The sequence below is a fragment of the Eumetopias jubatus genome, unplaced genomic scaffold (genome assembly GCF_037043125.1).
Source record: "Eumetopias jubatus isolate StellerSeaLion01/CBP00866 unplaced genomic scaffold, mEumJub1_p1.0 scaffold_8, whole genome shotgun sequence".
Taxonomy (NCBI): Eukaryota; Metazoa; Chordata; class Mammalia; order Carnivora; family Otariidae; genus Eumetopias; species Eumetopias jubatus.
Genome location: NW_028274814.1, coordinates 116,773,595 through 117,274,735, shown reverse-complemented (window position 1 = coordinate 117,274,735; position 501,141 = coordinate 116,773,595). Strand labels below are relative to the sequence as shown.

General features: G+C 38.6%; 6 protein-coding genes and 1 pseudogene across 17 annotated transcripts; 5 read left to right on the top strand and 2 right to left on the bottom strand.

Annotated features, from left to right (window-relative positions):
- The first annotated feature begins 58,954 nt into the window (after nt 1–58,954).
- Nucleotides 58,955–59,816, top strand: LOC114210987 (heterogeneous nuclear ribonucleoprotein A1-like; annotated as a pseudogene).
- Nucleotides 59,817–97,871: 38,055 nt separating this feature from the next.
- USP44 (ubiquitin specific peptidase 44) lies at nt 97,872–115,175 on the top strand. Its single transcript, XM_028105522.2, has 5 exons — nt 97,872–99,296; nt 102,394–102,589; nt 105,100–105,208; nt 113,825–114,030; nt 114,976–115,175. Exons 1-5 carry the CDS (start codon nt 97,872–97,874, stop codon nt 115,173–115,175), a joined length of 2,136 nt encoding a protein of 711 aa, XP_027961323.1.
- Nucleotides 115,176–118,906: 3,731 nt separating this feature from the next.
- On the bottom strand, nt 118,907–148,448 carry METAP2 (methionyl aminopeptidase 2). 3 transcript variants are annotated; one of them, XM_028105445.2, is made up of 11 exons: nt 148,212–148,448; nt 146,339–146,446; nt 138,750–138,815; nt 135,173–135,275; nt 126,186–126,347; nt 125,265–125,446; nt 124,348–124,442; nt 123,990–124,086; nt 121,044–121,147; nt 120,277–120,392; nt 118,907–119,593 (listed from the first exon to the last, which is right to left on the bottom strand). In XM_028105445.2, the coding sequence occupies exons 1-11, from the start codon at nt 148,360–148,362 to the stop codon at nt 119,341–119,343; spliced, it is 1,437 nt and encodes a 478-aa protein (XP_027961246.1). In that variant the 5' UTR covers nt 148,363–148,448; the 3' UTR covers nt 118,907–119,340. The 3 variants fall into 3 exon arrangements, with proteins under 3 accessions (XP_027961246.1, XP_027961247.1, XP_027961248.1); XM_028105446.2 differs by having other exon boundaries at nt 146,339–146,443; nt 148,212–148,447; XM_028105447.2 differs by lacking the exon at nt 146,339–146,446.
- Nucleotides 148,449–148,627: 179 nt separating this feature from the next.
- On the top strand, nt 148,628–272,976 carry LOC148163804 (uncharacterized). Its single transcript, XM_088025735.1, is given in 22 exon segments — nt 148,628–148,745; nt 148,842–148,902; nt 159,009–159,032; nt 160,795–160,867; nt 161,207–161,292; nt 170,788–170,879; nt 170,882–171,250; nt 176,302–176,400; nt 178,474–178,573; nt 206,495–206,615; nt 209,052–209,185; nt 210,038–210,057; nt 210,354–210,493; nt 229,326–229,386; nt 229,389–229,481; nt 231,637–231,695; nt 231,697–231,860; nt 239,177–239,474; nt 244,597–244,709; nt 248,108–248,237; nt 268,191–268,333; nt 272,874–272,976. Coding segments are annotated over 22 exon segments (2,601 nt in total).
- Nucleotides 272,977–277,893: 4,917 nt separating this feature from the next.
- On the bottom strand, nt 277,894–335,658 carry VEZT (vezatin, adherens junctions transmembrane protein). 4 transcript variants are annotated; one of them, XM_028105489.1, is made up of 12 exons: nt 335,554–335,658; nt 312,526–312,660; nt 308,649–308,735; nt 301,810–301,985; nt 299,707–299,982; nt 296,829–296,978; nt 292,535–292,682; nt 287,632–287,963; nt 284,552–284,745; nt 283,875–283,975; nt 282,132–282,339; nt 277,894–278,648 (listed from the first exon to the last, which is right to left on the bottom strand). In XM_028105489.1, the coding sequence occupies exons 1-12, from the start codon at nt 335,587–335,589 to the stop codon at nt 278,134–278,136; spliced, it is 2,358 nt and encodes a 785-aa protein (XP_027961290.1). In that variant the 5' UTR covers nt 335,590–335,658; the 3' UTR covers nt 277,894–278,133. The 4 variants fall into 4 exon arrangements, with proteins under 4 accessions (XP_027961290.1, XP_027961291.1, XP_027961292.1 ...); XM_028105490.1 differs by having other exon boundaries at nt 296,829–296,966; XM_028105491.2 differs by having other exon boundaries at nt 308,649–308,731; nt 335,554–335,641.
- Nucleotides 335,659–336,139: 481 nt separating this feature from the next.
- Nucleotides 336,140–443,887, top strand: FGD6 (FYVE, RhoGEF and PH domain containing 6). 2 transcript variants are annotated; one of them, XM_028105386.2, is made up of 21 exons: nt 336,140–336,223; nt 341,538–343,938; nt 373,813–373,954; nt 388,829–388,896; nt 388,982–389,012; nt 399,962–400,113; nt 402,606–402,762; nt 405,000–405,087; nt 421,222–421,272; nt 422,817–422,875; nt 422,959–423,030; nt 423,739–423,807; nt 424,312–424,395; nt 425,359–425,438; nt 431,671–431,773; nt 432,272–432,418; nt 433,230–433,332; nt 435,028–435,155; nt 440,591–440,719; nt 441,536–441,684; nt 443,768–443,887. In XM_028105386.2, the coding sequence occupies exons 1-21, from the start codon at nt 336,208–336,210 to the stop codon at nt 443,802–443,804; spliced, it is 4,266 nt and encodes a 1,421-aa protein (XP_027961187.1). In that variant the 5' UTR covers nt 336,140–336,207; the 3' UTR covers nt 443,805–443,887. The 2 variants fall into 2 exon arrangements, with proteins under 2 accessions (XP_027961187.1, XP_027961186.1); XM_028105385.2 differs by having other exon boundaries at nt 373,810–373,954.
- Nucleotides 443,888–449,159: 5,272 nt separating this feature from the next.
- NR2C1 (nuclear receptor subfamily 2 group C member 1) lies at nt 449,160–495,359 on the top strand. Of its 6 annotated transcripts, XM_028105457.2 has the most exons (15): nt 449,160–449,377; nt 459,581–459,654; nt 462,183–462,413; nt 465,346–465,427; nt 466,968–467,147; nt 468,174–468,321; nt 468,420–468,510; nt 472,618–472,802; nt 474,381–474,546; nt 480,767–480,888; nt 486,647–486,786; nt 488,127–488,264; nt 489,059–489,098; nt 490,670–490,775; nt 493,549–493,665. In XM_028105457.2, exons 2-14 carry the CDS (start codon nt 459,601–459,603, stop codon nt 490,764–490,766), a joined length of 1,674 nt encoding a protein of 557 aa, XP_027961258.1. In that variant the 5' UTR covers nt 449,160–449,377; nt 459,581–459,600; the 3' UTR covers nt 490,767–490,775; nt 493,549–493,665. The 6 variants fall into 6 exon arrangements, with proteins under 6 accessions (XP_027961258.1, XP_027961257.1, XP_027961256.1 ...); XM_028105456.2 differs by lacking the exon at nt 489,059–489,098 and having other exon boundaries at nt 488,142–488,264; nt 493,549–495,357; XM_028105455.2 differs by lacking the exon at nt 489,059–489,098 and having other exon boundaries at nt 493,549–495,356.
- The last annotated feature ends 5,782 nt before the right edge of the window (nt 495,360–501,141 follow it).

Here is a 501,141-nt window from a genome sequence, read left to right as displayed (position 1 = left end):
GGCTTCGTACTGCTCAGAGTCTACAAGAAAATTCTACACAAGACTCTAATTCCCAATTTCCCTCCAGCCTTAAATAGTAATATTGATTTGTCAAGATGCTAACCTTGACCAAGAGACTGAGAGATTCAGAAGATAAAATCATTCTAATGAGATACTTTCTCATTTTCCCACTTTCTCCCTAACACAATGCTTTATTGATCCAAATAAACCACGCGTGTCTGCAGAAAATTTTTAATGGGAGATTCTTATGGGAATTTCAGGCACCGATGGCAGGCGGGTAGAAGAGTTATTTTTGGTCAGATGTGCCTTTCAATGCCTCATAAATCAGGCTGCTTAGGCAGCTTCCTAATTTCCATTTAGGCAGTGCCAGTCCTGCTGACACACTCGATTGTACCCCAGTCAGAGGCTTAAGAAGCAAGGAGAAAGGTGAAAAAGCAGTGACATTGGGAAAGGAAAACATGGGGGACCGCCTAACTTACCCTCTCTCAGAAATGAGGATTCAAGCCACAAATAAAATAATAAACCACACAGACTTCACATTTTTCTTTCCCATTCCTGTAAACAAGAAATAAAAGCCAGGATTATCCTTTCCTTGATAAGCATGGAGAAAAAAATCAAGGAAATGTATACAACTTGCATCACAGCAAATAGAATTCCTTAACCTCAGAAACACTCTCGTTACACACGCACTCCGACCTCTTACGCAGGGAGACTTGCCCAGCAGTGACCTTCAGCAACCTAGAGAGCTTTTTATAACATTTGAGAATGCACAACTGGATATTTTTATCAGCATGTGCTCTGCCTTTGATAAATGTTATAATAAACAGTTTGAAACAAAAACACAATGAATACATTTTTTTTAATGCAGTATCTACGAGAACACTTAATTAACAACCTCCAAAATTGTACAGGTTTCACTGAATGTCTCAGGAAAGAAGACTAAGTTTAGAAAACACCGCTCCAAGTTTTCACTTGCCCCCAAATGTTATCTAGTAGGATCAGGTAAAAGCTATTTGAGAAGTGATGTTTAAAGCCTCATATTGGCCATAGCTGATTTTTCAGGATTCCAATTCAATATCTTTATGAAATGTGTTTTCCTTTTTTAAACAGAAAATAATATAGCACGTGTGTAAAAAAACAAAAAACAATAAATACCCTACAACATGAAGAGTTCCTTATATTTTTATGGCACTAAGTAGAAACATGCCTATATTATTCTCCCATTGAGTAGGCCGTCCGTTATGTAAATTCCTTACTGGAGCAACATGATTGGAGGGATAAGGGTAGAAGTAGCATTTTCAGAGTGCCCAACACCATCACAATCTTCATCTCAATTAATCCTCAGAACAACCTTTCGAAATAGGTATTGTTATCTCATTTTACAGTGAGGAATATGAGGTTGAGAAGAGCAAAATAACTTGTCCAGGGGCAGTAACTAGCTGGTAACCAGCAGAGCCAAGTATTCAAAACAGATGTCTTACTCCAAATCCTATGCCCCTTCAGCTGCATAATACCGCTTTAAAGTTCTCAGCTTCTTTCCCAGCATCATTTGTTAGATTGTAGATCTTCATTTATTAATTTAATAATTAAATTTAGGTATTTCTTATGATCTTCCTATGCAGTGCACACTGTTCTGGGCCCTGGGGATATAGCAGTGAATAAAACAAAATCCTTATTCTCATAGAGCTCACATTCTAGTGGGGGACGACCTCCAGGAGAGAGCTATAATAATCCCTACTCTCTATCCACATTCTAGGGCTTATTTATCAGGCATTCACTGCCCTGATTTAAGAGAAATACTCTTTTTCCATCACTGAGGGAAAATTCAATGCCATAGACCCCCTCATCCTCATTGTGTTGAATGCTGTTTTCCCCCAGATGAACTGAAAGCAATAAATGACAAAATTCTTCCAAGTGAAAAGCTGTTATAATTGGATAATGACCACAAAGCAGGCGTTTTTTGTTTTGTGTGTGTGTGTGTGTGTGTGTGTGTGTGTGTGTGTGTGTGTGTGTTTGAGTTACACTAAGCGCCTGGAGGAAAGTATCAGAATTCTTCCGCCCACCGCCCATTATGGAGCTGACAAGGTCCTGCTCTGTGCCATGCTCCTTAATTTTCATGTTGGCTTTAAAGATTTACAACAGCTCTAACACCTATGCGTGAGAAACACAGGGATCCCCAAGTGCCAAACCGTGGTGTCTGGCCAACTTTGCTCCCCAAAAGGCTGCTGGGGACTCATCTACTGGAACCAGGACAGCTCAGGAAGATTCACTTGCTTCTGTGAAAAATAACAGTGACCATAATAGAAAAAGAAATTCTAGGCATTCTTTCAAGCCGTTGGGAAGTTCCAGCACATTCCAGTTGTAAAAGAATTCAAGTCCCTCCACTCATGTCAAAACTTCAGCGCCATCCTTCTGTGCTTTGTACGTTTACTACACCAAGGCCTAGCACTTAACTACAAATCCTCTCCCTGCCTTTTTAAAATCATGAACCACAAGCTGATTCTATAGGAGGGCAATCTGGGATTTGGTGACCTATCCTCAGGCTTTGATAATCCTCAGGCAATGACAGATTTCAGAAGTTTGAGGATTCTCAACATAAAGCATTGCTAGAGTACTGAGCCAATCGTTTGTGACCTGGAAAGTTTGCAAAATATTTTATTCCTTAAGCTTTGGAAATCCACATCCATGATGACTTACAACTGTTATTGGAGAAGTCCTCACTCCTTTCAAGGTCCAAAAACCCAAATGCTCTTGTGTTTTTTTCTAGGCCCAACTGATTCCCCCAGATCACTCCTGTTTGAATCTCCCCTGCAAATTTCATTCTCCTCTGTGATTCTATTTAGAAGACATCTTACTTCTCGCTTACCTCCTGACTCTTCTTTGTCTTTTTCGTCCTCTACAAAGTAAGGAAGAAAAATATGCAGAAAAACAAAAGAAGTTGCTCCAATTATTCTTTTTTTTAAAGATTTTTTATTTATTTATTTGACAGAGAGAGACACAGCAAGAGAGGGAACACAAGCAGGGGGAGTGGGAGAGGGAGAAGCAAGCTCCCCTGATGCGGGGCTCGATCCCAGGACCCTGGGATCATGACCTGAGCCGAAGGCAGACGCTTAACGACTGAGCCACCGAGGCGCCCCTGCTCCAATTATTCTTAAGGCAAAGGAAAAAAAAAAATTCTCCCATCATTAAGAAGTGTCCCTGAGGAACTTCAACTGGTACAAATTTGGCTACTGTTACCAGGAGTCAAAAACACTGACCTTGATAACATGACAGAAATAATTATTATATTCTGCAAGAGAAATCATTTCTTCACTGTGCCACAGATTCAGTATGTATTTCCTTCAATAAAGAATGCACATGCCCTCATTCCAATAACTGAGGGATGGAAGAGGGGAAAGACTAGTACAATTCAAACACTAGCAAATAGAGGTCAGTTGGGGAAATAACACAGAGAAGCAATAGTGTGTCACCCTGGGAGGAGTGCTAGGAATGAAATATAAGTAAGCATGAATGAGAGCTTGTGGAACACATTACAGAGAAAATAGCTTTAAATGGATCTACCAGCAACCTCTCAGCTTTTGAATTTCACTAGGCAGAGGAGACAGACTCTACATTGTGGTTTTAGAACTATGATAACTCAGATGCCCAGACTCCCCTGAAATCCAAACACTGCTGTCACTGAGATCTGCTTTATATGCATTACTTCACAAAAACTTGATGCTAACCTCTGAGGCAGGAGCAATTATTATTGCCATTTTAACCCGAGAGGAAAAGGAAGTTCAAGTAGACAACTAGGCCACTGTAATCCAGGTGGTAAGTGAGCGAGTGAAAGCACAAGCCCAGGTCTGAGCCCTGGATTCTGTGCTCTTAGTCATCATACTACAGTACTTCTTCCTTAATGGGTGCCTCTTCAGTCTGCAGAGGTGGCCAACTGCTCTGGCTCTCCCTGCATCTCTCTCTTCCTTCTGGTTCTCTGATCCGTTGCTGAAAAGACTTACGAATTGAGTCCTGAGACAATGACTAGGTAACTCTTCCTACAGTGAGGCTCTACCATCAATAGGCGCTTCAGCATCTCCATTCTCTTCTCCCTACTAAGGCTAAGAAATGATGACTGCCCTATAATCTTTTTATAAAAAGTCTCTGTAGCTATGAAATATTACTCGGCCATCAAGAAAAGGAAATCTTACCATTTGCAACAACATGGATGGAAACTAGAGGGTATTATGCTAAACGAAATAAGTCAATCAGAGAAAGACAATTATCACGTGATTTCACTCGTATGTGGAATTTAAGAAACAAAACAGAGGATCATAGGGGAAGGGAGGGAACAATAAAGTAAAATGAAATCAGAAGGGAGACAAAACCATAAAAGACTCTTAATTATAGGAAACAAACTGAGGGTTGCTGGAGGGGTGGGGGGTGGGGGGATGGGATAACTGGGTGATGGGCATTAAGGAGGGCAGGTGATGTAATGAGCACCAGGTGTTATATACAACTGATGAATCACTAAACTCTATCTCTGAAACTAATAATATACTATATGTTAATTAATTGAATTTAAATTTAAAAAATAAAAATAAAAAGTCACTGTGTAGGAAATGTTCTCATCACAGCTCCATTACCTAGTAGCATACCCTATAGAACAGATATGGGTGGTACTCTGATTGCCTGGAATGATACATCTGATTGAAAAGATAAATCTGATTGGGTAGCCATGATACTGGTTATACTTCTAGACCACCACCTTAGAAGGAGGGGCACCTGGGTGGTTCAGTCGGGTGAGTGTCCAACTCTTGATTGCAGTTCAGGTCATGACCACAGGGTTGTGAGATAGAGCCTTGCCTGCACTCCTCACTCAGTGAGGTCTGCTGGAGATTCTGTCTCTCCCTCTTCCCCTCCTCACTTGCATGCACATGCACTCTCTCTAAATAAGTAAATAAAATCTTTAAAAAAAAAAGGAGGGAAAGTAAGAGTTCACAATAATATATTTGCTCATTTTCACATTTTGTTAATCTGTCTCTTTCATTAGATTATACAAACTTTTTGAGGTCAAGGATCACATCTGTTTTATTCACATTGTATCCCCTGTGCATACCATAATCCCTGGCACAAAGTTGTGCTCAGAAAATATTTGTCAAATGAATAAATAGGTGATATCCCCAAATTAGAAAAGCATATCCAACTACTCCCTTTTCTTTTCTTTCTTTCTCTCTCTCTTTCTTTCTTTCTTTTTTTTTTTTAGTAGACTCCACACCCAGCATGGAGCCCAACATGGGGCTTGACCTCATGACCCCTGAGATCAAGACCTGAAGTGAGATCAAGAGTCAGATGCTTAACTGACTGAGCCACCCAGGCACCCACACCCTTTTCTTTATTTATTCAATCATTCTCACTTATTGAACAGCTGCTGCTGCAAAAAAATAGCATAATGGATTGGTTAAGTACATAGAATCCAGATTCTGATGGCCTGGATCCAAAAACTGGTTCTGTCACCATCTGTGTGACCCTGGGCTAGCCAACTCACAGTGTTGTTGTGAGAATGAAGTAAATTAATACAGGTATTTAGAACAGCACCTGGCATATAATAAATCCAAGATGTTTGCTTTTATGATGATGATAATGTTCCAGGCTTCAGGACACTGGGGATACAACAGTGAAGAAGTCAGATCTCTGCATGCTTATAACTTACATTCTAGTAGGAGAAACAATTCGGGAAAATCATTACAAATCATTTTAAACACAATGAAGAAACTAAGGCTTCCCTGGTGTTGAGAAGCACACTGAGATGGAGTTTAGGAGGCAAACTGTTGACTAAGGAGAATCCTTAAAATCAGCACCTGTGGGAGAGGGGAGACGGAACTAGAAGCAGGCAGAGAGAGAAGCTGGTGGCGACACAGGCCCAACCACAGCCTCAGCCCACCCCTTAGGGAACGCTGAAGTGGAATGACCCTTCACAGTTGTCCTGACCATTATATCCCCCGCTGGGTGTGGGCCACCCTGGGAAGGGGCGTGGGCTCGCTCTCTGCCGCTGGAGCAATCCCTAAAAGGGCTGACAGCTGAAGACTGCCAACAGCTGGGGCAACAGAGCCTCCACCACGGAGGCTAGGGCCGCACAACACAGTTTGCATTCCACCCAGCAGACAGGACAGTAAGGGTGAGGGGCCACCTAAAATTACATGGTGAGGGAAGACCTCTCTGAGGAGGTACTATTTAAGCTGATAGAACTATACAGTGAGGAGCCAGCAGCCATGTAAATAGATGGGCAAGAGCATTCTTAGTAAAGGAAATAGCCAGTACCATGTCCCCTAGGTCAGAATATGCCGACAGTTTGAAGTGCAAAAAGGAAGAGCAGTGAGGCCAGAGAATGGTATAGAGTGAGGTCTGAAGAGGCAGGCAGGGGCCAAAACATGAGAACCTTCAGAAGTTTGGGTTTTATTCTCAGTATCGATGAGCAGCAATTAGAGGGAAGTGGAAGGATTACTAAATATCTATATTTGGAAGTCATAGGCAAATGGATGATATGTCAGTTGGCTACTGCTACATAACCATTACTACCATTCAGTGGCATAAAGCAACAATAATTTTTTTTAAGCATGGAGCCCAACATGGGGCTTGAACTCACAATCCTGAGATCAAACCTGAGCTGAGGTCAAGAGTCAGATGCTCAACCAACTGGGCCACCCAGGTGCCCCAACAATAATTTATTTTTGCTCACATCTGCAGATTGGCTGGGGTTCAGTTGAGGCATCTCTGCTTCTATCTGTGGGGCCAGGGGAGTGGCTGTACTCTGTATGCCTCATCCTCCTGGGACCAGCAGGCCAGACAGGCAATGGCAGAGGCTCAAGTGAGGGAGAGGAAACATTCAAGGTCTCGAGAAAGTCCTAGGAAATGAAAATAGGCATCAAAGAGATATCTGTGCTCCCATGTTCACTACAGTATTATTCACAACAGCCAAGATAGGGAAACAACCTAAGTGTCCTTCAGTAGATAAAGAATATATCTATATAGATATAGGAACATTATCCAGCCATGAGAAAGAAGAACATACTACCATTTGTGACAACATGGATGGAACTTGAGGGCATTATGCTTAGTAAGTCAGACAGAGAAACACAGACACTGTATGATCTCACTTATTTGTAAAATCTAAAAAAACCAAACTCAAACTCTGTAAAATCTAAAAAAACCAAACAGAATAGAATGGCCGTTACGTGGGACCAAGGTGTGGGAGAGTTGGAGAGATGTTGTTAAAGGGTAGAAACTTGCACCTAGAAGATGAGCAAGTTCTGGAGATCTAATGCACAGCATAGTGATTAGTGTCTGCAATACTGTATTATACACTTCAAAGCTGCTAAGAGACTAGATATTAAAGGTTCTTAGCACACAAAAAAGATAATCACATGAAGTGATAGAACTGTTAGCTAAATCCATAGTAATCATATTGCAATATATAAATGTATCAAATCGATACATCATATACCTTAAACTTATACAATGTTTTTTTAAAGATATTATTTATTTATTTGACAGAGAGAGAACAAGAGAGCATAAGCAGGGGGGGGTGGCAGAGGGAGAGGGAGAAGCAGGCTCCTTGCCGAGCAGGGAGCCCGATGCGGGGCTCAATTCCAGGACCCTGGGATCATGACCTGAGCCGAAGGAAGCCGCTTAACCAACTGAGCCACCCAGGCGCCCCAACTTATACAATGTTACATGTCAATTATATCTCAATTTTTAAAAAAGTGCTGGGCACAGATATGCCTTTAATTTCACCAGTATATCATTACCCAAATCAAGTTACATGGCCAAGACTCAGCCTATGATGACACCCTGAATTCAGGATCTGGCGGAGAGCGAAATTGGGGTCTGCCATTTAGTCCGCCACAGATGAGATCAGCCAGGGTAAGAATGTAAACAGTAAAAAGAGCCAGGCTTGGACAAATTCCCAAGGTACTTCAGCATTTACCTGTCAACCAGAAGAGGAAAAAACAGCAAGAATTTAGGAGGAGCAAGTGCAGTTGGAGAATAATTAAGAGAACAGGAGAAAAGTAAGAGAGAACAGTGTTTCAAGGAGACTGTCAGATGTTGCTGAGATAAAGAATCGGATGTGAACAGAGAGAGGACTATGGTAACTGGCAGCATGGTCCACCAATCCAGGTGTTCCATAACAGGCACCAGGACAGGTGAGAGGGTAAAACCCTGCTGTTTCATCCTGGGCTCTCAAACAGCAGGAAAGCAAATTATGTTTGGACAATAAACAAAACAACACAAAAACACACCACTCTGTCAGGAACGGTGGGATAAGAAGTTGAGTGCTTATTCGGTTAAGGCCAGATTGTTGAAGTTCTTCAATACCTGCCTAGGGAGTTGGAACTTGGTCTTTAAACAACAGGGAATCATTCAAAGCTTTTTGAGCAGAGGAGAGAGAAATGTCAAGTTTGGGATCTAAATGCAGTGTAAGATGGATTTTAGAGAGAGGAGACTGGTGACAAAGAAGCAGGTTATCCTTGTGCTGTTACTCAGACCTCTTGCTCAGATCCTCACCTCTGAGAGACTTAAGTTCCCTAGATCAAGTTCCTGATGCTTGTTACTATTAAAATCTTTCTTGCCTGCTCCCTCCTTGCCTGGCTGACCTTAGTTGACTTATGATAACTTTCTAATCAAAATCTGGGTCCTGACCCTCTGCCTCCACCTTCCTTCTCAGCACTCACTCATTTAGAACTATATAACCTTTCCTTTTGTGTCCATGTAGGAAACTCCTCTGCCAATGGGCTTCAGATGGCAGGCAGCATGAAACCGCAGCCTGGCTTGTTCACGATTCCAGGCTGCTATTCAGACCTGTTCCCCCCCAGTCCCTGCGGCTCTCCTTCCCTCAGCCCATCCCTGCCTATTCTCCCAGAGCACACTGGAAAGTTCACAGAGTTCAGAACATGCTGGTGTCCTCCAATTTACTAACATATGCTCCATTCCTTCCCTAGTCCTCCTCATCTCAGGCTTGACCTTTGAGATACCTACCCTGGGCAAATGCTCTTGCTACTTGAAGTTCCTGTTGGCCCCTTAGTGACTCTTAGCAGGGGGATGAGGTAGGGATAGGGTGTGAGCAAGCAATGATCTTAAAAAGCAACCACTTTGTCTACTATGTGGTTCAATCTGCACCATTTCCCAAGAAGACTAAAAGGCAAATACGTCAACAAATGTCTCACATAGTGAAATATCACCATTGGTATTACATAGTAATTTGGATTGGAAATTTTTTCCTACATTCTCATGCCTGGACTTCAAACAGATCTACAGAAAGATGAACAGGTGTTGTTTCTAGAACACAAGGATTACTTGAAATGAGCCAGGGTTTAAAATGAGAAGTCTTATTAGATATATGCCAGGATTCTTGTTAATTTTATAGGGCCACGTTTTTCCCTAACACATACATCTTCAATTGCTATGCATGATATTTTCCTGTTGCCAAATATTCTTTAGCTGACTGATGCTAGCAGCAAATGGAGTAAAACATAAAATTGGAAATTAGGAAGTACTGACATCAGTGTTCAAATCACAAAAGACAAGGTGGAAACAAATATTCTGCTCTAACCCTGATTTACACTGTTAACAAAAGACTGGAGTCGGCAAAATTAGAAATTGCTAACTCTTCTCGGTCACTACCATTTAGTAAAAATTTATTTCCCTGACCTCAATGGTACTTCATTTGGCCATAGTGCTCACTGGGAAATTGGCAGTGACACATGAACTCTCTCAGATTGCACCACTCCTGGGTTCTAGCTGCAGCTCCTGGCCACAGAATCCGTTTGTGATCTCTGCCTCTTCCTTCCGTCTTTGCTCTGGAAATACGGCAAAGTGTAACTATGCTGCCCACCTGATGACAGAGCAACTCAGAACTGCCTTGTTCTCACATTACATTAGGCACCTTCAGAAGCGGCTTTAACTCTGGTCTCTGCTCTCAGACTATTTCATTATGTGACTGACTTCAGAGTTTACGATACCTAGACTGAATCGCTCTTGTCTGATAGGGACCAGAGAGGAGTACAAGGCTGATGATCCATGCTATTCCCTTCATCCATACATCCCTCTAGTGGCAAAAGTCTGGTAAACTCTGATGTCCTTTGTTGCCTCAGCAGTTAGTTACGGTTCTCAGAGTGGCTCCACACTATCTTTGTCAAGAGTGACTCATGGCATTTACTCCACCAAGGATCCAATGTTGCTTGCATAGATCATATCTTATAGCTTTTCCAAACAACCTTCTTGAATTTAACTTGCATAAGGCCTTAAAATATCATAGTAGGGAAGCTAGCTTAAAGGAACACACCACAGTCACACTCAAAGCTGACCCTTGATCCTGTCATTTGGGTCTCTGAGACAGGACATGGGTCTGCTGACTCTTTTTTAGCCTCATGTCTTAAAATGTGTTTTTTGCCTTTCCTCCATGACTTCCACCTGTCCGTATTACTACCCCCTGATGAAATAGGAACACGTGAGAAAACCAGCCCTGAGTATCTCTTAATTTCTCCAACATAGACCTATAACACCATGGGTTACATTGGTAAAGAAATGGAGTCCATGACTAGAGCCTGTGTCAGAGTCAAGTCACTTCAAATATTTATTGAGCACCTTCTTTATGCCCAATATCAAGGAGATCTTGGCACCCAGCTATTATCACTAGTCCCAACAGGTCTCCCTGAAAGCATGATTATATCACATGCTTTTCACAGCCCTCACCGCCCTCCAGGAATTATGGAGCAACACTGAGTAACTGTGGACTGTTGAATGGAGCAAGCCTGGGCCACAGATGAACCAAAAGCAGATGCAGTAGAGCTAACTCCTCCATCCCTCTTGAGTCCTCCAAAAAGCTCAGAGTAAACAGGACCTTTATGTTATGGTCATTATTTTGTGCTTCCCTCCTTTGCTTCATTACCTCCTATCTGTTGCTTAGACTGTAAACACAGACCAAATGTCAAGACACAGATAAAGTCACCAGGAAACCCAGCTCCAGGTGCCAGACCTACCTTTGTGCTTTTGGACTGTTGCTGTTTGTGTAGAGATGGCAGGGAAAAGTGCCACATGGCTCAGTGCTCCTTTGCTTCCTGCTCTGTTAGGTATTAAACCCCAGCAACCTGCTCAAGGCTCAGTCTCCCTCACTAGAGCTAACTAACTAGAACACTAACCCCCAACTTAATGCCCCGTGAGCACAGTCCTCTCCTCTTCTCTTCTTGCTTCTTCTCTTTTCTTCCCAAGATCCTGTAAGCTAAATACCATCATATAATAAGCAAGAGATGTATAATGCAGAGATTTCTCTTCTTTATAGTTCTACTCATATGGAAAAAAAAGAATTGTTGATTATCTTAACCTACACATAACTTGTAGAACAGAAAGATTCCTGTCAAATAATCCTCCCTTAATAGACTCCCTTCATTATTATAAACTAAGACATGACCTTCAAGCATTAGTACCCAGACAATACAACATTTGTGTGTTATTTAATTAGCTTATTGCTTTTGTTAATGTACATTCCTGTGGTTCTACCACTTTCCACTCAAACTTTAAAAAAATACTACATGGTATTAAAAAAATCCTTTATCAATGTATCCATACTTTTGCTTCATTTAAAAAAAATTTTTTTCCAGCCAGGATCTCTCAATGTTTTGAAGTTATCTCATAACAATGGCTAATTTATTAAGTCCTGGAAAATTATGACAACAATAAGTCTTTGTGCAAAGTTGGCATGCTGGAGATTCTTGGTTAAAAAAAAAAAGAATGTGATAGATCTACCAGAGACCACTGTCTTTCTGTACCATCTAATCCCCATTATGAAGTGATTCTTATCAAACTGGGAAGTGATCATGTGGCAGCCTAAACAACGCTGGAAAAACTAATTCAATAAATCAGAAGGGTTATTCCATGTCATCTACATGCTCAAACAAGAGGGAGAGCACATTGGCTTTAATAAATCCCCAGTTTCCAGCCAAAGGCCTTTCAGAGCTCTTGGCTGCCTGATGAGATATCTGGAATTATGAAAGTTTTTAGAGCTTAAGGAGGAAATTCTTATTTATCATAAAAAGAAGATTTGAACTGGACAAATTGTTGAATATTCTACATAAGTATCTAAGAATCATGTAATTGTCTAATAATTATTATCTCATTTTACATATAAGGAAACTAAAACTAAAAAGAGTTAAGAAACTTGCTCATAGTTGGCAGCTAGTAAATGATGGATCTGCAAATGCTAATCTTTCTACGATGTCCACATCAGAATGCAGGACATCAGAGGGGGCGCTGGTTTCATCAGTGATTCCATCTCAGTTGGTCGTCCAGCCTGGGCATGATGTATGTGACCAGATGACTCAGATTACTGGGCTAATGAGGTTGACAGTCATTTAGTGATTCAGCAAATATTACTGAGCAACTGCTATGTGTCAGGCACTGTTCTAGGTGCTAGAGATAGAGCCGTGAATAAACGGACAAAATCCCTTTTCTTCACTGAGTTTACATTTTACTGAGGGGAAACAAACAAATAAGTACATAACGTCAGGTAGTGATAAGCACTGTGGAAAAAAAGAAGGATAAGAGGAAAAGAGAAAACTTCAATGGTGGTGCTCCTCTATTTAGATGGTCAGGGAAGTGCTCTCTGATAAGAAGACATTCGAGCAAAGACTGAAGGAAATGAGGGGAGGGAGAAGAAAGTGAACCATGTCCTATTTGGGGAAAGACCATTTCAGCCAGAGTGAAGGCCCCCAAGTGAAGGACCTAAGCAGGATGCTCTGTACATTTCGGGAAAAGCACTGAAGATGACTGCATGGCTGCAACAGAGTAAGCAAAGGGGAGAGTTAAAAGAGATGAGGTGGAATGGATGGCAAGGAGGGAGACAACCATGAAAGGCCCTTTGGATCCTACAAACATTCTGGGTTTTACTCTATGTGAGATGGGAAGTCCTTGGGAGGTTTTCAGCACAGTGACATACTGGTTTATGTTTTAAGAGTTCTACTGATAATTAGCCAGTTGACTTGGATGCCTCTAGGCAGCAAGGCCCCAAACTACAAACAGAATGAGTGGTAGGACAATAGTACAAAGAACATGGGCTTTGGAATTAGGCAGATCTGTGTCCAGACTTCAGGCTCCATCCCCAGCTCATTCTATTATATTTGCACTAGTTATATAACCTCTTTGAAACTCAGTTTCCTCAACTGCAACTGCTCTATAGCTATTAATTAATGAGATATGTATAAAGCACCTAAAATATTACTGTATTTTATTAGCTCTAAAAAATAAAAATAACCAACCATTAATTAATTTAGTGATTAATTACTGAATTATTTTATCATTATCAAAAATAATAAAGGTAAGACCCGGACTGGATAATATTTCTTCTCTGCTTCTAGAATAATAACAATAACAAATTAATAATGGGGAAAATAAAGGATGTACTCTTTCTCTTTAAAAAATAACTGGGAGCACCTGGGTAGCTCAGTCATTAAGCACCTTCAGCTCAGATCATGATCCCAGGGACCTGGGATTTTCTTAAAAAAATAAACAAATTAATTAAAAAAAACTTTGTATTTTTGGAGATTTTCAAAGATATACAAAATTAAAGCAAGTTCTCTAACGAGACCCATGTATACAGTTTCAGTAATGAGCATTTATCCAATCTCATTTCATCTTATTTTTTCTGGAATATTTTAAAGCAAATCCCAAATATATTTCCTTTTTTTTTTTAAGGATTTTATTTATTTGACAGAGAGAGATACAGTGAGAGAGAGGGAACACAAGCAGGGGGAGTGGGAGAGAGAGAAGCAGGCTTCCTGCTGAGCGGGGAGCCCAATGTGGAGCGCTCAATCCCAGGACCCTGGGATCATGACCTGAGCCGGAGGCAGATGCTTAATGACTGAGCCACCCAGGCCCCCCCAAATATATTTTCATTTCAACTATAAATACTTCAGTTTTTATCCCTAACAGAAAAGAATTTTTTTAACACAACCCAATACAATGAACATATCTAACAAAACTAACAATCACTTCTTAATATCATCTAGTATGTAGTCCGTGGTCAAATTTTTCAGCTGTCTCAAAGATATCTTTTTACAGTTGTTTTGCTCAAATCAGGATCGAAATGAAGCCCATAGATTGCACTTGGCCGATACGGCTCTCAAGTCTCCTTTTATCTGTGACAGTTCCTCCTTCTTTTTTTCCTCCCATGACTTTTGTTTTGGAAGAAATTGTCATTTGAAGGATATGCTCTATTAATGACGGGTTAGTAATGTTCCCTCCACAGGCAAAGGACATCAAACCTACATATTACACTATAGACACATTCCAAGTGCTTTCATTCCAATTTTAGTATATGTGCTGCCAAAGCGAGCACTCCAAGTGCTTTCAGAGAGGAGTAAGGGGAATGTTTTCTGCTCCCAAAAGAGGAAGTTAACACTATCAACTCTTGTAGAGAAAATACACTTAATATAAGGAGATGGCCTTAAACTCTTTAAGATGGACATAAAGGACTGTCATGAAATAGACCATAAGACCTAATGGCTTTCTTCCAGTCCTAGAATTCTCTGGGACCTATCTCAGATGTGTATTTAGATGATCACCATGGGATAATGACCAACAGAATTTCCTGTTTTCTGTTAAAGAGCAATCAGAAATTTTTCTTTGTTGATAAGAAATTACAAGAATATTTCTTGTCCTAGTGAAAGGGGACAGGTCAGTTATTACTGTGAAAGCCTACACTGACCTTAAAACTGATGGCCCAATTGGATTAGCTGAGATAAATTCAACTCTGGAGTCATAACTAGAGCTAGTTGGCTTTCATCAATTCTTTCAGGTAATTCAATAGAACAGTACCCAAAAGAATTAAAGGGATACTGATAAATTCTGAATGAGCAGAAGAGATTTTTTGAAATAAGAGGAAAAAAGCAAGATAAATGTAGCTCCTGTTGATTCTATATCGTGATATGAGTAGGTTTTGTCAAAGGATCACTTGCAGAAGTAACTACTTCAAGATCTTGACCAAGAATTGACTTCTGGAGGCAAGTCAAAACTTAAATTTAGATATTGGTTCCCATACACATTATTTAACCATCAAATACAACATTCCTTTATAGACCTTAATAAAAGGCCAAAATTATAAATGAAGTGTTTGTATTCATTACAAATTATTTTGGACTTGGGGAATCTTTTGAAATGTCCATGTGAGTCAACATGGGGTGGGAGCTGGAAAAAGTAAGCATAGTCTCCCACTCATAGCTAATTCTGGCTCTGGTAATCAGGGAAACACAAGAGACAGCCAAGTATGGACTGGCAACCCCAACTAGCTTGTTTTGTCATTTTGTCTTTCACTCAATAATCAACCTTCCTTGGGCATTCATTAGAGTGTGACCTAGCCCTAGGTCCCTTGTGTTCTGAGTATACTAATTCTTCATCAAAATGTGAGGCCAGGAGTCTGGTTTAACACTGACATTCATTTTTAATTAAGATGGATAATTCAGAAAGATGTTATTGTTGGCAAACAAACCACAAAAGGAAATCAGCGGTCTATGGGACATAAGGCAGGATGGTGCAGAGAAAAGAGAGACAGGAGAAGAAAATAGGAGAAAGAAAGAACATTTTTGTTTTGCTTTGTTTTTAAGTATCCCAAATATCTGATGAAAAGGAAAATAGAAAAAAGGGAAGAAATGAAGGAAAAGAAATTATAGTGATAGACTTAGGTTCAAACATGTCTTTAAAAGTTGGCACATGTGGGGTGCCTGTGGTTCAGTTGAGCATCCGACTCTTGATTTCGGCTCAGGTCATGATCTCAGGGTTGTGGGGTCGAATCCCAAGTAAAGCCCTGCATTGGGCTCCATGCTCAGCTGGTAGTCTGCTGGAGATTCTCCCCCTACTGCTTCTCACTCTCTCTCTCTAAAATAAATAAATCTTTAAATAAATAGATAAAAATAAAAGTTAGAACATGTGGGGCACCTGGATGGCTCAGTTGGTTGAGCGTCCAACTCTTGGTTTTGGCTCAGGTCATGATCTCATGGGTCATGGGATGGAGCCCCGCATGGGCCTCCATGCTCAGTGGAGAGTCTGTTTAAGGATTTTCTCTCTCTGCCCCCCCCCCCCACTAGCGCACACATGCGTGCTTGCTCTCTCTAAAATAAGTAAACTAATCTTTAAAAGTTGGCACATGTAAGATTGTGAGGAAAAGCTTCAAGTCTCCTACATTCTGGGCTGATTAGAGGGAAGTGGGGAGGCGGAGGGTAGCCCAGTATGTGCTTCATATGGAGCATGTCCTTCATGACAGGAGGAGTGAAGGAGGCTCTGTCTTGGATCAGGCCTTTCTCACATAAGCACAAGGCTGAGCTGTTCCACTGGGCTTGGTCTTTGGGGTGTGGAAAAGACAAGCCCAATCCATTCAACCTACAAATGCTTTTTATAGCTATTCATGTTTGTTAAGGCCTGGAATTGATAGAAAGCAGTGCGATTTTTAATCCTTCAATTTCAAATCTCAATAGGAGGAATTTTGGTTAGATGTGACCAAGATTCTCTAAGTTGCTTTAAAAGAAAAAAAAAAAACAACCTGAAAAGCTGGCGACTGATAAGGGCTGTTCCTTAAAAAAAAAAAAAAAAGCATAATGTATTGGTTCTGTTTCTTCAAACTAGAATCACTAAGACCAATGGAAAAATACAAGAAGACAAATTTCATCTCAGTACTTAAGCAAGAACATTTTTTAATGCTTTTTTTTTTAAGATTTTATTTATTTATCTGACAGAGAGAGAGAGAGAACACAAGCAGGGGGAGCAGCAGAGGGAGAAGCAGGCTCCCCACTGAGCAGGGAGCCCACTGTGGGGCTCAATCCCAGGACCCTGGATTCATGACCTGAGCCGAAGGCAGACACTTAATGGACTGTGCCCCTTTTTAATGCTTTTATCAAATTAATCATGAAACTCTTTGAAGAGGTAAGATAAATGACACTGAAAATTATCAAGAAGAGATAACTTCCTGTCAGAAAAACTGAACGTGAGTGATTTCCAACCTTTGTAGGACTATGAAGACCACTGTGAGGTTTAGTTAGGAACCCCAGGTTAGTATTTGTGCCCTAGTATCTGTTAAGAAACCATGATGACTTATGTTATAGACTTGTCCATTTAAAAATCATTAAAAGAGTAAATTTTATGTTGTTTAAAGTTTACCATAATAAAAAAAAAGAAACCATGATGACAAAATATTTAGTAGTGCTTTTGAAATAAATTTGCATTTTATTATAACAGTACCCACATATATCAGAAAAATAATATTCATTATTTCCTTTATTCATTTATTTATTTACAGAATGCCTAATGTGTCCTAGGCACTGAGGAAGGCATGGATGATATAAAAATGAATAAAAACCAATGTGGTGCCCAACCCCATAAAGCACATATAAATGCAAGACTTGATAGTTATTGATCTACACACAATGCTGTTTCACACGCCAATTAGAACCCTGTCTCTAATTCCCCAGTTTCTCAGGAGTCCTGAGCCAATAGGTTGAAAACTACTGGTATAAAACAATCTCCTCTTTCGTTAGCCTTTAAATCTCTACTGTGTGATTAGAAACAAAAACCCAGGTCAGGCATAATATTTGGCTACAGATAATATGGTAAAGTATGAAAAGTTCATCCCATGCTGACTTGATCACAAGAAAACAGACTTAGGATCTTTTTCACTTAACCCAATACGCCCTTGACCAGAATAGGAAGGTGATTGATACATGTTGATTTGTCATTCTAGGTTTGGACTTTTGCTCCTATTGTACAAAAAGGAAAAAAAGAAAAGCACACTTTTATAAGTTCTTGGGAAGGAGTATTTAAAGGCATCTAAAATGGGACTATGAGTCACTAGTTTAAAATAAAGAGGTTTTGCTTTAATATCACACTCAATTTTGCTCTTGTAAAAGAATAGTCAGATAGTTAACAATTTACCTGATATCTTGGGTGCCTGCCAAGGTACTTGCTGATTTCATTCTAAAATGTGTCCTTCCAGGGGATACGAAATGACAACGGTTCCTCTGTTTTACATCTGTATTTGATACATTTTCTTTTAAGGAGGAGTCAGGGGACCAGGGGGATTTTTCATAGTTAGCTATACTATTTGACAACAAAGAGCCTCTGAATAATTGGTTTTGTTTTTCTTCTCTACTTGGCCCCCAACTGAGCAGGCTGAAATCCTTTCCTACCTGGAGCGCTGCAGGGGGTGTGACAAGTGGAGATATTACTGGACATTTGCATTTAAAGAATTAATAAAAATTCCTCATTTGCCTGAAAGCCCCATGAAGTTTATAACCTTGACGTTCTATAACCCCCCACACTGGTTTCCCTCCTGGTATGGCCAAACAAACCAACATAAATCTGTATCTTAAAGAATGCAATTAGTAATGTGCTACTGGACCGCATACTGGAACTATGCAGTTCCCTGGCCACAGAATTTCACAAAAGGGAAACAAACAATACAGAACAATGAAAAGCATTTCCTAAGCTATATTAACCTTTAGGTCACCCATATTAATGACAACTATTCCATGTGAACATTTCTTAACTCAAGCAATCTATTGAGAACAAAAGGTCAAAACCACCTTTCTTTGACATTAACATAGAAAAACTTCTTTTCACTTATTCTTGCCTAGAAATTGATATTATTGTGCTTCCTGGGGATGATTTTCAAGGTTTAGTTTGTAAATGTACCTTCAGGGTCCCTGAGATCCATCCCTACAGTAGAACCTGCTCCCAGTCTGCCTCTGTGGTCCAGTACTCAGGGCAACACAGAAAGAGCTAAATTAGAGCTGTTGCCAAGATCATTAGACCCCTGAGAATGGGTCTTGCCAGTGGAAAGTGACAAGTTCTACTATCAACACCCTGCAGTGTGCGAGGAACACTGGGAAGGGGGTACCCATGAAAAATTCAAGAATGTTTCCTGAGCCAAAGGAGAGAAAGGGAAGCTAGCCCTGAGCCTGGCACTGAAGAAGACAGAGAACACAGGACAATCCACAGTCCTGCTCCTCTTGTGTAACCTTAAAAAAATAATTTCTTGGAAGACAAGTGGAATCCCAAACTGGTGAGGCCAACCCAAGCACTCTCTGGAGGTGACTGGCATTTCTAGTCACTGTGTTGCTTGAGGAGGTTTGGGAAGGGGGCTGAGGAGTGGTTACCAAACATTAAAACCTGAGAAAGTCCCCAAGACCAGCAGCACCACTAGGAGCTCCCAGGGAAGTTCTGGCTGATAGGAATGATTCCCAAGAGCAGCAGGGTCACACTGTCTTGAGGGATACTGAAGTCAGTCTTTACTGGCTATTTAACATCTGGGTGTGGAGTAGGGAAGGAAAAGAATGGTCTTTTCTTTTGGGAACCCCTCTATGCTCTCAAGCCCTTTTACCCTAAACCAGGTGGATCCTTGACTCCAAAATTATTTCCTGTTATTTTCCCCCCTGATAAATCCTTGCAGACTTCACTTTGCCACCACCTGATGTCCCTCATGAGACAGCCACTCTACTAAGCATGGCTTTCTTCATCTTGGTCACCACCACTACTCCTATTGCTCTGGCCTTGGGGATAAGGCATCACCTTCCCCCCTTTGCCACATCTTTTTAAGCATGTAACAGGTCCTTGCAGTATTTCATCACAGCAGACTACCACCTCTACTGAGACTTCAGCCAAGGTTCAAATGTGGCCAACTGGAAGAGAGCCTAAGGTCATCTCCTAAAACGTGAACTAAATGCATTAGAATTGTCTGGAGTGTTTGCTATAAACAAGGTTAAGGGCCCCACTTCACACTTTTATTCAATTAGAATTTCTGGAAGTGGGTTTCAGATATCTGCATCAATAAAAAGCTCCCCAAGAGATAATATGCACACCAATATTTGAATCACTGGCATGAGAAGTAATTTACAACTGCTATAAGATATGGCTTCTCCCAGAGCCTACAGGACAAGAAGCCAACATTCAGGGAACCTCCATGCCTATATTTCAACCTGCCTTCATGAGGCAAGCGCTGACTCACCCCCACCACTGGTAGCGTACTGGCATGTCCATGCAGCCAAGCCCAAGCAAAAGTCCAGTAAGAGAAGAGTTCTCTCTCTTGCCTTCAGTCTAAGGCTCACCCAAGTCCTGCCTTATTTCCAGTCCCAGTAATTGCCTCTCTGAGATGAGTGACAACGGAATTCCCACTGTCCTCATGGAAACCACTACCCCCAACTCACAAAGGTATAATCTTGCTCTGAGAGTCTCACGGATATCACTTCAATATATTTTCAAAGTCTGGGTCATTCCTTTCCCAAATAACATCACAGCTCAGGCATTAACAGTCCGAACTCAGCTTCACCAAGTCTAATCCAGTTCTTTTTATAGTCTCTCCTCTGTTGTAAGATAAAGATAAGGCCTATATCCCCTTTCCTGTAATTCTCTTGGTCCTAACTCAGACTATGTAGTGAATCTTGCTTAAGTAGAACACAACAGCTCTCCCCAAGGAAAAAGCACGAACTAGCAGACAGAGGAGTCCTAATCCATACCTGGAAAAGAAGCATTTCAAATTCTTTGATTCTAAAATGGCATCAATGGTCAGAGAGACACCATCAATACAATGCAGTTTAAAAAAAACCAATATATTAAATGTATACAAAAATGTCTTACTAAACAACAGCATAAAATAACATTACGCTTTATTATGCAGTATTACAATCAAAGTTAAAGACTTTTCCTATTCCTAAACTTCTAAATCACTTTTTTTTTTTTAAGATTTCATCCATTTATTTGACAGAGAGAGACACAGCAAGAGAGGGAACACAAGCAGAGGGAGTGGGAGAGGAAGAAGCAGGCTCCCCGCTGAGCAGGAAGCCCGATGCGGGGCTCGATCCCAGGACCCTGGGATCATGACCTGAGCTGAAGGCAGACGCTTAATGACTGAGCCACCCAGGTGCCCCTCCAAATCACTTTTTACAGACAGCATGATACATGGCATCAGCAAACTTGATTTGGCATACTTGCTGATCCTCTTTACCACCTTAAGGATTAACAAAATAATTTCAAAGCACATTAATTAAAGAATACCAGGATGTATTCTGCACTCTGCATTTGTTTTTATTTTCTTAGTTGAATTGCATATGACTGGAAGTCAGACAGCTTTCCTTGAATATTATCCAGAAAATTTTGACATATTTACTGCCTGAGTTTTTCATGATGTCTGAATCAGTCATACCAATTTTTCCTATATTTAGCAATTTTCATTGCCTTTAATTGCATTGCCAGGCCCATGATACATCACCGACAAAATGAAACAAAGTATTTGTGGGTGGCTCCCCTTCTTGGAACCTGGAAAGCATGTGGTTTTTGCTAACCAAGAAAATATGGACAGCAAATCAATCTTAGAATGACAAACTTTGCTTCCCTGAAAAAAATGTAAATCCTATAGATTTTCATGACCTTCAAATACACAGTATCTTTTCACTGCTACATGAAAGTGTAATCCTTTTTTTTTTTTTTTTGAGATTTTATTTATTTACTTGACAGAGAAAGAGAGAGAGCACAAGCAGGGGGCAGAGGGAGAAGCAGGCTCCCCACTGAGCAGGGAGCCCAACGAGGAGCTTGATCCCAGGACCCTGGGATCATGACCTGAGCCGAAGGCAGATGCTTAACTGACTGAGCCACCCAGGGGCCCCTGAAAGTGTAATCTTTTGAAATTATTTTAAGTGACAATAAGGGACCCAAATTTAAATTTAAATATTTATAGTATTATGCAAATAACTCAACCAAAGTGACAATCAGATTATAGAAATTTCTACACATGGCTTAAGTTTCCATTAAGTAACTATGTAAAAAATTGTTTGATGCACAGCTCTGATGGGCAGTTGGCAATTTCAGAATCATTAAAATATAAAAGGTAGGGCAGTGCCAAGATACAACTCTACATGCACTATAAAGGATCTACTTTTTAACACAGGGAACACGTATAAGTAGGTTACATTTAGAAAAAATACACCATGCACATGTGCGCGTGTGCACGCGCACACACACACACACAAATCAGCTCTAGGATGTGTAAAGATTTAAATATGAAAAGCAAAACCTTATCACTCTATCTAGTGTTCTGTCAGTTGTCTTTTGCCTCTTTGGTTAGATTTATTCCTAGGTATCTTACGGTTTTTGGTGCAATTGTAAATGGGGTTGATTCCTTAATTTCTCTTTCTTCTGTCCCAATGTTAGTGTGTAGAAATGCAAATGATTTCTGTGCATTGATTTTATATCCTGCCACTTTGCTGAATTCCTGTATGAGGTCTAGCAATTTTGGGGTGGAGTCTTTTGGGTTTTCCACATAGAGTATCATGTCATCTGCAAAGAGTGAGAGTTTGACTTCTTCTTTGCCAATTCGGATGCCTTTTATTTCTTTTTGTTGTCTGATTGCTGAGGCTAGGACTCCTAGTACTATGTTGAACAATAGTGGTGAGAGTAGACATCCCTGCTGTGTTCCTGACCTTAGGGGAAAAGCTCTCAGTTTTTCCCGATTGAAAATGATATTCCCTGTGGGCTTTTCATATATGGCTTTTATGATATTGAGGTATATTCCCTCTATCCCTACACTGTGAAGAGTTTTAATCAAGAATGGATGCTGTATTTCGTCAAATGCTTTTTCTGCATCTGTTGAGAGGATCATATGGTTCTTGTCCTTTCTTTTATTAACGTAGTGTATCACATTGATTGATTTGAAGAGGCTGAACCACCTTTGCAGCCCAGGAATAAATCCTACTAGGTCAAGGTAAATAATCCTTTTAATGGACTATTGGATCTTATTGGCTAGTATCTTGGTGAGAATTTTGACATCCATGTTCATCAGGGATATTGGTCTGTAAGTCCCCTTTTTGGCAGGGTCTTTGTCTGGTTTTGGGATCAAGGTAATGTTGGCCTCATGAAATGAGTTTGGAAGTTTTCCCTCTATTTCTATTTTTTGAAACAGTTTCAGAAGAAGAGGTATTAATTCTTCTTTAAATGTTCAGTAGATGGGACGGCTCAGTCAGTTAAGCGTCTGTCTTCAGCTCGGGTCATGATCCCAGAGTTCTAGGATGGAGTTCTGCATCAGTCTCCTTGCTCAGCAGGGAGCCTGCTTCTCCCTCTGCCTACAGCTCCCCTTGTTTGTGCTCTCTCTCTCTCTGCCAAATAAATAAATAAAATCTTTTAAAAATAAAAATAAAAAATAAATGTTTGGTAGAACTCCCCTGAAAAGCCATCTGGCCTGGACTTTTGTTTGTTGAGAGATTTTTTATTACTGCTTCAATTTCCTTGCTGGTTATGGGTCTGTTCAGATTTTCTATTTCTTCCTGTTTCAGTTTTGGTAGTTTATATGTTTCTAGGAAAGCATCCATTTCTTCCAGATTGCCTAATTTGTTGGTATATAGTGGCTCATAATATGTTCTTATAATTGTATTTCTTCAGTGTTGGTTGTGATCTCTCCTCTTTCATTCATGATTTTACTTATTTGGGTCCTTTCTCTTTTCTTTTTGATAAGTCTGGCCAGGGGTTTATCAATCTTATTAACTCTTTCAAAGAACCAGCTCCTAGTTTCATTGATCTATTTCATTGATTTCTGCTCTAATCTTTATTAATTCTCTTCTCCTACTGGGTTTAGGCTTTATTGGCTGTTCTTTCTCCAGCTCCTTTAGGTGTAAGGTTAGGTTGTGTATTTGAGAACTTTCTTGTTTCTTGAGAAAGTCTTGGATTGCTATATACTTCCTTCTTAGGACCACTTTTGCTGTATCCCAAAGATTTTGAACAGTAATGTTTTCATTTTCATTTGTTTCCATGAATTTTTTAAATTCTTCTTTAATTTCCTGGTTGACCCAATTCATTCTTTAGTAGGATGCTCTTTAGCCTCCCTGCATTTGAGTTCTTTCCAAATTTCCTCTTGTGATTGAGTTCCAGTTTCAAAGCATCGTGATCGGAAAATATGCAGGGAATGATCTCAATCTTTGGATACCAGTTGAGACCTGATTTGTGACTCAGAATGTGATCTATTCTGGAGAATGTTCCATGTGCAATCCAGAAGAATGAGTATTCTGTTGCTTTAGGATGGAATGCTCTGAATATATCTGTGAAGTCCATCTGGTCTAGTGTGTCATTCAAAGCCCTTGTTTCCTTGCTGATCTTCTGCTTAGATGATCTGTCCATTGCAGTGAGTGGGGTGTTAAAGTCCACTACTATTATTGTATTATTATTGAAGTGTTTCTTTAATTTTGTTATTGTTAGTTTATATAATTGGCTGCTCCCAAGTTAGGGGCATAAATATTTACAATTGTTAGATCTTCTTGTTGGATAGACCCTTTAATTATGATTAGTGTCCTTCCTCATCTCTTATTACAGTCTGGTTTAAAATCTAATTTGTCTCATATAAGGATTGCCACTCCAGTTTTCTTTTGATGTCCATTAACATGATAAATGGTTTTCCACCCCCTCACTTTCAATCTGGAGGTGTCTTTGGATCTAAAATGAGTCTCTTGCAGACAGTATATTGATGGGTCTTGCTTTTTTATCCAATCTGATACCCTGTGTCTTTTGATTGGAGTATTTAGTACATTTATATTTAGAGTAATTATTGAAAGATATGACTTTAGTGCCATTGTATTAGCTGTAAAGTCACTGTTTCTGTATATTGTCCCTGTTCCTTTCTGGTCTATATTACTTTTGGGCTCTCTCTTTGCTTAGAGGACCCCTTTGAATATTTCTAGTAGGGCTGTTTGGTGATCACAAATTCTTTTAGTTTCTATTTGTCCTGGATGTTTTTTATCACTCCTATTTTGAATGACATCCTAGCTGGATAAAGTATTCTTAGCTGCATATTTTTCTCATTTAGCACCCTGAATATATCATGCCAGTCCTTTCTCACCTGCCAGGTCTCCTGCTGGCCTTATGTTTCTACCCTTGTAGGTTAAGGACCTCTTGTCCCAAGCTGCTTTCAGGATTTTCTCTTTGTCTCTGAAATTTGCAAGCTTCACCATTATATGTTGAGGTGTTGACCTATTTTTATTGATTTTGATGGGGGGGTTCTCTGTGCCTCATGGACATGAATGCCTGTTTCCTTCCCCAGATTAGGGAAGTTCTCAGCTATAATTTGTTCAAATAAACCTTCTGCACCCCCCCTCTCTCTTTCCTCTTCCTCTGGGATCCCGATTATTCTAATATTGTTTTGCTTTATGGTATCACTTATCTCTCAGATTCCCCTCGTGATCCAGTAGTTATCTCTCTTTTTCTCAGTTTCTTTATTCTTCATCATTTTGTCTTCTCTATCACTGACTCTCTCTTCTGCCTCATTTGCCCTAGCAGTTAGAGCCTCCATTTTTTATTGCATCTCATTAATAGCCTTTTTTATTTCAACCTGATTAGATTTTAGTTCTTTTATTTCTTTAGAAAGGGATTCTCTAGTGTCTTCTAAGCATTTTTCAAGCCCAGCTAGTATCTTTACAATCATTATTCTGAACTCTAGTTCTGACATCTTACTTGTATCCATATTGATTAAATCCCTGGCAATGAGAACTGCTGCTTGTTTTCTTTTTTGGGGTGAGTTCTTTCATCTTGTCATTATGCCCAGAGAAGGACAGATGAAAGAGAGAACAAAATACAAAAACAGCAACAATGACCCCAGGAAAATATACACTAAACAAATCAGAAGAGATCAGAAACCAAAAAGGAAAAAAAAAAGAGAGAAAGAAAATAACATCAAACAGGTGACCAGAACAGAACAATAAACTAGATCCTGGATGTATTTTGGTCTATTTTTTAGAAGAAACTAGATCCCAAAATTGTAAAGAGAGAAAAACATATATATACAAAAATAAAATTGAATACAATGAAGCCAAAAATGAAATATATATATAATGTAAATGTAAAAACGAAAATTTTAAAAAACTTTAGAAAAGAATTGATAAGAAATTAGTTGAAAAGGAAAAAAATATTTTAACTGAAAGACTATAGAATCATGAGAAAAAAACACAAATTCTATATGCTATTTTCCTCTAGTGCTGGAGTTTTGCAGTTCTGTATGATCAGTAAACTTGGTATTAGCTGGATGTTCCTGCTGATCTTCTAGGGGAGGGGCCTGTTGCGATGATTCTCAGGTGTCTTTGCCCAGGAGGTATTGCACCCCGCCTTGCCAGGGGGCTGGGCTCAGTATATGTGGCTCCAGATTGCTCTATGTGGCTTTCGTTCCACATAGAGGCTCCACTTGGGGGGATGAAAATGGTGGCACCCTGATCTCCAGCCCTGGAGCTGAAAGTCTGTGCCCCCCACTCTTCATAAAAAAGTAGTCAATCACTCTTGTCTCCCTGGTTTCCATCCACACTCTGTGTTCACCCAGCCTGTGACAGAGCATTTTTATCTCAGGCACACAACCCCCTTTTGAGTCTCCAAACTTTACAGACTCCTACAGCTCACAGCCATACCACTCCTCCCGGGGGAAGGTGAGGGAATCTCTGCTGCGTTCTGCCTCTTGCTGGGCCCCTGCTCAGAGAGTGGTTGCCCAACCATGGAGCAGTTCCCAGTTTATGGCAACACCAAGCAGAAGGCCTACTCCTGGGCTCACGGATTGCAACCAGCTTTCCCACTCCAATGCTTGGGAACTCAAAATATTGGAAGCAGAATGTTGTAACAAAAAGACCATAAAACCAGAAATCAAGAAACTGAATTTTCAGGCTGATTTTGCTACTAATTAGACATAGGGTAAAGTACAGCCTCTTAATAAAGTTTGGAGATTGGATTAGTTAGTCCTTAAATTCTCTTTTAGTCCTGATTAAAAATATTTTCATTTATCTCGAACAGTAAAGTAAGATGGTGGTTTAGTGAAAATAAAAAGCAAAATGTTACCTCCAAATGAAAGGCAAGCATTTTAAAACTCCCAACCAGAGACCTAATAGTCTAAATCCAGAGTGCAGTTTGCTAGGAACCAACTAATAACCAGATGGTCAATTGGATCATGGAGCCATTTCTAATTTAACACTACTTGAATGATTTCCTTAGGGTCTGAAGAAAATTGCAGTAATTGAGAACTAAAACTATTGAGCCCCGCATCGGGCTCCCTGCTCATTGGGGAGTCTGCTTCTCCCTCTCCTTCTGCCTGCCACTCTGTGTAGTTGTGTTCTCTGTCAAATAAATAAATAAAATCTTTAAAAAAAATAAAATAAAATAAAGTGGGACTCAACTATATTCTTCATAAGCTCCACTGATAATTTTAGTGTATGCAAACATCTAAGAATCACTGTTATATGAACCATACCAGCAGATTTACCGGTCATTTTACTTAGTTATTAATTACAGAATTGTAACCACATGGTTACAATTGTTTAATTATCATGTACCTTCTCACTTAAAAAAAAAAAAAAACCTGGTGCAACCAGGGTAGTGATGGTGATGATGATGATGATGGTGACGACCATGAAGATGATAACAGCTTATATTGATTAAGCATATATTATTAGCCAGACATCAAGCTACGTGCTCTCATATATAATCTCTTTAAAAGCTCACAATAACCCCAGGAGATAGGTATTACTATTTATTACTATTATTATTACTATTATTATTACTATTGCCACCAGCTTGCCCAATATAACACAGTTAATGGGTGGCAATGCCAGGATTCCAACTCAGGCAAATTGACTTCAGAGCCCAAACCATCAACCACTGCCTTATACTGCCTCGATAAATGGTACAATTCCCAACTATAGCTGTTAATAACAATAGCTATCATTTTATAGTGCACCTACTATGTTCCAAACTCTGTTAAATACATAATCTCATTTAGTCCTCAAAGCATTCCTGCCAGTTAAGTATTTTTATCCTTGTTTTACAGATGGGGAAACAGGACTGAGGAATGGGGTCACACAGCTGTGACGTGGCAGAACTCAAAGTTTAGGTCAGATCTGCTGACTCCTAAGTCTATTCTCTTTTGGCCATATCATACTGCCTCTCAAGCTGTCAGTGGCCAGAACCCCAATTCCTAACCATTTTCTCCTTTTCCTGGGATTTTAACCTTGTCCTGTCTGGATTGGTCATTTTCTAAGATACCAGTGGCTCTAGAAGTATATTGTCTGTTATATCTGTTTCTGAAGACCAAACATTGTTTTTGGATAACCTGCCTCTTAAGGCTAAGTTTTAATTTTCCCAGCCTTCTGAGGCAGTGGTTTCCAAATTTTGTTTTGACTATTCAACCTTATCAGTAAACATTTTGAGCAGAAGTCCCACCATACAAGTATTTATTTACACATTATATAATATGTACTCATATTTACTCATATATTATGTATTTCATAAAACATGAAAATGTAGAACTTATTTTCATTTTTTTTTAAAGTAGGCTCCATGCTGGGTCTCACGACCCTGAGATCAAGACCCGAGCTGAGATCAAGAGTCAGATGCTAACCAACTGAGCCACCCAGATGCCCCACAAGTAGAACATTTTCAAATGAGATTTTAAAAATATAAATATACAAGTATTTCTAATATTTTCTTTGACATCCCACTTTGGAGACTATCACTTTAAGAAACTCTCACTAGGTCTGATGACCAGAGTCCGCAATCTCACCATCTAAAAGTTATAAAGCTCCAAGATAGCAGCTCCTAACCTGAGTTGAAAAACTTTTTAAAAAGAATCTCAAGCCCCACTTCCCAAAATTCCAACTTAGAACATTTAAACATCCTAGTTGTGACTGATGCTTAGATGTGGAAGTCACTTCACTAAGAGACCCGAGCCCCGGCCAGAGGACCACAGGGTCAGTGACAACAGTGATTACATCTGTCTGGTCCTAATATTATCACCTTTCCCTCCCTGGGCTCATCCCTGACCATCTCCTTTCTCTGATAAATTCTGACTCATAAGATTTCGATTATCCTTCTGATCTCTGTTTTAATTAGAGAGGAGAGATTACTTATACCTATTCTTTGGTTTTTAGATACAAAAGAATAGTTTCCGAGGGATTTTTCCCACTAGGGAGACTGACTGTCCTAGGTAACAACAATCAACTTACCAGGATGGGCTGGTCCTCTATCCCTTAAAAGAAAGCTCCCCATTCTTCCCAAAGTAGCAGTGCAAGCACAAAATAGCTTTTAGACCATCTGGCTAGGCTCAATGCAGAATGCCTTTAATTATTTCTTGTCCACTACCTTTGGGTTACATTTGCGCTCAAAATATTATTACCACTTCTAGGGGCACCTGGGTGGCTCAGTCAAGTGTCTGCCTTCAGCTCAGGTCATGATCCCCGGGTCCTGGGATCAAGTCCCGCATCAGGCTCCCTGCTCGGCTCCCTCCTCTCCCACTCCTGCTGCTTGTGTTCCCTCTCTCACTCTCTCTTTCTGTCAAATAAACAAAATCTTAAAAAAATATATTATTACCGCTTCTAAAATAAATAGTTTCTTTTTAAGATTTTATTTAGTTGAGAGAGAGAAGAGAGAGCACAAGTGGGGGGAGGGGCGGAGGGGGAGGGAGAAACAGGCTCTCCACTGAGCTAGGAGCCCAATGCAGGGCTCAATCCTAGGACTCTGGGATTATGACCTGAGCCAAAGGCAGATGTTTAACTGACTGAGCCACCCAGGAGCCCCTAAAACAAATGTTTTTAATAATTAATTTGATTGGGGCGCCTGGGTGGCTTAGTCAGTTAAGCTCAGGTCATGATCCCAGGGTCCTAGAATCGAGACCCGCCATCGGGCTCCCTACTCAGTGGGGAGCCTGCCTCTCCCTTTCCTGCTCCCCCTGCTTGTGCTATCTCTCTGTCATATAAATAAAATCTTTAAAACAAAAATAAGAATAATTAATTTGATTCACACAGCTACATTTCTGGATATGTGTGCATAAGTGTGTGTGTGTGTGTGTGTGTGTGTGTGTGTGTGCGCGCGCGCACATATGCGCACGCACTGTAAATGATTGAGGAAGAATACAACCATGCAATCTCCTCCCAGGGTCATGTCTTAAATAACTAATCTGTATCCACACTTGAGAATGGTTTATCAAAAGTTTGCATAAGCCATTGTGTTTTGGCATATCAAGAGATTTTCACTGAACCAGCTGATTAGCATTCATTAAAAAAGATTAAAGTATCTACTGGTTTCTCAGACCCACTCTGACCAACCTCAGTTATCACCCTTTACTCCCATCTTTCTTGCCTGACTTGGTATTAATTCCTAATCTATCTTTGGTCACCAGTCTTTGTCTTTTTCTCCACCCTCTAAACCCCTGCCCAAATGACATGAGTGATAACATCAGGTCTATAGCTGCAAGTGGGTGGCTGTGAATGGAGCAATGCTGTGTTCACAGCAGCAAGAGAGGGCTCCATGCCAATTTGCTCCCCAAATGTATTCATAATGCTTACAAAATCACAAACACATGAAACTGATAAATTTTCATCTGTTGGACAAGCCAAAAGTATCTTTCCTGTCTTTAAAAAAGCAAAAATACTTTGTTAGAGAATTCATTTCTCACACACAGAAGCTGAAATAAACTATAGGCTTGAAAATAACAAATTTTCTCATTATTTCACCCATTAAAATTGAGGTAACTATAACTCTGATCTCGTTAATCTTAGATTTAGGAATTTATCCTAAGGAAATAAGATACATCTAAAAATTTATGTTCAGTGGTATTCTGCTAGATGTTACTATAAAAAGGAAAAATTTAGGCCAATCTAAATGTCCAACAGTAGTAATTTTATTAAACTGTGGTATGTTCATCTGATTAAGCTTTAAAATCATGTTACCAAATAATATTTTGAGAAATAATTAAATGTAGAAAATATCATATGGTGAGAGAAAAAGCAAATAATAAACAGTATTGGATTTTTACAGACTTTGATATCAATTTTGTAAAAGACAAAATGCTTATGTCCATTTCTTTAAAAAGACTGGAAAGATATATAAAAAAATATCTGTAATGACCCTGATAAAATTTCAGGTGAAAGGGTGCCTGAGTGGTTCAGTCATTAAGCATCTGCCTTCGGCTCAGGTCATGATCCCGGGGTCCTGGGATCGAGTCCCACATCAGGCTCCTTGCTCGGCGGGAAGACTGCTCCTCCCTCTCCCACTCCCGCTGCTTGTGCTCCTGTTCTCGCTGTGTCTCTCTCTGTCAAATAAATAAAATCTTTAAAAAAAAATTTCAGGTGAAAATTTTCTGCAATAAGCATTCTTTTACTTATATACTGATACACACATATATTTTGGTTTGTTGAAACACTGAAAAAATTATTTTATTATGAAAGTATGCTTTGGTTCCTAAATCACTTTAATTTGAAAACCCATGTAAATGGAACTTTCAACATTTTATTACAGAGACTATTCAGTGCATATTTATATTATTATCCATATTACTAAATTAACATGTTTATTTAAGCCATGTTCATTTACAGAGACAAATAATATTCCTATGTTGTTTTTATTCCATCTGATTTTCTTATTATTTGACTATATGTGAAAATAAAGAGAAAAATATTCTCTGACATCCAGTACTAAAGAGTAATAATAGTAAACATTCAAGGAGCCGGCTAATAATAATGTTGTTTCTTCTATAGGAAAAGATAAATTTTAAGACAGTAAATCATAACAAACAGGTGGACTTTGCAATGCAATGGTACAACCTGAGTTTCTCATGATCCTGTATTATCTGTCTTTATATTAAATGGTGTTAGCTTATGTAATTCTTTGGGCTATAAATTAGTAACTCTAAAAATTATCAAAAGGAGAGTTACAGCTTATTATATATGACTCTCAAGTTTCTAAATTTTTCAGAAACAGCAAAGAAGAAATAGAAATTTTCAAACAGATATTTTAAAGTGTTGACTTCTGGAATTCTTAATGGCCCACCTCTTCATGGGATTTATGCCACTGAAAACACAGATGAACCACAGAAGAAAAGCACCATCCATCTAATTATTCCAATGAGGATGAGACAGAGAAAAGGAGGGGAGAGCTTCCACCCAGCAACCCAGCGTTAAGCCTTCATGTGTTGTTGGGACATAACAGCATGAGCAGTTTTAATTCACCCACAAAATAGTATTCCTCTGATAAGTTATTTAAAGGATTAGTGCCAGATATTGGAGGGAGGGTGTGAGAGTGAAGGCTGAGCTTAGTTGGTTTAGTGAGGGTCTTTAAATTGAGCTATCACATATAATAATATTTTTTTCTAACTATGCAACCTGGACAAAAAGGGCAGGGAAGCTTAAAAGAGCTATTCATGAGAACAAAATTTGAGCTCTGAGTCAACTGTTTACACTTTGCAAATGTATTTCATGCACTTTAACACAACACCACCCCTGGTGGTGATGCCTGCCAAGTTCCAGACTGTCTTAAGTTTAAGGACCCAAAGAAGTTGACTGTGGGCTTTAAAATGTCCCCAAATGCACTGTTCTCCCAGGTGAAAAGGAAACACCTGGATTTTGGACTAGCCCTTCTCGTAAATCTGCTACTGTATACACGTCCAACTTGGAATCTCTTCCTTCTACTTATACTGATGGTATCATAACTGGAAAGGGTTTCCCAGATAAAAAGCAAACATGATTCAAGGTTGAGACCTTATTAGCATTTCCAAAGGGCTATGAAAAGCCTCTATTCTCTCTCCCCTGCCAAGTAAATTTTGTTTTGCTGAGCTTTGGCACTGCTCCTCTGTTGTCATGGTGGGGCATTATTGTCACAGCTGTCTCAGGGGGCACTGCCTTGAATATGTTTAGAAAATAACACACAAATAAGAAACATGACATTTGCTATACAACCACACCTACTACTGCAAAACTCCAAGCTGGCAACATGTGCATCATTTTGCACTTTTAAAACAGTGAAGCCAAAAAGATGAAATTAGGCAAATGAATGAATGTATTTACTACAAAGAACATAAAGTACATACAGATTCCTTCACTAAAGAGAGAAAGCAAAACAGAGAAGATCTACCTTTTATACGGACAATTAATGTAAACTTTCTCAAAAATAATTATAAACCATTTCCTCCAACTGCCTGCTTCATTTAGTGATTTTCTTTCTCAAAATGACCCATTATTTTGTTTTGATTATCTTGCTCTTCCGAAAACAGTGGGCTGTCAGCAGCATGAAAGGAAGTATTGTACTATTCTCAGTTTCATATTGATTATGAATTTTTTTAAAAAAAGGTACATAGGGAACTAGATAATAGTACCTACAATGCCTTAAATTATGAGTAAAATGTGAATATGTTATGCAACATACTGGAATTTCCTTTACAAGTATGCTGCCTTTAGGATATTTATGTTTAACCAGAACTGCAGGTAAGAACCTGCAACTAACTAACGTGCATTTAATGAAATGTTGTTCATTAAATCTTTACTAGTAAATAACTGGCTCGGAGGTCATTTAACATCTCCTAACCACTTCCATAATGATTTCATGTTAAAAATAAAAACAAGGAAACTTTATCTTTAGTGGCACTTCTAAATGACATCTTCAGAATCAAGGGAAATGAGAGCATTTCCCCGTACCATCACAGACTTGCCATGGGATTTTGAGAAAGTTATTTTCCCAATCATCACTTCTTTTTCTAGAAATAGATTTGTGATTAAAATAACAATGCTTCCTGTGGATCATAATCATAAGTATTTAGAGAACTCTTACAGTAAGATACAGTTACATTAAGATATTGGTTTGAACACCTTAACAGAATCCAACATAACAGTGACTTAAATAAGAATGAAGACTTGTTTCTCCACATGAAAGTCTGAGCTAGTAGATGAGGAGGAATGTAGGGTGGCTTTCTTCCATAAGGTCATCCAGGGACCTAGAATTCACCTATCTTATTGTTCCATTAGATCAGGGATAGAGAAATTATAGTTGGCTGTAAATAAAATTTTACTGGAACACAACCATGCCCAAATGTATGAGTATTTTTTGTAGCTGCTTTTGAACTATGATGGCAGATTTGAGTAGGTAGGATAAAGACTCTATGCCATGTAAGTCAAAGTATTTCCTATCACACCCTTTAAGAAAATTTGCCAACCCCTGCAAAGAAAATTTACTAAATGAAGCTCCCAACCACACAGTCAAATGACTTACTACCACACTGCAGCTTGTGTGAAAGGGTAAAAAGAGAACTGAAAGTATCTCCCTAAGAGCACAGATCATCTCCTTTCACATCCCACTGACCAGGACATAGTTCTATGGCCCACTGATGTACAGCTGGGAAATGTTTCTAGCTTGATAACCATGTGCCCAACTAAAATTTAGAGGTTCTATTCCTAAAAGGAAGATTGAGAGAATAGATACCAGAGGCCAATTAGTAGGGTTTTCTACAAACCACCTTTCTGGCTGCCCAAGTATTGATATATACCCTTCTGATACATAAGAACACATTCACCTCTTTCCCAGGGGAACCAATACAACATCAGCCAGTTACCACACTCATTTCAGAGTCCCAGGTCTCTGAGCGTTAGGCAGTCCTAAGTCAGGTTTGGATGCTGTTCCTTTTGGAACAGTGACTCATAAACTAAGATATCCAATATGCAGTGGTGTGGCAAAGACATGGTAACTACAATAAAAACTTCAGGTCAGAAAAGGGAAGAATGAGAAATACATAGTCGTCACTGGTCCATAGCAACTGTCAAATCCTAATAAGTAGGAACTACAAAAATTCCCTACCCTGACAGAGAGTAAGTCCTTTGGTTGGGCCATCTTGTCAACCCTGGTTCTGCTATCTGGGAGGTTCTTTCATGCCCATTATCCTCTGTAGCCACATCTGAAGTCAGTATTGGAAACTAGTTCCTTCTTGGAAATTCAAAATTTTCCAAGCCTATTTCCCACTGATGTGGGCTTGGAGGCCCCAGGTGTTGTCTTAGGGGTTATAAAATCATAGGTTTATGGCTTTTTGCAGACATTTAAGAGGTTTCTCTGAGTGGTGCCCCTGGAGTTGTATAGTGTACAAACTGCAGGCTGTATGTGATGACCCTAATTCCGATTGAGGTCAAATTATAGGAAAGAGACCCAATAGAAGAGGTAGAAAGAGTTTAGTCCAGGGAGTCAAGCTTCCTAAGAAGAATTGAAAGTCAGAATGCTGGCTCCAAGTACTTGCAGCTAATATCAGAATCCATCCTGAACCAGCCACAACAGAGCTGTGAGTGTACCTGTGGGGGAAATTGCTGGGGTCTTGTAAATTGAGAAGAGCTCTACCTTTTGGGATCCAGAGAATTTTTGCCAGAGTCCAGCCCTAAATGGGCATTACCCAGAGAGAGAGAACATTTTCTCCTCTCTATCCCTTACCTTCAATACAATGATATGCTGTTAATATAAAAATTTTACCCTTCCCTCCAGGTAAAGTAAAAATGCCCCTTCTCTATGAGATCTTCTCATATCCAGGTCAGAATTAATTCCTCCTCGGGGCTCCAGTAGCATTTACACACTTAAAAAGTGTGACCATTTAATGGCTGATTACTAGTTACTTAATTTCCCTATGACTTAGTTCCCTTCCGGAAATAATAGTAAATATTTCATTGAATTATTATGAGAATTAGATCTGTTCACATTTGAGAAGCATTTGAACAACTCCTGTTACAGGGGGAACCACTTGATAAAATTTGGCTATGGTTATTATTATGAGCCAGTGAATTCCATTTTTTTGTATAAGCAGTTTAGATTGGGCTTCTATAATTTCCAATGTAAAGTGGCCTGATTTGGTTTTACTCAGTAAGAAACTGCTAAGAGACGAGAACCAATCCCTCAACATAAGCTCATTTTTTCACGTCTAACTTCACTGAACTGTGCAGAAATTTGTTTTGAAGATATGTAAGATGGAGGAAAACTAAAATTTTAAACTGCATACTGAAAAAAAAAATAAACTGCATACTGAACCTGTTATGCCTTTATGTTCAACACACAATGTGGACATTGTTAGCTACCTAACCGGATCCATTACCTTCCCGACAGAACCCTGACTGGTTCAAGTATATATCCCCATCTGCATTACACAAACCTGATTCATTCTCAGCTTCAGGAGTAATCCTAAATTATCTAAAGCAACGGTTTTCAATCAGGATGATTTTGCCTCCCAGAGGACATTTTGCAGTGTCTAGAGACACTTTGGTTGTCACAGCGGGTGGGAGGGTACAAAACCAGGTATACCGCTAAACATCCTACAATGCCCAGGATAGCCCTTCACAATTATTCAGTACAAAATGCCAATAGTGCCAAAATTAAGAAACCCTGTTCTAAGGGGAAATCCCATCCCTCTTATGAGGGGGAATAATATGTGATCCAATTCTAATCAATGAGATATGAGAAAAGGTTTTCTAGATGCTTTGGGGAAAGCTTTTCATCTTTTGTAAAAAGATCAGGAGTCCTCCCCACCTCCCACATCACATGCCAACTTAGTATGTAGCCTAATCGCTCCAGCAGCCATCCTCCAAACATAAGAAGAAACTGCCTGAGGATTAAAATAGAACAGAGTAGCACACCTGGATGGCTCAGTCAGTTAAGCATCTGACTCTTGGTTTCGGCTCAGGTCATTTATCTCAGGGTCTTGAGATCAAGCCCCATGTCAGGCTCTGCACTCAGCTTGAAGTCTGCTTGAGATTCTCTCTCACTCTGCCCTTTCCCCCATCCTCCCAATCTCCACTGGCATATGCTCTCCCTCTCTCTCTCTCAAATAAATAAATCTTAAAATAAAATAAAATAGAACAGAGCAATATGAAAAACTTCTGTTTTTTGATGACCTATTGAAACCATTGGATCCACCTTGCCACTGGAGAGCCTCTTATATAAACTAACACACTTCCTCATTTTTTTTAAATGATTTTATTTATTTATTTGACAAAGGGAGAGAGAGACAGCGAGAGAGGGAACACAAGCAGGGGGAGTGGGAGAGGGAGAAGCAGGCTTCCTGCCAAGCAGGGAGCCTGATGCGGGACTCGATCCCAGGACCCCGGGATCATGACCTGAGCCGAAAGCAGATGCTTAATGACTGAACCACCCACACAATTCCTCATTTTTAAAGTCTGTTTGAGTTACATATTCCATGAGTTATGTCAACCTCAAGCTTTTATTAAATACTATACCAAACACAGTATTAGGCACTGAGAATATAAAAGTGAGTAAGACAGCCAGTTGGCCCATTGTAGAATTTTTATTCTAAAACAAGGCATGTATCCCCAAAGAAATAATTACGATATGTGCTATAATACAGATAGGCGCAATGTGAGCCTGACGGAAGGAGTATTAGTTCTGCTTGTCTAGGAAATCACACCTCCCTTACTAGATTCCTTAAGGGCAAAGATTCAAATAATTTTCTTCTTGTTCTCAATATTTAGCATGATTCCTTATACACAAGTGTTCAATAATATTTGGTTAATATAGTCCAAATACTTACAAAAGGATCGTTTTTACTAGGTTCTCTGATGTGGCTGTTGATTTTCACAGGATAAGAGTTTAAATGCAATGCATGTATCCATTAATATTTCCTATTTTTTTAAGATTTTATTTATTTATTTATTTGACAGAGAGAGACAGCAAGAGAGGAGATACAAGCAGGGGGAGTGTGAGAGGGAGAAGCAGTCCCACTGAGCAGGGAGTCCAATGCGGGGCTCGATCCCTGGACCCTGGGATCATGACCTAAGCCAAAGGCAGATGCTTAATGACTGAACCACCCAGGCACCCCAATATTTCCTCCTGTTTTGTCAGAAGTCTCCAACCTTATCTTGTGTGCATGTGTATGTATTTGTTATATTTCCAAAATGTGTTGAAGGTACCTTAAAATACAAAATACGGACATATCGAATAGACATTTTTCCAAAGAAGATATACAAATGGCTAACAGATATATGAAAAGATACTCAACATCACTCATCATCAGGAAAATGTCAATCAAAACCACAAAGGGATATCACCTCAAACCTGTTAGAATGGCCATTATCAAAAAGTCAAGAGATAACAAATGTTGGCAAGGATATGGAAAAAAGAGAACCCTTGTGCACTGTTGGTGGGTATATAAATGGGTGCCGCCATTATCGAAAACAATTTGGAGGTTCCTCAAAAGATGAAAAATAGAACTACTATATGAGAGCCAGCAGTCCCACTTCTGGGTATATAGCCAAAGGAAATAAAATCACTATCCTGAAGAGACATCTGCATTCCCGTGTTCATTGCAGCATTACTCATAATAATCAAGGTATTGAAACCTAAGTGTCCTTTGAAGAGGAATGGATTAAAAAAATGTAATAGAAAGACAGGTATCATGGGGGTACCTGGGTGGCTCAGTCGGTCAGGTGTCCAACTTTTGATCTCAGCTCAGTTCTTGATCTCAAGGTCATGAGTTCAAGCTCTGCATTGGGCTCCACACTGGGCTTGGAACCTACTTAAAAAAAAAAAAAGACAGACCGATATCATGGAATATTGTATATATATTTCATTCCCAAATTATATGCATATAGAACTCATAGAAACAGAGAGAAGAAAAGTTGTTGCCAAGGGCTTTTTTTTTTCAAAATGTAATGGACAGTTGTTAGTATTTTAGAATAGAATTTTCATATAATTTCATAAGTTTTCAGAAGGCAGGAGTACCAGAGCTAGAAGTGATGTCCTCAATCCGGATAGATAGAGCCTTGTTTGACAAGAATCTCCGACCTAATCTTTTTTCAAAAAAATTTATTGGTACCTACAAAGAGGCTTTAGCCCAAGGAATATAGTTGTAGCTTCACTTTAGCCTAAAATATTACGAATATAGGACCCAGAGAAATAAATGGAATTAAGGAACTCTAGCCAATGTACCACTTTAGGAATGCCTGTAGGGATAGATGATATTGATTTTAAGATGTGTTGATGATGTGATGAATGCACTGAACATGAGCTATTTTCTGATGGGTGTGTCAGGAGCAGTGAAAAGGACACTTCTAAGCACAGATCAGTAAACTTGTTTTTAATGCATCTCTAGCTGCCAGCTTTGAAATTACATATTTTTATCCTTACAAAGAAAACTAGAATAATCCTTCAAGATTTTCCAAGTTTAAGACTGTCTCCTCCTTCCTTTTACTATTTCTCTTCCCACTTTTTGGAGTTGAATTTTGTCTGTTCACTTTGATTAGTGATTTTCAGTTTAAACTCTGTATTTTATTCATTTGTTCATTCATTTTTTGATAAAAATTCCATATGTTTAAGTGTACATGACGTTTTAAGTATACATTATGAATATGAAATGATTATCACAATCAAACTAATTAATGTATCCATTACCTCCCATAGTTATGATGTGCGTGTGTGTGTTAAAAACACTTGAAATCTACTCTCCACAAATTTCAAGTACACAATTCATTATTATTAGCTACAATCACCATACTATACATTAGGTCTCCAGAACTTATTCATTTTATAACTGAAAGTTTGTACCCTTTGATCAATATGTCCCCTTTTCCCCTACCTCTAGCCTCTGGTAACCACCATTCTACTCTCTTACTTACACTTACATGTAAGTGATACCAGGCAATATTTGTCTTTTTCTGTCTGGCTTATTTCACTTAGCATAATACCCCCAGGTTCATCTATATTGTTGCAAATGACAGGATTTCCTTATTTTTAAGGCTGAATAATAGACCAGTGTGTATGTGTGTACGTATATACATAAATATGTGTGTGTAACTTTCTTGATCCATTCATTTGCTGACGGACACTGATGTTGTTTCCATACATTGGCCATTGTGAATAATGCTGCAGTGAACATAGGAGTACAAACATCTCTTCAAGATGATGGTTTCATTTATTTTAGGTATTTATCCAGAAGTGGGGTTGCTGGGTAAGAAAGCTATTTTTATGGTTGCATACATTTTCCTTAAAGAATAGGTTGCTATTAATTATGACTCTTGATGGCAAATGAAACAAACACAATTTAAATGAGTTTAATTTAAGCAAAAGAGCAGATGAGTACTTTGAAAAGTTCAAATACAACTGTATCCTGAGGCCACACCAATATTGGCAACTTTTATTTTCTCTGTGTCCCCACCCTACTCCTATTTGTTAGTTTTCTTCTAATATAAGACAGCCCCCATAAAGTTTGAGAAAATTTCTGTGTGTGGCTCCATGCTATATCATAATCTAGCAACTTCCCCAGAAGGAATCCTCTCTTCCATCATCCAACTATGGCCAAATGAGTGAGGCCCTAGAATTGTAGCCCATCAGAATCACAGGAAGGAGAGAAGTAGTAGTTCCTGTAAAGAAGAGATGCTGGATTAAAAAAAAAATGTTTACTGTCCAGTATAGTAGGAAAGCATAACATCAGGTAAAACATATTGCCCCAGGAAGTTTTTGGGCCCATATACAGGGGCCCATGACAATTAGTGTTCTTCCAAGGTTCAGAAGGTTGGTGGACAGGGGAAACAGTGGCCTTCTGTCCTAAAACTAGTAACCTTGCGTCATGGGAATGTATTTGTGTTGTGCTAACTTCACAGGCTACCTGCTGCATGGATCAACTCTTCTATTTTGCTATTATCTCAGATAACATGTTTAGCTCTTATTCTGAGTATATCATGTATGAGACATGATAAATGGGCCCTAATATGGCATGCAGTTTTTTTCTAAAGCATTTGAAATCCTGGGAAGACTGGGGTTATAGTATATGCTCCAGTGAGTCTGTTAAGATTACTCATGATGACTCTAGGCTATGTTTGGAACTCTTTCTGAAGTGAATAAACAGATGGCCAGCAGTGGCTAAAATTGAAAGTAGTTTTTAAAATGCTGAGAATCAATTACTTTAATGTTCTCCAAGCTTAAATATCCTTCAAAAATGACTGGACAATATTTACTAAGAAACATGTTCTTTCTGGAATGAATTCAGCTCAAGGAGAGCAAATGTGCTGCAACATTCTGAGACCTGAATTCAAAGTGATGTGAAAAAAAAATTTACTGGTTTCATATCCCTATCACAGAAGTCTTGAGGCATAATTAATTGATGATGATTGCTTCAGAAATATTCTGAGCCAAGACTCCACCAAAAAAGAGAAGTATTTTTCTCATCAGCTTTCTAATAGCACATACTATTCACAAGAAATTCACAGGAATGGGCATGCAATATCTTAGAAAAGTGACCCATTTAGGGTATCCTTGAGCCAGACACAGCAAAATGGTGGGAAAGGCAAGTTTCTGAATCCTAGAAACTATTCCAGTAGGATTTTTCTGAGGGCCAAAAAAAAAAAAAAAAAAAAAAAAGAGTGAATCAGCCAGTCCAGTTGTGAGAATGCAGCTGTGAAATTGATGAGGGAAATGATGAAGGAGAAGGCAAGCTCATCAAATGACATGCCACCAAGCTGAGAGCAGTATTAGCACACTGGAGGAAAAAATAAGTTATTACCAATTATTCTGGCAATTTAGAGATTTGGATCTAAGAAAAAAAAATTCAGTAAGACGAGTCACAAATTAGCATCAAATAAGAATCTACAGGAGCAGCGTAGTGCTGTAGGCAGAATGTGAGCAGCAGTGGAATAAGGTCTACCACACTCTAAGAGAGTCTGCAGTATGTAGAGAGTATCTCATTCAACTAATTCACAGATTTAAAAACAAACAAACAAACAAAGGGTCTTGCCTAGAGAGGATGTTTCAATTGTCTCTTGCTACTTAACAAACTGCCCCCCAAAAATAGTGGCTTAAAATGGTTTATTTGCTCACAATTCTGTAAGTTGGGCAAGGCTTGTCACTGCTCCACATGGTGTCAGTTGGTGTGATGCAACTATGACCAGAGAATCTACTTCCAAGATGGCCCGACTCACAGGCAGGCAAGTTGGTGTAGCTGTCGGTTAGAAGATCAGCTGGGGCTGTTGGCCAGAGTCTGGTTCTCCTCCCCATGGCCTCTCCACGTGGCTAGGTTGGGCTCATGGTGAGGCCATGAGGAGGACAATTGCTCACAGATGGCAGTCTCAGGGTAAACATATGACACAGCAGCTGGCTCTCCCCAGAAAGCTAGGGCTTCTTAAGGCTTAAGCCTAGAACAAGCATAGTGTCACTTCTCTAAATTCTATTGGCTAAAGTGTGGCCAGCCCAGACCCAACAGAATACCACACAGGTGCATGAATATAGGAGGCATGGTTCCATTTACCACACAGGAGATGTGACCTATACAAAGTTAACTATATGTCACTATTAGAGGAAAACTTGGTGCTAATAAACCTGTAAAATGAAGCATAGGGAAAAAAAGAGAGAGAGAGAGAGAGGGAGAGAGAGTTGTTTTGTAAGGCCAAAAAAGAAAAAGAAGAAAAAAAGACAAAGGAAAATAGACATAAACAGTAAAATAATGATTCTATTATAAGGACCATGGTCAAATCTCAGCTTCACAACTTAAAAGAAACCTGAAATTTTTAGAGATAAGTCAGAAGGGAGCAGTAATTAGGACTGGAAGATAGGAAAATAGAATTTATGATGAAAACTTTTTTAAAAATAAAGTTATATAGCCTGGAGAAAAGAAGACTGGAGAGTGACTTGATAATGATTCTCAAAGCATTTATCACCATTCACCACCAATCACTATGCTCAAGAACAGAAAAAGAAGATGTCTATTTAAATTGATCATATAAGGGGGCGCCTGAGTGGCTCAGTCGTTAAGCGTCTGCCTTCGGCTCAGGTCATGATCCCAGGAGCCCCGCATCGGGCTCTCTGCTCGGCGGGAAGCCTGCCGTTCCCTTTCACACTCCCCCTGCTTGTGTTCCCTCTCTCGCTGTGTCTCTCTCTGTCAAATAAATAAAATCTTTAAAATAAATAAATAAATAAATTGGTCATATAAGATTTAGGTTGAAAGAATTTCCCAGAATAGATGACTGATTAGAAAAATGAGAAATAAAAATTTCTTTCTAAAAAGCCTTAAGAGAGGCTACAGTTAAATATATGGAAAAGTTTTTTCTGCCCTGGTAAAAAGGAACCCTCCATGATGACCCTCTCCTTTGAAGCTGTGAATTTCCTAGGGAATAACGAAGCTCTCTATAGATCACTTGTCTATACCTTTCCATCTGCATAAACCTTTTATGCCTCTGTCCTTGCTCCCTGCCCTACATCCATCTAGACTGCAAGTTCCTTGAGGACAGGGATTATGTTTTGATCTTCTTTTCTTAGAGTCTACAACCTGCTCTTAACAGAATATGTGCTCAGTATGGAAAGTGTTTTGATACTTTTCCCATGCCAATTGACTGGATACTAAGCACAATGATTAAATAATTGTTCATTTATTCAATTCAGTTGACATTTACTGTGCATTGACTTTCTGTCAGACACTACACTACATAGAATGACATACTGTGATCAGCAAAACAAACATAGCTTTTGTCCTTAAAGTATAGTAAGAAGATAGATACATATATAGTTTTTGAAGAAAAACTATAGGGTGATACGAGAGATTAAAATAGGAGGAACACTGGGCCCCGGGGTGGCCTAGCTGGTCAAGCATCTGACTCTTGGTTTCAGCTCAGGTCATGGTCTCAGGGTCTCAGGGTCTCAGGGTCGTGGGGTCAAGCCCTGTGTGGGGCCCCATGCTCAATGAAGAGTCTGCTAAGGTTTCTCTTTCTCCCTCTTCCCCTCCCTGCACTCACTCGCTCACTCTCTAAAATAGGTAAAAAGGGGCGCCTGGGTGGCTCAGTTGGTAAGCATCTGCCTTCAGCTCAGGTCATGATCCTGGGGTCCTGGGATTGAGCCCCACATTGGCCTCTCTGCTCAGTAGGAGCCTGCTTGTAGGAGCCAGGTTCCTCCTTCTCCCTGCCACTCCCCCTGCTTGTACTCTCTCTCTCTGTCAAATAAATAACAATAAAATCTTTAAAATAAGTAAATATTTTTTAGAAATAAAATAAATAGAAATAGAATAGAAATTTTAGAAATAAAATAAAATAGGAGGACCATTGACTTGGGGAGATAAAATCGTGATTATGAGCACAGGCTCCAGAGTTGGACTCACTGCAAGTTTCTTTTGCTTTTTTTTTTTTTTAAGATTTTATTTATTTATTTGACAGAGAGAGAACAAGAGAGAGCATGCCTACAAGCAGGGGGAGTGGCAGGCAGAGGGAGAGGGAGAAGCAGGCACAAGGAGATCCCAGGACACTGGGATCATGACCTGAGCAGAAGGCACACACTTAATGAACTGAGCCACCCAGGTGCCCCTCACTGCAAGTTTTTTAACAATGTAAACACTAAGTTTTTTGATCTGTAAAATGGGGATAATAATAGTAACTATCTCACAAAATTGTTATAAAATTTAATTCTTGATATAATGTCAGTGTCCACTTTTGATTATTGGTTTTCTTTTTCGAACTGTTTAACTATTTCTAAGGATCGACTTTTCATAGAGGTCTTCCTTAAAGATTGACTTTTATTTTATCTTAGAGGTCTTCAAAAAAACAAAGAGATATTTTGCTTTTTTAATAGGCTAAAACTCATTCCATTTGCAATTGCCATATGGATCCATTAGACCCTTTGAAAATCAAAGATAGGGGCACCTGGGTGACTCAGTTGTTTGAGCATCTGCCTTCAGCTCAGGTCATGATCCTGAGGGGTCCTGCGACCAAGCCCCGCATCGGGCTCCCTGCTCAGCAAGGAGCCTGCTTCTCCCTCTCCCTCTGCCCCTCATGCTTGCTCGCTCTCTCTCAGGTGTGCTCCCTCTCTCAAATAAATAAATAAAATCTAGAAAATAAATAAATAAATAAAAAACAAAGATAAATTATGGGATCTTAGTGACCCTATTTTTCTTGTATCATGAAATATTTTGCTATTTCATCAACCCTGGAATAAGTTCATCATTACCAAATAATTATTCTCAACTGTGATTTTTAAAAAGACTAAAATAATAAAACAATGAAAGAAATATTAAATTACCTAGAAGCATGTGCAATAGTGAAACAAAATAACATTCTTCAGCTTCTTTTTCTTCAGTTTCTTATTGTACTGACCAAGGTACTGAATCATCTTTCAAGAAGGTATAAAAGATATATGGAAGACTATCTTTGAGCCTTTTTTTTAGCTGTTTTTTTTTCAAAGATTGCCCTTATTGGGGCACCTGGGTGCCTCAGTCGTTAAGCTTCTGCCTTCAGCTCAGGTCATGATCCCAGGGTCCCTCTCTCACTGTGTCTCTCTCTGTCAAATAAATAAATAAAAGTTATTTAAATAAATAAATAAAACTTATTTATTTGACAGAGAGAGAGAGAGAGAGCAAAACAGGGGGAGCAGCAGTGGGGGGAGAAGCGGGTTCCCCTCTGAGCAGGGAGCCCAACGTGGGGCTTGATCCCAGGAGCCCAGAATCATGACCTGAGCTGAAGGCAGCCGCTTAACCGAGCCACCCAGGTGCCCCTCTTTGAGTCTTTTTTAAAGCTTTTTTGCTTTTTTTAAATGCACTTGAGAGATCTGAGTGTACAAGTTCAGGAGGTAAGAGTTCAGAGCAGGGGAACCCAAGACAACAAAGAAAAATGGTAAATGAATAATTACGGTTTAGGAAACACTCCCCTTGATTATCCTGAACCCCCCAACCAGATTGTAAACACACAGAGAAGGCTTTTATAATTTTTTTATTCTCCCCAAGCTGGGCTGTGCTGGGCTCATAGTATGTTTTCAGTAAGTGACTGATTGAGAGAAATGAACTCAAATCAGTCCTCCATGTCAGTAAAGTGGAATGGCCAGAAGTATGAATCTTCTAGTCCAATTATCCTCGGTTCTATCTAATTGGTGCTTGCCACTTAACTTACCCCCTCTGAGCCTCAATTTCATAATCTATAAAAGAGAGACAGTAACAGTATCTACCTCATAAGACGGATACGATACTAAGTGAACTAATACAGGTGAAATACTTAAGAGTGTTCAGGAAGTGTTAGCTTCTATTATTTCTTTCCATTAACAGGTATTTTTCACTAGCACAGCAGTCAAATGTACAAAACCGAATGTCAACAGCATTAAAGGTCTCAAATGACTATTTTTTCCTAGAACAGAAGGCAGCTTTTCATTTTTTGTTATGATTTATGATGGGATTACATTTATCAAGGGAACGAATTTAAAAAATCTGGGCCTGGCTTTTCCCTTAATAAGCCAGGAAAGAGAATTCCTTAGGAATCATCAAATGACAGTGAATTAAATCTTTTAAAAGGAAAAGGAAGAATTCCCTTTATCATGTGAAAAGGGACTTACACTCACACCACAGGAAGACAACCTAAACTTGGAAACTTTTTCAGGATCAACTTGATTTAATGTATGCACAACAGAAATGTTATAATAATATTCTTTTCCACTTCTACCAGCTCTTTTCCATGCTTAATAAAAACAAAACTTAGAAAATAATACCATTTTTTTCAAGATATCTCTCTGCCAACTAGGTGAGAATAATAATATTAATAATGGTATTAATAATGATGATAATAATGACAACACTTAATAAGCACTATAAGTATCCCACATGAATTATCTCATTGAATTATCATACTGATTCATAGTATATACTAAAAAAAAAAAAAAAAGACACATGAACAGTTTTAAGAAGTTGATCCCCAGAATAAGAAGGGTGAATGAGACAGACATTGTGATGTGCCACCCAGATCCCTCATCATTGAAGGACTTGTTGCTCTGGCTGCTAGGAGAACTGTTGGCAGACAGCCCTACCCTGTGTTAACACCTTTCAGAAACTGCCTCAATCAGCCCTCAGCGGTCAGCCAGTTCCTTCCAGGATGGTCTGAGAAGCAGAGAGCAGCTTTGTCGGAAACCACGCCCCTTCCAGGGTGGCCCACATCCAACGACTGGCTGCTTCAGGAGTAGAAAGACTTGGCCATCTAGGGCCAACTTAGGACAACCCTGAAGGGCCAGTCCAGCTTCAGAGCTCTTTGTGGGGTCAGCTGAGATTGTGGTTGGTGCATATCACAGCTGGACTTATCCCTCTGCTTCCTTCCCCATGTTTTGACAAGTTTTGATCCCAAGGGCTCTGCTTAATAAACATCCTTCATGCTCAGCTCTGCCTCAGAGTCTGTGGCCTGGGAAACCCAACTTGAGACACTGCAAGTACACTACTAATAAAAGGCTACCTTTACTCACACAAAATATCTTCTAGCTTTAATAATATATATTACTAAATTTACTTACTATAAAATATGGAATCTCAAGCAAGTTATATTATTCTCAGTCTTATTCTTTTCTTTTTAAAAAGATTTTTATTTATTTATTTGAGAGAGAGAGTACACAAGCAGGGGAAGTGGCAGGCAGAGGGCGTGGGAGAAGCAGGCTTCCCAGTGAGCAGGGAGCCCAATGCAGGGCTCGATCCCAGGACCCTGGGATCATGACCTGAGCCGAAGGCAGACGCTTAACCGACTGAGCCACCCAGGCGCCCCTCTCAGTCTTATTCTGCACACTTCTGTAGCCTGCAGGTTGGAGGGAAGACAGCCATGAGACAGCTATGCTCTGACACACAAACCACAGAGCTAGTTCCAGCATTCAGTGTAGGTGAATATTAGGAAACAAAACTTGTCAGACCAAAGGTGATAACTGATCCTTTAGCCAAAATAAAATCAAAATAAAGAAAAGTAGGATCTTCCTCTGGAATCAAGGACGAATGTAAGTAATACATTCTGTCAAGAATATTTTAATTACAGAAATTTTATAAAATTAAAAAGGAAAGATACACTTTTTCCTTACCTCAATCCTTGTCCCATTTCCCAGAGGTAATCACTGTTGGTTTGGTGTGCATTATGTCCAGACATTTTCCCATGAGTATTTAATATGTTTGAATATGAATTTTTAATAAAAAAGGAACTTATGCTATGCACTGCTCAGCAACCTACATTATGGAAGGTAATCTGCTTTACTCAAACTACCGATTTAAATGTTAATCACATCTAAAAAATACCTTCACAGCAACATCCAGATTGGTGTTTGACCACACATCTAGGCACCACAGACTAGCCAAGTTGATACATAAAATCATCACAAGACCACCTCTTGTCAACTTGGCACTCTTTAAACTGTACTTAATATCTAAACAAAGATAACAAATGCCTTAGGGGTACGTGGCTGGCTCAGTCGGTAGAGCATGTGACCCTTGATCCTGGGGTTGTGAGTTCAAGGCCCATGTTGGGTATAGAGCTTACTTTAAATTTTTTTTTTTTAATTTTTTCTTAAAGACAACAAGTATCTTAGTTCAGGCTACTATACCAAAGTATCATAAACTGGATGGCTTATAAACAACAAAAATTTGTTTCTCACAGTTCTGAAGTTTGGAAATCTGAAAACAAGGTGCCAGCATGGTTGAGTTCTAGTGAGAATCCTCTTCTGGTTGCTTTTTTTTTTTTTTTTTTTAAGTAAGCTCTACACTCAATGTGGGACTTGAACTCACAAGCCCAAGATCAAGAGTCATATGCTCTACTGAGTCAGCCAGGTGTCCCAGACTGCTGACTTCTTGTATCCTCACATGGCAGAGAGCAAAGAGGAGAGGGAAGCACTTTTCTAAGAGCACTAATGCCATTCACTCATGAGGGCTTCACCTTCATGACCTCATCTAATCCTAATTACCTCCCAAAGGCCCCATCTCCTAATACCATCACAGGAGAGGGACAGGGTTTCAACATATGAATTTGGGGAGGAAACAAACATTCAGTCCATAACAATGTGGTTATACTTCCACCTAACATGATACAACTAACCTTTGTACAACTGAAAAAAACATTAACTCTTTCCCCAGAAGAAGATGCAAAGTTCTTGGGTGATGTTCACTCTTCTTGATATAATATAACTTAAATACTATGATATAAAGTCAACACATTTTATATGCTATGAGGATAAGAAAGGGAAGAAAACAAAGACACTTGCTATACACACACATACACATAAACATATTCATAATAAAATTAAAAAATACTCATAATTACAGACCTCATTATTATTGATCATGTGGTCATAGCTAGTATTTAAAACTATCCTTACATTCTATTCTGTATTCCCTTTGTCCTCAGCAAGTACTTCAGTTGAGGTGGGGTAACTTAAACCTTCATTTGTAAAGGGTCTGGGTCATCTCTGGTTCTGCCTAAATTGGGTTGTTGTAATTTTCCATCAACTTTAACTGCATGGTAATAATAAGAGACTGCCAGGGGCGCCGGGCCAGTTCAGCCAGTAGACCATGCAACTCTTGATCTCGGGGTTGTGAGATCAAGCCCCATGTTGGGTCTAGTGATTACTAAAAAAAACCAAACAAACAGCCCCAACATACCTTTCCTCCCTTCCATTGTGAAGTAGCAGTCCAATTTCCCTTTGGTAATCAGGATCATTCACCCCAACCAGCACAGTAACTCCTTTCTTTGCCTGTTTAGAGGCATGGGGAACCCAAAGTGGCCAGGCTGCAGTCTTAACTTCCAATTCAGTGGAATAATTGTTGTGTCTCCTGGTAAAGGCATTCTTCCATTTGAAACCAAGAGCTCAAGGCCAGGAGTACATGAGGTCATAAGGACAGGAAAGAAAAATTTTACTAGGGCTAACAGTGAATGGTGCTACTCCTGTTTCTACCCCTTGATTGCTGGACCCATGAATCCTGGCTATGAGAGAACAGCAGAACATACAGAGCATATAGAACTTCCCAGAGAATCTCATCCTAGCCCTGTAAGATATTGCCACGTAGCTGGCTTTGTAACTGAGTCTTCAAAAAATCATTCCAGCATTCTATGAGGCCAGCTGCCTCAGGATAGTGAGGAACATGGTAAGACCAGTGAATTCCATGAGCATGGGCCTACTGTCACACTTCATTTGCTGTGAAGCAAGTTCCTTGATCAGAAGCAATGCTGTGTAAAATATCATGATAATAGACAAGGTATTCTGTAAGTCTATGGATGGTACTTTCGGCTAAAGGATTATACTCAGGGAAGGCAAATCCACATTTGGAGTGTCTATTCCAATAAGAACAAAATGCTGCCCCTTCTATGATGGAAGTGGTCCAATATAATCAACCTGCTAGCAGGTAGGTGGCTGATCACCCCAGGGAATGATGTCACATTGGGAGGCATCTAAACACTCAGCAGTGGCCCTAGCCAGGTCAACCATGGTGAATAGAAGTCCATGTCACTGAGCCCATGAATAACCCCTATCCCTACCACCATGGCCACTTTGTTCATGAGCACATTGGGCAATGACAGGGGTGGCTTGGGAAAGAGGCTGACTGGAATCCACAGAATAGATCATCTTATCCATTTGGTTATTAAAGTCCTCCTCCACCGAGGACATACTTTGGTGAACATTGACATGAGACACAAGTATCTTCACATTTTCCATCCAATCAGCAAGGTCTATCCACATACCTCTTCCCTAAATCTCTTTGTTACCAATTTTCCAATCATGTTCTTTCCAAGTCTCTTACCAGCCAGCCAAACCACAACCTAGGATTTGGTATATATTCACTAATCTGGCTGTTTTTACTTCGAAGCAAAATGAACAACCAGGTGCAATGCTTAACATTTTGCCCACTGAGAGGATTTCCCCTCATCATTGTCCTTCATGTCGCAGAAAGTGACTGTAGTACTATAGCTGTTCATTTTCAAGTGGTGTCTACATATCACACAGAACTACCTATAAACCAGGCCTACAATTTCTCTTCCACTGCCAACTGATTGTAGGGAACTCCCCATGAGGCCAGAGGCATGGGCTGGGAAAGAGAAGGTAATGTAATAGGAGTGAGGATACTTTTGTATCTGTACTATAAATCTAGCTCATTCATTTTAACAGCTGGATACTATTCCATTTTATCCTTGTACCATAATACAACTATCCCATTGTAATGGGTTTTTAGCCTGCCTCCAATATCTTTTTCTTTTAAAATGTTCCAGACAATGAATGAATACGTATATCCTTAGGTACTCATGATATTTCCATAAAAATCAGATAATAGTAGGGGCACCTGGGTGGCTCAGTTGTTAAGCATCTGCCTTCGGCTCAGGTCATGGTCCCAGCATTCTGGGATCGAGCCCCGCCTCAGGTTCCCTGCTCCCCGGGAAGCCTGCTTCTCCCTCTCCCACTCCCCCTGCTTGTGTTCCCGCTTTCACTGTGTCTCTCTGTCAAATAAATAAATAAAATCTTTAAAAAAAATGTTGTGGCTCTTTAAAAAAAATTAGATAATAGAAACAGAAAAGAAGGTATTAACCGTGACAACTAGATTGGCTACCAGAACAAAGATGCATCAAGAAGCTCAAAGAACCATTTTGAAATCTGTTACAAATATCCCCGACCACTCAGAAAAGTAACTAATGAAACTCTCAAGAGAATGTGTGTGTATGTATATATTTTATCACTTGATATTGTTACACCAATATTTAGACCAATATAGGAGCAATTATTTTTGTCCACAGTTTTGAGTTGTCTTAGCAGTTATTGGCACTGAATGAATTTTGGGTATTCAGCACTCAAAATATAGTCTAGGTTATTTAAAAGTCTTGGTAGGTAGGAATGGGAGCGGCACCATCCACTGGTTGGATGGTTCCACAAATTACCAAGTATATCAGTTAACTATTCAGTATTTTCTGATGATTGTTTCTATCCCAAGAGATGGTCCAGTCTTAGGGTTAATTATTTTAGGACCACACTTCAAATTCAATGAATAACTTACTCTTATATTTCCACATAATAATATATCTTTTCTAACTTTGCTAAACTAGTGATCTGGGGACGCGTGGGTGGCTCAGATGGTTAAGCGTCTGCCTTCTGCTCCGGTCCTAATCCCAAAGTCCTGGGATCGAGCCCCACATCTGGCTCCTGGCTCAGCGGGGAGCCTGCTTCTTCCTCTCCCTCTGTCTCTCTCCCTGCTCATGCTCTCCCTCTCTCTCTGTATCTCTGTGCTTCAAGTGAATAAATAAAATCTTTAAAAAATAAAAAAATAAACTAGTGATCTTAACAATTTATATTTCCCAAGTCAAAGAAATTCATTCCATTCCAGCCAAGAGTATAATTTTTTCCAGTTTCTTTTATGAAGGACTTCTAAGTTCCATACTTTAGTGGTTGGTTATATTTCATTTGTCTAAGCTAAGAATAGTCCTCTCATACTTGGGCAGCTAAAAGTCCACTGACTTAATAGAGATTTTACCTCTGAATCACATAGTAAAAACTTCAGGCAAAGTACTTTAAGTCTTTGTCAGTTTCAAAAGAAACAAATTTTCGGGGCGCCTGGGTGGCTCAGTCGGTTAAGCATCTGCCTTCTGGCTCCTGGCTCAGTGGGGAGCCTGCTGCTCCCCCTGCTTGTGCTCTCTCGCTGTCTGTCAAATAAATAGATAAAATCTTAAAAAAAAAAGAAATTTTCAAGCTAAAAGGGGGTCTCTCTCTTCTTCAGTGGATCATCTACAAACAGAGGCTGCTTGTCACAAAACCTTACAAGTGAACCACCTTGTGAAAATAGCTTAAATTCCATCATCTGAGATTTTATTTAGTCTTTAAAGCTTTTCAGTCTTTTAAAAAAATCTTAAAATACAAATTCTTGGGAGAATTAATCCCTTACACCAAGGAGCAGCTACCATCTTCATTAAACAATTTAGAAATGAGACATGTGATTTTGGCAGAAATAAAATCAAAAGAGAAGGCTTGGGCCACACAGGGAGTCAAAATTTTTTTTTGCCTATTTTACAATTTTACCAGTAGTCTACTCTCATAATATTTTAGGTAATAAATGAATCAGAAATATTAACCCATATTGACTTAGGCTTATATATTAATTTATCTTCTAAAACATTTCAAAATATCAATCTGGTGACTCTAGAGAATGCCTTACTTATTATAGGTATCTCTTCTCTTAGACACACTTTGTTTTCAACTCATGAACTTTCTATACCTGTTCCTTCTAGAAATCATCAATACTTGCTAGCTCTGGAGAATGGGCCTCTTTTTATTTTCTCATCCCTCTGGAGCTAATCATTATCTTAACTTTTATCATGATCATGTCTTTGCTTTCCTTTACTTTTATCACCCCTATATGTATCCTTAAATAAAAGAATTTAGTTCTGCATATTTTTGAACTTTATAGAAATGGAATTATACCGTATGGACTCTCTTTTGCTCCATATTGTTGCTTATAGCTGCATTTTGTTCATTTTAATTCTTGCATAATTTTTCATTTTAAAAGTAAACTTCAATTTATTCATCCATTGCACAGTTAATATTTATAATGTTTCCATTTGGGGGCTATTAACAGAGCTATTATTATAAGCCCTGTTAAACATGAACTTAAACATAAGCACGTAGTATATTCCTAGGAGTGGAACTGTTGTGTCACTGGATATGAGTGTCTCAACTTTCCTTGATAATGCAAACTGATTTCCAAAGTGGTTGTGCCAACATAGACTGCTACTAGAAGTGTATGAGAGCTACTACTGCTTCTTATCTTGACCAACCCCAAATTTTTCTAATTTTCAAAAATGTGGTCAGTATAAAAAGGTATCCCACTAATCTTCATAGCCCTGATTAGAAATGAAGTTGAATACTTTTTCATATATTTTATCAATGATTTAGATATCCCTTAATTATGAAATGGTGAAATGCCCTTCACTTGTTTTGCCCTTTTTTATATAGGGTAGTCTTTTTTTTTTTTTTTTTTTTTTAAGAAGTTTTTTATTCTGGATACTAGTATGTACTTCATTGGTGTTATAGGTTATAAAAATCTTCCATTCTGTGTCTTGTCTTTTCTTTTTATATTGTCTTTTGACAATTTTTAAAAATTTTTTAGGACAGCCTCCCATTCAGAAGGGAGCCTAAAGGCCCACCCTTGGGGAGAAAGGCCATCATGGAGGGTAAGGCCCCCAAGTCGGGAGGGAATAGCATGGGAACTGGTACCAAGAGTAGTGGTACTCACCAAAATTTGACTGATCCCTCTTTTGTCCATTCACTGAACAGAATTCAACTTGGAGGACCCATCCAGAATCAACCTTCTTCTTCTTCCTCCTCTTGACTTTTCTAGTCTTGTCTTCTTCAGACTAAACACAAAGATTCTTTCATTCTTCCTTGATGTCCTAATTTCATATCCCCTCATCATCCTAATTGACCAGCAGAAAGTAGAATAAACCACCACCTTCTTTACTTCAAATATAATACCTCCATTAATGTATTTGCTTTTTTAGAAGCCACTTTCCATTGCTGCTTTTGTATGCCATCCACAACTAATCATAATAATGACATAAAATTAAATGTCTATTTGTTAACACTACCAAAAAAGCATTTTGTTCCCATTTTAAAAGTGATTGTCTAATATTTCTATATTTCTCTCATTCTTAAAAATAATCTCAATTATGTTGCTTATGTACTTACAGATTATTTCAAATTGTTTAAAATACATGTGTACACACACACACATTTCTTGAGAGGAAATATAATCACTCCTAGCAAAACATGTATCGAAGTAAGTTCTATATTTCAATCTTTAACATATAAAGGTAAAGGGTTTTTTGGTCATTTTGTTTTCTTCACTATTCTTTTCTTTTCTTTAGTGAACAAGGAAAATTCTGTTTCTCTGCTTAGTCAGATTCTCAGCATATGAATGGGACAACACTTTTCCCCTCTCAGAAAGATTTTTTCCTAGCAGAGCCAGTTATAATTATGAAGTCTTTCCTTTATTTGATTGTAGAAGTTTCTTTTCCTTTTTGAAGAATTACGACTGATGCTCAAAAACTCAATTATGCCTAGCAAAATTCCATTATCTCATTTCCCAAGGGGTACTAGTGAGCCCTGCCCCACCAGCCACGATACACAAGAATTCTGTTTTAAAGCAGTTCCACATGAATGCCTGTTTCTCCCTTGTGTTCTCCATGGCTGGGAATCCCCTCTTTGAAAAGCACAATGCCATGCTGAATGTGCATTTTTCATTAAAATGTGACCTGCTTCCAGGCTGCTATCTGTGCTCCACATTCAACTAACCCTTTGGCCAAATTCACACCCACATATTTTGGACATTCTTCTGGCCTAAAACTGCACCCAGAGCATCTGTTCTGTGCAAAGGATTAATGAAAAAAAAATGTGTGTGCAGGTCAGAAGCCAGTCTAGTGACTGCACATCCCCCTTCAGATGTTTGATCAGTTCAAAAAATATGAGACAACCATCAGCCATATCAGTAAGTTTTTGGCTTACTTTAAATTTTAAAACTTTTAAACTTATAGATGAGAAGGCCATGAGAAAAACAAAAAACAAAAACAAATCTTAGAGAACATTTTCTTTCTGTTTTGGTTCTTGGCCACTTGATAATCTCTTATAGTTTCTAATATTAGGCTCTTAAAGAAAATCTTTTCCTTAGGATGTTCTATTATAAACAAGAGTCTAAGAAAGGTTTGGGCTATTTTTTCTATGAATAGAAAGAACAAGAAAAATATAATTTTAAATATCAAAATTAAGTGGGAGGGAAAGTTTGTGTACATTTTTTTTTTTTTACCCAGAACTCTTCTTTTCTCTGTATCACCTCTAGAAAGAAAATCCATAAAGGTAATCAATTTGGGAAGCAGAACCTAAAACATATTTAAGAAAAATGTATTTTTAAAATATAGATATTGATATGAATATATCTTGTTTTTTAAATTAATGCAGTGCATAAAGAGTACACTAAAGACTGATGTCTAGACGTTATTCTCAAAATCTCCCAAGTTATATTATATAAATCCTCAACTAAACCTCCCTCTTGCATAGAGAGAGTTAAATGATCATAAAAGCCTTACCTATTTTTGCCTAAGGAGATGAGTTTAGGGACTACATAATCTTTCATTTTCAAAAATATAACATTTCTCTCTATCCTTCTGCTATATATCAAGGCCATTTGCCACCCAGGTAGGAAGGAGCCAACATCAACAGACATTTGCAGTAGAACCCTATGAGTTATTTAGACCCAAACAGTGAGGACCCTCTGTTCTGGCCCCAGATGTTGTAGCCATCTCTCTAAATGTCCTGTTGGTGACCTTGACTAGTTAGCATTCTGTGGTTGGCATAGCTACTAAGATTGTCTCTGATTCTCCCTTCCTGTCCATGAAAACAGAATTGAGTTTCCTCCCCACTGCCTGCCTCAACCCCCACCTCACCAACTTCAGGGAAGCAAGAATAGAACCTAAGAACTGATCAATAAATGTGGCAGGGGTGGCAGTAAAACTATCATGGAATTCTTGGTTCCTAACCCCCTGCCTTAAGAATAAGTTAATTACAGAAACACCAACACAACTCTGGAAGAAAGCAATTTCAAGTACAATCCATCCTTATAGCATTGGCCAAAGACCTAGTGAAAGTAATACTACAAAAAAGAACTAAAGTAAAAGAACAAATGCTAATCCCTGAGATATGGTTTTCATTTTCCAACCCAGCAAAATTCAGGTGCAGCTTTCGTTTATTGTGATTCTAATCCCTTCAAAAAGGAAACAGAAGCCTACAAAAAAATATCTTCCAGTGTTTGTCTTTTCCTTAGGAGTCAGACACTGGCTACTTACATTTTAAACAGTTTTCAATATTCTTTTCATCTTTTTAATTTAAACTGACACTTTTTGAGGGTTAGTAAATCTGGATACAAAATAGAATTAACAAATGTAAATGTTAGCATTTTCCAGGTAGCAAAGCAGAAAAGATAGCTATTTTGCTGAAAAGTATTATCCCAGAGCACCCCCTGATGGCAAAATGCACTAATGTAAGTGCTTCTCTGGAAAAAGTAAAAGTGTTTCAAATCTTCAATATAAGGAGGTAAATATTGCTTTTCCACTCTTAAGATCTTTTCTTCATTTTTCTTTTTTCTTTTTACTTTTTTTAATGTAATCTCTATGCCCATCCTGGGGCTTGAACTCACAACCCTGAGATCAAGTCACATGTTCCACCAAAAGCAAGGTCCTCTTTTCTTTATTTTTGATGGGAAATTAGAAATCATCTTGACACTCAAAAAAAAAAAAAACAGTCCCAGTTCACTTTATAGGTAGATTTATTTACTACTTTAAAAATAATTTCTTTCGGGGCACCTGGGTGGTTCAGTCAGTTAAGCCTCTGCCTTCATTCAGGTCATGATCCCAGGATCCTGGGACTGAGCCCCACATCAGGTTCCCAGCTGGGTGGGGAGCCTGCCCCTCCTCCTGTTCATGCTTTTTCTCTCTCTCAAATAAATAAATAAAAATCTTTATTAGAAATTAAATGATTTCTTTCATGCTAGAACATGAAATCCTATACTTTAGATTCACCCAATCATTTCAAACCTAAACTAACCCAGTTTTTATACTCCTGTTGAACTTAATTCTCAATGGCTTTCTTCTACCACCAGCTGAACTTGAAGTATTTTGGCAAGTGCCATCCTTCATTAAACCATGCATACCCACTAACCTCTAAATTCCTCTCAGATTGCAGCTTTATAGCCCATACATGTTATGAGTGCCGTATGAGCTGTTATTTACTAAAAAGAAGCATTAAGTCCTATTGTTAAGATCATGAATGGCCACAGATGTAAACGTGGTTCTCTGGGTTTTGCTGCAGCTAGGAAGATAAGAAATGAGATGGTAATTCTGCAAGCAAGCAAATGTTTATAATAATTTAGCACAACCACAAATTCACACACAGGGTGCCTGGGTGGCTCTGTTAGTTGGGCCTCTGTCTTCATGATCCCAGGGTCCTGGGATTGAGCCCCACATCAAACTCTCTGCTCAGCCAGGAGTCTGCTTCTCCCTCTCCCTCTGCCTGCCACTCCCCTCTGCTTGTGCTCTCTCTCTCTCTGTCAAATAAATAAAATCTTTGAAAAAAAAATTCATACATAACTTGTTTTTTCTAACCATTATTTAGATTTTTCAAATTTTCTATATGTATTGAGTATACACCTCTGTATTCTTGACTTAAACTTTAGAAAAAGGCATTCAAATTGAAATGTAGAATTTGGCTTAATAGAATCTTTAAATGCTAATCAAAAGAATATTAGATATTGAGTTTCCCTATTCCTTTGAGAAAACATTCTCATTATTAATCTACAATCACTTTATCCTGAGGGCATGATATAAATCCCATTGTAAAAGTGTCCCAAAAAGGTCACGCCTAACTAAGGAAGCCTGAATCTTACAGAGTTAGATGAGAGCTAGGCATTAAACATGGTACCAAAGCCAGGGGGTAGTGACTTGAGAAACAGGCTCACAGGTACAAGACTAAGTACCAGGTTAGAAGGGGCATGGGCAGGAGGGATTATTACTAGACAAAAGGCCCAAACCAAATGTCCAAATCAGCTATTTCCTAGTGTAAGAGTGGTCCAGCTGCTGCCATGGTTTGAGTCTTCGTGGACAGAATTGGGGCAGCGTATCCTCCCTAAAACATCCAAGAGTGGGTACTTGCTGAGAGGTAAGTTCAAGCAAATGTTCTTGAAGAGTTCCGAGTAGCAAGCCAGGTAACCAAGATCAGTGCAGTTCCAGTGGTCCAGCCCTAGCATGACCTAGGGCCAGTAAAGGAGCCAGGTTAGGCCCTGGGCAATGACTGTACATGGAACTTGCCCTTTTTTTGGTTATTGAGTAGGGCTAGATAAAAGGTACAGAGTGAGAGTGGGAGAGACAGAGACCGAGAGACTGAGAGGCTGTTTCGCCCTAAGTTAGAACTTTTAAAATGTTCACTTCCTTTTTTCCCTCCCAACAAAAAACTCCCAGGACTCAAAACAGAACATAAAGCTTTCTGCCCATGGACACTGCTGAGTAAGCATCATTAAAGTCTCCCCTCCCACCATGGTCATGTCTAAGTCAGAGTCTCCCAGACCCCAAACAGCTGTGGAAGCTCTTCATCAGAGGTTTGAGCTTTGAAACAACTGATGAGAGTCTGAGGAGCCTTTTTTTAAAAAATATTTTCATTTATTTATTTGGCAGAGAGAGACACAGCGAGAGAGGGAACACAAGCAGAGGGAGTGGGAGAGGGAGAAGCAGGCTTCCCGTGGAGCAGGGAGCCTGATGTGGGGCTTGATCCCAGGACCCCTGGGATTATGACCTGAGCCTAAGGCAGATGCTTAACGACTGAGCCACCCAGGTGCCTGCTGAGGAGCCATTCTGAACAATGCAGAACGCTTATGGACTGTGTGTTCATGAAAGATCCAAACACCAAGCGCTCCAGAGGTTTTGGGTTTGTCACATATGTCACTGTGGAGGAGTGGATGCAGCCACGAATGCAAGGCCACACAAGGTGGATGAAGAGTTGTGAAACCAAAGAGGGCTGTCTCAAGAGAAGATTCTCAAAGACATGGGGCCCACTTGGCTGTGAAAAAGATTTTTGTTAGTGGCATTAAAGAAGACACAAGAACATCATCTGAGCAATTATTTTGAACAGTATGGGAAAATTGAAGTGAATGACATCATGACTGACTGGGGCAGTGACAACAAAAGAGGCCTTTGCTTTTACAACATTTGATGACCATGACTCCATACATAAGATTGTGGTTCAAAAATACCACACTGTGAATGGCCACAACTGTGAAGTAAAGAGAGCCCTGTCTAAGCAAGAGGTGGTGAGTGCTTCATCCGGCCAAAGAGGTCGAAGTAGTTCTGAAAATTTTGGTGGTGGTCATGGAGGTGGTTTTGGTGGGAATGACACCTTTGGTCATGGAGGAAACCTCAGTGGGTGAGGGGACTTTGGTGGCACTCGAGGTGGTGGTGGATATGGTGGGAGTAGGGTGGCTACAATGGATTTGGTCATGATGGAAGCAACTTTGGAGATGGCAGAAGCTACAATGATTTTAGCAACTACAATAATCAACCTTCAAAATCAACAACCTTCAAGAAGGATATTTTGGAGGCTGAAGCTCTGGCCCCTATGGTGGTGGAGGACAATACTTTGCCAAACCACAAAACCAAGGTGGCTACAGTGGTTCCAGCAGCAACAGTGGCTATGGCAATGGTAGAAGGTTTAAATTACTGCCAGGAAACAAGGCTTAGCAGGAAAGGAGAGTGAGAGAAATGACAGGGAAGCTACAGGCCACAACAGATTTGTGACCTCAGCCAAGCACAGTGGTGGCAGGACCAGCCTGCTAAAAGAAGACATGTTTTAGACAATACTCATGTGTATGGGCAAAAAAACTTGAGGATTATTCGTGATTAATTATATAACAGGTTATTTTAGTTTCTGTTCCGTGGAAGATGTAAAGCACCCCAAGAAAGGGTTTTAATGTAATTTTTTGTTTTTTGGGTTTTTTTTTTTTTTTGCACCCCTGTTGCCAATTGCTAAATGTAATAGTCTGATCATGGTGTTGAGTAAATAATATGGTAAAAAAAACAAAAAAACAAAAAAACAAAAAAAACAGACCGAGGAATACTTCCTCCCTCACTTTGTCTAAAGATTAATGACTTCGTATCATTCTCACTGTTTATTATTTCAAAGAGACAACTTTTCTTTTTCTAAAATCAATCCAGTGGGTTTGTCCTAATTCATTGTTCATAATCTGATCCTGTCCTTCTCTAGAGAAATGTTAGTTCCAGAGAACTCCTGCAGCCACTTTACTAATGATAAATCTTGCTTCTTCCACAGTACCTCCCTCACCTGACCCAGCCTAGGCATTGAAGCTTACCACACACTGAACTGAACTTCAGGGCACTAGGCAGCTGAAGAGCTGATCTAATTTCAATGGCCTGTCCCTCCACCAGCATCTTATTCCAGAATTTCCTGGAAACTACCAGGAAAGTCCACTAGAGGTCACTTTACTGCCACAAGCAATGGGTAGGGAATTTCAGAGCTTCATTTCCCCTAAAAAGGTTATGAAATAACAGTGTTGATGTTAAAAGTTCTAAGGAAATACGATAGCAACTTGGGAATTAATATGTCTTTCCATAGTGCAAAGTGCTCCCAGAATTTCAAACACAGGAGGCTAAAAGTGCTTATGGAAATTATGAAAAATTGAGAGATCAGTCTCTTGCTTTCTAAAAGCCACATTCACCACTCATTTCTTCAAACTACACCAGAACCCCAATGACCCCAGAAGGACACTAGAGCAGGCAGGGTTCCTAATTTGGAGATGGCACATTCATGGGTAACGGAAGGTCTGTGAACCTCTAAAAACTGTGTTTTTCTGAAGACAGAAAGATCCTCAAAAGAGGATTAAGAGATGAGAGACTCAGAAACACAGAAGAGTTGCTTTTTTTTTTCACTCTTTCCTGTCATCTAAGAAAATTCAGTGAGAAATTTGGACTCAGAAACCCTTCCCAACACTAAGATTTTTCTCAGCCAGCCAGAGACAGATCAAGGAATTGATGTTTCATCCCCTGTTCTTTAGAAAGGGCCTGAATGACAGCAACTGAAAGGCTAGCAAAACCTCAGCATTCACCACCAAACTAAAAGGTACAGAATAAATGATAATTGTAGATAAGGCAGAATTCAGCCTAAAAAGAAAAGGAAGATAACATGAGAAAGGCTCACCAGGACCTGAAACCCCAGGCACTAGGGACAAATGGGGATCACTGACATAGAAAAAGGGGTGGAAACCCTCAGTGTGATGCAGATTTGTTTGAAGTGGAGTGACCAGCTCTTATAGGAGTCCCCACAAGGCCAGCTCACCCCTCCCCCACAGCCCTGCATGAGCTCATAATACCTAGTCTTCTGATGGCAGTTGCCTCTTTAGGAATTTAAACTGACCAAAATGGAAAGCTTTGGATGAGTGGAGCTGGAGTCTGCCATCGGTGTAAAGTCTGAGAATTCAGAAAGTTCTGAAGTGTTGGCAGGTGAGCCTGAGAGAAAAGAGAATTCGGAGAACTGTGATTGATTTCTGTCCTGTTAAGGATGGAAGATTTGGGCTTTGATGTATATTTAAACCATCTCTGGGGAGTTTGGAGTTCAGAGTGTTTTGGAAAATAAAACAAGCCTTTGGTTTTGACTATTATTCTTGATCCCATCCATCAATTAAATTTGACTTTATTGTTAAAATATCTAGCAAAAATCCTACCCATTTGAAGATGGTGCTAGGTATCCTTGTACCTACATACTTTCCCTAATCCTCCGGGGAAATGACTATATTCTCTTGTCTCAGCACTGGGTTCCATCAGAATTGGCCAGGCTTAATGGAAAGAACTGGGTTTTATACTACGTCTTAAAAGCAATCAAACTGGAAATCCTAGAGTGGAATCATCTCAAAATAGAGGCATAGTCCAATTTTGGAGCAGATTGCCATCCATTTGGTCCTAAAAATAGTAACAGTTTCTTTTTAAATCAAAGGATCAAAGAGGCACCTCTGTCTACAAGCACATTGGGGAGAAAAAGAGCCAAATTTATACTTTCAAGCCAATGACATCCAGTATACTACACAAGCAAGTAGAAACAAAACCAAGAGACTACAAGACTGATTCCAGCTCCAAAACAAGTTCTGTGACCTTCTCAGGTCTCTTACCTTCTTGCTACCACAAGATACTCCATTTGACTGGACAGTCAGCATGTTACAGTGAAAAGTCTAAGGATTCAAAGTCCAGGCATTAATCCCTTGGAACCTCTGAGATCTAAATGCCAATGTAGTCATTTTCTAGTTGGATGATTTTGAAGTTGTTTAACTTCAGTTTCCTTATCTGTAAAATGGAAATAATATCTACCTTGTAGGGATTAGGGATGTGGGTGTGTGTGAATTATCCCAGTCTCCTCTCAGATGACAGGGTAAGACAAAATACAATGTACTATACAGAAAGAACTTTGAAAAACAAAAGTATTGCATAAAGAACAGTAATTTAATAAATCCATAATGATACAGAGCATATTGAGGGTTCACTTCTGCCATCACACACAACAAAAATAGACTAAAACTTGTTTCAGATCTATTGAAATTGCTATTTCAATCATTTGTAGGACAAATAAGAAGCTACCAGAAGAAGACTAGTTTCTACTCAACATCAGGAAAAGTTACCAACAGCAGTCCTAAAACGGAAGGGCTGACTCTGGAAACTGTGAGTTCCTTGTTACTAGGATCATAGGACAGGTGCAGAAGATGGGAGGGAAATGAAGAAGGGACTCAAGGATGTCCAGATCAACCACTGGCCTTGGACTTTATCAGGTCTCTTCCAAACTTAAAAACTTTGCTAGAGAATTACAGAAGGATATTCTACATCAAAACTACCCTCCTGGGGCTCCTGGCTGGTTCAGTCGGTAGAGCATGTGACTCTTAATCTCTGGGCAATGTGTTCAAGCCCCGCATTGGGTGTAGAGCTCACTTAAAAACAAAAACCAAAACAACAACAACAAAAAAACCCTACACTCTTGATCTACTTTCCTACATTGGTTGCACTAACTGAAGGAAATATGGTCATTCACATTCCCTGCTTCTTTGCAATTATTCCTAAAAACAGTCACAGGAGCTGGAAACTTAGCTCTAGGACACAGTAGCTTAAAAAGTAAAAGCTACAGGGGTGCCTAGCTGACTCAGTAGGTGGAGCATGCAACCCTTGATCTCTGGTTCAAGCCCCAGGTTGGGTGTAGAGATTACTAAAAATAAACTTTAAAAAATTAAATTAAAAATTTATTTTAAAAAGCAAAAGCTATGGGGCACCTGGGTGGCTCAGTTAGTAGAGAGTCCAGCTCTTGATTTCAGCTCAGGTCATGATCTGGAGGTCCAAGGATCGAGCCCCCATCAGGTTCTGTGATCTGTGGGGAGTCTGCTTGGGATTCTCTCTCGCCCTCTCTCTCTGTCCCTCTTCCCATGTGCTCTCTCTCTCTCTCAAATAAAATAAATCTTTTTTAAAATTTTTAAAAATTTAGGGTCGCCTCGGTGGCTCAGTCAGTTAAGCATCTGCCTTCGGCTCAGGTCATGATCCCAGGGTCCTGGGATCAAGTCCCAAATCAGGCTCCCTGCTCGGCAGGGAGCCTGCTTCTCCCTCTGCCCCTCCCCCTGCTTGTTCTCTCTTGCTCTCTCTCTGTAAAATAAGTAACACTTTAAATTTTTTTTAATTTAAAAAATAAAAAAACAAAACTACATTGATGGCATGAAAAATCATTTTGTAACATGTTTCAGATTGTTTGCTCAAAAATAAATACAAACTTCTATGTATATATTTGAATTCAATTCTCCAGTTTATCTTCCTAATGAACTCCTCACTTTTTTCATAAGAATTCTAAGAAAAACAAATATATTCTCAGAATATCTGAAGACTTTTGAAGTTAAAATAAGCTAGAAGCCCCCAAATAGATGTTGTGTGTGGCGTACCTAAAAGCAAACTCAAAGCAGGGAGTTGCCAGTTGTCTAAACATATATAGAGACCAAAGCACTGTACGTAGTGGAGATATACACAGGAATCTCTGGAGTGAGACTCTCTGGCTTTAAATCCTGGTGTTGCTACCTGTTAGCTACAAGACCTAAACTAAGTTACTTGATCCCTGTACCCCAATGTCTTCATTGCCAAAAGGGAATAATAACAGTATATACTTCATGGGCTTAGTGTGTGGATCAATGACAAAATACTTATGAAGTTGTTTGCATAGTCCCCAGGCATGTGAGTGAGTACTTATGAAGTAATAGACACCATTAATACAATAGCTCCCTCTGGATGGGTGATAGGTTTTAAATGTAGACTTGCTGAAATATTTTTAAATGAAATTTTTATTATAAAAATAATATATGCTTATTGTTAAATATGGAAATGACTACAAAAAATTTTAAAAGAACATTAATTCCTTGTAATCCTACCAATTAAGGAAAGGGCTAATACATTTGATGCATTTCTTCCAAATATTTTTTCTTGTATATTTTCCATAGTTGGGGATCATATCTTCACAGTCTGGTAGATTAAGAACTAGGGTTAAAAGCTGTATATCTTTCAGTGTCATAGGTGAGCTCCTCCCAGAGATACCTTTTTTTTAAAAAAATATTTTACTTGACAGAGAGAGAGTGTGTGTGAGCACAAGCAGGGGGAGCTGCAGAGGGAGGGGAGGAAGCAGGCTCCCCACTGAGCAAGGTACCCAAAGCAAGGCTCGATGCCAGGACGCTGGGATCGTGATCTGAGCCAAAGGCAGACACTTAACCGACAGAGCCACCCAGGTGCCCCCTCCCACAGATACCTTGAAAAACTGTATTTTTCTCTTCTTATCTTTTCCTTCCAGAAAGTTACTACCTACCTAGTAAGGACATAGCCCTGTGACCCATGGCTTCTTTATTTTTTTCTAATATTTTATTTTTTTAAGATTTTATTTAATTATTTAATAGTGAGAGAGAGAGAGCACAAGTGGGGTAGGAGCAGAGGGAGAAGCAGAAGTCCTGCTGAGCAGGAAGCCCAATACAGGGCTCAATTCCAGGACCCTGAGATCAGGACCCGGGCAAAAGGCAGATGCTTAACTGACTGAGCCACCCAGGCATCCCTAAGATTTTATTTTTAAGTAATCTCTACACAGAGTGGGGCTTAAACAACTCCAAGACCAAGAGTCACATGCTCTACCAACTGAGCCAGCCAGGTGCCCCTTCCTGTCTTCTCAATGTGAATTTTCTCACTTTCGAATGTATATCTCTTTCTTAAGCACCTCAGGAGGTACCCTCTTCTTGTGTAACCCAAACTTCTCTTCTCCCTTTCTCTCCAATGTTGGCCTGGCCCTGGAGAATTCCTCCTCCATAAAAAAAAAAAAAAAAAAAAAAAAAAAAAAAGTTATTGCTCTGGAACTAGGTGTGACCAGGAAAGATTTTCAGGGTATGAATTAGAATAAAATGGAGTGGAGAGAGATGTTTAGAGTTGGAGCTTCTTCTCACCATCATTTCCTTCAACATTTTTTAACTACACAAATTATATAAAGCTTCATAGATATAATTACCCATTTGTCCTCATATTAGATGTATGACAAACAGGAACATCTGGCTGGGTCAGAAGAGCATGCAACTCTTGATCTCAGGGTTGTGAGTTCAAGCCCCATGTTGGGTATAGAGATTAATAAAAAAATTAATAAACTTAAAAAAATTAAGAATAAATAGATAAAGATGACCAACATAACTTTAAACTGGATAGTCAAGAAACTGATTGTTCCCTACTCTATAATAAAGCACAGTGGTTGTCAGAGTTAGAACTCATCAACTGCTGCCATCTAATCTAGTACTTTTTTTAAGATTTTATTTTTAAGTAATCTCTATACCCAATGTGGGGCTCAAATTTACAACCCTGAGATAATTTACAATCCTGAGATCAAGAGTTGCATGCTTTACCGACTGAGCCACCCCTCTAATCTAGTACTTTTAACTGTGTAGTTCATTCTTACTACAGCTATTGCTATGTTCAGCAATAAAAGGTCACCATAATAATGTACTATCACCACTATCAGCAAACACCTACCATTTTTCATGTGCCTAGGTAGTTGGCTACATCTATTTTTACATAAATTAGCTCATTCAACCCTCAAAACAAGTCTGTGAGATTACCTATTATGCAGCTGAAAAAAAAAAGAATTTGAATCAAAGTCTGTTTTGATTCCAAAAATCACTGAAATTTTATTCTAATTCATACCCTGAAAATCTTTCCTGGTCACACCTAGTTCCAGAGTTTTGACACAATAACATTTCATAATACGCTAACATCGTCTTTTAGATTCATGCTAGAATATTAGACTTTTGGAGAGAAAAAGACTTATAAAATATAACCATGTCTGGGAAGGTAGTCCTCTTTGAGAGAGTATAGTTTCTGGCAGAAGAAAATAGGAAGTGGGAAGACATGGAGAAGACACCTGTCCAACCAGCCAAATTGGCTAAATCAATCCCTGAGGCAGCTAATCACAGCTTCACAAAAACAGGCTGGTAATAAAATACTTCAGCTAACCAAACCAGAGAAAATCCAAGACAGTCCAGGATGCCATCAAGTACTACTGCTCTTTGGCTGATAGAATTATAGAGAGGTTCTTAGATTACAGTTTTACACATGACAACTATCCCCATCATTTGGTGAAACATTTTCTAGCCCAAACCTCATAATCTGGGATAAAACAGTATAATCTGCGTATTTTCTTCTGAGGGCTAGAAAGAAAATAAAAGTTCAAATTTCCAAAATGTTCCAGGAAAAGATGCCTTTTCATCTCTTTCCCTGTCTCTCTATGATAGCTCCTATATGTAGCTCATTGCAGTGAGTTCAAGCCCCACACTGGGGACAGATTTTACTTAAAAATAAATAAATAAATAAAATAATAAAAAGTGGGGAAAAGAGAAAGATTCAGTGAAGGAGTTTGCGAAGGAACAACCAATGAGGAAGAAAACCAGGAAAGTGTGGTATTCTTGGGACACAAAAGAAAGTAAATATTTTTAGGAAGAGAAAGTGACCAATTGCGTTAATGCCCTTAATGATGAAAACTAAGAACTGACCTCTGTTTATAACAACTTAGAAGTTGGTATTATTAGGTAGCTCCACAAGAGCTACTTTTGTGGAATGATAGAGATGAAAGCCTAACTGGATTAAGTTTTAAAGATTATGGGAATACGGAGTTCCTGGGTGGCTCAGTCAGTTAAGAGGCCAACTAGTTTTGGCTCGGGCCATGATCTCAGAGTCCTGGGATCAAGCTCGGGTAGGGCTCTGCCCTCAGCAGGAACTCTGCTTGTGGGTTCTCTCTCTCCTTCTGCCCCTCCTGCCACTTGCACGCTCTCTCTCTCTAAAATAAATAAATCTTTTAAAAAATTAAAAAATTTAAAAAGATAATGGGAAGAGAAGAATTAAAGATAGCAAATGTAGAACATTTTCTCTTTTTTAAAGATTTATTTATTTGAGAGAGAGAGCACACGCACATGGGTGGGAAAGGGAGAGAGAATCTCAAGCAGACTCCCCACCGAGTGAGGAGCTCGACACAGGGCTCATCTCACAGCCCTCAGAGCATGACCTGAGTCGAAATCAATAGTTGGACTCCTAACGGACTGAACCACCCAGGAGACCCTCAGGTGTACTTGTTTTAGCAAGTCTCAGTCTTCAAGAGCTTTTGTTAAGGTCAATTCCTTGTCAAATCTTCCCCTCTCCATCTTCATCACCATCCCACTTCCCACTCCGTCCACCGTACTGCCACAGCACTTTGTAAATGCCTCTATTTTTTTTAAAGATTTTTATTTATTTATTTGACAGAGAGACACAGTGAGAGAGGGAACACAAGCAGGGGGAGTGGGGGAGGGAGAAGCAGGCTTCCCGCAGAGCAGGGAGCTGGATGCAGGGCTCGATCCCAGGACCCTGGGATCATGACCCAAGCCAAAGGCAGACGCTTAACGACTGAGCCACCGAGGTGCCCCTAAATGCCTCTATTGTGATACTACATTGAATTTACCAGTACTCCAAGTCTGTGAGGGAAGGGGTTACCATTATCTTATGTTTGTGCTCCCAGTGTACGGCAAAGTGCCTGGAACATAGAAAATACTCAATAAATGTCAATGGAATGAAGGAATAATGAATAAATCAGTGAATGAGTGAAAGGGAAAGGAAAAATAGAAGGGTTGGGAATAAAAATAATAATAAGGGGACACCTGGGTGACTCAGTCGTTAAGCGTCTGCCTTCGGCTCTGGTCATGATCCCAGGGTCCTGGGATCGAGCCTCGTGTCAGGCTCCCTGCTCTGCGGGAATCCTGCTTCTCCCTCTCCCACTCCCCCTGCTCATGTTCCCTCTCTAGCTGTCTCTCTCTCTGTGTCAAATAAATAAATAAAATCTTTAAAAAAAAAGAATAATAAGGGGGGGGTTGCCTGGCTGGCTCAGTCCAAAGAGCATAAGACTCTTGATCTCAGGGTTATGAGTTTGAACCTCACATTAAATAAACAAATAAATGAATACTTTTTAAAAAGGCAATTAGTTTTCAATAAGAAATTCCCTTATTTAGTCATACCTCTTCATTTTACAGAAGAAAAAAAACAAACTTGTGTTAGTTTAATGACTTGCCTAAATTAGTTACTATCAGGGGCACCTGACTGGCTCAGTTGGTAAAGCATGATTCTTGATCTTGGGCCTGAATTTGAGCCCCATGTTGGGCATGGAACCTACTTTATTTTTTTTTCCCCAAAGATTTTATTTATTTATTTGAGAGAGAGAGAACAAGCAGGGGGAGTAGCAGGCAGAGGGAGAGGGAGAAGGAGGTTCCCCATCAAGCTCCTTAAGGAGCCCAATGCAGGGCTTGATCCCAGCACCCCGGGATCATAACCTGAGCCAAAGACAGGCGCTTAACCCACTGAGCCATCCAGGAGCCCCAAAACCTACTTTAAAAAAGAAACAACTAGGGGTGCCCAGGTGGCTCAGTGGGTTAAGCGACAGCCTTTGGCTCAGGTCATGATCCTGGGGTCATGGGATCAAGCCCCACATTGAGCCCCGCACCGAGCCCCGCATCAAGCCCTGTATTGGGCTCTCCCTGCTCTGCAGGGAGCCTCCATCTTCCTCTCCCTCTGCCCGCTCCCCCCCCCCCCGCTTGTGCTCTTTGCTCTGTCAAATAAATGATAAAATCTTTAAAAAGACAAGAGAGAGAAGAAACAACTAGCTATTGTCAGAAGCAGGGCTATAAAGCAACAGGGCTTTTAGCCTTAACCAAGTCCCTGATCTTTTCTCATTATTATAACATTGATCACATTGTATTGCCAGTCTTCCCCATCACATCGAACTTCTTGAAGGCAGTAAGGATGTCTTATCTCTAATCTATCCCTTGATTATAAACGATAAAGGTAATAAATATAGCCCGTGGTGCCATAGAAATAACCTCAAAATCAAATACATGGGCTTGCAATCCCCTTTAACACCACTTGTCTGTACTAATTTCCACACTGCCAGAGATATCTGAATGAGTTTTAGTGAAACAGTGAAATAACCCTGAGCTTTAAAAACCAAACACACTTGAGTTTAAATCCCAGTTCTGAAATTTACTGTCATATTAGGCATACTATTTAGAATCTCAGAGCTCAGTTACCTTATTGGCAGCCCAGATCAGAAAGGCCAGGAAAGCAGGTAATAATGCCTATCCTGCAAACTAGCATACTACAGGTGTTCAATTAAATGGTTATTTTATTGTTGTTATTATTAATTAGCAAATTAGCTAATTCATTCATTAAAAAGCGGGGCATTTTTTTAATTCCTCTCTGCATATCAAAACCTCACCTGTCCTTTAAACCATTTCCAGGCAGACTTTTCCAGAAATTTTCAGAGTTATAACCACCTTTACCTGACTTCACATAAAACTGACTGGCCCATACACAACTTTTAGCATTGGATTATAAATTCTATCTTACGCTAGTCTCTATTTTTTTATTATGTGCATATATCATTTTTTCATCAAATTGTAAACTTTTTGACCATGTAATAGGGTGGCACAGAGAGAAGAGAAGCAGGGAAAACAGCACAGAGGCTCATTATAATAGCTCTGACATGGGATGATGAGAATGAGAGCTGGGGCAGTGGCGGTGGAAGGAGAAATGCGTCTCAGAGACACTTTAATGAGAGAACTGGCAGGATTCGGCCCCCGACTCCATGTGATGGATAATGCTGGGGTGGAGAGTAAAAGATGACCTAAGGTATCTAAAATAAATGGTTGACCAAATGATGATTTTATTATCTAAAATAAGAAGTAAAATAGAAGGGACTGGAGACTGGGGGTGATGGAAGGACAAAAGGTATTAAAGATGTGTTAAATCTTTTGCAAGTAGGCAAGAGTGGGCACTGAAAAGAGAGAAAAGGATCTAAAAGATTGAAAACTCTTGGTTGGGGATATTTCCTCAGGAAACAAAGCAGCTTCTGAACCGAAGCTACACAAGAGATAAGAGAAACTGAGGTGGGGTGGGGAGGATACAGGAGGTTGGAGAAAGCAGTTCATTCAGTGAAGCCCTGGAGGGCAGAAATAGGCCCAGAGGGTAAATGTTACAAGTAAATTTTTATTTGCCCTAAGGGAGAATTTTCTAATAACATGAGGTTACTGAGTCACCCAGTCTTGGAGGGAACAGCTCTGCTTTGGGATCCAGGAAGCTAAGTATCCCACTGTATGATTTTGGACCAGTCATTTCACCCCCAAGCTGTCCCACTGCAAAATTCAGATCAAAGCTATTATGCTTATTATTTTAGTGCTAGTGCTTATTAGGATACCTCCTGTTATCACTGAGTGTGACAGAAGAAACAGATTTGTGACCATCAATGCATCTCACATAAAATGCAGATAGAGTAAATAAGGTTACAGCTCAGATCAGGGAGATGAGTAAAACCTTAATTATGAACCAGTTGATCCCCACACCCATTCTTACAATGAGTAGTTTAGAAAGTACATACATTTCTGTTTCTTCTTTGAGAATGTCTTTTCTTACCTGTTTTTCTGTCCATTCTTCAAAGTCATGGTTTACCTATGAGTGAAGAAATTATAGTGGAAGAGCTTCTATAATTTATAATAGAACAACATTTCAATCAATTGGTACATCTTGAAACGTATGCAAATTAGCTTGGCAAGGCAGCAATCTAACAAGAGATAAACTGTAGGTAAAATTCTCTAAACCAATTCTTCTCGTTATACCTACACAAATTCTGCTTGGAGATTCTAACACACTACATTCTGTCTGATTTAGACAGTCAGGCTTAAGTACATTTTTTCCACAGTAGACAAGTTGAGGGGTGGGGTATGTTTTAATAACTATTTCTCAAAAGAAATCACTTCCGTGGTATCTATCAAGAAGACTGTAAAGAACAATGGCTGGTCATAAGAAGACTTGTTTTCTAATCCCAGGTCTGATGAATGCTGTGTGGCTTCAAACAAGTCACTTAATACCTTAATTTCCTAAGCTATGTATTGAGAAGTATGAAGAGAATGTATATGAAAATCCTTTGAGATATAAATTATTCTGCAATGAAAGACTTTATAACTAATGCATAACTCCTCCTTTCCTCAGTCTACTTACATAGAAATGAAGTCCTTAATGTATCTTTGATATAACTCATAATTCTCTCCTTCCTCCATCAGATTTATTAATCAAATTATTGAAAGTATTTTGGTAGATTTAGTTACAAAGATTTAGAGACAAAACCTGCAAAAAGAAGAAAGCCAAATGCCTCTGAAAAAGGTAAGGGTATCTTAAATGAAAAAAATCAAAGACTATACATACATTTAATGTATTTGTAAGACATACTCTGTCTTTATTATTTTTCAAATCTGTCAGTTGAAAAACAAAAGTAGTGGTGTAATATACTCAAGACGTTTAATATTACATTAATCAAAGATGACAACCATGAATACCATTTATTGTTGTATTTGAACCACTAATTTCAGATGAAATCTAAAACACTCAAGTCCCAATTGTTAGCACTGACATGCCAACAAAAACATTAAGGAATTCTTTTGTAGCTAGTTTATACTATTATGCATTTACTTGAGAAAACAAAATATGTATGTAACTAATGTATCTAAATCTAAAATATGTATGTAACTAATGTATCTAAACTAATGTAGCATATCACTACAAAGGCTTCAATAAAATCCACTCAGTCAAAATTTGAACAAATTTTACTATATAGCTTAATTTAAAATCTATGTTGTCATCCATCAAATTCTGATAACTGTACAATTTAATGTATGTGGTTAGAACATTGCCTAGACTAAATGAATCCAAAGTTGCATTTCCATTCCTACAGGAGCCAGTTAACCTGAAAAGGAGAAAAAAAAAAATCAATAACCTATCACAACTTGCTATCTATCCAACTTCTCTGATCTTGGTGAACACTGAGTTCAAAGGGCACTTGATAAAACTGTGGATGAATGGCCTGGGCAAAAAACTACTTACAACACCATCTTCACAAATGAAGTACAGTACTCCCTCAAATTATAGATAAATGGAACAAACAAGCTCTACTTACTCTAAATATAGGGCACAGAGCATGCTGTGATCCAGTTAAGAAAAGGATTTCCTCTCCCTTGCTAAATCTAACACCTCCCCGAGTAGATCCTGCTGTGATGTCTGAATTTGAGCAAGTTGATTAAATCCGGAGCATGTTTCCTCCTCAGCTGTAAAATGAGGATCATAATACTGACCTCCTTAGGACAACTGGGAGAATTACAGTAAGCTGGGAATACAAGCTAAGTACCAAGTAAAAGCAGGAAGAGTAGTAGCTGGGGGTAACAGCCATTGTTCTAATTCTGTTCTTTTTTTTTTTTTTTTAAGATTTTTATTTATTTATTTGACAGAGAGAGATAGTGAGAGCAGGAACACAGGCAGGGGGAGTGGGAGAGGGAGAAGCAGGCTTCCCGCCAAGCAGGGAGCCTGATGCAGGGCTCCATCCCAGGACCCTGTGACCATGACCCGAGCCGAAGGCGGACGCTTAACGACTGAGCCAACCAGTCGCCCCCATTGTTCTCATTCTGTCCTGGTGCATAAGGGATCATGTACAGGTCTTAGAATAAAAACTAAGAGTGTGTTTTACGAAGGAAAGGGTGATCAACTTTAGCAAAGGGTGAAGGAAGATCAATGGCTTTTGAATTCGATAACAAAGGAATTGTTGGAGAGCTTGTTTTAAAAGAACATTTTCCAAGCAGTAAGGTGACTGTGGGTGACTAAGGAAAAAATAAATGAAATGAAACGGAGATGGCAGGTATCCACCAGGGGTTTTCAACAGTTTGTATCCACCAATCACTATCATAGAGTCACGATGATTTTTCTAAATCAGAGAAGGACTTCTATTTCTAGGCTTTTTATTATAGTTCTCATTTACAGAAAGTTTTAGGATTGAGAAAAATAATTACTGTGACTGTCTTGTGGCCATGGTTTTAACTCACAAAATGTTCTATTAGTGGTTGACAATATATAAAATCATTGAGGTTATAATGGTACAGAGGACACTGATGATGAATTAAGAAATGGTTAAGTAAAGTGGGCAGGGGGAGGCAAGCCATATCTCTAAATAGGCGACTGAAGGAAAATGAATTTTTAGTGATTGTGATGAAACATGGTTTCATGGCAACTATTTCTATGCCACTGAGATCTACTGATCCAAGCTTCTTGATGATATAAGGGAGAAGAGAAATGAAGTGTTTGAAACAAGAAGCTATAAGTCAGGCAATTTCTTTCAAGATGTGGAAAACTGCATGTTTGAAAGCAGAGGTTTAGGAGCCAGTGAAAAGGAAGAGAACAAAGAAATGGAAGAAGCAGCAGAAAAGCTTAGCAACCAAGCACCTTACATAGTAAGATATGATTCAATAATAATAATAGCTAACATTAATTGGGAACTATTATCTTTTAAAAATTTTGTTACATCTGTGTTACAGTAGCAGCTAATAGGAATAGTGCAATTCTGATTTTTACTGGTGTCAGTAAAAAATCTGTAAATTATGTAGAAAGATCATCCATCTACCTTTTTATAAAAAAGGTATACTTTATTCTTTTTGTTATTTTAAAGACTTTATTTACTTATTTGAGAGAGAGAGAGAATGAGCAGGGGAAGGACAGAGGGAGAAGGAGACTCCCCACTGAGCAGGGAGCCCGACATGGGGCTCAATCCCAAGACCCTGGAATCAGGACCAGAGATGAAGGCAGCTACTTAACAGACTGAGCCACCCATGCACGCCTCCATCTTTTGTACTTAAGTTTTACTTTGAATTCATGTAGTACTTCACAGTTGACAAGAACATTCACACAATCCTCAAAACAACAATGTGAATTCTGCTGAGTCAGTTTTGTAATTCTCATTTTCAGAGAGAGAAATTGAGACGCATGAAGGTTAAATGACTTGCAAAAAAGGTTCTTTTTTTGTTTTTCTTAAGCCCAGAGTTGACTATGAAGAAATAATTCTTACATTTTCGAGAGATATTTAAAGTGTTGGACTTCCTAACTAGAACTTATCTTAAGATAAAATGGTTTTTGTTCATTCAGTTTCCCTCTATTTCCCCCAAAGATCCAGTGAGTGCCCTGATGCTGTTCCACTCTTGATCAGACCTCTCAGAGGCAACGTAATATCTATGCGTGTTTCTCATTCCCCACCCCCGTCATCCTCCAAATTTAAAAACCTATTTCCCATTATCTTCAGAGCACTATTCATTTATCTAATTCATTGATTTGCATTAAGATATTAAAACTGATCAGAGTGTGGGGTGCCTGTCTAGCTCAGTCAGGGAGCATGCAACTCTTGATCTTGGAGTTGTTTCAGGCCCCATGTTTGATGTGGATCTTGTTTGGGGAAAAAAAAAACCTGATAGGAGCTCAACAAATTATCTCCTCCCAGATTTGCATTTTAGCCTGGGGCCTTAAATTGTTTTAATAATATGGGTATTTCTGACCCTCATAACAGAGCCAAGGAAGTTTGGTTTTTCCTGGCATCCGATCACACCAACACATCAAAGGCATACTTTACAGGACTTTTTTGCAGGAATAACCCTAATCTTCATTACATGTATATCAGTATTAAACAAAAAGGGAGAAAATTATTCATGAGACTAGTCAAAATTATAATTTTTTGCCCTGCTTAATTTTGTGATTACCTAATGATAATATTAAACCAGTTTTGTCTTAATTCAGTAAAATGTTAAAAGCATAAGGAAATAAGTTAAATGTTTAAGTCATTCTTTAATACTATCATTCATTTTCATGAAAAGAAGAAATAATTTCATAAGTGTTAAATAGTAAAGTTATACAAGATTCCTTCTGTAATTAATCCTGAGACATTTTAGAGTTTTCATGCAAATAGATGAAAGAAAACTTCATTGTTGCTAAAAAGACCTTTATGTCACCTTTTGTTTTCTACTGATTGATTCATCCTTCATTATTTTTCTAAAGATCAGGAGCCATATATCTAGTTTAAAAAATAAGAAACCTCTATCAAGCATGTGTTCTGCTTAATTCTATAAACACTGGTTTTAGGACCAAAGATAAAATGAAATAGATGAAGGCTATCTGCCTTACATACAGCCTCCTTTCCCTTTAAGAATCTCCTCCAGAGATTGTGGTTTTCTAGAACTTCATTCATCTCCGGTTAGCTGAGCAAGGAGAAGCTTACATACACTAATAGATGGCTGAACCAATGACTGTCACCAAGAGGGCCCTCTGGCCTGAAAAGAAGTCACCTTAAGATGGCAGAGAAAAGCAGGGTGATCATCCTAGCTCTTGCACATGAAGAATTGTTAGCTTTTTTTTTAAAGATTTTATTTTTAAGTAATCCCTACACCCAACATAGGGCTCAAATTTACAATCCCAAAATCAAGAATCACATGCTTTACCTACCAAGCCAGCCAGGCACCCCAGAATTGTTAGCTTTTTATATTGCATGCATATATCCTGAAACTACAGTATGAGGTTTCCTTTATATGAGGTAGTACTTTACTGCATTGATTGCTGCTTTATATTCAGCTTTCTGGCTTTTTGCAGCACTAATAAAGGATTTCAATTTCCAAATGGTTTGGGAAGATGTAAATAATTATACAAACAATTATGGTTAACCACCTATAGTTTTCTTATTCTTTTTTTTTAAATATTTTGAGAGAGTGCGAGCATGAGTGGGGGGGGAGGCAGAGAGACGGAGAAGCAGACTCCCCACTGAGCAGGGAACTTGATGCCAGGCTCAAGGCTGGAGCCCAGCTGAGCCACCTAGGCACCCTTCTTATTCTTTTTTTTTTTTAAGAAATGGGTTTAAAAACATGTACAGAGTATAAAATAAAATTTAGGTACCTCGATAATCTTTCCTCATGAAAGATCACTGGCTGGCTCAGTTGGAAGAACAAGCAACTCTTGATCTCAGAATCATGAATTTGAACCCCACACTGGGTACAGAGATTACTTAATTAACTTAAAAAAAAAAGATTACTTTCCCTCATGAAAGGTACTTTTAGTATCTTTTTGGCATGGCTTACTAAAGCTTTATAAGTTAAAATTTCCAACTCTAACCCCTTTCCTTTCTCTCTATACTTTTCCAGATCCTTTCCTTGCTTGCTATGAGAAAGGGAGGCTAAAACTTTGTTCTACCTATTTCTCAGAATACTATAACAAATTTTAACCTCTACGGTGTTTATTCTCCAGTTAACTATTACTTTAGTACAGAAGTAAAACTCAATTTAAGGGATTATAAATATGAACAAAACTCAGTTCCTTATCTCAAGGAACTTTACAGGATAGTAATAATCCTGAGAGAAATAATAACGATAAATACATTTACTTTTCTCTTTACACTTTAGGAAGGGTTTACACATGCAAAAGTTCATTTGATCTTTAAAACATCCTTCTAAGGAAAACAGGACAGATACTATTTTCCTAACTTTATAGAGGAGATAGAAGTAAAACATGCAACACATTTAAAGAACTAAAAATATGTAGATAAACTGTCATACATTGTAATTATAACTAGATAAACATGTTATATCATTATACACACACCCATCCTTAGCTTATCCTTAGAAAGGTATCTAGGCTTAAGAAAATATCTATCCCACTTATTTGCCACAATGCTTAAAATCTCATTTTATTTTTATTTTGTTATTTATCTATTTATTAAAAGATTTTTAAGTAATCTCTACACCCAATGTGAGGCTCAAACTCACAACTCTGAGATTAAGAGTCACACGCCCCAGGGTGCCCGGGTGGCTCAGTCAGTTAAGCATCTGCCTTCGACTCAGGTCATGATCCCAGGGTCATGGGATTGAGTCTGGCAAGGGGCTCCTTGTTCAGTGGGGAGCCTGCTTCTCCCTCTGCCTGACGCTCCCCCTGCTTGTGCTTTCCCTCTGATAAATAAAATCTTTAAGGGAAAAAAGGATACACAAAATGTCTAGCTTCACAATTTTGCTACTGCTAATGCCAAAACCCTGGGCTCAGTTTCAGTTTCCAGCAGGCCTATGTTGGAAATTCACCTCCAAGACACAAGTTACACTCACAGGCCACCAAATAAACACTTAACAGTCCTTTAAAATTAAGTCAGCTTTGGTATCTTCTACTTCTTAACTTGCATCTGCCTCCCCTACCTGCCAGCACCCTCATTCTTTCTTAGAATTAAAAAAGGTGTCTGATTGGCTCAATCAGTAGAGCATGCGATTCTCCATCTCAAGGTAGTGAGTTTAAGCCTCACATTGGGCATGGAGCCTACTTTAAAAAAGAGAGAAAGAATTTAAAAAGGCTAATTCTAAAGTAATTTCTTTCTGCTCACTTTCTTCTATTTATATTCACTTACTAAGACCATATCTTGTCATCTGCCATTCTATTTCAATATTACTCTCTCAATTCTTTTCTTATATATTTGCCTCAAATTTAAGGTTCTGTGGGTCACTCTATTTTAAAAAAAATCAACTGCAGGGTATTGCTACACCTTAATCAAACTTTAAGGCTGAGTCCTGTAATATTTTCTTTACCTATTTTCTCCATTAAATCCTTTATCTCTTCCTACCATTGGAATGAAGGTCATGGACATCTCAGTGCCTGGCATGGTGCAAGGCACATAGGTGTCCGAAAAATATTTGTCAAATGAACCTTTCACAACTTTAAAATTATTGATAGGAACATTTAGTCTAACAAACTGAAAATTCTTGCAGTTTCCTCAAAGTTAAAAAGCTCCTAAATTCTTTCATTGACAATTACAGTTCCTAAGATACTTCTCATTTTCATGAAAGACTGGAATAGAAAATTCTAAAAATCAGCACAAAGATTAAAAAGTAGCTCTAAGGTTAAACAAAATTTGCAGTGTTTTGTCTTCCTTTAACTCATTCACACTCTCAGGATCCAAGAAACAAGAGGTTTGTGTTCTACCCACTTCAGAAGTTGGAGATGGCCTCAGAATTGAGGTATCAGAATCATTAAAATTTTATCTTGTTAGGAAACTGTTTACTTACCTTAGAAAAAAGGAAAATTCCCATTTGTCCCAGTGTGGGGACTGTGGAAACAAGGGAAGCCCCCACACATCATTTCCACAATCCCATATTATGCGAGGGAGCGTCTAGTTTTGTTAATTCATTAAGCATTTTAAGAGTATTTTTGGCCAGCATTATACTAAAAGCTGTAGAGAGACACACAAGCGGAGCTAGTGCACATTCCTTGTCCCCAAAGAGGTTACAATGCAGAGAGAACCAGGCATGGAACTCAGAACAAAAGCTGTGACTGCATAATAATGTATTGGGGCAGTGGGGGATGGGGATCTGAAAGCCTAGTTACTAGGAAAGCAATTTCCAGGAGGTGAGAGCTTAGGCCAGCTCTGAAAGAGGTTGATTGTAATGATTTGCAGGAGTGAAAGTTGGCGGGCCTTCTACTTAGGAGATAAACATCTGCCCTGATTTAAAGGTGGGAAGTGCCTGAAGTGTGAGAGACCGTAAAGAGACTGACCTAGCCGTCAAAGGCCGATAAGGGGAAAGACTGATTTTGAGGTTATAATAGGTAAGTTTGGGGAAGGCTTTTAATGATGTGTGAAGGGAAGAAGACATCTTTTTATCTTTCTAATAGTAAAAAGCTTAGATTTCATGAGATGGGTGTAAAACAAATTAGAAAATTACATGAGAAAAACCTCTCAATTGCAATAGAGAGGTTCTGGGGGGTCAGGAAACAAACTAGACACACCATAATTTAGGCCTAGGTTGTTAAGACCCAGAATAAAATGGTAGCTGAGGACATTTTCAAAGTTGAATAAATAGTAAATACAATAAATACATATAAGGCTAAGCTACAATCTATCTCATTACTTATCTTTAATTATTAACACAATTGACAAAAATTTCCAGATAATTTCTTATCTCCAGCTCATCCTTCCCATCCAGCACTTCTGCCTAGCTTACATCTTTGTATTCAAGACCTTTTATTTTTTATTTTTTTAAAGATTTTATTTATTTGACAGAGATAGCAAGAGAGGCAACACAAGCAGAGGGAGTGGGAGAGGGAGAAGCAGGCTTCCCGCAGAGCAGGAAGCCCGATGCAGGGCTCAATCCCAGGACCCTGGGATCATGACCTGAGCGGAAGGCAGACGCTTAACATCTGAGCCACCCAGGCGCCCTCAGGCAGTTTATTTTCTGATTACAATTTTTTACTAATGATGATCTTTATTTTATTTAACTCTTTAAAAACAGTTTTTAAAAAATTATGATCATTGCAGAAAATTTAGAAAATAAAAATCACTTGAGGGGCATATGGCTGGCTCAGTTGGTGGAACATGAAGCTCTTGATCTTGCAGTTCTAAGTTCAAACCCCTCACTGGGCGGAGTGATTACTTAAAAATAATATCTTTAAAAAATTCACTTGTAATCTTGCTACCATTATTAAAATGTTGACATATTACAAGTGTTGTCCAATGTGAATGGTATATGCATACATATTTTAAAATACAGTATATACATTTTTGCATCCTGCTTTTAATTTTGCTTTTATACAGTTATTTTTATGGGCTCCTGGCACCCAATTCCTTCTATTAAGAATCTTAAGACCCCAGCTACTGCTTCTTTTTAACTCAGCTGTTACTCTCTATATATTCTCTATTTATGGCTTTTACTCCCTTATGAGTCTTGCTGTCTGGTGTCCACCGCTTGCCTTCTCAATGTGCCTTTAAATCATTATTTAGTTAACCTCAACCCCTTTCACCTTGTACAGCTTGAGAAGAGCTTTTATTTATTTAGCTAGCTATTTTTTAAGATTTTTTTAAAAGATTTTATTTATTTATTTGACAGAGAGAGACACCGCGAGAGAGGGAACACAAGCAGGGGGAGTGGGAGAGGAAGAAGCAGTCTTCCCGAGGAGCAGGGAGCCCGATATGGGGCTCGATCCCAGGACCCTGGGATCATGACCTGATCCGAAGGCAGATGCTTAACGGCTGAGCCATCCAGGCGCCCCATAATATTTTTTGAAAATAAGATTTTTTTAAAGTAATCTCTATGCTGAACGTGGGGCTCGAACTCACGACTCCAAGATTAAGAGTCACATGCTCTACCAACTAGCCAGCCAGGCCCCCCAGAAAATAAAATTTTAAAAAATTTTTTCATTTATTTATTTGATAGAGAAAGACAGTGAGAGAGGGAACACAAGCAGTGGGGAGTGGGAGAGGAAGCAGGCTTCCTGCTGAGCAGGGAGCCTGATGCAGGGCTCGATCCCAAGACCCTGGGATCATGACCTGAGCCGAAGGCAGACACTTTAACGACTGAGCCAACCAGGTGCCCCTGAAAATAAAATTTTTGATGACTATATAATATTCTGTCCTATGAATATATCAGATATACTTAATCTTTCCCATAGTGCTGAACAGTTAGGTTGTTTCTGGTTTTCACTATTCTAAACACAGATGAACAGCCTTCTAAGTTGCCTGAGTCTCAGGCAAAAATTCTTTGTATTCCTAAAAGTAAAATTACTAGATCGACAGTGGCAGAGTCTTAATATTTGCCCAAGACCTCCCAGAAGGGTTTCATTACATTAAAAAAGAAGAGCAAGGGTTTTGAACTTATATTTTGCTTTCTAGGAAATGCAGGAAAAACTATATTGTACGCCAGAAATACTTAGATGAAATACTTCCTCTTAAGAGACACCCTCATGTAATGCATTTAATGCATTTTAGAAATTAAGGTGGTGAGAAAGATTACAAGACAGTGGTTGTGTTCTGAATGAGAGGAATGCACAGGAGACAGAACTGAATTATAAAGAATTGTTACGCACTTAAGTATGAGGAAAAAATGACAGGAATATTAAACTATGAAAAGTCATTCCTTATGTATAATCTTTATGTGCATAATTAAATTTTATGCAGTTGAATCTTCATGTACATTATTTGGTATTTTTTCAAATAGGACTTCATTAGGCCGTTGCCATTTTGTTATCTACATAAGATTTCCCTTGTTTAATATGCCAGATGTTAATTAGCCATTTCCCTTCAAACTGTTGTTTAGATAATATACTATGAATACCTTGGTGTGCTCATTTTTATTCTCCAGGTCATACCATAGAAAGATATTCCCCAAAGTAGTTGTTAACTAACAGATATGAACAGTTTTATAGCTTGCCTTATATACTGCAAGATAATGTACTCCACTGATGTGTTACTAACTTTGCACATTTGTCTTGCTGCTTCTACCTCTCCTTAGAAAGACAACGTCTTTTCATTTTCAATATTCCCCACGGGGTAATGGAGGTAGAAATGGCGCAGAGGTGAGCACAGAGTAAAAGCTCAATAAATATTAATGGCTTAATCCTCATGTACCTGTAGGTTTGACTTTCCTCTTCTCCAGATTTTTCTCTCATTTCTTCTCTCTCCATTTCTTTTTCAGTATCTATTTCATTATCTTAAATTGGCAATTTCAGGTAAATTGACAACTTCAGGTTAAGTCATTTTGAACAGTGGTATCTCTTCATGTCCCTTAAATTTATTTCTCAGTAAGTGTCCCATTCTGGAACCTTCCTTGCCCAACTGCTGACTGAGGAAGCTGAATTCAAGGGGATGCTCCAGAGCTCACACCTAGGTTGCTCCTCGGAAAGAAAACGTTTTCTTGAAGAATTTCTACACCAGTTAATTTGCTCTGATTTTGAAGATGACGGAATTGGCGCACGTCTCTGCCAAACAATTTGACACTGTGTGAGTCGCAGAAATGCAGTGGCGGAGGACCGACGCCGTGCATTACTTTGGCATCTCACAGAATCGTGGTAAACACTGGCTATACCCACCCAGGCCGCGAAGGTGAGGACAGGTGCGAAGCCTGCCTCCGGAGGAAGCTGCTACTGTCTACGCAGAGCCACATGCAGGCCAGGGAAAGCATCCCCTGACCCCGACGGGAAGCCCGGGAGCAGCTTGCCCCCAGGCGGTCTCCCGCAGCCAGGAGACAGTCGCCGAGCGGAGCTGCACCCCCAGGACTCCGAAGGCACGGTGGCGGGGGGGGGGGGGGGCGGGGAGGCGTCACCAGTGACGTAGCCGCTCAACCGGACAGTCGCCCCCGCCGCCCCCGCCGCTGCAGCAGGCGCTGCCGCTGCCCCCACCGAACCCGGGGGCGGGGGTCTGGGGGTGAGCGAAAAGATGGCCGCTCCGGCTCTGGCTGGTGAGTGTGTGTGACGGGCGCGCGGCTGTGGCTGTTGGCCGAAGGGGGTCTCTGCAGGAGCGGAGGTCCAACTGGAGCCCCCGGGCCGGGAGGAACCTGGCGGCGTTTTCCCGCCACGCAAGACGCGGGGGGGGGGGGGGTTCCCTGAGGGAGGCAGAGGGGGGCTGCAGACAGACGGAGGGGAGCGAGCCCAGGGGCGCGAGGAGGAAGCGGTGGCAGCGGCGGCAGCGGCGGCGGGTCCAGCGAATTTAGAATTGGCGCCTCTGGGAAGTTTCGGTGGGTTGTGCTATGCCCTGGCTGGCGTCCTGGTGGCCGGCCACCTCATGAGTGCCCAGAGATGCTGCAAGGAGCCGCGTCCCCGTGGTCAGGGTCATCGCGTAGCCACCCCGCACTGGGCAGGAGGGGGACGAATTGGGAGAAGGGGTGAAACAGCAAGACTTTCTGGGATGCGGAGGGGGAGATGTGCCCTGACCGGCGTTCGGGAGCGTTGAGGAGATGTGATTGCGAATCTGATGCGCGCTGGGGCGCTCTGCAGAGCTGGTACTGTCGAGATAAAAACTGCATCCTACCCCTGCTCTGACTGCCGCCAAGTGATGCTCCAAGCTCCCTGGGAGGCTTTGGAAAGGCAGTTTCTAGTCCTTCGTTTGCGAGGAATGGCTTGCCTTCCCTCCATCGATCGGGTCCCAGCGTTGCCAGCACCTTGCTGCCACTTGGAAACACTTAGGATTTTTGAATACCAGCTACCTAAACCATCCCCGCTGGCCTTGGGGGCAGGAATGCTAATAGGCTAAAATCGTTTTGAGGCATAAGAAATGTGTCAGCATTCGAAGAAAAAAAAATGCTCAAGTTTAAGAGGTGGTAGGACACCCTCCTCCTGCCCCGACCCCCGATTAAAAAGAAAGTGAAACGTGGTAATTGTTTCAAGCAAGTTTGAGCTGTTGTAAATGCTACTGGTAACGGTAATTTCTTGTAGTTTTAATTTTGGAAGTAAACAGCTTCGCCAGTCTTAGGAGAGTCGCTTTGTCCTTAAGCCCTCCCAGTTTACCCCACTCTTCAACTCTAATGGTCATATCTTGCAAGTAACGGGGATTGTGAAATTAGCATGGAAATAGGACCTTCAGTCCCTGCACTTGAATTCCTTATTATCTGTGAAGTAGCTGCCTGTGAGGGGAAAAGTAGGGGGGTTGGTAACATTGGGCCTGGAATTCCATTTTGAGTTGTCCTTAAAACCAGTATTCAGTGTAAACAAGGAAAGAGAATTGGCTATTCACTGTGATCAAATTCAGAAAGCCAAACATGAGTTAAGCATGTGTTTATAGAATATTTCATAATCTCAGTAAGATTCAATATTTAGTTGTCTTGAAAGAGAGGAAAACTTGGTATTTTGGGAACCTTAATCTTTTTATCCTTAATTTAGCATCTTGGGATTTGAAAGAGATTTTTATTTTTATTTAATTTCCCCCACCCCACCCCCAGAATTTAAAGAGATTTTTAACGTTTTGGTTTGTTTAGCTTCTCTCCTCCCTGCTCTGATGTCTCTAACTTTTTGTACTAGCCATTAATTTTGCAATGGATGGCAGATTTTTCAATCCAGGATTTTTCATTGTAGATTATCCATATTGAAATTTAGAGATAATTCTAATATTGAACAAAGAGTTCAATGCATACATTGTAAGAAAGTTGAATATTTTTGGCTGTTTTGATTGAACATTTATCTTGTTTTTCTTCCAAAATATTAATTGTCCCAGATTTTTTAGCTTAAAAACATTTAAGTGGTAAGTGAATCTGTATTGAGTATACTACACAATGATACACTTTTTTTGGATACTTAAAATGGTAAATCTGTTGAAGATTTGGGTTAAATATTTGACATATATTGTTTCTACTTAATTGTCTTTACCCTTCTTTCTCATTTTTCGTTTTCTACTACAGAAAGAAAGAAATAAGTTATCACATAAACCCTCTAGCTCCATGTACTTTTCCTCCATAACCCTTTTCCTCCATGTACTTGAAACTTACTGAGTATTATAGCATTGGTGGTACATAAGAGGATTTTCTGCTCCTTGGGTTGTTTGAGGGCAGAGTCTGATTGTATTTTGTTTGTATCCTTAGTACCTGACTATCTGCTCTTAACATGGAGGAAAACCCCCAGGAAATGTTTGTTGAATTGTGTTTTTGAATGATACAGAGATACAGAGAAAGGCAACATGTTGGCTTCTTGGTGGCCAAAAAATGTTCTTTGAAGTTTTTCTCCTTCCTGTAATGTTAGGCAGAACAAACATGGTTGCCAGATTCTGTTGGAGTTGTCTGGTTGAGGGAGATTAGAGGGAGACTAGGGCACAGGTTTAAGAGTCCAGTCAAGGTGGGAAATGCGGGCCCAGTCATTATTTGGATTCAGTAATGGGGGATAGTTTTGCCATTAAGCCCAATGTAAATAGGTGACAAATAACTAAAATATAAGAGGATTTTATAATACTGGCTTTCTGGCAATGATTAAGATTATTGAAGTACATTGGTTTTTCACAACACTGTCAGATACCATAAAACTTTATTATAAAGAATTTTTAGTGGAGTTCTACATAACATAGGAATAGCTAATTTATACTTGTTAGGCCAAGTCATGAATGTGCTAGAATGATAGTCTAGGCATTTTACACAAAGTATTTGAACACCATTTTCTAGACCCATATCAGAATGCTCAATCTTTTTGTGAACATTTCCCCATTGTTATAAAGTTAGCAGTAGACTGATGTATAAGTATGGTGGCACGACACTAATGATAAATATTTTGAAACAAAATTGCCATGACGGAAATACTTAAAAGTAGTGATGGGTGAGGAAATCAAATAACCTGGTGGCAGAACTTGCTTTCCAGGAGCTTTTTCTTAGAACATCATCAACTAGATTCAATTTCGGTGCTGCTGGGGAGGCAATGTTAGAGGTCCGGGGTAAAAGGGTATCTTTTTTGTTTAATGAGGAGTTTCAAGCGAAATCAGGGTAATTACAGATTCTAGATCTCTAGAGGAAGAAAGAATAACCAGGATCTTTCTAGGGATAAAGGAAAGGAAATACATTATGATTGACAAGAAGAGTCAATGTGCCAAAGCACATAATAGGCATAATAACATACCTAAGAGGGAGAAGGGAGTTCATTGTGTTCGTTCAATAATTTCTTCCTTCAAAATTTTGAACTCTTTTGTACCAGGCACTATGCTTGATCCTTGGCATTTTGCAAACATCTCTTAAGAGCACAGGGTACTAATGAAATAAATGGAAATTTGGAAACTGCTCATAAGGACTGTAATAGTACTTAGGGTTTGCCCTAATTACTATGGAAAAAGTTATTTTTATTCTTATTCAAATACATGCAAAGATTGTGGTGGCTAGTCATTCTTAAGACCTACTTCCTATTGAAATTGCCATTTCCTCCTATCTTTTATTATGGAAAATAACAAATATTCCTACTTTTAATAGCTTTTAGAAGATCTGTTTAGGTTATTTGGTACTGTTGAAAGAAAATTAAGTTTTGTGGGGCGCCTTGGTGGCTCAGTCACAAGCAGCCGACTCTTGATTTTGGCTCAACTCATGATCTCTGGGTGAAATCAGCCCTGCGTGGGGCTCCAGCTCAGTGCGGAGTCTGCTTGGATTTCTCTCTCCCTCTCCCTCTGTCCTTCCCCACCTCAAATAAATAAATAAATAAATAAATCTTTAAAAAAGAAAAAGTTAAGTTTTGTTGTAAAAATTATCTTTAAAATTCAACATATGCCAACTCTTTAACATCCATCCTTCTAGTAGGTTCTCTAATGAGATAAAGATGATTATTGTAACATAATTTTATTTAAAAATTTCTTCTTTTTTTTAAGATTTATTTTAGAGAGACAGAAAGCACACACACACTGGGGGGGAGAGACAGAGGGGGAGATAGTCTTAAGCAGACTCCATGCTGAGCACAGAGCCCAAGGTGGAGCTGGATCCCACCATCCAGAGATGACCTGAGCTGAAACCAAGAGCCCCTCACTCAACTCGCTGCGCCACCCACACACCCCTAAATATTTATTCTTTATGCCCAGTGGTACATATGTTTTTTTCTTTAATGTAAGTAGAATGTATTTAAGTATTTATATAAAATGTGCACACCCATTTCCTATGAAACAGTAGTAAATATCCCGGTTATGAAAAGTTTTTAAAAAATTAAACATTCTCAATGTGGTCATCTGTGTATAAAAACATTTTAACAAAAGATGTGTAGGAAGTGGTTGGTCATAGATGGGAGTAGGAAAGTATATATTGTGCCACAATTTGAAGGCTCTTATAGGCCATTTTAAGGAGTTTAGATTGATTTTGTGATCTTTCAAGACTATTAAACAATTTTTTAAAAAATGTATAAAACTGTGCTATGAGACACACTAGAAACTATATAAAATGCAAATGTCAGTGATGATTATTTAAGTATGAGCTATGGAAAGGGAGAAGCTTCTTAATAAAGTATAACATTATTTTAGCTTCTATTCAGATTTTAAAAGACTATTTTTAGGAGTATATATTAGCCAGATCCCACGTTCTGTGTTACTTTTTTAAATAGTAATTAGTTTGGCTATTTTTGTGTGTTTATTTTTCTGGTAATTGCCTGTCTTTCATAAAAACATATTTTTTAAAGCAAAGAATCAGAAAATTTGTGCTACTAATTGCAATGACTAGAGGATTGAGATGACTTTTATGTGACTGATCTTTAGTAACTGACCTCCTATAGGAATTTCCAAAGCTTGTAACAATATTGGACCTTTCCATGTTTTCTTTCTGTCTTAAGATGAAATAAGTGGAAAGGAGTGGTCACCTGAAAAGATCATTTTGTTGAGGGTAACAAATTTATAGTGGAATGTTAATTTTTTTTAAACATTTTATTTATTTATTAGAGAGAGAGCATAAGCAGGGAGTGGTGGGGAGGAGGGACAGAGGGAGAGGAAGAAGCAGACTCCCCACTGAGCAGGGAGCCAGACATGGGGCTCTATCTCAGGGACCTAGGATCATGACCTGAGCTGAAGGCAGATGCTCAACCTACTGAGCCACCCAGGTGCCCCAGAATGTTAATTTTTGAAGAAAAAATTAGCTATCCTTCTAAGTTTTCAGTGATTTTTGTAGCTCTTAGTAAGATTTGTATTTGGAGCACAAATATTTATTTAAAGGGTCACTACATACCCTACTAAAACTTAAAATAATCTTTTTTAACTCTTTTATTTGTTTATTTTATTATTTTATTATTAGAGATTTTATTTTGGGGGTGTCTGGGTGGCTCAGTCAGTTAAACCTCTGACTCTTGATATCAGCTCAGGTCTTGATCTCAGGGTCGTGAGTTCAAGCCCCATTTTGGGCTTCACACTGGGTTTGGAGCCTACTACTACTTTTTTTAAGTAATCTCTATACCCAACATGGGGCTTGAACTCACAACCCAAGATCAAGAGCTGTACACTCCACCAACTGAGCTAGCCACGTGCCCCTATTTATTTTTTTATTTTTATTTTTTTAAAGATTTTATTTTTAAGTAATCTCTACTCCCAACATGGGGCTCAAATTCACGACACCATGATCAAGAGTTGAATTCTCTAGGGGCTCCAGGGTGGCTCAGTTCAGTGGGTTAAGCCTCCTGACTCTTGATTTCAGCTCAAGTAATGATCTCAGAGTTGTGAGATAGAGCCCTGTGTGTTGGGCTCCCAGCTGTGTGTGGAGCCGGCTTAAGATTCTCTCTCTCCCCATCTCCCTCCGCTCCTCCCTGTCCCCACTCCCCCACCCCCACCCAAAAAAGTTGAATGCTCTATTAAGAGTTGCATGCTAGGGACGCCTGGGTGGCTCAGTTGGTTAAGTGTCTGTCTTCAGCTCAGGTCGTGATCCCAAGGTCCTGGGATCAAGTCCCCCATTGGGTTCTTTGCTCAGTGGGGAGCCTACTTCTCCCTCTGCCTGCAGCTCCCCATTTGTGCTCTCTTTGACAAATAAATATATTTTAAGATTTTTATTTATTTATTTGACAGAGAGAGACACAGCCAGAGAGGGAACACAAGCAGGGGGAGTGGGAAAGGGAGAAGCAGGCTTCCCGCAGAGCAGGGAGCCCGATGCGGGGCTCGATCCCAGGACCCTGGGATCATGACCTGAGCTGAAGGCAGACGCTTAACGACTGAGCCACTCAGGCGCCCCTAAATAAATAAAATCTTAAAAAAAAAAAAGTTGCCTGCTGTACCACCTGAGCCAGTCAGGTGCCTAAAACAATTTGAATCAGGGGTGGGGAAGTATGTCTCAGTTTACTTTTGTATAAAATCTTTTTGGGGTATCTGAAAGCACACAGAATGGGACAAGACGTGGTAGGCTGTGGTTAAGGATGGAGAAAGTAGGATGATGATATTACAAAATATCAGGAAACTGTGCCTTGACTGACCCTGAGGGAAAAATGGCCACTTGGTTGAGGATGGGGGGCAGTTTTAGTGATCCATGACTTCCTATTTTTTTTCTCTTTCTCTCTTTCTTTCTTTCAAGTATAATTCTTTTTTTTTTAAAGATTTTATTTATTTGAGAGAGAGAGAGACACAGCGAGAGAGGGAACACAAGCAGGGGGAGTGGGAGAGGGAGAAACAGGCCTCCCGCTGAGCAGGAGCCCGATGAGGGGCTCGATCCCAGGACCCCGGGATCATGACCTGAGCCGAAGGCAGATGCCCAACGACTAAGCCACCCAGGAGCCCTATAATTCCTTTTTTTTTTTTTAAGATTTCATTCATTTATTTGTCAGAGAGAAAGCATGGGCACAAGCACGGGGAGTGGCAGGCAGAGGGAGAAGCAGGCTCCCTGCGGAGCAAGAAACCTGATGCAGGACTCCATCCCAGGAGCCCGGGATCATGACCCAAGCAGACTGAGCCACCTGGATGTCCCTAGACTTCCTATTCTTTTTTTTAAGATTTTATTTATTTATTTGAGAGAGAGAGCACAAACAGGGGGACGGGCAGAGGAAGAAGCAGATTCCCCACTGGGCAGGGAGCCTGATGCGGGGCTCCATCCTAGGACCTTGGGGTCATGACCTGAGCAGAAGGCAGACGTTTAACCGACTGAACCACTCAGGCACCCCAATCATATAGGTTTTATAGTCATGTTGTTTCAGGCTACCAAATTCTTGGCGCAATCAATTTGTATTAAATGCAGGTCTTGCTTCAGTTCTCTTTATGACATTTGAATAAGTGGTTAAGAATAGGAGATATTGTCCCTCCCTGGCCATAGGGAACCTACCCAACAGTTCAGTGGGTATGAACTGGATGAATATACAAACACAAGAATTCACATTTGGTACAGCCCAAGTTCTTTAGGAAGTTAGAGAAGAGATTTGTTTATTTAAAGTAATGTCTAGGGGTGCCTGGGTGGCTCAGTCAGTTAAGCGTCTGCCTTTGGCTCAGGTCATGATCCCAGGGTCCTGGGTTGGAGCCCCGCATTGGGATCCCTGGCTCAGCAGGGAGCCTGCTTCTCCCTCTCCCTCTTCCTGCTGCTCCTCCTGCTTGTGCTCTCTCTCCGTCAAATAAATAAAATCTTAAAAAAAAAATTAAGTAATGTCCATACCCAACATGGGGCTCAAACTCACGAGCCTGAGATGAAGAGTCGCGTGCTCTATGAGTGAGCCAGCCAGGCACCTCAGAAATCTACTGTTTTATTGGACTATGGGGAACAGAGGATTTTTTAAAAGATTTTATTTATTGGAGAAAGAGAGAGCACATACGAGCTGTGGGGAGGGGCAGAGGGAGAGGGAGAAGCAGATCCCCAATGCGAAGGGAGCAGGGAGCCCAACGTGGGGCTTGATCCTGGGACTCTAGGATCATGACCTGAGCCCAGAGCAGATACTGAACCAACTGAGCCACCCCGGTGCCTGTGGGAAACAGGATTTTAAGCTAAAAGCTCAAAGGAAACTTGAAGTTTGATTTGCCAGGATAGTACCATAGAGGAGAGTGAGAGTCTGGATGATTGGAAACCAGTTTGGAGGTTACTGCTGTACCTCAGGAATGATATAATAAAGTCTATAATAAGTATGATAACTGCAAATGAAAAGACTTGGGGAGTGATGATCTTATATACATAGGTGACAGATTGAGTGGAAAAGATGGAAGGGAGGAGTTAAAAAAAAAAACAGAAACAAAACCTAGCCTGGGTACTTGAACAATACTATACTATCTTTAATAAGAGGATACTGGAAAAGAAACTAACTCTGTGAAGGCAAGATGTAAGCTGAATTTGTAGTGTGCCTGAGACTGGTTCAGAAAGGTTTGGTGGTCAGCTATCTAGATCTGATCATTGAAACTCTGCCAATAGGATGAGCTATTGAAATAGATGTCAGAAAGGTATTACTACATGCTTAAAGCCTGGATTGTATGTTGCAAAGGGCTATAATCTGAGTAAATGAAAATTAATTTCAGATAGTCTTCACTGGGTGGTTAAGTATAAACAATTTTGTGCTGTTGAACTGTAACAAGTTAAATATTTTACCCATGAGATTTGATTTTTGCGTGATGTAAATTTTTAACTAAAAATACTATATTTAATAAGATCAAATGTTTTATTTCTCTTTTAGTCATTTTAGTTTTCTATTCCATAATTGCTTTAATAATTAAATATATGTTAACCCTATGTAAAATAATCAGCTTTCAGTAAGTCAAATACAATTATTTTCTTAAACTAGAGATTTGCTGCAAGGAATTTTACACTTGATCTTAGCCAAAAGGCTGAGAAGGGATTGCTGCAGGGAATTTTAAAAATAAAAATGCCTAGTTATAGGGCATGAAAAGTTTAAATAGTTTAAATGGTTTTCTTTGAACCAATTAAAAATTTTGTCTTTAAGCAGTGAAGAATGACAAAGCTTTCAGAATATTTATAAATCCATCTGTCTTTAAAATAAAGGTAGCATCCTTGGTTTTAAAAAAGCATTTCATAGATATTAATTGGAATTTAAGTGTGAAACATTTTTTAAATGTATGAGAAAATGATAGTATAGATCATTTTAATCTTTATATACAGATTTCATTCAAAACATCATGACTATTTGTGTGTTGCTATTATATATAGGCACAGGTAATATTTTATCAGATTCTATATGGAGGATGCAGAAATACTGTTATCTCTCTTTAAAGTGAATATACTGCTAAAAATTACATAACCAAAAAAAAAAATTACATAACCAACCTGCAAGCTAAACAGTCAATACATTTCTCCTCAGTGGATTAGCAAATGAGAAGAAGTGCTCTTAACCCAGTGGAGGAAAATAGGAAGTGTCAAGAAAATACTCCCATCCCCCTTTTCTTTTCCTCCAAGCTTTTAGATCTTTGCGTGATGAGGCCCCCTTGGGGATACCTTGCGAAGTGTCTTTGAGCTTTGGCTCTAGGCAGCAGACCAAACTGGAAACTTCAGGTGGCAGCAGGCTGGTTTGCTGGCTCCTGATTACTTCCCTGCCCTTCTCTTGGTTGTCTGCCCTCTCCTAGTTTCTTTCATAAGTAGACGGGGTAAGTGGGCCCCCTGCTCTAAAATCTTAATCTCCTGATCTGTCATTCCACCACTGCGGTTTCGCTTCTTTGTGGGTTTTTGTTTGTTTGGTTTTGTTTTTAAAAATTTATTTTTAAGTAATCTCCACATCCAACATGCCACTCAAACTCACAACCCTGAGATCAAGAGTCTCATGCTCTACCAACTGAGCTAGGCAGCCTGAAACCCTGGTTTCACTCCTTAGGATTTTTTAAAGATTTTATCTTTGAGAGAAAATCCTTTTAAAATGCAAATACCCTGGGAGAGGTCAGACCTTAGTTCTTAATTATCAGCTTAATTATCAGCTAGCACCTTAGCTGGGCTTAGTACACAGATGGCTGAGAAGAATGAACCCCTGACTAAAAGTGATAAAACTAGAAGGAAAGAAGGAAATTAGTAGTAGTAGTAGTAGTAATAGTAATAGTAGTAGCAGTAGTAGCAGTAATAGTAGTAGTGGTAGTAGTGGTAGTGGTGGTAGTAGTGGTAGTGGTAGTAGTAGTGGTGGTAGTAGTAGTGGTGGTAGTAGTAGTAATAGTAGTAGTAGTGGTGGTAGTGGTAGTAGTAGTAGTAGTAGTAGTGGTGGTGGTAGTAGTAATAGTAGTAGTAGTGGTGGTAGTGGTAGTAGTAGTAGTAGTGGTAGTAGTAATAGTAGTAGTGGTGGTGGTAGTGGTAGTAGTAATAGTAGTAGTGGTGGTGGTAGTGGTAGTAGTAGTAGTAGTGGTGGTGGTAGTAATAGTAGTAGTAATGGTGGTAGTGGTAGTAGTAATAGTAGTAGTGGTGGTGGTAGTGGTAGTAGTAGTAATAGTAGTAGTGGTGGTAGTGGTAATGGTAGAAGTAGTGGTAGTGGTAGAAGTAGTGGTAGTGGTAGAAGTAGTGGTAGTAGTAGTAGTGGTGGTGGTGGTAGTAGTAGTAATAGTAGTGGTAGTGGTAGAAGTAGTGGTAGTAGTAGTAGTGGTGGTGGTGGTAGTAGTAGTAATAGTAGTGGTAGTGGTAGAAGTAGTGGTAGTAGTAGTAGTGGTGGTGGTGGTAGTAGTAGTAATAGTAGTGGTAGTGGTAGAAGTACTGGTAGTAGTAGTAGTAGTGGTGGTGGTGGTGGTAGAAGTAGTGGTGGTAGTAGTAGTGGTAGTGGTAGAAGTAGTGGCAGTAGTAATAGTAGTAGTAGTAGTAGTAATAGTAGTAATAGTATTGTCAGCTAACATGTACTGAGAGCCACATAATTGTCAGGGTTTATTCTAGGTGCTTAATAAATACAAATTTCTTTAATTCCTTCAACAACCCAATAGGGTTTTTTTAAAGGTAAGAAAACTGAGGTGAGTGGAGCCTAAATAATTTGTCTAGGTCACATAGTAAATACAGCCAACTGTGAAAATCAGGCTTTTGGATTCCAGAGTGTGCTTTCTAACCATTTTGTTTTGATACCTTTCTGCTGCAATATTGCCTCCCTGAGAGATGGCATCTGAGCAACATTTCACCCTTTTCATGATTTTTTGTTGAATGGAATCATGCTGTTTAATTATAGGCCACTTCCAGTTGAAGGGCTGTGAGGACCTAACAATCATCTAAATAGATTTTTTAGTAATAACTGGGAATGTATTTGCAGAATATAGAAAAGGGAGTAAAGAGGCTATATTTAGCACATACATAGCTAAGTTATACACTAGTATGTATATATTCCTGCTTAAAACTTATACAAATAACATCTCATAATTTTTAGATATTTGAAAATATGGATAACCCCAGAATAAACTATGTGTATTCTTTCTAGGTTTTTTTTTCTTTTGAGTCTTTTCTGAATGTTGTGCAAGGTGTTAACTCATACCACCTCTAAAATTTTAGAATGAGGGGCTCCTGGGTGGCTTAGTCGGTTAAGCGCCTGCCTTCAGCTCAGGTCATGATCTTGGGGTCCTGGGATCAAGCTTAGCATTGGGAATCCCTGCTCAGTGGGGACTCTGCTTCTCCCTCTCCCTTTGCCCCTTCCCCTGCTTTTGCATGTGCCTTCTCTCTCTTTCTCTCAAATACATAAATCTTTAAAAAAAATTTTTAGAATGAAATAATTTCCCTTGAGTGCAAATAAGTGGCATTTCCCTCTTCATCTCAAGAAGCTGAACTAATAATTATTATCTGACTTGCCAGAAATGAATGTTTAACTAAATTATCTCTGTATTCTTTATATGATCCTTTTATTTTTTATGATTTTTTTAAAATAAAAGTAGGGCACTTGGGTGGCTCAGTCGGTTAAGTGTCTGCCCTCTGCTCAGGTCATGATCTCAGGGTCCTGGGATCGAGCCTGCCCCCCCTTGAGCCCCAGGTTGTGCTCTCTGTTCTCTCGTTCTTACTCTCAAATTAAAAAAAAAAAAATCTTAAAAAAATAAAAAATAAATAAAAGTAGATAGAAAAGAGCCCTAGATTTTTCTCTTAATCTCCATATTGAATCAGTTCTTTCAGCCAATGTTTGCTTTAACACTAATCTACCTCTGCTCCCATCTTTGCTTTAACACTGCTACAGCTTTAATTTCCTTATAATATCTGGAGTAATAATATCTTATAATCACTCATCTTTTCTCTAGATCTGCCATTTCAGATCCATCTGTAACCTATGTATCTGATCATGTCATTCTTCTCTACAGAATTTGTCAGTGGCTTTTTATTGCCTGTAGGCCCTGGAAGCAGGCTTGGTGATGATTGGGGCAGGGAATTTTCGAGGTCCCAGGTAACGGTGAATGGGTCCAAAAGGGGAGTTGGGGATGTGTGCAGGCTCCAGGTGACCACATCCCCTTGACTCTGCTGACTCCACATAATGGGACCCTCTGAAGTGTCAGGTCTGGGCCCTGGTGGTCTGGGTTTAAAGACAGTGTGCTGATGCTGTGTGAACTTTTGGTGGCAGCAAGAATCAAAGCAGGGAGACTATTTAAGGAGCCTTATGACAGTAATCCTGGTGAAACTTGATTGGGCTTGGACCAGTGTAAGAGCAGTGGAGGTAATACGTAGTCAGTTTCTAGATATATTTTGAAGATAAAGCCAACCATTTCTCCTGAAGGATTGATGTGGGGAAAGAGAAAGAGGAGTCAAGAATTGAGATATTTAGCTTCAGTACCTGGAAGGATTTAGGATAATGGAGCATATTAATCACTGATGTCTTAATTTTGCCATTAGCAACTATTGTTGAATGCTAGCAGTTCTAATAAAATACTGTATTTGAACAGATTTTGGACCTCAGGAAATTTTGGAGAAAGAGAAGTAAATTTAAAACGTGTGCTTGAATATGTGCACATGTGAGGGTTAGGACTGGTCAGCCATATTCAGGATACAGCTTACATCTGAAAAAGTTAAGAAGTGGAGCAAGAGGGGCTCTCTGATTGCTAGGAGACTACAAAAAAAAGAGGTGGGAAGGAACCAAAAATCAGCTTCACCTTTGCAGTTTACTTAGGGCCCTGGGGATGGCACTGCAAGTACCATTGAAATTCATATTGTCTTGTTGCCCTAAAATATTTAAAGCATCGATCATGCTACATAAAATGTTCTGAGTGTTTTGTAACTAGGTTCCCCCACCTGTGACCTGAAATATGCGTTCGATTTGTGTTAAATCAATGAAGAAAACTTTTTAAAAAAAAATGGTTTTATTTATTTGAGAGAGAGAGAGAGAGAGAGCGCACGCAGGAGCATGAGTGGGGGAAGGGGCAGAGGGAGAAGAAGAAGCAGACTCCCTGCTGAGCAGGGAGCCTGACATGGGGCTCAATCTCAGGACTCAGGGATCACGGCCTGAGCTGAAGGCAGACGCTTAATCAATTGAGGTACCCAGGCACCCCAATAAAGTGTTTTGTGATCCCTACTTTTTAACTAGATTACTATTTTTATTTTTATTTATCTATTTTTGAAGATTTTATTTTTAAGTAGTCTCTTAACCCAGCATGGGCCTCAAATTCACACCCCAGGGATCAGAGTTGCATGCTCCACCCACTGAGTCAGCCAGGTGCCCCTATTTTTAGACAGTTGTAGCAGAAGTATTCTTGACTCTATTATGATAAAGGAACATGTGTCTGGGTCAAAACCATACAGGTATTGTTGATTGTTTTGTTGGGGTGGGGTTTTGTTTTTGTTTTTAGAATAAGCTTATAATTTCAGATAGTGTGTAGACCCACCAGAACGTAAAAGTTCCTTATATTGCCATCCAGTTCGTATTTTTCCTTTTTTCTCATTGCTTATATCCTTGCACATTCCTGAGAGGCTATTCAAACACAAAACTATTCTCCTCTTGTGTCTTTCTCCTTCCCATAGGTAAACTGTCAAGTCTATCAAATTTGAAGTATGTTATAGAGCCATGAATTGAAGGTCATTATTGATTTAGTAGTGGAAAGCTAAATTTAAAATGGTAATTAAGTAGAATACTGTGATTTATTTAAATAAATAGAGTAGACTATTAATAGAATAGAATAATAATAATAAATAATAATAAATAGAATAGACTATAGTACCATTTATTGGGTGTTTACTATGTGTTAAACAAATATATTATCTCAATCCTTCATTGAAGTTGGTATGATTTTTTTCCTGTTTTACAGAAGAATTTTAGAGAAGTTAAAATATTTGCTCAAATCAGACATATAAACAGTATGTAGCAGAGGTAGAATTCTTACCTCTAAGTTTTTGTTTCAGACCTCATGCTTTTAACTATGGTTATGCTTTAATAACTATGTGGATAGGGCTCTCAGAATGTAGATATTTGTGAGATATATTTGAGTCTTGCCAGCCCCAATTTTTAAGAAATGGAATGTAGTTTTGTCAACTGCCCTCGACTGTTGGGTAAAAGGATGGATCTTATTCTTGTTCATTGAAAAGGGGTCATTACCCATCCTTTATCAGTAGATGGTGGCAGAAAATTAAAAAAAAATTTTTTTTAAAGAAAGTAAAGGGAAGTGTGGGTTCTTTCAGAGCAAGGCAGATGAGAGATTAGAGACCTCCAGAGCAAGGGAAAAGTGAGAACTGCGTATGGTATTATGACAGGCGGCCCAGAAATTGGGAGGAAAGGAAGCAAATTTACAAAATTATTCTTGAAGGGCACCTGAGTGGCTCAGATGGTTAAGCCTCTGCCTTTGGCTCTGGTCATGATCTCCAGGTCCTGGGATCAGGCCCCCTTGCTCAGTGGGGAGTCTGCTTCTCCCTCTGCCTCTCCCCTCCACTTGTGCTCTCTCTCTCTCTCTCTCTCTCTCTCTGTCTCTCTTTTTTAAAAAGATTTTGTTTGTTTATTTTTGCACACGCACAAGTGGGGGGAGGGGCAAAGGGAGAAGCAGATTCCCTGCCAAGCAGGAGCCCTAGAAGGGACTTGATTCCAGGACCCCAGGATCATGACCTGAGCCAAAGGCAAACGCTTACTGGACTGAACCACCCAGGCGCCCCCTTCTCTCTCTCAACTGAGTAATGAACAAATCAAATCTTTAAAAATAAGTAAATAAAATAATTCTTGGTAAAATACCTTATAAAAATATTGGCTCTTTTATTAAAAAATAGTATTGTTCTGCTTAGTTTTCAGATGCTTCAGGTATCGTGAACAGAGACTTGTTTGGATTATGTGTTTCTCAGCTAGACTAAATAAATGTTAACAATGGATAAATGTAAACACATTGGGCAGTTGCGGCTTGCTCAAGACCATTCCATCCTCAACCCTCAGAAGTGGCATTGTGTGGACTGCAATACAACTGAGTCGATTTGGGCTTGCCTTAGCTGTTCTCATGTTGCCTGTGGAAGATATATTGAAGAACATGCACTCAAGCACTTTCAAGAAAGCAGTCATCCTGTCGCATTGGAGGTGAATGAGATGTATGTTTTTTGTTACCTTTGTGATGATTATGTTCTTAATGATAATGCAACTGGAGACCTGAAGTTACTACGAAGTATGTTAAGTGCAATCAAAAGTCAAAATTATCAGTGCACCACTCGTAGTGGAAGGGTTTTGCGGTCTGTGGGTACAAGTGATGAGACTTACTACTTGTATGATGGCACCCAATCTCTGCTTCAAAATGAAGATCAAATGTATACTGCTCTTTGGCACAGGAGAAGGATATTAATGAGTAAAATCTTTCGAACTTGGTTTGAACAATCACCCATTGGAAGAAAAAGGCAAGAGGAACAATTTCAGGAAAAAATAGCAAAAGGAGAAGTAAAGAAAAGACGACAAGAATTAGAGTATCAAGTTAAAGCAGAGCTGGAAACTATTCATCCCAGAAAGAGTTTACGTTTGCAAGGTCTAGCTCAATCTACCACAGTAGAAATAGTTCCTGTTCAAATTCCACTACAAACCCCAGCATCACCAGCAAAAGATAAAGTAGTATCTACCTCAGAAGATGTAAGATTAAAAAAAGCCAGTGACTCCTCAGGTAAACGAAGGCCAATAGTAACCCCTGGTGTAACAGGATTGAGAAATTTGGGAAATACTTGCTATATGAATTCTGTTCTTCAAGTGTTGAGTCATTTACTTATTTTTCGGCAATGTTTTTTAAAACTTGATCTGAACCGATGGCTGGCTGTGACAGCTAGTGATAAGGCAAGATCACCATATAAGCATCCACCAATCACAGATACAGTGTATCAAATGAATGAATGCCAAGAAAAAGATACAGGCAGCGCTCCCTCCAGACATCCAACTTTATCATTAGGACTAAGTGGTGGAGCATCAAAGAGTAGAAAGATGGAACTTATTCAGCGAAGGGAGCCGAGTTCACAATACATTTCTCTCTGTCATGAATTGCATACTTTGTTCCAAGTCATGTGGTCTGGAAAGTGGGCCTTGGTCTCACCATTTGCTATGCTACACTCCGTGTGGAGACTAATTCCAGCTTTTCGTGGTTATGCCCAACAGGATGCTCAGGAATTTCTTTGTGAACTTTTGGATAAAATACAACATGAACTAGAGACTACTGGTACTAGGTTACCAGCTCTCATCCCCACTTCTCAAAGGAAACTTATCAAACAGGTTCTGAATGTTGTGAATAATATTTTTCATGGACAACTTCTTAGTCAGGTATGGGTTTTTTAAAATCTTATTTTCATCTTGGGGAATTCATAAAATGAAGCCTAAAAAATGCATTTTCTCTGTATTTCTAGTGTGTTAGAGCTAGAGCTAGTACTGTTTTTGCGTCAAAATAGATTGCTTTTGCAGAAGTCAGCTCACTGATTTACAATGTTTCACTGATTTACATGTTTCCTTCATGAATCACTGGAAGCAGTTTTTCATCTATGGTAGCAATGATTTTTTTGTGGGGAGAGGGAATCAGGAAACAACTTCTTAGGTTGATAATATTAAATTCATTCTCCGAGGGGTTGAGAAGAGAGGGTTTAACCCCACAGGGAATACATTTGAAGATGCTGCTGCCCTGAGAACGGATCTGAATAATTTCAGGAACCAAGAAGTAGCCCTGGAGGACTTTCTGTAAAACCAAAGGGGGCAAGTAGGTAGGGAAATTTTAAAGTAAATAAATGTGATTTCATTGAGAATGATCCTGAATGGTTTCCTTTATTTTAATTATAGCTATAAAAGTTTCCTTTGTTGTGAAAAGGAATCACGAAACCAGAATCTCCCATCTAATTAATAGCTCTCTCTAATGAGTGGACTTATTGGTAAACTACTACTAGACATAAGGCTCTCTACTTTTCCATCGCACAGAGCTTTAAAATTTTTTGCTTTAGGCATTTGGGCTGTTAGGTCATATCTTTCTCCTTGTAGGCCTGCCTCTGTTCCTCAGTTCAACTTTCACAGTAGTGATACCATCTTTTGTCTTTATAGGTACTTTTCTGGAATGTAGCTTAAATGTATATTTTTGAATTTTTTTTAAAGCTCTGTACCCAACGTGGGGCTGAAACTCACAACCCTGAAATCAAGAGTTGCATGCTCTAGCCAGGCACCCATGTAGTTTAAGTATTTCAAATGTTTCTTAGGGTTTCTCTTTGAAGTGTACTCCACTTAATGTTTCAGAAATGTAAAGATTCTACACTGTGCCATTTAGCAAGTAAGAGTTGTTTCTTGTGTTTGCATGCAATTTTATTTTTCCACCACTTTTATGCAAAAGTTTAAAATGCACCATTAGTAGGAGCACCTGGCTGGCTCAGTCAGTAGAGCATGAAGCTCTTGATCCTTGGGGTGGTGAGTTCAAGCCCTATGTTGAGCCTAGAGCTTACTTTTAAAAAAGTTTTAAAATGCACTATTATAAAGAGAAGTAATATATAGTCATAGAAAACCTGTATGATACAGTAAATCTATGCAGTAAGAGAAAAATCATCCCCTTATCCCATAACCCCACAACCCACACATAAAACTATTAACATTTTGGTATACTTTCTTCTAGTTTTTTTCTTCTGTACATTAAAAAGTTTATTTTTTTTTTATTTAAAGCTTAGGGTTTTATTTATTTATTTATTTATTTATTTATTTAATTTTATTTTTAAGTAAGCTCCATGTGGAGCCCAACACAAGGCTTGAACTCATTGACCCTGAGATCAAGACCTGATCGAGATCTGATCAAGAGTCAGACACTTTAACTGACTAAGCCACCTGCACACCCCTTCCTTCTGCACATTTTAAAAAAAGATTTTATTTATGTATTTGAGAAAGAAAGAGAGCATAAGCAGGGGGAGCAGCAGAGGGAGAGGGAGAAGCAGACTCCCCACAGAGCAAGGAGCCCGACAGAGGGCTCCATCCCAGGACACTGCGATCATGACCTGAGCCGAAGGCAGACATTTAACTGACTGAGCCATCCAAGCGCCCCTCTTCTGCACATATTTATTTTCTCCTACTTGTTCAGTCATGATGAATTTACCTGCTTTTTTCATTTTTTCATTATTAATATAAAGATTTTTCATAGTCATTGAAATACTTGATCATTTTTTTCATAGCATGTCAATGTCCATTATATGTATATACCAGAATTTATTTACCCATTCCTGTATTGTTGACTTGTAAACTATTTCCAATTTTTCTGTTATTATAATGTCACAGTACATTTTCTTCTAATGATTTCACTAAGGCAGAGTCCTAGAAATTACTTTGTCAAAGGGTAGGACTTTTGATCCTTGGCTACAAATTTCTTTCCAGAAAGTTACTATTTTATATTTTGAATAGTGCAAGGGTGCCTATGTGCTTATTTTTTCCTTTATAGATGACTTTTGAAATTAATAAAAATTATTATGCCAGCTTTTTTCTCTCTTCCTTTCAGACACGTAATAAACTCTTAGAAAACTGGAGATTCAGATGGTTGGTTCCTGGAATGGCTTCTTTTTTTTTTATTCAAGAAACTGTTCTCAAAAGGTTAAACCCTGCCCTAATGAGTCTCCAAACAAACACGAAGAGTGTTCTTTATAAGAGAGTTTAGTAATCTATCATGTAGGGATTATTAGATCTATAGAGTCTGTCTTCAGTTTTGTGCAGTGTTTGTTGGCATTAAGTCGTGCTGAGTGCTTCACTTGTTAGAACTGCCCTATACTCTTTGTGGTTCCTGTATTTGGTGAGGATTTTAATGTAGTGACATTTGCTTTAAGTGAGAGTATGACATCATTTACGTTAAATGTATTGCCTTTTGAAATTATCAGTTGCTAGGGCTTCAAAATCTATATTTAAAAATATACAAATAGTATTTTATTTGTATTGTGGTTAAGAAGTTATAGGGATTTGGGGAGAGAAAATTAGTGAAAGATAAGTTAGGAAAAAGGGCAAAGAACAAATCTAATATTCTAAACACATTAAATGCATATAAGTCTCTTTCTCTCGCCCCCCCCCCCCCGCCATCTCTCTCTCTCTCTTTCTCTCACACACACACACAATGTATACCTAATTAAATGAGTCCACAGTTTGTTTGTTTGCCTACATTCAGATTTGACTAATGCCCTTGGAGTTTTTTGAATGCTTATTGGTTAAAGCCCACCAGTACATAGTGGGTTTACTGACAGTCGTTGAAAGGAAAAATTATATGAAAAAAAACTCTGAAAATAATATAAAGCAGATTACTCAGAATTCTGATGGTGCATTTTCAGAAGAAAATCTAATTTACTGGCAGTGACCTCTATAGTGAAGGGAGTAAATGTTTTGACAGGATTGTAATCTGAGAAACAAATATTTTTATTTGCAGGTTACATGTCTTGCGTGTGACAACAAATCAAATACCATAGAACCTTTCTGGGATTTATCACTGGAATTTCCAGAAAGATACCAATGCAATGGAAAAGATAGTGCTTCCCAGCCATGTCTGGTTACTGAAATGCTGGCCAAATTTACAGAAACTGAAGCTTTAGAAGGAAAAATCTACGTATGTGACCACTGTAACTGTAAGTAGCGACTGTATATTCTCTTTGCTTTTCTAAGATTAGCAAGGAGAAACACAAATGAGAGGAAGCTGAAAGAAATTCCTAAAGTAGCAGTTATGGAAATAAACTTCGTTAGTTCACCAAAAGAAACTGGGATAGGTATTTCTACTTTATAATTGGCATTTGTGAGCTATGTGTTTGTTTTGCCTTATTGATGACATCAAAAATTTTTTGACCCTATAGTCAATTGTGGAGAGAAAGGGTTCATAAAATAAGAAATTTGGACTTAATATGTGAGGCAGAATAAAGTAGCGATGGGGAATAGTAAAAGGAAGGCATGTTATTTAGCACTAAATAAAATGTTTGCTTTATGAGTCTTTTTGCTACATATTAAAACATTGACATATAGATAATATATGTATATAAGTGTACCTATATGATAGGAAATATATAGTTGAACTACTGCTATGGAGATTGGCTTCGTAAAAACAAAGATTTAGTAAAAAACCATCTAATGACTATCTCTTCTATATTAGTCATTGTTCCAATTGCTATGGATAGAAGTAAAACACTTTCCAGGTGCTCACATACCTAATGGAAGAAACAGATGATTAAGATCTATTATGAGAAACTCTCCGCTAGAGGTGAACACAGGAACGCGGCACTGGGGGATGAAACACTCATTTCAATTAAAGGGAAGCATCCTCCTCGAGGGAAATTGTATACAAAATCATGACAGATCTGCTGTGTCTTTTTCGAGTCTTTATCTTCTCTATCAATGTGCATGTGGTATCTTAGTGTTTATGCTATATATTTGCAGGTATTCTCTCTAATTTCCATGTTTGAAAAAAATGATCTTAGGGTTTTAAACTTCGAAGGTAATATAAAAGAAATATTGGATGTTTTGGTATTGAAGAAATGTTACATCAATTGATGTTTTTTTAAGATTTTATTTATTTATTTGACAGAGAGAGACACAGCGAGAGAGGGCACACAAGCAGGGGGAGTGGGAGAGGGAGAAGCAGGCCTCCCGCCGAGCAGGGAGCCTGATGTGGGGCTCTGTCCCAGGGCCCTGGGATCATGGCCTGAGTCAAAGGCAGACGCTTAACGACTGAGCCACCCAGGCGCCCCAATTGATGGTTTTTTTAGAATGACTTATATTAACATTTTCTGAGTGCTAATAGGAACCCTGTGATAAGTAGCCTAGGATTTATAAGATTTGAAAAAAATAAACTTTATCAAACTCGAATGGTGAAATTTTTTCTTGGAAATAAATGTGAATGGTCCTAGATGCTTTCATCCACCAAATCTGGGAATAGAAAGATAACATGAACGAATGCAGAATATGGTTTTATAACATGTTTGTGTGTGTTTACTGGGTCTACCAAATAAAGTCCTAAAACAGCTGCTGTAATTTAATACATAAAGGCAGATGTTTAAAATTATAAGTCAGGTAGTTGATATCACTTATCTAGCTATACTGGCCATATATTCAGGGAGATGATCCAAGAGTAGGTCCAAAACATTCAGCAGCACCGGATACCTGCATCTCAGGGGCAGAGACCCGGAGGACAGGCTACCTGTGGCAAATGGAGACAGCTTATAAGGACAGCCTCGCGGGGTTCCACCTCCTCCACGAGAAGCAGCTGCTGCCGTGGCTGGAGTGAGAGCTGCTGTGTAAGTTGAAGGACAGCTCCTGGGTGTCCAGAGCAAACTGGTAGGAAGAAGCTTCAGGGCACAATTCATGGGTGGACCTCTAGAGAAGCAGAGGAGACAACAAAAAGAATCCTAAGTGCCACTTGTTTAAGATCTGGTACTAAAATAGCAAAAGCAAGACACTGAGGGGGAGGCCTCAGGCTCAGAGCTGGAAGAGGACTGCTTTGTCAGGAAGTGGGGAAGGGTGTTCTGAGCTATTAAGGACCTGCCCCCCTGGGATTCCAATTAGCCTCAGTAAATGGACTGACTATGATACTTTTTTAAATTAAGAATTTGGGAAGAGTATATTAAAGTATGCTTAGGGAAAGTTTTAACTTTTCCTATTAATTGGCAGAGTCAAATCCATTTTTATTTTTTATTTTTTAAAGATTTTATTTATTTATTTGACAGAGACAGCGAGAGAGGGAACACAAGCAGGGGGAGTGGGAGAGGGAGAAACAGGCTTCCCGCTGAGCAGGGAGCCCGATGTGGGGCTCGATCCCAGGACCCTGGGACCATGACCTGAGCTGAAGGCAGACGCTTAATGACTGAGCCACCCATGCACCTACTAGATCATTCTTTTGCCTTATTTGTAGGAGTATATTAAATCAGGGACTTAATTGTTTACATGTCTGTCTGCCTGACTAGCTCTTAAATTGTGTGCTAATTGTGTGCTTATAAGTTTTTTGAGAGCAAGGCCATGTCTTTATCTCTAGCACAGTACAATACCTGTAACAGAGAAGATGTTTAATAATACATGTCTAAAGTATTTAAAGTTTACTCAGCATTTCCTTGTATCTTTAAATTTGATTCTCATTCTGTCTTTGATATCACAGCAAAGCATAGAAGGTTTTCTTCAAAATCAGTTGTACTCACAGAAGCACAAAAACAGCTTATGATTTGCCACCTACCTCAGGTTCTCAGACTACATCTCAAACGATTCAGGTTAGTAGTAGTAGTATTCCAACTACACACTCCCTTTGTTTGCTTGTTTGTTTTAAAGATTTTTTATTTTTAAGTAATCTCTATACTCAGCGTGGGGCTTGAACTTACAACCCCAAAGATCAAGAGTCTCATGCTCTACTGACTGAGCCAGCCAATCGCCCCTCCAAATACACACTTCTAAGTTAATCATTCCTTGTGCTTACCGTGCTTCAAAACTTAACACACATGACGAATCAGATTTTATTTTATTCTTTTTTAAGATTTTATTTATTTGACAGCACAAGCAGGCAGAGAGGCAGGCAGAGGGAGAGGGAGAGGCAGGCTCTCTGCTGAGCAGGGAGCCCGATGCAGGGCTCGATCCCAGGACCCTGGGATCATGACCTGAGCTGAAAGGCAGACGCTTAAGCGACTGAGCCACCCAGGCGCCCCTGAATCAGATTTTAATAGTATATACTTGGCTAGTAGATGACTTAACATCTATCTACTTCTGTGTTTTTTCTAAAAGACAAAAAAAATTCTGTCATCTCTAGCCTTGACCAATAGACACCATTTTCAGTAACTAAGCTTCTGATTAGCTCCCCTTGTAGAATGCATTGCTGATGACTAGGGTCATCACATTTGGTCTGTGATATTATTCTTGTAAGCTTCTGCTTATAGAGTTTAATAAAAGTTTTAAATTTATAACTTAAGAGTATTTGACCCAACTGCCTCATTCTTAGAAAATATCTAAGGTATAGCAGTTCAATTCAGAGCAGTTAACAACAACAAGAAAAAACTCTAGTGTTCAGAAATATATTTAGTCAGGCGAATTAGTTTGCACAACTATTGGTTAAGCAAAGCTTATGGTTTCATACCTTGCAATAACCATGTTAACCTTAGAGCTTATTCTTAAGTCACCTTATGTGCTATGATTTGAAAACTATGGAGACCGTGTTTTTCATACGTAATGGGTTTTGGCTTGTTTAAAGTTTTTTGTGTGTGTGTGTGTGTTTAAGATTTTATTTATTTGAGAGAGAGAGAGCACACATGAGCAGGGGCAGAGGGAGAGGATGAAGCAGGCTCCCCCACTGAGCAGGGAGCCCGATGTGGGGCTTGATCCCAGAACCCTAGGGTCATGACCTGAGCCCAAGGCAGACACTTAACTGACTGAGCCACCCGGGCGCTTCTTAAAGTTTTTTTTAAATAATTAAAGTAATACATGTTTTCTTTTTTAATGCAAACTTTACAGAAGGTAAAGTAAAAGTCCAAAGTAAAAGTACCTCTTTCCTCTCAGCCCCACTTCCCAGAGATATTCACGGTTAATTTTAGTCCGTTATTTCAGTTACTTACGGAAGCTGTTAAAGGTATAGTCAACAAATAACATGTGAGTGCTGTTAAATGCAAAATGTCCTAAATTCTTCAGGAAATATAAAGTAGGATCCTTTCCTCAAGATTATAGTCAGGCATGCACAGAAATAGTGGTGAAATAGAAGTACTAAGGGGGCACCTGCCTGGCTTAGTCGGTAAAGCATGTGACTCATAATCTCAGGGTTGAGCGTTCAAGCCCCATGTTGGGTGTGGAGCCTAGTTAAAATTAAAAAAAAGAAAAAAGAAAGAAAGAAAAATACTGAGTATCACAAGTTATATACAAATTGATTTATCAGAGATTTGGAAGAGGGAGTTAGCTGATGTCTAAATGTTCCCAAAGTCTCTTTATATCATTCAAGTCTCAGTTCATATGGCCATTCTTTAGAGCAGACTTCCCTGACCATCCTATTTAAAAGTAGCACCACCGAACTCTCCTTATCACATTACCCTATTTTTGCTTAAATGGCAAAACCCACTATCTGCAATTAGTAGTTTATTTACTTGTTTCTTTCCTGCTGGCAGTGGAACAGAAGCTCAGTAATGACAGGGACCTTGTCTATTTCATTCCTGTATCTCAAGGCCCAGAACCGAGCTCTGTGCATAGTAGTTGCCCAAAAATATTTATTAATTGAATGAATGGGGCATATGCAGGAGGAGCACTTTAGCCTAAGGAAGCAACATGAACAAAGGTATACAGGAGGAACGGGGAAGGGTATATAACAAAAGATTTAGTGAAATCAGGTAAGACCTGTCATTGTGCATAAAATCAAGGGTAATAGAAACAAGAAGATTAGTTAGGAGGTTAATATTGTATTCCACGGCCAGGTAAGAAGGGCCAGGGAGCATGGAGAAGTAAGAGCATAAATGAGATTCTGTAAAGACAGAACTGAAAGGCCTTAAATTTGTACTGAATTGGTTACTATAAACTGTTGAAGACCTTCCTTTTCTAACTAATTGCTGCTTTAATCTGGTATTTGAAGCTCTCCTTTGAGTTAAACCTGTTTGACTCTATCCCTTTCCATCTTTTGCCCAAAACATTTTTGACCCTTCAGGACATATTTATTTCTGATTCAGAGATTTTGTTTATGCTGCCTTTACCACATTTGTCTTTCTCCGTTTTCTTTATTCAAAAAACACTATTATATTTGCCAATGTATAAAATATATAGGATATATAAAAGATAAAGGGGAAAATGGGATGGGGAGGGGCATACAGGAACCTCTGAAAAGCATAAGAAATGGAACATTTCTAGTACCTTAGACCTTCGCCTTGTGTGCCTCCTAGTCCAACGCTCTCCCTTCTCTTTGAAGCAAACCACTATGAACTTAGGGTATAGTGTTATCTTGTTATCATTTTACTGTATTTACATCAGTAGAAAAAAACTGGTACCCAATTTAATCAACAGGAATGAGTCCTTTTAGATGGCTTATAAGTGTTTATTTAGCATTAAATAATGTAAAGTTTGAATTTTATGGTAAACTAAAAGTATCTTTTGAGTGATAGGAATTATAGGAACTTTTGTTAAGCAAGTCCTATTTTTTTAAATGCTTGGTCTTCCATGTTGACTAGTTACAGGTGCGTTGAGTATAGGATCTCTTATACATTTCATGGGAGAAGTTTTGGGGTATGACTCCTGCTCCAACAGATAATTTAATTTGCAAGTCTCACCTTTAGCTCCATACAATTTTATATTGTACTAATAGCATTTTCACATATTTTTGCTTATCTTCCTTTGTCCTTCTCTACTTACTATTACTTATCATAACCTCATGTTTTAGTAATTTAATGCTATCCTATTTTTTTAAGGTTTTTATTTTATTTATTTATTTGACAGAGAGAGATCCCAAGTAGGCAGACAGGCAGGCAGAGGGAGAGGGAGAAGCAGGCTCCCTGCTGAGCACAGAGCCCAATATGGGGCTTGCTCCCAGGACCCTGAGATCATGACTTGAGCCAAAGGTAGATGCTTAACCGACTGAGCCACCCAGGTGCCCCATTCTTTTACACTTTAAAGTAGGTTAATAAGAAGCTCTCACATATGATCACTGAATACACCATGTCACGAATCATATAAAATCACTGAACAAGTCAGGTCACCAGGATGAGGTCATGGAGACCAGGAAAGCAGCAGGGAGGTGAGAGGTTGGGAGTCAAGAGGCTGACTCTGAAGTTAGAAAAGTCACTTCACTTTTCCATGCATGCCTGCTGCCGTCACAACCTCCATTCTGCGCAGGCCCCAGCCTGGCCCCGCTCCCCGCTCCCCAAGGCTCTGCACTGTCCCAGGCTGCTGCCTGCCCGCAGGGTCCACTGCTGTGTGCACGCTGTGGCAGCACCGGGAGCCAGGACCACTACAGCGCACACATACTGTCTCTGGAGTCTCGCCTCTGCTCCTGCACATGCTCCGTTGTCCCATTGACTCTGACGAAACCCACATTCAAAGATGACATTGTTAAGAATTTCAAGACACTGACCTCAGAGCATTAAACCAAGCATGGAGTCCTAAATGACTTTACAGGTTGCCTGCCAAGAAGTTGGCCATGGAAGGAACTCTCAGGGCTCTGGAAATGCACGTGACTTAGTGATTTCACTTGCTTGCTCTCTCCACATCATCTTCTCATATCATGAAAGCTCTGTTCTGATCAAAGAACACGTATTTAATGTTTAGGTAGATGAGGATAAACCTACAAGACTGAGAATAAACAGTTAAAAATGGGAAAAGTCAGGGGCGCCTGGATGGCCCAGTGGGTTAAGCCACCCACTCTTTGTTTTTTATTTTATTTTTTTATGTTATGTTAATCACCATACATTACATCATTAGTTTTTGGTGTAGTGTTCCTTGATTCATTGTTTGCATATAGCACCCAGTGCTCCATTCAGTACGTGCCCTCTTTAATACCCATCACCAGGCTAACCCATCCCCCCCACCTCCCCTCTAAAACCCTAAGTTTGTTTCTCAGAGTCCATAGTCTCTCATGGTTCATCTCCCCCTCCAATTCCCCCCTCCATTTTTCCCTTCCTACTATCTTCTCTCTCTTTTTTTTTTAACATATAATGTATTATTTGTTTCAGAGGTACAGGTCTGTGATTCATCAGTCTTATACAATTCACAGCACTCACCATAGCACATACCCTCCCCAGTATCTATCACCCAGCCACCCCATCCCTCCCACCCCCACCACTCCAGCAACCCTCAGTTTGTTTCCTGAGATTAAGAATTCCTCATATCAGTGAGATCATATGATACATGTCTTTCTCTGATTGACTTATTTTGCTTAGCATAATACCCTCCAGTTCTATCCACGTCATGGCAAATGACAAGATTTCATTTTTTGATGGCTGCATACTATTCCATTGTATATATATACCGCATCTTCTTTATCCATTCATCTGTCGATGGACATCTTGGCTCTTTCCACAGTTTGGCTATTGTGGACATTGCTGCTATAAACATTGGGAGTGCACATACCCCTTCAGATCACTACATTTGTATCTTTGGGGTAAATACCCAGTAGTGGAATTCCTGGGTCATATGGAGCTCTATTTTCAACTTTTTGAGGAACTTCCATACTGTTTTCCAGAGTGGCTGCACCAGCTTGCATTCCCACCAACAGTGTAGGAGGGTCCCCTTTCTCCGCATCCCCGCCAACATCTGTCATTTCCTGACTTGTTAATTTTAGCCATTCTGACGGGTGTGAGGTGGTATCTCACTGAGGTTTTGATTTGGATTTCCCTGATGCTATCGCACAATGTTGAGCACTTTTTCATGTGTCTGTTGGCCATTTGGATGTCTTCTTTGGAAAAATATCTGTTCATGTCTTCTGCCCATTTCTTGATTGGATTATTTGTTCTTTGGGTGTTGAGTTTGATAAGTTCTTTATAGATTTTGGATACTAGCCCTTTATCTGAGATGTCATTTGCAAATATCTTCTCCCATTCTGTCGGTTGTCTTTTGGTTTTATTGACTGTTTCTTTTGCTGTGAAAAAGCTTTTTATCTTGATGAAGTCCCAATAGTTCATTTTTGCCCTTGCTTCCCTTGCCTTTGGCGATGTTTGTAGGAAGAAGTTGCTTGGCTGAGGTCGAAGAGGTTGCTGCCTGTGTTCTCCTCTAGGATTTTGATGGACTCCTGTCTCACATTTAGGTCTTTCAACCATTTGGAGTCTATTTTTGTGTGTGGTGTAAGGAAATGGTCCCAGTTTCTTCTTCTGCATGTGGCTGTCCAATTTTCCCAACACCATTTGTTGAAGAGACTGTCTTTTTCCATTGGTTTTTTTCCACTGCTTTGTCGAAGATTAGTTGACCATAGAGTTGAGGGTCCATTTCTGGGCTCTCTATTCTGTTCCATTGATCTGTATGTCTGTTTTTGTGCCACTACCATACTGTCTTGATGATTATAGCTTTGTAATAGAGCTTAAAGTCTGGAATTGTGTTGCTACCAGCTTTGCTTTTCTTTTTCAACATTCCTCTGGCTATTCAGGGTCTTTTCTGGGTCCATACAAATTTTAGGATAATTTGTTCTATTTCTTTGAAAAAAGTTGATGGTATTTTGATAAGGATTGCATTAAATGTATAGATTGCTCTAGGTAGCATTGACATCTTCACAATATTTGTCCTTCCAATCCATGAGCATGGAACGTTTTTCTATGTCTTTGTGTCTTCCTCAATTTCTTTCATGAGTATTTTATAGTTTTCTAAGTACAGATTCTTTGTTTCTTTGGTTAGATTTATTCCTAGGTATCTTATGGTTTTGGGTGCAGTTGTAAATGGGATTGATTCCTTAATTTCTCTTTCTTCTTGTTGTTGGTATATAGAAATGCAACTGATTTCTGTGCATTGATTTTACATCCTGCCACTTCACTGAATTCCTGTATGAGTTCTAGCAGTTTTGGGGTGGAGTCTTTTGGGTTTTACACGTAAAGTATCATATCATCTGCAAAGAGTGAGAGTTTGACTTCTTTGCCGATTTGGATGCCTTTTATTTCTTTTTGTTGTCTGATTGCTGTGGCTAGGACTTCTAGTACTATGTTGAATAGCAGTGGTGATAGTGGACATCCCTGCTGCATTCCTGACCTTAGGGGGAAAGCTCTCAGTTTTTCCCCATTGAGAATGATATTCGCTGTGCATTTTTCATAGATGGCTTTTATGATATTGAGGTATGTTCCCTCTATCCCTTGGTTTTAATCAAGAAAGGATGCTATACTTTGTCAAATGCTTTTTCTGCATCTATTGAGAGGATCATATGGTTCTTGTTCTTTCTTTTATTAATGTATTGTATCACATTGATTGATTTGCGGATGTTGAACCAACCTTGCAACCCAGCAATAAATCCCACTTGGTCGTGGTGAATAATCCTTTTAATGTACTGTTGGATCAGATCGGCTAGTATTTTGATGAGAATTTTTGCATCCATGTTCATCAGGGATATTGGTCTGTAATTCTCCTTTTTGGTGGGGTCTTTGTCTGATTTTGGGATCAAGGTAATGCTGGCCTCATAAAGTTTGGACGTTTTCCTTCCATTTCTATTTTTTGGAACAGTTTCAGAAGAATAGGTATTAATTCTTTAAATGTTTGGTAGAATTCCCCTGGGAAGCCATCTGGCCCTGGGCTCTTGTTTGTTGGGAGATTTTTGATGACTGCTTCAATTTCCTTAGTGGGTATAGGTCTGTTCAAGTTTTCTATTTCTTCCTGGTTCAGTTTTGGTAGTTTATACATCTCTAGGAATGTATCCATTTCTTCCAGATTATCTAATTTGCTGGCATAGAGTTGCTCATAATATGTTCTTATAATTGTTTTTATTTCTTTGGTGTTGGTTGTGATCTCTCCACTTTCACTCATGATTTTATTTATTTGGGTCATTTCTCTTTTATTTTTGATAAGTCTGGCCAGGGGTTTATCAATCTTATTAATTCTTTCAAGGAACCAGCTCCTAGTTTTGTTGAATTGTTCTACTGTTCTTTTGGTATCTATTTCATTGATTTCTGCTCTGATCTTTATTATTTCTCTTCTTCTGCTGGGTTTAGGCTTTATTTGCTGTTCTTCCTCCAGCTCCTTTAGGTGTAGGGTTAGGTTGTATATTTGTGACCTTTATTGTTTCTTGAGAAAGGCTTGTATTGCTATATACTTTCCTCTTAGGACCGCCTTTGCTGCATCCCAAAGATTTTGAATAGTTGTGTTTTCATTTTTATTGGTTTCCATGAATTTCTTTAATTCTTCTTGAATTTCCTGGTTGACCCATTCATTCTTTAGTAGGATGCTCTTTAGCCTCCATGTATTTGAGTTCTTTCCAACTTTTCTCTTGTGATTGACTTCTAGTTTCAAAGCATTGTGGTCTGAAAATACGCAGGGAATGATCCCTATCTTTTGGTACCGGTTGAGACCTGATTTGTGACCTAGGATGTGATCAATTCTGGAGAATGTTCCATGTGTACTAGAGAAGAATGTGTATTCCGTTGCTTTGGGATTGAATGTTCTGAGTATATCTGTGAAGTCCATTTGGTCCATTTTATCATTTAAAGTCAATGCTATCCTCTTTTCATCTGTGTCTGTCTTTTGTCTCTGTACCACCATAAACCAAGCTGCATTACATTCTGTTGAACAAGACATTATTTTCCCCTGTATCATCAGCTCATACTGTGTGTATGATAAAAACATTGCTTGCCAAGCTTTGGTCCAGTACCAGGAAGCATGACCGACAGACTGAGAAAATGACAGTATGGAGGCATTGAGTTCTGTCCCTAATGAGTGTTGTGGTGACTTACAGGGGTTACAGTTCCTATTTTTTTCTTAGAAGAGCTCTAAAGTGTTCTGAAGAATTAGAGGTGCCTTGTTTTGTCCTACTTTTCTGTACATCTGGCCAAGAAAGGTCTAGATTATGTCTCCCAAGAACAAATTCTAGATTCTGGGGTGTGATTCTAGATTCCTCATGGTGTGACAAGGCAATAGAGAATTAAAAACCCTTTGGTACCTTGAATTAATCTATTAGAAGGGGGAAACTACTATAGGGCCATAATTTCCTTTGCTGAAAGTTAATTTGCTTCCTATATAACCATCTAACTACAGAAGACAAATATTTTAAAACCTGACCAGACCTGTTTAATAAACCTAAATTTTTCCATTTATAGCCAACTTCAGCATTGAAAGGATTTTATATTTACATTATTTTACATATGATACTTTGTATTCTATACTGAGGCCTTTTATTATGACTGTCTGAACCTAGTACGTGGTATATTCCCTTGACTTTTTTTGATCATTTTACCCTGGTTTGTTCACAGGTGGTCAGGACGTAATAACCGAGAGAAAATTGGTGTTCATGTTGGCTTTGAAGAAATCTTAAACATGGAGCCTTATTGCTGCAGGGAATCCCTGAAATCCCTCAGACCAGAATGTTTTATCTATGATTTATCTGCTGTAGTAATGCACCATGGGAAAGGATTTGGCTCAGGACACTACACTGCCTACTGCTATAATTCTGAAGGAGGTATAGATGGGGAAAAGTATTTTATCTTGGGTCAGACTTGGAACCTGGTATTTAGGCTTTACAATTTCTAAATTGGCCACTAAATCATCTTAAGGGAAGCCACTTGACCTTTTTTTTTTTTTTTTAAGAATACTTCTACAGTTCATAAAAAACAGGTTTGTGCAGAAAATGGGATATTTTCTGCAGGATTGCAGTAGTTTTGACTTTCAAAGGCTGTAGGTATAGGATAATAAGGATGGTCACATTAATTAAAAGTCAGATTGCTACCTTACAAGCACATTTCTAAGGGCAGGTCCTCTCTTTAGTGGTTTCATCTAGTTAATTTTGTTACAGAACAGAGCATTTAATGAACCTGGGGATCACAGATATTTAGAACAAACTCTGAGTTCAGGTTTTAATAAAACTCACTTTCACTTACTGCTTCCATGGACCCTCAAGGACAATCTTCATAGGTAGCAAAATTGATTTAGGTTTCACTTTTTATTTCCCCTTCCTTTAACTACTACTGAACGAAGACTGAGCCTCCCCATGCATACCATTCCACCTCACCCAGAAAAGAGGTATGGAGAGAAAGCCCACATAATCCATGATGGCAATTAATTTAACAATAAACTACCAAGAGTGAGTTGTACACTGTTTGCTGTACATATGATTAGCAGCAAAAGCATTAACTGGTCAGATTATACCTAGAATTAAAGATAGTGTCAAGTGAACTACTCAGATTTTTTAACTTCAGATTACTTCTCGAATAAAGGTAGATGATTCCAGAATAACATACTGCCCAAGCTGTATTTCTCATCAATAGAAATGAATTGGCTATTTTCCCTTCAAAGAAATGTAACTCTCACTGAAACTAATGCCTTTAAATCCATATTAATTTATATCAGAAACTTCTAAAGTTCTTTTATAAACCTTTAGGTAAAGTATTTCTGTGCTTCACTCTAGGGTTCTGGGTACACTGCAATGACTCCAAGCTAAGCATGTGCACTATGGACGAAGTATGCAAGGCCCAAGCTTATATCTTGTTTTATACCCAGCGAGTTACTGAGAATGGACATTCTAAACTCTTGCCTCCAGAACTCCTGTCTGGTAGCCAACATCCCAGTGAAGAAGCTGATACCTCTTCTAATGAAATCCTTAGCTGATCCAGACAGTGGGGCTTTCTTCTTGCGATTTTATATACTTTTTAAAAGGGCTTCAATTTGGAGCTTCATGGTTTTAATTTTTTACTTAGGAATCAGTGCACTGTTTATACATTTTGTATCTACAACAAAACTCCTTTCACAGAGACAAGATTAGCATGAATATGTGTATCAATGACAGCAGGTAACTAAACTTTTTTCAAGTACTTGGGAGTTTTAAACTTTGTGTTTACTTCAGACTGGCATTACCTCTTTTTTATTTTGGTGTCTTAATTGGCTCAGATCATGAATTTGTGCAATCTTTTACTGAAGTTCAGGTGGCATCATTTTATACATTTATTTATCTTTTGTAGGCATTTTCTATACAAATTCTTTTTAGATGGAAAATTAGTTTCTTCACTAATAGTCATACCAAAAAAGAAATTATTTCAGGCCATTTGTATACTGAAGTTACCTTTGCCCCTTGGAGTTAAACTACTACATTCATTATGAAATATCAAGGTATCACCTAAATACTCATCAATCACACTAATTGATATTCCTGAGGCTTTGTTACAGGGCTCAGAATAGACATTATTTTGGTTAATGGAACTTCCATTTTTCCAAAATATTAAGTTTTAATAATTGTTATTTGGCATAGTCTAACTTTATACAAATGAAAATGACAGCTTTATAAATAGTATATTTAAATTACTTCAGTACTGTGGACATGAAAACAATGATGGCTGGGACTTATGATGGTTTGTTTGGCAGCAAACAGGTTTGTCCAGATTCTAGTAAGCAGTCTTATCAAAAGTCTGAATTCAGCAGTGTATTATGATATACAAGTACAGTTTAACTTGAATAAGTTCATTTTATATGCTTAACATTAGATCTCTTAAAAGCTTTGTACCATATCGTATCTTGAGATTTTTAAAGGAAAAAAATGTCTTCTTGAAGAGAAAAAAATTGCATAGGACAGAGAAGATAATTGTTCAAAATTGGCAACTGGGCAACATGTTCAGCATCTCCTATTTCTAAATAACTAAAGGGTTGGATTACTTTTGCTCCAGTTACGTGAGGACTAGGAACCTCAGATATTCAAACACTGGGCCCTTATTTTTTTAATTAAAAATTATCTAAACTTACCTTTTATTAAAAAATATAGTGTGAAATACTCTTTGCTCTTCCTTAATAATCTTACTAGATCTCTTCAAAATCCTACTGCTGCTAATTACTCACTAACCTCTATAGATCAGCTGTTTAACATCTTAGCTCAGTGTTAACCACTGGAAGATCATTTTTTCCTTAAGTGGGTTTTCTTGCAGGTTGAAATCTTCATGAAAGATAATATCCTGTAGAATGCTGTTCTCTGCTAGTGGTCATCTATTAAGTATAAGCTTGAAAAGGACCCCTATTAGCAAATTTTACTTCAATTTCAGAGAGCAAGTCACTGGGACAGCTGATCAGGAAGTGCAATGAGAATTTCTCTGAACAGACAAATCATTTATGCCAAAAATACAGCTTGAGTATTAAATGGCTAAAGTTTAAAATCGTTCATTTAAATACCTATGCAAGTTGTTACCTCAACTGTTAACGTAATTATACCTCATTAAAGATTTAAGTGGTCAAGATACTAGAGTCTGGCCTCTTTTAATTTCAAGGATTACTTTATACTTGGGTTAACTGCTATACACTTTTGCACCTAATTTTAGGGAGATATTTTAAAAACCACCCTGGGGGCATCTGGATGGCTGTCATTAAGCGTCTGCCTTCAGTTCAGGTCATGATCCCAGGGTCCCGGGATTGAGCCCCGCATCAGGCTCCCTGCTCAGCGGGAAGCCTGCTTCTCCCTCTCTCGCTGTATATCTATCAAATAAATAAAATCTAAAAAAACCCAAAAAAACAAAAAACCACTCTGGAAGCTTTGCTGTTTGTAATGGTATAATTGCTTGTTTCAGTACTTAACTTCAATATAAAAATATATGAAAGAAAGTGATTTAGCCTTTTACTTTAATCCCTCAAAACCAAATGTATGGGGAAGGCTGTGTGTATGAGGTCAAGGGGGTATATGGGAACTCTACTTTATGCTCAATTTTGCTGCAAACCTAAAACTGATATAAAAAAATTAAAGTCTATTAAATTTACAACAAAACTAAAACCTAGTCAATGAACAGAAACTTAGATTTCTTATTGTATATCTCAGTGTAGCCGTCTATATTCAGCTAAGTTGATCTAACAAAAAACAACATGTTTTGGTTGTAAAATAATTTACTAAAGGCACTATTTGTTAAACATCAAACTAATAATTTGTTACCAATAAGGTACATCATTGTAAACATGACAAAATGATTTCAAGAGATACATGGCTAGTAGGTAAACAATACAATTTTTTTAAGTGACAGCTTTCCTATTTACAAGATCATATTCCTTCCAGCTATTCCAGGGGCATGCAGTGATGCTACCGCTCGCAACAGTTATCTGAGCGGGGGAGCTTGGAACTCATAACTGGTTTGAAATCACTACTGCTAAAGCGGTCTTACAAAGGTCCAAAATTCTTCACTCATAAGGTTAATTGTAGAACTCTTGAGCTTAGAAATCAAGATACTTTCTATCTCCCACCAAAACACATCAAAAAGGTATGGACTCAGAACCCCGAAAGAACTAGCTGGAGGGCCCAAGACCTACAGCATGTCCAAGCATGAACTGGTGAGCTCTGCCACTAAGCACATCACAGAAAATGGAGAAAATAATCCAAAAGTAGCTCTTGAACATTAGCACCATAATAAACATGGCTCATAGCTAAAAACTAGATTGTTTATCCCACAACATTCATTTATAGCTCTAATGCTGAAAGAGCAGCTTTTTAATGTATAGTAAGTGATCTAAGTACAGAAGTCCGGTTTTTCTTCCTATGAGAAAAATGTTAAAATACAAACTAAACAGCATCCCAGAGGCAGTGAATCCTATTGTGCTAAAGCATATACAAATTAAGGCTTTACCTTGGTACATAAACAATTTTAAAATTATGTTGGAACATTCCCAACAAATCAGTTACAAAGAATTCAAGCAATCTGTTCAAGAATCTGTCAGTGGGACTCAGTTCAAACAAGTATTCCGCATCTCACATTTAACTTACGCCCTTAGCTGCCATAATGAGCGTTACTGTAACCTCACTCCCTGAAATGTCACCATAGTTTTGAAATCAAGCCAGTCAAGGGGCAGGGTGTTAAAATAATTTGGCTCACTAATGAAAAAGCCTAGTAAGTCAATTAAACTTTTCTAACTAGAGCACGGTCCAAGTACAGAAGTTTCCCTGTTGTAGTATTTGTAGTTTTAAATGCCCTTTTGGTTTACTGAGTAAGCTGAATACATTTCCTGATAAGTGCTACCACTGGACAAAGGATCTAAATGTTGAGATTTTACTAAATCAAGGTTTTAAGCTGGTACATATTCCTACTAGGTCATGTTTCAATTAATAGATCTTTCTAATGTCAGGGGAAAAAAATGAAAGATTAATACGGTTCTAAAAAGAAAATAAAGGCAAACTATTCCTAAAGCTCTATATTAATTTATGAAGATTCTCCCACTTAATGCATGTATAGATCTTGTTTTAGCCACTATGTCAGAAGAAAAGTTTCAGTGTAGAGGTCTACAATCAAGATAAAAGGCTCTACATTTCCCTACATGTTTAGCTATTTATGTTTAGCTAATTCCTGTGCAGAATTATAACCACAGACATTGAAATATAGCTCTCAGATCTGAAAATGTCTTTATTTTTTAGAAAATGGATTCCAGGAAGGTTAAAAAGCAATACCAGAGGGTATAGGTGCAGAATTGGATGTAGTCATTCAAAGCATTCAATTAAGAATATGGCAATATAAATATCTGAAAAGCATTTCTTAGGTGTTCAAAACAAAAAATGTGTAAGTCATTCCTAACTAATTTGAGCTTTATAGCATTTCCTAGATGGGAAAAACAGTTAACATTCGAAAGTCCTGAAAGCTTTTTCCTTGGCTAATTACATTAGATGGTTTGCCTTTGATCAAATTCCTTCCTTTTTAAACATGGATAAAAGCATTACATAGGTCCACTGTTAAACAGACAACATGTTGCAAATTACTTCTGGTATAATGTATTCCAACAAAGCTTAGAAAATAAAAGATGTTGAGGCGGCTTTGGACTAAGTTTAATAGTCATCTCCTCTGCTGACAACTTCTTTACACGTTGGACGCAACAGTATGGTATGTTCAAACTGCGCTGTATATGATCCTTTAATGTCACATAACGGTGGATATGGATCTACAATGCCCAAGTCACACAGATTCTTCAAAGCCATCAAGTATTTACTTTCTCCCAAGCGATCCAGCCATCGGCGGCAGAAGGCAAGGGTGCCAAAGTTTTCATTGATGACATTCAACAAGTGTTTTGTTCTTGGAAGCCTAAGAGGAAAAAATCCAAAATTAACAGGTATCTAAAAAGTTCCCCACTCATTTTCCCCGTTAAGGAAAACTTATACAGTAGACGTGGCTTCACTCAGTAATTCAAAAACCTTTTTGTTGCCTCTTTCAACATTCAAAAGTCAGAATGTATAACAGCCCATACCTAATTATACATGGCAGCTGAATGGGAGAACAGCTGAAGGCTATCTTATCATATTTATGTGTTTATGCACGTGTGTGTTAAATTCCCAGTAGAGACTCATCAAGAGTACTATGGTGGGAATTTTCCTTTTTTGTGCATCAAGCTGAAAGACCTGCACACAAAGGAGGTATAAATCCATCTTTCAACCATCTTTTCCAAAAAGTTTAAGGTGGAAAAAAAGGGTAAAAATAGGAAGTTTACCAATAGGAAAATATTAAGAACCACCACCTAGAAATGCCAGCAAAATAATCACCTCTCAAATTATTACTGGAAACTGGATCTTAAGAGAATACTTGCCTATATCATTTTTATCTCAGTTAAGATTTTTAACAGGCCAATTTCTTTGCTGTATTATAAAAATCCACAAAACTTACTGGTAGGCCATAGAACTGTACAGTTATGAATGTACCCCTGTGGATGTTTGTCAAATTTTTTTAAAACGCTAACTGGGAAAAGAAACATAAAAACAATGGTCTCTCACCTGATGGGCACATGTCCAACATCAAAATTTTTCATATAGTGTGAACATTCCATATCATCATGAACAACGCCTTTTCCTGTGCTTCCAAAGGTTTCAATGGCATATACTTCTCCTTCCTAAAGAATATGTAAGGGCCAGGGGGAAAGAAGAAAAATCCAGAACTAATTAAAATTGCCATTTGTTAACTTCAGCCTGAGGTATTATTTACTTCAAGTAAGAAACAACATGAAATAACCTCTAGCAGTCATTATTCACCCTTCCCTGCTTTATCTCCTTAGCACTTTTTGGTCTTTCTGTGTCCTATCAGAATGTAGCCTTTATGGGGTGCCTAGGTGGCTCAGTTGGTTTAGTGTCCAACTCTTGATATCTGCTCAGGTCTTGATCTCAGGGTTGCTGAGTTCAAGCTCCGCGTTGGGCTCCACATTGGGCATGGAGCCTACTTAAGAAAAAAAAAATGTAGCCTTTACATGGGCAGGGAATTTTATTTTGTTCACTAATGCATCCTCAGGGACTACTAAAGAGACTGGCACCTAAGAGATGCTTAATAAGTGGTGAAAAAACAATCCCTTGGCATACCCAACCTCCACAGCTAACTGAGCCATGGTCTAACCAGACATGATCTGCACATTCACACAGACCAATTCCTATCAGAGTACAGACGGCAAGTTAATTTTGCTCAACATACTACATACTCAACTATCACCAACTTTAGTTTGGAAAAAAAATAAAAATGCTTCATAAAAAAGCACTGTTAATGGCACACATACCTCCATTCTTGTTGCCTCTCCTCCTTTCACAATGGGCACTGTTTTCCCAGCATGTATTCTATATGGCCCGATTGAATGTCCATTTAGGTTACGGATTGGTTTCACTGGCATAATAGGAAAAGATAGTTTATTCAAGGTCTTCAGGAGCACAAACATATCTCTTAGCTTTCTGGCACAGAGTTCAAACATTGACTTAAAAATAAGACATGGCTCTACTAAACCTCATGTTGACACAGTTACATACAAACTGGAAAACTAGTGGAATATGAAAAATCAGTGTTACTGATTAAAAACTAGAAGGGAGGAAGGTATAATGGGAAAAGAACAAACTACGTTATGAGGATATAATGGGGATGCATCTAAGGAGGTATTGTTAATAAAAGTTATAAAATGCCATGTATATTGTGGTTACAAACAAAAAATATAGTTATGGTCCAAAAAGTAATGTGAAAATGAGGATTCTGTGTCCAAATGACAGGATTATAAAACTAAATTTTATAATTATAGCACAGCTCAAGTGTTAATAAGGAAAATCTAAACAATTCCAAGGTCCTCAGACCAATGACAGAACCAATTGTGGTACATTCACACAATAGAACATCACACAACAATAAAAACAAAAAGTTGGGAGTACAGTGAACAACTGAAATAAAACCTGAAGAAAAAAGAACAGAAGAAGGCACAATTATATACATATTGTTTTATTATACATACCAAAATTAAGCACAATTATACTATTATTTAGGGATGCATAATTAGGTGGTAAAGACATTAAGAAAAGCAAATGAAAATACTTTAGCACTCCAAACAGTGGTTTGCTAGAGGAAGACTGCTGTAATTCAAAAGGGTATACAGAACTGAAGGGCTTTTGGAGTGCTGGCAATATTCTATTCCACTTAATTGAATTTTTATGTTGTGTCTCTTCACACACAACATAATTCCACAATAAAAAAAGATTAAAAAAAAAATCTAGCTTTACAGTGCTAGAAGTCTCAGTACAAGCTACCTTTCTCTCAGGGCAGAATTAGGCAGCAAGGTTTTTTTTCAACTCTACAACAATGAAACAATGACAATTATATTTAGGGGGTGGCACAGGAAAATAAAACTCTCAATTAGCTCTTCAAAAAAATTCTCCTTCTTATACAAATGATAAGCTAAATTTACTTTAAAATTCAGCAAGCATCATTATTTCTACAAGACCTGGCAAACTTACCCCACAGGCCAATCAAAAACACATTTACATAAAAAGATTGCTTAGCTATACTAACCTAACATACAACCAAGTTACATAAAAGAAGCAGGGCACAGGAGTATCTGTTTGTATATTATACAGGTTGTGACACCAGCAGGCTAATTCTGGGACCAATAACCATAAAGGTAACTTTACATTCTGCAGCTTCCTGATCAAGGTAAATAAAATCACTCCCTTGATGGCTCAGTTGTTACGTGATTGTGTAAAGTGCTGCTGGGAGTACAGCTTTTCGTCATTTTTTTCATCTTCCCAACATCATGATTTGTCTATACCCTTTCTGCTCAAAGTAGTAAAAATTAATTAATTATGCCACCCTCCACTAAGAACCTTGATCAACACAATAACTGGTATCAAAAAAGGGGTGCTGAAACAACAGAACCTAAAACGTTGCACTGGTTTAATGGAAAGAGTAAGAAGGCAGATACTGATTCCAGTATTTCAGGTTGGCATTTGTTATGTGGTGACTAAACATTAAGTCAAACTGTCACTTAATATACCTTGAAAGGCAGAGCAGAAGCCAACCAAAGCTGTAGAATTAGGAAAAGATAGGAGGGAAAGCTGATTTGAGAGGGACTTGAATAACCTTTGTTTGTTGTGGCACCAATCCTAACTCTGGGGGCAGGAAATGACAAATTTGTTGAATACTAATAAATTCCAGGCATTGTCATAAAATTTACTTTTCTTAAAAAACAAAAAACAAAAAAAACCATGGTATCATTAATCCTACTATAGTCAAAGAAACTTGGGTTCTGTTTACAGGGTTTATCGATAGACCCATCTGACCCTATAGTATATTTTCTTCATTATCCCATAATACCTCCCATCCAAGTGTGAGCAGCCTTAAGAGTATTGTGATTTGTGCTGGTGTTCATAGGAGAGAGAGAGCAACAAGGACAGCCGCCATCAGGTCACAGAGGAAGAACCCCTTTTGTAGTTGGTAGAAACATAATACTCTATCACTATCAGCAAGTTATGCAAAGAATGCTAAATGATGTGAATTTACTGAGGGCAAGGAAGCAAGAGTGTCTCTGCAAAGAGGAATATAAAGAAGAGAGAGGATTTGATTAAAGGAAATATAAGAAATACTCCGTGAGAAAGTTATTAAAATAGCAGTTACAGAAAACAGTGAGATTAGGAAGGGAGATAGTGGTCAGACCCTGAGAGCTGGGAAAGGCTGGAATGATAGGAAAGCAGCAGAAAGCACAGGTGACTCTGGAACTATGTACCTAAGGAGGTAGCTAGGAAAGACTAAGAGGCAAAGAAAATAAAGATTAAAGAAAAGACACACAGAAATTAACTGGACTCTAAATTCTGAATTCAATTCAAAAAAAGCGGGGTGTGTGGGGGGGTGCTGGTCATCAATGAAAAGCCTCTGGTTTGTCTCTGAGCCTCAATCTGAATCGTCACAGAAAACCAAGTCTGCATTTTGGTCAATCTGGGATAAATCCCTGGGTGTCCCATCAGGTACCACAGTAGCTTCGCAATAGTTCCCACCTAGTGACCACAGTTTTCCTAATACGAGGAGGTCATTCATTGTCCCCTCCCCCCCTTTATATTTTTTCCCTCTTTATATTCCCAGGAGATAAAGATAAAGCAGCTGACTCAAAGAAAGCACTCAACACTATTTTGCAAAATTAATTCTGCAAGAGGTCACGTGCATTTCAAAATAAGATACATTTTTTTTAAAAACATACCTTGATATGTCTTCCCATCTATTTCAACCTCATAGGATTCCATAACTTCTTGGATGGCCTCACCAACATCACACAGACGGACATCAATTCCAGCACACTAAAAACAAAATGATGTATACTTTGTTACTCAAAGTGCAGAATTTTATAGCAATTTATTAGTATTTTAAAATAAAGGACAATTAAGTAAACTGCTTAGCACATTATAACTTCCTCTATAAAAGTCTTTGGTACATTGTACTGGAATTACCCACTTAAAACCCTAAGGGCAGAAGACTGGTCTTACATAATCCAAAGACCTTAAACAGGCTATAAAATGTTCAAAATATGTTGAATGAAATTGTGCTTCTCGTTCACATACCTTTATTCCAGTGTTAGTGGCATCTTTTACAGCTTTTAATAATGTATCATATTTGGGATTAAAAGTAACAGTAAAAGCACAGTCAATAATCCTACCTGAAAGAGAAAATTCTTAAGTTGACTTATCAGCTAGTCAATTTGTCTACTTCACAGCATCTACTCTATTAACCTTGCTAGTTAAAAGGAAAATAAAATGATGGGTCAAATGAAGGCAATAGTCCAAGTACCCAGATAGCATTCACAATCAAAAGTGGAAAAAAATATGTTACATAAAGGTTTCAGAATAAAAAGACTATTTCCAGTGTTAGTATATATTACTTCAAGGCAGTACCAATTCAGTACTAACTCACGTGGATAAGCAAAATTATAAACAGAAATAAATCAAAGAGAAAAACCCCGGGGGGACTAAAGCAGCACAACGTGGGCAGAGAAAATGTACAGGTCCACAGACACTAATCGTCAGTCCAGCTTCTCCAATTTAGCAAAACCTCAGGTAAGTGCTTAATCTGAGCTTTATTTTCTCACCTGAAGTGAGATAAAAAAGGTACTAACCTAAGAAGGTTTGGGGGAGAATTTAAAAAAGCCAGCAAGTATATAAAAGTTGATAAACTTAAAGGATCTAAGTAAATGTTTGTTGTTGTTAAACGGATAAATGTCTGAAACAACATGAAGAAATGTATGATTAAATTCTTCACACTTTGATACAAAGAATAATAAACCTCAACTACCACAGTTTGCATTATACTCCATTTAGCAGGATGCTTAAAAGTAAATCTCAAAATCTGCCTCAACACAGCTCTACTGAAAAGTGAGGCATAAAGAAGAAAATTGGGGAATTCAAGTACCTGCAGCCCCATCGAACAGAGAGAAGACTGTTTTTTTGTGGGGATGGGAGGAGGCTTATTTCCAAGAACTCACCACTTATATGTGTTCCAAAGTCTATCTTACAGATGTCATCATACTGTAATACTGTTGTGTCACCAGCATTTGGAGTATAATGGGCAGCACAGTTATTCAGAGAACATCCGGTAGGAAATGCCAGGCCTGCATTTAATCCATTCTCTTTAATTAGCTTTCGTGAACAGTCTTCCAACTTTTCACTATTAAAAAAAAAAAAAATTGTTTACTTTTACATTTTTATCATTATATACCTTGTCATCAGGTCCAGAGAGTTTACTAAAAACTCTTAAATTACTTTCTGGGAGTGATCTGAGCACTTCCTGGATGTGAATAAGTAACAGTTCTCTGATGCTATGAAAATAGTAGCTCCTCTATAAAAGATAAAAGAATTTAATTCTGCTAGAAATCTGAAGAAACAGAACCACATGATCCACTTTTAACTTAGTTTTCTAGGAAATGAGATTCTTGACTTCAATTTAAATGTTGATTATGTTTTATTTGCTCAATGTTGCACATTTTAAAAATTGTCTGAATTAGAGAACTGTTGCCTTTTACAGCTAATTACTTCTCAAAGGGAAAACTAGAGAAATTACTTTTATTGGTTTCTTCACTGCATTGTAACTATGTTTCGTGACCAATAATTCTAATTTAATATGAATTGTTAGATAGCAAAATAACAGATTTTCAAACAGAATGTAAGAATCATAGCAATGTGTCCATTTGCATATATAAGTGTACATGAGCACAAAATAGGGTGGTTGAGGTACAAATGTCCTCTTACAATTTCCTCAGTACATTCTACAGTACAAGAACTCAGAGATAATTCTAGAAGCTTCACTTCAGGTTTTAGCAAAGCAGTAATGAAAGACAAACATTACAACTGGAGTCAGCACTAAAAAAAAATTTTATCATGTTCTTACAAAAACATATTCCTTTTACCAGATTTCTATCATTGTCATCCCAGGCTTGATCCAGCTCATAACATATTTTCTAACTTGTCGATGTGCTTCCGCAGCTTCTCGAAAATCATTCCAAATCTCTTCACTAGCTTGATCTAACGCTTTCTTTTCTTCACTCGTAGTTCTCCAAGCAGCTGTTCGCCTTTATAGTATGTACAGCATAGTATTAGTCATTTAAGAAACAGAAGATAAACATAAAAGCTGAGATACAAATATACTAATATAAGACATTTTAGATAAAAATGTTACACATTCAATTTCTTTTATTAAATGTCAGCAAAGTTTCTGAAATACAAGTAGTCACACAATCAAGCCAAATCAAGTTAAACCTTAAGACTCAAAAAATAATCCTCGAGATTTTATTCAGAGAGAGACTAAAACTCTTGCCACACACAAAAAAAAACACAAAAAGAAAAAATAGGAAGTCAGAAGAGAGTCCTAGAAACCAAGAAGTGGGAGAAAAAAGTCATCCTTCCACTCAAGGTTACAGTCTAAGAGACTTCAAAAGACCACACCAAAAATTAGCATTTAACTTCATACACAGGGTAAGTACTAATGCAAAAACTTGACCTGGAAATCTACATACACCTCCCTCAAAACATAAATGTGTTTTTGTAGGATTTTTCTAACTGTATGTATGTGTATGTAAATATATCTATATATCTAATCTAATCTATCTATCTATGAAGTGATCTTCCTTGAAGAATATGGCTCATATTTTAAAACTTCCAGGAGTAACAAACATTTTTATTCAGTATCTGGGAAGGAGGAGATCCATTGACTCCCTTTAAGCAGCGTATTTCAAAAGCAATAACTGTTTTCAAATGAAAATCTTTCAAAAAAATTGTTGAACTTTCACACACTAAGCAATATTGAATATATAGCTCACAAACTCTGATCACCGACATGTAAATTATATTCAGTTATAAAAGTGATGCTTCAAGGAAAGGGAGGCAAAGTGAAGGCAAATCCAGCCTAGCACCTGTTTTGTAAATAAAATTCTACCCCAATATAGTTACGTCCATTTGTTTACACACTGTCTATAGCTACTTGCATGCTACAAAGGCAGAACTGAGTAACACCCAAGGCCTGAGATATTTACTATATGGCTCTTTAAAGAAAAAGTTTATGCAACTGCTCTACACTATGCCCCTAAGTTAATGCCCCCAAATGCTGTGAGTTTTTCTGTGTCACTGTCAAGTTCATTATGATCACTTCCTACTGCAGCAGTTACCTGTGTGCCAACAACTAACACCTCTAATTCACTACAAAGATGCAAAGGGGCTGCCCTATGTCAATTTAGGGATACTTAAGCATCACAGAGGCTTCTGTGACTTATTTTGTTTGGAAATGTATTTTGGATCTGTATACTGATGTTATCAGTTTTAAACTCCACAAACAATTAAATGTGTACGAACTACTTTTATCAGAACAGTGAAGACTCAAGAGGCAATTTCTAATAAAAGTATTCAAATGAACATCCTCAGACTAGAAGGTAACAGGATAAGATCCTTTAAAAGTATATTCTCAACACGTGGCTCAACCTTGTTTTCAGCTGCAATACACTTATAGTTGCTTACTCCATGATGGGACAGACAAGCCACAATCTCCTGACCTCCAGATGTAACCCCAGTCCTTTCTCTCCCATGAATCCAAAAATCTTCCCTGGGAACCAAGAATCCGAATATTCTAAGAACAAATCATTTTCAGACATAAGAGTACTGGGTAAGGTCTCAGATCAATTTTTAAACATATCACAATTCTCCATCTCTTACATGGGCCATAACTCTGGCACACATACTACAGCCATACCTATACGCATACCCCTGCCTCAAAAGCCAAACATTTTCGTGAAAAGCAAAAATATCCTCAAACATTTTCTCTAGAATGGTAAGATGACAGACTATAACTGATGGATATCAGCCATGAAAATGAAATTGGTCATTATCAATTCCCATTTCTTCTCAATTCTTCAAATCCACTTCTTATAGGTTAAAATGTTAAGTATAATTAAGTTCCAAATGCTATTTGACTACATTTTAGAATCAGAATATAGTACAATAAAGATCCCCAATACTGAAATCAACAAGCCTCACATGATCTTACACTTCTGAAGCTGCACAGCTGACTCTTAGAAGCAGTGAATTCTTTGAAAGGTTTGAATGTTCATTATTGGTAGAGTTACCAATCAGAAAATGGATTAAAGAAATTATTTGTCTAAGTCTTAAGTTCAAATTGAAAGTCATTAGAGTAATATTCAAGCATCTAAAATCATAATTCCAAGCTTGTACTATTTACAAAAAATATTATGAAGGAGCCTCTCCTCCTTCCTAAATTTAATATTTTGATGTTCAGTCTGTTTAGCAAAAGAGAGAAATTAGTAAGATGAAAAAAACATTCTGAGCTCGTAATAATTATCTGAAAGGGCAATTAATTCATCCAACTGACAGAGGTGGATTAGAAATGCTTTTAAATTTTATTATGTCTGTGCAACAAAACAGAGTAACTGCTTGAAAGAGAATCTTTATAGAAGTGTTTACAGAGTATGTAAATTCACACCTCTTTCATATTTGAGTCTTTTCAGTTTTTCATCTTTTTTACTAGATTAAAATCATAAAAGTAAAACCAAAAGATACAAAGGAATCCAATTATTAATTTCAAAGTCATAAACATTTCTGAACTCATCGCATAGATAACTTAAAAGCTAGTTATATTTATATTTTTAAAGCACTATATGCCACATTTATAAAAAAAAAACATTTAAAAATGCATGTCTTTAGGGGCGCCTGGGTGGCTCAGTCGTTAAGCGTCTACCTTTGGCTCAGGTCATGATCCCAGGGTCCTGGGATTGAGCCCCGCATCGGGCTCTCTGCTTGGCGGGAAGCCTGCTTCTCCCTCTCCCACTCCCCCTGCTTGTGTTCTTTCTCTGTCTCTCTCTGTCAATAAATAAAATCTTTAAAAAAATAAAAAAATAAAAAGGCATGTCTTTAACCCAGAAATAATTAAGAACGCACACAGACATGACACCAATTCCTTCCTCTGAAAACTGGTACTTAAAAGGGAAAAATAAAGCATGTTTTAACTCTGCCTATAAGAAACTATAGTTAACTGATAAAGTTAATTGATACCCAGCTGATAAAGGAAAATTCTTCTTATAGGTCAGCTAATAAATGTAGAAGGAACAAGAGAATTAGAAATTCACCATTTTGCAGTCCCCAATGAAATAACTGATAATGCATGGATAGATATTAAAATAATTAAGTAAAAAGTTGTTGAAGAAAAGGATATTCCAGTGGTACCAAACTACCCCCACAGATTACTTGGAAACTGCAAAAAAGAAAAAAGAACCTTTAAAAAAGAAACAGTTGGCTGTTACCACATTAACCAAGTGATCAAATACAGTAAAACTAGTAATAGAAAAACCTGACACTACATCTGATGCAACAGACTATGACACAATATGAACATAGTATCACTTATATGTTCCTGCCAAAGTGCTTAATCTAAATCTAATGTATTCCTTTACAACTAATTCCAGTTTATAGAAAATAAAGGAATAGAGAAAAGTTTAATGACTCCACAAGGAAAACAATAAAATTCTAAATATGTAGGTATTTACATGATACTGGAAAATTACTGTTAATTTATGTAAATGTGATAATTTGGAGAATATCTAATTCTTGGGAGATGCTTAAAGTTTGTTTTCTTAAGTAGGCTCCACGCCCAGCATGGAACCCAACCTGGGGCTCAAACTCACGACCCTGAGATCAAGACTTGAGCTGAGGAGCACGTGGGCAACTCAGTCGGTTAAGCTTCCAACTCTTGATTTTGGCTCAGGTCATGATCTCAGGGTTGTGAGATCCATCCTTGAAAGGCTCAGCTCCCAGAGGGGAGTCTGCTTCTTTCCTTCTCCCTTTCCCTATGTCCCTACCCTTCCTTCTGAAATAATTAAATAAATCTTAATTAAAAAAAAAAAAAAAAGACCTGAGCTGAGATCAAGAGTCGGACACCTAACAACTGAGCTACCCAGGCAACCCAGATGCTTGAAGTTTTTAGAAGTGAGGACTCAAAAGAGACTTGGGGCACCTGGGTGGCTCTGTTGGTAGAACATGCAACTCTTGATCTTGGGGTCATGAGTTCAAGCCCCATGTGGGGATTGGAGATTTAACTTAAAAAAAAAGACATTTTTAAATGGTCCAGCAAAAAAAAAAAGAAAACACATACATATACAGAGACATATAAAAATACTGTTGATTTCTTTACTAACATGAAAACAAATTTAGAAATGGGTTACAAAGCTGTTTTTAGTATAGTTCTATCTTGAAAAACATTCCCAGGTATTTATAATACACATCTGTATACAGAGGCAACAGAGGAAGAAATAGCACGTCAATAGTGGTTTTAAAATTCATTGGCAGAATTTAGAAGATTTTTCTTTTTTTCTTTTTGCTTATCTGTATTTCCTACCTCTTCTATAATGGGTATGTACTGCTTATAGAACAACTGTCCCAAACAACTGCCTAGTACATTTAGAAATAGGTATCAGGAATTTCAAAGTAATTCTTCATTCTACTTCTAGAGATCCAGAATAAGAGAAAAATCAGACCTGATTAATACTAAGATGTTCATCACAGAATTTTTTCTAATGGTAAAAATCTGAAAAAACTAGGGAAATATTCAAAAACAGGGAAATCACTAATAAAATTATGCCAAGTATAAAACAGAATAGCATAATCATTCAAAATTGGTTTAAAAAATTTTTAATGACACAGGAAATGCACACAGAATGTCAATTTTTTTAAAAGGGAAAATTACTAATTACAAGAGGGAAAAACAGTAATGACAAACTAGAGAAACTGGATAATACTTATCTTAGTGATAAAATCTGACATCATGTGCCTCCAGATGTGACAACCTTGAATTATCTACTTGTCTAGTATTCCATCCAAAAAACACAAACTACTGGAGTGTCTGGGTGGCTCAGTTGTTAAAAGCTTCTGATTTTGGCTCAGGTTGTGATCTAGGCAGGCTGGCCCTGTGCTCAGTGGGGAGTCTGCTTCTCCCTTTCCCTCTCTCTTTGCCCCTGCCCCTGCTCGTGCTCGCTCTCTCAAATAAATAAAATCTTTTAAAAAATATACAAACTTCTCTCAAATAATTCAGAAAAAGTAGTATGTATACAGATTCACCAATATATTATTTTCCACATTTACCTTCTATCTTGCAAGGAGAAAATGTAATCTTACTATTATACAGTATATGTATAATTGTCATAGTCCATTGGGAAAGAGAACGATAAATGAGGCAAATGTTAAAGAGAACATGAATGAAAGGTATGTAGGAACTCTTTGTACTATTCTCTTAATATGGAATTATTTCAAAAATAAAAAGTTAAATAAAATATTGTACTCAACCTGAGTGGTTGTTACAGAGGCAAGCTGTGATAATTCATGTAATTTTCAGTAAGTTTATTAAAAAAAAAAAAAAGGAAGGGGAAAAAGAGAGAGAGAGGCAAACCAAGAAACAGACTCTTAATTATAGAGAACAAAGTGATGGTTACCAGACGGGAGGAGGTGTGGGGGATGGGTGAAACAGGTGATGGGGATTAAGGAGTGCACTTGCACTATGTTGTACACCTGAAGCTGTATGTTAACTGGAATTTAAATGAAAACAAAAAAAAAAAATGAAGGCAGATACAAAACTATATTTAACACTTTACCAAGTATTAAGAATACTGATTCTGATGTATTTGCAAATAATCAAAACTGATTATATGAATGTCAAAAATATCAAAACTTACTAAAGAGCAAACATAATCACAATAATTTTTTTTTCTCTCTCCATGGCATACAACATTGCTTTTCTTTTCTTTCTTTTTTTTTTAAAGATTTTATTTATTTGACAGAGAGAGACACACACAGCGAGAGAGGGAACACAAGCAGGGGGAGTAGGAAAGGGAGAAGCAGGCTTCCCTTGGAGCAGGGAGCTCGATGTGGGGCTCAATCCCAGGACCTATGATCATGACCTGAGCTGAAGACAGACGCTTAACGACTGAGCCACCCAGGTGCCCCCAACACTGCTTTTCAATATTTAAGTATTACTCCAAAAATATTATATAATTAATATCTTCCTCTACTGTTTCAAAAGCAAAAGTTATTCTACCTCCGTAATGTTTAATTTGCAATAGAAAATGACAGTAAGGAGGGAAAGGTAGTCTTTAACATTTCTAAAATCTCAATTTTTCTTGTATTAAACATTACTTCAAGTGTTCCACCACATTCACATGGTTAAAAATATTAACAATCTATTTAATAAGTATAGGAAATCAATGCCTTTCTTCCACTTTAGCAATAAACATATAGAAATGGAAACAGGTATAAAAACATCTTGTTTACATCAGTAACAAAACCATAAAATACTTTAGAATAAATTTAACAAAAAAGGAACAGGATCTACCTGAAAATAAATCAGATTAAGTGGGAAAACATACTATGACAATAGGTAAGACAATGTGACACAACTGTCAATTTTCTGAAACAAATACATAAATGCAACTCTGATCAGAATTCTAAAGAAAGCATTTTTCTGTGGGTATATGTGTTAAGACTATATGAGAATAGCTAAATATAAAAAAGAACTGTGCTTGGTGTGTGTGGCAGAGAAAGACTTGCCTTATCAAACTATCAATATATATTATAAAGTTGCTGATAATCAGATCCAAATAGTACTAGCATAGGAATACACAAATAGATCAGTAGAATAATAGGAATTGGTTCATTATGAAAATATAGTTCCATTATATGAAAATATAGTATATGGCAAACGTGGTCATTCAATTCAGTAGAACGAATTATTTAATAAACAATTCTAGCACAATTGGCTATCCATTTGAAAGAAAATAAAATTAGCACTCCCAGTCCTACACAAAAAAAATTCCAGACTAACTAAAGATGTAATAAAACACAGAGTAAGAGTTTGAAAAAAAATCTAAGAGACTGCTAGGAACCCAGAAATATAAAACATAAACATGCACTGTATACAAAATTTTAAAACTTTTGGAAGAGCAAAAGAATAAAGCCAACAATCAAAAAGTGCTCAAAATCATTAGCAGTCTGGGAATCATAAGCTAAAGTATTAATATATTCTTTGATTCAGCAACTCAACTCCTGGAAAACTATCCCATAATAAAACTGCCATAACATAAAGAGATAATACACACACGTGTGTGTGTGTGTGTATATGTAATAATGTATATGTATATGTATATTCTTAGAAATGTTCATTACAGAATGGTTTGTAATACGACAAAACAGACAAAATGAAGGCTCATCAATTAGAAAATGGTGGAATAAAGTATGGCATATTCACACTATGGAATATTATGAAGCCATTCAAAAGAATAACTGCTATTCTGACTGACTTGGAGGGCCTTCCAAGAGATAGTCCTGAAAGAGAAAAGATGAGGAAAGTGTGCCTAGGATTCCATTTTGGAAAACAAGACCAAAAGAGTCCCTTCACATAAACAGACATAGATGTACACATATATGAGTGTATAAAAATATGGAAGGCTACCTGCTAGGTGGTTACATGGGTCTGGAAGGAAGGGAAGGAAGAGGGAACAAGCAAAACAAATAAATAAAGATTGTATTTAAAAATAAATGTGATTATATGTACTATGAAACTTTAAGTTAATTAATGTGAAATTACATGTCTGTGACATTTCAAAAATAGACACTTTAAGAGAGGGATAGTGACTGATGAATTCAAATTCAAAGAAAAGATGTTCATGACATACAATTTCAGAACTTTATACTTATTCCCTAAAAGTACTGGGAATGAAGGAGGGGGATTAAAATATAACATCATGTTCTTTCCTAAAGTTTAAAGAAAAACAATGATGTCTTTACAGATCAATGAAACACGGCTACAGTAGAAGCTTTCTTAACCAACTATTGCAACCACTGGATTAAATGATGCTCTTGATTCTCTCTGTAAAATATACTAACCTATGCCCATTGTATGCTGAATATGACAGGCTGACAGGTTCCTGTTCTGAATAATAATAACAGCAGCAGCTAACACTTAATGCTTACTATGTGTCTGTTACTCTCCTAAGTGCTTTACATGTATTATTATTCCTCACAACCCTATAAAGTGCTCATTTTATAGATGAAGAAATGAAAGCAAAGACATGATAAATTACTTGCCCAAGTCACAAAGCTAATAAGTGTTAGAGCTGGGATTCAAGTGAATCCCAGCTTCCATGTTCTTAACCAGTCAGCATAATGCCACTATGAGTGTCTGTTGACCAGCTAAAATGTATCCTTTCTGAATCAGGTGATTTGTCTTCCAACAATCAGGTGATTTGTCTGCAAACCACTGTAAGTCATCTGTACTTGTTAGTATAATTACGTAATTTAGTTATATAGTACATAAAAAAAAATTTTCCAATGAAACTAAACTGACTACTCAGAAAAGTCTCAATAAAGGCAAGTCATCAAAAAATACTTCTGTCAAATTAAGTGTAGATAAGAACTGCAAATGGTTTCAGGAAAAAAATGTAAACATCCAGGTACCAGCCCTCAGATTACTTAGCTTTTATTCTTCACGGAAGCTCAAAATGGATTACATTTATAGACAATGCGTTATGGATATAGATTATGGGAAGAAAAAAGTGGAGTACAATACAAATCTACGTTCAAATACTGAGACTGATGAAAAACAAATTTAAGTTAACTTTTATCAATAAAGATTTTTATGTTTTGTGATCCCCACTTTAACATACTTTTCTGATTAACTGAACTATTACTGGTCCCAATCATTTTGGATAAGAGGGCTTCTACTGTATTTTCTGTAACAAATTCACAAGCTTTTATTAAGTTAGTGGAGCAAAGTTCTGAGAAAAATCAAATCTTTATTGCTAAGCTACAACTTTCAAAGTCAAACTGGAAGTTATTTTATAATTCTTACCCATCTTGTGTGGGTGGGTACTCGCATTCTTGTCCTTTGGGAAATACACCGTTAGGATACAGGTCACATATTGGAACTGAGGGAGGGTCTGTTTGAACTTTTGCTGTGAGATACAAATAAAGCATTAACTTCTGTAGTTAAAAATAAAATTAAGCAGTTATCATTACAGTTTTTCTCAGTTCCTAATGGCTGTTATATGTCCTAATTTTAAGGAACCTCCTTGCTATCACAGCCTTGTAGTTAAAAACAGAAGATATTTCACCATGCTGGCCACCTCCTCTCCAATTTACTGTTGCTTGGGAATAGAAATACTCAACTCCTTAGAATTCTATTATGTATTTAAACAGTATATGCCTCGGCAGAAAGCACATTTCTAATATTTTTGTCTTTATATACTATACCGGAAATGGAACAGCATAGAGAGGCTGGTTTTCACAAATAAAAATCAAAGAGGCAACAAGAAAGTATGAAAAAAACCCTATAGCAATGAGGTAAAAATATAAAGCTATTATGTATTAATAAAATAAGTGAAAAACTTATTTCAAGGGTATATTAGGTATAAAAGTTAAGAGTTATACACACCCAGTGCTAAAAGAATTTAGGTAGCCATATAACAAATTTCCAGATACTTAAAAAAAGTTATAGTCCTTAGCATACGTTTTAAGGACATTATTTCCCAAACTATATTCTAAAAGACACCAGTGTTCCAAGATGATTTTTCAAAATATCTGGAGATTTGTCTTCTAAAATTTTTTTTAAGTATATAAGAACTGGTTATAGAGTTCTTATTATATGAAGAACTGCCCTTTAGTAATGAACACTGTTTCCAAAAAATGCCAGAAGTGGAATGTATTAACTTATGCAGCAATATAGGACATTAAAAGCATATCTGCAGCATTTCAACTACTGGGGTGAAATATGTGGTTTCCTTTTGATTATAACTGGTCTTATGGATTTTGTGTGTCTTAAATTTTAACACCTATTTTTCTCTATTTTGCAATGGGGGAAAAAAAAGACCTATATAAATAAAAGTATAACCGTTTATTGAGCCAAATCATTTATCTATGGAACCACGTTTTGGTTCCTTCTTTTAATTCAAACACTCAGTATCTCATGAGCATCAAACATTTTTCTGTCTTTACCTAATGTTTAAAAGTGTTCTATGGGCAAATCAACTTGGGAAACACTGCTTTAGGTTCTTCCTAAGAGGGAACATTAGAATTTAAAATCAAAAAAGATCTTAAGAAGTCATCTAATTTTGCTTTACACAAATTTTACTTTTCATTTCTACTGATTCCTTCCACACTATGATGAGAAACCACTTTAAGGGATATAGTTCTTAACATTTTCACCCCTATTTGCCAACCTTGAATTTGTCAATGTTCCTTTTAAGGTGGTATATTGACTTGTAATAATAGTCCAAATAAGGTATAATTAGTTTAAGACTATACTACTGATTCTAAAAATCCTAAGCTATTAAATAGTTACGACTCCTTGCTTTTTGGCTTACATTATACTAGCACTTAAAATCCTTAGATCCTATCACCCTGTATTAACATTATATATGTCTACTAAATTTCAGCTTGTTAATACTAGCCTATTTCTCAGTTTTCCTGATCTTTTGAAATCTTGACTTTTATCAACCAAAGTATTATGGTGTCACCCTCAGCTTTATCTCATCTACAATTCTGATAAAAATGCCTTTTATATTGTCCATAAATTCTTAAGACAAAATAAAAGACTCAAAAAGATCATTAGAGAAAAGTTTTGTAATTAAAATATGAGAGCTGAAGTCTAGCCTTAACCACTTATTAACTGTGACTTGGACAAATGGCTAGATGTGCCAAGCCTCAGTTTCCTCATCTACAAAATGAAGAACCAGATGAAATCTTGGATAACCTTTGAAAATTATAATACACTATGTCCAAGTTATTATCTAAAATTATGCATAATTATAACAATCTGTACTGCAGTTACCATTAACTATTACTTATAATTCTCTCACTTTATAGATGAGGAAAATGAGGGCAGTGAACAGTCCATAATTACATTATTTGGCTTATTCCAGAAATGATTTATGATAGTCTACAAGGATATCTAAAATACACAAATAAGAGACAGTAAATTAGAGAACAAAAATCAAAACATGGAAAGAACATAAAATGGAACCTGAAATACTGCCAATACAAAACCACAGTTTTGGCTCTAAGCCCTCTAGTAGCCAATATTAAAAAAAAAAAAAAGGGGGCTAGATTACTTGCATGGGTCACGTTTATGAGATAAGCACATAAAGTACTCAGGAAAAGCACAATTATTCTTGATACCAAGACCAGACAAAAGACTGTCTCTTCAGAGTACTCATAAAGAAATATAATCAACAGTAAGTTCAACAACATCCTCAGAGAAAGCACAATAAAAGATGATGGCATCACACTAAAACATCTGTCAGTGGAAGAATTTTACCAAGGGCAAATACAAAATAGTCCCTTAACATTCCTCCCTGCTTACCTACCTTCATTAGGGAGTAATTTAAGAGTATTGGGAGAAATAGTTCTCTCTCAAGCCGTTCTCAGGTAACACCATGTCTCACGAGGACACTTCTAACAATTTTTGAATGGAAGGAATATGACATCACAATCCCTGGAAGATTCCTAGAACACAGGTAACCTGTGCTCATTAAATACAGACTATGCTAGGGATAGAACTGACATCCTATGACTAGAAGGATCTAAAAATAGATGCCTGAATAGAAAAAAAGGCTATCCCACCCTCATCTGAAGACACTTCAGGAAAATTGCTGATAGAGCCAAAACCTTTCTTAAAAAATACTTAAGAATACTTCTCTTAACATAGAGATAAAAATGAACGAAGCCTCCACTATTCCGATTCATAAAATTTTAGCCTGAAAGATTTAAAGGAAGGTATAACCAGATACTCAGTGGTCCCTATAGCCCAAAGGGCATCCAAGATTGGAACTTGCTCTGATTCTCAACCCAACCTTTATTCCCCACTATTATACAATCTCCCCCTGGTCTCCCTAATAGAATTTCAGGTCCCTGAAGAGGTTTGGTTTGCCATTTATAAAAACAAAACACAAGCAGGATCATATTTTAAGTAAATATGAAATAGTACAATGTTATTAATAAAATTTAACCATATGCACAGATTTTAAATAATCGTACTCCTCATTAAATATTTACCAAGAATCTCATAATTTCAAAGCTTGCAGGTGAACTGCAAACTATGTTTATCCTATTACGCACAGTGGTACCACTTTACTCATCCCTGACAGAACTGTTACTTGTATTTTTCAAGTTTTAAATTATAAATTCATTCCTAAAATTGCAGTAAAATGCAACCAACTTATTATTAACATCCCTTAGCTCAATAATAGGTAAAGAAAATACCAACAGATTGTTAAATGAAAAAGTTGTAGGTTTCATTAAATTCCACCTCTAGTAAGCCTAAATTTATCTCCTTGACATACAATGGGATCTTACGCAACTTCAAACCTACTCTTCAAACCTGCTGCTTAATAAACACTTTTTGTCAAGTAAGATCAACTTAAGACACTAACGTCCTCTCTTCTTCTTCTTCTTCTTCTTCTTCTTTCCAGTTGCTCCATCTCCATCCCCATCTCCATCTAGGAAAAGGGCATTTCAAGTACGTATTTATTTAAACCTCATAAGCAGAGGAACAAAGCAAGCACAAGCAGACAAGTACACACACACACACACAAAGAATCTTAAATAGGATATAAAACTGACCCAATATTCTTAGAAAAGAATTCTGAATATTGCTAATGTATCAGAATTTGACTTGTGTAATCAAAAGCACTAAGAAAACTTTACTTTGACTTACTCTAATAAAAGAATTGTTGAATAAGATATTCTTAAGAATAAAAAATGTGTTACCACTCTTTTTCAAAAGCTAGGAAAAAGAACTAGTGTTAGTTTAATACCAATAATAATGACTGTGTGACTTTACCTAAAATAAACTAGTTTGCTTACGTATGCTTTGTGGTTCAACAGTTGTATTTCATGATCTCATGTGATCCTCAAAGCAATTTTATGAGGTAAAACAATGTTTAAGGGACATGCCCAAGAAAATCCCAACTAGTAAATGGCAGAACCAGACCAAGAATATGTCGCCTGATTACTAATCAGGGAGGAGTATTTGAGGTGTCATATTTTAAAATATTTTTTCCTGCATAGTTATTATTAGAGAAAAAGAGTTCTCCTTCTGGATCAAATTATATACAAAAATCAGAGGGCATATATGCTCTTCCTAGGTTCACAGTTCTCAGATGCTCAAAAGAACCGATGCCCAAAAATGGGGATTAAGAATTGTTTCAAAAAATAGTTTGCAAGGGGCACCTGGCTGACTCATTCGGTTAAGTGTCCAACTCTTGATCTCAGCTCAGGTCTTGATCTCAGGGTCGAGTTCAAGCCAAAGTTGACAAAAAGAGTACCCAAAATAGCCAGTATCTGCCTGTCACTTTTTTTTTTTTTTAATTCTATTTATTTATTTGAGCGAGAGACAGAGAGAGCATGAGTGGGGTAGAGGGTGAAGGATAAGTAGACTCCCCGCTGAGCGTGGAGCCAGACATGCGGATCGATCCCAGGACCCTGAGACCATGACCTGAGCCGAAGTCAGATGCTTACCTGACTGAGCCACCATGGCACCCCTGCCTGTCAGTTTTTATAACAATCTTTTATGAAGTCCATACCATACTCTTGAACTTGGAGAAAAGATAAAGAATGCTATTATGGCCAAGACTAAATAAATAGTGACTTAAAACATTTTAAATAAAGAATCAAAAATAGACTGAAGGGTCTGAATTTCTAAAAACACTGCTCAATAAATTTCAACAATCATGAAGTACACCAACCTACCCACAAATCACACTGCTATGAAATAGGAATGAATAGGAAGCTGTGGCAGACAATTAGAAGTTGACAGTTTAATAGTATGTTCACCATACAGTCTTTTAAATGTTTCACATAGTGGCAGTAACTCATGGCTACCATCAGTAATTTTAGATCATGAAATCCATACCCATAAAACAATGTCAAATGACTGTTTACATTTTCTAATCAAAGAGCTCCACCCTTTTTACTCCCAGATTGATAAGCAGGAGCCAAAAAAGAGATCTTCTCACCATTATATTCTAACTATCACACCAAATTGCAACTTTTTTTCTTGAATTTTTACAAAATGATTAGGGGCTTACAATGACCCCTACTTGTCTGTGAGCTCCTTAAAGATTACATAGCATTTCCTAAATTAAGAGACAGGACTAAGCATGTGATAAATATTCACTCTATTCAACAAATGAATGTTCTTTTAGTTTATTTTATCCTGCTTTTTTTCACCTAAATAAGAAACAGGAAACAGCAGTTTAGCAAAGAGGGAGGTAACATGATATAGGGCTTTAATGGACTGAATGACAGGAAACTGCCAATTTTTGACAATTTTTTACTTACGAAATTGCAATTTTTTATTATTATTGTTAATTTGTTTTTTTGAGAGCAAGAGGGAGGGAGAAAGACAGAGAGGGAGAGAGGGAGGGAAGAAGGGAGGGAAGAAGAGAAGAGGGAGAGAGAGAATCCCAAACAAGCTCCACATTCAGCACAGAGCCCAACGTGGGGCTTGATTTCACAACCCTGAGATCATTTCCTGAGCCAAAAATCAAGAGTCAGACACTCAACCCACTGTGCTACCCAGGCACCCCTCATTTTTTTTTTTAAGATTTTCATTTTTAAGTAATCTCTACACCCAATGTGGGGCTTGAACTCACAACCCTGATATCAAGAGTTGTACGCTCTATCAACTGAGCCAGCCAGATGCCCACAAAATTGCAATTTATGTTCAGTCTTATGAATTGGGTACAGGAAACAGGAACACAGTGGAAACACACAAATATGACTGACTTACTCATTATTGGTTTCCAGATTCAAAAGCCCAAAACACAACTTTCAATTTCCTCATGTGTCATATAATCTAATTCACATACTCTGCACTACAATTTTAATAGTAACCTTCATTCATTCAATAAATGTTGCTGACTTCTTAAGTGCCAGGTTATAGGGGCAGAATAGCAAACAAGATAGTCTTTACTCTGGAAGAACCTTCAATGCCTAGCATACTGCTACATACACTAGATGCAACCTAAAACAAATGCCTCAGGATGTATAACCAGTTTTAGGGGCACCTGGGTGGCTCAGTTGGTTAAGCGTCTGCCTTCAGCTCAGGTCATGATCCCAGGGTCCTGGGACTGAGCCCACATAGGTCTCCCTGCTTGGCAGGGAGTCTGCTTCTCCCTCTCCCTCTGTGCCCCTGCCCTGCCCTTGTGCACAAGAGCACAAGCACTCTAAAATAAGTAAATAAAATCTTAAAAGGAATGTATAACCAGTTTTATTTACTTACTTTTTAAAGATTTTATTTATTTATTTGTCAGAGAGAGAGAGAACACAAGCAGGGAGAGCAACAGGCAGAAGCAGAAGCAGACTCCCCATTGAGCAGGGAGTCCGATGCGGACTTGACTCCAGGACCCTAGTCATGACCTGAGCTGAAGGCAGTTGCTTAACCAACTGATCCATCCAGGCACCCCTAACCAGTTTCAAATACATACTAAAAATCCTGCCAGCTCTGTGACCTTGGGCAAATTATTTAGCCTCTCTCTCCCATGGTCTCTTCATCTTTTAAATGAGAGAAGATGAAGCTCTTCCTTTGATACTCAATCATCCTTCTGAGGCTAGTTACTTCATCCAGTGTTCAAGGTCTGTATTCAGTACAGGATAATAGCCGCTGTTTATTGAACTCTTGTGCAAGATAGTAGTAAAGCCTGGATCCAAATACAAACTATATATGCTTATACTCCCATGCATTATACCGTGCCACAATTTATGTTTTTATAAGTCTTTTTTTCACAGCATCCCAGAATATTCTTAACAGGCAGAGGCTGTTTGTATCTATTTCTGTATTAGCCCTATACCCAAATCAAGTAATATTTGCTGAATGAAAATTGGACATCTATATGCAAGAAAAAAAAAGGAATCTGTTCTTACCTTGCACTGTATACAAAAATTAACTCTAAATGGATACATAAAACTTCTTGAAGAGAATATAAGAAAAAAATCTTCATGATCCTACAGACAGTAATTATTTAACTTTTTGGATAACACGCAAAAAACATGACCCATGAAGAAATAAAATAAATGGAACTTCATCAGAATTAAAATCTTTTCTGCTGCAAACAATACCAGCATGAAAGAAAATATTGGTAAAACATATATCAGATAAAGAACTTATATCAAGAATAAAGAACCACTACAACTCAATATGACAACAAATAACCCAACTGAAAAATGGACAAAAGATATGAACAAACATTTCACCAAAGAAATATGAAAGGCAAAAACATGAAAAGATGTTCAACATCATCAGTCATTAGGGAAATGCAAATTAAAACAATGACATCCCACTGCACACCTGTCAGAAAAGCTAATTTAAAAATTAACAATACCAAGTGCTTAAGAGATACAAAGAACCTGGAACTCTCAACCAGTGCTGACGGGAAAGCAAAACGATACAGCTACTCTGAAAAACAGTGATAGTTTCTTTTAAGATTAAACATACACTTCCCATATGACCAGCAACGCTACTCCTAGGTACTCACCTAGGAGAAATGAAAACTTATGCCCAAAGACTTGTATGCAAATGTTGTCTTTATTCATAACACAAAAACTAGAAACAAGCCGAATATCCATCAACTAGTAAGTACGTAAACAGATTTGGAATACTACTCAGCAATAAAATGTAATGATACATATGCAGCTGGATGACTCTCAAAAGTATCACGCTAAGGCAAATAAGCCAAAAAAAGCTGCACACTATAATAATTCCATTTATACGATATTGTAGAAAAAGCTACGTAACAGAAAATGTATCAATGGTTGTGTGGGATCAGGGTATGGAGCAAGAGAATGGACTACAAAAGGGAACTTTTTTGTGGAGATGGAAATGTTAAATGAAAATGGTCTATATCCTGGTTGTGGTTACACAAATGCATACGTTCGTCAAAACTCACCAAACTATACACTTATAAAGGGTGAATATATAGAATGTACAATATCATGAGTAAACCTAATATAAACGATGGACTTGGCACAATAATGATGTGTCAATGTAGGTTCATCCATTGTCACAAATGCACCACTCCAGTGGGGGATGCTGATTATGGGAGAGGCTATGCATGTGTGGTGGTAGGGAGTATATGGGAAATCTCTATACCTTCTGCTTAATTTTGCTGTGAACCTAAGTAAAACTGTTCTAAAACATAAAGTCTATTTTTTGAAAATAGTGAATATAGTCCTGGGCCATCTACACCTTAATAAATTTGACTTAAAACTTTATCGAATTTGTTACTTCTAGCACAATGCTAAATGCCCACAGGATTAACTTTTCATACTCCAGTTTCAAATTAAACACATCTAAAATTAACTCAATACCTTCTTCTTTGCTACACCCCCCTCCCCCAATCTCTTAACCCACTCTCCCTCTACTTCACAATTTCAGTGAACAGCACCAATATTCTGCCACCAAGTTCAAATCTCTAGAGTCTACCTATGCCTCTCCTTCCTTCTCCCGATTTAAAGTCCTTTAAGTCCTTTGAATACTGCTTCCACAAGCACTATTCCATTGGATCCTTCCCTTGCATTCTCATTTATGCCCACCTATTTAAAGAAATTTATTTGAGAGAGAGAGCTCACAGGCATGCATGGGCGGGGGGGGGGGGGGTAGGGGAAGCAAAGCCTGACATGGGGCTCAATCTCAGGACTCTGAGATCATGACCTGAGCTGAAATCAAGAGTTGGAAGCTCAACCGAGCCACCCAGGTGCCCCTCACCAATTCAAATAATCACTATCACATACTTGGGCTGTTAAGTGCCCTCCAAAATGATCTCCAAGTTTTTCCTGGATGTTTCCTCTTTTCTAACAACCCTGCATATATATGAGGACTAAATTATATTTTATAACAGTCTTCTCTCTTTTTAACATTTTCTTTTTTAAGTATGCCTAATGTGGGGACTGAATTCCTGACCCCGAGATCAAGAGTCATATGCTCTACCAACTGAGCTAGCCAGGCACCCCTACAACTTTCTTTTAAAGATGCTCCAAGGTTCCTTCAATAAATCATCTCATATGGCCAGTCTGCACTATTCACTACACTTGGAATACATTCTCAGCATTGTCCTGCCCCAAAGTGGTCTCTTCTGTTTGGTTTTATTCCAGTCCCATTCCTTCCAAAGAGTCTTCCTTCAGCACTCAGCCCGCAATTAATAAACCAGGTACTGGTATATCTTTTTTTTTTTTTAAGATTTTTATTTGTGAGAGAGAGAGAGAGCGAGCACAAGCAGGGGGAGCAGCAGAGGGAGAGGTAGAGGCAGGCTCCTCACTGAGCAAGGAGCCCAATGTGGGACTCGATTCCAGGACCCTGGGATCATGACCTGAGCCGAAGGCAGATGCTTAACAACTGAGCCACCCAGGCGTCCTGGTACTGGTATATCTTTTCCTCCCTTTGTTTTGTCCCTCTACACCACCACCAGTTTTCCTTTAGAACAAAGATTCTGAAATACTAACTTTCCATCTTCTCAAAGAACTCTCATAACAGATTAGTAGTACTGATACTGATTTTTGAAGCAAATAGGAAAATAACTCAATTGGAGAAAACCAATAGTCCTACAATCATCTTTAAAACACTGATTTCCAACCTGACAAATTTTCTCCTTCAATGTCAAGAGATTCATACAACTTCACAGAAGAGCAATGGAACAAAGAACGCTCTTCAAGATTAACGTTGTGATACTCTACACAGTAGGTCCACAGCAATCTATTATATAAGCTTGAGTTTACAAGCCCCTTTCTTGCTAAGAGCTCAAAATATGTTCATAATTTGAAGCACAAACCAAGGTAAAATGGACAAGAGGTTTGCTTAAGGAAAAGCTAACTATTCTCTTGAACCTTGGCACTTTTTCCACCAAATTTTGACTCTAAACTCCTTGAAGGCAGGGAGCTTATGTTTCTAAAGGAGAAACAACTACTCTGCATTATCCTAACATGACAAAGTACAGCAGGTATTTTTTGCTAAGGACTAGAAGACACAAGCCCAAGTTGGCAGTGGTTAAGGAAGAACAGTAGGTCGCAATAGTAGATAATTGAGAATGGGAAAGCCCCATCACCCCTTCTACCAAAAGAGGCTATAGAATAGCAAATATTCCCTCCACTGTCTTACTGATAGCATCAATTTCTAGAATTTCAAGATTTACTATCTTTAAGAAATCTTATAGGACCAACATACTACAAGCAGCTAGGGTCAGGGAATAGAGTAGGACTCTGTTATATAAAAGGACTCCAATATACCCCTTGAGAATAGAAGGAGCTTTTGTACAGAGTAAAAGGAATAGACTTGAAATCAGGTTCTAGGTTCGAAACTTTGGCTCCACTCTACACATACTAGTTGTGTCACATTGGGCAAATGACATAATAACTATCATTTCCTGAGAAGAGCACATATTTTGCTAGGTTTTGTGAAGGTAAAATGAGAACGCATGTGAAAGAATCCTAGGACAGTGCCTTGTACATATTAGTTGTTCAATAAATGTTAAATAGTCCTTCAATTTCTTTTTTCTTTTTAAGATTTTATTTATTTATTTGAGAGAGAGTGAGAGTGAGAGAGCACAAGCAGGAGGAGCGACAGAGGGAGCGGAAGCTGGCTCTCCACTGAGCAGGAAGCAGATGCAATGTGGGGCTAGATCACAGGACCCTGGGATCATGACCCTAGCCAAAGGCAGATGCTTAACCAACTGAGCCACCCAGGTGCCCCAGCAGTCCTTCAATTTCATCTTAATACCCCCTACTTGGCATTTTACCAAGTACATTTTTAAGAAGTTGAGATCTGTGTAATTTGAGCAGTCATTCAACCTATCCAACTTTTTAAGAATTGCTAGTAAATACCTTTTCCTTTTTATCTGTGACACTGAGGCTTTAATGTTAATTAAAACACCAGAGAACCATAAACTATATGGACAAATAAGTAGATTTTGTTTAAAGAATGTCTTATCTTCTTCCTTTTCCAACCACAAAAATCAAATTTACTATTTACCTTCATCATCATCATCTCTTTCTTTCTCTTCCAATGCTTGTCTTTCCAATTGTCTTGCTACCTCATCAACTGAGGCTCCTGTTTCTTTATCAGGTTCCTGTTGCCCTGCTGATCAAATATAACATAAATCAAATCTAATAAAGATACTTTCCAACTAGAATATGTTCTAAGGATCCTGGAGAACACACAAGTCCTTTCCTGCCTGATAACTATTTGCGAAACAAAAACAGAAACATTATTATGAACATAACAGAATTTATTTAATGACAAAAATCCCCCACATCTAAGTAGCACTGTTCTTTCAACAAAATACCCATTACACCTTCTCTGTGCTAGCAACTAAAGGATAAACAAAAACGTGAGTTGGTCCGTATCCGTAAGTTGTCTCACTTTTTAAAGTATGTAACAATTAGACTACTACAACAAACACTTTATTAAACAAACAGGTACTTAAGATAGATAATAAATGCTGAAGGTCTTAGTAAGAGGAGGATTTCAATGGGACACTGGGAACTTCAAGTCTTCATGAGAAATAAGTCATCAAGCTAGGCTGGGTAAAATCAAAATAAATAGGAAAAGATAACTCCATTACTAAAAAACAAAATTCTTGAACAGCTAAGCAAAATACCAGCTTCCCCCTCCACCCAAGTGAATGCAATGTAGCTGTAGTAGCAATAGGTGTGTGTGTAGAAAGAAATAGTATTACCAGTTAGCACATATTGAAGTGATATTCTGGCTACTGTAGAGGATTCATATTGAGAGATACAACTGTTAAAAATGTATTAGCGGCAACTGAATGGACAAACTGAAGAGTTTGAAAGCTAGGAACAGCCCCAAGCCTATGTCCTGGGATTAAATTTTCTCTGTAAGTGTCCCAGCACCCACAACTTTCCCTTTTCAACTCCCATTTAATCAAAATTTCAGAAAGATATTAACCCTTTCCAACCTCTCTCAACTTCACCATCATCACTTATGGCCTCTCCATTTGTCTCTCAATCTTTGTGTGGTTGATTTTAAAAACAGGTACAAACATTGTTTTCCTAAAGTACCACGTACAACAAAAAACACTGACTTCTCAAAAATTTAAGTTCCTAACTCATAATGTAATCCAAGTGTAAACTTTCAGCCTTACCAGTGGATTTAGAGAAGTTCTGTTCCAACCCATAGAATATTCTATCCGAACTGCCTGCAAATGGCATCATAATTCAGGCGTAAAAGCCCTGAGACTCGACGATGCTATGGCTATAGGCAGGTGAAAATTCGCAGCACTACCACGTATTCTGCAATTACTACTCGGTGACATGACCGCGTGGGCATACACACATACACACACACACCTCAAAAGTGCAGCCGGCAACAAAAATCCCTCTGCAAACCGGGAAGGTGGGGGGAGGTGCGGTCAAGGCACTGAGACTTGCCCACTCCACCCCCATCCTTGAAAATACGTTCCAGGTACCTCCAGCAAAGCGGTGACAGTGTGGGTCAGAACCAGATTTTTGAGGAGGGCAAACCGCGAGGAGGGTGGCAGGGTTGAGCCCTGTGCACGGCTTCGAGTCCGCTGCACGATCTGTGTGGGAGCTGAGTTCTGGCTCGTCCAAGGGCTCAGGCCCAGCAACCCCAGAACTACCTCACGACAAGCTGAGGCACCCTTTTCACCCCACCCCACCCCACCCCCAACAGCTCCCTAGTCCCACAGAAAGAAAAGCCGCCTCTTCCCGAGACTGGAAATCTGTAGCCTGGTTTTGACACACACTGTCCTGGGAATCAGTCCGGTGCAGTGTTCGAGTCCCCAGTTTCTGTCACCCCCGCAGGGCCTGGGCCCAGCCGTTCGACCATCCCCGGCGGGGACTGGGAACACATAAAACTCCTTTACCTGTGGCAGCCCCTTTACTCTTCTTCTTCTTCCGTCTTTTTTTCTTGGCTGCTTCCTCAGCTGTAGAGGCAGCTCCCTCTTCTCTGTCGTCTGGATCCAGGTCGCCATTCAGGTGGCTCCCGGAGGACGCTGCCTCCTCCACGCCCGCCATGTTGCCCGAGAGAGCGCGCGCGAGAGTAAGACAGAGCGGCGAGGGCCCGCTCCTTCTTCACCCACCTACACCAGCGACGCCGGAAGCTGCTCTCGATGGTACGGGCGCAAGGAATGCTGGGATGTCGGAGGACTCGTCTGCGCGGGTCGCGCGCGAAAGGGCCCTGGGCTGCGGTCGGGAGGAGCGCAAGGCTGTAGAGTCTGAAGCGCGGCCGGGGCTGGAGTGAACTTATTTGTCCCGCGCCTTGGGCGTTTTCCGGGCAAATATGCCGGCGTTGGGTCAAGTTGAATGCCAGTTCTTGCCCTGTGGCCAGGCCCAGCCTGCCAGAGAGAGGGGCGTCTCTGGTGGAACCGAAAAGTTTTATATTCGCAGTAATATGAAGCGTACCGGAAGCGAGGAGAGGGCCCCAAAAATGTGTTCGCTTGTACCCACTCCTTTTTTATGACTCGAAAGGACTGCGTTGTTTTTCACAATTACAGTTCACGGCGAGGCTGCCCAGGCACTTAAGGAGATGAACCTGCAAAAGAGACTGAAGAGGCAGTCAGCACGGGCTTATTAGTAGAGAAGGCAAGGGAAGACCGCGTCTCAAGACGGAGGGAGTGATTAACTGCAGAGTGCTGCTAGGAGGTCAAGTAAAAGGACTGAAAAATGTCAGTTGTATATAGTAACGTGGAAGCAATTGGTGACTTTATCAAGAGTTACTTAGGTAGAGAGATGGAAGCCGGACTCAAGAAAGTTGAGGAATGAGAAGGAGGTGAGGAAATAGAGAATCTCCTCATCCTTCAAATTTCCTCTTAATGCCACTCCCGCCGAGACTCCTTACTCAGCAATCTAAATCCGTCTCTGCTTTTACAACCTCTTGTTGAATTCTTAACCTTTTTTCATGGCCATTTGTAATAATGTAATCTATTTGAAAAATTATTTTATGTCTATCTCCCCAACTACCTTGAGCTCTGTAAGGACAGGAACCCTGCATATTTTGTATTCTGTTACCAGCACCGTAGAGCATAGTCTGAGCTCAGGAAATACTCATTATATATATAGCACTTCAAAAGCTCCCAAGTCCTTTATTATCTCATTTTACCCACTTTTGAGCTGAGGAAATTAGAGAGTTTTGTGAACTTGCATCAGATCATACAGCAAGTGAATAGCAGAATCTAAACCCAGGTCATCAGGGACCAAAAGTTTAATAGTTCTGTATTCTGCCTTCCCAATTGAAATTTCATATCAGTAAATATTTATTGATTGTAGACTCGAAGTAATTTTTCTTGATGGACGATAAAAAAAAATGAATGGCACAAATCTGTACCCTCAAGAAACTTTAGCATTCAATGAAATAGACCTGTAAATCAATATGAATAAAATAAGGGGCTAATACATTCCTTAAGTCATATATTAATTATTTTCTATTCCAAGCTAGTCTGCACAAAGCTGAGAAATTTTAAGAGTCTAAAAGATCTTCAGACTAGGAGCAAAAATGTGGCTTGTCAAACTCAGGACAAATCAAAGCTCTCACACTTTCAAGTTGCGAAGTTGCTGCCAGAAGTTTTTGAACATCTTAAAAGTAAGATCTGCCACATCGAAAATGCCTTCAAAGTTTGTTGTAAATCTTCCCAGTTCCTCTCTGAATTTTGGGAACACTTGGACTATGGCTACTATTTCAGACCCTTTCCAGGAGACACAGGGTCCTGGAGGACAGAAACAGAACCGTAGGGTTGATAAATGAGTTTTCACAGAGGGGTGCTGGAGATACAGGTTGATCTACAGAATTATCAATGTCAAAATAAAATTTGTTCAGTAAAAAAAATACTAAAATGCAATGATAAAAAAATAGTTTCTTTGTTGCAAAGAGATTGTACTCTACTTCCCATTTCTTTCTTGAAAAGAGGCAAGAAAATAAAACTTTAGGGGCACCTGGGTGGCTCAGTCGTTAGTCTGCCAGGGTCCTGAGCCCTGCATCCGGCTCCCTGCTCTGCAGGAAGCCTGCTTCTCCTTCTCCCACTCCCCCTGCTTGTGTTCCCTCTCTCACTGTCTCTCTCTCTCTCTCAACTAAATAAATAAAATCTTATAAAAAAAAGAACCTTTAAGGTAGTATAAAAACAATACATATCTTAACAGTATGGTAACGGATATTTGGGTGATTATTTTCCAGGACACTCCAGAGTTTGAGGTAACTAAGTAAGTACTTAAAATAATAGCCCATGACACTCCTTATTTTCATCATTTTTCATTTGGTTTTCTCTACAAGAGGAAATTGAATAGGACAAAGGAATGAAAAATGTTGAAAACCTAAGAATCTAAAAGAACTAAGTAAGTAAAAAATGTAAATATAAGGGTAGGCTAGAATATTTTTTCTAGCAAACTACATGAAGTAATTTTGTCTCAGATGGTTAACTAGATAAGCAGACAAAAACATTGTTTTCCTTAGGGAAGTACTTTTCCAAATATGAAGTCAATGAATTATAATAAAATATTTTTTGAGATTTTATTTTTAAGTAATCTCTACACCCAATGTGGGGCTTGAACTCACAACCCCAAGATCAAGAGTCACATGCTCTACTGACTAAGCCATCAGGTGCCCTGATATAATAAGACATTTATTATAATGTCCAGAATTTTATTTTTTGCTGAGAAAATCTTGATTCTCAACATTTTTAGCCCCAGCCTTATTTTTTATTTTGAAGTACTTGCTAGTGGTATGACTTTGGACAAGTCACGTAATTTCTCCCAATTTCTGCTTCTTTATTTGTGTTAACTAACATTACTGTTAGTAAGTCATGCTCTTGAAAATTTTACATTCGTGTGGATCATTTGATGGCCTAGATATCCTAAGGCACACTTATGTATTACTGACCTTTGGCAATGAGTTAGCAAGAAATGTATTAAGAAAAAAAGTTGGGAAAGCTTGATTGCTTAATGTTAAGGGTAAGGATATTTTTTTCATATCGTTATTGTTTAAAAAATGCTATATGGGGTGCCGGAGTGGCCCAGTCAGTTAAGTGTCTGCCTTCGGTTCAGGTCATGATGCTGGGATCCTGGGATTGAGCACTGGGTTGGCTCCCTGCTCAGTAGGGAGTCTTCTTGTCCCTTTCCCTTTGCTCCTCCCCACCGTGTGCTCTCTGTCTCTCAAATAAACAAAATCTTTTTTTAAAATGCTATATAACTCTTTAAAATGTATAGATGTGTATATGCCATATTATGTATGTATGTGTGTGTGTGTGTATATATATATATATATATATATATATATATAATCTCCACACACCGTCACATAGGGGTTAGGGCTTCAACGTGTGAATTTTGGGAGTAACAAAATTCAGATAGTAATACAGTCATTGCCAAATGTCCCCTGTAGAAGGGGGCAAGGAATTAGTCCCAGTTGAGAACAACTGGCATAATGGCGAGAAAAGATATGATGTGTTTAGAGTAAGTACTTTCTGAGGAGTAAATTGAGACCAGATTATAAAGGGCTTTTTATGTTACCCTAAAGAGGATGGTTTTTATTGTAAGGCCTGGAGGTGATATGTGACAGGAATGTTTAAAGTTTATTATTTTTAAAAATGCCTAAAATAGAAGACTATAATAGACATGCCAATAACATGTCAACATAATGAATACTATGTAGCCATTAAAGCCAGTAAAAGGATATGCATGGAGATTATATGGATGAATTTAAATGTTTATATAATACAGAGATTTTCAAGCTAGCTGAAGATTACTGTGATGGCAGTCTAAATTCTAGAGCAGTGGTTCCCATCCAGTACACTGTTTCTCTTGTTTTTTTTAAGTAAAGATTTTTTTTTTATTACGTTAATCACCATGCATTACATCATTAGTTTTTGATGTAGTGTTCCATGATTCATTGTTTGCGTGGAACACCCAGTACTCCATGCAGAACGTGCCCTCCTTAATACCCATCATCAGGCTAACCCATCCCCCCACCCCAGTACACTGTTTCATTTAAAACGTCAAATATATTTAAAGAACTGTTTTCTATGAGAGTATAGTACTTTCTATCTTTTGAAGTCAAAAAGTCTTTTAAAATTATTATTATGAAATGATAGTGAAAGTAGATGATGTTGGGTTATGGGGCCTGACAAAATTAAAAAAAAAAAGTCATACTATGTCAAATATCAAAACCATTTTATAAACTTTTCTGAACAGTTGAAATCTCTAAGTCTGATGGCCTCTATTCTAAAGAAAGAATTGGAAATGACAGAGCCTCATAGTAGGGGAGACTTGCTAAGATGTTATTGTTGATATCAGTAATGATCAGAACTTATATGAAGGCTGTTGGGGGGCTAGAGAGGAGAGGTTGGAGTGCAGAAACATTTTTAACATATTAAGAGAACTTAATGGTCTATTAAATGTGGAGAGGTAGGAGTTGAGGATGACACCCAGGTTTCTGGCTTCGGTTCCTGGGTGCATAGTGGTACCACACTCCCTGAGATAGGGAATAAAGGAGGAGGAGTAGGTTTTGTAGGAGTTTGAGGGGAAGATAAGCTTTGGGCATTTTAAGTTTGAGATGCCTGCAGGGCATCCGGGCAAGATATCTGGTAGTCAGTTAGAAATATGGATCCAAAGATATAGACATGTGACTTGTGAATATGGTAGTTCAGGGAGAAGAGAAAAGGGGCCCCAAACAACACAACCCAGGAGGACACTAACGTTTGGGGATTTTGTTTGCTTACAATGAGAGTGGGAAATTCTGTTAAGAAAACTACAGAAGAATAATAGGACAAGAAGGAGAAAATGCTTTAGAGAATAGTCACATGGAAGTAAGGAGAGAAGAAAGTTTTACAGAACAAAAGTTTGGTCAGTTCTATCATCTGCTGAAGAAAGATCAGGTAGTATGAAGCCTCAAACTAAGCCATTGATTTTAGCCGTCAGGAGGCTAATGGTAACTTTCCTGAGAGTAATTCTGTTAGAAAGCACCAACGGGTGCCTGGGTGGCTCAGTTGTTAAGCGTCTGCCTTTGGCTCAGGTCATTAACCCCGGGGTCCTGGGACTGAGTCCCACATCAGGCTCCCCGCTCGGCGGGGAGCTTCTCCCTCTCCCACTCCCCCTGCTTGTGTTCCGTCTCTCTCTGTCGAATAAATAAATAAGTTCTTAAAAAAAAAAAAAAAAAAAAGCACCGAAAAGGGATCCTCACAAGAGGTTGGGATGCACTATCCCAAACCTTTTTTATCAATGACTCTTGCAGTGCTGCCCTCTTTTGCTCACCTGGAGAGAGCCTTTCTTTGAAATTAAGTGTGGCTCTTTTTCTTTTTTTTAAAGAAAGGGGGAGAGAGAGAGGAGAGAGAGAGGCAGGGGTAGGGGCAGAAGGAGAGGGAGAGAGAGAATCTTAAGCAAGCTCCATGCCCATTGCAGAGCCCAGTGTGGGTCTCAGTCTCACGATCCTGAATGACCTGAGCCAAAATCAAGAGTCAGATGCTTAACAGACTGAGCCACCCAGGCACCCCTAAATGTGGCTCTTTTGCCACTGCTTTTCTATAATCCTTTCCCTACTTTAGTTCTGTCCAACAACATCCTACGTTACCTTAAATTTTTCAATATATTATTACTTCTTTTTGTAACTAGAGAATAGTTAGATACTTAATGATAGAACTTCTTTACTTTCCCCATACTCTCTATGTAGCATCCATGTATTAAGGCTGGACTTTGGGAAAGACATATATGGTTGCAAGCAATATTCCCATGGCCAACATGTCAGGAGTATCATTACTCACATGGAAGTTTCAAGTGTTTATTAGTCAAGGATACATAGGAATCAATATTAAGAGTTCATAAAAGAAAGATAAGAACAACATGAAATACTTGAGACAAATGACAGTACTATTCATAGGCTCCCTCTTCCCATCTCTCCTGATAGTGTTTCCCCACTGCTTATTAAAGAATGAGGGTTGGGGTGCCTAGGTGGCTTAGTTGGTTGAGCATCTGACTCTTGATCTTAGCTCAGGTCTTGATTTCAGGGTCATGAGTTCAAGCCCTGCATGGAGCCTACTTTAAAAAAAAATAAGATGAGGGTTATTTTTGGTGTTAAACGTTGAGTAGGTTGAGTTGAACTGGGAATAAATTGGGAATGAGGTGCTGAGTTGAACTCATAATATATTGTGAATGAGGTTGTAATATGGAGAAGGATTCGACAGGTTCTGAAACTTTTGGTCTCCCCAGGAAACTTTCACACTTGAAAAATTATGGAAGACCCCACAGATTTTTTGTTTATATGATGAAATTCATATGTTGAAAACTAACCCCAGTGTGATGGTATTTGAAGGGAGATGATTAGGTCATGAGAAGAGAGCCCTTATGATTAGGATTAGTATTCTTACAAAAGAGGCTCCAAAGAGATCCCTTGCCCCTTCCACATATGACGATTCGGGCATCTATGAACCAGGAAGCTGGACCTCACCAGACATTGAATCAGACAACTTAATATTGTCTTATAGTTACTGAGGTTTGGTTGACTTTGGTTTTGTTTTTTTGTTTTTATTTTTTCTCTTTTGCTTCAGTTTGGATGGTTCAAGGCCACTTATCATTTCTTTTATAGTGTCTAATTCCTGTCAAAACTATCCAGTTAATTTTTCATTTCAGATACCATATTTTTCAGTTCTAGAATTTCCATTTTGCCCTTTTTTATAGTGTCAATTTCTCTATTAAGATTTTCTATTTGTTGGGGCTCCTGGGTGGCTCAGTCGTTAAACGTCTGCCTTCGGCTCAGGTCATGATCCCAGGGTCCTGGGATCAGGCTCCCTGCTCAGCGGGAAGCCTGCTTCTCCCTCTCCCACTCCCCCTGCTTGTGTTCCCTCTCTCGCTGTGTCTCTCTCTGTCAAATAAATAAAATCTTAAAAAAAAAATAAAAGATTTTGTATTTGTTATCTTATTACATTTATGTATTCCTTTAAATATTTAAACACATAATAGCTGCTTAAGGTTCTCATCGCCTATTTTCATCATCTCTCTAATTTCTGAGTTTACAACTTTTTCTCCTGGTTAAGAGTCACATTTTCCAATTCTTCTCATGTCTAGTAATTTGTTATCTTATGCTGGCCACTACAGACACTACTCTGAGTGACTTTTATTCTCTTTCATAATAGAGTTTTGAATATTATTAAAATAGTTAATTTAGTTGCATCTCGGGGTGCCTGGGTGGCTCAGTCGATTAAATGTCTGCCTTGGGCTCAGGTCATGATCCCAGGGTCCTGGGATCAAGACTCACATCAGGCTCCCTGCTCAGGGAGGGAGGCTTCTCCCTCTGCCCCTAACCCCCCTCATTCTCTTTCTCTCTCTCTAGATGTCTCTTTCTCAAATAAATAAAATCTTTAAAAAAATTTACTTGCATCTCAATGTGATACTTTCAAGGTTTGTTTTTAAATTTTTTTAGACAGAGCTACAGTAGCTTACTCTAAGGTACCACTCTTTTTTTTTTTTAAAGATTTTATTTATTTATTTATTTATTTGACAGAAAGAGTGGCAGGCAGAGGGAGCAGGGGAAGCAAGGAGCCTGATGTGGGACTCGATCCCAAGACCCTGGGATCATGGCCCAAGCTGAAGGCAGCCGCTTAACCAACTGAGCCACCCAGGTGCCCCTAGAGTACCACTCTTTAATATGAAATCCACTAACCATGTATGGCTATTAATAATTGAAATGTGACTAGTCCAAATTGAAGTGTGCTGTAAGTATAAAATGAACACTGAATTTCAAAGACTTAGTGTAAAAAGAGACTGTAAACTATCTCATTAATAATCTTCCAAGTTGTTGGGGTGCCTGGCTGGCTCAGTTGGTAGAGAGTGTGACTCTTGATCTTGGGTTCTGAGTTCAAGCCCCACGTTGGGTGTAGAGATTACTTAATAAAATCTTTTAAAAAATCTTCTTTGTTGGAAAAAAATAATCTCCTATGTTGGTTACATGTTGAAATGATAACTTTTTAGATATTTTGGGTAAAATAAAATATTTTATTAATATTAATGTTGTCTCGGGCCCCTGGGCGGCTCAGTTGGTTAAGTGACTGCCTTCAGCTAGGTCATGATCCTGGAGTCCCAGGATTGAGTTCCACATCGGGCTCCCTGCTCAGCGGGGAGTCTGCTTCTCCCTCTGACCCTCCCCCCTCTCATGCTCTCTCTCTCCCTCATTCTCTCTCTCAAATAAATAAATAAATAAAATCTTTAAAAAATATTAATGTTGTCTGTTAGTTTTACTTTTTTTCCCAAGAGGTTATTAGAAAATTTTAAATAACATTTGTGTCATTATTTTCTCTTGAATAGGGCTACTGTATTGCTAGATTAACCCTGTTCATAAAACCTGGACTTTCTGGGATATCTGCTAAATTTCTGGGGTGGTTAATTAAATCTTTCCACTGTGGTTAGGTGGAACACCAACATCTCCCATCCCTGTTCAACCTGTGATCATTGTTCAGCCCATAGCTTCTCTGTAGTTGTTCTCTTCCTAACAGTTGTTCTTTGTCTTGTGGAGTCTTTTCCTGTGCATTTTTCTCTGTGCAGCTTCCTTCTCACTGATACCTGATCTCTATCTCCATGGTTCAGATGCACCACTATGCTTTATTTGGCCTTTCCCAGTGGAAAGTGCCCCCAGGCAAAAAGCCATTGGGGGGCACAAAGCCATTTTAATCATGAAGTTTCTTCATTTATTTCTCTTGGGTTAGGGATAACAGTTCTATGTTTCCTACTGTTGAATATCTAAAAACAGTTATTTATTTTGCTCAGTTTGATAGTTGTTAATGGTGGAAAATCTTGTGTCCGGTATCAGTTACTCTATCATGATTGAAAGAATTCTTATGATCTTTCACTTCCATGTTGCACTTTTTCCTTAAATGTCTGATGGGTGTTGCTTGCCTGTTAATATTTTACAATGATGCAGTGGAAGAACTGTGATGTCTGTGTTGGTAGGGAGGGCTTTGTCCACTGGGAAGTTTTGCTTTAATGTGAATGGATGAAAAGTCAGTAGATATTAGATGCCTGTAATGGACGCTGTTGGCAGCCTACTTAGAATTCATTTTAGTTTTTTCCTTGCTAACATAATCCTGCCTTAGTTCAGTTGTCCACTCTTCTCTGCCTAACCATGTACCTCACCAGATGAATGTATCCTCAAGGGTACATCCTGATTGGGCTAGGCTAATACACAGCAATTCCAATCATTCCCAGTGATTTGTTTAGGAAAGACATTTGTTGGCAATTTTGGTCAATGAGACACGAAGAAAAATCATTGAGTGGCAGAAGATATTTGCAAATGATATATTCAATAAGGGGTTAATATCCAAAATATATAAAGAATTTATACAATTCAACTCCCAAAGATCAATCCAATTAAGAAATGTGCAGAGGACCTGCATGGACATTTTTCCAAAGAAGACATACAGATGACCAACAGACACATAGAAAGATGCTTAACATGACTAATCTTCAGGCAAATGCAGATCAAGACCACCGTGAAATGTCACCTTATACCTACGAGAATGGCTAAAATAAAAAACACAAGAAATAACAAGTGTTGATGAGGATGTGGAGAAAAGGGAACTCTCCTACACTGCCAATGGGAATGTAAATTGATACAGCCACTGTGGAAAACAGTATGGAGGTTCCTCAAAAAATTACAAATAGAAATACCACATGATCCAATAATTCCACTAGTGGGTATTTACCCAGAGAAAATGAAAATACTAATTCAAAAAGATATGTTCACCCTTATGTTTATTACAGTATTATTTAAAATAGCCAAGATACAGAAGCAATCTAAATGACATATATGTATATGTACACACACACACACACACACACACACACATGCACACAGTAGAATGGTATGCAACTATAAAAAATGTGAGATCTTACTATATGCAATAACATGGATGGACCTAGAAGATATAATGCTAAGTGAAATAAGTCAGACTGAGAAAAAGAAATACCATATGATTTCACTCATATGTGGACTCTAAAAAACAAAACAAATGAATAAGCAAAGAGAACAAACTGAAGGTTGCCAGAGGGAAGGAGGGTGGAAGGAATGGCCAAAGTGGTTGAAGAGGAGTAGGAGATACAGGCTTCCAGTTATGGAATGAGTAAGTCATGGGTATAAAAGGTACAGGGGCACCTGGCAGGCTCAATTGCTGGAGCGTGCGAATCTTGATTTTGGGGTTGTATGTTCGAGCCCCACATTGGGTGTAAAGATTATTTAATGATTAAATCTTAAAAAACATTTTTTTAAATAAAAAGTACGGCATAGGGAATATAGTCAATGATATTGTAATAGCATTGCATGGTGGCAGATGGTAGCTACCCTTGTGGTAAGCATAGCATAACATATAGAGATGTTGAATCACTATGCTGTACACCTAGAACTAATGTAACATTGTGTGCCAGCTATACTCAAAAAATTTTTTAATATAATTATATAGTAAATAAATAAATAAAAATTTAAAAAAAGATAAGCAGTTGAAAACTTCTGGAAAAAGTTTCCTAAGTTTTAAACAAAAAAAGACAAGAGAAAATATAATCCCTTTTCTTCTTTTAGGTGTTTTCAAGTCTGAAAATGATCCTTGAGGATGAAATCTGAAAAACACAGAACAGAAAGATGGGATGATCCTGAGCCTTTGGTGATGTTATTCAGCTACTGGATTGGAAAACCCTAGACTAGTTACTCTACCTCCAAATATGTAAGATATTATATTTCTGTGTTGTTAAATTTCTGGTAATTAAAAATAAAGAAATCCTGACTTATATAAATTCCAGAATGTAGAGGACTTGGTGTTCAGTTGGCTGTCTTAATCCAGAAATTTCAAGCTTACATTTCAAGTGACTGAGGATGAATGAGATAAAAGACATGAATGGAATCAGCTGGTCTTGAAGTTCTGAATGGAACTCTCATATAAGGCTATTTTGGAGTCAGAACCAGCAGATCTCTAATATTCTTTGGGTCTGAAAATTGCAGAAGCTGGTTGGACAAAAGGTTGGTACTTTTTAAGGCACTCGGATATTTTTGAGGACCTGATCTTTGGAATTTGACAGCTCTAGGTTATTATGGGTGGAAGCTGGAACTGGCTGGGGCTCTTGGGTACTCCTTTTTAAAGAAATGGTAATTTACATGTCATAAAATTCACCATTTTAAGGGTACAATTCTGAGGTTTTTAGTATATTTCACCTGTATAATCACTACCACTATCTAATTGTAGAATATTTTTCATGTATCAATTGATAAACATTTGGGTTGTTTCTATTTTTTGGCTACTGTGAATAATGCTACTATGACATAACTGTACAAGTTTTGATGTGGACATAAATGTTTTCATTTCTCTTGGATATATATCTAGGAATACAATTGCTGAGACTTATGGGACAATTCTATGTTTAACATTTCAGTGAACTACCAGACTGTTTTCAAAGGCAACTGCCCCATTGTACAGTCCTACCTGCAGTGTATGAGGTTTCTAATTTCTCCATATCCTTACCATCACTTATTATTGTCTTTTTTTAATTATAGCCATCCTAATAGGTATAAAGTGGTATCTCATTTTGGTTTTGATTGATAGTTAGCTAATTACTAATGATGTTGAGCATTTTTTCATGTGTTATTGGCCATTTGCATATATTCTTTGGAGAAATGTCTATCCAAATCTTTTGTCTATTTTTAAATTGAGTCAGTAAACTTTTATCTTTTTATTGTTGAATTTTAGAGTTCTTTATATATTCTGGATACTAGACTCTTATTACATAGATGATTTGCAAATATTTTTTCCCATTCTGTGATCCATTTTGAATTGATTTTGTTGTTACACGGTAAAGTAGGGGTCTGAGTGTGGATTTGCATTTCTAACAAGGTCCCAGGAGATGCTGAGGCCCCTCGTCCAGGGGGCCACATTTTGAGTGGCATTGCTGTAAATGGCCCTGTCATCAGCAGTGTTACTTATCTTCACTAGTTCCTTCCACATCAAACCTTTGTTCTTGGCCATTGCACTGGCATAGTCATTCTCAACTGGGGGCAGGTTTGATCCCCAAGAGATATTTGGCAATGTCAGGAGACATGTTTTGTTGTCAGCACTGGGTAAGAGGGTATGCTACTGGTATCTGGTTAAGTAGAGGCCAGAGATGCTGCTAAACATCCTACAACGCACAAGGTAGCTTCTTACCACAAAGAATTATCTGGTTCAAAATGTCAGTGATGCCAAGGTTGAGAAACTTGGCAGTGACATGCTATTGCTTTGTTTGCCCACAGCATGTGATCCTTCTGATTGCATCTATGCCAAGTTGATAGCCCATGAAGTAAAGCTACAGATAAAGGAAGAGTTGCATTCCTCCACCCCAAAATTTTTTGTATTTCATTGCAAATAGAATATTTAAACTTTAAAACTATGAAGTGCTTTGAAATATCACCTACAAACATGATAACTTGTCTTCAGAGTTCTAATTTCTCTTTCTTAGGTCTCATGGCAGAATGGGAGACTTGACTGAAGCTAAATCTTTGGACATTGGGCCCACTTCTTTCTTTGATCAGGTAATAATATAGCTCAGTCTCATCAAATTATAGTTTACTTCTCTCTCTCTCTTTTTAAAGATTTTATTTATTTATTTCAGAGAGAGAGAGAGAGAGAGAATGAGCAGTGGGGAGGGGCAGGAGAGAGAGAGAGGGAGAGAGAGAGAAGCAGACTCCCTGCTGAGCAGGAAGCCCAAAGTGGGGCTTGATCCCAGGACCCAGAGATCATGACCTGAGCTGAAGGCAGCCGCTTAACCAACTGAGCCACCCAGGTGCCCCTATAGTATACTTTTCTAAAAATAATTCACTTTGGACCAGTATTTTTCTGTTTTTTAATGAGAAAATTTTCTTTCATTTTAGATGAAACCAAAAAGAAAAAAATGGGAAAAGAGAGAGTGTGAAGACCATTTCCTCTATTTGAGACACACCTTGGGAGCTAATTATAGGTAAAATATTTGGGATTACTCTTCAATTGCTGGGGTTACTTTACATTTTCAAAGAGTTATAAGGTGCTAAGGACCAGTGCTTCCCTACCCTGTTCCCCAATCCGCAACAAACTATATCAAGGAATTTTCCATTTCAAAGCCGACCATGAAGCCAATCAGAGAACTTTATTTTAGCCAGATGAGTGGTTAATGGAAGCATCATAATTGATCCTATCTGACCAGTCACCCTGGTTTGTTTTTTTGGTTATTCCACAACAAACCCAGCCCCACTCTTGCTTTAGGGAGTTTGTCCTAGATGTTCCCTTTAGGGAGTTTGTCCTAGATGTCCTAGATGTTGCTTTCTGTGTTGTTTACTTCCTGTTCCTTTTAAGTCTTTGCTTAAATATCACCATTTTGATGAGATTTTCTTGATTTTCCTATTTCAAATTTCTACCCTGTCCCCAAATTTGCATTCTCTATCCCTCTTCCTAACTGTCCTCTTGCACTTAGCACTTTCCAACCTTCTAAATGTCATTCCTATCTCTTTGTTTACCCTCCCTCTCCTCATGAGAGTATCAGGTCTATAAGGGAAAAAAATTTTTTTTTTAAGATTTTATTTATTTATTTTTATTGAAGAGAGAGAGCTTCCCCAAGCCCGGGGGTGGGGGTGGGGCAGATGGGGTGGGGAGGTGGTGCAGAGTGGGAGGGAGAGGGAAAGGGAGAGAATCCCAAGCAGACTCCATGCTGAGCACAGAGCTGTTGTGGAGCTTGATGTCACCACCCTGAGATCATGATCTGAGCTGAAACCAAGAGTCAGTCACTTACCCAACTGAGCCACTCAGGCTCCCCAAGGGAAGATTTTTTCATCTACTTGACCACTTATATATCCAGTCCCAAAGCAATGCTTGGCACACAGAATGGGCTTAAAAGAGATTTCTAACTTAATAACCATGGAATTGTGTCAGCCCTCAAAGGTAAATGGAACTAGCAATTTCACAATGTTTTTACCCACTACTTACTACAGTTTCTTCACTTGGAAATTAAAATACCCCAACCTGTCTTAGAACATATATCTCAAGGTTGTATAGGGTTTAAAGCTGTCAGTTATACCAATTAGTTCTCGAGCAGCAGTGATTTTGCCCCGTGAGGGATATTGGCCATATCTGAAGGCATTTTGCATTGTCATGTCTAGGGGTGTGGTGCTGTTGTTGTCTAGGGGGCAGAGACTAGGGATGCCGCTAAACATCCTACAGTGCACAGGACAGCCCCCACAACAGAGAATTATCTAGTCCAAAATGTCAGTAAGACCAGAGTTGAGAAACCCTGGTATACACTAATTTGGTAGAGTTTGTTTGTTTGTTTGTTTGTTTGTTTGTTTTGAGCCTGCTATAACTTTTCTCAAGACCACTGCAAGTTGGTGCTCTCTTCAGAAGTCTATCATTTCTTCATTTCCAACTCTTTCTGCAATTCAACATAACTTGGTTATTTTGTATTCGCAGTGCTTGGCTTATAATTGGCACTCAGTAAATGAGCTCAGGTTGTCATATGGGCAATAAGTAGGTCTGTTTCTCATAGAGCTCTAGCGCCTTATTGGCTGCCCAGCTTTCTCATTTGATGCATGTCTTAAGCACTGCTTCTGTTCACTCTACTTAGAAACACCCCATTGACTATCCTACTGCTGCCACTGCACCAGGAATAAAACCCACACTTTTTTTTAAAGACTTTATTTATTTATTTGACAGAGAGAGAGACACATCAAGAGCGAGAACACAAGCAGGGGGAGTGGGGGAGGGAGAAGCAGGCTTCCCGCGGAGCAGGAAGCCCATGTGGGACTCGATCCCAGGACCCTGAGATCATGACCTGAGCCAAAGACAGACACTCAACCTATTGAGCCACCCAGGCATCCCTACATTTAGAATTCTTATGCCAATTAAAATATCTTTTTGTCTTAAAAAACATTCCCTCTTACTTTACATTAAATACTTAGTTGGGAAACTAGTGTTATTTTTCAAATGATGTGAATGGAATTATTATTTAGAAGAAAAACCAAGTGGCTCTGTAGTGCTGTTTACCACTTAAAAAAAAAAACTTTATTCAGGTGAAATTCCATTGAGTGTTGACATGTTTTACCACATTGACTTGATGGAAAAAAAACACTTTGAAATTGTAATAACTCAGGTAGCTGTCTTAGAAATCTTTGAGCAACTGGTTTAGAGAACATTTCAAAGGACAGCTCATTTAAAGTTAACTTTTGTTCATGCGTCTGGTAATGTAGGGAAACCAGTTTTGTTTTCTTATGCAATAGATATTTGTTGAATGAATGAATAAAGATGGTAGCCAGATTACAGATTTTAAGGTCCTGAAAAGGGAAGGACTGTGTCTTCTTTTTTTTAAAGATTTTATTTATTTATTTGACAGAGAGAGACACAGTGAGAGAGGGAACACAAGCAGGGGGAGTGGGAGAGGGAGAAGCAGGCTTCCTGCTGAGCAGGGAGCCCGATGTGGGGCTCAATCCCAGGACCCCAGGATCATGACCTGAGCTGAAGGCAGACGCTCAATGACTGAGCCACCCAGGAATCCCAGGACTGTGTCTTCTTCTCTGTGTATTCTATGTAACACAGTGTCCAGACAATGTGTGCTTGATTATCCTCCTAGATTTTATTATATCAACTATCTAGAGACTATCCAGATAGCTGTGAAAGAGGGGAAATGAGGTTGCAATCTGGATATAGTTTAACATAGAGATGACTGGGTTTGTTATGGAATGAGAGAAGGAGAGGATAAAGGTATCCAAAGATAACTCCAGAACCTTTGGCCTGAGCAGTTGGAAGAATGGAATTGCTATTTATCGAAGTAAGTAAAAACTAAGGGAAGAACAGGTTTGGTGGGAAAAACCAGGAATTCATTTTTAAACATGTTGGCTAAGTTGAGCTTGAAATGCCTATTAGATAATGTTATGTAGGAAGTCGGGTGCCCAAGTCTGGAGGTCAGGTGGGAGGTCAGAATGGATATAAACATTTGTGAGTTGTCTAGGTCTAAATGATTTTTAAAGCCTTTCAGTTAGGTAAGATTACATGGGGAATATAGGTAGAGAGAAGAGAGGTGTGAGAGGGCGAAGTTGATGAGAATCCAGCAAAAGAGTTGGAGAAGGAATATCCAGTGAGGGAGGAGAAGCAAGAGACAGTGGTGTTCAGAAAACCAAATGAAGGGCGCCTGGGTGGCTCAGTTGGTTAAGCATCTGCCTTCGGCTCAGGTCATGATCCCAGAGTTCTGGGATCCAGTCCTATGTTGGGCTCCCTGCTCAACAGGGAGCCTGCTTCCTCTGCTTCTGCCCCCACCCCACTTGTGCTCTCTCTCTCTCTCTCAAATAAATAAATAAAATCTTAAAAAAAAAAAAAAGAAAACCAAATGAAGAAAATGTTTCAAGAGTGTTCAGTTATGTCAAATGCTGCATGGAGGTTGTGTGAGTTGAAGACTGAATAGTGACCATTGGATTCAGCATGATCAAGGATTTTGGTGACCTTAAAAGAGGCTTATCTGTGGAGAAGTGGGGATACGTAGAGTGGTTTGAAAAGAGAATGGGAACAAATATAAACAACTTTCAAAGCTTTGCTTTTTCAAAGCAAAACAACTTTTACTATATACTACTTCACACCCACTGGGATGGCTATTAAAAAAGAACAAAAACAGGGGCACCTGGGTGGCTCATTTGGTTAAGCATCTGACTCTTGATTCTGGCTCAGGTCATGATCCAGTCAGGGTCATGAGATCGAGCCCCTAGTGGGGCTTTGTGCTCGGTGGGGACTCTGCTTGAAATTCTCTCTCTCCCTCTGCTTCTCCCCTGTTCTCTCTCTCTCTCTCAAATAAATAAATAAATCTTAAAAAAAAAAAGAAGGTAACAAGTGTTGGCAAGGATGTGGAGAAATTGGAACCCCTGTGCAACACTGATGGGACTGTGAAATGGTGCAGTTGCTGTGGAAAATGATATGGCATTTCCTGAAAAAATTAAACATAGAATTGCCATGATCCAGCAATTCCAATTCTAGAAGTGAAAGCAGGGACTTCAACACAATGTACACCCATGTTCATAGCAGCATTATCGTAAGGGCAAAAGGTGGAAACAACTTAAGTCCATTGACAAGTAAGTGGATAAACAAAGTATGGTACACACACAATGAAATGTTACTCAGCCTTAAGAAGGAAGGAAATTCTGACACATGCTACAACATGGTTGAACCTTGAGGACATTATGCTAAGTGAAATAAGACAGTCACAAATGAACAAATATTGTATGCTCCCTCCTACGTGAAGTTCATAGAGTAGTCAAAATCATAGGGACAGGAAGTAGAATGGTGGTTACCAGGGCCTGGGGGGTGAGGGAATAGAGTATAAAGGTATGGGGTCTATGATTCCTCCTCTGCCCTCTCAGGGTGTCCTGCTGAGATGGATAGAAGACAGATCAGTAAGAAATAAACATACAAATTTTATCTATCAATATTTATGCATATATAGGAGCCCTCCCAAGAATGAAGACCCAGACAATTAGACCCAAATGCTTATATACTAGGTTGGACAAAGTAATAAACTGTGAAAATGTGACAAGACAAAGGGGTTGGGATAGAGCAGTTAATCCTAGAGAAATTCTGACTTGGAAGGTAAGGGTTAGTTTAACAAAATCTGTTTGTACAGATTTTTCCTGGCCTCAACTTCCTCTCTGGTGATAGGAATGTTTCTTCTTCCTGGTATAAGGAAGGCATGCTTCACATGAAAGTTTTAGCTCCTGCTTTCAGGAAGAAAAAGGAAGGTCAGAATGCACTTCTTGCATTTGCTGTTTTTCAAGTGCCTTTAACTCAAAATAATCACTATGCCAAAGTGGCATATTTTGGGGTGGCATGCTCTGAACCTCCACAGGGGGAATGGAGAGTTAGTGTTTAATGAGTACAGAGTTTCAGTGGGGGAAGATGAAAAAGTTCTGGAGATAAATGGTAGTAATGGGTGCACAACAATGTGGGTCTACTTAATGCTATAGAACTATACACTTAAAATTGGTTAAAATGGTAATTTTTATGTTATGTGTATTTTATCACCATAAAAAAAGAGTTTTGCTATAAAAGGGGAAGATAAATGGTGTAGTAGTTGGCAGGGCATGTTCACCTGTATATCAGTTCTTAAAAGTTTATGGAGAAAAACACTGAAGAAATTTATAAAAGGAGGCTGCTAATAATGCCTTTTAAGGGAGAGTCAGCTGAAGCCTTACTTTCCTTTAGTCTCTACATCCCAGATTCAAACCCTGTGCATTTTAAGGGCCCAGAGATGGCTATGGTCAAAGACAAGGGTAATCAGCACCTGGGACATGAACTCATCAACCAAAAATGTCTGTGGGACAGGGCACCTGGGTGGCTCAGTCGGTTGGGCATCTGACTCTTGGTTTTGGCTCAGGTCATGATCTGGGGTCCTGGGATCGAGCCCCATGCGGGGCTCTGAGCTTAGCACTGAGTGCGCTTGTCCCTCTCCCTCGCCCTCTGCTCCTCCCTCCACTTGCTCAAGTGTTCTCGCTCTCTCTCTCTCAAATAAATAAATAAAATCGTAAAAAAAAAAGTCTGTGGGACTGGGAAGGGTCTGGGGGTGCCAAGTCATTCATTAATTTCTAGTTGTTTTGAAAAATTCCCTTAGGAAAGGATAGACTTAAATCCACTTGATCAGGAGCACATTCTCTCTTGGGGTAGTTTAGGCACATGGCAGGCCAAATCTTAACTGGAATCTCTTTTATGGTAGAGTTAAAACATTAAAAATTCAAAGGGTCTTATCAGAGGTGAACACAAGAGAGTGCCCGAACATTCTCACTCAGAATAACAATGGCCATGGAGTCCTGTGTCTGTTCCTGTTATAGAAATTCCACATTAATATAGATATTAGTGTGAAATGCTAGTATAGATACAGCATAGCTCTATGTCTTTAGAAATCTTAATATGATTGGCCTAATCACAGCCTTAGCACAACAATGAGCAGAGGAACCAACTTAAATGCTACTGGGCAGCTGCAACTCGGCTGCAGTTCATCTCTACATCAGGAATATAGCCCCAGAGTGGACTGTTCTTTCCATTTTTAAGAGAAATTTGCAATGTCGATTTTCACAGAATACTTCTGGTCCTCAGATACTGGCAACTAATCCAATTTTAAAATGCCGTGTGCACTTCACTAGACAAACCAAATAAGATATATCTCTGAATCCTGCCCCATGGCTATTGGCTGCTGAATTCTGGCCTAGAGCTACCTAGCTACCTAGGATTTTCCCAGAAACTTGTTCACTATCACAAAAAATATTGCTTAGGCTGGCATTTTTCTGGACTCATTTGACAACCCCAGTCCATTTTTTATATTTAATACTCCAGAAAATACAAAAGAAATTGAAGAGGCCCAGATGAGTGCTCCTCTCTAAGATATTAAATATTTTTTTAAACTTAGTTCCGTTGAAAAGTCCTTATCCTAGAAATAAATATAACATTTCCTCTTCAGTAATATTAGAGCGGTAAAAGATTTACCTCCCTAGGGTTGTTGAAATACCTAGTCCAATATCAACCACGTGTAATTAATTTTAAATCAATAACAGTTATTATTTAATAAATAGTTGATAGTTTTACATTGATATACATAGAATACTATGAAGTAGAGATAATGTAATACCTATCTAATAGAGTTATTTTGAAGAGTTGAATAAAGTTGTATATGTGAAACTACTTAGTGTCATTATTATAATAGTTAACAAAGATCATTAAAATAAGATTTCTGGGGCCGCCTGGGTAGCTCAGTCATTAAGAGTCTGCCTTCACCTCAGGTCATGATCCCAGGGTCCTGGGATCAAGCCCCGCATTGGGCTCCCCGCTCCACGGGAAGCCTGTTCCCCCTCTCCCACTCCCCCTGCTTGTGTTCCCTCTCTTGCTGTGTCTCTCTCTGTCAAAAAAATAAATTAAAATCTTTAAAAAAATAAAATAAGATTTCTTTTTTAAGAACCAATCAGTATATGAAATTATATATATACATACATATATATATACAACATCTATATGTGTATATGTACGTGTGTGTGTGTGTGTGTGTGTGTGTGTGTGTGTGTGTAAATACATCCAGGGGGTAGGTAAAATAATGCACATGTTTTAATTCACCAAAAACATCCTCCTCCATTTTATCCTTTTGAGTTTTTTTTTAATATGTATTTATTTATTTGAGAGAGAGAGAGAGAGCATAAGCAGGAGGAGGAGCAGAGAGAGAGGGAGGGAGGGAACCCCAAGTAGACTCCCTGCTGAGCGCAGAGCCCAACATGGGGCTCAATTCCATGACACCGAGGTCATGACCTGAGCGGAAATCAAGAGTCAGCCGCTCAACCAACTGAGCCACCCAGGCATCCCTATCACCTTTTATTTTTTAAATTAATAGTAAATTTTGATGACTCTAAATAGATGGTATTTTATAATCTTACTTCTGCCCAGTTTTATCTTTCCATATTTCATTGTGAAGATTTTCTTCTGACTTATTTTTCATGTAACTAATTTTCTCTTCAGCTTTGTGTCTAATATTATATTTATTATATATATTATATTTTTCAGCTTTATAATTTCTATATGGTTCTTTTTCAGATATGCTCTATTTATGCATGTGTGTGTGTCTGTGTGTGTGTGCATGTAGTTTTTAGTTCTTTGCGGAAATTCTCAATTTCCTTGGTCATAGTAAGCAGAGTTATTTTAAACTCTGTATCTCCCTATGGTTCTATTTTATTAATTGCTGTTTCTGCTGGCTCTCATTCATGTTCTCTTCGCTCCTTGTGAATCTTGTTTTTTAAAACACTTTGTATCACATATTGTATTTGAAAATTATTTTTAAAAATAATTTGAGGGCTAGGATGAAGTTAGCTTCCACTGGAGGAGATTTCCATTTGTTTCTGTCAGAGGCTTGGGGTTAGCAACACTTTGGGGTCGCCTTAATTCAAGGTCAGGAAATGAGATAATTTGAAGTTGTGTTATAATGAGCTGGTCTAGGTGTACTTCTGGATAACCCTTATTCCTAGTACACAGCCTTTTGCATCTCAACCAATAACCTTGCTGTGGAAGGCCCTAGACTCCAAATTTTGAACCCTTCGCCGCTACAAAGCTATCAAAAGCCCTGACCAGTCTTTCAGTCTCTCAGATGCCTCTTAGAGAATTAGTAAATTCTCCTTCCCCATCCCTGACCTCCCACAAGGGGGGAAAATATGGGGTTTATCTATTTGGATTCCATCTTCTTCCAGATACTGATAGTAAGTTATCACTCTCTTGTTAGCTCTCTGTAGCCTGTGAGATTTTTTTTTTTTATCCAGCTTTTGTAGTTGTCTCCAAGAGAGGGTTACTTTGAATTACCTAGATGCTATTACCAAAGGGGAAGATGACTTGTAAATTTTAAATATGTTATGCATAGTTGTTTCATAAACTGTGGCTGAAAATTCCATTATCTGAGACACCTAGTCCCTCCGTGGATCTGTTTCTGTTGCTGCTTTGGAGTTTCAGTATAATATAGTAACATCTGATGGAGTGTGTAGGATAGGCTAAGGGAACATAGCACATATTTGTAGATTAACCTGAGAAATTCAGGGAAGGCTTTCTGGAAGAAATGGCCTCTGTCTTGTCTTATAATTAAAGTAATGAATAAGCAACACACATGCATGTTTTTATCTTCTGTGTATAAACATAATAAATATTCATTGTAGAAAAGTTAGAGGGGTGCCTGGCTGGCTCAGTCAGTAGTACATGCTAACTCTTGTCTGCGAGTCTCTCGGGGTTGTGAGTTCAGGTAGGCGTGGAGCCTACTAAGAAAGAAAGAAAGAAAAAGAAAGAAAGAAAAAGAAAAGAAAAGAAAGAAAAGAAAGAAAGAAAGAAAGAAAGAAAGAAAGAAAGAAAGAAAGAAAGAAAGAAAGAAAGAAAGAAAGAAAGGAAGGAAGAAAGAAAAGAAAAAGGAAGGAAGGAAGGAAGGAAGGAAGGAGAAAGAAAGAAAGAAAAAGAAAGAAAGAAAGAAAGAAAAAGAAAGGAAGAAAGGAAGGAAGGAAGAAATGTTAGAAAAGTATTTAAAAAGACTAAAAAGTGACTTCCACAATCCGATAATCAATTTACTTTTTTGGAGGATATTTGCGTAGTCTCTCTACTACCAGATATATGATATATACATTACACATTTGAGGACACCCCACATATACAATTATGTATAGTCCTTATATATTATAACATAAACATTTTTCCAAATTATTAGGAGCAATTTTCCAAACAATTTTTCATGCTACCCATTGTATGAGTATGGCATTATTTATTTAGCTATATCCTTAGGAGTCGTTAGATTTCTTTCAATTTTTTTATAATATCAAAAAATGTTAGTTAGCAATTTTATTCACAGATGTTATACATCTTTTTATTATATTTTAAGATGGATTTCTAGAAGTTCAATTACCAGGGTAAAGAATATAAAATATCTTTATGGCTCACATGTTTTTTACAGCCATACAAAGAGTATAATATCTAAAGAACTAAAGGAAACAAGATTACCTACAATAGCTGAAGCTGAGGAGCAAGATGAGTTCTCTTCATTTGACACTCACGAACTCCTACTGTTGTCAAGTTTTCTCCTAACCTTCCATTCTCCAAAATATACCTGCAAAAGGATCTATTTGAAGAATATAAACTCATTGCTTTTGAAATACTGCATGAGTTTGGGGAGATATTGCAGAAATATGCTGAGTATAACATTATTTACCCTGCGGGAATTGTAAATCTTGTGAATTACAGTTGGCATGATCTTATTGAAGGTGCTTGTAAGTGTGCAACCAAAAGTTCAATGTTGAAGAAAAACAGTACCTTGCCAAAAGATCCCAATGCCATGACCCAAATCAGCAGCTTTTCAAGAAAGGAATATCATAAGGAAGATCATCTTGTGAAAGTAAAAAAAAACCATTTTTCGTCTGGTAAGTAGAAGTTATTAGTTAGTTTTATAAATAATCCTCCAGGTTTAAGAAAAAAAGAATAGGGCGCCGGGGTGGCTCAGATGGTTAAGCGTCTGCCTTCGGCTCACGATCCCAGGGTCCTGGGATCGAGTCCTGCATCGGGCTCCCTGCTCCTTAGGAGCCTGCTTCTCCCTCTGCCTCTCTCTCTCTCTGTCTCTCATGAATAAATAAAGAAAATCTTAAAAAAAAAAGAATAAAAACAGCATGTGAGTGAGATATTGGCAAAACATTATATTAGTGATATTTGGTTTGTGTTAATAATTTTAATAAGTATTAATGAATGTCAGGAGAAAGATACAAAAATTTATATTGCTTTCATTGAAAGCATCGATTATACTTCATGTGATATGAACTCTCTACCTCAAGGGATCTTACAAATTCTTCTACTGTGGCAGGGTCCAACAGAAATATGATGCTAGCCACATACATACTTTTTAAATTAACTAATTAACATTTTTAAAGATTTTTTTGAGAGAGAGAGGTGGGGGAGGGGCAAAGGGAGAGGGTGACAGAAACCCAAGCAGACTCTGAGCTCAGCACAGAGCCTAATGCAGGACTCAATCTCACAACACTGAAATCACGACCCTGAGATCACGACCTGAGCCAAAACCAAGTCGGATGCCTAACCGACTGTGCCACCTAGGCACCCCATTAAATTAACTTTTTATTTTAAGATCATTATAGACCCACATACAGATCCCATATACCCTTTACCCATTTTCTCCATATGACAACATCTTGCAAAACCGTAGTTCAATATTACAACCAGAATATTGACATTGATACAGTCAAGATTCAAAACATTTCTATCAAGGTAAGGATCATTTATGTTGTCTTTCTGCAGCCATACCCACTTCCCTCTTTCTCCACCCCCTCTTTAACCCTGGCAACCACCAATGTGTTTTGCATTTCTATATTTTTGTCATTTTAAGAATATTATATAAATGGAATCATATGATGTGTAACTTTTGGTGATTGTCTTTTTTCAGTCATCTTAATGCTCTGGAGATACATCCAAGTTGTATATATTAGTAGCTTGTTCCTTTTTATTGCCCAGTAGTATTCCATGATATGAATGTACCAGTTTGTTTAATCATTCACTCCTTGAAGGACATCTGGGTATTTGGGGTTTTTTTTTTTCCGGTTTTTGGCTATTATGAAAGCTGCTAAAGCACTCATGTATAGGAATTGTGTAAATATAAATTTTGATTTTTCTTTGATAAATGCCCAAAAGTACAATTACTGGGCTATGTGGCAATTGCATGTTTACTTTTATATGAAACTTTCAAACTGTTTTCCAAAGAGGCTATCCTGTTTTACATTCCCACCAGCAATGTGTGAGTGATATCATTTCTCCATATTCTCACCAGTATTTGGATATTATTACCATTTTTTATTTTAGTCATTCTTGTAGGCATGTAGTGATATCTCCTTGTAGTTTTCATTTGCATTCCTTTTTTTTTCTTTTAAGATTTTATTTTCAAGCAATCTCTACACCCAACATGGGGCTTAAACTCTGACATCCAGAGTCTCATGCTCCAACTGACTGAGCCAGCTAGACACCCCTAATTTGCATTTCTGTAATTGCTAATGATATTGAATATTTGCCATCTGTATATCCTCTTCAGTGAAATGTGTTTCACGTCTTTGCTCATTTTCTAATTGGATTATTTGCTTTTTGCATTGTTGATTTTTGAGAGTTCTTTATATATTCTAGATAATCATCCTTTGTTGTATATGTACTTTTTAAATATTTTCTCCCAGTGTCTTTTCATCTTTTAATAGGGTCTTTTGCAGAAAAAAAAGTTTTACACTTTGATGAAGTCCAATTTATTAAAAGTTTTTAATGAATAGTGCTTTTGGTATCAAGTCTAAGAATTCACTGCCTACACCTAAATCCTGAAGGTTTTCTCCTATTTTTTTCTAGAATATTTATAGTTTTACATTTTATATTTAAGTCCACGACCCATTTGGGGTACGTTTTGTGTAAGATGTGAGACCTAGGTTGAGGTTCATTTTTTTGGCCTATGGATATCCAGTTGCTTCAGCATCACTTGTCAAAAAGTGCTCTTTCTGCCATTGAATTGCTTTTGCATCTTTCTCAAAAATCAGATGGGCATATTTATGTGACTTTATTTCTAGGTTCTCCTTTTGTTTCTGCTGGTTCTCATTCGTGTTCTCTTGACTCCCTGTGAATATGATTATTTTTAATTTTGTGTCAGACACTGTATTTGAAAAACTGTTTTTAAAAATAATTTGAGAGCTAGATGAAATTTCTTCAACTGGAGGTGATTGGAAGCAGGGACTCAAACAGATGTTTGTATACCAATACTCATAGCATCATTATTCACAATAGCCAAAAGGTGGAAACAACCTAAATGTCAATGGACAAGTGTATGGGTAAACAAATTATGATATGTACATACAATGCAATATTATTCAGCCTTAAAAAGGAATGACATTCTGATACAGGTTATAATGTGGATGAAACTGGAAGACATTATGCTAAATGAAACTTATATGAGGTACCTGAGGTAACCAAATTCACAGAGACAGAAAGTAGAATGGTGGTTGCAAGGGGCTGGTGGGAGGGAAGGATATAGGGAGTTACTGCCAAATGGGTACAGTTTCAGTTGAGGAAGAAGAAAAATTTCTGAAGATGGATGGTAGTGATGGTTGCACAACAATGTGAATGAACTTAATGCTACAAAACTATACACTTAAAAATGGTTAAAATGGTAAATTTTTATGTTTGCAAATTTAACCACAATAAAACATATTGGCATAACATAAAATGTTATGCAAATTTAACCACAATAACAATATTTTAGGGGCAGGGCACCTGGGTGGCTCAGTCTTTAAGCGTCTGCCTTCGGCTCAGGTCATGGTCCCAGGGTCCTGGGATCGAGCCCCACATCGGGCTCCCTGCTCAGCGAGAATCCTGCTTCTCCCTCTCCCACTCCGCCTGCTTGTGTTCCTGCTCTCACTGTCTCTCTCTCTGTCAAATAAATAAAATCTTAAAAAAATATATTTTAGGGGCACCTGGGTGGCTCAGTCGTTAAGCGTTCTGCCTTCGGCTCAGGTCATGATCCCAGGGTCCTGGGATGGAACCCCGCATCAGGCTCCCTGCTCAGTAGGGAAGCCTGCTTCTCCCTCTCCTCCCCGCTTGTGCTCTCTCTCACTATCTCTGTCACTATCTGTCTCTCTCTCTCTCAAATAAATAAATAAAATCTTTAAAAAATATATTTTAATGGTTAAGTGGTAAATTTTGTGTTATGTATATTTTACCACAATACAAAAAAAAAGAAAAAAAGGTGGTGAGTGGGAACATTTGCAAGTACCAAACGCAAGAATGCTAAGAATAATAATAAAGCCTTAGGGGTCTGAATTTTTTGCTGATAATAATTTCAGAAAACTTGATAGGGAAATATGGGTGACTGGCACAGACATGTAATTAAAAAAGGATTAGGAACCTCAGCAGAGCTTAGTGCTACATTGTGGAGAGTACTGGTAGGTCCCACTTTTATCCCCAGAGTGTAGCTTTATTTTCAGAACTTTAAGATTTCTCACTTTGGCTCCTATTGTGTTGAAAATATACAAGCAAGATTCAATATAGCAAAAGAACTGATATTTTAAATATTAAAATCATATGAGTTTATAATATTTTACAGATCATAGGGATCTTTCTAGCCATTATCTAATTTAATTGTCCAGATATCCCTGTGGGGTAGTTAATAGGATTTCTGTTTTGTTAAGGAGAAAACTGAGATGCCAAAGGGTCAAATAACTTGCCCAAAGTCATATAGTTTCTGATAGAGCCATGACCCCAGCCCTGGTCTTTTAACTCCCAGTATCATTCTGCTATCGTAATAGTGATAATGATTTTGACAGTGAGAATAAATAGTAGTGGCAGCTATCTCTACAAGACCCCTCTGAGATAGAGAAGTAACCTACTGTAGTGATTAAGCCTTTGCTCTTAGGATTCCTGGGTCCAAATCCTGGCTATTGCACTTACTATTTGTAACTTTGAACACATTTTATAACCCCTCTTTGCCACAGTTTCGTTGTCTGTGACATGGTACTGCAAATTGTACCTCCTTCCAGGGTGGTTCTGAATACTAAATAAGTTAACACTAAAGCACTTGGAGAAGTATCTAAGTATAGTAGAAACTACTTATTTTTTTAAGTTTTTACTTAAATTCCAAGTAAGGTACAGTGTCATTATTAGTTTCAGGCATGCAATATAGTGATTCAGCACTTCCATTCATCACCCAGTGGTAGACACTAGTTATGTGCTTGTTATATTATTATTATTATTATTATTATTATTAATCTCCATTCTCTCATGTGATCCTGAGTAACCCTTCGGTATATAGGTATTATTATAGGCTCCTGATGGTTCGTGAAGCCCAATACATTTGCTTTAACAAGATAATTCTAGCAATACAATTTTTACTTTTTAAGAACAAGTGACTGCTGTTAATGAAGGGACTGAAAGGCTCTTGTAGCAGTGGCTCTCAAAGTGTGGTCCCTGAACCAGTGCATCAACATCACTGGGAACTTGTTAGAACAAGTCCTAGCAAATTTTCTAGGTCTTATTCTAGACCTATTTGAATTCCTCACCTGTAAAATGAGAATGATTAATTCTTTATTACTTTGTTGAGAGAAATAAATTATATAATGCATGTCATGTGCATAGCATGGTGGCTGGCATATAGTAAGTGCTCAATAAATATTAGTTGTGGTTATTGTTCTTAGAACAAAAGCATTAATACAATCTTGATATACAGAGGAATGAATTTTCAATTTAAAAAGCTGGTTCATTTCCAGAGCAAATGAACATATTTCATGGGTCATTATGGGGTCTTATGGAAAATTTTGCTAATGCCCTGGTAAGAATATTAAAATGTTGACAGCTAATTTTTGTGTTGATGATGATCTAGCAAAATACTCACTTTCTCTTCTCTTTCCCCTCTCCCCCCTCATCTTCCTTCTCCTTCCTTTTTTCCTAGCTCATGTCAACCAAAACCAATATTCCCACGTAACCCAGGATAGCAATTTACCTGTTGTCATCCACTTCTCACTGTTATCCCAGATCTGTTTAGAAAATGGTAAGATGCCTTTACCCACCCAAATTACGTTCAACTCTCATGAGCAACCAGAGTGAGAATCACTTGTATTCCCTGAATTTGGAAACTTTCTCCTAGTCATCCTCTTAGTATAACCTCAATCAAAGCCAGGCTTTTAAGTTCCTGGATTCCAGGTCAAAATTTTCAAATGCATCCCCTCTAAACAAGTCTTCCTTGATTTCTCCACTCTTGTGCCCTAGGAGTTTTTTCTTCATGGTTCTGAGAAACCAGCTTTGGCAACAATGACTTACCTGTCCCCCCAGAAGAGCACCTAGGGCCTTCCATCACAAAAACATACCAACCTGGACTAGAAACCAAAGCTTCTGTGTTAAAAGACAAAGATTTGTTCTTAAATTGTTTAAATATTATAAAGGAGACTTCTCAAGGAAGATTATGGTTACACAAATCTAGAAAGAATACATACAGTCTATCCCTGAATGAGGTTGTAAAAGGGATAGGATATGGGTTGCTGGGAAAAGGGAACCTTGTCATCCCTTAAAATACAAACAGGGAGTGAGTAGGAGTTGGGGCTGGCTGCCCTGGGCCTCATGGATTTGCTTTTCATAATCTTTTCATCATAACCTAAGAACTTAAAGAACTTTCACCATAACCTAAGAACTTTGAAAGTTTCTGCTTTTAGAGAATGTGCTTTTAGGAGTCAGGTGTCCCTCCCACACCTCCCCATGCCCTACATATGTTTCTGAATCTGATGTATTAAGGAATCAAAATTTATGACTGGAACTGTCTCACTGGACTGGGGTAGATATTGAGGAAATATGCATATGCTAAGAACAAGCCCAGTAAGTATGGCAAAACAGCAAATAGGAATGAAGTAAATCATAAGGTATCCAGAGGGTTCATCATGAAAATGTAAAGGAAGCCAAATAGGTGGGTAGAGTCAGTGACAGGAAATCTCTCGGCAGGCAATTGAATGGCAAGCAAATAGTCTGTGAGCAAGGAGCAAGGCCTTGGTCATTAAGGGGCAGCATTGAAATCCCAAAGTGAGAGGCTGGGATTATATTATCTAACCCTAAGGAAACTGGGATGGAGTTTGTTCAATCCTTCTAATCTAGAGTTAGGATGGTTCTCATGATCCAGTGATGATGAACCTGAATGTGACTATGTTAATCAGGAATCTAAGTTGTAGGTGACAAGAGCACAACTCACACTAGCTTAAGCAACAAGAGAATTCTTTGCTAGTGTACTGAGGAGAGTTCATAAGATTAAAGGAAGAACTGCAGAAGCAAAGGTCCACGGCAGGATGTGGGACTCAACACTTGCAGAGACTCTTCTCTGTCCATCTCTGCTTGGCTGAATTCTACAGTTAGGCTTGCTTTACACAGTGAAGGATATAGTCACTGCCAGCCCTAGATTCATATGCCCCATGCCTAAAAAGAAAGTTCTTCTTTTCCTCCAGTGTCCATGAAGGAGACTCAGGAACAGATCCCAAGTCAACTGATTACCGGTAAAATGTTCTCTCTTGAGAGATGGGATCTCGAGACTGGGGGTTGCTGAAGAATCTGATCTGTAGGTCCACAGGGTGTGTAGGGATTCTAATACTTCAGAAGTCATCATAGGGATTTAATTCCTTGGGGTTAAAGCTTTGATGCCATTTTAGTGCAAATCTCCTGAGGAGAGGTAATTCTTAAAGTAATTACTTATACTTTAATATGAATGGATTTTGGTTCTTTTTTCTTTTTTTTTTTTTTAAGGTTTTATTGTATTTATTTGAGAGAGAGAGTGCCTGCACTCTAGAGCATGAGGCAGGGGATGGGGGGCAGAGGGAGAGGGAGAGAGAGAATCTCAAACAGATTCCCCACTGAGCATGGAGCTGGACCTAGGGCTTGACCCCACGACCCTGAGATCATGACCTGAGCTGAAACCAAGAGCCGGTCGCTCAACCAACTGAGCCACCCAGGCGCCCCTGGATTTTGGTTCCTTTTTCAAGTAGTCCTGGGTAGACTGATGGCTGAGCAGGATTTATATAGTGAGTACTGACTTGGGGTAAATTTTTAAATATCCCTTTTGAGTTAGTATGTGTGTTGTTGTTTCAAGGTTGGATCTTTCAACATCCTCACTCAAAGTTGGAAATTCTGAAATGGAAGACAATCCTCAGTACTGCTGTGAAGAGACTACAAGAAGCCATCATTCAAATGTAGGGAGCCCTCTGCAATCTTTATTTTTTAAAGATTTATTTGTTTATTTTAGAGATAGAATAAGAGAGAGAAAGCATACATGCTCACCCAGGGGGAAGGGTAGAGGGAGAGGGAGAGAATCCCAAGCAGACTCCGTGCTGAGTCTGGAGCCCACTCAGGGCCAGATCTCACAATCCGAGCCAAAACCAAGAGTTGGGTGCTTAACCAACTGAGCCACCCAGGCGCCCCTGCAATCTTTAGAATCATGTATTTTTATGAGGCCTATGATGGGGAGATAGGCAAGAAGAGATGCAGAGCCTGTGGGACCCTGGGCAAGTCACTCTATCACTTCGTCTTATCTCTGTAATACGAAAAAAATACATACACACATGCACACACAAACCCTTCTTTTCCGAGTAACTCATGAAATAAGTCACCCTGCAGTACGCAACTTTATCAGTCAGCCTTGTCAGGTGACCCGTACAGGACCCTGTGTGGAAGCAGCGAAGAAGAGGGAGAGAAGAAAGGAAGTCAGGGCAAGAAGCACCAGCAGTAGGGAAAGCTCTGTTCGAAGGAAATATGAGACTAGTCCCTGTGTTCCAGGCACTTGCCACCTAAAATGGGAAACTAACCATCTCGGCAAGTTAACCAGCAATCAAGGAGGACAAATCAAACAATTAGGAAGTGATAAGAACCAGAGCAAGCATTGACGAAATATCTACTTTGTGGCCGGACAGTGCAGCTGGTGCTTTACATTTGTTATCTATACTACTTAGAACAACACTCTGAGAGAAAGGCAATTATCATCTCCATTTACAGATAAGGAAATAAATGTGCCACCAAGTGTGGCAATTTGTTGAGTCATACAGCTAGAAAAAGGCAGAGCCGGAGTGAAACTCAGAAGCGCCCACTTTCAACCATGCTTTGTTTTCACTCCACTTTTCCACCTGGACTTTGGTGTGAAAATAACCACTTATTGCTTTGTGGAGTGCCTTTCAAATGTGATAGATACTTAGTATCTAAAATACTTATTTAAGGGGCGCTTGCGTGGCTCAGTGGGTTAAGTGGTTGTTTCTGCTTTCAGCTCAGGTCATGATCCCAGGGTCCTGGGATGGAGCCCTATGTCAGGCTCCCTGCTCTGTGGGGGTCCTGCTTCTCCCTCTGCCTCTGTCCCTTCCCCCTCTGGTGCTCTTGCTCTCTCTCTCATAAATAGATACAATCTTAAAAAAAAAAAACAACTTATTTAAAACTGCATACACACAGGGGCACCTGACTGGCTCATTCAGAAGAGGGTGTGACTCTTGAACTTGGGGTCATGAGTTCGAGCCCCATGTTGGGTGTACAGATTTTTTAAAAAAATAATAATAATAAACTTTAAAAATACATAAAATAAAACAAAATTACATACACACAAAACAAGTAAATTGTAAAATGAGAAATGCTTAAATCAGAAGCAAATACATTTTAATACTGTTGATAAATCTAAATTGTTAAGAGAGATCTTACAATGTAATGTGAAATTCTTTATTAGCTTTTTCTAAAATGCTGGCCTTTCCTGCTCTGCATGAGAATTGAGCAGCTTGTGCAAGGACTGGGAAAGAAGGGCCTTCAATCATCTGACTCGGTCTCTTTAATTGTGTCTCTCTCTGTAAGGCCTTTAAGGACTGGGAAAGGCAGAGCAAGCCCAGAGCCCAGGCCTTGGTTAAGATGTTAGATCTTGTGCTGAGAAGTCCTGGTGATCTAATCAACAAAGAATAATTTCTAGTGAAATTTTTTAAAAATTGAAATTAGTATGTAAAATTTTATACTTACTTTCACTAGAAATTACTCTTTACTGGATGAATCACCAGGAATTTTTAAATTTAATTTAGTAAATTTAGTATATTGGTAAATTTAGTATCTAAACTCACATCATATTATAATGCTTAGGGGCACCTGGATGGCTCCGTCGGTTGAGCATCCCACTCTTGATTTTGGCTCAGGTCATGAACTCAGGGTCATGAGATCAAGCCCCACATCGAGCTCTGTACTGGGCGTAGAGCCTGCTTAAAATTCTCTCTTCCTCTGCCTCTCCCCACTCCTGGGTGCTCTCTCGCTCTCTCTCTCTCCCTCAAAAACAAAACAAAACAAAACAAAAACCCAGAAACAAACAAACAAAAAAACAAAAAAACCCTACACATAGTGTTTAAATTAACTTTTATTATTACACAATTATCAATGTTTTGTTTTAAGATCTCTCTCCCTTGTTTTTATGACTGGAAAAATCTTTCCTCATGCTAAAATTAGATAAACCTACTCTATTTTTAATTTCTTTTTTCTCGATTTAGTCGGAAATTTTGTTGTGTGTGGTATGAAGATTCTTGCCTTATTTCTCCCATGCCAGTAATAATGATAGCTAGTATTTGTTGAGTGCTAATTATAATAGCTAATGTTTATTGAGTGCTTGTTTTGTGCAAGGTACTACATGAAGCAATTTACATGCCTCCATGAGTAAGTCACTGCTTTTATGCCAAGGTCAGAAAGCTAGTGCTATATACTCACAGATTTGTCTGATACCAAAGCCTATGCTCTATAATCACTCTGGAGCCATGTATTGAACATATTCTATGTTATCCACTGATTTGAGTTCTCAAGTTAATCATATATTCAGTCTTATATACATTAAAGTCTGCTTCTGAGCTATCTATTCTATTTCATTGGTCTGCCTAGTTGAGTTTTCATCTATTTCAATAATTCAGACTATATAATATGAGAGACAAGAGTAGAGTGTTAAGAAAGAGGGCTTGAAGCCAACCAAACTGACTGGTCTACAATCACCAGCTCCATCCATGCATGTGATCTTGGGAAAGTCACTTAATTTCCCTTTGCCTTATTTTCCTCATTTGCAAAATGAGGGTAATCATAGTAGCTACCTTTTAGGGTAGTTGTAAAGCTTACTAGCACAACTAGGCATTCAATAAATATTAGCTATCACATCTTAATAATATCTGGTACAGCAAACCTCCTCTGGTTACTCCTTCTACATCAAAAACAGCTTAAACAATTTCACAAATTTATTCTTCTGGGTAAACTTAGAGTTAGTTTTTCAAGTTTAAAAAGACCTCAAGTGATATGGAGCAGGCAGTGTATTTTAATGGAAAACAAAAACAAAAACCTTGAAGGGAGTCTATGAGTACTCTCTGTACTTTCCACTCAATTTTGTTGTGAAACTAAAACTGCTCTAAAAAATAAAGAAAAAATTGAAAGAAAAAAACTTAGAGTCAGAATAACTAGGTTCATTAGTCAGTGGCGTGGGATCTTGTGTAAGTCACTTGAACTCCCCAAACCTCTGCTCCTTTAGTCATTTAGGGATAATAACATGTCTTCTGCTTACCACAGCAGGTTCTTGTGACTCAGTATATATAAACGTACTTTGTAGACACTAAAGCACTAAGCAAGCAAAAAGCATTTTTTAATAATAACCCAGTACCGTCAGAAGTGGTTTCCTGAAACAAGCTGGGTTAGAACCAAGAAGAGATGGCGTGGCAGAGTAGATGGAGGAGGTGAATTTAGCTGGCACATAGCACCAAGGATGAGTACGATGCTGTTATATATGACCCATAGTAATAAACTATGTCAAGGGAGTGGTTTTTTAACAGTGAGAATTGCTAAAGTTGGTAGAATTCATTCACAAGGGATTTATCATATACAGAATCCAAGCTTTAAAAAGAACAGATGTAATTTTACAATGTGTGCATTACGAAGCATCTCTGCAAGAAAATCAGCCAAACCTTAACATCCCTTGGTTCCCAGGGTGAGAGATAGCATGTAGATTGAAAAAAATGCTTGCTGGATGAAATGCAATTTTAGGCAAATCAGAACTATTGGCTTTTGTACCCTACCAAATTTCTATCACATTTGCTCAACACAGATTATAGAAGTTTAATATCAAGTCAGACCCAGGGAAATTAGAGAAGTTAGTATATTGGTAAATTTAGTATCTAGAGTTTCTCTAACTCCATTGGCAGGTGCACACTGAATAGACTCTCTTTTCTTATCACAGGAAGTCTAGTCTGACAAACATAGTGAGCCCTCCCATCCCAGACTAGATCGATCCCAAGGCACTCCTTACAGCAGGGCACATCCTCCACACTGGGTTTACCTAGACCTGTTGACTGCGCCTGAATCAGGTCTCTGGGCTGTAACTGGTGAAGGTCTAGTCTTCTGATTTTATTCATATTTACTATTAGGACATGGTGGTACAAAAGCATTAGCCTGGGAATCCCAGGCTTGATCCCAACCCTGTCCCTGCCATTTCTCAGTTGTGTGACCTGAGGTATAAGAGGCAATGTCTGTAAAGGTGCAGAGCTCAAGCTTTGGAGTTCACACAAGTCTCGTGCTCCCATTTGCCAGCCGTGTAGTTTGGGGTACTTATTCTGCTTCTCAAAGCCTTACTTTCCTCATATAAAATGGAGGTCCTACTAGAATGTACCTCATAGGGTTAGTGAAAGCATTAAATGAAATCATACCATTAAATAACAGCACAATCTGTAGAATATAATGAATGCTTGATAAACAGTAACTATTATTTAGCATTTATCAATTCCATTTTCTGTACTTTGGCTTCCTCACCTGTAAAATGAATTGGATATTGTCCAAGCATCCTTCAGTTCTTACATTTAGTGAATGCCCCCACTACATTGAATTTAGCTTAGATTCTTTGGCAGTTTTAATTTGAGATGATTTGAGATGTAGTTCCCTTTCTATTCCAGCCTCTCTCTGAAAGTGGTCCAGATGGCAGAGGGCTGGGATAATTGGGTAACTTCTGACTTAGAGAAGGATTCTTTTGTAAGCCCCAACAATGACTTTTCCTGGGAATGACCAGTCACCCAAAACTTCCAAGAAACCTTTTATGCAAGTATTAGGGCTCCTTTGTTGAACTAACCAATTTGGTGATAATTATCACCTGCCGGAAAATCCAGAGGTCAACTTCTGGTCCTCAGGCAAGAAGACAGCAAAACCACGGCCACTGCCAGTTTCTTGAGAGAAGGCAGAGAAGGGCAGCCTTTTGTCGGCAGAGAGGCTGGTTAGTCTTTACACAATGACCAAGGTTCTGTCTCGGGATTTGTTAAAGGGGTTAGAAAAGGAAGCACTCACTACTTTTAAAGGAGTTATGAGGAACTTCCCTGAATTATAGTTGCCCACTCTGAGTATTTGAGTAATGTGGCATTCATATAAGGTAGGAGATTTTGCATTGGGGTTTTTTGCACTACAGCTTTTGTATCTTGATTTTTGGCCCTGCAGGTAAGGAGGGGGAGCATGCCTTTTTTTTTCCCCTCCCAGTGATTATACTTTAGAGGCATACTTACCTTTCTTAAGAATAATCCAAAAGGTCCATTTGTAGAGAGTCACAGAAAAATAGAATCATGTCTAGCCATTGAATGAAAGGGCCAAGATGTGGGCCTGGTGAATGGTCATCAGACTCAGGTTTCCAACTGGTCTATAAATGTGTGTTGTTAGGCTTTTGATGCTAATAAATGGAGTGGCATATATGTGTTCTGGTGTGGGGAAGAGTGGCAATTTATAAGTGCTCCTTTTTTTTGTCACATTGTTCAAAAATTCAGCCCACTTTTGACAGTGGGATACATTTTCACGAGAATGTGACAAAGAAAGGAAGGAGGAGGAAAACAAAAGAAGAAGCAAACGGCAAAAGAAACCAGTTGTTTTAATCAAGCATTTCCATTTTTGCGTGGCAGAGCTGGGCCTTGCCCACCCTCCTGACTCTGGTTCCTTTCCCACAGGACTTGCTGAGAAGTGCCCCCCTCCTGCTTCTCTGAGAGGGGCCCGTGAGCCTTGTTGTTTGTTAGGGACTCCCATCCCCAGCATTCTCATGCCAACAGCAGTGTGGCTATTATACCTCTCCCTCCTTTCATTAATCAGCTATATTATTTTTCAGTTACTTTTTTTCATCATCATAAGTGTACTCTTTAATCTTCCCATCCCCCATTTCACCCAACCCCCCCCCCCCATCTCCCCTCTGGTAACCGTCAGTTTGTTCTTTATAGTTAAGAGTCTGTTTTTTGGTTTCTCTCTCTCTCTCTTTTTTCCCTTTGATCATTTGTTTTGTTTCTCAAATTCCACATATGAATGAAATCATATGGCATCTGTCTCTCTGACTGATTTATTTTGCTTAGCATTATTCTCTCTAGCTCTATCCATGTTGTTACAAAACAGATTTCATTCTTTTTTATGGCTGAATAATATCCCATTGTGTATATACCACATATTCTTTATTCATTCATCTATCATTGGACACTTGGGCTGCTTCCATAATTTGGCTATTGTAGATAATGCTGCAATAAACATAGTGGTGCATGTATTTCTTTGAATTAGTGTTTTTTTTTAATTTTTTGGGTAAATACCCAGTAGTTCGGTTCCTGGGTCATAGGGTGATTCTAGTTTAAATTTTTTTTAAGATTTTATTTTATTTATTTGAGAGAGAGAGAATGAGAGAGAGAGAGCAGGAGAGGGGGGAAGGTCAGAGGGAGAAGCAGACTCCCTGCCGAGCAGGGAGCCCAATGCGGGAGTCGATCCTGGGACTTCCAGGATCATGACCTGAGCTAAAGGCAGTCGCTCAACCAACTGAGCCACCCAGGTGCCCTCTAGTTTTAATTTTTTGAGGAACCTCCATACTGTTTTCCACAGTAACTACACCAGTTTGTGATATATATGTCACATCTTCTTTATCCATATTATCTGCCAATGGACATCTCAGCTCTTTCCATAGTTTAGCTATTGTGGACATTGCTGCTATAAACATTTGGGTGCAGGTGCCCCTTTGGATCATTATATTTGTACCTTCGGGGTAAATACCCAGTAGTGCAATTGCTGGGTTGTAGGATAGCTCTATTTTTAACTTCTTGAGGAACCTCCATACTATTTTCCAGAGTGGCTGTACCAACTTGCATTCCCACCAGCAGTGTAAGAGGGTTTTCCTTTCTTCACATCCTCACCAATATTTGTTGTTTCCTGACTTGTTAATTTTAGCCATTCAGACCGGTGTGAGGTGGTATCTCATTGTGGTTTTGATTTGTATTTCCCTGATGCCAAGTGATGTTGAGCATCTTTTCATGTGTCTGTTGGCCATCTGGATGTCTTCTTTGGAGAAATGTCTGTTCATGTCTCCTGCCCATTTCTTGACTGGATTATTTGTTCTTTGGGTGTTGAGTCTGATAAGTTCTTTATAGATCTTGGATACTAGCCCTTTATCTGATATGTCATTTGCAAACATCTTCTCCCATTCCGTAGGTTGCCTTTTAGTTTTGCTGACCATTTCCTTTGCTGTGCAGAAGCTTTTTGGCTTGATGAAGTCCCAATAGTTCATTTTTGCTTTTGTTTCCCTTGCCTTTGGAGACATGTCTAGCAAGAAGTTGCTACAGCCGAGGTCGAAGAGATTGCTGCCTATGTTTTCCTCTAGGATTTTGATGGATTCCTGTCTCACAGTTAGGTCTTTCATCCATTTTGAGTCTATTTTTGGGTGTGGTGTAAGAAAATGATCCAGTTTCCTTCTTCTGCATGTGGCTGTCCCATTTTCCCAGCACCATTTGTTGAAGAGACTGCCTTTTTCCATTGGACATTCTTTCCTGCTTTGGAAACTGATCATAGAGTTGAGGGTCCATTTCTGGGCTCTCTATTCTGTTCCATTGATCTATGTGTCTGTTTTTGTGCTAGTACCATACTGTTTTGATGATTACAGCTTTGTAATAGAGCTTGAGGTCCAGCATTGTGATGCCACCAGCTTTGGTTTTCGTTTTCAACATTCCTCTTTCTATTCAGGGTCTTTTCTGGTTCCATACAGATTTTAGGATTATTTGTTCCAGCTCTGTGAAAAGGGTCGAGGTATTGTGTAATATAACTTGTAATCTGGAATTGTGATGCCTCCAGTTTTGTCCAATTACTTACTTTTTAAAGTAAACTCTATGCCCATCATGGGACTTGAATTCATGACCCTGAGATCAAGAGTTGCATGCTCCACTGACTGAGCCAGCCAGGTGCCCAATTCAATTACTTATTTTTAATCCTTTAAAAAGTTTCCTTTGAGCATAGCTCTTCTCATATCCCAAATCCCACACTCAACCAATAAATGCACATGTATGTGTACACACACACACATACACAGGACCAATTCTTCACCAAACACTCCAAGACCCTTACTGAGATATGCCAGCTCAATTTTAGGAATTTTCAAGTGAACCTTAAAATGAAAACCATTGAGGATTCCTGTTTGAATATGCTCTGAATCTGAAGAGACTTGCTGAGGGCAGCCTTAGATATTCTTTTATGCTGTTTCTGAGGTTTGTTTGTTTATGTGTTTTGTGTTCTACTCTATACCCATGTTGGAAATGCCCATAGTGCTAACTCTTCTCTGAGAAGGTAGCTCCCAGTTCCCCTAGTTTGAGTCCTGACATTTCTGATTACTATCAAGTGTTGGTCATGGATCTGCCCAATTCCGTCCCCACATTCTGTCTTAAGAACCCAGAAGCCCTGCAGCCCACCTTTAGTAGCTGGGACCATGGAATAGAGGCAAAGCCAGCCAGTTCATGTGGATGTTAAACAGGTGGTATTGGACTCCAAGACAGCCAAGATTGTCTTTAGTATATGACCTCTGCTTTCCCAGCCTGATTCTGGAGCCCTGTTCTAATGCCATGTTGCCAACAGCTCCTACTTGGCATGCTTGGGTGCATGAGTGTATGTGCACATGTGTGTCTCCATGTGTGTGTTTGTATGAGCATGTGAGTATATATGTGTTTGCATACCTGTGTGTGCATGTGTGTTGGGGCAGGAAGCTGGGCAAGAAGTAGGAAGGTTGGCTTCATTGGCTGACCCTCAGTTGCAGATCCCTGGTGAGTCTGCATTTTATCCTATGCCCACAGCTCCTGTAACGCCTGACACTAGGAATATGGGGAGAAGTCTCATGAAGTGAAGAGAGTAGAGAGTTTGGAGTTGATATGCATGGCATTGCATCCTGGCTTTACCATGTACATAAAAAAGTCAGACACTCTTTAGAATGGGGATAAATAGCACCTATGTCATAGGAATGTATGAATTTTGCCTGTGGAAGATACCTAGTGAATATTTATGAATGGTTCAATGAATGTTCCAAGGGGGCTACCTTAATTTCAGGGTCTGGTCTCTGTCTGAAATGTGGAGCATAGGTAGTTTCATATTCACCTTCGCTTTCCCTCTACCACCTTATTATTAATGAACATGTATGTGTATGTTCCTCACTAAATTGTAACAAAAACACCTAGTATATTTAGAAGGCACGCTAAATACTGGGGTCTGTGCCTAGAGGTCTGTGTGCATTAATTAACCAGAGATTCCCTACATTTCTGTGAGGTATTGTTATCCCCATTTTACAGATGGAAAAAAAAAAACAAGACTCAGAGGAGTTTAGTATGTTGTGTACTTTTTACAGTCCCAAGAGGTAGCACCAGTGTTCCCCTCAATTCTTGCCCAGGCTTGTTCTGCATCATGCCACTCCTGTGGGGACAGGTGCTACTTACTAGTCCTGCATTTGCTGCAGCCTCTAGTACAATGCTTCACACACAGCAGGTGCTCAATAACTGTTTAAAAATGGTAGGCACTCAATAAACATTTGGCTAAGGATTTCCAAATCCAGCTGTCCAGATCTAAGGAAACCTACTAGATTAGCGATAAAATCACGGAAGCTGGAACAGCCATTACCCACCCTCTAGCCCTTGATAAGATCAAGAAATAGCTAGTTCTTCAATTTTTTCTTTTGCTTGTTTTTTTTAAGATTCATTTATTTATTTTAGAGAGAGAGATCTTGAGCTGGGGGAGAGGTGGAGGGGAGAGAGAAAAAGAAGCAGACTCCCTGCTGAGCATGGAGCCGGCCACGGGGCTCGATCTCAGGACCCTGAGATCCTGACCTGAGCTGAAATCAAGAGTCAGACACTCAGCCAACTGAGCCACACAGGCACCAATTTAATTTTTTTTCTTTTGAACAGAAAAGCAGAAGAAGCAAAGCTTAAAGAGGGATTCAACAAACAACTTATGTTGCTCCACTATAATGATCCTAAATGCATGGTGAAGGTGAGCAGCAGTCCCCAAGTTTCTCAATGTTTCTGGCTGGAGCTGCTGAAGAGGAAGACTGAGATGCCAATGGTCATAGAGATTGACCCAGAGATGAAGAAGTTCCATTATGCACTGGTAGATGGTTTTTCTCTGACCTAATATCCTTTTGAAATCCCAAGGGGAAAGGAGGGTGGAGGAAGCCAGGCATGATGGAAGGGACTGATAGGTAGGACATTTCTGTTTCAGCAGAAAATCACATTGGAAAAGGAAGTCTGGTGCCTTGTGTTTATTCAATCTTTTTCTCCCAGGGTCCACATTCCTTCATGCTGGGGACAAGAGAAGTCAAATCAAGAAAGAGGTTGGGGCAAATTCTCCAGTTTGCAAGCCTTACTTCTATTTTGGAACCTCTGGTTATAGCTGATATTTCTGTTAAGCACCTAAGGGCTCACATGGTTCTGAGCAAATGAGTTCTCCTTCATTTTCCTGATTAGTAGAGAGAACCACATGGGGATTTAGCATCAAGAGGATCTACCTTAGAGAGAAAAGAGGCTTCCTACAAATCCAAAATGAAAAAGACCTCAAGAGGTTGGTACAGCTAGGTTTTGTGAACTTGCTTACATATCCTTAGTTATGCCTCTGCCCTCCTTTGCCCTCATCTGTCCGTAGATGTTGGCAGGGAGACACAATCCTCCTGCTGCATACTGTAGGGCCATACTGGGTAGCAATGGGCAACTTTGGTTTCCAGTCACTCTTCCACTAATAGGACCAGTCGGACCAGACTTCCCTGTTATGATTCATAAGATTGGTTTCAAAGAATTTGGGGCTAAAATGAGGGTGCCAAGAACTGATGGTTATCAGAGGGGAGGTAGGTGTGACTGGGTGGGTGAGGGGGTTAAATAGGTGATGGGGATTAAGGAGGGCACTTGTGATGAGCATTGGGTGTTGTATATAAGTGTTGAATTACTAAATTCTACACCTGAACTAATAAATAAATAAATAAAATGAGGGTGCACATAATGTGGATGTATGGGAAGAACATGCAAGTGGGAATCAGGTAAGCCAGTTGCTGGCCTGGCACTACCATTATTATCCTCAGTGACTATGGGAAAGTGAGTCACCCTCTCTGGAGTTCTGTTAGCTTATCTGTAAAGAGCTAATCAAAAAAATTAAATTGGATGTGAGTTAACATTATTCCAAATAAGAATAATTATAAGAATAATTATTACCATCTTTTTTTTTTTTTATCAGTATCCGTTCCTTAACCTGGATTTTATCTATCCTTCTGGCCGTCTAGCTGTCTGCCAAAGCTATTCTGCCCTCCCTGGGGGTGGCATGTACACCAACATATTCAGTGACTTGCCAAATCAAGTTATCCTTGGAACCTTCACACCTTTTGGATGTGGTAGCATTTCTTTTCCTAATAGGTATGTGAGATGCCAGACAATAGAACTTGTGGGTAAGCTGAGGAGTGGAGCAAGAGCTAAATCCCAACAGAAGGAAGAACAGGAAAGTAGTCTTTTACATGGTCAATCTAACTGGGAAAGCAGGGAAGGAAAATGAAACATATGCATGTGGTCACGGCAGCTCCAGGTACAGACTGGCTAGTTGCAACAGGCCAGAGGACCATAGGTCTCCCAGCATCCAGTTGTGCCATCCACGTGGTGAGGCCGTGGCTCTCAAGAGCAGATGGCCCTATAGGAAGTAAAAGCTCAAAGAATACAAATTGCTGGGAAGTGAAACAGGAAGACTGTTGTTTAGGTGAGCCCGGTGTCTGCTGGGCCTCCCTGCTCCCTGAAGAACGAGATCACACTGGCAGCATGCCATCCCATGCCCTTAGAAAGCCTCACATCCTCTTCAGGATAGCTGCCAAATTCTTAGGGGTTATGATCTTGTGTTCTTCTCTGACTTTGATACCCTGCCTCTTCTGAATCTTGTTCTCCACTCTGTCTTATAACTGTGGGTTTATTTTGGCTCTCTTTTGTTTGAACCAATTACAAATTGCTCCTTTTTTTTTTTCTTCACATGAAAACCACTCACTGGAGGCCTCTATGAGGATGGCTGAATTTGTTGGTGATTTGGGTCATAGGAAGCTTATTGCATAGTGCATCAACGAACTCAAATGAAGTGTAAAATGTAGGAATGTGTTCTTTTTTAAAATAAGGATTTTATTTATTTATTTGAGAGAGAGAGCACATGAGTGAGGGGAGAGCAGAGAGAGAGGGACAATTAGACTCTGCACTGAACTGAGCGCAGAGCCTGATATGGGGCTCCATCTCACGACCTTGAAATCATGACCTGAGCTGAAATCAAGAGTCAGATGCTTAACTGACTGAGCCACCCAGGCACCTGTGTAGGAATGTGTTCTTTTTTTTTTTTTTCCAACCAGACAATGTTATGTTTATTGTTTCCATCTAAAGGGGTGACAAGATAAAGCAAACATGTATAATAACAAGGAAATGTCTAGAATTTAAAGCCAGATATCTGGATTTAAATCTTTTCTTCATTTGCTTTGTGATCCTGAAAAATACTATTCAACCCCTTAAAACTTTGGTTTCCTTATCTACAAAATGAGAATATTAATCCCCACCCTAAGGATTTTGAAGATTTAATGAAACAACATAGGCAAAATTGTAGGACTGTGTTCTTAAAAGTGCTTCATCCATCCTACATGTTGTCCAATTTTTCATTTTCCTCTCCAAGGTCCTCTTTTTTTCTTTTCCCTTCTATTTTAGGAGCCCCTTTCCCCTTTTCATTCCCCACCCTTCAAATCTTTCCATTTTCTTATGAAAGAGAAGTTAAGCTCTTTATAGCTATATGCCCAACCAGCTAACATTTGCATTTTCAAACACTTAGCTAACAATCTGGATGAGTCATCCTGGGAGTAGGGGTGAGGAGATGGAAGAGGGATCAAAGAAGAGGGGGTGAGGTTATTTTACTGCCTCACACTGCTGTAAGCCACACCATTGTTACCATATGTCTCATTAATTCATTTATGTATTTCTCCTTTCCTTCATTCCTTTACTAAATATTTATTGAACATCTAACACACGTCAGACTCTCAGAATAGAGAGTAATATAAAGTTCCTGTTTGTCAGGAGATGTTACAGGAAAACTGAAAGGCAGTATTTAGAAAGGGAAATGGGGTGCCTGGATGACTCCGTCGGTTGAGCATCTGCCTTCGGCTCAGGTCATGATCTCAGGGTCCCAAGATCGAGCCCCACATCGGGCTCCCTGCTCACAGGGAACCTGCTTCTCCTTCTCCTCCCTGCTTGTGCTCTCTCTTGCTATCTGTCTCTCTCTGTCAAATAAATAAATAAAACCTTAAAAAAAAAACTAAAAAGGGAAATAAATGCAGAAAGTTGAAACAGGGGCTCCTGGGTGGCTCAGTCGTTAAGCGTCTGCCTTTGGCTCAGGTCATGATCCCGGGGTCCTGGGATCGAGCCCCGCATCGGGCTCCCTGCTCCGTGGGAGGCCTGCTTCTCCCTCTCCCACTCCCCCTGCTTGTGTTCCCTCTCTCCCTATGTCTCTCGCTGTCAAATAAATAAAATCTTTAAAAAAAAAAAGAAAGTTGAAACAAAAAGGTATCTGTAGAAAATTTTTATATTCATTGATTCAACAAATATTTGCAGAGGACCTACTGGTGTGAGCACTGTTTAAGCACAGGGGATATAGCAGAGAATAAAACAAAGTCCTGTCCCTCTACAGCTTACATTTTAGTGAAGGGAGACAATAAACAAATATATACCATATCAGGTGATAAGAGGTTGTAAAAAAAATAATAAATGATTAAGCAGGGTAAAGGGGAGTAGAGAGTGGTGGGAATGGGGAGTTTCTATTTTATATTGATGGCCAAAGAAGACCTCTTTGACAAGGGGCCATTTGAGTAGAAACCTATGATAGTGCAGGGCATACCATACTGTTGACAAGGAAAGTGTTCTAAGCAGAGGGAAAAGCCAGAGCTAAAGCCCTCACGTGTGAGCATGCTTAACAAATCCAAACTAAACCATGATCTCCGGAATGCTGGCTCCAAGAAAATATCACCAAAATATCAACCACCTGACAAACAGGAACTTTCTATTACTCTCAACTTCTTATTGAGAAGACAAAATGGTTTATTCTAACCAAGGGAAGGGAGAGCACTACCTTGATAGAATCTTCCTAATTCCCTGTGAGTAAAGAGGCCAACCCCCAAATCTACTGGTTGAGGAACAGTTGAGTAAGTTTCAAGGTCCTGTTATCATGGATACAAATTTCAGTCCACAGGTTCAGATGAGCAGGAAATACAACTTCATTTTTTAAACACTCAATTTAATTTCTAGGTAGATTCTACCAGTGGGTGGCAGAAACTTACAACACTGGTATCCTTTACCCAAGATTTCATTTCAGTTCCAATGAGCTGATGAAATGAGAAGGCATTAATGGTTGGGGAAATGTCGTTTGGTTCTCAGGCATCCTCATTGCAAATGGTCTGCCGTGATTGGTCTCTGAAGCTCATGGGTGCATCCCTCTGGCTCCAGTGGCAAAGCCTCTCAAGTCCAGGCCCTTTCTCAGCTGCTTTCACATTCTTCCCAGCACACAGGAAACATTTGTCTGACTCTGTCTTACACTGAATGTGGGGAAATCGAGACTGTCCTACTTCCGTCTGTGTGGAAGCCCCATGCAGCATCTCTTCTTTTACTCTTGAGTTATGTTGGGCCTGGGGTCAGCTCCAAGGCTCATTACCTGCCCAGGCATTCAGATCCCTCAAATTCATCTGGAGCTTCTAGTGAACTCCCCACCCTGCCCTGTAACTTGGCCTTAGGAGGATGGCACAGAGCTTTTTCTCTAGAGGTTTCTACCACTGAACTCTCTTACTTAACCTCTGACACTCCTTTCCATCCTCCTACTCCTTTGGACTGGGAAAATCTGCTCCCACAGATTACAGTCTCCCATATCCCTTTTGCCTTGTGTCTAGATCTCAGCTTTTTTATCTCAAAAGCCAAGAATTTGGAACTTTTATTCTCACAACACTTTCTTGAAGCCACGGGTGATGCTCAGGATCTAGGTGAGTGGGAGGCAGCCATGGGTAAAAAGGAAAGACTGGAAAGAGAACACAGTGCGAATTTTTCCCACTACATTACGTAACATTCCCATTAAGGATGACAAGTCACGAACAGTGTAAATACTTGGAATGTGTATGTATGTGTATAGATATGTGTGTGTGTGTATATACGCGCATGTGTGTATGTACACATATATAGTGCCATAAAAACACAGCAATCTATACACAGTATTTATAGTCATTTAACAAGAAATATATAGGTATTATTGCTTTTATAATCATAAAAACTTAAATACTATTTTAAAATTTATATATATACATTGTACCTACCCCATAGTATGGTTGTGAAGACATAAATAAGACAAATTATCATGTAAGCTTTTAGGGTGTCCTAAGATAGGGAGGATAAGACAGAGATAGATAACTTTTGAATGTGGTGGATATGTTTATAGAATGTGGTGATGGTTTCATGGATGTATACTTAGCTCCCAAATCATTAAGTTGTATGTATTCAATAGATACAGCTTTTGTATGTCATTCACATCCCAAAGTGTTTATTTATTTTTATTTTTTAAAAAATATTTTATTTATTCATGAGAAACAGAGAGAGAGAGAGAGGCAGAGGCAGAGGGAGAAGGGAGGAGCAGGGAGCCCGATGCAGGACTCGATCCCAGGACCCTGGAATCATGACCTGAGGTTAAGGCAGATGCCCAACTGACTAAACCACCCAGGAACCCCTCAAGTGTTTTTTTTTAAAAAAAGATATAGATGGATGGATGGATGAATGGATGGATGGATGGATGGATAGATATGGAAATAGGTAGATAGATAAAGATCTGAAAAGTTCATGAAACAGTGATGCTGAGTGGCAGGAAGAGGGAACAGAGGGTGTGTGGAGTGCAGAGTTTTGAGAATACCAAGGCTGAGAATGTGTGCACATGCGATAGTGTACAGACAGGAACAACATTGAGAGATGCCATCACAGGGATTATGAAAGTTGGTGTCTTAAAGTGTTCTGTCTCTATACTGCTTTATGAATTGTGCCATAGTTAATGTTTCTTTGTAAAGCCAGAGATACAACACTGCCTAAGAATGGGGTCTGACCAGGAAGACCTATACTGTTCTCAATAATACTGGAGTTTCTCTTTATCCTTGGAAATTGCCCATGAGGATCTTGATCTCATCTTCTTATCCCAGTGGTACCCCTGAACCTAACCAGTGCCTGAGCCAAAGCTCCTCCTGCTTTCCACTATACCCTACAGCTTTCCCCAACCCTAATCCCTCTCCATCTCATATTTCAGAAGCTCAGGAGAAGGAGGGTAAGGTATGGCATTAGGTGTCAGCACGGATCAGAGTAACGTCAAAGGTGGGCTGAAGGAAGTCAAGCGACAAGGTCAAAATGTCCACAGCCAACCAAGTGCAGGTAGCAGAAGCAGGTGTTAATTTCTTGTTCCTTGCCTGGGGCTGCCATTACAAATTGCCATAAACTGGGTACTTAAAATAACAAAAAGTTATTCTCTGGAGTTCAGGAGGCCAAAAGTCAGAAATCAAGGTATTGGCAGGGTTGATTCCTTCTGAATCCATACCATGCAGCTCTCCTAGCTTCTGGTGGTTGCCGGCAATCCTTGGTGTTCCTTGGCTTATAGACACGCCACTCCAATCTCTACCTCCATCTTCATATTGCCTTTTTCTCTGTGACCTCTCCTCTTCTTATAAGGACACAAGCCATTGGATTTAGGACCCATTCTAAATCATCTTGAAATCTTAAGTACATCTACAGATGCCCTATTTCCAAATAAAGTGACATTCTGAGGTTCAAGGTGAACATGAATTTTAGGGGGACACTATAGCAACTCACAATAATTACTGTTCCTCTATATTTACCTTTATTTGAGATATTACTGACTCTCACACCTCTGCCTGCTCCTCTTCCATGTACTTAATTTCAGTTTAGTTGGTGATTCATATTTACAGCATCACAAATGGAAAATTTGGACCAAAATCACCTTAAATATATAAATGCAGCACATAAAAGAAAAGCATAAGATGTGGGCTTAAAAAAGGACATTTTCTGGCCCTTGAAGCTTTAGAAAGAGATTGACATTGTAGCCTATTCATAAGATAGCCTTTCAGTGCACTAAGACAACATGTCAGTAAACTCACCCTCCAGATTTCCTGAATTTGAATTTTTTGAATGAGCCCCAATTGCGTATTTCCCATCCTTTGTATTTTGACTTCTTTTGATTTCAAGATGATGGAAATTGTAAGTTAGGTCATCCAGAAAGCAAGAAGTTCATAAATATGCTTTCTGTGTGTTTCTGCCATGTTAAGCATTTCATATATGTTGGCCGTGCTTCTGGGGATGCCCCTTCTCTGGCGGTTATGAGCCAAATCACCTGTGTCATCACCATCGAATGTGTCAGAAGTTTACCGGCAAAAAGAGTACAGGTCGGCAAAAAGCTAATATTTTTTTAAAAACCATTGCTTGATTCTCAAGATGCAAGTAGAGAGAAACAGATTAATGGGGCAGCAAAGTGCCTTGGTGAGTGGCATGTAAATACCTGCCCTCTGTGTGGAGAGCCTTTCCCAACTTTGATGTTGAGATGAAAAGATGATGACAGAAACTGGAAGCATTTCAAAGGCTGAGAAAGCACATACTTTCAAAAAATCTTTCCCCCTCCCAACCCTAGTAGCTCAACAGTTTCAAAAGAAAGATTAAGAAACACTACATAGTTTTATGGCATTTTAATTGCACATTTTATTCTGTGACACCACAAAGTGGAAAAGTAACAATTGCTTTCATGAAGAACAAATGTATTTTCATTTGAGTTGTCCAGGGATTGTTAAAGTTAGATTCTTTGAAAACTGTTTCTGGGGAGCTCAATTAAAACATCTCACCCTTATTGACTGCTAATATATATCACTTTATGTTGAGAGGGCACTTTTTCATGTTATTTAATTTTCCCAGGAACCCAACTTGACTAGGTATAATTCCCAGCTAAGGCAAACTAAAGCTCAGAGAAAATGGATACCTTTTCCCAGGCTACATGGTAGAGAAAAACATTGAAGTCAGTTTTCAGACTGATCCCAATGCTTTTTTCCCCCTTTCCAACTCTTTACACATTGAGAGAGAGGTTTAGAGCTGAGAACACAATATATGAGACTAATAAGAATAGTAATAATCAGGGGCACCTCAGTGGATCAGTCAGTTAAGCTTCCGACTCTGGATTTCAGCTCAGGTCATGATCTCAGGGCTGTGAGATTGAGCCCCACATTGGGCTGTGCACTGGGTGTAGAGCCTGTTTGAGATTCTTTGTCTCCCTCTCTCTCTGCCCCTCCTCCCCCCTCTCTATCTCTCTCTTAAAAAAAAAGTAGTAATCATCATAAACATAATCATGTGGTAATGAGCATGGCCTTTGGGGTTAAATGTATCTAGCAATAGGTTGGAGCAACAGAGAAACTGGGCTGTGTGTCTCCAGCATCTAGCAGGTAAGCTCAGGCTTCTTTACTGGGTGCCTGGGTTCCAAAAACAGCAAGAATAAAGACAAATCTCAGTGCATATGCACTTCTCAAGCCTTCTCTAGTATGTTTGCTTATGACTCATGTGGTCAAACCTAGATTCAAGGAGTGAAGAAATAGACTTCTACTTTTCTTGGAAGAAGCTGCAAAATACTGTGGCCATTGTTGCAATTGATCACAAGGAAAACACCTGAATCTAAATTATGACTTCTCACTTGTCTCTCTCTCTGCCTCTCTCCACCCCTGATTCTATTTTGATCAATCATGTAGTAGAATTTGAGAATTATGAATACATAAGATGATCACTTAACAGTATTAGTCTGTTAACCACCAATCCCTCCTCTCAAGAGTGTTCATGAAAATTTGCAAGGCTTGGTTATCTTCTTTCTCCTGGTTTTGGTCCAGATGTTCTTATATTCTCACTTGGAATTCTGTGTCATCCTCTGATTCCTTCCTACATTCTTTGTTAGTCCAACCTGGATTGGTCATGTCCTTTTATTTCAGGTCTCAAGTATGTCATCTATAACTGTTCACAAGGTTCAGACACTATGAAATCTGTATTTATATTGTGTTCATGATTTCTTTTCCTGTTTGGTATTCTATAGGATCCCCACGTTTTGAACTGTCTGGAGATGTGAGTTCTTGTGCTTGGCTGGGAATACCTCCTAGAAATTGATATTTATGACAATGGTGGAAGTAATTTAATGGAATTCCCCGGTTATAGGCTAAGTGTTCCTTTAAATGCTTTTCCCTCTTGAAACTTGATGCTTCTTTTCTTCATAATGTGTTTTGCAGCTCTAGCGTTTGGAATTAACAGCTCTCTACTTGCTGCCTTATCCATGGGTTTCACTATTAAATATTTCATGCAGACTTCCATGTGGATTTTATTGTCCAGTGAGAGTTTGTATCAAAATGGAACTTGATGACTTTGAAAATTTCAGAAGACCTTTCTCGCTCTGGCCCCTTTCCAACCTCATCTCCTATCACTCACCCCCTTGTTTACCAAACTTCTTTCTCTCTGCATGGCTTTCATAGCCTTTGTTCCCTGTGACCAAAGCTCTTGCCCCAACTCTTTGCAAGATGGGTTTCTTATCTTTCAGGTCTCAGTTTAAATGTCATCTCCTAGGAGAAATCTTTTCTTTTCTTTTTCCTTTTTGTTTTAGATAGCTTTATTGAGAAAAAATTACATTCCATAAAGCCCACCCATTTAAAGTGTACAATTCAGTGGTTTTGGGTATATTTACAGAGTTTTGCAACCATCACCATAATCTAATGTTAGAACATTTTCATCACCCTGAAAGGAAATCTTACACCAATTAGCATCCACTCCTGTTCAACACTCTCACCTCTAACCCTAGGAAGCCATTAATCTACCTTCTGCCTCTACAGATTTGTCTATTCTGGACATTTCATAACAATGAAATCATAGAATATGTGGTCTTTTGTGACTGGCTTTTTTCATTCACCTTTAGGCTTTTAAGTTTCATCCATGGTGTAGCATATATCAGTATTTCACTCTTTTTTACAGCCAAAATTATATTCCATTGTATGGATATACCACCTTCCATTTCTCCATTCATCAGTTGGTGAATATTTGTGTTGTTTCCATTTTGGGGCTACTATGAATAATGCTACTATAAATATTCACATATAAGTTTTTGTGTGGACATATGTTTTCACTGCTCTTCAATAGATACCTAAGAATGAAATTGCTGGGTTATATGGTAACTCGATTTTTAACTTTTTAAGGAACTTCCAGACGTTTTCCAAAAGAAGCTTTATATGACCGTCCATTTTAAGAAGGCCTGTCCTTTCCTTTCCTTTATTCTAGTGATGACTTTATTGCTTGTTAGCACTAATCGTGATCTGAAATTAAATGTCCATTTACTGGCTCTGTGTAGCTAGAATGTGAGCTCCATGATGGGAGAAACCATTTATATCTCATTCACGGCTTTACCCCAAACAGTTAGTATGTGCCTAGTATATAGTGAGTGAGTGTTTAATAAATGTTTGTTGAATGATTGAATAGTGAGTGAACAGGACTCTGGGAAATATTTGTGTCAAACTATTGGAAACAGGTGGTGGGGAATGGGGAGGCTAGGACAGATGGAGTTCTCTAAGAGCCAGGCATAGAAATTGTAATCAAAAAGGTTGTAACAGCTAGAGGGTTTTTTGTTGTTGTTGTTGTTGTTTTCATTTTTGGGTTTTTTTTTGTTTTGTTTTGTTTTTCTGAAAGTAGAGTTAAGATGATTTACTACAGCAAATAACAGAAATTCCATTTCACATTATGGAGAGGATAGGCTCTAGATGCAGTATAATTTGTGACTTGGTGATGTCATGAAGGATCTAGATTCTTTTCATCTCTCCACTCAGCTCTCCTTGGCATCCTTTCTTCCAAGGTGGTTCCCCTGGTGGCTACCAGTGACACTGGCTATGTGCTCTTTTATATGTCTAGCAGGAGAAAGTTAAAAACTTTTTTTTTTTTCAGAATAAACTATATGTCCTTCCTTTCAGTCTCTTTAGACCGATTTAGTTATAGGCCTACCCCTGTTAAAAACAGCTGTCAAGGGAACACCATGTACTTATGGGCTTAGATACTCAGCATCTACCCCTGTAAATGGGGATGGACTCAGTGAAGGGTGAAGAGCCAAATGAACAGGAATTTGTGTGGAAGGAAGGAAGGAAGGAAAGGGAAAGGAAGGGGAGCGTGGAGGGGAGGGAAGAGAGGGGAGGGGAGGGGAGGAGGGAGGGGAGGGAAGGGAAGGGAAGGGGAGGGGAGGGGGAGGGGAGGGAAGAGAAGGAGAGGGGAGGGGAGAGGGAGGGAAGGGGAGGGAAGGGGAGGGGAGGGGAAGGGAGGAATAGGGAATGTATGCTGGGTAGGCACCAATAGTGGAGCAGATAGAACTTGATTTGGGTCAGCAATCTCTAAGGGTCTGATCCAGTGGGAAGAGGCATGGCATCAGCAAGATTTCCAAAGATGTGGTGATGTTCAATGCAGGGAAGGAGAGAGAAGTACCTAGGCCAGGGACTGGCAAAGCTTCTCTATAAAGAGCTAGATAGTAAATCTTCAAGGTTTTGCAGGCCATACAGTCTCTATGGCAGCTACTCAACTCTGCCGCTGTAGCATGAAAGCAGCCACAGCCAATACATAAACATGTGGCCATGGCTGTGTTCTGATAACATTTTTACAAAAACAGGCACAGGCCAAATTCAGCCTGTAGGTTGAAGTTTGCCTATTCCTGACCTAGACCATGGATAATATCACATAATTGCTATTGAAAAAACAGCTTAGAACCTTTGTTTTCCTAAAGTTGGATCAGCATTTTCATTCTTGTATATACTCTTATGCAAGGATACTGATTGATTCTCCTCTAAACTTGAAGATTTAATCCATAAATAGCTAATATTTATTGAACACTTACTATGTGTCAGGCCCATTTACATTTCATTCTTTATCTAATTTGGTCTCTTGCTGCTTTCAAGATTTTCTGCTTGTCATTGGCTTTTAACAATTTGACTGTAATGTGTGTAGATGTCGATCTCTTTGAGCTTTGAATTATTGAGCTTCTTAGATATGTAAATTAATGTTTTTCATCAAACTTGGGAAGGTTTAGGCCATTATTTCTTTCTTTTTTTTTTAAGATTTTATTTATTTATTTGAGAGAGAGAATGAGAGATAGAGAGCACGAGAGGGAAGAGGGTCAGAGGGAGAAGCAGACTCCCTGCTGAGCAAGGAGCCCAATGTGGGACTCGATCCTGGGACTCCAGGATCATGACCTGAGCTGAAGGCAGTTGCTTAACCAACTGAGCCACCCAGGCGCCCTAGGCCATTATTTCTTTAAATATCTTTTCTGCCCATTTCTCTATTCCTGGTACTCCTGTTTCATGTATATTAGTGTTTTTAATGGGGTCCCCTAGGACTCTGAAATTCTTTTTTTTTCTTTTTTTGAGAGAGAGAGAGCAGAAGAGGGGCAGAGGCAAAGGGAGAGAGGGAATCCCAAGCAGACTCCATGCCCAGTGTGGAGCTCAGTGTGGCCCAGTGTGGACTCAATCTCACGACCCTGAGATCATGACTTGAGCCAAAATTAAGAGCCAGATGCTTAATTGACTGAGCCACCAAGGCACTACAGGACTCTGAAATTCTATCTGTTTCCCTTCGCTCTTTCTCGTTTCTGTTCTGTAGACTAGATAATCCCTACCAAGCTAACTTCAAGTTCACTGATTCTTTTGCCAACTCAAAGAGGCTGGTGAGCCACTCTAGTCAAGTTTTCATTCCCATTATTGTAACTTTTAATTCCAGAATATCCACTTAGTTTTTTTATTTCTTTTTTATTGTTGTTATTGATATTCCCTATCTGAGGAGTCATTATAATCGTATTTTTCTTAAATTAAAACATTACTCCCTTTAGTTTTTTTTTTAAACATATTTATACTGGCTGCTTTAAAGTCTTTGTCTGGTAATTCCAACATCTGTGCCCCTTAAAGATAGCTTCTATTTCCTGCTTTTTTTCCTATATGTAGGTCACATTTTCCTGTTTCTTTGCATGTCTTATAATTTTTTACTGAAACCAGATATTCTAGATAATATATTGTAACAAATGTGGATTCTGATGCTTTCCCATTCCAGAAGTATATCTTGTCTAATTCTGTCTCTCACAAATAACCCTATTAGGTGATATAATATGTAACCCCCCCAGACAAAAATAACCGCATTTAAGGCATAATTCCCTTATGGAAGCTAGTTTTTCCTAATATTGGCACCTGAATCTGATTCCTAATAAATCTGACAGGGTTGGCCTAATCTAGGTATCAATATATAATGACACTTGGGACAGTTTAGAGATAAAAAGAATTGGTTGAAAAGGTCTAAGCCTATAGCCTATGGTGATAAATTCCAAATAATCCTCTATGATATACTGATATAAAGAAAACTGCAAATAATGTTCAGAGGCATTTGAGATCAGTGTTTGGTTTTACACAACCAAGAAGGTGAAAACATCTAAACATCTAACTGGCAAGACTTGGACTGAGTTGCAGGCTGGACCCTATTGCACCAGACTCTAGAGCATCAGACTCTCCTGAGATGCTCATTTTTTGCATCCATATTCTTATAACTGAGTTGAAGTCTTTGCTTAAGTACTATTTATTAATGTTAAATCCTTACGAATTAATTGACTCCTGCGTGAGCCTTCACTTTCTCCAGCAAACAGTAAATACTGGTTCTGGTTAAGAGTTGTGGAAGCTTCCTGCAACTCTAACCAGAAAATTTCCTATTTACAGCTTCTCAATGAGAAAGCCCACTATGATGTAGGAGTGAGGGCATATTGCTGTTTGTATATAAAAGTTATTCATGCACATGACTAAAAAATTTTTTTTCCAAGTGAAATTAAAATTGTATTGCATGGAAATTAAAATTCTCTTCCTTTCAACCTCATACCCCTTCTGTCAGTGTATCCACAGCAAAGAGCATTTTTGTCTATTCTTCAAAATGCATCCACACACCCATCCATACACATATTGGCTTAGTTTTCTTCAAAATACATCCACACACCCATCCATACACATATTGGCTTAGTTTTCTCTTTTTCTTTTTATGACAGGCATTTTAAATTCCTAGTGAAAAAAAAAAGGATTTCTTGTCCTGATGTGTGAGCTAAAATTAGAGTCTCCATTTGTGAGGTCCTATGATCATTCCATTGCAACACCCTTAACACATCCCCAAAAAGAGAGCTCAGTTGACAAATAACTGATAAATAAAATGTGGTCTATCCATACAATGGAATACCGTTCAGCCATAAAACAAAATGAAGTACTGATACATGTACAACATGGATTAACCTTGAATGCATTATGCTAAGTGAAAGAAACCAGTCTCAAAGACCACATATTGTATGATTCCATGTGTATGAAATGTCCTGGATAGGTAAATCTATATAGACAGAAAGCAGATTAGTGGTTGCCAGGGGGACTAGGGGAGGGAAGAATGGGGAGTTATTGCTAATGGGCATGTGGTTTTCTTTTGAGGGTGATGAAAATCTTATAAAATTGATTGTGGTGATAACTGTACAATTCTGCAAATATACTAGAAATCACTGAATTGTACATTTTAAATAGTGAATAGTATGACATGTGAATTATATCTTGATAAAGCTGTTATATATAAAAGAAAGAACTCAAAATATTAATATATAGTTTGCTGTCCTATATTGCATCATTAAAGTAGATGTCATTATTTCCCTTTTGCTTACAACAACATTGTACCTAAATGTGGTGTTCTTTGCAAAAATTATGAAATTTTTTTATTATTTTTTAGAGATTTTATTTATTCATTGGAGAGAGAGAGAGAACACAAGCAATGGGAGAGGGAGGGGGAGAAGCAGACTCTCCGCTGAGCAGGGAGCCCAATGCAGAACTCGATCCCAGGACCCTGGGATCATGACCTGAGCTGAAGGCAGACACTTAACCAACTGAGCTATCCAGGCACCCCATGAGCTATTTTTAAATTCCCCTTGTCATTTAAATAATATTAAATTTAAAATAGAGCTTATAAATTAAAAAATAATAGTGGTTGATGCAAAAGTTGGGCCACATGATTTCTGAGGACTATTTTAGGACTAATTTACAGGTAATTTTACAGAATTACAATTCAACAATGTTAAAACTGAAATAAAACTACATCCCAAATCTTCACTTTCTGGGTAGAACCCAGAATGTTCAGTGCCCTGGTCAGACTTTAATATTGCTCAAGAGTTAAGCTTATACTGGGAAATTGTCCCCTTGATTATTTGTTACATAAAATTAAATGTCCAAGGGCGCCTGGGTGGCTCAGATGGTTAAGCATCTGCCTTCGGCTCAGGTCATGATCCCAGGGTCCTGGGATCGAGTCCCGCATCGGGCTTCCTGCTCCTTGGGAGCCTGCTTCTCTCTCTCTCTCCCTCTGTCTCTCATGAATAGATAAAGAAAATCTTTAAAAAAAAAAAAAATTAAATTAAATTAAATGTCCAAGATAAGAATTACATTCATAAACGGGAGGTGATTTCTCCCCACTTGCTGCTCTGGAGTGGCTGCCTTCCTCATCCTCTTCCCGTCTTCTTTGCTGACAGTAACTAAGCAAATGAATGCAACACCATCTGCTGATGATATTTTGGGAACTTCACAGAAGCCCAAAACACTAAGCCTCGGGGCTGAGTCCTGCCCCTGTGCAATTTCATCCTGGGCATCATAGACCATTTCTTGGAAGAGGATACCACCTGCTTCAGAACCAAAGCCTCTGAGAGAGAAAAGCCAAAAACAAAAGCTGTCTTTCACGGGACTTCATTATTTGTTAATGATCTTTTAAACCAATCCTCCTCTTGCGCATCTGTCGTCCCACCGAGAGGCTGTCTTGGTGAGAAGGCTCAGCAGCTCCAACCAGCAGGAAGATGAATTAAAGGGGGGCGTGGCCTTGGACCCTTGTTGCCAGGATCCAGTGTGTAGGGAACCACCATGCCTGCGGGGAGACAACTCCCACTGCTGTGCACGGGTGGATGGATCAGGTCTTCCCTGAGGCTCCTCCAAGGAGTGAGAATAACTGACGGCTGGACTGCTCGGGGTGAGTGAAAGGGTAGCCTGTTCGGGAAAGGAACGCGCTCCAGGTGTCCAAGGCATGGAACATCTATTTCTGATTCTTTCACTGGTTTGGTCACTTTGCTCTTCCTGCCCATCTGTTAGATTGCAGGCTTCTCAATTAAGTCAAAAGTACCCCTTTTATACTGTGAACTTCCCTTATGCCTTTATTAGATGGTGAACTCCCCTATTGAATTTTACATTGAGCTGCAGGTGTTCTATTAACCCGCCTCCCTGAGCCTCTGTTTCCTCATCTGGAAAATGGGACTCAGAACCTATAGATGGAATTGTGAGGACTTAATAATACAAGTCAACACTAGAGAACTTACAAGGTACCTGGCTCTGTTGAAACCACTTTATATTAATTAATTCATTTAGTTCTTACAACAGCTCTGTGAAGTAGATGCTGTTATTGCCGATTTTAAGACACGGAAACTAAGCCATAGAAATGTTAAGAAATTGTCCAAGTTCACACAATTAGGAAATGGAAGAGCCAGGTTCAACACCATTAACCATCTGGCTCTACAACGTTTGTAACCATTAAACAACACCGCCTATTAAAAGCAGATATTTAAGGCTTGGCACATGGTAGGTTCCCAGTAAATATTACCTATCAAAATAATTAATGTCCCAAGACTGAAAATGCCCTGAGAACAGAGCACCTCACTCCAGGCATCCCTGAGTGCCTAACAGTGCCTAAGTAGTGTCTTGCATCCAATAATTACCCAATATGTATTTGTTAAATTGAGTCCATTTCATCAGGGCAGTTCAGACTTGAAGCCCCTTCTCTGCCAGGTGCTGCGCTGAGAGTAGAGAAGATACAAAGATAATTTAGATATGAACACATAGTGTGATGCTACTGATCCGAAAAGCTAAAAAATGCTAGGCTGCACTGATAGACATATAAAGTATAGGGAAGATAAAATTGACACCTTCTGTTCTTCATCACCCAAATCCCATCTTCCCAAATCTGTATAGTTCTTGAATCCACACATACATCTTCTATCTCCCTCATCCCTGCTGCAGTCCAAGCTGCCATCCTCTCTCCGACCTTTGAACAGGTCTCTAGCACTTACCCTGGTTCCTTACCAATCTGTTTGATCATGTCGCCTCTTTGCTCTGTTATGAAACCCTTCTATGACTTTTTGCACTTAATATAAAAATCATGGTACAGCGTAGAAAGCCCTACACATCTGGTCCCTGCCTGCCAGTCACTCTAGTCTCATTCACACTACTCTGGACTCTAGCCACACCGGCTTTCTTTCAGTCCCTTGAATGCATTATGCCCACCACCTTTCTTGTGGCCTTTTGTATATATTGTTGCAACCATTTAGAACACATTGCTGGGCAAGTGTCTACCCCTGATTCAATGAGCTACAGCCAAGACAGTAATACCACATGATAAAATAATCACGGCCCACAGAGCCCATTCCTATGACCGTATGGATGGTCATACAGATGGAGGTGCTGAAATAGAAGGCGGTGTGTCTCAGAAAGGGGAATCTTGATCAGTTAAACAGATATATACCAACCTTCCCTTCAAGGAAAATACTCAGGCAGAGGCAAGGTGACCATCCTCTAAGAATATGATGGGAAGGAGTCCTGAAAGGCTATGACCTGGTAACTTGCATTGCCTCAGTCAAATCAATGAGTCCATGAATTTTTCTTGTTCTAAATAAGTTGTGTTTCTTTTTTGTAGCTGAATAATATCGATGATGTTTAATCAGGATGGTGGCATGGTGATCAGCAAAAAGGGAAACATCATAAGGGAATGGATGTGGCCTTCAAAGGGAAAACTTGATGATCCAGTTGACATTTGGGTATTATTTTACAATTTATCATTTTTATGTCTATTACTTATGCCATACCAATAATTTACTTTGAGCTTTGTTTTTTTTTTTAAGATTTTATTTATTTATTTGACAGAGAGAGACACAGAAAGAGAGGGAACACAAGCAGGGGGAGTGGGAGAGGGAGAAGCAGGCTTCCCGCCTAGCAGGGAGCCCGATGTGGGGCTCGATCCCAGGACTCTGGGATCATGACCTGAGCCGAAGGCAGATGCCCAACCGACTGAGCCACCCAGGCGCCCCTATTTTTTTTAGGTAGACTTCACACCCAGCGTGGAGCCCAATGTGGGGCTTGAACTCATGACCCTGAGATCACAACCTGAGCTGAGATCAAGAGTCAGACGCTTAACTGACTGAGCCACCCAGGCGCCCCAAGCCGTTACTTTAAACAGTAATTTTTAAAAATTATTAGAAAGCATTTTGTGTATAATATAAAAATATTTTAAAAATAGGAAGATATATAATGTTCAAAGTGAAAAGTCTCCTTCTCCTCAGTCTCACTCTGTAGAATTACCTTTGTTAATAGCTTAATGTGTATTTCTGTCAGATCAAGGATCAGAAATTCAGATAATGTAAGAGTAAGCCTACCAGTGGGAACTTCGGTGAACCGGAAAGTATGTCCTCCCCTAAAGGAGACAGCCTTTACTCAGGACAAGAACATTGTTGTCACATGGGAATGTGGGCTTACACCTTCTATATTTTATGATTTTTTAAAAAGCCATGAATCCAGAGGCACCTGGGTGGCTCAGTTGTTAAGTGTCTGCCTTCGGCTCAGGTCATGATCCTGGGGTCCTGGGACAGAGCCCAGCATTGGGCTCCCTGCCCAGGCAGGAAGCCTGCTTCTCCCTCTCCCCCTCCCCCTGCTTGTGTTCCCTCTCTTGCTGTGTCTCTCTCTGTCAAATAAATAAATAAAATCTTAAAAAAAAAGCCATGAATCCAGATTTTGTTGATGAAATACCCTGATATTTCAAAGTTGGCAATGAATTCAAACTCTGGCAGGACTAAACCAAACACTTCCGAGCTGCCAGTCTGTAACCTCTGTGCTACCCTTTATTGATTCATATATATATAGTTACTTCGTGTGTGTGTGTACATGGGCTGCATTTTGTGTCCAGGACCACTGCGTATGGTAGTAAATTGTACTGTACAACCAACCTTAGAGGTACCAACTATAAAGAGCTGTGCTGTCCAGCATGGCAACCACTAGACACCTGTGGTTATGGACCCTTGAACTACACTGTAGGTATAAACTACACACCAGATTTCAAAGACTTAGTATAAAAAACAAGAATGTAAAGTACTTATTGATAATTTTATATTGGTTACATGTTGAAATGTTAATATTTGGATATATTTAGTTATAAAACGTTATTTAAGTTAATTTCACCTGCATTTTACCTTTTAATGTGGCTACTAGAAAATTTAGAATTACTCATACAGCAAGCATTTATGGCTCACAGTATATTTATATTGGACACACTATTGTGTGGAAAGTACCTCCAGGTCTCTGTTCTATACAATTTACAAAAGCATCCATGGTGCCCATGTATCCTACATATACTATTTGGATTGCCATTTTTAAAGAAGTACTGCTTAGCTCTGAAAGGTTAGGAAAGTAAAGAGTGGGTAGAGAAATTGTCCCAACATACCTGTATGCACAAGTTTGCTGACGCTCAGGAGCCGGCTTCCTCATCTAAAAAATCAGGATCGCTAATGGGATAGATTATTCAGTTTGGATCTCCTCAGCTAGTAGCCTTCAGGCAGCAAGGGAGTGAACTTGTAACCAACCAAGAGTCCTGGCGTGCTTAGAACAGTTGACTTAACTAGGACGCTTTTTTTACAGCAAAACTTTTTAAAAAATATGCTTTACAAATCTGCAGATGTTCTCTTGAGCTTTAAAAGTTGTTCATCATTACTTTTCTATCCTTGTCATTTATAAAATCTCTCCAGCTTTAATAAGTTTCACAGAAATAGTTAATAGACTTGTAAAACTCCTAAGCATTTGGCAGCCATTGATGACTTTCCTCATCATCAAGGGGATCAGATGTTGTCAACTATATTTTATGAGAGAGACTATATCAAGAATTAGAATTACAACTCAGAAGTACCTGCAGACTGACCCGGAATTTTCGCAATCTAAAGTGAATCTGACTTTCTTTATAAGACATGACTACATTAATTGCCAACAGTTTCTCCTCATTCCTCTTCCTTCCTTCAAGGAGTCATAACAACACATAAATTGCAACATAAAACTTAAAGCCATCCCTGATTTAATGGAACCAGACTGAAGCTGTGAACATTGGTCTCAAATTTCCTTCCATGCATCATGCAAATGTCTTAAGATTTCCACCTGAATTATGAGCATGAAAATTCTGTGTAGGAAATGAGTATCCTTTCTGTTGCCCCCAGGTGAACAAGTTCATTACAGTGGAGATTTCTGGGCGCTTTGCCATCACCTTGGCCTACAAATGGCATCCCCAAAGCCTAAAGCTATCTCTGGCACCTGTAAAATGCAAGTTTTTTCCTCCATGCTTATCTGAGAGGTAGGTCCAGAGGTTTTTTTAATCGTCATCATGCCACCACTTCAGTGCAGACCAGAGTAAGAGCAATGCTGACTGATTTTAGATTCTTAACTTTTAGTATTTCCTGGTAATTGCTATAGTAAGGATGCTGGAATTTTGGCTAATGATAAATCCTGCCAGGATTGAGGCACCCGGATGGCTCAGTAGGAGGAGCGTGCTACTCTTGATCTAGGGGTTGTGAGTTCAAGCCCCACATTGGATGTAGAGATTAATTAATTAATTAATTAATTAATTAATTAATGCCATTCTGGACATTACCTGTTAAGTAACTGGAAGGAGGGGAGGTTAGAATAGGAAAGTAGACTTGGGAGAAAAATGAACACCTAGTTTCTTCTAAGGATTCCCAAGCTTTGGAGAATTAATTTCCTGTCTCTGATTTGGGTGAACTGTTTGCATTTATATAATCTATGATTTCTTAAAAATGGTGTGGGGTTCATATATTGTTTTTAACTAAAGAGAAATTAAATCAATTTAAAGTCACTATTTTTTTAAAGATTCATTTATTTATTGGGGGGAGGGGCAAAGGGAGAGGGAGAGAGAGAGAAGCAGACTCCCTACTGAGTAGGGAGCCTGGACGGGGGGCGGGGTCCTCAATCCCAGGACACCAGGACCCCAAGATCATGACCTGAGCCTAAGAGAAGAGAAGGACGCTCAACTGACTGAACCATCCAGGTGCCCCTAAAGTCACTATTTTTGAGCATAAGTACCATTCTAAAGACACTTGGAGATGAGCATTGTAAAAACTATGGCTCAAAATAATGTCTTCTAATAATCATTTCACACTTGCCCTAAATCTCTGTTGAGAAATTTTAGGCTAAAACTTTTGTTAAGAGGTGAGACATTCAAATGTTAGTATCTCTAATTTCATGTAGTTAAGTAGCAAGATGACTAAAAAAAATTTTTTTGAGTGCATTTATGTGAATGATACACATATTACAGAACATGTATGAACCTTTAATAAAAGACCTTTAGTTTTAGGGACAGGCATCAAAACTGTGTTACTCTTGGTTATACTATAGAAATACCATGCTTATTTCACATATGCTGAATTTTTGCCATAAATAGCTATCTTGCCTCCCTGGATTTTTATGATCATGTCATCCGAAAAGAACTTAATATTCTCTCTCAGCCAATGTCATCCGAAAAGAACTTAATATTCTCTCTCAGCCATTCCCTGATGTCAGTCCCATCTCCACAGAAGCCAGGGAGTTTTTCAAGGCCTGTAAAGTGAAGTGCAAGCATCTAAAATCCACAACACAGGACAAAGATGTAAGTGTGAAATAGTCGCTATATTGAGATTGCAGGCAAAGGTAACTTTTAGTTTTCACGTTGTTCTAGAGTTAATGTTCTCTTCCAACACGGGCTAGATTCCAACACAGCTATTGCACACAGATGGGCCCGTTTATATAATTACTGGAAGGAGCATGGGATGACTTCTGTTGTTTGTGTTTCACTTTTCTTAACATCTTAGCCATTTTTAAGTGTACAGTTCAGTGGCATAAGCTCACACATCACACTGTTGTACAACTTCACCACCATCCATCTCTAGAACTTTTTCATTTTGTGAAACTGAAACTCTGTACCTAGTAAACAACAATTCTCCATACCTCCCTCTCCCAGCTTCTGGCAACCCCCCTTCTACTTTCTATCTCTATGAATTTGACTGTTTTGGGTACCTCGTATAAGTAGAATCAAACAGTATTTGTCCATCCACATTGTATAAGGTGTCAGAATTTTCTTCATTTTTTAAAGGTGAATAATATTTCATTACATTTGTATACCACATTTCATTTGCCTATTCATCTGTTGATGGACACTTGGATTCCTTCCATATTTTAGCTATTGTGAATAATGCTACTATGAACATGGGTATATAACTATCTCTTTGAGATCTTATCTTCAATTCTTTTGGATATATTTCCAGAGTGGAATTGCTGGATCATATGGTAACTCCATTTTTAATTTGTTTTAAAGATTTTATTTATTTATTTGAGAGAGAGAATGAAATAGAGAGAGAGAGCATGAGAGGGGGGAGGGTCCGAGGGAGAAGCAGACTCACTGCCGAGCAGGGAGCCCGATGGGGGACTCGATCCCGGGACTCCAGGATCATGACCCGAGCCGAAGACAGTCGCCCAACCAACTGAGCCACCCAGGCGCCCCCCCATTTTTAATTTTTTATAAGCTTTTTAAAAAAGATTTTATTTATTTATTTGAGAGAGAGCGAATGAGGGGGGAGGGTCAGAGGGAGAAGCAGACTCCCCACTGAGCAGGGAGCCCGATGCGGGGCTTGATCCTGGGGACTCCAGGATCATGACCTGAGCTGAAGGCAGTCGCTTAACCAACTGAGCCACCGAGGCGCCCCTTTAATTTTTTTAAAGATTTTATTTATTTATTTGAGAGGGAGAGAGAAAGAACACAAACAGGGAGGAGGGGCAAAAGGAGAGGGAGAGGCAGACCCCCTACTGAGCAGGGTACCAGATATGGCTCTCCATCCCAGGACCCCAGGATCATGACCTGAGCTGAAGACGGATGCTTAGCTGACTGAGCCACCCAGGTGTCCCTCAATTCTCAATATCCTTCCCAACAGTTGTCATTTTCTGTTTTGGGTTTTGTTTTTTTAAAGAGAGTAGCCATCCTGGGGCGCCTGTGTGGCTCAGTTGTTAAGGCGTCTGCCTTTGGCTTAGGTCATGGTCCCAGGGTCCTGGGATCAAGCCCCACATCGGGCTCCCTGCTCAGCGGGAAGCCTGCTTCCCCTCTCACACTCCCCTTGCTTGTGTTCCCTCTCTCGCTGTGTCTCTCTCTCTCTGTCAAATAAATAAATAAAAATCTTTTAAAAAAATAGTAGCCATCCTAATCGGTGTGAGGTGATGTATTTGACTTTTTAAAAATTAACCATTTTATAAAAATGCATCCATTTTAAGTGTATACTTTGACGAGTTTTAACAACCCTATTTAGTGGTCCATGACATGCTGATTCCAGGAATCCTTGTTTCTCAAGGAGGCATTAATGGCGTTTGGGGTGGTATAATTCTTAGTTGTTAAGGACCATTGCAAAATACATTCCTGGCCCCCACAAACTAAATGCCTATTGTGCCATCAGTCCAAAGGCCCATGCACATTTGTGAATACCCTCAAGGAAGGAGGTATTTACTTGTGTTGAGAACTGTTCTATATTTGTTATTCCTGGGGGAATATTTGGGTATATGGGGTGAGGAGATCAATCATAAGATTATTGCAGTGATCTAGCCAAGATACTATGGACTGAACTAAGCTGGCAAGAACAGAACATAGATGAGGGCTCCAAGGTAATTAAGAGGCAGAATTCATAGGACAGTTTTTTGGCTTATGTGTTGAGATGGAGAATCAATCACCAAATAAGAATAGATAGAATGAAAAAAGAAGAGGGCCAAGTGAACCAACACTTAAGGGGCAGGTTGAGAGGTAGGAGGAGAACCATATCACTGCAGTGGCCATGGTGAGACCCATGTCCTTTCCCCTCCTTCTTGTATGCCTCTAACAAACTCAAAACTGTATTTCCAGACCCCCTTGCAGGTGGATTTCTAGATGCGTATTAAGCCCCATTCATTAGATGTATTCATGTGAGATTTGGAAGATGGAAATAAGAGGAAATCATTGTCTTGCTTTGGCAAGCAAGATCATGGAGAAGCTGGGCTTTCCCACAGCAGCACTGCATTATCCAGCTGCTAGCATCATAGATACAGAGACACAATTGGAGCAGCTCCTGGTTCTAACCTCACAGCTTTAGTGCACTGTTCCTGAGCCCCACAGCTCTGTGGTGGTTCTTAAGCTACACCTTCCTGATATGGCAGAGTCAACAGCTCCCCTGGTTGGTCAGTTGGTGTTCTGGGAACAGCTGGAGACTGCCACTTCTTTTTCAGTGATTTTATAATTAAATACTTAGAGAAAGGCTAGGGAGTTTTCTGCTTCTTAAAATTGAGAACAACATTCAAAGAAAGTGTGTTTCAAAATGAGGGAGTCGTGGGCGCCTGGGTGGCTCAGTTGGTTAAGCGACTGCCTTCAGCTCAGGTCATGATCCTGGAGTCCTGGAATCGAGTCCCACATCGGGCTCCTTGCTCGGCAGGGAATCTGCTTCTCCCTCTGACCCTCCCCCCTCTCATGTGCTCTCTCTCTCTCTCTCTCTCTCATTCTTTCTCTCAAATAAATAAATAAATAAAAATGAGGGAGTCATAACAGGATGAGCCTTTCAGAGAAGCCAAGCCAATGAGAAATAAAAAGCATCTGTTGGGTTTGTCTTATGAGGATCAACAGTGACTTCAGCAAGAACCATTTCAGGGTACAGGTTGAAGTAGAAACCTGCTTATAGTGAGCTAAGGAACAGATACCTGAAATGTAGAAATTCTTGTGCTATTGTTGGCATTTGCCCACACTTTGGATTTGTATAGTATGAGAAAAGAGACGTGGGTGCCCCAAACCTGTGTCTTAGGCCCCTGCTCTCAGGCTTTCCTAGACCAGTTAACTTCTTATGTGTCAAACTACTTAACTTCTCAGCCTGCACTGGAGCAGCTTTCTGATCCCCTGATGGCAGTGACAATAGTCCAGATTCTTCTTCTTCCTCATTGTGGCAGACTTTGCAACATCCCTGTGGTTTGGTTTTGTGGTTGTTCTGGAAGGGAACAATCTGGCAAACTTGCATGGAGGTGATAGGATTTCTTGTAGGTGGAGCCCAAGTCTTATCTCCCTCTATTTGTTCTGCTAGATCCTTCTGGAGTGCCCCTCCCTCCCCATAATTCCCATGCATCCCCTACTCAGTGCATGTGAGAAGGCCCTTGCTGGTTTCTGTCTCAGAGAGAGGAAGGCAAATCCACACTCCCTGGTCCAGGCCTTTATAGCTTCTCTCACCTAGAGTTGGATAATCTTCGGCTCCTAAGTTGTCAAGGGTACTTGGTACTGTTAAACTGGTCATCATTTTTTAGTTATTTAATATAAAACAGTATTTAGAAATGATGCTCTTTGGGGCGCCTGGGTGGCTCAGTTGGTTAAGCGTCTGCCTTCAGCTCAGGTCATGATCTCAGGGTCCTGGGATAGAGCCCGGCATCAGGCTCCCTGCTCAGTGGGGAGCCTGCTTCTCTCTCTCTCCCTCTGCCTGCCACTCCCCCTGCTTGTGCTCTCTCTCTCCACCAAATAAATAAATAAAATCTTAAAAAAAATAATTTAAAAAAATTTAAAAAAGAAATGGTGCTCTTTATAATATTTGTAAATTGATCGAAGTATGCTTACAGTCATTGTTTTTTAATATAAAAAATTGCTTCTTTTTCATATGCATGGTCTTTGGTTTCTAGGAAAAATGGTATCACAAAATCCCTTTGATGTTCATAGGATTTGTTAAGTATGGGGGAAAAGAGAAGATGGTGAAATAGCCTGGGTTGTTTGATTCCACTTTTGATCAAAGAAAAATATATTCTTACATATGTATTTTAAAAGACTGGAAGGGTGTATGCCTAATTTTTTGATATTGAATACATTGCTTTTGAAATAAGAAAAAATATTTTTGAAATGTGTAAAATACCCACAAAGATGAAACAGTGTGAGTAATATTAGCAAAGAAAATCAATAAAAAATTTGTTATTACAGTTCTGAAGTTTTGACACCATAATTTATAATCATTTCTGTCATGAAACCTACACTTTCCAAAGACTTAGAATGAGGACAACTTCTCCGGAGGGCATATAAGACTTCTTGTGTTACTTTCTTAGTAGAGACTGATATATTTATCTCTCACATTCATAAATAGCACAAAATAATCCACAGAGTCCTTTTTTGTAACTTGTCTAAACAACTCCTACAATCAGCAGTTTTCCCAGGCATGCCCTCCCTTCAAAATAGATGTTCAAGGTTGTGCAAGCAAGGATAACGAATCATCTTCTCAACTATGACAACTTACTTCTTTTTCAAATCTTCCCGAAAGATGGGTTCTTTTGTCTTTTAGATGTATCATATGTTCTTTGAGCAGTATTTCCAAAGAGGAATGTTAGGGCATGACCTTTCAAAGGAGATTTTGTTGTTTAATTTCTATTAATTCGTTGTTTTGATTTCTTTGTTGTTTAATTTCACATGAATAGTTGATGAGCTTACTCTAGCATACCAGAACACCAACAATTGTTAATAAGAATACTATTGAGTTTTCTACTTTTGAAGCTGTACACGTAGTTCATCGGCAGATGTCTGACACTTAGGGGAATTATTTTTTCCATCAAATATTTCTTGCGATCTGCTCTCTTTGTGCCCTGACATGAAAGGCAAGCGGCCTTCCAGCCCTTTACTCTTCGCAGGTTCCTCACCCTACCCAATATGTTTGCAAATTAAGCTAATCTTGCAGATTAAAAAAATGAGCTGGGAAAATGTATTTAAGATAAAATGAGTGATATGAATTCAGCTCAACTAAAAAAGCCCAGTAAAAAATGAAATAGAAATGTTACCTTGTGTGATACATAACCTATCCAAAGAATGTATAACTGAATGAAACAAAAATAGTAGTAATCTGGAAGTGCCTATTGCTCTCTCTTCTTCCTTTTTGAGTCTGATTATAAATAGAGATAAGGAGCCAAGTAGAAATAAAGGCATTTATTTTTAAAAAAATTAATTGAAGTATAGTTGACATACAATATTATGTTAGTTTCAGGTTTACGACATAGTGATTTGACAGTTGTGTACATTACTAAATGCTCATCATAAGTGTAGTTACCATCTGTCAGTCACCATACAAAGTTATTACAGTATTATTGACTATAATTCCTATGCTCTACTTTCCATCCCTATGGCTTATTTATTTATAACTGGAAGCTTGTACCTCTTGATCACCTCCACCTAAATCAAGGCATTAATTACTGAAAGGATAGGCCTCACTAGTAGAGCTGTATTGGAAAAGCTGGACTGTAGATAGTTTGGACCTGAGACTTTCTAAACCCTTCCCCTAAATTGAAGAAAACCAGTTACCTTACCCATCAAAGTGCAAGCTGGAAAACTTGAACAGAAGAGATATGCCTGTTGGTAGTCTTATCACACAGGGATTGGATATACAAGGCAAACTACATAAGAAGTGGTCAGTGAGAGCAATTGGTGTGGCCCGATGAGGAAAGGTGGTCCAGCGTGGCAGAATTTTACCTGCCCCTGCCTGGCTGTGGGAGAGGCACAGAGAAAAAAGGCACCACCTTCTGATGTCTTCCCGAGTCTTTCTGTCAGACTGCTTCCACAAAATATTTTTTGTTTTAGTCATAACAATTGCCTGAACGAAATATTACCTTAAAAACTGTTGAAAAGGTGCCACTTTGGAAAATGTGGTCAGGTTAAGTGACTGTTATCTGCTCTTCTATTAGTTGAATTGTCTTTCCTTGTGAAGAGAAATGAAGGGATGGAAGAAGAAACCAGATGTTCCCACCCTCATAAGACATCTTGAAGAAAAGAAATGAAGGACCCTCCTTCCATGGAAATCTGAGGAGATAGAGATAAGGTTTTCCCTTAATAAAAACAAAACAACAACAACAAGAAACTGGCTGAGTTTCCAAGACAATTAAAGAACAGATAGTCTTTTCCACAAATGATTCTGGGAAAACTGGATATCCACATGTAAAAGACTGGAATTGGATCTTGTCCTTAAACTATGGACCTAATTGTTGGAGCTAAAACTATAAAACTCTTAGAAGAAAACATAATTGTAAATCTTCTTGATCTTGGATTAGACAATGGTTTCTTAGATACCACACCAAAAGCACAAGTGAAAAAAAGAAAAATAGATCAATTGGACTTGATCAAAAATTAAAACATTTTGCTACAAACAATACCATCAAGCGAGTGAAAAAATAACTCACAGATGGAAGAAAATGTTTGTAAATCCTATGTGTGATAAGGAACTTGTGTCCAGAATATATAAAGAACTCTTACAACTCAATAATAAAAAGATAAAGAAACCATGTTTTAATGGAGAAAAGGTCTGAATAGACATGTGTCCAAAGAATATATATATAAATGGCCAATTAGTCCATGAAAAGATACTCAACAAAATTAGCCATCAGAAAAATGCACATTGAAACCACAATGAAATACCACTTCACATCCATTAGGATGGCTAAAATTAAAAAGACAGACAATAACAGTTGTTGGTGAGCATATGGAGAAGTTGGAACTCTCATTTCTCACTGTTGATGGGAATGTAAAATGGTGCAGCCACTTTGGAAAACAGCCTGGCAGTTATTCAAAAAGTTAAACATGGAGTTACCTTATGATTCACCAATTCTACTCCTCCATAAAGAAATGAAAACACGTCCATGTAAAAACTTATATATAACAGCATTTTTCATCAACTTATGAATGGATAAAGAAAATGTGTTCTATCCATATAGTAGAATGGTATTCGTATGATTCTATCTATATGAAATGCCCAAAACAGGCAAATTTTTAGAAGCAGAGGGTAGGTTAGAGGTTGCCTAAGCCTGAAGGGCCAGGGAGAAATAGAGGTGACTGCTAACTGAGACAGATTTCTTGCAGGGGAGGGAGGGAGGAGAACGAAAAGTGTTCTAAAATTAGATTGTGGAAGTGATTGCACAATTCTGTGCAACTCTGTGAATATACTAAAAACCATTGAATTCGTGCTCGCTTTGGCAGCACATATACTAAAACCATTGAATTCTACACTCATAATGGATGCTTTGTCTGATATGTGAGTTCTATCTCAATAAAGCTGTTTTTAGAATACTTTACTTCTATCTGTATAGCAGAAGAAACTTTCTGAGAAGCCTTTTTACTGAAAAACACCTAGAACTGAATACATTATAACTAATACAAATTGTAATGTGCTACCAAATTCACAAGAAAGTAATGCATATTGTCTTATTATTTAATAATTCATACATGTGAAATAAAATTATAGTGAAAGCAAGATAATAAAAACACCAAAACAAAAATTTCTTCCCCACCCCTTGTGGGGAAGAAAGGAATACACATGGGGAGGGGTGCATAGAGAGCTAAAGTTTAATTGCATTGATAATGTTCTGTTTATTTAGCTGAATAGTGGGTACATGAGTGTTCCTTTGTTATTCTTTATACTTTATTCTCTAAATTTTATTTTTTTTAAGATTTTATTTATTTACTTGAGCGAGAGTGAGAGAGAGAGAGCATAGAGGGCGAGGGAGAAGCAAACTCCCCGCTGAGCAGAGAGCCCTACACAGGGTTCAATCCCAGGATGCTGAGATCATGACCTGAGTCGAAGGCAGACGCTCAACCAACTGAGCCACTCAGGCGCCTCTAAATTTTATTTTTAAAATACACATATATGCTGGAAAACATGACATTCCCATGCACAGAAACATCAAAAATAAAAATGTAGAAACAATTTAATAAAAATCCAGTAAAATACCCATATTCAGGCTTCAGTCAATTTAAATCACTTCAGAACTATAAAGTTCATCAGTACTTGACTCAAAGCAGCAGCTATACTTCATTTCCAAAAAAGCTTCAGGGAATATGATCAATTTGACTATGTCAGAATTAAAGTCTTTGAGAAATACCAGTAAGAAGATGAAAAGGCAAGCCACAGAAAGGCAGAAAATATTTATAATATACATATCTGACAAAGGATTTGTAACCAGAGTATAAAAAGAACTCCTACAACTCAATAAAAAAACAACCCAATAAAAAATGTGCAATAGATTTGAACAGACATTTGGCAGAATAAGATACGAATGAACAAAAAGCACACAGAAAGATGTTCAACATCTCCATTCATCAGGGAAATGCAAATTATAACTATAATGAGTTAACACCTAATGCCCCTTCGAATGGCTATAAATGAAAGATTGATAATACCATGTGTTAGCAAGAACTTTCTTTTTTTTGCATGGTGACAAATGTATTATTAGTTTCAGAGGTGAATGTCAGTGATTCATCAGTCTTATATAATAGACAGTGCTCATATATCACATGCCCTCTTTAATGTTCATTACCCAGTTACCCCATCCCGCCACTTCCCTCCCCTCCAGCAACCCTGTTTGTTTCCTATGATTAAGAGTCTCTTATGGTTTGTCTCCCTCTCTGATTTCATCTTGTTTTATTTTTCCCTTTCTTCCCCTATATCCTTTGTTTTGTTTCTTAAATTCCACATATCAGTGAGATCATATGATAATTGTCTTTCTCTGATTGACTTATTTTGCTTAGCATAATACCTTCTAGTTCCATCCATGTCATTGCAAATGGCAAGATTCCTTTTTTTTTTTAGATGGCTGAATAGTGGTCCATTGTGTGTGTGTGTGTGTGTGTGTGTGTGTGTATACACACCACATCTTCTTTATCCATTCATCTATCAATGGACATCTGGGCTATTTCCATAGTTTGGCTATTGTGGACATTGCTGCTATAAACATTGGGGTGCAGGTGCACCTTTAGGTCGCCGCGTTTGTATCTTTGGGTAAATACCCAGTAGTGCAATTGCTGGGTCATAGGGTAGATCTATTTTTAACTTCTTGAGAAACCTCCATACTGTTTTCCAGAGTGACATTACAGCTTGCATTCCCACCAAAAGTGTAAGAGTGTTCCTCTTTCTCCACATCCTCGCCAAGATCTGTAATTTCCTGACTTGTTAATTTTAGCCATTCTGACTGGTATGAGGTGGTATCTCATTGTGGTTTTGATTTGTATTTCCCTGATGCCAAGTAATGTTGAGCATTTTTTCAAGTGTCTGTTGGCCATTTGTATGTCTTCTTTGGAGAAATGTCTGTTCTTGTCTTCTGCCCATTTCTTGATTGGATTATTTGTTCTTTGGGTGTTGAGTTTGATAAGTTCTTTATAGATTTTGGATGCTAGCCCTTTATCTGATAAGACATTTGCAAATATCTTCTCCCATTCTGTCAGGGAGTCTTTTGGTTTTGTTGACTGTTTCCTTTTTAACTTGATGAAGTCCCAATAGTTCACTGTTGCCTTTGGAGATGTGTCTCGTAAGAAGTTGCTACAACTGAGGTTGAAGAGGTTGCTGCCTGTGTTCTCCTCTAGGATTTTGATGGATTCCTGTCTCACAGCTCTTTCATCCATTTTGAGTCTATTTTTGTGTATGGTGTAAGGAAATGGTCCAGTTTCATTCTTCTGCATGTGGCTGTCCAATTTCCCAGTGCCGCTTGTTGAGGAAACTGTCCTTTTTCCATTGGATATTCTTTCCTGCTTTGTTGAAAATTAGTTGACCATGGAGTTGAAGGTCCATTTCTGAGTTCTGTATTCTGTTCCATTGATCTATGGGTCTGTTTTTGTGCCAGTACCATACTGTCATACTGATGACAGCTTTGTAATAGAGCTTGAAGTCAGGAATTGTGGTGCCACCAGCTTTGGTTTTCTTTTTCAACATTCCTTTGGCTTGTCAGTGTCTTTTCTGGTTCCATGCAAATTTTAGGATTATTTGTTCCAGCTCTGTGAAAAAAGTTGATGGTATTTTGATAGGGATTGCATTGAATGTATAGATTGCTTTAGGTAGCATAGATATTTTAACAATATTTGTTATTCCAATTCATGAGCATGGAATGTTTTTCCATTTCTTTCTGTCTTCCTCAATTTTTTTCATGGGTATTCTATAGTTTTCTGAATACAAATCCTTTGCTTCTTTGGTTAGGTTTATTCCTAGGTATCTTATGGTTTTGGGTGCAATTATAAATGGGATTGACTCCTTAATTCCTCTTTTTTCAGTCTCATTGTTGGTGTATAGAAACACAACTGATTTCTGTGCATTGATTTTATATCCTGCCACTTTGCTGAATTCCTGTGTGAGGTCTAGCAATTTTGGGGTGGAGTCTTTTGGGTTTTCCACATAAAGTATCATGTCATCTGCGAAGAGTGAGGGTTTGATTTATTCTTTGTTAATTTGGATGCCTTTTATATCTTTTTGTTGTCTGATTGCTGAGGCTAGGACCTCTAGTACTATGTTGAATAACAGTAGTGATAGTGGACATCCCTGCTGAGTCCCTGACATTAGGGAAAAAGCTCTTGGTTTTTCCCCATTGAGAATGATATTCACTATGGACTTTTCATATGTGGCTTTTATGATATTGAGGTATATTCCCTGTATCCCTACACTGTGAAGAGTTTGAATCAAGAAAAAATGTTGTACTTTGTCAAATGCTTTTTCTGCATCTATTGAGAAGATCATATAGTTCTTGTCCTCTCTTTTATTAATGTAGTATATCACATTGATTGATTTGTGGATGTTGAACCACCCTTGCAGCCCAGGAATAAATCCCACTTGGTTGTGCTGAATAATCCTTTTAATGTACCGTTGGATCCTATTGGCTAGTATCTTGGTAAGAATTTTGGCATCCATGTTCATCAGGGATATTGGTCTATAATTCTCCTTTTTGGTGGAGTCTTTGACTGATTTTGGGACCAAGGTAATGTTGGCCTCATAGAAAGAATTTGGAAGTTTTCCTTCCATTTCTATTTTTTGAAACAGCTTCAGAAGAAGAGGTATTAATTCTTCTTTAAATGTTTGGTAGAATTCCCCTGGGAAGCCATCTGTCCCTAGACTCTTCTTTCTTGGGAGATTTTTGATTACTGCTTCAATTTCCTTGCTGGTTATGGGTCTGTTCAGGTTTATATTTCTTCCCGTTCCAGTTTTGGTAGTTTATACATCTCTAGGAATGCATCCATTTCTTCCTAATTTGTTGACATATAGTTGCTCATAATATGTTCTTATAATCGTTTGTATTTCTTTGGTGTTGGTTGTGATCTCTCCTCTTTCATTCATGATTTTATTTTTTGGGATCCTTTCTCTTTTCTTTTTGATAAGTCTGGCCAGGGGTTTATCAATCTTATTAACTCTTTCAAAGAACCAGCTCCTAGTTTTGTTGATCTGTTCTACTGTTATTTTGTTTTCTTTTTCATTGATTTCTGCTCTGATCTTTATTATTTCTCTTCTCCTGCTGGGTTTAGGCTTTATTTGCTGTTCTTTCTCCAGCTCCTTTAAGTGTAAGTTTAGCTTGTGTATTTGAGACCTTTCTTATTTCTTGAGAAAGGCTTGTATTGCTATATAGTTCCCTCTTAGGACCGCCTTTGCTGCATCCCAAAGGTTTTGAACAGTTGTGTTTTCTTTTTTGTTTGTTTCCATGAATTTTAAAATTCTTCTTTAATTTCCTGGTTGACCCATTCACTCTTTGGTAGGATGCTCTTTAGCTTCGATGTATTTGAGTTCTTTCCAACTTTCCTCTTGTGATTTAGTTCCAGTTTCAAAGCACTGTGATTTGAAAATATGCAGGGAATCATCCCAATCTTTGGGTACTGGTTGAGACCTGATTTGTGACCCAGTATGTGATCTATTCTGGAGAATGTTCCATGTGCACTACAGAAGAATGTGTATTCTGTTACTTTAGGATGGAATGCTCTGAACATATCTGTGAAGTCCATCTGGTCCAGTGTGTCATTCAAAGCCTTTGTTTCCTTGTTGATCTTCTGCTTAGATGATCTGTCTGTAGTCATGCACTGAAATAAAGTTTTCAGACACCAATCTCAGCGGCCGTGCAGAGCTGCCTCTGCAAGGGAGAGCAGCAGCAGCTGAATCCTGCACATAGCTTTTATTTTGTTTTTTTTATCAAAAAACCAAGGACAGATGCCTCAAAGTGTGGGAAAGGAGTACGAAGGGATGGCAAATATCTTGAAGCAGGCTTGCATTCTCCTCTATGTGTAGGCACGCAGGGAGTCAGTCATGGGATAAGGGAGGAGTGGGATGTTTGGGCTAGCAGTTGCCAGGTGCAGAAAGGGGGGACTGAGGGTCACATTCTTTCATAGCTCCTAACTTATGCCCTGCCCCTGGGGATTGTGGGATCCTGCTTCTACCGAGGCATTGCGTTCAATAGCTCGAGAATAGGAAAGCTGCTGACATTTCAACTGCCTCCATAATCACTCCTTAGGGCTTACAATATATTTTCTAAGAATCCACAATCTATCCATTGCAGTGAGTGGGGTGTTAAAGTATTGTATTGTATTATTATCAATGTAATAATTAATAATGTAAATCAATGTAATAATTAATGTAATAATCAATGTAATAATATCAATGTAAATAAATATTTACAATTGTTTGATCTTCTTGTTGGATATGTTTAATTATGAAATACTATCCTTCCTCATCTCTTATTACAGTCTGGTTTAAAATCTAATTTGTCTGATATAAGGATTGCTACTCCAGTTTTCTTTTGATGTCCATTAGCATGATAAATCGTTTTCTACCCCCTTACTTTGACTCTGGAGGTGTCTTTGGGTCCAGAACGAGACTCTTGCAGACAGCATATTGATGGGTCTTGCTTTTTTTATATAATCTGATACCCTGTGTCTTTTGATTGGGGCATTTAGCCCATTTACATTCAGGGTAACTATTGAAAGATATTGGAGCGCCTGGGCATGATCCCAGGGTCCTGGGATTGAGCCCCGCATTGGGCTCCCTGCTCAATTTTATTGCCTATAAGGTGAGTGTTACTGTATATTGTCTCTGTTCTATGTTATTGGTCTATATTACTTTTGGGCTCTCTCTTTGCTTAGAGGACCCCTTTGAATATTTCTTATAGGGCTGGTTTGGTGATCACAAATTCTTTTAGTTTCTATTTGTCCTGGATGCTTTTTATCACTCCTTCTATTTTGAATGACATCCTAGCTGGATAAAGTATTCTTGGCTGCATATTTTTCTCGTTTAGCACCCTGAATATATCATTCCAGTCCTTTCTGGCCTGCCAGGTCTCCAGTGGATAGGTCTGCTGCCAATCTAATGTTTCTACACTTGCAGGTTAAAGATCTTGTGTCCTGAACTGCTTTCAGGATTTTCTCTTTGTCTATGAGATTTGTAGGTTTTACTATTAGATGTTGGGGTGTTGACCTATTTTTATTGATTTTAAGGGGGGGGTTCTCTGTGCCTCCTGGATTTTGATTCCTGTTTCCTTCCCCAGATTAGGGAAGTTCTCCACTATAATTTGCCCCAATATACCTTCTGCCCCTCTCTTTTTCTTCTTCTTCTAGGATCCCGATTATTCTCCTATTGTTTCACTTCATGGTATCACTTATCTCTCGAATTCTTCCCTCGTGATCCAATAGTTTTTTTTTTTCTCAGCTTCTTTATTCTCCATTATTTGGTCTTCGATTTCACTAATTCACTCTTCTGCCTCATTTATCCTAGCAGTTACACCTCCATTTTTTATTGCATCTCATTAATAGCCTTTTTTATTTCGACTTGGTTAGATTTTAGTTTTTTTATTTCTCCAGAAAGGGATTCTCTAGTGTCTTCTATGCTTTTTTTCAAGCCCAGCTAGTATCTTTATAATCGTTATTCTGAACTCTAGTTCCAACATCTTACTTATATCCATGCTGATTAGGTTCCTGGCAATCAGTACTGCCTCCTGTTCTCTTTTTTGAGGTGAGTTTTTCCATCTTGTCATTCTGTCCAGAGAAGCATAGATGAATGAGAGAACAACATACTAAAATGGCAACAATGACCCAGAGAAATATACACTAAACAAATCAGAAGAGACCTGAAACTGAAAAAATAAATTAAAAAAAAAGAGAGAGAATATAATCAGACAGCTGAACAAAACAGAGCAATACACTGGATCCTGTGTGTATTTTGGTCTGTTTGTTAGAAAACTAGATCCCAAAACTGTAAAGAAAGAAAAACTTATATATGTAGAAAAATAAGATTAAATACAATGAAAGGATAGAATGTAACTCTAAAAATGAAAATTAAAAGAAAAAATAAGGAATATAAACTGACAGGTGAAGAGAATGGAGCCATACACTAGATTCTAGGTGTATTTTGGTCTGTTAGAAGAAACTGCATCCCAAAATTGTAAAGAAAAGCTTATATATATACAAAAATATAATTAAATACAATGAAAGGATAGAATGTAACTGTAAAAAGGAAAATTAAAAACAATTTTTTAAAAAAGGGTGGATAAAATAGGAAACTGGTTGAAAAAGGAAAGAGAAAAAAATTAAAATTGAAAGACTACATAGTTGTGGGGAAAAAATCCATGAATTCTATATGATTTTCCCCTAGCGCTGGAGTTTTGCTGTTCTCAATGATGGGTATGCTTGGTCTTAGCTGGATGTTCTTGCTGGTCTTCTGGGGGACGGGCTTGTTGTGTTGATTCTCAAGCGTCTTTGCCTCGGGTGGAATTGCACCACCCTTGCCAGGGGGCCAGGCTAAGTAAGTGGCTCTGGATTGCTCTGTGTGGCTTTTGTTCCCTGAAGGCTTTCCTCGAAGCTTTAGAGGATGAGAATGAAAATGGTGGCCTCCCAATCTCCAGCCCCAGTGGAAAGCTCAGGGCCCCACTCCTCAGTATGCCCTCAGGGAAAAGCAGTCAGTCACTCCTGTCCTCCCTGGTCTCTGTCTGCACTCCGTGTTCACCCAGCCTGTGACCGAGTATTTCTATCTCAGGCACACAACCCCTTTTCGAGTCTCCAAACCCTGTAGACTCCTGCAGTGTGCTCCCACACTGCTCCTCCCGGGGGAGGAAGGAGGATCTCTCTGCAGTTCAGCCACTGCCTGGGCCCCTACTCTGAGAGAAGTCACCCAACCATGCCGGGGTTTGGGGTATATGGCAATTCTGGGCTGAGAGCCCACTTCTGGGCTCGCTGATTGCAGCCGGCTTCCCTGCTTCGATGCCTGGGAGCTCTGCCACACTCAGGCACCCCCAGTCTTCCTGTGACTGCAGGGATCCTGAGACCACACTGTCCCACCTAGGATTCTGCCCTGCTTCGCCACCTGAGCACCTCTCAGGCAGGGCGTCCCTCACCAGAGTAGACTTTCAAAAGTTCTGATTTTGTGCTCCACTACTATATCACTTCCTGGTGCTGGCTTATAGAGGCTCCCTCCCCTGCAGTTTATCTTCCAATATATCACCTCTGATTCATTTCTCCACACCTCCTACCTTGTAGAAATGGTCCCTTTTCTATTTGTAGAATTGCAGCTATTCTTTTCTTGGATCTCTGGTTGAGTTCGCAGGTGTTCAGAACGATTTGATAGCTATCTAGCTGAATTCCTGGGACCAGATGAAACTAAGGTCTCCTACTCCTCTGCCATCTTGGACTATCTCAGATTCCCAACCAGAACTTTCATACACTGCTGGAGGAAATGTAAAATGGTACAGCCAATGTGGAAAAATTTTAGCACTTTATAAAATTAAAGTTATACCTACCATGTGACCCAGCAATTCCATTCCTAGGTATTTATTTACTCAAGGAGAGTCACCTATTTTCCCACAAAGACTTCTACATGAATGTTCATAGCATCTTTATTCATAATTTAAAAAAACTGGTAACAACCCAAACACACATCAGCTGGTTAATGGTACATATATACAATGGAATATCACTAATAAAAAGGAATGAGCCATTGCTAAACAAAAACAGATAAAATCTTAAAAACATTATGCTTAGCGAAAGAAGCCAGAAATGAAAGAGCACACGCTATATGATTCCAGTTATGTGAATATTGAAGATCCTTTGAGTCCAAGGGTGTTGTTTGCAAAGGGGAAGGAGAGAAATTTGGAAGATGTTGGAAATGCTCTAGATTTTGATTATGGTGGTGTTCACAGGGGTATACATTTGTCAAAACTCATCAAACAACACACTTTAATGGGTGCTGTTTATTATATGTAAAATATACCTCAAAAAAGTTGATAAGCCAAAAAAAAAAAAAGACTTCAAAAAGAAGCAGGTTCAGTGTAGGGTCAAGTAGAAGAAGAGATCTGTGGAAGAGTCACACTTTGAGCATCAGATGGATATGGCAAGGGACATGAATTCGAGAGGACTGGGATATGTTGCCAAATTGTCTGATTTTGAGCCCTTATTCTTTGAAGTGGTACAGAAAGGGGAAATGCAAGGGGCTTTTTCATGTTATTTCATTCTTTTTTAAGAATGAAATAACGTGTAACCATTTGTTCTTACTGCTCAGTCTGTTAATTATACAAACTCAAAAAAAAAATAATTCCTACAGAGTCTATGTTCCTTTAGGAGAGGCAGGATGTTTCAAAATTTTTAGGTTCATGTATTACCTCTTTGGTAATACATTTACTAGTCATTTGAAAAAAACACTTCTGCTTTTACATTTTCAAAAACTTACTTCTCACAGATGTTGGTCATGCCTGTGAACTATTTCATCAACTCCATATACAGTCTTTCCTTGTTAGCAAATTCTGTTTTTTTTTTAGCAACTCTTGGAGAATTTTGTCAATTTCATTCTATTAAAAGAAAACATCTAGAGAAATTTGCTTTGGTTGTGATTAACCGATTCAGTAAACATGTGATGGGGAGAGGCTTTCAAAAGCAAAGAACCAGTGCAAAGGGTTCTGATGTCTGATTATTATAGACCAAATTTCTTAAAATTCCTGCTATCCACTTCATTAATCACTTCATGGGTTATGCAATTCTGTACTTTCTTCAAATTCTTCCTGGGTTCTGCTCATCTTTCATATCTTCACCAGGCTCTGTCATAACACCCAATTGGAAAATGAGTTAAGTATACAGTTATGTGCACTTTTTAATATGTAAATATGAAAACGTCCATCTAATTATATATACTTAATGAATGTATATAAAACGGATATGTTTTAGTCACATTTAGTCACATAAGCTCATCCAAACCTAAGTAACCAGTCTATATGCCCAATTATTATGAAAAGATCACACATACTGCTCACTATAACTATAAATTTTAAAGTCTAATATCTTCATGATGTACATCTTTGTAACTTTCTTCTGCTAAGTAGAAACTCAACATTATGAATGTTAACTTTTCTACTTAAGCTTTTGTAACACCATGCTTATATCTACATAATCCTTGTGCTGTACTGTAATTGTTTTGTTTTTGTTTTAACATAGTTGACACACAACATTACTTATTTTTGGCATACAACATAGTGATTTAACTTCTCTATACCTTATACTAGGCTCACCACATGTGTAGCCACCATCTGTTACCATCCAACACCATGACAATATCATGGACTGTATTCCTTATTCCGTGCCTTTTATTCCCATGACTTATTCATTCCATAACTAGAAGCCTGTATCTCCCATTTCTCTCCACCTATTTTGCCCCTTTCCCCACCCCCGTCTCTCTGGCAGCCATCAGTTTGTTCTCTATATGTATAGGTCTGAGTCTACTTTTTGTTTGTTTGTTTATTCATTTGTTTTGTTTTTAGATTTCATATATAAGTGAAATCATATGGTATTTGTCTTTCTCAATCTGATTTATTTCACTTAGCATAATACCCTCTAGGTCCATTCATGTTGCAAATGGCAAGACCTCATCCTTTTATATGGCGTCATAATATCCCATTATGAATATTACTATATCTTCCTTATCCATCCATCTATTGATGGATGCTTAGGTTGCATCCATATCTTGGCTATTGTAAATAATACTGTAATAAACATAGGGGTGCGTATATCTTTTTGAATTAGTGTTTTCATCTTCTTTGGGCAAATACCCAGTAGTGGAATTATTGGATCATATGGTATTTCTAATTTTATTTTATTTTATTTTTTTTAAAGATTTTATTTATTTATTTGACAGAGAGAGACACAGCGAGAGAGGGAACACAAGCAGGGGGAGAGGGAGAGAGAGAAGCAGGCTTCCCGCCAAGCAGGGAGCCTGATGCGGGGCTCGATCCCAGGACCCTGGGATCATGACCTGAGCCGAAGGCAGATGCCCAACAACTGAGCCACCCAGGCGCCCTGGTATTTCTAATTTTAATGTGATGATTTACTCATCTAGTTTTTCCACAGACTGTGAGCTCCTTCAGGATAAGGACCATGGCTTTTTCTTCCCCACTTTTTGTTGTGGTAAAATACACATCACACAAAATTTACCATCTTAACAATTTTTAAATGCATAATTCAATGGCATTAAGTATATTCACAAGGGAACATGACTTTTATATATATCTGTAGTCTTAGTTTCTGGCACAGTGCCTTTTATGTGTTTTTGTCACTCGATAAACATTTGTTGATTGAATGAATAAGTAAAGAATCGAATGAATTAATGTTTTATAACCATATAAGAAGTAATCTACATGAATTATAATATATATAATTTCCTGTTTTGAAGCCTTCAAGTTTAACAGACACAATGAAAATAGCTACATTTGATCCTGTAAGGGACCTAAGCCCTTTGACATCCCAACAGTTATTAAATTAAGAAGGCTACAGAAGAAAGTCAAGCATATCCTATTTCACTGGCTGGATTACTACAGATTTGCACTGGGTCAGTTATGGAATCCATTGTTTTAATCCACATAACCTGTTCCCATCATTCAGACTTCCAGAAGATCAACATTCAAATGCCTCTTCCTTCCAAGGTTCCCAAGGTAGTGAGTTTGTAAATTGTAAAGGAGTATGCATACAGATTCTTATCATGGATCCAGGTGATTAGCCATAGCAAAAAAAAAAAAAAAAAAAAAAAAAAAAAAAATCAAAGGAGATGACTCTAATTTCATTTCCTTTCTCTCTCTTTTTTTTAAGATTTTTTTATTTATTCATTCGAGACACAGAGATACAGAGAGAGAGAGAGAGAGAACATGAGCAGGGGGAGAAGCAGAGGGAGGGGGAGAAGCAGGTTTCCCACTGAGCAGGGAGCCCGATGCGGGGCTCCATCCCAGGACCCCGCAATCATGACCTGAGCTGAAGGCAGACGCTTAACCATCTGAGCCACCCAGGCGCCCCTTCCTTTCTCTTTTTGGAGAAGATAATCAATTTGATTAACCATGTTTTCATAGGGAAGGTGCTTTCATATTCATATTTGGGATCAGAAAATACTCTTACCCCTCAACCAGCATAGTTCAGTCTCCCCACCAAAACCTCAGCCCTTGCTAATGTCTTTTGTTCATTTGCTGTGTTGAAAAGAAGCCTGTGTACTCCATTAGAATGTGCTGTTGCAATATCAGCTCACAGCTGGTGTTTGATTACAGAGCCCATCAGTTTCATGTCACAGCTGATTCTCATTATTCACAGTAATTAAGTTCTATAAAGTCTCCACAAACATTGAATTAGCCAACATTGAACCATTGCTCCTAAGAAAAATACAAGGTGAGGTTCCTATGTGCCTCTGGTCACAGTATTTTTGTCAACCTATCAATACATAACCTTATTTTATGTGTTTTTGTCTGAAGACATCTTACATAATATATATTGTTGACACATTAACACTGAACTCATGGCCAATAGCGCTATAACTCATGCCTGAACTAAGCTTATTTAACACTTGTGTTTTCTCTATAAGGACCATCAGAGCCTTCTTACGCTTTGGAATGCAAGGCAGCACTTCAGTACTACACTTGCAGTCCATTTTAAACAGCAAAATCACCAACAAAAAGCACAAAAATGCAAAAACTTTGGCACTGAAGAAACCACGGAAAGGACACTTGCCTACAGTATGAGAGTGCAAGCAAGAAGACAGAGCATCGCCTTGATCAAATACAACTGGGAAAATGCAAGATGCAACTTAAGTTTTTCATAGCTCCGCCCATCTACAAGTGACCGTGAAAGTGCTGCAGATATTGATTTAGGGTTACAAATAAACTGTAGCCAATAGGCAAATTCACAAGTACAGAATCTGCAAACAAGGAGGATTGACTGTAAGCAAAATCCAAAAGGCAAGCTTCTCCACTTGAGGAAGTAATTTGCTACTCATGATGCCATATAGTAGAGTATCCCAAAGGATTTGCCACAAATATTTTACACAGGAACTATGAAATGGAAATCCTTAGTCCTCAGGGCATTGACTGGGTGGGGTGATTGAGCCCCTGGGATGGTTGATTCCACCTGTAAGCAGCCTAGTAAGTTTACCACAATGTGCCATACCAATACATCATATTTTCTTTTTTTATATTAGATTTTCTATGATAAGAATCTATATGTATAAGGGTTGACAGCCTACAGTTTTCTAGGTGATTAAAAAAGAGGCTAGGAAGCATTGGTCTATTGCGTGGTCAAAGCACAGTCTTTAGATTTAAACAGACCTGTTCAAAGCCTGGTTCTGCCTCTTTCTAACTGGGTGAACATGGACTTATCTGTGATATCATGAAAGTAAGAGTACTCACCTCAGGAGGGTACTTACTTCAGTTGGATAATGCATTTAAAGTGTTCGGCACATTACCTGGTACAAGGTAAGCACAGACAAACCAACTCCCATGGATTAGATTTGTTGATAACCTAGACATTTTCCTTATTACATAGATGCTCTGTATCCCCTGGGCAGCTAAGAAGTGCATTTAAAATAAGAGAACCAACAGAAAGGTACTTCTGTAAGTGGGTGAAGGAGCATCCAGATTACTGCAGACAACTTAACCCATACAGCTCAGCCTAGAGATACCTTGGTCCACTAAAGGTTTTCAGTGATGTGTATTCTGTTTACATTTCAGGAGTAGAATCCCTGCACATTGGCAAAATACCCAAGTTTCCAAAAAAAGTGATCGGGAAACAAAGTCTCATCAGCAAGATTTCTTCTGAAACAAAGTGCAAAAGAAAAAGATGAGAATAAGGAGTATCTTCGATACCGGAATACCTTCCTAAAACTGAAAGATGTCTTTAAGCCTGAGCCTCTCTTTCGCACCCAGAAGACCCCAGTCAGCAATCAGTCCTTTAGGTACTGGCCTCATTTGTCTTAATAATTCATAATACAGTTTATATTCGGAAGAGCTTCAGTTGGATGTCTCATTCAGTCCACCCACAAATGCTGAGCAAGACCTGTTAAGTTGCTTCACACAAGAGTTCTTTCTAAGCAGGGTGGGTTAAGGTGTTGCCACTTATGTTCTATCAATGAAATATTTCCTAAAAGTGGGACACATTTACATGCCTAGATTCAAGCATTTGTGTTCTCTCCACCCTGTTTCCCAAGAGGAATTCAAATCAATCTGGAATCAAGACTCAGTTTGTTTTCATCTCTTTGGTGAGCACATATTTGAAACCTGACCATATATTTCGTCTGAAAACTCCTGACTCTGTGTTTGGTGATGGTAAATGAGGGCCAGGAGTTATTGCTTCCCTTGCCTTCTCACAAAGGTCTCCTGAGAGAAATGTGTCCTTGTTTTCTTCATCAAGATAAAAAGCCAGGTTCTCTATGCATTTGTATCTCTGAGACTAGCTACCAAACAGGGATGCTTCCCACCTCAGGTGTCATCTCCATCCAGGTTCAGGTGGCAGGGGAGGGGGGGGGATGTGGGAGGGTTAAGTTGTCTCTACACTGCAATATATACTGGGTAGCAGCCTTTGGAAGCCACAGAAGAAGCCTCGCCCCCTCCCACCACAGGTACTGCAGGCCAGCTTGGCGGACATCTGCTAAGACCCCCAGGAACTGAAAATGCCAATCCTAATATTGCTTCAGTAACATTATTGAAAACAATAAATTTAAAGAAAAGTGGCAAATGCCATGAGGGAATATTTCTTGTATTTAAAGCATAGGCAGGGGCGCCTGGGTGTCTCAGTTGGTTAAGTGTCTGCCTTCAACTCAGGCCATGGTCCTGGGATCCAGCCCCACTTTGAGCTCCCTGATCAGCGGGGAGCCTGCTTCTCCCTCTCCCTCTGCCCCTCCCCCCGCTCACGCTCTCTCTCTCTCTCTCTCTCTCTCTCTCTCAAATAAACAAAATCTTAAAAAAAAATAAAACATTGGTAGCAGACTTCATAAATGCCACTAAGCAAGCAGTCCTACCTGACACCTGGCCATGGAATGAATTTATTCAACCAAAAACTGTCATCTGCTGCCCACAGGCGGGTGGACAATCAGCAATACAAAGACTTGGTCCCTGTCCTCCAAAGACTTCAAAGGATTAATGTATACCATTAATCAATGGAAACTGAGGAAGTAAGTGCTATCAGGGCAGAAGCAATAGAATGCTGGAGAAATTTTGTGGAGGGGGAAATTTCTTTCTTAGAAAGGATTTTTTCCAGGAGCCTTTGAATAGGGTGTGGAGTGACTGGGAGAGTTGGGATATGCAAGTGGGGAGAGATGGTACTCCAGGGGGATGGATAAGAAGGGCGGTGATGGTAGTAATAACGTCAGGGATGGTTAACATTTACTGAGTGCGCACTAGACACTAGGTGCCATGCAAAACACTGTATTTGCAGGATTTAATTGGATTCTCACGACACACCCAAGGAGTACAATTATCATGAAGCCCATTCTCTGCCCTCTCCACCCCGCAAAGACACAGCTAGTGAGCAGAGCAGGGATTTGAGCAAAGGCATATAGAGGTGCCAGTGCAGGTGAATTGGAGGAATGCTGGGCGGTTTGGCTTTGCTGGTTCTTAGGGTATGGAAGATAGCATAAGCAGGATTGCGGCCAGGTGATGCAGGTCCTTGACCCCAGGCCAGAATTGGGTACAAGTAGCAAAATTATCCAAATCCTTTAAAACCCGCAGGGATGCAGCAAGCAGACACGGTGGGAGGCAGGCCTAAGATGTTTATTCAGACCTTCAAATTTCGTGTGAAAAGTCAAAGTCCAGTCATTTCACATTTAAATGTAGAATTATTTTTATGCCTCAGTTTTATGTTGCAATGATACCTGAAGAGATTAATATTAATTCAATAAGGGTTCCATTTATTTCTGTAAAAACTTAATGGAAACTTTTAAATCTGCAGTAGGACTCTAAATCTTGAAATAAGCATAAAGGCTTAAGCACCATGCATGAGAAAATCCATCTTCCGTGCCCTTCTCTATATGGTTTCCATGCTCTAGTTCGATTTCCAGCCAAATCCTGTGCATGGAGGACAGGCCGACACCAGGCAGAGGGAAAACAGCGTAACACCCTGATGACACACTAGCAGAGTATATTGGTTAACGAGACTTCAGCTATCACGTACCTCTCTAAGCCTCTGTTTCTCTATCCACAGAATGGGGATAATAATACCTACTTTACAAGATTGTGAAAGAATTAAAGAGGGTGAAGCATGTCAAGTTTTTACTACTGTCTACCACCCCATAACGGCCCAATGTAAGACAGTTAATATAAGCCAGCCTGTTAGTAAGAGATATATACTATTTTATTGTGTGCTTAAGAAATTCAGATTGGCGGGGCACCTCGGTGGCTCAGTCATTAAGCATCTGCCTTCAGCTCAGGTCATGGTCCCAGGGTCCTAAGATCGAGCCCCGCATCGGGCTTCCTGATCCACAGGAACCCTGCTTCTCCCTCTCCCTCTCCCTCTCCCTCTCCCACTCCCCCTGCTTGTGTTCCCTCTTTTGCTGTGTCTCTCTCTGTCAAATAAATAAATAAAATCTTTGAAAAAAATATTCAGATTGACTCTCTATACCTATACCTACCAATATATCGACTGTAAGTCGATATATTGAGAGTTTTGGTAATTCCCCTTACTTTTCAAAAAGTTTATTTCTATTTTGGCTAGCCCACAGACCTAATTCTTAGAGGACTGAACTGATTTCTTTCTAGCACACAGTCTATGGACCCTCCTCATGGTAACTTTGTCTTTCCATTCATTCCAATAGTCATGCATCTATCATGATGCACAGTTGAAGTTAAAACTGCCAATGTAACCCTCAAAATGCAAATTTATTGAATAAAGATGAAAAGAGCAGTAAACAGACAAAAAAATTACATCCATGTAAATGTTTTAAAAGTTTAGTAACTGTTAAGTTTTCAGATGCAGAGGTTAATGCCCAGGAAAATGCTGGTAGTTTAGCAATGTCTGGATGTCCTGAAATGCTGAAAGAAATGAACAGGTGCACAAACACATTAAGGTTTAGCTATAGGTCAGTTAACAACCCCATAAAGTCCCCACATAGTCACATTCTAGTTACAATTTCTCCTATTAAGCACTAGCAAGTTGTCATATTCTTTGCAATGGTTCACAGTCATTATTGATGGGGTTGAACTACGGGAGTAAGTTTAAATATCCCTTCATCTACAGAACCATCCATCCTATCGAGAATGTATGCAACATGCTCCAAAGAGTAAGAACAGAACTTTAAAAGCCCAGATTCTACTCAGAAAATGTGAGTGGAGTAGTGTCTGGGCAACACAATGCAGTATTTTGTACAGAATCCTGCTAAAGCTATAGCAGTCTATAACACAATATTCAGCTCCAGAACTTGCTTTGAGCACTGTCTACATAAGTGCTATTCGACAAAAGAAGTGAAATCAGCAACAGTGTGAGGCAGCATATCAGCATCTTTCTGTGGTGTGTGTCTGTGTATTGAGTGTACTTTGAGTGGGTGCGTTGTGTGTGTGTGTGTGTGTGTGTGTGTGTGTGTCTGTCTGTCTGTCTGTTTGCCCCTTCCTGCCTAGTGGGTTTTCAGTTGCCACTACCCAGAACCCTGGGGCTTCACTTTCAGAATCAGGTCCAATTATGGTGGGGTGGCATCCTGACCCATGAATATTAGGAATATTGCAGACCAATCCAGGCCAGCAAGCAGCTTGGTTTAGTCCTGGTTGATAGGCACACCAGCTGACACATTGGAATTACTCAGGGATGCTCAGAATGTGTCTTCAGAGGCCCTGCTGTTGGTATTCTCTGTATTTACCTGTGATGGGCTTCCATAGACAAAGCTGTGGATGAAGAGTAAGTGGTCATGGGAAAACAAGAAGGTGTTACTGGGGCTGGGACTTCTAGCAGCCTGTTCTTCACAGGATAGAGATCAGAACCTTCATTCCAAACACGCCTGATTTATTTGATGGTAACTGCGTCCTGCTCTCAGAACTCTCCACTACTGTCCAGCCACTGGCAAAGGTGGTATTCTTAGGTCTCTTGTCTCCTCATCACTCATATTGTGTACCGAATCATACATGCTAAAAGTTGGTTGGTTTTTTTTTTTAATCATGTGCTCTTTGGGGTATAAGGTAGCTAACTCTAGAAATAGCATTAATATATCTGAAGAGGAAGAACAAAGTGGAAGATTCCAAGATTTCAAGACCTTTAAGAAGTAATAGTAACTAAGATAGTGTGGTATTGGCACCAGGCTATTTAGATCAATGGAACAGAATAGAAAGCCCCCATCAGAGCCAGGCAATGTGGAAATTTGATATACAACAGAAATAGCAACACAAACCAGTGAGGAAAGAATGGATTATTCGATCAATGGTGGTGTGACAGCTGATTATCTCTCTTCCTACCTATCCATCTTAGATTCCTACTTCCCATCATAAACTGCAGGTAGACTAAAGAGCTAAATATAAAAAGCCAAATAATAAAATATTTAGAAGAAAACATAAGGAGAATATTTTCATCACCTTGAGGTAGAAAACAAATTCTTAAACCAAACGCACACCAAAAAACACAAACATAAGGGAGAGGGTTGATAAGTTTAACTACATTAAAATAAAATCTTATATACAAAAGAAGGAAATGTGCAAAAATTTTCACTGCAGCAGTTTGCAATAGTTAAAAATAGGAAAATACCAGGGCACCTAGGTGGCTTAGTCTGTTGAGCATCAGACTCGTGATTTCGGCTCCAATCACGATTTCATGGGTGGTGGGATCGAGCCCTGAACTGGGCTCCGCGCTCAGCAGGGAGTCTGCTTGGGATTCTCTCTCTCTCCTTCTCCCTTTGCCCCTCTCCCCACTCACGCTCGCTCACTCCCTTTCTCTTTAAAATAAGTAAATAATCTTTAAAAAAAAAAAAAGGAAACTACCTAAATTTCCATAACCAAGAGGATATATGAATTTTTGTTGTTGTTGTGGACAACTGCCATTTGTTTTGACCTTCCAGCAGCATCTGAACCTACTTTCTATGTCTGGGGACTCCTCTACTTGCCAAGGCAGAGAGCACTTCCACTATAGATGACAAAAAGGCCAGATTCTTTCTTTCCCAGTCCCCTCTGAAGCTAGGGCCCAGGCACGTGACCCAGGTGCCACCAGTCCGCAGCGCCTGCCCTAGATTTTCCTGCAGCTGCAGGGGCTGCCCAGACCCTCCAGGCAGGGAGGGGTGTCAGCTGCACACGGCTCGGCTCACAGAGGCTGTGTGCGGTGCTCACCGCAGTGTTCTGGGTCAGCGGGACCAGCAGCTGTGGCTGGCTAGTGGGCAAGTTTTACAGCACGATTTGGGACGTTGTCCCTATCTGTGCACCCTGCAAGCCTGATTCTTCCACCTTCCCAAAGATTTTCTGAGCTCTTTCATACATTCCTTTGTTTTTGTTTGCTTGCTTAAATTAGCCAGTTTGTTTCTGTTGCTCTCAGCTAAAAACCTTAATCCTGATAGAATTATGGATTATGACATATTGTGTAACATACATAAGAATGGCATACATCAAAATCAGGGTAAAAAAATGGGTGAAATCAGGAGTCGTCCTTGGGGCTGTAAGTTGTATCTGAAATTATAATAATGAAAAAAATATATATAGCAAGTGTAGTAAAATACTACAATTTGATAAAGCTGGGTGGTGTGTACAAAGCTATTTTTTTCTTCTTCACTTTTTCATATGTAAACTAGTCTAGCACATGCACACACTGATACACACACATATAAACTTTTACTATAATTAATACAGAACTACTCAGAATCTGAAGGTTTCAGAGTAACAATATTCTATTGAAATTGTTTGCCTCTCTTTCCAAAAAAGAAGATCCATTTCTGAGTGGGCCTGTATTTAAACTCACTAATAAACGTTATGACAAGAAAGGGGGGAAAAAAGATGTTGAAAATAGATCTATAGAGTATGAAGGTGAGAACTGAAATGATATTTACATGTGTGGGTTTTCTTATCACAAGGAAATATATAATCATCATTTCTCAGAAAAGTGCTTCTACAAAGGGGAGGCATCAAGACATTTCAAAAAGCACAACTTCAACAAACATAACTGGGCATTTATCACATTTACTAAGTTCCTCAGCTTCAGCATAAAGAAAATGAAGCCAATACCGAATATTCTAATAATAATAAAAACATACTCTTCTAGCTACCCAGGAATGCCAGTTTTAAGTAACTTAATTAAAATACTTTATTTAACAAATTTCAGCGTCACATAAAAATCTTTAAATGTAATTAAAATTCACAAAGTTTGGTTTTATAAGCCTCATAACCTTCCTAGAAGTTTTGTGGAAACATGAACTTATCCTTACATTACAGATGTTAATACTGAGGCATAAAGAAGCCAGATTACAGTCATGTTGAGAGTTAGTGAGTGGATAGAAGGCAGATCCAAGTTTAGCTTTCGGATTTCCATTCTTGCTATTGGGTTACATGGTTTATCTAGTCTATTAATAGTCATAAGTCAGTTCAAAAGTATGCTGTAGGTGTTTCATCACCATCAGTGGGGACATTCTAATAGAAAAAAAATACACATGGGTTCAAGTTCCAGCTTTGTCAGTTACTACATGTGTGCTTTAGTCAAATTATTTAATTACCTGAGCCTCGGTGTTCCCCATTTGTGAGACGGAATAAAGTGAGTATCTTACAGACCAACCTCAATGCATTCTTCTTGCATTTGTTAAACTGCAATTAACGCTCTAGGTCTCATTCTTACCGGTCAATTACTTGCAATCGTTTGGATTAAGTCCTCTGAACATATAGTTTATGTTTGTTTCAGAGCCACAGGTGCTTATGTAACTGAAAAGGTCTACATTCATCTCTTTTAGTGTACTGACAAGTATTTTAGCATATTGGAACATAGAGTTCTGTCCAGAATTAAACTTAAATGCTTTACCAAAGTAGCCACTTTGGTTTCTTCTAAAGTGATATTTTGTCTGTCCTTTCAGTTCTTTTTTTTTTTTTTAAGATTTATTTATTTATTTGAGAGAGAGAGAGAGCAGGAGCTCGAGCAAGGGGAGGGGCAGAGAGAGAGAAGGAAACAAGCAGACTCCTGACTGAGCACAGAACCCGATGTGCGGCTCAATTCCCAGGACCCCAAGATCATGACCTGAGCTGAAATTCAGAGTCAGATGCTTAACTGACTGAGCCACCCAGGAGTCCCTGTCCTTTCGGTTCTTTAAACATGATTTCTGACCATTACTAGGCTTCCTCCTCCTCCCGTTAAGAGCAAGGATGCATGGTTTGCTTCCCAGCTGCTCTGCCCTGTGGTCCTCAGGAGGACATTGTGTGGGCAGGAAGGGGGCACATGCCAATGTGGCACATACAGCATCCCTGAAGTGACAGACCTGGTGTATGATCACTTTGTAAGCCACCAGCTGTCCTCCACGGGTCAGCTCATTATAGTCCACGTGTTCTCAGCTAGCGAAATGGACAAGACCACAAAAGAAATGGCCAAAGTGTATGGAAAACTCAACAGATCTAAAAGCATGCCTTGCCTTCAGGTGAGTGTCGTGTGTATTAAGACAAATTGTGAATAATGTTTACTTGCATGTTACATCTTATACGTTTCCTCAGCCACACAAAGGGCCATGGAGGAATTTCTCCCCTGCTTTTTAAACTGAGGTATGACCTTCATATAGTAAAGGTCACACATCTTAAGGGCATATAGCTTAATGAATGTTTATGTATGGGTACACCTATATAATAACCACCAGATCCAGATACAAAATATATTCCCAGGCCCAAAAAGCTCCCTCTTGCCCTTTTCAGTCAGTAATCCACCTACTTCCCCGCCCCTGGACACCACTTTTCTGACTTCCATTACCATAAATAGTTTTGTCAGTTTTAGATCTTCATATGCATGGAGTCACAGTCTGCACATTTTGGAAGACACAGTACATTGTTGTGCTGCTTTTGCCAAAGAATGGGAACGGTAAATACCAGGCATGCTGGCATCCTCCCATTCTGCCCCCATGACAGGCACTGCTAATCCAGCATCCTTTTCAACCGAGTCCACACTGGGTCCTAAACTCCTTTCCCTGACTGCATTGCAAACAACCACTACCAGCTGACCTGGGTAGTAACTCATGAAGCCTTTTCCCCCACGATAGCCGTTGCCCTCAACATATTTAATGAGTATTCTCTAAGCCTTGTGGATTCTATCACTGTGACATTTTTTCCCCATTCGAGCCTTTTTTCCATTCCCACTGCTTCTGCCTATTTCAGGCCTTCATCACCTCCCATCTGATCCTCTCCAGTGGCCTCTCTGACGAGCTTTCCTGCCTCTGGTCTTGGTGCCCCTGACAGTTGCTACACGTTGCTAGGTGTTCTTTTTAATATACGGGCATGACTGCATCATTCTGCTGCTGACGATCTTCTAAGGACTTCTCTTCGGGCCAAGTCCAAGTCCTTTAGTGTGACATTGAGGGCCCCCTTCCCAGTGGGGCTCTTCCCACCCTGACTGCCCAGTTCCCTGTCCCAACCTCAGTGATAGCCCCTTGGAGATGTATTAAAGGGGGATATATTAAAGAACCTTTGCAGAGTCCAAGTCTGAAGCATGTGGGAGCTGAGGGCTTGGGCCATGTCGCCCCTTGCAGAGATGCTTCCACTGACTGGCCTTTTAAGAGGTTGCCTGAAACATCCCTGGGCTTCTTTTGAGGGATGTTACATTATATTCTCTAGGCCTAGTGTCCCCTAAATGAAGCCCGATGTGAAAATTGTCTTTCTGAATGAGAAGCTTTACTTCCCATGAGGATCTGGTACGTTTCCTCTTCTCCACAAAAGAGATTTTTGGTGTCCAACTGGGTTTCTCTTTTCACTTTGCCTGAAAGTACAGAACAAAGCTTTGAACTGAATTATAACAATAGAGTAAGAACTTATGGACCACTTACCTGAAATCCAGTTCTTCTTTTGGATCCAGAGCTTCTGTTTATACTGAAATTTTCTCATCATACATATTTTTTTAATTTATTATTTTCTTTGATACTGTTCTTACTTCCTATAAAGCACCTCTGGTCTTTTGCTAAAAAGGCAGAATATAAACAAACAAATTTAAAATGTAAGTTTTGATGAAGTAAATATTATTTCGTCTAGTAGAATTGATAGCAACCTTGCAGGAAAGTGACATGTCATTTTGTAACTCTGAATGGTGAAGGAAAAGAATGCAAGCGTAATTGGCTGGGTACCCCAGGGTATCCTAGATTCTTTTTTAGATCATAAAAACAAAGGGAATGCTCTCACATCGGAGACAAATACAAATAAGAATGGGGAAGATTGTAAAACACATAAAGTTCACCTGAGAACTGCAGTCTTCGTCAAAAGGGCGGCCTGGTCAGACCAGGGTCGTGGCTCCCTCTTCCTCTCTTTCTTTCCACCTAACCAGGGAACTGGGAGGCCTGTGTGATGCTGAAATTGTTAAGCTGCACTTGGAGGCCGGATAGCAGAGAGAATTCACCGGATATTCTGGTGGAAGCATCAGGGGTGTAAGCAAAGTTCCTAGAAGGGTAGCCTGAGCCACAGGGGGTTTGGGGTGGGATCTGGGAGCACGGGGAGCCCTGGTTCTGGGCACGGTAGCCCCACCCTTCCAGCCTGCCCTGAAGCCAGGTTCCTCTCCCCACAGCTGGAAGCTTCTTGATAGCAGGACCCTGTCTTGCTCACCATTATAGCCCTAGTGCGTATCCCGGGGCCGAGTACATGGTGAACATCTAAAACATATTTGTCAGGTGAATACATGAACCAACGAATGAGTGAATGAGTGGAAAAGGATGCTGAGTCTGAGGCCAGATATGAGGGTATATGGTCACTGCTAATTCTTTCTTGGTTTCATGGGAGGTGCTCTGGGACCGAGGCTTGTGACAGGAACTAGGTCTCCCCTGAAGAGACAGACAAGCTGAGTGGACGGGAGAGCAGGACCATAGTCAGGAAGAGTTCAACTCCTCGCTGGAAAGACAATAATGTGCATCAAATCCCAGCGGCTCTGATATACTTGGTGCAGAGAGTACCTGCCATCCCCCCTCCCCCCAAGCCTGGCATCTAATAGACTCAGTAAATGTTCGCTGAACTGATCTGAAATGGCAAAGTCAGAATAAGATCAAGAGAGCAAATATTTATTGAGCACTTACTTACTGTGTTGCAACTGCTATTTACCTGGAATATTATTTAATTATCAAAAGAGCCATAAATGGCTGGCTCTCTGCATATGAGCCCATTGAGTGCAGGTTGATACCTGAGACAGGACAGTTAGGTCGCTTGTCCAAGGTTACTCTGTCAGGAAGGCGTGAGGCTGAGATTCATACCAGGCAGTCTTACTCCAGGACCCGTGCTCTTAAGCACCCTGCTATGCCATGTAGCCTTGTGGAGAGAAAAAGCAGTGGCGAAGGGGGGCCAGAGTGGAATCAAATGAGATGAATGGATTGAGAGGACTGGCGCATATCCCGCACTTCACAAGTGTGTGCTTGGGCGTGTGGGTGCAGGAGGTGTGGAACGGGCTTCGTGTGTATGCTCAGCAGGAATTGTGCAGGCCAGTACAGCTGATAAAAGGAGCCGTGCCTGGCTGAACCCTTTTAACAATGAGGAAATAAGCCCCCAAAACTAGTAATATCTACTTGAGGATAAAGCTTTTTTGATAACACAATTCTGTGTATTTATTCATTCAGGTGGCAAACATTCACTGAGCTCCTACAACAGGCTGGGAGTGGGGTAGCAACTTGAGACAGAAAAATGAATTAGACCCTGATCGTGTCCTCAAGGAAAAGACAGTCCAGAGGACAGTCATGACACATGACATGGTGACATGAGTGCTGGGTTAGAAGTATCAACAGAACATTTAGGCAAGAAGTGGCTTGTAGGACGAGTAAGACTTGTAAGACTAGTAAGAATTAAGTGAGTGATATTTCCACAAACTACATTTTGGAAGACATGTTGGAAAACTGCACGTTGGAAGGCAAGAAGGTATCAAGTTGCAGGATGAACCTGGGAGATGGGAAAGGCATCAGTATTGGGGGTGGTGCACGCTGGGGGAGTTAGCAGCTAATGAAGGTAGCGGAAACCTAACTGTGAGGTTCAATAAAGAACCCCAATTCTCCTTGAAAAGGGAGAGGAGTCATTAAAGGATTTTAAGCGGAGAAGTGACATGAAGAGAGTTTGTATTTTAGAAGGATCATGTTGACGGAATGTTCCAGAAAAGATCGGAATGACAGAGAGAGACCTAGTATCGCATTTACCCAGAGGAGAAATAGTCAGGCAGTGGCCGTGGGGGTGAAAAAGGATTCTGAGTCTGAGTGGTGGTTAGAAGCGAGACTTCATAAGATTTGATATGTTGAGCGATGGAAGAGTTTAAGATGTCTCCCAGCTTCTTGTTTGCACAGTTAGAAGAAGAGCAGTACCATTTGGGGGGATAGGGGATTCAAAAGGAGGAGAATAAGAAATGTCTCTTATCTATTACTGCATGACACACCACCCCCACAACTTACAGTCCTAGAACAGCAATCACATATTTCCTCATGACCCGCTCAGGACTAGCAGGGATGACCTCACTATGCTTCACACAGCATTGGCTGGGGCAGTCTGAGTACAGCTGGAGGACTCGAGAAGAGCCTCGTCCATATGGCTGGCAGGTAGTCCTGCTGACATTTAGGAGCTCAGCTATGGCTATTGGCCAGGGGCCTCTGTTCTCCTCATGAGGGCCTGCCTTTCTAAGAGTTATTCAGGATTCCTCACAACATGATGTCTGTGTTTTGAGAAGGAATGTTCCAAGAGGTGAAGATGGAACCTGGAGACCTCTTAAGGCCTAGCCTCAAAAGTGATGCAGTATACCCTTGATGTGGGCCAGCCCAGATTCAAGGGGAGTGGAAGTAGACTTCCATCTCTTGATAGGTAGAGTGGCAAAGAATTTATAGACATCTTTAATCCACCATAAGAATGTTTGAAGAGGGGTGCCTCAGTCAGTAGAGCGAGGGACTCTTGATCTTGGGTCTTGAGTTTAAGCCCCACATTCGGCATAGATCTTACTTAACAAAAAAACAAAACAAAACAAAGGAATGAAGAGAAAGATGACAAATTCAGATTGGCATGTTGAGTTAGAGGTACCTGAGTGTCATCAAAATGGAGACATCAAGAAGTAGGCAATTCAACCCACAAGTCTGATACTCAGAGGAGAGCACTAGCTTTGGAAAACATTTGGCACACAGAAATAGTAGCTAAAATTATGGGTTACACAAGGGGTATGTGAAGAGAGTGAATAGCAGGAGGCAAGATTGGAGATTTTAGATATTTAGAGATCAAGTAGAGGAAAAATTGTGCTTGACAAAGACTAGGATGGAAGGCATAGAGAAATAGAAAGAAAACAGAAGAGGGGGACCACAGAAGCCCAGGAGAGAGTTTGAGAAGGAGGACTGTTTAGTAATTTCAAATGCCTCAAAGAGGTCAAGAAATAGAAGAAACATGAAAATGTCCACTGGCCTTGGCTATACAGAGGTCTTTGATAAGTTTATGAAGAAGGCATTCCTAATGGAGTGGTAGGAATAGAGTCTAGAATTGTTGGCTCAAAGATGCAAATACTGTTGAATGGAACAAGGGATTTGTTACCTGGGATTTAATGTCTTTACAACTTTTTGCCTTTTTTAGAGTTGTTCAGATCCCTTCCGATTGCTCAAATACAACATCACCTCTGCATGTAAATTTACTGGTGGCAGTTGTCCACTTCTGGTTCAAAGGCATAATGTCATTCCAGGAATTTTTTTGGTATGTGCTTTGAGGTATATGACTGTTTTAACCAACCTACTATGTTGTTACATGTGAATAATGTTGTGTGTGATGCTTGCGTGACTTAGAGATTATTCATAAGAAAGAAAGGAGAGAATGAAGAAATAGATAAGCTCGAATCACAACCTTCTGCGGGAACCCCTTGACTATATAGGTCTTCTTATAAGTGTAGGTTATGGCTACAGCTATTCTTCTAACTGTTGGATTATCGTTACGATTGCTCTAATGAGGTTAAAAATTGAATTCTCTGTTAACACTGAGGTGGTCAAATCCTCTACCTCATGAGTTGATATGGGATTATAAATGCTAAAATTTAATTCTTGCATTTAAGAAGCTTATAACCTAATTGAGGAGATAGGATACATACTATGCATATTTTAAGACTGAATAGAATAACTACTGTGACTGAAACAGCCCAGTATGGTAGAGAAAGCATAAACTTTTAAAAATCAACAGACCTGAGTCCAGACCTTGGTTCTACTATTTGCTTGCTGTGTGACCTTGGGCAAATTACTAAGCCTCTCTGAGCCTGTTTCCTCCCTTACAAAAAGGGAAAATGATAACCAACTCATAAGATTGTAAAAATTTGGTGAGATAATGTGCATAAAATGCTCATTTCAATTTCTGGCACATCGTGGTACTTATTAAATGTTAATTCCCTTCCACCAGTTTTTCAGTTCAACAAATGTATATGGAATGTCTGCTCTGTGCCAAGCACAATATTGGTTCTGAGGATACAAAAAAAAAAAAAAAAAGCCACAGTCCCTCTTCCAAGAAGCTCCTGGTTGAAGGGCAGGGGTGGGGGGTGCAGTCTGTGGCCTCCTGAGAGTTATGGGATGTGAACTGAACCATGAAGGGGTTTTCATACAGAGAGGTAAAAAAGAGAGGGCAGTTCCAAGGGAAAGCAGTGTTATTAGTAGAGGTAAAAAGGAAAGGCTAGGAACACAAGGAATCTGGAGACCTGGTTTTGTTGTTTGTTTGTTGTTTTTGAGAGAGAGAGAGTGAGAGCATGCACGGGGTGGGGTCAGGGACAGAGGGAAAGAGAGATTCTCAAGCAGCCTCCGTTCCCAGTGTGGAGTCCGACGGGGGGGCTCGGTCTCACAGCTCTGAGATCAAGATGTGAGCCAAAATCAAGAGTCCAACATTTCACTGACTTCGCCACCTAGGCGCCCCTGGGGACCTGGTTTTTAGTCCTGCACCTCCCACTATAACCAGCTGAATATATTTGGGTTGCTCTCGTCTGGAGGTGGAGAGGACTGGATTAGATCAGTGGCTCTCACCCCTGGCTCCTGCCTTAGCTACATGAAAAAAATGATTTCTGAGCCTCACCCTAGAACAATCAACTCAGAATTCCTGTGGTTGAGACTCAGCATCAGCTTCACATCAACTTTATTATGATACATTTTACATACAATGCACTCACTTTATTGTACAGTCTCAGTAACTTTTGACAAATGTGCATACTCGTGTAACTGCCTCCACAATCAAGACAGAAAACATTGCCACCACCCCAGAAAGTTTCCTTCAGTTCTTCCTTCCACTTCATCCCCAGGCAATCACTGATCTGCTTTCTGTCGCTATAGATTAGGTTTGCCTTTTCTAGAATTCATCTAAAAGGATTCATATAATAAGCATTCTTTCATCTGGCTATTGGGGATTTCACTGTTTTTTAAAAGCTTCCCTGGAGGGGCCCCTGGGTGGCTCAGTCTGTTAAGCATCCAACTCTTGGTTTTGGCTCAGGTGGTGATCTCAGAGTCATGAGATTAAGCACCGCATCTGGCTCCACGCTTAGCACGGTCGGCTAAAGTTTCTCTCTGCCCCTCCCCTCGCTCGCTCGCTTGTGCTCTCTCTCTCTCTCTCAAATAAATAAATATTTTTTTTAAATATAAATAAGTAAATAAATAAATATATAAATAAGTGCTTCCCTGGATGATTTTAATGAAGAGCAATGGACTGGATGATCTCTCAGGGTCCTTCTAGCTAAAAATAAATCATGGTTTCATCTGCTAGTCTAAAGATACTTTATAAGAATTGCATTTTAGGAATAATGAGAATGACTGCTGTCATTGTAATAATTATGATAATGCTAACACTAATGTTCGTTGAGATTTTACAATGCGCCCAGGAACTGTGCTGTTACTCATCTGTATTTTCCTACGTAAATCCCCACAGCAAGGATTAACCTCTGAGGGGGTAGGTGCTAACATTGTCCCTGATAACAGAGATGGAAACTAAAGCTTAGGGAAATTAATTAACCCGTCCAAGGCAAGGAGCTATCTAGCAAGTGGTGGGGTTAGGATTCAAACCCAGATTTCCCTCCAATAAACAGAGACTTTACTTTTAATCAAGATGCTACAAAACTCCTACCAGGTGAAGTCTCAGCCCCCAGTACTGCCGAACTGTGAAATGATACCAGATGAATGCTTTCAGTTTGTTGATGAGTTCCAGCTGGGGAGAAGAAACTAATTTAAAGGACATTTAGCAAGAAAGGCTTAAGGCAAAGAGCCTCTCACCTTAATACGAAAAGTAAGCCGGTCTGTTTAGAGTGTCAAATGACAGTTAAGACTAAAGAGACTTAGGGGCACCTGGGCGGAACAGTTGGTTAAGTGTCCGACTCTTTGTGGTTTCGGCTCAGGTTGTGGTCTTGGGGTCGTGAGATCGATCCCCTCCTCGGGTTCCATGCTCAGTGGGGAGTCTGCTTGAGACTCTCTCTCCCTCTCCCTGTCCCTCTCCCTCTGCTCCTCCTCCCCATTTCTCTCTCTCAAATAAAAATAATAATAAAGACTAAAGAGACTTAAGAGGAAGGGGATGGGGCAGAGGCTTTTGAGATATATACAAAATAGAGCAAGAATTGTTCGTCTACTGATATCATTCTAGGAAAGTGAATAACCTCAGATTTCAATCCACATATGCACCAAAAAAAAAAAAAACCTCTTTAGTTTTGAAAATACACATCCACTGTCACTATGAACAATGAACAATAAGTCTTATTCTCTGGTAGGGAAATCTTCCCACATACCTGGCAGGTGATCAGACACCTCCCTGCTTCTGCAAGCCTATTTGGTCCTGTGAGTCTTGGCAGACTTGCTTGGTTGGTTATAGTCTATGCTTCCTATAAATTTACTGGTGGTTAAAAAAAAAAAAAAAGAAAACATAGGCACAATGAAAATGTATGTCCTCCTTAAGTTGCACTCATCCCAAATCAAAGTCTTGTCAGCTGAGATCCTCCCAGTTTCCTATAAGAGAATACATGATCACTTAAACAGGGTCCTATTCAAACGCTGGCTGCTAAGCCAAGATCAAGGCTCAGCCCGCCTAGCTGTCTGTCCACTGGGTGACAGTGTTGATCCATCTGATATAAATGTGCTTTGTCTCTGGGCCAGAAAACTCCGGGAAAGATTGCAGCCAGATGGCTTTCTGAGGGCCTTGGGGAATGGCTCTGCCTTTCTTCTCCAAGTATGGCAGGATCATTGTTTTCTTTATTTTTCAAGGGAAAATGTGAGGTGTAGATTTGTTCCAGTTACCATGTTGGGCTGGGTTTCTGTGGGCAGAGTTGTACAGAGAACAGATGTGATTGTCCGTAGTAAGTTAACCTGCAATTTCTTCATAATGTAACGAAGGCAAAAGACTTGCAAAAAGCATTGTGAAAACTCAGCTGAAAATTCAGCTGTTTACCTAGATGCCTTGGGATGGATCAGTTCTTTACCCAAGATGTTCACTCTTACACAAATGTGCTGCTGTCTGGGATGTGTATTACCCAGGGCTCTGACGAGGGGCAAGACTGTCTGTGGAGTATCATTTCCAATTTGCCAGGGCACGGTTTGTACATTGTTCTATCTGTTCCAATGCGATCCCTGTCTTCAAGAGGAGTAATAGATAAGCTAGAACAACTGTAGTTAAGACTCGACGTGATCAGCAGAAATGATGGAGTTATGATAATGCAAGGGAGGAGAGGGAATGATGAACCATCCATACTCCCACTTGAAAAGGAGAAGGCAGAAAGTGAGTTGAGTGTTTGCTTCAAGATGCTAAGAGGGTTGGTTTGGGCAACTTCCGCTTCTCCTCCCCAAGATGGAAAGGACAAGGATTTAAAATAGTGGGACTCTTCGATGAGCAATAAAGTAATGTTAATGTGATACTCTGCTTCCAAACTTTTTTAATCAGTGTGAAAGATTAAAATAGAATTATCAATTTGAGAAATTATACCACAGAACCTTTTTAGCATCTAAAACAGTTTTTTTTCTCCTTTGCTTTATTTGATATTATTTGGTCTGATCTATTTGTGCTGATAAGTTAGCACATTTATATTTTATTACACTTAACATAAAAGCTTTGGGTTTTTTTTCATATATGTATTTAAAAATACACTTAAAAACTGCAGTAGTATTTTCTTAGGGAGTTCTGCTGGAGTTCTGAGACCTTCAAGTGTGGGTTAGAAATCCAAACAGGTTGTCTGGCTGCATGAAGACGGGGCTCTCACTTTCTAGGGCTCACACAGACATTGAGCAACACAGAACAAAGGGCCATAGAAGCCAGAGTGTGAAGCTCTTGAGCTGTAATCAACTCCCCTGTCTCTGCTCTTTGGACACTTCAAGGCCTTTCTGGGCCTTATCGACCACACCCAGACAGCATGGGCCTATTTAGGGCAAACTGTCACCACAAACATCATGATACTCTCTTTGGTGCATATTAAGGACATTTTATCAGAGTTTTGGTACTCTCTACCCAGCAGGCCTCTACCATTTCATCCGCAGAGAAAATAAAAGGATTTAGGAGAGGTGGCTCTGAGCAGGGGAAGTTGAGAACTTTCTGGGACTCACCAGAGCAGAATGGATTCTCTCAGGAAGCAAAGCCAACCTGCAACATGTCCCAGCGCGTCTGCCTGCTTCCCCAGCGAGGCACAATGAAAGCAAACAGAGAATGGGGTAGAGGCGTGTGCACCCACGGGAGCTCCAGAACACCCTCTCTGTTTATCTCTGCAGACATGAGCACAAGACGCGTTCTTCCTCCAATTTCTTCTACCTTCTTCATTCTCTAACGAAGGTCTTTAGTGGCTTATGTGGCTGCTCTGGGAGAAGCCAGCACCATAGATAGTTTGAGGGGGGGGGGTTCTCGTGGTAAAACCCAATTTTTTTAAATGCAAAAAAGCATAAAGGAGAAGATAATATCATCCATGCTCCTGCTACCCAGAAATAAACACTGTTAATGGTTCAGTGTCTATCTTCCCAATGTCTACACACACACACACACACACACACACACACACACACACACATATGCACACGCACACTCACACACACACCCCAGACTAGGATTTTGAGGTACATATAACAATATAAGCATTTCCCTAAATCATTAAGTATTATTTCTATATTCTTTTACAGCAGCATCATTTATGTTGGCTGAATAATATTCCAATATAAGGCTGGACCATGATTTATTATTTAATATCTCTCTTGTTGCTGGATACTAAATTATTTTAAAGAAGAACATCTAAAAAAATAGAGCTGTCTCCCAACAACATGGGGAACTAGAGAGTATGATGCTAAGTGAGATAAGTCAGTCAGAGAGATAAGTACCATATGATTTCACTCCTATGTGGATTTTAAGAAACAAAACAAGCAAAGGGGACAAAAAAGAGGAACAAATTAAGAAACAGACTCTTAACAATAGAGAACAAATTGATAGTTACCAGAGTGGAGGTGGGTGGGGGATGGGTGAAATAGGTGATGGAGATTAAAGAGTACACTTATGATGAAAATAAAAGAAAATAATATAAAATAACTAGAGCTGTCTAATATGGGAATGTGCAGCTTTGCAAAGCAGTGAGCTCTCCTTTTCAGAGGCTAGAGTATAGTATTTGGAGGGATAGCTCAGAAGGAATTGCTACCTTGAGTGAGTGCCTTCTTTCTATTCTCTGGGCTGGCAATTATTTTTCTGCCAAGGCTTCCCCCTCTTTCACTGTGCTTCGGTCTCACCTTAATTTTATGATGTCTCCTTCCCCCTCCTTAGTACCAGATTCAGAAATCACTGATTTTGCGTCTCTGTCCCTACCATAGGACTTTGGAGCCAAAGAGGAGAGTCTCTTTTCTGGCCAAAATGACCAGGTATGCTATGGCCCAATAACCTTTTTGAATAGCTTGGTATGGCATCATGAAAATATACCAGGCCTTTAATGTTCATAAAAAACGGGATACTGTTTAAGATGGGCACAAGAGAGAGTTGTCAGAAGAATTTTAAGTGTGTTTAAAATAAGAAAAAAACCTTTCCAGGGGATTCCCTTTATGTACAATAGCATTAGTACCTGTACATAAAGAGTGAAAATAATTCAGTCATTAGTTATAAAGTCTAGCAACATTGTATCAGTCTCTTGGGCTCTCCAGTTCTGACTTCAATCACATTAGGGGTAGGACTCTACTCTTCTTAGTATTGTTGCATCCTTTACAGTGGTTACAAAATCAGCGTTTGTACAGTCAATTTGTGATGAAAGAGTAAATTTAATATTTAGAATCCAAAAACCCAAAGGGCGTCCCTGTTTCCAAAAGCCGGTAGATAGCTTTCATTTTCAATTTGGGAGTCCACTATGTAATCTGTATGAGTAAGATGAAGCCAGTGATTTAACTTCAGACAAAAAAAAAATTTGTTGGACGTGTTTCAGCAACTCTTATTATCAAAGGGAATAAGCCACATTGTCCTAGGAATGATGTGTTTGTAGAAAATTATCAACGGACCCACGGCTGCTTTGTGACACGCAGATTTGCCCTTCCCTCAGCTTCTCCCAAGCTGGCTGTGACTGCTCCCTTGCACCCCACCACTGTGCTCTCTGTTAGGGCAGACCGCCTAGGTTTTAGCAAAAAAGACCTTCGGATCAAAGTCTTTTGTTAGATATTACATTTCTTTAATGAGCCCATTCCTTCCTAACAGCGTATGGTTTTCTCCTCTGACATTGGATTGGACTCAAATTTACTACAAATGACTAATGGTAACTTTTATTCAATAATGTTTTCATTTATAAAGCATTCTGTATATCTCATTGGGCTGAATTCTTACAATTCTGTGAAGCTGGCATGCCAAAGGTCATTTTCTGTCTTCCTGCCCGGGACAGCAGAGTTTGAGTGGTAGAGTGGCTTATCCGGCATTACACAGCTCATCGATCCTGGGGTTGGGTTGGCAACTCCCAATCCCGTGCTCTTTCTATTGTACACAAGGAAATAAAGAGAGGAAGCTGCAAATTGATGCAGCTGCTGTGGGAAACAGTATGGTGGTTTCTCAAAAAATGAGACAGAATTATCATATGATCCAGCAATTACCCAACATAATTGGAAGCAGAGACTTCAACAGATATTTGTTTCAGGGGGGCATTATTCACAATAGTCAAAAGATGAAAATCCCACATGTCCACTGACAGATGAAAAGATAAACCAAATGTGGTGTATACATACAGTAAAATGTTTTCGGCCTTTAAGAAGAATGGTATGTGCTCTGTTGTAATAGTACCTGCTGTGTGATCTGAGCTGTGTGATGATTCTGATACAGGCTGTAACATGGATTCAACTCAAAGACACGACGCCAAGTGAAATGAGTCAGACATAAAAGGACAGATACTCCATGATTCCACTTGTACGAGGTCCCTAGACTAGTCAAATACAGAGAGACAGAAAGAAGAACCATGGTTCCTGGGGCATGGTGGAGAGGAGAAAGGGGAGTCATTGCTGAATGGGTACAGAGTTTGTTGGGGATAATGGGAGGTTCGGGAGATGGATGGTGGTGATGGTTGCACAAAGATGTGAATATCCTTAATACCACTGAACTGTATGCTTAAAAACAGCTAATGTGGTAAATTTTGTTATGTATATTCTCCCACAATAAAGAGAAAAAAGGAGAGGCAGTGTATAGGAAAAGCAGCAAACCTTTGATTGTAGCCTTGGTTCTGCCAGACTCGTTGGGTGACCACAGGTAATTCACCTCTCTAGTCCTCAACTTCTTAATCTCTGTATTGAGGGGGCACAGGATTAGTTAATCTCTAGCTATCCTCCTAAATCCAACAGTCACGGAGAAACCACGGATCTGAGGACAAAGTCCTACTGCGGTTTCCGCTGGGGTCCCACCTGGTGGCTGAACACTTGTGGGAAAGAACCATCTCTCAGACAGGTGATAGAGAAAAATGACATTTGCTATGCTTCTCAGAAATGAATGTCAGAGTTGCTAGGCTTATTAAAATATAAGTCTGTAGGAAGAAGTCCAGACAAAGGGTCTAGGTGATTTCTGACTTAAAAAAAAAAAAAATTCAGACCCCAATTAGAGTCTAGAGGAGCTCTAGGATAAAGTTGATGAAGCCAATTATCTTGAGTTAAGTGGGTAAAAATCAATCTCTTATGCAAATATAGTTTATCACTTTAAGTAAAACAAATACCATTTTAACAATCACAGTCTCCTATTACAAATGTTGATGATTTCAAGGATGCAAGTCCACCGTCCTTGGAACCACTACCATGAATCTTTCTATATCCCCAAAAAGCTCTTTGCTCTTCTTAGCCAACAGCCTGAGAAACTGGACTATAGAATAAGTATAAATGTGATGGTAGTTCATATGTAAATAGTCATAATCTTTTTTCTTCCTTTTTTTTTAACTTAAAGAGACCTGTTAAACTTTTGTTCAAATTAATTTTGTTCAAATTCCGTATCATTTATCAGCAGAATCCTTTTTTGGCATAACTCTTCCATTCCAGAGATCTAATGTTCCAAATAACAAATCCTCTAGACTTTCACTTGACAGGAGAGCAGTGCAAGCAAGAACTGGCGATGATTTAATGGCCCCCTCCCTGCCCCAATCCCCCCTTGCCTTTCTGGCCCTTCCACAGGCCTGGGCCACCGTGAGAGGCAACACTAACAAATTTCTGGTTACGAAATAAATGGGGATGAAAAGTAGAGCACAGGGAATATTGTCCACAGTATTGTGATAACATTGTACGGTGACTACATTCACCTCAGTGAGCATTGCATATGTACAGACTTGTCCACTCACTGTCATACACCTGAAATGCATACAACATTTGTTAAAGATGTTATTAATTTATTTGTCAGAGAGAGAGAGAGCACAAGCAGGGGGAGTAGCAGAGGGAGAGGGAGAAGCAGGCTTCCTGCGGAGCAGGAAGCCCGATGCGGGGCTCGATCCCAGCACCCTGGGAGCCACCCAGGCGCCCCTATATAACATTTTATGTCATATTACTTCAATAAAAGAACAACAGTGGCACCATTAGAACTCCCCAAGCAGTGAGTAGAACAAATGGGGGCCAAGCAGGCCAGGAGCCATGATTTGTCAGGGGTGAGGCTCAGGTGGGGGACACAGATGGAGCTCACTGGAGGATCTGCGCTGTTGCCTGGTCAGAGCAACTAGGGTGCTGAATCTTCCCTCTCAAACCTGGGATGTACCGGCCTCCTGAGCGTCTGTCTCGTCAAATACTCTGGTTTGTTGTTGAACTGCTGTTGAACTTGCTTCAATAATAGTGTGTAGCCGTTGTTAAAGTAAAGAACACGGGGCTCAGAATTTTGTCTCCTTACCAAAGAAACAGAATGGGGGAGGATGAACTGCAACAGGAAAACCAGTTCTTTTGATCTGGATCATGAAGGAGTCAAGATCCTCCAGAGAGCGTTCCTGGTTTAGGCCCCCTCCCGGAATGCTGGCGTCCGTCAGGGTCCCGCCACGAGTCCTCTGCAAACTCTCAACACTCTTTTCCACAGACTCAGCGACTGTCTCTGTATGTTAGTGACACCCACATCTCTAACCCTAGTCCCAGCTTCTCACCGGAGCCTTGGACCCATATACCCGTATGCCTCCTGGACCGCCCCACTGAGAGGTGTTTTAGGTAGTTCACAGTAAACGTGTCCGAGACGAAATCCATCAGGATCATAAAGGGCAAGGTATGAGGATAGTTGCAAAAGAGGAGGCCAGATCATGCTCTTAACACCTCTTGTGAGTCATGAGGGGAGAGAGAAGAGGTGGAGGAGGGGGAGGAGAGAGGGGAGGGAGGGGGAGGGAGAGAGAGGGGGAGGGGGGAAGGGACAGAGAGGGGGAGGGGAAGGGAGAGAGACGGGGAGGGGGAGGGAGAGAGAGGGAGGAGGGGGAGGGAGGGGGGAGGGGGAGGGAGAGAGAGGGGGGAGGGAGAGAGGGGGAAAGGGGGGAGAGAGGGGGGAGGGGGAAGGAGGGGGGGCCGAGGAGAAGAAGAGGAGAGAGAGGAGGAGAAGGAGGGGAGGAGGGAGACAATCCGGGTGAGAGAGGAAGGAGGCAGTGGCTCCAGAGCAGGGACTGTGCTCTGGCCAGAACGTTGGAGGGGGATGGCGTGCCCCATTGACCATTAAGGTGATACCAGTGATGTTGCCCATAGACCTAGGAAAACTCTGGGGAACAGAACGAGGGCTGCTTGGTCACCCACCTTCTCTTCACCTGAAGAGTCTCATCTCACACTAAACCTCCTTCATTCCTTCCTTATGCAAAATATCGAGTGCCTACTATGTGCCAAACACTATAAAGTAAGTGAGGGAAAAGAGTGATAAGAAGACAGAGGGACAGCAAGCAGCGAGGGGTGGCCCCAGGACGCTGCTTAAAAGGGTCGGGGTTTTGTTTTAATCCTGTAAGAATTCCCTCCCTCCCTCCCTCCCTTCCTTCCCTCCCTCCTCTCTCCACTCCCCTGCTCCCCAACAAATCATCAGAGTACAAAGTCATTGTAAACTCTCGTAAGATCTTAAAAGATCCCAGTGGGTGCCTACATATGGCAAGAGTATTTTTGTTGAGATGTATTTTGTATTTGATGAAGTCCTGATTCAATGTTTTGAAAAGACCTCTTGGATGAACCATGGAGACATGCTAAGTGAAAGAAGCGGACACGAGAGGCCACATGTTGTGTTTCATGTATATGAAATGTCCGGAATAGGCAGATCCTTCAGACAGAAAGTATATTAGCCGTTTCCAGAGGTAGATGGAGAGGAAATGAGGAGTGACTCCCAGTGGGCATGGGCTTTCTTTGAGGGGGATGAGTATGTTCTGGAATTAGATGGTGGTGAGGGTTGTACCACCTTGTAAATATACTAAAAACCACTGAATTGTACAATTTAAAATGGAGATATAATGTTCATACAGCTGTTGTTTTTTTTTTTTTTAAGGACCTCTTCCCCATGCCACCCTCAAAAAAATACCGAGAAGGATAGAATGTAGTGAGAGATCAAGGGGCATAAAAATTATTCCTGTGTGAATAATTGTGAATTGGGTTTCATGTAAAGCTATACTAAGAGTACACAAACTGGAAAACTGTTCGGTTCAACCAGTTCATGTTCCTGAGTAAATTATTCTGTACCAACTCTCAAAGCCTTCCTTCCTTCCTGAATTTCTAAATGTGCCTTCTAATCATAAATACAGTGAATAACAGAAGGTAGTGACAAGTGAAAGAAACTGATGTTTTTCTAGTTTTATCCTTTGCTCTATTTTATGGGCATGAAGGCATATATTTTGTTTCTTAAGGATTTTTGGTCGCAAGCAACAGAAACCAATTCTGACTAATATAAGGGGTAGGTGAGTGGTTTTGGAAGGATTTAGGGTAGGCCACAGAATCAAAGAGAGACTATTAGCTCCTTTGTAAGACCACACACGTTGGCCTTAGCAACCAGGACGGCCCCACGGAGCTCAGGGCAGTCACGCGCAGCGCCACCAGATGGCAGCAGCTCGCAGTGGCGCCCACCTCAGTCTGTCCTTCCCACGCAGGCCAGGAGAGTTCAGGTCTGATTGGCCTAACTTCGGTCACATGCCCAATTACGTGCAAAATACGCTCAAAAGATCCCGAGTGTAGCCGTGAGCTTCAGTTTTGGAAATGTCTTCGTGTGTGCATATCCAGATTCCAAAGTGTAATATGAACGGGGAAGCAGAGCCGTTGGGAGTTGAATGATTTTGAACATTTGCTTCCTCTGTATCATGCTCCCAGTTGGGAAAGCCGTGTGATCCTTCCGTCGGGGCTCTTAATGGGTAAAGTGTTGAGAATGAAATTGCTCTTTATGCTTCTAAGTAAATGACATCGTCACCGCGTTTCCCTGCCCGGTAACAGAGAGACTGGCAAGGAGAATTGAGGAAATGAGGCTTAGCACAGGGAGGGGTGTGCAGACAGCCTCGGTCTTAACACCTGACCCAGGAGGAGCCCTAAAAGATGGGCCACGGAGACGTAACTACTTACGGCTCTTTTTAGGGGCTCCTATTTCTCCTCTAAGGGGGAGAAAATACTGTGTAAAGTTTAAGACAAGAATTAACCTGAAGAAAACCAACTAATTAGACAATTATAAGTAACTGAAATTTTCATTCTGTTTTCTTTCCAAGTCTAGTCCTTAAGACATGGCTTTGCAACATTTAAAGTTAACTTTAAGTATGTAGAAACCAAGAAAAATATCTAGAAACAGCTGGTTTAAGTATGTCTGGTTTGACTCTGAGGAATTAGAATACAGGTTCTTTTGGCTAAGAGGCTTAGCCTATAACACTGCATGCATGGGGTGCCTGGCTGGCTCAGCTGGTGGAATGGGCAACTCCTTTTTTTTTTTTTTTTTAAGATTCATTTATTTATTTATTTATTTGAGAGAGAAAGAGAGTCTTAAGCAGACTTCCTGCTGAGCACGGAAGGCTCCATCTCACCACGCGTGAGATCATGACCCTGAGACCACGAAATGAGTGGAGAGGGGAGTCTGATACCTATCTGACTGCACCACCCAGGCTCCTGTGGAGCGGGCAACTCTTGATGGCAGGGTTTGTGAGTTCAAGCCCCACATTGGGGGTAGAGTTTACTTTTTTTTTCCCAAGATTTTATTTATTTGTCAGAGAGAGAGCACACACAAGCAGGGGGAGCGGTGGGCAGAGGGAGAGAAGTAAGCTCCCTGCTGAGCAGAGAGCCCCATGCAGGACTTGATCCCAGGACCTTGGGATCATGGTAAGAGCCGAAGGCAGACGCTTAACTTACTGAGCCACCCAGGCATCCTTACAGTTTACTTTATAATAAAAAGCTGCATGCAGAAATTCTCCTATGACTATATGGCAAGTCAGGAGGGCATGTGGTTATCAAAATTAGTTTAAGAACTTGTGATCACACCTACTGGTAAGATACATGGATTTTGTAATGCTGAACTTTAGGGAAAAGTCACAATGTTACAGAGGATGACTAATCACAGATAGAAGGAAAGTGAAACTTCTTAGTGTGGATAAATTTATAACTTCCCTCACCAAATCCTGCCAGCCAAATTGGTTGTTGGGACAACCAGTCACCCTATTGTCTGATTTTAGAGGCATATTTTATCAGGAGCTTACATATTTTCTATCTACAACCCTAACGAGCAGTTTTTCTTATAAAAGACCATGGGAAAAACCAGTACCTACCAAAGAAGTGTGACGATCTGGTTCAGACTGATATCACAACAGTTACTTCAAAATCAGGAAAACCTGGATGCATAGTTTTTCCTTATCCTTTCTGGAAAGACTGTAATGGTTACATACTTTAAAAGCCAACCCAGTTTAGTAGCCATTTCAAAAAAAAAAAGAATGAGGGCGCCTGGGTGGCTCAGTTGGTTGGGCAACTGCCTTCGGCTCGGGTCATGATCCTGGAGTCCCGGGATCGAGTCCTACATCGGGCTCCCTGCTCAGCGGGGAGTCTGCTTCTCCCTCTGACCCTCTTTCCTCTCATGCTCTCTATCTCATTCTCTCTCTCTCACATAAATAAATAATATCTTTTAAAAAAATTAAAAATTAAAAAATTAAAAAAATTAAAAAAATAAAAAAAAGAATGAGACAGAGCAGTGATCAAATTTTTAATGAAGTGAGACCGTAAGCTTTGGGGTCAGAAACTTGAGTTTGAATCCTAGGTCTACGACTTCTTTCTGTGGTTTACCTCAGTTTCCTGATCCATAAATTGGGGAGAAAATGCCCTACGGATGTTGTGAGGGTGGGATGAGTAGCACTCACAACAGGGCCTGGACTCAATGGCTAGATTTAAGTAAATGCAATCTTTACCTGTTGCTCACAGGGTTGATGTGAGACTAATTGTTCAAAGGAGAAATGTTATGTTCAAATGAGAATGTATGTTTAAATGAGAAAATGTATTTAAAAACTATTGGTAAACCAAAAATATGAAGTTATTATTTTGAGGAAAGGGAGTTACACTCAAACATGGGTATGGAACTGTCTTTTAAGCTTTTGATTAGTGATGATGGGGTGTATACATGTGTGTGTGTGTGTGTGTGTGTGTGTGTGTGTGTGTGTGGAGAAGTAAGGGGTTTAATGGGTTCCTTAGCTATGTTGAGCCCCTGATCTATTTTTTTAGTACTGCCTGAGCCATACCCTCTCCTTCCCTCTTTACCTTACTGTTTCCAAGGGCAGTAGTCCTCAAACCTCGCTGTCCAGCTGTGCAGCTCTTTAAGAAATACAGGCCTCATGGGCGCCTGGGTGGCTCAGTCGGTTAAGCATCTGCTTTCGGCTCAGGTCCTGATCCCACGTCGGGCTCCTTGCTCAGGGGGGAGCCTGCTTCTCCCTCTGCTGCTTCCCTTGCTTGTGTGCTCTCTCTCTGTCAAATAAATAAATAAAATCTAGAAAGGAAGGAAGGGAGGAAGGAAGAAAGCAATACAGGCCTCACCCCCTTTGGAGAGTCTCATTCAGTAGATCTGGGTGGAGCCCGAATATCTATTTTTTTAATAGACCCTAGAGTGATTTTTATATGCGACCAGGGTTAAGAGCAGGCATTTCACTTGGCCTCTAGGAAGAGATGAGAGTAGCTCATCTCATGTCTGCTTTCTTCTCCACTGACACTTGCTCTAGAACCTCTCAGCCAGTCCTGTGGCTTTAGAAACCCTCTATCTGCTGATGACCCCCACATTAGCATCCCCCACATACAGCATCTCCCCAGAACTCTGTGGCCCTCCTGATTCCAACCCTCTATTTCAATATCTCACTGGATATTTTTTAAGATTTTATCTATTTATTTAAGAGAGAGAGCGAGAGTGGGGAGAGGAGCAGAGGGAGAGAGACAAAGGCATTTTGACTTCACTTTCCCAAATCGAACTCTACTTTTTCTCCAAAACCTGCCCTTCCCCATTTCTTCCTCATTTCTGGAAATTACCCTTGCCCAGTTTACTCAGACTAAAAATATTGAAATGGACTTCTCTTTTTCCATACCCTCCTTGTAATCCGTCTGCCAATCCTGAAGCCACCACCTTCCCCGTGTATCCAGTCTGACTGTTCACGCCACCTCCAGGCGACATCCTCTTTCATAAGGGCCCCAGATTTAGCTCTGTGTCTGCCCTTGCGGCCCCTATTGTCTGTTCTCTACAGCGACCGGAGTAATCTCTATAAAACCTGGATCAGATTATAGCACCTCTCTGCTCAGAACCCTCAAATAGGTTCTCAAAGTAAAATCCCAGATCTTTTCTAGGGGCCCCAAAACTTCATGTACTCTGGCCCTTCCTCTCCTCCGCTTCCCCACCTGCTCCTCCACCCTGGCCTCCCTGCTGTTCCCCCTCGGAGCCTGTACACATGTGCTCTCTCTGCTGTCTGTTGTCCAGGAGCTGCACAGTTTATTCGCTCAGATCATCGGGTCTCAGGCAAAGGTTACACCCTCAGTGGCCTTCCCTTTCTGTTCTGTCTAAAGGAGCCGCTTTCACTCTCCATCCCTTACTTCTTTATTGGGTTCATAACACTTATCACTACTTGGCATCTTATCCATCTACTGGTTTATGATTTGACCGCCCCCCCCCCCCGGTGAGGGCAGGGGCTTTGTCTGTTTTATTCATTCCTGCACGCTGGTGCCTAGAACGGTGCCCAGAAAAATAGATTTTTTTAAGGTTTTATTTATTTATTTTTTAAGATTTTATCTATTTATTTGAGAGAGAGAGCGAGAGTGGGGGGAGGAGCAGAGGGAGAGAGACAAATAGCCTCCTCACTGAATGCAGAGTCTGATGTGGGGCTTGATGGCAGGACCCTGGGATCACAACCTGAGCCAAAATCAAGAGTCGGACACTCAACCGACTGAGCCACCCAGGCGCCCCAAGGTTGTATTTTTAAGTAATGTCTGCACCCAACATGGGGCTCAAACTTACAACCCTGAGATCAAGAGTCATATGCTCTACCAACTGAGCCAGCCAGGTGCCCCAAGTAGATTTTCTTTTTAAGATTTTATTTATTTGACAGAGAAAGACACAGTGAGAGACGGAACACAAGCAGGGGGAGTGGGAGAGGGAGAAGCAGGCTTCCCGTGGAGCAGGGAGCCCGATGCGGGACTCGATCCCAGGACCCTGGGACCATGACCTGAGCCAAAGGCAGACGCCACCCAGGCGCCCTGCCCCAAGTAGATTTTCAATAAATACTCTTTGACTGAGTGAATGGACGCTCACCAATCCTTCTGTCAGGAATGCCAAACCCATTTTTACTTTGCTCTGCCCCTTTCATTTATCAACCAAGTCTTGCCCCAGCTTTTGGTAAGGCCCCAGGCATTTCTACAAGGCAGGAATTCCCCAGCAAAAAGATAGATACTTGAGACCCAAAGGAAAGGAATATCTGCTGTGAATCCTACCTTTTCACAAACTAATTCCCTGAATCCTGGCAACAATCCTATGAGGTGATGATGCTGTTTCCATTTAACAGCTAAGGAAACTGAGACCTCGAGTCGTTTACAGAACTAAGAGGTGAGATTTGAAGCCAGGTATCCTGACTCAGAGTCCAAAATGGGGAACATGAAGAGTCTGTTGGCAGCGTTAGGATATAGTACAGGGGCAGGTAGAATGGGAAATGGCCTCCTTTTTGTTTTTCTGTAAATGAGACTTTTTTAGGATTCTTGGGAGAGAGTGTGTTGGAGGTCTCCTTATTCTACTAACACGAATCCCTTTTCTGGTCTCTGCTTAAATGAAAGCATCTTGGGAGGGTTCATTAAGAGTAAGTGATGAATGTTCAGAGGGTAGTTAGAATCTCTGCTTTCATGGGGCACCTGGGTGGCTCAGTCGTTAAGCGTCTGCCTTCGGCTCAGGTCATGATCCCGGGGTCCTGGGATCGAGCCCCGCATCGGGCTCCCTGCTCGGCGGGAAGCCTGCTTCTCCCTCTCCCACTCCCCCTGCTTGTTCCCTCTCTTGCTGTTTCTCTCTCCCTCTCTGTCAAATAATAAATAAATAAAATCTTTAAAAAATAAAAGAATCTCTGCTTTCGTTTAGTCATCAAGTCAATATTTGGTCACCATAAGGCTAATATATTTCGTTTGAGAGAGTGTTTGCTTGGTTTGAGTTGTTTGGACAAGTCTTTCCATTCCATTCAATTCAATTGCCGGAACAATGGTATAACCAGTGTGGTTTAAACATTTAAGCTCTCGCCACAGTCAAACAGGTTAAGTGGGACGAACTTTTTTTGCAAAAAGATTCTCACACCAATCTGATGAGTAATAAGGAACTTAAACACTGAGGACAGTGATCCAGGGGGAAAATGTCTAAAGATATGAGATTACCGGTTTTAATATGTGAATGAACGACGTGCAGAGGAATTACTTGCCTTCTTTTAGGAATCTTGTGATTAAACCAAATGCAGGGGCGCCTGGGTGGCTCAGTTGGTTGGGCGACTGCCTTTGGCTCGGGTCATGATGCTGGAGTCCCGGGATCAAGTCCCGCATCGGGCTCCCTGCTCAGTGGGGCGTCTGCTTCTCCCTCTGACCCTCCCCCTTCCCATGTGCTCTCTCTCTCTCATTTTCTGTCTTTCAAATAAATAAATAAAATCTTTGGAAAAAAACAAAACAAAACAACAACAACAAAAATAAATGCAAACTGAGGGATTATGCTCCTTGAAGTGGTAATTAGGATTCCTGTGTGTGTGTGTGCATGAATGCATGTGTGTGTCCTTGTATGTGGTGACCTATGCAGGAAAATAAGAGAAAACTGACAAAATACATAGAACAAACACCTAACTTGAAGTCAAAGAGCCTTTCTGGAGAACCTAATCTATTATTTTTTCTTGCTAAGAGTCTTGGGCTCTTGGGCTAGACACTGAACTTATTTGAAAGCCACCCTTCTCATCTATAACATGGAATACTTATTTCACAGAGTGATTGCTATGTCTAGTACAAAGACATTCAATAAATGTGCATTGAATTAAAAATTCTTTCCATTTGTTACCACTATTAACCAACAAGATATTGTAAAGTCATAGTTCATTTGGATTTTTTGAATGGTTATTCAAGTATTCTTTTTTTTAAAAGATTTTATTTATTTGAGAGAGAGAGAGCAGGGGGAGGGGCAGCGGCAGAGGGAGAGAGAGACTCTCAAGCCGACTCCATGCTGAGCATGGAGCCCAATGTGGGACTCGATCCCACAACCGGGAGATCATGACCTAAGCTGAAATTAAGAGTTGGACGCTTAACCGATTGAGCCACCCAGGTGCCCCAAGTATTCTTTATAGAATTTATTTTTATTATATTTAAGATGTATTCACTCCTAAGCTATCTTGGGATATGTAATAAATCAAAAGGAAATAGAAACTTAAAAAAAATAAATAGGAGGCACACAGCATGGTACAAACCGGACTAAATAAATATGACTTCCATCCTGCCCTGAAATGGAATGGGGCTTCTGTGGGTAAAAGTGATCAGGACTAGACAGTTACTCCACAGAAAACATCTTTGCTCTGGTAGCTGTAGCAACTCAGTGGGAGCCCCGTGTTCTGTTTACTGAACAGCAGATGAATTCTCCAAACAAACTTCCGCAGTGCACTCACAATGGAGTTAGATGGACTTTCATACCTTCAGCCAACTGAAGTAAATAAAAAGATCCATGGATGTAGTTACTAATAATATTTAAGCACTAGCGTCTTATGGCAGCAGCTGAGATTAGGGGAATTGTCACAAACCATGAGAAATGCAATGGCTCAGGAAGCGGACTTGAGGACAGAGGCACCACTAACAATCTGGCAAGAACTTCCCGTTAGAACACAACAGCAGTCCAAATCGTCCTAAGTGTTTGACATGTATGAATCTCATTATCGTTGCAAACTGGTAAGCCAAGTATCTGTAAAGTGGGAATACTCCACAAAACCTGGTGTGCAGGAAGAATGTTACAACAGCATGAGGAGTCAGAATAGAACCATTTATGATAATAATAATTAATGACTTGCTGTTGTGCCAGGTCTTCACGTAAGCCCGTTACTGACCGTGTGACATAAGAATACTTGTCCTCTAAGAGTAAGGGGACTGGAGCTCTAGGAGCAGACCACAGGCCTCAAGTGGTAGAAGACCAGAAACCTTAACCCAGGTGTTGTGACTCCACATAGAGTGCTCTCCCTGCTGCCCTTCAGCAACCCCCACAGGGTTAGTCCCATATTGGATCACCAGAAGGGCTGAACCGGCTGACCTGGACCTGGAGACCAGAACGGGCCTAACAGTGCTCTCAATCTGGTATAATTTGGCATCTGCCTCTGTCACACCACTGTCTGAGCTTGCAGGTGCCAAATCTGGGTTTGTTCTTTTGATCTTTCCTGACATCTCTGCATTATTTTGCACCGTTGATCATGTTTTTGAGACCGTCTGCTTCTCTGACTTCCATGTCACCTGTGCTACTTCTATCCCCTTGGCTATGGGCTTTTATACTCAAACTTAGCCTGGATAATAGCTTGTATTTATTGAATGCCTCTTACGTGGCACGCATTGTCCAAGTCCCTTTACATGTATTCACACGTATTTATTTAATCCTCATGATAATCCTATGAATCAGATGGTACTCTTGTCTCTCTTGAAAAAATAAGGAAATTTAGCAACAAAAGAAAAAATACACTGGACTTCATCAACATTTCTGATGTTTGTGTGTCAAAGGACACTAGCAAGTGGGGTGCCTGGGTGGCTCAAGTTGGTTGAGCTACTGACTCTTGATTTCGGCTCAGCTCATGGTCTCGGGGTCCTGAGATTGAGCCCCCAACAGGCTCCATGTAGAGCTCTCTCTGCCCCTCCCCCACTCGAGCTCTCTCTCTCTCTCTCCCTCTATCTAAAATAAATAAATAAAATCTTTTTAAAAAAAGAACACTATCGAGACTATCAAGAGAGTGAAGACAGCTCACTGAAAGGGAGAGGGTATTTGCAAAGCATATGTTCAATAAAAGATTAATATCTAGAAAAAATAAAAAACAACTCAACAACAAAAATAAGCAACCTTATTAAAAAATGGGCAAAGGATTTGAACTCAGATATTTCTCCAAAACATATATACAAATGGCCTCCTCTTGCTTGATATTTTAGCAGCAGCTGACATGTTAATCACTGTCTCTTTTATGGAATGATTTCTTCATCCTGCTTCAGGGACACCACTTCTGTGTCACTAACTGCTCCCTCTCAGTCACCTTGCAGGTTCCTTTTTATCTCCTGACCTACAAACTTCAGATTCCTCAAAGATCTCAGTGTTCCGACTCCCTCTGACTTACGGTCATGACTTTAAACACGACCCACAACGCTGACATCTCCCACTCTCTTTCTCTTGAACTTAGACTCATATATGCAACATATATCCAAATGCCTATCCGGCATTTCCACATAATGATTAAGAAGTATTTGATACCTAACCTGTCCCAAACCAGCTCAATTTCTACCCAAACCTCACTGGCTTCCCTCACTCCCTTCATTCGTGACCGCACTGTACAAACTACTCTGCATCCTCCATATCCTTCTTCCTTGGCTTTGTTTTCTGTAGAGTGTTGACCACCCCCACCCCCCTCCCCCAACTCCCGGGATATTGTCTGGCTCTCCCTCTGGTATTCAGTGAGGGCAGAAACCTTGTTCACTGCTCTGTCCTTAGCGCTGAGAACAGTGCCTGGCATGTAGCACACGCTCAACTGAATGGCCATGATAGCTTTAGCTAGTTGAAATACTAAGGGAGAGGGTGTAACTAAATAGAGTTTTAATTAATACAGATTATGTGATAGATAAAAAATTCTTCAAAACCTGGTACCCAGGTGGGAAATAGTATCAGGGGTCCTTAGGTGATAAAATGCTGGGTACCTCTGGATTCAATTATTCCAGGTTTTGAATTTCAACTGAACTTTGACTCAATACTATTTCAGCAAGAAAAATTTTTGAATTTTGGTACCGGGTCTGGTCCTACTGTCCTCTGAACATGTACGAACTTAAGGTTTTTTCCAGTCCAACATTTTCCTGTATTTTGATCAAGTTATTTCTGCAAGAACTGAACACTGCAGCATTTCTCCTTTTCTCTAGGCCCGGCCCCAGGGTTAGCCTAAGAGGTGACGGCTTGAACACACACAGGATGATAAGCTTTTTTCTTATATGTGAATAGAAGCCCAAAGTAACAGTGAAATCCTACACATCCTCAACTCACCAATTTCTCAAATTACATTTTTTTCCCTATTATACAAGTGTTTCACATTTATTGTGGTGAAAAAAACCTAAGTCACCCTATGTCACTGTTTAAGGGATTTATCACTGTTAAAATTCTTCTGATCTTAGTGTATCATATATTTTGTATAGTAATCTTGTCATTAGCTACCCTTACCAGTGTGTCATAGCTTCATCTTCTAAGTTCAGGCAAGACAAGTAAGTGGCTTCATGGCTAATAACCAGGCATGAGTGCTGAAGAATAAAGCATTTTAGATCAAGGAACAGGATATGAAACAAAAGATTGATACTTTTGTTGCTGAGGGGTGCCTGGACGGCTCAGTAGGTTAAGCATCAGTTGGTTAAGCATCTGCCTTCGGCTCAGGTCATGATCTCAGGATCTCCGGATCCAGCCCCGGATCCAGCCCCGCATCGGGCTCCCTGCTCAGCGGGGAGTCTGTTTCTCCTTCTCCCTCTCCTCTGCTCATGTTCTCTCTTTCAAATAAATAAAATCTTTAACAACAACAAAAAAGATTCTTTTGTTGCTGAAATGAAGATAAACCAGGAAATTCTATTCCTATAGAGGAAACATTGGAATAGGACATTCCCTCTTAATGAAAAGATTATGCCATCTAAGAGGAAAGGAGTAATATGCAATCATAGGGAACTATTTGTTCCTTTTAAATTCTTAGACCCCCACCTTGCAAGCACTAGTATTAGACTGATTTAAGATGTAAAATACGCTCAATTCTTAGCTGGAGCCAGCTATACTTTTTAAAACTACCATCATTGACCCCTACCATCTTTCTTTTTTTTTAAGATTTGATTTGAGAGAGAGAGAGCACGCACATGAGTGGAGACACGGGACTTGATCCCAGGACCCTGAGATCATGACCTGAGCCCAAGGCAGGCGCTTAACTAAGTGAGCCACCCAGGCGCCCCGTGACTGCCCTTTTTTTTAAAAATATTTTATTTATTTATTTGACAGAGAGAGACACAGCAAGAGAGGGAACACAAGCAGAGGGAGTGGGAGAGGGAGAAGCAGGCTTCCCGCTGAGCAGGGAGCCCGATGCGGGGCTTGATCCCAGGACCCTGGGATCATGACCTGAGCCAAAGGCAGACGCTTAACAACTGAGCCACCCAGGTGCCCCTTTTTATCTTCTTAATGTCAAGATTGAATATTTCTTAGGCTGCTCACCTGTGTCATAAATATAAGCACTCTTTCACCCTGGAATAGAATGACAAACTTCGCTTTACATAGTACAGTTTTTTCTCATTAATAGAGAATCTTAAGAATTTTAGCCTTGGAAGAGAATTTTAGAGGTCTAGTCCAATTCATAATTAATGTTTTTTTTAAGCAGGAAACTGTACCTTGAAATGGTTAAATGATTTGCCTGAGTTTTAGAGAAGTAGTTTTGTCCATAATCCAAGTCTACAGACTTCCAAATTCAAGGGCCCTGTACTCTCCTAGAGTTCAGCTGTAAAATGAAATGTATCCACAGGCAGCTGATGGTAACGAGGTCTTTTACAACTGGGGAGGACACTGGTTCTGACACTCCGTGTGTACAACTTTGAGTGAGAAAACTACTGAGCCTGTTTACTTACCTTCAAACAGTATATTCAGATTCTAGGAACATGTTTGATGCCTAATGTTATTTTGTATATAAATGTAAACATTTTCTCATAGGGACATATTTAAGATCTTTCCTCAGATAAGTAGGACTGGGGCGCCTGGCTGGCTGTCAGTAGAGCATTTTTTTTTTTTAAAGATTTTATTTATTTATTTGACAGAGACAGCGAGAGAGTGAACACAAGCAGGGGGAGTGGGAGAGGGAGAAGCAGACTTCCCGCTGAGCAGGGAGCCCAATGCAGGGCTCGATCCCGGGACCTTGGGACCATGACCTGAGCCGAAGACAGACGCTTAACGAATGAGCCACCCAGGTGCCCCAGTAGAGCAGGATTCTTGACCTGGGGGCATGAGTTCAAGCCCTATGCTGGGCATAGAGCTTATTTAAAATTAAAAAAAAAAAGTTCAAAAAAAATAAGTAGGACTGATTTTTTATGAAGATTCTGAAAATGTTCTATTCATTTTTACAGATGTACATTCGGGGAAAATTAGTATTTGCCAACTTTATTTTCAATGGTTATAGCACACCTGCTAAAGACCTTCAAAAGCAAATTGTGAAGACAAAGAGTGATTATCATACAGGGTATCTCCTACCCAATGACTTCAGGATCTGGTACAGTAACTACACATATTCTACCTTACCTCACACTTTTCATTAGTAAATCCCAGACAAGGGCCAAATGTCAAGAATTGCCTTTATGAATGCTTGTTCCTTGCTTCAAATCTTTTCTGGGAAGAGGTAGCTTATCTATTTAAAAGTTCAGTTCAAGTCCATTTGGAGGCATCATTGAGCTCGCTGACAAGACACCATGAGCAAAGCTTACCCTCAAGGTATGAAAAAATTTAATGGACAAGAAATTATCATTGAAATTGAATGGTGGTGGACAGGTCCAAGGAATATTGCGGGGTTTCAGTCCCTTTATGAATCTTGTGATAGACGAATGTATGGAGATGGCAAGCAGTGGGCAACAGAACGATATAGGAATATGAGGAAACTAAACAACAGGTGTGTTCACTGGAAGAAAACTGCTTCCACATGTCCCCTCTCTCCATAGCACCTGTTTTTCACAATATAAAAATCAGGTCATGGGCATTTTCATATTGAACTTCTTTGTTAAATACATTTTGGTAATAGTAAAACAAACAAACAAGTAAATCAAAGTTCAGTTCAAGGAAGGCCACTTTCTCTTTAGCCAGCACTCGGTCTGCAGAGCCATTTGGGAGTTACTATGAATGTTCCCAAGACTGTAGCTGAGCTTAGGAAGGTTCAAAAAAATCATTCATTCAATTACATAGGACATTCAGTATGTCTTTTCTGTCAGGGAGGTCCTACAAGTCAACAAATTGAAGATGATTAGAATGTATCTGATGGGGACAGTCACTAAGAAGGGTGAAAATGGAGCTTTTAAAATTCATCTATTGTTTTCACTCCGATAACTTAGCATGTGAGGCACTTTAATGACCAAACTTAGACTAATGAATCCACGGTTTTCCTAGAAAACTGCTGTCATTTGTCGGTATGTTAACAAATTCTGGAAAATACTATAATAGAAGAAAAATGGAGATAAAAAGAAAATAAATTTTTACCTTTTGGCTGATTCATGTTGCAAGCACCAGAATAAAAAAAGCACACCCACAGAAGACACAGAGAAGTACAGATTTTATTAGAGACTTGTTAGGCTTAGAAGGAACAACAATAATACAGGCATATACAAACCTACTGTTCATTCTTGTAAAAGTCCTTTAAAAATTTGATAAGAAAAAATACATCAGGTGATCAAAGAAAGCATTGATGAGAAAGGCTATAATCTCAAGTCTTCAGGTAGGGTAGGAAATGTGCAGTTCTACAAAATATAGGTAGTCAGAAAGTAAAAATATCTCTGAAAGAATATTCTTAAATGGTATTTTAAAAAAATACAGCTTAACACTCCAGTGTTAAATGAAGAGTGAAGACTGACTTTAGAAAATTACTTACATGTAAACAAGCCCGAACTCTGTAAGAGAGTTCACACGTTCCTGTTTTCAGTGTTCATATAATGTTAAAAGAGAATGCAAATGCCTCCCCCAAATACTGAGAACACTTACTATACATAAACAAAAGATGGGTTCATACATTTCAGGCTATGTCAAGAAATAGTTACGTATGCTCACAGATTAGGGCACAGATACAAGACTGCTAATGTCAGGACATCTTCCTGTTTGGGTGAATGCAAAATGTCATAAATTTTGGAAGACACCAATGTAAGGCTAACCTATTTAATTCTAATATAGTTCATTAGAAAAAAACGAATATGAAGAATTGAGGCATAAATTAAGAGTGAATTTACAAGACTGTAAATGCATTTAAATCATTTGACATTAAAAGGAATCAAAATCCAAGATCTTTAGATCCAAAGTCTATTGTTTTATCAAAAAAACATACATATACTAACATGTATAGTGTTTTGATTTATGTAAAAAGGAAACACTGTGCAAACAGGAAAACACTGAGAGAGAAGGGTAAACATAATATGATTTAAAAGGCAAAAATAATAGAAGCCACAGGATGCAGCATCTGTATGATGAATGAGATAACTAATCCCAGGGTTAACTCTTCAGAATGAACCTCAAGCTCACAGTCCTATTTTAAAGGATAACTCACCGATCCAATTTTTCTGATGACAAGTCTTGGAGGAACAGCACAGTTTGAGGCTCTTTTCACAGTTGGGAGTCCTTGATTTGTCTGCGATTATTTCAAACACGGTCTAATCCTATTGAAATGTCAGTATTACCAAAAGTATACATTTCCATTGTGTATCATAACCTTTGGATTTGGGGTCTTTTCATGCCTTTTCAGAAATCCTGTCCTCAAATTAAGTAAAACAGCAATGTCACAGTTATGATGTGAGACCACGTGATGAATCAAGTAGGTCAGAATCTTTTAAAAATCCAGAGCAGCAGGGTACAAAAATAAACTTACTAAAAACCTTATTTTGCAAAATACTTTAGTAATCTGTGAGGTATTAATCCATTTCCACTCTATCATCCTAACTTGTTTCCATCAACCATAGCAGATTCTGAAACGTAGTTTACAATGAATCTGACAAGGGACTTGGTGTCTACAAACGATGCTAAGGTTCTTCCCAGACCTGACCCTAAAAAGCAAAGCTCAAAGCAATATGGTGGATTCAAGATTAAAAAAAGGCATTGGTCTCCAGAAAGAGAAGTTTAAAATTACTTAACATTGGAATTACAGGGCAAAGACCAAGTGCCTTTCAGAAACTATGTACAATTAAATGAGACTGCTATCATACTGTTGAGTGGAAAGTGGGAAAAACAAAAACAGAAACCATTAGTTTGCGGGAGAAATTTTTTTTTTTTTTTGGTGGCTAAATTGTTTAACCATAAAATAGAGCTAGAGATCTGATAAGTTACAAGAACAGTTCTCCCACCAGCAATTCGTAATAGCCATATTACATTTCACATTTCTACTGTGATAAATTACTGTAATGTCAAAGTCTGGTAGACTTTATCTTGCTATCCATTGTTATTCCTCTAATTTTAGAAGGATTAACCAACCAATTTTTGCTAACTGTAGGCACACACACAAAGAAAAGTGAATTTTGGTGAACGTAGGATGTCTAGTCAGCCTCAGGTTCTCTTCAGTCTTCACATTCTTGATGTTCCAGGAATGATGCGCGAGTTTAGGTTGGTTCTAGGATAGGCCCAGGGGCCTGGTTTGATCTGGGATCCCTGGGACCATACCTAGAACAAACCCAAACAAAACCAAACTCCTTGGGAGTGCTTTCAGCTCAGGTGACTTCTGGGCTTTTCACCCATATGGACCTCCGGGGCTGTACCAGGACCATACAGCAATCTTTAAGGAATGGGAGTGGCATTTCTGGAGTTTTCTGTACGTTGCCAGGTGCTAGTACTGTGCAGAAAATACTTTGACTTAAATATGGAATTAAATTTACTTGGGAGAGGAAAAAAGATATCTAATTTCTTAGGATATCATAAAAAATAAACTTGTAAAAGACATGCTTTAGTTTTAGAAAAGATGCTCAAGATGAAATAAACTCATTTGGAGGCAGCCAACATTTAGGAAATGTTATAAAAGTGAAAAATGTAAAGTTCAAAACAGAATTATCCCTTATCTTTAGAAACTCTTAAGATACAAATATGAGGGGAAATATCTATTTCTACAATGACTCATAGAATATACTCACTTTGAAAAATAGTGTGTCACAAGTACACACAACTTAAATACTGTCCTATTTTAATAACATGCTGGCCACGTGCCGAATGAAATTCAGTATATAGGGATGAAACAAATTAACTCAACTGCTGACAGGTTAAAATGTACAGCATTTAAAAAAATACCATATGCATTTTAATTTATCACACATTTTAGGATTTCTATAAAATCAACTCCTTCATGTTATGCTTTAGTATATGTGAATCCTGGAATCAGTTCATCCTCTTCTTGATTTATAGCAATTACACTGAGTAAAATCACTTTCCTTTTACAACTATACACAAGGAGTATTTTTTTCCTTGTACCCCCAACCAGGGTTTGGCATCATGGCTATTCTGTAATGGCAGTCTCAACTCAAGAAATGGGTTTGGGTCATCTATTTTTAAATGAATATTATATCATAATTCCCTTCCAGTAGCATATGAATAACGTTAGGTGATGAGTCATGGCCATAGACTGATTTTCCAATTACCCTGTATATGATGGATGGATGAATCAACGTATGGACTAAAACATAATCAGCCTACTGGTAAAACTAAGTTATTCAAAGCCAGGATATCCCTTTCTAGACAGATTTGAATTTTACTTGGAAACATAATAACATGCAAATTTCATGTTTATTTTTCATTCAAGAGAGAAAAATCATGCTTAACATATTAAATGATAATTTAAACACGCAAAATATAGAATGACACTAGGAATTTAGTCATTCAAATATCTGTCAATATCATTAGATCTAACACTGATAACTTTTGGCAAGCTTTTAACATGTATTTCACTGAGTGAAAACAAAGATACTGTCTTAAAATCTTGCACAAAGAACAAATTCTTTGTGGTAAAACTGCCTAGAGTCTAAAAACCTTATTACTTCTCAGTTCTCTGGGATATCAATAATGATAGTTTTCTTATTTCCCAGGACTCAACCTACTTCATGTTTCAGAAATGAAGATGCATCTCCAAAAACAAAACCAAACTGGCCAAAGAAATTCTTTGCAGCATGTGGTATCCAATTCATTTAGAGAGTACTGCAGAAAATGCTAATTTGAGTGGGTTGGTTTTAATCAGACCCAAAAAATTAAAGGACAGAATATAGAGAAGGTAAAGTATAGAAACAAAATGGTTCCCCTTGTACAATAACAGCTCATCTATTTTGAGAGCAGGTATTGAATTTAGCAACTTCACTTATTTTAAAGATAGCAATGAAATAGGTAGTGAGTAATCGATACTCACAAAATCCATGCGTTTTAAGTATAATCCAGTTTTTTAGTCTTCACTGAGTCAATTTACTCTAGCTGTCTTAGTTACCTTGTTTCCAAAACCAAAGCAGACTAGAAGGAGCATTACGAGGGTGGAGAAAGGCCACTGCTAAGGGCACACGTAAGCAAGCAGTAACTGCAGGAACTGGAGGAATCAGAACTACTAACAGAAAACAAAGACAAGAAAATGAAAAAAAGCACAGCAGAATGGAGCCATTTAGTAAAAGGGCACATAGCTCTCAGTGCCTAATTAGACTATCAGTATAATAACTGTTAATAATGATCATTCTGACATCAAAAAGATTAAAATGATTTTCATATACTGTTTAATAAGACAGCAACGCATACTGTTTTAAAAGGATTACCTTCAGAAATTATTCTAAAAATTTTTAATGCTTAAAGGGGTCTAAGCTCTATAGAAAACTCAGATATCTAGAATGAGTCATTCTCCAAATATTCAGTTAGCCAGTTCTTCCTAAATTAGCCATGCATGTTTAGTCTCAAACCTATAGTTCTAGAATATAAATCTTGGTGAACAGAATTGGAGTCACATTTACAATGCTCTAAGTTTTCAGTCTGTGTCCTATACTAGGAACAATCAGAACAAAACATTTAACATTTTCCTAAAATACACACAATGATTTGTACAAAGATGGTAGGTGGATTTTCTTTTACAGCTGAATTCATTTATGGAGAGTCCTAGAAACATCAATATATAAAAACTGAATTAATATTTTAAATATATGGCAATCACATATTCAACCAAGTATTTTTAGCAAGTTCTTAGTAAAGAATGAAGAGGCAAACAAAAGTATGTATGCTAAGCAGCCAAACGGGTACCACAAAGTCCATGCACTTAACTGACCGAAAAAGCCCCTTAGCCTTCTTTCAGTCTACTTACTCTTATTTTAGACACAGTTCTAGCAAGCTTGGCAATCTGGTTTCTCAGGCCACAGCAGATTAGAAGCAGCAAAGTAGGGGCCTAGTGCAAGAGGCAGGCACCCAAGACAGCAGCAAAAAGTGACAGCTGATTTTCAGGGAAGATAGAGAAACTGGAAACGAGATATAGCTCACAAAGCACAGCATCGTAGGGTCATAGAGTAAAAAGACATGTAACTTCATCTATCTTAGGAGTCCCTGAGGGTGCATTTTTGTTTATCACCCTGTGATAGGAACTGATATTCTTAAAGATGACAAAGAAAAAGTTAAATTAGATCCTAAATAGTCTAGAAAAAAGTGCAGAAGGTACATTCTAGAAATTTTCCTATTCAACTACTAAAAAAAGTTATGAATAAATGGATTTGCCTCAGTTACATGAAAAATTAACTCATGCAAGTTAGTTACCTGTCAATGGTGACAAGTAAATTGTTACTGTACTTAGGGCATTTTTTTCGTATTTTGTCTTCCAGTAGATTTGTTGCTTCATTTTCTAATATAAGTGTGAATTACACAGACATGTTCTTATCCATGGAAGTGGAAGAATAAATCAATCTTTGTCTGGTTTTCATTCTTGGCATCTATGGTCTTATGGCATTTAGTTCTTGTTTCCTTGTTTTATTTAGATACGGAAACAATGTATTATGATTAAACTAAATCAGTTGAACTTTTCTTCTGACATGATTTCTAATAATTTATCAAAATATTTCACATATTACTTATGGTGAATAAATAAAAGTTGGTCACAGAGTGAAATGACCCTTAGCATTCTTTTTGGTTAACATCCCATTGACTTAAAATTTTGTGAAACGTATCAGAATTTAATTCTTTTTATGCTTTAACATCAAAAGCTTCTCCACCTTTATTATGTAAATCAGAATAGTACTACTTATTTTTCAGAGAATTTTTAAAAATTTTTTGACCTATTTTACTAACATAACCAGATCTTTTTTTCAGGCTTAAAATTTTCACTTCTTTTTTAACTACTTCTGAGAAGTCAGAGTTCACCAACATCACTTAGCAATCCAGAGAATTTGGTTTTTGCTGGAAAAACTCCCCATGACATTATTAGGTCAGCTGCACCCATAGCTTTTAAATGATGGATCTGAGATTTAAACTCAAAACTATCCTTTTGTGTTAAAGCTTTAAACCCATATTCTTAAATTTCCCTAGAAATTTGCTTTAAATGTGTTTCTCCTGACTTGTCTCCAAGAACTTGAGAAATCAAACCTGAGTCAATACATCAGTTCTTAATTAAATATATTCAAACGTACAATTTTAATGAAGTACAATTTTAAAGAAGGCTTAACTTAGGAAGTCAGATAATACAGACAACTTAGAATATAAGCAGAGGATCACAAATCAAACACCAGCAAGTCTGGCCCAATGTATGCCAGATATGCAGGGTTTTAATGAAAGCTGAAAAAAATAAGAATTTTAGGTATGATTAACCGTTACCAGATCATTTACTGCCATGACTTTCTTTAGTAGGCAAAGGGTAAAAATCTTGTCTTTAAGAGTGCCCCAAATAGCTTCTTTCATGCATTTTTACATTAAGTACTAGGTTTGTCCTGGTAAAATAAACTATGGAAATGTTCATGTTAAAAGCTGTTAGGATATTACTCCTAACAAGAAGTATCTGGTCAAAATACCATTGTAAAATTTGGAAAGCACAATTATCAGCGTTGCATCACAAAATATTTTTCCCAGAGGGCTTCTTTTGGAAGGAGGATGGCAACTATTAAAACTAGTCAAAAGCCTGATAATAAAAAGTGAAATATTCTTAGAAAAGTAACACGAGTACCTAATTATAATTACATTGACTTGTTTTTATTTCCTAAGGTATTCATGGCAAGAAAAAGTCTTAGATAGACTAGGTTCTTAAATTTTAGTGGGCATAAACATCACCTAGGTCTCATTCCAAAATGACCAACTAAGACTGGATTGGGAGTATGGCCCCTAATCTGCAATGTAAAAATAAGACCTCTAATTTACTCTAAGTTGATGCCCCATTAAAAAAACCGAGAAACACTGACTTTTAGACTATTATAAGAGAAAATTAGGAATATTCACAGGGAAGATAATATTTTATCTTAGAAGCATTTTAAAAGATGAAAGAAATTTTGAAAACTACACAAAAAAAAGAAGCTTCAGTTGAAGTCCCAAGATCCTTATATCATGGTTTCAACAAGTAGAATTTTCATGGAATTAAGTTAACAACTAGTGAATAAAACAGATCAGACTGGAAGATTAGGAATTTCTAATTAAAATCAGTCTTTTAAAATTAAAAAGTATCACCTCAGAGAGCACTGAAAAAACTGATAAAATATTAAGATTTTTTTTCCTAAACCGCTATAATAAAAATAATACAATAAAAGAATTAAAAGTTATTAAACTCTAATTCTTCCTGTATAAGGTTACAGATTAAGAGAAAGATTACCAAGGTTTTCCATAACTGCTTCTTCTAAATCCAAGGAGAAAAGGAGTTGTCAAACTAAGTAATTTAAAAAGAAAGTATTATTATTTATGAATATAATCGTCAGTCCCAAAACAAGAATTTGTTTTTTTTCTTGAAATTTAGCTAACTATTGCTAAGTGGCAAATTAGGCCCACCCTAAGATAATCCTAAGAGCTTAATTATGGATAAGTCCCGGAATTTTTGGTCAATAGGCAGAATCACAGAGGGTCTCTACTATTCATATAAAGCAGAACCAAGTTTTTCCTCAGGTTAAAAAATACATTTCCTAAGATTACTGGAAAAAAATAAAAATCCCCTTGGATACATAAAACTACTAACTCAAAGTGCTATAAGCTTACAGGAATCTGAATGTTTCTCTAAAGACAATCTATATCCATCGTGTAATCTCCTCTCTAGGACAGCAGCAGAAATTATTATTCCTGTACTCTCCCCAAGTAACGTCTATAAACTATGTCAGTGCAGAAGAGCTATAGGTTTCAAGACGTAATATACTCCTGAAAATGTCACATTTTGAAAATGCAGTCATTTAACACTGGACAATTTGGAAAGCAACCTCTTTTAAGAGGTAGTTTGTAAATGAAGTACTAAGGAGACAAGGATGCTTTCCGGGAAGGAGACAGGATGTTTCCAGAATCTCATTAAGGTGGAGAGGGTATAGCCTCAGGTTAGAAATTGGCAGCTAAAGTGAGTGGCTTGTGTAAATGGCACCCAATTATCTGTAGGCAAACCTAAACAAAGAATTTTCCGCAAAGTTGGGAATGGGGCCTTGGACTATAGGGATCCCACTTTGACATCATTCCCTCTTAGTTATAACAAGAACATAAGATAAACACAAAAAATAATTGAAAGGCTAATTTTTAAAACAGTACAATGTTTTTCTCTTAAAGATTATTAGGACATCTTAAAATTAACTACCAAATACAGATATGAACAAGGAAACATTAAGAAACATGTCACAATCCCACTATTTTTGACACTACTTCTTAGTTCCAAACCCCAGTACACATTAATTGTATGAATTCAATTTTTTTTTTTTATTCAGAACCTGTATCTTTAAGGCTGGTATAAACAAAAATAAAATACAAACAAGTTGTTATTAACATAATAGTTGCAGTTACTAACTGCAAGAATATAGTAAAAAGGAGTCATACTAGATGTTCTTGCAACAGAATTATCCCAGTCATTTTAGCGAATTCTGTCAAGAAATGATAAATTTGTTTCTTATTAAAAGTACCTAAAGAATTCCCAAGATCGATCAGTTGTACTGCAATTAAAACAGTTTATTCAAAAGAGCCCTTACCTTATCTTCCTAAAAGATTTGCCATTTACAGGTTAGCTACTATTTTCAGAGTAGTTGTTCAAACCAGGGTTCTTGCTGTAAATTCACATCTTAGCTTTATATATAGTAAACACTCATTTTCCCTTTCCAGTGGATTATCTAGTGTTGAAGCTAAAACACCTGCATAAAAGCAACAATTTAAAATCCTTCATGTAAATCCTGGTTCTTAATTCTCTTCTACCTCATTTTTATTTTCTTGTATTATTTGTTCTTCCTCCTCATCACCAAAAGTCTGTTCCTGCATGATGGTAAAGGAGAGAGATCTAGCAGCCACTTCTGCAGCAAGACCAGCAGTGAAGGTAAAATCCGGTGACCGCTGGAGCCGTGCCAGTCTCTGCTTAATGGAGGGCTGAAAGAAGTCCCTGGCAGTTGGATGGGCAGTGGACAGGCTACCTACATCTGCCTGCTGACATTCCTCTTCACTCTCACACTGGTAACACACTCTTTCTTCAGCTCCTTGGAGGAAGACGTCATTTGCAGAATTGTCTTTACTTTTACCATCTAGAGGGTTTTCAGATAAATACTCAGTCCTACTACTTATTTCATTGTCAGCTGTGGAGGGTTTACTATTTTCCTCTTCAGTATCATTTCTACCAACCGTCCCCATATCTGAATCCACTGATGGTTCTGAATTACTTATGGGTTCCACTGGGTCTACAGGAGACAAGGATTTCAACACAGCTTCAAAGAAAAAAAAAAAAAAAGAAAGAAAGAAAAAAAAAGAAAAATAATAACTAAGGACCCAGCATTGATTTAAACTTTAATTTAAACTTCCAGTAGTTTTTTCTTATAAAGAATAAATAAAAGTTAAATAAAACCTTCTAGTAAAATCTATGTAAATTTATAAATCCAGAGAACTTTATAAGAGATAGAATGCCTAAGAAATGAAATGAGATGGGGTTTTGATGAAGATTTTAAAACACCTCACGCATTCTCTTATTCAAAATATTAAAGCAGTGGTTCTCAAAGTGTGGTCCCCAAACCAATAGTATCAGTTGTAACCACCAGGTTATTTGATAGAAGTGCAAATTTTTGGGCTCCACCCAGACCTACTGAAGGGGATACTGTGAGTGGGGGGGGTCAGCTGTGTTGACAAGCCCTACACTTGACTCTGATGCACACTAAAGTTTGAGAACCATCTTATGAAAGAATAAGCAGCATGATTTTTACCGATAATGTGTCAGTTAAAAGATCTAAAGTCATCCAGATAATAATCATCTCTTCAGCACATATATATTTACAAGTTAAAACAGCATGGAAAAAAAAAATGCACACAATTCAACTTACTTGCCAACCACCTAACAAGACCCTGATGAAAGTAAAGCCATAACTTTGACACATTTTGTAATGTCACAGAAAAATAGAAAACAAAATAAAATCTGTATTCAAAATCAACTATTGTACAAAGCATAATACATAAATATTATATCCATACGGCAGAAGTTGTCCTTTCAAGGAAAATGAAGTTTTATTTAGCCCCTCTTGATGTTAGTAGGCAGTGGGTTGCTTGCTAGGCAGTCTCTCCTCCCAGTATGAGGGGTTAGTACAATACAATATATTAGGAAGCATGACGGAAGAAAAAAAAGTGCTTCTTGAAGATCTGGCGTTTATTTAAAAAATAATTTGTAAAAGGAGTCCATTTCCAAGAAACAGATCCCTAAGCTGCAGTAACTCCACTAGAGAAGCAGCAACAACAGAAAAAAATGGCCACAGCAGGTTCCAGTGTAGAATATCCCTCTCTAATTCCATTCGGACTTTACCCCTGTAGGCAGAGATGAAAACAACTCTGGAAGATGTACTGAAATTTTTCATGGAAAAAGCATTTTATGGTATCAGCAGCTTTTTACTTATTTTCACAAACAAAATCAGCATTACTGCCCTTTCAAATGTAAACTACCAGAAGCACATACCTGAAAAAAGACACACATTTCTTTCATTGTTATATCCTTGCCCGTATTGTCAAGAGGATAATTTTAAAGCTATATGGAAAAAATCCTCAACAATAAAAAGATACAGGTTTATATACAATGCTATTTTCAGTCTTCCCATACATTTTTAGTCAATAAATCTAGTTCTTAAAGAATGCAACACATATTAGACGTTGATTGATATCCCTGATTATTGCTAATTAAATAGGGCAATATAATCCGTACAACTGGAGGGTCAAGTGTTACCCCGGCTGGAATGTAAGCCTCCAGGAGTACAGGGACTTTCTGTCTCTTGATCTATGCACTAGGGATACAGCAGTAGACAGTGCCTCAGGAACTACCTGTTGAATGAATAATTTGCTGAAGGAACACTGTGGGGGATAATAAAGCCCCTACTAATTGAGACTGTAATTTCATTAGAAAGACAAAAACATTGGATGCATAGAAAACAAGAGTGCCTAAAACATACTCTCAATCTCTGATTCATGTAGGCCCAACATATGAACAAAGAGGTTGCAGGAACTCTATCTTTACTGCTGCTTCTGGAAAGTTCTTAATCTGTTATATATGTTGCTGCTCAAGACTTCCTTCCAATTCCCTCCAGTGCCTCTGGTGTGAGGCTCTATAGTGGTGGGAGAAGTAGCAGGGAGAAGAGGATTCATGGATGAGCAACTGGTAGAAAGGACAGCTTGGTGGAGAAGACAGAATTCTTGGTATAAAGAGATCAGCATGCATGTTTTTCTTTTTTTTTAAAGTAAACTCCACCCCCAATGTGGGGCTTGAACTCATGACCCCAAGAACAAGAGTCGCATGTTCTACCGACTGAACCAGCCAAGCGCCCCAGCATGAATGTTTTTCATGAATAAAAACAATTAAGTTTGTGGAACCATTGTCTAAGTCGATGAATATAACTAGAGGAGGATATCTATATTAGAAAGAGTAGGAAATATAATTGGAAATGATGGACTCATATGATAGAGAGGCTTGAAACCAGGAAGAAAGAGAGTTTAGATTTAATACAGTAGGAAAGGGAGAACCACTCTAGGTTTTAAAGCTAGAGAGCCATTATCAATGTACTCTACTATTTGAGAAAAATCTGGAGGGAGCCTGCAAGGATAGAAGCTAGCTTAGAAGCTATCTTCGAAGGATAGCTTAGAAGAAAAAGGTATTGAAAACAGAAGTCAGCTGGGGTGCCAGGCTAGCTCAGTCAGTAGAGCATATGACTCTTGATCTTGAGGTCATGAGTTTGAGCCCCACATTGGGGGTAGAGTTTACATAATAAAAAGAAAATGGAAGTCAGTTAAGAAACTATTACAATATATGAGCACAATCTAATAAGGACCCGGGCTATAAAGGGGAAAAATGGGAAGAGGAAGGATAAAATAAAGAAATGTGTATCTGGACAAGGGAGAATGGTAGACCTCCTAAGAGAAGAAAAGAGAAACCTGAGGAACTTTCCAGAAGTATAGGTAATCTACAAACTTCTAGTGAGAAAGACAAAGGGAAAAGAAGGCAGTTGATTTTGAGGCTCCACATAAGTACTCCATAAAAGGGGAATCCCACTCTCCCTACTTAGAAATCTACAGAAGTTAATTCTCAACTAGGAATTAATTTGATATTGTCAAATATTAAGCTTCCCCTCATTCCTTCCCTCACCTCCCATGAAATCCAACTCAAAAAAAGAAGAGTGGAAAACTTAAAGGAGTTCAATGCTAATCCTTCAGTACTGTCAATATCTGAACATGGAGACAGTGTGCACAAAAGCACCTCCTCTTCTCCCATCTACTAAAGTGCTCAAATCAATTAAGTAACTTTAATGATGTAACTAATTGGCCTAGGTCTTAATTCATTTGTTTCAATGGTGAACATAGAGTTATTAATTTGGTGCTTCATTGAGGTATTTATAGTATCAACATAAAGAGAACAGAGTTTAGAATCTCAAATTCACTAAATTTGAAAACACTAATTTCTTCAACTTAATGCCAGTTCCAAATAAAGTTTAGTAAAACAGCAAATATGTGATAAAAAAGTATGATTTCATATTCCCAATTTGACTATATACCTACTCTTTTCATTGATCATATTGATCTGTGTTTGGAAGAAAAAGTACTATACTTGCTGACAGATCCCTAAAATTAAATCTGTAAGAATTTTACAGCTAAAATAAGATTCATAGTTCAAGAAAAAAGAATCCCCTACATTAAAATAACTTTTTTACTCTGAAGTCAGTGCTTACCGTGATCACTAAATAGAAGTTGCTTCCACTTCTGTCTTTCTGCCTCTGATGCTTTAAATCCCAGCACAGATTTTAATTCTTGGAGTACCCTCTTGGATTCTTCATGCTCACGCTTCTGTCTCTCTCTGTCTTCTTGAGACAAGTAATAAAAATCATCCTTTCTGAAATCACTGTCCATATCTATATCATCTACATAAGCTTCTAATTCCTGAAAATGAATATAAGAAAAAGCACTTCAAGGAGACAATTTTCTAGTAGCATTCATTAACTTATACCCACCCATCTCTAAGATTAACAAATGGAAGACACTTGGCACAGGTCACTAAAGCAAAGGTGGGCAAACAGAGCAAACATATTATTACAGATAAATTGAAGTCTTAAAAAAACTTAACAGTTGATACTAAAAGGGACTGTGGATAAGAAAGTTTAATAACTTCAATCATTATTTTTCTGCTCTGATACCATTCTATAGATCTAGACAAGATTAGTTATTAGCTCTGCAAAACCAATCAAAATTAGAAGGGCTGGTGGTTTGGGGAGGTGGTCAGGTATGTTAAGTCTTCTTGTGGTAGATATTTGTGGTTCTTTCTGACTTCCCAGGAACAGACTAGGATCCTTGCTTATCCAGCCTCCTTGCTGTTATGGTCAGGCAAATGACTTGGGATCCTCTAATCAGATGTACATGGATCACATCTGACCCAGAAGTTTATTACAAGGGAAGCAGGCATCTTAAGGAATCCATTCTGGTAAGAATGGTGGCAGATCATGTTTCCAAAGGTAGAGGTTCTAAAGGGAGTTTTTATTATTCAGCAATGATAGAGCAGTATCTGCAACCAGTGACTGGGCAGTGATGTTGCTGGAAAGGGAACAGTTCCTTTGAGTGACTTTGGCCATTTACACCAGCCTGGTTCAAACCTGACTATGTGGTCCTCAGAAATATTCTTTCAGTCATGTGCTGTTTTTTTAAACAAAATTTTTGTTTGTTGGGGCTCCTGGGTGCCTCAATCAGTTAAGCGTCCGACTCTTGGTTTCAGCGCAGGTCATGGTCTCGGGGTGGTGAGATGGAGCTCTATGTCAAGCTCTGTTCTCAGTAGGGAGTCTGCTTGGGATTCTCTCTGTCCCTCTGTTCCTCCCCCTACTTGCATGCTCTCTCTCTCTCTTTCTCTAATAAAATAAAATCTTAAAAAAGAAATCTGTTTGTTAAAGGAAACTGAATTGGTCTCCTTTTGCAATTAAGAACTGAGTAGACAATATGACCAAAGGAAAAGAAGTTTTCCTAAGGATAAGCAAAAGAAATCTTTGTCAGTATCTAATGAAATCACTGAAAAATTGTTTCTTTAAAGTGAGGTACAATATACATGCTGCCAAATGCACAAATCTCAACATGTACAGGATTTTCATGTATGTATACAGACTGGTGACCACTAGTCACATTTCCAGCATCCCAGAAGGTACCTTTGCCAATGCACGAATTTTTTATGTGTTTAATCACTTTTAAGTGTCTAAGAAATAGACCGTAAATAACATGTAAATTTGCTGGTAGATTCAGTGCATTGAATTTAAGGCACTAAGAACAAATGATATGCTGTCAGTTCAATGCATTGTGTTGTAATTTTGAAGCTCATCACAAACATAAATTTAACAACTTAGTGAATAATTATCCATGCCACTTACAGAGAAAGCAGGGAACCTTTATATGTGAAACTCTTCTTTAGGGGGGAAAAAAGCAATTTTCACCGTTACCTGCTCCTCAGGGATTGGATCTTTGTCTGCAATGTGTAGAGTAGGCTGCATCAAAGGTATCACAGTACAACGTGGATTTTCACATACTATTTCAGGCTTGCCTTAAAAAGCAACAGATCACACGGAAATGAGTGAACATCTAATTAAAAAACATTCTTAGTACTAATATTTTATCAGTTTCATAGTCCAACTTGTTCTGATTATAACTTTTAATTTATTAAAAAAATTAAGGATGTTAAAGTTAACAGTAACAGCAGCAGATTTACAATTTAAGTTAAATTAAACTCTTAGAGGAGTAACTTGTTTTTCTCTCCAAAGACTCAATTTCTGGCCCGTAACTATCAAACTCATTATTACACTAACTGGAAAAGAGTTTCTGGAAGTTCTAATAATGGAATAATACTTATTAAAATCTACCCCTTCATTAAGTTTTTTAAAAAGGAGGTACAGGATTCAGAGAACTTTCAAATCATATTCATTTATTATTTACAAAATAAGAGCCAGACTTTATATTCAGTGTCAATTTGTATGTTTAAGTTCAACTTTTCTTTTAGTAAACTAAGAAGTTTTGTCAAGTCACTTACATCACAGAGATAAGAAATCTACCTAACAAAATCTTACTGGAGGAGAGTAAGCATGTCTGATAAATGTGTATGAAGGAAAGCTCTTATTGGTACCTTTTCTATCTGTGTTTCTTCGGAGCAGTTGGTCCACTTGAGAAATGGCCTCTTCCCAGCAATTGTTGCTTGCCTGAACATGGGGCTGAATCAACTTCAACTTCTGTTCTAGGATTTGATAAGATTCTGATACTAGTTCTTGTGTTTCTTTAGTACAAACAAGCTTTTCAAGTTCATCTTCAAGAATTATTACCCTAAGTAATAAAAACAGAAACAGATTTCTAAAATATTAAATAGAAAATTTATAATTAACAAGGCTTATTTAAGAAATAAGCTTATAAAATGAAAAGAGTTCTGGAGATGGAAAGTGGTGATGGTTGTGCAACAAAGTGTATGTACCTAATGCCCCTGAACTGTATGCGTAAAAATGGCTAAATGGTAAATTTAATGTTATGTGCATTTTACCACGTTTTCAAAAGCTTATAAAGGGTATCACCTATTTATTCAATAATATTTCTTTTACATATATGAGGCATTTATGAAGTGAAAGGATAAATTAAGCTCATTTCATACTTTAAATAGGAAACATAACTGAACCAGGGGCATTAGGCATATATATGTAAATATAATACCATAAAAAGTTCTAACATTTTATTTCCATTTTACAGATGAGCAATTAGGTCCAGAGAGTTGACGAAACTTGCCCAGAGTTAGACAGCTGGTAGGCTCCACGTTCAGGCTGGATCGAAGCACAAAAGTGTAATAACACAGAAAGATAAAGACCGTGTTGTAAGAATTCAGAAGAGGAGAAAGTTGCTACCAGCTATGGGTACAGACAGGGAACAGGTAAGGAAGAGGTACTTTGAGGAAGCACTGAAGGATGGATAAAATCTGAACACGTACAAAAGATGAGGAAGGTCATTCTAAATTACACATGGGAAAAGGCATTTATGCAGTGTTTTTGGACTGAAAGAAAAGAGTGAGAAATAAAGACAGAAAGGCAGACTATAATCAGGTTATAGCAAATCCTTTCAACAGAATGTTTTATACAGACTGTAGTCCATGCTGCTACACTTGAAACCAGTGAAGATGTTTGGTTAAGTGAGAAAGCAAATATATGCCTCAGAAACATTACTTTAATAGTGAGCACTCTAGAGGCAGAGAGAAGAGTAGAAGGGTTAATGGTCTAGTGTACACAACTGGGAAGAACAAAGGGGACGAGTGAGAAGGAGGAGTGAAACAAACCAAATGTTTAGATAACACTTTAAAATTGTGTGAAGCAGTGCTATAGAGCAAATCAGATATCGCTTGTGACTGGTATACTCTGTTTATTTGAAAGATGACATACAGTACCATATATAGAATATTTCATTTTTAAACATCCTTCCCATGCATAATCCACAATCTCTGCCAAGGTATAAAGCCCCTCTTTTTCATTTCCATCCAGTTTAGCCTCTCTCTTCCCTGAGCCATCTTCCCTAACTCTGATGCATTCTATTAAGTCCTGTGTGGTTCTGATTCTATTGCCAAAAATTAATTCTTCAGAGACTCTGGCTTTGCCCAACACAACCTTTCCACTAAAATGTTTTCTCTGACATATATCCAACCCTTGTTGTCCTCTCGAGTAGAGTTTGCCTTATCTTCCATAGTCCCTGGGGGAGATAGGACTGAGTCCGGTTAGCATTCATTCAGCTTTCTTAGAACAGCTGCTAGAGACCACTGGAATATCCCTGCCTCACAAATTCTTAATGTCCCCCTATGCTCTAATCTTTATAGCTGCCTTTTATACCTCAGACATATGTGTAAAAACTGATTTTCTCAAAATGTCTTTCTCACCTTAATTTCTTATTCTTGTTCATCATATCCTTCCTTACTCCAGTGAACTAGCCCTTTGATTTTACTGAGACGTCAAATGCTTTTGACCTGTTTTTGTTGTCTGTTTTTATCTTACAAAACTGAGTCCTGACCTCCCCCTTCTACTTCTTGCCTGGTATCCAGGGTCAGGTACATCAACTACAATCTTATCAACTCATTAAATTCCCATGACCTTCCTGATTACCAACAGAATATAAACCCAACCATTCATCTGATCCAGTCCTATACTACAAGTATCTGTTACAGAAAAATGTCACTGGAATGACCGGATGCTACATTTGACTAAGGCAGAGTACCAATAATACCATGCAAAGTAGGGGCGCCTGGGTGGCTCAGTTATTAAGCGTCTGCCTTCGGCTCGGGTCATGATCCCAGGGTCCTGGGATAGAGCCCCGCATCGGGCTCCCTGCTCAGCAGGAAGCCTGCTTCTCCCTCTCCCACTCCCCCTGCTTGTGTTCCTTCTCTCGCTTTGTCTCTCTGTCAAATAAATAAAATCTTTAAAAAATATATACTATGCAAAGTAGAAGATAAACAAATATAAACTATGGACCCTGCATTTTAGTATTCAACTTGGGCCAAAAAGTTTTTCCTCTGGCTCAGAAAATGTCCAAATTGTCCTACTTTATTTTTAAAAATTGTAATATATTGGGTCGCCTGGGTGGCTCAGTCAGTTAAGCGACTGCCTTCGGCTCAGGTCATGATCCTGGAGTCCCGGGACTGAGTCCCGCATCGGGCTCCCTGCTCAGCAGAGTCTGCTTCTCCCTCTAATCCTCCCCCCTCTCATGTGCTCTCTCTCATTCTCGCTCTCTCAAATAAATAAATAAATCTTAAAAAAAATTGTAATATATTATTCTTCAACTATATATAACAATACCTCTTATAACTTACTGTTCCAGTGCTGGCAGATATTTTTCTCAGATTGCAGGGTCCAGTTTAAGAGCCCTACTTAAAGAGAGTTAAAAAAAGCTCAATCTTTGTAAACATCTCCATTTCAGCTCTCAACCAGAATGAACACCTGCTTTTGTCCTTATGTTTCTAGGTTTTCTGTTGAAATCAGACAAAGTGAAAACTATAAATAATTCTCCCAAATTATAGTACCTACAAATCATTCTTTCTCTGCTACATTCATAGTTATAAACCATTCTTCATGCTGCATGTCTCAATTTTGCTTCTTTCTAGCTAGGATATAAGCCAACAACCACAATGGCACAAGAATGAAGCTTGCTAATCATGGGGACATTTTCTTATTTGGCTTCTAAACTTACTCATTCAGTAACGCTTTCAGATGGAGCTGCAAGCTGCGTACTGCTGTGTGAACGTTATTCAGTTCTCTCGACTTCTGTTGAGTTTTGGATAAACGCTGGGGTACTGACTGGTGCTGAGTTTCAAAATACCGATAAAACTCATAGCTGCGCTTAAGCTCTTCCAAGCAGGCAGAATGAGCATGAGGTAGACCTTGAGTCACATCACATAAAATACGATGAGGCAAAAGTGCTGGAGTAAGTAAGGGTCCAGGAGGTGAATTAGCTGTAGAAAGTAATAGGGCTAACCGTCTGAAGAACTCTGAACTCTGTGCCACCCAGAGTTGAAACAAAACCTAAAAAGAAAAAGGGACTACATCAATTTAAAAAAAAAAAAAAAAAAAGGTCAAAATTCAAAACAAACTACAAATTTGTTCATCTTAACTTCTGGTTAAATTTCTTACTTTATCCTAAGTAATGGATATAGCTGAGCTTGAACTAATCCTGAAGATTAGCCAAGAATGTTAGATCAAATTATGTAGTCAGGGCATGTGGGAACTCCTAATACAAACATAGCATGTAATACCAGTATATACTTAGAACAGTTCTATCCCAGAAAAAAAGTGCTGATAATGAGATACATCTATTAGAAACGAATATTCCTTGATGAATTACTTAAAAATTTCATACAAAGTAGAAAAGAGGACAGTAGGAATAATGGACCTATAGAAGTCTAAAGAAATGAGTCAGTGATGCATCCAGAATTTATCATTCAAAATTATACCATTATTTTGGCCTAGGAAATAGCTAAGAAATAACATAAAAATCAGTCCAGAGTGTTCATATTTGGAATGTCTGGCACAAGAAACTGCAAAACCCATTCTTGAGAGATACACCCTGAATCAACAAAGGATTTCTCCAGATGTAGTCCTGTTCAACATGAGGACATGAGGACAACATCCCACAAATAAACAAATGACGAAGCAATCTAATATGAGTAAGAGCAGACAACAAAAAGATAATTTTTCACAACAATGAAAGTGGACATTACTTAGATCACTTTATTAAATGAACTTTAAGTTATACAAATGATGAATTAAAGTAATTTAATATAAACCTCTCCTACTATTAACTTATTTTTTTAAACTGAGCAAGGTCAAATTTCTAAACTGCTAAAGACACACTGTCTAGGAATTCTTGAATTTATATAAACAGCTTACCTCGCAAGTCTTATTATTTAACCATTAAAATTTGTGACCACAGTGATTTTCTTTACAGTCCTTTATTTGATCATTCAGCATATTCTTGAGCACCTAGATATGCCAGGCACTGTTCTAGGTGCCGGTAATACAACAGATTACAAAAATGAAAAAAAAAAAAATCCCTTTCTTGATGGAACTTATATTCAGGTGGCAGGGGAGCAAAAGATTCTAACAAGTAAGATAGTTTCTTGGCTGATGAGCTATGGGAAAAAATACAGCAGAGAAGGGGAATAGCGAATGTGTGTTTATGTGTGTATACGTGGGGGGAGGAAAAGGGAGAGAGAGGCAGAAGGAGGGAAAGATGGGGTGGCCAGGAAGGTCTCTGAAAGTGTCATCTGGGGGCGCCTGGGGGGCTGAGTTGGTTAAGCATCTGCCTTCAGCTTCAGGTCATGATCCCAGGGTCCTGGGATCGAGCCCCACGTGGGGCTCCCTGCTCGGCAGGAAGCCCACTTCTCCCTCTCGCACTCCCCCTGCTTGTGTTCCCTTTCTCGCTGTGTCTTTGTCAAATAAATAAATAAAATCTTAAAAAAAAAAAAATAAAAGTGTCACTTGAAGGAATTGAGCCATGGGACTATCAACAGGGAAGAGAGTCACAGGGAGCAATAGATTCAAGTACAAAGTCCTGTAGTCAGAGTATATAGTACTTGACACATGTGAAGAACAGCAAGGTCAGGGTGGCTGGGTACAATAAGTAAGGGAAAGCATGGTAAGCAATGAAGTCCCTGAAATAACTGGCTTTTACTCTAAGAAAAGTGGGGAGCCACTGAAGGGTTCTGAGCAGAAGAGTTATATGATCTGTTATGCTCCAGTCAGAAGGATACTACAATAATCCAGGTGGGAGTTAATGGTAGCTTGTACCACAGTGGTTAGTGGTTAAGAGGTGAGCAGTAGTGAGACTCTGGATATACCATGTAACTAGAACCAAGAGAATCTCTTGATGGATTGTTTATGAGAGAAAAAGTGTTATCAAAGACAATTCCAGAGTTTTGGGCCACAGCAACTGAAAGAATCAAGTTGGCATAGCTTATCATCACTTGTAAAAAGACTATCGAATCACTGCCATATTCTCCAGTTAAACCAAAACTAAGAAATATGCATTTTTTTCCCATTTGTTGTTTGGATAGGGAAGCAGCTCTGGATGACAGGATAACCATAGCTTATGGGCAAATAGAAAATTTTGATTTAAAGCATTTTCACAGAATGTGGATTTATTTTTTAAAGCAGGAAACATACTATTTTATAACGATGAAAAAGCTAGTTAAAAATTTGAACAAAGAAAAAAGAGAGACAAGGACTTTATACTAAGTATTTTATATACATCCCCTCAGGGCACAATGAGGAGCTAGCTTTTCTTTCCAAAGGTGCAGCACTTGCTAAGTTTTCCTGAGAGGAGATATGTGAACAATAAAATCTAAATCCAAAGGATATTTTCTTTATAGCTCACAAAGAAAATTACAAAGGAAAACAAAAGGTGCTGATTTATTTGTAAACCATCTTTCACAATATTTTTTAAAAAATTAATCAGTATTGCTCTTTAGAGACAGAAATTTCCTTTAAATTTAACTTACTTTTAACTTAAAATTTAACTTAAAATTTCCTTTAAAATTTACCTTACAAAATCCATTTTTAAATTCTTTATTTGGGTACAATGGCAACTATACAAGGTGGCAAAACATAGTTTTTGAACATTATAGAGGTTTTCAGTGGTTTATAAACTCTGGACCTCAAGATAAAGCTTCTTGCAGAGGCTGATACTCGTGGTAATAATACAATCATTGAGTTTGGTTATAGATTACTTATGTGTCAAGATAAAGCAAAAGTCAAAGAACTAAAGTTAGTCTAATTTATAAAACAACTTCGGTGAACAAAAAGGATTTAGCTACAACTAGCATTTTTTGCAGAAGTGGAATTACTGATTCAAAGCACAGGATTTTTAAGGCTCCTTGTGTGTCAAACTGCGTTTTTTTAAAAAAAGATTTTATTTATTTGAGAGAGAATGAGCATTAGTGGGGGGGGTGTGGAGGGAGAGGCAGAAGCAGACTCCCCGCTGAGCGTGGAGCAGAACACGGGGCTCAATTCCAGGACCCCAAGATCATGACCTGAGCCGAAATCAGACGCTTAACTGACTGAGCCCCCCAGGTGCCCCATGTTAAATTGCATTCTGAACAACTTTAGGGAACCAAGGAAACCAATAAGAAAATTACTGCAGCAGGCTAGGTAAGAAATGATGAGGGCTAGAATGAAGATGGTAGGAAGGGATATAGAATGGATGGGTTTAAACATTTTCAAGGTCAAACAGACACAAGCATCTACTGACAGACTGGATACAAGGGATAAAAAGACTTAAGAAGGCTGGTATCCAGGTTTCTAGCTGAGTAAGTTGCATGGTGCGACTTATTGAAATGGGTTAGAAAGATGGTAAGAATAAGTCAAGGCAAATTTCAAGTAATAGTTAAGGAAAAAAAAAACCCAAAAGAATTAGAACATTTATGTGAATCTGAAAATTCTAAAGATGTAGAGACTGATGCAGTCTCAAAACAAAATGGATCTTGGTATGTATGCTGTCAACCACACTTGCACTGGTTTTCATGGTATCAAGTAAAGTTTTGAAGATTAGAAACTAAAATATCTAAGTGGAGTTTGCTAAATACTGAAATAGAATCCAAAGACACTCAGATTGACTATTTAAAACCACTACTAGAATCTCACCAAACACATGGTTTTTGTAACTTGCTTTATTTTGTTTTTTTTCCATTTTACAATTTTTCTACCACTCGTTCCAAAGAATGTACCATAAATCATTATCAATCTTATTATTACTGAACTTTTGTTTCCAATATTTGTTGTTGTAGGAATATCATGAACATACTGAGTATTACTTTATGATTACTCATATCATAGCATATATGAATGATAATTAGAGATTACTCAGATAAATCTTTAAGCTTAAGATTACTGAAGAGTACATACCTTTCTGAAGATTGGTATTAACTGCTAAAGTGAACTAATTTGTACTTTTATTATTAGTGTGTGAGGTCTCTCTGCTCATAGATAATGAATATTATCAACTTCCAATATCCTTGGCAAAATGTCTACTTACTACTAATGAGACTGAAAGTTTTATCATATTTATTGGCCGTTTCTATTCCTTTCTTTGTACAGCCAGTCCATGCACCTGATGTATCTTGTCTAGGTTTTACATACCTTAGTGCTCTTTATATAGAGAATTATATCTACTTTTAAAAAGTCACTGCAATTTTTTTCATTTAGAAGTTTAATTCTTATATAGTCAAATATATCTTTTTATGCAGATTTTCCAAGGAAAGATATAGATCTTTACCCAAGTTTGTTAAAACAAATAATCATAAAATCATTTATTGGTTTTCTATTAATGTAAATTCACTTATCTATAAACTCTGATTTAAGGCAAGAAATTCTTATAGTAAGAATTTTAAGTATTTTTGATATCAAAATTTAAGGATCTCCTCGTCCAATCTTTATGATGCTCTCAACTTTTAAAGATAGCTTCACAAACAGGAAGGCTATTATAATGATGGTATTCAGCAAACAATAAAAAGGAACAGGTGGACCATTTACATTCATATAGCACAGGCACAATCCAAGTGCATCTATCTTTTGTTCAGCCCTTTTGTTACACAGATTACCTTCAAAGCAGGGAGGCTGAAGCCATCTGTAAGGTTATGTGCTTCTTCTTCTGAAATTTGCTCTTCACTAAGTCCCAGGCCCAGCTCCTTAAAAGGCACCACACAGATGTAGTTGGTTATATTGTCACTCTCAGAGTTCAGGGGGTAGGTTAAATTAGGTTAAGGCAATCAACAAAGGCTTTTCATTAAAAAGTATAAAGGGTACAGTGAAACCATCCAAAATTACCTTTATTAATCTTTATTCTGAACTTTGGCTGGAGGTGATGAATGTCCATTAAAAAAAAACAACCCATCTTAAAATTTTCTATATCGGGGCGCCTGGGTGGCTCAGTCGTTAAGTGTCTGCCTTCGGCTCAGGTCATGATCCCAGGGTCCTGCTCAGCGGGAAACCTGCTTCTCCCTCTCCCACTCCCCCTGCTTGTGTTCCCTCTCTCACTGTCTGTCAAATAAATAAACAAAATCTTTTTAAAAAAAATCTACCATATTAACATACCTCAGGTATCTTACAGGATACTTGTGACTAAAGTATCTTTATATCTACCTAAAGAATTAAAAGTTCAATTCTTCACAAGTGCTAAAGTACTAACTTAGTTATTTTTGACAAGTACCTTCTGAAACTGTATTATGTACTTTATTGTATCATGGCTCAGTATACTACAGCTAAGACACCTCTCTTCCTCCCAGTGTGAACACTGCAGAACATCATTAGCACTAAGCCTGTTCTACCCCTGTAGTTCGACACAGACTATTGTTCTGTTTCTGCTTTCCTCTTCCTTATAGGCATCTATCAATTTACTATGTGATTTCCCCCCCCCTTCAACAGTTTTTGTTTGTTTTTTAATGCAAGGGGAGGGGGACGCACAGAGGAGAAAGAGATTCTTTAGTAGGCTCCAAGGCTCGATGCCCAGCCACGGAGCCTGATGTGGGGCTTGATCTCACAATCCTGAGATCATGACCTGAGCCGAAATCAAGAGTCAGATGCTTAACTGACTGAGCCACCCAGGCACCCCACCTTCAACAGTTTTTGTAAAGAATTATATGCATACAATTCTTGATATTGAACTATTTTTATATTTCCAGCATACTCTTATCTGGTCATACATAGAACAATATTTTAATATAGTGCTATAGTAAATCTATAAATATTCTATTTAAGTATTTTGTATCTCCATCTCTGAGTTTGGTCTAGTTTTAATTCTTTATAATTTGTGTTTTGGTACTACAATTACAGAATCTTCATAAATAAAATGATGTAGGGGAGGCTTTCTAAACTTTTCTATGGTCTAAAATAGTTTTTTGAAAAACTATAAAACTATCTGGACCTGACAGTTAAAATTTCTTTTATTCATTTAGTTTTTGAACATGTAATATATTCACAGGATTAAAAATTCATAAGGTATTAAGAGGTACAGTAAAAACTACTTCCTACCCCTGTCCCTTAGCTACCTCATTCCCCTAGGCAAAGGCAAAAGTAATCACTGTTATTAGTATCCCTCAAGATATTCTTATGCATCTTTCAAGATACTTTATGCATACATAAAAGCAAATCCAAATATAAATGTGTATGTGGGGATATGTATATATATGTACACATGCACACATACATTTATTCCCTCATATATAACTCCCATATAATCTCACACATATACACACACGTATACATACAATCCCTGTTATGCACAAATGGAAGCATAGTGTAAATAATGCTCTGTATACTTCATTTTTTTCAACAACATGATTTGGATATCATGCATCAAGAACTTTATCACTTTTTTATAGCTGCAAATTTTCCATTGTTCACATATAACCAGTTGTGTTCTTTTTTAAATGGAATATTTTTTATTACATACCTAATCTCTTTTAGTTTTTTAATTCTTCCTAGGTCAGTTTTGAAGATTTGTATTTTGATAAGAAATTATCCATTTCCTTCTACATTTTCAAAGTTGCTGCCACAAAGTTGTATATATTATTCCCTTATAATTATCTTAATTTCTTCCATATCTATGGTTACAGCTCTGTTTCCATTACTAATTTTGTATATTTCTACTCTTCTTACTTTGATCAGGCATGGGAGGGCTTACTGGTCTTTTCAAAGAAATAGTTGGTGGATTCTTTTTTATTTGAATTCCCTAAGGTTTCTTGTGTGGTAAGTATGTTCTGGACCCTGCCTACCTCTGAATCTCATCTCATACCCTAACTCCCAACTTACTGTACTCTAGTCATGATGGCCGTCTTGCTATACTCCAATCATGCTAAAATAACTCCTGCCACAGATCTTTATACTCCCTGGTTCATCAAACTGGAACATGATCTTTCTCCTCATTCAAATGTCAATTTAAAGGCCTCAAGGAGGCCTTCCCCTATGATCCAATCAAAAGCCTTAAGCCACCAATCACTCTCTATCCTACTCTGCTGGAGTTTTTTACTTTGTAACAGATATGTGAAAAGCTCATTTGTTCACTTTTTATTCATTATCTCATCCACTAGAAGGTAAGAGCCATGAGTACAAGGATCTTATCTTTCTTGTTCACTGCTAGGTTCCTATTAGCCAGAAAAGTGACTGGCACAGGAAACTCATAAATTTGCAATCATTGTTAGGCTATTCCTTTTCACTCCCTTACCCCTCACTAAGCTGTAAGTACCATGCCTATTATGTATACCACCATAAATCCAGTAGCTGGCATACTGCTTGGCACTGAGTTGATTCTCAATAAGTATTTACTGAATGAGTAACTCCTTGAAGTTCACATGCCATACTACCATACCTTTATTTCTTTCCGTATCTTTGCTTCATTCTACTTGGAATGCAGACTCTTACTATCCTCAAGGTCAACTCCTTGAAAGCATTCTCCGACCCTGCCAGTCAAGTACATTGTCCTGCTATGCTGGAAGGCACCCTGGGCACTTATATTGTATTATGAATACCGGTTTATCTACTGAAAATACTCTAAAGTCTTTAAAAGTAGGTCATACAAGTTTTTACTCTATCTTTGTAACATAGAGCAGGCAGGTATTTAGGCAGAGGGGGAACTGAATGGACAAGTTCATGACTAAAATTAAAATGCTTTCAATTTCCAAAGAATAGCTGGTACAGTTAAAAATATATATAGAGAAAGATTTCAAGTCATTAAGTCCTATAGTAAAGACACAACTTCACGGGGCACCTGTGTGGCTCAGTCGGTTAAGCGTCTGCCTTCAGCTCAGGTCATGATCCCAGGGCCCTGGGATTGAGCCCCACATCAGGCTCCCTGCTCAGGGGAGAGCCTCTTCTCCCTCTGCCTGCCACTCTGCCTATCTGTGCTCTATCTCTCTGTCAAATAAATAAATAAAAAATCTTAAAAAAAAAAAGACAGAACTTCACCTCTTACAAGTTATGTTAACACCAAGCAAATCACACAAAGTAGAGAGTTTATTTAGTTTTCCTACTAAAATGGAGACAAAAAGATCTACCTGGAAAGGTATATATAAAGATATACTAAAGCACTCTGTAAACTTCAAGCATTATATTTATCAGTGCTATAGTACCCAAAATACTGAAGGTACAAGTAGTGTATGTGCATTCCATTTACTCGTGATTTAAATGATCTATGAATCTTAACTGAAATAAAGATCCTATACAACTTTATTTCCTGATTAATAGAACTAATTTCCTGATATAGTAAAGTGAAGTGACAGACTTACTGTCATGCAGTCTCTGAGTGTTTATTATACACAAGACACTGTCTAAGCACTTTAGATGCACTAACTCATTTGATGTCAACAAAAACACAGTCAGGAAGAGTATGTTGTTATTGCCATTTTTAAAATGAATAAAGCAAGGTACAGAAAGTTAAGAAACTTGCTTAAAGTCACCTAGGCAGTAACTGATTCAGCTAAAATTTAAACTTAGCCAATCTGACTTGAGAGCCTCTGTTTTTTGAAAGGGGAAGGATTTCCTGTTACCAGTTTACTTCCATGTCATGACGCAAATTTGCCAGGTCCAGTAGCTTTTAAAAATGTCAGACCTACCAAAGCCAGATTCTTGACTTTATTCTTTGGACCAGTAATGGGAGGGCCTTTGAGTTTTTTTCCTTGTTGAAACTGAGCCACACGAGAACAGAAAAACTTTCTTCCTGTCTGTTACTGTTATTCCCCCTAGAATGCATTTCCAGTTTTAAAATAGAAGTGATGATGGAAATTAGCTTCAAAATAGGCAATCTCAGTTTACACTTCACTTTTACAGGATGCACCTATACTATCTATATTCATGACTCTGGAAGCATATTTATTCTTACATATAGACAGAAAAGGATATTTTTTCAGCATATATAGGGTAGCTAGCCTTGCTGCTTGAAAGTTGGCTCTTACAGTTCTGTAGACAGCTTTCCGAAGACCGATGAGATGCTGACTGGGATGCTGTCCAGCTTTATTAAATGGGCAAGCAGCACTGACCCTGTCAAGCAAACTTGAAAAGTAAAATGTGATACAACTGTACAGGTGTCCTAAAGTTTTTGTTTCCTAAATCCATAATTCTATTAAACTTAGAAAAAAAATCCTTTTTCGTGGTTTTTATTAGAAAATGATTGTAAATATCCCAACTCAGGTCTCATAAATAGCCATTTCCCTGATACATATATTGCCACCAAAGGAAAAAAAAAAGACAAATGAAAAACTCAAATCTCCAAGAGTAAAGGCTTCTTTTGATACGGGGAAACAATAAATTTTATTCAAAATATAGTAGAAATGTAAGGAATACTTATGTAAGACATTGCAATTTTTTGATACAGACATTCTACTTGCTAAAATATACTAAAGTGGTACTACTTTACATTCAGTTTTCAAAACCCAAATCTATAATAAGTATGAAAGCCTTAATTACAAATACTTTTACATTCTTAATATGCATTTATGTATGTTCATCAATCGTATTTTTGGTCACTTGTACAGAACAATCAAATACTGTATAGAAATACATTCTGTACATTCATAAAAGTAGGGTAAAATGACTTACCCACCTGCTGCCACTGGCACTTACCTACTCAAAATGAAGTAGGGGACGCAGGGAGATAACAGGACCAGTGGCCAACAGGGGAATGCAAGTAGAAAGGCAAAGGAAGGGTTACTAGGTAGTAGCGTAGCTACTCTCAAAGCTATTCAAGAGGAAGCACATTTCATAGCACTTTCCAAAAGAGAAATGGGGAGTACCTATTTGCAACAATGATGCAGATCATGCTTTTATAAATGAAATGAAAAATAATTACATATCACACAGCTATTGAATAGTAGTTTTTTCACCTAACCAGTAACTTCTCCCAGTAGCAAAGTAAAATATTAGAATTTATAAATTTCTTACACTATAACCACAAATTTGCAAAACAAAACATCTAACTCAAAACTCTTAAAATATTAAACCAAACTAAAATATATTCAGGCATTAAAAATCTATTTAAAAAACAGGACAATGGACTGTCAGGCTTATTTTAAAATAACAAAATGAGGCAAAGAATTGTTAAATTCTTTGCTAGAGAGGACAAATTGAGGGTTTGTTTTCAATATATGGCATTATTGTGTGAGTTTCATTTTACTAATAAACCAGTTTTAAAGATGAAAATATTTCTAAAAAAGTTATGATTCAAGATTCATTATTCCTCATAATTTTTTCAATCCATTATCCAGTTAGATGGAAACAAGTGAAACAATTTTTGCCAACATTTCTTTAGCCTGCCTGCATGTCAATGGACAGAAGTCATAATCCAGAGGTCAATCATGTCTAGCTGGCCCATTTTAGTTCTTCATGCCAATTCTATACATAATTCCATAACGTAAGTTGGAAAATGACAAAAAGCACAGAATCCCCTATACATGCCTAAGCATTAATTGGACACACAGCCACTTCGCTTAACCAGTCAGTCTTCTCAATGAAATACTGTGCAAATCAAGAATGAAAAGGAGTTATTACTTAGTGTTGTTTTTAACTTTTAAAATCGAAATGTTCAAACAACTTAATATTTGCTATGCTCTACCAACAAGAAGACTTTAACTACAATATGAACGACAAAAATTCAGAGAACTACTACATTTTGAATCGAGCAGAAAGAGAAGTTATAAAATCTCTCTCATGGCTTGAGATTGTTTAAACACTGTTCTAGAACACAAAAGAGTGAAGAATGAGATGACTACTGGAGATTCTTCCACTTCCTGTTTCGTGATTTTCCACAGACAGCTTTTCCATCAGGACTGTTTAAATTATTCTTAATAACCATGGCAGAGTGAAGAACAAGTTGACTACCACGGTTCTTCTGCTCTCCCTTTTTGTGATTTTCCAGATATAAGTAATTAAGAGTAATAATTATTCTTCACCATGTACTTGCTTTCTCCCGCCTACAGATTACAAAGGTTATATGAGTTAGATAAATTGTTAAATATACTACAGTACAACTGTCATTTGTTAGTGGTTAGCAGGCAGCCTAGTGCACCAGAAAAAGCTCAAGAGTCAGGTGGAATGGATCTGAACATTTGCTCTACCACGTGTTTTGCATGCTTTTGGTTATATGCAAAATTACCTAGCACAATATTTGGATCATAATGGTGCTCAATAAATATAACTACCCTTTTAATAATAGAATAATATCCTATATATCCGGTAGCTTAATATTTAAGTAAGACTAGACTTGACTGGTGAATATTTAATTTCCTGTGAGAATGTGAAAACATCATTATTTGCATTATACTCTGAGAGTATTAGTGCTATAATATCTGCTAACATTTACTTAAAGAATATTATTAATGCATGGCAAAATTTTTCAAAATGAATTCAAGTCCAATACATCTATCATTTAAACTGAGGAAAGAGAGCATCTGGCAGAGAGTAAAGAAAGCAAACATTTGTTGGGTAACTTTGCATGCTAGGTTCAATGTTAGGCTCTCTCTATTATCTCATAAAATAATCACATGATAACACATAACTCTCAAAGCTCTTTGGTTTCTCAAAGTAGATAAGCAGAATCATACTACATATTAAATCCAGCATAGAATGTATTTGTTCCTTCACAGTTAAGAGACTTCAGTAAGTGCCTAAGAAAAACCTTTTTTCTATAACTGCAACACAGAAATGAAAATAGGTAATAAATATTCTAATTTAACTATGTAGTAGAAAAGAATTATTTAAAAAATAAAATGAAAAATGAACTCACAGTGTAAATCCTCTGGAAATGACTTCAGTTTCTTGAATGAGACGTAAAGCTTTTCTCACAAGGTTAGTAAAAGCTCGGCTATTTGTTGCTGTATCTTCTAAATGGACATTGTATTTTTTTAGAGTTACTTGTAGTTTGGCTGTTCTCCATAATCTCAAAGCTTTTACGATCAAAAAAATAAATAGAATCACTCCCCATACCAGCCAGGAAGATACAATCCACCAAGTGGGAAGCATAATGAGCAAACTAATGAAGGCAAACAGCACTGAGACATCCCTATAACAGAGAAACCAAGAAAATGATACCCATCAGACTAGAGAAAGATGTGTTAGTAATTTAGGTTTACTAAAATAGATAAATTCTAGTTTCTTTGTAAAGTGTGACTTAAAAAAATATGACATTTAAACAAGTAATGTGAAATAGTTAAAAAATACCTAGCAAATAAACAATGGTGCTCAGGTATTAAAATCTGAGCTAAGTTTAGGTAAAGGACATAAGTAATAGGTATCTTCTGAAATGATTCTTTTTTTTTTTAAAGATATGGACTCTTCTAACCTAAAAACAAAGTAGAGTTTAAAATCCAATTTTATAAATTTAAAAGTAAAAATAATTTTTACTATTTTTAATATTAAAATACATTTTAATATTGTCATATTATGAGTTCTTTTCCTAAAGTCAGATACTAATTATTTGCACAAAACAAATATCTCAAGAAAATATAAGTATTTCTCCAACAGAACTAATATATACTCGAGTAATTGTTTCAGTAAAGTCAACTAATTTTAAATAATCATTATCATAAATCTGAAATACACATACTTACCACAGCCCATAATATGCACAAACTTTGTACTTTTACAATGCTTTAAGTAAAAATATATATGAATTTTTTTCTCTAGGTTAATTACAAATCTACAGACTAAAATACATCTTTTAAGCAATGAAGGCTTTGATAAAAATATATATAAGAAAGAGGTGACTATAGGGAGATGTGTCTGAGGATATCTAAAAAAACCAACAATACCTGAAGACAGTTATAATCAAATTATAAACTCACATGTAAGAATGCTTCCTTATAAATATTTAGCTGCCCCAATTTCTCTTGGAATACTTTACTTTCAAATGATACTGGTAATATCAAAGCAAAATCTATATACTTTCATGCATTAATAGCAAAGTCTAAAAGTATTTACAGGTCTCAGGGTTGCTTAATCACATCTCTGCCTAAAAGAAACTTGAGAGTTAAAGCTGTAAAATTCTTTTAAACCCTGGTTCCTTCTAGCAGTTCCTTGCATTCTTATATTTATAAAGGGTAAGATGCTTTACTTCATCATGATGCTGAGTGACTACAGATTTGGAAGACATACTTTGCTACCTGTTACAATAGGAAGCATTTGTCAATTTGACCGGCAAGACAGATAAATTCAGAAATCTGAGGCCAACGTTATATAACTACCTATATAACTTGAATAGTTCAAGCAGTGATTTTGTTCACTTAAAAAACTCATACTTTAATAGGAAGAGGACATGAACAGTTCTGCATATAAATCCCTTTTTGCTATTCTTTCTAAAAACATGGCCTGGGACTTCTGCATTAGACCCAAATACTTCAAGTAGTTGAAAAGTTTTAGGACTGAACTCTCAGGCTATTCTCTATGGCTTCTCAGCCAACAAAGCAAGAATTGACTGTTTACCTCCATGTCCCATCCTATTTTTGATGTTTCTCCAATGCATTTATGATATAATCTATTAATTATAAAGATACATAAGTGGCTAGGACTGCATGCACACACATGTATTAGGTATATGGGTAAGAGAGATCCTTGGGGCACATGTTATGCCTGCTTGTTGGGTTATTAAACACAGAACTAATTATACTGAATTAAAAATATGTAATAACGATTTTTTTCCAGCTTCACTTTAAATAGTGTTTACTTTAGAAAGGTACTTTTTCTTTTTAAACCTTTGGGGTATCACTACATTAATCACAATGTTAAAATGTATGGAATGTTTATAGTATCTTTACAACAGAGAACATGAAGATGGATTTCCTCTGCTAATACCATATATGTAAGCAAGGGATAGATCTTTTCTGGACAGTACCAAATATTAGGGGTTGCCAGGGAGCAAAGTGTTGGAAGGTGTCCATTTTCCTGTTGTTGAGGTTGCCCTGCAGACAGGATACTGGGATCAAGTAGCTCAATCAGTTCCACATCCTCTTGTAACAGGACTTCCTGTTGCAGGATGGTATGTAGTGAGTCGAGTCGGAATCCAATATCCTTGCCATTAAAAAATCGGAAGAGAGGCATTATTACATACATAATTTTGTATTAAATGTTAAGCTCCTAATGTGCTAACAAAATTTAGGGTATTTATTTTCAGTATAGCCTCCAAGAAGAAGATACAACAGTCCAATCTATCTTTAGTATGATGTATGGGATTTTAGTTTCACTGTAAATGTGAAACAATAAAGATTGAGATGGATGTTACTGAGCCACCAGATGTAAAATATAAATTTTTAATAAAGAAATGTCAAGTAACTAAAGACTAATAAACTGCCTAGTTAAGTCTAATTAATTAAATTGTTGGAACAGAGCATGGAAACTATAATCCTGTAATATAAGATGCTGTCCCTGGATACTGTAATAATATAGCCAATACAGTGAGAATTATATCAGTAGGATCCAGGCCTTCTAAAAATGGACATTCAGATATTGAAAACACAACACTGAGGAATGTAATGCAAAACCACACTAATATGTGCATTGCACTTTATAGTTTACAAAATGCTTTCACATATACTAGCTCATTTATTCCTTCTTCTTTTCCTTCTATCAAAAAATATTATATATACAAGAACCACGCTTGACACCAAGGGCACGAAAAAGGAGCATAACATACAAGTCTCTACTCTTAAAGAGTTCACAGTTTAATGAAGAGGACTGAAAAGTAAACAGTCACAACATAATGTGCAAAGAAGTGCAATGAGGTATACCTGGATTACTATGAAAATGGCACAGAGGAACCAAAACTTGTAATGAAGTCAGAGAAAAGAAAAGTGGTGATGCCTGAGCTGAGTCTTAAAGTATGAACAAGAACTGACCAGATGAAACAGTTGGAAGAGGGGGATGGGAAGAACAAAAGCCTCTTTAGAACTGCAAGTCATTGCTTTTAGTTTTACATAGACTGTACATGGTAAAAAGGTGAGAGACGAGGGGCACCTGGTGGGCTCAGTTAGCAGGAGTATGCAACTCTTGATCTCAGGGTTACGAGTTTGAGCCCCATGTTGAGGGTAGAGATTACTTAAATAGATAAATTAAAACAAAAACAAAAAAGGTGAGAGATGAAGTAGCAATATTAGAGTACACAGGTTAACTTTCACAGTAACCCCCACAATGTACATTTTCATCCTCCTCTCTGTTCTATAGAGGAGAAAACTAAAGCCCAGAGATTAAGTAGCTTTCCAGAATTCTGATTTCAAATCCTAAGTCTTTGGTAATCAATTATACTTCCCTATATAGAGTCTGCTGTATGAGAAAATTTGAAGTTTTTATTATGCATTAAATTTAAGAACAGAATGATCCTATTGTAAGATAAAGAGAATTTTTAATGGACAAGGCCTTTAGCTATTAAAGTAAAACCAATTAGGTCTAGGGTTTGAAGACAACGGGTTTGTTCTTCTTAGCCAGTTAATCATTCCCACACAAGAGCCTACCTACCCTGCCTAAGCTGATCACAATGGGGACTAAATAGGAATGCAGTGATCCATATATCCAACTATGAGTGCATATCTTCTTGATTGTGCGTTATACATCACTTTTAGAGAAGAATGTTTTAAATTAGTATTAGCCCTATATTGACATATTTATTGATTATTTATTGTTTTTTTCTTTTTTAATTTATTTTTCTTTTTTTTAAAGATTTTATTTATTTATTTGACAGAGAGATAGCGAGAGCAAGAACACAAGCACGGGGAGTGAGAGAGGGAGAAGGGTGAGCAGGAAGCCCAACGCGGGGCTCAATCCCAGGACCCTGGGATCATGACCTGAGCTTAACGACTGAGCCACCCAGGCCGCCCCTCTTTTTCTTTTTTTAAAGAAAGCTCTACACCTAGGGGTGCCTGGGTGGCTCAGTCAGTTAAGTGTCTGCCTTCGGTTTGGGTCATGATCCCAGGGTCCTGGGAGCCCCGCACTGAGCCCTGCATTGCGCTCCCTGCTCAGCAGGGAGTGTGCTTCTCCCTCTGCCTCTCCCCCCACTCATGCCTGCACACTCTCTCTCTCTGAAAGAAATAAAATCTTTAAAAATAAGTAAATAAAAAAATTAAAAAAAAAGATCTATACCCAATGTGGTGTAGATCAAGAATCATATGATCTACCTACTAAGCCAGCTAGGTAGGCACCCCTTTATTAATTTTAATTATCTATTATTTCTTGTCTTTTTGATACCAGCCATTCTGACAGGTGTAAGGTCATATTGTGGTTTTGATTTGCATTTCCCTGATGATTAGGCATGTTGAGCATCTTTTCATGTGCCTCCTTTCTCTTCTTAGAATCATGATTCTAGGGGTGCCTAGGTGGCTCGGTCAGTTAAGCGTCTGACTCTTAATTTTGGCTCAGGTCATGATCTCAGTGAGATTGAGCCCTGCCTTGGGTTCTGTGCTCAGCACGGAGTCTGCTTGGGACTCTCTCCCTCTGTCTCCAAAATAAATAAATAAATAAATAAATACCTTAAAAAAATCAGAATTCTAACATTAGGAACCAATTAATTAATTGACACTCCACCTCACTTATTTTTTTTTTTTAAAGATTTTTTATTTACGCATTTGACAGAGAGAGACACAGCGAGAGAGGGAACACAAGCAGAGGAGTGGGAGAGGGAGAAGCAGGCCTCCCGCCAAGCAGGGAGCCCAATGCGGGGCTTGATCCCAGGACCCCGGGATCATGACCTGAGCTGAAGGCAGACGCCCAACGACTGAGCCACCCAGGCGCCCCACCACCTCACTTTCATAAACAGAAGAGCATAATTCACTTTATACCACTGTTAGGGAAGGGGTGGGAAGCAAGGATGGCAGGAGGAGGAACACAGCAGCTTTTCAAGTAATCTTTGAAATAGATCTCCACACATTGGTCTTGTTATTTGATTTGGATTCCCCACACAAACTGATATTAAAATACTAAGGATTAAAAATTAAGTTTTTGCTATGAAAGCTTTAAATTGTACCTTTTTATGAGACCTCTCTGTACCTATATATGGGTAAGTTTAAAGAAGCCTAACTAAAGGAAAGCTAAGGCTCACAGAGAGGAGGAAAGCTATTAATGTACAATGGGAGATTTCCCTCTTGTATAGATATGCTGCCTAATCAGGTACACACTTTCCTTTTTTTCTTTTTTTTTAAAGATTTTATTTATTTATTTGAGAGACAGAGAGAGAGCATGCACAAGCAAGGGGAGGGGCAGGCAGAGGGAGAAGCAGGCACCCTGCTGAGCAAGGAGCCCGATGCAGGACTTGATCCCAGGACCCTGGGATCATGACCTGAGCTGAAGGCAGATGCTTAACAGACTGAGCCACCCAGGCGTCCCAGGTACACACTTTCTTTAACACCATCCTTGTCACATCAGACCTGTCTGCAAAACTGGGATAATGTTTCCTCAAAACTATTGTGCTTTGAGGCATTACTAATAGCTTTAGGAATATTTGATTCAAGAATGTGACAAACTGGGGTACCCGGGTGGCTCAGTTGGTTAAGTGACTACCTTTGGCTCAGGTCATGATCCCAGGGTCCTGGAATCGAGCCCTGCTTTGGGCTCCCTGCTCAGTGGGGAGCCTGCTTCTCCTTCTGCCTCTCCTGCTTGTGCTCTATCTTGTCAAATAAATAAATAAAATTAAAAAAAAAAAAGAATGTGACAAACTAACCACCTATAATCACCCAAACATACAAATAAACTTCAAAGTGACAAGACACTCTAACTAATGCAGTATTATCTAGTAACTTGACTGCCTCTAGAAAGGAAGAATTTGAACTATATTCTAATCATAGCTATAAAATTAAATCAAATTAAATCGATGAATTAAAAAATTTTTAAGGATAAATTCTAAAATTGTATATTTGCAATATGGCAATCAAATTAGTGGGAAAATAGACATCTGCTAATATTAAGAAACATTCACAATAACTTTATTTGGACTCTGGTCCAAGTCTCAAATAAATGAAGATTTAAAAGGTATTAATTCTGATTGACTAAGTATTAGTAGGTACCATCTGTATGGTTGGGTGTTCCATGTTGTGGGGAGGTGTACCATGAGAACTCTGGCTCACCCTTAGCAAGTCGGAGTGCCAAGATGTAGTTAGCCTAGGTTTATATCCTGGTTCTACATCTTAAGTTAATAACTTTTCTGTTTTAGTTTCCTCATCTGCAAAATGAGGTTAAGAATAGTACCTACTTCATAGGGTTGTTGTGAGAATTAAGTAAGTCAATATTTATAAAATATTAAGCGTCTAGTGCATAGTAAACATTTACATAGTAGATACTATGTTAAGTGTTAGCTGTTAATGTTGTTAGTACCCATGAAATAATTACAATAAAGAAAAGCACACATAATACGATACAAAACCTACAAAACATAGCATGGATAATTATTACTACATTGTTGAAGAAAATAAGAGATCCAATAGGCTGAAGTTTGTGGGAAAGGTCCTGAGGAAGAGCTAGGACTGCTTATTGAAAAGACTGCAATAAAAGAGAAAAAATGGAAAGAATTCTACCATAGTATAATAGCACAAACACAGACATACAGAATAGATATGGACTAAAAGAAAAGTAAGACTGGGTTGGCTGATGAAAATATTGGCTGGAAAGGTAGTTTAGGGCCAAATTATGCAGACTCTTTCATGCTGAAGTGATGAACTAGACTTGATTTGACGGGTAACAGGAATCTTTTAAGGATCTAAATGGAAAAATGGTATGAGAAGGTAACTCAGAAGTTATCTGCTTGTATGGAATGAAAGGGTGTGAGAAGCACAGCTAAACAACAGAGAGATTTCTGCTTTTACCCCTAGGGATAGAGAAGGGAACTATTCATGTGTCAATATATTACAATGATCTTATATATTTTTTAATATATTGTGCTGTTTCATAAAGGTGATGAGGACCAAATGAGATAACATGTGTGAAAGCACTTTACAGGCTAACACGTGCTTAAAAAGTGCTAATACCCCTACCATTATAGTTGCTATAAAAGAACTTTCTTTTTAATCTTTAAGAAGTACTACTTTAATAAAAAGGAATAATGGCAAAAGGTTCCGCTATCATGGAGCAACTGCCAGTATTTTTATAAAAGGAAAGAGGGACTGGTTCAATATCTGTATAGCCAATAAAATTTTAAATATGTCACAAAGGAAAAGTCAACCATCTCATGCCAGAAGCCACAGGGTAATTCCTTGTTCCATTACTAGTAAATGGTTTCTCCAGTATGTACTTCTTACAATTCTCTACAATATAGGCACAAAAGAGATGCATACAGAAGCTGGCACTTTACAGTGAAACATGTGGCCAGTCACAAAGGACCAAGAATGTAAAGATCAGGACTAGGTAGACTACGACTAAACCACAGAAAAATGTATATGGATCCATATACCTTACCACAGTCCTAGTATCACTGAAGAATGAGGATGGCTCCACCTGGATAGAGATGATATTCTACGCAGGGGACAAGACACTTCATTGACCTTCTCAACATACCTACAAAGATGAAACCCTGAACAGAGAACTTGCCCATTTGGATTGCTAAAAAAGTAACTTTAGTCAGTCAATATGTAATAATACTCAAGCTAGAGAGGTAGTATGTTATAATGGAGAGCCTAGGCTTTGAAACAGGAGACCTGAGTTCAAATTCTAACTCTATCACTTTCTAGTTGAACATTCTTGAACAATTCACTTACTAAGTATTCTTAAACCAAACTGAACTGTCTGAATCTCAGGCTTTCCAATTGGTAAAATGAATTAAACCTTACAGTGTTTGGATTACCAAACCAAAATGTGAAAGCACTTTGTAAACATCTCTTTACAAATGGTAATTTACAAGAATGATAATTATCTTAAGGTCATAGGCCAGCAGAGGATCCTGAAATCTGCTTACTTGTAACTTGATTACTCCTTCTGAGAGCCATGAGAACTTCATAACTTCAATTTTTTAGCTTTACTATTTGGATTCTGCATTGCTTAAGATGCACAAAGTTGAAGCATCCCTCCTGGGGGTCAGAGGTCAAACACCAGATCTATTACCGTAGAGAGTAGGGGAAAAAAAAAAGCAAGACTCACAGGAATCACAAAGATGATTTGTGATCACGGTCACAATTCCAAGTCTTTGGGAAATTCTGTGATTAGTCTTGGGAGATTAAATTTTATATATGAAGTTATCAGAGAATGATAGATTAATGATAAATAAATTAGGAGGGAACGACTTTAATTTTGCCCAAACTCTGTAATCTTAGACTGTGGGATAAGGATACAAGCTCCTAATGAAAAGGGAGATCTCACCAATGGATACAGTCCTTTCCCTATTGAGAGGAATACTTGTCAGTGGAGGAAGATGGCAGCAGGAAATTAGTAATCTAACAAACAGGGCATCAATAACTACCAGAATATTCTATTCTAAATGGCTAATAACCTCTTGGAAGAACTATGAAATAATACTAATAAAACCAAATTCAAATATCCACAATTATTGAAGAATTTCTTGTTGGTTTTTTTTTTTTAGGTGATATCAACAAACTTTAACACTTAATGAAGCAGGCAGTCTCCTTTCAGAGAATTGCCCAGAATTTCTATTTAGAATCAATCACTCCCTAAATCAGTAGCAAAACAAATTCTGATTCATCAGATTCTGTCACTAGTAAACTGGAGCCCTGAAAACTGACAAAAAGAAGTAGAGCAAACACTTACCAACTTCTGAAGTAAGTCATCTTTCTTATTGTACTGAGAAAAAATCCAACTTTTGATGGTTTCAGCCACTTTTAACAGGATGCCTTGCTGAAGGAGATGAATAACATCATATAGGATTTATTAAATCACACCCAAAGAGCAGAAAAACTCCATATAACTTACTTCTAATTAATCAGAATTTTTATTAGAAAAAGAGAGAAAAAAATCATCTAGGTTATATCCTTTGTCAATATGTTCAGGCTCCTTAATAATTCCCAGATTTACTTGCACATCAGAATCACCTGGAGATTTTATTTAGAAATATTCTTGGGTCCCCAATCTACAGGTTTAGATTAAGTTAAAATTAAGTTTTGAATGAGACCTGAAAGCAGATTTTTTAAAGAGCACTCAGAAGAATTCTTAATCTCAGGAAACAAACTGCTGGAGTGGTGGGGGGTGGGAGGGATGGGATGGCTGGGTGATAGGCATTGGGGAGGATATGTGCTATGGTGAGCACTAATGAAGGGGGGGAAACAGGAGGGGGAGATGAACCATGACAGACTATGGACTCTGAGAAACAAACTGAGGGTTTTAGAGGGGAGGAGGGCTGGTGGCATGGGTTAGCCCAGTGATGGGTATTAAGGAGGGCACATATTGCATGGAGCACTGGGTGTTATATGCAAACAATGAATCATGGAACACTACATAAAAAAATTAATTATTTTTTTTTTTAAATAAAGAGCACTCAGAAGTTATCTTGATGCAGCCCATTTATTGGGTATACTATATACTAGCTATATCAAGATGATGACAGTATGTATTTCAAAATGAAAACCAGGGGCGCCTGGGTGGCTCAGTTGTTAAGCATCTGCCTTTGGCTCAGGTCATGATCCCAGGGTCCTGGGACCAAGCCCCACATCGGTCTCCCTGCTCAGCGGGAAGCCTGCTTCTCCCTCTCCCACTCCCCTTGCTTGTGTTCCCTCTCTTACTGTGTCTCTCTGTCAAAAATATAAATAAACAAAATCTTTAAAAAAGAAAATAAAAGAAAATAAAAGAAATGAAAACCACAGGATGCTCCAAGTTTGCAAATACTAAGAATATTTTATTCCACAACGCTAAGGCAGAAAGACATTTTAATCAATTTTAGAAAAAGTGTCTCATATTGAAATAAAAGTTATATTACTGAATCAACCAAAAATTAAAATTACCTTAATGTTAATAGCCCATTTCCATGCTAGTAAATGGAGTTTATATTCATTGAGTGGTTACTATATCCCAGGTACTGAAAAAGGGTGACAGGAACAAAGATGAATACACATAACTGCTGTTTTCAAGAACTTAGTATAGAAGAGATGGTATAAATAATTACAAAACAAAGTAAAGTCTGGGAAAGCGTGGGGAAAAAAGGTCAAGGGGTGCTAACACTGAAGCTATGCCCTAACAGATGAGCAGGAATTTAACAAAGGAGGGAAGAACATTCCGGGCAAGAGAACAGGACAAAGAAAGGGGACAGCCATGGAAGCATGTCACGGGCATGGTGACAGAGTCTGGGACAGGCTAAGACCCAAGGGAAGAAGGGAACAGTAATGATCACTGATAGCGGTTTTAAAGGACTTTGGTCTTATATGCCTTAATAGTTTAGACTTTATCCTGTAAGGCTGTGAGGAGCCACCAAAGATTTTAAGCAAGGAAATGAAACAATAAAAATCAGCATTTAAGAAAAATAACTGTAGAGGCAATACTAGCAGGAAATGACTGTAGCCAAGAAGCCTGATTAGGGGGATATTTAATAGTCCAGCTAAATAATGACAAAGGCATCAAGTAGGGTAGCAAAAAATGGTAATGGATAAGGGTTGGATTTTAGAGACATAAGAAGTTTACTTGATATATCATTTAGTGACCAAATTAATGTGGGAGCCATAGGAAATCTTAAGATAACTGAGAGTGGTAATTTGGGAATATGGAAAGAATATTTTATTTGTTTTATACATATGAATCTGAGTTTCCTGGGGGCACAGGCCATGTGAAATGTTTAAGCAACGTCCAGAACTCAGTGAAGATGGAGAATACACGTAAGTAGCTAATGAGGGCAAGAAAGTAGATGAGATCACTCATAAAAACAGACCAAGAGAGATGAGGCCTGATGTTAAAACTTTATGGAAGGAACATTTAAGAATAATCACAGGAAAAGAAACTAGAAAAACATACAGAGAATGAATATTGATGGTGAGAATACCAGTAAGAATACTCAATAAGTACTTCACAAGAACATTAAAAAATGGCGATGAAGGCTAATGACAGTTTCATCATGATCTCTTGTTATACAAAAACTTTGCTTTCCAAAGAAAATAACTGGTACTTCACTGCTTGAACAGAACTTTGGGGGCAATTCTAAAAATATATCCCCTGAGAAGGAACTAAATAATACAACAAATCTTTCTAAAATTTAGCTGTCCCAGATTTAGAAAAACTCCATTTTAGAAAAATATAGCTCATACAGTTGAAATGTATAATATGAAAGCTAAAGGAACTTTCGAGACATGTGGTAATTTTGAAAAACATTCTCTGGCTATTGCTCAATTTCTGAGGACCAGTAAATCTTAAACTCTCATTTTATTTATTTATAAATTAATAACACTTCTATATATAAAAATACATATCATAAATGAAAAGGATTAAATACCTTTAAAACCCAAGTTTGAACAACAAAAAAAGGCCAATGCCCATATCCTGCCTAAGACTATCCTTTGGCCCATTCTTTGTCTTTTGTTGCCAAGTAATCTCAAATCCAAGTTTTAATCTATAAATAACCTATTAGCTATATCGTTCAGTTTTGCTTTCAAAACTCTTCCCAGGAACATTCACATTTGAAAGGGGCAGAGAGAAGAAAGAGTTTAAGTCCAGAGGACTAGCAAACTGGTTCTGATCCATGTAAGCTCTCTCTAATTCCTACCCTGTAAGTATCAGTCAAAAAACATTTCTCTCATATTTATTGTACTCTTGCAAATGGGCCCAGGTTGGTTACCTCACATTTTAGGGGTTTTTCTAAGAACAGAAGAAAAGAGACTTCCCTCTCTATCACCACAGAGTAAACAACTAATTGAAAACTTTAAAAGCCTCCTCCAAAAAATAATGATGTCTTTATATAATAAAACACTGATTCAACTAGAATGCTCAAGAAATGAGGTAATCTGGTTTATTTTTTCTATTAAATTAGAATTCCTTTTGTTAAAACTGAAATGTACTGGAATTTTTTTTTTATTTTATTAAATATGGCTAATAGAACATAAATGAATCCAGTAAATATATTTTACAGAACATAATTAATGGAGATTCTTCCAGTATCTCAGCCTCACAATGTTGTAATCAACTGAAATATTTATTGCATAAGAGGATACTGCATAGATATAAAGGGCATCACACATTGAGGTAAATAAACCCACTCCATCACATATCCTTGAAATTGCTCATGAAGTATGTTATCAATTTGCTTTCTTATAACTTGTGCTCTCTTTTAAAAAATATGCGAAGAAAAAAATTCTAATTAATATAAAAGTCCTAATGGTTGAGTTCTCATCAAGGTTTTAGTATATTTTTCTGCTTCCCTCCAAACAACTTCAATATTTAAAGAAATAATATATTTTAATCCTCGACCATATTAATTTCCATTCATTATAGAAATTACTATGATAATCCAAAACAGCAAGGATTTATATTTATCTAAACAGTTTTGTACTACTGATGAAATAAAAAAATAAAGTCTTATCAGAGTCGGAAAGGACATGGAGGTGCTTATAAGATTTTTTTTTTTTTTACAAGGGTAAGGGTAAAGGCAGTTTAAGTATCAGTGAGGTGAAGAACAAAAGATTAATCATAGAGAATGAACATGCTTTCTTACTTTTGGCAGGGCTCTTGCAGGAGGCTTTTGTTGTCCCTCTGTCACTGTGCTTTTTCCTGGTTTTGGTGACAGAGAAGAGCATATTTCAAAGTCTGTGTGTCCCAGATCCTGTAAGTACTGGTAAAGTGGAGAATTCTGAAAGAGACATATAAAATAAAGCAAATTTCAATATCATTACTATTTTAAAAATTTTAGAGGCCAATCCAACACCAAACTTCATTATCATGACCAGTATGCACAAATTCTTTAATGCTTTATCTATTAAAAAGTGAATTATCTGTCACAATGTCATCTAACATTAAAAAAAAACTAAAAACAAACTACAAACAATTCAACAGAGGGACCCAAAAAAGGAAAAACTCTAAACACAGATTTTTCTGAGTGGGTAACCAGCAAGAAAAAATGAATTTAGGAATATAAATAGATTTGTTAAGCAATTTCTTTGCCCAAATATTTGTAGTATTAGAGTAGATCGCTTCAAAATAGCCAAGCCTGGCTATAGATAGCTCCTAAGAGGGCCTACATTGAAAAGCAGTTATTACTTGAAGCCAAGAATTAAGCAATGATTATATACTGCACTAATTATAATTTTATCATACCATCATATTAATTCATTCAAGCACAAATATGTATTATCTACCACACACCCAGCGCTGTAAACAAACTTAAAACTCCAAGAAAGTTATCTAAAATAAGCTGTATCTTACATACAACCATATGGCAAACAAGAGACTCTGTGGCTAATAAAAGCGTTAGAACATGGTGGTTAAGAACACAAACTCTGGGGCCAGACTATAGGTTCAAATCCCAACTATGCCTCTTAACTGGCTAAGTATCCTATAACAGTTTATAATCCTGTGTTTCAGCTGTCTCATCTTAAAATAGGAATAATAATAAGACCTAGTTCATAGGGCTCTTTATATGGACTAAATATATACAAACACTTAGAACAGTAACTGGCCCATAGTAATCACTCAATTTACACTTCAACTTTATATAAGCCAGGTGAAAGAGAACAGGTTTTAGAACAGACCAAAAACAAACCCCCCAAAAAACAAACAAAAAAACCCCAAAAAAACTCCAATCCCATCAGATACATAAGCATCACTGTTAGATGAAAACCTATGGGACAAATTTCTGGATAAACAGCAAGCTTTAGTTTTAACTTTCAGTCTTCTCTAAAGCACAAAGCTGGTAACATGTTTAAAAATAAACCGTGACTCCATTCAACAAAAATATTTAATACTTTAAAAAAGACCTTATGTTAGGTAGTAGAGATACAGTAACAACCACCATCAAAACAATAGTAAACAGCAACACAACTAACATAGTACCATGTGGCACAAGCCTAACTAGCATTCTACTTGCATCATTTCACTTAAGGTTCACAACCAACTCTACAAAAGTATTATGATCATTGCTATCATTGTTATTGTTAATTCCCATTTCATAGAAGAGGAAACAGATTCACTCAGATACAGAAAGCAGGACAGGTCTGACTCCAAGGCCAACACTCCGAAATATTATATTATACTATCTAAAGTAACAAACAGTCCCTCCTGTGTCTAGAGAGGAAGATACCAGGGAAACTTCCTTATAGTCTAGAACAGAAACACCAAGCAAATCAATAATTACAGGATTGTACTGGATGCTATGGAAACAAAGGAGAGGCAGTTAAATTAGACCAATATTTTTAGGGAATATATCCCTGAGTTTGGGAAAATGAGGAACAGTGGGAATTTGCTTATACTGGTAGCAATTTGCTGGGTATCAATTTGAGAGAATAAAAGATACATAAAATGCCTCCTTTTAAAGCTATTGGGAAAAATAGACAAAAGATTATAATGAAAGGAGGAATATGTTTCTTATCTCTCTACCAGACTTAAATTTCTTTTGGCACAAATGGTTAATTTTTGTATCACCCATAATGTATCTTCAAATATTGCCTTCAATTACTCAAGTATTTCCAAAATGAATTGTGAACTCCTCTCTGCTCTGTCCCCAGGGTGGCAAAAGAACAAGAATGCTTCTTCGGTTGGGGTGACCTTTTGAAAAGTTTATATACTTAAAAAACAAAAACAAAAACAAAAAAAAACAAAGCTTGTTTTTAAGGCAGTAGAACCCTTTCTTCAACGAACTCCCATGGGGAAGAACAATAAATAAGATGGATCAAAGTGGAGTTACTCTAATTCCAGGGTTGTCAAAGTTTTTCTGTAAAAGGCCAGACAGTAAATATTTCACACTTTGCAGGCCATATGGTCTCTATCATAACTAATCAATCCTGCTGCTGTAGTGCAAAAGCAGCTACAACAATACATAAACCAATGAGTGTGGTTATGCTCCAAAAAAACTTTATTTATGGAAATACTGAACTTCTTATAATTTCCATGTTACAAAATATCATTCTTTTGATATTTTCCCCAACCGTTTAAAAACGTAAAGTCCACTCTTTGTTCACCAGTCACAGAAAAACAGGTGGGGAACAGAGGACAAACCTGGCCCAACAGCTAGTAGGCTGATGCCTGTTCTAATTAAATGCTCAGTCGATATACTGAGGCATACTCTTGATTGCTACCTGTTCTCTGGCAAGAGGCTTCGTGGGTGGGGATGGGGTCAAACTTCTTTTCATTCAAATTCTAGCACCTTTCTTACTACACACTTAGCTGATGCTGTGTCAGCACCGACCCCAAAGTCCCTTCCCTTTCCAGTTTATGTCACAGCTCACAAAATAACAAAATGGATTATGTGTAACATGCTTGTAAACGTGATTAAACAGAAGAGAAACAATGAACACTTTATTCTCCATATGTTCTGCACATCAACTAAGAGCATACATATACATACTCAGTTGGAAACACCAATTAGCTGGAACACCTACTATTTGACATTTTGCAAAAACAGCAGCATTAATCATTTGCCTTGAATAACACCAATAATGTCCAATGGTGTCATTTAATATAGTAATTTTGTCAGTACCTTATTCTGCCTTTTCTACAAATGTTAAAACTTTTCAATAACTTTTTGGTTGGTTTCACAACGTTCTTGTCAAAGGTGTAACATCCATCTATTTGAGCTATGCAACTATGAATGATGCTTTAGTAGTTCTGATTTCTTCCCCATCTCTAGTGACAGAATTCATCACTTTCACCCTGGAATGCACTGTTTTACAGTTATGGGAAATTCTGGCTTGCCAAAGCTATCACTGTGCCTTGTTTCATGGCTTTACGTAACTAAGTATTTGACAAAATTTCAGAGTAGATAATCTCTGGTGACTAGGGATGAAGGTACTGCAGATCTGATAGAATGTAATTCCAGTCACCATTGTTATCTCATATTTGAACTTTCCTCTTTTGGACTGCTACTACAAATCATATCACTTTCTAACACATATAAACTCAGACTGTATGAACTCTAAAGCTCTTATTCATTATGTTTATGACAGTATTCTGAGTTGTAGCATTTATAATAATGTTTTATTTCTATTTCTATGCTTCAATCACTTTTGAGCCAAAATAAAATTTAAAATTTAACCAATGATAACACACAAATGAAAAACAAAAATCCCTTGGTTAACGAACTGAACATTAGCTAAGATGAACTGACTGAAATAGACCTCGTAGCACATGAGCAGTTTTTTAAGAGTGCAAAGGGATTTTTGGCAAAATCATTATTTTATTAATTAAAAAAATGTTTGGGGGCTAAGATTACTATCACTTTTTCTCTGAAACTGCCAAATAACCTGTGTATTATTTGACAGATCTCAGAAAACCACATCATGACTAGGGGTTCACAGATTTTTTTGGGTCTCAAAACCTGTTTAAAGTTTTAAAAATTATTGAGTGCCCCAAAGAGTTTTTGTGGATGTCTAACAACATTTATCATATTAGAAATTAAAACTAAAAAAACTTAAAATACTTATTAATTTACTTAAAAATAACAACCCACCCCAAAATGGAAAAAAAAAATGTATTGAGCAAAGTGGATTATTTAACATTTTTTGTAAATCCCCTTATTATCTGGCTTAATAGGAGATAGCCGGATTCTTACATGCTTCTTCATTCAATGTGTTGCAATTTATTGTTCTGGATGAAGTATATAAAGAAAATCAAGCTTTGGGGCGCCTGGGTGGCTCAGTTGGTTAAACATGGGCCTTTGGCTCAGGTCATGATCTCAGGGTCCTGGGATCAAGTCCCATATTGGGCTCCTTGCTCAGCAGTGAGCCTGCTTCTCCCTCTCCCTCTGCCTGCCACTCCACTTGCTTGTGCTCTCTCTGTCAAATAAATAAAATCTTTAAAGAAAAAAAAGAAAAGAAAATCAAGCCTTAAACAGGTAAGTAATTGGGGGGCCAGGGTAGCTCAGTTGGTTAAGCATCTAACTCTTGGCATCAGCTCAGGTCTTGATGATCTCAAGGTGGTGAGTTCAAGCCCTGCATTGGGTTTCAAGCCCAGCGTGGAGCTTACTTAAAACAAACAAACAAACAAAGATATGTGGTTGGAAAGGGAGTATTTTATTTTTAAAAGATTTTATTTATTTGAGACAGAGAGAGAGAGAGCACAAGTGGAGGAGGATGAGAGAGAGAGGGAGAGGCAGACTCCCTGCTGAGCAGAGAGCCTGATATGGGGCTCAATCCCAGGATGCTGAGATCATGACCTGAGCTGAAGGCAGATGCTTAAACAACTGAGCCACCCAGGCACCCTGAAAAGGGAGTATTTTAATAGTCTTTCCTGATAACTGCATTAACAAAGAATAGCTATAATAAAAATCAACAAGTGATAGTTCTTTTTTTTTTTAAAGATTTTATTTATTTATTTGACACAGAGAGAGATAGCTAGAGAGGGAACACAAGCAGGGGGAGCTGGAGAGGGAGACGCAGCCTCCTGGCCGAGCAGGAAGCCCGATGCGGGGCTCGATCCCAGGACCCCGGGATCATGACCCAAGCCGAAGGCAGACGCTTAACGAGCTACCCTGGCGCCCCTCAACAAGTGATAATTCTGAAAAAGTTAATTTTAATGTGGGATATAAAACCATGTTGATGAGCTTTTCATACTCTGTACACGAATGAGAGTGAAAAAGGTAAATGTGTTAATATTAAAATGTGATTGTCCACAGCAAGATGAATCACCACACTGCAACTGCCCTAACCACTCTATTTACAGGTTTGGGGTTGTTGTGTTTATAAACAAATACACTGAAATTTCTATGTTTCATATAGTGAATATTATTATAGGTTGATGGCAGCCCCAGAAAGGGACTTTTTTGTGGAGGGTAAGGCAGAGTAGGTGATGATAGGTAATTTTCTGTTATAACTTTTTTTCCTTAGTTCAAGCAAAAGAGAACCGCAATGTTTCAGTTAAGTTGTTTTCTTGAAGAGAAATTATTAGCACTGGACTCAAATTATAATTTTGTAGTATTGGAGAATGTTATTGTTGCCAAAAGAAACATGAGAAACCTCAGACACAGCATGTGGGAGCTTCTCCTCAGGAAATCCTTGTGGTTCACTATTCCTGTAAATTTTAGCTGACAGAAAACACACATCATAGCACCAGAAAGAATTTTGCTAAATGAAAGACAGCCAAGAATCTTTGGTTGTGCTGAAATTTTTCTGATGGCTGAAACATATTTTTGTAAGAAAAATAAACAAAAACAGACAGGAAACCCCAACATTTTTGCTGAACAAGCACTTCAAGAAAATGACTCATTTAAGTCCAAGACTTACCTGCACCTCATGCCCACCCACCCATTATAGATAACGGATCCCACACCAATGGATATATAAAGCCTAAAACACTCATTTAATGCATTGATTGCTTTCTGCAGGATTTGTGGTGCATTCTATAGAAGTGCCAGTACCATATTGCTGGTTTGCATTTAAAAAAGAAGATAAACTGGTGCCAAAATTGAGGTGATGGGTAAAATACTTTCATCATTGTTCTCTCTTCTAAGTGACTTATTTATTTTTTTCTTTTAACAGAGAGAAAGAGTGTGCACATGCATGGGGCAAGGACAGAGGGAGAGGGAGAGAGAATCTTAAACAGACTCCACACTCCATGTCAGCACAGAGCCTGACATGGGGCTTGATCCACAACCCTAAGATCATGACCCGAGCTGAAATCAAGAGTCAGACGCTAAATCGACTGAGCCACTCAGGTGTCCCTCTTCTAAACTGCTTAAAACCTTGCAGAGAAAACAAGTTGTAACCTTCCAGGTTCTAGGCCAGAGAGGGAACAGGCAACATGACAACATGGCAGAATTAGGCAACTCATTCAATAATAAATACTGATTGAACATCTTCTATGTACCAGGCAATATCTAGGCACAGGGAAGAAAACAAAATAAAACAGGTGAGGTCCTCACTAAAAAGTTTCATTATATGATTCTTCTGATAGGACCATTGCTTTCAACTACCAAGGAAAATACTGAGTGTTCTGATACTTTCCAGGTAGGCTGCTATGTTTCAGGAAAATCCTCTCTTGGTCCCAGCATCCTTAAGTACAAAATAAGGATGCTATGGGTCTCTTAAACTTGTTCAAGTGGTAAAACAAAACTCATGATGTTCTCTGAGAAACAAGATAAAAAAGTAGTATGGTAAAACATAATTTTGTGCTAAATCAAATGCCATCTTATTCTATGCAATCAGTCAATGCCAAAATACAGAAGTTCTACATATCAAATTACCCAGTTTCTTCAACAAATAAGCGACATAATAAAGGTGGAGGAAGTGGAGAAAACCGCTTAAGACTAAAGGGACATATCACCCAAATGTGATGTATGGGTTTTGTTTAGATCCTGGTTTGAACAATTATAAGAAGACATTTCTTAGATACTCGAAATCCAAATGCAGACTAGGTATTAGGTGATACTATAATCGTACTAACGTTGAGTTTGTTCCTTGGTGAGTCACAGATAGAAACTACCCCAGGTGGGTTGTCACACAAAGGAAACTTTATTTGCAGCAAATAAGGAGAGCATGGGAAAAACTTCCAAAGCCTGACTCCCCAAGCAAGGGCGAATGAGTTTCTTTTATTTAGGATTAGAACGAATATTTAGATAGGGGTGCCTTGCCACCACTAAAGATGGGCATAAGGTGGCACATGTATCTTAAGGTAACATGACTATAGGGGCACCTGGGTGGCTCCGCCAGTTAAGAGTCTACCTTTGGCTTGGGTCATGATCCCAGGATCCTGGGATCGAGCCCCACATGGGGCTCCCTGCTCAACAGGGAGCCTGATTCTCCCTCTCCCTCTGCCTGCCACTCCCCTGCAAGTGCTCTCTCTCTCTCTCTGTGAAATAAATAAAATCTTAAAAAAAAAAAAGGAGACATGCCTATATATACATATGTTCTATAAATGAGGCTTGTGCTCCTTCCTGGGTGGAGGTTTTAGTATTAGAATGAGGTAAAGGTAATTGTTCATCACTCTAAGGGTCATTCCAACCATGGTCCAACTGTGTAGGTGCAAGTTGGGAGTTAAATTCAAACCAGTCTGGGTGGTTGGGGCTGGATGGAATTGTCTGTCCAGGCAGTCCTTACAGCTCGAGGGGTAGTTTCAGTTTATATCAGGGGATGCTATGCTCCTCAGGTCTTTTGCCTGACCTAAGAGATAAGCTGGAAAGAAGAGCTTAAGGAAAAATGTGGGACAAAAGTCAGTGGGTAGAAGCAGGTGAGTAGGTCAGGTCTCAGGGTCTAGCTGGTGATAACATTAGGGAATTATTACTAATATTATTAAATAATTATATGGGAGTTAGCATTAAAAAAAAAAGAGAGAGCATACTGATCTGTTAGAGATGTATACGGAAGTACTTACAGGTGAAATTAGATAACGTCTGGGATCGTCTTTGAAATAGTCCAAGAAAAAAGGTGGGGGTGGGAGAGGAACCTCTGTTCCTCTGCATGTTAACACCTGCTCTAGCTGAAGCTGGGTGATGGGTACATGGAACTTTCACTGTATTCTTCTTCTTCTTTTTTTAAAGATTTTATTATTTATTTGACAGAGAGAGACAGCAAGAGAGGAAACACAAGCAAGGGGAGTAGGAGAGGGAGAAGAAGGCTTCCCACTGACCAGGGAGCCCGACGCGGGGCTCGATCCCAGGGCCTTGGGATCATGACCCGAGCCGAAGGCAGACACATAACAACTGAGCCACCCAGGCGTCCCTATTCTTTCTTTTTCACGTATAATTTTAAAAGTCCACTGTTAGTTTTAAAAAATCAGATGCCAGTTAAAAGATCTGTATGCTAGGTTGCCTGGGTGGCTCAGTTGTTAAGCGTCTGCCTTCGGCTCAGGTCACAGTCCCAGGGTCCTGGGATTGAGCCCCACATTGGGCTCCCTGCTCGGTGGGGAGCCTGCTTCTCCCTCTCCCACTCCCCTGCTTGGGTTCCCTCTCTCGCTTTGTCTGTGTCAAATAAATAAATAAAATCTTAAAAAAAAATCTGTATGCAGTTAACTATAGAACACTTATGAAAGAAATTGAAGAAGCACAAAGAAATGGAAAAACATTCCATGCTCATGGATTGGAGGAACAAATATTGTTAAAATGTCTATACTACCCAAAGCAATCTACACATTCAATGCAATCTCGATCAAAATAACACTAGCATTTTTCACAGAACTAGAACAAATAATCCTAAAATTTGTATGGAACCAGAAAAGACCCCAAAGAGCCAAAGTAATGTTGAAAAAGAACAGCAAAGCGGGAGGCATCACAATACCAGACTTCAAGCTCTATTACAAAGCTGTAATCATCAAGACAGTATGGTACCAGCACAAAAACAGACACATAGATCAATGAAACAGAATAGAGAACCCAGAAATGGACCCATAACTATATGGTCAACTAATCTTCGACAAAGGAGGAAAGAACAACCAATGGAAGAAATACAGCCCCTTCAACAAATGGTATTGGGAACACTGGACAGCAAAATACAGAAGAATGAAACTGGACCACTTTCTTACACCATACACAAAAATAAATTCAAAATGGATGAAAGACCTAAATATTAGGAAACCATCAAAATCCTAGGGGAGAACACAGGCAGCAAGCTGTCTGACCTTGGCCGTAGCAACTTCTTATACTAGACACATCTCTGGAGGCAAGGGAAACAAAAGCAAAAACGAACTACTGGGACCTCATCAAGACAAAAAGCTTCTGCACAGCAAAGGAAACAATCAACAAAACTAAAAGGCAACCAACAGAGAATGGGAGAAGATATTTGCAAATGACCTAGTGGACAAAGGGTTAGTATCCAGAATCTATAAAGAACATATCACACCCAAAAAATTAATAATCTAGTTAAGAAATGGGCATAAGACATGAACAGACGTTTCTCTAAAGACATACAAATGGCTAGCAGACACATGAAAAAAAGCTGAACATTACTCATCATCGGGGAAATACAAATCAAAACCACAATGAGATATCATCTCACACTGGTCAGAATGGCTAAAATTAACAACTCAGGAAACAACAGATATTAGTGAGGATGCAGAGGAAGGGGAACCCTTTTGCACTGCTTGTGGGAATATAAGCTGGTGCAGCCACCCTGGAAAACAGCATGGAGGTTCCTTAGAGTTAAAAACAGAACTACCCTATGACCCAGCAATTGCACTACTAAGTATTTATCCAAAGGATACAAAAATGCTGATTCGAAGGGGCACATGCACCCCAATGTTTATAGCAGTGCTATCAACAATAGCCAAATTATGGAAAAAGCCCAACTGTCCATTGACTGATGAATGGATAAACAAGATGTGGGGTGTGTGTGTGTGTGTGTGTGTGTGTGTACACACACACACACACACACACACACACACTGGAATATTACTCAGCCATCAAAAAGAATGAAATCTTGTCATGTGCAATGACGTGGATGGAACCAGAGGGTATCATGCTAAGGAAAAATCAGTCAGAGAAAGACAAATACCATAAGATTTCACTCATATGTGGAATCTAGGAAACAAAACAGATGAACATAGGGGAAGGGAAGGAAAAATAAAATAAAAAACAGAGACAGAGGCAAACTATTAGTGACTTTTAATTATAGAGAACAAATTGAAGGTTGCTGGAGGGGAGATGGGTGGGGGGATGGGCTAAATTTGTGATGAGCACTGCATGTTATACTTAAGTGATGAATCACTAAATACTGAAACCAATACTACACTATATGTTACCTAACTTGAATTTAAATAAATAAATAATCAGATGTCAGGTTTTCCTAGAATCTGGTATAAAAGCTTTAAGAAAATAACATGGCAAAAAATGTAAAATTGAGAAAATTCAACTTATTATTTTAATCTGGGGAAAAGATAAGCTTATTAAATTTTAGAACAGAACATCCATGTCTTTTCAAACTTCCATATAATGGTAGTAGAGCTTCTAATATCTACTGAAAGAGACTATAATAAAAAGCAAATGTTAATTTAGCTATATCTTTAAATGAAACCACACCAGCACCAACTATTGTAACACATGCACATGATACTTTATGTATTCACTAAAAGTATTCATATACTATTGGAAATATTTGGATTAGCAAATTTTCTGCAACAATGCCCAGGTCACTCAATACTACTACCAAGGATAACAATGCCCAGGTCACTCAATACTACCACCAAGGATAACAAATACTACCACCAAGGATAACCAACAAGGATAACAAATGTCAAAGGCATCCTCTAGCAGTAAGATTTCAAGTTACCAGTCTCAGTGGAGGTACAAATAAATGACCAATTACTTCTCAATGTCAATCATTCATATTCACTCTCCACTGACTAATGAAAAGTTTGGGGAAAAAGCAAGTCTCAGTTCTGTGATTTATGGAGCCATGTTTTAAAAACAGCATTAAGACAATTAAATTTAAAAAACAAAAACCAGGGGCGCCTGGGTGGCTCAGTCATTAAGCGTCTGCCTTCGGCTCAGGTCATGATCCCAGGGTCCTGGGATCGAGCCCCACATCGGGCTCCATGGGGAAGCCTGCTTCTCCCTCTCCTACTCCCCCTGCTGTGTTCCCTCTCTCGCTATGTCTCTCTCTGTCAAAAAAATAAAATCTTTAAAAAAAAATTTATTAAAAAAAACCCAAAACCAAAACCAAACAGTATGTTCCTATAGAGAAGTCCTCAAAGTAGATTTTGCCCCCATCCTCCGACTCCAATGTCTTAAGACATTTTTGGCTGTTATAACTGGGGAGGGGAGGAATGTTACCGGCAGATAGTAGGCAGAAGTCAGGGATGCTATGTCACATCCTACAATACAAAGGAGAAGCCCCACAAAGAGTTATCCAGCTCAATAGTGCTGAGGTTGAGAAACCTCGTTTTAGAGCATAAGAAATCAGACTGAAAAAATTCACAAGAAATAAGTAGCCCAGCAGGTTTTTCCCTTACTTCTTATTTTGGGAGAATGACAGATTAAAAAAGCAAAAACCGAAATGGGAAATTAGCTATTTTTCCATGACTTGTAATCTAAAATTCAACAGGCATTCTAAGAGTGAAATGAGTTATCTTCAAAATAACTGCATCCAAATTTATGCATTAAAATTTTAACCAGCCATCAAGAGAAGAGTGATTTCCTTTGGTTACAGGCACATCTCTGTCAATGCTATCGGCTCACAACCAAGCCTGCGTCAGGCTAAGAAAGAGCTGACAGAACCCTAGATGCTCTTTTCACACTAACTCTGATGCACCCTATGGACTCTCTCCTTCTCTTTCCCAGAAGGAGTAGTTCACAGAGCTGTACACTCTTAGAAAAGCACTTTGTAGTCTACAGTAACTATTGGCAAATTCTGATTCTGGTTTCTCACCAACTATCTGCTCTGTCTTCTAGATGTCATTGACTGAGTGCTAACAGCATTCCACTGGAAAAATAATTTAGCTAGAAAAGGGGAAACAAATGGCAATCATCATTTGTTCATTTATCATTAATCATATATTTATTGAGCACCTACTTTATGTCTGGTACTAAATTACAGGAATTTTCTGTCATTAACTTCTCTCCAGAAATATTCAAGAAAAAGTTAACTTTTTTTTTTTTTAGCTATAAAAGGAAATTAAGTTCAACTGCTGAACCTCACATAGTTTTGTGGGTTGTTTTTTTTTTTGTTTTGTTATTTTTAAATAAAAAATTCAAATAACAAAAAATATATAAAATGAAAAGTACCTTTATCCTACCCTTCACCCCTACTCCCTCTCCCCAAATGTAATCAACATTCTTTTGTTTGTGAATACCTTCTCTCCAAATTTAGTACCCATTTATGCTTGAAAGCGGCTGACAATGGAGGAGGCCAAGATGACTCCTACCTATATTTCTGGTTCGGACAATTAGGTGATGCTATTTACTGAAATAGTGGCAGAAAAGCAAGTCTGAAGAGAGAGCCTGTGAGATACTCAAACATGAATAACTTAGACCTAAAATATCTGGAGATCAGGAAAGTGGCCTAGTTTGAATGCACAGATCTGAGCTTTTGCAAATAGGTATGGTGGCAAACCCACAGGGTAACAGGTATAGAAACAAAGAGGTGATGAGATCAGCTAGATCAGAGAATAATACAGAGAAGATAAGAGGGCCCTAAGAGAGGCCAATATTTTAGAAAAGCGTAGAGCCAAAGCTGGGAAATAGTAAAGATAGTTAACATTTCTTGAGTTGCTTATATGGAAGGCATTAAGTTAAGGATGTTTTGTATCTTATTTACTCCTAACAACAAACTTCTAAAGACAAATTATTACTACTCCTCCAATTTTAGAAGGAAATTAGGGCATGTGGAAATTAAATAACTTGTTTAAGATCACCCAGAAGGAATGTAAAGGTAGCTGATGTTGAGTCCAAAGGCTATACCCTTAATAACACAAAATTCTCTTTGAGGAAAAAGGGTATCTAGGAGGAAGAACCAAGTCTTCTCTTGTTGGTCTTTTTTTTAAATTAAGCTCCATGCCTAACGTGGGGCTTAAACTCATGACCCTGAAATCAAGAGTTGCATGATCTACCAACTGACCAAGCCAGGCACCCCTTATTGTTTTAAAATACTTGTTTTAGGGCGCCTGGGTGGCTCAGTTGGTTAAGTGTCTGCCTTCGGCTCGGGTCATGATCCTGGGGTCCTGGGATCGAGTCCCGCATCGGGCTCCTTGCTCTGTGGGGAGCCTGCTTCTCCCTCTCCTCCCCACTTGAGCTCTCCCTCACTATCTCTGTCTCTCGCTCTCAAATAAATAAATAAAATCTAAAAAAAAAAATTTAAAATACTTGTTTTAATACTCAGGTATGTTAAGGCCAACAGATCAAGAGATGACTGCAATTGAAAAGACAGTTATATTCACAGATCTCAAAAGATGGGGGCAGGCCATGCCCGGGGGGGAGGACAGGACATGGTGGGCAGCACCAAGGTTGGTCAGGAGGGGAGAAGGGGAAAATTATGGACCAGAGCCTTTATTGGGGTTTCTTTGAGAAGGAAGGGTCAAGGCAAGGTAAGCAGGCTTAAGACTGGCTAGTTTAAATAATTTCAGCAGGCTCTGAAGCATAGGGGCTGTCCATAGTAGGGTCTGGGATGACTAGGGCAGGTATACAGTGGCCAGGTGAGATGTGTAATCTAGATGAATAGTTTGCTGTCTCTTGGGAATTGGTTAATTCTGGGAAAGGCAGTCCCTCCAGGGTCAGAGAGGCCCTGAGATGATAAATGCATCAGAATACAGAAAATAAAAGACATGGTTAACATACTCATACACCAGAGTTTATATTCTGTAAGGTCCAAAATGCTGATCCTGCATGGTACAATTTTTAATTCAGTCATATATTTTCCTCTCTTCAGGTTGTCCTCATCTCAAATTATTCCCCTTTCACTGGTGGCTTTAAGTTTCATAGAACTATGGTCACTTGAACCTGAAAACACAAATCTGGGTTTTTTTTTCCCCCCTTCTGTGAATATATTTTGGAGAATGGCAACTCCAAATCTTCATAGCATTGCTCTTATGATCTCCACGCTCCATGATTTTTCTGTTTACTCATCCTTAAGAGAGTTCTATATTTATTAGCCTAGAGTTAACAAAGTAACAATTGGGAATAATTCAGGCAGAAACCAAAGGGAAATTTTCAGGTATAAATGCAAAGAAGAAAAATAATCAGCAGGCAATAGATTACCAATTTAGAAATCCAGTCACCAAGGGTGACAGAGCCGATATGATCAAGATCACACAAACACAATTAAGCAAGTATTCCAGTGCTGCAGTTTCCCACAGGTTTTGGGGGCCATAAGTAGTGGGAGTCTGGAAATGGTCCCTGACCTGCTCTGTCAGCCCATTTCTTAGATTACAGCAATGTTTACCTCTGGTTTGGAGATGTCAGTGGAGGCTGCTAATTCTTTTTGATACTACTGAGATGCACTTTTTTCTCACAAGAGAGTATCAGTGTCAGTTCACATCTGTTTGGTTGATTTGCTCTCCACTAATTCCCCCCCGCAAACAACAGCAGCCCCATTTACTGGGTACCTATGTTGTGTCATGCACATTTCTAAGCATTTTTATGTACTAACTCATTACGTCTTTATAATAACTTTTTGAGGCAGAGCTCATTTAAGATAAGAGGAAACTAAGGCATACAGAGACCAAGTAACTTGACCAAGGTCACAGAAATAGTAAATGATAGAGCCAAGATTTGAACATACAAGGGATCAAAAGAGCCAAAGCTGTTATTTATTTCACTACAAACAATTTAGAGTAAATAAATTCAATAACTCAGTTTAATATAGTACTTTGCATAGTTTTTTTTAAACCAGAAACTGTACTTAATTTTAAAATTATCTAACAGATTAAGTTAGAAAATTCAATACAGCATAACTCCTGATAATATCTACATTTATTTCCAATCTTTTCTCTTCAGATGAGCTATAATTCGTATGTATTTACCTCAGATTACACAACCTTAAAAATGGCTACAAAAAATCTTGGGACTATAAAAACAATAGTACTTGATTCTTACAAATTACTTTCAAGTCCAGCTCACTAGGTTTTTGAAACAACTCTTAAGATACTAGAGAGAAAATATGGCCAACATATGATAATACTGATTTCTTTAATTTACAATAAGACCATATAATACAATAAGAAAATATTAAAAACTGAAAATATGGGCAAAGGATAGAAAAAGGCAGTTCAAAGAAAAAAAATACAAATAGGTGAATACAAACAAAAACATGTTAGACTTTACCCATGACTGAAGAAGTGCAAATTCAAACAAATACATAATTTTAATCTGGTAGTTGGCAACAGTTAAATTTGATCATGTTTCGTGTTGGCAAGGGTATGAGGAAAAAGATTCTTCATACACTATTTAGTGAGAGTATATCTATAAAAATATAAATATATCCATTGGCCTAGCAATTCTACTAGCTATCTATTTTATGATATAATTATAAAATGTTAAATGTACATATAAGAATAGTGACTAATATAGCCATTGAAGAACCCCATTTACATTATAAAAAAGTCAAATTATACTTTTCTATGTGTATTATGCATATATATTTGCGTATATGTATATGTGAATATAACACACTGAAAATGATCTGGAAGAAAACTGGTTACAGTGGTTACTTCTGGGAAGAAAAGAGGAACAAGGGAAGAAAGGAGGGTTAAAGGAGGGCTGATGCTTTCCCTGTATTATTTGACTTTTTTATAATGAGAATATATTCACGCGTTATTTGTGCGGGAAAAGGTGCCCAGCATAAGGCCTGATATAAAAGGTGTTGAACTGTTAGTTTAGCAAATGAATAGAATGATCCTTTGTACTTTTCTATATCAAAATTAATGATCTAGTCAACATTACACAGTTCCATTATTTAAAATGTCAGTACTGTATCAAAGCCATACTATTAGGTCTGATAAAATGCTAACTATTGTCAGATGTCAGATACCATTTGATCTCTGCAAGTCTATATTAAACACAAGAAGCAATAGGAAAAGGCAGTTAGCTACTAACAGAGGCGGTAGGAGACAGGAGGCATTGGCAGAGAGACATGAAATTGTATGGTGGAGAAGTGACTTTGTTAATGAAGCCCTCAACTTATAATAAACCTGTGCTTACCTAGAAGCCTTTGTTTCCATTCCCTTGTTAACAGAATTCATCAAATTACTTATGGGTAACTTTTTTTTAAAATTTGTATCCATCTTTAATTTCTTCAGGAAAGAAAGTACTATAATGTTAAGTTATATATTTTTAAAAGTTTCTGCCATGCCAAAGGAACCTCTAAAATATCTTTTACTCAAAACAAAATCTTTAAGGAAAAAGTATCTGTAATTAAGGGCATTTGATGGAGAATATTTGCCTGGAAATGTTATTATTAGTGATTAAAAATATTTTAAGTCTTTTATCTTTGAATATAGTTTAAAGCTATAGGTCTAAATGTAATTATCAAGGATAGAACAGCAATTTTCTGGGGAAAATATGGTGAAAAAGGAGCAATTCCTGTTGTCAGTTGCTATGATTTCCTTATTTCTTCCAGGCTAACTGCAGAACACCACATATAAGCTGATGAGGAAGGCTGTCATTACCAAATTACACAAGGTAGCGATTTTCTCTATTTTTAATGAAGATCCTTTTAGTTATAAAGAGCTACAACTGTCATAATTAACAAACCCTACAAAAAATTTTCCCTATTACTATTAATTATATTGCCAATATAATGAATTTCTACAGGCTTTTCACATCTTTAAATCAGTACACAATCAGAAAATATAATTTGAAAATAACTACTCACTGCCTCCCCCACCCCTAACCCTTAAATGTTGGATAGATAGTATCATAAAAAAGTACCTTGCAAGATTAATTAGAAAATAACAAGAAATACCTTTTGGAGCTCACAATTTCAACATAACTTCTAAGTTACTACACCCAAAGCCTTGAATTCAAGCATTAATTTAATTGTTCTTCAATATGAACAAAGCAAAATCTAATCATAGAAATCAAAAAGATTAAGTAAACTAAAAGCATCCATAAATATTGGTCCTACTAATTAAATAAACTACTCACAGACAGCATAGTTACAATTTCTCCAATTGACCTAGATGAAAAATTTATAGCCTTTTGCCCATATTCTTTTGATCCATACACTTTCTTTCTTTGATGGTTCCCACTTGTTTCTCCAGAAGAGCTACACTACAAAATGGCCACTGAACTGGAGGGTGTGTCTTCATCATTACTAAGCATTTTCCTATCAGAAGCAGCTCTTTGAAAAAAATCTCAACATAATTTCTTCATTGCCACTCAGTATTACTCAGTGACCACAGAAGTAATAGAAAGAATAGGCTTTTTAAAATACCTTTAAAGGATATTAAAACTTGTCTTTAAAGTATTTTTACATTAGCAGCAGGTTAAGACATATATTCAAATTTTCCTGGCTACAGCCTTCTAAAATTTTCCAATCAAAATGCATCCTATCCAATTAATCTTACATGAAATGTTATACACAACAAAAAGTTTTAAAAAGAGTAACTACATTTTTTTCTATACAAAAGCACAAATGTACTTAAGAACAATAGTATCTAGTCCAAAACAAAACGTATTTATCAAAAGAAAGCTGAAGAGATGCAAAGGGAGAACACTGACTTGCACAGCTCACACACTTGATTAAATATAAAGAGCCACAGTGACTTGGTCTTAACTAAGGGAAAGGAAGACAGCAATGCTTGACTGAATGCTCTCTAGTTCTGACACTACCCTTAATATCATTCAACATCTGGTTAATCAACTGGCATTAATTTAATGGGCACTTACTGAATGCAGGGCAAAAGCAAAGGGAGGAAGTAAAACTCAAAATTTAACTACTTTAGAAAAAAAAAATAGAACCAGGTCACACACTGGCAACATGTTGCTGTGAGAAGAGCATGCAATAAACATTAAAATGAAGTCTGGATATTACTAGATCACATCCAACCTTATTTTCTTTTCTTCTCGTCCCAAATGATAACAATAAAAAGAGTGGAGAAAAAATATGTGGTTCTTTTAAGAGATAAAGGAGAGATTTTTACTCTCAAAATGATGCACTATGTCCTTTCATCAGAAAGGGAGAATCAGTAAGGAAAAGTAAAACTAAAAGGACAGGGCACTTTAATAATAAAGGTTAAAGAGACACGAGATTGATGGTATGGATTAATCAGCAGAATCCCAACTTTGGGATTTAGGCAACACTGGTACAGCTAAAATTGAGTAAGGGTTTCTGATCTAAAAAAGGACTGGAAATGGGCAGAATTTCTTCCTGTATTTCCTAATTAATGGAAGACCCTAAAGGCTTACTCTCATTTATTCAATCTATGAGATTTGAGAAAAATTTAATACTAAAGCATGATCTGGTGTAACTCCTTTATAGTAAATGGGAAGCAAATTTTAGAGAAATTAAATGATTCATTCAAGATATCCCAGTTAATTAACGTCAGTCTCCTGACTACTAGTCTAGTCCTCTTTCCCCAATGCTTTTAAAAAATGAAAGCCTTTGAGGGCACCTGGCTGGCTCAGTTGGAAGAACATACAACTCTTGAGCTCAGGTTGTGAGTTCAAGCCCCACTTTGGGTGTAGAGATTACATAAAAAACTTAAAAAAAAAAATGAAAGCCTTTAATATCATTATACCAAGACAAACATACCCAGACAACCATAAAAATAATTTAAGCACTGTATATCATAACTTGAGACAAAGAAACTTGCATAAATGCAATAAACTTTTAATAAATGTAATAAAAATAAGTAAAAAAGAGAGACCTACTTACTACCTTTTAGAATGCTTATATTTAAAAAAAAATGTTAAGGTCTTTTTTTTTTTTTTGCCCCAAATCTGTTCTGTTTCATTGGTTTTATTTTCTTTTTTTAAGTGTTAAAATCCTTATTTAGAGCTCTGAGGATATGTGAAGAAGCCAAAATGAAGAAACAACATGACCCATACAGAAAAAACCAGACTTGTTCCCCAAGAATAATTTTTATAACTCATGTTAAACAAACTTACTGTACATCTGGTAATAGACTAGTTTTGGCCTTAATGGTTAATCTTTAATGTCAATAGGGTTCTAATTTAATAACTCCATTAATAAGTATTCTTTCTACTACAGATAGTGATAAAAGCATAAATTTTGCTATGATTCCAATCTCAGCTACTATTCAGAAGTAGAGTATTTTATATAATACAATTGTGGAGCTTTATGTACTACAGAAAACTGAACATACATTTTAAGTGAAAATAAAATGATAAAACAATACCTTAAATTTTATAATTATTCCAGACAACTCCATTATCAAAATAGCAAATATTGTCAATGTATACATGCACAGAAAAGAACAATTTACTTCCACTAGTCAAACCAATAATGCAAGGAGGAAAGAATCCACAAATGACTTACATGTTCTTTAGAGATGTATAACAACCTTTAAAAATATAATGGATACTGGAATTAAAATTTAAAAAAAAAATAAAACAATAAAAATAATATAAAGATAGGAGAATCTCTCAAGTAAGAGAGTTTTTTTTTTTTTTTAGAGAGATAAAGAGAGCAAGCACAAGGGAAGGGCAAAGAAAAAACCCCAAGCAGGCTCCAAGCTCAGCACAGAACCCAACACAGGCTCAATGCCACAACTCTGAGATCATACCTGAGCTGAAATCAAGAGTTGGACACTCAACCAACTGAGCCACCCAGGCGTCCTGAGTAAGACAGGATTTTTTAAAAATTTACTTTTAAATGTGCGAGATTATGTGGCAGCCATCTCACATTTATCTGATTGATTTAGTGTGGGGATGGGGGGGGAGCTAAACCTGAACATACTCCTGACAAAGAGTTAACATTTAATACTTTACTGAGAAGTATGAAGGAGGGAAAGAGATCCATATAAGAGGGGCAAAAATTAGCTTTCCCAGTCATTAACAAAGGAAAAGAGAATGAATTTCATCAAACACCAAAAAGAGTTCAACTACAAAAGTAAGGTTACTACAGACAGGAATGTGAAAGAATAAAGGGTCCCTTGAGGCGAACTCTGTCCCTATAGGGAAGTTACAAAGAAATGGTTTAGATGTACTACAAATAATGCAAAGAGGTAGAAATATTTGTCCTTCAGATAAAAAGTTATTTTCAGGTACTCTTCCCTCTGGGAGTGGAAGGATTAAAAATAGGATGAATGACTCAAAGTTTCTGTAATTAATTAACAATGAAAAAATATGAAAGCTATAAAAGAGCAACATCAGAACTTTTTAATACCTGCCTGAGGTCAATAGACTTCCTACTGTCAAAACATCTTAGAGATAACATTATAGAGTAAAATGATGATATTGGTATTTCAGTATTTATTTTGCTTAGTACCCATGTTAGTACCCATGCTGTTCATCATTTTCTAAACTTTGTTTAGCCTGAGAGGTCCAAGTCTGAGGTTATGCTGTCCTTTCCACTGGAGCCTCTTGGGGTAGTTAGGCTCCAAGATAATGGAATTAACTTTGAACACATATCTGGAATATAGTATTGATAAAATGAAGGTGGTCAGATTCTCAGGCAAGGACTGGGCCCGGACCTGGGAATCTCACTCTTCCTTTCCTTTCTTAATTCATCTACTACACCATCTTTCAGTGCACCCCTAGTCCACCCAGACTAGCACAACTCAAATGTGACCTCTGGACCAAAATTATAAGAAAAGATAGTAGGTTTATTAATACTCCAGGAAATTGATATTAAATTGCTATTAAATCAAGACACTTAAAAAAGAGTTTTAAGCAGGGAAAGAAGGTATTTGGAGTATTTTCCAAAACTTTGCTTGACTTAAAATTTAAATGTTAATGTAGCATATGACATTCTGAGTAGGTGTTAAGATGTGAATTTGAGTCTGATTTCTGACTTTGGTAGTCATTAACAGTATTAAAACAAATACACCAAAAATATCCAGTCAAATTTTCTTAGGGGAGGAGAAGTTAGGTCCTATGATGGATATGAGAGACCAATTTGTTCAACCTCCATTCTATCTTCCTTCTTTATAGTGTGCCTCTTATTTTAAACAGACAGGAAAGCTAAATGTAAGATTTCCCAAATTATTTTGCAGCTAGAGTGCTAGATATAAATTGGGCTTTTTCTTTCTCCCTTCCTTCCTTCTCTTCATTTCTTCTCTCCTCCCTCCCTTCCTTCCTTCCTATATGTGTTACCAGCTTTCTGGTAATGCAGAGCCAGTTATAGAGGGAGAAGCAGGCCCCCCGTCGAGCAGGGAGCCCAATGTGGGGCTCAATCCCAGGACCCTGGGACCGTGACGCGAAGGCAGACGCTTAACAACTGAGCCACCCAGGCGACCTAGCATACAGATCTTTTAACTGGCATCTGATTTTTTAAAACTAACAGTGGACTTTTAAAATTATACATAAAAAAGAAAGAATAGGGACGCCTGGGTGGCTCAGTTGTTAAGTGTCTGCCTTAAAGACTCATGATAAATTTAAATGAAAACTACATACAAAATTCTATGTGGTATGATACGTTTTGGTTTAAAAAATATCACACGCTAAACATACACTTGCTTAAAAAAAGTCTGTAAGAACACATAATACTATAATGTTAATAGCAGCCATCATTGGGTGGTAAGATAAAGGATGATTTTAATTTTATGGCTTGTTTTCTACAATGAAATGATTTTTGAGCATGCATTACTATTATATTCAGAAATCTAAGAAAATAATAGGGTAAAAAAAAATAATAACAACCGCCCAGGTTTCCTTACCCTACACATCTGAGCAACCTAGATTTTTGTCTCCTTCAGCTCCCACATTCAATCTCTGTTTCCTTGATTTTACCTTTAATTCTAAGAATTACCTGTCCAAGCCATCAGTCCAATATTTCTTCTCTTATTTCCAAAATTCAGACACTTGTCTTCCCAAATGAGCTCTTGGAATCCAGACTCTTCATTTTGGTAAAATGACCTTATCTTGCACTACTTCTACATTCTAGCCACATCAAACCACTTTATACAGCGACCCTCCACACTCATGCCCCTGAAAAAATCCACACCAGGTACTTTCACACCTCCTAACCTTGGCATGCTCAGTTCTCTTTCCCGGGAATGCATTTTTTCCTTTCGTTCTAATCCGATTCATAGTTCGATTTACCTCCGATATCATTTACTGGGTGTAGCTTCTCTGAGGCCACAAGAACAGACTGCCGTTTCCACATCAATCCTCCAATAACAGTTAATACGTATTTCAACACATCATTCTGTACTGTTTAATGGTTAGCTTTCCCAGTGTATGGAATGGGCCATTTCTTTTTCCTAAAATCCGGTTGGATGAGTAAACATAAAGCATACATATATGCAATATATCTACGCTGCGTATGAGCTTTCGCCTGCATCTGATAGATAAATGGCAACAAAAACACTCGCCTGCTTTTGTTTTGTTTTTTCATTCAAGATGGCAGAAAACGTCTTAAAATAGTCCCACACAAAAGCACTCACACCCAGAGCCTCGAGTCAGAAGGACTGGCTACACCTAGAGCAACAGCAAAGGACAAAAGAATTGAGCCTAGATGTTGAGATGCCTCGGTCCTAATCACTCAGTAGGTCGCGCACACAGATTTTAAAACGTGTTAGAAAACTGGCACCTGCTGCCTTCATTACGAGGACCACGTCTCGACCGTGAATGGTGACCTGAGGCATTTCTGGATACTGACCCAAAAAATCGAGCACGAAAAAAGGGGAGGCTAAGTTGTATAGAGGAGTATCCAAAATGCACGATTGGGCCCCGCCCCACCCGGGTGCAGTACCCCCGCAGCATATCCATCTCCCGGGAAGGAACAGGCAGGGCTCTGGTCCACCGGCCTAGCAACGGGGCCCCAGCTGGGAATTCTGGGCGGGCCTGAGGCAGAGATTGCCGCGGCAAGGGTGCCTGGGGCTACACCTGTCAGGCTGCGACCAACACTAGGCCCAGAAATTGTCGAGATTCGGTGACCGAGGCGGGCAGGAGCGTCACCCGATCCATTCTGCCGGGATCGGCCCTTCGCCTTCCCCCTTGTCCTTCTCAAACAAAGGCAACCCACACCCACCGCCATTTTCCCCTTACCTCAAAAACCACCTCTTCGTCAAACTCCGGTGTCATCCTTCTCCGCCATGCCACCCGCCTCAGCACGATGGGAAATGAAGGCGGGAGAACAGGCGGCACCTCGGCGTCTGCTACGGACCGTCGCTTCTGTCCAGAAAACTACAATTCCCAGATTGCCTCGCAGCCCACGCCTCCTTTGCAGGACCACTGATTGGAACAAAGCAAGAGCGTGTGGGCGGGAGGGGCAGGAGCGGGAGGAAGCTCGAGCCCACTGATTGGAGGAGGCTGGAGCTTTTGTCCGCCTTTTACGGCCGCGACTAGCAGGGGCGCCTGAAGCCCTGATTTTTTTTTTTTTTGGAGCTGGGGAGGAGCACGCGCCCGAGCCGCCGTGAGCTCTGCTCGTGCCCGCTCCTGGCCGTCCTCCGGGAGCTCGGCTGGGTGGCGCTCGTGCCCGCCCGCCCGCCGCCTGCGGCTCGCTCTCGGGTGCGCCGCCGGGTCCCTGGAGCCGGCAGCGTCCTTTGTGCGGCGCTCGGGTTGCGCCGCTGGGCAGCGGGACGGAATGCGGGCGCTGCAGAGGCTTTTCTCTTCTGCTCAAACTCTTGAAACAATGGACTGTAAGAGGAGCATGGATTGAGGGGGGCGAGCAGGGAAGCGAAGCGAGCTGCACGGGGAATCATGACTTCTGCCGCCGGTAAGTGACGGCGCTCGCGCTGCCGCTGGAAAGTTTGTAGGGAGCGCTGCTACTCTCGGGCTCTGGAGCAACTTTCTCCTCACGGGTGGGTTAACGGTGTTCCGCCTACCTTTCCCGAGGGCTGTGCAAGTGCGGAGCAGACAGCGTGTGCTGCCGGATTTTCTCGTCCCTTCCTGCCGAGAGGGACTGGTTGGAAATCGTGTATCTCTTGGGACCTCCCTTTACACGGAGACCCGTGTTGGGAGCTCTTTGCGCCAGGTGAATCACGAAATGCGAAGAGGGAGAAACATTTGCTCGTCCCTCCTAAAGTTTGGGGGACTTTGCCTTTGCGTGTGAAAGTAGCTTAGATTTCCATGTTAAGAAATCTGTTATTCTAGGAAAGGGCAGTGTTCCCGGACTGTTGAACTCAGCCACTACGCTAAGTCACTTTGAACCTAGTATCTACTGGAAACCCTGACTCTTGTTAGATGGAGAACTTTAGACTTTGTGACTCCTGTCCTGGTGGTTTTTCCTCTGTTACCTGAGAAGCAGAGGAGTAGAATTGTCGATGGCAATTTTTTGCTCATCTTCACCCAGTTTTTATGGATTTTTTTCTGTTTGTACCTGGTTAGTGTAAACGAAGCCTTATTTTCTGTCTGCCTTCCATAGTCCTTTCTCTTCATCCAAATGACAAAGCCTGTAATTTACCTTTGTGTGGTTTTGAGCAATTCTCGACGTTGTATTTCTAAACAGTCTTAAGGAACAGTTCTTATTTTCCAAAAATAATTAGTAAAGTAATTGCTAATTACGATTAAAATCACTTTTTAAGACCTTAGGTTAATTTTTAAACCAGAACTTAATAATATATTAAGTATTGCGGGTTTTTTTCTATATGTTTTTGCCCATGTTGAAAGAAATACACTTTCATTAGAAATTTCGTAGTAAAATAGTGTAAGGCTTCCCCTCAAAGTTACTTCTAGAATCAGCACTTAAGCACAATTAAATTTTCTTTGCTTTTCTTGGCATTTGTTTTAAATTCCTGCAAGTTGAAACTGTCAAACAGCACTCTAATAAATGTTCTGATTTGTATTATTTCTAAAACATATATTGGAGTGTTGCATTGCTAGATGTAATCAGATTACAACTAACAAGGCAAGAAGTTAGCCAACAGGAATAAGAAAGCAAGGAGTGAAATATTCCTGAAGATGTTGTGGATCTTTCCTTTTTAATGTTATATGTATGTATAGGAGATATGTTATCATATACTGTGGAAGTTATTTATAAACTCTCTTTTCCTTACTAAGGAGAGACTTTCTACTTACTTGAGGTGAACTATTTTCATCTTAAATTTCGGTGCCTCGCCTTTCAATTTTCTTTATTACTGACCCAATCCAGTTAATTTAAATTTAAAGTGGTTGGATATTTAAAAATCTTTCCAGCCATTTTAGCTCTCCCTTCCTTTGGAGTGTCAAACACATTTAAAGTATGCATTCCTTAAATGTATCACTTTCAATTCTAGTCCTACCAGTTAATAATGAACAGGTACAGAAGCACTTAAGTTGACATTTAGATGTGTAAATCTGATCGGGGGTTCAGTCTGGAAGTTTATGATGCTTTCATTTGAATTACCCTAGAATAATGCAAGCTATTTTTATATTTTATCAACTTTACAATTAAAGAAATCCACAGACATTTTTGTGGTGTTTAAAAGAGGAACACTTCCTGTGTTTAGCTGAGTTAGTTGGTTTTTAGCCTGGCTTGCTGAGAAGCATTAACTACCTTTTTGTTCACCCATCTGTTAAGATTTTTTATAATTCTTTCTCATGTCTAAATGGAGAATATGGAAGAAAACTGGGGTTTTACTTCTATTTCATTCTCATAAAATTATGTGCTCATCATTCTTACAATCTCTTTATGATACTTTTTTGGTATAATCAAATTCTTTAAAGCTTTAGGAATATTATTTACAATTGAGGGAGGGGATGTTTGTTTATATTGACTCTAACCTGTGGTAATTTGGGATGGTTGGCTTAATTTTAAAATAAGATAAATGTTAAAAAAATTAAAAAATAAGATAAATGTTGTAAACATCCTGAGTTATATGTATCCTGAAGGAGAGCTTCCTTGGTTTTTCTGCATCTGTGAATGAGTAGGCCCATAATAGAGATATTAGAATTATTCTAGTCACTATATGAAAAAGGGGAGATATTTATCGGTGTATATTTTGTATCCTTTAAAACACATACAGCGTCATTAATGCCTGTGCTTTGCCTTTTGGCTGGTCCAATAGCTAAGAAAGTGTGCACACGGACTACCGCCATCTGTGTGTAACACATGACGAGTATGTTTGTAATAGTAAAATGGTACCAGTGCTTTACTTTCTTACCTTATTTTTCCCTGGAGCCAAACAGCTGTGTAAATAAAAGATTTGCTGCTTTGCTCTACAGCTTTTGGGTCTAAATGTTGATACAGTTTTAAAATCCAAAGGTGCTGGGGGCATTTCTAAACATCATGCACTTACTTCAAGAGTGCCATAGGAGCAGGCTGTAATATAATGGCTTGTTATTTTTTTAGTTCTGTTTCTTTCAAAATAGAGCCACTAAATATTACTACTACTACTACTACTACTACTGAAGGATTTTGGATATTGCTATACCAGTGACTTAAAACACTTGCTCTTATTAATAATTAAAAATTTATTCAATAATCCTATTGAAGTTGATTCCTGCTAACTTTTCAAAATATTCTACATTTAAATGGATACTGATTTTTTTTTTTTAAAGAAATTTCCTGTTACTGAGGCGTATTAAAGAGTAGGTATATGTAGCAGCTCTGACTATTCCCAGGCCCTATTTTGAGCATTGGGAATAGGGCAGTGTGTTAAAATGCCTCCTCTCCTGGAGCTTGCCTTTTAGTATGAAGACTGACAAAATTATACTGAAGAAAAATCACGTGGGGAAAAGGGACTAGAGAATATAAGGATTCTCCTGAAGCAAGGATCCCAGAGGTTATAATCTCAGAATCATATAGGCTTTAGAGATCTGTTCAACTCCCTCATCTACAAGTAAGGAAACTGAGGCAACCAGATCTCTGAGTTAATGTTGTCTGCTTCCTCCAATGCACGGTTTCACTAAGAGGAGCAAGCTAAAGTTCACAGTTATTTACTTAATTAAATGAGTATGCCTTGAGAACGTTAGGTACATAATGCTATGCTATATTTGTTGGGAATCAACCACAGCTCATACATAGTTACTTGAATTTCTACAACACTAAGAGAGAGCAGGGATTTATGGCTCTTGGAAGAGGACTCGTATAAAGCACATTTAAAGAAAAGAGTAAAACTGGTACCAAAGATTAAAAAACAATTTTACTAAAAAGCAAAAATTGATTGGTTAAATGGCTTTTGACAAGGCAATAAGATTGAGAAAGTAAAAGATTAATTTGATGAGACTCGGTTTTTGTTTTGGGGTTTTTTTTAGTTGTGGAAAATACACATAAATTTACCATCTTTACCGTTTTTAAGTGTGTAGTTCAAGTTGCTGTGCAACCAATCTCCGGAACTCTTTCCATCTTGCAAAACTGACTTTTTTTTTTAATTCCTTTAAAAATCCCAGAGGTAGGATGTTTTAAGAATGGTTACAGAAATCAACATGACAGTTTGTCATGTTTCATTACCTGGGATAGGGTGGGAGGTTTGGAAGAGGCTCTGGGCATTCATACTTTTATCTTAAGACTTAATAGGTCAATAGTTTAATTTAATAGACTATTATAGCAAAGTTTATCATTAGGCTTTGAATGGTTTTACAATTTTTTCTACTTAAACAAAAATCACATGCTATTGAATAGCTAACTGCAATTGTATAGCTTTGGGAATTTGTATTAAATTATTTTGGAAATATTTTATCATCTTCTTTATCAGGACATTACACCCAGGAATTGAATGAGAAAGCATGTGTTATCATGTGACCTTGGTTTGGGAAAATGGTTGGTGAAAGGAAATAGAACTGCCTATTCTCTCTCTCTCTCTCTCTCCCTCCCCCTCCCCCCTTCATATAATATCTTCCTAACTGTTGTGACTAATTTCCTTTGTTGAAAAAAAAAATCACTAAATGAAGTATCAAAGCCTCTGTGTATTCAAGTACTTAATGTCTAACATATATTTTGAAAAATTTGTGGGTTTTTTTTTTTTTCAGTAAATTTTTATTAAGCATTAGATCCTGTTGGAGGAACAAACATGAAGTGTAAGAAGTATAAGATAAGGTATTTTTACTTCAGGTCTCCTTGGGGAAATGTGACTGGGTGATGTGATAGTATAGGTAGAAAAACTTAAAAGAACAAAACAAACAAACAAACAAAAAACAGATGTTTGGGCCCCTTATATCTTCATCTTTTGTGTGAGGTTTTTACTAGGTACCTTTAGGCTAGGACCAGATCTGTACAAATCTAGCATAGTATAATAGGTGTTTATTTAAAAAAAATAGGTGTTTATTAAGTGCTTTTTATATAATGTTGAGGAAGGATTGCTACAATAGAAATTGTGGTCATCTTTTAAAGGCTCTAGAATAGTGGTTATTAATAAAGGGAACACAGTATATTCACCTGTGGAACTTAAAAGAAATACACTTGTCTGTATGCCCAGAAACTGATTGATTAGACATGGCGTAGAACCTATACACATGACTTAAAAAATAAAGCTCTGTGAAGGTTTATAATGAAAATTCCCAATGACAGTATCCATATGGAGAAGTACCAACTTTATAATTAATCAAATAATACAGAAGACCTAGTTTTGTTTTTAAGTTTAGAAAATTTCTGGTTTCTGTATTCCTTTTTAAGATTGCTTTGCTGTTCTAGTGAGGTAGATTCTTGAGAAAAGGCACTTATACAACTCTATGGTATATCCCTGGGGTGGAAGAATACTACTACTTATTGATACGTAAGCTTAAGGGTTTCATTTCTATATAACTGAGGCAAATTCACTCACTTAGCACTCAGCAGATGAACTGAAGTGCTTTCTTCTCCTATACCAATGATTTCATTTAGTGTCTACTGAAGATAAAGTAATTCTGTTCCAGAGCTAGAAGGCAAACTGTATTGGACTTGCTAAGAAATCTACACTCTACCCAGAGCTTTGTATATTGGAATTGAATGGCAGTTTAAGGAATTTTCAATAGTAATGTTGACTCTTTAATGTAACATAATCTACCTAGTAAAATGCAAGTTCGCCGTATTATCAAAAAAAGTAAAAATGTTATCAAATTTACTTATTTATCATCTTTTGCTTTGGAGTTTTTTGTTTTGTTTTGTCATCAAATTATTATTTTTTCCTTTCTAGAGACTAAGAAGCCACCAGTGGCCCCCAAGCCAAAGTTTGTGGTAGCAAATAATAAGCCAGCTCCACCTCCTATTGCACCTAAACCCGATATTGTGATCTCTAGTGTTCCACAGTCAACAAAGAAAACCAAACCAGCAATAGCCCCGAAACCAAAAGTTCTGAAGGGCTCACCTGTTAGAGACATCGGGCAGTCACCATCGAGGAAAATCATTGTGAACCTGGAAGAGCACAAACAGGAATTACCTGAAAATGCTGACAACTCTAATTGTAAAAATGTAGGGCATCAGAGCAATGATTATATTTTACCAATGTGTTCATGCAGTTCTCATTGTATCCATAAACTTGGGAATAGAGAGAATTTGTGTGTAAAGCAACTTATCTTAGAGCCCCTGGAAATGCATGAAAATTTAGAAAATAGTAAAATTGATGAGTTCTCTTCAGCTATAAAAACAAGGAGTAAAGGTGATTGTAATGTTGAAAATGTCAAGAGCCAGAGTGGAGTAGTTTTAAAGGCAAACATCCTAGAAGAGAAGCTTAAAGATGTTTTAACACAACGAACATTACCTTTTATTTCCCTACAGAAGCACAGATCCACAGACAACTCAGAAATTAATGATGGCTGTAATTCCAACAGACAATTCAGAATTGAGTTTGCAGATTTGTCACCTTCGCCGTCCAGCTTTGAAAAAGTTCCTGATCATCACCACTGCCACCTACAGCTTCCTAGTGATGAAACTTACCAGCATAGCAGTGAAAAAAGCGATACTTGCTTTCATTCATCTGAACAAGAAGCTCTGGAAAATGGTAAAAGGAGTACTTTTCTGTCTTCAGATGGCATTAATAAGAAATCAGAAGTCAAAGACCTTGGTCCCTTAGAAATTCACTTAGTACCATATTCCCCAAAATTTCCAACCCCCAAGCCCAGAAAGACACGGGCTGCTCGTCTGTTACGTCAAAAGTATATCGATGTTCCTAGTGAAAGTACTGAAAAACCAGAGAATTTAGACAGTAACTCTTCTTGTCTTTTAGAAGCTGGTTTGAAAAACAATAAAATCAGTGTTCTTCATCAGAATGTTTTGTGTAACCAGGAACAGGTGGACAAAGTGAAGCCAGGAAATAAAAGTGAATTGAAGGTGGACTCCAATGGTGACCGACAAAATTTAGTCAATCCACAGAAAGCTATGTGTCATGAAACATCTTCCTTTGAAAAAATGGAAACAGATTCTAATTTAAGTTCTGACAGCAAGACAGTAGATGGTTCTAGTATGGCACTTGCTGTGGACAAAGGGACCAGTTTTATAAGATGTAGTACTTTATCTATGAGCCTGCCTAAGCAGCTCAAATTAACCTGCAATGAACATTTGCCTACCACCTGTAACCTGGGAGTGTCTGCCCCTCAAATGCAAAAGGAATCTACAATAAAAGGTGAAAGTTCCTCAAGGATTGTCCCGAAAAAACCTCAAAGACACAGCTTGCCTGCTGCAGGAGTGCTTAAAAAGGCTGCCTCAGAGGAGCTTGTGGAAAAAAGTTCTTATCCCTCAAATGAGGACAATAATTCAGAGAAGGGTCTAGAAAGAAATCACCTTCGGCATTTGTGCGCCCAAAACCTCAGTATATCGTCCTCCTTTGATATGCCTAAACGGGCCTCAGAAAAGCCAGTGTGGAAGTTACCTCATCCTATTTTACCCTTTTCAGGGAACCCGGAATCCTTAAAGTCTGTCACTATATCATCAAATAGTGAGCTTTCAACTGCCATAACTAAGCCTAGAGCAAAATCGTTATCTGCCATGGATGCGGAAAGGTGCACTAAGCCTTGCAAAGACACTCAAAAGAAAAACTCTTTAAAGAAGTTGCTCAACATGAAACTGTCCATCTGTTTCATGAAGAGTGACTTCCAGAAATTTTGGTCCAAGAATAGCCAGCTTGGAGACACAACCGCAGGCAGCCTCTCAGGTGGGGAGAGGAAAGGAATTGAAAGTGATTGGCATGGCATGTTGGTAGAAGAAAAGACAAGTAAACCCATCAAGGCATATTCTGCAGATAACTACAGCCTAGAATCCCAAAAGAAGAGGAAGAAGTCTCGGGGTCAGACCAGTGCAGCTAATGGACCAAGAGCTGAGTCTTTGGATGATCAAATGCTCTCCAGGGACACCTCATCTCAGGCGTCTTGCAAATCTATTACAAGTGGCTGTGCACCAGAGTATGAAAATGTACGCCATTATGAGGAAATACCAGAGTATGAGAACTTGCCATTTATAATGGCCATAGGGAAAACTCCCGAGTTAGAATGGCAGAGTTCCAGAAGCGTGGAGGACACCGATGCAAATGTGTATGAGGTAGAAGAGCCATATGAAGCTCCAGATGGCCAGGTGCAACTTGGACCCAGACATCAGCATTCCAGGTAACACTTAGGTGCCAGACGGACACTGTGCTTTTGCATGGATCACTGAAATTAACCTTCAAGAACCCTGTGAGATGGGAAATCACTTGGTGAGAGCGTGGTTTAGTTAAGCATATATTAAATTATTCCAAACTGCAGTGTTCTTTTATCATATAGTCAGTATGGGTATTTTCAATGCAGCCTTGAAGTGGTTGACTTATTTTAGTAGCTGATTCAAAGAATTTGAACCAGTGGTAGTGTAGGTAATATAAAGGAGACCTAGCACAGCAAGGTTGCAGGCCCTCCAAGGAACCAACTTATAAGTCATAGCAGGAATCTAGGGGAGAAAATTGGTCAGGTTTATTTGTTAGGTGTAAGAAATGTGTGAAGTTAAGGAGCGCCTGGGTGGCTCAGTTGGTTGAGTGTCCAACTCTTGATATGAGCTCAGGTCTTGATCTCAGGGTCATGAGTTTGAACCCCACACTGGGCACTATGCTGGGTGTGGAACCTACTTAAAAAAAAGAAAAGAAAGAGGAATCTGTGGAGTTTGAAATCCATGCATTTGCCTATGATGCCCTTGTCAGTTAAAACCTCTAAATTTACAAAATTTCATACTCTGAGGATTATTTTGCTTGTTGAAGACTTAATTGCTGGCTTCATATGGACATAGGAAAAAATACGGGAAATGGAAAGCTACTATCTTTTCTTTCTCACTTTTTATATGTATCTACTACCTCTGGTATCCCTCCTCCATCCATCTTACTGAAACCTTGACCATCCTTGATGGTCCGGCTCAGCAACCATTGACTTCATGAAGCTTTTACAGACCTAGTAGGAAGTGTTGATTTCCTATCCTGATCTCCCCATTTTGCTGTGGAAGCCTTACAGTCTTTATCTCCGTCTTATGGTATAGTTGTTTATTGGTATGTCTGATACTCTGTATTCACTTTTAAGCCCCATGACGAGTTTGAGTCATATCTTTTATCCCTTATGAGGCCAAACAGGGGGTTTGGAGGGATGAGTAGATGTTGATTGGGTGAGAGAATGAATGAAAAAGAGCTAAACAACCACTGCAGGAGCTTTGTTCTCGCTCTGTAGTCACAAAGAGGGCCTTCGCAATGCATTTAAAGTGTTTTGTGTATAACATAAAGCACACAGGCCCTTTTTGAAGTCTTCATGTTCTTAGGTCACTAACCTCAAGCCTTTGAGTACTCAGGTCTTACGGTGGGGCTTTTGTAGAAATAGTAACATCTATGGTGACATAGTAGGGGCTCAGAGGATTATCAGGTGAATTGAATAAATAAGAATGTCAAGCAAAATCTTAGCGTACCAAGTAAAATTGTTCTAATTTCTTTTAGCTTTCAGATGCTCTCCTAGCATGTTTCTTTACTCATATCTGTGCCCTTCCTCCTTTGAGCGATAAAAGACTTAGCTTCCTTGCCTGACTTTTCTCTAGCTGACTTCATTCTGCTTACAACTGTCTACTCTGAACATTAGTATCTAGGCAGAAGCCTTTTCCTTGGCATAAATATTTTGACAGAGACTTGAAATTAAGTATCCAACTTAAAAAAAATTTATGTATTCTCATGCTCATTCTTCTCTCCATGTAACAGTTTTGTTGGTATTGCCCCCGCTTTTAATATGATTTTGAATATTATGTGTGTGTGTATGCGTCTGTGTGTATCTGGGTGAAAGAGGAATTAATTTGGCTTCTTTATGATAATACGGCTATCCTTAGCTAAGATGAAGTGTTTTTCTTGAAATTGGAGGTTTGGCGGTCCCATTGGCCCTCAGGCTTAAATCCCAAGAATTTGTCATTATTGCTAACACCAGCTGTAAATGTCTGGAACTTGTTCTTTTTCTGATATGTTTCTTATGCATTGAGGGCACTGCTGCTCTGGGGGTAATGGGAAACCAGGTTGGAAGAGGTTAATGTACACAGCCGGCCAGTGCAGCTGGATGGCATTCTTAAGGAGGGTTCTTTCTCAAGGCCACAGGAAACCGAGGGCGGCTTTGGACAGGTTACAGGCTGTCAAGTAGGGCAGCCTGGTAGAGTGAGTGAGCTCTGCTTTTGAATTAGCTTTCCACGGAGATTTTTGTTTAGGCCTGGAGCAGGGAGCCAGGCTTGAGAGTCTTGAAATGTGCCAGCTGAATCAAAAGCCTTCGGTCATAGGGTCAGACTAACAGCGTTTCCTGGGAGGTTGGTTGTACCTTTTGTAAAACATTGAATAGACAGAGCAAAATCCAAGCCTTCATGAGGAGGACACCTGGACACCCTAAAACAAGGTAAATGAGAAGTGGGACCTATATTTCAGGTGAGCCGAGTAGACCCAAATGGAAATCCTGTTTGGCAGTCTGGCTGTTGAAAATATATAGACCTCTGCCTTGGAGTAATTTAAAATCCAACACAATAGAGGTCTAAAATGATTAAAAAAAAAGAAACCATAAATGAACCCTATTTAAGATTCATCTGCTGGAGTGAATAAAAAAGTGTCTTAACAGTTTCTCAATCCTCAGGGAAGAGATTCTGGATGTTCACAGGGGACTGGTTCACAGAGACTAGTTTTGCAGAGTTCACATATATAACCAACAGATTCTGGATTAGTAAACAGACCTTGCCAAGCCTGGGATGGCTCCTATTGTCACCTTCTCTAGAGTACAGATGTTTCTTGAATCCAACAGCTTAATATTTACTAATTCATAACATGTTTGTAATTTATCAGGAAATAATTGTATGCAGTCCCCAGGTTACAAATCGGATTGTGTTCTAAAAGTTCGTGATAATTTGGAGCTTAGAGTATATTGCCCAAAGAAAGAGTTTTGGAAATGTTGGTAGAGGATTCAGGTTAGCACCCACGTTATATTAGCCACTTCTGTACTCAAACTTTCCCTTCCCCTTTCCTAGGTGAATTGTTCCTCCCAGTGCTTATTTGTGCTGGGGCAGGAGCTTTGACGAGCCCGGGTGGGGTTGAGCACCACCGTGTCTGAGGAGCAAATCCCCTGGGTCTGAGAAGTGTTTGTGGAAAGGGTGAGGTGACTAAAGAAGAATGAGGAAATTGGGGGCTGGGTTTGCTTTGAGAAAGACTGCAAGGCATTGGGAGTGATAAGGAGAAGGGAAGGGCTGGGTGGTTGGGATTTAGTGTGCAGTGGATTTTCTTTCCCTTCTTTCTCCTCACTGTTCCTATCCCTCCTCTCTTTCCGTCCCCATTCTCCTCTGGGCGATTCTGCTAATTGAGTTTCTGACCTCAGGCAAGAGTGAGTAGGAGAGGGGCGCCTGGGTGACTCAGTCATTGGGCATCTGCCTTCGGCTGAGGTCATGATCCCAGGGTCCTGGGATCGAGCCCCGCAGCTCCCTGCTCTGTGGGGAGCCTGCTTCTCCCTCCCCCGCTCCCCCTGCTTGTGTTCCCTCTCTGGCTGTGTCTCTGTGTCAAATAAATAAATAATTTTTTTTTTTTTTTTTTTTTTTTAAAGCGTGAGTAGGAGAAACCAGAGGCAGGGAGTTGAATTTGGGTTAGGAGTGGCTCTGGGAAGCCCTCCAGCAGGAAAAGGTGAATAGCCAAATCTGAAGGTAAACGAGGGTGAAGGGAATTCCTCTGGCCATAGAAACAGTTGCTTTACATGTCCCCGGATAGGATGCCATTTGCTTACTGCTCTGTTCTCAAAAGCAGTTTTGTTGCAAGCAAGATTGTGAGAAACTCAAGTGTTCTGGTGCCTTTTGGGTATAGTTATAAGCTCTCTTTGCTGTAATGTTTCAAACATATTTATCCTAAAATACCTAGCTGACAACTCTTTCACTGGCACGCAGGTTAACGAGTGCTCATTTATTGGTATTTTAGACGTTTGATTTTTGTAGGGAAGTTAGTAAATTTGGGCCTTTAATATTAAAGAGTTATAGACAAATTAGCAAAATAATAGTGTGCAAATATGTGCAAATAGTGTGCAAATCCTCTTGAAATTGTAGCAGATTTCTTAATTCTCTAACCAAGAACTTTCCTTGGAACCTTTCTAGGTTTTTCCTCTGTTTTTGTTGTTACTATAAGCGCTTCAAAGAAAATGAATGATTATTGGGTTTTCCTGGGTAGCTTGGCAAGCCCTCAGATTATTTATTCCACAGTCTTGACCATGTGTAAAGCCCTGTGCCTTCAAAGGTAAAAGGGAGTTGCTTACTCCCAGGAGTTTCTGTCCAGAGAGACGGCAATTATAGGGCAACATGGTTTTGTTGATCCAAGCTTTGTCTGAGTTATACCCCAAGTAAGATATTAAAGATGACCTCACAGATTTGTAACACTTGACCCAAGGCTTATAAAACGGACATGATTGAGTTTGGCATTTAGGAGGTCATTTTCTAACCTTGATAAGAGGAGTGTCATTGGTGCTCTGGGGGAAGAAGCTGGATTGCAGACTGAGCATTTCAAAGAGAGGAAATGGAATCAGCCAGTGTGGACGGCTGCTGCCTGAACCTTTGCCCAGAAGTCCCCGTCACTTGACATGTTTGGATTTATCTTCAGGTTTTCCTCAAGTACCAGGATTCAAAGTAAAGTGAAGTTCAAAATAATTTCTTCTTAATTAATCAGTAGATCCTTATTTCTGATGAAGGAAAGTATTAAGTTTTTGTTTGTTTTCTCCCCATTTTAAACACAAAACTGGGCTCAACAAGCTCCCAAATAACAAATCCTCTAAAATCCTGCAATGGCTTTTGTGTTAACAAATCCTCAGACCCTGTCTAGAAGATTCTCTCTTGGGTTGCTTGTACCATCTGGTGCTCTTGTTGGATCTTAATGTAATGATTAAAGTATAAAGTAATAGCCCTAATAAACATCTCCATCTTGTCATAGCACTGATAAGATATTATGTACGGTTAGAGGGTGAAGGTTAGGACTCTTGTATCTCAAAAGAAGCCCTTTCCTCTGAGTTATTTTCAGCATCAGCTCAGGAAATATAAAAAATTTGCATGGCTCTTTATCTTTCTTGTGTTGGAATCATAACACACAATTTTGGCAAATCTGTTTGTTTACATACTTATCCTACATTTGGAACTGCAGCTAGACACATTGGATTTTACTTCTTGGCAATAAGGCTTTTCCTTTTTTCCTTTCAAACTAATTATTAGCAATTAGTGAAACTGCAGCTCTATCACTTCAGTCTCATTTCCTGCCAAAACAGATAAGTGATATTTTATCAAATATATATATTTTATGTGGTAGAATGTCACTTTATACTTTTAGAAGTATATTTTTAGTCAAGAGGTAGAAGAACAAATATCCTACTTTGTGATTGTGGGTACATGCACACACATACACACACATCCTGTCTTCATAAAAATACATTGTTTTGAGATAGCTGATATCTGCACATTTGTAGGGGGGGGAGGTGGCATTATTTTTAGGGATAATTGGTTGGTTTTCCATTGCTGTAATTTTATTAACTTTTTGAATCGTAAAAGTCTAAAAATTTTATAATTTAGCCCAGCATATCATGATTTTGCTTTTTTAAAATTACAATCAATTATATCAATGGGACAGAAATTGCTTTGCAAAATGAGCTTCTGACCTATTTCCTGGAAAAATGTTCTCAGTGTGAACCTTTTGGGAAAGGGCACGTGGGGAAGGGACAAGGAGGCCCCTCATTCTTTTCCTAAGCATTTTTAATTCCTGTAAGGACCTGATAGGTAAAAGATAATCCGATAATCCATCAATCTGTAAATAGATTAAGCCTATTAATAGGATGTTTGGAACTCAATGCATTTTTGCAGTAGAAATAATTGTGAGTACGTCTTGGGTTCCTAGCCAGCACACAAGAACTTATTTAGCTTCTAATATATGAAAAAAAATGCATTGGGAATTAATAGCAAATGAGACTATGACAATACTAAAACAGAGCAATAAAATAAAGTTTTTAAAACTTTTAAATGCTGGTATATTCAAAAAGGTAGAGGGTAGTACGCTGGGGAAAATATTAAGGGGGAAGGAACGGGATGAAGAGGAGGAGAAGGTAAACTTTGGCTCACTATCCCTCCAGGTGGTTCAGGGGAATTCCAGATCCGGGCTCATGTTCTTATGTAGGGGGATGAGTATGTTCATATTTCAGGCATTTGTAAGTAATGCCTGTGCTTTGTATATTACTTTTGTAAGCTTTCTGTGTTCTTCCAGACATTTCTTTTAAATGCATCATCTTTTCCTGGAATTGCATAGATTAATTTTGGTGTTTAGGGAAAGCCCTTTATTAAAAAAAGTAGACATATTTGTATGAGCCTATTAATTTTAATATTTTTTGTAACTATATTGGGAGCAAAGTGTAGCAAAATGTGCTACAACTCAAAGAGTGGTTCCAGTTGTAACACAGTTATGGAAAGCTCTAAAGAAGTGTTTACTGACCTCTTTATTAAATACTGAGTTTATTTATTTTATTTATTTTATTTTTTTTTAATTTTTTTTAAAGATTTTATTTATTTTTTGAGAGAGAGAATGAGAGAGAGAGCACGAGAGGGAAGAGTGTCAGAGGGAGAAGCAGACTCCCTGCCTAGCAGGGAGCCCGATGTGGGACTCGATCCCGGGACTCCAGGATCATGACCTGAGCCGAAGGCAGTCGCTCAACCAACTGAGCCACCCAGGCGCCCCTAAATACTGAGTTTAAAAGTTAAGTTCAAGGGGCGCCTGGGTGGCTCAGTCGTTAAGCGTCTGCCTTCGGCTCAGGTCATGGTCCTGGGGTCCTGGGATCGAGCCCCTCATCGGGCTCCCTGCTCAGCAGGAAGCCTGCTTCTCCCTCTCCCACTCCCCCGGCTTGTGTACCTGTTGTCGCTATGTCTCTCTCTGTCAAATAAATAAATAAAATCTTAAAAAAAAAAAAAGTTCTAAGAACTGAACTGCCTCGTTTCTTCTGGGCGGTATAGAAAAACTATTTTGGATTAGTCCGGGTCTTGTAATTGTGTTAGTGGATCTCTGAAGGGGAAAAAAAAAAAGTATTAGTATTGACATCAGGCAGAGATAATCTATATTTGGAGTTAATAAAACTTGAGTTGACCAAATAGACTATATCATTGGAGTAAAGTGTGATGGTAGTATTTCCAGGAAGAACAGCTGTCTTCTGCAGTTTTCTTTCGGATTTCTCAGCCCTCGTTTGCATGTGTCATAGATCCATTTTGGTTCCTATATAAGTGTGAACTGGAGTAATGTTGTATTTGGTGTTATCATAACCTGTTATACAAGAAGAAATCAAATCATGATGATAGTGACTTCAGGAAAAATGGACAACTAAAATGCAACTGGATTAGTGGTTCTAAGCCCTAATATCCAAGGGTCTGTTTACCAGACTCTCCCATTTATCAAAGTGTTTTGGTTTTTGCTTCAGGAAAGGTGAAATAATAAACACTGAACAAAGAAAGTCAGTTTCCCCTGAATGTTTGGATAAAAATAAAAAGGAAAACAAACACATTTAGCCTTTTTCTGTTTGAAATGGTGCAACTGCTTATTCTTTAGCTCCTGTGGATTCCATTGAAAACTCTGTTTTACTTAGGTCATATATTTTTTTGAAGTCAGTTTCTTGGTAACATATTTATGACAGTTGATATATTTTGGTGTATGTTAGTAACATTAGGAATTAAAGAATAGATTTGGCTTTTAAAAAATTCAGAATAGGGGCGCCTGGGTGGCTCAGTCATTAAGCGTTTGCCTTCGGCTCAGGTCATGATCCCAGGGTCCTGGGACCAAGCCCTGCATCGGGCTCCCTGCTCGGCGGGAAGCCTGCTTCTCCCTCTCCCACTCCCCCTGCTTGTGTTCCCTCTCTCACTGTGTCTCTCTCTGTCAAATAAATAAATAAAATCTTTAAAAAAAAATTAGAATAGCTTGTTCTTTGTTTTCTTCATCTGAAAGCAGTTCTGATTTGAATTGTTTGGCAATTGTAATTTCAAGTCCAGGAAAGTTGGTAAAATGTATAAGAAGGGATAATTGGTGACTTTTTTCCTTTCTGTTGGTCTTTAGATGTATCCACAGTCACAGGTCAGCAGAAATTTCCATTTAAATGAGTAGCTGTTTCACTTAGATTTTCTTTGCATGATTCCACTGTTAGAAGCATGAGGGGAAAGCACAGTCCCTCACTACTGCTGTGTTAGGTTGTGGGAAGGACTTGGGACAGGGGAGGGAGGAATAAATAATGAGATTGTTCACTGAGTCCAGATATGATTTATTTGGTATCAAGTTTGGGTGACGAAACTTAAACGGGGCCTTTTGGGTAGTTTGAGAAATTTGGAAAGTTAGGTATGCCTTTTGGTTGTTTTAGGTCAGATGTAGTCATAAAACCATTAAATTTTAGAACTAATGGAGTCATTTTAAATCATCCAGTGCAGCCTCCTCGTTCACTGATGAAGCCAAGCCCAGCAAGACTTGTTGACTTTCCCCACACCACAGAGATGGTAAATGGCAAAATCAAGGCTCCAACCTGCTGCTTCAAAATACCACATTGCCCCTTCTAATGCTGTTGTGGAACCTTTGCAGAGAAAGTCAGCAAGATTTCGAAAACTCAAGTGATCTTAGTTGTTGCAAAAAGGTTCAGGTTTGCTTGTGACGTTGCCTTTTTTTCTTCTGTTATAACAGATGGACAGGAAAGGAAGGACAGCAGCATACAGCTTATGTGCATATGAACACAGGGTTATATGTGCATATGAACACAGGGTTATATGTGCATATGAACAGAGGGTATATGTGCATATGAACACAGGGTTATATGTGCATATGAACACAGGATTACATGGCTCCTATATTTAAGGTGATTTCAGGGAGGTGAGGGTTCAGACTAACCAGAAACTTTTTAGCCAGCAAATATCTGGTGCTACTAACATATGTTAACAAAACTTTCTTCCCTTCATTATCTGACTCCCCATCAATCCAGTTTCTCCCCCGCCTTCACCAAAAGTTCATCAGCCAGATAATACCAAAGATAAGAAATGCTGTTAACATCACATAGCTCAGACTCTGTGCTAAATAGTAATAGCTACTGTTTACTCAGTATTTCTGCTATGCCAGGCATCATGCTAGGAGCTCTTGCATGTGTTTATTTTAGTCCCTGCTATCCTGTAAGACAGATACTATCTTTTACAGATGAGGAAACTAAGACTTAGTGAGGTTAAGGAACTTGCCTACGGGCACAGAATTAATATGTAGGTAAACTGAGTATGGAACCAAGTTTTCTGATCCTGAGACATACTGATTTTAAATCAGAACATGTTCATATTGTTCTGTGCTGCAAGGCATTGGTTTTGCACTTTTGTTTCTTTTTATGTTTGATATTGGTAGAGGTCTGTGAATCTTCTACCCAGGGGACAAAATATTTCTGGCCCCAATTTGTTCAGTGTCTAGAAGGAAAACCCAAGGACATCTGCAGTGATATGTATAGACATCAATGAGCATTTTCAGAGGCCCCATTTTTCATGCAAGAAAAACTCATTGGTTAGAAAGTTTTTATGGTTAGGAAATTGATGTTTTATTTGCATTTAGTCAAGTTAGTGGTGGCTGCTATTCAAAGCAAGTTAAAATGGTTCCTGTCATTTAGCCCCATTTCGTGGGGACATCAGTGACACAGAAAGGACCATGCATGTCTCATATTTTCCCACTGATTTACATGAAAGTTACTTTTTAGCTGTTATCACTGTTTTTGATTTCATTTCATTCCCTGTCAAATACTTTCTGACCTCTAAAGCACGGTAGTTTAATAGTTAATTACTATTTATGGATCCCCAAAGTAAATAATTTTGTAAGGCTGAAATACCTTTTATGATAACATCCTAGCCTTATTATCTTAACGAAAAAACAGATTTAAATGAACGGTAGGGTTTTTTTCCCCAAAGAAGCAGGTGATACACTAGTTGAATATTAGAGGAAATAGGATTTCTGCAATCTTGTGAATTATGAGGGGGCAAGATCTGGGAACTGGGCAAGGAAGCACATTCATTTGGGCTGTAGGTTGAGAGAAATTCTTAGATGAGCACTGCTTGCACCATTTCTGGGGCGGCTGACATAGGTCAGGATCACTGACCAAGTCTACCAAGAGGCTTGCAGATTCTACCTCCAAGGTGACACTGATCATGATGCCTCTTTGTGACTTTTTAATTTGGCATCTGTAGTCATCCTTCTTCGGCTCAACTGAATTTGGCTAGTTTTATTTTAAGCAAATAAAGGCTGAAAATCGTATTCTAGAAAACATATTTAAATTCCTTCTGTGCACACCCTGCTGGGGTTTTAACACCCTGCTTCATAAAATAATTACAGGGCTGATTACAAGCTTCTCTAAAGCAAGCCTGGTAAGACTTCTACTTGGGTATTAAAGATAGATACATGTATATGAAAGAACTCAAACTATATTTCATTTGAAATATCCTATAATTCCAACTTCTAATGAATTTGTAGTTTTTTTTCTCTCAATCCAAATTAAAATCTATCCAGAAATAGCTACACAATGGACATCATTGTGAGGATGTTTCATTATCAAAGAACATGTAAGTGTATGCTTGCATTTTTTAAAAAAGATTTATTTATTTGAGAGGGAGGGAGAGAGAGAAAGCAAGCAAGCATGAGCAGGGGGAGGGAGAGGCGGAAAAGCAGACTGCCCACTGAGCAGGGAGCCTGATGTGGGGGCTTGATCCCAGGACCCTGGGATCATGACGTGAGCTGACACTGCCCTATATATCACTGGTTTCCTGCATCTCACATTGTTTTATGCTAAAACAGGATAGAAAGGGGTTAGTGGAGTGCTACTGCTCTGAAGGCTTTTGTTAGAAGAGGCTGCTGAAATCCCATGGCCTTAATATGCCAGTTTTCCATGACTCTGATGCCCAAAGACTCCTACCTAATGACAGTTGATTTCAAAGGCGTCTGGTTCCCATGTAAACATAGTGAAATTTTAAAACTGCTCGCGGGGATATTTTCAAGTGTTTTTATTCCCTAGTAAGCTAATGAACTACTTCAGAGACAGTTGTTTTAGATTTTATTTTAAGCAATTTATATAGAGAATTTTGATAAAATATAGATTTTACGTTTATAGAAATTAGTAAACTTAATTCCCCTTGGATAAACCAGAAACCAAATAATTACCTCTTATTATGCCCTTCTCTCACACTGGTCTCAACATTTGGGAATTGCAGGGTGGGGAATCAGACAAGAAGTCAGAAAAACTAAGGACAGTTCCTATTGATAAGGAATTTACAATCTGGTTTATTAATTTTTTAAGTTGAAATTGTTACTGATATAACTGTGGATTCATTGTAGTTGTAAGAAATAGTACAGAGAAAAACTAGTATCCTTTAGCTAGTTTCTCCTCATGGTAACATTTTGTAAAACTATAGTAAAATAGCACAATGAGGATATTAACATTGATACAGTCTGCTAATCTTACCTAGATTTCCCTCATTTTACTTGTACTCAGTGTGTATATATGTTTTTAGTTCTATATAATTTTATCACACGTTGGTTTGTGTATCTACCATCACGGTGAAGATGCTGAGCAATTCCATCATTGCAGAGATCCCCCTTGTTACCCCTTTATGACCACACTCTCCTCCCACCCATCTCATTCCCCAAACCTCGGCAACCAACAATCCATTTCAAATATTTTGTCATTTCACAAATGTTATATATAATGGAATCATAATTCATTCAGCATAATTCCTGGAGATTCATCCAAGTTGTTGCATGTATCTGTAGTTCTTTCCATTTATTGCTGAGTAATATTCCAGTTAAAGGACATCCAGGTAAAGGGCCGTTTCTGCCGTTTGGCTCTTAAGAATAAAGCTATAATGAACATTCACATATAGGTTTTTGTGTGAACATGTTTTCATTTCTCTGGAATAAATACCAAAAGTACAGTTATGGGTTGTGTGGTAATTGCATGTTTATTTTTAGGAGGTACTGCCAAACTTTTCCAGAGTAGCTGTACCATTTTACTTTCCCACCAGCAGTGTACAAATAGTTCGGTGTCTCCACATCCTCTTCAGCACTTGGTGTTTGCTACTTTTTTTTAGCCATCCTGATAGGTGTGTAGTGACATCCATTGTGATGCATTTTTCATTTCCTTGATGGCTGATGATGTTAAATATCTTTTCATGTGCACATTTGCCATCTATATATCCTCTAAGGTGAAATCTCTGTTTCTTTGGCCCATTTCGAATGAGAATTTTTGGTTTATGGTTTTTAAAGAATTATCTTGTAATTCAGCATATTTGGTGCCTTACTCCCTAGAGAATAAAATTCAAACTCTTTACCTTAGTGTATAAGACTTTTTGTAGTCTGGCCCCAGTTGGCCTTTCTAATCTCATGAGTTTGCCCACCTGTATGAGACTGACCAACATTACTAAGCACTCTGTTCCCTTTCATAGCTTTGTTCTACTGACACACCCTTCCCCCTAGACGGATTATGTCATCCTTCCTGACCTAACTCAGATGTTACCTTTTGTGAAAATCCCCCCTTCCAGTGTAGGAAAGGTAAGAAAATAATCCTACCTCCTCCACCTATCCACTGTCCCACTTACCCAGTTCTGTTGTTCTAACACTTCTTATTCCCTTTGGTATATAATCTATTTACTTACTTGCCCATATGTCTCTCTTACTAAAATACAACCTGCATGAATGAGAGGCATTTAATTTTGCTACATCGCTTTCTCCCCAGTGCCTAGAACAATGCCTGACATATCGTGGGCACATAGTAAATATTTACTGAAACACTGAATGAAGAAGTGAATTTGTAGGTACTTGTGTTGCCACTCCCTTCCATAGCATATTGCCTAGCATATCCTGTTTATTGGTGTCATAAAATTAATAGATGCCATCTACTGTATTGATTGTGTACCAAGCAGTACAGGTCACCCCTTTTCTTGGTCTGCTTTTGGAGAGCACTGCCTCATCATTTTTTCATAGCAATTTGTTAGCCTCACCCTAGGACTCCCTCCAGAAAAAGAAACATAAGATACAAGAAATATAAGAATAAATATTATAAGAGAGTATAAACATCTTTGTGTCCCTGGCCTCAGCAGATACCTGGCATAAAATAGGTGGACACATCTGAGTAAATAGTTGTCAGGTTATATGTTGCTTTTACTTGAGTGAGGTCAGAATCCAGCTGCATTTTGAGTAAACCTGTGTCCCAATGACCAGGCTTCTAGAATGCACAGGAAACATCTGTTAATTTTGGAAAGGAATTACACCGACTTGGAGAATTACTGCTATTTGTTAAAACAGAGCTCCCTTAGAGAAGAGAAATTGAGCTAAAAGACTTCACATGAGTATCTTTATTAGATAGTGAGCATCCTTCCATGTTATGGAATTGCTTGTTTTTGTTTTTGTTTTTGTTTTAAGATTTTATTTATTTATTTGAGAGAGAGCATGAGAGGGGAGAAGGTCAGAGGGAGAAGCAGACTCCCTGCTGAGCTGGGAGCCCGATGCGGGACTGATCCTGGGAGTTTGGGATCATGACCTGAGCCGAAGGCAGTCACCTAACCAACTGTGCCACCCAGACACCCCATGTTATGGAATTGTTAAGCAAGAAACATTCCATTCCACTCATTCCATTGGTAGTCTTACCAAAACCGCAGAAAGAAGCCATAGGCCTAAATTCCTGTGCCAATCAAAAACCATTTTTGACAGTTTCTCAAAGTAGTATAGATCTTAAGGTACCTGTCTTGATGTGCTATGCAGAAAATGCAGACAATTACTAAAAAAATAAATAAAAATTTTTATGAAACTCTTCTTAAAGGAAAGACCTGTCTTTATGTCTTATATGTAGTTAGAAAAGTGAAATTAAAAAAAAAATCCTAGCAGTTTGTAGGTACCTTTGGAGTTAGCCAGAATTTACTAAGAAGCCCCCAAGTCCTGGTAAAGGCCTTGTGCAATTTTTATATATATGGGGAAACAACTGAAATGATATAGCTACAGAAAATGTGCTTTCTCTTATAGTATGAATTACTATTTTAAACTCTTTGTTGTTTGCAAATAAAGTGTATTATGAACACCAATCTGGAGTAGTTGGGTATCCAGATGGGAAAAATATAAGAGTCTTACCTAAAAAAGTTATAAAATCATCTAGAAAAATGCTAACTTAAGAAAACTTACCCTTCCTTGTCTTTTAGTATTCTCACTGTATAACTGATAAAATCCCATGTTCTAGCTATTAAGAAGACAAGTAAAATATAGAATATGCTTGTGAATTTGCACAGATAACCTGTGAAAGCTATTTAATAGATTACATGTTTCCACTTAGTGTGTTAAATACTATTTCTAGGTAATGGGTTCTTACTGCACATCAAGTGTATACTGAGTACCATATTTGGAGAAGGATAAAATGACATTTTTTTTTTTAAGATTTTATTTATTTATTTGACAGACCAGAGACAGCGAGAGAGGGAACACAAGCAGGGGGAGTGGGAGAGGGAGAAACAGGCTTCCCCCTGAGCAGGGACCCCGATGCAGGGCTCCATCCCAGGACCCTGGGATCATGACCTGAGCCGAAGGAAGACGCTTAATGACTGAGCCACCCAGGCGCCCCAGTATAAAAGGAATTTTAAAATGAGAATCAGTACTAAGGTTTTAGTGAAGAACATAAATTAAATATATGAAGGGTGAAAATTTTCTGTGACTATTAAAGAAATGGGTTTTGGTCTCATTAAGATATAGGAACTCTTTGTAGAGCAAAATTTAAACACTGAAAATAAGCAAATATGTTAGCTCTAATAGGTTCAGGAGCTTTTTTGATAGTAAAATTAGTTTAGGTGTATATATATATATATATATATTTAAGATTTTATTTATTTATTTGAGAGAGAGAGAGAGAGAGAGAGAGAGCATGAGAGGGGAGAGGGCCAGAGGGAGAAGCAGGCTCCCTGCTGAGCCAGGAGCCTGATGTGGGACTCGATCCTAGGATTCCGGGATCATGACCCGAGCCGAAGGCAGTCGCTTAACCAACTGAGTGAGCTACCCAGGTACCCGAGGTATATGTATATATTTTTAAATTATTTTTTTAATTTTTATTTAAATTCAATTAGCCGACCTATAGTACATCTTTAGTTTCAGATGTAGTGTTCAATAATTTATCAGTTGCATATAACACCCAGTGCTCATCACATCACGTGCCCTACTTAATTGGGTGGTGGGCATTAAGTAGTTTAGGTATATTTTTTATACCCAGTGGTTACTTGATTGTTGATGCTTTTGTATGGTAGGCTAAAATGAGATCTTAGCCATTTCATTGAAGGTAGCCTTATTTGATTGATTCTCCATAGTAGTAATTCTAAGCATCTTTTATTTTTATTGAGCCCTTGCCACTGTTAAGGAGCAAAGTATTTTCATGTGCTCTTCTGTACTGTACAGATTAGTATCTTTTCAGCTTGCTCATTGAAATCTTGGCCCCAGTAAATATTTCTTCTGGCCTTTCTGCTAATGCCCTCTGGGTAGATTCCATAAGTTAAAATCTGTGACTGTGATAGAAGCGTTGAGTTTACAGTAGCTTCTATTTTGCTATGCTTATCTGATGTTAGGGTGAAAACATTATTTCTTCCTTGGTTTTACCATACAGGGAATTTATCATTTTCCCTGACAGGCTGTAGGCAGTCTAGAGGGTTAGAAGTATGTTCCTTTATAGTCTGTCTACAGGAAGTATACTGAAAATTATTGCCGTAATCCACATGTCACCAAGGTCTGTTTTTTTTGCATTTTATGGGAGGCTTAGATGGGGATGGCTGTCTCCAGCCCATCCTCCCCCTTACCTTTGATCTTTTCTTCTTAAGTATTTTTAAAAAATGCTGTTTTTGAGGGAATCTTACAATAATTGAGATAACTAAACTTGGGGGAGGGAGAATAGAGATTTTCAATTCTTTGTGTTTTAATTTTTTTAATTATAAAAAGTTACATAGAATCCTTTTTTTTCCTTTTAAAGTTAAATGTGCAAAAGGTGAAAAGTAAAATGCTCCTTCCTTTCCCTCTCGTTATCCCCCTCCATTCCAGTTGAGAGAAGAAGTTTTCTGGGGGTTTTGTTTGTTTGCTTTTTTAAATACGGAAAGTTTTAGAATAAATGGAAAGTTTAGGGGTAGTTAATCTCTGTTCACAGGAGGCTTTTCTTATCTTGGAGGTACTTGAGAAAGGCAGAGGTTGTCAGCACTGTTTCCTCCTAGGCAGGAAGTCTTCCTTGTGTCACCTCAGTGCCTAACACAAAGCCTAACTCACCAGAAACTCAGTGAACAGCTAGGATAATGCAGACACACGTCACAGATGGGGGAGTGCAGCACGTCTGTCTTTGTACTTGCTCATTTCTTTACTTTTTCCCTCTTTTCTACTGTTCTCTGGTACCTGCTTCCTTCCTTCTCCTCCTTTTTGGTGACTTAAGCTAGTGGCTCAAAGTTAGGGATCAGGGTTTTGAAGTGCTGTCTGCTAAACTCTTTCTACTTTAGGATGAAAATCTGTAATTAGAAAAGAAATACAGGTGGGGCGCCTGGGTGGCTCAGTTGGTTAAGCGTCTGCCTTGTCCCTGGGTCTGGCCCCTGTTGGGCTCCCTGCTCAGTGGGGAATCTGCTTCTCCCTCTCCCTCCCTCTGTTCCTCCCCCAGCTTGTGCTCTCTCGCTTTCTCTCCAATAAATAAATAAAATCTTTAAAAAATAATAAAAGAAAGAAGAAATACTTCTCTTTACATTACATTGCAAAATAAAGTTCCCATAACCAAAAGACTTAGCAGCTTCATTACATGACACATGCTTTTTATAGCTTTCGGAGATCTTTTCAGTCTGTGTTGTTCATTGTGATCTTTATTTGCCAAAGTGGGATAAAGCTAATGTTTAAAAAGTTGCTTTTAAAAGTATCTTAAGATCTAATGGGACACGTCTAAATTAGTTGGTAACTGAAATTCTTCTAGAAATAGGAGACAGTGTTGTGTTGTAGGTAAAACTGATTATTCTGAGCTTCAGGATATTACTGTACAGTGAAATCACTGCTTCTTTTTGGGAGCTTACTACTTGTACGGTAATATCCTGAAGCTCAGAATAATCACAGTTTAGAACAAGACCAGGGGTGACCTGCTGTGAAACCATGGCTCAGATGATCTCATTGCAGGAGTTCTTTACTCAGCCATGTACACTGATGATGAGCTGTTTCACATGACTGATAATGCAGAAGCTTCTCTCTGAAGTCATTTTTTTTACAAATCTAGGCTTTTAATTGTTTAGAGTAATTATTTTTTTTAATATTACAGATGACACTAAAGGTGTGAGGAGGGAGAGCATGCATACAAGTGAATGAGCTTTCTATGTACGAGGCATTGTTATTAGTACATTATTCATATAAATTCATTTAATCTTCATAAAGCCCTTTCAGGCAGGCACTATTATTATCCCTATTTTATGGATGAGGAAACTGAGGCAAATTGAGGTTAAGAGCTTATTACTCAGTTTTGTTTGGATAGTAAGTGGCAGAGCTCAGATGAAAACAGAAGCAGTTTTTGGCTCCAAAGCAGATATACTGCTTTTTTCTGGGTAAGCTACTAAACCGAGGTACAGTAAACTTTTTCCCTAAAGGGTCAGATGGTAAATATTTTAGACTTTACAGGCCATGTGATCTCTGTTGAAACTCTTCAACTCTGTGGATATAGCATGAAAGCAGCCATAGACAGTCCAAAAACAAATGTGTGTGGCTATGTTCCAATAAAACTTTATTTGTAGACACTGAAATTTGAGTTTTCTGTAATTTCCGCATGTCACAAAATATTACTCTTGATTTTTTCCACCACTTAAAATGTAAAAGCCATTCTTGGCTCGTGAGCCTTACAAAAAGAAGCAGCAGACTGGACTTGTCTACGCATACCATACTATTTTTGTGTGGGATATAAGGATAAAGGTGTCATACTAAATTCTGTGGTAACCAGGGGTGAACAAGAGCAAAACCTTCCAGTTCCTCTTACCATTCATTCCACTTATGTAATGGACCAATTTGTTCTCTCCTCATGTCTGCTTTTTAAAAATTTGTCTTTATTTCTTGTCCGTTACATGTACTAGACATGTGCACATTATCTCATTCAATCTTCATAGCCCGTGGTATTCTCTCATTTTATAGGTTAGAGAAGAGTCTAAAGAGCCAGCCATTTGCACATAGCCAGGTGAGCGGTAGAGCCTAGATTCAAATGCAAGTCTGTCTTAGGTTTAGGTGTTTTTTCTTTTCTTTGCTATTGCCTTCTCTCTGCTCCTAGAAATGTGTGAAACTGTAATGAAATGCTTCTGACCCTGTCTAAAGTGAATCTCTGTATCTCACTTCTTAAATGCATGTTTATTTTTGCTTCCCTTCCATTTGTCCTGGCTTCAGCTTTCAAAGATGCTGTGCAGGTTTGTTAAAAATGTTAAGATGTTTCTTGATTTCCCAGTCAAGAAACCTAAAAGCAGGGCCTAGTTAATAATGTAACTAGTGAAAAGATATACCAATGCAGGGGAATAAGAGTGGAGGAAGAAAGCCCATGTCTGTTCCTGTTGCCCTATCCAGCCTCCCAGTCTTGAAATTATAGACCTGTGTCTCCAGTGTGCTCTGAGAAAGAAATGGGTTCCTCATGGGTCTCTGGAATTATTGATGATTCATAGGTGTGGCCTAGAGTAGACTTTTAGGACAGTTCTTTTGCAGATAGTACCTGAGGAAGACAAATGATAAGTAGAATTGTTCATGTATAGTTTTAAATAACAAAGTGAACTGATGTATTCATGAGTGACAATCTAACCTCCCCATCTTGGCTACTTATGGACTCGCAAGAAGCCTACCATCTATTCTTTTCCCCATAACAGTGGGAAATCCCAATTACAGGTTGTAGTTCCTGTTAGAAGATGGGCACACTCAAGTAGGCGTGGCTAAAATAAGATCTTGCGGGTGTCTGGGTGGCTCAGTCGCTAAGCATCTGCCTTCCATCCCAGGGTCCTAGGATTGAGCTCCGCATCGGGCTCCCTGCTCTGCGGGGAGCCTGCTTCTCCCTCTCTCACTCCCCCTGCTTGTGTTCCCTCTCTTGCTGTGTCTCTCTCTCTGTCAAATAAATAAATAAAATCTTTAAAAAAAAAAAGATCTTGGATAGAAAGCAGATGTCCTTTGAGTTTAACTACTGGTTTCCTGTAAGTCCCTACTACTTTATTATAGTGGGGTCTGTATTTAATGTAACATTGAATATTCTGTAACATGGAATGTGCTGTATTTCTGTTAACACATAACATTAATACCTTTAACTTGAAAATTGCTTAAGTTTATCATGGCAGACTTTGGATATATATACAAAATATAATTAGGTGTATAGGAAGCTAACTTGATATACCCTTCAAGGGGATTTATCAGGATAATTCTATTAGAAACTACCAGTGCACCTGCCTCGTACTTAAAGATCCCAGAAAATGGCACCCTCTTTGGTGGTTTTAATTATTTTTAATAATTAATACTTAACTTATTTGCATATAATTTTAAAATATATAACTTCATATTTAATTTATAATATAATTAATAATGTAATTAATGATGTTTTGATTATTTCCTTTTCACCCCTGGGTGAGGAAGGGATTCCTACCCATGGGTTATGGGATTACTAGACACAGGACACCAGACAGATGAGATTGACAGCAGTTTGTCAGTCACATACAGCCTAGGGGAGGAGGACAATGCATGGAGGGCCACCGTGGGCCTCCAGGGCCACATGGAGATTGCACTTGGGAACAGAGTGAGTCATCAGGGGCTGTGGAAGCAGACGTCTATATGGTATCGAGGGAGTAGGGAGACCTTTGGTTCCCATGGGATGATGTGATTGGCTGGTTTGAATAATTGCACATGTTGACAAGGGGCTAAAAATCCTCTACTGTCTCTGTGATAGAGAAGGTTGTGTGGCTAGGGCACCCTATCTGAGGGAACAGAGTAGGAAGGGCAACTTGTACTTGGGCCATTTGGCGTCCTCTTGGATTTCCATAGATGTCAAGGCAGAACACAATAGGTATTACACCATAGTGGTTTCATACCAACTCACAATCACGAGCATAGCATGGGCAGAGGAAATGATCATATCTTTCCAAAAGTCTCACCACCTTTTCAGTGGCTGGTCTAATTATGATGAAAAGAAATTAGCAGAAGCAACATGGCGTGTACAATTGACACAAAAACACATGGTTACCCTGTGTAAGAAGGTAGTCAAAGGATGAAGTGCTTATCTTTATGTCCTCATCAACCAGTCTTTCTCCCCTGGCCCGGCTCCCCCACTAGGTTCCTATTCTAGTGTTAGAACCTGGCAAGGCCAAGGAGAGGGCTTGGGTTTGGATCCCCAGTTCCTATCATCCCAATCCCCATGATTGTCTTTTCTGCTGTGGCTGCTTGCCAAGAGAGGGATCTCGCTCTCTAACTTGGTAGACACCCTAACTTTTCATCACACAGAAATCCTCGCCACCACCTTACTCCCAAATACCTGTACCTCAAGCCTCTGACTGCCCCAGCCTGTATGCGGTGTCTCTTTCTCTGTTTCTGTAGCCCTCAGTGTCTGTGCACTGCCTTTAACATTTAGCGTGCACTAACTTTTAGTTGTACTCTCTTCAGGAAATAGTCCCTGCCTTCATGCTAATTATTGTGGTTATCCCAGTCCTTTCTGCCTTTATCTGGTTAGGAAAGTTTCACTCAGCTGGTAAAAAGAAAAGCAACCAATAGAATGTAGAGTTTGAACATTAAATAATTCTATGAGATTATCTTCATCCAGCCCCTAAAATAATATGATATATAATAAGCCCTCGATATTTATTGAAATAAATGGCATAGCAGTTTTACGTATTTTAAATATTATAGGATATATATGAAAATATATGTGTAAATATGTGTAAATATCTGTAAATATGAAGCATCTCCGTGCGCGCGCGCGTGTGTGTGTCTAAATGTGAAGCACTCTCATGTAGCCATCCCAATCTCATTATTTCTAGTGTCCTTTACTCATGAGTTATATATTACATAATGAGGAAGTAAAGGGAAGAAACGATGTTAGGTCAACTCTAACTTAAAATTTTTTTATTTTTCCACGGCTAAACACCATGTTTGCTACAATGACAACTGGATTGGCAACCTGCTGTATTTTATTTGGAGGCAATTCTAAGCTTGATCAGTGCTTTTCTATCTGTATTAAGAAAAAGATTTCGGTGCACATTTCTTGAAGAGTATTTTAAGGAATCATTCTCAAACCTCTCCAAATTTTAAGAAAACAAAATTGCTGGTAATTAAATGTTTGGTATTTATTTTAGCTAGTCCTTGTTTCAGGAGGCACTTTTATAACAATCTATTCCTCTTAGCTAGGAGCAGCTCATGCTTGAATCAGATGCCTTCCAGCTAAGCTGGAGGGACAGAGTGCCTACTGGACTATGATCGGCTCTTGTGTCACTGGGATTGCACCAGGAACCCTGGAGAACATGATCATTCTTACTTATAGGCCAGGAATTCTCCCACAACCCAGAATGCTGTACGGTACGGTTCACTGTGGCATATGCATTAAGTTGTGTGTTTACTCTGTGGCTCCTGCAAAATGTTGAACAGTCCCTTTACAGCCTCTTTTTCTTTTTTTCTTTTTATGTTTTTTAAAAGATTTATTTATTTGAGAGAGAGAGAAAGAACAGGGGGAGGGGGAGAGGGAGAGAGAGAGAATCCCAAGCAGACTCCCCGCTGAGCACAGAGCCCAGCGTGGGGCTGGATAACATGACCTTGAAATCAAGAGTCTGATCCCAACAGACTGAGCCACCCAGGCGCCCCTCTTTTTCTCTTTTTAAAGTCATCAGCTGGCTGACCAGAAGGTCATTCCTCCCTATCTATTTTCTAGAGGCATACTAATGGTTTTCCCGAACAATCCCCTACAGGTTGTAAGGGTAAAGGCATAGTCTTTATACCTTTCCCACCTAAAAAGTAGTTAAAGGGATCAAATAAAGGCAATCTTGAAAATGTGCAGAGCTCCAGGGGGCATCTGACTGGCTCTGTCTGTGGAGTGAGTGACTTTTGACCTTGGGGTTGTGGGTTCAAGCCCCACATTAGGTATAGAGATTACTTAAGAATAAATCTTTAAAAGAAAATGTGCAGGGGCGCCTGGGTGGCTCAGTAGTTAAGCCTTTGGCTCAGGTTATGATCGCAGGGTCCTGGGATCTAGCCCCGCGTTGGGCTCCCTGGTCCGTGGGAAGCCTGCTTCTCCCTCTCCCACTCCCCCTGCTTGTGTTCCCTCCCTCACTGTGTCTCTCTCTGTCAAATAAATAAATAAATCTTAAAAAAAAAAAAAAAAAAGAAAATGTGCCGAGCTCCAAACCTGGGGAGGGGGGCAGGGAGAGGGACAGGAGTATCTTTCTTGTTTTGGTTTGTTTTTTTCTTATCTCCCTGAGAAAGGACTAAGCTGTACCTAAAGAGTTGGTGCTCTGAACCATCTTGATAAAACTTTCCAAAGTTTCTGGGTTTGTGGTGTGTGTGTGTATGTGTTGTCTTTGAAAAAGTAATAATACACATATTAAAAAATGTTTTTTAAAAACACCAAAGGGTAAATTATGAAGTCTCTCTTAACTCAGAACTTAGTCCCAGAGGCAAACATTGTTATCAGTTTCTTCTGGATCTGTACAGAGATATCTACTGGCATATGTGTACTTTTGGGTATGTGTGTACATTTTATATACAAACATATACATACATAAACATGTATATACATATATATGTTTTTACGTGTATGTGTTCTTTTGCTTTTGCTTTTTTACACAAATGAATGCACAGTGCTCCATGCTTTGATTTCTTTTAAACCCAGCAATATCCTTGGAGAACAGTCTATATCATCGTGCCTAGATCTACTTCATTTTTTATTTTTTTATTTTTTTAAAGCTTTTATTTATTTGACAGAGAGAGACAAAGCGAGAGAGGGAACACAAGCAGGGGGAGTGGGAGAGGGAGAAGCAGGCTTCCTGCTGAGCAGGGAGCCCAACGCGGGGCTCGATCCCAGGACCCTGGGATCATGACCTGAGCTGAAGGCAGATGCTTAACAGCTGAGCCACCCAGGTGCCCCTCTACTTCATTTTTTAAACAGCTGTTGAGAAATTCATTGTATGGATGTGCCCCAACTTATTTAACCAGGCTCTGATATTAATGGCCATTGATGCAAACTCCTTTTAGCACGGTTTCTTTGTAGTTAAAAACCGTCCTGACTCTAACATTACTTAAATAAAGCAGATGTGACATCTGGGTAGGTTCTCTTGACTTTAAGGAATTTTGAATTCTGTGGAGTTTTGTTTGTTTGTTTTTTGAACCATTTTCGGAGTTGTCCTGTTATGACTATTTTAAATAGCAGCCTCAGCGTACTGACTCTGATTTTGTTTTTAATCATTAGGCTACAGTTTAGAGAATCCTAGTGACAATTCATTTCTGGGGAAGGGAAGGGGAATGGTATTTAAAAGGTTAAGGTTGCCCCTGGAAAACGAAGTGAGCGTGTTTTTCAGGTCCGTCACTGAAGCCTAGTATTCCTTCCTGACAGTGTCCGCCAAAACCAGCTTTTAAACAGTCCTCCAGTTTAAATTTCAGGGAAGCTGGGTATTTCTCTGTGGTTCCTTCTTCTGAAGCCGTAGAACCCCAGCTGATTAGTTTTAAAAGGCTTGGTTGTTAACACCTCTAAAATTCATAAACCAAAGAGTAAAACACTAAGTGTGTGCATTTTATGCTGCAAGTTTCTTTTCACTTACTTTCCTTTTTGTGGTAACAAACTCCTGCTGTGCTATCCCCCATTGTAGTGATTTTATTTATTCATATTCTATGTTTTATTAATCAAAGTGTTTAACTGAAAGAAGTGATTATGTTATATACATATGTGAAATTATAGACCTTTTCTAACTAAAGTCCAGATAAATTATTAATTTTTAAAATTAAAATAAAGTTTGTCCTAACAGTCTTTCAAAAGATTAAAAACTAATGTATATTTAAAAACTAATGAATACACCTTTATTTAAGGGGAAGGATTTCCGCTATTATAGTGTAATATGAACATCACCCGTCCACAACCTTACATGTTATTGAAGCATTGAAGTTTCTTTTTAGTCAAAGCAGTCAGTAATAGAGAAGACCTATCATGATGTGGTTTGCCTCTTAGCATGGAGGGGTCACACTTGAAGAATCTGATTTTTGTTCAGGTCAGACAGGTTTGCTTCAGACTCTGTGTTATCTTTTGGCTTGTATGTTCTGTCACCCTGTCTCTGCATGTACTTAAAATAATTGTTCAAGATCCCATGTTTGGAAAACCTAAAAACATGCCACAAGTCCATGAATCTTGCTTTATTCGAGGATGAAAATGGCCACATATACCTATTTCACAGTTGTGTCAGGTTTCCTAAAGGTAGTAGAGAAATAACTTACTCATTTTAGGGGTAGTTCCCAGGTAAGTCCTCTGAGTGGAAAAATGGAGAACATTCTCCAAGTACTGTGTAATTGTGGATTTGATTCATGGCTTTCAACCTGATACTGGAATCTGAAATTCAGTAAAGGAGCTGAAGTACCTGAGTAAAACATATTCTGGTGAAACTAAATAGAAACACTTCTGGTGAAAATTGTGAACCAATAGTATGTAGTTGGCATATAATAATATGTAACTTGTGAAATTTTTTTGCTTATTTTTCTATGTAACGTTCATCCTTAAGTGCTTCCCAGTAGTTTTTTCCATTCATTCTGCAATAAATATGAAAACAGCCAAAGGAAACGCATAATCACCAAGTCATAATGAGACAGCATTTGTAAAAGAATTATAACAACATCCTGAGGACTAGCAGTTTCTGTTCAGTTTGGTCCAGGAGTAGAAGGAAGAGGAAGAGAAAAATCACAGAGGTTCAGATTTACATGTTGTGACTTGAAAATGAGAAAGAAACTTTGAAGCTGAGGATATCGGAATAACCTTTTTTCTTCCAAGTTTGGAAGGAATTACATGGAACATTCATTGTTTAAGGGGCTCAGATTAAAGTGGCAGACGAGAGAGGAAAAAGGTAACTGGATTCATCAACAACAGAGGATAGGATTCAGTGCTTTCAGAGTGTTCTTCAGTCCACTCTGCTGCTCCTTTTCCTTTCTCTGCTCTCCTTGTCCCCCTTCCCCTCCCTTTGCTGGAATTTTCAGTTTAATGGAGGCTCACGAGAATGTTTTGGTGGTGATGTCTGGCTTAGCGCTGTACAGGTTTCACTTTCCTGAAAACTCTCAGGGGAGATGGATTAAATACGTATTTTTAAAAAGACAATTCCTTCTAAAAGAGAAATCCTCCTTCATGTGACGTCTTAACCTGAAAGAGAAATTTGATGTACTTCCAGTGAAGGGTATACTGTCCCTATATCGCAAAAACATAAACAAAAAATAAGTAATTTTTTAAAAAGTGATGGCATTAAATAACCAGTCCAAATGTGTCGATCTTTGACTTGTGGAACTGAAGAACAGCTGCCTAATCAGTGGGAATTTATTTCTGGTGTTATTTTCTCTGTCCTTACTCCATCCAGAAACAGATCAAACTTGGAAAGGATGGCCTAGGAGGTAGAGCCCAGTCCTGATTCTGTCCTGGTTGTGGTTGCAGCTTACTTTCCTTTTACTTCGATTATCAAATTATGAGATAACTGGGCAGGAGAGTGTAGAGGAAACACTATGTCCTGTTCCTCTAACCCAGAAAGCCAACAGTATTAGGACATTATCTTCCTGATAGTGGGAAGGAAATGTAAAGAATACGAGAGCCCCCAGCTTAATGACTGGCATCGGTAAGGAATCCATATTTCATTATCAGAGATCTATAGATTTGAAAGCTGTTAAGGATTACATGGGAAAATAGATTAATCAACAATTTTTTTTGGTTTGATCACGTAGAGATGAACGTGTAAGTGTGGATACTACATGCCATCTTTCTTGATTTTGCTGCTAAGCCCGTTATCTTTCCTTTAATATCATATCCCTTGTTAAGATATTTCTATTTCAGTTAATGTCCCCCTCATTTTGCTGGTGACTGTTCATGAAATCTTGAAGGAAGACTCAGATTTTTTCCTACGTCTTTACCCTGATGATTTTTTTTAACTCTTATATCCAACCCTTCCTCTTAATTCCTCATGTAGCTAACCTCATTTCTGCACTGTTGAAATTACTTCTTAGATCCCCATCTACTTCTGTCATGGTGCCTGCCTCCATTCGGCCCCCAGTTAGTTCACTGGCATTGGGTTACAAGATTAGCCTTCCTAAAACCTCACTTTGCTCACTTTCCTCCCTTCTAAGCTTCAGAAATCATAAACGGTCTCTCCTGTTTACCGTCCAGAGGGATGGGGAGCTCCTTTCACTTCAGTTTAATCTTTTGAGATCATCAAGAGGATCTCACTGATGCTAATTAGCAGGGCTGTCCTTTTCCCTTGTTGGGTGGGGGGAGTGGTGCAGAGGCTCTGCCTACAAGGCTGGATTGATGGAAGAGGTGTTATTCTCTTCCTTGTTGGCACTAACAAGAGAGAAGTACGGTAATGACATTCGCCTTGGAGTTCTCTTAAGGAAATCTCTGAGGTCTGCTGGAAGATTTGAGTCTTCTTGTTAAAGGCCTACAGGATGAGTGTGGACTCTTCTATTGTTTATGACCTTTGACAAGCTGGCACCTGTCATCCTCTCCAAGCTTTTTTTTCCATTAATTATGTATAGGAGAATCCTGCTGCAGCCAAAGTGTTATTTTTCTTTTCTGAATACAGACATCCCCACTTCCACACCATTGATTATGATGCCTAGGATGGCCCTTCTCCTATAAACCACACACTATTCCAGTATTACCCCCCAAAACCTTTCTTTGTGATCACCATCGCCATAAATACCGTCTGAACTTCTGAAATTTAACACCCTTGGCTTTCTAATATAATTTTTGTGTATTCAGTAAAAATTTACTGAAGGCCTATTATGTCTTAAGCAATATGCTGAGGATTCAAATGAAAAAGACCCTTTACTTGTTTTTAGGAGTTTACATTTTAGCTCGGGAAACAAATAGATCAGCCTGAACAGTGGAAGGAGATGATGTGGGATTCAGAAGAGACAAGTAAACTAATGTGGGAGAGGGAAGGGGTAGCCAGGGAAGGTTTTCTGTAGGAAAGCAATTTTCAGAACTAAAATCTCCCAAGATGGGACGCGTGGGTGGCTTCGTTGGTTAAGCATGTGCTTTTGGCTGAGGTCATGGTCCCAACGTCCTGGGATCAAGTCCTGCATTGGGCTCCTTGCTCAACGGGGAGCCTGCTTCTCCCTCTGCCTTCCACTTCCCCTGCTTGTGTGCTCTCTCTCTCTGACAAATAAATAAATCTTAAAAAAAATTTTCCCAATATTTTGTGGCAGTTATGTTTTGATCCATATCCTTTTAATATTTTTTTTTAGGGCGCCTGGGTGGCTCAGTCGGTTAAGCGACTGCCTTCGGCTCAGGTCATGATCCTGGAGTCCCGGGATCGAGTCCCACATCGGGCTCCCTGCTCGGCGGGGAGTCTGCTTCTCCCTCTGACCCTCTTCCCTCTCGTGCTATCTCTCATTCTCTCTCTCTCCAATAAATAAATAAAATCTTTAAAAAATACATATTTTTTTAAAGATTTTATTTATTTGACAGAGAGAGACACAGCGAGAGAGGGAACACAAGCAGGGGGAGTGGGAGAGGGAGAAGCAGGCTTTCTGTGGAGCAGGGAGCCCGATGCAGGGCTTGATCCCAGGACGCTGGGATCGTGACCTGAGCCGAAGGCAGACACTTAACAACTGAGCCACCCAGGCGCCCCCATATCCTTTTAATACTTAAAGGTATTTTTTTTCCTTGTTCTTAAATGTTAACTTTTGTAAATATTTATATCCCTAATGGTTGTGGCAACTAGATGCATACTATCTCCTTAATAATGTCTTTCCAAATGTTGGACCAAGAAACACCTCTCGGGGTGCCTGGGTGGCTCAGTTGGTTAAGCGACTGCCTTGGGCTCAGGTCATGATCCTGGAGTCTAGGCTTGAGTCCCGCATCGGGCTCCCTGCTCAGCAGGAGTCTGCTTCTGCCTCTGACCCTCCCCCCCTCATACGCTCTCTCTCCCTCAAATAAATTAATAAAATCTTTAAAAAAAAAAAAAAGAAACACCTCTCAGCTCTCCCTTCAGACAAAATAAACTTAAGTTCCTCACAGCTGCTACAAGCTCTGTTACTAATTATTCAAAAATTTTACACTGTTGAGTCTAAAAGAGTGCACTGATTGAAAAAACCAGATTACTGGGATTTTGTTATAACCAGATTGTGATTCAGTGCAGTAGGGTGAGGCCTGAAGTCCTGTATTTTTAAAAAGCTTCCTGATGATCGCTTCTCGGCCTTTTGGCTAAGATCAAGTGTAGTAAAAAGCTTCCTGGTGATGCTGAAGCTGCTCATAGATTTGAACATGTTTTGAGTAACAGGGGTTTAGAGGATGTAAAGAGATAAAGAATTAACGATAAAAAACGAGTGAAGGTACGTTTTATTTATATGGATGTATCCTGCAGTCTCTCTATCCTGTTAACTTTATTTACTCTAGCTGATTTAAATCACATAATTACCCAACTGCATTGGGCTCCTGTTCCTGCGCCCAGAGACAGTGAATCTTACCCGTGATCTGACTAGGAAGCTTCCGCTCTCCACCCCCAACTCCTCCCTGGGGAGTGAGTCTTCTCCATGTCATGGAGCTATGATCAGGTGCGCACTCACCTACTTGAGGCTGTGATATGATTCCCCGAGGCCCTCCAGCTACTGAATAATAAGGAACCCCTGTCTTTGGAAGAGGGAGGTGTTCCTTTTGGCATTCTGCCTTCCTCAAACTGGTTTGTATAACAGTTGAGTTCCAGGAATGGCATCTGAGGCTGTCTATATGTGTAATCAGGAACTGGCAGAGAATTCAACTTTAGCTTTTAAGATTCCTGTTAGAAATTTTCATAACTTGCAGGAGCCTTGGCAGTTGAGTGACCTGCCCTTGACCCGTAAAGGGACCTGCCAGGGTGAAATGCAGCTGTCTCTTTATTCTGAGTGTTTCCCCCTGATGATTTTCTGTGAATCTTTTACTGACTCTTCTATTCTGCAGATATTCTTTTGGACTGCAGACAGGAAAGCAGTTGCTGCAGATAATTTGTTCCTGAGTCTTTACAACCAAAGTTAGAATTATTTTTGTTGTCTTCCTGGGGAACTTTGCTATGGAATTCCCCCCCACAGACTGGATTGCAACAATGGCTCTTAGATTGAAGAGATCTGCCTCAGTACAAAGTGGGAATGTTGATATTAGGCTGGCGAGGCAGAGTTGGTAAAAATGGCCTGGTACAGTGATATTCAAACTTCCAACATGTATCCCCTAAGGGCCCTTCACCCCTAGAGTTTCTGATTCAGCAGGTCTGGATCAGAGCCCGAGAATTTTTAACATCCTTGTCCCTTCCCATTCCTTATGATGTGGTTACATAAAAGGAACTGGGGATAATCAGGGAGGCTGGGCACATGTTCACAGTAGCACATTCATTGTTTATTACCTCCCAATTCTAGTAGATTTGTTAGATGCTTTAAAAAAAAAGAAAAACAGACACAGGGAAACACCACCTCTTCTAATGTTCCCATGTAGCCAGTGAGTGCCCTTTTGTGGTAACCTAGCCTACATACTTAGGAGGCTTCTTGGTTCATAGGAGTAGAGACCTGATCTTTTCAAGGAAGAAGCTATGGAAGCCTAGGATTAGGGCAGCTGGGAAAATGAATTTGGGTTTTTGACAGCTGAGATAGCGAAAGAGAAGGGGAAGTTTGGCTATTTCCATCCTTGTGTTCACATCCCTTAGGTATACCTAGCTTACATCATAGGAATAAGATGGTTGATCCTGTGTGGGTTTTGGGGAGTATTCCTTGTTATTAAAGGTGACTAATGCGATACTTTCTACTGAAGCAGTTCTGGAGCATCCCAGGAGGGACACAATGATCTTGGTCTTAGCGAACTTCCTTCGGATGAGGAAGAAGACATCAACACTTCTGACGAAGACGATGTCAGCTCTGACTCTAGTAAAGGGGACCCTGACCTGGGAGACAAACAGGTATATGTTGGTATTTAATCGTTTCTACTTTTGTGTTTGTTGGTCTCTCATAACATTTGGAAATAATATTTATCAGCATGATAGACACAAAATCCCCAGTTAGTTTTTTCTTAAAACTTAAAAAATAAAATAGTTCTAATTTAAATTTAGTTCCTGCTATAATGTAGTATCTAAGATGTTATCACATTTCTAAACACACATCACTTAGAGTTTATTTAGTAATTTTTTGAGAAATTATTTTTGGCACTGTCCTTTGTTTCCTTTTGATAACAGAAATCCCCTCTCAGGATTATTCCTTGTATTGCTAGCAATTCTACTTGAAAGAAAGGAATTTAGATGCATTTCAGACTTAATGAAATCTTTTTAGAGATAGAATAAAGAGTGCGATTAATAACATAGCGGGATTTCCTTTGAAGTGATTCAGTATTTGTATTTTCAGTAAACATAAAACAAGATTGGCCACATGTTGATAATTATTTAAGATATGTCTATACATGGAGGTTCATTATATTGTTTCTCTAGTTTGACAGGAATGCTTCATTATAAATATATGTTTTTTGAATAAAGACATCATTACAAAGGAAAAAATAGTATATTAACAATAACCCCAAGATGTGTTGGAACATTACAGCAAGACAGAATTTGAAAGGATCCACATAGCAAGCCTATCAAACCATAGAAGAGAAAATCCATGTCACCTAACTTCTATGCCATAACTTACCAATCAGTTGTTTCCTGTTTAATATATTTTTGCTTTGTTTAAATTTATTTCAGCCTTAAATGAGTGGCATAAGTTGTGTAATTGTCTGGATTTAAATCCCAGCTCCACCACATATGAGCTAGATGAGGAACTTTGGGCAAATTATTTAATATCTTTAAGCTAAAGAGCCCCCATTTTATTTTATTTTATTTATTTATTTTTTTAAAAGATTTTATTCATTTCTTTGACAGAGACAGAGACAGCGAGAGAGGGAACATAAGCAGGGGGAGTGGGAGAGGGAGAAACGGGCCTCCCCCCAAGGAGGGAGCCCGATGTGGGACTCGATCCCAGGACCCCGGGACCATGACCTGAGCCGAAGGCAGACGCTTAACGACTGAGCCACCCAGGCGCCCAAGAGCCCCCATTTTATGAAGAAAAGAGTTTATCTCAGAATTATGAGGACTAAATGATTTGATTTGTGTAAAGCCTTAGAACACTGTTCAGTACATCATAATAACTTAATGATTATTTGTTTCTTGTAAGACTTCATGCTGTAAAGTATTGAATCATAGAGTTGGGAGTAACCACTAGAAATTATTTAGCCTTAAGGCAGGTGAGTTTGTAAGATACCTAAGATGGACGAGTGACTGTTCTTAAAGGCTCACAGTATCCTTCAGCAGCATGTGGGTTTTACTTTGACTTTTAAGTAATTCCTGTGGTGTTTTACTGCTATCTGCCATCTCTGATTTGAAAACTTATTTTCCTTGTTGCTTCTTCACAGATGCTACAAATATTTGTAAAATGCTATTTCCCAGATATATACCAGATGTAAGAAGTATGTACTAGACAAAGCAGTGTTCGAGGTTTTTGCTCTTGAACAGCTTACATCCAAATGAGACAAGAGGGTATTCATTAGGATAGTGAGAACTTCAGATTGTTACATGCTACAAAGGGAATAAAACAGAGCAATGTGCTAGAAACTGAGGAGTCTGCTTAGGATAAAAGCCTCTAAGAAAGTGATATTTGACTGAGAAATAAATGACTGGAAAGAGCCAAAGCCTGCAGGGTTCGGGGAAGAGGCTTTCAGTGGTCTTCCTCTCTTAAGGGCCATAATTAAATCAACCTTTGCTGTCTTAGATAAGCTGCAAGGTCTTTTTCTAACAAGTACTGTTTCCTATTGTTTGGGTCTGTTCGTTTCTCTTGTTCAAACCCTTTCTGATTTCCCCCCATGCTTCTTGAAGTATGGCACCAAAAGTGGTGTCCACATTCTACTAGGGGTCTCACTGGCATTTGGTATAAAGGAACGACTTCTCTCTAACCCTTTTGTGTTATGCATCTTCTCAACACATCCTGTCACAACACTGCCTGGTTGACTCATTCGTTTTGTGGTCATTGGAGACTTCCAGAGTTCCTTCCTCTGTATTTATACCGGCCTTTCCTTTCCCTTCTGGTATTTATATTATTGGTTTTTGTCTTTAGTTGTGCCACCCACTGCAGTATCTCTGTTAAATATTTTTCTGTTTTTATTTTTATTTTATTTTTATTTATTTGAGAAAGAGTGAGAGAGACTGATAACACGAGCGGGGTGGAGGAGCAAAGGGAGAAGAAGACTCCCCACTGACTAGGGAGCCTGATTCGGGGCTCGATCCTAGGACTCTAGGATCATGACTTGAGCCGAAGGCAAAATAGGCGCCCCTATTTTTCTGGGGTTTTTTGTTTGTTTTGTTTTAAAGATTTTACTTATTTGAGAGGGGGAGAGAGAAAGCAGAGGGGAAGGGCAGACCTAAGCAGGGAGCCTGATGCTGTGCTCAATCCCTGGGATCATGACTTGAACTGAAGGCAGACGCTTAACTGACTGAGCCACCAAGGCACCCCTATTTTTCTGTTTTTAAAATGAGATTATTTCTTCATTTAATCATCAACATTTAATATGTTTATACCTGATTCTAGTGTATTAATAATTTCCCTCTTTTAGAGCTGTTGGCCATCCTGATGAGCTTACTCTCTGTTCACCTGAGACAGCAGTGGCAATAATTAAAAGAGCTAAGTCTCCCTTTCTAGACGGTTGCTGATCCATTTAAGCATAGCCTGGTGAATGCTTTTCTCTTAAGTAACTTGCTTTCAAAGAGGTTAAGAAGAACATGGACTTGGGGTGCCTGGGTGGCTCATCTGCCTTCGGCTCAGGTCATGATCTCAGGGTCCTGGGGTCAAGCCCCATATCGGGTTCCCTGCTCAGTGGTGAGTCTGCTTCTTCCTCTCCCTCTGCCCCTCCACTCCACTCGTGCTTGCTCACTGTCTCTTTCTCTTTCTCAAATAAATAAATAAAATCTTTAAAAAGAAGAACAAGAACAACAACAACAATACAGTCTTTGAGGCTGGATTGCCTGGGTTCTTATCATTTACTATGTAATCTTGAGCAATTTACTTAACATCTTTGTACCTTAGCTTCCCCATCAGTAAAAAGAGGAGGGAGTAGGGTAAACACTTGTTTTTCTTTTTTTTTTTTAAGATTTTATTTATTTATTTGAGAGAGAGAGCAGCATGAGATGGGGGGAGGGTCAGAGGAAGAAGCAGACTCCCCGCTGAGCAGGGAGCCCCATGTGGGACTCGATCCTGGAATTCCGGGATCATGACCTAAGCTGAAGGCAGACACTCAACCAACTGAGCCACCCAGGCACCATCCTTGTTTTTTTTTTTTTTTTTTTTGACACTTGTTTTTATTTTCTAAGATTGTTGTGATGATTAAGGTTATACACTGTTTAAAACAGTTCTGACACAAATTGCTCAACAGATTTTATCTGTTACTATTGGCAGATATAAAAAGAAGCAAGCAAAATCTTCAGTATCTCCAGTCATTCCTTGTATAACAAAATATAGTTTCAAGCTTACCTTTTCTTATCTTTGATGAATAAATCTAAAACATGTTTACATGAAAGGTAATACTGTGTTCTCACAGAAACATGAAAATTGACATCCTAAGACCTGTGGTTCAGTCCCGGCTCTGACACTTACCAGGCATACGACCTTGGTCAAATAATTATTTTAAGTCAATTACTTTATTTACACCAATCTCATTTCACAATAGATTTCAAGTAACAACAAAAAAAATGTAATACAAAAAGTCAAAATATGTAGTTAAAGAAATCAAGGGGTTAATAAGTTGTGCTGCGGCTATTGGACATCCACATGCCAAAGAATAAAGTAGAACGTCTTCTTTTATCTTACACAAAAATTAACTCAAATGGATCATAGACGTAATGTTGGAGCTGTACAAAATAAAGGAATAACTCTTCATGACTTTGGGTAGTCAGAAGCTTCATTGATGCAACAACAAAAGTATAAGTGATGGGAGGGAAAAATAGCCAAATTGGACATCATCAAAATTAAAAACTTCTGTGCTGCATATAGTACCATCAAGAAAATGAAAAGATAACTCACAGAGGAGGAGAAAATATTGGCAAACATCTCTGATGAAGGACTTATATCCTGAATATATAAGGAACTTAATCAAGATAAAGAAATAACCCAATTTAAAAAATGGGGTAAGGGTGCTAAGTGAGAAAAATAAGCAGCCAAGAATACTTTATCCAGCTAGGATGTCATTCAAAATAGAAGGAGTGATAAAAAGCTTCCAGGACAAACAGAAACTAAAAGAATTTGTGCTTACCAAACCAGCCCTACAAGAAATATTCAAAGGGGTCCTGTAAGTAAAGATAGTAACAGACCAGAAAGGAGCAGGGACAATATACAGTAACAGCCACTTTAGAGGCAATACAATGGCACTAAATTCATATCTTTCATAGTTTCCCTGAATGTAAATGGGCTAAATGCCCCAATCAAAAGACACAGGGTATCAGATTGGATAAAAAAGCAAGACCCATCAATATGCTGTCTGTAAGAGACTCATTTTAGACCCAAAGATACCCCCAGATTGAAAGTGAGGGGGTGGAAAACCATTTACCATGCTAATGGACATCAAATAAAGCTGGAGTGGTAATCCATATATCAGACAAATTAGATTTGAAACCAAAGACTGTACTAAGAGATGAGGAAGGACACTATATCATAATTAAAGGATCTATCCAACAAGAAGATCTAACAATTGTAAATATTTATGCCCCTAATGTGGGAGCAGCCAATTAATAACAAAATCAAACACATCGACAATAATATAATAATAGTAAGGGATTTTAACACTCCTCTCACTGCAATTGACAGATTATCTAAGCGGATGATCAACAAGGAAATAAAGGCTTTGAATGACACACTGGACCAGATGGACTTCACAGATATATTCAGAACATTCCATCCTAAAGCAACAGAATACATATTCTTCTGGAGTGCACTTGGAACATTTTTCAGAATAGATCACATCCTGGGTCACAAATCAGGTCTCAACCGGTACCCAAATATTGGGATTATTCCCTTTATACTTTCGGACCACAGTGCTTTGAAACTGGAACTCAATCACAAGAGAAAAGTTGGAAAGAACTCAAATACATGGAGGCTAAAGAGCATCCTACTAAAGAATGAATGGGTCAACCAGGAAATTAAAGAAGAATTTTAAAAATTCATGGAAACATTGGGGCACCTCAGTGGCTCAGTTGATTGAGTGTCTGCCTTTGGCTCAGATCATGATCTCAGGGTCCTGGGATTGAGCCCCATGTTGGGCTCCCTGCTCAACAGGGAGTCTGCTTCTCTGTCTGCCCCTCCCTTCCACTTGTGCTGTCTCTCTCTCTCTCAAATAAATAAATAAAATCTTTAAAAAGATTCATGGAAACACTTTCATGAAAATGAAAACAACTGTTCAAAATCTTTGGGATGCAGCAAAGGTCCTCAGAGGGAATTATATAGCAATCCAAGCCTTTCTCAAGAAACAAGAAAGGTCTCAAATACACAACCTAACCTTACACCTAAAGGAGCTGGACTAAGAACAGCAAATAAAGCCTAAACCCAGCAGAAGAGAAATAATAAAGATTAAACCAAAAAAAAAAAGAAAGAAAGAAAGAAACCAAAAGAACAGTAGAACAGATCAATGAAACTAGGAGCTGGTTTTTTGAAAGAATTAATAAGATTGATAAACTGGCCAGACTTATCAAAAAGAAAAGAGAAAGGACCAAAATAAATAAAATCATGAATGAAAGAGGAGAGATCACAACCAACACTGAAGAAACACAAACAATTATAAGAATATATTATGAGTAACTATATACTAACAAATTAGGCAACCTGGAAGAAATGGATGCATTCCTAGAGACATATAAACTACCAAAACTGGACCAGGAAGAAATAGAAAACATAACAGACCCATAACCAGCAAGGAAATTGAAGCAGTAATAAAAAAATCTCCCAACAAACAAGAGCCCAGGGCCAGATGGCTTCTACCCAACATTTAAAGAAGAATTAATACCTATTTTTCTGAAGTTGTTTCAAAAAAAATAGAAATGGAAGGAAAACTCCAAACTCTTTTTCTACAAGGCCAGCATTACCTTGATTGCAAAACCAGACAAAGACCCCACCGAAAAGGAGAATTACAGACCGATATCCCTGATGAATATGGATGCAAAAATTCTCGCCAAGGGCGCCTGGGTGGCTCAGTTGGTTAAGCGACTGCCTTCGGCTCAGGTCATGATCCTGGAGTCCCTGGATCGAGTCCCGCATCGGGCTCCCTGCTCAGTGGGGAGTCTGCTTCTCCCTCTGACCCCCCCCCATGTGCTCTCTCTCATTCTCTCTCTCTCTCAAAATAAATAAATTAAAAAAAAAAATTCTCGCCAAAATACTAGCCAGTAGGATCCAGCAGTACATTAAAAGGATTATTCATTGTGACCAAGTGAGATTTATTCCTGGGCTGCAAATTTGGTTCAACATCCACAAATCAATCAGTGTGATATACTACATTAATAAAAGAAAGGACAGGGCGTCTGGGTGGCTCAGTTGGTTAAGCAACTGCCTTCGGCTCAGGTCATGATCCTGGAGTCCTGGGATCAAGTCCCGCGTCAGGCTCCCGGCTCAGCGGGGAGCCTGCTTCTCCCTCTGACCTTGTCCCCTCTCATGCTGTTTCTCTCTCAAATAAATAAATAAATAAAATCTTAAAAAAAAAATAAAAGAAAGGACAAGAACCATATGATCCTCTCAGTAGATGCAGAAAAAGCATTTGACAAAATACAGCATCCTTTCTTGATTCAAACTCTAAATAGTGTAGGAATAGAGGGTACGGTACATACTTCAGTATCATAAGAGCCATCTATGAAAAGCCCATGAGTATCATTCTCAATGGGGGAAAAACTGAGAGCTTTTCCCGTAAGGTCAGGGACATGGCAGGGATGTCCACTATCACCACTGCTGTTCAACATAGTACTAGAAGTCCTAGCCTCAGCAATCAGACAACAAAAAGAAATAAAATGCATCCAAATCAGCAAAGTCGTCAAACTCTCATTCTTTGCAGATGACATGATACTCTATGTAGAAAACCCAAGAGAGTCCATCCCAAAATTGCTAGACCTCATACAAAGTGGCAGGATATAAAGTCAATGCACAGAAATCAGCTGTGTTTCTTTGCGCATGTCTGTGTGTCTTCTCTTCTTCAAGAATACCAGTCAGATTAGGGGCCCATCTTAGTCCAATATGACTTCATCTTAATTTACTAATTTTATTTGCAGCAACCCTATTTCCAAAAAAAGTCACATTCTGAGGTCCCTGGGGCATAGGACCCCAGAATATCTTTTGGAGGCCATGAATCAATCCAAAACAGGTGCCATATTCCATGGACATATTATGAGCACGTAGCTGATAATGTGTCTCAATGCCAGTAACATCTCCTTATGATATTGCCAGACTCTGTGGGACAAAATAAAGGATATGTGCCACTGGGCCCATGTTTTAACTTTGTGAAGGGAGAGCAAACAGATGTTCAAAAAGATACTCCTGCAAAGATAAACAGGCTACCAGGAAGGGGAAGTATATTAACATTGTACCCCACCTGTGTGCCTATGCTTGTCTTTGTACTGTGGGTGCAGGTATTACATTTAATCTTTAAAAACATGCTAGGATATATATATATATATATATATATATATATATATATGACATATATACTATTTTTTACATGAAGAAAAGGAGTTTTTTATACAGGTAAAGTAACTTGGCTTGGAGCCGCCTGAATTGGGTTTTTTAACAAAAATCTATCTCTAATCTATCTAATAACTCAGGATAAGCCACAGAACCTGAAGGCTGTTGATGGAACATGTTTGGGATGGTAGTGAATAGCCATGGTAATCTCTATTTTTTCATGTTCCAAGTTTTTAGTTTTATGTTTTTGAGGTTTTACTTTCAGTGCTTAGTAAATGGTTATTTGAAAATGAGATCTGTTCATTCTCCTTCATTATGGTTAGAATATTCACCACTGTTCACTTTCCCTGCATATTGACTTCCCTGCTTTCTTTTCCAAATTTTCTTTGTAAAATAGCTGATATGATATGTACCCTTAGGAAGAGAGGGGTGAAAACCCAAGAGACTTTGTCCTTTAGAGGTTAATCATGGTGCTACCTCATTTTGGGGATAATTTAATGATAAAGGTGTTTCTCAGGCAGATCTGGTTGTTCAGTGTTTTGCTTTTTTAGTAGAGCCCTTGAGTAGCATAGCAGAGGCCTTTTAAGAATTCTATTAAAAAGTGGGGCACCAGAGCGCCTGGGTGGCTCAGTCGTTAAGCATCTGCCTTCGGCTCAGGTCATGATCCCAGGGTCCTGGGATCGAGCCCCACATCGGGCTCCCTGCTCAGTGGGAAGCCTGCTTCTCCCTCTCCCACTCCCCCTTCTTGTGTTCCCTCTCTCGCTGTCTCTCTCTCTCTGTCAAATAAATAAAATCTTTTAAAAAAAAAAGTGGGGTGCCTGGGTAGCTCAGTTGGTTAAGCGGCTGCCTTCGGCTCAGGTCATGATCCCAGGGTCCTCAGATCGAGCCCCACATTGGGTTCCCTGCTTAGCGGGAGACCTGCTTCTCCCTCTCCCTCTGCCTGCCTCTCTGCCTACTTGTGCTCTCTTTATCTCTCTGTCAAATAAATAAAATCTTAAAAAAAAAAGGAATTCTATTAAAAAGTAATGGATAGGATGCCTGGGTGGCTCAGTTGGTTAAGCTACTGCCTTCAGCTCAGGTCATGATCCCGGAGTTCCAGGATTGAGTCCCGCATGGGGCTCCCAGCTCAGTGGGGAGTCTCCTTCTCCCTCTGACACTCTCCCTTCTCATGCTTTCTCTCTCTCTCCTCAGATAAATAAATAAAATCTTAAAAAAAAAGTAATGGATAAATTTCACTGAATTTTACTTGTAGTGAACAAATATGAATAGAGAACACAGTTAAGAATTTACAAAGCTAATGGTGATTAACATAACAAAAAATTATTAAAAATAAAAATAAAAAAATTTACAAAGCTGGGCTGTCATCAAGTGATCAGAACATAAAACTGGGTTTCAGATCAAAGGTTCTGTTTTGGAATTTGTTTGACTTATTTTATGATCTTCACAAAGTAATTTCATTTGTGGCTAATGTTTCGGCTTCCACAGCAGGGTACTTCTGAGAGATGCAGTTATTTAACAGACAGTCTACTTTGAAATGCGATGTAATTTAAGTGAGGACTGTCATTAACTGAAACGTTGAGATGCCAAATATGGCCTCTCGAGGTTTTACAGTGGGGTGTATTTTTCCATCACTGTTTGACTTGGGTCAGAATAAGTCATTGTTCCTACAAGTTGAAGATAATACAGAACTTTTTATTTTGTTCTGTTTTTTTTTAGTTATCTTTGACTTTCTGTCTACTTTGAAAATGATTATAATTCATTGAATAAATTTCTAGTAGTTACTACTCCTCGATAGCTCTGTAGTTGTCATAGTTTAAAAGGTAAAGGAGATAATAGAATACATAGACTCCTAGAATTTTAGAATCACAGAAGGCTTTAATCCTAGGCCAACCCCCTGCCTTTTTTTTTATATGATAAAATGTCTATAATGACCTATTAGTTTTTTTTAAATTACATTTTCATGTTACTGAATACATATTCAAAAGCAGTGTGCTCCATTCTTAGATTCTGAGAAGGTGACAGCCATTGTACACATTTGCTTATTCATGCATAACAGTTGGACCAGGCATTGTGCTATGTACAGAAGGATACAAGGGTAAATAAGGTCCTAAACTAGAGGCAATTAAACATAACAGCAAATAAACACAATCCACTGGATTAAGTTATGTAAATACTACATGAATAAGAGAATAATTTTTCCTATGACAGTGGTGGGGAGAGAATATCAAGGTAGCCTTTCATAAAGGAGAAAACCTTTGAGTGCCATCTTAAAGGATAAGTCAGAATATGACAGGCAGAAACCTTTGGCGGGGGGAGAAGTGATAAGGAGGGAAGACAAAGCAGAAGGAAAGGCATATAGGGACAGACATGGAGGGCACAGCACACTTGGAGTTGCAAGGTGATTCCAGTATGGCTGGAGGAGAGACTACACAGTGTTGGGGAGCAAGAATGGACTAGTGAAGATAACTAGACATACTATGGAGTGTCTCAGATACATGGCAAAGGAAACTTGGGTCTTTGTTGCCCATAGGTGATAGGGAGTTGCTAATGTGTTTCAACCTGAGAACTAAGGTGATTGTATTTGCATTTTAGAACTATCACTTTGGTGGCAGTGTAGAGACTGGATTGCAGTGGTAAAATCTAGAGCCAAGGAAACTACTTAGGTTCCTGCAGTAGCGTAGGCAAGAACTAAAGAGGCAGTATTAAAGAAGAGGTAAGGATCAATGAAGCTTTAAGGAAGCATTCAGAAGGATAAATTATCTGGACTTGATGACTCAGTTGTGATCATAGAAGGTGGAGAAAAATGGAGTCCAGGTTTCTGACTTTGATGAGTGGGTTTCTATAGAATCTAGTATGCAGACACTTGATGACTTGCTTAAGGAGTGACAGAAGGGCATCGGATGCTTTATTCTTTGTGAATTACATACTGCTGCCTGTTACAATCTTTCACTCCTTTAAGATGTCAGCACATTTCATAGTTATATGTATAATTATTTGTGTATTTGGTATGCTCTCCTTATTCTCTTCTTGAAGGCTGGGGCTTTTTAAAAATTTATCCTTAATTTCATCTTATGACAACCACTTTCCTGCCCCATCTCAGACCTGTAGAATCAGAATTTCCAAGACAGTTCAATGGGAATCTGAAATTTAAGAACAGCCTGGAGGTTCTAATGATCCAGTAATGTTATCACATTTAACTGTAGAGCAATGAATCAGCTGAGGGTAGAGCCGTTTTCTCTTACTAACCTTGCTATCAAATGATGGATAGTCAGTTACTATAGATTTTTATTTTATTTTTTAATATTTTATTTATTTATTTATCAGAGAGAAAGAGAGAGAGCACAAGCAGGGGGAGCAGCAGAGGGAGAGGGAGAAGCAGGCTCTCCGCCGAGCAGAGAGCCCCATGTGGGACTCGATCCCAGGACCCTGGGATCATGACCTGAGCTGAAAGCAGACGCTTAACCAACTGAGCCACCCAGGTGTCCCAGTTACTATAGAGTTTTAAATGATGTTATAAGGATGGTGGTCCCTTCTTTCTCCTGGAATGATTTCAGAATAACAAGGTGGATAAGAAATGCAAATTCTGCCTTTAGTGGTATTAGAAGACAGCTAAAACTTCCAATCACAATATATGAATAAAGGCTCCCATTTCCACCAGCAATAGATAAAGATTCCATTTTATCCACATCCTTACCAACACCTGCTATTTCTGATTTTTTTTAAGTTTATTTATTTTTCTAGTAATCTAGTATTTCAGTATCTAGTAATTTAGTAATTTAGAACCCATGACCCCAAGATCAACAGTTGCATGCTTTTCTGCCTGAGCCAGCCAGGCAACCCAGTATTTTCTGATTTTTTTAATCCCATTCCGTGGTTATGAAGTGGAATCCCACTGTGGTTTTAATGTGCATTTCCCTGATGACTGATTATATTGAGCATCTTTTCATGAAGTTATTTGCTATTCTTATATATTTAATGAAATGTCTATTCACATCTTACATATACTGGACACAGAACCATGTTTGCATGTATTTTTTTTTTTTTTACCACCTATGGCTTATCGTTTTATTTTCTTTATGGTGTCTTTTTGAGCCTAAAAGTTTTAATTTTATGAAGTTCAGTTTATCGGTGTTTTTTTCTTTTATGGATCATGCCTTTGGTGTTATATCTAAAAACTTACCCTATACGGGGTCACAAAGGTTTTCTTCTAGAAGTTTTAAGAGTTTTAGCTCCTACATTTAAGTCCAGGATACATTTTTAATTATGTGGTGTCAGTTAGCTTATAAATTCATCTTTTTGCTTATGGATATCTAATTGGTCCAGTAATTTTCAACCTTTTGTTGAAAAACAAAATCCTTTCTTCCATTGAATTGCCTTGACAACTTTGTCAAGAATCCTTGACAAAATTTAAGGGCTTGCTTCCCTCAGTTTTTTCCCATTGTCTGTCTTTATGCCAGTACTCCTCATTTCCCCCCCAAAGTTTACAATCTCAGCGTCTAGAAAGGAAACACATACTTCTTACTCACCAGCTCCAGAGCTGCCTCTGAATCGCTGCCACCCTCTTTCTCACTGACCTTCCATGCTACACCTGAGACACTGAACGTTTGAATCTTAAGATTTTAAAGTTGGTTCAACACTTTCATTTTATAGAGAAGGAATGTCAGGCCCACTGTAATTGTGTTTCTGAGTTAAAGTACTTTTGTCCCCTGCTGGAACAGAAGCATGATATCTGCCTGGGGCTAACATTTATTAGGAGTCATCACACAGTTCAGAGCAAGGTCCTGAAGAGGAAAAAAATGTTCGGAGTAGAGACTTAACAAGCACAGAGTTATAAAATGAGGAAAGAAGGGGCGCCTGGGTGGCTTAGTCGGTTAAGCATTGGACTCTTGGTTTTGGCTCAGGTCATGATCTCAGGGTCTGTGTTGGGCTCCGCACTCAGTGCAGAGCCTGCTTGAGATTCTGTCCCTCTCTGTGCACCACACCCCCTCTCAAAGCTTGCTTGCGTGCATGCTTTCTCTCTCCAATAATAAATAAATCTTTAAAAAGAGAAAAGGAAATAAAAGGGAGATGCCAAAAATAAAGTACTTGAAATCTTTGTATAAAGGTGGTGCACATTTTAGGTGGCTCTGCTAGTCAAATGCTTCAAGTCTATAGTGTACCTAGGTTTCTTTTTTCTTTTAAGATTTTATTTATTTCTTAGCACAAGTGGCGGGGGGGAGAGGGAGAAACAGACTCCCCGCTGAGCAGGGAGCCCGACACTGGGCTCAGTCCCAAGACCCTGGGATCATGCTCTGAGCCAAAGGCAGACGCTTAACTGACTGAGCCACCCAGGCACCCCTGTACCTAGGTTTCTTTAAAGCTACTGCTAAGAGCATCTCTTGACCTTTACGGGACCTCACATCATTTGAAAATAAGAGTGCTGAGTTAAGGTTTTAGTTATTTCAGTGGTTTAGTTTCTTTTTCATATTTTTTTTAGAGATTTTTTTTATTTTTATTTTTAAGTAATCTCTGCACCCAATGTGGGACTCAAACCCACAACCCAGAGATCAGGAGTCTCATGATCTGCTGACTGAGCCAGCCAGGTGCCCCCTGTTTGTCATTTTTAATGCATTTCTTCTGGCCTTCAATTTTAAAAAGATATAGTGTGTTTTACAAATATTAAACTTTCTAGCTACAGATGATGAAACCCATTATAATAGGAAAGCAATGACTTGGCTAAATTTTTCAAAGTAACAATTATCCTTGTGTGTGTGTGTGTGTGTGTGAGTGAGTGTGAGTGTATGTGTGTGTGAGTGTGAGTGTGTGTGTACACAGTCATGGTTATTAGCACATGACATACATGGTCTGCAAGATCACACTGTGCTTAAGACTGCTTCCTGAGGAATGTTAGCTGGTGAATGGAGCTGAGTATCTTATGCTGCATCTTGCTCAGTTGAGCAAAACTTATCCAGTCTGTTGGTCACAGTCATTTAACAACCTGTCTTAGAAAAGCAGCATAATGATGAGGATGGAGATCAAATTCATCTATCTAATTGTTCCTCTAAAGATAGAGTTTGGGAGCTATGGTCAAGTAGCAAGGCACAATATCCTGGGCTAATTAGAATACAATATTAATGTATTCTAAATTAATAACTGCTCTTTAAAGATTATTTTTGTAAGTAGTTGGTTTCATAGCCTACCTTGAATATTTTTTGCATAACAATATTTATATTCTGATGGAAGGGTTAGGATTTTTTTATATCATATTTAAGTTCTGTACTAAAATATGAAAACATGGAAGGGATAAATACACACTGCAAGATTAGTATTTACTCTTAGAGGGGGAGGGAGAAGTTAATATTATACATAACAATTTGTTTCATGAAATTTTTTTAAAAATTTTATTTATTTATTTGACAGAGACACAGCGAGAGAAGGAACACAAGCAAGGGGAGTGAGAGAGGGAGAAGCAGGCTTTCCGCTGAGCAGGGAGCCCGATGTGGGGCTCGATCCCAGGACCCTGGGATCATGACCTGAGCGGAAGGCAGACGCTTAACGATTGAGCCACCCAGGCGCCCCTCATGAAATGTTTTAAACCAGATATTGCAGAATGTTTGGGATTTGTTAAATCTTGAAGGGAGGGGGAGATATATCTGGGTATTTGTTTAGCAGTGAATCTTTGTGAGGAGATGCCATGATTACCAGCAGATATTGAAAAGAAATTCAGGGTAGTGGAAGAGTTCCTAGGTTAGATATTGGGAAGAACTCATGTTTATGTTATATCTGTAGGAGTCATTTCTCCTGCAGAATGTGACTTTTCAGTTTTGAACCATTGGCTTGTGCTCTACCAAGGCTCAGGCTCCTCAGGGCAGTCATCAATCCAGTGCTGTAATAGTCCAGTGCTGATAACAGTGAGGATCACCGGTTGCTCTCAGCTCTTCCTGTATTATGCTTTAGTAACTGCATCTAGTTTTCCATGTTTCCATTTGAGATGTTATATAGTATGAGATGTGTTCTGATCAGAAACCTATAAGTATCAGAGCTTGAATTTAAATCTGACTAGCTCAAAGCTGATCTTCATTATCCTTTTATGAGTTCATGCTTTCTTAATGCACTCTTATCCACAGGATGAAGATACTGGAATGAAAAGTAAAGTCCATCATATTGCCAAGGAGATTATGAGCTCAGAGAAGGTGTAGGTATTCAGTTCATAATTCAGAAGACCATTTATTTCCCCATTGGCTCATTTAAAACATTTCTTTTATTGTTGTCTTCTACAGGTTTGTGGATGTGTTAAAACTTTTGCATATTGTGAGTATCTACAATATTTTCTTAAAGTCTGAGACTGTCCTTTTTTGCATCTTTCCTTATGTCAAAAATTTTATGCATAACTTAAACACTATCATATGTATCCTTTTAATATATGGTTACATGTTTACATTCATATATATGTGAATATAGATATTTTCTGAAATGTATGTTTCTATTGTCTGTGTAGTATACCCAGATGATTTCCAAAACATAGAACCTTTATATCCATATTTCCAAAGTTTCCAAACTTTCTGTGTTCATAATAAAGAGTTTTTAAAGTGATAATATTTCTTCTTGTGCATTTGCAGAAGATGTCTATCAGAATTTTGCACTAGCAATGTATAAAGAATGTCACGATCAGTGTTCAAAACTATTCTATCTGAATCTGCTCCCAGTAATAGACACTTAAAATAGACATTTTTTACAACTAACTTTTTAAAGTTCTGTATTCAATTTTTATAACTCTCAACTTGAACGAACCTGTTGGGAAACAATTATGATGTGTCTGACAGCATATTCATTTTTCTCATGCACTTTTTTGTACCTGCAGGTTTTTACAAGTTTCATTATGCATTGGAAGTTAAAGCACTTTTAATCCTACTTTATTCCAGTTATATTTTGGCAAGTTATTAAGACTTAGCAAAAGAAGGGTAAGGTAGAGGAAACAGTGAAGAAAGAAATTGAAGTGAAAATTTACTTAGATGGTATAATTATTAACATCATCTTAAACTTAATTATTGAGAAATGGTAGGTTCACACCCACTAATGTCTCTAAGAATATCATTATTTTCAGTTTTCCTTTTAAAAGATACATGTGAACATGAAAAGTGGGGTACAGTTAAGGGTGATTCACATTCACTAAATGATTCCCTGTGCTCTATACGTGGTACAACGGAAACCTGGAAATGTAATTCCTGTGTGAAAAATCTCTAGTTTTAGAAACATTTTCTAAAACAATTCTTAACATTACTAATTTGTTTTGAGAAATTACTGTCCTGTGAATAGTTTCTTACATAACTCTTGACTGTATTGCTTAGTTCTCTTTTTAATTCATTTTTAAAAATTATAGCATGATATTTTTTGTTGAGTTTGAAGTATATTGCCATTTCAAATACATAATAGCATGATGAATAAATAACTTTTCAAAATAAACTCCATTTTGAACTGAATAAATTCTATTTTCTACTGGGAGCCAGAAAAACTTGAGTTGGAATTTCAGTGCAGTAGATCAGCCAATCTTGGCATGGAACATATGTTGAAGATTCCACGATGAACAGCAGAGTCCCAGACCTCATAGTGCTTACAGGCTAGGGTAGTGTTTCTCATAATGTGGTGAGGGACTGGATTTTAAAATTTCCAATCCATGTTGGACCAGAACTTTTGTAAAATACATTAGATAGGTCATGGCCATGTCAAGGTGACATAAAAGTTTCCAATCCCTTATTCACCCTTCTAACTAATATCTTTGCAGACCAATAACAATTTTAGGACCACACTTTGAGAATGTTGGCAAAAATATCGGTGCCTGTCCTAAGTACATTCTGTTAGCTTTTTCTTTCTTTCTTTCTTTCTTTCTTTCTTTCTTTCTTTCTTTCTTTCTTTCTTTCTTTCTTTCTTTCTCTTTCTTTCTTTCTTTCAAAGCTTTATTTACTTTGGAGAGAGAGAAAGAGAGAGACAAAGGGGGAGAGAGTGCACACAAGTATGAGCAGGGGGAGGGGCAGTTGGTTTTGAGAATCCCTGAGCAGACTCTCTGCTGAGTGGGGAGCCCATTGGTCACAGGGCTCGACCTCGGGACCACTGAGATCATAACCTGAGTGAAAACCAAGAGTCGGACCCTTAAACAACTGAGCCACCCAGGCGCCCCAATTCTGTTTCTTAATAGCTATGTGAATTTCAGAAAATAGTCTAACCTTTGGCCTAGCTTTCCTCATTTGTAAGATGGGGATATAAATACCGATCCCTCTGGTTGTGAGGAATCTGTGGAATGAAGTATGTGAAAAGAGCCTGGTATTGTACACAGTATACAGTAGGTGCTCAAATTGCCTTTCGTTACCTTCTTCATCTTCCCTTATAGGAAGATCAATGAATGAGAAGAATTCATTCTGTTATCAAACAGTAGCCTTTTTATAATTCTGTTCCTTCCAAATGCCTTTTCTCCTCTGTACTAATACTTCATTTTAATGAGGAAGTTCTGATTCCAGTAGGTAGAGAAGCAATTAAGAGCTTCATTAGTTTAATGGGGTCCCTGGCTAGCTCTTGATTTCAGCTCAGGTCAGGATCTCAGGGTCATGAGATGGAGCCCCAGGCTCCTGTGCTGGGTGTGGAGCCTGTTTAAGATTCTCTCTCTCCCTCTGCCCCTCCCCCTTCCTGCTCACCTGCATGCACTCATGCATGCTCCCTCTCTCAAAAAAACAAGCTTCATTAGTTTATTTACTTGATTATTAAAAACTATGTGCCTTGTTCTTACCCCTGTATTTTTGGAACAAATCATAAACAAATCATAAATACTATACGAATGGACAGCAGACTGAAGTATTTCCCGTATCATCTCAGATCTTATAGATCTCATGGATGGCCTTGGCCTCTTACCAGATGGTGTTGAACAGAGTGAATCATCTAAAACCCATCTTGATTTGTACATTTTCAAAACCTCTTAAGCCTTTAATGTAGGAGTGAGAGTAGATCATCTGCCAACCTCATGTTAACATCCTGTCTGGTATGTGCAAATGTTAACTCAGCAGAGCCTGGCTCTAATGGGAATGTTAACAACAGAGCATTAGCCAGGTGAGAGCCATTACTAGGAGAGGCTTGTTACCAGCATATCGTGGGTAAAGTCAAAAAGAGTCTCTTGTTTCATTTCACCACCCCCACCACACTGTTAAAGCTCATATTTACCCTTCTACCAAAAGGACCCCACAAAGGTAGTACATGGATAGTTTTAATCCTGAGCACTACTGCTATCTGACTTCATAAAAGTGAGTTCATGTCTGTGTTATATCCTAGAATATGACTGATTTAAAATATCTAAATAACAGGCTTTTTAGATAATCCAGTGGATTTTTTTTTTGGAAATAAACCAGGTATCCAAGTGGCTTGGGAAAAGCTATTGTTTCAGTTACACGTGATTTCCCATGAATAGTTTTCTGTATTAGCAACTCTAGAATGGCATTAATAGATCTTTCTATGATGACAGACATGTTCAGTATCTGCACTGTGCAATATGTCCAATATTTTTTAAAATTTAAATTTGTCACTGTAGCTCACTAACACTTTATGTATCACTTTAATATATCACTGTAGCTCACTGACATTTCTTTGTTTAGAATTTGCTGAACTAGGTGACATAGTTCATAGAAAAAAACTTAAAATCTAGACGAAAGAATTTCATCATTTAAGTTATTACGACATTGGAAGGAAGTAGGCTTGGATGGAGGCATGCTATTTAAAATCAACTCAAGATTCTAGGAGCCAGTATATTCAGTTGAGGTCTTTGATTCATCTGCCTGGTGTTTGTGAGGAAAAACTAGGCCTGTAGCAGTAGTGGCAAGACTTTACAATTAGGGTTTTATTGTGATACTGCTCTGCAGTATCTGCCATGAGCTCCTGGACTTGGAACTGGATTTTTTTTTTTTTAAGATTTTATTTTTAAGTAATCTCTACACCCAACATGGGGCTCGAACTTGGAACCGCAAAATCAAGAGTCACATGTTCTACTAACTGAGCCAGCCAGGCGCCTCTGAACTAGATTTTTTAAAAAGTCCAGTAGGGCACAGTGTCTCTAAGTCAGTACCCAATACCAGTGTTTCCCTTTTCAAAATGGTAGTGCTATCCCTGTGGCTGCCAAAGCCAGAAAACTCGGATTTGTTCTTTAGTTCTCCCTCTCACTCACTTCTCCAGCCAACCCATCAGCGAACCTACTGATTCTATTCCCACTTTACTGCCACCGAGTCCAGAATATCATCTCTTAAACAGACAACCATTCCAGCCTCCTCACAGGGACTCCTGTTTCCATTCTCACCCTTTTCCCAATCTGTTTCTTAAACGATTTTTTTTTCCTTTTTTAAGAGTTGTTTTTTTAAAATATGTATTAGAGCTTGTCACTCCCCTGCTTAAAACCCTTTAAATGATTCCCATTGCATTAAGAATAAAGTCCACGTTACTCCCCAAGGCTAGTGAATAGAATGGCCTTATGTCCCAGTCTGCTTTGATAGTCCTGGTTATTGTCTTGGCATAATGATTGCCTTTTCTCTTGTTGGGTCATTAAATTATGGTTCCCTCTGCCTAGAAGGTGTTATGTGATTTGGACTCTTGCTAAGATGAGATGCTGGGGAAAGAGGGGTGTTCTTTCACTCATTGATGACCACGTTCTGGCCATACAGGCCTCCTTCCAGCATTTAGTTCGGTGCTAAGGTTATTCCGGCTCACAGCTCTTGCTACTGCAGTTTCCTGGAATCTTTGTTCTTCATTTCCTTCATAGCTAGTTTTTTCTTTATTCTTCCAATTTGGGCTTAATGCAACCTCCTCAGAGAGGCCTTCCTTGACTATCCTTTCCTCTTTCACTTTCCCTTCATGTTCTTCTTGGCATTTAATATAATTTGTATATTTGTTTGTTTACTTGTTTATTTTTGGTCTACTCTACTAAAATGTAAGCTAGCTGTGGGCAGGGATCCTATCTCCAGCACCTAGCATCATTCCTCTTCATTGGAAGGCTTTCAGTGAAATGAGTGAGTGTGACTAATTGATCAGTGGTTAAGAATTCTGCCTCTGCCACTATGTGCTCTTGGACAAATTAGTCAAGCGTTGGTTTCTTCTGGAAAATGGGAATAATAATAATCGCATAAAGTTGGTATGATGATGGGGGGCACCTAGCTGGCTCAGTCAGTGGAGTGTGTGATTCTTGATCTTGGGGTTGTGAGTTTGAGTCCCACATTGGGTGTAGAGATTACTTAAAAAAAAAAATCTTTAGGGCGCCTGGGTGGCTCAGTTGGAGCCTGCTTCTCCCTCTCCCTCGGCCTGCCACTCTGCCTACTTGTGCTCTCTATCTCTCTGTCAAATAAATAAAAATCTTTAAAAAAAAATAAAATCTTAAAAAAATATAAAGTGGATGTGCCGATTAATTGAGATCATGCAAAATAAATGTTAAGCACTTAAATAGTTTTAGCTGCAGGGTAAGTGGAGGGCCTTCAAAATAAATTGCTCTGTTATTCAGAACTTATTTATATAAATTAAAATGCATACTATTTAATTATGATGTTATCAAATAAACTTTTAACTCAATCAAAATACTTTGTTCCTGAAACAGACCCTACTAAGTTTCTTCCTCCACTAGAAGGTAGGTTCCATGAAGACAGGGATTTTTATGTTTCATTGATTCTTATACCAGTAAATTCATATCTGTTGAATGAATGATAGACAAATGATGAATAAAATAGTACTTGGTAAAATTCTAGTTGTTTATATGTGTTTTTCCCTGTTGTAGCAGATGTTGTCCAATCCCGAGGTTGCTATTGTATTGTATATAAGTGCACATTTTATAGGTAAAACACCTTAGATACTTAATATAGTTCAGTGCAAGTGATAACAGTTTTTGTTGTTTTTATTATGTTATTTTCCCTTTGATGGGAGACTGGTTTAATAAACAGGCTTATGATTGTTCAAATAGCATGATTTAAAAAAATATATATATATATTTGCAAGAGAATGATCAGAGATTTTGAGGTCTTCTTTTGACAAAGATGGGCGAATTAAGTAGTAAAGTAGTAATGAAGCATTTTTGCCTCACTCATTTCTTTAGGTTGGGACACACCTTAAAAATTTGAAGGATTCTCAATAAAATCCATAGAGTTAGAGGCAAAGTTACTTGGACATCTGTGTGTCTGTTTGTAGCTAAAATATATCTTTCCTTTTTTTAAAATGCATTATAAAAAAGAATAGAAGACTTTCTCACAGAACCTTTCAGTTTTTCCCCCGTCTTAAAATAACCTCATCCTTTTCTACTGAATACACCCTGTCTTTTGAGTCTTGTTAACCATTTAATGATAATTTATTTCTTCTTTAGTGGTAAAGAATGCTCTTTTAGCATCTCTTCACATGGCTGCCTAACCTTTACTTTCTGAGCAGCTTCCTTCATGTGACTGCCCTTCACTGAATGAAGTCATTGTTAAGAGCCCCTTTGTCATACTGCTGAGGTGTTTGTTTTCCCTACTTTGGTATTTCCTTCTCATGATATGCCTCTACTTCAGCATTCTCTTTCCAAACTTTTAGGGACTTGTGGATCATAAATGATACTCGTGTGATCATTATTAATCAAATCTTCTTTACTTAAATAAATGGCCTTCTGAGCACTCTCTGTGTGCCTTGAAGTATGCTAAAACTATGTTACATAAATTGTCTATTTTAATCCTCTTAACAACCCTATCAAATGGATGTTATTTCTGTTTCTTAAATGAAGAAAACTAATTGGCAAACATAACCCACTACTAAATGGCAAAGCCAGACTTTGAACTCTGGTCTCTCTGAGACCTTGCATTTAGTGATTGTTCAGAAATTGATTAAAAATTATTACTTGTAATTTCTAGCATGGGAATAGTAGTATATCTTTGGGTATATGAGCTTGTTTTCAGAATTCTTTCAGTTGGCCCAAGAAACCAGAGAAATTCTAGTTTTTCATCATCTAAAGAGGAGAATGAAGCTAGATATTGGTCACTTAGGATATATTATGATGATTGCCCGTTAATGTTGTTAAGGGAGTTAGAGACTGGAGATAAAGGATTGGTTTTGGTCATGTTTTATACAGTTTGCATACATTGATGACTATGCATAATATCACCAGGTCTGAGCATACCGAGAGGGAGGAATCATTTCATTGGTCAGATATTTTAATTTAGTAACAAAATCAAATTGTTAATGTTAGTACTTTCTACCCCCTCTACATGTACTTCATAGTTTCACACTCCTTTCTGCATATTTATCATAGCTCTTTGACCTTCACAGCTGCTTTGCTTTTGCTTAATATGAAGTGATTCTTAATGCCCTTTATGAAGGCAGGGAGCCCTGCAGAGTTCCCTGTCCATCCGTATGTCCATTTAGTCTTTGTAATCCACTGTGTCATCATAGTGGTTAAGTAATGCCCTCAGGTCAGGAAGCCCAGTCCGGACAGCTTAATTAAGTCCCTTACTTCTCTTTGGCACCAGAGACGTAAAGCCTGACCCGATGAATAAGACCATCTGTTCTGTGCTTCACTGCTTTAGATGTTCATACATGACTTTATTTGCATTGATTTTTGCTTAGGTCTTGCCCAAGTGATCAGAGCTTGTAAGGCTAGTATGTTACTACCTCAAAGGAACTGAATGTGTTTTAGAAGTGGATCTGGTTCTCATTTGTAGATTTTCTGGGAATTATTAAGAATAATATTATGATATGCTTTATAATTCAGGAGCCTATTTCTATTTCTAAAAGTGCCAAGTTGAACAGACATTTGGTTACTGTAATGAGAAACTGGAGTGTAGGTGGTTCCATTTTACATACAGAATCTTTGGTGGGTTTTATGTTGGAAGCACAGACTGAAGTACATGTGATTGATATCAGTAAACTCTATTGCTTGCCTCACATTTTCACACCCCAGTTTCCACACCCCTTCCATTTTAATTACCCAGCTTTTCCAGTGTGGAAAAGTATACTCTGGATCTAATTTTTGAAGTGCCAGTCGTGTGGTCTTGCATCCTCACTGATTTAGTCAAGGAGGTGTTGGGGAATTTAAATTCCTCTGCCCAAAAATAGTTTTGCTTCTGGCTCTGAAGTGTCATCACACTTTCCCAAATTATCCTGGCTGTTAGCATTTAGAAAAATAACCAGACATATGTTGTAATCATCCTTTTTATTTAAAAAAAAAAAAAATGTTTTCCTCCTTCTAGTGGCAGCAGTTCTGGAAATGGTTGAGGTTCATGAAGAACAGAGAAGTTAAAGATTCTGCGTGTAGTTCTTATGTGAATTAGTTACATCTGGCACCGGGGCCATAGTAGGTTGCTTTCAGGGAATGGTGACCCAAGAGGTGAGGGGATGAGCTTTGGGCCAGAGCTGATATGTACAATTATGAAGGCCTTGGTGTGAGTTGCATTGGCCTTGGGTAAGAGGAGGCCCTTTTCTCTTTTCAAAAAGGTACCCTGAAGACTAATTGATGGCCCTAGTAATGCCTACTTAGAATATATAACTTCCTGGGGCACCTGGCTGCTTCAATCAGTTAAATGTCCAACTCTTGGCTTCGGCTCAGGTCGGGAGATCAAGCCCTGCATTGGGCTCTGCGCTCAGCCCAGAGTCTGCTTGAGATGCTTTTCCTCCCCCTCTGCTCCTCCCCCCTTCCCTCATGCATGTGCATGTGCACACACATGCTCTTTCTTTAAATAAATAAATAAAATCCTTAAAAAAAAAAAAAAAAGAATATGTAACTTCCTGAGTCCTAGGAAGAATTTGTAATAGGTAGATAGAAACTCTAAATTCCTTTCATCTCTATTGTTCTTCTTTTGCTCTTTTAAAGATTTTTTATTTTATTTTATTTATTTGATAGAGACACAGCTAGAGAGGGAACACAAGCAGGGGGAGTGGGAGAGGGAGAAGAAGGCCTCCTGCTCAGCAGGGAGCCCCATGCGGGGCTCTATCCCAGGACCCTGGAGTCATGACCTGAGCGGAAGGCAGACGCTCAACCAACTGAGCCACCCAGGCGCCCCTCTTTGGCCCTTTTAATTATTAAATTTCTATTGTATTTAATCGTGCTACTCATAATTTTAACAAGGACAGTATGGGCCACTAGTTCATCCAGACCTACCTGTCATCATCCTCTAATACTGGAAAAAGTGACACTTTGCCTGATATGTGACAGACCTCTAGTTAGAGGCGGCCCTCTCACTGGTCAGCCCAGTGTGAATTTGGCTGGCCTCTGTTGAATGTTTCTTAAATAAACAAGTTTCCCTTTTGGCAATGGTGGCAGACATATGGAATCCAAGAGTCTGGCAAAAGCCGTGTCAAATAGGGTCCTTAAGCTACTTAGCTGCTTAATGGCTATTCTCACTGTTGTGACTGAGGAAATACCTTCCAACTGGAAAATAAAAGTCATCTTGCTGCCAGGGGACAAACATATTCATCATTTACTCTACCAGAAGAAAGGGCAGTGCTTATTGCTTTGCTGGACAAGGAATTTTTGCATTTAAGTTATAGTAATCATTAAACTGGTACCAAAAAAAAAAAAAAGTACTATAGAAGATGTTTAACTGTGCTTTGAATACTTCTACAATTGAGGAAGTTATTTGTGACATGTAAATATATTCTGTAGTTCTGCCTGATGGAAAAATCTAATGGCTTTCAAAAGCATTAAGTAGCTCTATTTTCTCTTAGTAAATGTGAATGCTAATAGAAACAAGCTGCTGGGAGGTGGAATTTGGCCAATATCCATTTGGTTTCTGGAGATGTTTTGTGTGGTTTTCCGGATTGGATTTTATGCAAGTTACAAATTCCTATTTTATATTACAGTAATTAGCTGTAAAAGTAGTTCTTTAGTTACTGCTCTAAGTACTTGGTTCCTTTGGGCCAATGTGACTGTTGGACCAATAAAGTTAGTCCCAGGAATTGAAGCCTGAGTGAAGGGTTTATCAGCACCTTTTCAGCACAGGAGGGTTTGAATTGTCTGAAATGACCATCCTTTAGGAAAGGAATCCTTTCATGTACTTTTAAGTTTTACATAAGGTTTTTGTCCTTTACAAGAAGCATAAGAAATGCCTATGGTTAATATATGTATGTTGGAGGCAAGTGGTTGAAGAGATCAGGGGAGAAACCAGTTTCTTTTTTGTCTATCACATTTGCCCAGTGAATCCCTGAAGGGAAAGTAGTTAGAAATAAAGATAAAGGAAGCTGAAGCCTAGCAGAGAGTCTGTTTTACCCAACCTTTGCTTTAAGGTTTTAATTAAACCTGCTGTTTCTGAGAAGGAACAGTCTCTGTTTTTGAGTCCTTAGGACTTTGGAACAGATTCCACTATTGTTTTACTTATCCCGAGGGTGGGCCTCAAGATAGGGTGAAACCAGACAATTAGGATCTCAGACACCACCACCCTTTCCAAGTCCTCTGCAGTGACAGGATGGGATGGTGTGGACTTGTCTTAAAACATGGTATATAAATAATTGTCCAGGGAAAAGCTGACAGAAAAGAATATACAAAGAGAAAATTTTTTATTTGTGAAAAATGTAAATACTGGTGAATGTATCGAGAAGTCAGTAGGAGGGAGAGGAGAGTTTAAGGTCCATAGTGAAAATATTTTGTTGATTCTGTGTGCCAAACACATTGCAAAAAACTTTTAAGTGTGTTATCTGATGATGTGCGATATGAAAGTCTCATAACCCACTTAACAGATGAGGAAAATGAGGCTAGCCCAGGGAAACACAGTAATACTGGATCTAGTATTCTCTGATTATCAAGAATGTGCCAGTCTCCTCCACATGCCTTACCTAGGATGCTCTTGTTGGGAAATAATTACTGAAAGTGAACAAAGGGACTTTCCATAATAAAATTAAGTAAGATCTCTTGGGGACTTCTAAAATGAATGGACTGTATTCATGTAGCACTATTGGAATAAGTTTAAAGGCTACTTAGAGTTGCAATACAATTTCCAGATACCCTTTAATATAATTACGAAGTTTGGAGATCAGAAGATTTAAGAGAAACATACAGACTGTTTTAGAACCAAATATCTACCCTAGCCACTTTGTTGTGGTGGGTTTTTTGTTTTTTGTTTTTTTCTATCTAGCTAAGTGGGATAGAGGAAGTAGGCACTTTCAATTTGTAATTCTACTTGGAAAATACAGTTTGTGATTTATGTTGTTTTAAAGGGAAGCACTGGGGGAAAGAGCTTTATGTCAAATTATATGTCTATGTATGTTATTTTTCCTCCTCTGAACTGTAATAGGATTTCCGAGACGCCGTGGCCCATGCTTCCAGGCATCTTGGGAAACCCGTGATTGAGGACCGGATCCTAAATCAGATCTTGTACTACTTGCCTCAGCTGTATGAGCTCAACCGGGATCTCCTGAAGGAACTGGAGGAAAGAATGTCAAACTGGTAAAAATGGACTGACCAGCTTTCCCAGAGTTCCACTTTTAGATGAAGCCATAAGGGCCCGGCTTGTGACAGAGAGGTGGTGTTCTTTACATTGAGTTGTTTCAGTGTATTGAATTTCTTGGCAGTTACCTGTAGATTGGTCATTTTATTTTATTTTTTTCCAAGATTTTATTTATTTGAGAGAGAGCAAGTGAGAGGGAAAGAGTCGGGGGAAGAGAGGGAGAATGAGCCAGGGGGAGGGGCAAAGGGAGAAGCCGACTCCCAGACATGGGGCTAGATCCCAGGACCTGGAAAAATGACCTGAGTGAAGGCTGACGCTTAACTGACTGAGTCACCCAGGCGCCCATAGATTGGTCATTTTAGATGGCTGAAATTCACAAACTTGACGCACTGACCTCAATTCTAGAAATGTTTAAATTCTTTGGTAATACTGCCTCAAAAACAAGAAGGTCCATATTCAGCCAATTTAACTTTCTGTAGGTGATAATCAAGGTTTTTAAGATTGAGGGAGTTTACTTGATATATTCACATTAAAATGTTTTTAAATGCTTCATTATCTTTTCTAGAATTTCATGAGTCTTTCTTTACATTTTGGGAAATAGGCCATTCACTGAGATAATAGATTTGTTTGGTTTAGAAAATTTACATGTGGGGCACCTGGGTGGCTCAGTCATTAAGTGTCTGCCTTCGGCTCAGGTCATGATCCCAGGGTCCTGGGATCGAGTCCCACATCGGGCTCCCTGCTCGGCAGGAGGCCTGCTTCTCCCTCTCCTACTCCCCCTGCTTGTGTTCCTGCTCTCGCTATCTCTCTCTGTCAAATAAATAAATAAAAATCTTTAAAAAAAAAAAAAGAAAATTTACATGTTTATATCATTGTAGTAGATTTCCAAACTGGAAAAGAATACCAAAAGGTTAACTACTTCCCTGGGTTGTAGAAAGTAAGCAGACACTTTGGTGACATCTTTGGAAATATGTAGAAAATTTGTTCTAGGGGTTTTGAATTTATTGTCCCTGGGGAGCCCCAAATGATTAGCATAACAAAATAGTGTCACCTACTTTCATGATCAAAATTTCCCCGTAAGCTTTCTTTTCTAGAAAAATACCTCTTGCCCGTTTTGGAAATATCGTGCCTCTGCATGTTGGGAAAATATGTTAGATGAGTGATTAATTCCTAGCTGCAGCAGCCTAAGTGTAAAATAAAACAGGGTTAAGGACTGAGGAATGACTAAAAGGTATTTTTAAAAGTCACAATAGAAATAAAATGTGATTACAAAGAATTTTCCTATACATACTTGGTCATTCTTATAAAAATTTTTAAAAAAAAGTAAAATGACTCAGTTGCCTTTAAAAGATACACATATTTATGCAAGCGGGTGTTAAAAGAGGTTTAAATTTATTTTTTGCTTGTGTAAAGGTTTTCTCAAGTTTAGATTGATAGATGTTCTGCATTAAAGTATTAAGCATTCCTAAGAACAGACTAAATTGATGAAAGGGACAGCTAAAACGATATTTATGGGAAAAGCTACACTTGTTACTGACATAAAATTCTTCTAATCCTTGGATAAGAATTTTTCTACTTACTAAAATATTTTTCTCTCAGGGGCCTTCAAGTTAAGACATACTCTTTGGTTTTAGTATGCTTTCTAAAATAACATTTATTTTTACATTGGCTTTTAGTAACTGTTGAAATACTTCATTTCTGCATTCAACAAGGTTTTGAGTTATCTTTGGTGTGCTGGTCAGGGCTCTAAGCATGGCGGGAGCATCACATTGCACAAAATAGATAGGCTCTTGCCCTCATGGAGTAGATATTTTAGTGGGGGGAGAACTGGAAAAATGGACAAGAAACAAGATACAAGCAATATCTGGAAAGATGTAAAATAAGATGACGTGCTGGCAAGTGAAGATTGTCTGACCAAGGAAGGCCCTCTGGAAAGGAAAGGACTTTAACGTGACATCTGAACTAAATGGAAGAACTGGCCAGGGTTTCCTATTTCCCAGCATGCAAAGCCATTAGTAAAAGTTTGCAAAGTGGGAATGACTCTGTATGTCAAAGGAATATAAAGATGGCCACTGTGGTTGGAGAGGACTGAGAAAGAAGGAGAGAAGCATGAAATGGGTCAGAAAAGTAGGCAGCAGCAGGACCAGTGGGGCTTTTGTAAGCCAAGGGAAGGAGTTTGTTTTCCTGCTGAGTCCCATAGGAGGCCCTTGGAAGTCACATGGTGTAATTTAGGTTTTTAGACTCTCTGGCTGCACAGTAGGATGAGATGGTAGAAGTGGGAGACCAGTCAGAGGGCTGGCAAAATCCAGGCGACGTGATGGTGGCAGTGGGAATGGTGAAGAGTAGGCATTTGGGGATAGGAGATGTCTTAAAAGAAGGGAGAAGAGCACACCCTAATGGCTTAGACACGGGACTCTCATTGGATGTGGGATATGTTTTGGAGACGTTAATGACTCTTTTCATGTTTTTGTGTATCTCTTCTTTATCTTAGGACTGAACAACATAGAATTGCTGATATCTTTGTAAAGAAGGGACCATATCTAAAAATGTATTCCACGTACATCAAAGAATTTGACAAAAATATAGCTTTGCTGGATGAGCAGTGCAAGAAGAACCCAGCTTTTGCTGCTGTTGTTAGAGATTTTGAGGTATTTTTGCTTCCATATAATGTTGAACACTTTTTTCTTTATTTTTTTTGTTTTAAAAGCTGTAATAATTTGTAACTGTTGAAAACAAAAAAATATTAAAGTATAATCCCTTCAAAATCAAAGAGGGGCTGAACAAATTAAAAGGTGAGAAAGTGTGTACAAGATTTAATTTTGAAAAATCTATGATGGCATGCTAGAATATGTTGATCGGTCTCCTTTTTCTTAATTGTGGAGAAATACACATAAAATAAAACTTAACCATCTTAACCATTTTTAAGTGTATAGTTCAGGGGCATTAGGTACCTTTACGTTGTTTTGCAACCAGTCTCTACAACTGTCTTCATCTTAACATTGCAAAACTGAAACTATGGCTAAAACAGCATCCCATTCTCCCTCTCCCAGCCCCTGGTGACCACCATTATATCCTTCTGTCTCTGAATTTGACTACTCTAGAAACATTTCTTACTTTTAACTCAACCTTTCCTTTTATTCTTCTCACAACTAATCTACAGTGAAGGATGGGAAATGTAATTTGTTTCCCTTTAGATAAATAAGTAACACAGGTTCAGTGTCAAAGTTAAGAAAAATTAATAACGTGTTTATAACCAAAGCATTGTGTTTGGACTCAAAGCTATGAGGGTACAAGCCTGATTTGATTGGGGATAAATGATATAATACATCTCTTAAAAATTAGTTTTAACTAAAATTTAAGTCCTTCCCCCAGTCTTGGGTAAAATGTGAATTATTATATGTTTTAATACTCATTTCTCTCTTTTGTAACTAAAAAAAAAAAATCAGCGAATTCTAGTCACGCAAAACTAGAAAAGTTTTAGAAGTAGTAAGATATTGCTGATTTCTTATTTGTACATTAAACACAAATTTAAAATCATTTGTTGTCTTTTTTCCTTTTTTTTCTTTTCCTCTCCTCTGATGTTTTCATGCTGTTAAGAAAGGAAGTGTGATTTCTATAGCTATGGCAACTGATAATTGACCCAGGTTTTCATCAGTGTCCAGTGCGTTGTTCCGTTGCCTTGGCAGCAAAAGAACATAAGACAGGGGAAAATTAGCTGTCTTCGTTAATGGTGCTTGCATGGTAGACGCTTTCTTAAATGCGGTATAATTATAACTTTTTTTTTTAAAGATTTTATTTATTTATTTGACAAAGAGAGAGACAGCGAGAGAGGGAACACAAGCAGGGGGAGTGGGAGAGGGAGAAGCAGGCTTCCCGCGGGGCAGGGAACCTGATGTGGGACTCGATCCCAGGACCCTGGAACCATGACCTGAGCCAAAGGCAGACGCTTAACAACTGAGCCACCCAGGTGCCCCTCATTATAACTTTCTAATTATTCTGTGTACCAGACCCTAGAGGTGCATATTTAGAAAAAGATGAAATGATCTGAGCAAATCTAAGAAAACTCTTTCCCACCCACCTGAGCTGTGGAAGAAGTAGAAGTAGAAGACATCTTAGGATGCAGGGACATTTTCATTTGGCCATTTTGATGCCACCTCACAGTACATTCCTGTGTCGGAGAATGCGAAGCCTAGGATTGGGCAGAAGTGTCTGTTGTACATACTAAGGAAAAGAGTTTTAAAGGCAAAATCAAATGTCCTTTTGGTCAAGTTAGAATGGCTCTGGAATCAAAATGTCTCTCTAGAATGCTGATTTGGGAACTGTCTTTTATAACCATTCATCTGAGAAAGAAATTTTACATCCATCAGGCTTATTACAAAAAGTATGCTCAGCAGGGCTGCTTTTCAGGTTATCTTTAGTTTCTGCAACACTCCCCACTACCACCAATTGTTATCATGGGTATATTGACCGTAGGCTCTGCTTATTATTTGAGTCCAGTTCCCAGTAGCTGTATTTCTTCTGCCTTATCTTGAGGGCCATGCAATTCTTTAGGGTCTGTTTGTGCTTGTGGATACACTGGCAAATAGTTGCTAAGTGGCAGCTGCTGAGTATGGTAGGCTCTCACTGAGCTGGAGCAGGCTGCAGCCACCCCTGTCTGTGAGAGTGAGCCCGGGACTTCAAAGACCTCCCTGCGGGAGAGAGGGGTGGGCTAGCTGGTGAGTCAGCTGTGACTTAATAGCTGCGCCTTAGAATAAAGGGAGCTTCCCCATGAGTCCCCTTCCAGAGTTGTTGGCTTTCTAAAGTTTGGCTTCCTGGGCACTTGAATCTGGATCCCTTGCTTCTTAAAAGAATGCTTGTGTTTACTCTGGATACGTTTTCCTTTCAGATGAGCCCACGCTGTGCTAATCTGGCCCTCAAGCACTACCTGCTCAAGCCAGTTCAGCGGATCCCGCAGTACAGGCTGCTCCTGACAGGTGGGCTTCTTCGGCAGTTTGCCAGCCGACCCGCTGACACTGCTTTTATGAAACTCTCCCTCTCCTAAGAACGCCTCTCTTCCTAACACTCCAATAACCCCTTATCTAATATACGGATCTATAGACTGATTACAACTTCATGTACATATCGCCAGAACTACACTTCTCTCGGTTCTTCAATCGTCCCTGCATGCATTCTGTGCTCTGGGCACTCACATGTGTACGTTGTACTCTCCCAACCCCACATCCCTGCATCGTTTTACCTGGTTAATATTATTAATCCCAAGAATGTCCTTTCCCAGCCAGTCAAGATTGAGTTGTAGGGAGTCACTCCCACATATTCATGTAGCAACAGTTGTTGCCCCGGTCACTTACCTTGGAGGGTGTAAGGACTGATTAATGAGCGGTGTGCTTAGAATAGTGCTTTGGTCATAGTAAGTTCTAAATCAGTATCAGCTGCTATTAATAGTAGTTGTACCCTTATCGTCATCATTACTATGTTGTTGTCATGGTCATTGTCTGTATCTTCTGCTAGACTGTAAGCATCAAGATTACAGGGCTGTGTCTATCTGGCTTACTGCTATAATAAAAGAAAAATGAAGAAGAGAGGAAAGCTGTGAGTTGAGTGAAGGCATACACTGCGCTCAGGGCTTTATATTCATTGGCTTTCCCAAGTCTTCACCATAGCCGTGCCTGTCACAATATTATTTACATAGATGTAATAACAGGCTTATAGAGACAAGAATTTGACATCACAGCAAAGCTAATACAGTCTCACACCAAATCTAGTATCCAGCACATGCTACTAGGTCCTCTGGAGTATTTGTTGAAATGTAGTGGATGTAGGGTGCCTGGGTGGCTCAGTCGTTAAGCATCTGCCTTCGGCTCAGGTCATGATCCCAGGGTCCTGGGATCGAGCCCCGCATCAGGCTCCCTGCTCCGTGGGGAGTCTGCTTCTCCCTCTCCCACTCCCCCTGCTTGTGTTCCCTCTCTCGCTCTGTCTCTGTCAAAAAAATAAATAAAATCTTAAAAAAAAAAATATAGTGGATGTACATTGAATTAATACATATATATAGTGTGTATTGAAAATTATGACAAAATGGGGCGCCTGGGTGCTTAGTCAGTTAAGCGTCCGACTCTTGGTTTCAACTCAGGTCATGATCTCAGGGTCATTGGGATCGAGCCTGTCGTCGAGCCCCGCTCAGCTCAGATTATGCTTAAGAGTCTCTCTCTCTCTCTCTCACTCTGCTCCTCCCCCTGCTCGCACCCTCTCTCTCTGTCTGTCTCAAATAAATATATAAATGAAATCTTTATAAAAAAAAGAATTGTGTCAAAATGGATAAGAATATCAAAATGCCACCACAACTGTAAATCAATCTGTAGCAATTTTATCATGTAAATAGATTTTGAGGTACTTGGTTCCTGTGGGTATTCTTTAAAAATGGTGTGCATGCTCCTTTCCTTAATCCTTTCTCATAAGCCAAGAACTATGTTGGATAGAGTTAGGTGAATGCTGGAAAGCCAGGATTTCCGGCTATTCCTTTAGGCAAAGCCTTCCTGCATTGCCTTTTAAAAGACAAAGTGCTGTTGAGGAAGGCCTGCCTTCAGCATCAGGACCTGACTACCCTAGGTGTTTCAAGTGTTTGCTTTGAATTTCTAACTGTGAATCAGACACTAGATTTTTCTCTGGAATGACATAAGGCAAACCAGATAATTTGAGGATATCCTGGCTATTTGTACTTTCTTTCCTCTGCTTTTGGCAGAGATTTAGAATACACAGGACAGAAGGAAGTACCGATGCATGTGTTGTGTTTTTGCTAGATAAGTTCAATGCTGTATCATAAATGAAGCTATCAGATGGCTTAGGCTATTTCTACAGCTGTGGAATGAAATACTGTTTTTGGTGGTAAAAGACTACTGTGGTTTCCAATGAGAGAAGGATGGAGCAGGACTCTGAAATTTTAATGTAAAAAATTTTTCCCCCACACTATGACTGATCTGAGTAAAAAAGTTATACATACATTTAATTTAGGATTCATGAAGAGGTTGGTTTTAACTGAGAAATGATGAAGTAGCAAAAGCAAGTTAAAAAATTCTTTCTTAAGAGAAGAGATTTCATGTGTTTTATGATAGCAACATAATGTGAGCTTGGGTTTGTTTTAGTTTTGAGCTTTCCTCTTCTTTAATCTTAAAGCCATTTACCCATTCTTTAAGTTGAAAAATCTCCATTATTTATTTATGTATGGTAGACCCTCAGTAATTGTGGATTTACTGAAGGGTAATGGTGATAAATGGATTGTTCAAGGTCACAGAGTCAGGACTAACGTTTAAGAAAAAACATAGACTTTGTAAAGAAATAACATAGACTTCATGTTCTTCATCCTTTGCCTTTTCTTCCATTGATTCAAATTCTTCCTTTTCCTCCAAGCCTGACCTGAAATCCCCCCTTGCTTTTGAAGCCATCTCTCATTACTCCAGTCCTCCCTGACCCTTATTATTAGTGCCATGTGACCTAGCAAATATTTACAGTAGTCCCCCCTTACTCACCAGGGATATATCCCAAGACCACCAATGGATGCCTAAAACCATGGATGGTACCATACGGTGTGCATACTCTTTTGTTTTTTCCCCTACCTACATACCTATGATAAAGCTTAATTTATAAATTAGTCACAGTAAGAGATTAATAACAGTAATAATCAAATAAAATAATTATAACAATATACTGTAACCAAAATTAAGTGAATGTGCTCTCTCATCTTATCGTACTATGGTTACCCTCCTTGTGATGATGTGAGATGATAAAATGCCTATGTAATGAGATGAAGGGAGGTGAGTGACAATAGGTACTATGTGTCCTTAGGTTGCCTTCGACCTTCTGTGACGTGTTAGGAGGATCATCATCTGCCTCCACTCGCACAGCAGTTGACTTTGTGTAACTGAAACCATAGAAAGTGAAACTACAGATAAGGGGGGAACTGTATTTAGTTTCTTGTGAATTTGCTAATATTTTTCTAATTTGAATAGTGGTTCCTTAATTTGATTATAAACTCCTTGAGGTCAAAGAGTGAGTCTTTACCAACCATTTAGTGCACCCCAATTAATTGGATCAGTTTGGGTTACCTTGGAAGCCATTCAGGAAATAATTTTGGCTGATTTTAAGCTACGTTTAAAACGTCCCATTAGGGGCACCTGGGTGACTCGGTTAAGCGTCTGCCTTTGGCTCAGGTCATGATTCCAGGGTCCTGGGATTGAGTCCCACATCAGGTTCCCTGCTCAGTGGGGAGCCTGCTCCTCCCTCTCCCTCTGCCTCTCTCCCTACTTGTGCTCTCTCGCTCGCTCTCCCTCACTCTCTCAAATAAATAAAATCTTTTAAAAATAATAAAAATAAACAAATAATGAAACATCCCATTAGCCAAAACATCTTTAGCCTGAAGGACAACATTGAGATAGAGAATTTCAGAGGTGATGTCTTCTCCTAAATGGAAGACACATTCGGAGATGTTGAAATGGCCTTCCCAAGACTACACAAATGGTATTGATGGCAGTGTACGTATGGTTATGTAATCCTAAGGACACATGGAGGTTGTGATGCTATGGTTTTGTTTCATATTTTTATTTAAAATTCTGATTTTCCAGTGCTCATTTTTGTGATGTTCTGATTGCTCCCTACTTTGCAAGATATTTCTACAGTTGCTATCAAAGTGCCCTCTGTCCATGCACTTAAATTTTTAGAAGTTGGATTTTAAGTCTTTAAGTTTGCATCTATTTAAACATGATAGTTAACTGGGTCCTCATCTTTGGATAAACAAGCTCAATGTTTTAATCCTCTGAACAGCCTTGTGGGATAAATACTTTCCTTTTCTTCCCGTCCCCCCAACTTTTTCATTTTAGAATTTGGAGTAATTCCAAGTGCACAGAATATATAGGCGCAGAGAGGAACAGTGAGACTATTTGGGGCAACTTTTGACAACTTTGATTTATTAATGAGTTTTAGGCAGACAGGGGGAAGAATCGCTGCCTGACTCAGTGTAGATTTGTGCCTGCCTTGGTTTCTTAAGAGGGGAAGATTGAAAAATGTAGAGATGAAGTACAGATAAGCTAGGATAGTTTCTTTTGGAATGCTTTTAGAGAGAGGTAATTGGAAATTCCCAGATACAGCGACCTGCCCCTGCTAGTCAGACAACCATCCTATTGTCTTGCACTGTTTTCTTCCTGGACATAATTTGGGCTTCAACTGGGTATTCTACTTAGGCTTTCATAGTAAAAACACTTCCAACTAAATTCCTGGTAGAACTTTTTTAAGCTCAATCTAAAATAGGATTAAAGAAAATGTATATGTCGTATGATGAATGCTTAAGATTAGAATTATCTTTTTAAAAAAAAGGTAAAATAAAGTAAGTAATTTACTTAATTTAAGTAGAAAGACTTACAAATTTTACCTTTATATTGGCCACTCAAGGCAAATGAATCTAACCAGATCTTGAAATCTGTATGGGACCCACAACCTACTTAGAGTTAGGAGCATGAGGCAACAGTGAAGAAGCAATGGAAGGAAACACGTGCTGTTATAGGAGCAGCATTAGTTTTTTACCTCTGCTTATGTCCTTCCTCATCTCTTCAGTGTTGAGACCGTCTTTATTATCCTGACTCTGGGCGTGGCATAGATTCTGGCCCATAACAGGGACTCTACTGAGCTGGAAGGTTTAGGGAATTAAACGTTGTTCCTTTTCACGAGGTTGAGAATCCCCTGAATGTTGGATGGATGAATGGGTCAATAAATTGTTAAGAGTTAAAAACACCCTTCCAGTTACCCAGGCACAAAATTGTGGAAAAGACTCTGAAATGCTTCCCTTTCCTCCTCGTTCCTCTGTTATGGTATCTGCCAACGAGGTTTCCCCTACCTCTGCTTCCTGCTCTTTCCATTTCCCTTGTTATGTTCTAGACCAGGCCTTTCTAAACGCATGCCAGGTTGTGGCAGTGTCTTCCTTCTGGTCGCGCTACCTCTTAGCACCACCGCCACCCTCATGTAGCCTGGCACATTGTCACTTCATCTCTTTTCCAAGGACACCAAAAGGAAAAACATACTCCTCCCATGTCTCCCCTTTACTCACACACCACCATCACTCTCACAGTACTGACACCAGGTGTGTAGTTTTGTCCCACACCAGGCAATTCTCTTTGACACTAGCGAGGTGTCCTATAATTTGTTTCAATTCTAGCATGATCTACCTGGAAATAGTGTCCGGTTCTATGGAGTTCAGGGCTCAGTCCCACAAGACTGCCCCCCTGCAAACTTCATATGCCATTCGCAAGTCCCAGGCTGTCACCTGTAATTTCTGATCAACCGGCTATAAATCTGGGCTCTCCTGATCCCCTCCTTGGGTTTGGTAATTTGCTAGAATGGCTCATAGAACTCAGAGTAACGCTTATTTACATTTGCTGGGTTTATCACAAAAGGGTAGGATAAACGTTATAAGTGAGCATCTAGGTGGAAGGGGTGCATAGAGCAAGCTATGTGGAGAGGATCTTGGAGCTTCCCTGCCCTCTCTGGGCATCACTCTCCCAGTGCCTCCACATGCTCAGCGACTAGAAGCACTAAACCCTGCACCTGGGGACTTTTATGGAGGCTTCATCATGTGGTCATGATCCATTATCAACTCCACTTCTAGCCCTCCCCGCTTCCTGTAGGATGGAGAATGGGGCTAAAAGTTCCAAGTTTATAATCCTGGCTTGATCTTTCTAGGGACCAGTCCTTATCTAGGAGCTATTCTGGAGCCCACCCAGAGTCACTTCATTACAATAAAAGACATTCCTATCACCTAGAAAGTTCCAAGAGATTTAGGAGTTCTGTCAGAACTAGGGTCAAAGGCCAAATGTTAGGACAAAAGATGCTCCTAATGCTCTTATCACTTAAAAATTACAAGGGTTTTAGGAGCTCTGCGCCAGGAATTGGGAGCAGAGATCAATATTTTTTTCTGTTCTCTCACAGACCTACTTTAATTCTGCTTATTAGGAAGGTTGAAAACTTACTCTCCCTACCGTAATGGGAGATACTTGTCATTTGTCCAAACCCATAGAATGTATACCACCAAGAGTAAACCGTAATGTAAACCATGGGCTTTGAGGGGGTTGTGATGTGTCATCCATTCTAACAAATATACCACTGTGATGGGGGATATTGATAGTGGGGAAGGCTCTGCATATCGAGGGAAGGGGGCATATGGGAAATCCCTATGCCTTCCTCTCAGTTTTGCTGTGAACATAAAATTGTTCTAAGAAAACAAAGTCTTAATTTAGGGGGCTGGGGTGAACCTTATTATTCACTATGAGGGCCATAGGTTATAACCCAGAATTTCCCAAATCTCGTTTTCCTTTGTTCTAGCTGTAGTAGTATTCTTTTATGTGTATATATATATATATGTGTGTGTGTGTGTGTGTGTGTGTGTGTATATGTATATATATTTATTATTATTATTATTTGACAGAGAAAGAGCACAAGTAGGCAGAGTAGCAGGCACAGAGAGAGGGAGAAGCAGGCTCCCCACTGAATAGAGAGCCTGACTCAGGGCTTGATCCCAGGACACTGGGATCACGACCTGAGCCAAGGGCAGACACTTAACTGACTTAGCCACCCAGGCGTGTAATGGGATGTTTTAAGTGTAGCTTAAAAGTAGTTTTTTTAGGATGCCTAGGTGGTTCAGTCGGTTAAGCATCTGCCTTCGGCTCAGGTCATGATCCCACAGTCCTGGGATCAAGTCCCATGTCAGGCCCCCTGCTCTTCGGGGAGCCTGCTTCTCCCTCTCCCTCTCCCTCTGCCTGCCACTCTCCCTGCTTGTGTGTGCTCTCTCTCTGTCAAATAAATAAATAAAATCTTAAAAAAAAAAAAAAGTAGTTTTTTTACTCTCTCTTGAATCCTGTCCTCAAGGTCAGATTCTTTCACTAATCAGTATTTATATGGGCTGACCTTGAGCTGGACACCTGTATACATTGGCAAACACCAAGGTGGTCCTTGTTCTGATGGAGCCTGTAGTCCTCTTTAGGGCCACTCCCAACCAGTCAAGCTTCCACCGAGCTCTTCTTCAAGTCCTGAAAATTAAACTGATCTCATCACTTGTTTGAGTGAGTATATTTTGAGGATTTATTTTTGTTAGGTTCCCCTTTTTTCTTTAAAGGGATCTTTTGTGTCTATTAAAAAACATATAAGTATTATAAAACAAAGCCCCTCTTTATCTTCTGCCATCCAGAGATGACTGTGAGCCTTTTAGATCTTTTTTGTCTCTGTGTTACAGGCAGGATAAATTTCAACAACAAAAAAAGTTTTATTTGTGGAAAGTTACTACAGTGGTGTTGAAAAAAGTTGAATCAGTGAGGATCATGTCGAGAAAATAAAATGAAAAACATAATTTAAAAATTCCTCTGAAATATCTTTTCCATTTCTATATTTAGGGGGAAAAAACAGTCCTTTGAACTTTGATTAAATTTGGATCAGGTAGTTTTCTTTGATCTTGTTCAAAATATTTATGTTATAAGTGACTAACGACATATTATATTACTTTTCCTGTAATCTTTGCCTTCAGTCTGGGATGGTATTAACTCCCTCTAGGTTTTAGAAATCCAGGATTTCCCATGTTGGTAGAAAATGGGATATTAAAAACATCTGTTAGAGTGTTCTGAAGCTATTAATTTGAGCTATGAACGGACTAATAAGCAGATTCGAGAAAAGGTCAGAATCATATTAACGCATGATTTTTTTAAAAAATCCTTACCGAAAAACAAAACTTGTGCTTTAGCAAGTATTTGTTTTCTAACCCAGGGCTAATTGTCTCTAGCAAAAGTCATTCTAACACTTTCTCTAGGGCAGAACTTGATGAAAGTTAGGGCTGTTCCAGGCACCAGCCAAGGAATTTCGTTTCTGAAGAACCCAAAGACCCTGATGTAAGGCAGTTCCATCCATGTGACATGGGAGGGTGATGATATTCAGAATTCCCTTTGTTATTAGGTCAGCTCTTGTTTCTTTTGCAATTAATTTTTTAAAGCCTTTTTATTTATTTTTGCAAGCGAGAGGGAGAGAAAGGGAGAGTGAGCTGGCATGAATGGGGGGTAGGGGCAGAGGGGGAAGCAGACTCTCTGCTGAGCAGGTTGCCCAGTGCAGGACTCGATCCCAGGACCCTGGGATCATGACGTGAACCGAAGGCAGACGCATAACTGACTGAGCCACCCAGGTGCCCCTGTTGCAGTTAATTTTTAATTGTAGTTGTGAACAAGGTATTTTGAAGGATGATACTTAATCAATTATATCCATGAAATATTTTGGTACTGTGGAAATAAATATTTAGTACTATGGAAAGACTTTAGGATATAAGCATGTCTTATCTGCCTGATCTATTAAATTACAGCTTTTAAGTGTAATCTCACTTTCTCTATAGAACAGAGGTTCTTAAACTTTTTTGTGCCTGGATCCCCATGGCAATCTGGTGAGGCTTATGGATTTCTTAGAATAATTTTTTAAGTTACAGAATAAAATACCTAAGACTAAAAGGAAACCAATTGGCCTGAAATGCAGTTATTAAAATAGTTTTAATGTGCTGCTTTAGTAATGCATTAAATAAGAAGATCTGGTGGTAGATCTAAGAACTCCCATGACATTGATATAGTGGTGACAGTAAACAATATTTTGAGAAACGTGCAACATCTGTAATGTGATATAAAAAACGTGTGACTTCTCTGGTGGTAACGTCACTGGTATCATTGATAATACTATGGTTTGTTGCCTATATTCATAATGGAAGGAAATTCTGTATTTCACTTAGCGGTTGGTGAAACTATTTGTTTTTTTGTGTTTTGCCCATCCAGGGCTGCGGATCTCCAGAATCTTACCCATAGGTGTTCCTACAAAGCCATTCTTTTTCCAATTCTCAGTGTATATTTAACTCAGATTCCCTGCAGGTAGCTAAATGCCTCTGTTTCTGGAACTTGCCTTGCTAAAGATCTAGCATGCCGACTGTGTTGCTAAAGAGTTTTCCTCCTAAGTGTTTGTCAGAGTCTTGGGCTTACATCCACTTGAAGAAACACTGAAATTCAGTCAAACTTGAATTCACTTTGGTGTTTATATTTGCTTTATTCGTCTCTTGGCTGTTCTTTGGGTAGAAAAAAAATATACTTATCTCCCTAAACCTAAATTTGCTCTTTGTTGATAATCAGGATGGTAAGAACCAAATATGGATAAGAACTTCTGTAAGTGGGGCTTGACTGTGCCGAGACTGAGTCTAAGCAAGTCTAAGTGACTTTTGCTTGGTCTGACCACATAGTAAATACAATTAATAATTGTGTCCTTTCCTATTAGGATATAGAAGCTTTATGAGACCAAAACCTTTTCCTGGGATGCCTGGGTGGCTCAGTTGGTTAAGCGTCTGCCTTCAGCTCAGGTCATGATCCCAGTGGGGCTGGGATTGAGCCCCACGTGGGGCTCCTTGTCGGCGGGGAGTCTGCTTCTCCCTCTGCCTGCCGCTCCCCCTGCTTGTGCTCATGTGCTCTCTCTCTCTCTCCCCTTCTGACAAATAAATAAATAAAACATCAACAATTAAAAATCCATACTACCATTGCAAAAATAGATCTACTGATTGAAAAATAATTATTCTATTATTAGAATAGGTAGGTAACTTAAAAAACACCCTGTTAATAAGAATCTAATTTATGACAAAGTAGCAAGTATAAGACAGTAGAAAAAGGAAGAACTGTTTATTGAGTAACCTGTTAAAATTTGAAAAATTAATTCAGATTCGTATGTCAGTGGATATACTAAAAATCAAAATATAAATAGAGCACAGAGGATTTTTAGGGCAGGGAAAATACTCCGTACAATACCATCATGATGGATAAGTGTCATTTTATATTTGTCCAAACCCATAGAATGTACAACCCCAAGAGTGAACTGTGGACTATGGGTGATAATGACGTGTTAATACAGGCTCATCAGTTGTAGTAAAAGTACCACTCTGGTGGAGGACGTTGATAATGGGAGAGGCTGTGTATGTGAGGGAACAGGAAGTGTGTGGAAAATCTCTGTTCCTTCTCCTCAGTTTTATTGTGTATGTGAAACTGCTCAAAGAAAGCCTTAATTAAAATAAAAACTAAATATAAAGCAGTAAACTATAGTAAAAACAGGAAAAAATAAAATGTGTTATTTATTAAAACTCTAAGGATCGAGAAAGGAGGAGACATGGTTTTCTTTTTTTTTTTTTTTAAGATTTTATTTATTTATTTGAGAGAGAGAGAATGAGAGCTAGAGAGCACGAGAGGGAAGAGGGTCAGAGGGAGAAGCAGACTCCCCGTGGAGCAGGGAGCCTGATGTGGGACTCGATCCCGGGACTCCAGGATCATGACCTGAGCCGAAGGCAGTCGCTTAACCAACTGAGCCACCCAGGCGCCCAGGAGACATGGTTTTCTAAGCCCAGAAAAATAAAGAAATTATAAAAGAAAATACTGATACTTTTCCACTATTCTAATTTTTTAAATTTTTTTTAAAGATTTTATTTATTTATTTGACAGAAACATAGCGAGAGAGGGAACACAAGCAGGAGGAGTGGGAGAGGGAGAAGCAGGCTTCCTGCTGAGCAGGGAGCCCGATGCAGGGCTCGATCCCAGGACCCTGGGATCATGACCTGAGCCGAAGGCAGATGCTTAACTACTGAGCCACCCAGGTGCCCTTTTCCACTATTCTAAATAATAAAAACATTATAAAGACTTAAGGTACAGTCAAAATTAAAAGATAAACATTCATTAGAAAATATATTAGTAGCAAATATGAAAAAAAATTGCTTTTTCACTGAAAATATTAAAACTTCCATAGATATATGGACTAACAAAGGAGCAAACAGTTCACTCACAAAATGCATAATAAATACATAGTGGCATCCTCTGAATCATAAATATCAATTAAAACAAGTTTTCAGTTCCCCCTACTACATCAGCAATAAAAAACTGGATTTTAGAAGTTTATGAGGATCATTTTGGTGAAATTGATATTCTCATGTCTTTATTATTTTTTTTAAGATTTTATTCATTTATTTGACAGAGAGAGACACAGCAAGAGAGGGAACACAAGCAGGGGGAGTGGGAGAGGGAGAAGCAGGCTTCTTGCTGAGCAGGGAGCCCAATGCGGGGCTCGATCCCAGGACCCTGGGACCATGACCTGAGCCGAAGGCAGATGCTTAATGACTGAGCCACCCAGGCGCCCATCTCATGTCTTTATAATGACATTTTAAATTGGTATATCCCCCCTTTGGGAGGGTTTCTCATGATATATTTATCAGTACTTTAAAAAAAAACCTTTATTCTCACTGATCAGGAAATAGTCTGACCTATGGAAAAAGACAAATATATCAAGGTACTGATCAGTGCTACTTATAATTAAAATGATTACACAGTTTATTATTCATTTATTATTATTCAAGCCTATTAACTTTCAAGAGTATGAAGGGCATTATTTATAGTTATGCGTGGTCAATAGGTATACAGCAGAATCATTATGGGCAAATTAGGATATATGGCCACCCTATTTACAACAGCCAAAACAAGATAACTTTAAAATGACCTAAAAGTCTAATAGAATACCTTAAGTAGCAAATAATATATCCCTGTCATGGGATAGTATTTAGCTACTCCTGTGGGGAAAAAAAAATATGTGGGCTAGAATACTAGAATGGGCTATAAAATCCTATGTATTATTAAAATTATGTGAAATCAAACATTTGTAAAAACAGGAGGAGATAATTTTAAATCATAGTTATTTTAGAGAGATGTGCATGGTTTGAGTTTTCTCCAGTATTTAATTTTCCAAATTTCCTATTCTGCATTTTAGAATTTTTTTAAAAAATATGCTTCATAGGGACGCCTGGGTGTCTCAGCTGGCTAAGCATCTGCCTTCAGCTCAGGTCATGATCCCAGGGTGCCGGGATCAAGTCCCGCATCAGGCTCCCTGCTCAGCGGAAAGCCTGCTTCTTCCCCTGCTTGCCACTCCCCCTGCTTGTGCTTTCTCTTTCTGACAAATAAAGTCTTTAAAAATATATATATGCTTCATAATATATTAGAATGATAATCATTACAGTTTTCCAATCTGGTCCACCCTACTTACTTCATGTATGAGGATATTGACACACAGAAACGCTACAGGGCATGGCCAAAGTCACATGCCTCGGCTAGAGGTAGCTGGACGGTTAAGAATCTATCCTCTCATTCCCAATGAGGGCTCTTGACCACTTTACCGAGCTGCCTTGAAAATGGCAGCAGTATGTCTTGCAACATAACACTTGACCTTTATTTTTGGTATTTAAAATAATCTGTACTCTGTTTCAGAAGTCAGGCTTGTTCTTAGGTGCTTCTTTTAAAATTTGAATCTTTGACAAAGAAGCTTATTGACTAGACTTACTTTTCTCTGGATCCCATAATTCTGGATGTGTCACTGATGTCATTACATATTGAAGGAGGAAAGACGAAATGTGGGTAATACAAAGGAAGACACGTCCTCAAGTTCCCAAAACGCTTGACTTTGGAACATTACTGTCCTGTATGCTCCATTTCCTATGTACTCTGCCATCGACCATTTCTCAGCATGCAGTCCAGGAATCTGGCGGGGTGTTGTTGAATTAAAATGTCCCAGAATCTCACAGATGACTCATTTTTAAGAAAGGTTAATGTACTTCTGAATAGTTTTCTGCTTTAAGTTGATTATTTTTTGATTAGGTAATCAGGGTGATAAGGCTTACTAGGAATATTATTTTTATTTTTTTATAAATATATAAAACTTATTATTATAAGTTTAGGCCTCTCAAAAGATGTAGCATTTGCTATGTTCTTATTCTTTCATTCCGGGCCTCATATATGAGAACAAAGTTAACTTGCATATCTCTTGAGGCACATGCTGTGTTTTGCTTAATTTTGTGCTTCTAATGGTGATGATAGGGGTTAATTAACTTTTATTAATCAACGATGCCACCTGGTGGCCAAAAGTACATTTTATGGCACCCATGCACGCTGCAATCAACTTTTTGTCCTTTGATATAAATAACCTTAGCAGCATTTGAAGCATTTTTTTATTAGTGAAGTTTTTAAAAATGCCTAGTTTGGTTTGGCAAAAACAAGAAAGTCATGGAATACTGTAAGTCTAACATGGCACATCGAAATGACTAGTCTGTTGTCATTGATTCTCAGGAAACTCATGCAAGATACTTGGTTCTAAATGGTACGAAGTAAGAATTCCCTATGACTAACACAAGCGTGTCTGTCTGGTCTCTGTACCTGGATTTCACCTGGGTTGTAACAGTCACTGAGGCACCTGGTGGTTTCACTGCTCCTCCCATCTGACTCAGAGGCTGATCGGTCACATTCTTCTCATTCTGCAGTTAAGGCACTGAGTGATTCTGAACTGAGGGGGTCATGGTCTTGTCTTCCTGGAAAAGGTAGTTCTCAAAATGATATCCTGCAACAAGGTGCCCTGGAAATATAGATGGGTGGATGGATTCACTGGAAAGTTGAATTTCTAAAATTCAGTTTTGGAAAATTGGATTTTGAAAGTTGAAATTTAATTTGGCCAGGAAAGTAAGCCTAACTCCTTTACTTCCTTGGTTAAAAGCATGATTTTGCAACACGTTAGTGGTGGGTTTTCCCCTCAGCTCATTTGTATATTTCCACTCTGTTCCTTAAAGTTCAGGATAGCAGGCAGCAGCTGAACTTAAGCTCAGGGAAAGAAAATGAAACTCAGAGGCTTATCAGGCTCAGCCCCATGATTCTGAGGTCAGTATTTCCTAATTTGGACATCTTCCACAGAGCTCTCTTGGTTTAGAGAAATGTGTCCATTTGCTTGGGTATATTTCTCTATTAAAGAACAAAAGTTGAAGACAAAGTAGGAACTTGACACGAATCTGATACTTAGGTAAATTTGCTTTCCTTTCCACACTCTTCACCTCACCAGAGGCTTTAAGGAACCTCACTCTTGATTAATGAGACAGCCTAGGTACGGAGAACATGTAGGAAGAAGAGTATGTTTTTCTCCTTAGCCCCATCACTCTCGCAGAAAAGTTAAATATTTGGACTCACCAAAGATGGCTTATAAATGGAATGCATTCTGAGTGGGGTCAGAGTGAAATTAAGTTAATTTTTCATCTCCAGGTGAGGCAAAGTCTAATGTGTAATCAATGTATTTTGTTAATTTTTGTGGTTTTCTTATCCATGTGATTTGTAGCGTACTCTCCAACTTGTGCATTCAGATTGCTTTAAGAGCTAAATTGCTTGTGGTGGTCTCCAGCAAGATTGAATTTACCCGTGGTGTCCTCATACATAGTGTCTCTCCAGGGCTTGTTGCCGGGGGTGGATAGACATGTGCATGTCTAGACTCATACAGGTTCTTGTATCGCTGTCTCAAAGATGTACAGAGTTTCAACAGTGGGGTGTGTGTGTGTATGTGTGTCATCTGTTGAGTTTAAAAAGCTGACACTAACATCCAAGTTTCCCTTTGTGTCTTTGAGCATGACTTCATCAATCCATGGCATGAAATTATACCTGTTCCTGGAGATTGATTCTGATAAAAGTGCAGTCTCTTGCTATGCCTTTCCTCTTTTAATTTTCTCAACTCCCACTGGCATTAAGATTGGTTTCAGCCTTTATTGCCTTCTACCCAAACACAATCCTGGTCTAAGAAAATTATTTATATTTTTATTCATTAAGCATTTCTTGTCCCCTGTATGCAAAAGCCCTGGCTAAGTGCTGCCAGGAATAGAAGGATGAATCAGATATGGGTCCTGCCCACAAGGAGCTTTGAGTCTAATGAGAAAATGATAGAAGACATAAAGTAACTACTGTAATCTATTATTCAAAGGGAGAGAATATTTCTTTCAAATGGAAAGTTTGATAAGAGAAGAGGAATTTGAGATGAACCTTGAAAAATAGGAGTAGAATTTTTATATGCAGAGACAGAGAAAAGGATTCAGTAGAAGGGAACATTAGAGACAAAGAGTATGGAGCCAGGGACCACATGGGAAGCATTTAAGGCATTATGCTGAATCAGACTTTGGTCAGAACAAAGGGCCTGTGTTAGGTAGTAGAGAAAAAAATCAGAAAAGTCAGTGGGGATCATGTAGTGGGGGGAATTTAAATTCCAGGGAACAGAATTTGTTTTGGGGTGTGTGTGTGTGTGTGTGTGTGTGTGTGTGTGTGTGTTTGTTTTTTGGTTTTTTTTTTTTTTTTCAGAATTTGTTCTGAGAAGTAATGGGAAGCCATCGAACATTTCTCAACAGAGAATGAAGTACCTTGAGATCCCATGGCATTCCTTGCTGTTAAAGACTTTTAAAATATAACCTATTGCTTTAATTTTTTTCTGTATTATAAGAACTATTATATACCACATAGCTTATTTAAAGACCATCTTCATCGAGACCACAGTTTCTCAACTGCAGCCCTATTGACATTTTGGGTCAGAGAATTCTTTGTTGTAGGGCTGTTCTGTGCATTTGTAGGATATTTAGCAGCATCCCTGGCTTGTAGCCACTAGATGCCAGTAGCACCCCCTTTTCCGTTGTGACAATCAGGAATGTCTCCAGACATTTCCAGATGTCCCCTGGTGGGCAAATTCGCCCCCATTTGAGAACCACTGCTCTAGACGTATGTATTGTATTCCTCTGCTGTTCTCTGATTGTTAGACTCTTAGACTGACAAATCCCTTAGGTGTTAAGTCTATTAATGCTTAGAATTTTGTACTGGACATACATCTGATTTGAAATTAAGGCATTTCATCTTTGTTGGACTAAAAGTGCTGAACTGGGCATCAGGAGACCTGGATTTCTAGTCCTAGCTATGCCACAAAGAGGTTGTGGTTTCGGTGAGACCCTGTGCTCAGTAACCTGATATTTCTTAAAAATGACCAGTGTGACCCCTGATGCTCTTTCTACCTCTTAGCCTGTGTCCTGATTTCAGATGCATCTCAGCCTTTATTCTTTCACATTTTTAGAAAGTTAGCACACATTGAACTAGCACCTATGTTAATCAACAAGACTGAATGACATATTGAATAAGAAAGATGAAATTTTTTTTCCTTTGTGCTTTATTTTACTAAGTAATATAATCCTTTCCCTCTTCTAGATTATTTGAAAAATCTTCTAGAGGACTCTGGAGATTACAGAGACACTCAAGGTAAATAACTTTCATGGTATTAATATGTTGCCGAAGTTCTTATATTACAGCTGGCCATGGGACCCAGCATTGTCTGGAGTGAGGAAGGTTCCTTCTTTGCACAGTCACTCTGTGCCAGTGGTAAATTCACTTTCTCTGGATGACTGTTGCTTTGAAAAGCAGGGATTGAACCAGTTGATCTGCTAGGTGGTTTTAGGCTTTAAAATCAGAGTCCGTGAAGTGATCAAACTATACAAATCAAGGATAAGGTCTAAAATAGCACATTCTGGACTGTTTAATGCTGGACAATTGCCTTACCACCCTTCTACCCCTCACCCCTAGTAGCACTTATAGGAAAACTTCCATTACAATACAAGGGACTCATTGATATTCACAGGTTAATCCAGTGTGTGTGTGTGTGTGTGTGTGTGTGTGTGTGTGTGTCTTACACACACACACACACACACAGAGATTAATTCTGTTCAGGATAGTAGTGTTTCTTTCAGTTTATCCCCTAAGTACCTCTTTCAAATGCTATAGGTATATCACTGGCTCTAATTTGAAGTCCATGTCCACCTCATTAATTTTATGAATTTTTATCACACTTCTTGTGCATACTTTATATTTTCAGATTACAAAATGGAACAAGTTTTTAACCCATTTTATAGAGATTCTTATTTGTTCTCTTAATCATTTTACTTCTACTTCTTTAACATCTTCTATTTGCAAGTGTTTCACCCTTTTTTTTGGGGGGGGGGAGAGCAGGAGTAGGGGGAGGAGCAGAGGGAGAGGGACAAGACGACTCTGCACTGAGCACAGAGCCCAACTCGGGGCTCGATCCTACAACCCCGAGATCATGACTGACCCAAAACCAAGAGTTCGCTCACAAAGTAATGCATGTCATTTCCTAAGGCCTAGTATGCTTCTTTGTGGCATTTCTTCCCTCTTGGGATCAGACTGAGAGAAGGCAGTTAAGCCCTGACCCTCTAAATCATCACTTTTCATAGTTCTGGTTTCCTATCCCAGGGTACCTCTCTCCCAAGGCAGTTCATACTGGAATGGTCCTTAACTTCCAGGTGAAATCCTTTCCTTATCCTTGTAAGCTTCAACAGGATAATCAAAGCTCAGCACAAAGCAAGCCTGACATTCATACTGTTGATAATAATGTCTCCCTTAAAGTCTTTCTTGGGCTCATTTTTTTTTTTTAAAGATTTTATTTATTTATTTGAGAGAGAGACAGTGAGAGAGAGCATGAGAGGGGACAGGGTCAGAGGGGGAAGCAGACTCCCCACTGAGCGGGGAGCCGATGTGGGACTCGATCCTGGGACTCCAGGATCATGACCTGAGCTGAAAGCAGTTGCTTAACCAACTGAGCCACCCAGGTGCCCTCGGGCTCATTTTTTTCCTGAGTCCTGTTTGTCCTTCGCTGTTGCCCTCATCAGACCTCATCGTCCATATTTCTGCCTACCCCAAGTTAACAGAGCTCCTCCAGTGGCTGTTGCTACCAATTCTCCGTCTTGCTATTTGGACTAACCTGGTGTTCCTTCTGTTTCTGTACATTTTAGATGCCCTTGCTGTCGTTATAGAGGTTGCCAACCACGCCAATGACACCATGAAGCAAGGAGTAAGTATCTCGATTTCAGTGGCTGGCATAGTGTTGAACCTGGGGGCCCAGGCCTTCATATGCTACATATTCTCTTTCTATAGGACAACTTTCAGAAGCTCATGCAGATTCAGTACAGCTTAAATGGACACCATGAAATAGTGCAACCTGGACGGGTAAGTGGTTTAGACTGCCTTTTGCAAATTTAATGCAATGCATTTAGACACCTTTTGTAGCTGTTTTGCATTTCAGTTATGAAAATAGGTTATTATTTGTTGTTGTTACTCTCCACTGACCTGATCTGGATCAACTCTAAGTTCATTCTATCCATTCAAAACATTCGTGATTTAAGTCACTGTGACAAAAAGTCCAATTCAATTAGGAGAATGGCAAGGGACCCCACAAAGTATCTGATTAAATAGGATCATTTTATTGTGTAATACTAACTGACCTCACACAACTTTAAAGACAACCTCATTTAAAATCTTTAACGTAAGAGGGGATTATGAGGGGAAGGAGAAAATTGGTGTTTTGGTGCTCCTTATAGAGCACAAAAATGGCCTAGGGAATGAATTCAGGAAAATTACAAAATGCAATTGTCAGGATGTTGGCTGTGCCTCAGGATCAAGTACACGCTCAGTCAATTACATTTCAGACCACATAGTACCCCTGGGACCAATCCTGGATTTATGAAACTCTGCCGGCTTCTCCAACTCCTTAAAAGGTTTAAGAAGAAACCATGACTATAAAAAGTCACATGGAAATTATGTCCACCCAATCCCGCCTCCAAAAAAAATTCTGGAGAAAGAAAGTTGAAAAAAAATTATATGCATATTGTAGTTGTGTAAGGTGGGACTAAACGGGCATTTGTTTGGATGAATCAGGTTTTTCTCAAAGAAGGAACTCTGATGAAGCTGTCTCGGAAAGTCATGCAGCCCCGAGTGTTTTTCCTGGTAAGTGGCATTGTGTGTTTCTGATGAGCCAGAGGAGGGGATAATTGCCTAATAGAAGGAGACATTTGTATATGATAGATAAGCTTACACATTCAGAGAGTTTTAGTGGGATCTTTGGCTGACTGTCTTGCTTACTTGCATTTCAAGTATGGGGAAAAAAGTTCTTTTATAATGCATAGCCAGAAAATTATTTCCTTTTTGAATTCAGTTTATGTCATTCCTGACTTAGGAAAGTTGATTGTAATACTTTAGTGGTATTTAGAATTCAGAAAACATATCTGTTACAGAACTGGGAAAGAAAGCACATTTTCTAGAAATTGCCTTTTTATTAATAATTCTAATGAAACATTCTGGGTGGCCTTGGTTTAAGCAGACATAAGTGTTTTTGTTCAGAGAAATTTTAATAAAAAAGTAATATTTTTCCTTTATTTCAGTGTCTTATCAGTGTCTTGGTAGCTGACATTTGTTGCTTTACTTCATTCTATGAAATATTTCTACTTTCAGTTTAATGATGCCCTGTTGTATACAACACCAGTGCAGTCTGGGATGTATAAACTGAACAATATGCTCTCGTTGGCTGGAATGAAGGTCTGTGGGTCTGTTAGAAGATATTTATTTTCTTAACCCAAATATATTTAGAGAAGAAGCCCTAAGATAATCATCTTTCTCACATCCTTGACTTTTCTCTCTCCCTGTTACCATTTATGTGTTCATTTATTCATTCATTAGTCATTTGTTCACTCATACATTTGTTTAATCATGAGGTATTTATTGAGAACTATAAACAAAACATGGTAATAGATTTGGTAAAAAAAAAAAATACAAAGATGGATTGAATCATGATTGTTTTTGTTTCTGCCTTACCCAGTCTCCCTCCCTCCGCCCAGGAGCTTAGCAACTAGTTGGGAAGATAATAGACAGTAATAAATATCACTGTGAAGTTTCAGTTAACGTTTTGGGGAGTTCTGGGGCGCCTGGGTGGCTTAGTTGGTTAAGCATCCGACTCTTGGTTTCAGCTTGGATCATGATCTCAGGGTGGTGAGATTGAGCCCAGAGTCGGGCTCCACACTCAGTGCGGAGTCTGCTTGAGATTTTCTCTCCCTCTCTGCCCCTACCACCCCCTCCTTAAATAAATAAATAAATAAAATCTTTTTAAAAAGAAAAATTGGGGGGAGTTCAGAAAATAAGGACTGTGCAGCTTTCGGTGGGACCTGGTGGAGGAGACAGGGAGAATTGAGGAAGTCTTTGGAGGAAGAGCCACGAGCCTTAAAGAATAGGTCACATCTAGCCACACTGAGATGCGGGGAAGGCATTCCAGGTAGAGGGACTAGTGTGAGCAGAGGCCTGAATGTGGGAAAGTTGGGCCTGTGTGTATATAGGCATTTAACTCTGGCACACAAGAGCACATGAGGGAGAGTCATGGTACATAAAGTAGAGGATGGAGGTTGGTGATGGCTGACAGCAGCCAGGGCATTGAGCAGTTTTAGCTACGCTGCAGCGATGAGATTTGCAATAGGCTAAATTTGCTCAAACTGTTTTACTTTCTTTAAGGTCAGAAAACCCACCCAAGAAGCATATCAGAATGAACTAAAGATTGAAAGTGTAGAACGTTCCTTTATCCTCTCAGCCAGGTAAATTTCTAAAATCTGTGTGTGTGAACATTTGCCAGTATTACTGGGTCATACATCTCCAGCATTTTTTACATTTAGGTTAACTACTACTTTGTTTTTTCCTTCTTTTCAGTCCTAAAACCATGGAGTTTATTCTTGGCTTACCATGTAGGTAAAATATCTGATTGGTGATCCAATAATGTGTTTGAAGCACAAAAATAAAAATGTTCCTGTGAAGAGAATAATAATGCTGAAAAGTGCCATGCTGATCTTTTTTTTTTTTTTTAGTGAATACTTCAAACTTTTACAATAGTACCTAATGTTTTTAAAGACACCTAGTGCTTTATAATTCACTAGGAAGTTTTCACGTAACACTGAAAGGTCATAACAAACCTGCGAGGTACGTGTCATCTCACTAAAAATGAGGAAGACTAAGAAAAAGTGAATTGCTGTCTTCATGATACATAGCTGGCAAAATCAGAATACAAATAGAAATTTTTTACTTTTAAATCTGTTGTTATTTATGATACCACATTGCCTCAAAATGGAACCTGCAGTGACTTACTATGTGTACATCAAAACATATTGCCATTATTTAAATCAAGTGCCAAGGAAACCAGAAGCTGTATGACTCATACGTGTACATTACTGAGTTACTGGCCAAGTGGCAGAAGTTAATGTTTGGCAGGATTTGGCTGGTGTTGGGAGAACCAACAGCCACAGCATGTTCCACTGCAGGATCTGGATAGCAAGTCTCAGCAGCTCTCAAACCTAACCTTTAATGTAATAAAAATAGTAGCAAACACTTATGTAGCATTTACTTTGTGCCAGGCACTATCTGAAGCACTTTCATTCATTAAATCTTCATAACAACCTACTAAGGTGAGTTTACTAATTTTATACCCATTTTATGGTGAAAAAAGCCACCCAACTATTAAGTGTCAGGGCCAGGATTTGAACTCAGGCAGCCTGCTTCCCGCTGTGTCCGTACCAATAAAATCAACTGGAATTCTTAGTAGCAGCTGGAGTCCTAACTGGAGCCATTTATTACCTGGCATCAGGCACAATGCTGAACTTGTCATTATTTTCTCTTTTAATTTCCATGATAATTAGGAGGGTAGGTGTTGTCTTGACCTTCCAAATGAGAAAAATACAGGCTCAGAAAGGTTAAATAACACATCTAAGATTATACAACTACTAGGCAGTGGAGCCCAAATTTTAACCTAGGTATATCTCAGTGGAAGTCATGCTTTCAACCATTATAATATTGCCTATGTCCATTGATGTCAAGGACTCAGACCAAATGTCTGACTTCCCATAATCAGGACAAAAGCAGCCCCCTGGGTCATTGTTATTCTTCTGAAATGGAATGGCCACTGTGCCTGATACCAGATCTGGGGATGAGAAAAGACAAATAGGCTTTGTTCAAGGTTTGTCAAAAGCCAACTACCAGCCAAAGCAAGCAGGGTCTGGGGGATACCGGGTACCTGAAGCATCCTACAGATTAATATTTGGAGAGTGATGGTAAACTCTTGGTCACCTGGAACTGAGACCCTTTTTTGTTTGTTTTGTTTGAGTTTGCAGTGTCTGGGGGGTAGCTGAAGCATCCTACAGATTAATATTTGGAGAGTGATGGTAAACTCTTGGTCACCTGGAACTGAGACCCTTTTTTGTTTGTTTTGTTTGAGTTTGCAGTGTCTGGGGGGTACCTGAAGCATCCTACAGATTAATATTTGGAGAGTGATGGTAAACTCTTGGTCACCTGGAACTGAGACCCTTTTTTGTTTGTTTGAGTTTGAACAAAAGTGCAAGGAATATCAAGTCTTTATGCAGCAGGCTCCTAGCAAATACTTAAGCTTGGTTCTTAAAATCAAGAAAGTGACTTTCAAATATCCAGAGAGAAAGTACCTACAGGAAAGTCAGGTTTTCGGTTGCACTTAAATATCCTAACTAAAAATATGCTTTGGTAAAAACAATTACATTTTATTAAAAACTAAATAATTACGAAATGATGGTAAGTCCTTTTCTCTTTGGTTGCCATTCAGGTAAATATGTGGATGTCCAGATTGGCCTCTTAGACCTTAGTAAGGTCTTTGGAATTTTATGTGTGATAGGAAACCATCTGAGGGTCTTAAACTAAGAATTGGTATGATCTCATGTATATTTTTAAAAGAGGACACTGGCTTCTTTGTAGAAGGTAGACCATCAGAGACTAGTTTGGAAGTTGGGAGACCAGGTAGGAGGCTAGATGATGCTCTCTTGGACTAAAATGGTAAGAAATGGTCAGAGTCACGTAGAGTTAATAGGATTATGATGGATTGAACGTGGGTTCCGCAGGAAGAACAAGAAAACCGGAAAGTTCTTGATTAAGGGAGAGTAAATTTCCAAGGGAGGATTAAGGTGGCCTGGGGGAAGGGAACTGTTGCATGCTGAATGCCTCCCCCCAACCACAGCGAGTGGGTACGGTATAACCTGTAGGAAGGAGATGAGAAGGCCTCCTGTGATCTGGGTCCTGTCTACCTCACCAGCCTGATTTCCGTCCATTTGCCCTGTCCCCCACCCCTCCAGAGCATGGCATATCCTGCCAGCATGGATCTGCTTATTCTCCATGCATGCCAGCCTACCTCACATCCTTCTGCCTTTTGCACAGGCAGCTGCCTCTGCCTGGAATTCATCCCTTCGTTCAGTAAGTAATGTGGATCCTCTGCCCTAGGCCAGGCATGTGCCAGGCATCAGGATAACATGGAGAATTAAGAGGGCCCTTCCTTCCCTGACCTTGCAGTCTGTTAGGGAAGACATACGCTTAGCAACATGTCAACACAATCAATTATTATTGTGATTAAGGAGTACACAGGAAAACTACCCGGTGCTATGAGGCTGTAAAACAAGGAGGCTTGAACTACCTTTGGTGGAGAAAGGGCAGTCAGAGATAGCTTCCTGAAAGACCTGCTGTGTCCGTTGAGTTATAAAAGATAAATAAGATTTGGATAGCAAGACAAAGAGGAAAGGAAGGGGCTGCTGGTCATTGGGAATAATGTGTACAAAGGCCCTGAGGTGGAAAGGGCATAGCAGATTAGAAGAACTGAAAGACCAGAATGGCATGAACATAGAGAATGAGAGGGAAGAGGGAAGAGAGCCAAGGTAAGCCTGGAGGGACAGGGGAAAGCTGAGGCAGAACTTGTGGATTTTGGTCTTGAGCCAAAGAACCACAGGAAACCACTGAAAGGTTTGTACCTGGGAATGATGTGATCAGATTGGCCTTTTTAAAAGTTGGTTGGTAGGTGGAAAATGGTTTGGGAGGGGAGGTAAAGGAGATGATTAATTGGACAGGGGTTGAAAGCCAGAGGCATTAAGAGCGAGTCTCGGGGCGCCTGGGTGGCTCAGTTGGTTAAGCGACTGCCTTCGGCTCGGGTCATGATCCTGGAGTCCCGGGATTGAGTCCCGCATCGGGCTCCCTGCTCAGCGGGGAGCCTGCTTCTCCCTCTGACCCTCCTCCCTCTCATGTACTCTCTCTCTCTCTCATTCTCGCTCTCTCAAATAAATAAATCTTAAAAAAAAAAAAAAAGAGCGAGTCTCTGGCTCTTAGCCTGTGCCGGGTAGTGGTGCCATTCCCTGTGATAGGGAATGCCGGGAGAGGAGCAGCGTTGGGCGAAGAATCAGGAATTTAGTTTCAGATGTGCGTATCGAACATGAGGTGCCTATCAGTCATGGAGCCATCAGGGCACCTGGGTGGCTCAGTCGGTTGAGCGTCCAGCTCTTGATTTCAGCCCAGGTCTTGATCTAAGGGTCATGAGTTCAAGCCCTTAGTTGGGCTCCAGACTGGGCATGAAGCCTACTTTAAAAAAAAAAAATGGAGCCATCAGTGAGGCAGTGCCTGTAAGGATCTAGAGGTAAGAAGGGAGCTCAGACTTGGCATATATTTGGGAGTCATCAGTTTAGAGAAAATAACCAAAGCTAGGAGGCTGAATGCAGGTGCACAGAGACTGTTGAACTCCTCAGTTCTTCCAGTCCTAACATACTCATCCCCTCTGCAGAGCTTTCCCTGCTACCTAAATAAGGTAATTTACTGCTTCTCTGTTCCTCATTTACCTTACCTTTATTGTATCATGCAGTAATTACTTGTTTTTGTGTCTCACCTCAATTAGATAGAGCCCTTACAAGTGGTATGTTTTTATGTGAGATTCGTGACTGAGTACCTGGCCTTCGGTTGGCTCCCACTAAATGCAACTCAGATGAATTGAAATGAAGTGATGTGGCCTTTAGACCTCAGAATAGCATTCCACAGTTACACAAGGAGTAAACAGTGTGTCAAGATCTAACATACCAGAAACCCTTTCTATTGGAGGTTTTTTGGAATGCATCCCCATCAATGGGAGAATGGTGCTTATTTAATACAAATTTGCTCTCTGGGTAATGTACACATTCCATAAAGAAAAGAATACTTGGTTTAACTGCATTTTAAGTGAGTTTAACTGAGGAAGGTGCTGATTCTTCTGCTAACTGTGTTACAAAAGAAGACCTAGAATGTCTCCACTCAATACTGCAGGCAAATGTGTGTGGTCTATGAGAAATGTGTTATCAAGAGCTGGTAAACATTGTTTTGGCAGATCCCCACACAAGAGAGAGCCAGGAATGATTAGATGAAAGAACAGCATATGTGACATGATTTGCACAGTCAAATCACATTCCACATGCTCCCAGGGCTCCAGAAAAATAAGACGGCAATTCTCAAATTAACCATCTGCCTCTCTGCTTTCTTTTACCTCTTCCACTGAAAAGAGAGGAAGGGGAGAGAAAGGGAGGGACAGAATTATTTTGTGAATGTTTACTTGGAAGCTTAAGCATATATTCTCATAGCGTAATTCAGAGAAGAGAGATGAATGACACACGGTGGTGAAGGGTTCAATCTTTAGCCACATTTGGGTCTGATACCAAGTCATGTAGGCTGTTGTCTAAAGCAAATTGTCTAACATTTCAAATCCTCAGATTGCTTATCTGTAAATGGTGCTGGTTGGTGATGGTATTGGGGAAAGGAGCTGTAAGATCCAGTATGTATTCCGTGGGGTAGCTCTGAGGATGAGATGTGATGACATTTGCAAAGCATTTAGCACAGTTGGCTGACGTGTAGTAACTTGAATAAATGGCAGCTAGTTGGGACAGTAATGGTAGAGTGTTTGGCTTAGAGAAATAAGAGCTGTTCTATTTGATTTTTAAGATTCTGCCACAATAATTTTTTTCAAAGTATTTCAAAACTTAAGATTAAGATTGCTGCCATATAATTTTTTTTTTACTTAAGATTCTGCCACAATAATTTTTTTTCTCAAGTATTTCAAAACATCACAGATATCAGGTCATTTTACTCCGACATATTTTCAGATGCCTTTCTAAAACAAATAGACATTTCCTTACATAATCATATTCCATTATGATAGATTTTATTTTATTATGAGAGATTATTAAATTCTGTCTACACACACACACACACACACACACAACCTAAAATGTGCCTCTCACTCTTGAGTATTCAAAACTGAATGTGCTGATGATACCAGCAATGATTTGGAGTCACCAGAGTTTTTTTGGGAGGAGGTGTGGTTACAATAAAGCAGAACAAGAATGCCTTTTTCTGAGCAGGCTTTCCCCCTATTTGGCCCATCTCTGTCTGTATTTGAACCCTGTAGCTCCTTATGACCTGAGGGTAGGAACAGAAAGCAGGATGGGCTGAGTAGGTAGGGGATTTCCCTTGTTACCCACTCCCTAAACATCTGTCTGTGGTACCAAATATACGTTTCCTTTACTCCAGTGCCCTTTCTAGAAATTTTTAGTAATATTTAGTAACCTAAAAAGAATTAGTATTCCATGTTGTAAATTTGGATTTGAAACTTGATTCCTTGGAATATTTTTTAAATTCTACGATTATATCTCAGGAAACTCCCTGGTTATGTAAATAACCATAATTATTAATTGACTAGCTCTTAAACCAAGCAAAAAAACTTCCACATTTAAGAGACTTCAAAAGTATAAAGCAATACTTTGGGGAAGAAAAAAACCATTGTATTTGCTAAAATGCCATGTGTTCTTTAATGCCTGCTCTGATTATTTGTGCTTAAGAACCTCAGAGCTCCTGCCTGTGACTAGCATTGTTGGGGAAGGTGGTGGCATCTGTTGCCATGGCAGGAGGAAGAGAAGGAAGAAAAAGGCAAAGAATAAAAGCTGACATCTGGTTGATGGAACCTTCTTTTGCCCCCAACAGTTCTGCCACAGAAAGGGATGAATGGCTAGAAGCGATTTCCAGGTCAATAGAAGAGTATGCCAAAAAAAGAATCACATTCTGTCCTAGTAGGAGTCTTGATGAGGTATTGTCTTTTCCTTCTTGTTTTTTTTTTCTCAGTGCATTTCAAACAGTTTTTACCCTAAAGAACTTTTCCCAGGGGTTTAAAAAAGCAACATGTGTTTCACAGAAAGATCCATGTGTGGGTATAATTTCAGAGCTAAATATCCTATTAATGTCTAACTGCAAGTCTGTGATAACATACAGCATATTCATATTTTTTCTGGTTGTAAAACTTCATTGTAAAAAATTGGGGAAATACAACATAATTTAAGGAAGAAACTAATAAGCTGTCATGGCACTACCCCAGGTATCTTTTTAAGTTAATTTTGCAGCAAAGGATTATTAGGATACTGCTAATCTTAATATCCTGAGAACCTGACAACTATAATAGCCCATCATTCATCCCATGTCCTTAATGACACCATCAGCATTGTGAGCCGCCATTGCCCCAAGGGAAAAAAAGGCTAAATTCTGTAGCACTCCATGTACATGGAAGTAATGAAAAGTTGTTCTTCCACAGGCTGACTCAGAAAATAAAGAGGAAGTTAGTCCTCTTGGATCAAAGGCTCCCATCTGGATCCCTGACACCAGAGCCACAATGTGTATGATCTGCACAAGTGAATTTACTCTCACCTGGAGAAGACACCACTGCCGGGCCTGTGGGAAGGTTGGAGAAGTTCACACCCATCTCCATTGTGATTGTTAGCTCCAGGCTGTACATAGTGAGGAAGCATCTTTCCTCCCGTAAATCACAGCAGGGGGAAGGAAGATACCCAATCATGGATGATATTTTCTCTAAATATTTAGGCATAGGGCGTCTTACCCCTACCTACCAAGGTTATTGTAGAATGTCAATAATAGATGATTTTCATGAAAAAAAATTCACAATTAACTAGACTCCCACATTTACTGATAATAATTTAAACTACCCTTATCTAGATACTAAGAATTTAATAGAAGTACTTTCAGTGTTGAAATTATCGCCAGTGAGGTGTCTACTAAGCCTTCGTGACCTCGTTAGTTAAATGAGCATGGTAACATTGATGTCAGAGAGTTACCAGGAAGATTAAACAGGGCCTCTTTAGGGAGCATTTAGTAGAGGGCCAGACACTTCGTAGAGTCACAGTAGATCTGGTCGTGGTTACCTAGCAATGATGACGGGCAACGTCGGTGATGATAAATACAGCTAACAGAGGACTTTGTGCATGCCACGCATTGTTCTAAACATTTTGTACACGTTAATGCTGTTAGTATTCTATTTTATGGAGTTAGCACTCGGTCATAGTGTGTGGCCTCTGCATCTTCCAGGTGGTGATATGTGGAGTTCACCATAGGCCTGACCTCCACAGAGGTGTTAAGAGTCAGTGACTGAGAAAAGGTATTGAAACACTCTAGGTAGATAGCATTATCTGTTGTAGCATAGTCGATGGTTTGATGCTAAGGTTATTCTAAATAAAATAATTCCAATGTGTTTTCAGATTGTATGCCAAGCTTGTTCATCAAATAAATATGGTTTAGATTACCTGAAAAATCAACCAGCAAGAGTATGTGAACACTGTTTCCAAGAACTGCAGAAACTAGGTAATATATAAGTAAAGATTTAACAAATTCCTTTATTCCCAGATGCTTTCAAACACCCTTCCAAAAGAATCATCGTAGGTGCATTAGCAACATGACTGGTGATACTCATCTCAAAATATTAAGAATTTTGCTTTCGTAATTTAATTAAGCTTTCTTAACTCGTAGGATACTAATTGTAGAAATGTAATTACAGGGTGAAATGCTTTAAAACAGTTACAAGGGAAATTTAACTTTCAAGTAATTTTGAAGTTTCTAGTTTCACAACTGTGCTCTTTACGGATCATTTTTATCTATCTGTGGATAGATCTGTCTCTATGGACATATACTGGGTGACCCTTTGTTAGCCCATTTCTAATCACATGGACTGATTGGTGAGGTTTTATGGTATATCTAAATGTTCAGCTTTTTACCAAATACAAAATGATAAATCATATCTGCCTGCTCATTATTTGCAGGTATCCATCCCCACAGTTAAGATGAATGCAGCTAGCAGGACTGCTCAGGTCTATATTTTGGGAAGAGAGTTTTAGTTAAATTCCTGAAACCTATATATAGGATCTAAATTTCAAAAAGGTTGTTCTTCATTTCCATGAAGAATAGCTTTCCATCAGCAAATGAGAATGTCTCAGTGAATCAAGCTGGATGGCATGCTATTTCAGAATCCACATATTTACAGAGTAATAGTAACTGTACATACAATTGTCCAAGAAGACACATTTATCTAATCCTTCACTGGCCTTTTTGTTCCTCCCTTTGTTCTGTGGGTGTATCATGTAGGTTGTAAATATTCAACATTCATTTTTTAAAATCCTCTTCCCTAATCACCCATACCCGTTTTCGTCAGTAAATCTTGACTAATTTATCTTTGAAGACCTTTCTCTTGATTTCTTCATCTCAGCCCTATCTTTCATCTTGGACCACTGTCATAGCTTCCCAGCAGGTTTTCTGCTGCAAATCCTTCCTCCTTTCTACTGCCAGATTTTTTTCTTCTAAATTCAGTCTGCTTCTGTCATTTCCCAGCCTAAAAGACCTTTGGTTTCCCACGGCTTAAACAACAGTCCACATTCCTTAGAACCAGCCTTTTTCCCTCAACCTTATTATTCTCCAAATAGATGATCTAATTTCATACCTCTGCTTTTGCTTATGCTGACTTCTCTTCGTGGAGTGTTCACCCTCCTCTTTTTGACTTGGCAAACTCCTGTTATACCTAATGGCCAACTCAAATATCTTACTCTCTCCCCACCTTTCCCCGAACCTCTGCACTCAAAATTAATGGTTTCCTGATCTTGTCTTAGAGTCCCTTTTCTAATACTTGGTTCATTATAATATTCCTATTTGGTCATATATCTAGGTACTAAGTGATGCTGTTGGTGGGTTTTTTTAAGTCAGGAGGGAAGTTTATATAATTTATTTAAAATTGGTAGTACATTAACGTGTTTCATTAATCCAAAGGCACAAAAGGGTCCTCCTTTCTCATGGTTTACAACTGAAAAAGCATAAAATCATAGACTGTGGAAAGTCTTCCTCCCACTCAGCTTCCGGCCATCCGTTTTTTTTCCCCCGGAGGTCTCTGTGTCATCAGTTCCTCAAGTATCCCTTCCATAGATATTTTATGCAGCAGTGTTTGTTGATCTGAATTAAATTGAATTGCAAAATGCTACCACTGGCTACATAAATGCACCTGATTTGTTTTAGATCACCAGCATTCTCCTAAGATTGGATCTCCTGGAAATCACAAATCGCCTTCAAGTGCCTTATCATCAGTCTTACATAGTATTCCATCAGGGAGGAAACAGAAAAAAATTCCAGCTGCTCTCAAAGAAGTAAGTGTTTCCATTAAACTTGCAACCTGATATAAGCTGAATTATTCATATCCATTTAATACACAGTTTTTCTTCCATAAAGAAAGAGGTCATTTCCCACTACTATTAAGACATGCATTTTAATACTGGTGCTGGATGTGGCTGATGCCTCACTCTCTTCCTTGGTCTCCCATATGACCTAAGTCATTCAGAAAATGGCTGTTGAAAGGTTTGGAGAATTTTATAGCAATGGTAGCAAGTAAAGATAATTTAGATAGGGCGCCTGGGTGGCTCAGTTGGTTAAGCGACTGCCTTCAGCTCAGGTCATGATCCTGGAGTCCTGGGATCGAGTCCCACATCGGGCTCCCTGCTCAGCAGTGAGTCTGCTTCTCCCTCTGACCCTCTTCCCTCTCATGCTATCTCTCATTCTCTCTCTCTCAAATAAATAAATAAGATCTTTAAAAAAAAAAAGATAATTTAGATATATGGGGATTTTTGTTTTAAAAGATTTTTATTTGTCAGAGAGAGAGGGAGAGAGATTGAGAGCACAAGCAGGGGGGCGGCAGGCAGAGGGAGAAGCAGGCTCCCCGCTGAGCAGGGAGCCCAATGTGGGACTGGATCCCAGGACCCTGGGGTCATGACCTGAGCCAAAGGCAGATGCTTAACAACTGAGCCACCCGGGTGCCCCGACACATGTGAATTTTTTAAAAATTACTTTGAGGAGACCCCATGCCAGAGGGAAGAAGTCTACAGAATATTTCGGGTACTTTATTATCATTTACTAATCTGCAGTGTTTGTTATTTGTAAGTATTGGTTGGCTATAGACAGCTGCACTGATAGTAAATTGTCTTTCCTTTCAACTTACAAGAAAAATTTAAAAAGTTAGGATAGTCTGCACAGTTAGAACTGCCAGGGCTTAGTCCATAGGCATCACCAGTACCCTATCCCATCTCTTCAAATTCAAGTGTTCAGTCATCCAGTGTCAGGTAACACATAGCACTGCCTATCTGGGCCACCTTCATTTTTTTTTTTTAATAAAAAAAATATATTTTATTTATTTATTTGTCACACAGAGAGAAGATGGAGAGAGCACGCACAGGCAGGGGAGAAACAGGCTCCCCGCTGAGCAAGGAGCCCCATGTGCGGCTCGATCCCAGGACCCTGGGATCATGACCTGAGCCAAAGGCAGACGCTTAACGACTGAGCCACTCAGGCGCTGCCCCTGGGCCACCTCCATTTTTATTAGTTTATTAATTATTTCCACCTGTGACCAGTTTTGTGGCCAGCAGAGTAGAGTTTTAAATGTTCTTACTTGGTTACTCTGGAGGTGTTCTACCGTGAAAAGTGGAGGCAAACAACTCCAAAAATTTGACCAAGATCGTGTTCTTTATGTAAAGTTGACTGTATTCCATCATGGTAGTTAAAACACTAAGAAATGATTCATAGCCAGCCTCATGAAATATTAAGGAGAGGACTTACAGTCCTAATTGCCAGGTTTCTTAAAGTGGTGAAGCCACTTTAGTACTCTGAACTGTCTCTTCCATCACTCAGTTCCTGAATCTAAAGTGACTTTCAGAGCTTTTCTTAACCAATGGAAGTCGTTTTCAGTTTTCTATAATTGTTCGCCTTTCCATGCTAATGTCATAGTTTATAAATATAATTCTTAAATTTGTTCTCCTCGTCAGTCTAAACTCCACAGTGCTAGTTTTACAAAACTATTTCTAGTCTAGACTAGACCCAGCCTGACTCCAGTTGCATTTTGTACATGTTTTACCCAACCACACAAACAGACCTTCCACTGCAGCCATTCCTTCCTTTACTCCACTGGCTCTCAAAGTGTCCTCCAAAGCAGCACATCAGCATCACCTGAGAACTTACCAGAAATGGAAATTCTTAGGCCCCACCCAAGGTCTACAGAATCAGAAACTTTAACAAGCATTCTCTGTGATTCAGATGTATACTAAATTTTGAGAACCACTGCTTTCTCCTTTGCAGACTGGGAAAAATAATTTATCTGGTTACGTGCCATAAAAGTAAAAGTTTTCTACTTGGGAAGCTGTGTTTTTTGTCTTTTTATTTGTAATCGAAGTGAATTCACATATAATTAACAATTTAAAGGACACAGTTCAGGGCTGCCCAACCAGCTCTGTGGGTGGAGCATGTGACTCTTGATCTCGGGGTCCTAAGTTCAAGCCCCACCTTGGATGTGGAGTTTTCTTTTAAAAATATATATACAAGGGCGCTTGGGTGGCTGAGTTGGTTAAGCGTCTACCTTCGGTTCAGGTCATGATCTCAGGGTCCTGGGATCAAGCCCAGCATTGAGTGTGGAGTCTCCTTCTCCCTTCCCTCGGTCCCTCCCCTCTCCCACTTGTGCACTCTCTCTCTATAAATAAATAAAATCTTTAAAAAGATGAAAGGAATCATATAATACATGACCTTTTGTCTGGCTATTTTCACTTCTCATAGTATTTTAGAGATTCACCTAAGTTATAGCATGTATCGGTACTTTGTTTCTTTTTATATGTGAATAATACTCCATTGTATGTATATACCACAATTTCTCCATTCATCTGTTGATGGACATCTGAGATATTTCTGCCTTTGAGTTATTATGAATAGCAGTGCTATAAACATTGTGTGGACATATTGCCATGTGGACATTTGTCTTAATAATATACCTAGGAGTGTAATTGCCTGGTCATATGGTAATTTGTTTAACTTTTTTTTTTTAAGATTTTATTTATTTATTTGACATAGAGAGAGAGAGAACAAGTAGGCAGAGAGGCAGGCAGAGGGAGAGGGAGAAGCAGGCTCCCCGCTGAGCGGGCTGCCTGATGCGGGACTCGATCCCAGGACCCTGGGATCATGACCTGAGCCGAAGGCAGACGCTTAACCGGCTGAGCCACGCAGGCGCCCTATGTTTAACTTTTTGAGGAATTGGGAAGTTGTGTTTTTATTCCAGTAATGTTCAATACATTTTTAGAAACTCCTCGTTTTTAGAATTCCATTCAGAGCCTCAGTACCCTCAGTAATGGCACTCTGTGTCTCTTGCGTTAGACTTGATTTATATTTTAAATAATCAGATCACTAGAAGGAAAGTTTTGTGACTCATGTGATTAAGTTGCTTAAGACCAATTTTATCTTTAAGAGGGTAATAGGGGCACCTGCGTGGCTCAGGTTATGATCCCAGGGTCCTGGGATCGAGCCCCATGTCGGGCTCCCTGCTCAGTGGGGAGCCTGCTTCTCACTTTCCCTATGCCTGCTGCTCTCTCTCTCCGTCAAATAAATAAATAAAATCTTAAAAAAAAAAAAAGGATAATAGAGGACAGGGGCACCAGGTGACTCAGTCAGTTTAAGCATCCAACTCAATTTCAGCTCAGATCATGATATCCAGGTCATGGGATCAAGCCCCGTGTCTGGCTCTGCACTGAGATTCTCTCTTCCTTTCCCTGCTCTCTTCCCCCTGCTCATGCTTTCTATAAATAAGTCAGTAAATAAAATCTTTTCGAAAGTACGATAATAGAGGACCATGCATGACTATCCAGTATTGTGACTGTATTCTTTTACAGTTTATCAACTAATTTAAGAATATTCCAAAAGCGCATACAAAATATTTTGATCAATGATAATAACATGTAACATAAGTACATAGTGGTATCCCAATGTAACTACATTTTAAGCAAAATCTCATTTGAATGTAAACATTCTAATATTTAAAAAATCACCTGGCTGTCTTCTATAAGGGTGTCACTTCTTTATATAAATTTACTTGCACTTAACAGATATTTCCCATTTAACATTAGATGTTAAATTTTCTACTAGACAATAATGTATCATCCTTCTCATAAAATTTGTAAGAAATTAATACAATTAATACATGATTAAAGGTAGACTTTTAAAATTCATAGAATCTACTTCTTTTTGTGTTGCCACATAACGAATTACCACAAACTTAGAGGCTTAAAACAACATACATTTATTATCTCAGGAGTCCAAGCACAGCTTAGCTGGGATCTCTGCAGGACTGCAGTCAAGGCGTTGGCCAATGTTGAGTTCTCATCACAAGGCTAACTAGGGAGGGGTCTACTTACAAGCTCACTCAGGTTAGCAGAATTCATTTCCATGCCACACAAGCCTCCCAAGACAACTACTTCAAAGCCAGCATGGGAGAAAGTCACATCTACTAGCAATATGGAGTTTTACAGAACGTAACATAATCATGGGAGTGACATGCCATCATCTTCCCCATATTCTATTGGTTAAGAGCAAGTCTCCCTACACACAAGGGGGAGGAGACTGTACAGTAGTGTGATTATCAGAGGCAAGGATCATGGGGAACCACCTTAAAACCCTGTTCACAATTCTAGGGGTGTCTGGGTGGGTCAGTTGGTTGAGCAGCTGACTCTTGATTTTGGCTTAGGTCATGATCTCAGGATCCTGGGATACAGCCCCACATCAGGTTCTCTGCTCAGCAGGGAGTCTTGAGGATTCTCTCTCCCTCTCCCTCTGCCCCACCCCGCCACGTGCATTTGCCCACTCAGCACTCTTTCTCTAAAATAAATAAATCTTTAAAAAAAAAGTCTGTTCATCATTCTAACAACATAATTCCTAAACTTGACTTTTTATTTCTGTTGTTCTAGGTTAAAAAAAGTTTCAACTGCCAGATTATGATCATTGAGAGCTTACTACCATTTTGTCTAGAGATTAAGACATTTTCATCCTTTTATGAAACAAAATAAGCTTCTCTCAGACCAAAATTTGGGGATCAGAAACTAATCCTTAAAATCACCATGAATAATCGAATTTTCCATTTACCTCTCTGTTAATAGTTTTTATAAGTCCAAAAAATGATTTCAGGAACAGAGTTAAAGGTTTAAGTAATTTTCCCTAACATTGCAAAATTCAAAGAACAGTAAACAACATATACAGTCCCAAAAATGAAACTTTCAAAAAGCACTTCTGATCTTTAGAATTATTTTTCTTCTTCTGGCAACCCAGAAAACACAGATGACGCCACAAAGAAATACATACATGCGAGTTCAATTAAACCAGACAGAATGCTAGAATGGCTTTTTTTTTTTTTTTTTGAGAAGTGGTGGGGAAGGGCAGGGAATCTTAAGCAGGCTACACGCCCAGTGCAGAGCCTGATGTGCGGCTTGATCTCACAACCCTGAGATATGACCTGAGCTGAAATCAAGAGTTGGACTTTTAACTGACTGAGCCACTCAGGTGCCCCAATGCTGGAATTGCTTCTAAACGGAAGGGTATTTTATGCCCCCGGTAATGGCAGTATTTGATTTGTCCAGTAGCAGACTTTGAAAATAAACAATTTCATTCTGAAACATTATATCATTATGGTTATTGCTTTCAGCACCAGTGATGAAACGCAATTTTGTTACTTTACCTTTTGTTTCTTTGAAAACCATTGAACTATATATGGGGTTTGCTTATGTAGGTATCAGCAAACACAGAAGATTCTTCGATGAGTGGCTACTTGTACAGATCAAAGGGCAATAAAAAACCTTGGAAACACTTGTGGTTTGTTATAAAAAATAAAGTGCTGTATACATATGCTGCAAGTGAGGTAAGATCTGAAATCTAAAGATAAATGATTGTGGGGTCTGGTTTTATAATGCCAATTGGATGGAAATAATTACATTATCTGTTTAATCTACTTGTTTTGTGTATATTTTTTGTTTTGCTTTGCTTTTGGAGGGGGAGATGTTGCTGTGATTTTTAATGTCAACAGTGTCCTAGAGCTCTTACTCAAAAATGTTAGGAATTTTCCATAATATTAAAATGTAACTTTTTTGGTGTCATGTGACTACTAAGAACTTCACTAAAGGCAAAGGTTCTTACCTTTCTGCGAAGCTCTCTTGGTTGACACTCCCTTGACTATCTCCAGATTGTATTGATCAGGCCTCAAGCTTAGATAAAATAGACTTTTTTTGTGTTATAAACAATGCCTGGCTATTTGCTCTAGTATTACCCTTTTCTCCTATCTGATCACCCTGTGTTCCAGTAACATCTTATAAAAACCACTGCTCTGGGAGCCAAGCTTTTCCTTAGTGGGACTGGGTAAATCACTTATATTTCTGAGCTTGTTTCCTGCATCCATAAAATGAAAGTAATATAATTACCTACCTCACATGGTTGTAGGGAAATATATGATACTCAGTGGACGTGAATACATTGAAAACTGTTTAGCAGTGTCTGACTCATGAGGTAGGTGGGGAGGGGTCAGCTTAATATTGTTGAATAAATGAAAATGAAAAACAATTATTGTTTTATATATGTGTTTATATGAAATTAAATTATAGCTATACAGTTCAAGAGTTTGCAAATCTGAATTTTGTTATCAATTTAAAGTCCCATCTCCCTTTGTATCTTTTTAAATTAGGACGTGGCAGCTTTGGAGAGTCAGCCTTTACTAGGATTTACTGTCACTCAAGTCAAAGATGAGAATTCAGAGTCTAGAGTGTTTCAGTTACTACATAAAAACATGTTATTTTATGTGTTCAAAGCAGATGATGCTCACTCAGCTCAGAAGTAAGTAATTTAGGCATCTTTTTCTTTTATACATGAGTTTCAAGTGGTTACATGATTGATTTTTAAAATAACCTACTTTTGTGTGTGGGGACAATTAAGAATTTAAATCAGAGATCCAAATTAGTTAGATTTCACATATTTTTCAAAGTCTTTAGGACTGTTTTAAGGACAGGCAGGAGGATCTGGAATATTTTCAGGAGACAGAGGGGAAAAGAAAATAGGTAGTCCTGTCCAAAATATTTTGTCTATACATGACCTCTGAGGAAGCAGCATGAAGCTGCTCTGTTGAAAGGAAAGGAAGCTGAGGCATTTGACCTCTCCTTCCATGAGGGTAAGGCTCATCTCTTAAAACATTCCAGGACTTTGGCAATCCAGTGATTCAATTGTGCCTTGGAACAGTGGGACTTTAAACAGCTGCTTGCTAACTTACTTCTTTGGGGAAAGGGTCAAACACATTAAGAGGCTCCCATGCTGTTCCCAATAACTGAGTAGAAGGAAATGGATATCATTTTAGATGGTAAAAGGGTTTTTTAAACAGTTTCTTTAAAATTCCAACAAGAATATTTATTTTGATATCATGGGGTTGTTTAACATAGAAAAGCATCTCTCTCTGAAATTCAGGTCCTTTGTAAACAAAATAGTGCAGTTTACCTTCCACCAGATCTTTCCTGTGATTTTTATTTTGGTCTCACAAGTTACACGTTTTTGTTTCCACTAATAGCTTAGTGCTCATGTTTTCTCAATAGGCTTAAAATGCGCATGCATATAAAAAAGAATGCCTTAAGTAAACAAGGCTTGTCTTTTCTTAAGGCAGTTAGAATTAATGTACCAGAATTATATATGTTCATGGATATTAATCAGGTACAATGTGACAGATAATCTGTAAGATTTTTTTTTCAGTCTATGTTAGGATATCTAGTGCATATGTGTTACTCCAAAAAATTCTTTTTCAAGTGAACTGAAGAATATTTAAAATTATGTCACTTAACTATTTTTTCTGTAAAAACTACCTTGGATAAAAGAGTAATTGTTCTAATATTCTGTTAGGAATTGCATTTCTCATGATTTTTATCTGTATTCATCACCAAACTGATAAAAATTATTTCTTTTGAATATGCATCTTTTGTTTATATCATTAAGTTGACAAAGGTAGAAAAACCTTCAATACAATTGGATGTAGCTGAGTGAAGGAAATCTGCTTATTTGTAATTTAGAATTAATACAGGCTAAATTATAAGTTTCTTTGAAGTCACCAATATGGAGGTGGTTTTACACATTACAGAACATTAAAATGTATTAATTTTAATGGAAATTTTTAGCTTTTTAAAAGACTTTTATTATAACTTATGCCATTTGCATTTAAAGTTTTGAAAATTCTATCCTTGAAATTTGAGCTATATCTGTGGTAGGCTATGTTTACTAATTAAATTGAGTGATTTCAAATGTTCATAGTAAGTTTGGAAGCAATTACAGTACTAGGGAGGTACAAAAAGTGTCTTCTGAATAATTGCAGCTGTGAGTATTGTCAGATAAAACTTAGAGACTAACAAATTTTGGAAAGACTTCTAGAAACTCTGAGACACTTTTTTTTTTTTTTTGGATACACTTCATATTGCATGCAAAATTTTGAGCAACTGAAGTAGATCAGATGTTAGATTCTCTTTCATTGGAAGTATTAGAACAGGTCTGGACTATGGATGCCCAGGGAGTTAAGAGAGAAGGAGACGGAGACAAAGCTCGTGTTCCTGAAAGGAGAAAGGGGGTTGAAATAAAAGCCTTGGCAAATGTAATTCATTTCCCAAACCAATCGTATGGAATCATCAGGACTTCATAGAGCTTTTACATGAAATGGCCCCTTCTTCAAGCCTCATGGACATAAAAGATACACTTTTCAGTCCAAATTTTCGGCCATATTACCAAATAAAGGACAATTCCATATACGCAGAATTCTAATTTGGTATAGGAAACTTCTTAAATATACTGCTAGGTGATTGGATCCACAGACACAGCTGTGATCTATATTGTCTTAACATCTATCGGAGGATTGCATTTTACAAATCTAACAAATTTCTCTTACCAATAGGTGGATAGAAGCATTTCAGGAAGGCACAATATTGTAGCGATATTGGTTTCATCCCTTCTGTGATTCCAAATGGGTGGAATTTCATCAGAATGGAGTAATTGCAGTACAAAAATTTTATATAAATGAACACTGCCAAGATAAATCCAGCCAAAATCTTCATCAAATATTATGAATTATTTTGTTAGGTATAAGGTAATTTTTTTTAATGTTTGTTTTTTTGTGTATATGTTATTTATTAAAATTTTGATGTTTACTTAATGGTCAGAGTTATTTCTGAGATTCACACTGAATTCTAAAGTACCTTTTCTTTAGAAACCAGAAAACTTATCTTAATATTGTATACTGTATTAACTGTTTGTGACACAAGATTTCTCAGTGTTTTGTACTGTTACATTGTAACATTCTTACTTGAGGTAAGTCTTTGTAAATAAAAAACACACATCAAGGAGCAAATTTCCCTGCTGTGTTTGGTTTAGAAATTACTCTAAAACTGCTGATGAAAAAAATGTATGTTTTGAATCAATAAACTTAGATGAATTTTTGTATCTTAATGGAAAAACACACGGCCAACTCCTACCTCAGTAACTGTGAAATGAAATTCCAGTAAATTATCCAGAGTATTTCTGTTGTACCTCTTTTGCCATGAGATAATGTTACATCATCAAGGAATTAGAGCGAAGGCATAGAATGTGAAAATTTTCATTGACCGGAGCTATGAGTAGGAAAGAGGATGGAGGAACACAATTAACTCTATGGTCTTTATATTAAGTCTCATCCTTTTTTTAAAGCTACCAGTTCAACACAAACATAAATGTATTATTAAAAAAAAAAAGAGCAAAATACGGCAAGCATTATATTACACAATATCCTTTGCTATTGTAAGTGTTCTGAGCCCAAGTCAGTGGTGGTGTTTGCATCTAAAAAGAATGTTCCATTCCCTATAATATTGTGCTTTAAAAAAATGAACTGGAATTACCATACCAAAAAAGCACAGATTCAAAGCCAGTGTTAACTGAAATTGTATTCATTTTTTAAAGGTTATTTAATATTACTTTGTGTTATGCCCTCCCTGGTAATTAAAACAAATCCTTTATTTCTTTAACCAGTTGCCAAATGCATCTCATTAGGAAAGATTGATATTCATAATTCTGGTGCACTTACTATTTAACATGTGAACTGCTTTGTACATAAAACTGTTGACGAGTAGAAGAAAAATGAAATTCACACTATGATTACAGTCATTCTTGATGTTTGTAATATACATTTGACTGAGCTTAAATTAAATTATCTTAAAAGGCAAGGTCATCCATAGAATATTTCACAAAAGGGCACAAGAATTTTCCTTTCTGCTTCTATATAAAGTATTTCCTAATTCAATGTGATACCATTGCCAAGAGAATTACTGAGTGCCTTTCTGAAGGTGTTTGTTGAAGCACCAGAGTCTCTACTAAATCTAGAGTTGGCTGCTTAGTTTTTTCTGGCTGTTTCTTGCTGTGGGATCATTTTAAACCCTGTTGCACCCTTACACACAATCCTCACATGCTTTCTCCCCAGTCTTTCTGTCACAGTAGGTAAACTAATACTTCTTTGCAGCTCTCTAATTTTAATCAAGAGAGCATAAATAAGTCTTCCACGTTAAAATCCTTGCATTTTTTAGTGTATCCTTTTTGGAGACCAAGGTTATACCTTATAAAGTGTTTCCTTCTTCTTTGGGTCTAGCATTTTGCAAAGGACAAGTTATTTGAAGTTCTGCCCCGCTCCTCATGAGTTCTCAGCCTTCTGACTGGAAGGTTTGGCTTAAACCTCAGAATCTAAAAAAAATATCAGCCAAGCTATTTTGTCTTCCAACAGCTGGCTAAATCAAGAATGATTTATAAATCTAAATAGAAAAAACACTGCACAAACTAATATTCTAATTACATGTAAAACATATGTATGATTGTACTGGCTATTGGCTTTGCCCCGTGGAGGGTTTTGAAAATATAAAATATGTATAGCCTTTTGAGGAAGCTATCAGATTACCATCCCCCCCCCAAAATGTTTTAAATATGGAATGGTATTATGTTTCCTTCCCCCCCTCAGTCCTTCATAATTTACCAAAGCCGATCAATTATTTATTTAACCTGGCTCATTTAGTGTCAACTGAAAAACCTAACTATATATGTTTTATTGTAAAGTTACTTTAAAAAATACATATCTTGATAGCTAACATTTTAGAGGAAAAAATGATATTCGGTGCATTCGGGGGGGGGGGCGGGGCAGAGGGAGAGGGAGAATCTTAAGCAGGATCCCTACTGAGTGCAGAGCCCAACACCAGGGCTTGAGCTCCCTGAGCCAAAATCAAGACTTGGAAGCTTAACCGACTAAGCCCCCCAGGAGCTCCTATTGGGTGCATTCTATGAGAAAGTATACACAGTCCCCGGATCCCAAGAATACTGTATTTATTACACTAATGCATGTGTTCCATCACACCCTTTTCAAAGCCAAGCAAAAAGGTGCTAAAAGTAACTTTGATAAGAGATGGAAGGCTGGCATTCTTAGTGTGTCCCCCCCAGTCTAGGTTCCTCCTCAGCTGTGACAGCTGTAAATGTAGAGGATCCATCAGAGTCCTAGAAAAATAAGGTTCTCTTAGGCATTGTCCCACATTTCCAAACCTCTCTCCAACCTATTTTCCCCTGTTCTGTAATATACCCAGTCTGATCCTCTTGTCCTTTGCCCAAGATCCTTAATTCTCTTTTCAGCCAAAAGCTTGATTCTTTGAGTATGCAGTAGCGTTTCTTAAAATGAGATCAGCAGAGCAACTTTAATATAAAGCAGTAATGAAAAAGTAAGTGAAGAAGGTAACTAAAGTGTAGTTTTGTTAACTAGATGTTGGTAGGATATGTCCAGAAATAGGGAAAGCCTTCTATTTAGTAATTTAGTTAAAATGTAAATGTTATCACAGCATATGTTGATCTGTCTTAGAGTATGCATCGATTTGTACTCCCACTTTTGAGATTTGGGATCTACTGTAGTCAAATGTAGTCACTAGGATTTCCAGAGAGGTAAATCCTATTTCTTATACTGTACATGCCTTGAAGGCAAATACTGTATCTGTGTCTCACAAAATACCTATCCTGTGTCTTTTAAGAGAAAATAGGTGTGCATAGAAGGTGAGGACAGGAGTCTTGTCTACTGCAACTCAAACTCAGCCCCCCACATGCCCTCCTTATAACTCAGACCTTAGACCTACTCTTTGCACCATCCTGCAAGGCCATATCTGCAACTACCTGTTGGACAGCTACATGAGTCCTTCTTAAGCATTTTAAACTTTATATGACTTCACTTTCTGTTCCTTCAGATCTGTTTACTTTCTTCTGTAATGGAAAAACACCAATCTAGGCTCCAGAATCTGCCTCCAAGTCTCAACAAGACCCTCTGCTATTGCTCTTGTACCCAGTCCATCTTCATTCCCGTTACTGCACAGACCCTGGCTCAAGTCCTTGTTACCTCTTCCCAATGATTAGAATAACTTTTCTTCTAATTCCAGTGCCGCCTTTGCATGGTCTCATTTTAAACACTGCCAGAGCTATCTTACAAAGCATAGCTCTAACCTAGATTCATCCCTGCTCTTTGCAACCTCCATTGGCTTCCCAGTGGCTCGGCATGGAACACTTCCTCAGTTGTCACACACTCCAGCTAACCCCACCCCAACCTTTCTTCTTTGTTCTCACCCTCTTCCCAACCCATTTCTGCCTGTGTACCCAAGACTTTTCTTTCTGTGATAGTTGCTCCTAGTCCTTCCTCCCTTATTCCTCAGATTTAGTCTCTCCTTTCTCTCTGTCTCCATAGCCTTTAGCTAGGAAACACACTTTCATTCGGTGCCTATCACATTCTATCCTTGAGAATCAGACTCCTCAGCATCTGGCAGAGTACCTTGCATGCTATGGACACCCAGTATTTGGTGAGTTAAATTACTCCAAATGGATACTTTATGATTTTTTTTTTTTAAGCTCCCCTTGAGCTTTCTCCAACCCCCGTCTCTTCCCGGAATTCCATATACAAATATTCTGGAGCCTATGCCACATTTAATATTCTCTAAAGGAAAATCTTATCTATGACTTTCCCTTTTAAGAAAAGAGATAATTTCTAGTAGGATTTAATTTTATTTTAAGATAAAGGTAGTAGAAAATTTTCAAAAAGCCTCAATATCAAATTCCCTTCGTGGGGGGAAATGAAAGGGGGCAACTCTCTTTCATATGAGTTGGTCATAGCATGTTAAGAACCAATCTTGAAATACTGTATTTTTTTTAAAATGACATGAATTTCTAGAAACACTTTTTACTTAAAGTGATAATAGTTTGTATCTTATTGTCCATATAGATATAGATCCTTTATAAATACTAGTATTGTAAATAATGTCCATATGTATTATATTTATACAAAATAAATTTACTGTATCTACTTTTGGTGTGATGATGTCTTTAAGCCATATATTTTTCTAGAGTCATAGTTAAAGACGAACCACAAAGAGGGGTTTTCAGAGAATGAGGCATAAAGCATATTCCCCTTCTTAGGGATTGTTGCATGACATTTTTCTGTGTCCTGCTGCCTAGTTCCAGAGGGAAAGGACAGAGGAGATGTTCTCCTTCCCAGTGCACCTTTGTTTTTCCTGACTTGGGTTTCTGGCGTGAATCTGGAACTGCTTTTCTAGTGCTGATCAATACTAAAGAAATTTCAAGGACCCCTTCTCTTAAAGTCCAAACCACAGTGCTTTGCACACAGGACAGCTCTTCCTGCCACACCTCTGTGCCGCAGGTGGTCACTGTCATAATGTTCTGTCAATGCCTCTTCTTTTCATGAATCTTTATTGACCACTAGGCATTGTCCCGTATTGGGAATACACCACTGGACAAAAAAGCCAGCCTTCCAGAAGTTTACATACTAAGTGATAATTCTTTTTCTCCATTTAGCCATTATACGTATTTACCCACAAGAGCTGATAAGTAAATCTTTGCCTGACTAGAGGATTCTGCCCTAGCTTGTTTTATTTAAGGGAATTTTAAATATTTTATTGGGATCTACCCAGACTTGTTAACAACTAATAAACTTTAAGGTAAGAGATACCCTAAAACAGAGCCCAATTTTCCACAAGTTAGAAACCAAACTGCCCCAAAATGATGAGGTTGTCTAGTATTACTGAAATCTGAAACGTCTCAAAACTTCCTTTAACGACCTTTGGCAAAAGGGATGCTAAGCGCACGCGGCTTCCCAAAGTCCTTGATGGGGCTGCTCTGGCGGGGCAGTTTCCCTCCCAGCCGATAGGGGGCACCGGCCTTTCTGAGGCTCGGTTTTCTCTTCCGACCCAGGGAACGTCACGATCTCCTCACCGCTTCTCCCCCAGTAATGCGCAGGCGCGGACGGGAGCACGTACTGCAGAGCCGAGGGAGGGGTCACGAACTCTGACCCCCCAAATACACAAACCCAGAAAGCTCCCTGCCCCCACTTTTCTTTACCCTACCCCCTTGAGCTTTTCTCCAACCTGTCTCTTCCCGGAACCCCAAGCAGCCACCAGAGCGGGACTGTCCGGTCTACGCCCGGCGCGGGACGTAGCTCGTCGGAGAAGCGCCGGTAAGAAGTGCCGAGTAGGGAGAAAAGCAGTCGTGGCCGTGCCTGGGGCGGAGGGCGGGGTGTCCCTTCCTCCCAACTGCCAACGGACGCACCCCCTGGTCCCCCAACAGCCTCCGGGCTGCGGCCGGCACGACCGGCCCGTATGGCAGCGCAGCGGCAGGCTGCTCGGGTTGGGAACGCGCGGAGTGGCCGGAGTGGCGGGACGGAACGTGCGGGGCTCCCAGAGTGGCTGAGGCAGTAGCCGGAGCGCGGGGCACGGAGCGGGGCCGGGGCGCGGGAGGCAAGTCCGCGAGCTGCACCCCGCGCGCAGCAGCCTCTCCCCCGGCGCCTCCTGCGGCGCCTCTGACCTTTCACCTACAGGAAAAGCTTCCGTCTCGGCGCCGCCGCCGCCGCAGTTTTCCCCGCCTCAGAGAGCCGCGCGCAGCGGCCGGGCTCCGGGGGCACACCGTGGGCTCTAGCGTCCGCGAGCCGAGGCCTCCGTCCCTTCCGGAGGCCGCTTACTAAACTCGTGCCTGCGCGGGACGGACGGAGCAACGCCCTTGACTTTCACGACAAATAGGGCGAGAGCAGCCGCTGCCTTTGGACCCGTATCTTTTGAGAAAAACGGAACGGCCCGGGGTCCTCATTGCCCTGGGCATGTCTAAACTTCCAGGAGTTCTTTTGTTAAGGAACTCTGCCTGCAACTCTTGCACATAATCGTTTTATGAGTTACAAATGTTGCCAAGGTGTCTCATAACCTTCACTAAGTAGGTCGGCCAGTTTAAAACAAACAAATAACTGGAAAGGAGAAGCAAAAAGACTGGAAATTAAGGCCTTCCAGGTTTTTGTTCCTCTGGATGTTGTAAAAAGGCCTTCGATTTGGACGTTCTTGAACAATGTTGTGTGGTTGCTTGGTACACGGTGATTGATTTGAAATTTTGCTTTTATGTCCATTTGGTAGATCTAGAAGAGGGATGTTTCTGTTCTTGTATATATTTAAAAAAAAAGGTGGATCGCATATAAATGTAACAAATTTCATTATTTGTAGGGGCATTTCAGTCTTTTAGGAAGAGTTTTGAGGGAGACGCAAATCAAAGGCATCAAACATTCCTAATATATGTTCTGTTTGTGTTTCTGCCACACAAAGCCTTTAATTCCTGACCTTGGGGGAATAGAAAAGACAAAAGAAACAGCATAAATAATGGTATAAATATAGTTACCTTTTTTTGATTCATTGGACTCTGCAACTTAAAATCTTTTATGAAAGCCCTGGGGAAATGTATCTTTACAGAAATTTTACATATGATACTAGAAGTTAACAAAAGTCTCAGTGAATTCTAGTTGGTTGCTTTAGTATACACAATAAATGCCGGACCCATCTCAGAGGACTGGATTTTTTAAAAACTTGAACTGAGTGTTAAAGGTCAGGTGGAATTTAAGGGAGGGAAGAGGAGCTTAGAATGGTACATTGAGGCATAAAGAACATCCCTGTTTGACCCAAAGAGAGGCCCCTCTAGGGAGCCATAAGAGGTAAAATGGGAAGATGGGGAAGTAAGACTATAAAGAAACTCTGTGTCCACAGTGGCAGGCATGTTTCACATGCTTAATAAATACTGAAAAAATAGGAGAAGGACCGAAACTTTATCCTTTGTCCATTAAAAAGACATTGATGGTTCTGAAGCAGGGGAATAAGGATGTTTCAGTCTTTAAGTGTCCTGAGATACTGTTGCTTGTCAAGGATGCTGAACACTAATGGTTTTTGCCTTCTTGGCACTTCAATATACACAAAGATGGTTCTTGCCTAATAGGGGCTTTTCATGTACACAAAGTCGTATATATTAAATATATGTTCCGGAAACTCAAAAGTAGCTGAAATTTTACCTGAAGAGTTAACTGGAAGGCCTTCAAGGCTACGAGAGGCTTTATGAACCCCTTGAAATTCAGCATATACTGTCATTTGTAGTGTGAGTGAATGTGAATTTGTGTTTTCTAGTGAGAGAAACCTTACCTTCCATCAGTTTTCAAAGAGAGATTTGACCCACTCTACTGGAAAAAATAGAATCATTGTTTTATGTCATATTTATATCATATTTTCAAACTTTGCATCCCCCGAAGGAAATACATTTTGCATCATGACTCAGCACACTCACAGATTAAACTGAAATAAAGTCTTAATGAGACTATTCTTATCCTCACTATATCTGATGCACTCTTCCATTTTCCTTTTAAAGAAAATCTGACCTAATAATTTCCCCATCCATAAGTGGCTCACAACACAAAGTTTGCAAAATACTGTTTTGGATAATAGCAGCATTCAGTTGATGGTAGAGGGGCTGGTGGGGAAAAAATGAACTATTTCTGTTGTCAAAGTGCACAGACTTAAAACTTTGAATGGAAAAAGGATAGCACCATTCATACTCTGCTTTTCTGTGGAAATAAGTAGAAATGAGATCTTGGTAAATTGGAGAAACCCAGGGCCAAAAATGCAGGACTGTTTGTTTTCTGTATGTTAATTAGCTCTAGAGCAGTAAAGACAGCATCCTCATGCTTTTTGCTTTGTTCCTCAGGCTGGTGAAAATACTTAACCTTCAGTGCCTAACTCAGATGTCTCTTCTATAAGGTTTTTCCAGAGCCTCCCTCTCTAGTGTGGTGGTTCTGAGCTCCTCTTGTTCATTTATTGAACACTGTGCATTCAGCTTTCAGGAAATAGCTCTTTCCTATAAAGAAACTTAACCACTGGGATAGATATTTTCACTGACATTGAATTTTTACAACCTTTTGAAATAAATTATATTGAATCCATTTCATTTGTGAGGAAACAGCCTCACAGTGAGTGACATGTAGTCATTTAATAAATAGTAAAATGGGTTTGACTTGAGGTCTAAGACACAACCACCTATGTAAACTTTTGCCGTTTCTCTGTTTTTCTCTTCATCACTCCTTCCTAGTGTGCTTCATAGCATTTAGCACATGGTAATTTTTAAAAATCTGTTTTCTCACTAAAATATAAGCCCTGTAGGGCAGAGATCTTTTCTGCCTTGTTCACTGTCAAGTCCCAAAGTCTCACAGTGCCTGGTAAATATGTTCCAGTAAATACTTACTGAAGTTATATATGAATACTAGGCACTGCTAAACACTAGAGGTTCGTTGAAAACTACAGTTCTTTTCCTTAGAAGTCTGTTAGAGATGGGTCATCTACGCAAAGGACAGGGTGCTGTAGAAGATAAGTGGGCACAAGATACAGTAGGCTAAAGATGAGGGAATGCTTACTTTCTCATTACAACTGTAGATACCCATTCAAAACAGAAAGAAAAAAGTAAGTAGCTTATAATTCTCACCTAGAAAAGTCACTTAACATTTGAGAATGTTTATTTTTAGTCCTTGTGTGTTTTGTATAGTTAAAATCAGTTAAATAACATTTTGTTTCTTGATCTTTGCATTTAGTTTGGCATTGGCATTTTCTCTTTGTCATTAAACATTTTCCTCATGTTAGCAAAAAAAATTTTTGTACAAATCTTTGTTCTTCGTCTTTGCTAAGATGTCACCTCAGAAAGGCTATCTCTGACCTCTTAATTTAAAAAAAAAAAAAGTTCCTTTCCTGCCCCAAGCATTTTGTCACTAGTCCCTGCTCTACTTTTCTCCATTCCACTTTTTGCCATTTATTGGTATCATGTATTTATTTGTTTGTTGTTTGTTTAACCTCACCAAAATAGAAACTTCACAAGGGGAAGTTTGTTTTAATACTATCTGCTGTATCCCTAACACTTAGAAAAATGCCTGGCCTATAGTAAGCACTCAGCAAGTATTTGTTGAGTAGAATAGTGAATGAATTATTGGGTCAGTGAACCTCTTGATACACATTGGCAAATTAACTTTTCAAGAAGGTTATAACAATTTAGACTTCCATCAGTATGTGAAGAATGCTTGTTTTGCCTAATTTGGGGAGTTAAATTTAGTCTTAGAAAACAAACATTGATCTCGTGATTTCTTGGTCATGGTAGAAAGACAAGCCATTAGCAAAGACATGAGAAACATGGTAAATTCAAGAAATTACAAGTAGTGTGTATGGCTAGAATATAAGGTTTAACAAATGACACCTCAAGTCCTATAGATGAAGGGAGGGCTTTGAAGAATAGTAAGAGTTGAAATATTAAATACATATTTAATCTGGCAGCAATATATTATAGTTGCGATTGGGTGGGTATTATTGGACTTTTAAGTCAAGAAGTATCGGAACTAGATTGGTTGGTAGTTTGGATTGTCAGTGGTCACTGAAGTCATCCATGTTGGTGGCAGGAAAGGGACAACACTCAGTGTCAAAATTTCGATGAATAATGGTATTAGAACAGAAGCTGATGAATGACAGTAATAAAGTCATTAGAAAGTATGCTATAACTTAAAAGAATCTCAGAGGAAGTATTTTTGGTGTGGGAGAAAATAAGCCTTGTTCAGAGGCCTACAACATTAGCATTGTCCTTGAGCTATGTACATGTATACATATACATATAAATACAAGATAAATAGTTTCATGCTCATTTGCCTATTTTGAAGTATTTTATTAACTTCATTAAGAATAATGAATGATTCCTTTAAGAATAATGATCTTTTAAATTTAATTTTTTAAATTTAGATTGAATTAATTAACATATAATGTATTATTTGTTTCAGGGGTACAGGTCTGTAATTTATCAGTCTTACACAACTCATAGTGCTCATCCTAGCACATACCCTCTCCAGTATCCCATCACCCAGCCACCCCATCCTTCCCACGCGCCTCCCCTCCAGCAACCCTCGGTTTGTTTCCTATGATTGAGTCTCTTATGGTTTGTCTCCCTCTCTTGTCTTGTTTCATTTTTTCCTCTCTTCACCTATGATCCTCTGCCTTATTTCTTAAATTCCACGTATCGGTGAGATCATATGATAATTGTCTTTCTCTGATCGACTTATTTTGCTCAGCATAAATTTAATTTTCTGTAGAAAGCATCAAGACTGTATCTCTTTACCCTGTTACTGAATTCCACTTTATGAGCTTCCTCATTTTTTAACTTGAAAGCTGGGAATAAAATCTGGACTGGAACCCAAAACTAATTTGATTCTTTTCTAATGTCAGTAGTCTCTCCTCATCAGAAAGATTCTGTTTATCAATATATCAGGGTAATTGGTAACCCCTAATATCTTTTTGTTTCATGAGAAAGTTTAACAGCTTCCAGTCCTTAAGGCTCCAGGCCTCAAGTTTTTAATATGGAGAATTAAAAGCTGCCTTGCCCTCACTCCTTATGCCTTTTTATCATCTTAAAACAAAAAAGTTTTGTTATGTTTAGAAAACATTCAAAATTAATTTATTTTGTGAATGCTCTAGAAACTGTGGAGGTTGTTTTAAAACAATATGGCTGGGCGCCTGGGTGGCTCAGTTGGTTAAGCAACTGCCTTCGGCTCAGGTCATGATCCAGGAGTCCCGGGATCGAGTCCCGCATCGGGCTCCCTGCTTGGCAGGGAGTCTGCTTCTCCCTCTGACCCTTCCTCCTCTCGTGTGCTCTCTGTCCATTCTCACTCTCTCCAATAAATAAATAAAATCTTAAAAAAAAAATAAAAAAATAAAACAATATGGCTATAAAACTAAATTTGTCTTTTACTAAACTCACAGAGCAAGAAGTTAGAAGGACTTTGATCTGGAAGTAGCCAAAAGGAGAACTCTTGATAGAATATTTTATAAGTGTAAGGGTTTTTTACCCTTCTTTTTTGGGGGGATTTCTCCACTGACAACAGAAAATTAGAGTCAATGCTGAAGTAAGCTTTTTGAGCAGCTTAGTGTTCAGTGGACTTCTGATTGAAAAATTCTGTGTATCAATAGTAGAAACAAATTGAAGTGGTTGTCTGGCTCATGATGATTGTATCAATAGCCATGTCTATGCTAGTCTCCCATCTTTTGGTAAATAGACCTTCCAAAAGTGGAAGTTGCCAATCATTCCTTTCCCTTTTCCTGGCCTGCCTACAGTGATTAATTCCAGAGATAAGCACATAACCTAAGCTGGGCCAATCAGAATCTGTTAACCAAATTTTAAAATTGTGATTAGAGAAGACTGCTTTTCCTTTCCTGGTGCTTTACTACAAAGTAGAAAATAAGCCACATAGGTGAGAATAGAGATAATAAAAGTAATAGAGATAGAATAGAGATAATAAAAAAAAGACAGAGATAAGGAGATTCCTGACAGCATCAAACCCAAGCTCCAGTTTTTCCCAAGGTCCGCTCTCCTTGGGTCCTAGCTGTGTGTATCCTGTTTACCCCACCCCCTGCCTTTTTGCTTAAACTAGCCATAGTTGAGCTTTTAGCACAACCGAAGTGACTAAATGCATTATCATAAATGCCTAATTTTATGCCATATACCTACTTCATTCTTACCCATTTTTAACATTTCCCCCTTACAAATACTTTCATTTATCAGAGTGAATAATCCTATCCTTTGGGAATTTCTAAATTTTAGTAAAACTTAATACATTTGGATACAATTTGTAATTTATTTATTTATTGTTTTAGAGTGAGAGAGAGCACATGAGGGAGGGGGGCAGGCAGAGGGAGAGAGTCTTTAGCAGGTTCCATGCCTAGTGCGGAGCCGACACAGGGCTCCATCTCACAATCATGAGATCATGACCTGAGCCAAAATCAAGAGTCCTGATGCTTAACCAACTGAGCCACCCAGGCACCCCATAATTTGTGATTAATTTAGATATTCTGCCTCTTTTTTGCAAAAGGTGGAAAAAATTTTTAATGAACAAGATTATATAATGTATTTGAATTATTCTGTGGATTTATTTACACGTAAATATGTATTGTATTCCTTGATAGTTTAATGAGAAGAATAAGTAATAATGAAAATGAGATTACAGATTTGACTTTATATCATTGTGTCTGTGCCTTTCTAGACTTGAATCTTAATAAGCTGGCTTTACAGACACATAACAGGCTTTACAAGTAGGATAAGTAAGTAGTTTGATACTGCAACGTATGCACCATACATATCTATGTTTGGTTGGAGAGGGGTCCAAAGGGGAAAAATTGTTCTTAATCCACCTTTCTGGTCAAATCTATTCCCTAAATTCCTCTCATTTCTGTTTCACTCAATACAAATTTAGGTATATGCTCATTGAGGTAAGTATTTCGAAAAATTTCCCTAAGCATTGGTTTGCTAACCAGTTTGGATTATATGGATCTATCAAACAATATGAGATAAGGGCTCTAGACTACTGCAGTAATGCGGAAAGTTTATATACAAAGAAGTAGAAAGAGGCACCTGGGTGGCTCAGTCAGTTAAGCATTCGACTCTTGATTTTAGCTCAGGTCATAATCTCAGGGTTGTGAGATCAAGCTCCACATTGGGTTCTGTGCTGGGCATGGAGCCTACTTAAGATTTTCTTTACCTCTCCCTCTGCCCCTCTCCCTCCAAAAATAAATAGAAAAAAGTAGAAAATTGATGTATTGGATCACAAAATGGAATCTACCAAATACATGCATGTGTACGTTTTTCTGAAGAGGGTGTATAGCTTTTGTCAGATTCTCTAAGCTTAGAGTTTGTAACTCTAGAAGTTAGGAATCCAGTATCATTTCCTGCTCTTTTCTTCAGAAGCAAAAAAAATCCAATCTGAATATCCCTGAATTCAGTACTCAAGAATACTATTCCAAGAATATTAACTTTCAAATCCTTTAGCATTGTATTACCTGTAGCATTGCTGATGACAAAGTATACAATTAAGCATGAACCTATACATTTGTGTATATATATACCATGCACATAGGTGCATCACACATAATACCCTAATACTCTTTGGTCTCTTTGGCTAAAATAATAGTTGATTTAGTGTAACTGTTTGCTCATATAATAGCACTGAGATTTGACTTCAGTCCTTTCTATTCATACACTTTTAAGTAATCTAACAATAACATATATCAATAGTTTATCTACCAAAGTTTTCATTATGAAGTAGCTTCTTTGGGTCTGATGTCCTGATAACACTGTGTTGATTTTAGGATTTCTGGAAGATTCCTTTAAACTGGCTTTTTGTTTTCTACTTAAAATTAGTTTTTTGTGTATGGTAATACTTGTAGGTAAAATTTGAAAGAAACAGACACTTATTCAGTGAAAAATAAGTCTGCATTCTACCCCTGTTCCAAAACTTCCAGTTCTCCCTGGAGGGAGTCACTATAATCATTTTCTTTGGTGTTCTTTCAGCTAGTTTTTCTTCTCTCTAGGGAACATTTTAAAGCTTTCCTTACATATATCGTGCGTGTTTCCTGTTAGATTTGTGCCTAAGTGTTATGGGCTGCCCCCCAAAATTCATATTGAAGTCCTGGCCCCCAGTACCTCAGAATGTGACTGTATTTGGCCATGAGGCCTTTAAAGAGATAACTGAGTTAAAATGAGGTCATTAGGGTAGGCCCCAATCCAATGTGACTGTTATCCCTATTAAAAGAGATTACAACACAGGCACAGAGGGAAGACAGCCATCTACAAGCCAAGGAGATAGGTCTCAGAAACCATCCCTATTTAACAGCTTGTCTCAGAGTTCTAGCCTCCAGAATTGTGAGAAAATTAATTTTTAAAAAATTTATTTTAGAGAGCTCGCACAAGCTCGGGGTGGGGGGAGGGGCAGAGGGAGAGAATCTCCAGGAGACTCTTGAGCTGAGCATGGCTTTTCATCTCATGACCCTGAGATCATGACCTGAGCAGAAACCAAGAGTCAGTTGCTCAACTGGCTGAGCCAACCAGGCACCCCTATGAGAAAATTAATTTTTGCTGTGTGAACTACCCAGCCAGAAGTAGCCCTGTTAAGCCTTTGTTATGTCAGCCCTAGCAAACCAATATAGATTTTGGTACTGGGAAGTAGGGTGCTGCTGTAACAAATGCCTAAAAATTTGGAACTGGGAAATGGATAGAGGCTGGAAGAGTTTTGAGATGCATGCTAGAGAAAGCCTGGATTGCCTTGAAGAGATTGTTGGTAGAAATATGGATGCCAAAGGCAATTTTGGTGAGGGTTCAGAAAGAAAAGAGAACTGTAGAAAAGCTGTTCTCTTAAGAGATACACAGATAGCTTCGTGAACGGAATGTTGATAGAAATAGTAAACATTAGGGGCGCCTGGGTGGCTCAGTTGGTTGGGTGTCGGACACTGGTTTCAGCTCAGGTCATGATCTCATGGGTCGTGGGATCGAGCTCTGCTTGGTGCTTCGTGCTCAGTGCTCAGCAGGGAGCCTGCTTGAAGATTCTCTCCCTCTGCCCCTCCCTCCACGCACGGGCACTCTCTCTCTCAAATAATAAATAAATAAATCTTAATAATAATAAAGGGGCACCTGGGTGGCTTAGTTGGGCCTCTGACCCATCTTTGAATCTTTCTGCCCTTTCCTTGAAGGATAACAGATATTTGAAACTGAATAGCTCTACTGGCCCATCTAGAAGAATCACATAAGTCTGACAATTTTTCTTCCTTTCATCCCATCTGTGTCCCCTTCATTCCAAGCTGTCAACATTTCTGCTGATACAAAATTCTCAGAAATTTTACTGCCTTCCCTTCAGTTCATGGGGGTGGAGGCCCAGAGGACACAGGCCCAGGGAGCAGCTCTGTTTCCTCAGTTGGTTCCAGAGAGGATGAAGCCACTGCTTTTCAGTCTAGTGAGAAATAGTTGAATAAAGCTAAATATTGAGCATTGCTTTTAGTACAACTAAAGTGAATTTATGACAGATATTATATAATGTGACAAAGTCAAATAATTTTTGTGTTCTTGTCTGATAGAAAAAGCAAAAGTCAAAGTCAATGCGTTAATCTTTCAGTCTCTCAAGGCCATTTGGAGAAAGTTTTACCTTAAATGCAAATTAACCTTAATATTTAAGAAACTGCCACTAATGAACAATCACATAATTCTGGAGAAATCTTCTTTCCTTCTGAACAAATGCAATTCTTTTGTCAGTTTTTACAATATATTCATAAAAGAGTGTGTCAAGTAAATAGATATTTTCAAAATATATAAAAGAATAATTTCATGAACCCCTCGATAAACTTCATCAGTTTTTAGTAATTGTCAGTGCATGGCCAGTCTTGTTTATTCCATCCTTCCCCCACCCACCCCAACTGGATTATTTTGAAATAAATCTTAGCTATCATGTGATTTCATTTGTAAATTCAGTATATATGTTTTATGAGTATAATTGTGAAAAGGCATCTTTTTATTCTGGCAGGACATTTTGGCAATTAGAACATGGCAACCATAGAAGAAATTGCACATCAAATTATTGAACAACAGATGGGAGAGGTATGTTTGATTTACAGTTCATTTGCAGATCCATCAAGCCTATTTAACTCAAATGTATAGGGGCGCCCGGGTGGCTCAGTCGGTTAGGTGGCTGCCTTCGGCTCAGGTCATGATCCCGTAGTCCTGGGATGGAGCCCCACATTGGGCTCCCTGCTCGATGGGCAGCCTGCTTCTCCCTCTCCACTACTTGTGCTCTCACGCATGCTCTGTCTCTCAAATAAATAAAATCTTTTAAAACATAAATCAAATGGATATACTACGTTCTGAAGGTACAGAAACAAAAGATATTCTCAACTTTCAGGTAGCTTTAAATCTAGTGGGAGATAGTCAAATCAACCTACATTCACAATACGGTGGTAAGGGCTCTAACAGATTACTGTGTAGAGTGTTACGGGAGTGCAGAAGAAAGCCAGCTAACAAAGAGTTGTGGAGGGGTGATGAGACCTGGAACAGCGATGCCCAGTTCCTTAGTAAGAGGTACCATAATCCAGAGGCTTTCAGAGTATCTTCTGGGGACTCTTCACAGAGGGTCAGCAAGGTCAAAACCATTTTATAATAATACTGAAATGTTCATTGCCCTTTTTCCCCCAGGGGCTGCCTGCCATGTAATGATATGGTATGATGAAACATGTCAACATATAAAAGATGTACATCACTCAGTGGGCCAGTGTGATACTACAAAATCACTGACAAGTGAAGGATCCATTCAAATTACAGGATAGATCAGTGGATTTTGATACAGTTTCTGATTTCACATTACAACTAGCCTTTAAAAAGCTACCACTTGTCAAATTTGAATGTGCTGTCAAAGAACTACCACACGTTGCATGCACCTAAAGCTCTTCTCTAAGAAATAAGTTTGTCAGCCATTAGAATTTTGTTTACTTCACAGTAATAATACTGATAGAAATAATCCACAGTGAAGCCTACAACAGCTTAAGCTTTACATGGTAAAATTTGTTATAAACCGATTCAAATTCACATCATAGAGGTAAAATTGAAAATTGTTAGGGAAGATAGTGGTGGAAATAACCTATATAGAATAAAATTGACAGAAAAGTACACCCAGAAAAATAGGACATGCTGGCAATAATGGTCAACAAAGAAAACTCAAATTGGCAGCAGTTATAATCGGTACAGTTCTACTCTAGACAAAAACTGATTAGTAATTTAGAACTTTGCTGTAAATTTTGCATAGAAAAGAATCTTGAAAATAATTTCAGGGAAAAAGTAGGAAACAAACCAACTTTGCCATTTTAAGTTTGAACCAAGGGATTAAATTGGGTTAATGAATTTACTCTAAAATATTTGCTCAGCAACAACAAAAGCCCACAGTGCTGGGCTGGTTCTCTTTATTAATGAACTTGCTCTTCCCTAGGCTCCTCCAACTCAGTAGATAGCAATCCTGTCCTCCCAGTTGCTCAGAGCAAAATCTGGTAGTCATCCTTGACTTGCCTCTCCTTATATTCCACATCTAGTCCATCAGCATGTCGTGTCAAATTTTCCTTCATAAAATATCCCAAATCCAATAATTTTTTCCTCCAGCATGGCTACTACCCTGTACCCTGCCAGCATCTCTGCCCATGTATAAATCCCAGATATTGCCAGTGCGTGAGCAATAGTGTCCTTTCTGGTCTCCCTTAATTCTTCTCTGGAACATCACAGGCTAATCTACACACTAAATCTAGAATTACCCTTTTTGAAAAAGATCTTGCCACTGTGCTCTGTGACCTTCCAGTGGATCTCCATTTCACACAGGAGAAAATCCAGATTTTGTAGTCCTTATGAAGCCCCGTACCACGTGGCTCCTGCTGTCGCTCGGATCCCGTCTTTTACCATAATCCCTTCTGCCACTGTCTCACTCACATAGCTCTCTTGCAGTGTCTCTTGCCTCAGATGTGTGAAACACTGCCCCACGGCCTTCTCCCTGTGTCCCAAGTAAAGGATGCACTCCTCTAGCTAGTCCTAAGCTTTGGTCTGCTACTTCACTCAGGTCTGTGGAAAAATGTCATCTCCTCATGACTTTTGTTCCATCAGTGACTCTCACCATCTCTGCCCTGCTTGATTTTTTCTTTGTAGCACTTGATACCATCTGACAATATTATTTGCTTGTTTGTTTTTTATCTGCCTTTCCTCACTAAAATACAAACTTTATGAGAACAAAGGTTTTGTTTTGTTTATTGCTGTATTCCAGGACCCAGAACAAACAGTGCTTGGCAATCGGAATGCACCCAATAAGCATTTGTTTAAATGGAGGGTGGGAGGGAAGGGGAAGGAAGGAATCAAAATAGGTCCAAATGTTTTTACTATTGTACCTTTATTTGCACATTTGTTTTTCTATAGGATGGGATTTTGTGGGAGTAGAATTGCTAGTTTAAAAGGTATGTATGTATGTATGTGTACTGTATTGAATATATATGTAATGGTATGCTTTCCTAGCTTTGTCTGAAGGTAGGAGAAAATTGTGCCCTTAGAAAAAAAAAAAAAGATAAGTTGAATTGATTACTAATTTGACATGATTGTGTTAGATTGTTACCGAGCAGCAAACTGGCCAGAAAATCCAGATCGTGACGGCACTTGATCATAATACACAAGGCAAGCAGTTCATTCTGACAAATCATGATGGCTCTACCCCAAGCAAAGTCATTCTGGCCAGGCAAGATTCCACTCCAGGGAAAGTTTTCCTCACTACTCCAGATGCAGCAGGTGTTAATCAGTTATTTTTTACAACTCCTGATCTGTCTGCACAACATCTCCAGGTAAATAACTTTAGAGTATCTTTTCATCTTACACTTGAAAGAATTAAAAAGCACGTCATAAGTATAAGTCCTCATGTTAAGACTTTACGTCCTCCATGGTCCGTAGGAAAAAAAATGTTGCATAAAATTATGTGCTGTGCAGATTATCTGTGGTGACTGCCCTCTCCTATCTGCCACTGTACTTTTCCTCACGCACCCTCACATCCATATATTTTGGGGGAGTTCTTAGTTACATATAGTAAGATCCACTCTGGCTAATTTGCCCAGGAAGGGGTTTCGTAAAGGGTATAGAGAACTCACAGAACTGTTGGGAAGGCTGAAGATAGAGCTCCAGGTCAGGTTTCCAAGAATAACCACTCAGACGTGCTGCAGAACTGGCTTCTAAGAGACCTGCTGCTTCTGCATGGTTAGGAAACTGCCAAATTAAGAGCCTCTTCTGTGGTAGCAGCACTTCCCAAGACCACGCTACCTGGGCAACAAGAAGCTGCCAAACCAAAAAGTCGGTATTATGGCTGCATCTTTGTCACTTTGCCTCCTTGGTTGTCATTTCTGTTTTCCTTGATGTAGCAGACAGTTTTATCCCCACCGTCTGCTTTAACACTGAAAGTCAGTCAGTGGTCTATGATTAACTTCACATCATTTTAATTTTTGCTAGTTATATATTATTTGAAGAGTTAAGGCTTATACACACTGCATGCCTGTGATTATGTAGATAATTTTCACTGCTGTTTGCTGTGATTGAACACAAATCCAACAAACCCTTAAGTTTGCCTTCAGAGACTTTTTGGTGGAGTGCCCACTTAAAATTGAATTCTCTATTTTGTGATGAAAACCTGATCAAAGAAAGTTCCTTTTAGGATTGAAAAACTAATTCATAAAATACAAAATTTTGCCTGTATATCCTGATAGATTCTATTACTCTTCTAATTGCATTATTTATATTATTTTTAGAAACAGCTAAGATAAAAAGTGGATGGGATTTATAAGAAGTTATTTTATCAACAAGACAGAAGTCACTAAAAAATGTGTAACATCATGAATACCTTAATTTCTTTTTATCAACAGATTTGATTTTTTAGAACAGTTTTATAGTTCGCAGAAATATTGAGCAGTTAGTACAAAGTTTCCATATAACCTCTCAACACAATTTCTCCTATTAACATTTTATATTAATATGATACCTTTATTATGATTAGTGAACTAATTTTGATATATTAACTAAAATCCATAGATGTTTTTAGCTTTCCCTGATTTTTACCTAATATTCTTTTTGGTTTCAGGATACCATATTACATTTAGTCATCATGTCTCCTTAGATTCCTGTTAGCAGTGACAGTTTCTCAGACTTTCCTTGTATTTGATGACCTTGACGATTTTGAGGTGTATGGTCAGGTATATTGTAGATGGCCCTGCTATGGGACTTTGACTACTGTTTTTCTAATGATTAGACTGGGATTGTTGGTTTTGGTGAGGAGGATCACAGAGGTTAAGTGCCATTTTCATCATATATCAAGTGTACTTCACTTGATAACTATCTTCATGTTTTATAACTGGTGACATTGATCTTCACCACCTGGCTGAAGTAGTGTGTATCAGATTTCTCCACTGTAAAGTTATTCTTTTTAAAAAAATTTCTGTTTCAAGAAAAAAAGATAATATTGGTACTTTGCCTACTTTATGGATCACCTCTCAGGGCAAAGAAATAGAAATAGGTACGGGATAAAATTCCCCTGGGCCAAGAAGATTGAATTTCTGATCTAGTGACCTAAAGGATGTGGGCAAGTCCCTTAATCTCAGTATTTCTTCCACCCTTAGGAATAATACATAAGAGATTAGCACCATTCACAATTGATGTGCTGTTAAGGAAGAGTAATGCCTTTCATAGATGCTTTCAAAGGACAGCTCTTTTTTTTTTAAAGACTGTTGAAGACTTTTTTTAAAAAACTGTTAAAGACTAATTTTTATGATGATATAAGAAGAAATGATGCTATTATAACATAGCAAGGGACAGCTGTTTTAAGGACTGTTTGAAGTTTTTAAAATCAGAATTACTCCTGAAGGCATTCACACCCCTAAGAGAAGAAAAAGAAAAGTGGAGGTTACTTTGTGGGTTGTTTTAAAGCCAGGGGAAGGTGATATGGTCAATGTCCTATCACATTTTTGGGATTGAATTAATTTGTTCATGTTTCAAAAGATTTGAAAAAAAATGATTAAAAGGTTAGAAGATAAACCTAAAAGAAGAAACTGGTATTTCTTTTACAGCATTATATTGGCTATAACTGGTGATTAGCTCTTTATATAATTTATAAAGAGGGTTTGTAATTTGCCCAAGGCCTCTCCACCCAGTCCCACTAACCTGCTACAGTTTATCAGACTCTACAGCCCAGGTTGTCAACGATTACACTAAGATCCAAATCTTAGACAACTCATCGATGAAAAGTTTATCAGTCATTTCCATAATTATAAATAACAAAAATTTTTTTAACTACTTTTCTATTTAAAAAATTAAATTATCTTTTTATGCTGTTATAGCTTATTTTTCCATGTGGAAAAATTGAGCTATTCAAAGACACGTCATGATAGGGCTGATAATTGCTGCAGTAATTTGATGTGTTGAATGAATAACGAATAATAAGTACTTAATAGGTAAGATACATTAAATACTCATGTATTTGAGTGTTTAACAGTATTTAATGAGATTGTTATGGAACAAATTTAAAAGGTATTCCGATCTTTGCTTCTAATAACATTGAAATTTTTACTTAAATATGAAGAAAATTAACAGTAGTTTAATATATGCATAATAGAGTTCAAAGTTTCAGAATAACTTATGAGAAAGAAAGCAATAATTAAGACTTTTCTTTTACATTTTAACTAAGAGCATTATTAACAAATTGTTGTTTTGTTTTTTGTTTTGGGGGGTTTTCTTTAGCTCTTAACAGATAATTCTTCCCCAGACCAAGGACCAAATAAGGTTTTTGATCTTTGCGTAGTATGTGGAGACAAAGCATCAGGTAACATTTTAAAAATAACCTTCTGTATGTGTTGTGTTGTTAAAATAACTACCACACTACCATGTTTCTTCTTCTGAAAGTAAAAAGAGCATGTTGTTTTTACAGTTCTCATTTGAAGCCTATAAAATTTGACTGATTTGCCCCCAAAGCTTTTTATTCACCTAAAGATTTTTTTTACTTGAATGCAATTTAATTTGATCTTGCAATGACATAAAATGTATATTTTGAAGAATTGTGAAAAACAGTTTTTAAAAACAAAAAAAGATTTATTTATTGGGGTGGGTGGGGGAGCAGAGAGAGAAGGAGAGAAACTCAAGCGGACTCCACACTGAGCATGGAGCCCCACACGAGGCTCAGTGTCCTGAACCTGAGATTATGATCTGAGCCAAAACCAAGAGTCAGGGGCTTAACCAACTGTGCCACCCAGGTCCCCCAAAGAGTTCTGCTTTTTAAATGTAAACTGAATATGTGGAAATTTTTCTTGAAAGTAAAATCAGTTTTGTCAAAGGAATTGCTTAAAAATGAGTTGTGGTCCTTAATGATACGTAACATTAAGTTGTTAACTTACCTGCTGAGCCCTGTTGCTAGTCCAGGAATATAGAGTAACTTAAATTATTGAGATGGAAAAGCTCTGGTTACTCTTTATTTAATGCTGTGCATAACTGAGCAGCATTTCTCCAAGTACTATTACTAGTACTCAGGGTTATGTCATTTTAGTTATGTTCATTGTTATTTTATGCCAGGAAAGCACCCATGTTCACTCATATATAATCTTTAATCTTTTCCATAGCTTTATTGCAAAAATCTCCACTACAGCTTTTCCCAGAGTATGTTCAATTTAATAGATGTTGCATCAAAGAAATGGCTTGTGAAGTGGTAGGTTAATCAAAGTGTGACAGATTTCTCCAGAAATTTAAAAAGTGGAACCCACAATGAGAAGAGATTACTACAGGGGTACCTGGGAGGCTCAGTTGATTAAATGTCTGACCCTTGATTTCGGCTCAGGTCATGATCTCACGTCGTTAGATCAAGCCCCGTGGAGGCTCTGTACAAGGCGTGTAGCCTGCTTAAGATTCTTTCTCTCCCCCTCCCTCTATCCTTTCCTACCCCACCCCGCAAAAAAGAGAATACTATAGCTCAAATACTAATTGATGTATCTTTTTTTCGAGCAGAGTTTTCAGAATAATATCCTTATATAACATGTAAGAGAATTATAATTTGTAAGTGATCTCAGAAGTGAAAATAGTTTTTACTTATGGTGTTATGGGTGGTTTTGTTTTTTCTCTTTCTGAAATTTTCTGTATCATTGTTAAACTTACTTTACAGAATTAAAAATTCATATTATTTAATATATTTATCAAAGAATATGGTTGTTTCATTCTCTGTTTAGTAACTCCTAAAAAATTTTTCCATGTCACAAACTCAAAAATCTCCATTTCATCACATATATTATTGTTACTTAAAGAGAAGAAATGGGCTTATTTCTATTTCTGTTCTAAAATATATGACTTTTGTGTTTCCTTAAACATCTTGTCTCCAGGGCGTCATTATGGAGCAGTAACCTGTGAAGGCTGCAAAGGATTTTTTAAGAGAAGCATCCGAAAAAATTTAGTTTATTCATGTCGAGGATCAAAGGACTGTATTATCAATAAACACCATCGAAACCGCTGTCAATACTGCAGGTTACAGAGATGTATTGCGTTTGGAATGAGACAAGACTGTATGTATTAGCTTTAAAGGAGAAAATAATTTTAAGAATTCAGGCAACCTCTAAAAGTATGTCAAAATTAACACAATATGTCAATATATATGCTTTTTAATTTACAGATTTCCAACTAACAGTTTAGAAATGTGTACATATGCATGTATTTTTTATTCAACAAGATACTCATCGAATGCCTATATGCTATGCATGTATGTGTGTTTGAACATGGTTTTTTAAAAAAAGCACAACTAATTAGATGCCGGTTTAGTTTCCGATTAAACTACTAAGGTGATAAGTAGGGTAGCTAATATTGATTGAGCTCTCACCATACCTAACTCTGTGTATAGCATATGAATTATTTATTTCTATAGTAAAACACCACGCACTAGGTACTACTCTTACCCATTTTACATTTGAGTAAACAGATTTAGAAACTTGCCCAAGGTCACATAACTAATAAGTGGCAGAACTTGGATCTGAATCTTGGCAGGTTTTTTTTTCCCTCAGAAAATGTACATTTAACAACTAAACCATACTATCTCTTAAGTATCATGAAATAAAATTCCTATAAGTGAAATATACTACCTATATTTTATAAATGAAAATTAAACAGTTGAATTACTTCTCAAAAATCTCCTTGCCCTTATTAACTTTTTGTGGCTCTCTATTAGTATTGTTTTCAATTGATCAAATATTATTTTTTTCAACTCTCACACAGATAGGTAAGAGACTCCTATTTTCAGTTTTTCCTTCTTGACAGTATCTTTTCCTTCTTGACAGTGAGATTTTAAAAAATAAGAATTTCTCTACATTTCTACCACAGCTGGGTCAGGGAGAGAAAAGAGAGCAAGAGATGCAAATTACTATTCTGAAGCAACTTCGTTGAAGTTGGAAATAATTTCTAAAGATTAAGGATTACCTTTAGAGTTCACTTATGGTAACTGTCTCCCATGAGCAATGAGCATTGCTGACCGAATGGTTACATTTATAATTGCCTATAAATTCCTCACTGTGATGTAATAGTTTAATGCATTTTTGTAGCTGTTCAGTGTGAAAGAAAACCTGTTGAAGTATCACGAGAAAAATCTTCCAACTGTGCCGCTTCAACAGAAAAAATCTACATCCGAAAAGACCTTCGAAGTCCATTAGCTGCAACCCCAACTTTTGTAACAGATAGTGAAACGGCAAGGTATAGTAAAAACAAGCAAAACATACATTAAGTAGAGTGGGTCATTTGTTTTTGTTCCCAGTGAAACTAAGGCTAAAATTTATACTTGTTTGTTACAGGTCAGCAGGACTGTTAGATTCAGGAATGTTTGTGAATATTCACCAGTCTGGAATAAAAACTGAGTCAACTGTGCTGATGACACCAGATAAGGTGTGTTTAGTGCAATTAATTTAAAGCTTAAATTTTTTTAAGCTTTTAGTATCTTTTGCCTTTTCTTAATCTCTGCGATTACGTTGGTTAATTGATCTGGTCTTAAATATTCCTATTACAAACTGCTTTTTTTTTAATATAAATGATCAACTATTTGATAGTGTCAAATGACAGCTAAAACAATTTAGTAACAAATTTGATGCCTTTATTCAAGGGAAAACAATCCATAGATCAGGAGAGCACTCTTGCTGAGGGATTTCGGGCAAGAGTGAGTTTTAGAGAACATTAGAAGCAGCAATATGGAAATGGCCTTACTGGCTAGGAGCTTGAAGATTTCCTTGTAAGGCTAGTGGGTCCTGTTTCTTAGGGTAAGGTGAGCTAGTTAAAGCAGAGTTGCAGATTGTGATTGGTGTATGTTAGGTTTCCTTAACAGGTGTTTTCTGTAAGTGCTTGCTGACTTGGGTTTACATTTGTGACCAGGATAGCTTCCATTTTGTGTGTCCTCATATATGAATAACTATCAGTAGAAACGTTCATTATTCCACTAGGACAATTACAGCTTCAAAATGGAAGTGACAGACAAAAGTCTTCTAGGTTTCTTTCATCTCAAAAGTCCTCAGAAATGGAAATTTATATTAAGTGCAAAATTCCCCCTTTTTTTTTTTAAGATTTATTTATTTATTTGAGAGAGAGCATGAGCAGGAGGGAGAGGGAGAGAGAATCTCAAGCAGACTCTGTGCTGAGCACGGGGGCTTGATCTCATGACCCTGAAATCATAACCTGAGCTGAAATCAAGAGTCCGACGGTTAACCAACTGCACCACGCAGGTGCCCCAGGTGCAAAATTCTTAATATTTCTTTTATGCTTCCCTACAGATTTTATAGTAACAAAATATCTAAAATATTTCAGGTGAAGAGAAATTCCTAGCATACCTTTTACTCAAAACATTGGCTTGAGTCAAGAGTAGGAATAGGATTGCAAGAGCTTTCATTATGTGTCTGAGTTATCTGGTTTCTTTTAAAGGTTGGAGTCCTCTTTGAGCAAGGAGTCTCAAGGAAAAAAGGTTTATTTCTGCAGTATTCAGAAACCCCTTATGAGAACAAAAAGAAAAATTTCTCCTGAAGACTTGTCTAGAAACAGATTTTAGGGAGCCTATGATTAGTATTTCTCTCAGCCTGTAATGTGATCTGGTTATATATAAACTGTAAGATTATTCATCCAATTTATGGCCAGGTTTATTATACATTTGTTTGATATTCTAAAGGCACTCTTTTTTTATGTTAGTCACCATACATTACATCATTAGTTTTTGATGTAGTGTTCCATGATTCATTCTTTGTGTATAGCACCCAGTGCTCCATGCAGAACGTGCCCTCCTTAATACCCACCACCAGGCTAACCCATCCCCCACCCCCCTTCCCCTCTAAAACCCTCAGTTTGTTTCTCAGAGTCCATAGTCTCTCATGGTTCATCTCCCCCTCCAATCCCCCCCCTTCATTTTTCCCTTCCTACTATCTTTTTTTTTTTAACATATATTATTTGTTTCAGAGGTACAGGTCTGTGATTCATCAATCTTACACAATTCACAGCGCTCACCATAGCACATACCCTCCCCAATGTCTGTCACTCAGCCACCCATCCCTCCCACCCCCCACCACTTCAGCAACCCTCAGTTTGTTTCCTGAGATTAAGAATTCCTCATATCAGTGAGGTCATATGATACTTGTCTTTCTCTGATTTACTTATTTCACTTAGCATAATACCCTCCAGTTCCATCCACATCATTGCAAATGACAAGATTTCAGGTTTTTTGATGGCTGCGTAATATTCCTGTGTGTGTGTGTGTGTGTGTGTGTATGTGTGTGTGTGTGTGTGTGTGTGTACACACACCACATCTTCTTTAGCCATTCATCTGTTGATGGACATCTTGGCTCTTTCCATAGTTTGGTTGTTGTGGACATTGCTGCTATAAACATTGGGGTGCACGTACCCCTTCGGATCACTACATTTGTATCTTTGGGATAAATACCCAGTATTCTTAAGGCACTCTTAATACTTGAGCTCTGGAATCAAATTTCATCTGCCACTTATTAGCTGCATAACATTGGGCAAGTTATTTGACCTCTCAGTGCTTGTTTCCTTCATCGTCTGTAAAATAGGGCAAATAAGAGCGTCAACCATACAGGTTGGGCTTTAGCATTTTGTTATTAAGTGGGGAAATTTGACCTTTTACCATATATTTTGGAATTACAAGATTTTGCTTCGCTTTATATACGTGCTTCAAGGTTAGGACGGTAGTTACGATTGCACTGACGTATTAACTCCTTTAGGAAAGGAAGACAGCTAAGTTTTGTTGAGAAATTATTTGCCCAGACACTACTTTTCTGTATGTCTTTGTATTAAATTATAACAACCTTGCGTGTAAGTTTCTGACAGATAGTCACAAGATGAGGTCTTTTCACATTGCTAAGAGTTTTCATTGGCAAAAGCTTAATCTAGCTAGATAGGCATGTTAGAAAATGGAAGAAAATAGATATGTTTAAGTTTTAGTTGAAATTAAAACACTTAAAAATGTTAACTCCTTTTACTCATGTATACGAAGCCTGGAACAGTGGTTAGAGCACAGGCTTTCCCATCAGACCTGACTTCCCAGTCTTGCCTCCACTATTTGCTGCCGCAGTGACAATGGATTCTTGTCAGTAATAAAGGGATGATGGTTCCTATTTCACAGGGTTGTTATGAGGACTAAATAAAATACATATATTAGTGGGAACCAAGTGAGAACTCCACACAACTGGTAGGTTTCTCAGTAAATGATTCTGGGACCATTCATTAGTTTAGGAAGCACAAAGATTGTTTCATTGTGTTCACTAAAACCAATTTCACACAAACTGAAGAATTTGATAAAATGTGAACCATCAAGGAAACATGTATTTTCTTAGGATTAAAAACACTAAAAACCGTAAAGGAAGAATTAAATTTCATTAAAGGATTCTGTCAGTTGGCTATATTGAAGCAATTGAAGGGACTCTCTTTAGGTTAGAATGGAATAATTTGAGTATTTAAAAAAGAATGATTCATTTAAACACATCAAATATATAAAAATCTATGAATTTAAAGTGATACTTAAAACTCTTCTGTTACCAGTAGAGGTTGCTAAGGGTATTGACTCATTGCTCTGAAAATTGATAAAGAAAAATCAAGCATCTATCTGCCTTTCCTACAGAAATTATATTTCTGGGTAGTCAAAGAGTTAAGGAGAAGAGAATACTTTTTCACAAAATAATTCTAGCTAATTAGTGAATAAAGAATATATACATGATTAACAAAAATATAAACTAAAGACAAATGGGAAAATATGCAATGTGTAGCAAAAGCCCATTATCTTGGACTCATGGGTGGCTCAGTCCGTAAGCATTTGCCTTCAGCTCAGGTCATGATCCCAGGATCCTGGGATCAAGTCCTGTGTCAGGCTCCCTGCTTTGCGGGGAGTCTGCTTCTCCCTCTGACCCTCCCTCCACTCGTTCTCTCAATCTCTCTCTCTCAAATAAATAAATAAAATCTTAAAAACAAAAACCATTATCTTAAATATGAGATTTTTCACCTACACAGCACCTGGTATTTAACATATTTAAAACAGTGGCTGGTAAAAGTTGGCATTCTAAGAATTCTGTTCAGTAATACATTTACCTTTTTTTCTTTTTTCAGTAATACTAATTTTAATACATTCTGTACAACTTTATAGTTCATATAGTAAGTTTTGGAAATTGTCAGAATTTTAATTCTAAAAAGAACTTAAAAGATCATCTAAGATCGTCTTACAGAGGAAGGGATTGTTGATGTGAATAGATTAGTCATTAAGTACAGTTTTTGGTTTAATGTAATTTTTGTATAAACATTTCCTAGGAAATGTACATCATGTTTTTAAACTTACATTTTCCTCAGAAAGTTTTTAAAAGCTCAGAGCTCTTTGATTTTACTTTCTGGGTTTCACTTATCTTAGAAGTACTTTAATTCTGGCATTTCATAATCTAGAATTGGATATTTCAGACAAAAAGTTCTCTGATACCAATTTGCAGATTTTAATACTTTTTTTTTTTTTTTAAGGCTGAATCATGTCAGGGAGATTTAAGTACATTGGCCAGTGTGGTTACATCATTAGCAAATCTTGGAAAAACTAAAGATCTTTCTCAGAATAGTAATGAAATGTCTGTGATTGAAAGCTTAAGTAATGGTGATACCTCTTTGTGTGAATTTCATCAAGAAATGCAGACGAATGGTGATGTTTCAAGGTAAGGTCTGTTTTGATCTTATTAGTATGTCTTACAATATTCTTATGTTGAATACTATTTACAGAAGTTTCAGAAAACAAGTATTTCTGTTAGATTTAGAAAATTTAAAGCATAGTTTTAACTGAAAAAGCACATTCAAGAATTATAAGATGTTATTGAGCAGGTTACATTCTAAATAATGAGCAATAAATAAATATTATAAGCTTAGAAATGTAGTCATAAAATTAAGGATTTTTTTTTCTTGCTAAAGGTAATATTTTATCTTCTGTGTATTTTTTTTTTTTAGATTTCCCCATACTTTTTTTTATTATGTTAATCACCATACATTACATCATTAATTTTTGATGTAGTGTTCCATGATTCATTGTTTGCGTATAACACCCAGTGCTCCATGCAGAACGTGCCCTCTTTAATACCCATCACCAGGCTAACCCATCCTCCCACTCCCTCCCCTCTAGAACCCTCAGTTTGTTTTTCAGAGTCCATTGTCTCTCATGGTTCGTCTCGCTCTCCCGATTTCCCCTCCTTCATTCTTCCCCTACTGCTAGCTGCTGCTGCAGCTGTTTTTTTTTTTTAACATATATTATATTATTTGTTTCAGAGGTCTGTGATTCATCAGTCTTGCACAATTCACAGCTCTCACCATAGCACATACCCTCCCCAATGTCTATCACCCAGCCACCCCATATCTTTTGTGTATTTAGAGTTAAACATTTGTCTTACCCTAGGCAGCCATGTTCATTTTCCCCACCAATTTTTAATGATGAAAATAGATTTAAAACACTTAATTGAATCAACTACAATTTTAAGTTACACTTTGGGAAACTTATATAAGAATTCTATTTTTCATTCTCTTGATATTAATACATGGGATGTAGAAACTGGATCTCTTCAGGCTTTTTTCACACTGTTCATCATCTAAATGTTGAGGAAACTGCATTTAAGAGTCTCAATAAGTACTTTGTTGAACATGAGATTTTAAGTAACTCTAAAAGGCTTCTCATTGAAAAATATGGGGAGCTATTTTAAATAATTATTTGCTAACATTAGTTCATTATTTGCCATCCTAATCTCAAATTTTTACAGATGTAGCTGTGTTAACACAAGTTTTAAAATAGTTTCTAAATTTTTAAATAAAATCTGTTGTGTGGAATGCAGTAAAGTTGACATAAGTTCTTGCCCTTATTCTTTTTAAATAACTTCTGTATGTAAAGTAAATGGGCTGTTTTCTTGTAGTATCAAATGTATAACTTGTAAAAGCATATTTTTAGACCAAAGTGTAAGGGTTTTTCCTCCTGGTAATTACATAAATTTTTTTAAAGACTTTAATTCTCTGATAATATATTAATATAATACAGCTTTTCATACTATACATATTCAAATTTAATTTGCTTTTGGAAACAGCAAATATGTAGTGTATAGCAAAATAGAGTAGAAATAGAGTAATCAGTGATACATCAAAGTTCTGTATTCTCAATAATTTTTTTAGGCCTAAATATTAATTCCAGAATTTTATGTAGAATTTTTATTTTATTGTGGAGATTGACCAAGCTCACAGCATCTAATGTCTCCTAATAGGGCATTTGACACTCTTGCAAAAGCATTGAATCCTGGAGAGAGCACGGCCTGTCAGAGCTCAGTAGAGGGCATGGAAGGAAGTGTACACCTAATTGCTGGAGACTCGAGCATAAATTACATCGAAAAAGAGGGGCCACTTCTCAGCGATTCACATGTAGCTTTCAGGGTATTTCCATATTTTTTAATATAGTTTTTATGTTGTGTTATCCATTTTGATTTTAACCTTCCCTTCAGAAATCAAAGTATATTTGTTGTGCTTTTGAAGTCAGAAATATTCCTGATGGAATTCAAAATAGCAACTGAAACATACACATCTGGCTATTTAAAGTAATGGCACAATAAAGCATCCTATTTATAAATCATGGTTATAATATCGATTAATGGTTTTAAGTCTATAAAAGCTAGCTTTTAGAACATTTTAGACATAAGTTTTGGATGTTGTTGTTAACTCTAAGTATTGGCATTATGTTTGTATACACTGGTTTTGTTCAGTGCTTTGGTATAAACCAGTATGTGAGACGCAGTTATTCCTTACCATAGTAACTATAAAGAACTCCATTTATTACGTAGTCCCCTAATTAGCTAGCTCTCAGTATTAAGAATGTAAAAATTATTTAATACATTTTAACTTTTGGCTTTTAACTTTTCACACTTTAACCATTTTGGAGGAGGTACATTTGTAGTTTCTTTTTTGCTCCCCTAAATACATTAATTTATGATGGAAACAAGACATGCAGAATATTAGAAAATAACTTTGTCAATCAGATAATATTCAGACTACGGCTATAGATACACGACCATTGAGGCCCTGCATTAAGACTCTGATGTTTTGACCCGTCCATTTTAACCACTCTGTGTCTTTTCTGTGTCAGCCATGAGTACATCAGCAAATCATATGCAGAGTGATTAAAAGTATATAGGAGATTTCAATTAGTACACAGCAGTCTTAGAATACCTCATGGAAATTGTGTATAACTTTATTGTAGATTATAAATTTCCATGGGTTTCTAATGAAAATATAAACAGTTATCAAATAGTGGTTTGTGTGACTGGTACAAATAATACAAATCTAACATTGGCCAAAACTGCATACAATAAAATTTATATTTGTAAGATTTGACTTGGTAGAAGTAGCCACAGAGAAAACTCAAGTGACTTAGTAAATTGTTGTAATTTGATATAGACCATAAAACGTAACAGTGAAACCAATCTTCATATAAAATTTTACCAAAGATAAACCTATATGAAAAAATTAGAAATGTTTTATGTGTACTGTACATGAAAATTTTTTATGGGGGCTGTAAGAAAAGATAATGAGAATAATCAGTGTCATCCTTAAAATTTATAGTAGCTATGGACAAGGGTGGAGCAAGGCAAAACTGATTTTTCCCAATTGCACTTTTTATTCTAAATAAAAGACATGTTTTTGTTGTCTTATTTTCTACTTTTAATTTAAATAGGAAGGAAAGAAAAAGACATGTAGGAAGAGGACCCATTGCAAGAAAAAGTATAGAGTACTTCTATAGAAAGTAGAAATAGTCCTTTTTTAATTGTTGATGTTGGTCCTCAAAATGTTTGATTCTTTTAAATATTTGTTATGGACAGATGAGTTAGGCAAATTAGAACTTTTTTCCTTTCTCTGGAATTGGTTTTTTTCCATACAGTCTTTGACCTGCTGTTCTCTGGGTGTCCTCAGAATCAGCACTGTGAAGTTTCTTGGTCTCCTGACAAAGACAGCTTCTTTCTCTGATGCTTGTTTACATTTCCAGCCTTTGTGAAATCAAGAGTTTTACTTTTCCCTCACTTCCCAGCTCAGTACTTTGATAGTTGGCTTTCTCATTGAGGTTTTATAGTCATGAGTTTCAAAACCTGACATCTGTAATCAAAAACTCAGTTCTTTCTTAACTGTGCTAAATAGCATTTTGTTCCTATCTTGCATTTTTATGTACAGTATAGTTTGCAGCATGCTTTCATGTGTACGTTCTTAGGTTTGAGCCTTAATCACGGTTGTGAAGGTTTGGATTTTTACTGTCATTTGGTGAATGAAAAAAGATTTGGAGGTTTTCAGTGTCTTGTTCAAAGCAATCCAAACAGAAAGGAGAAATAGTCTAATATTGCATCTTGGAATTTGGTTCTGGAGAATCTAGGACAATAGAAATATTAAATATTTTTATTAAATTTCAGAGTTTTTGGTGTGATTTCATATACTTTATTCTTGATTCTTGCAATTTGATTACATAGATCATCAAGGTAGATAGAATTCCCATTTAGAAATAAGTATATGAGACAGAGGTAGGTGATTTCCAAAACTGTTCTCTCATATGTATCATCTCAGTATTAAAACCATAGTCCTTCTGGTCACCATGTTTGATGTTTGGGAGTCATCATCATTTTCCCCATACTTCACTCCCCTCCATTCCCTAATTGAATCCTAACCATTCTTTTGTTTGAATTTCTCCCTTCCTCTTCATTTTTATCACCGTATTTCAAGGCCTTTTAAAATTTCTTACCTGAACTGTTAGAGTAATATCTTTGCTTCCAGTCTCTTCATCTTGTCCTGTGCTCTGGTAATAAAGTGATGTTTGTTAAAAATCAGCCCAGTTATGGGACACCTGGCTGGCTCAGTCAGTTACACCTCTGCCTTCAGCTCAGGTCATGATCCCAGGGTCATGGGATCGAGGCCCTAGTCAGGCTCACTGCTCAGCAGGAATCCTGCTTCACCCTCTCCCTCTGCCCCTCCTCCCCTCTTCACATGTGTGTGCGCTCTCTCTCTCTCTCTCTCTCAAATAAATAAAATCTTTAAAAAATCAGTCCAGTTATGTTACTCTGCTACCTAAAAGCTTTCATTAGCTTCCTATTGCCCGTGTGAGATAAAGTTTATGACCTTTTAGGACCTTCCACATTTTTATTCAGTTGCCCATCATTTTTCAGAAATGCCATCTCTTTCTTAGCCCTTACTTTTTTCTTTTTTTTAAAGATTTTATTTATTTATTTGACAGAGACAGCAAGAGAGGGAACACAACCAGGGGGAGTGGGAGAGGGAGAAGCAGGCTTCCCGCTGAGTAGGGAGCCCAGTGTGGGGCTCGATCCCAGGACCCTGGGATCATGACCTGAGCCGAAGGCAGACGCTTAATGACTGAGCCACCCAGGTGCCTCCTCTTAGCCCTTTCTGTAGCTCATTCTGTTTCCCTTTATTCTTCTATTGAAGCCTCAGCACTTAGTACCTTAGAGTGAAATCTCAGTTGGGGCACCTAGCTGGCTCAGTTGGTAGAGTATGTGACTCTTGATTTTTGGGTTGTGAATTTGAGCCCCACATTGGGGGTTGAATTTACTTTTAAAAAAAGAAAAGAGATCTCAAGATGTAAGTGCTGAATTATAATGTGTAATCCAGGGTCACACAACTAATGACATGTTGGGAATAGAATTCAGATCTCCTAACTCAAGTCAAATGATTTTTTTAAAGTTCTATCATTTAGCTTATTGTCAGAATTACAGAAAGTGCTATAAAGGTAATGGTAGACAAGTAACTTCTAAAATGGGTAGCCAAGTTTAATTCATGTCAACACTCTTAAAAATCATCTCAATATATTGGGGCACCTGGGTGGCTTAGTGGGTTAACTATCCAACTCTTGATCTCAGCTCAGGTCTTGATCTCATGGTCTCGTGAGTTCTTCTAACCCTGTGTTGGGTTCCATGCTGGCCATGAAGCCTACTTAGAAAAAAAAAAATCATCTCAATGTACTGAATGTGTATCATTTTTAAAATGTGTGTATTTCAGTTTATAAACCTAAAAGTCCACAGGCAGTTTTGGGACGCTCTTTAACATCTTCAGTAGAAACTCATCTTCTCTATATAGAGGAAGAAATCTTTGTCTTTGCAATCTAAAAGACTTGTTGAATAAATTCTTGTTTCTTAAGCCAGTACTGGCTGATTCATGATGCTAGAGGTGTATCTTGCTTTAAGAAAATTAAGTATTAAAACAGATAAATTATGAGATATTTCTTCTCTTTATAATACATGCATACATACAATGCATGGCAGTCTTTTAAATAATGAATTCCTCTAGTATGTATTGCAAATGATTTCAATTTTATGATTAAAGCACAGAAAGTTTTCAACATTACCACCACTCTTGTGTCAGTCAGGGTACATCTGTATCTTTTAGCCCTTTTGTCTAATTTTTAATACTGTAACTATTTTACTTTCTTAAAAGTGACTAAACTATTTGTTTAAACAACAGTTGTTGTTTTACATCTTAATTACTCCAACCCCCTAAAACTAGTAATCTCTGGTAATTCCCCTGATCTTTCAGGCTTTTCCCCCCCTGTACTCTCCTTGGGCAATTCTGAAAAGGTATGATAGTTCCCAGTTTGTTTTTTATATACTTACATATAGAAACAGTTACATCCTGATAATTACATTTAAGATGTTTAATATCTGCTTGCCTACAGTTCTATTAAGAATTCTCTTTAAATAGTGGCATTTTAATTTGCTGCTCCAGTAAACATTTCTCAAGCATTTAAAAAATATTCTCAGGGTGCCTGGCTGGCCCAGTTGGTGGAGTGTGTGACTCTTAATCTCAGGGTTGTGAGTTTGAGCCCCACATTGGATGTAAAGATTACTTAAAAATAAAATCTTTAAAAAAATTTTTTTCTTTTTTTTTTTTTAAGGTTTTATTTATTATTTATTTGAGAGAGAAAGCACATGAGAGGGGGGAGGGTCAGAGGGAGAAGCAGACTCCCTGCTGAACAGGGAGCTTGATGCGGGACTTGTTCCAGGGACTCCAGGATCATGACCTGAGCCGAAGGCAGTCATTTAACCAACTGAGCCACCCAGGCACCCAAATAAATTTTTTTTTAAATAAAAAATATTCTTCTCAGAGCACCTGGGTGGCTCAGTTGGTTGAACGTCTGCCTTCGGCTCAGGTCATGATCCCAGAGTCCTGAGTCCCGGGATCAGGCCCTGCATGGGCTCCCTGCTTAGTGGGGAGTCTGCTTCTCCTTCTGCCCCTCAACCCACCCGTGCTCACTCTCTCTCTCCCTCTCAAATAAATAAATAAAATATTTAAAAATATATATATATATATTCTTCTCATACATGAAATTTCAACTGTTAATTTCTCTGTTAAATAGTTTTATTAGTTGGCACCATTTATAAATAGATAAACCATTTGTGGCTAATAATGAACAAAGGCAGTTAATATTTTTTACCTAACATGTCTGGAGAATTTTTGTATCATTTTGATGAAAACCTTTTGATCTGTTAGGCATCATAGACACTTTGGAGAATCTGATTAAAGCTATCCTTTCCTCAGAAAAATACATATGGGTACATCCACCTACTCTACCCCTGAGGTAGCCACTGTTAACTGTGTGATAGATCTCCATCTGTCCTTTTTATATATACATACACACACACTCTCTCTCTCTCTCTCTCTCTCTCTCTCTCTCCCCCCCTTTCTCTTTAACATAAATTAGGTCATCTACATATTGTTTCGTAGTTTTTCCACTTAGACGTCTGTGAGGTATTTTTTTTCTATGCCATTACATCTCAGTTTATCTCACTAATTTTAATGCCTACAAAGTACTCTATAGCATAGGTTATTTTCCTTAGTGATAGAAATTTAGGTCATAGATGAAATTACATTTCATTTATAGTAATGAAAGTTCTCTTTAACAAGCTTTTCAAAAATGCTTCTGATGTGGGATATTTATTTTCAACAGTTGACACACACTTAAAGTAACTACCTGAGGTCAGGAGTACAAACTGACAGCCTGTGAGTATTATAGTCACAGACACAATTTGTTTTACCTGTAGATTAAACAGGGAGTTGCACACAGAACCTGCTCTTTGAAAAATAGAGCAGGCAGTCCTTAGTCCAAATTGCCATATGTTTTCAGTATATGGAATTCGAGTCCCAGGTAAAGGAATATGCACTTCCCAGATGGCACCAGCAGGCCCACTTCACTCATTATTCTCCTGACCCTGTAAGATTTGAATTTGGTAACTGCCCATAGCCTGCATGAATGGAACATTTAACACACAGGATTGCTCTTTAAACAACTATACCATTATTGATAAAGGAAGAGAAGAAAGGAAAAAAAGCACATTGTTAGACTAAGAAATAACTTAAAACACAACCAGAGAATATCATACCTGATATTTATTAATGGGATTCTGTTTGTCTGAATATTGCTTTGTTAGCAACTATGATCTACTCATTCTAAATCCTATTTATAGCTGTAAAATCCAGTCACTTGGATTATTTCAAGATTTGCCTTTTGGTGAATATATCAACCTCCTATTTGATATGTTTACATGTAACTTTTTCAAAGAAATTATCATTTAGAACTGTCATAATTTACCTCAGTCCCTGTTCACACTAGCTCACCATGCCTTCTCCTATGCCTGAGTACCTGAATGTGCACTACATTGGGGAGTCTGCCTCCAGACTGCTGTTCTTATCAATGCACTGGGCACTTTCGATTCCTTCCTTCCAGGCTCTAGGGTAAGTGTTTTGAAGTCCTTGAGTATAAATATGATTTTATCGCACAAATGTACACTAAGCAAGAACTTTTATTTTGGATGGATTTGTATTAAAGGAAAAAAATGGTATAACATTATATAAAGTTTTGTTATTTATATGACAGATTATGGCAGTTAGTATTTTCTTATATTATTTTTATATAGGAAGGGTATCCATGTTTCATAATTTGACTGAGTTAATAATTCAAGTGGAATATATGCAGTGGAGCTGATAAATCATGGCCAGCATTTGTAATAGGCTGTCTTTGACCTGAAGATAGGGAGGCTGTAGGTATGCCCTGGATGTTTCCCTCCCAGCCCCACTGTTTTCACTGTTCATCTCAGGCATGTTCATAAGGAGCTGAAACTTGCATACAGTGAATGTTTCAAAATAGAAACAGTTGTTTTCCAATCTGTGATTACAAAAAGTGGGGAAGGGGGAGATACTGTAGACCCCATAGTACCACAGTGATAATTTGGAGATACTTACCACCAAGAAACACAGCAGTAATCTGTATTACGTCTGTATTACCTGATGTTTGCCAGATCTATTTAGATTGTGTTAAAGTAACTGGTATGAAGAGCAGAGAGACCATGGAAAAAGTTAAGTCAGTAGTTAGAGAAGTATTTTTCTAGTCACAGGGCCCTACTCACCAACATGATTTCATGAATAATGTGCTTTCATATCTTATACTTCTGTTCTCCCATTTGCCAAAGGAATGATAACTGTCCATCCTTCATTCTTAGAGTATTTAATATGACTAAGAAATATCTCAGTCATGACTTTAAAAAGCATACATAGGGGCACCTGGGTGGCTCAGTCAGTTAAGCGTCGGGCTCTTGATCTCAGCTCAGGTCTTTTTTTTTTTTTTTTAATGTTTTTATTTATTTATTCATGAGAGTCAGAGAGAGAGAGAGAGAGAGAGAAGCAGAGGGAGAAGCAGGCTCACCACAGAGCAGGGAGCCCGATGCGGGACTCGATCCCAGGACCCCGGGATCATGACCTGAGCCGAAGGCAGACGCTTAACCATCTGAGCCACCCAGGTGCCCTCAGCTCAGGTCTTGATGCTCAGGGTCATGAGTTCGAGCACCACGTTGGGCTCTTCACTGGCCATGGAGCCTCCTTTAAAAAAAAAAAAGGCACACATAGAACCCCAGTATAATTTGGTGTTGGTTATACCATGCATTAAGTCACATACTTAACTAATATAGTTACATAGATTAAAAGCCTAATTTAGAATGGTTAACCTTTAGAACTGTTAGCCCTTTCTCTCAAAATAATATTTAGTTTTCAGAATTTCTCCAGTCTGCTTTTTTTAACAAAGAATTAAAATATGATATAAATTTACATATTAGCAGTTTATTTTAAAGGGTTAGGTTTACTTAGTTCCCTAAGCTTTTAACTGGAGTACTTTTGTGTTGAAAAGTAATCTGGTGATATTTGTTATAATAGGCTATCAACTATTATAGTAAAAAAACAAAAACAAAAGGAACGATTTTTAGGGAGTGCTTTGAACTCTTTGAATTATTTATATAACATTATTGATCTTTAGTACTTCTGTTAAATTAAGTGTGATTATCCTATGGAAACATTCTCCACAGGGTACCTGGGTGGCTCAGTCGTTAAGTGACTGCCTTCGGCTCAGGTCGTGATCCCAGGGTCCTGGGATCGAGCCCCGCATCTGGCTCCCTGCTCCACGGGAAGCCTGCCTCTCCCTCTCCCACTCCTTCTGCTTGTGTTCCCTTTCTCGCTGTGTCTCTCTCTGTCAAATAAATAAAATCTTAAAAAAAAAAAAAATTCTCCAAATGTTAAAGAAACCAAAAATAAAACCTGAGGTTTCCATTTATAATCCAGTCTTACAGTGGCAGCCACATTTCCCTCTGATCTGTACTGAAAAATGGTTTTAATGTAACAGCCACAAGATTCTTTGCAATCAGAATTAACCATTGGTGTAGCATGTGAGGCCATTAATCGCTACATAAACTCTTACTTATTGTCCCCATCTAGATTGTTTGTAGTTCAAGTTAATCAGATGGAAGAGGACTAAGTACTGATGATGGGAAATTCTGTTGAGTGGTAATAAAAGCTATTCTGAGTCTCCTAGAAACTGACATTGGTTGCATTTTTATCCGTAGACCCAAAACTTGGAAACAAAGCCCTAATATTGCAGAGAGAAACAGATAAGCAATATTAATCAGTTACTAAAAGTCGTTTGTTTTGATTACTTATTAAATGGAGAACAGTAGCTTCAAGAACCTTTCAAACAGTGGGTGGTTAATACTGTCTGTATTGTACAGTCCTTTATGTTTTACAAGGATTTTACTTTTTAAGATTTGTAGTTTCAAAACTTACAGGAATTCAGTTGTTCACTTCTACCTGCATAATTTAGGTGATTACACCGTAGTAAGTTCAGTTACGGGCACTTGGCATGATTTGTCAGCAGTCCTCTCTACCTGGATTCTCATAATATAACCTGAAGTTCTAAACCACCACTATTTGCTACAGGAGACTTTATTTTTTGAATAACTTAAGAAACCTTCCATAAATGCAAAGTCTGAAAGTGGAATCTTTTTTAAAATCCCACTGAAACAAAGTAATGTTTACTATAGATGTGGGTTTAAAACCAGCTTTATTGGGCACCTGGGTGGCTCAATTGGTTGGGCGACTGCCTTTGGCTCGGGTCATGATCCCGGGGTCCTGGGGATCGAGTCCCACATCGGGGTCCCCCTGCTTGTGCTCTCACTCTGTCAAATAAATAAAATCTTTTTTAAAAAATTAAAAAAATATAAAACCAGCTTTATTGTTGTATCACTGACTACTTTTCCCTAAGGACCATGCCTTCCTTTCAAACACATGCTGCTAGGTAAAGTGTAATGCCTTGGGTTTATTTGTATAGAAGAGAAATGGTTAGGTTATCCCCACGTATACGTGACTTCGGAAGTCCTATTTTATCAAAATAAATAGTATAAACAATTATCTGATCTCCAATTCTGAGTACTATGTACATATTTTAATGAACTTAACAATATAGAAGACTAGTTAGAGAAAAATAACCTATGCCCATTTGTAAAAGAAGTTGACATATTTACTGTTATGCAGCCTAATGCCTCTATTAATTAACACTGGCATTGTTTCAGTGTACCTGACTGATACTTTAATTACCCCTATCCAGCTCCGTTTGCTTTTCAAAGGAAAGATGTTTAGAAAATAGGTAGTATAATGTGATTACAATAGTTACTTGTTTTTAACAGAAAAAACAAAGAGCAAACATGCTCTTACTGTCACAAAATACTAGCTGTAAAGGGGAGTCTCTACTGAGAAATTTGACTTTAGCATTTTACTTGCTAAAACTTTAATGAGTTATACAAAAGCATAGATTTTGAACACCTGGGTTCAAATTCTGGATTTGTTCATCTGCTAGCTTTGCTACTTAACTAGGCTCTCTTTCTCCATCTATAATTTAAGAGCAGAAGTGCGTTCTTGCTGGCGAAGCTACTTAGCTGAGATGAGTGTAAATCATCTAATCCAGCGCTACTGCAAACTAGATTATCAGTGCTCGTTTTCCTTCATTCTCTTAGGAACCTTCTCTTTAAAAAGGACTTGCTGTTTTCCTTTCCTAATGAACTTTTTAAAAACATTTGAACGGCATAGCTAGCTATACTACAAGGATATTTGGGGTTTTGTTTTGGATGAAGATGTAAATATATGTGTCTTTCTGCAATTAATCTCCATATTTAGTTCTTTCACTTTTCCTTTGGAAACAGAGTAATCTGGTGGCTTATTCCTCATTTGCCACTTTTTATCATTTTTCCTTTAGGGTACTCATAACAATTTTGGTGTCCCTCATCCTCTGCCCGGTTACTCCTTAATCTTTTCTCTGAGCCTCCCACAACAATGTCAAAATACTTTCATCCTACTAGGTATAACACAGGCCAGAAAGAGCTTTGACTTTTTTTTTTTTTTGTCAGTTGGCTCTGTTCATTTTCCTATCCTGTGTCCACTAATTACCTTAGTTAGCTGTTTCCTCTTTAAAACTTCAGACTCAGAGGTTAAGGTGAAAACTGAATTACTGTGAACTTTCCCATCATGTTTGCTTTTAACCTTTTCCTCCTGTTTAATAAAATTTTAAAGTAACACTGAAGTATAGAAATATAAAGTAAAACTTCATTCTCCAGAGGTAACTAACCCCACTAATTAACAGTTTGGTGTCCTCCCAGACCTTTCAGCGCCATATTTTAACAATCCATTACACACTTGCATATCCTCTTCTTTGCCTTTCTTTTTATACTTAGAAGACGGGTGTCTTCCTATGTCTGCACATGTCAGTTTTACCCTGTTCTCCTTAATGGTTGCCTAGTATTCCCTTTTACAGGATCTGTTATTGATTTACTCATTCTTTATTAGTAGACATTTGGGTTCTTGCTAATTTTCTTATTCTATCCAGTGCTACAATAAGCACTGTAGCATTGTATGTATAATTTGCCTACTTTGTGTATTTCTATAAAATAGGTTCTTACAAGAGGAATAGCTAAGTCTCAGAGGGTATATGTTCTAGTTTTTTGATAGATACTATTAAATTGTCCTCCAAAAAGATGTTGAGCCAGTTAACACCTCAGCAATGCTTACGTGAGAATGAATGCTTATTTCCTCACACCATCCTCAATTCTGGATTTTAGCTGTCTTTTCTGATACATGAAAATACTATCTTGGCCTCTTTTATTTTCTTTGATTTTAAGATTTAAATTTTACATCATTTTTTATATGGAGATTTGAAAATACTGATTTTCTTTTCATTTAAACTTCACTTTCAAATAGATTTTGATTGCCATAAGAAATTGGCAATACCCTAGATCTTTTTGTTTTTTAAGTTCTTTCCCATCTTTCTCTACTCAGATGTCAGCCCCTCAGACGGGCCTTCTCCAGCCACCTTACCTGAACACCTCCCCCCCCGTTTTTTAATGCATAATCCTACTTTATGGTAATGTAGAATTTTTATTACCTGAGAGAAACCTAATGTATATATAACCATATGCATGTGTACATAATATATAAAATATTTGAAATGGTATATTTTTATGTTTACCTTCTGTTTCATGAAGGCAGACTTAATCCATCCTGTTTATTGCTGTTTCTCCAGTGCCTTGAATAGTGCCTGGCATATACTTTATGGCATCCCTTATCCACATAATTCTTACATTTACATCTCCTAATAATGAGAGCAGGGAATAGGACGTGTAGTTTCTCTTCATTTTATATAGCTAGGCAGCTGAGACCTGGGAAGCTTATTAGCCACATTTCAAATGGATAATCAGTAGATCTAGTTTTTAAAACTGTGGCTGACTTCTATATTTTTTCTACTCTCTCATGCTCTGGAAATTTCTTATTCAGAAGTTCAGGAAGGGACCATTCTTATTTTCATTTCTCCTAGCAAAATCCAAAATTAAGTATCTCATTTATAGGGATACTAATATCCCACCTGAAACATGCTTAAAGAATAAACCGTTTTGGGATACCTAGGTGACCTAGTTAGGCATCTGCCTCCGGCTCAGGTCATAATCTCAAGGTCCTGGGATCCCGCCCCTGCTCAGCAGGGAGTCTGCTTCTCCCTCTCCCTTTGCCCCTCCCCCTGCCTGTGCTCTCTCTGTCTCAAATAAATAAAAATCTTAAAAACAAAAGCTTGTAAAGTTTATAAAATACATGTTAATATCCGATATGTGTTTGTTGTGTTTCATTTTAATAGGCAAGAAAATAGCATATCATTGGTGAAAGCTTATTGGAATGAACTTTTTACTCTTGGTCTTGCCCAGTGTTGGCAAGTGATGAATGTGGCAACTATATTAGCAACATTTGTCAATTGTCTTCACAGTAGCCTTCAACAGGGTAAGGAGCATCTTGTTTATTTCTTTTTCCTGGATATAAGAGGGGATGTCAATTTTATAAACTATGTTATCATTAAAGTTAGATAGTTGATTAATGTTTTAGATACCAACAGCCTTTTTACTAGAGATAACTTTTACATTTTAATAAATTCACCCATTAATCACCCAAAAATATTTTCAAATGAGAGCATAACAAAATTGAAACAATTATATTTAACTCTGGCAGGCTGCTTCTGAGTAGGCCCTGTGAAGTTTTGCATATTTGGACATAGATACCAAAGAATCCAGGGATTAGCTTACATAGAGGTGACCAGATATTTTTAAATGTTTACTTCTCACCAATTTTCAAACTGCCTTTTTTTAATTATAGTCCTTTGAATCCCAGCATAGGCTGGGTTGTTTTTGTTTTTTTGTTTTTTTATCAGTTCATTGGGATGTATTCTTTCACTTAAACAGAGCAGTCTTTACTCTTTTTTCTTGATCCATGGTGATTACAGCTTTAATTGAGGATACAGGCGGTCATTGATTTGTAAACATTTAATTTTAAATTGGCTTGTGACTAACCATGAGCATGGGAAGAACTGCTTTTTGAATTTAGGAATAATTTACAAATTGGGAATCATGTTTTATTTCCTTAGCATGTCCCATTTCTCATTGTTTTGCGTTATTTTTAAATCATCTGGTTCCACTTCCTGTTTGAGGGCAGGAAAATCACCTTAAAATGTCATCAGCAGTAGATCTGCTAGAAGGTAGCACTACATTCCATCTTATTTATGGACTCCTGGTCTTGATTCATTTCTCATGAATTTGTAATGGGTTATATATAGCTTACTTCTCTAAAGCTGTGGTTGACTAGTCAGATGTGTTTTAAACAAAAACACAATAAATTTTAAAAGTTATAAAATTTTATTATACTCAACTTTTCTTTGGTCTTGGCAGTGTTTTTTTGCTAATGTTTATTTTAGTAGTGTTGGTAACTTTAAAAAATCTGGGTGCTTTTGCTCATTTTTTTCAACCAATTACAAGCTTAAATAAAATCTTGTTACCAAAATTTGAGTCTTTTGTAGGCCACTTTTTCAGGAGGTTATCTTTACAGCTTATCTTCTCAAAGATATATCTTGAAACACTAAATTTCTTGGGGTTTTTGTTTTTTTCTAACAGCTTTTTTTCTTGAATGAGAAAGATCACAAGTTTCATCTTGCAGAGATAATGAATTTTAAACATTTACAGATTGGTTATATTCAAAGCTAGAAATTAGTGAGAAGGAAATATATTGAGTAAAAACAGTCATACATTTTAGCCAAAAACTAGAAGCTTTCGTTTGTTTGTTTTTAATTAAAGATAAAATGTCAACAGAAAGAAGAAAATTATTGATGGAACACATCTTTAAACTACAGGAGTTCTGTAACAGCATGGTTAAACTCTGCATTGATGGCTATGAATATGCCTACCTGAAGGCAATAGTACTCTTCAGTCCAGGTACATAAACATTTCTTTCTTATTTAAAACACAGTATTGGGAGAGTCTCATACATTACTGGTAGGAATGTGAAAGGATGCACTGAAAGTGGAAACAACCCAAGTGTCCATGAACAAATGAATAAACCAGATGTAATATCTACAGACAGTGGGGTATCAGCCATAAAAAGGAATGAAATTGTGACACATGCTACACCGTGGTTGAAAACAGTATACTAAGTGAGGGGCGCCTGGGTGGCTCAGTCGCTGGGCATCTGCCTTCGGCTCAGGTCGTGATCCCACAGTCCTGGGATCGAGCCCCGCATCGGGCTCCCTGCTCTGCGGGAAGCCTGCTTCTCCCTCTCCCACTTCCCCTGCTTGTGTTCCCTCTCTCGCTGTCTCGCTCTCTGTCAAATAAATAAATAAAATCTTAAAAAAAAACAAAAACAGTATACTAAGTGAAAGAAGCCAGTCACAAAAGACCGCATTTTATATGATTCCATTTATATGAAATGTCTGGAATAGGCAAGTCTGTAGAGACATAAACTAGATTAGTGGCTACCCAGGGACTAAGGAGGGGGAGCATGGGAAGTGACTGCCAGTGGGCACAGAGTTTCTCTTGGGATGACAAAAATGTTCTAAAATTCAGTTGTAATAATGATGGTTGCACAGCTCTGAATCTACGAAAAACTATTGAATTACACTTTAAATCAGTGAATTTTATGGATATTAGACATTGATATAGGTATGAAAAGGAAAGTTGAAGAAATCATTGAAATGATATAATTATGTTCACACCAACATTTGAATTCTTAGGCATATTTTGGTGTAGGCATCATGAGAAGGCAAATGAAAGGTGAGTATTGGTTTGTTAATGGGTTAAACTTCTAAACATTTTATTAGAGTTACCAGCAAATAGAAAAATGTCTCTTATTTTCCTGCCAGTTTCTAGCTTTCACATACAGTAAAGTGACAGTAAGCTCAATGATCAATTTATGAATAAGAAAAATTGACTATTCTCTTAGACCCTGTATTTTTTATTTTGGTATGTATTTCTATTCCTGTGCATCATAATAAAATTATATGAGGAAACCTGCTTCTTAAACTCTGTGATACTAATATGACAATTAAACTTTTTTTTTCCTGTTTCTTATAATGTTTCATATAAGTTAACATGGATTTCCATTTTAATCAACCAATTTGCCACCTTCATTTTCCTTAAAATTGAAAGAACATAGATTTGATTTAATGTAATTTTATTAAGTATTCCCAGTATTTTCTATTTATTTTTTATTCTCTTTAGTCAGAGCAGAGCTTTCCATGTTTTTCAATATTGCCTAAGTTAGGCATAATTTTATTGAAGTTCTCTTAATATTCCTATTTTTGTGAAGTTTTATAGTGACTATTAAAATGTTTATATAGATTATTTCATGTTTCTTTGTTACAGTTTTTCTGATAGAAATACTGTCCATTTTTTGATAATTTCAGAAGTATCTTTTTACCTAACAGTGATGGGGAGGTTCTTATGAAAAAAGTAGTGTAGAATATAATCTGCAGATATTTCATTGGATTAAAAATGCTTTTTTAACTAAGCTAAGTCATTTTATTTTTTTGTTCCTGTTGAAGCAAAATGATCAAACTCCCATGACTTTTGGAATAGAGAAAACTATTTTAGTAGAAACCAGAATATGTATATGAGACAAAATCATTATGAGGGTTAAAGTACAGGCGTACCTGGGTGGCTCAGTTGGTTGAGTGTCTGCCTTCAGCTCCGGTCATGATCCCGGGGTCCTGGGATAGAAGTATCTTTTTACCTAACAGTGATGGGGAGGTTCTTATGAAAAAAGTAGTGTAGAATATAATCTGCAGATATTTCATTGGATTAAAAATGCTTTTTTAACTAAGCTAAGTCATTTTATTTTTTTGTTCCTGTTGAAGCAAAATGATCAAACTCCCATGACTTTTGGAATAGAGAAAACTATTTTAGTAGAAACCAGAATATGTATATGAGACAAAATCATTATGAGGGTTAAAGTACAGGCGTACCTGGGTGGCTCAGTTGGTTGAGTGTCTGCCTTCAGCTCCGGTCATGATCCCGGGGTCCACATGGGGCTCCCTGCTCAGCTAGAAGTGTGTTTCTCCCTCTCCCTCTGTCCTTCCCCCCCCAACTCATACTCTCTATCTCTCTTTCCCTCTCCAATAAATAAATAAAATATTTTTTAAAATAAATTTTTTAGAGGGTTTAAAATACAGTGTCTGGCATTTAGTAGGTGGGTTACTAAATTTGTGGAGTGAGAGAACCATGCATAGGATAGCGCCATTTTTTTTTTTTGACTGAACTGTTCTTCCCCCCCCTTCTTTCTCATCTCTCTGTGCCTTATTAAATGAGCATTCAGAACTAGGGTAACAATATATTTAATGTTTCAGATCATCCAGGCCTAGAAAACATGGAACAAATCGAGAAATTTCAGGAAAAGGCATATGTGGAATTCCAAGATTATATAACCAAAACATATCCAGATGACACCTACAGGTATCTAAAAGTTAAATACTATTTAATTAAATCCATCTTAAAATTTTTTATGAATCTATTTCATTATTTTCCATTCCAAGAATAAATCAGTGTTTTAGTCACTGATTTGAAATAGCTAATCCTATTAAAAGCAGTAGTGCATTGTTGCAAGTGATAAATCATTTCTTACAATTTATAGAAGAAGACTTGAGCGGAGAGAGGTTAAATAACTTGCTCAGGGTCACACGCAGATGGCAGGGCCTGCCTGTGAGCTCAGGTTGTCTGGCTCTAGTGCCCAAACTCTGTTTTCTTCAGATGAAATAAAGGATTTTACTTACTTATTTTTTAAGATTTTATTTATTCATTTGGCAGAGAGACACAGCGAGAGAGGGAACACAAGCAGGGGGAGTGGGAGAGAAGCAGGCTTCCCGCTGAGCAGGGAGCCCGATGTGGGGCTTGATCCCAGGACCCTGGGATCATGACCTGAGCCGAAGGCAGACGCTTAACGACTGAGCCACCCAGGTGCCCCAAATAAAGGATTTTATTAGTGAAAGGGAAAAAACAGGAATAAATGAATAGAAACACCATTCGACTATTTTATAAATAATTAGGAATTTGGTTTATGATATTTCTACCAAGATATTTCTTGCCAATGTCCCTTGAAAAGTTATTTTTTTATAAGATCCAACTCAGTTTTTGAAGAGCAACAGTAATGGAGAGTAGTTCTGCTAGCACGTGGCTGTCAGAGCCAGAATACCAGGGCTTGACTCCTGACCCCATCACTTACTAGCTGTATGACCGTTGGCAAGTTACTCAACTTCTGTGTTTCAGTTTCTTTGTCTGTAAAATGTAGATAATAGTACCCACAATTATTATAATGATTAAAACAATTGATATATGTAAATAGCTTAGAACACTGCCTATTGTATAGTATATCATATTGCATATAGTGTAACATGTAATATAATGGCTATATAAATGTTTACTAAGATTATTAAATTAACATGCTTCGTACTAATAAAGGAATGTTTTACATAAAGTAATTGTTTACAGATATTAAATAATAGATTTTTAAGCCAGTTGCATCATGAAAATCACCTTTAGTTTATCTAACCAGTTTTCCTACCCTGCTTCCTACCAGTGTTATTCCTGCAGCTCATGTGGTAGGAACAAATAGGAATTGGGTAATTTGAGGAGGAGACTAGTGACTATAGGAAGGTGACTAGGGACGCCTGGGTGGCTCAGTTGGTTGATAAAACATCTGCCTTCGGGTCAGGTCATGATCCCAAGGTTCTGGGATCGAGTCCCACATCAAGTTGCTTGCTCAGCAGGGATCCTTCTTCTTCCTCTGCCTGACGCTCCCCCTGCTTGTGCTCTCTCTCTCTCTGACAAATAAATAAATAAGATCTTAAAAAAAAAAAAAGGTGACTTAATCCTGTTTTCAAGTGGTCACAAATGTTAGAGTGCAAGGCCTTAGAATACAAGAGGGATACACATACCCAAGCTTTTCAGAAAGTTGTTTTTTGTTGTTGGTGGTGGTTTTGTTATGATTGTTCTCAGTTTTTTAAAGTCTCTAAAGTTGTTTTATACCTCATTGTACAAACAAATACAGCATTTAAATTTTTCCTCCTTCTTGACCTATAGCTGTTGGCTGATCTCTGTTCAAGTAGGTTCCAGGTGCTTTGATTGATCTCTGAACTCTCTCAGTTTCTTACATTCTGATTTATTTAAAAATAATAAATTAGCTTTGGATAGTAGTTTTCAGGTTATACCTTATGGAAAGTATGGTTTTGCCTTTAAGATCCTCAGTAGCACAGAAACTGGCAGGAATCATTCATTTCATTAATCTTTACCACAATACACAGAGATCAGGAGTAAGTGGCTAACACGCGTTCACATAGGTGGAGCGTTAGTTGAATCAAGATTTGAACCCAGTGGTCTTGATTCCATATTCTGTGCTCTTCCCCAGTCTTCCCAGTAATAACTATTGCCTGTTTTACCATTTCCATTTGTTTTTTGATTACCACTGAGCCCCATGTGTCCTGATAACACAAAACATTGCTCAAAACAACCTCAACTCAATCTCTAAGCCATTCTTAAATGTATAATTTGATCTGTGCTTTAATAACTTAGTTCCATGGTGGAGCGCCTGGGTGGCTCAGTTGGTTGAGCGTCCCAACTCTTGATTTCAGCTCAGGTCATGATCCCTTAGGGTCGTGGGATGGGCCCGTGTCGGGCTCCAAGCCCAGTGGGGAGTCTACTTGAGATTTTCTCTCTCTCTCTCTCTCTCTCTCTCTCCCTCCCTCCCTCTCCCTCTCCCTCTCTCTCCCTCTCCCTCTCCCTCCCCCTCCCCCCCTCTCTCCCTTCCCCCTTCTCCCCCTCCCTCCCTCCCTCTCTCCCTCCCTCTCTCTCCTTCTCTCCCCCTTTCTCCCCCGCCACAGCGCTCAAGCGTGCCACAGCGCTCAAGTGTGCGCATGCGCTGTCTCTAAAATAAATAAATCTTTTTTAAAATATATAACTTATTAGTTCCATGGTCCATACAGCCAAGTGGAGGCAACACAGTATAGTAGTTAAGAGCAGAGCTTTCCTATGAAGTCTGTTGGACTGCATTTATATCCAGATGATTGTCATACCCTCTAAGGCTTGAGAATACTTAAGTTTTTATTTTTTAACTTTTTAAAATTAGATCTTTATTAAATTAGACCACAACCAATATACATACAGAAATTACTCCTCTATTTTTCTACTAAATCTCTTTTAGATTTACACTCTTGTTTTTCCTTCCCCTTTTTAGGTTGTCGAGACTACTACTCAGATTGCCTGCTTTGAGATTGATGAATGCTACCATCACTGAAGAATTGTTTTTCAAAGGTCTCATTGGCAATGTACGAATTGACAGTGTCATCCCACATATTTTAAAAATGGAGCCTGCAGATTATAACTCACAAATAATTGGTCACAGCATCTGAAGGCTGAGATGTCAGTATAAACTTACTGTTGTTTCCCAGAACACAAGAAGACACCAAATTGAACTCATTGCTTCCAGGGTATTGGGAAATTTTGACTTTAAAGAGTAACCAAAAACCCAGGGTGTTTTTATTTTAACTTCTTAAGAATTTTTGAAGTGACTGGGCAGGTGGCAGGAATTAGAATTTCCCTTCCTGTTTTAAGTGAATAAGAAATACTATGAATTTATTCTTGGTTAAGATGACACCCTAAGCTATCACTTCTTGACATCTAAACTAAGACCACTTAACTATATTTTATCTTATGAAACAAATAAATTAGTCTCTTTTTTTTTCCAGAATTGTGTTCTATTCATGTTTTCATTATGAATTAGTACAAACATTTAATCTTCAGAAATCCCTAAGGAGGATTTCCTTGCATTTTACTCTTCCATAACATAATCTGTTTTAATTACCATGTAAAAGATTATTTTATGCTTGATGGTATAACGATAACATTAGAACCATAGGAAATAATAAAATATATATATATTTTTTGTCTTTTGTAAATATTATGGCACCCTTAACATATACCACTCTCATTGCTGGCAATGAGACATAAGCCTACATGATCTCAAGACTTTTTTTAGTGTTGTATATTATTAGTTACAAGCACTTTTTATTTATGTATGTAGCAGAAAATTGTTTTTGAGAATGAGATAGGGTTCATGTTTTAATATTTTTGGTTTACTGCTGTGTTTTAAAAGCAGTAGAGACTGAGCCCAAAATGTTTCAGTATTTTAAAATAGATATTAAAATTGTTGCTCTTCCATTCCACAAAAAGCATTGGACTTCTCTCCCTCTTTTCTGACCTGCATTAGAACTTCCTGACCCTTCAGTGAGTTTTAGCCCTTTTCTTTTAGGTCATTAGAAATACCCAGTTTGTTAAATAATGGATTTATCATAGCCAATCTGTGTTTTCAAGGTGAGTTAAACAATTATTTTAAAGCAGATTGATAATTTTTAAAAATTTAATTTTTTTAATATGTAAGGGAATATGCACTGATGTTTCACTGTAACGGGGGAAAGCTGTTTTAACAGTAGTACGAGCATCAGCCTGAAGCCTTGTTGCCACAGCAAAACCATTCTAGACTCCTTGGATGCCTTCCACAGTAATGTTTTCCTTAGCAAAACTGAGACTGTTAAATCTTTCTTTGCTCTGATTGTCATGATGAATTATTTTGGTATGTCTATGTGTTGATTTAAAAAAAAACAAATATGGAGATTTTATTGCACTCAGTACATTTTTTATAAAGATTTTTGCAATAGACAAGCTGAATTTAGGGGAGGGTGTGGATTTTACAAATTGCTACTTTATAGTAAATCAGAAGTTTAAAAGTATCCACTTACAGTCTTCACCATCTTATTAAGGGAAACTTTTTTCCCTATTTAAAATGTGATTTTTATCAACAGGTTTATTTATAATTATCAGCTAGGAAAAACTACATTTAGTAGAAAATAATTCAAATGGAAAAATCAGTAGGTTTATATCTTTATAAACCCAATGAAGTAAGCCAAGGATTCAGGAAAATAATTCTTTAAAATAATGTACTAATGGTTAATTAAGATACATATTCCTTTCAGGTATTTGTCCTGATTAAATTTGTAGTTATATTTGGAAGTGTTTTTAAAACTATATTAAAATGTGAACTACATTAAAAATGTCCATTTATTTGATTTCAGAGTCCTGTTTGTTCAGTATTTGGTCATCCATTTGTTCTATTGTTAAGAAATCTCTAACAGGATTTATTAACTAGGAGGGGAAATGAGTGGAAGACATTTCCATATCCACTATTTTAGGACTATTTACAATTCCCTTTGAAGAATTTCTTCTAAAACTGCAGATTGACTATTAATTTATTTTCTGTCTCCTGAAATTTCAGTAAAATAACAGTAAAATGTAACCACACAATGATAAATAAGACAGGAAACAAGAAATCAAAGGATAAGAGAATTCAGTAAATTCTTGGAAAACAAAATGCAGGTAAAGAAAGACTAACTGACTTATTAGCAGAGCCAGAACGAAGGAAGCTCTATTCTGAGTGCCTGCAAAAGGCAATTCAGTGAAAAAGGCCAGTATCCTCAGAAAAGATGCTTAGTGCTTGGAAGAACTGGTACTCATATTCCGAGATGATGCTTGGGACATTTAAAAAAAAAAAAAAAAAGATTGGTTGCAAGTCTGTGTACAAAATCATTGAATTACCTTTTCCTGCCCTTATTTAAGCCAGCTGATCTCTTTTTGTCCTTCTACCTTTTTGATCAGAGGGTCAGAGGTTAATTCTCTTGAGCAACTGAACTGGAAGATCAGACTTAACGGCACCAGGAATAACAGAAAGCCTGGGTTAGATATGTATAGGCTTGAAAATACGGGTTAAGTGAAAATCTGCATTCTGAATGTGGGCTCCATAATCATGTTCCCACAATGCTGGCCATGGGTATAGGCGCCTCTGCCAGGGTTTTTTTCTTCAGAGAAATTAATTGGTCTTAGAGAAAAGATCTCCAGATACTCACTTTTGGTTGTATCTTGATGCTTGCCACTTTATCATTCTTCAGTGAAGCCCACTAATTTCAAGTCATAGAAGTATACATGCGGTTTCTATTCAATTCTTTATTGCCTACTATTAAATATGAACTTAGAACCAGGATCACCGATAACTGAGGAAAGTATCCAATACATAAGAGATCAGACACTGTTAGGGCTGAGGGCAGGCAAATAAAATCCAGGGATCAGAAAAATATCCACCCTCAAGGGTAATTAACATTTTGAAAGAAAGTCAAATGAGAACAGGATGCTTTTGGGGGGGGTTTCAAATTTTTATTTAAATTCTAGTTAGTTAACATACAGTGCAGTATCAGTTTCAGGAGAATTCACTTACATGCAAAACCCAGTGTTCATCATAACGTGCCCACCTTAATACCCATCCCCCATCCAGCCCCTCCCCCACCTACCTCCCTCCATCAAGCCTTAGTTTGTTCTCTACCGTTAAGAGTCTCTTATGGTGTAAATACCCAGTAGTGCAATTGCTGGATTGCATGGTAGCTGTATTTTCAACTTTCTGAGGAACCTCCATACTGTTTTCCAGAGTGGCTGCACCAGTTTGCATTCCCACCAACAGTGCAAAGAGGATTTCCCTTTTTCCACATCCTCGCCAACATCTGTTGTTTCCTGTGTTATTTTAGCTATTCTGACAGGTGTGAGGTCGTATCTCATCATGGTTTTGATTTGTATTTCCCTGATGTTAAGTAATGTTGAGCATCTTTTCATGTGTCTGTTAACCATCTGGATGTCTTCTTTGGAAAAATGTCTTTCATGTTTCTGCCCATTTTTTAACTGGATTATTTGTTTTTAGGTGTTGAGTTTGATAAGTTCTTTATAAACTTTGGATACTAACCCTTCTCTTAGTCCATAGGCTGCCTTTTATTTTTTATTTTTTTTAAGGTTTATTTATTTATTTATTTGAGAGAGAGAGAATGAGAGAGAGCACGAGAGGGAAGAGGGTCAGAGGGAGAAGCAGACTCCCTGCTGAGCAGGGAGCCCAACGCGGGACTCGATCCTGGGACTCCAGGATCATGACCTGAGCTGAAGGCAGTCGCTTAACCAACTGAGCCACCCAGGCACCCCCATAGGCTGCCTTTTAGTATTATTGTTTCCTTCGCTGTGCAGGAACTTTTTATCTTGATGAGGTCCCAACATTTTTGCTTTTGTTTCTTGCCTCCGGCAACATGTCTAATAAGTTGCTTTGGCGCTCTTCTAGGATTTTGATGGTTTCCTGCCTCACATGTAGGTCTTTCATCCATTTTGAATTTGTTTTTGTGTATGGTGTAAGAAAGTGGTCAGTTTCATTTTTCTGCATGTTGCTGTCCAGTTTTCCCAACACCATTTGTTGAAAAGAGACTCTTTTTTCCATTGGATATTCTTTCCTGCTTTGTCAAAGATTAGTTGACCTTATAGGATGCTTTGAAAAGGTACATTTGGAGCAAGGAACTGTCCTTGGAAATTAAAAATGATAGCCAAACCAATTCATTAGAAGGGTTGAAAGATAAAGTTGTTGAGGAACTCACCCTGAAAACATATAACCAAAAGATAAAGAAGAAAAAATAAAATTAGAAAATCAAATCAAGAGGCCCAACATTTTACCAGCAAGAGTTTAAGAAGACAGAAAAGAGGGGCACCTGGGTGGCTCAGTGGTTAAGCATCTGCCTTCGGCTCAGGTCATGATCCTGGGGTCCTGGGATCGAGCCCCGCATCGGGCTCCCTGATCAGAGGGAAGCCTGCTCCTCACTCTCCTGCTCCCCCTGCTTGTATTCCCTCTCTCGCTGTCTCTCGGTCAAAAAAAATAAATAAAATCTTTAAAAAAAAAAAAACAAAAGACTTGAGGTAAGGAAATTATTAAATAATACAAGATAAGGTTACATAAAAGGATATGTGTCTGTCTCTAGGTTGAAAGGATCCACCCTTTTTTAAAAAGATTTTTTTATTTATTTGAGAGCGAGCCTGTCTAGAGTGGTGGAAGGGGCAGAGGGAGAGGAAGAATCTCAAGCAGACTCGCCGCTGAGTGTGGAGCCCTAATCAGGGCTGGATCCCAGGACTTCAAGACCAAGACCAGAGCTGAAATCAATAGTCGGAGGCTTAACTAACTGAGCCACCCACGCACCCCAAGGATCCACCCTTTAAATGAAAAAGATCCATACTGTCTTAAAATCAGAACAATATAATCAAAGAGAATATATTATATAGCTGCTTCTAGCAATATAGTGGAATAGGTACTGTGAAGGCCTTTTTTTCTATTGCTGGGCTCGTAAGTTTGGCATGAGTTCTCAAAGAAGGGTAAATTTGGTGCAGGTCATGAGATTCCCCCCCCCCCCCCCCCCGCCAACCTCTGGTTCTGGCAGAAGCAAATATACATCTTCTCTGGAGAAAATACCCATAATTTAGATAAGTTGGCACACTTTTGTAAAGGGCAGAAAGTAAATATTTTTTACTTTGTGGGCCATCCCCTGTCTGTAGCAACTACTCAAATCTGCTATTGTAGAGCAAAGGAGTCAGTACATAATGAATGGGCCTGGCTGTCTTCTGGAAGAACATTTACAAAAGCAGGTAATGGACTGAACTTGGCCCTTGGGGCATAGGTTGCTGGCCCCTGATTTAGAATCTCAAGGCTGTCCCAGATTAAGCTCAACCATATATGAGCTCACAAAATTATTAAACTCACAAGGAAACAAGCCACTTGAACGAGTCCAAAATAAGCAGCACATAAAGACTCTGAAAGACAATATGAGATACAGAAATTGCCACATCCAGATTATAAATGTATATGACAGGTTTTAAGGAAAAAAACGGAATCAAAAAGTAAGCAAGAAACAGGAACAGCAGAAAAGACCAAACTTTAAAAACAAACCAAAACAACATTTAGAAATACTTAATGAATTTTTTTAAAGATTTTATTTTAAAGAGAGAGGACAAGCATGGGGAGGGGCAGAGGGAGAGGGGAAGCAGGCTCCCTGCTGAGTGCAGAGCCAAACATGGGACTTGATATCCAGGACCCCAAGATCATGAGCTCATCTGACACTTAACCAACTGAGCCACCTAGGCACCCCAAAAAACTTACTGAAATTTTAAAAATCTATCCATGGTGGAAGCATGCTGCTGACATTTAATTCTGACTCCCTCCTTAAATGTCATTAAAACAGCCAAAGAATTTGTTAAGGCATTATCTCAAAGACAAAAATAATGGGAGAGAAACAAAGCCACAAAATTTTGAAAGCTGGAAAACACATTAGTGGTGGTCATCTTATTAGCAAACCTGAGAAGGTTGACTTAGCCTGCAGTGCAGAAAGCTGGGAAGCAGCCTGATTTGCCCCACAGATCCTCCAGAATGCTTTAGTATTACAACATCTACTTTGGAAGAGGATATAAAGGGATTTGTTGAAAGTCTATTAAGGAGGCAGATACACACTAGAATGATATTTGAAAGTCTGGGGATAAGAAGTGTAGAGTATGTGGAACAGCAGGATATGTGTTGAAGATGGGAGTGTCCATTGATACAAGCATCTCAAAAGTAATTTAACATTACATAGTTAAGTATAATGTGCACAAATCTGCTATTTTACCCTAGAAAAACTCTTTAACGTGCTGGGAGGCATACAAAAGTGTTCATGTCAGCATTGTAAGAACAACAACAACAAAAAACTCCAAATACCCATTGACAGGAGAATGGATAAGTAAATTGCAGTGTAGTCACCCAATGGAGTATTATGTAACCCCAAAAAAGGAATAAAATACCAACATCAATGAATCCAGAAGTCATGTATGAAAAAGCAAGCCCAAAAGTATGATTTAACCTGTTTACTGAAAACAGGTAAATACAATATATTGTTGAGAGGTACTTATGTATGTCGTGAAATTAACTTAAAAAGCAAGGAAGGGGCACCTGGCTGGCTCCATCAGAAGAGCATTGGACTCTTGATCTCAGGGTCATGAGTTCAAGCCTCATGTCAAGTGTAGAGATCACTTAGGTAAAAAACTTAAAAAAAAAGTAAGGGAATTATAAGTACTTAATTTAGAATTCTAGTTACTTCTGGAAGAGTAAGAAGATACAAACAGGGAGGGACATACAAGGGGGTTTCAAAGTATTAGCACTTTATTCGTTACAAATTCTCTTGCTTTGTAAGAAACCACTCAGGCTTAGTGGTTTAAAATAACATTTGTTACTCTCATGAATCTACAATGAGGTTAGAGATTGGCATGGACAGCTTTTCTGCACCAAGCAGCTCAAGGGGGGCCGTTGGAATTTTTGGAATCACACACATCTGGAGGTTGATAGCGGCTGTTTGCTGTGCCAAAGTGGCAAACATCTGGAAGAGCATGAAGACCAGAAATATGTCAGCCATTCTTGGGAAAGGATGTATCTCAGCAGCCTCCGGGGAATCTCAATGTAGAGAAGAGCTTACCTTGACAAGATTTCCGGATGGGTCTTCGTCTAATGAAGTTGTTTATAAATTGACACAAGAAATTGTAAGAAGTTAAAACAATTGTAGCATTTTGGACTAAAAGATACACAACAGTGCAAAATAAAGAGACTTTTGGCCCTTCAAATGTATATGGGCTGGAAGAAGGCTAAGAAAACTACTCAGCTACAGACGTGGGCTCCTTTTGTGAGAAATAAACGGTAATTTCTCTGTGGCTATTGGGTTGAGTGTTGAGAGAGACAGAGACAGATGGAAGCCAGATAGTCTTCTAACCTAGCCTCAGTGTCTTTGTCCATTTGGGCTGCTATACAAAACACCACAGACTGGGTGTGAAACCACTATAGAAACGTAAAGATGGATGGAAATTAAGATGACTACACTAATGCTTCAGCAAGCCTTGGCTTTAAACTGAA

Bases quoted from the DNA above. Each gene is read 5' to 3' on its own strand.
- FGD6 (XM_028105385.2), top strand. The intron at 402,763-404,999 runs GTATTTTTGCTT...TTTTCCTTTCAG, and splicing joins CTGTTGTTAGAGATTTTGAG to ATGAGCCCACGCTGTGCTAA. The intron at 441,685-443,767 runs GTAAGTAATTTA...TCTTACCAATAG, and splicing joins GATGCTCACTCAGCTCAGAA to GTGGATAGAAGCATTTCAGG.
- NR2C1 (XM_028105455.2), top strand. From the start codon at position 459,601: ATGGCAACCATAGAAGAAATTGCACATCAAATTATTGAACAACAGATG. The intron at 459,655-462,182 runs GTATGTTTGATT...TGATTGTGTTAG, and splicing joins TTGAACAACAGATGGGAGAG to ATTGTTACCGAGCAGCAAAC. The intron at 490,776-493,548 runs GTATCTAAAAGT...TCCCCTTTTTAG, and splicing joins TATCCAGATGACACCTACAG to GTTGTCGAGACTACTACTCA.
- USP44 (XM_028105522.2), top strand. From the start codon at position 97,872: ATGTTAACAATGGATAAATGTAAACACATTGGGCAGTTGCGGCTTGCT. The intron at 99,297-102,393 runs GTATGGGTTTTT...TTTTATTTGCAG, and splicing joins ATGGACAACTTCTTAGTCAG to GTTACATGTCTTGCGTGTGA. The intron at 102,590-105,099 runs GTAAGTAGCGAC...TTGATATCACAG, and splicing joins CGTATGTGACCACTGTAACT to CAAAGCATAGAAGGTTTTCT.
- VEZT (XM_028105489.1), bottom strand. From the start codon at position 335,589: ATGACACCGGAGTTTGACGAAGAGGTGGTTTTTGAG. The intron at 312,661-335,553 runs GTAAGGGGAAAA...TGTCTCTTTCAG, and splicing joins ACGAAGAGGTGGTTTTTGAG to AATTCTCCACTTTACCAGTA. The intron at 284,746-287,631 runs GTAAGTTTAGAA...TTTATTACTTAG, and splicing joins CTGAAAGCGTTACTGAATGA to GGTAATAATTCTTGAAGATG.
- METAP2 (XM_028105445.2), bottom strand. From the start codon at position 148,362: ATGGCGGGCGTGGAGGAGGCAGCGTCCTCCGGGAGCCACCTGAATGGC. The intron at 146,447-148,211 runs GTAAAGGAGTTT...ATATTTGATCAG, and splicing joins GAGTAAAGGGGCTGCCACAG to CAGGGCAACAGGAACCTGAT. The intron at 120,393-121,043 runs GTATGTGTGCCA...CATATTCTTTAG, and splicing joins GAGAGGCAACAAGAATGGAG to GAAGGAGAAGTATATGCCAT.